This window comes from Pristiophorus japonicus, chromosome 14 (genome assembly GCF_044704955.1).
Source record: "Pristiophorus japonicus isolate sPriJap1 chromosome 14, sPriJap1.hap1, whole genome shotgun sequence".
NCBI lineage: Eukaryota > Metazoa > Chordata > Chondrichthyes > Pristiophoridae > Pristiophorus > Pristiophorus japonicus.
In genome coordinates, this window is record NC_091990.1 from 175,439,409 (window position 1) to 175,917,873 (window position 478,465).

General features: G+C 44.8%; 1 protein-coding gene across 1 annotated transcript; it reads right to left on the reverse strand.

Moving 5' to 3' along the window:
• Positions 1 to 45,449: 45,449 nt before the first annotated feature.
• otog (otogelin) lies at positions 45,450 to 395,803 on the reverse strand. The gene is made up of 53 exons (XM_070898763.1): positions 395,800 to 395,803; positions 395,147 to 395,245; positions 393,442 to 393,596; positions 384,207 to 384,328; positions 379,150 to 379,355; positions 369,651 to 369,781; positions 365,824 to 365,930; positions 365,449 to 365,558; positions 364,539 to 364,664; positions 363,293 to 363,401; positions 352,104 to 352,150; positions 350,671 to 350,816; positions 344,101 to 344,233; positions 340,667 to 340,844; positions 332,265 to 332,389; positions 326,027 to 326,239; positions 321,841 to 322,006; positions 317,278 to 317,352; positions 314,688 to 314,731; positions 305,842 to 306,007; positions 234,198 to 234,305; positions 230,881 to 231,019; positions 230,025 to 230,159; positions 229,528 to 229,674; positions 226,320 to 226,439; positions 217,631 to 217,747; positions 202,204 to 202,360; positions 199,784 to 199,810; positions 197,354 to 197,521; positions 194,031 to 194,309; positions 144,411 to 144,444; positions 141,722 to 141,801; positions 136,600 to 138,884; positions 126,731 to 126,908; positions 122,515 to 122,660; positions 105,091 to 105,195; positions 102,464 to 102,650; positions 100,670 to 100,890; positions 97,768 to 97,906; positions 84,621 to 84,812; positions 84,158 to 84,370; positions 82,624 to 82,728; positions 80,898 to 81,002; positions 78,036 to 78,137; positions 75,802 to 75,900; positions 75,671 to 75,711; positions 75,506 to 75,581; positions 71,579 to 71,757; positions 69,920 to 70,024; positions 67,298 to 67,417; positions 65,642 to 65,687; positions 57,617 to 57,696; positions 45,450 to 45,650 (listed from the first exon to the last, which is right to left on the reverse strand). The coding sequence occupies exons 1-53, from the start codon at positions 395,801 to 395,803 to the stop codon at positions 45,450 to 45,452; spliced, it is 8,898 nt and encodes a 2,965-aa protein (XP_070754864.1).
• Between the last annotated feature and the right edge of the window lie 82,662 nt (positions 395,804 to 478,465).

Here is a 478,465-nt window from a genome sequence, read left to right on the forward strand (position 1 = left end):
ATCTCTCCCAATAGGACAACCCGCATATCCCAGGGATCAATCTAGTGAACCTTCGTGGCACCGCCTCAAAGGCAGGTTTATCCCTCCTCAGATAAGGAGGACAAAACTGTGCATAGTACTCTCGGTGTGGTCTCACCAAAGCCCTGTAAAATTGCATCAAGACCTCACTACACTTTAACTCCAACCCTTGCAATAAATGCTAACATAACATTTGCCTTCCTAATTACTTGTTGTACTTACAGTTCTTGTGGAGATGCAGTCCCATCTTCACATTGAGGACACCCCCCATCGTGTTGTGTGGCACTACCACTGTGCTAAATGGAATAGATTCAGAACAGTTCTAGCAGCTCAAAACTGGGCATCCATGAAGCGCTGTGGGCCATCAGCAGCAACAAGCAGCATTGTTTTCCACCACAATATGTAACCTCATGGCTTGGCATGTCACTCACTCTAGCATTACCATCAAGCCAGGTGACTAACCCTGATTCAATATGAAAGCATGCCAGGAGCAGCACCGGGCACACCTAAAAATGATGCCAACTGATGAAGCTGCAACACAGGACTCATCATCATCATAGGCGGTCCCTCAAACGAGGATGACTTGCTTCCACATGAGTTCACAGATGTTTCAATGAAGGACCCGATGTTCCAGTCCTGAACTCCAGTTGAAAGGGTGGAAGGTGCCTGTGCGTAGATTTTTTTAACGTGGGGTGACCGTTGCACACCAGCCACCACACGGGCTCGACAGAGCTAGGTCTTTATCCAGTGGCAATGGTTAACCAGGACGACTGGAAACCTGGCCGGCTGCACGGACCTAGTGCGCACATATATCGCAGTGTGGGCTGGCCCGTGCTACCCCTGGGCCCTCAGCTCTTCTGGGCCCCGTATCCTCATTTGCCGCACCTCCGCCACGATCTCCCACCGCACCTCCGCACCAAACATTCGCCAAACCTCCGCCACGATCCCTAAACGCTTCTCCGCCCCGATCACTCGCCACACCTCCGCCATGACCTTCCCGTTCCTCTGCTGTATGTGGACCCCACCGATGTTCCTGCCCACGCTCCAAACAGCGACCTGGGTCATGATGACGTCACCCAGTCGCCCACCTCGAAGCCGTCGCATACCTGGACCAGATCACGCTGGAAGTTATAGTGGCATGCCGCTCCAGCTCTTTTTGTCGCCCCGACCTGTGGAAATGTTCTCACGCAGGTCGGGGTGGCCCACCAGGTTGAGGCGCCCGCTGTTCCAGCACTTTTCGGAGAAAATAAGAACATAAGAAATAGGAGCAGGAGTAGGCCATATGGCCCCTCGAGCCTGCTCCGCCATTTAATACGATCATGGCTGATCCGATCATGGACTCAGGTCCACTTCCCTGCCTGCTCCCCATAACCCCTTATTCCCTTATCAGTTAAGAAACTGTCTATCTCTGTCTTAAATGTATTCAATGTCCCGGCTTCCTCAGCTCTCTGAGGCAGTGAATTCCACAGATCCACAACCCTCTGAGAGAAGAAATTCCTCCTCATCTCAGTTTTAAATGGGCGGCCCCTTATTCTAAGATTATGCCCCCTAGTTCTAGTCTCCCCTATCAGAGGATGTGACAACACCTCCGCAGTTCGGGACAACAAATACAGGACTACATGCATGCTAACCAGCGGAAGCAGCATGCAATAAATAGAGTGAAGTGATTCTACAGCTAACGGATCAGATCAAAGCTCTGCAGTCCTGCCACATTCAGTCATGAATGGTGGTGGACAATTGAACAAATAACGGGAGGAGGAGGCTCCATGAACATCCCCTTCCTCAATGATGGCATGCTCAGCACCTGAGTGCAAAAGACAAGGCTGAAGCATTTGAAACCATTTTCCGCCAGAAGTGCCGAGTGGATGATCCATATCAGCCTGCTCCTGAGATCCCCACCATCACAGAAGCCAGTCTTCAGCCAATTCGATTCACTCCACATGATATCAAGAAACAGCTGCTCACACTGGATGCAGCAAACACTATGGGCCCCGACAAAATCCTGGCTGTCGTGCTGAGGGTTTATGATCCAGAACTAGCTGCGCTTCTAGCCAAGCTGTTCCACTACAGCCACAACATAAGCATCTACCCAATAAAGTGGAAAATTGTCCACAAAAATCAGGACAAATCCAATCTGACCAAGTACTGCCCATCAGTCTACTCTCAAAATGATGGAAGGTGTCGTCGACAGTGTTATCAAGTGGCACTTACTCACCAATAATCTGCTCACCGATGCCCAGTTTGGGTTCCACCAGAACCACTCGGCTCCAGACCTCATTACAGCCTTGGTGCAAGCATGGAAAAAAGAGCTGAATTCAAGAGGTGAGGTGAGAGTGACTGCCCTTGAGATCAAGATGTGGCATCAAGGAGGCCCTAGTAAAATTGAAGTCAATGGTAATCAAGGGGAAAACTGAGGGGGTTTTCATCCTCCCCTACATAATCCCCCATCTGACACAGTCAGACACCACTCGAGTGTGTCAAAGTTCAGGGTGCTGAGAAAACCCTAGGTCTCCCAAATTGCCCAACTTTCCCCAGTTTAACTCTAAACTGATCCCGTCGATACATATCGTAATTCCTTTTAACGCGGTACAAAACACAGAAATCCAACAGGTTACAATATACGACAGCAATATACATATATGTACTTAAGGTTACAGCAGTAATTGTACATTGAGTCTCGTGTCAGTCTAAACCGTAAAACAAAGAAACCTGCCCTGCAAACTCCCCAGGGGCCATGTATGAAAACGCAGTCATCCCTGGGAATAACAAAACCGCCTAAGTGTCGCGGTCAAGCTTTGTTTACATGCCTTGAGTGTTTAGCAACGGCTGTCCTGTCTATGTAGTAGCCTGAGGAACTGCGTTCTTTTTCTTTTTCTCCTGAGTGTACAGCTTGTAACTAGCAGATAAGCTACAATCAGGAGTTGGCCGATTACTAAGGCATGCGATCCCACCCGGATCCATGCAGGTATGTCTGCCCGTATTCCCAAATCCCACCATGCTGGGGGTTTAATCTGGGCAATCTCCCCTGCTAGAATTTCAGTTTTCTGCTCCATGGTGTAAAAATGTTTTTGAGACAAATCCACTGCCTGGAGGAGGGCTGTAAGTTTCTCAGGTAGTGGGGCAATGGGATAGCCAAACTGGGCGACATATTGTTGTAGATGGCTGAGGTTGTTTTGTACCGTGAGGTGAATCGTGGAAGGTTCAGGGATGGGTGTGATTCTGGTGTGTGCCACTTGAACCTCTGCCCTGGGTTTAAAGCAAAAGCTGCTGTACGGAATTGGACACCACCTTCCCGGTCCGTGTTCATACCGTTGGGCACTTGTGGTGACACAATATGTCCCACCGCCTACATACGCTATGTGGTTAGGGGCCATTACCTCCATTGTGCAATTGATAGGCTCTGCCCCAGCAGTGCTGAACCCGCATTGTGGCCTTGCAAAAGCGTTCAAGTGCTGGGGGCACAGGATTACCTGTGCTCCCCTGCTCCGACAACCCGAGAGGTCTGTACCTGTCACAGTGTGCTCCCACATTGTGACATAAGGTGGGGCCTCTTGGAATCGAACATGCACCCCTCCACGAATGACTCCCACATTCTCCACTCGGTACAGGGGTGCTGGTCATGGGGACGCCCCCATCATGGGCATCCTGACCACCACACCCATGGTGGTATGGTTTGACTTTCCACAGTCCACCAGTACCGGGTAGGCTACACCAAGTTGGCAAGGACTCAAAACATTATCGTAAGGGTGCAGTGCTGCTAAGTGCTGGTTGCTGATCCAGGAGGGGACCTGTCCCTGTCTCAGATCCTCGAGGTTACTCCGTCCCTCTCCCAGCAACCAGGCCCCATAGAGCACGCACACCTCATTTTGGGCGGCTTGTTCGGAGGCGTTTCTATCCTCCCGAATCAAGGCGTTTACAGCCCTGGCCTGCGCCTCCAATTGAGAGATAATCTCCTGTAAGTGAACTGTCATTGCCACCTCTTCGTGGAGCGCGGATCCCACTACGGTATTCTCGTCCCCCAGGATTTTGCGCAGCTGATTCTTTAACCCATTTATCTGGAGGGCCAGCTGCATGTTATCCAAACTGTTTATGGCGGACGCCCCGGTGTTAAACCCCGTAAGAATGTCATTTAAAGTGCCACGCCTCTGCCTGCCCGGTTTGGCCCTATCCCACTGTTTATACAAGTCTGACACTTTTGACATCCCCGAAGTCCAGTTCCTAGAACTTCAGGAACATCTCCCGCAGCAGAGCCTGGTATAACAGCTCGGTTTCCCGGGGACACCACATAGGTAGGTGGACTTCTGTCAGATTTAGCACCACTGAGATTAGTGCAATGAAGGCTGGTCTTTGGTTACAAAGGTTTGACACATCAGGTTTTAGGAGCTAAAACAAAAAGCAAGAAAGGCCGGGTGTGGTGAGTTCCTATATGACATGCTGTTAGGGAAGCTGGATTTGTAAGCAGCAGATGAAACAGGGTGGAAGAAGGAATCAGAGTGCAGCCCTAGAGCACTGTGAGGGTACTGGATGAAGGAATTCCGCGAAGAAAGATCGGAGGAGCAGGTTCTTTACTTTGGCTGCTCGGATCAAGTCAATACACTTCTTCCTGCACTGCATAGGTGTTGTGGAGGTCAAGGAGGTGGCACTCTTTTTGGTGAATCTCTAGCCCTCAACCGCCCATCCTTCCTCGTCGGTATCTCCATCGGAAGACATCCAGATGCGACCTCCTGAAGTTTGCCACTCATTTTCTTCAACCAAGCTGCCATTCTTGTTGGACAGGCTGCCTGTTTCCTCCAGTCCTGCCGCTTCCCCTTTATCAAAGAACCATAGAAATGTACAGTATGGAAGGAGGCTATTTCGGCCCATTGTGTCCACGCTGACCATCAAAGAGCTATCCAGCCTAATCCCACTTTCCAGCACTAGGTCCGTAGCCCTGTAGATTACGCCACTTCAAGTGCACATCTGAGTAGCCTTTAAATGTGGTGAGGGTTTCTGCCTCTACCACCCTTTCAGGAAGTGAGTTCCAGACCCCCACCACCCTCTGGGTGAAGAAACTTCCCCTCAAATCCCCTCTAAATCTCCTACCAACTACTTTAATCTATGCCCCCTGGTTGTTGATCCCTCTGTTAAGGGAAGTAGACCCTTCCTTTAAGTCCCATAAAGTCCTTTAATCGGCAGTGGATTATATATTCAACTGCTGAACCAGATCTCTGCTTCTCTTCTCGGTATTTTCCAGCTTTCAAACCCCCTACCTCCGTCGGGCAAACTATCAGGACATATTTTAGACTTGTGAGGTGCTGCAGGCTGGATTTATGCAACCTGTATGCTTCTCGCTCAGCCCTGTAGGGTGGAGTCAGTGTCATGACATTGAGGATGGTGGAGGTCCTGTCTCACCTCACTTCTGGTGACACAGTATTGCCATTGAAACTCTTGGGCCGGAAATTGCAGCGGTGAAGGAAAGCTGCAAAACAGATGCTGCCTGGCCCGTTGACATTTCCAGCATTCTCTGTTTTTATTTCAGATTCCAGCATCCGCCGTATTTTGCTTTAGTTTTAGTGAACCCTGTGGCTTTGAAATGGTGCATATCATAGAATCATAGAATAGTACAGCACAGAAAGAGGCCATTCGGCCCATCGACTCTGCGCCGGCTCTTTCGAAGAGCAGTCCAGTTAGTCCCATTCCCCCGGCCCTTTCCCCATATCCCCGTGATGTTGTCTCCTTCAAGTATTTATCCAGTTCCCTTTTGAAGGCTACTGCCTCCACCACCCTATCAGGCAGCGCATGCAAAATCCTAACCACTTGTTGCGTAAAATAAAGTTTTGCATCAAGTCGCCTCTGTTTATTTAGCCAATCACCTCAATTATCGGCCCTTCAGCCACTGGAAAGAGTTTGGGGCCAAAATTGCCTCTTCCGATAAGGCCCTTGGCCCCCTGAAAGCGGCGGCCATGAGGCGGCGTGGAATGGCCGCTGAGTCTCCGTGGTGCGGTCACCATTTTGGAAATTACCCTTCCTCAGTTTTGGAGCAATGTCCGGGACTGCTCTGCCCGTTTTCCCGTCGCAGTGTGCATATGCCGAGCACTTCCCAACTGGCGGGGACCCCCCCTCGCGAAATTGCCACTTGGGAAATTGCCCTTTTTCCCGGTATTGCCCCGCGGGAGCGGTCCCGCCGGCGATCGGTGCCCCTGGCAGCCTTTGCTGTCGGTACACTCTCTGTAGCATGGCGGCGCATCCAACTATGGCCATGTGTTCAGCCGGGCCGCCATCAGGCAGCCTGGCACCCCCTCTTGGGTGCCAGGACACTGGCCCGGCTGAAACCCTCCCTGGTGGCCCAGTGTTTGCCACTAAAGTGGCTGCAGAGTTCACAGCGGCCCTCCCCTTTATCTGATGGAGAGGGACGTTGTGATGCGTCAGCGCGATGACATCATCAGCACGGCGCTGATGACCGACTGCCTCAGTTACTCCGTCCCACTCCCATTTCCACCGTGCTATTGACGGTCACTCCGCCCCGCCCCCACTTCCGCCCCACTCCAAAAGAACCCGCAAAGGGCTGAATTTCGACGGTTAGGCCACCCAATGCATTGGGGCATCCAGGACACATCGAAACCGGTCGGTGCCTCCCGTTTCGGGCCGTGGGCTATTTCAGCCCCTTCCTCTTTATTTACTCTATCTAATCCCTTCATGATTTTAAACACCTCTGTCAAATCTCCTCTTAGCCTTCTCTGCTCCAAGGAGAATAACCCCAGCTTCTCCAGTCTATCCACGTAACTGAAGTCCCTCATCGCTGGAGCCATTCTTGTAAATCTTTTCTGTACCTTCACCAAAACCTTCGGGTCCTTCTTATAGTGTGCTGCCCAGAATTGGACACAGTACTCTGGCTGGGGGCAAATCAATGTTTTGTATAGTTTACCATAACTACCTGGCTTTGTATTCTATGCTTCTATTTATAAAGTGCAAGATCCCATACGCTTTATTCACTGCTTTGTTAACCTGTCCTGTTACCTTCAAAGATTTGTGCACAAGTGCATGTATATTAGTGCAATATTAATTAAATTAGTGGCTGATTGTAAATGAGTTTGAAAGTCTGCAAACTGGCATTCCTGTGAAGAAAGAACCCTTCATCCAAAGTACTTCATAGACTGTAATGCGCTTTGGGATGTCTTGAGGTCATGACAGGTGCTATATAAATGCAAATCTTTCTTTCTTTCCTTTGAAGCCTACATTCCAACTGTCAGCTTTTTAATCTGCCAGACAGCTTTTCAACCCTTTGTCACCTTGGAGGGAGGAACTTAAAACAATCAACAATCACTATCACTAGAGAAAAAGTACTAGGCAAGCTAATGGGACTAAAGGTGGACAAGTCCCCTGGACATGATGACCTGCATCCTAAGGTCTTAAAAGAAGTGGCTGCAGAGATAGAGGATGCATTGGTTGTAATCTTCCAAAATTCCCTAGATTCTGGAGAGGTCCCAAAGGATTGGAAAACCACAACTATAATGCTCCTATTCCAGAAAGGAGGGAGACAGAAAGCAGGAAACTATAAACCAGTTAGCCTAACATCTGTCATTGGGAAAATGCCAGAGTCCATTATTGAAGAAATATTAGCAGGACATTTCAAAAATCATAATATAATCAAGCAGGGTCAACATGATTTTATGAAAGGGAAATTGTGTTGACAAATTTGCTGGGGTTCTTTGAGGATGTAACGAGCAGGGTGGATCAAGGGGAACCAGTAGATGTAGTGTATTTAGATTTCCAAAAGGCATTCAGTAAGGTGCCACGTAAAAGGTTACTGCATAAAGGTTACCCCCATGGTATTGGGGGTAATATATTAGCATGGATAGAGGATTGGCTAACTAACAGAAAATAGAGAAGTGGGATAAATGGGTAATTTTCAGATTGGCAACCAGTAACTAGTGGGGTGCCACAGGGATCAGTGCTGGGGCCTCAACTATTTACAATCTATATTAATGATTTGGAAGAAGGGATCGAGTGTACTGTAGCCAAATTTGCTAAATCTACAAACATAGGTGGGAAAGCAAGCTATGAGGAGGACATCTAGGGCTGGAATTATGATCCTCTGCCGCCCCTGTTGGTGCCCCGGAGGAGTGGCAATGGCAGCGATAAGTACTTCCGAGCGGCTAGCTTCCAGCGCCCCGCCGGGACATTCGGTGCCGGTTTCAAGAGGGTGCGGAGCATTAACGCCCGGACGCGGCAAACCGGCATGCAATGGCCCTGGTTGCAACAGCAACACGATATTTGGATCGTGTCGACACTTAGTGCCTCGGAGCACGCCCTGATGGGAACATCGGTGGAAGCTGGTATTCCAAGCTGTAGCGGCTGCAGTGAGGCAAGTCATTTTTTTTAAACTTTTTTTTTCGCGATTTATGTTGTGGTGGCATAAGTTATTTATTAGGAATGTTTTTGGTGATTTTCTTTCAATTTCCCCCCCCCCCCCCCCCACCCCCTGCCTGTCTCCGAGGTCTCTCTGGGGTTGCTCTGAGGACGGCTCTTTAGCTCGGGATTTTCACTTGCTCAGCGGGCCTAGCACCCTAAAAGAGGTGTGCAACATCCCCCTTAGCACCCCGCTCCAAACTCAAGGCCCAGTTGATGAATTTTGCGGTGATGCAAACCATTTGCCGGAACAAAATTTACCGCTCCACCTGGATTAATGCGGCAACAGAGGCACGACCACATTTCCACCCCAAAGAGTCTGCATAGGGATATGGATAGGTTAAGCAAAAATTTGGTAGATGGAGTATAATGTGGAAAAATGCGAGGTTATCCACTTTGGTAGGAAGAATAGAAAAGCAGAATATTATTTAAATGGAGAGAGACTACAGAATGCTGCAGTACAGAGGGATCTGGGTGTCCATGTACATGAAACACAAAATGTTAGCATGCAGGTAGAGCAATAATTAGGAAGGCAAATGGAATGGTGGCCTTTATTGCAAGGTGGGTGGAGTATAAAAGCAGGGAAGTCTTGCTACAACTGTACAGGGTATTGGTTGGACCGCACTGTGATATATTCTTTATGACATCATAAACACACATAAAAGATGGCTCTACAGGAATTTGTCATCATGTGACTTGTCACACGACCTTTTTATTGTACATACCTCAGCAGTTGTAATACCACAGTAATTCACTAGGTGAAGCAGTAGTCCACTAAGTGGAGCTATATTACACTTCTCCCTCCTTAATGAAGAAGTAATTATACCAAAATAATCATCATACTTAACTTGCATGGTGATACACAACAAAAGATATGGACTTATTTTGCCATATTTACAAATCAAACTTAACCACTTGTTTTCTGTTTTGAAGAGGATACCTTCAAGCTCGAGCAGACATTCCCAAACTTGGTGTTGAATTTAGACTCATTCTAGGCTGAGCCTGAGGAGAGTTTTTCTCCAAGGGTAGTGTTGTGTATCTGTAAAGCATGCACTCCCATGTTCCGCCACCAGGGAGCTCATCCCCTGAAGTCCCAAGGGATCCCAACATCCCTTGGGGGCACTGTATATAAGCCGGCCCCTAAGGCTTGTTCCTCACTCTGGAGTGTCTTAATAAAGACTGAGGTCACTGTTACTTTAACCTCCCTGTGTGCAGCCTCATCTGTGTTAGGAACACAATAACTGGCGACGAGAATACGAATCCAACGTAAAGATGCAGCAAACTGTGGGCATCCTGGAGAAGTCCTTCACAGGTGAGGACTGGGAAGCCTATGTCAAACGGCTAGACCAGTACTTTGTAGCCAACGAGCTGGATGGAGAAGGAAGCGCTGCAAAAAGGAGAGTGGTCCCCCTCACAATCTGCAGGGCACCGACCTACAGCCTCATGAAGAATCTTCTGGCTCCGGTGAAACCCACGGATAAGCCGTATGAGGAGCTGTGTACATTGGTTCGGGAGCATCTTAACCCGAGGGAGAGCGTGCTGATGGCGAGGTATCAGTTCTACACGTGCCAGCGATCTGAAGGTCAGGAAGTGGCGATCTACGTCGCCGAGCTAAGGTGACTTGCAGGACAATGTGAGCTTGATAGCTACCTGGAGCAAATGCTCAGAGACTTTTTTGTACTGGGCATTGGCCACAAGACCATCCTACGAAAACCTTTGACTGTAGAGACACCGACCCTCAGTAAGGCCATTGCGATAGCACAGGCGTTTATGTCCACCAGTGATAACACCAAACAAATCTCTCAGCACACAAGTGCTAGCAATGTTCATAAATTAACTGGAACTATGTTTGCGAGCAGAAATGTACAGGGCAGAAACCACGAGTCTGCAAATGCCAGCAGGCCTCAGGTGACCCAGATGACTCAGAGTCTGCAAAAAAGGATGAATGCAAGGCAATTCACACCTTGTTCGCTTTATGGAGGCTTCCATTCAGCCTATTCATGCTGCTCCAAAGGGTATGTTTGCAAGAGCTGTGGAACAATGAGGCACCTCCAACGAGCTTGCAAACGAGCTGCAAACTCTGCAAAACCTGCTAACCACCACATGACAGAGGAAGATCCGTCCATGGTGGATCAAAGCAATTTCGAGCCTCAGAGAGAGGAGGCAGTTGCTGAAGTACACGGGGTGCACACATTTTTGACGGAATGTCCAGCTATAATGCTAAATGTAAAATTGAATGGCTTACCCATAGCCATTGGAACTGGACACTGGTGCTAGCCAATCCATCATGAGTAAAAAGATGTTTGAGAGACTGTGGTGCAATAAGGCACTCAGATCAGCCCTGAGCCCCATCCACACGAAACTGAGAACGTACACCAAAGAGCTCATCACTGTCCTGGGCAGTGCCATGGTCAAGGTCACCAACAAGGGCATGGTACATGAACTGCCAATCTGGATTGTCCCGGGCGATGGCCCCACACTGCTTGGAAGGAGCTGGCTGGGCAAAGTCCGCTAGAACTGGGATGACATCCGAGCGCTATCACATGTCGATGAGGCCTCATGTACCCAGGTTCTTAACAAATTTCCTTCCCTTTTTGAGCCAGGCATTGGAAACTTTTCCGGGGTGAAGGTACAGATCCACTTGGTCCCAGAGGCATGACCCATTCACCACAAGGCGCGAGCGGTACCTCACATGATGAGGGAGAGAGTGGAAATCAAGCTGGACAGGCTGCAATGCGAGGGCATCATCTCCCCAGTGGAATTCAGTGAATAGACCAGCCCAATTGTTCCAGTACTCAAAAGTGATGGCACGGTCAGGATTTGCAGCAATTATAAAGTAACTATTAATCGTTTCTCGCTGCAGGACCAATACCCGCTACCTAAGGCAGACGACTTATTTGCGACGCTGGCAGGAGGCAAGACGTTCACCAAGCTCAACCTGACTTCGGCTTACATGACGCAGGAGCTGGAGGAGTCTTCGAAGGGCTTCACCTGCATCAACATGCACAAGGGACTGTTCATCTACAACAGATGCCCGTTTGGAATTCGGTCGGCTACAGCGATCTTCCAGAGAAACATGGAGAGCCTACTCAAGTCGGTATATTGGTCACAGGTCGGGACACTGCCGAGCACCTACAAAACCTGGAGGAGGTCCTCCAGCGACTGGATCGCATAGGGCTGCGGCTGAAGAGGTCGAAATGCGTCTTCATGGCAACAGAAGTGGAGTTTTTGGGGAGAAAGATCACGGTGGATGGCATTCGGCCCACAGACGCCAAGACAGAGGCTATCAGGAACGCGCCCAGGCCACAGAACGTCACGGAGCTGTGGTCATTCCTGGGACTCCTCAACTATTTTGGTAACTTCCTACCGGGGTTAAGCACCCTTTTAGAGCCCCTACATGTGTTATTGCGTAAAGGTGAGAACTGGGTATGGGGAAAAAAACCAAGTAATTGCTTTTGAGAAAGCCAAAAACATTTCATACTCCAACAAGCTGCTTGTATTGTATAACCCGTGTAAAAGACCTGTGCTAGCATGTGACGCAACGGCGTACGGAGTAGAGTGTGTATTACAACAAGCTAAAGTTACGGGGAAGTTGCAACCTGTCGCCTATGCTTCCAGGAGCTTGTCTAAGACCGAGAGGGCCTACAGCATGATTGAGAAAGAGGCGTTAGCGTGTGTGATCGGCGTAAAAAAAATGCATCAGTACTTGTTTGGCTTCAAATTTGAGCTGGAAACCGATCACAAGCCCCTCACATCCCTGTTCGCTGTAAACAAGGGGATAAATACTAATGCCTCAGCCCGCATACAAAGGTGGGCACTCGCGCTATCAGCGTATAACTATACCATCCGCCACAGGCCAGGCACCGAGAACTGTGCGGATGCTCTCAGTCAGCTACCATTGCCCACCACGGGGGTGGAAATGGCGCAGCCTGCAAACTTGTTGATGGTGTAGCCCGCAGACTTGTTGAAGGTCATGGAAGTGTTTGAAAATGATAAATCACCTGTCAGGGCCCACAAGATTAGGACTTGGACCAGCCAAGATCCTCTGCTGTCCCTAGTAAAAAACTACGTACTGCATGGGAGCTGGGCCAGCATCCCCGTGAAATGCAAGAGCTAATCAAGCCGTTCCAGCGGCGAAAGGACGAGCTGTCCATTCAGGCAGACTGCCTGTTGTGGGGTAACCGCATAGTGCTACCAAACTAGGGCAGGGAGACGTTCATCTCGGATCTCCACAGCACACACCCGGGTATAGTAATGATGAAAGCGATAGTCAGATCCCACGTGTGGTGGCCCGGTATCGACTCTGACTTAGAGTCCTGTGTACGGCAATGCAGCGTATGTGCTCAGTTGAGCAATGCGCCCAGAGACACACCACTAAGTTTGTGGTCCTGGCCCTCCAGACCATGGTCGAGGATCCATGTCAACTATGCTGGCCCGTTTCTCGGTAAAATATTCCTGGTGGTATTGGATGCTTTTTCAAAATGGATTGAATGTGAAATAATGTCGGGAAGCACCGCCACCGCCACCATTGAAAGCCTGAGGGCCATGTTTGCCACCCACGGCCTGCCTGACATACTGGTCAGTGACAACGGGCCATGTTTCACCAGTGCCGAATTTAAAGAATTCATGACCTGCAATGGGATCAAACATGTCACCTCGGCCCCGTTTAAACCAGCCTCCAATGGGCAGGCAGAGCGGGCAGTACAAACCATCAAACAGAGCCTTAAACGAGTCACAGAAGGCTCACTCCAAACCTGCCTGTCCCGAGTACTGCTCAGCTACCGCACGAGACCCCAGTCACTCACAGGGGTGCCCCCAACTGAGCTACTCATGAAAAGGACACTTAAAATCAGACTCTCACTGGTTCACCCCAACCTGCATGATCAGGTAGAGAGCAGGCGGCAGCAACAAAATGTAAACGATGGTCGCACCACTGTGTCACGGGAAATTGATCTGAATGACCCTGTGTATGTGCTAAACTATGGACATGGTCCCAAATGGATCGCGGGCACGGTGATAGCTAAAGAAGGGAATAGGGTGTTTGTAGTCAAACTAGACAATGGACAAATTTGCAGAAAGCACCTGGACCAAACGAGGCTGCGGTTCACAAACTGCCCTGAACAACCCACAACAGACACCACCTTTTTCGAGCCCACAACACACACCCAAAGGATCAACGACACCACGCCGGACCAGGAAATAGAACCCATCACGCCCAACAGCCCAGCAAGGCCAGGCTCACCCAGCAGCCCTGCAGGGCCAACAACATGCCAGCCCAGCGAGGGCACAGCCAACACACCAGAACAAACATTTGTATCGAGGCAGTCCACCAGGGAAAGAAAGGCTCCCGACCGTCTCACCTTGTAAATAGCTTTCACTTTGACTTTGGGGGGGAAGTGATGTTGTGTATCTGTAAAGCATGCACTCCCATGTTCCACCACCAGGAAGCTAATCCCCTGAAGTCCCAAGGGATCCCAGCATCCCTTGGGAGCACTGTATATAAGCCGGCCCCTAAGGCCTGTTCCTCACTTTGGAGTGTCTTATTAAAGACTGAGGTCACTGTTACTTTAACCTCCCTGTGTGCAGCCTCATCTGTGTTAGGAACACAATAGGTAACCCTTGATCTACATTTTGATTTTACACAAGTTAAGACAGTTTCTCTGCCTGTCTTGGACTCAGTCTTAAATTCTGACTTTCTCTTGGACTTGTTTCTAGTACATCGGATGTAGGATTTGCTACTGGTGCTCTACTTTTAACAAGACCATCTGACTCATCAGAAATAATTGAATCATTCGAACTTTCAACTCCTTCCACATCTGTAGGTGAAATATGATCAATGTGAACAAACCTAACCTGTCCATGATCAAACATCTTGACCAAATATGTGCGAGGACCACATATCTTCACTACTCTTCCTGGTAACCACTTTAATCATTTATGGTTCTTCACTCTAACCTTCTGATTCAATTTCACACTTCTCTCTCTTACTCCACCTCTATCATGATTATCTTTCTGTCTTAATAGTTTCTCGTTGTGCGAGGCCCATTGGGGAAGAGTGACCATAATATGGTGGAATTCTGCATTAGGATGGAGAATGAAACAGTTAATTCAGAGACCATGGTCCAGAACTTAAAGAAGGGTAACTTTGAAGGTATGAGGTGTGAATTGGCTAGGATAGATTGGCGAATGATACTGAAGGGGTTGACTGTGGATGGGCAATGGCAGACATTTAGAGATCGCATGGATGAACTACAACAATTGTACATTCCTGTCTGGCGTAAAAATAAAAAAGGGAAGGTGGCTCAACCGTGGCTATCAAGGGAAATCAGGGATAGTATTAAAGCCAAGGAAGTGGCATACAAATTGGCCAGAAATAGCAGCGAACCCGGGGACTGGGAGAAATTTAGAACTCAGCAGAGGAGGACAAAGGGTTTGATTAGGGCAGGGAAAATGGAGTACGAGAAGAAGCTTGCAGGGAACATTAAGACGGATTGCAAAAGTTTCTATAGATATGTAAAGAGAAAAAGGTTAGTAAAGACAAACGTAGGTCCCCTGCAGTCAGAATCAGAGGAAGTCATAACGGGGAACAAAGAAATGGCGGACCAATTGAACAAGTACTTTGGTTCGGTATTCACTGAGGAGGACACAAACAACCTTCCGGATATAAAAGGGGTCGGAGGGTCTAGTAAGGAGGAGGAACTGAGGGAAATCCTTATTAGTCGGGAAATTGTGTTGGGGAAATTGATGGGATTGAAGGCCGATAAATCCCCAGGGCCTGATGGACTGCATCCCAGAGTACTTAAGGAGGTGGCCTTGGAAATAGTGGATGCATTGACAGTCATTTTCCAACATTCCATTGACTCTGGATCAGTTCCTATGGAGTGGAGGGTAGCCAATGTAACCCCACTTTTTAAAAAAGGAGGGAGAGAGAAAACAGGGAATTATAGACCGGTCAGCCTGACATCGGTAGTGGGTAAAATGATGGAATCAATTATTAAGGACGTCATAGCAGTGCATTTGGAAAGAGGTGATATGATAGGTCCAAGTCAGCATGGATTTGTGAAAGGGAAATCATGCTTGACAAATCTTCTGGAATTTTTTGAGGATGTTTCCAGTAGAGTGGACAAGGGAGAACCAGTTGATGTGGTATATTTGGACTTTCAGAAGGCTTTTAACAAGGTCCCACACAAGAGATTAATGTGCAAAGTTAAAGCACATGGGATTGGGGGTAGTGTGCTGACATGGATTGAGAACTGGTTGTCAGACAGGAAGCAAAGAGTAGGAGTAAATGGGGACTTTTCAGAATGGCAGGCAGTGACTAGTGGGGTACCGCAAGGTTCTGTGCTGGGGCCCCAGCTGTTTACATTGTACATTAATGATTTAGATGAGGGGATTAAATGTAGTTTCTCCAAATTTGCGGATGACACTAAGTTAGGTGGCAGTGTGAGCTGCGAAGAGGATGCTTTGAGGCTGCAGAGTGACTTCGATAGGTTAGGTGAGTGGGCAAATGCATGGCAGATGAAGTATAATGTGGATAAATGTGAGGTTATCCACTTTGGTGGTAAAAACAGAGAGACAGACTATTATCTGAATGGTGACAGATTAGGAAAAGGGGAGGTGCAAAGAGACCTGGGTGTCATGGTACATCAGTCATTGAAGGTTGGCATGCAGGTACAGCAGGCGGTTAAGAAAGCAAATGGCATGTTGGCCTTCATAGCAAGGGGATTTGAGTACAGGGGCAGGGAGGTGTTGCTACAGTTGTACAGGGCCTTGGTGAGGCCACACCTGGAGTATTGTGTACAGTTTTGGTCTCCTAACCTGAGGAAGGACATTCTTGCTATTGAGGGAGTGCAGCGAAGGTTCACCAGACTGATTCCCGGGATGGCGGGACTGACCTATCAAGAAAGACTGGATCAACTGGGCTTGTATTCACTGGAGTTCAGAAGAATGAGAGGGGACCTCATAGAAACATTTAAAATTCTGACGGGGTTAGACAGGTTAGATGCAGGAAGAATGTTCCCAATGTTGGGCAAGTCCAGAACCAGGGGACACAGTCTAAGGATAAGGGGGAAGCCATTTAGGACCGAGATGAGGAGGAATTTCTTCACCCAGAGAGTGGTGAACCTGTGGAATTCTCTACCACAGAAAGTAGTTGAGGCCAATTCACTAAATATATTCAAAAAGGAGTTCGATGAAGTCCTTACTACTAGGGGAATCAAGGGGTATGGTGAAAAAGCAGGAATGGGGTACTGAAGTTGCATGTTCAGCCATGAACTCATTGAATGGCGGTGCAGGCTTGAAGGGCCGAATGGCCTACTCCTGCACCTATTTTCTATATTTCTATGTTTCTCTGTTTCTTCTATGGATTGTGCCAAGTTTGGCTTTAACAACAAGAACCTGGTTTGTGGCTGTCGTTTGATAAACATCTCTGCTGGTGTTCTACCAGTAGTTGTATGAGGAGTATTACGATAAGTAATTAGTAACAACAATTGCCGTTTCCTTTGATTTGGATCCATCATTTGATTGATGAGGATAAGTTTTACAATTTGTACTGTCCTATCTGCTGCACCATTTGAAGCAAGCTGGTACGGCGGAATCTTGGTATGTTTCACACCATTTCTGCTCATGAACTGTGCAAATTCTTCTGAACAAAACTGCAGCCCATTACCAGAGACAATTTCTTCTGGGAGGCCATATGAAGAAAACAATCTTCGTAAATTGTCTCGTGTTTTACTTGTTCTTATTTTCTGCATCGGAAACACCTCTACCCATTTTGAATGGCTATCAATCACAATGAACAATTGTTGTCCTACCTGAGCAAAATCTACATGTAACCTTTGCCACACCCCGGGAGGCCATTTCCATGGCTATAATGGTATGATGGTGGTTTCTTTCTTACCGACTGATATGTTGTACACCTGCTGATGATGTACTCTATGGACCCGAAATTAATCAGGACGTAAGGTCCGCCCATTTCTCAGCAGTATTCCGTCTTTTAAAACCGCCGGAATACTGCCGAGACCGAAGAGCGGTAATTTGGTGACATTTTTAGCGGTGATGTGCAGGCAGTATGAGAGCAGTGTGCAGCGGGCAGCTCGCAGCATCAAGATCGACTTTCTTGTCGATGGACAGTGCGGCACTGCACTGCGGCAATTTTTTTTTTGCTTTTTTTTCGCAGATGCTTTTCCCCCGCGATTTTGGGGGTCAGGGGTCACCTGCGCATGCGCAGAGAGTTGAACTTGAGGGAGAGAGAGTGAGAAGGAGCAGCAAAGTATTCGAGGGTCAGTTGTTTTCATCAGAGATTCCACAGTAAAATAATATTAATAGCAAATAATAATTGTACAATATCGACAATAATAATACATATTTTATAAATAAAAAATCATATAATAAATATAAATATAACGGAAATGCAGAAAAAGAAGTCGAAGTGCAGGAACGTCGAGATGGATGGGACATTGAGGGAGCCCGCCTTCGATGAGACGGAGCTGCCTGCCCTGCCGGAGAATATTATGGAGAGATACTCCGACTTAACCAAGGGTGGTCGCCAAAGGAATGCAACAGAATAGGGGATGAGATCGGGGAGGCTGTGTCCTCCACAGATACCATGGTACACATCGGGGAAAGGTATCATAAGAGATGGAACGACCTGGTGAGTGTAGCAAGAGTAAGTAATGATTTTATTTATGCACACTCCATGTGCCATGTACCATGTAAATGTAGCTTCAGTGTCACACGGCTGATGTTATTCATCCCAAGGTTACGGCGATGTATTTGTACTTTCAGGCAATGACCAGAGGATCAACCCAGTGTTTTGATGTGTGTCTGCGATATTAAATGGATTGAAGATTTTTACTTTCATTTACTTCACCTTCTGCAGAAGAAGACATCTGCAATAGCAGCCGATCAACGGCGTACAGGGGGAGGACCCACAACGCAAGAACCATTGATGGAGATTGAGATCCATGCCCTGTCGCTGGTCGGGGATAGCAACCGTGCCACCACCGGCATTGGAGCTGACCCAGCCACACGGGATGGTCAGTTCAATACAATCCCCGATCTGTGTTGCGGTCATGTAATGTAACTGTAACTATAATGTTGGCCTGATGTAATATAATGTAAGTTTATTGCACTGTAATGTTGGGCTCATGTGATGTTCTGCAATGTTGGGGGCATGTAATGTGATGTATATGTATATATGTATTGTCTGTCTGCGATATGTAATGCAGTAATGCAGCAGTGGTGGACATTTAAGTAAAACTGCGCTACATCACTGTACTCATGTACTCATGTAACCCTGACCCCACCCCTTTTGTACTTCCAAACTCGGGCGATTCAGACCAGAACTCTGCAGAGAGACCAGACGACAGCCCCATAGGCTCCACCTCTGGCATCACCCAGCCCTCTCCCAACTTCACTCCTGCCAGAGATGATGAAGAGGAAGAGGAAGAGCAGCTCATCCTGGAGCCAGTGGAGGCGGAGGTGGGGGTAGAGATGGAGGAGGAGATAACAGTTACATCTGGGTCAGCTGGAACATCCTCCACCACCGAGCCTGTATTCAGGGGATTCCCCCATGACTCCTCTGATTCTGTGGGACCAAGCGGTGCGCAGCAATGCAACCCCAGCGTTGCAGCGCCTTTGCCGCAGCGATGGAGGTTGGTGCGGAAAAGGTCGGTTGCTGCAAGACAGATAGGCGCGTACCAGGACATGGTGCGCCTGTCACAGGCCAGCGTCGACACTGGCTATGATAGCCGGAAACATAACGGCTCTATCAGAACGACAGTCGGAGGATATGTCGCGTCTGATCACCGTGCTGGAGCGAACCACCGACTCTGTCGATGCCAATGCGGCAATCGACGGGATCGGGACATGGCGCGGAATCCCCCATGTGCCATAGTAGTCGGGTCGACAGCACCTGAAGGTGGGGAGCTGCCAACATCTTACAGCCCTGAAGCCACGCCTTCCGGATCACTAGCTTCTCCTGAGGCCCCATCCATTGCGCCTGCAATATCCCACCCCCAACGACAGCAACAGCACTCGGGGTGCAGTGCTGCACGTCGGCTTGGTACCAGGGCGGGGAGGTCCGGGCTCGGGGGCAATAGGAAAGGGAAGGGCGGGAGTAAGAAAGGGGGGGGTGAGTCCGAAGGGTGGGGGAGTACGCGGTCGAGGTCAAGGATAGTAAAGGGTGCTTTGTTGTAGTCAAGTGTGCATTGTTCATTTAAAATAGTTGAAGTTTGATTTTTTTAAGTTTATTTCAAGTTGTTGAAGTTGTTAAAGTTGTTGAAGTGTTAAACTTGTTGAAGTATTAAAGTTGTTAACATTGTTAAAGTTGTTCAAAGTTATAGTTATAAGTTTTACAAAGTTTTGCAATTGTTGTATATTTTTTACATTTTTACATAAACATTTCAATTAAATTGAAGCGCTCTTGTACAGTGTCAAACTTTTGGGGTAACAGTCATCTGGTCCCAAAACACAGCTGTCCACATTCAAGCAAAACGTTCATTTATAAGCTGCTGACATAACAATTTTGCAGTGGCATACGCTCCGTGTGCCCTCCGCTGTGTTGTTGGGCCTGGTGGGGGGGCGGGGGGCGGGGCCATGGGTTCATCTGGAAGCTCCTCCTTATCCTCCTCCTCCTCATTGTCCTCTTCCTCCTCCTCCATCTCCTGCACTCTCTCCTCAGGTGGTCCCGCAGTCCCCTGTGGCAATTCCTGTCTCTGCATGATTGCTAAATTATGCAACATGCAGCACACCACTGGGAACTGAGCAACCTGCTCAGCGTGGTATTACAGCCTGCCTCCCGAGTGGTCCAAGCATCGAAAGCACTGCTTCAGCACTCCAATTGTCTTTTCGATAATATTACGTGTGGCTATATGGCTCTTATTATATCAGTGCTCGGCTTCTGTCTGAGGGTTCCGCAGGGGGGGGTCAAGAGCCAGGTGGCGAGGCCGTACCCTTTGTCCCCCAGCATCCAGCATTTACCTTGTGGCTCAGACTTCAACAGGTCAGACACGGTGCTCTCACGCAAGATGTGCGCATCATGGATGCTCCCTGGAAAGTAGGCATTCACTGCCATGATGCACTGTGTCTGGTCACAGATGAGCTGCACGTTGAGGAAGTGGGATCCCTTATGGTTTCCGTACACCTCCACCTCCTGTAATGGTTGCTCGCAGAGCAATATGGGGACAGTCAACGGCACCCTGCACCTTGGGGAGACCGGCAATGTGTGCAAAACCCAAAGTCCTCTCATTCAGTGCCTCCCTGGTCATTGGGAAGTTTATAAATTCCATCCAGTATATATACAGTGCTTCGGTTACCTGTCGAATGCAGCAGTGAGTAGCGTGCTGAGAAATACGGCATCTGTCCCCAGCTGATGCCTGAAAAGAGCCACATGCATAACAGGAAAGTGCCGCAGTCATCTTCACCTCGCCAGAGAGTGCAGTAATGTCGGTGGTACTGGGCTGCAGGTCTGCCTTAATGAGCCGGCTAATCTCATTGATCACCTCTTTTTGGTAGCGCAGCCTTCGAACGCACTGCCGATCGGTCAGGTCCAAGTATGAGCGCTTCTCCCTGAAAATCCTTTGGGGGTAAGGCCTTCTCCCCTTCATCTGTCTGCGACCTCCTCTATTACCCTGATAACTCCACTCAATAAACCTTCCCCCATCTGGATCCTGCATTAGACAGGTAGTCAGCAATACAAGCTGAGATAGTACAGGCCCCATTTTTTTTTAAATTACCAGAATCTCCTCAAAGATCCTGAGATAAACTCAAATGATTCTTCAATTAAAAAAATATTAACTCAAATGCCTTCTATCTTAATAACGTACTCAGTACCAATAAAAATACCTTTCCCACTGTAAATCGCACTGTAAAGTCACTGTTCACCTCTGAGGTGCTGCTTTTGCTAACTGCTCCCGATTTCAAAATGGCGACACCGAGCACTACTGCCCATTCCCACCCACTTAAGACTGCGTAAAACCAGCTTCTCCAGGACGTTAGTATGTTGGCGGTATGTCATGAAACTTGCACTTTTTGGATGGGTTGCGGAATGCAGGCGGTTCTACATGGTTCTACATGCTGGGCGGTATGTCAATGATGAATCTTCCTCTGAGCGGTATGTCGGTGGTATTTACCAGTTTTTTTGACAAAACTTTATTTTTGGGCGGTAAGCGGGTAGTAGTGGTGGTATGTCGATTAACTTTGGGCAAAATATCTTTATCTAAACCAGCCCACCATAAGTAACTGTGTGCAAAACTCTTGGTCAAACACATTCCCAGGTGCTGGTTATGAAGATCTCCTAATAATTTGGACCTGAACTTATTTGGAATAAATGCTCTTGCACCCCACATGATACAATCTTTATGCACAGATAATTCATTCCTACGAACAAAGTTTGGATGAATATCTTTCTCTGATACCTGGTTTGACCAGCCATTTGCATGTCTCAGTGTCCCAGTGTCCCAGTGTCCCAGTGTCCTAGTGTCCTAGTGTTCCAGTGTCCTCGTGTCCTAGTGTCTCAGTGTCCCAGTGTCCCAGTGTCCCAGTGTCCTAGTGTCTCAGTGTCCCAGTGTCCCAGTGTCCTCGTGTCTTAGTGTCTCAGTGTCTCAGTGTCTCAGTGTCTCAGTGTCCCAGTGTCTCAGTGTCCCAGTGTCCCAGTGTCCTAGTGTCCTAGTGTCTCAGTGTCTGTGTCCCAGTGTCCTAGTATCCTAGTGTGAATGTTTAAAAATGTATGGAGACATTGAAGTTGAGAACGTGGGAATTGTATAGGGACAGTATAAGCTAACAAAGAATTCATGGAGGAATAGCCATGACATCTCGGACTCGAGACTGCGAAATGTTACAACACTAACACATATTGAAACAAAACCCACAGCTTGCAGAAAAACCTCAAGGTCTTATTAAATCATGTTATTAACCTGAAACATTAACAGAAGGTCTTTGTTTAAAATCAGACCATACTTAGGTCGGCTTATGAGTGGACAAAGGGAAAGAGGGACCAAAAGAGATAGGTTGAACTAGGATGTCACTCTAGCCCTATCTTGTTATCTTTTGCCGAGAATGTATAACTGTTGTCGCTTTACGATGTAACTTCACTTATCCGTAGGGAGTGTGTACGCTCGACCGAGAATGTATATCCTCTGTCTGATAAGTCTTGCCGGCCGGTAAAATAAAGACTGCTTTGTTCAAAGCACCAGAGGCATTCGACTCAGTAATTTTACTGAACCAGATTGAGAGAAAAGAATCTACATTTACACTAGTGTCCTAGTGTCCTAGTGTCCTAATGTCCTAGTGTCTCAGTGTCTCAGTGTCCCAGTGTCCCAGTATCCTAGTGTCCTAGTGTCCTAGTGTCTCAGTGTCTCAGTATCCCAGTGTCCTAGTATCCTAGTGTCCTAGTATCCTAGTGTCCTAGTGTCCTAGTGTCCTAGTGTCTCAGTGTCCCAGTGTCCCAGTGTCCCAGTATCCTAGTGTCCTAGTGTCCTAGTGTCTCAGTGTCTCAGTGTCCCAGTGTCCTAGTATCCTAGTGTCCTAGTGCCTCAGTGTCTCAGTGTCCCAGTGTCCTAGTATCCTAGTGTCCTAGTATCCTAGTGTCCTAGTGTCCTAGTGTCCTAGTGTCTCAGTGTCTCATTGTCCCAGTGTCCCAGTGTCCCAGTGTTCTAGTATCCTAGTGTCCTAGCGTCCTAGTGTCTCAGTGTCTCAGTGTCCCAGTGTCCTAATGTCCTAGTGTCTCAGTGTCTCAGTGTCCCAGTGTCCTAGTGTCCTAGTGTCCTAGTATCCTAGTGTCCTAGTGTCCTAGTGTCCTAGTGTCTCAGTGTCTCAGTGTCCCAGTGTCCCAGTGTCCCAGTGTCCCAGTGTTCTAGTATCCTAGTGTCCTAGTGTCCTAGTGTCTCTGTGTCCTTGTACACTTTTGCTATAACTGGGTCACGTTTGGTTGCTCTACCAATCTCTTCAGCTGTGACTGGCAGTTCATCAATGTATGAAAAATAGAACACTTCTTCCCTATTGGGTGTAACTTGTGATGGGGATGGCAACCTGGACATAGCATCAGCATTACTATCTGACTTAGGTACAACAACAATGGATGCAGCCCAATTACTTAGAACTACCTTAGAGATAACGTTCTCAGTTTCTAGTCTTTTGAGTTCTTGTTCAAATTTTTCTTGAGTGCGTATGGTATGGGACGTGGCTTGCAATAAACTGTCTAGCATCCTTCTGTACTCTGATGCAAATCTCGTTTCAACACAAAAAATCTCCAATTCCAATCCAGCTTCATTGATCTCAACCAATTTCTACCTGTTAAGGCAGGTTTATCTCCTGCCATTACTATGAGTGGCAAGCTCTGAAACTGATCCTTGTATTTCACCGGTACAGTGATATGTCCTACCACAGGGATTTTCTCTCCTGAGTAGCCTCGTAGCTTTATCTTCGACTTCTCCAGTGGAAAATCACTCAGCTTGTCGATATATAGCGATTCCGGTACGACACTCATGCATGCACCAGTGTCGATTTCCATGGGTATCCTGGTTCCTGCAACGTCTCCTTGGATGATGATGCTTAGTGAATCACTGTTAGGTACCATCGTGCTCCTGATGACGTGCATCTCCAGAACCTCCTCGTCCTGTTGCTTCTCTTCAATGCTATGTAGTCTCTGACGATTGCTGTTTCGAGCATTGAACATCAGTTTACTCTTCAGTTGGCATGCCTTCACAAGATGCCCAGTTTTCTTGCAGAAGAAACATTCTGTCTTCACATATGGACTGCTTTCCCAGGCACCAATAGCATGGCTTTAATTCTCTGTTACCTTGGCCAATTGCTGAAGTCTTGGGGACCAACTGCCTTTTACTTCTAACCTACAGGCCATTCACCTCTGTTGACTGATGACTGGAAATGGCACAAAATTCTCGGGAGTATTGGTTGACCTTATCCATCGACATAAATCAAAAGTCAAGTTAGGGGTTGTAACCAACTTTCTTCTGATTGCTTCATTTTTCATCCCATAAACAAAGCGGTCACGCAATGCTCGGTCTGAAAGTTTCCAAAATAAGCTACAATGTACTCACTGATACTCTCGTCATTTAAATGATCTTGTATTCCAAAATGATAACTTTCAATTTCCAGGGACTCAGGACTGTAGTGCTGTTCTAACTTGGTTAGTATCTCCACCAGTGGCTTGTCCTTTGGCTTGACAGGAACAAACACATTTTTCAGAGTTTCATACACCTCGAGGCCTGCTTCAGATAGGAAAATAGCCCGTTTTCTTCCTAACACCACCCGGTTATGGTTTACATTATCGGGGACTGCGATGATACGGTTTGCGGTGAAAACATTTCTAGCTGCTCCACATACGCTCCGAAAGGCTCTCGGTCATGATGGAACTTACCCAAGCACCCTATTATTCCCATAGGTGCAGCCATCTGCACTCTTCAGTTCAGCCAAGTGTGTTGGGAATTTACCGTGGATTTTTAGCTGCGCTGCAAAACAAAAGACCTTTCAAAGTCTCTCTGTCGGTTGGTTGAATCATCCACCAACAAAAATTTCAGCTAGGGAATCCGACTATTCTATCCTTGTTAGCCAAATGTGATTTATTCTTTACCACATCACAAACACACACATATAAGATAGCTCTACAGAAACTGGTCATCACGTGATCCTTTTATTGTTATATACATAAGCAGTTGCATTACCGCAGTAGTTCACCAGGGGGAGCAGTAGTCCACCAGGTGGAGCTATAATACACACACCTAAAGTGGTCCCCATATTTAAGGAGGGATATACTTGCATTGGAGGCAGTTCAGAGAAGGTTGATTCTTAAGATTAAATGGTTGTCTTATGAGGAAACGGTGAGCAGGTTGGGCCTATACTCATTGGAGGTTAGAAGAATGAGAGGTGATCTTACTGAAACATATAAGATTCTAAGGGGGCATGGTTTGAGAGGGTAGATGCTGAGAGGATGTTTCCTCTCATGGGAGAATCGAGAACTAGGGAGCATTGTTTCAGAATAAGGGGTCGCCCATTGAAGATGGCGATGAGGAGGAATTTCTTCTCCCAGAGGGTTGTGAACCTTTGGAATTCTCTACCCTGGAAAGCTGAGGAGGCTGAGTCATTCAAGGCAGAGATAGACAGTTTTTTGGACTACAAGGGAGTCAAGGATTATAGGGAACGGGCAGAAAAGTGGAGTTGAGGCCAAGATCAGATCAGCCATGATCTTATTGAATGGTGGAGCAGGATCAAGGGGCCAAATGGCCTACTACTGCCCCTATTACTTATGTTCTTATGTTAGAGTTTCATGAGATAAATCAGTGGTTTTCTTTAGAATTGGAGGTTGTCAGTATTTATTTTAATTTTACTCTGTAAAGTAAAATTGAAATCCCAGTAACTACATTTATTTCCATATTTAAATTGGGGTATGGAGAGAAAGCAGGAAAGGGGTACTGAGGTGAATGATCAGCCATGATTATGTTGAATGGTGGTGCAGGCTTGAAGGGCGGAATGACCTACTCCTGCAACTATTTTCTATGTTTCTATGTTTCTATCTAACCCTTCCTGGAATTTTGAAAGGCAGAATTATAGTACAAGTACAGCATTTCCAAAACGCTGGAAAGTGCACAGAATAAAATGTCAGAGATCAAAATTTTCTAGGGTGACATACCTCCAGATCCCCAAGAAATATAAATTTTGCCCATTACAGTGTTCATTTATCTAATCAGAGAAGTCAGTCTTTACCTTAGATGAACATTTTGCTGACTCTCTCGCTGCATCACATCTCCCTTCAGTAATTTATGAATCCACCACTGCTGCAAAGTACAGCTTATGTATCTGCAATAGAAGTGATCACATATTGGATTCAGCTGCAACTTAAGTTATAACCTGCCCACAGGCCACTGCACTCTCAGCGCTGACCCTCAGCCAACATAACGCCTATATTCAGGGCTCTTTTTGAGATGACATATGAGGAGAGACTGGATCGACTGGGCCTATTTTCACTGAAGTTTAGAAGAATGAGAGGGGATCTCATAGAAACATATAAAATTCTGACGGGACAGGACAGGTTAGATGCAGGAAGAATGTTCCCGATGTTGTGGAAGTCCAGAATCAGGGGTCACAGTCTAAGGATAAGGGGTAGGCCATTTAAGACCGAGATGATGAGAAACTTCTTCACTCAGAGAGTTGTTAACCTGTGGAATTCTCTACCACAGAGAGTTGTTGATGCCAGTTCGTTAGATATATTCAAGAGGGAGTTAGATATGACCTTTACGGCTAAAGGGATCAAGGGGTCTGGAGAGAAAGCAGGAATGGGGTACTGAGGTGAATGATCAGCCATGATCTTATTGAATGGTGGTGCAGGCTCAAGGGGCCGAATGGCCTACTACTGCACCTATTTTCTATGTTTCTATGTCAGCTTTTGTTAGTTTTCTAGGTTAGCATGTATGCTAATGTTTTATTTCTTTCATTCAATTGTGTGTTATTTTGTCAATTCTGTGGGTTACTATAAACTGGCCAGGATGCGAGTTGAGATGACCTCACTCAAGTGTGAATAATCAGATGCCAAAACCACATTGAACTAAAAGAGATGAATCAGCCCCACTGTGAGCCCTACTTAACTCAGGAACATTCCTCCACCACCACTGACGTGATGCTTCCACTTGGCTTTAAGCCTCCTTTCAAATAGTTTGATTTAGACAATGCTCCCAGCTCGAGTCTCACGTGTCCCATATTGTGCGAGGCTGAAGGCTGTGGTTTAAACATCTTGTTTCTTCATTTGTTATGGACATTTGTTGGTGCAGCTGACCCCGTGCAGGACAATTTGCCTGTGTTCCAGCAGTAGACAGCTGCACCACAAATGACTCCCCAGCCTTGCTCCAAGGATTAACAAAGCCCCCTGCACAGTGTGTGCGAGGACAGAGGCACACTCTCAGTGGAAAGTGCTACACTCAAATGCCTTTACTGCACTCTGTTGTATCGCCTTTCAACAATGACACTGGGAGCCCCATGACGACTGCAATTCAGCACGCTTAAACTTCTAACTCAAATCATTACATGACAATGTAGATAGTGACTGAATAATTTCGAACAGGAAGAGGCTTAAGCACAAAAAAAATCATATTTGAAACCCAAAACGCTACCCAGGGAAATGGGATTGAGCATCACTAAAAAATAACTTTTGTATGTGGTTAAAGATGCTTTAGACATTAGATTTGGGCTGTTAGTATACTATACAATTTATGCCTTTGTCTCTTGCATGTTTATTCTGAAATGCTGGACGGATATGGCAGAGTAGAATCAAACTCTAGAATGTTTGACTTCATTATTAAACCCTTTGTTGCCCTAGAATATTTGCACTGCTTTATAAGATTGCCACTTATCTTATCGAGACAGAGTGTAGCACTTTATTCATGTTCCGGTGCATTGTGCCCTGCAGTAGTGGGTTGAGAATTTGCACATGTTGTTTCCTCTCGTGTCTAGTTCCTGATTTCAGCACTGAGTACTGCCGAGCAGGCAGGGAGGCAATCACTGCGGATCACTCTCCTGAACTCCTCGTGTCTGATTCAAGATTGGCATCGCCAGAGGTCTGTGAGCAGGTCATCTACCCACTGTCTCTGCTTGTGGGATTGTATGGCATAGGATGAGAAGGTAAACTGGATGGGCAACTGAGGAAACATTAGTCTATGGTTATTTAATTTTACTTTCAAAAATATTTTTAGCTTTAATCAATTTTTACTTGTTTTCCTTTGGTAATTTTTTTTTTAAAACTTCAATTTTCCACTTTTCAATCCCTCATAGGATGAACCCTTCAACCTAAAAGGGTAGCCTAGAGACCAATTCACCAGTCCATGAAAAGTGCTCTGTAGCCAGCCATGTGAAGGTGCAAAGGGTTATGTCATGTATGTAGACCATGTATAAACACATAAGGTATGCCACCAGAGGGCACTGCGGTGGGAGACCTGAGGGTCACCTGCATAGGTGTGCAAGGCCCAGTATAAAAGGCTGCCCACCATGCTTGTGCCTCACTCTGGAGTTACAATAAATGGGACTAAGGTCACAACAGCTCAAGTACAATACTAGACCTCGTGGAGTCATTCATAAGAGTATTAAGGACATAACAGGTTGACTCACCCTCCAGATACCCCCTCCCCCTCTTGCTTGTATAGAAGCACAACTAACTTCTGTGTAGAGATACCATAAAGGATGGAAAAATGTATAATGCCACTGCACCACTTGTTTTAACTTTACTCTGTGGTGAATTTAAGATAAATCCTCTTCATTAAGTATGACTCCAATAACATTAATAACCACAAGAGTATTAGACTGAAAAAGTGACCATAATCGTTCAGTATTCAAAGGGCTCAGTCCAAAATACTGGCGCTCACAATGAGACATCAAGGTGCCATGGATATTTGGGAAGATAATTTAACAATATTCAGTCAGCAGATACCATGCAAATTGAGAAGATTGCAACAGGAATCTTAGATTATAATTTTTGGTTCTGAGAGAGGTGTGGGTAAAGAAATATTCTGGAGCAATCTACATTGTGACTCAGTCACAGGGCATTCAGAATGTTTACCCTTTGAGTATACTCGGTGCCTTCATGCTTGAGTTGTGTACTCGGTAAAATATAGGGCTCAATTTTCCTCAGTGATTTGCGCCGTTTTTTTGGAGCAGGTAAGGAAATCGGCGAGAGAGAGAGAGAGGGGCAGGGTCGCCATTTTTTGGGATGTCGGGCGGGAGAGCGGATCGGCAGGTAAGTTGCTGCAATATATTTTAATGTGTTTTTAAATTGGTGTAATGTGTTGGGAGCTGGCTGTATGTTTCACTTTGCAGCCTCAGCTCGCGTTGTGTCCCTGGTTACCGTGGCAGCCCGATCTTTTTGGCGCAGGCCAAGGCTCCACCCCCAAAACTAAAGGCCGGGTTAGGCCGCGCCAAAATGAAGAACTCCAACTGGGAAAGTTAGAACATTTTTTGGCGTACTTAGGCCCCGAAAAAACGGGCGTGACTCTTCAATTACGCCAAAAAAAAAGCTTTGGGAAAATTGAGCCCATAATGAGTAAAATGTTATTTCAATTGTTTCTGAGTTTCAAAAACCTTCACGTCCACAGCTGACTACCTAAAATTCATGCCTTGAATCCGAGAAATCCCATCAGTTTTATTTAACAGTGACATAAGGTTTTGTTAAATCTGTGGTTAGGCTGTTCCTGTGTCTTCGATTCCTGATGCATACACAGTGGCAAACAGCTCCTGGTTCTTAAAGAAGTTCTGATCCCTTAACTGACAATGTTTTTCAAGGCAATGATAGTCTCTCTGGATTGGTGGGGCTTTCCAAGTTTTCAGTTCACCTCCTGTTCTTTCCCATTCCCTGTTTTAATTTAAAACATTTTTCTAACCTTTCTTTCCTAATAAATCTCTTCAAAATCTTTTACTTCCTGTCTATCTTATTATTGGTATCCATTATTTTGGAAGTGGGAGCAAAGTTTAATTGTTTTTAATAAAAAGGTTTCTTTACATACTCACACTCTTTTTTCAGCCAGTCAAACATTGAGAAATTAAAGACTAACATTATCACATCATCGAGGTAATCAAGTCAATTGTAGACCTGTCTTAAACGCGCCGCTGGAAAGGTTAAAGGTCATGATTTGATTAGGGAGCATGGCTGAAGTTTATTATTTACGTTGTTTCACATTCATTAGATGCCATTAGCAGCATTCTCACATCTGAGTCAGAAGGTCGTGGATTCAAGCCGCATTCCAGAAGCCTAAGCACATAATCTTGGTTCACAATCAGTGTAGTACTGAGAGGGTGCTGTACTGCCAGAGGTGCCATCTTTTGGATAAGACATTAATCTGCCCTCTCAGGTGCTCATAAAAGATCCCATGACACTATTTGAAGAACAGAGGAGTTCCACCAATGTACTGGCCAACAGTTATCCCTCAATCAACATCACAAAAACAGATTCTCTTCCCTTTATATCCTGGTGTTAGTGGGACTTTGATGTGAATGGATTTGCTGCAGTGTCTGTCTACATTATATCAGTGACTGTACCGCAGAAGTACTTCAGTGGCTATGAAGTGCTTTGGAGCACTCTGAGGATGTGAAAGATCCTATATAAATGCAAGTTCTTTCTTTCCATTTAATACGATTTCAGGTTTTTTTGGTGTATATTTTGTGTGCTCATCAAGGTGCTTGGAAACATAAAATAGAAGATTTTTTCCACTCTTTGTACCTGGTATAAAGTGTTCCCAGTCATTCACACCACCAAAGGAAAAGAAAAGTATAACACGTAAATATTCATCCACCTATGAACAATTTCTTGCAGTGAAAAATAATATATATTTTTAGTGTACTTGTGACAAGAACTAATTTTTCTGCTGCAGTCATATATGATGGAAAAAAACATTTCTTTACAGTAATGGCTCCTTAACAAGAGAGTAATAGGGGTTATAGTGCATATGAAGGATTCAGGCAAAATCACACACTGAGACAGAGCAGTTAATTAACCTCACTAGAGACTATTTTTGTTATGGTCAATGACATCTGACATAGGATTTGTTATTTTGTATACCAGTGCATCTTCAATTGTTAGTCAGGATGTACTGTCCTGTAAGCAAAAAAATTACATTTATGTAATGCGCCTGTGTTATTCTGCTGCCGAGATGGAGCTGTGTGTCACTGCCCCTTTAAGGAGACAAATTCTAATTGCTGCTGAAAGATAGATCCGGTGATCAATTTGAAGCTAATTGACGACTTTGGATTTGTGTACTTTTTAAAAAGCCAATGGCGCAACATGCTCATTGATAGGTTCCCAATCTGTAAATTGCAATTTGTTGCTTATTTATGAGCCAACCTGGTACAAGTTTACCACATTCAAACGCTAGCAGATGTCTTTATATAATAATGGATATCATGTAACGTTTGCTGAAGACAAATTGGGGAAGTAAGGCTGTGAAATTCGAGGGTGTAGAGCTGGGCTTTAAGACCGGTTTTGCTGAAAAAATGGACGCCACCTCGCTTCCGACGTGGACCATGGCTGCCACCATTTTGGAGAGGTCGTTAGTGCTGCCATTAACTACGCTCGCCCCTCTCACGTAAATATGCAGATTGTAACATCAAATCAGCATGCAATGCCTGAATTGATGCACGACTGCGATTTTGGACGTCGCTGCTCTGCATACGGCCCTCTCCAAACCACGCACAGAAGAACGTGCATGCAGCAATACTACAGAGATGCTGCCAACGTTTCTTAAAGGGACACACACAGCTTTCAGCTAAGTTTTGATTTTAGCTTTTGGACTGTTTTTTTTTCACATTTTATTGCAGTAGTGGCTTGGTGCAATACATTAAAAAAAAAGTTGTTATAATGTACAGGGAGTGCTGCTGGACACTTGCAAGGGTTTGGATGCTAAAGGCAGGCCTCTGGGAACGCCACTTGCTCCCGGTCCTGGGGACTTTAGTTACAGTCCCGCCTTGGGCTGCAACACCACATGGAGATGAAACAGGAAGCAAAAGAGACAAACTGCTCACAGAGAGAAGAGGAGGAATGAGAAGAGGAGGAAGTGGAAGGATGGAGGCAACCCAGACAGCTCCTTTCTCGTCGGGATATCCGGGATGGAATCACCCACCTGCGGGACCAGTGAACACAACCCCAATTCCCCGTTCAACATTTGTCCCACTGTTTACCTTCCCTCTGTTCCTGACCATCACAGCATCCTCTTGGCCACAATGCTGAAATAAAAGCCACCACAAAGCACTCCTTCCAACCCAACTTTATCCATATATGCATCCAATATTACATCAAGAAATCACCTAACCACCCTTGTGTATTCCCTTAGTGAGTGCCTTACGTGTGCCTTTGCCAATCCTAATTATGTTACGCAGTGCTACCCCAGTGGCTGCAGCAAGGCTGATGGAAGGCTGCTGACTTTCAGTGGGGACACTGCAGATAGTCTTGCAGGACAACCTCGAGGAGAGGGTGGCAGGCTGGATTTCTTGGGTGTGTGAAGTGAGGAAGGTACGAGGGTGGAGTTGTGGTGAGGGGAGGGCTAGAAATGCGTGCTTACACCATGTGCAGCTTGTACATCAGAAGAGAATGTTGGAGAAGGGGGAAGTGGGATGGGTGCAGGAGGATAACGTATGAGGATACCAGCAACTTGTATTCTTTCAGCCTCGCCGCTAGCCAAGGGCTCAGCCATGCCCCTGGCAAGAATGGCCAGCACCCTCTCCTCCAAGGGGGTGAGGTGAAGCTAGGAATGGGAGGTGTGCCTCGTGTTTGGTAGCGATTGTTGGTAGGTGAGTGATGAGGGGTGGGGTTCAAGCACTGAGCAGTGTGTGAGGCTGGTGGTGCAGTTAATAGGAGAAGTTTTTTGAAGATGCATTCACTGACCTTGACCACATCGTCTGAAGTCATGAAACATCTTCGGGCACTTGGAGCCAGGTCCCGGTGGGGTGGGGGAGGACTCTGCTGTAGGTGATGACCTCAGCAATCTGACCCACATCCTTCTGTCAGCAGGGTCTCCTGACCCCCTGTGGGTAGAAGACTTTTCTTCCATTGTTGACCCCCTGTACATCGCTGCATTGCTGTATCGAAGACCCTGGGTGCCCGTTCCCTTGCCTGTTGAGCCATTTGTATTAGTGCTGAAGCACTTTTACCATTTTTTTTTATGAGCAGAAGGCAATTCAGTTTTAAGGGCTAGAGACTGTGAATGATTTAAAAAAACATTTCAGAAGGTAGTTCATCTTTAGGGGCTACAGACTGCCTTGAAAACTAACAGCCTTGCTGCAAGGAAATGCAGTGTTGTTCCAGCAGCGTGATTTTGGTCTCATACTGGGCTCATAGCCTGCAGAAGTGCGATAGTCGCTAAACTGTCTGTGCAGCCCCCGGCCTGCGAGCACCAACGGAGCAGGCCGGGAGCAGAAGGAGCAGTGTGGCAGCGTATCACTCCAGCGAGCAGCACGTGCTGGAGCAGGAGAGCAACGGCAGCGAAGAGGGCGACTAGATTGGACGTTGCCAAGATCCAGGTTGCTGACTGGAGCGTGGGCAGGTACAGCAGGAGCGGTGAGGTCGGGGCGAAGGAACGGCGGGAGATTGTAGAGTGACATGATTGGGGCCCAAGAGAGGCGTGAGTTTGGGACCCAGAAGAGGCGTGGGTCCAGGGGCAATACGGGCCCAGTCCACACTGCGATATGTGTGTGCACTAGGTCCGTGCAGCAGAGCTGGTCTCCAGTCGTCCTGGTTAACCCTTGCCACTGGACCAAGACCTAGCTCTGTCAAGCCCGTGTGGTGGCTGGTGTGCAACGACCACCCCACGTTAAAAAAATCCATGAACAGGCATCTTCCACCCTTCAGGATGTAGTTCGGGATCTGGAATTATAGGTCCTTCATTGAAACACCTGTGAACATTTTGGCGGGGAAGCAAGTCATCCTCGATTCGAGGAACAGCCTATGATGATGATGATGAGTCGTTAAAGTCATTTAAATTAGCAGGAAACATCAAATTGATGTGCTGCCTTCTCTTTCTAAATAGGCGTGAGCAAATCTCGCGTTGCGGGCTGTATTGAATTTCCCCGCTTATAAGGACAGACACATGCAATATTGCGTTCTGATGCTATGATGCAGCTGTGTGTAAACTGATCAGCACCTTTAAGATTATATAGTGTTAATTGCTGCAAATAATGGCACATTCTGAAGCCAATTAAAGAGTGTTTTTTTTTGCAGATTGATAGTAGCAGAAAAAGGCTTGTTTGCTTTCTCTCAACATTAATACTTTTTAAAACATTATTTTTCATCTGTAACAAAATGTTGAAGTGAGGCTGAAGTGAGGTGGAATTAAAACTTTGATGTACAAGGGGGCTAATAAAATTAAAATGAGCTCCTCAACAGCTCCATTGATAAATGCATGGACTATTAAATTGAGTCTTACAGACTGGGAATGCCCTAGGTTATAATAGAGGCTGTGTAGAATATAGAACAAGAATGTTACAATTGCATCATTAATTTCAGTGCAACAGCTGGGTTCGGAGCGCTGGTGAAACAATGAGATGCACTTATCCTTCTAAAATAACTGTTTGTGGCTGTTTATGATTTATAATTACTATAAATTCATGACCCTTTTAGTTAAAAGGAAGTGTTCTTTAACTGTTGCACAAATGCTGCACTATTGATTGTTTTACGACAAAGATCTGGGAACAAAATGGCAAAAAAACACATAAAGGCAATTCAAGTGGGATGTACAGAATAGCAGAGCCAAGTTTACTGATTTCCTGTGTAAAGTTCATAGCGGCAGTGTGTCCTTAGCCTGGCAAGTGTTGGCGGAGGGCCCTTGGGGGAGAAACTTGGTTGATCTCGCTTTGTAATCTTTGAAATATTCAGCTTGAAACCCCCTTAGTAAATTTCTGAATGAGTCGTTGTGACTGGGATTTAACAGCAGATCCTCAGCATGTGTTCTGTGGTCTCTCACTGTACGTGCCGCCAGCAGGGCATGCCTTGCACAATTATACTTGGGATGTATCGCTATTTCTTCAAAATGATTTTATTGTAAAAACAGATGGAAATGAGGGGGGAGAGTGAGGGGGGGCTGCAGCAGGCTCCAGCCCCAAGGCTCAGCCTCACAAAGTATGGCGGGCATTCTGATCTAAGCTCTGGTATTCACGAGAAAAGATCATCCTGCAGTCGCTCTTGTCCAGCACAACATCGCGGGTTAAAGGGTGACCCTGGCTGGCAGGTCTCCACCCTGTAAGGAAATTGTCATCATCATCATAGACAGTCCCTCGGAATCGAGGAAGACTTGCTTCCACTCTTAGAATGAGTCCTTAGGTGGCTGAACAGTCCAATACGAGAGCCACAGTCCCTGTCACAGGTGGGACAGATAGTCGTTGAGGGACAGGTTTGCCGCACGCTATTTCCGCTGCTCTCGGCGATGAGACGCGAGGTGCTCAGCGCCCTCCCAGATGCTCTTCCTCCACTTAGGGCGGTTTTTGGCCAGGGACTCCCAGGTGTCATAAACATAAGGAAATTGTGAGCCACAGAAAGCTGACAGAAAGTAAAGTTATTAATGTCATCCTATGTTTTGTTGAAATGTGTATGGTGCTTATCTACATTTAAAATGAGCACAAGTACAGGAGTAGAGAACTTGGAGGACAGATGATAATATTCAATGCGATTGCGGGGAAGGTTCATGGTAGCATAGCATTGTTATTCTTTGGTGTGTAATAGGCATTGTGGTTATCTTTTAAATTGCACTTTACACATTTAAAGAATTAATTGTACATATATCCATGTTTGATTGGGGATGATACATTAGATGCACCGCCATCTTGATTTTGTTCGTGTGGCTGAAGCAAATGCTGGGAGTAATGTGAACTAAGGATCAAGGCAATTTGTTTCGTTGTATCCCTGGATTCAGGTGAACAAGGAGAAGTATGGGGGGGGTGAGTGGGTTGGTGCCCGGTGTGGATGGGTGCCCAGGAGAGTGGGTGGGCACCCTGTTTACGTTACTTGAGAGTATTGCTGAGGCATTGGCCACAATTACAAAGTGAACAATGGTCCTGAGCCCCAGCTGACTGTTATAAGGCAGTTATATCACTTTGATGTGATCATTATAGTATCCAAAATTCCCACAAACCTAGATGTGCATTATCTATTAATATGTTAAATGTTTTGGGTATAACATGCATTAACAGTATCTGCAAAATAAAACAATCTGTCATGCTTTTTTGATTGGCTCAACTTTTATAGAAACAAATATTAAAAAGTTTACAACTTGTACTAATTAGCTCAAATCTTGGACGTTATACAGTGGAGGGAGCATTTTAACTGTGAAATAAAAAGGTGACTGTTAATATATTGCTGTAATCAAATGTGATGTGAATAAGCCCAGTAGCTTCATTAGTTCACCATCTCTGAGGCCAAATATTGTATTCCATTTGCTGCCCCCAGCTGTGACCCAACAAACTCAGCACAAGTCAGACAGCAAGTCAGGATCTTCTGGTCTGTATGACTCAATACTACAGTGGGCAGTGCAGTTATCCATTTGGCTTTCAAAGGATTAACTGGAATTGTTTATGTGTGTATGTACCACATGTCTGAGTATTTCCAGATCACAATGTTTGAAAAAAAAAATTACTGATAAACTTGACATAGCTGTTGCTGCATCCAACATGGGAGGCCCCAAGCCCATGCCTTACATTCTCTTTCTTTCAAAAAGAATAGATTAGATGAACTTTGATACTTCTCAAGGAGAAGGATGTTTGAGGGCGAAATTGCCCCTTTTTATAGCCCCGCGGAGGAGACTTCTCGCCTGGGGAAGGGGGGCGCTACCGCCTTCCCAGAAATTGCCAGTGAGTTTGCACGGTGAGCCCTCATCGCCCGCCGCCCCCTTAACGCCATGTGGGGCTGGTGCGAGCAGATGTCAATGCTGGCCGACATCTGCTCTAGGGGAGGGCACCAGCGTCCCGGATCGGCATCTTTTTTTTGCCTGCCGACTCGGGTCGGTTCAACGATGGCGGCCCTATTGTGGTCCGGGCCGCCACCGTGCAGCCCAGCACACTGTTTTGGGTGCCAGGGTCCAGGCCGGGTCGCACACAGCTCTGGTGGTCGAGTGGAGGCTGTCAGAGGCCTTCCAGAGCGCGCAGTGGCCCTCCCCTTTAAGTGAAGAGGAGAGGCGTTGAAGTGCGTCAGCGCTACGTGGTGTGTCCACGTAGCACATCCCTCAGCTCCCCAGTAGCACCCTGGTTACATAGAAACATAGAAAATAGGAGCAGGAGTAGGCCATTCGGCCCTTCGAGTCTGCACCGCCATTCAATATGATCATGGCTGATCCTCTATCTCAACACCATATTCTCGCTTTTCCCCCATTCCCCTTGAAACCTTTTGTTTCTAGAAATCTATCTGTCTTCCTCTTAAATATATTCAGTGACTTGGCCTCCACAGCCTTCTGTGGTAGAGAATTCCACAGGTTCACCACTCTCTGAGTGAAAAAATGTCTCTTCATCTAGGTCCTAAATTTCCTACTCCGTATCCTGAGACTGTGACCCCTTGTTCTAGACTTCCCAGCCAGGTGAAACATCCTCCCAGCATCCAGTCTATCCAACCCAGTCAGAATTTTATACGTTTCAATGAGATCCCCTCTCATTCTTCTAACCTCTAGTGAATACAGGCCTAGTCGACCCAATTTTTTCTCATACGACTCCTGCAATCCCAGGAATCAGTCTGGTGAACCTTCGCTGCACTCCTTCTATGGCAAGTATATCCTTTCTTAGGTAAGGAGACCAAAACTGCACACAACACTGCAGGTGCGGTCTCACCAAGGCCCTGTATAACTGTAGTAAGACATCCTTGTTCCTGTACTCAAATCCTCTTGCAATGAAGGCCAACAAACCATTTGCCTTCCTAACTGCTTGCTGCACCTGCATGTTCGCTTTCAATGACTGGTGTACAAGGACACCAAGGTCCCTCTGTACATCGACACTTCCCAAGCCATCACCATTTAAATAATACTTTGTCCTTATGTTTTTCCTACCAAAGTGGATAACTTCACATTTATCCACGTTATACTGCATCTGCCATGTGCTTGTCCACTCACTCAACCTATCTAAATCGCCTTGCAGCGACTTTACATCCTCCTCACAACTCACAATCCCAGCTAGTTTTGTGTCCCCAAAGGAAGCGGAGCACGTGATATTGTGCTCTGCTTCGTATGGGGGCGGTAAGGGCAATTGCGTGGCGGGCGCGGGACTTCCCCCAATTGGGGTGCAGAGCAATATTACCCCCTTTATGTAAAATGTACCATTTTCTTAATTTTGGTACAGTCAAATATAGCAGGGGTTGGTACAGAATTTGGCTCTCAATACCATTCCCTAGTGATGGCCTTAGCCCCAGTTGCATTAGAGAAGATCAGATCAGTGAGATGATGATTAAGGTCTAGTTTTTTCTTGAGCCTTTCAATTTTCTCCTCGCTGCTGAATCTAATGATTTTGCCTCCATTACCCAACCAGGCCATTCCCAAAATCGATTATTTTTCCTGTGAATAAAAATAGGTCTGTGACCCGCTTTAGCTGATCCCCCGCCCACCTCCCCACCCCACTTCTGTTGTGGATATCTCATTACTATATTCCCTGATTTGCAAAATGTTTTTGAAAACGTTATCTTTGGTCTATAAATGCGAGCGGCAGGTTGCGAAATCCAAGACCTCAATATGCTGTTATTATTTTTTAACAGCTTTACTCATCGCAGGAAGCAACAGCTTACTTTGGCCTGTTTTGATAGTTTAAACACAGGATATAAGGTTTCAAATTAGATGCTTCAAAGGCAATTAGAGAGAGGAGTAATGTTCAGAAGCTATGCTCCAGAAAGTGCTGCCAAACAAGCTTTCCTTATTGTCTAAGGGATTACAGGATGAGTAAATAGTGACATTAAGTAATTGATCCCCAAGTTGACCACTAAACCTGATTTTAGTAGGCCTCAAAGAAAATATCAATACTTAGCTTTGCAATTTTATACCAAAATACTCTTCATTAAGTATTTGTTTAAGAACCTTTAATAATGAAACTATAAATGTGTCAGGCTTTTAAGTTGGTTTTAGGGTGATAATGTGTATGGCTTTGAGCAGGACTTAACTTTCTGTCTGGTGACAGGCAAATTGAATGTATTCCTGCATGAGGTGGGTGCAACGAGAATCAAAGGGCATCCTCCCCAGTGAAGCACCCCTTCTGTTAGGAGGTGGTAGCCAGGCTCATTGTTCGCACAGTACAATTGTGCCATCTATGTGGTTCTGCACTCTTGGGAACCACACTTTTGGAAGGATGTCAAGACCTTAGCGAGAGTGTAGAGGAGATTTAGTAGAATGGTATCTGGGATGCAGGACTTCAGTTACATGGAGAGGCTAGAGAAGTTGGGGTTGTTCTCCTTAGAGCAGAGAAAGTTAAGGGAAGTTTTAATAGAGGTGTTCAAAATCATGAGGCATTTTGATAGAGTAAATAACGACAAACTGTTTCCAGTAATCAGCAGTTACAGATTTACTTTTAATTTTTCCAACATAGTTTATTAAAATCTACACAATTATGCATCTTCAGCCTTGTTGAAGCAGTATGTCAGACAACACTTCCCAGCCTGTTGAAGTGACTGGCCATGAACACACCATCACCACACTCCTCAGAAGGACACTCGCGTCGTAGATGATAGATTTTCCCATATTCATCATATTGTGTCTGTAAGCACTCGAGTAATGACTCCATGAGGCAAGGTATTATACTTGAACTGTGGTGACCTTAGTCCATTTATTGCAGCTCCTGGGTGAGGGTACAGTATGGTGAGCTCCCTTTTATACCTGGTTACCTGTCGTGTACAGGTGACCCCTAGGTCTCTACCTGGTGGTACAGTCATAGTGTATACAGTGTGAAGGTACATCCAGTGGTCTTATGTAACTGTACATTGAGGGTACAGGGTATATACCTATGTTATACATACACAACACATCAATCTTGTAATATTTGAGGGCAGCAAGCTTGACCACCTTCATCTTATGCTGGTTCTTCTTTGGGATGGTGTAAGACGACGACTTCTTCTTGGCATCACCCGAAGTCTCAGTACGAGTTGTAGAGTTGACTCCTTCTGGATGTTGTAATCAGAGAGAGAGTACAACCATCCTCCAAATGTTTTCCAGCAAAGATCAGTCGCTACTGATCAGGGGGAATACCTTCCTTGACCTGGATCTTAGCCTTTAAAGAGTTAAGGTAAAAGGCAAAAAGAACCAGAGACAAGAAGAGGAGAAACTTTTTTTACACAGTGAGTTATGATGGTCTGCATTGCACGGCCTGAAAGGGCAGTGGAAGCAGATTCAACATGACCTTTCAAAAGGGAATTGGATAAATACTTGAAGAGGAAAAATTTACAGGGAAATGGGGAACGGGCAGGGGAGTAGGACTAATTGGATAGCTCTTTGAGAGTGAAGGCAATAGAAGGTGATGCTGATAGAGTTAGATGAGGAAGGATAGGAGGAGGCTTGAGTGGAACATAAACACCAGCAAGGACTGGTTGAGCCGAATGGCCTGTTTCTGTATTGTATAATTCCATGTAATTCTATGTAAATTTGCAACCTGTACTTGCCACCAATGTAGCATCAGAAAATCATTGGTATAATATATGCTCCATATTAACAGGGTACAGCTTCTGTAATAGCAGAGCACATCTCCTGTATGATGTGTGCACCATTATATAGGGTGCCCATGTCTGCGCTGTGTGCGTTTGTTACTGATATAAGTCTATTGTACTTTATCTTAATTGTGGTGGCGGTAATTTTTGTTTATCTATTTATTTTTGTGACAACTTAAACATTTTTTGCCTGAAGTATACATGAGAATAATAATCAGATTCTTCACATCAGAGGAGGTGTGGAAGGCAATTGGCTAGGCTTGCCCAGGTGTCCATACCCTTTCACTTTCCATGTTCTTGGACTGCCTTTATTTATCGTATGAGGCATCGGATGAAAGAATCCACTAATGAGACCCTCTTGACTTCAAAATACTTTAAAGCTGAAATGGTCACCAAGGACAAGTGCTCATTTCCCTCTAATTTAATTATTTTCCTCAAACAGGCAGTAAAAAGGCAATCCTGAGGCCTGAGCTGCTTTGAACTCGGAGGAGAAAGGATAGATCAGAAGATGACAGCAGGGATTTGTTTAAGATAAATGGATAAGGGTTGCTTCCGATGTCAATCTCTGGGCCGTCTGGGTCTTGTCCTTCACTATCCTGAACTTAGTACACGCTTGACATTCTTTCTCCATGTTTAAGCAACCTTCAGCTAATCTCACCACAGACTTTGCAGATCCAGTCTTCAACACAATCAAGATTTTAAAACAATGCACTTTAATACCAAAAGTTTAAATTTTAGCGTCATGTAATTTTTTTCCTTTACTATGAGTGTGACACTATAAGTTTATGCATTATCTGACATGGCACTGTTCCACACAGACCAGAAAGTCCTGGGTTCAATCCCAGGTCTGTGTTACAAAATCTCAAGTAGAGGGACTCTGAATGACTCCTTGTTACCCGTTTTCCCTTTGACATAAAGCTCATTCCTTTAATCCCTGTCCTCTGGAATTGTCTCTGTAAACCACTTCACATGTTCTCTACCATAAAAATCCTTCTGTCACAGTGCCTTCAGGCTCCACTCTAAATTCTTTGCACCTTTTCCACTTTCCTAAGTGTTCTGATGTTATTTATTACATGAGGAGTACCATGGAGATGTAAGTTGTTATAGTTCAGGATTGAGGGACATTGTAATTGGTCTCAATGCTCCTGGGAAAAATGAGTCACAGATTCCACTCCTGATGGGTTGGTTTGAGCTGTGATTCCCTTCATGGTCAGATAATCTGCCAACATTCACTATCCAGGGTAACACATGAAGAATGGGCTCTTGGGTGAGGTGACAGATGACTGCCAATGCCTGTGGCAGTAAGTTTTATTATCTGCAGGAAAGGATAGATAAAAATATATGCTTTTTTTAAGTATACATTAAGGACTGTTAAAAAGTGAAGCTAAATAATAGATGTGTGACAACACAAGAATGGCAGTAAATTACTGGTGCTCGAGTCAGTGGAGTAGCTCTGATGCCTGCAGAACTCTGAGATTAAACGTTTCAGTTCACTCCCAAATGCTTTATTATTCCTTGAAATATAACATTCTGCAGCATTCCTGACCAATCAAAAAGTTGCATTCCGGCTATCAGCAGACAATCTCAGTCACGAGAGAGATTGCTGGAACATGCATTCTGTACCAGCCTTGGTCTGCTTCAGTAGGTACTCTCCTTAACGTTCTCAGATCAATTTATAAAATATGTTGATGGCATATGAAGAGAGCAGCTTTAGTTATCTCTCCAGGACCGTTCAGCTGATGTTTTGTAGTTTGAGAACACAAGAGAAAACTTCACCAAAACTCCATCAACATGGAAGTTCCGATCTCAGTGATTCATAAAATTGAAATATGTGCTATTGTTTTTTTAAACCAATTCTGTTCTACTTTTCTTACTATTAGGTCCGGTTTATAGTTAGCAGTGAGAAACAGTGTGCGATGCTAATAAAATCAATTCATTGGTCACATTCATGGTGAGATAGTAAGTAAGTTGAATACAGGTATGATAATGAATGGAAAATTGCACTGAGTCACACAATATGCTCAGGAGAGGTACCAACAGGAATAAAATTGGGGCTTTTTTCACTGGAACATGGTTAAAGGATTTTCAAAATAATGAAAGAGTTTAAGGGAGTTAAGATAGTTTTATGGGGCTCAATTTTGGCCAGGAGTTGCTCCAGTTTTTTTTTGGAGTAACTTGGTTTTTCTGGCGTAACTTAAAAATCCCTATTTTCCCCAATCAATTTGCACCAGTGTAACTGAGTTAGTTATGATTTTTTTAGGTTTGTTTTTTTTCTCAAAAAAAGGGTGTTGGAAAAGGGGAGGTGCAACGAGACCTGGGTGTCATGGTTCATCAGTCACTGAAAGTGGGCATGCAGGTACAGCAGGCGGTGAAGAAGGCAAATGGTATGTTGGCCTTCATAGCTAGGGGATTTGAGTATAGGAGCAGGGAGGTCTTACTGCAGTTGTACAGGGCCTTAGTGAGGCCTCACCTGGAATATTGTGTTCAGTTTTGGTCTCCTAATCTGAGGAAGGACGTTCTTGCTATTGAGGGAGTGCAGCGAAGGTTCACCAAACTGATTCCAGGAATGGCTGGACTGTCATATGAGGAGAGACTGGATCAACTGGGCCATTAGTCACTGGAGTTTAGAAGGATGAGAGGGGATCGCATAGAAACATATAAGATTCTGATGGGACTGGACAGGATTTTTGCGGGAAGAATTTTCCCGATGTTGGGTAAGTCCAGAACCAGGGGACATAGTCTTAGGATAAGGGGTAAGCCATTTAGGACTGAGATGAGGAGAAACTTCTTCACTCAGAGAGTTGTTAACCTGTGGAATGCCCTGTCGCAGAGAGTTGTTGATGCCAGTTCATTGGATATATTCAAGAGGGAGTTAGATATGGCCCTTACGGTTAAGGGGATCAAGGGGTATGGAGAGAAAGCAGGAAAGGGGTACTGAGAGAATGATCAGCCATGATCTTATTGAATGGTGTTGCAGGCTCGAAGGGCCGAATGACCTACTCCTGCACCTATTTCCAATGTTTCTATGTTTCTATGTTACCAGCCACTATGCCAGTTCTGCCTATTTAGGCAACTTCGGCCAGCTAATAGTTACTCCAAATCGACTCAGGCCAGCGTATGTGGCCACTTCAGAAAACCCTTGCGGAGAGTTAAAGAAATCGGTGCAGGTAAGTACATCGGAGGCCATTCAGCCTGGGATAGGGGCGGGAAGCGGAGAGGACCTGCCTGCACCTAAACCACCAAAGCCTTACAAATCACCAAACCTTGCAAACAAAAAGTAATAAGAATTCAATAAAAAATAAAACATTTAAGCAAGTCCTAGCTTCATCTTCAAACTTGGCCCAGGAAGGCAGCGGGCTGGCCAGTGCGGGAGGTCACTCGGCCTGGGCTAGGGGCGGGCAGGAGAACTGATAGAAATCACCGCCCCAAGCCCTGGCCGAGTGGTCTCCCGGTGCGTTCGATCTCTCACGCAGAGACCGACTGTTGTCGCAGACATCACCAGCGCACTCCACTGCGCATGTGCAGACAACCCGGCACAGTTTTCGGCGCAGGATGCTGGCTCCACCCCCGACTCGACTGGCCACGCTGCGCGACTGCAGGGAAGAGGCCATACAGCGGCCAAAGTGGCAACAACATTTTTCGGCGCATCTCAGAACAGAATACGCTGAAAAACAGGCTGGGCCAAAATTGAGGCCATAGAATGGACATCCTTTATATATTAAAGAAAACACTATAATCTATAGAGTAAATTTTGCAACGCGGGGCCATGCATGTAGCCAGTGCATATCAGAAAATCATAGACATACTGATCACAATTGTCTGTCCACTTATTTTGTATCTTTATTTATATAAATAGCAGTCAACAGGGTTCTTTTCTGTTAGCGAATCGCATACTCTGTGTATATAATTGAAAAGCAACACACTGTATATGTTAGAAAATAATTCCTCAAGGTTAACAGAATGATTTGAGCTAAATATCACATACACACAAGTACAAAGAAAGTTTGTTTGGTTTTATTTGTTTTAATCTTTAAATAAAGTGCACAGAAATATACAGCTGATTGTTTGGGTTCTGTATATGAACAAATTCCCCTCCATGTACCATGTAGCTATGTCAAAACCTATTTTGATCATTTTTCTGCTGCGTTAATCTTCCTTAATCAAAGTTCTAACTTATATATAATTTCAAAAGAATCATAAACAGTAAAATATTTGAGGTAAAGGTCACAGTGACTGCCTTAAACTTAACAAACTATCAGGAATAAAAATACAACATTCAATATATTTTAATAAACCCATTGGTATGACTAGGCAACAGTTCTGTACAACACAGGTTCCTTATGACATAGACAGATGCCTGCATTTTCATTAAAAAAGGGTTTTATTAAAAAAATGACGTGGTTATGATTTGTGAAAGACTATTTTTGTAAAATATGTTTGTGAAGTTTGTGCTCATCTGGGTGAGGGATGTTAGTGTCAGAGAATGGAACACTTTCAATTTGGGCACATTCTGCCAGCATCAAACACCTCAGACTATTTTAAGTTCACTTACAGAGAAGCAAGTTTATAACGTCAGGGACAATTGGAGGAATGATAACCTGCATAAGTTAGGCTCCAAATAGCTGAATTTCTTTGGCAAGCATAAGCGAGTAAAAGATAGAGCTTTTCTTTTGTGTGTGCAGTCACTGGACTGTTTCAGGTCGTGAGTGATGAAAGAGAATGGTGAAGTGGATGAAAGAAAGAATCCTCAGAAAATGCAGCAAAACTAAAATAAAAATTAAGATGCCTAAATATAGATTGGGATTAATTGGAGTAGTTTGCATATGGCACCAAACTACAGATCTTCACAAACCTTTGTTTGAATCACAGATAATACAGTTTTTTTTGTTAATTTTTTGCCCATCAGTCTCTAGGACCACTGGCAGGAGCAGTCTGTGGGTTCTTGGATAGAATAATTGACCCAGGTAGAGTTGCTGCTACAGTACAGCTGCACTGTGCGTTTCTGTAGCCCCATTTCCCTGCAGCACTTACAGAATCTGGCATGTGTGTTAATGCTGTAATTGTAAATACTGGCTGAGGGGCACTTTCCGTCACAGGAGACTATATTTACCTGGAAAACAGAAGATAACAATGTTCATGTACGCAATACAGAGACATGGTTTGCGCTAATTTCCCCCTTTCCCTTCTAATTTTTCTGAAAATGCCCATTTCTGCTGGTATGGATCCACAGGAATCAGCCACACTGGTACCTCATCCAAGTGTACATTCTTCTTGTGTGAGCCTTGATTGTGTTTTGAGTGTAGTCACACCATTTCTTGGTGGATAAGAGATCGCTGGGAAGCTATCAAGAATGTACTCCCATCACCACCCCACCCCCCCCAATTCCTTATCCCAAGAACATCATCATCATCATCATCATCATCATAGGCAGTCCCTCGAAACGAGGATGACTTGCTTCCACGCCAAAAAAAGAATGAGTTCACAGGAGTTTCAATGAAGGACGCGAACTACATCCTGAAGGGTGGACGATGTCTGTGCGTGGATTTTTTTAACTTGTGGTGGCCGTTGCACACCAGCCACCACACGGGCTTGACAGAGCTAGGTCTTAGTCCAGTGGCAAGGATTACCCAAGACAACTGGAGACCAGTTCTGCTGCACGGACCTAGTGCGCACACATATCACAGTGTGGGCTGGCCCGTGCCTCTCCTGAGCCCTGATCACATCCCTTCACATTGTCTCGCCGCTTCTGCTCTATCTGCCCATGCTCCAATCACCGACCTGGATCTTGATGCCCCTCCTACACCAGCTCGCGCTGTACCTTGCATTGGTATGCCTCCACGCTGCCCATGGCCGCCGCTCCCCGCTCCTTTTATGGCCCCAACCTGCCGCTGATGTTCCTTACAGGTCGGGGCCTCCACGCTGCCCGAGAACACCGAAGCCAATTACAGCTCCTCTTTGCTATCGCCGAGAGCATGCAGAAGTCAAGCGCAGGCAACAGAAAGAGTGTGCGGCAAACCTGTTCAACACACCCTTTCCCTCAACGACTATCTGTCCCACCTGTGACCAAGTCTGTTGTTCTCGTATTGGACTGTTCAGCCACCTAAGGACTCATTTTAAGAGTGGAAGCAAGTCTTCCTTGATTCCGAGGGACTGCCTATGATGATGATGAGAGTTCAGCTAGACCCGCAATTGATCCTCAAATATGCCTTGTCTTGTCTCAGTTCCACAACTGAGCACTGCCCTTACAACTGAGATACTATAATGTTATTGGTAAAGTAGCACGGACATCAGGGCAAAGCATCTTGCAGGATACGTTTCCAGGTTTGTAATCATGGTATACACAGCAATGTCAGTGTTGTGTGATTATTTCATTGCATACCTTTGGACTGGATAATACATTTTAAAATCTAACCTTAGTTCCCATGATAATGAGTATTTAACCCCTTCCATTTGAGTTCAAATCAATTCACATTGGACGGCAAACTTCAAAAATGATAGAAAATTTATCCCAGCCAGCCATGCAATTTGATTAATATCTCCACAAGTGATGTCAGTATTATGGTCATTTCTTGAGTAAAGATATTTGGCATGTAATACTTGCCTAGTATCTAAAACATATATTTATAAATTTTTAGGAAGATTTGAATTGAAAGCATTTATATATATAGTATTTTCATAGACCAGGAATATCAGTTGAGCCCGTGTTATATTGCCAGACCAGTTGAAATGTCAACCCCGTTGATGTGATAAATATAATCAACAGATCAGGGACAATAGTTTACAAAGTACACCACAAATAGTGCTGGTCGATAGATGGGGAGGTGGTGAGTCTGATGGCTGAATCAGGTAGGCAGAAAGGTTTAGAGCTGCAGAACATCACGAATCAGGCTACTTGGCAGAGAACTGGGATTATGGTGAATTCCCCACCCTCACACTGTCACCTCTGGACTCCCTCAAGGATCTATCCTTGGCACCTTCCTCTCCTTGGTGACATCATCTGCAGAGGCGAGGTAAGGTGCCATGTGTGCGCTACTGATACCCAACTCTGCCACCTCTTGAAACACTCTACTGACCCCTGTATTGTCAGACTGCTTGTTTTGCAACCAATCTTGGATAAACCACAATTTCCTTCAACTAAACATTGGGAAGACTGAAGGCATCCTCGTCATCCCGCATCACAAACTCCATACCCTTACCACCGATTCAAACTCCCTCCCCGGCCACTGTCTCAGGCTGCTGACAACCTCAGCATTCTATCCGATCCTGAGCTGAGCATCCGTCCTCTCTGTCACAATGACTATTTACTTCCACCAACGTAACAATGCCTGCCTCCCTATCGCTGTAACATCCTCTGCCTTACAACCACCAACCCCCACCCCCTCCCCCGCCCACGACACCCCCACCCAGCCATGAACTCTCTGTTCCTGTGATGGTGGTCTCCTGAACACCGCCTTCAACCACCAAGGTCTCACTTTGGAGAAGTTCCTTCCTAAACCCTCTGCTTCTGTACCTCCTTTTCCTCTTTTTTGATGCTCCTTAAAGCCTGTCCCTTTGACCAAGGTTTTGGACACACATCCTAATATCACCTATTTTGTCTTAGCGTCTATTTTTTGATTAAACTGTGAAGTGCTTTGGAACCTTTTTCTACATGAAATGCGCTATAAAAATGCAAGCTGTTGCTGTTGAATGGAAAGCGGTAGGTGGAGTGTCAGGCAAGTGAGAAGATGGAGAGAAATAAATAAGTAGGCTCTTATATCCTACTCCCCAATGTTTTATGAAGATTTGCACCTGTAGCTGACTGCGTAACTTATAAGCATTTTAGATCTATCGGCACTGACAAAAAGTATTTTTTTTCTATAAAGCACCAATCGCTGATGTATATTCTATTCATACAGTAAACAATGATGTTTTACAGGTTTGGACATTATTTTATATTGCTTTCTGTTTTAAATGTAGAGTGCTACATATGGAGTGTTCCGCATCAGCGCATTTGTGACTTGATTGACAGTACCATCATTTTTCACAATATTCTGTAGCTATTTGGGACACAAATGCAACACTAAAAAAAACTTTGTCAGTGGCTTGTGGGAATTGTACATGACCATTTTGGACTCAACATCTATTGTACCAATTATGATCATTTTATTTCCCTTCCCCCACTATGCCAATTTATTTTTCTTCTCTTCTGCACCAAAATATAATTTCCTGTTCAAAAGTGTGGCCAAATTGCTGCCCCTGTTGTTCATGTGCTGATCACCAGGAGGTGCACAGGAGCAGGCCTTGAAAACGGTTCTCAACTTTTCTTTATTTCCATGGAGATGCCCGTTTTTTTTTGTTGGTGACCTGTTGGTTGTAGCTAAAAACTCACTATATAAGTTCATCTCCAATGTTAGTGTTAGTCGATAAGCTATCACAGTTATGTGGCATTCAGGAAATGAGATTTGTATAACAGACCTTGTTCAATGCAATTTATTTTAGCAAAATTCTAAGTAGAATTTTAGTCATCGTCAGGGAAACGTACAATTCTGAGTTTAAGGAACCCAAACTTATTGGTCCACAGAGTGAATCTGTGTGATTACAATTAATACCCTTATTTCCCTGTAGACAACCCTATTTAGCATTTATTGCTTGAGAATACCTTCTTTAAAGCTTTTGGAAAAGCTTTCATGTCTGCCAAATAGCCAATATAATGATCATGTTACATTTAGTTGTTCCATTACAAAAACATCAGGCAGATTGTGGCGAAGGTGAAACATGGCTGTTCTGACTAGTTTCCACTTTGGGATGAGGATAGTGCCCTCACTCTCCCATTTCCAAATCTTACAACACATCAACATCAATTTAAATGTAATGTTGGACTTGGACAGTCAGGGGATACTAGTTAATATCCTTTGTAATTTTAGGTTGAACTGCAGCCATTATAGGTTGGTGATAGCTGGATTGGACAGCACCGGGTGATTCATCCTTGGCTTGGTAATTCAAGATCAAAATGGGACCACTTAGTTAATCATAATAATGTAACACTTAGAGTACACATATATGAATGCTTTCTAAAGATGTAACCTAAGCCTACGTGTGATTTATAGCTTTAATATGTCGCTGAGTATCAATGAACTGAGCCAAATTGAAATTGTTGGTTAAGAGGTTAAAATTTGGCTCGATCTTACTCACCGCCTCATTTTGTTTTGATGACCCCGAAGATCAGAACTCTAGTAAAATTATTTTAGAAAGTGTTTAATAACTGCTTTGCATTTGTTCTTAGTTAATTATTGAGGTAAAGAATGTTGTTTTTTTATTTTTTTCTTCCTTTTTGTTAAGTATTCTGCCAACAATAGCTTTGTTCAACTGTAAATGTCTGTTTTCATCAAGAAATTGTTCATTGTTTAGCAAAATACAAGTTGATGTAATTTGAATTATTCATTAGAAAGAACATGGGCAAACAAATAATTCATAACTCTCAACTAATATACATTCCCTTGAAGAATAAAAAATCCACTGGAAAAGTGATACAACCATGAGAAGTTAAAGGTGGTATTGAAGCTTACAGTGTTGCCAAAAAGAGTAGTAAGCCCGAGGATTGGGAGGGTTTTAAAAATAAGCAAAGTATGACTGAGAAATTGATGAAGAGGGAGGAAATAGAATATGAGAGTAAACTAGTGAGAAATATACCAATAGATTATAAGAGTTTTACACGTTTGTAAAAATGATTAGTGAAACATGGGTCCCTTAGAGGCAGAGACAGGAGAGTCAGTGGTGATGTCGCACTTTACCAGGGAGGCTTTGAGGGTGTCCTTATAACATTTCCGCTGTCCTCCTTTGGCTCGTTTACTATGAAGGAGCTCCGCATAAAGCATTTGCTTAGGGAGTCTCGTATCTGGCATGCGAACTATGTGGCCTGCCCAGCGAAGCTGATTGAGTGTGGTCAGTGCTTCAATACTGCCGATGTTAGCCTGGTCGAGGACACTGATGTTGTTGCGCCTGTCCTCCCAGGGGATTTGCAGGATCTTGCGGAGACATTGTTGGTGATATATCTTCAGTAACTTGAGTTGCCTTCTATACATCGTCCATGCCTCAGATCCATACAGGAGGGCGGGTCTTACTACAGCCCTGTAGACCATGAGCTTGGTGGTAGATTTGAGGGGCTGTTCTTCAAAACACTCTTTTCCTCAGACGGTCAAAGGCTGCACTGGCGCACTGGAAGCGATGTTGAATTTCTGCATCAATGTCTGCCTTTGTTGATAAGAGGCTCCCAAGATATGGGAAATGGTCCACATTGTCCAGGGCCGCGCCGTGGATCTTGATGATTGGCGGCGGTAACAGGCTGGTGGAGGACCTTTGTCTTACGGATGTTAAGCGTAAGGCCCATGCTTTCATATGCTTCAGTGAATACATTGACTATATCCTAGAGTTCAGGCTCTGAATGTGCACAGACGCAGGCATCGTCCACGTACAGTAGCTCAACGACAGAGGTTGGGGTGATCTTGGACATGGCCTGGAAGCGGCCTAGCTTAAACAGCTTCACACTGGTTCTGTAGTTTAGGTCCACTCCAGCAGGAAGCTTGTTGACTGTGAGGTTGAGCATGGGTTGAAGAGGGTTGGAGCGATGACGCAACCCTGTTTGACCCCGGTCCGGATGTGGATTGGGTCTGTAATGGATCCGTTGGTAAGGATCACGGCCGGCATGTCATCGTGAAGCAGGCGAAGGATGTTGACAAACTTTTGGGGGCATCCGAAACGGAGAAGGATGCTCCATAGACCCTCACGGTTGACAGTGTCTAAGGCCTTTGTAAGATCGAAAAAGTCCATGTATAAGGGCTGGCGCTGCTCCCTGCATTTTTTTCTGCAACTGTCGCATTGCAAAGATCATGTCCGTTGTGCCCCGTAGGGAACGAAATCCGCATTGTGATTCCGGGAGGAGCTCCTCGGCCACAGGGAGAAGACGACTGAGGAGAACTCGAGCAACAACTTTCCCAGTGGCTGATAGCAGGGAGATTCCCCTGTAGTTGCCGTAGTTGTAGTGGAACCGGCTTTTTTTTAAACACAGTGGATCGGGAAACGCAGCGGCGGGGGAGGCAATTCAGGTCATTATGACCTTTGTTAACAGACCATTAAGAACTATTTTCAACTCACCTTCAGAGTTTACCAGGTCGCCCATGGGGTCCATGCTGCTCGGGGATCACGTCTGGTAAGCAGGGTGGGAGTTGAATGGCCATGGAATCATTTCATTACTTGACAGATGCAAATGTGCTATAAAAGCTCCCATCTCACAGCTGTTTATTTCCAAACTCAGAAGCTGCTGCTTACTGCGTTTGGAAGGCAGGGTGAGCTTTATGCAGGTTGCAAGTGTTTGGAGCAAATTCTCTATCTAGTGTCACCTCATTGGAATAGCCTCTCTCACCACTGACAGATCGCTTCTGTCATCTCAAGTTCATCTGCCATCTATTACATCAGCATTGGTGCCCTTGAAACTATCTCACCTTGGTCCTCAGAATCCCACCACGATCAGCCCCAACACCAGCAGCACCAGGCACAACAGCAGCACCAACTACAACACCAACCTTCTCCACAATCAACTGATGCTGCACAGGAAAGAGGGCATCATCACCTGATCACATTGCTGCCTGGGACACCAGGGATAGCCTCACCATGGCCAGATTTACTTCACTTGATGCTGTAGAGCTTGGCTGCCACATGATGCACCAGGTTGGCACCACCCCAAACCACCAGTGTAAAGCATCCTTACAATGCCCAAGCCATTCCTTTCATGCTAATCAGCATTTGTGTGCTATTAGTTGGTATAATTGGACCAGGATGAGGGTGAGTGCGAGAGGTGGCTCATGAGGTGGGAAAGTGATAATGTAGATAGAGAGGGATGCTTGGAGGTGCAAGGTAAGTTGGTGTGAGCAAGGATGTGTAAGAGTAGGGTAGGGAAGGCAAAGTGATGGGGATGTGATGAGTGGCACAGCAGGATGAGGTTGAGTGTGTGGCTTTGCAGTGACGTTTTGTGATCGACGGAGATCATTGAAAGGTTTGCACCATTGCAGCCAGGCCCTCCTGATGACATCCCTGCTTGTGTCTTCCTGTGCAATGTGCAACCAGACTGCGTTGATCTCCTGGGGAGGTCTCTTCCGCCCATTGGAAGGGAAGAGAAACTCCCTGCGTGCTGTGACTCCCTCCATAAGCATTTGGAGGAAATGATGCGACAGCCTGAGTGCAGCCCTGCACCTTTGTGCAATACTTGTAAGTGTTTGCTGCACCTCAATGCTGTAGAACACTGACAGCACAACTGTTAAAATTAATTTGACATGGTCCCTTTAAGGAAACCGGCCAATGACGCATCATCAAAAGATGTCATCAAACCCGCTTCCTTCAGTTGGCCAGCAAACCCGCTGGCCGGGCTTAACGAGCCCAATCAGGGGAAAATCATTTTGGATAGCGGGCTGGAGCTGGCAGCAAGGCCGGGACAACCTGCCACCGACGTTGCCCCCCACAGACCTGCTGAGGTTGGTACAATCCAGCCCTTTGTTTCTGTCTTCACAGTAGAGGGATCAATGAACTTAGCGGAAATTGTGGGGAGCCAAGGATCTAACGAGATTGCGTAACTTAAAGAATTAATATTAGTAAAGAAAAAGTACTGAAGAAATGAATGGGACTAAAAGCTGACAAATCCCCTGGACCTGATGACCTACAGCCTGGGGTTTTAAAAGAGGTGGTTGCAGAGATAGTAGATCCATTGGTTTTGATCTTCCAGAGTTCCCCAGATTCTAGAATAGTCCCTGTGGACTCACTGTTCAAGAAAGGAGGGAGTGAGAAAACAGGGAACCAAAGGGCAGTCAGCCTGACATCAGTGATCGGGAAAACGCCAGAATCTATTATTAAGAATGTGTAAACAGGCACTTGGAAAATCAGAATATGATTAGGCAGAGTCAACACAGTTTTTATGAGGGAAATCGTGTTTGACCAATCTTTTTAAGTTTTTTGAGGATGTAACTAGCAGAGTAGATAAGGTGAACCAGTGGATGTGGTATATTTGGATTTTCAGATGGCGTTCGATAAGGTGCCACATAGGAGGTTCTTACAAAAGATTAGGGCTCATGGGATTGGGGGTAATATATTAGCATAGATTGAGGATTGGTTAACGGACAGAAAACAGAGATTAGGAATAAACGAGTCAATTTCAGGATGGCAAGGTGTAACTAATGGAGTGACACAAGGATCAATGGTTGGGCCTCAGCTATTTACAATCTATATCAATGATTTAGATGAGGGGATCAAGTGTAATACATCCAAGTTTGTTGACAATACAAAGCTAGGTGGGAAAGTGAGCTGTGAGGAGGATGCAAAGAGGCTGCAAAGTGAAATAGACTGGTGAAGTGATTGGGCAAGAAGGTAACAGATGAAGTATAATGTGGGGAAGTGTGAAATTATCCACTTTGGTAGGAGGGGTTGAAAAGCAGAATATTTTTTAGAAGGTGAGAGACTAGTGCAATTTGGTATTCAGAGGAATTTGGAGGTTCTTGTTCATGAATCAGAAAGTTAACATGCAGGTACTACATGCAAGTTAGGAAGGCAAATCGTACGTTAGCCTTTAGTGCAAGCTGGTTAGAATATAAGAGCAAGGAATTCTTGCTGCAATTATGTGCATCCGGGAGGGCGCTGAGCACCTCGAGTCTCATCGTGGAGAGCATGCAGAAATCAAGCACGGGCAGTAGAAAGAGCATGCGGCAAACCTGTCCCACCCTCCCTTTCCCACAACGACTATCTGTCCCACCTGTGACAGGGACTGTGGTTCTCGTATTGGACTGTTCAGCCAATGAAGGACTCATTTTTAGAATGGAAGCAAGTCTTCCTCGATTCCGAGGGACTGCCTATGATGATGATATAGGGCTTTGGTGAAACCGCACCTGGAGTACGGTGTATAGTTTTGGGGGCCGAAATTGCCCTGCGCCCCATTTCGGAGCGGTAACCTATCAGGCCCGGGACTTTTGCTGTGCAATTGGGGTTTGCGCCCATCAAACGAGGCGGAGCGCTGTCTAAGGTGTTCCGCCTTGTTAGAAGGGCGCTCCCGGTGCATCAGCGCGCCGCTGAGTTCAGCGCGATGCTGAAGAGGTCAGCGCTACACAGAAGCTCCGCATAGCGTTGACGCGCTACAACGCCCTTCCCCTTTCAGTTAAAGGGGTGGACCGCTGCGCGCTTGGCAGGCCCTTTGATGGCCACTGCTGGGCCACCAGGGACGTGCTCGACCAGGCCAGTGGCCCGGCACCCAAAAGGGACTGTTGGGCTGCATGATGGCGGCCCAGTCCAGGCACGGGTCGGGTTGACCGAAGAGTCGGTCGACAAAATAAAATGGCGGCCTGGGGGAAACACACGGCCGCCCCCTTAAGGGGCACCCCGGGGGGATGTCAGCGTCCCGCGGAGTGGCCACTGACATCGGCCCACGCCAGTCTTGCGGCATGTGGGCCAATTTCCCCACGGGCCACAAAGGGGTCAGCGCGGGGTGCAAATGGGTTGGCGAGCTTGGTGATGATGTTATTGCCTGTTGCGCGCCGGCCTGGGGATCTAACTACAGGGCTCACGCTACCGGCAAATAGCCCCCAAAATCTCTGGGGCAATTTTGCCCGAGGTGCTAATGCTTCCTGCCCCCCTGGGTGAAAAGGTCATTGTGCCCTTTGGGCCCAAAAAAGGGCCAATTTTGGACCTTTGCTCTCTAAGGAAGGATGTACTTGCCTGGGTGGGAGTGCAACACAGGTTCACTAGATTGATTCCTCAGATGAGAGGGCTGTTATTTGAGGAGAGATCGAGTAGAATGGACCTATATTCTCTGGATTCAAAAGCAAAATATTGCGGATGCTGGAAATCTGAAATAAAAGCAGAAAATGCTGGAAGTGCTCAGCAGGTCAGGCAGCATCTGTGTAGAGAGAAACAGAGTTAATGTTTCAGGTCAGGGATCTGAAACGTTAACTCTGTTTCTCTCTCCACAGATGCTGCCTGACCTGTTGAGTATTTCCAGCATTTTCTGTTTTTATTCGATATTCTGTGCAGTTTAGAAGAATGAGAGTCTGGGGCCGAAATTCAGAGGTGCACCAGAAACCTGGCGCACCTATGAGTTTTGGAGTGGTGCTCACCGCTGGAACTCCTGGTACGGTTAGTAGATTCATTTTCAGGACTTTGAAATTTTTTTCAAAGCCCTACAGGAAATAGATCATAATGGGGGCGGGCCTTAGATTCAAAGCCAGGCTGACTGGCTGAAAGTGGGTCGGTCAGAACCTCCGATGCTGTCAATCAGCAGTGGAGTCGTGGTGATGTCACAGCGCATGTGCGTCACCACGCTCCCTCCGTTAAAGAGGAGAGATTCTATCATTTTTTAACTTTGGCCACTGGGCCGCCAGGGAGGGTTTCGGCCAGGCCCAAGAGGGGGTGCCAGGCTGCCCATTGCCAGCCCAGCTGAACCCGGGGGCAGTATTTTGCCGGCCGATTGGCAAGTCGGCCGGCAACAATTTCTCCATTGCGGCCACGGCAGTGGGCTCTCCCCTTTAAGGGCGGTCGTGCTGCTGGGCCGTGCTGCTGGGCGGAGATGGTGCACCAGCAGAATAACCTGCTGGGGGCACCGCGCGATGGGGGATTGAGGGATTCAGGTGAAAATCGATAGGTAAGTATTTTTATTACTTTTTTTATTGTTTTCATTGGTGGTGCAACCACTCGGGCGGGATGGGGTCCAGGCCAAAAAATCCCCGACCTGAATTTATGTCGTGTCGGCCTGTTGACCCCAAAGCGGTGGCCATTCGATTTTTTGGAATGGCCACCGCAAACGGGCATTAACAGGTCTCTTTGAGACCCTGAATTTCGGCCCCGTGATCTCATTGAAACATGTAAAATTCTTAGCGGCTTGACAGAGTAGATGCTAAGAGGCTTTTTCCCCTGCCTTGAACTAGGAATCATAGCCTGAGGATAGGAGTCGGCCATTTAGGACTGAGATGAAGAGTGTTAGGAATTATTTGAAATCTCTATTCCAGAGGGCTGTGGAGGCTCAGTCGATGAGTATATTCAAGACAGAGATTGATAGATTTTTGGGAACTAAGGGAATCGAGGTATATGTGATTAGGGTGGGATGTTGTAGTTGATATACAAGTTCAGCCTTGATCTTATTGAATGGCGGAGCAGACTCGAGGGGCCGTGTAGCCTACTCCTGCTCCTATTTCTTATGTTCTTATGATTATGAGTGTGCTAACTTTCTGAAACAGCTATTACTATTGAATTGAATCCATCCATTATACTGTATATTAATTTGACTTAATGTTCATATTTAACTTTTGCAAATCATGCACCATAACGGCCCTTTACAGTCATCAAATAAAAGGAGACTTTTTCCTATAGCTTGGGCCTGCAATCGTACCAAACTACCTTTGGAAATGGACTGTGTACAGACTGATTTTACCACCTCGTACCACCTAAAACTCGCACTGACTTTCTTATGCCGTTGGTTCATTTATTACATTGTTCTTCAAATGGTAAAGAATTGTTGAGCAGCTCCTGTCATGTATCTCACACTACTGTACATAACTGTATCTTACCATGCTTTCCATTACTGTAACTAGATATGACCTGTAACCACAAGCATACCTTATCACCAGGGGTGCACTTGCAGGAGACACTGCATACCTGTTCCACACAGGTATATAAAGACAGGTCTCAGGCAAGTGTGGCATTCGAGAGCTGTGAAATAAAGGTGCAGGTCCTGAGTGACCTTGACTTCAGCATGTGCCTCGTGTGAGTCTGTACTACAGGGACAGGACTTTACAGCTCCTAGAGCTGCTTTATTCAAGATTACAACGTACAACTGTACAAATAGAATTTTCCATACTTTGTTTTTCAGAACATCCATGCACATCTCTGGGACTTTATGCTTTAGAACCGTACAGATTATCTCAAACATTAGTGGAATCCTAGAGTGCCTGCATTTTACTAAGTGCATCTTAAACTGTAGAGTGAGGTTAATAAGAAAATGGTATTTAGTGGGGAGGAGAATTTGGCTCAGGAACAAGAAGCATGTTTTCTTTTATTTAATTTGTTACTTACAGGTATGTTACTTCTGCAATCATTCTTTCGTATGGTCATCCTCACGACCACCTTCTGACATGACTTCACATCCTCTTTACCTATAAAGAATCATTACCATAGAAACATTTCAGTATGCATTTTAATGTCTTTCAGTTTACGGTTAACAGTGTTCAACTTAAAAAAAAAACTTGAACCCTTAATTAATTCTTCTTTCTGTTAAAGCATAAAATTGTTTGAATGGATTTGCATATTTTATGTATGGTTGCAATTAAATAGTTGATTCGCTGTTTATATCATTCATTGCTTGTCGAAGTTCCTTATTGTGTCCATTCAAACAATTTCATCATCAAAGGCAGTCCCTTGAATCGAGGATGACTTGCTTCCACGTCAAAAAGTTCACAGGTGTTTCAATGAAGGACCTAAAATTCCAGATCCCGAACTAACTCTTGAAGATTGGAAGATGCCTGTGCGGGGATTTTATTAATGCGTGATGGCCGTTGCACACCAGCCACCACACGGGCTTGATAGAGCTAGGCCTTGGTCCAGTCGCAAGGGTTAACCAGCACAACAGGAGACCAGCTCTGCTGCACGGACCTAGTGCGCACACATATCGCAGTGTGGGCTGGGCCGTGCTGCCCCTGGGCCCTCGCCTCTTCTGGGCCCCGAACTCTCGCCTCTCCTGGGCCCAGATCACGTCCCTCTACAATCTCTCAAACAAGTTAAAGCAACATTAAACACTGGTGACAAGGCTATCCTTTTCATTACACTATTGACTTTACTAAAGGAGTTCTGTTATTTGTATCTAACAACACTGGGTGACAAGTGATTTCCTCACGAACTGATAATGGGGTTCCAGCTTTTCACTCTATCCAGATTTGGGAATATCTCTAATTTTGCAGATGATATTAAGATAGGAGTTAATGAATTAGGAAAAAGACTAGAAAATTGCAAAAGAGCATAGATTGAATGAGTGAGTCTGTTAATAGCAGATGCAGTTCAATGTAATAAAATGTGAGGTAGTAAATCTTGGATGAAAGAATGGTGGATATGAATATCGTCAAAATGTTGAAGCACGAGGGTGGAATGGGTAAAAAGTGGTTGGTGGTGGGGGGGGGAATAGATGAACAAAGGGATTTTAGCACCAGGACTATACATCATTAAAAGCTAGCCCACAGATACAAGGAGGAACCAAAAAAGCTAATGGAATGCTAGGCTTCACCACAGGAGGTATAGAATATAAATGTAAGGAAATAATACTGTAGTTATACAGCATGCTAGTTAGACCAAATTAGTTTATAAATATTGCATTCAGTTTTAGGCACCTCACTTTAGGAGAGATAAACCAGCCTTGGGGCGAGTTTACTAATGATTCACCGAGATGATATCTATAAGGAAGAGTTTTGGTCAAATTATATTTCCTAGAGATTAGAAGGTTGTCTGATTCAAATAATGAAGAAACTATGGGATCCAGAACATCATCTTAAAATTAGAACTACAAAGTAGGACCTCAAAGGTAGTAATCTCTGGATTGCTACCAGTGTCACGTGCTAATGAGAGTAGAGGGAGCAGGATAGTTAGAATAAATACATGGCTTGAGCAGTGGTGCAAGAGGGAGGGATTCAAATTCCTGGGACAGTTCTGGGGGAAGTGGGACCTGTAGAAAAGGGACGGTCTACACTTGGGCAGGACTGGAATTGATGTCCTGGGGGTAACATTTGCTAAAGCAGTTCGGGAGTGTTTAAACTAATATGGCAGGGGGATGGGAACCTATGCAGCGAGACAGGGCAAAGTAATATGGAGTCAGAAACAGATGGTAGAAAGGTAAAAAGCAATAGTGGAAGGCCGAGTAAACAAAGGCAAGAAACAAAAAGGGTCACACTACATCATAATTCTAAAAGGACAAAGAGTGTTAAAAAAACAAGCCCAAAGGCTTTGTGTCTTACTGCAAGGAGTATCCGTAATAAATGGATGAATTAACTGTGCAAATAGATGTTAACAAATATGATGTGATTGGGATTACAGAGACGTGGCTCCAGGATGATCAGGGCTGGGAACTCAACATCCAGGGGTATTCAACATTCAGGAAGGATAGAATAAAAGGAAAAGGAGGTGGGGTAGCATTGCTGGTTAAAGAGGAGATTAATGCAATAGTTAGGAAGGACATTAGCTTGGATGATGTGGAATCTAGATGGGTAGAGCTGCAGAACACCAAAGGGCAAAAAGCGTTAGTGGGAGTTGTGTACAGACCTCCAATCAGTAGTAATGATGTTGGGGAGGGCTTCAAACAGGAAATTTGGGGTGCATGCAATAAAGGTGCAGTAGTTATCATGGGTGACTTTAATATGCATATAGATTGGGCTAACCAAACTGGAAGCAATACGGTGGAGGAGGATTTCCTGGAGTGCATAAGGGATGATTTTGTAGACCAATATGTCGAGGAACCAACAAGGGGGGAGGCCATCTTAGACTGGGTGTTGTGTAATGAGAGAGAATTAATTAGTAATCTCGTTGTGCGAGGCCCCTTGGGGAAGAGTGACCATAATATGGTGGAATTCTACATTAGGATGGAGAATGAAACAGTTAATTCAGAGACCATGGTCCAGAACTTAAAGAAGGCTAACTTTGAAGGTATGAGGCGTGAATTGGCTAGGACAGATTGGCGAATGATACTTAAGGGGTTGAAAGTGGATGGGCAATGGCAGACATTTAGAGAACGCATGGATGAACTACAACAATTGTACATCCCTGTCTCGCGTAAAAATAAAAAAGGGAAGGTGGCTCAACTGTGCCTATCAAGGGAAATCAGGGATAGTATTAAAGCCAAGGAAGTAGCATACAAATTGGCCAGAAATAGCAGTGAACCCAGGGACTGGGAGATATTTAGAACTCAGCAGAGGAGGACAAAGGGTTTGATTGGGCAGGGAAAATAGAATACGAGAGGAAGCTTTCAGGGAACATTAAAACGGACTGCAAAAGCTTTTATAGATATGTAAAGAGAAAAAGGTTAGCAAAGACAAACGTAGGTCCCCTGCAGTCAGAATCAGGGAAGTCATAACAGGGAACAAAGAAATGGCAGACCAAGTACTTTGGTTCGGTATTCACTAAGGAGGACACAAACAACCTTCCGGATATAAAAGTGGTCAGAGGGTCTAGTAAGAAGGAGGAACTGAGGGAAATCCTTATTAGTTGGGAAATTGTGTTGGGGAAATTGATGGGATTGAAGGCCGATAAATCCCCAGGGCCTGAAGGTTTGCATCCCAGAGTACTTAAGGAGGTGGCCTTGGAAATAGCGGATGCATTGACAGTCATTTTACAACATTCCATAGACTCTGAATCAGTTCCTATGGAGTAGAGGGTAGCCAATGTAACCCCACTTTTTAAAAAAGGAGGGAGAGAGAAAACAGGGAATTATAGACCGATCAGCCTAACATCGGTAGTGGGTAAAATGATGGAATCAATTATTAAGAATGTCATAGCAGCACATTTGGAAAGAGATGACATGATAGGTCCAAGTCAGCATGGATTTGTGAAAGGGAAATCATGCTTGACAAATCTTCTGGAATTTTTTGAGGATGTTTCCAGTAGAGTGGACAAGGGAGAACCAGCTGATGTGGTGTATTTGGACTTTCAGAAGGCTTTCGACAAGGTCCCACACAAGAGATTAATGTGCAAAGTTAAAGCACATGGGATTGGGGATAGTGTGCTGACGTGGATTGAGAACTGGTTGGCAGATCGGAAGCAAAGAGTAGGAGTAAATGGGTACTTTTCAAAATGGTAGGCAGTGACTAGTGGGGTACCGCAAGGTTCTGTGCTGGGGCCCCAGCTGTTTTCATTGTACATTAATGATTTAGATGAGGGGATTAAATGTAGTATCTCCAAATTTGCGGATGACACTAAGTTAGGTGGCAGTGTGAGCTGCGAAGAGGATGCTTTGAGGCTGCAGAGTGATTTGGATAGGTTAGATGAGTGGGCAAATGAATGGCAGATGAAGTATAATGTGGATAAATGTGAGGTTATCCACTTTGGTGGTAAAAACAGAGAGACAGACTATTATCTGAATGGTGACAGATTAGGAAAAGGGGAGGTGCAACGAGACCTGGGTGTCATGGTACATCAGTCATTGAAGGTTGGCATGCAGGTACAGCAGGCGGTTAAGAAAGCAAATGGCATGGTGGCCTTCATAGCGAGGGGATTTGAGTACAGGGGCAGGGAGGTGTTGCTACAGTTGTACAGGGCCTTGGTGAGGCCACACCTGGAGTATTGTGTACAGTTTTGGTCTCCTAACTTGAGGAAGGACAATCTTGCTATTGAGGGAGTGCACGAAGGTTCACCAGACTGATTCCCGGGATGGCGGGACTGACATATCAAGAAAGACTGGATCAACTGGGCTTGTATTCACTGGAGTTCAGAAGAATGAGAGGGGATCTCGTAGAAACGTAAAAAATTTTGACGGGTTTAGACAGGTTAGATGCAGGAAGAATGTTCCCAATTTTGGGGAAGTCCAGAACCAGGGGTCACAGTCTAAGGATAAGGGATAAGCCATTTAGGACCGAGATGAGCAGAAATTTCTTCACCCAGAGAGTGGTGAACCTGTGGAATTCTCTACCACAGAAAGTTGTTGAGGCTAATTAACTAAATATATTCGACAAGGAGTTAGATGTAGTCCTTACTACTAGGGGGATCAAGGGGTATGGCGAGAAAGCAGGAATGGGGTACTGAAGTTGCATGTTCAGCCATGAACTCATTGAATGGCGGTGCAGGCTCAAAAGGCTGAATGGCCTACTCCTGCACCTATTTTCTATGTTTCTATGTTTCTATGATTTAAAGCAAATCCTGAAAATAAATGTCTTCACATAAAGATTGCTGGAATGTTGAATGTACCGACCGTTCTTGAAGGCCATGGATGCAGAATCAATTAAAATGTCTAAAAGAGAGATACTTAATTGGAATGTAAGGGCATTAATGGATATGAAGAAAGGGTAGGGAATTAGAATTGAGGAGATGAATAGCTGCCATGTCTAACAGAATAGTGCTTATTAATAAACTCGAGAATGTCCAATCTGCTCCTGTTTTGATGTTCCTGCACAGTTTTGGAAGTTATAGGTTTTGTTTTGTTTTTACATGTGTTTTTCATATAATTCTGAACAAATATTAGTAATGTGTGGCCTCCAATTTTTTGGGTCAGCTGGCGTTCTGACATGCGTACAAATTTGTTGCCATCTTTAAAGGGCTTCAAATAAAGCTACTGAGAAATCTACTGCCAATTGTAGGGTTTTCCAAAATGGGATGCACTTTCTTTTGTCACAGGGATAAGTCCCTCTTGCCTTAGTCTAGGAGAGCTCACCTTATTCAAATTCGGCAGTCTGTCTGAAGCCATCAGAGAGATATATGTAACTCAGATATATTCAGGGGACGAACAATCAATTATGTGGTCAAAAACTGAGCCAGGTCCAGTTCATATTGAAGTTTAGCGTGGCAGACCAAACTGTTTATTTTCAGTCTTCCAATGAAGGATAGTTAACTACTGTAAATCTACAGTGTCCCATTGCTACTATTCATTTATCCATTTACTGGTTCATAGATCTGTTTGGCAGTTTACAGCCATAGTCTGGAAGAGTGTTTATTCTACCACCTACTAAAATCTAAAACTATTACATGAAGGTAACCAGTGAACCAAAATGCCACGATGAGGGGGTTTCTGCTTGACCTCTGGGCTTTCTAAAAGTTATCTACATATTGGGCAGGTAAAGACATACTCCTTTATGGGGAATGGCAGCTTACCTGCAGGAGTGATCGGAGATGCTGAATCCCCTGAAGAATATCTGGAGTAAAAATGACAGAGCTGTCACAGTGTCATTTTGACCGTTGTCAAGAATGTTGTAATGAGCACTAAAGTAATGGACAAAGCCCAAGACAATGTGGAGCTGACCAAGACTTTGATGAGTGTCAGGATGAACACAGGTCGAGGATTTTGTTTCGATAAGGTGGTGAACAGTGGAGTGGGTTTTGGCTTTAACACATTATAAGCAGTTGCAGCTGGCTATCTGCCTCCAAAGTAAGATGAGCACAGTGGGAAATGAACAGATATTAAGTTGGAACTCAGAAACCAAGAAAATAGTTGATAATTGAAAATGTAGATAATGGGAGCAGAGACGATCAAGCTGTTACAGTAGTAGCTGAGAAGTGGGTATATTTGTAGAATTGCTCACTCTATAGTGTGTCCTATGGTAGTTCATTGATACTTGATTTCATTTTTAAAAAGAATATCGTTATCGCTTATAAAATTTTTGTCATTACTGATTAGTATTTCTGGTGTCCCAACAACATTTTTTTATAGGAACTTCATCTTCATTGGTAACAAAATTTGGAATATATTTTATTTTTGTTGCCATTGAGTTTTGTTAATTTCTTACAATAAGATCTCATGAGACAAAATGCTGTAGATACGGAGAATACAATATCCAAACTGCTGAGATAGGAAGTGGCATGCAACAAGAGATTTAGTACTTGTACTTGTGCTGTGTGCATGAAAGTGCTTGAAAAACATACTTCAAAAAATAAAAGTGACTGGAAGAACTACAAATGATTTCACCATGATGACGTGGCATGCAAATGACATGAGTATTGCTGTCATGTTGTGTGCTTGTAAATAAATGGATGAAAGTTTGCCATGGAAATGGTTACCCCTTAAGTTTTCTCTGATAGAAGGTTATTGGCCTGGAAATTGTGGTCAGAGGCATGCCGCCAGCATACGCCTCCGAATCGGAAAAAAAATATGAACTTACCTGGTGTCTCCGGAACTTCAAACTCTTCCAGTCCTGGGCCTGCGGAAAGGGTCACAGATCCCGGGGCACATGCAGTTCCCAAGCACCCCTGGGATCACTTGGTCCAGGCCAACCAATCAAAAAGTGGGATTCCTATGATGCTTATGGGGAATCTATTTATGTACGGACCCCATAAGCACATTAGAAATCTCCAACAAAAAAAAAATTCACACCACTTAAATAGAAATAAATAAATGACCACATGTTCAAAATTAATTAAGAGACCTTTGAAAATAAAAATTTTATTTTTTTGAAAAATAATTTTGAACATTTTAAAATGAGCCAAAATTTAGCTAAACTGATTTTAAATGTATGCGTATGTTTAAATCAGTTTAAAAAAAATGTTAACATTTATTTTAACCTTGCCTTACGCCTGCTTTTACCGGGCTGAAGGGTTTCGTGGGCATTCGCTCTGGGGAGTAGCTGGGCAAATAGCTCAACTCTGTGGCAGCTACAGTAATTTTGTGGTGGATGAGGTGTCCAAGCGAAACTTGACCGATCGCAAGTTTCGGGCTTTCCCACATGCGCAGTGTATGTGGAATCCCGGAACTTGCGGGGCCATTCTAAAGGTTTCCGACGGTGTACACTGTGCGTACGCTGTCGGAACCACTGTAAAATCCGGGTCATCCTTATCTGATTGCTTGCATTCCTAAAATTATTAGGAAAAAATAATCCTCAAAATATATTATTGTATCATATGGAAAAAAGAATTTGATTTCCTTCTTAAGTTAGATTGAATTGAGGTGTTAATTTTAAAGGCAAAGGCATTTAATATATAAATATTGGGTTTGTAAGTCTTGGTTGTCATTCACAAATGAAGCTATGGCAGTAGCTTTTCAGACTGCCACCTGGGCGTAAAACCGGCATGGAGGATCAGCCACCAGTTTGAAATGACAATTGGGCTGGTTCTATAATGGGCAGCCTAGCCTCAATGCCACTTATACTCCCCATGGAGCATGATGTCAATGGTCCATCTTCTGTGTCTAAGAGTAATGAATGATGTTGTCATGGTATGCCATTGTTGTGCTGTGCCATCATAAATACATTTCAATAAACTACCCTGAAACCCACTGCAGACAAATTGTAAGCACTCCAGTTACAAACACTGATACTGAAACACGTGTACCTTAAAATGGGAATGATGTGAATCATGACCTATTAAATTGCTGATGACCAGTATTTGACTCCAATCTGATGTCAAAGTTAAACATGTACTCACAGCTTTTACAGCAGCCATCCATGTATGTTATAACTGATCCTCCAGTCTGAAGAAGAAAAGCTTCAGTTACTGCCAGTGATAGCAAAACCTGAACTGCATACACTGAAATCAAATCCAAATGTTTATGTGCCAGGAGAAAGAATTTCGATGAATCTAAAACATCTGTGAATCCTTGAAGTTTGAGTATGTGTGTCACAATTGCTACGTAAAATAAGGTGATGAAGAGTAATTATACTTAACCAGGTTATTGATTTTAGTTACTAAACTGAGATGCCTGCGCTTTTATCTTTTTGGGCCACATACTTGTATATCAAGGAGTCAGGATCATAATCTAAAGTTTAAATTCATGCTTCCATTGATTGCCATAATCCTTAGTTGAGAAGGCATTTAAAAAAGCATATGTGACATGCTTGGCTTGGCTTGGCTCTGTAAATAGGGACATTGAATACAAAAGCAAGGAAGTCATGCTAAACCTTTACAAACCTCTGGTTAGAACACAGCTGGGTTACTGTGTACAATTCTGGGCACCACACTTTCGGAAGCCTGTCAAGGCCCTGGAGTGGGCTCAGAGGAGGTTTACCAGGATGATAGCAGGGATGAGGGAATTCAGTTATGTGGAGAGGTTAGAGTTTTTCTCCTTAGAGCAGAGAAGGTTAAGGAGAGACCTAATAGAGGTATTCAAAATTATGAGGGGTTTTGATAGAGGAAATGGGGTGAAACTATTTCTTCTAGCAAGTGTGTCGGTAACCAGAGATCAGAGATTTAAAATAATTGTCAAAAGAACTAGAGTGGAAATGAGAAATGTCTTCTCACAGAGGGCTATTAAGATCTGGAACGCACGACTTGAAAGGGCGATGGAATCAGATTCCAGAGGAACTTTTAGAATTCAATTGGACACATACTTGAAGAGGACTAATTTGCAGGGTTATGGGGAAAAAGCTGTGTTGTGGGACTAAATTGGACAGCTCTTTCAAAGAGCCAGCATAGGCGTGATGGGCCGAATGGCCTCCTTCTATTCTATGATTTTAGATTTATCCACTAATTAGACAACAATGCTAGAAATAACCTTTCCCAAACCTCGGGGCCCACAAAACTCGGCCCTGCTTTTTGTTGATTTCTACGTGTGAGGCAGTATTTTTTGACCAAGAGGGATGCCAGATGAACATCTCATCCTCATTTGGGTCCTGCCATCGACAGCTTAGCTAAGATTGGGAATCGTAGACAGCAAACTCACATGCCAGCTCTTTGTAAATTTGCCCGATGGTGGCCCAACAAGCTGTGCCAACACACCTTTTCAACAAAATAATTTCTTAAAATATTATGCAATGAACCATCCTGCACCATGGAGTAGCAGATAGCAGGCTCAGGCCCATAACTCCCCACATAATTAGTAGCCAATCTCAGCCAGGCCATATAAATGTTTTTTTTTAAAGTATCCATCTTTGACAGTCATTTACTAGAGTCAAGAAATTCTGTTGCAGCATGAACAAAGCATAAGCAGAGGCACAAGTATTTGCCTTCACTTGCATCGTGCCAACTTTATTTGGATATGTAATTTTGTTCTCATCCCAAAGGTGGGCTTCTGAGTGTAAAATGGTCTAAATTAAATCCTTAATAAAACCACACCAGAACATGTTGATATGAGACATAACTGACCTTCAAGCACGCAGTTTCATTGAAAGGCGGGCAGCTGACACTTGAGGTGATCAAGACGGGTCCTGAAACTGTGTCCGTGCAGTCATGCCTGACACAATTAGACATCCAAGATGTTCCAGGCTATTAGAAGAAAAGAATGAAATGGAATAAAATATTGTTTTTTTTAGGGATTGTTTATAACAACAATGTAAACTTTCTTGTCACTTTTGAGGTCATTCTTTTCCTAAAATTGAGTGAACGGAAGAGAAAATATCAGGTTGTAAATCAGGATGACTTGAAGAATTTAGCTTACCAAGTACCTATTTGGGTTTGTTTGATGGAACTTTCTTATTCAGTATAATTTTTGAAGTGACACACCTTCATATAGGGAATACCTCCTCAAGGCTTTTTGCACTCTGGAAATGTGAGGCATTAGTTGAAAAGTTCTGCTGCATTAGAAAAGTCGAGGTAAACCATTTTGGGTGTAAAAGTTGGTTACTCTAAGTGCTATCAGAAAATATTTATAAACTGTTCCAAGTTGCAAAGATAGGTGCTACAAGAACAGAATAAACTCTGCACACATTCCAGGCACCTTAGAGCATGTCTAAGGTCAGGAAATGGCTTAATAATTTATAAAAGTGACAGGTAATGTCAGTTGAGGAAAGTACAAATATGAAATTAAAATATTTTAAAATTTTTACTGGAGGCAGAGTCTTCCCTGATGGCTCAGCAGGTAAATGTATACTAAGCAGCAAGTCTCTCATTCAGTCGCTTGTCTGTCTCTCATTCAGTCGCTTATCTGGTCTGAGTTATTTGACCCCAGCTTGTCAGCAGTTGGAGCATTGCAATTGACTTCAGTGATCCTAGATGAGAGGGGGAAAATCGCCTGCTCATGAAGATGTTGACTGTGTTCAGTACATTTCCATGGCTACCCTCTCTGGTTCTTCAGTAAATATGAGCATTATTTATTTTGAGCCTTAACAAGATGTTGACAGGCTATTTGACCTCTGGCAGCACAAGCCAAACCCTGTCCTCAGCTGATGTCCACACAGATGTATTTCCAGCAGGGTCGCTGGATAGCGATCAGGACACAGGCGGCTTTTACCGTTCCCAACCTGGGGGTGCTGAGGCCAATTGGCGTGCTCTTACCGTCATTCCAGTTGAAATCAGCGAAATCAATACAGACTGGAAATTGAACCTGGGATCTTCTGCAACAATTACCAAGTTGCTACAAAGCTGCAAATGCTTTTCACTTTGCATGTTATCATTCCTTATTCAAGCATCAAATTGCACGTTATACGATAGTGTGCAATAGTAGAGCAAGGCATTTGGTGATCAAATGTATTGTAATGTAATATGTGTGTAGCGTTCGGATTAACTCAACTACTTACATGGTGGATTTTCTAATCTCAGATCTGTTTTTGTTGGAAAACACTGCACATTTACACAGTTATACATGCATCAAGCAGCTAGCTCAGTTATATACTATGAAATCTCACATAGGCAGTGCATTGTAAATGTTTAATGTAACATCATTTCAGTCCTAACCTCTTCCATAAACACAAAGGGCAGGATTTTCTCTGGCCCCACCCACACGGTGCAGGGGGATCTGGGAAGACGGCGGGAAACCCAGGTTTCCCAGCACGCTGTGACGTTTTAACTCCACCACGTGCATGCGACGGAAAGGATGGGTTCCCCGCAAGAGGTCGGCCTGATTGACAGGCTGGCTTCCAATCGTGTAGGGAATGCAGACCAGGAGGCCACAGGAACAGTTAGGTATTGGGCCCAGGATGGTTGAGGATGGGGTTCCACCAAGCCGTGGGGTGGGGGGGTGGGGTGGGGTGGGTGATCCGATCCCTGACTCTGGGGCTATCACAATCTGGGAGTGGGGGGGGGGTCTGATCCATGGAGGGGTCTAAACCCCCACCCTGGGGGATGGGGGGTCTGAATCCCAAATCCTCGGGGAGGGGGGGCTTCCGAACCCCAAACCCTCGGGGAGGGGGGGTTCCGAACCCCGATCCAGGGGGTCCGAATCCCAAACCCTCGGGGAGGGAGGTTCCGAACCCCTGTCCTGGGGGAAGAGCGGCTGCTGGTTGGTGAGCTTGGGGACAGAAGCACTTCTGCTTCTCCCGGCCCACAAGAATTGCTCCCCGAGGCTGAGGTCGCCTCCTTGCAGCTACCGGGAATCCTGAGCCCCAGGGCTCCCGGCCGCCCGCAGTAAAACCTGCAAAGCAGGTTAAAAGTAGAGTCTTCAGGTCTCATTCTAATGCAGCAGGTTGGCTGCCCGCCCTCCCGTCCCGCCCTGAGTGAAAGGTGAAAGTGGGTGGGTCGGAAATGGGTTTGGATCGAGTTTTACAATTTCACAACTTTCCCTTCTCCCCCCCCCCCCGCCAATAACTCCAACCCTCTCGTTATTACCTGTGAAAATTCCAGCCAAAGTTAAATACTACAGATTATGGAAATTTGGTTATAAAAACAGAAAAAGCTGGAAATACTCAGCAGGTCAGGCAAGATTTGTGGAGAAACAGAAGTTGATGTTTCAGGTCTTAAACCCTTCCTCAGGACTGGCAGGGTTCAGGAAGGATCTAAGACCTGAAATGTTGACTTCTGTATTCTCTTCCATCTTTCATCTTTCTTACGTACCTTGTGCATAGTTATACTTTCATTCTCCAAGCTATCGAGACAGGAGACATTCTTGCAAAGACCACAACACGTTGTCAGGTCAGCAGGTGGAATATAAACCTGGTTCTGTTGATGGCAAATGTTAACATTTTTCATATGTAATGTGTTGATAAATCACAATAAGTAAAATTACCAGAGGGGGTGAAATTCGCCACTGCCCCTGTTTGGGGACACGACCAGCTGCGAGGCAGGACTTCCTGTGGCCGGCGCGGGAAGTCCCACCCCGGCAGCTAAATTGGGCTTACCGCTCTGTGGAGGATGTGTAGTGCAATGTCACGCGCTTCACTTCCTCTCGGGGGCGGGACTGGGGCGCTAACATCGGGAATTTTCAGCGCTGTGCGGAGAGGCGCGCATCACTGGCGGGAGCACAGAGCCCTCCCCTTCTGTTAAAGGGGAGGGCGTTCTGCGGACTCTACATTGGGGAGAAGGGACCCTCGCTACACCACTGGGGAAGCGGAGTACCGGGCCGCAACACCGTGAAGCTGGTGCGGACGAAAACGCGTCCCTGCGCACGGCGACGGCTTTGCCATCGCCATCGCCAGCGCAGCAGCCGGGGGAGCCACTGCCGACTGGAGTGGGGAGTTACCTGTTAGCAGCACCGCTAACTCCCGCGGAATTTCGCGTGAGTCAGCAGCGGCCCCGTGCCCTGGGCGAGAAGTTATTTGCGCCCCTGGGTGCGCTAACGGGAGTCGCAAATGTCCTGAATTCCTGAATTTCTCCCCCCAGGACTCTTAACTGTGTAAGGTTAACTACATTCATTATATCTAAATTTTAAGAAATTATGATTTAACTGAACAATCTGTATTTTTGTACTCCCCTCATAGACTTACAAAGATAGTTCATTAAAAGTTGCATTATAAAGTATTCCTCTTCCTTCTTTGCCAACTTTTCCTTCTCTACTCTTCTTTCCTTAAAAGCATTGATTCCTAGCTGGGTGTGGTGCCACAAACACCAGTAAAGCTTTGGTGCCTTGTCGAACTAATCTGTCTTCATCTGGGAGCCAGTTGGTGAATGTATATTATTTGAGCGTAGGGAGCATCACACATGATGCTCGATCATATCCTCATGTAACATACACAGACATGTACTTTCAGCTGGGATTGCGAGATCGAAATCAAGAGTAGACACACTGGCTTTTTTTTTTCTTTTCAACTCAGGCGCACGGAGGCCAGTTGTAGCATCCCTATTGCTGCATCACTCAACGGACTTGTGATCAAACTTGGGCTCATTTTTGGTCTGTTTGACCAAGCGATCAGGAGCCATGTGATTTCACAGTATATATCAACATTCTTTTCTGAATTCCACTCCCAAATAGATGGAATACTTTTTAATTTTCAGGCACTGATGTACATCGACCAGTTGCCAACCTAAAAGAATAATTCACCAAAATGTTACCAGTATTTCTTTATAGTACATTCTGAATGAAAGCCATCACTCCACTGAGACTGCTGAATCAGCTTCTGGAATTTAAGCATGCCGATTTAAGTTAGGGTTTTTATGGAGAACTTTGCGTTAGATTTTCTTTTCTTACTAAATCTTCTGTTGCCTCCATAATCACATCATCAAAAAATGCAACAAAGATAAATAGTGTTGCACTGTAACTGCTCCATGAATTATTACCATTTCACATTGTGCTGAGCAGTTGACCATGGTAATGCGGAGTATGTAGAAGCCAGTTTTGTTGTCCTGATTGTATGTACATTGTGTAGCGTAGCACACCCCATCTGCTGTATGCTCCACAATGATCTGTCCGGGGCGTAATGTACCTCTCTCTGCATCCATACAGACGTGGTCATTTGCTGTGACAAACAACAGAAAAATAATGACATTCTTTTGTACATGATTGCCTTCAAATTGGAGAATATGAAACATATAACAGAGTAGTCATAATATAGGCTGTAATACATTTTCGTTTTCTTATGTTTAGATAACTTGTGTGAAATTAACAAAGACAGCATTATCTCTACTGCATTTGCAAATGAAATGTACAATTGTAGCGATTAATGTAATCTTCAAATCAGAATTCATTTTCAAATTTTAAATGGTTCATTCTATGGACTTAGGAAAGGGGTTGGAGGTAGGTTTAGAATGACATTTTGTACATTCTTCTATCCTATCTGTCCATTTCCTCCAGCTTATAATATAAATGCATCCAATCACTCAAGTATTTAGAGATGTTTCTGAGAAAAACTGAGATGAGAAGGAATTTCTTCTCTCAGAGGGTTGTAAATCTGTGGAATTAGCTGCCTCAGAGAGCTGTGGAAGCTGGGATATTGAATAAATTTAAGACAGAGATAGAGAGCTTCTTGACTGATAAGGGAATAATGGGTTATGGGGAACGGGCAAGGAAGTGGACCTGAGTCCACGATCAGATCAGCCATGATCGTATTGAATGGCGGAGCAGGCTCGAGGGGCCGTATGGCCTATTCCTGCTCCTATTTCTTATGTTCTTAAAATGATAAGGCACTATGGGCTGGATTTTAGGCTTTTCTGTTTTTGGGGTGAAAATGGGGGTGGAGCTGTAAAGTTACCAGCCGGGAATAGTCTGCGTTTTAGTAAGGAATTTTCACCATCTGGGCCCTGCGCCAGGGGGCGCAGCGCGAAGGGAGGAGTTGTACACTTTGAGGCTCAAAAATGGGAAACTCGTGAACTAAACTGCTGGGCTGTGTGTGCTCTGAGAGAGGCCTGGGAGAGGGGGGCGGAGAGGGACCTTAAAAAAAACCCACAAAAACATTCCCAAAACAGTGCCCACGTCACCATAACACAAATCACTAAATCACTGAAAAAATTAAAAGAACAAACACTCGCACTGACCTTCGGAGTACTTTACCATCCTCATCGCCGCCGTCATGGCTAGACCACACTGATTTCCAGGCGGTCATTGCGGCGTACTTCTGGGCGGATGAGTCGGGTAAGTGGCCAAACTACTGCCGGTGTCACAACGAGAGGTGTTGCACACCCGGCAGCTCTTTCCGGTGATGCTGTTGAGTGCCGCCACAAAAACGGACAGGAGCATCGCGGTGGGGCGCAGGAGACCTGAACGCCGCCTTTCACACCGCTCCAGGGCGAAACCCAGAGCGCAAAGGACTGGAAAATCCAGTCCAATATCAATGCACATCATTCTTCAATAGCCAATTCAAAATTATACTTGTGAGGTTACTCCAGAACCTTCTACCATGAAAGTGAGCTGTTTTTGTCACTACTTCAATAGGTAGAGATGCTCAGCAGATGCCGCTCATGGAAAGGTAGGAAATTCAAGAAGCTTAGTCACACTAATTTATTGTTACATGTCCACAAAAAACAAGTCAAATCCATTCTGGCCAATTACCGCCCCATCAGTCTACACTCAATCATCAACAAAGTGATGGAAGGCGTCATCAAGGGTACTATCAAGCAGCACTTTCTCACCAATAACCTGCTCACCAATGCTCTCTTTGGGTTCTGCCAGGACCACTTGGCTCCAGACCTCATTACAGTCTTGGTCCAAACATGGACAAAAGAGCTGAATTCCAGAGTGACTGCCTTTGACATCAAGGTAGCATTTGACCGAATGTGGCATCAAAATTGAAGCCCTAGTAAAATTGAAGTCAATGGGAATCAGGGGGAAAACTCTCCACTGGCTGGAGTCATACCTAGCATAAAGGAATATGATTGTGGTTGTTGGATGATTGCACAGTGTTCAATGCCATTCACAACTCCTCAGATAATGACGCAGTCCATGGTTGCATGCAGTAAGACCTGGATGACATTCAGGCTTGGGCTGATAAGTGGCAAGTAACATTGCGCCGTACAAGTGCCAGGCAATAACTATCTCCAACAAGCGACAGTCTAACCACCTCCCCTTCCCATTCAACAGCATTACCATCACCGAATCCCCCACCATCAACATCCTGGGGATCACCATTCACCAGAAACTTAACTAGCCACGTAAATACTGTGGCTACAAGAGCAGGTCAGAGGCTGGGTATTCTATGGCGAGTGACTCATCTTCTGAGTCCCCAAAGCCTTTCCAACATCTACAAGGCACAAATCGGGAGTATGATGGAATACTCTCCACTTGCCTGGATGAGTGCAGCTCCAACATCACTCAGGAAACTCAGCATCATCCAGGACCAAGCAACCTGGTTGAATGACACCTCATCCACTACCTTAAACATTCACTCCCTCCACCATGGCTGCAGCCTGTACCATCTACAAGATGCACCGCAGCAACTCGCCAAGCCCACGACCTCGATCACCTAGAGCGACAAGGACTGCAGGTGCATGGGAACACCATCACTTCCATGTTCCCCTCTAAGTCACACACCATCCTGACTTGGAAATATATCATGGTCTGTTCATCGTCGCTGGGTCAAAATTCAGGAACTCCCTACCTAACAGCACTGGAGTACTTTCACCACATGGACTGCAGCGGTTCAAGAAGGCGGCTCACCACCACCTTCTCAAGGGCAATTAGGATTGGGCAATAAATGCTAGCCTTGCCACCAACACCCACATCCCGTGAATGAATACATTTAAAAAAATGTAACGAGCAAATTCTTTGAGTTGGGGGGTACGGCAGAAGAAGATTTTCTAAATGGGGTGGACCGAGACCAGGAAGACATTTTTTTAAAGAACAATGATCTTGGAATCAACCTATTAAGGCATATGAAGCCAGTGGAATATAGAACGTATAGGGGTGAGAGTGAGCAGCAGTTAATGCAGGAGAGGACTCCAGCTGCAGGCATAAAACTATTGACATAAAATAGGCATTGGTACTGCAAGTCCTTGCATCAAACATGTTTAGTCCTCAATATCTCTGAGCTGAACTAAAAGTTAAGTGGTACTCCAACTACAGTTACACTGAGATCCTGTTATTGAACAAACTGTAGCCGGAACTTTTGAATTAATTCAATTAACCTAAGAACTAGGTTTCATAACAAAGCCTTAAATACTGCACACAGTTTTTCCCATGGTAACAATTTATCTACTCTGTCACATGAACATGAATCAAACGGCAACCTCAGTCAGAACATCTTTTTGCATCAGTATGTTTCTGTTTCCAACACTGGCAAACCTTATGCACCCTCTAAATGAGATTGTTAGCTTAGTGCCGGTTTATTCCCATTTACTGGCAATATTATGTTGACTATGAACGGAGTTAAAATGGTCACATTTGATTTTACTTCAAACTGCTGCAGTTGGCAAACAGTGTGGAGTGGAATCGAACCAAGGTCACACAGGCTTGCATCATCCTGTCCACTTTGCCTGTTTTGGAACATTTCTTAATCTATAAAAATGTCGTAACGAGTAAAGGCATTCCAGCTTCCTTTGTAATCCAGATCCTGTTCAAGAAACTGATTTGATGAATTACAATCTTTTTCCTATCCCTCTGCTGGCTTAATCATAAATCTGCCTAATTCCCTTTTGAATGCTTCAATAGTTCACAGTATTCTTGGAATAAAGTTACATTTTTTGACTCACATATAATTCTCAACAGTTTGGTGCAAATTACTCGCTTGCAATTAGACCATGGAGAAGTCATTACAATGATAAATGTGCACTTACCACATTTGTAATCTGGGCATCCACATGGATCGGCTGCGATATTTCCATGCTGCTGTTCTGTTACTAACACCTCTCCCTACAAGTGCCAAATGATTGAATGGTTATAGTTCTGGAGACAAGAAAAGCGCACAACATCAAGTCAAAAGATAGGAACATGTTACTTACCAGTTTGCATTGAGGTTTAGGAACTGTGTCACAAGCACATTCTAAAAAAAAGTTATTAAAACCTAGTTACTTCAGTCATGGAATTTGGCAATTTCTCTGAATATTTACAAGTTTAAAAAATATCATCGTACCACAAGAATGAAATGGGCAACACTGATCTGGAATCCATGCCTGGATTACTTTCATTCCTGAAGGACATTGAGACTTTGGACAACGATTGATCTCGCAAACTAAGAGAAACAGAATAAAGATTATTAGAAACGAGAAAAAAATCTGGATGGTTATGAATTGAACTGTAGCTATAGATCTTACGAAATTCAAGCTATATGGAGCTATAACTCTTGGAGATATTTCTTAGACAACATGAGGAGAGATTGAGTAGATTAGGCCTATATTAGAAGAATGAGAGGTGATCTCATTGAAATATACAGCATTCTTACAGGGCTTGACAGGGTAGATGCAGGGAGGATGTTCCCCCGGGCTGGGGAGTCTAAAACCAGGGGTCACAGTCTCAGAGTAAGCGGTCGGCCATTTAGGACTGAGATGAGGATAAATTTCTTCACTCAGAGAGTGTTGAATCTTTGGAATTCCTCAGAGGGCTGTGGAGGCTCAGTCGTCGGGTATATTCAAGACAGAGAGCGATAGGTTTTTGGATATTCAGGGAATCAAGGGATATGGGGATAGTGCAGGAGAGTGGAGTTGAGGTCGAAGATCAGTCATGCTCTTATTGAATGGCAGGACAGGCTCGAGGGGCTGAATGGCCTACACCTGCTACTAATTCTGATGTTCTTATGTTCTAACACTACTGATTCAAGACTGGTAGCTGTGAAGGGTGAAACAGAGCCAGGAACATCACTCTGCCCCATCATGAGCGATGTCTGCAAACAAGGTTCAGAAAGTATCTGTGAGATTAAGCAGACCCACTTAAGCCATTTTAAAACCTGCCTCATCTCTGGAGTGGAGCTATAAAGAGAGATCTGTTGGAAAATCATAGGCAGCACACAGCTAAATGTTAAATATGTTGGTGGATGAGGTCCCCTCTAGCTGCATGGATTTGTAGCAGCCACTGAAACCCTCATCCATGTCTTTGTCACTTCCAGATTCAACTATTCCAATGCTCTTCTGGTCAGACTCCCATTCTCCAGCTCATGTATACTTCGGCTTATTCAAAATACTGTTGCCCATAGCCTATCCCACACTAAATCTCACTCACCCATCACTCTGTTCTCGTTGACTTCTTCTGGCTGCCAGTTTCCTAATGTCCCCAATTTAAAATTCTCATCCGTGTGTTTAATTCTTTTCATGCTCTTGCAGGTTAACTCTGTAACCTACTGCAGCCATACAATCTTACCACCTTCCCGAACTCTCCGTTCCTCTGAACCTGGCCTTGAGTGCCCCCCACCCCCCCCCGCGACCCCACCCGCCACCCCCCCACACTTCCTTCACCCCACCATTGGCTGCCATGCCTTCAGCCACCAAAGCCTCACACTCTGGAACGACCCCTTTAACCTGTCCTTGCTCTCCATTGTCCTCTCTTCCTTGAAAGCTCCCTCTTAATGCCGACCTCTTGGACCAAACTTTTTATGTTGTTGTGGGGGGTAAAGTAACTGGATCAGGTGCATGCATTGTAGTCAAATGCAAGTGAGACGGGAGTGCTGTAACCAGAGTTAGTGGGCCATATTGCTTGTTCCTGGACCCTCTAGTCTTAGGATCTGAGAAGGAGAGGCAGAAAACATATGGAGGGCCTAAAATGCTAGGTAGCTGTTTTAACTCCAGTACCAGCTTCATGTGCAACAACCAGGGCAATTTCCCAGGGCCCCAGTCCATGGAGTGGACTGCATTAGACTAAGTAGCAATGCAAGTCACCCACAGTGCAGGTGGGAGGAGCCTCTACCCGGGATCCCTACGAGTCCAACGCCAGTGTTGTTACAATCAGGCTATGAGATCTTCCAGCTGCTATTTTGGAAAGCAACTGCAAAGCCCTAAAACCAGCAACGCTTATCACTGCTGCATGCCTCTTGGGTGTGTAGCAGAACTTGCTTTCCTTCACGGGGTATCTGGGTGCAGAACTCCACTAAAGAGCAAGTCTATGCAGATGACCTGAATCCCGAAGTACAGGTGGGGTCACGTGGAGTAAACTTCAGGCCAGTTCATCTGCCTAGAGGGAGGAAAATCAGTCTTAAAAATTACTCAATACTTCTCCTGAGGTAAAACCCTAGCAGTGTGAGATGGTGCAGTCTTGCACTGCTTGGCTTTAGTGCATTCAGAAGTCAGATCACAAACTAACCTGTGAGTTATACAGCCACTTCTGTGTTAGTAAGCTAAAGCTGTTACGTGTTTTTTGAATGGTAAACATTATTCTCACCACACTGGTAGGCTGGGCAACACATCTCAGTCGTATTGTTGTCTACGGTAAGGACCTCTCCTTCCTGGCAGTTGGGAATTTTGTCGGAGCAAGCACCACACACTAAGTACAGGGAAAAAGAAAGTGTTAACATATTGATCAAAGTGTTGACATTAATGATGAGGATCAGGAAAAGGTTTCAGACTGTACATTGCACTGTGTAATACTATTATATTAAAGCTTAATGTTTTTGTTTGGAATTCCTCCATTCACTATTTTAACAAGGGCGGTTACAAGTTTAGGTTCTTGTCTTAGACACTTTCTTGGGTTCAGTAGCATCAATCACTCCCGTAAGTGGATCCTATACCCTTTCCTGGCAATGAGTGACTCTCCGGTATGAGCTCGACAGGCCGATTGGCCTCCTTCTGGGCTGTAGCCATTCTATGGTTCACTATCCGATATCTATTTATGCGTTAGTGTAACCCAGTGGAGGCAACAATGGTGTCCCTTTGTGATTTGAATTGGATATTGTGGCCAGAATTGTCTTCGGTGAGGCGGGTTTGGGGGGAGGGGGGGGTTGGTCTGACAAGCACCTCGGAGGCAGGGTTTCCCACAGGCCCTGCGAATTTTACTGGCAGGGTCTAATTTGAATGCGAGGCCTCTGTTTCCTGCACGCAGCAAGCTAGCTTGAGTGGCTGGCTGGCTGTGGGTGAGTAGGCCTCAGTTGCGAGGAGTCAGTCCGGCAGAGGAGGGCCAGCAATCGCAAGGGGTGAGTTTGCAGGATCGGCAGGCAATGGGGAGGGGGGGGCGGGGGGAGAGTGGGGGACAGGGATCGGATCCGGGAGGTCGGGGAACGGCAGGCAAGCGGGAATCGTGGGAGTGGTCGGGGATCAGGGGGTGGCGGGGGGGGTTGGAGGATCGGCAGGAGGGGCCAGGGGATCAAGGCCAGCCGCCAGAGTATTGTGGCCAGCCTCATCATTATCATTGTTGGGTGGGAGGGGGGGGGGGTGGCCTGGGGGTTGTGAGGGAAGACCTGTAGAGGCGATCGGAAGCCTCGTGAGGGGGGGTCTCCGATCACAGGGAGTGGATTAGATAGGGACCCTGGATCCAGGAGGTAAGTATAAGTCCACTTACCTCCTGTATGCGGCAGTCTGTTTACCTGCCGGGTTTCACAACTTGTGTGAAACCCATCTGCGGGCAGTTAAGTTCAACTTGGAGGGGAAAATAAAGGCTTACAGCCTCATTACAATATTTAAATTGAGGTAATGTCCCCTGGCAGCGGGTTGGTCGCCTGCCCCTGGCAAAACCAGAAGTGGGCGGGTTGGAGGCGGTGTCAGGTCAGGAATTCCAGTTTTAACAATTTAACTGGCCCCAAACTCCAAACCTACCCATTTTTGATGGGAAATTTACAGCCTGTGTCTTTCACACCTGCCCTTAAAACCTCCCTCAAAGCCTCCCTGATAAAGTGCAACATCCCCACTGATACCTGGGAGTCCCTGGCCAAAGACCGCCCTAAGTGGAGGAAGTGCATCCGAGAGGGCGTTGAGCACCTCGAGTCTCATCGCCGAGAGCATGCAGAAATCAAGCGCAGGCAGCGGAAAGAGCATGCGGCAAACCTGTCCCACCCACCCCTTCCCTCAACGACTGTCTGTCCCTCCTGTGACAGGGACTGTGGTTCTCGTATTGGACTGTTCAGCCACCTAAGGACTCATTTTTAGAGTGGAAGCAAGTCTTCCTCGACTCTGAGGGACTGCCTATGATGATATGTGTTTCTTCAATCTTCTCAAAAGTCAACTTGGTAAGATGAGGCTAGGTATGAACCCTTAAGCTGTTTTCTTTCACAACAAGTGAACATACAGTTTCAAAGCATTTTGCCTTTGTGGACTCCATGGTTTCATATCATGAAGCCTCAGGGGCCACATTTGAAGTTTAAATACATTGATCCCACTGACTTGCATATAACTTGCAAAAACTAACTCAGCTTGATATTTTAATTTAGGATTTATCCACCAATGAGGCAACACCACAGAACACCACCTTGCATTTACATAGCATTACATAGAAATACATCTCATGGTGCTTCACAGAGACTTAATCACACAAAAATGGACACTAAGCCACAGAAGGAGATATTAGAATGGGTGACCAAAAGCTTGTTCAAAGAGGTGGGTTTTAAGGAGGGTCTTAAAGGAGGAGAGGGGTTTATGAATGGAATTCCAGAGCACGGGGCCAATGGTGGAAGGAGAATTCATAAAAAGCCAAAGGCCAGGAACAGCTCTATCCAAATTTACAAACGTTCAAAATTCAGCAGACAAACAATGGAGAATCAAATTGAATTGAGTTTTTTTGAGTTTTGAGGGCAGACTGGCAGGGCCCTAGATGACTCTTGTCTTTGACCTTCTCTGCCTTGCTGTGAAGAATGACTCTGCTGATATCAAGAAACTCAGTCATGTCACAGTGTGAAGATAAACCTAGTAACCAGCAATTCATTTAAGATTTTTGGGAATACCTTCATAACTGCAAGCTTAATTTTTAGTGGGTAGTGCTTTATTATTTTCTCCCTCTTTACATAACTTCCAACAAAACTTAAAAGAAAATAGCATAAAAATATCAATGTTATCTTTACAGCTCTACGAAAGAAAATCAATAAAATAACAATAGAAAAAAACTTGTCAAAGTAAACCTTTAACTCGTCCCAATTTGAATTTCTGTGTGGCCCGTTCTCGAATATTTAAAAAAACAAGTTTGGTTTCTGACAAAATTAAACTTATTTAGGCAATTATGAGTCACAATCCCAAAAGGCTTAAAACTGATGGGAATAAACGATCACTAATTAAACAAATACAAATTATTTTAAATCAATTTGTACATTGTGCAACTTACTACAGATGTAGGCTAAGCAACAACTGCCATCAGTGCGGGTAGCAATCAGAGTTTGGTCCTCTCGACAAATTGGAATATCAGACTCGCACTTTCCTGGATCACATTCTGTAGGAAATGAAGACTCTGTCAAATGAGGTACTAAGTAGGTCGCAGGTCTTAAGTTTTAAAGCTTGTTTTGCCATGGTTAATTACTTTGAAAGCATAGACCATATATGCACTTGAAATTAAAAAATTCTAAATTATTTATTTGTATTTTATTTTTTACCCCTCGTACATCTCCCTAACCCAAACACTGTTCAGCTTAGCTTACAGGCCTTTCTCAAAAACACACTTTCACCAGCTGTTTGGAGATGCCTTGGGGTGACTTGTCATCTTTGTAATTCTCACCATCACTGTGTGGAACCACCTAGATATCTATTCTGCATCCCTTCTGATGGCACACTGGAATTTGAGGAACTACAGGTGCAAAGATGCATCATTGCTACAGAGAATTGTATGATTATGAATTGCAGACATTAAGAATAATTTGCAACTTTATTCTGAAAAGTTTGTTTTGTCTTTTCCCGTCTTTACCTTGACAATTGAGTTTCCTGGTCATTTATTAGGAACAGCAATGGGCTAGAATTGCTCAAGTCACTATGTGTAATGATATTATTTATTTTTATTTGTTCATGGGATGTGGGCATTGCTGACAAGGCCAGCATTTATTGCCCATCCCTAACTGCACTTGTTTGAGAAGGTGAGCTACCTTCATGAACCACAGAAGGCAGTTAAGAGTCAACCACATTGCTGTAGGTCTGGAGTCACATATAGGCCATATCGGTAAGGGCGGCAGATTTCCTTCCCTAAAAGGACATTAATGAACTAGATTGGTTTTTACGGCAATCTGGTAGTTTCATGGTCATTATTACTGATAGTAGCTTTTTATTCCAGATTTATTTAATTGAATTTAAATTCCCCAGCTGCCGTAGCGGGATTTTGAACTCATGGCTCTGGATCATTAGTACAGGTTTCTGGATTACTAGTCCAGTAACATAAACACAATGCAACCGTATCCCCTAATTATAGTGTCAGCCGTGGCTCAGTGGGCAGCACTCTCGCCTTTGAGTCAGAAGGTTGTGGATTCAAGTCCCATTCCAGGGACTTTTGAGCACAAAAAAAATCTAGGCTGACACTGCATGAAATGCTGAGGGAGCCATGCACTGTCGGAGCTGCTGTCTTTCGGATGAGACGTTAAACCGAGGCCCCGTCTGCTCTCAAGTGGATGTAAAAGATTCCATGGCATTCTATTTTGAAGAGAAAGGGAGTTATCCCCGGTGTCCTGGCCAATACATATCCCTCAATCAACATTACAAAAAAACAGATTATCTGGTCATTATCACATTGCTGTTTGTGGGAGCTTGCTTGTGTGCAAATTGGCTGCCACGTTTCCCACATTACAACAGTGATTATACTCCCAACCGTACTTAATTGGCTGGAAAACGCTTTGAGATGTCTGGTGGTCGTGAAAGGTGCTATATAAATCCACGTCTTTCTTTTTATATTAGTTTAAAAATGATGTTTGTGCTGTCACAACAAAGCCATTCTTCCCCCATTATGTTATAAAAACAAGGCTGTAAATGAATGAAAAATCCAAGGAAATTTCCATCACGCTTACTGTAACTGCAGACTAGATCATTCTACATGGGATTGCACCAATATTTTATGTATTAACTCATGCACTTACCACAAAAGTAATCAGGACAGCAGAAGTCTGGTTTGTAATGGGTAATGAGCCTTTCTCCATATGCACAATGAGGAGCAAAACTCTCACAGACTGTTTGATTGCAAGCTGAAAGTAGAATAGAATGGCAGTCCTATTAGTGCATGGTACATTGTGATGCAAGACCATCATCAGGCTGGGGCCATTAGAGGGGGCAGCATGCCACTGCAGGGAGCAGCGCGTGCTGCTGCAGGAGGGCGACGGCTGACTGCAGTGCGGGCAGGTACAGCAGGAGCGGCGAGGTCGAGGCGAAGGAGCGGCAAGCGTTCGTAGAGGGATGTAATCGGGGCCCAGGAGAGGCGAGAGCTCGGGGCCCAGAAGAGGCGAGGGCCCAGGGGCAGCACGGACCAGCCCACACTGCGATATGTGTGTGCACTAGGTCCGTGCAGCAGAGCTGGTCTCCAGTCGTCCTGGTTAATCCTTGCCACCAGACCAAGACCTAGCTCTGTCAAGCCCGTGTGGTGGCTGGTGAGCAACGGTCGCCACACGTTAAAAAAATCCACGCACAGGCATCTTCCACCCTTCAGGATGTGGTTCGGGAACGGGGCATTAGGTCCTTCATTGAAACACCTGTGAACTCATCCCTTTTCGGCGTGGGAGCAAGTCATCCTCGTTTCGAGAGACTACCTATGATGATGATTGTTACATTGACCTAAATGCATCACTGAGCCTTAAAGGCTTCTTAAAGGTAACAAATCTCTTGACTCATTAAAAAGAAAATGAGGGACTCTGAAATATATATTCCTTTTTTCCAATATGTCACACTTTGTATTAATTGACTAAAAGCAAAGATTCCTTTATAACAGCTCTTAAGAAATATAAGGGTATATTTTCAACTTGCAACCCGGGTGTAAAACTGGCATTGCGTGTTGGCTGACATTATCAAAACAGCCCGATTTTCATATTCATTGATCTACTTCAAATCCAGAGACTCCTCCAGATATTTCTCAGCACCCATCCTTACTGCTCCCTCACTTCTCCCTTCTGGCCATCTTCTGTTCTTTACAATCATGGCCCATGTGCCTAAATCCTGCCTCACTTATTCTTCTCCTCCCCAGCATATCTGAGGTGTTGCAGGCAGTATTTAGACAGCCTGGATGCCTTTGCATCAGTAAAGTGGCTTACATCGCAACTTATGGTGAGGTCAGTGCTGCTATCTCAAGGTAGGTGGAAGTTCTAATCCGCCTCGTTTCTAATGTGCGATTAGAATTCTGGGCCCTAAAGACCTTCCTACTACTCACGCGATAGATTCATTGAGTGTCTGGAGAGTGATCTTGGGTTCAATCCCCAGGGCCCAGAATTCTAATGGCACATCGGAAACGAGGCATGAGGGTGGCCTTGGGTTCGGATAACTTCAAGTGACTCAGGTTTTACTTTCAGGATTTATAATATTCTCTGAACATCTTAAGTGCAGCTTCAGTGTAAATTATCTTTACGTAGAGCTAATATTGTTGAGACATGGAGGATTAGTCATCTGCTGACAGAATTTAACACTTACCACATATTTTGTTAGGGCAGCATCTCCTATCGCTAGCTAGACTAACCACTACTTCCCCAGAACGGCGACAGATTGGTTCAGGAACAGCAGAGCAGTTGTGGTCAACGGTAAGAATAGTCCCATTCTCCAGACACTGGTACATACAGCATCCATCCAATGAGGCATTCCATGTCTCACCAGCAGCATGGGGTAGCCCCCAGCTATCAGTGCAAGCTTAAAAATAAAAATACACATGGAATTACCGTCCTTTAGCAATAAGTTAATTGTCCATGCAGTAAAATATTTGACAGGTTAGCAAACAAAAGGACAACTAGTACTGCCCGAGGCATGAACAGTCCAATATGCCTGGTGTTACAAATATGCAAAGTTATTATGTATTAAATTATATTTCATTTAAAAAGTATTGGAAAAAGTTTGTGTTGAATTCCTCATGGCAAGACATTGAGTGGATAATCGGCCATACCACATTTCTCCTCGGGTATGCACAGGATGGAGTCAAGACGATGAAGGATGGTTCCTTGTGGGCAGACACATCCCTCACTCAGAATGGAGCAGGTTGAATCCTCAGATGGCAAGAAAATTCTGTTCTGGCATGTCTTTGCTTCACAGGTCAGTACACAAGCCTGGTATATCATGTTAGCAGGACATGCAAAGGCTGAAAAAGCAGGAAAAAATCACTCAGTACAATTCTAATTGCTTAATTTATTTAGGCTGAGGTAGGACTTATATATTTTACAAAAATGAGTGCAGAACATTTCAAATAAATAACAAATTACTATGAAGATTGAGATTAACCATAAATGTTAAAGTTTGATTTGTGTTTTTTTTGCCCTGCACTAATATTCTTGTGCCTGCACAATGTAAAAGCTACAATTCCACAAAGATAGTGAAGCAGGTTGAACACAGGGGTCAGATTTTGTGGTGGGTATGATGGCGTACACTGAAAGTACACCGTCATACCGCCTTTGAAATTGACTGCAAGTTCGGGATTTCCACATGTGCCCGTCAAGGTACACCTTGACAAACGATCCACACCTACGGGGAAATACTCATTGCTGGTGCGAAGCAGGGCAGCAATTACATCCGAAAATGTTACTGTTAGTGAAAGCAGGCACAGGAGCCTGTTTCCCTGTGAAAGTAACTCATTTGTATTGAACATTGAGAGCATGCAGTGGATATACAGGTTGGGCCTCCCTTATCCGGGATTCCCTTATCCGGGACCACCCCTTGTCCAGCATGATTCTGGTGGCCTGGGGCGCATGCGCAGAACGTGGCCAATCTCCACCTTGACTTTGGAGCCCACCGACATTCGGCCCGCTGGGGGCCCACCGATACTCGGCCCACTGGGACCTGCCGACACTCGGCCCACTGGGACCTGCCGTCACTCGGCCCACTGGGGGGCTCACCGACACTCGGCCCGCTGGGGGCCCACCGACACTCGGCCCGCTGGGAGCTCACCGACACTCGGCCCACTGGGGGCTCACCGACACTCGGCCCACTGGGGGCTCACCGACACTCGGCCCACTGGGGGCCCACCGACACTCGGCCCACTGGGGCCCACCGACACTCGGCCCACTGGGGGCCCACCGACACTCGGCCCACTGGGGGCCCACCGACACTCGGCCCACTGGGACCTGCCGACACTCGGCCCGCTGGGGGGCTCACCGATACTCGGCCCGCTGGGGGCCCACCGACACTCGGCCCACTGGGGGGCCCACCGACACTCGGCCCACTGGGGGCTCACCGATACTCGGCCCGCTGGGGGCCCACCGACACTCGGCCCGCTGGGGGCTCACCGACACTCGGCCCGCTGGGGTCACGCCGATACTCAGCCCGCTGGGGGCCCACCGACACTCGGCCCGCTGGGGGGCTCACCGACACTCGGCCCGCTGGGGGGCTCACCGACACTCGGCCCGCTGGGGGGCTCACCGACACTTGGCCCGCTGGGGTCACGCCGATACTCAGCCCGCTGGGGGCCCACCGACATTCGGCCCGCTGGGGGCCCACCGACACTCGGCCCGCTGGGGGGCTCACCGACACTCGGCCCGCTGGGGGCCCACCGACACTCGGCCCGCTGGGGGCCCACCGACACTCGGCCCGCTGGGGGCCCACCGACACTCGGCCCGCTGGGGGCCCACCGACACTCGGCCCACTGGGGGCCCACCGACACTCGGCCCACTGGGGGCCCACCGACACTCAGCCTGCTGGGGGCCCACCGACACTCGGCCCACTGGGACCTGCCGACACTCGGCCCGCTGGGACCTGCCGACACTTGGCCCGCTGGGGGCCCACCGACACTCGGCCCGCTGGGGGCCCACCGACACTCGGCCCGCTGGGGGCCCACCGACACTCGGCCCGCTGGGGGCCCACCGACACTCGGCCCGCTGGGGGCCCACCGACACTCGGCCCGCTGGGGGCCCACTGACACTCGGCCCGCTGGGGGCCCACCGACACTCGGCCCGCTGGGGGACACCGACACTCGGCCCGCTGGGGGCCCACCGACACTCGGCCCGCTGGGGGCCCACTGACACTCGGCCCACTGGGGGCCCACCGACACTCGGCCCACTGGGGGCCCACCGACACTCGGCCCGCTGGGGGACACCGACACTCGGCCCACTGGGGGCCCACCGACACTCGGCCCACTGGGGGCCCACCGACACTCGGCCCGCTGGGGGCCCACCGACACTCGGCCCGCTGGGGGCCCACCGACACTCGGCCCACTGGGGGCCCACCGACACTCGGCCCACTGGGACCTGCCGACATTCGGCCCGCTGGGAGCCCACCGACACTCGGCCCGCTGGGGGCCCACCGACACTCGGCCCACTGGGACCTGCCGACACTCGGCCCGCTGGGAGCCCACCGACACTCGGCCCGCTGGGGGCCCACCGACACTCGGCCCGCTGGGGGCCCACCGACACTCGGCCCGCTGGGGGCCCACTGACACTCGGCCCGCTGGGGGCCCACCGACACTCGGCCCGCTGGGGGACACCGACACTCGGCCCGCTGGGGGCCCACCGACACTCGGCCCACTGGGGGCCCACTGACACTCGGCCCACTGGGGGCCCACCGACACTCGGCCCACTGGGGGCCCACCGACACTCGGCCCGCTGGGGGACACCGACACTCGGCCCACTGGGGGCCCACCGACACTCGGCCCGCTGGGGGCCCACTGACACTCGGCCCACTGGGGGCCCACTGACACTCGGCCCACTGGGGGCCCACCGACACTCGGCCCACTGGGAGCCCACCGACACTCGGCCCGCTGGGGGCCCACCGACACTCGGCCCGCTGGGGGCCCACCGACACTCGGCCCGCTGGGGGCCCACCGACACTCAGCCCGCTGAGGCCACGCCAATACTTGGCCCGCTGGGGGACACCGACCTCCTCCCCTCCTCGGGCTGACCTCCCTTTATCCGGCAAAATCCCTTATTCGGCACAGGCCAGGTGCCGAGGGAAGTTCGACCTGTAGTTGTAAGCAATATACCTTTTACCCTAAAATATGCAAAATATGCAAATTGTTCAGTAAGTTTAAATTAAATTGAAATGTTACTGTTGCCAGAAAACCACCCACAGAAACAAACTACTTGGACTGAACACATACCACTTAACATATCCTAAGAAGTAAAGGGTTTTTTTTGCAGCGGAGAGGATAGGGTCTATGTGGTCTCTCCACCAATTTCATAATGCGTCTGTGAATGTATGATCAAGAACTGGGCATTTGGCACAGATAATTTAAACTTCTTCCAAATGTATGACATAAAACCATTTTTCTATTTAATTATTTTATATAATACATTTAAAGCTGCTCACAGTTGGGGTGCTACATGCATGGTGTATAGTAAATCAAATGGATTTTGATTTCAGTGCTGTTGAATCGCAATCCGTCAAAAAGTTATAGTTACATCTTTTCTCACTAATTGACCTTAGACAGGATATTAAATACTAGCCTCAAAAGAATAAAAAAACGTACCTGAATTACATAAAATACACCAAACACATCCTTAATTTAAAAAGCCAGGATGTATGAAGTACAATGCAGGTAATGCTTTGGGCTAGCAAAAACACTCTACAACACACTACAATGCTCCTTAGTGCAAATAAGAAAATTAACATGTTTCTTAGTATGAAATATAAATAATGCAACGTTTAATACACTTCCTAAGTGATCGAAACTGTTGAACTGCTAAACGATTTATTTCACTTTAGTAAATGGTAAAAGGTCAAGAGTCTTTCCATTGTCCTTAAATTATCTTTTTTAACCTTCAAGTGGAAAGCGGATGCCAAACTGGTATTTTGTTATATCATTTTAGCAGAATGCTGATATCTGAAATAAGTCCAAGTACCAATTTAATTACAAGCTCTGAAAAGTAATTTCAATGGAAGAGGGCTGAGGAGGCAGTCTTTGAATATATTCAAGACAGAGATATTTGAATATTAAGGGAATCAAGGGATATGGGGACAGTGCAGGAAAGCGGAGTTGAGGTAGAAGATCAGCCATGATCTTGTTAAATGGCGGAGCAGGCTCAAAGAGCCGAATGGCCCACTCCTGCTCCTAATTCTTATGTTCATACGTTCTTAAGAATTTTCTGTGGGCGTGGCTTAATTTTGACAGATTTTGTGGGCATGTCTTCCCTTATGCATAATCTGTACCTTGCGCTCCTGGCCTTCCTGATGTAATACTCTGCGCAGAACTCTGCAGTGCTGAACAGCAAGTCTACTTGTGGAGCCTTGCACAAGCTAAGTTCGTATTATTTTCGGGGTTCGGTGATGTCATCCATAGCTAAGCCACCGCAATTTTTGGTCCACGATCTTTTTACTCTAGGTGTTGTATATGCAGACTATGGATATACTCTCTGTGTAGTCAATGCGTGGTTGCATAAGATGGAGACTTGTTTACCTGATGTACTATCAATAAGGTTTACACTGTGTATATACATGCTGGCACCACTAGAGGGTGCAACTGGTGGAGACCGGGGGATCCTGCCCTGGTGGCAGGGCCCAGTATAAAAGGCTGCACATCATGCTTGTGCCTCACTCTGGAGTTTGGAATAAAGGACCGAGGTCACTACAGTTTGAGTACAACACATTGCCTCGCGGAGTCATTCATAAGTACATCACAGACATAATACTAGGATCGTTGCCAAGTTCCTGAGCAAACCAATAAGGTGAGAATCCAAATTTGCTTCTCCTGTGCTGCCTCAGTAAAAGGTGAAAGTGGTTGGGTTAGGGTCAGGTTTTAGATTTTTACAACGTTCACAACCTCCCACCCACCCCCACTTTGCCTTCAACCCACCCGCTTTATTGTGTGAAAATTCCCCAATCACCACCATCATCATTGGCAGTCCCTCGGAATCGAGGAAGACTTGCTTCCACTCTAAAAATGAGTCCTTGGGTGGCTGAACATTCCAATACGAGAGCCACAGTCCCTGTCACAGGTGGGACAGATAGTCGTTGAGGGAAGGGATGTGTGGGACAGGTTTGCAACACGCTCTCTCCGCTGCCTGCACTTGGTTTCTGCATGCTCTCGGCGACGAGACTCGAGGTGCTCAGAGCCCTCCCAGATGCACTTCCTCCACGTAGGGCGGTCTTTGGCCAGGGACTCCCAGGTGTCAGTGGGGATGTCGCACTTTATCAGGGAGGCTTTGAGGGTGTTCTTGTAATGTTTCCTCTGCCCACCTTTGGCTCGTGTGCCGTGAAGGAGTTCCGAGTAGAGCACTTGCTTTGGGAGTCTCATGTCTGGCATGTGGACAATGTGGCCTGCCCAGCGGAGCTGATCAAGTGTGGTCAGTGCTTCGATGCACAGTAAGATACTATCCATAGTTTTCACTTATTGGTAATTTCACCCTTGCTATAGATTGCATGAAGTAGCGCTCTTCGGAAGCTGAATTTGGATATAATGGTCCAGAAATTGCTGGAAAAATAATGGCAAATGAATACCATTTGTATGAACAGTTTGTATAAAATGCAGCAATTTGTGGCGTAGAAGAGATACGTCACGAGTTCCATTCACCAAAAAGTGCTAGGTGATTTGTGTTGCCACGCCGAGAGCCTTGCAAAAAATGAAACTATTGCTGGAGTTATGCCATTAATGCCAATTAATCTTGCCACAGCCATTTAGACCACTGGTAATTCATGTTGTAAGGACCATGTTAATGATGTCATTTGGGATCCTGACATGACACTCAACCTTGCAGGCCCAGAAAGGGAACAATGAAACTGTGGAGTCTCACTCCAGCAGGTAGTGAATTGTTCCTATAGGTTGTTTAAACTTTTTAATCTGTCGGCAGTACTTTTGTGCCAGTCCGACCATCCACACATTAGTATCGGACGTCAATAATTTTCAGGATGCAAGGCAGTTTTCACACTGAGACATACAAATTAAAAAGATTTATTTCTGAAAATGATTTTGGGATACAGTATGAGTAATTTGAGACAAGACATGCTGGGTCGAAATTTAGGTCCACAAGAAAGCTGGCGCACCTCACGACTTTTTGGAGCCATCACCGGCAACATTTTTGTGGTGGGCCCTCGATCCAAATTCAGCAAAAAAAAATGGCGTCCTGCGCTAAGGAGCGGCTGCAAACGCCAGTTTACAACGGTGTGGGTATCTTGATTGAAGCGAGTTCACCATGGAGAAATTCAGCATTTTGCTAATGTGGAGATAACGAGTCAGTTGCTCCCTGGCCTTCTTACAGGCCCAGGTTTGGAGCTAGGCCCCGAGGAGGGAAAGAGTTGAGTTGCAGGAATGACTGGTGCTAGTAGACCAAGGAGGGCAAACCGCTTTACTGACGCTGAGCTGGAGACCCTCTTGTAGGGTGTCGAGGGCAGGAGGAGACTGATTTATTCCAACGTAAGGAGACCCACTCGTGAGGTCTTGAGCAATGCATGGAGGGAGATTGCAGGGCAGGTTTCAGGCATCTCCATTCATAACAGGACTCCAATGCAGTGCACAAAACACTTGAATGATATCATCCATCGTGTAAAAGTGAGTACCTGTTCCACCAACTGCTGACCTTGCATCTGCGAGCCTCTCCTTCAGCATTCTCTTATTTCCCATCCTCACTGTTTAGTCACTGAAGCAGCAGTTCATTGTTGACGCCTTTATATCTCTGTGTGTGTTCTTGAAATGGAGGCTCCCTTTCATCTCCCACTTACAGCTGCATGTCAGGGACAAACACTTGCGCACTAATTTCTGATACATCACAGTGGTACTCACCAACCATTCTTTGGTTGAGAGGCCAAACTGGCTCACAATAGTGTAAAGTCCTTACTCTACAGTGTGAAACCACACGAGGCACATTCTGGGGACAAGGTCACTCTGTGACCTTAATTCTTTATTCACAGGACTCCAAAGACGATGACCCTGCGTGGGACCTCCCTTTTTATACCTGTGAGATCAGGTAAGGAGTGTCTCCCACAAGTTCACCCCTCGTGGTCAAGGTGTGCATCTAGGTTGAGTGTCTACAGGAATACAGTGGTGTTACATTGTGGTTACACACATGACAAATAGAATAGAGCAAAGGAGGACCGGTGGTGGTGAGGCAGACATCCAGATCCTCACACCCTTGCAGGAGAGGGTTAAGGCACTCATGGGTAGACATGGCGCCTTCCCTGTGGTCCAGCTGCTGACACCAATGTGGGTAAGTGAAGGTCCTCTTTTAATGCGCTCTCTCCTTGAATGCGCCAGCGCCTACTGTTCCTGTCCTTCTGGAAGTCTGCTAATTGCCCCCTCACAGCAGCCCTTCTCCCATTTATGCTTGCAGATGAGAGACCGCGTGGCAGCACAGTGGGAAGTGAGGAGAGACCTCACACACCAGCTGGAGGCCTGCATGAGACCCTTCTCCACATCACAGCAGAATCTCAAGTCGCAGCAGTGACGACATTGAAGGGTCAAGCCCTGGTGACATGGAGAGCACTCCAACATTTGGGGATGTGACTGAAGAGGAAGAGGAGGACACTGATAGCACCAACGCATCACTGCTTCCACCCACACGCGCCAGCTCAGATACTGGGAGTGCACGGTCTGAGATAGTTGATGTAGTACAGGGGTATGCACTAGGTGCTGCACCAGGACCTAACGGGCTGGGGCATGGTGACGGTGCTAGGCAACCTCATGTGCCACCTCTTCGGGGGGGAGCGAGTCCGCACCGGAGTTCTGCCGACGAGGACTCAGATGATGCCATCGATGTTGCGGCTTACTAGAGAAGGGTGGAGGCCATGCACTCGCAGATATTGGGGCCACTGACAAGGGTGACAGAGAAGCTGTCGGAAGTGGTGAGGAGCACGGAGGAGTCTGCCTTCCGCATAGTCGACAGCTCTGCGCACAACATGGAGCCCGTTATTGCCAGTGTGCAGGCGATGGTGGTCTCCCAGAGTGACCGTGTGGATCCAGCTGTGATGCCGCAACCTGCAGGTGATGTGGCAGCTGCCATTTCAGCACAGGTGCGAGGGAACAAGTGCATCGGTGCTGGATTGGAGAGGATGGCCGTGGTCCTGGAAACTCAGAATGCTCTTATGCACTCTGGGCAACTGCTACCATGGAGCATCACACATGATGCCATGTCTGCTGGCTTTGTGACTCCGGCTGCTCTCATGCAGTCTCAAGCTCGATGCCACCCGACACCTCAGTGTTGCATTTGCGGCTGGGTTCACCACGGGCCACGGGGGTCCTTCTGGTGGGTTGTGCCACAGCGCCGATCTGACCTCCCCCAGCTTGGTGCTGGTGGTAGTGTACCGCCCCCGGTGAGTGACACAGGCTCCTTGGGCCAGGATCCTGATGATGTGCTCTCTCAGGATCACAACATTCCTGGCCCCAGACCTGCCACTCTGACACTGCCTCCACGCATGCCTCACCCGAGCCAAGCCAGACTGAACCCTCCCAGGAGGGTGCTGGCCAGTCTGCACCCATCCCTTCCAGGCCCAAAGGTGGTCGAGGGCATCCAACAAGGACATCTGTAGCTCCGACATAACAACCACACCAGCCTTCACAGACCCACAAGGCACAGGAGATACTTAGGCATAGTAGTAGGATAGGCATGGGAAAGAGGTGTTATAAGGAGATGCACAAGGATAACAAATTATGTTTTTGTGTTTGTTTCTGGCACTATTTTTTGTTCTGTTGTCTTTTTGCACTGATTTGCATAATGTCATAAATCTTTATTTTTTGCACATATATCTGGGCAGGTGTTTCGTTTGAGAGTGGGCAATTCTGTGTGAAGGCACGCATTGGGATGGCCATGGAAAGTGGGAGCTGAATGTTCGTGCATGGATGAGCTTATGTGAATCGAGCAGCAATGAGTCATGTCTGCACCTCCCTTGCAGGGTTGGGATGGCGACGACGCCTCCTGGCTGGGTGGTGACAGGGATCCTCCTCCTCCTCCTGCACCTCCTCCTCCTGCACTTCCTCCTCCTCCTCTTCCTCCTGCGCCTCCTCCTCATCAGGTGGTACTGCTGGCTCGATCTCCAGCGGCTGGCCCCTCATGAGGGCCAGGTTGTACAGCATGCAGCAGACCACCATGAATAAGGAGACCCGTTCAGGAGGTTACTGCAAGGTGCCCCCAGAATAGTCCAGGCACCGGAACCTCTGCTTGAGGATCCTGATGCACTGCTCGATGATGCAACTGGTGCCAGAATGAGCATCATTGTATACATGCTCTGCCGCTGTCTTGGGGTTCCGCAGAGGAGTGAGCAGCCAAGTGGACAGGGGATATCCCTCGTCACCAAGCAGCCATCCACAATCCTGATTTGGGCTGGTGAAGGCGGGCACACTGGTCTAGCGTAGGATGAATGAATCATAGCTGCTGCCTGGGTACCTCGTATCAACTGCCAGGATCCTACGCTGGTGGTCACACACCAGCTGTACATTGAGGGAGTGGAACCCCTTCCGGTCGATAAAGATCTCGGGATGGTGTTGTGGCGCCCTTAGGCCAATGTGTGTGCAGTCGATGGCATCCTGCACCCTGGGGAACCTTGCAATTTGGACAAATCCGGCCTGCCGCTCCATCTGCTTCTCCCTGGTCATCGGGGAGGAGATATAGTGCACTCTTCTCCTATACAGAGCATCGGTGACCTGCTGGATGGAGCGATGGGCAGAGAATTGTGAGATGTTGGATATGTCTACTGACGCAGACTGGAAAGACCCCGTAGCATAAAAGTTCAGAGTTATGGTGACCTTGGTCTCAACGGTCAGAGCGGTCCTGAGCCTTGTGTGAAGTTCCAGATCTTGGCTCAAGATAATGCAGAGCTCCCTCAGTACGTCCTTTCTAAATCTGAGCCTTCGCAAGCATTGCTCGTCACTGAGCTCCAGGAAGGAGAACTGATGTTGGTAGGCCCGTTGACGCTGGGACCTCCTTCCCCCAGGTCTGTGCTAGGCACCTCCCATGGCAGCTGGCTGATGGTCTTCCCCCTGTTCCTCCTTAAGTTCGGGGGCCTCTGTAGGTTGTTGCTGGCAAGACTTCTGGCCCAGTATGTGGTGGGGTGGGGGGCGGGGGGGGAGTCAGCATACCTGATCCTCCTTCTCACGCCATCTCCCTCCTGGCCACCCTCTCTACACGGAGGTCTGCGCCCATCTGCAGGCCCTTCTGGATGCTGGGCAGCCATGGCTGCTGCTTCCCTTGCCCGCTGCCTCTTTACACATTGTTGGCGGTGCCGCCTTTTCCTGCGTGCCGCCCTGTGTCTGACAAGGTGGACAAGACGTTGCCCTGCCAACACTGAGCCCATTCTGTGTGAGGTGTACAAAAGCATGGACCTTACGCTAAACATCCATAAGACAAAGGTCCTCCACCAACCTGACCCCACCACACAGCACTGTCTCCCGGTCAACATACTCCACGGCTCAGCCTTGGACATCATGGACCATTTCCCATACCTCGGGAGTCTACTATCAGCAAGGGCAGACATCGACGATGAGGTCCAACACCACCTCCAGTGTGCCAGCACAGCCTTCAGCCGTCTGAGGAAGAGTGTGTTTGAAGACCAGGACCTCAAATCTGGCACCAAGCTTATGGTCTACAGGCTAATAGTGATACCTGCCCTCCTATATGGCTCAGAGACATGGACTATATACAGCAGGCACCTTAAAGCACTGGAGAAGTACCACCAGCGCTGCCTCCGCAAAATCCTGCAAATCCACCGGGAGGATGGACGCACCAACATCAGTGTTCTCGCTCAGGCGTGCACATCGTCCACATGCCCGACACGAGACTCCCTTAGCAAGTGCTCTACTCGGAACTCCTACACGGCAAGCGAGCCCCAGGTGGGCAGAGGAAACGCTTCAAGGACACCCTCAAAGCCTCCTTGATAAAGTGTAACATCCCCACCGACACCTGGGAATCCCTGGCCCAAGACTGCCCAAAGTGGAGAAAGAGCATCCAGGAGGGCACTGAGCACCTTGAGTCTCGTCGCCGAGAGCGTGCAGAAACCAAGCGCAGGCAGTGGAGGGAGCGTGTGGCAAACCAGGCTCCCCACCCACCCTTTCCTTCAACCACTATCTGCCCCAACTGTTACTGAGACTGTAATTCCCGTATTGGACTGTACAGCCACTTGAGAACTCATTTTTGGAGCGGAAGCAAGACTTCCTCAATTTCGAGGGATTGCCTATGATGATGATGATCTGTGTGCAAGCTGGACCCTGACAATCAGGCCTCTGTGGTGCACAGAATGAGGCCTACAGGCCTCCATTAATTGGTGAGAGCTAAAAGTCTTCAAAACTCACCCAAAAGCGATGAACACAACTCTGCAGGTTAATCAAATGCACACAAAGCAACAGAGAAAATTGTGACCAAAAATATCTGATCGGGGCAATCTTCCTTTCTCCTCCTCCGGCGGTGTCAAGTAGTACGGCAAAGTGTACCGACCCAAAAAGCTGGCGGGGGCACTCTCCAACCAAAAGCTCAGTTTTTGAAGGTGAATTTGGGTGGCGTGGCTGCGTAGCCGCTGCGTGCACCCTGATGACATCAGTACGGCCGCAAGCCCCATACCACGGCGGAAGTTGGCGAATTGCAGTGCCAATCAACCGGAACGAGGTGGCCAATCGATTTTGCCGAATGGCTGCCGAAAACCTGCGGTAACGGTCCTTCCCCGGGAGCCTGAATTTTGGCCCCGGTAAGTGCAGCATGCTCGAGAGCAACAAGGTGACTTAGGACCGCTGGCCATAAAGCTCTCCCCTACTGGGGCTTTCCTTCTGTCATTTCTGGGTCTGTTGTAGACTAATTGATCGAGATTGATTTCTATGATTAGTCAAAAACTCCATTATCATTGTATCATGCGATTACCAGGATTGTAGAAGAAGAACTAAATGGACTGTGGTCTTTTTCCATATAGCAATTCCTATGTTCCTACGAAATCAGTTCCTCTGTTCCTGATAGAAACATAGAAAATTGGTGCAGGAGTAGGCCATTCGGCCCTTCGAGCCTGCACCACCATTCAATAAGATCCTGGCTGATCATTCACCTCAGTACCCCTTTCCTGCTTTCTCTCCATATCCCTTGATCCCTTTAGCCGTAAGGGCCACATCTAACTCCCTCTGGAATATATCCAATGAACTGGCATCAACAACTCTCTGCGGCAGGGAATTCCACAAGTTAACAACTCTCTGAGTGAAGAAGTTTCTCCTCATCTCAGTCCTAAATGGCCTACCCCTTATCCTTAGACTATGTCCCCTGGTTCTTATGGACAGAGCTGCTGGTTCTATACTTCATGGGCCAAGAATGTTTGTACCTTTCACACACCTGCCTTTCACTCAACTTCTCAAGGACCAATATAATAATTCCCAAACATAACTGGGTTACAATGTCCTATTCTTCTGCTTGTTTTTAAAAATCTTACTTTTCCTTTCTGTCTCTTTCCTCTCTCTCTCTCTACCCATTCTCTTTCACTCTTTATTTCTCTTTCTGTATCTAATTTGACTATTCACCCCATTTCCTTCTCCAGTGTTTGCTCTGTTACTTTCTCTATCCTTTTCATTCAATGATTAATTAGATAGAAACATAAAAACATAGAAAATAGGTGCAGGAGTAGGCCATTCGGCCCTTCGAGCCTGCACCACCATTCAATAAGATCATGCTGATCATTCAACCTCAGTACCCCTTTCCTGCTTTCTCTCCATACCCCTTAATGCCTTTGGCCGTAAGGGCCATATCTAACTCCCTTTTGAATATATCTAACAAACTGGCCTCAACAACTTTCTGTGGTAGAGAATTCCACAGGTTAACCACTCTCTGAGTGAAGAAGTTTCTCCTCATCTCAGTCCTAAATGGCTTACCCCTTATTCTTAGACTGTGACCCCTGGTTCTGGAACTCCCCAGCAACGGGAACATTCTTCCTGCCTCTAACAAGACCATTGGGCATGACATTCATGAGGTCCCAGATGAGACATTGATATCATGGCGCCGTTATCAATTTGCTTTTCCAGCAATTTGCGGCAGAAATATAGTACGACCTGAAGGTTGAGGTTCAAAAGTCCAATTAACATTGCTCGCTGCGAGATCCGCCATTGTAACAATTGCTGGCCCATTATTTTAGCAGAGTAGAGAGAACTTTACTCTCAGCTAGGTGCGTTGCACTGGTCATGCAGCAATCTTGTATCGGTTTATTTAAACTGTGCTACTTACAGCAATAGTCCGGCTTCCTCCACTCGAGGCAAACACTGAACTTGTTGCAGAGAGCCACATATGCAGCCAAAGCAGAACAATGATTGTTCACAAATAACGAGTCACGAATCCAGAGCTCACAAAACATTTCTGGAGAAACCTAGCATAAAAAAAATTAAATCCTTCACAATGCTTGTAACGTATTTGTTAATTAATGGTTGGCAGTGAAGGAGAAGATGGCGACAAATGCATTGAGATACCTTTAGTCAGGATCACATGAATTCAGTTTGTTACATGAATTCACTGTCAGATTTTTGCTAATTCTTTTTAATATGTAACTTACTTTTTAAGATAAGTACTAACAACTAAGCATGGAAAAAGCTGGGTGTGTTGAATGTGAACGATTGATAAAGATGGTGACACAGGAACAAAGGGTATGTAACATCATTAGGACAGTAGCAAACCAGGGGAACATTGGGAATGGGCCGATGAAATTTAAGACAGAAAAGTACAAAATGATGCATTTTGGGAGGAAGAATGAGGGGAGGCAATATAAACTAACTGGGACACTTTTAAAGTGGATGGAGGTACCTGGGGGATCACATACACTAATCTTTAAGGTGACAGGGCATGCTTATAAGGCTCTTAAAAAAAAAAGTGGGATTATTGGCTTTAAAATTAGAGGCATAGATTACAAAAACAAGGAAATTAAGCTAAATCTTTGTAAATCACTAGTTAGGCCGCAGCGGGAGTATTGCGTCCAATTCTGGGTACCAGATTTTAGGAACAATGTCAAGGCTTTGAAGGAGGAGCAGAGGAGATTTATCAGAATTATACCAGGGATGTAGGATTTCAGTTATGTCATGTATGTAGATCATGTATACTAACTGTGTAGTCACATGAGGTGTGCCACCAGAGGGCACTGCGGTGGGAGACCTGAGGGTCACCTGCATAGATGTGCAGGGCCCAGTATAAAAGACTGCCCACCATGCTTCTGCCTCACTCTGGAGTTACAATAAATAGGTCTAAGGTCACAACAGCTCAAGTACAATACTAGACCTCGTGGAGTCATTCATAAGAGTATTAAAGACACAAGATATGTGGAGGGACTAGAGATGATGGATTCTTCTTCTTAGAGTAGATGGATAGATGGGGTTAATGGTACCATGGCCATATGGGATAGGCTCGATCGATCAACTGGTCTTTTTCTGTCCTTCATTTTCATATGTTCGTATGATTATACTGGACCTAGTTTTAGAAAAGCAACTTCTGTGTGCTGCTCCCCTGGCAGTGGGAAGCTAGCCTCAGTAAACGCATGGAGTTCTGGTTTTATACACAGCCTCACAGACAGTAAACATAGAGGAGTGGCTCCCCATGTGTACATAATTAAAACTGTCCCCTTAACCCTAACAGCAGAATTGTAAATCTACACTTTCATGGTGCCAGGTAAGTGCACACTATGGAGATCAACCGATGGAAGAAGACTGGCTTGTCTTCTATTGGCTGCATTCAAATCGTATACATGCCTTTACAAATGAAGCCCTAGACTTATTAAGGCTCCACAAGTTTCCTCATGTGGGTAGACTGCTAAAATAAAACATAAATGTTGGATACACACATGAGATCAGCTTAAAGAAAAAAGGTGTATTAGTATTTCATGTGTAGATCTTTCATCAGAAATAGAAATTGGAAGAAAAATGTGACGCTTTTTAAGACTGAACAAAATGAACAGGAGGTGGAAAAACATAAGATTAAAGTTAAATTTAAGGTATGCTGACTCCTATTACAAACTTCAAAAACGCCAAGGAACTGTTTTATTTTAAAGCTATAAAGAGGTAAAAAAAAGTATAGAATGATATACAGGTACAAGGATCATCAAAGTCAGGTAACAAATCAGCATTAGAAAGACAAAAGGGTGACATAGCAGCTAAGAATGGAAAAATGAAGCTAAGGATGGCTGGAGAAAGAGCAGGAAAATGGGAAAGAAAGCTAAGATCCAAAATTGCTTCCATCAATATTCAGACCAAAACATTAAAGGTCGTTGAGGAAAAATATGACAGACTGCACATGAAGTTGGAATGGGAATGGGAGGGGGGGGAAGTTGAAGTGGTTTGTGGGCAGAATGAAAATACTCAGCTAAGTGGATAGTCAATCTGAGTTTGTTAAAGAGAAGAGCAGCAAATAGAGTGTACCAGATTGGGGGAAGTGAATGTAAATTGCTCAATCATATGGAAAGACCTTTTGACCATGGTTGGTGGAGGCAAATAAATGGGTATTGCCTTTCTTGTACGTGTACAGGATGTTGCCTGCGGAAATGTTAGCTGGAGACCCATTAACTACACTAAACATCCATTTAAATCTCTGCAGTAGCAAATCATTATCATCATAGGCAGTCCTTCAGAATCGAGGAAGACTTGCTTCCACTCTAAAAATGAGTTATTAGGTGGCTGAACAGTCCAATACGAGAGCCACAGTTCCTGTCACAGGTGGGACAGACAGTCGTTGAGGGAAGGGGTGGGTGGGACAGGTTTGCCGCACGCTCCTTCCGCTGCCTGCGCTTGGTTTCTGCATGCTCTCGGCGATGAGACTCGAGGTGCTGATCAAGTGTGGTCAGTGTGCTTCAATACTGGGGATGTTGGCCTGGTTTAGTAATGGAAAAATGAACAAGAGTTTAAAGGGAGAAGTCTTTCCAGAAAGCGAAAAGGTCGAGGGAAGGGAACTAATGCTTAGTGTTGGAATGGCAGCGTAGGTCGGTGGTGGGAACAATAAACGATGCAATGGGCAGATGTAAAGGTGAATGGGATGGAAGGACAAGAGGAATCTTATTATTCTTATAAGATGATGGACGAGGATTGAGGATTGACACTTGGGAAATGATGTAGTGTATTGTTCTGAGGGATTGTTAGAAGTTTTGACTACATACTTGTGCATGGCAGGGGGAAAAAGTCTCACTCTGGAGCATCCGGAAGCAGTCGGAGCAATCGCTTGTAGAACAGTTATGCTCTAGCCGTCGGCTCATTTTTATACCAGTCTCTGTTCTGGCCACTGTCCAATCTTCAACGAAGGTCACTGGGTCATCATCTTTTTTAAGAACTGTGCCATTTTTCAAGGTTAGGTCATTTATTGGGTTTCCATCGCAGTAGCCTGTAAATATGTTAACAGATATATATATATATATTCATAAACTCAACAAGTCAATTAATAATACTTTGTGTTATCAAGCAGCAGAAAGGGAATAAAAAGGTATATTATACCCAGAGAACAGAGGGGGGGGGGTCCTTATTCCTTGTATATTGAGAAAAATATTGATGTTCAGTTATATTTGAATTTAATAAACCTGCCTAAGATTTCACATACTGTAATACTAAAACAAATGTCAAGTATTTCTGTTTCAAGATACCACTAGTTAATTTAATAAATAGCATCTATCTAACTATATCATTGTTAGATAGATGCTTGCATTCAGTGCACCCGTTGCATCATGATTCCTGGATATGTTGCACTTCAGGGTACCATACCCTTTGAATATCACACGTCTATAAGCAAAAATCAGAGCTTAGCTGAAATGAGGACTTAACTGATAAATCACCAATCGAATATCTGACGGACTAAACATGAATACATCAAAAGCAACACAACTCAACAAGTACCAATATTGAAAAATGATGCAACAAGAAACTGACCAATCAAATTACTTAATTTTATTTTGGAAGTTACCCATCCTGAACTGGCAAAAAGCAGCAAATCTCAATTCCAAACTTTGTGACGTTCATTTGAGTCACTATCTTTAATTTTTCCCCAGTTGAAAAGTAACTGTCAAACGTAATATTTATAGCATAAGAATCCTACATAGAAACTGAAATATGCAAAAGCATGTACAAAAAATTATTCTATGACCATTAAAGAACAAATTCCACACTCTCCTTACTGTAGCACAATAATATATTTCATGCGTATGTACTCCAATCCTCGAGTACCCTCCCTCATGCTGATATTTAAATTCTTCACAGAATTTTACTTCTGAGTATCCTTTTATTCAATACAAACTTGAACAAAGTTGGGCTGGATTTTCTCGGGTGCGGGTTTTAACTCCACACTCCTGCCCCTACTGGCCCACAAACATTTCTCCCCAAGGCTGCCTCGCTGCAGCTACTGGGAATCCTGAGCCGCCTGCAATAAAACCTGTTCAAGTAGAGGCTTCAGGCCTTATTATAATATTTAAGTTGCCAATCCACCTCCTGACAGTAGGTTGGCAGCCCCACACTCCCCCTCACCGCCCCCCCTCCCCCCCCTCCATCGCACCTGAGTGAAAGTGAAAGTGGGCGTGTTTTACATTTCACATCTGCTCACCACGCCTCCAACCCACCCGTTCTTTCCTGTGAAAATTCCGGCCATTGTTTTCACGGGTCCCCGGCTGTGGCCTCCTGCCATCAAGCTCCCACTCCTGCACTGGGATCTGGCTGGGTTCGGGCAAGACTCCGGGAGAATTTATGTAAACAAGGCCCGGCCATTAAGTTTGGCTGGGTCTCCGCATCCTCAGACTCTCCGGATGCGCTGCCAGCTTCAGGACTTGCACGCACCAAACCCACCTCCCTCTTTAAAATTGGGCCCATTATATCACAGCTTGCAACAAAATTCCTTTACTTTTTTGCCTCTTTATGTAAAACATTTTCCAAGTGAATTTCAACACAGTGCAAAGTAACCAATGTTTACATACCACACAGCCCCATAGTAGCTAGCTTTTTATTGGGTGTGCCTGTGTCGATAACCATAATCCCTGTACTGTGAAACCACTGTATGTTTATACCAGCTGGAGTCAGGATTGTGTACATGCTCCCAGTATCTATGATTTCAAAATCAAATCTTCGGAATGGAGTGTAGCCAAACCTTGAATTAACGTTCAACTAAAGGAATATAAGCAGAAGATGTGTTTATGTACAATTCTATGAAAATTAAAAATCATAATTGAAAATTTGTATTATCAAAGTCTGTTTTTAAATATTGTTGCGTGGCTTGTAAATCACGCATCATATTTGTGTTGTAGAACAGCTCTAGCAATTATTGGTTAATAGTTGGTTTTCAAAACTATGAATTGTGCTTTTTTCCCCCTATATTCTAACTGATGAAGTAATATAGAATCAGCAGTACTTTTCCAATGGCATAGGAAGCATTGACCGACTACTTCAAAATTACCTACTGTTCTCTTAGTTTTCTTTCTGTTAACAGCCATATATTTCAGGCTAAGACAACATGCTGCCAAGCTGTACCCTTCTTGCTTTGCTGCTATATAGGCAGCTGTTTGGAAGTGTTCAGAGGCTTGGAGGGGTGATTTACCTATCTGTGCAGGCGCTCAGCGTGACTTTCCCACCTTCCGTATGGAGCAGAACCTGACCTCCACTCACCACCTCCCCATAATACCACCAGTGATACCCACAAGGGCACCCTCAAAGCCTCCCTGATAAAGTGTAACATCCCCACTGACACCTGGGAGTCCCTGGTCCAAGACCGCCCTAAGTGGAGGAAGTGCATCCAAGAGGGCGCTGAGCACCTCGAGTCTCGTCGCCGAGAACATGCAGAGATCAAGCGCAGGCAGCAGAAGGAGCGTGCGGCAACTAGTCCCACCCATCCTTACCCTCAACCACTGTCTGTCCCACCTGTGACAAGGACTGTGGTTCCGGTATTGGACTGTACAGTCACCTGAGAACTCACTTTTAGAGTGGAAGCAAGTCTTCCTCGATTTCAAGGGACTGCCTATAATGATGATGATAATCTGTGGAGAACCATGGATGTTATTTCGGGTTTTAAGGAGATGCAGACAGACCTGGTGATTCACATACACAAATCTCTGAACGTGGCAGGACAATTTGATAAGACTGTTTTAAAAAAGCATTTGGGATCCTTGGCTTTATAAATAGAGGCATAGGGTACAATGCAAGGAAGTTAAGCTAAATCGTTACAAATCACTGTTCAGGCTTCAGTTCGAGTGATGTGTTCCTAAAGGGCACCACATTTTAGGAAGGATATCAAAACCTCAGAGACGGTGTAGAGGAGATTTTCCAGAATTGTACCATGGATAACAGAGTAGTATCAGTTATTTGGAGTGAGTAGAGAAGCTGGGATTGTTCTCCTTAAAGCAGAGAAGGTTAAGGGGAGATTTAATCGAGCTGTTCAAAATTATGAGGACTTTTGATAGGGAGAAACTGTTTCTATTGGCAAGAAAGTCAGTAACCAGAGGACACAGATTTAAGATAATTGGCAAAAAAATCCAGGGGGGAAATGAAGAGAATGTTTTTTAGACAGCGAGTTATGATGATCTGGAATGCACTGCCTGAAAGGGTGGTGGCAGCAGATTCAATAGTACGTTTCAGAAGGTAATTGGGTGTATACTTGAAAAGGAGAAATTTTCAGGGATATGGGGAAAGAACAGGGACATGGGACTAATTGGATAGCTCTTTCAAAGAGCCGGCAGATGCACAATGGGCTCAATGGCCTCGTTCTGTGCTGTATGATTGTAATGGTATGATAAATGGGCCCAAATTCAGCAATAGCAGTTTCCTGAACAATGATTATGAACAGTTACTCTTTTATCTCTCAAAATGAAAGTATATTTCTGGAGTGAGGAAGCCTCATGAAAACATTTATGACAAAAAAATGTTTCCATGTAAATCATTGTGAGCTTTTCCCTTAACCCCGCCCCCCCCCCAAGCTCCAATCTCCAAAACAGAAAATAATACTCTTATCTTTAGTCTGTGTACAGTTGCATCATCTTAATTTTGATCCAATCCAGTGCTTAATTAACAAAGTATAATGAAATAAACCATGCCACTTTGGGTGTTGAATGTTACACAATGAATGAAAATGCACCCTTTATCATAAAAATAGCTGCTAACTGAAAACTTACTGAAGGCAATGTGCAGATTTATAATTGATTTTTACCGTTGGTTTTACCTGTATTACACAAATGTCATTTTTGTACAATTAATGTTGTATTTGTCAAAACTTTTGCCCTTTAAGTTATAAGTTGTGTATTATGAAGTTTCTGATCATGTAATAATTGTAAACAATACCTATAGGTTTAATATGGTCATTCCCTTATAGGGGAACATTTCTACTGCATCAGTTAAGTTCCATTGTATTTGTGTTGACATTTTTAAGATATAGGAACCAAGACATTCTCAGATTAGCAGATCCCACTGTACTACACTGTAGCATGTGATTAGTAATGGTAGTTACTAACATGAACTGCAGCACTATGATTATTTGTATTAACTGGAAGCATAATGCGGTAATTCTGAGAGTCACTGGAAACACTCAGCTAGTTATAAATGAAGAGAATCAACCTACCCTTCTCAACCGCCGGTCAATAATGACGTAGTTTGATCCGTGAGTTATGTTAAGTTGTGTCAGACACAGAAAGCTGGAGTTCACGTGAGGCTGGATCATTGTGGTCTGATTAGAAAGAAACATGGTGATTGAATGTCTTTTGTTTGAAAATTAATCTATATTGTACATGATGCCATCACACAAACAATTCCAATAAGCATTCGATGAACATGCCCTTTACTTCAGTTGTCATTCGGTATGTTCACTCTGACAAACAAACTAAAAACGATGGATAAAGATCCACTGCAAACCTTTGAAATAACTGCCACTGATATTTTGGGTAGGTGCTATTTTCTAAAACCAAATTGGCACAATTTCTCATAGGTTTTGGTTGAACTTCTCCACAGGATGATAACTTCTGTTTCTACAGGTTAATGTTTATACTGAAAATTTCACTGAATTGTCAATTTCAAAAAATTAAATTAAGTCCATTTTGTCAGGATGGAAATCATTGGCTTATCTCCTCTTAAATATTATACTGTACTAATTGTAAATAAAGTAATCTTGATTTTTTGATTCTTATCTCAAGTCATAATTTTTGTTTTGCATGTTTTGAACGATCTATGCCTCACGTTAATTTTTACAATTTTAAAACAAGTTATAGTAATAAATTTATATACTTATCTTGTTTGCAACAATCATCATATCTTAAACAGTTTTAAAATGAAAATGTAACTTACACACGAATTCCGGAAATACAAACTACGGCTGATTTTACAAATGCGCACTCCCAATAGGGAGCCTCACTTGTGGGCATGAATATCAGAAAATCATAGGCTACTCAATGGAGCAGCAGAATCAATAATATTGGCTAACACCCATTAACTACACTAAACATCCATTTAAATCTCTGCAGTAGCAAATCATCATCATAGGCAGTCCCTCGGAATCGAGGAAGACTTGCTTCCACTCTTAAAATGAGTCCTTAGGTGGCTGAACGAGAGCCACAGTTCCTGTCACAGGTGGGACAGACAGTCATTGAGGGAAAGGGTGGGTGGGACTGGTTTGCCACACATTCTTTCCACTGTCTGCGCTTGGTTTCTGCATGGTCTCGGCGATGAGACTCGAGGTGCTCAGCGCCCTCCCGGATACACTTCCTCCACTTATGGCGATCTTTGGCCAGGGACTCCCAGGTCTCAGTAGGGATGTTGCACTTTATCAGGGAGGCTTTGAGAATGTCCTTGAAATGTTTCCTCTGCCCACCTTTGGCTCGTTTGCCATGAAGGAGTTCCGAGTAGAGCGCTTGCTTTGGAAGTCTTGTGTCAGGCATGTTGAACAATGTGGCCTGCCCAGCAGAGCTGATCGAGTGCGGTTGGTGCTTCAATGCTGGGGATGTTGGCCTGGTCGAGGACGCTAACGTTGGTGCGTCTGTCTTCCCAGGGGATTTTCAGGATAGAAACATAGAAACATAGAAAATAGGTGCAGGAGTTGGAAACTCGGCCCTTCGAGCCTGCACCGCCATTCAATGAGTTCATGGTTGAACATGCAACTTCAGTACCCCATTCCTGCTTTCTTGCCATACCCCTTGATCCCCCTAGTAGTAAGGACTACATCTAACTCCTTTTTGAATATATTTAGTGAATTGGCCTCAACAACTTTCTGTGGTAGAGAATTCCACAGGTTCACCACTCTCTGGGTGAAGAAGTTTCTCCTCATCTCGGTCCTAAATGGCTTACCCCTTTTCCTTAGACTGTGACCCCTGCTTCTGGACTTCCCCAACATTGGGAACATTCTTCCTGCATCTAACCTGTCTAAACCCGTCAGAATTTTAAACGTTTCTATGAGATCCCCTCTCATTCTTCTGAACTCCAGTGAATACAAGCCCAGTTGATCCAATCTTTCTTGATATGTCAGTCCCGCGGAGACATCGTTGGTGGTATTTCTCCAGCGACTTGAGGTGTCTACTGTACATGGTCCATGTCTCTGAGCCATACAGGAGGGCGGGTATTACTACAGCCCTGTAGACCATGAGCTAGGTGGCAGATTTGAGGGCCTGGTCTTTGAACACTCTTTTCCTCAGTAGCAAAAAGGAACTCAGGTGAGCTGTTTGCTCAGCCATTTTCACTAATTAATTAAGTCTTCCTGACAGGAAAGCATTGAACAGGCCGTGGAGCCATTATTAGAAGGAATGCATGAGGAGTGTGGTCTCGTAAAGTGGTCAGTGCTGAATGACACTGGAATAACAACTTTTAGACATCTGCTAAGGTAAGCCAGAAATATTTTAATGCATGTTGAATACTTGTGACAAATACATATGTAGTAAAGTCATCCCTTCCAACATTTTAATTATAGAAGATACTAAACAGTAAGAGGTTACCTAGTGCAGTACTGTCATGATAGACAAGGAATGTTTGCATTGTTTTAGTCAACTGAGTGTCTTATACACACAAAAACTAATGACTATGTTTTAAATGACTCCGAACCAAGTTCCAGAGAAATCTATAATGATAGAATTGCTCTTATCCGATTGAGAATTCACATTTTCTTCCCATAGGGACACCCCAATTACCCAAGTCCAGAAAGCTCACATTCAGTTTGGCAGAGATCCCAAGGGTGGAATTTTACCAGCTGAAACCAGTAGAGAGTTCTGGTAAGCTTTCCTGCTGCTTGTCCATCTAGGATACCATTAGGGCATTTCAGACGATATCCCAGGCTCCTCCATCGCCATTTTCAGCCAATGTCCCAGACTCCTCCATCACCATCCCTAGCTATATCCTGTCCCACAGGCAGGACAGACCCACCAGAGGTGGCAGCATAGTGGTATGCAGTCAGGAGAGAGTGGCCCTGGGAGTCTTCAACATTGACTCCGGACCCCATGAAGTTTCATGGATTCAGGTCAAGCATGGGCAAGGAAGCCTCCTGCTGATTACCACCTACCACCCTCCCTCAGCAGATGAATCAGTACTTCTCCAAGTCGAACACTACTTGGAAGAAGCACTGAGGGTAGCAAGGACACAGAATGTACTGTGGGTGGGGGACTTCAATGTCCGTCACCAAGAATGGCTCGGTAGCACCACTACTGACCAAGCTGGCCAAGTCCTGAAGGACATAATTGTCAGACTGGGCCTGCGGCAGGTGGTGAGAGAACCAACACGAGGGAAAAACCTACTTGACCTCATCCTCACCAATCTACCTGTCGCAGATGCATCCGTCCATGACAGTATTGAAGGCAGTGACCACCGCACAGTCATTGTGGAGATGAGCCCCGTCTTCACACTGAGGACACCCTCCATCGTGTTGTGAGGCACTACCACCGTGCTAAATGGGACAGGTTCAGAACAGATCTGGCAGCTCACAACTAGGCATCCATGAGGCGCTGTGGGCCATCAGCAGCAGCAGAATTGTAATCCACCACAATCTGTAACCTCACAGCCCGGCATATCCCTCGCTCTACCATTACCATCAAGCCAGTGGACCAACCCTGGTTCAATGAGGAGTGTAGAAGAGCATGCCAGGAGCAGCACCAGGCCTCCCTAAAAATGAGGTGGCAAACTGGGGATGCTGCAATACAGGACTACATTCATGCTAAACAATAGACGCAGCATGCTATAGACAGAGCTAAGTGATCCCACAATCAACAGATTAGATCAAAGCTCTGCAGTCCTGCCACATCCAGTCGTGAATGCTGGTGGACAATTAAACCACTAACGGGAGGAGGAGGCTCCATGAATATCCTCATCCTCAATGATGGCAGAGCCCAGCACGTCAGTGGAAAAGACAAGGCTGAAGCATTTGCAACCATTTTCAGCAAGAAATGCAACCCCACCTCCTTTTCCTTTCTGTCTATCCTTCTGAATTGTCAAATACCCCTGAATATTCAGTTCCCAGCCTTGGTCACCTTGCAACCATGTCTCTGTAATGGCTATCAAATCATACCCATTTATATCTATTTGTGCCGTCAACTTATCTATTTTGTTATGAATGCTGCGTGCATTCAGATAAAGAGCTTTTAATTTTGTTTTTTTACCATTTTTCCCTGCTTTGATCCCGCTTTCTGATACTCTTATGTTTATACATTCTGTCCCTTCCTGCTCTGGTTATCATTACCCCCAGTGCTACCCTGCACTATTGCCTTCTCCTTGCTCTTTGACTTTTTAAATTTCCACTCACCTGAACGCCACCCACCCACCTCCCCCCCCCGCCACTATTTAGTTGAAAGCCCTCTCTACAGCCCTAGTTATTCGATTCGGCAGGGCCCCGAGTCCCAGCCTGGTTCAAGTGGAGCCCATTCCAACAGAACAGCTCCCTCTTACCCCAGTACTGGTGCCAATGCCCCATGAACTGAAACCCATTTCTCCCAGTCTTTGAGCCATGTGTTTAACTCTCTGATCTTATTTACCCGATGCAAATTTGCTCATGGCTCAGGTAGTAATCCAGAGATTATTACCTTTGTAATTTAGCCCCTAGCTGCTCATACTCCCTCAGCAGAACCTCTTTCTTAGTCCTACCTATGTCGTTAGTACCTACGTGGACCACGACAACTGGAACTTCCCCCTCCCACTCCAAGTTCCTCTCCAGCCCAGAGATGTCCTTAACCCTGGCACCGGGCAGTCAACACTTCGGGACTCACGCTCTCGGCTGCAGAGAACAGTATCAATCCCCCAAACAATATTGTCCCCTACCACTGCAACATTTCTTTTTACTTCCCCCCCCTCTCCTCACTTGAGTGGCCCCCTGTACCACGGTGCTGTGGTCAGTTTGCTCATCCTCCCTGCAGACCCTGCTCTCGTTCACACAGGGAGTAAGAGCCTCGAACCTGTTGCACAAGAGCAAGGGCTGAGGCTCCTCCGTCACTACCTCGTGGGTCCCCATACCTGCCTCGCTCGTAGTCACACACTCCTATCCTGAGTGACTTAGAAAGCCACTGGATGGCTGATTATGATTCGTGAGGGAGATGGCATAGCAGAGTCAGCCTCCTAAGGCACAGCTCTTCATTCATCTGAGGTAGCATTGCTTAGAAGGGTAAATGTGTTGCATATGGGCAGGATTCATGGTGTGCCTTGCATGCTAACAATCAACACAGGTAGCCCTTTCTTGATCTTCCTGGTCCTCAGCCAATTATTGACCATCAGTCAGCAAACACTGCTGCAATGTTGGTTTTAAATAAGGGCTAGAAACAATGCTTGTTCAAAGTAAAAGCCGTGGTACTCTTTCGAATTAAATACCTATTGTCCTGGCAATAATAGTGCCAATATACCCAACGGTGCTGTAGCATTCACAAACCAAGTAGCAATTTAGCAGCATGTGGAAACTAGATGGGAACCTGTACTGCACTGTACTCCAGATATGTCTGCTCTGCAACTCAGGAATCACATGGGTCCATTCACCTCACACCCACAGGTTTCTAGGCTATAGGGTTTATGTGTATTCTTAAGAGTGATATGCTAAAGTGAGTCAGACTCAATGGCGGGGGGCGGGGGGCGGGGTGGGGGGGGGAAGATTAATCTAAAAAGCAGGTGGTTTGGGTATATGTTGGAAGTTAGTGTTAAAAATCTGAATCCTGACCCCCTCAACGGGGCCTTTGATTCCCTTCACTCTCCCCTCCCCCTCTCATCCTCCGGCCTCCCCACTACGAGGCCTCCCCACACCCCACCCTGCTCCTCTAGCCAAAGATCTTTGCTGACACGGACCCCCCCCCCCGCACACACACTCTCAACCCCATGCTCCTCCGGGCTTACGATCTCTACACCATCCCACCTCCGTGCTTCTCCCGGCCTATGGACCCCGCGATCCCCCCCTCCCCCGCTACTCCAGCCGCTCCCCAATCGACTTGCTGACCCCCCCCCCCCCCACCATGCTCCTCCGACCGTGACCCCAACCCCCCACGCAACCTCTCCCTCCCTCCTCTGTGGGAAACAGAGATTTCCCGTGCAAATCTGCCATTAAGTTCAGCAGGGCCTGCAGAAGACCCCTTCTCCTGGGTTTCCCAACTGCCTTGGAGCCCTCCGCCCCCAATCCACCTTCCCCCAACCCACCTTCCCCATTAAAGTTCAATAGGTCTGGTATATCAACAGGAACAACTTTTGAAGAATGACTCCCAACTGACATACAATGAGGATTTTACTTTGCAAGTCATTACCTTCTCTTCTATGCCTTCTGTGAAAATTGAAAATTGGAAGTGAAACTCTAGTAATTTGCTATTTATAACATGGTCCTATTTAACATGAATTATAAAAGTGCATCACATATCCAGCCAAATTCAAGGAGGATGTAGCAGCAGAAAGTTTAGACATAATATGAACCATGTATAATAAAGTAGAAATTGTGTGGATGTATATGACTTAATTAAAGGCTTCACATTTTTTTCTCATGACAGAGTATCAAACATCCTGTATTTTTCTACAAATATTGTTAATAGATGCACTTCAATAATCAGGACCCCCTTCAAGCTGTTTTGTTATATTATATCTATGTAGCAAAGACATTTAATAACAGGCAATTAAGGCCTAATTTGTTCAGTGGGCCAGGTGTTCCTGATAAGTAAACAGATAATTAATGAAACGATGAGTGGATTGGTTTGGTTTGGGTCTGGTTAGGTACATGCGAGGACGTGATCAAGCTCGATCCTCATTTTAAAGAACGCCTGCTTAAATCCAGTGAAGAAAAGATTTTGAGCCGCCATGCATTGAACATTTTATCTGTAATTTGTCATCCTTCTGTTGAGATGTTCCCTATTCAGGAATACCAAAGTTTTCAATAATTTATAGGTTATCAAACTACATAGTTTGTGTTGAATATGAAGTAGCTTTGACTTCACATTGATCCAAAGTAGTTTAGCTGCAAATTCACCCCAAGCTTATTTATGCTTATCTCATTTGTTTGACTCCAGGAGGTTGACTCACATAGTCCCAGCTTTACATCTCTACATTGAAACTGCAGTGGTGTGAAGTCAAGTTTGAAAAGTGTGATTTTTGAATCTCTTTAATGTAACAAGCCTATGGTACAGCCAGCTCCCTAGAAATTCTCTCTCGCCTTCTCTCCGTCTTTCTAAACCCCTCTCCCCAGTCCCCACCCTCACCTCCGACAATAAGTGTGAGGAGCTCATTAACTTCTTTGTCTCTAAGATTGAGACCAACCTCAATCTTAGAGACAAAGAAGTTCAGCCGCCTCTGCCTTTACCCTTCCTTCCCCATGACAGCCGGGCCAAACGCCCTCTAAGGAAACCCTACCCACGCCCTGACCTCACACCTTTCCCCAATTTCTCTCTGATCTCCCCTCATGACCTTTCTGAGCTCATCCTGTCCGTGAGACCCACTTTCTGCTCCCTTGATCCTATTCCCACCAAACTGCTGATCATCCAACTTCCTTTTCAGGCTCCCATGTTAACTGTTCTCGCTCCCCTCAAATCTGCCGTCATCACCCCTCTCCTCAAAAAAACAACTCTCGATCCCTCCATCCTTACAAACTACTGGCCCATTTCCAACCTTCCTTTCCTCTCCAAAGTCCTTGAACGTGTTGTCGCCTCCCAAATCCGTGCCCATCTTTCCCGCAATTCCATGTTTGAATCCCTCCAATCCGGTTTCCAGTAGCGAAACGGCTCTCATCAAAGTCACAACTGATATCCTTTGTGACTGTGACAAAGGTAAACTATGCCTCCTCGTCCTTCTCGACCTGTCTGCAGCTTTTGACACGGTTGACCACGCTATCCTTCTCCAACGCCTCTCCACCGTCATCCAGCTGGGTGGGACTGCACTCGCCTGGTTCCATTCTTATTTATCTAATCGTAGCCAGAGAATCTCCTGCAGCGGCTTCTCTTCCTGCCTCTGCATCGTTACCTCTGGTGTCCCCCAAGGATCTATCTTTGGCCCCTTCCTATTTCTCATATACATGTTGCCCCTTGGCAACACCTTCTGAAAACACAGCGTCAGTTTCCACATGTACGCTGATGACACGCAGTTCTACCTCACTATCACTTCTCTTGACCCCTCCACGGTCTCTAAATTGTCAGACTGCTTGTTCGACATCCAGTTCTGGATGAGCAGAAGTGTTCTCAAATTGAATATTGGGAAGACGGAAGCCATTGTTTTCGGACCCCGCCACAAACTCCATTCCCTAGACGCTGACTCCATCCTTCTCCCAACTTCTGTCTGAGGCTGAACCAGATTGTTTGCAACCTTGGTGTCATATTTGAACCTGAAATGAGCTTTCGACCACATATCCGCAGCATAACTAAAACTGCCTATTTCCACCTCCATAACACTGCCCGTCCCCACCATTGCCTCAGCTCATCTGCTGCTGAAGCCCTCATCCATGCCTTTGTTACTCCTGGCTGACCGCCCACATTCTACCCTACATAAACTAGAGGTGATCCAAAACTCAGTTGCCCGTGTCCTAACTCGAACCAAGTCTTGCTCACCCATCACCCCTGTGCTCGCTGACCTATATTGGCTTCCAGTTAAGCAACATCTCGATTTCAAAATGTTCCTTATTTTCAAATCTCTCCATGGCCTCGCACCTCCTATCTCTGTAATCTCCTCCAGCCCCACAACCCCCCAAGATGTCTGCACTCTAATTCCGCCCTCTTGAGCATTCCCGATTGTAATCGCTAATCATTGGTGGCTGTGCCTTCTGTTGCCTAGGCCCCAATCCCTGGAACTCTCTGCCTAAACCTCCCAACCTCTCTTTCCTCTTTCAAGAAGCTCCTAAAAACATATCTCTCACCTGCGCTAATTTCTACTTATGCAGCTCGGTGTCAAATTTTTATTGTATAGTACTCCTGTGAAGCGCCTTGAGATGTTTCACTGCATTAAAGACGCTATATAAATACAAGTTGTTATTGTTGTAAGACGCTCTTTGACCAAGTTTTCCAAATATCCCCTTTGACTCTGTCAATTTTGGAATCAGTATTAAAAGGGACAATCACCCGCAAGCACTCAGATCATTGGTATCTATTGCTATTATATTTATTCGATTTCCACAGGTGAGTTTTCTTGGAGATTCTGCGTACAACAACAACTTGTATTTATATAGTGCCTTTAATGTAGTAAAATGTCCCAAGGCACTTCACAGGAATGATATCAAACCAAATTTGACACTGAGCCACATAAGGAGATATATGGACAGATGACCAAAAACTTGGTCAAAGATGTAGGTTTTAAGAAGCATCTTAAAGGAGAGAAAAGTAGAGAGGCAGAGAGGTTTGGAGCGGAAACTCCAGAGCTTAGAGCCTATGCAGCTGAAGACATGGCCACCAGTGGTGGAGCGATTACAATTACACACAATTGCACTCCAGAAATGACAGTTTAGGTACCTGGAAAAGTCTGGGGGTTCTCCTCAGTACAGCTCACACAGTCTTGTGCATTGTGGTAGTGTGCTGCATATTGCACAACTTTGCTATTCAATGAGGTTTGCACATGGAAGAGGAATAACAGGAGCAACTCCCTTCATTTGACAAAGAAGATTTGGGTGAACATGCGGAAGGAGCAGTAGAGTGAGGTCTACTACAACGCCTCTCAGCCAGAGATGCCAGGGATGAGTTGATTGCTCAGTGCTTTCGTTGACCTGCTCATCCCCCTGAAACATTACTCACTTCCTCTCTGCAATTACAGTCCTTGTTAGCTCTTCCACCATTCCCTCAACTCTGCAATAAAGAACATTTAAACCATTCGCTCAACCATCGTATGTATAACCTCCTGCTGATGCACACTCATAAGCTGTTGTCAAAGTACACGACAGACAAAAGTGGCAAATGTGAAAATGTTGAGTTGCTCTTAGTTGACGACCTGTAGCACACTACAGCACCTCAGCTGATGCCAGGACAGTCTGGCTCAACTGGCTCTCTGACACCATAGTGGGTATTGGTTGAGGGAGTGGCGAGGTAACGGACAGGTTGACATCTTGAGTGCGCGAGACATGTCACTCCCACTGATCTTGGGAGAGCAGACTCCCAGTGGCCCATCAGCCTATCGAAGATGCAACAGAAGTTAGAGCCTGAATGACAGCAAAGCTGCTGACACACACTCGTGATGAGAGGGGTGCAGCTGCAGTATCCATGGTGGTTGTTACATGCTCTGTGGATGACTGAAAAGTGCTGATGCCCTGCAACAGGATGCCACACAAGCTGGAAACAGACTCCCCCAAACCTTTAGTCATGGTACGGCAACTCCTTGGCAGATTTTTAGAAGGCATCGTACAATTTCATGTACATGAATAGCGATGTGTGTGCTCGTTAGGTCCATGCAGCAGAGCTGGTCTCCGGTCGTCTTGGTTAATCCTTGCCACTGGACCAAGACCTAGCTCTGTCAAGCCTGTGTGGTGGCTGGTGTGCAACGATCACCACACGTTAACAAAATCCACGCACAGGCATCTTCCACCCTTCAAGATGTGGTTCGGGATCTGGAATATTGGGTCCTTCATTGAAACACCTGTGAACTCATCCCTTTTTGGCATGGAAGCAAGTCATCCTCGCTTCGAGGGACTGCCTGTGATGATGATGATGTTTTGAAGGCTAGAATCCTGAAGTCAGTATCTCTGTTCTTCTCAGTAGAGCTTGGAGTCAAGCTTGCTATCAGGTGAACTGCATCCTGGGTTGTCCTTCCCACTCGTCTCTGCTCCTGCTCACTCATGCTGGGTGCTTCACCAAGTGCAAAGCCCTCTAACTCACTCTCTAGCTCACCAGAGTGTCAATCTCTGTGCTGGTACTTTAGAAGGATGGAGCATGCGACAGAACATCTTTCAGAGGATTGTTCTCTTCAACAGGGTCCACGTGTTGAGAAGGGACAAGAGCTAGCATGGTACTAACACACTAGACAGTAGCAGTTGACAGGCTTCACTATGTAGCATAATGTTGGCAAGCTGGTTGAATGTGGGATTGCTGGAGGTAAAAGGTTACAAGTAATGGGCAGACACCCTGCTCCCTGTCGCATCCACAGCTTGCCATCTCCGAAACCTTTTGCTCTTTGTGGGCCAATGATCTGCCTGCTCCATATCACTCAAGATCTGGATGCTAGCTTGTCCCAACTTGTTCTTGCTCCTCTCCCTTGTGCTGTGAGCCATTTTTTCCTGAAGGAAAGGGGAGGGAAGAGAGAGTTAGTAAGTGTGTACAAAAAAGAAATGTGCACTTCTGTAGGGCTTCTTCATGAGCATATGTTGACAGAAAGAAACAAGTTGCAAGCAGGATTGGTAGGTGTTCAATGGAAAGAATATGGTTGCACTGTGAAACGAGAAAAGAGTCAAAGTCAATTCTTGACCCCACACATATATTCATTTCATTCTTTAGCAATTCCAATCACACCACAGGCCAAAGTGAAGGCTACAAGCAAGAGGTGAGTGTGTTTGGAATGAGAAGGTAAGGTGGTATATAGTGTGCCCTAGTGACCAGTGGAGAATGGTGTGATGCAGGGGAGGGAGATATTCAGACTGCTGGGGAAGGGTCAAGAAATGATGAAATGAAAACCTGTACTCACCCGTGCTGCTCTGGTTAGGTCCATTTCCTGCACTGTATCCAGGTCCTGGGCATGTTGCTCTTGGAGTTGACAACCTCGGACACCTCTCTCCAGGCCTGCTGAATGTTATGCTTTGACATCTTCTTTCCATCACCTTAAAAGAGGGCATCTTTCCCTTCTCTTACCTCTTGATCAAGGATCTCCAGAGAAATGTCAGAAAACAAGGGGGGTCTGGCATCCAACTCTTTACAGCACGAACAAACCCCAATGACACTAAAAAGAATGCAACCTCACTTTAAGAGGTGCATTCATGCTTTATGTATCCCTCTGCAGGTCTACCAGAAATAATACCGTGCATGTGGATGGGCAACCTGCCAATCACACGTCAATGAGGCCCAGCAGTTAAAATCCACCAGGCTCCACACTACTGAAAGCAGGTAGGCAGCTTATTGCAGTCTTTGGCCGATCTTTGACTTCCAACTGAAATGGGTGTGAAGTCGGTGAAGCCTGGTTGAAGCTGCCTGTAGATAAAGTGCAACATCCCCACCGACACTTGGGAGTCCTTGGCCAAAGACTGCCCTAAGTGGAGGAAGTGCATCCGGGAGGGCGCTGAGCACCTCGCGTCTCATCGCCGAGAACGTGCAGAAATCAAGCGCAGACAGCGGAAAGAGCGTGCAGCAAATCTGTCCCACTCACCCTTTCCCTCAACGACTATCTGTCCCACCTGTGACAGGGATTGTGGTTCTCGTATTGGACTGTTCAGCCACCTAAGGACTCATTTTTAGAGTGGAAGCACGTCTTCCTCGATTCCGAGGGACTGCCTATGGTGATGATGCCCGGAGACATAGAAACAAAGAAACATAGAAAAATAGGTGCAGGAGTAGGCCATTCGGCCCTTCGAGCCTGCACCACCATTCAATAAGATCATGGCTGATCATTCCCTCAGTACTGCTTTCCTGCTTTCTCTCCATACCCCTTGATCCCCTTAACCGTAAGAGCCATATCTAACTCCCTCTTGAATATATCCAATGAACTGGCATCAACAACTCTCTGCGGTAGGGAATTCCACAGGTTAACAACTCTCTGAGTGAAGAAGTTTCTCCTTATCTCAGTCCTAAATGGCATACCCCTTATCCTAAGACTATGTACCCTGGTTCTGGACTTCCCCAACATCGGGAACATTCTTCCCGCATCTAACCTGTCCAGTCCCGTCAGAATCTTATATGTTTCTATGAGATCCCCTCTAATCCTTCTAAACTCCAGTGAATAAAGGCCCAGTTGATCCAGTCTCTCCTCATATGACAGCCCAGCCATCCCTGGAATCAGTCTGGTGAACCTTTGCTGCACTCCCTCAATAGCAAGAACGTCCTTCCTCAGACTAGGAAACCAAAACTCAACACAATATTCCAGGTGAGGCCTCACTAAGGCCCTGTACAACTGTAGTAAGACCTCCCTGTTCTATATTCAAATCCCCTAGCTATGAAGGCCAACATACCATTTGCCTTCTTTACCGCCTGATGTACCTGCGTGCCCACTTTCAGTGACTGATGAACCATGACACCCAGGTCTCGTTGCACCTCCCCTTTTCCTAGTCTGCCACCATTCAGATAATATTCTGCCTTCGTGTTTTTGCCCCCAAAATGGATAACCTCACATTTATCCACATTATACTGCATCTGCCATGCATTTGCCCACTCACCTAACCTGTCCAAGTCACCCTGCAGCCTCTTAGTGTCCTCCTCACAGCTCACTCCGCCACCCAGTTTAGTGTCATCCGCAAACATGGAGATATTACACTCTATTCCTTCATCCAAATCGTTAATGTATATTGTAAAGAGCTGGGGTCACAGCACTGAGCCCTGCGGCATTCCACTAGTCACTGCCTGCCATTCTGAAAAGGACCCGTTTATCCCGACTCTCTGCTTCCTGTCTGCCAACCAGTTCCCTATCCACATCTGTATATTACCCCCAATACCATGTGCTTTGATTTTGCACAACAATTTCTTGTGCAGGACCTTGTCAAAAGCCTTTTGAAAGTCCAAATACACCACATCCACTGGTTCTCCCTTGTCCACTCTGCTAGTTACATCCTCAAAAAATTCCAGAAGATTCGTCAAGCATGATTTTCCTTTCATAAATCCATGCTGACTTGATCCGATACGCTGCTATTTCGTCCTTCATGATCGATTCCAACATTTTCCCCACTACTGATGTCAAGCTAATCGGTCTATAATTATCTGTTTTCTCTCTCCCTCCTTTTTTAAAAAGTGGTGTTACATTAGCTACCCTCCAGTCCATGGGAACTGATCCAGAGTCGATAGACTGTTGGAACATGATCACCAATGCATTAACTATTTCTAGGGCCACTTCCTTGAGCACTCTGGGATGCAGACTATCAGGCCCCAGGGATTTATCGGCCTTCAATACCATCAATTTCCCGAACACAATATCCCGCCTAATAAGAATATCCTTCAGTTCCTCCTTCTCACTCAACCCACTGTCCCCTAGTACCTTCGGAAGGTTATTTGTATCTTCCTTCATGAAGACAGAACCGAAGTATTGGTTCAATTGGTCTGTCATTTCTTTGTTCCCCATTATAATTTCACCTAAATCCAACTGCAAGGGACCTACGTTTGTCTTTACTAATCTTTTTCTCTTCACATATTTATAGAAGCTTTTGCAGTCAGTTTTTATATTCCCTGCAAGCTTCCTCTCATACTCTATTTTCCCCCTCTTAATTAAACCCTTAGTCCTCCTCTGCTGAATTCTAAATTTCTCCCAGTCTTCAGGTTTGTTGCTTTTTCTAGCCAATTTATATGCCTCTTCCTTGGCTTTAACACTATCCTTAATTTATTTTGTTAGCCATGGTTGAGCCACCTTCCCAGTTTTATTTTTACTCCAGACAGGGATGTACATTTGCTGAAGTTCATCCATGTGATCTTTAAATGTTTGTCATTGCTTATCCACCGTCAACTCTTTTAGTATCGTTTGCCAGTCTATTCTAGCCAATTCACGTCTCATACCATCGAAGTTACCCTTCCTTAAGTTCAGAACCCTAGTTTCCAAATTAACTTTGTCACTCTCCATCTTAATAAGGAACTCTACCATATTATGGTCACTTTTCCCCAAGGGGCCTCGCACAACAAGATTGCTAATTAGTCCCTTCTCATTACACAATACCTAGTCCAGGATGGCCAGCTCCCTGGTTGGTTCCTCGACATATTGGTCTAGAAAACCATCCCTCCCTAATACACTCCAAGAAATCCTCCTCCACCGCATTACTACCAGTTAGGTTAGCCCAATCAATATGTAGATTGAAGTCGCCCATGATTACTGCTGTACCTTTATTGCACACATCCCTTATTTCTTATTTGATGCTGTCCCCAACCTCACTACTATTATTTGGTGGTCTATACACAACACCCACTAGCATTTTCTGCCCTGACAAATTCTGCAGCTCCACCCATACCGATTCCACATCATCCAGGCTAATGTCCTTCCTTACAATTGCATTGATTTCATCTTTAACCAGCAACGCCACCCCGCATCCTTTCCTTTCTGTCTATCCTTCCTAAATGCTGAATACCCTTGGATGTTGAGTTCCCAGCCTTGGTCCCCCTGGAGTCATGTCTCCGTGATGCAAATCACAGGGTATCCGTTAACTGCTATCTGCGCAGTTAATTCATCCACCTTATTCTGAATACTCCTCGCATTGAGGCACACAGCCTTCAGGCTTGTTTTTTTTTAAACGCACTTTGCCCCTTTCGAATTTTGCTGTAATATGGCCCTTTTTGTTTTTTGCCTTGGATTTCTCTGCCCTCCACTTTTACTATTCTCCTTTCTATATTTTGCTTCTGCCTCCTTTTTATTTCCCTCTGTCTCCCTGCATAGGACCCGAAACAGTTTCTGGTTCAGACACATTTAAATGTTGACTGCGAGTTCCAGGCACCAAACAGGCAACCTGTTGCAGCTCACCTAACGCAGGAAATCAGTCACCGCCCAACACTGAGCTGACTGAGGGAATAGGGGGAGGCAATCGCAGTGTGGGGGGGGGGGGGGTGAGGGGAGGTCTTTCATGGGTGTGCTGTGTGCCACATTTTTCTCCTGGCACCACAAAATTAAAAATTAAATATTTATTTGACAATTTTATGAGTGGCCTCCAGTGGTCACTTTAAGTACTGCTAATTTGACCCGCTCAACCTCTGCTTCAGTGCACCCACGTGTAGTTGAAAATTCCTACAACCATTGCAGGACTTTAATTTGCATGTTTAAATTTGCAGACTCGACCATTTACAAGGCCATCTGAAAATTGGATCAGGCAGGCCTTGGGCTTCAATGGGGCAGCTGAGTTTCCCATTTTTCGAGCAAAAAATGTACGGCTGAAAGTTGAAAATTGCCCCTCTTGTCTCTAGACCAAAGGTTGTTCAGCCTTACATGGTCCGTAGGGGGAGGGAAGAATATGTAGAAAACCTTGATGCACCAACAAGCTGACGAGCTGTGTGATTGTCCATTTCTGATTTGGTTCATGTGTCCAAATCATTGTTTTCAGCTTGAACTTCACTACATTATAGAGGCGTAAGGCCACTGCCCAGTCGGTAAAATCACACAAGATAGACTTTCACCTATCCAAACTTAATGGTGGAGGTTAATGGATAAAAAAACAATCTATAGGTTTATTTCTCTTTTAAATATTTGAGAAGCAAACACATAGTTCAAGAGACATCACCATCAATTGCAAACTACTGTCTCTTCGGTCAAACACAAACAATAGATATGAGATACTAAAGTATATTGATAAATCTTTGAATCATCAGTCTCCTTAATCATCTTTGTTCATTTAACATACATTACTAACAGTGTAATATGTACTTCCAAATGGGAAACAGATTTTTATTTCTTTTCTGCAAATAAAATTAAATGGGAAGAAACACATGGGACAAGAGCAACACTAATAATATTCTGCACCCAAGATAACAACGTTTGATCCCTGGTCTGTTCTGACTTTTGTTCTAAGCTGGTAGAGTAGTTGGGGTGCTACACTTTGCCTCAGCCCCTCCAGGCTAGCGAGAAGGGGAAATCAACCAGGGTTCCTGTTCCTGATTGTTATCCAGTAACCTCAGTTAGAAAGTGTTCATGTGTGGATATTAGCTGAGGATATGTGTGGAGAATCAGGCTTGGCTGTGATTCCCTGCACAATCAAGTTGTCTGCTAGCACTCACTGTGCAGGCTGGCAGACAAAGAATGATCACTTGAGCTTGGTATTGCAGAGCTTTCAGTGCTCATGGGGTTGTACGCCACTGACACCTGGGAGTCCCTGGCCAAAGACCGCCCTAAGTGGAGGAAGTGCATCCGGGAGGGTGCTGAGCACCTCGAGTCGCCGAGAGCATGCAGAAATCAAGCGCAGGCAGCGGAAAGAGCGGGCGGCAAACCTGTCCCACCCTTACCCTCAATGACTATCTGTCCCACCTGTGACAGGGACTGTGGCTCTCGTATTGGACTGTTGGGCCACCTAAGGACTCATTCTAAGAGTGGAAGCAAGTCTTCCTTGATTTCGAGGGGCTGCCTAGGATGATGATGATGCACCACAGCAAGAGTCAGCACTTGCAGGTGAAGGAAGAAACTTGCCAAAAAAGGTCTGAACTGCAGTGTTTCCAAAAGTTATGGAGATAACACACAACCTATAAACACTTGCAGCAGGGCCCCAATGGGCCAGCTGCAAACTCCCTCCTACCAAGGCAAATGGATTACATTCATGTCGATGTTATTTCTCTTACAACAAATACCAGTGTAGTAACACTGCACTGAATTATTAAAATAGATGCCGAGGAATTCGTTTAATTGAAGTTGGCTCCCAAAGCACACTTGATTAAAAGTAAGGTAATTGTGTTGAATGATGAGGGATATTTAAGAATTAGAAAGATGTAGAAATTCAGGCAACCTTGTACTTTATGCTGTGAGGTAACGCGGATTCTCAAGGGTTTACATTATCTTGAACACTTACCATCTGGCTGCTGAGACATTCGCTGATCCCTACAATAATGCTTTCATTTGCCAATGAAGCAATAATGTATGAAGCAGCTCCAGAAATTCCAAAGCCACTTCCATCGAAAGTAATTATGTGTAGATTGGCGAGAATGGAACACCGACCTACAAAAATTAAATAGCTTGTGCTGTAATTAAAAACTAGTTGCCAAAGACAGTAAACTGAGCTTCAAAGGAGAACGATTGCTGTTTAGTGAAGGAGCACTTCTAGGAGAGCCCTACGCCCTTTTACATCATACAAAATCATAGTGATGCTTTCACAATGACTTAAATCGGTAGTGTGGTTACAAAACATTAGCAAAACCTGTTCAAACTTCTATTTACCTTTACGATACCCATTTTAAACAACATATATAGGAAAGGTTCTGCAGTGAATATTTTATAAAATGTAAATACATGCAACACATAAATGCATGAATCTTCCAAATTAGACAATAGCAGCATCTACACATAATCATTTACTTCATTATGTGATAACTACGGTTCATAGATCCACTGCTCTCCGAGATGACATTATACAAATGGTTGTTGTCTTAAAGCAGCAGGCCTACTCTTCCATACACGCGGAGACAGATTTTCACTCTGTTTTGAGGTAGGAGTGAGATGACAGCGCAACAAAAATGGGATTTGCTCTCTTTTCTATTGTGGATCTGCCTGTCACCATTTTGATCAGGGCCGGGACATAGGTCCCTTGACTGAGGGCTTCTTTGGAGGCTAGCCCTTGCCTGCTTCGATTTTTTTCACGGTTGATGTGAGCCAGTTTGTCCTGCAAGAAGAATGGAAGTGAACTAATGTGGTTCTTGTAAAGGGTTGTACAGATGTGTGAGCCAAATTCATATAATGGGCATGCTGAGAGAGAGAAACAGCAAGTTGTGAGCAAGGTGAGGAGAGGGTCGATCATGTGCAAGAAAATGGCTCCAATGTGAAAGCAGGTAGCAGAAAGGTGAAATATTTTCCAGTTGTTACCAGTGTTAAAGCAGAATGCTGTTTTTGCCTGTTCTGAAACAGAGAGTTAATGCAGTGTCCCATTGTGACTGCAGTAGAAGCATGTGAAGTGGAGGAGGGAAATATTTGGAGTGTTGAGGAGGCAGGAGTGGTGGGCAGAAGTGTTCTGTGGAAAGATAAAGAGAAGGCCAGACATCATTCTCACCTTTGTAGTCTGGGTAAGGTCACTAAATGCCACTGCAGCATTACTAAATCTTGATGGCCTGGCAGGAGACATCTCTCACCCAAAGTGCAAAAAGTGGGAAAAATAACTGATGTGCTAAAAAAGACCTCCGCGTTAAGAGGTGGAAGCTCACTTAAAATAGGTGTCAGGCCCGCCAGATAACCCGTCCTCCAAATCAGCGAGATGCCAATCAGCGATGTAAAATTGTGGACAGCTTGCCTATGAAATTCAAATGAGACCTGACCATTAAAATGGTTTGGGAGTCTCAGTGCCATCAGGTGGGCGGGATATTCTGATCACTCTGCCCACCCGATGTGAATCACATAGGAAGATCTGCCCTGCAGCCTTTACAGATAGGAGTTACATTTCTGAGTCCTTGCCAATGACCAGATACGCTGGTGGTGAGATACCCTGCATGAAATCGGAAAATTAAGCTTTAGTGTCAGCCTGGAATGCTGGATTATAGGAAAATGTTCTCCCTTTCTGATTTTATTTTACTATCTGTTAAGAATATAATTGAGGATATTTCTGTTCACTGAACAATGTTTAACACAAGTTCAAATGTCAATCGTCAATTTAATGTTGAGCGGGAGGCCCCTTATAGACAGCTGGCCTATACAAGACAGTTATGACAGCCTCTACATAGTTTCTGTTTATTTTACATTTTTCGCCAAGTAATTTGGTGCATTTCCAAATAGCTTTTTCTACTTCAAAAGCTAACTTGAGAGGTTCAGAATCCAGGTTTTCATTACAATTCTGGATTTTTTTTTTAGGTTATGGTGTAGGAAATTAGAAGGAAAAATAGTTGATTTTGTCATTCAATTGCCTTCTTCTCAGGATTCCTAACACAATAAGTACAAAAAGCAAAATTGCTTTTCCACACTTAAGCTTCAAAATGATATGTTTTTTTGCGTTAATGTGCACATTTCAATGATCTCGCAATGTAATGTTTATTACAGTCCTACAGCTGTAGTTTCAAAGGTGAATAAAGCACTATTTTTGTATGAGTATAAGATTATAAGGAAACGGTGTTTAACGTTCTGCATTTAGGGTTATGTCATCTGATTGTGGAAACTTGTTGCAATTATTGTGTCTGCCCAATTGGCATAAAATACCCAGGTAAAAATTTGTACTGGTAGTAATCTTGCGTTATAAAAACAAAAATTAAACTGTGTAAAACTGCTCCTTGGCTTCCTCCAACGAAGGGTTAGGGATACACAAATAATCTATTCTATAGTGTTGAACCAAAGAATTGAACATAAAAATTAACTTTATATTTGGCGAATAAAATGTGTTCTCTTTTTATAAAATATATTGACAAAAGATCAACATGATTATTCTGATCCACACCAACAACCCAGATTAAATGATTTAATGCCTGCATTGTTCAAAATCTGCAATATATTCACTCTTGAGTAATGTTAATACCAGTTGTGCTATAGTATATTATTTAATATTAAACTGTTGGAAAGATCATTAGCTTTTAAAGTTATACACCAGTTGCAAAGTATTTCAGTTAACTTGAGGTTTAAATAATATAATTTCAGGGAAATGATCAAGGGCTTTGAGTGTAATAGCTGTAAATTCAAGATTTTCCTGTTGCCCTATTAAGTGATTTTTTTTAACGTAACATTAGTTATGTAATGAATAGTTAATCCATGGGCATATGATTGTGACATATATTTACTGAGCAGGAGTAAATGCTAAAAACATTATCTCCAGGAAGAGCAGAGATGAGCAACGCAAGTAAATTTGTTGGGAATCTTAAAGATGTGAACTGGCAGTTATAAAATAAAGTCCCTTTTTCTATTTTGTAGACCTGGCTCGAATTCTATTGACTTCTAGAATGAAAACACCCCTGTTTTTCAGTATATTCACAATTATCCAGTGTTGGAACATATTATATCAACTGAACTCACTTTATGGGCTGTGCGTTTACAGCCTTGTACCGTACAGGTTGAGCGTCTGAAATCCGGAAACCTCGGGACTGAGGCCGTTCCGGATTTCGGGTATTTCCGGATTGTGGAACGTCCTTGCCTGGATGAGGTAGGTCAGGCTGCTGAGGTAAGGGGGCGACAGCCAGCGCGAGGTCGGTTGGTGAAGTCGGGCCGGGACGAGGCCGAGCCGCCGAGGGCCGGGGTGAGGTAGGTCGGGTCGGGGCGAGGCCGGGCCGCCGAGGGCCGGGGTGAGGTAGGTCGGGCCGGGACGAGGCCGAGCCGCCGAGGGCCGGGGCGAGGTAGGTCGGGCCGGGACGAGGCCGAGCCGCCGAGGGCCGGGGTGAGGTAGGTCGGGTCGGGGCGAGGCCGAGCCGCCGAGGGCCGGGGTGAGGTAGGTCGGGCCGGGACGAGGCCGGGCCGCCGAGGGCCGGGGCGAGGTAGGTCGGGCCGGGACGAGGCCGGGCCGCCGAGGGCCGGGGCAAGGTAGGTAGGGCCGGGACGAGGCCGGGCCGCCGAGGGCCGGGGTGAGGTAGGTCGGGTCGGGGCGAGGCCGAGCCGCCGAGGGCCGGGGTGAGGTAGGTCGGGTCGGGGCGAGGCCGAGCCGCCGAGGGCCGGGGTGAGGTAGGTCGGGCCGGGACGAGGCCGGGCCGCCGAGGGCCGGGGCAAGGTAGGTCGGGCCGGGACGAGGCCGGGCCGCCGAGGGCCGGGGTGAGGTAGGTCGGGCCGGGACGAGGCCGAGCCGCCGAGGGCCGGGGTGAGGTAGGTCGGGCCGGGACGAGGCCGGGCCGCCGAGGGCCGGGGTGAGGTAGGTCGGGTCGGGGCGAGGCCGGGCCGCCGAGGGCCGGGGCGAGGTAGGGCCGCCAAAGCGGGGGAGTCCGGATTTCAGAACATTTTCCGGTTACCGGACGACTCTGCCATGGATCGGCCCGGTGTCTGGGTTCCGGAACATTCCGAATTTTGGAACTCCGGATTTCGGACGCTCAACCTGTACCACCAAAGTCAGTTTGAATGCTTTTATATCAAACATTAATTTTAAAATTAAAACATTAGAACAAAGCCAGGTGTCTTACATGGGCATTCCCACTGTGGGCAGCACTTATCACTGTTCACCTGTACAGCAAATCCCTGGAACTCACAGCTGGGTGGAATCACGCTGTAGGGACAATATTGTGATCTATTGATTTGCATTATTTGCCCTTCCACACAGACTTGTTTGATGCATTCATCTACATTCTGGGGAAATGGAATCTGCAAAACATTTTAAAAAACAGATGAATTTACATGTATTGTAACATCTATAATTCCAGTGTGCAACCAATGGTGAACAGTAACATGAATACTCCAATAGGACAAGAATATGGCTTTTGCGTATGCCTAAACAACAAATGTAACGAATAGCCAAAGGAAATATAACTACAACAATTTGCATTTATATAGCGCCTTTAACATAGAACAACATCCCAAGGCGCTTCACAGGAGCGTTATCACACAAGATTTGACACCGAGCCACATAAGGCCAGGTGATCAAAAGCTTTCTCAAAGATATAGGTTTTAAAGAGTTTCTTAAGGAGCTGGAGACACAGAGAACTTTGGGGAACAAATTCCAGAGCTTAGGACCTACAGAGCTGAAGGCACGGCCACCAATGGTGGGGGAAAGGAAATCAGGAATGTACAAGAGGCCGGAAATGGAGGATCACAGAATTCTTGGAGGGTTGTATGGCTGGAGAAGGTTACAGAGAAAGGGAGGGTCAGCCATGGAGGGATATGGACACAAGGATGAGAATTTTAAATTCGCGGCATTGCTGGATCGGGAGCCATTGTAAGTTGGCAAGCACAGGAGTGATGGGTGAACATGACGGTGTGAGTTAGACTACGGGCAGTAGAGTTTTGGATGAGCTGAAGTTTACGGATGATGGAGAATGGGAGGCCAGCCAGGAAAGCATTGGAATAGTCGAGTTTGGAGGTAACAAAAGTATGGCTGAGGGTTTCAGCAATAGATGGGCTAAGACCAATGTTCCCTGTCATTTTTTTTTATTAAGTGCGCGGCCCTTTTAAGGGGCATGCGTGGCCCACTCAAACTTCCGCGCATGCACGATTTCTCCATTGAGGCACCGGCAGGCAAGCGGCCTGTGCGGGAGCGTCAGACAGCAGTGCGGCCATGTGTCCACACAGCTAAATTAAAAAATTGTCTGAGACCATCGCTATTACGGAGATGGAAATAGGCAGGCTTGGTGACGGAGAGGATATGGGTCTGTCACACTTGTTATTGGAGGTCGGGGTGGAAGGGCAGGGGAGATGGGTTTAAGAAGATGGTTGGTAGTGGATGTAATATATGCTGTTTCATTGTGAGTGGCTTATCCAGTACACGTGATGTTCACAAGATTCAATAAAACCCCAGACAATTGAGTCTAGGCCATCCACGATGAGGTATGCAGTAGTGAGCCTAGTGGATGAACTGGTAATGTGTACTATGATTGTTCAAACTTTGTTAATAAACCAACTAGCTCTTAATAGCAATGAGTTTCTATGAATTCTTAACCGAAGAACTCTTGAAGCAAATACTTTACAAAATGGTGACGAGAATGGGAGTTTCTTCATGTAGAATTGTTCGTGGAATTTTCTTTTGAAGGCAAATGCAAGTGGAGCGCAGCAAGCAGATATATCAGCAGTGTGGTTCCCAAATGAGTGTCTGGCAGTACCATTTTTTTTGAAGTAGTGAACAGTGTGGAACTGACAAAAAGAGCTCATGGAAAGCCATTTAGAGTCATTGAAAAGCAATTCAAGATTATTGAGTGATTTACAGCTATTAAGCTAAGCTAAGAAGGCAACATGGATGTGACAACGAGTTATGTCAGTAATTTGGGAGCTTTTGACAAGAATAAGAATACAGTGAAAGATTGCAAATGTTTTTTAAAGCTAATGACATCAATGAAATCTAAGCAGATGGGCAAGATGCTACCGGTGCCAAGTAAGGGGACACCAAGGATAGGCCCAATGATAATCAAAGACTTCACTGGGTGGAAACCGATCAGAACAGTGTAGGTTTTGGTGTATATGCAGTGAAGGGCAAGGCAATGCATTCCTTATGCAGGATTTCAGAACGTTAGTACTGATTAATAATCGATGGATTAATATGACAATAGATACACCAGCTGATTGTTCAATAATGAGTCAGGATGTGTATTACAAGAATTTCAGGGACACACCACTAAAGGCGAGCTAAGCGAAGCTGAAAACATATTCAGGGAAAAAACTGCAGACGCTTGGACAAATGGAGTATATAGTACAATACTGAGAGAGTGTTTGAAGATCAGGAAACCAAATCCACAAATCCGCAACCAAGCTTATAGTCTACGGGGCGATAGTGATACCCACCCTCCTATATGGCTCAGAGACGTGGACTATAACAGCAGACACCTCAAAATGCTGGAGAAGTACCACCAGCGCTGCCTCCGCAAGATCTTGCAAATCCATTGGCAGGATAGATGCACCAAAGCCACTGCTCTCGCTCAGGCCAACATCCCCAGTATTGAAGCATTGACCACGCTCGATCAGCTCCATTGGGTGGGCCACATCGTCCACATGCCCGACACGAGAGTCCCAAAGCAAGCGCTCTACGCAGAGCTTCAACCCGGCAAGCGAGCCCCAGGTGGGCAGAAGAAAGGCTTCAAGGACACCCTCAAAGTCTCCTTGATAAAGTGCAACATCCCCACCGACTCCTGGGAGTCCCTGGACCACAACTGCCCAAAATGGAGGAAGAGCATCCGGGAGGGCGCTGAGCACCGAGAGTCCCATCGCCGAGAACAAGCAGAAACCAAGCGCAGGCAGCAGAAGGAGCGTGCGGCAACCCAAGCTCCGCACCCATCCTTTCCTTCAACCACTGTCTGCCCCACCTGTGACAGAGACTGTAATTCCCGCATTGAACTCCTCAGTCACCTGAGAACTCACTTTTAGAGTGGAAGCAAGTCATCCTCGACTCCGAGTGACTGCCTATGATGCTGACAGTACCATAAGAACATAAGAATTAGGAACAGGAGTAGGCCATCTAGCCCCTCGAGCCTGCTCCGCCATTCAAAAAGATCATGGCTGATCTGGCCATGGACTCAGCTCCACTTACCCGCCTGCTCCCCATACCCCTTAATTCCCTTATTGGTTAAAAATACCAGGGGCTACAAACAAGATTACCTATTATAACAAAATACGTCAATTGTCCAACACTTAAGGGCAAAGAAATATGCTAACATGTTTGAGGACTCATACGAGGTCATTAAGGGATACAATGCACTTATCCGGATTAAGACGGATGTCAAACCTATTTTTAGTAGACCAAGGCCGGTACCATATGCATTAAAATCACAGGTTGAGCAAGAGCTTGATAAGTTAGAGAAAAACAGAGTTTTAATGAAGACTGATAGGAGTGACTGGGCCACCCCGTTAGTCATAGTTCCGAAGGCAGACAAAACAGTACGGCTCTGTGGGGATTACAAAGTTACCCATTATTGAACAGTTGATGATGAACAGTACCATTTCCTGACATCACAGGACCTGTATGCAGAACAGAGCCAAACTTTTCACAAAACTGGTTATCTCTCACGCCTATACTCATTCCACGTTGATACGAATAGTCAGCAGAATCTGACAGTCAACACATATAAAGGTTTATATTCATACATTAAATTGCCCAATGGTATTAAGTCTTCACCAAAGATATTTCAGGCTACCATGGATCAGATCTTACTGGGAATAAATCACTGTTTGTACAATCAAGATAGCCACCGGCACAGAGAAGGAAAACCTGGAAATTTTAAAACTATTCAGACGGTTCAATGACCATAATCTGAAGCTGAAGTAAATGTGCATTCATACAGCGTGAGGTGCTTTATCGAGGATTGCGGATAGATGAAAATGGTCTCCAACCAGTGAAGGAGAAAATACAAGCTATCATGCTGGCTTTGGAGCTGAAAAACTTTACTGAATTATGATCATTTTTAGGCATGGTCCAATATTATGCAAATTTCCTTCCTGGACGAGCAAAGAAAAGTGTGTGTTGGGTATGGGACAAAGAGCAACAGAATGCATGCGACACATGCAACGATGCTTGAGCAGTAGTGGTCATCTCGTCCATTATAATCTGACTTGTGAACTAAGATTAGCATGTGATGCCTCTGGGCATGGTGTGGGAGCAATGATCAGCCTCTGGGAATGGTGTGGGAGCAGTGATCAGCCTCTGAGCATGGTGTGGGAGCAGTGGTCAGCCTCTGAGCATGGTGTGGGAGCAGTGATCAGTCTCTGGGCATGGTGTGGGAGCAGTGATCAGCCGCATGGTGTGGGAGCATTGATCAGTCTCTGGGTATGGTGTGGGAGCAGTGATCAGCCTCATGGTGTGGGAGCAGTGATCAGTCTCTGGGCATGGTGTGGGAGCAGTGATCAGCCTCTGGGCATGGTGTGGGAGCAGTGATCAGCCTCATGGTGTGGGAGCAGTGATCAGCCTCTGGGTATGGTGTGGGAGCAGGGATCAGTCTCTGGGTATGGTGTGGGAGCAGTGATCAGCCTCTGGGTATGGTGTGGGAGCAGTGATCAGCCTCATGATGTGGGAGCAGTGATCAGCCTCATGGTGTGGGAGCAGTGATCAGCCTCATGATGTGGGAGCAGTGATCACCCTCATGGTGTGGGAGCAGTGATCAGCCTCATGTTGTGGGAGCAGTGATCAGCCTCATGGTGTGGGAGCAGTGCTCAGCCTCTGGGCATGGTGTGGGAGCAGTGATCAGCCTCGTGGTGTGGGAGCAGTGATCAGCCTCTGGGTATGGTGTGGGAGCAGGGATCAGTCTCTGGGCATGGTGTGGGAGCATTGATCAGTCTCTGGGTATGGTGTGGGAGCAGTGATCAGCCTCATGGTGTGGGAGCAGTGATCAGCCTCATGGTGTGGAAGCAGTGATCAGCCTCATGATGTGGGAGCAGTGATCACCCTCATGGTGTGGGAGCAGTGATCAGCCTCATGATGTGGGAGCAGTGATCAGCCTCATGGTGTGGGAGCAGTGCTCAGCCTCTGGGCATGGTGTGGGAGCAGTGATCAGCCTCATGGTGTGGGAGCAGTGATCAGCCTCTGAGTATGGTGTGGGAGCAGTGATCAGTCTCTGGGCATGGTGTGGGAGCATTGATCAGTCTCTGGGTATGGTGTGGGAGCAGTGATCAGCCTCATGGTGTGGGAGCAGTGATCAGCCTCATGGTGTGGAAGCAGTGATCAGTCTCATGGTGTGGGAGCAGTGATCAGCCTCATGGTGTGGGAGCAGTGATCAGCCTCTGGGTATGGTGTGGGAGCAGTGATCAACCTCATGGTGTGGGAGCAGTGATCAGCCTCTGGGCATGGTGTGGGAGCAGTGATCAGCCTCTGGGTATGGTGTGGGAGCAGTGATCAGCCTCATGGTGTGGGAGCAGTGATCAGTCTCTGGGTATGGTGTGGGAGCAGTGATCAGTCTCTGGGTATGGTGTGGGAGCAGTGATCAGTCTCTGGGTATGGTGTGGGAGCAGTGATCAGTCTCTGGGTATGGTGTGGAAGCAGTGATCAGTCTCTGGGCATGGTGTGGGAGCAGTGATCAGTCTCTGGGCATGGTGTGGGAGCAGTGATCAGTCTTTGGGTATGGTGTGGGAGCAGTGATCAGCCTCATGGTGTGGGAGCAGTGATCAGTCTCTGGGTATGGTGTGGGAGCAGTGATCAGCCGCATGGTGTGGGAGCAGTGATCAGTCTCTGGGTATGGTGTGGGAGCAGTGATCAGCCTCATGGTGTGGGAGCAGTGATCAGTCTCTGGGCATGGTGTGGGAGCAGTGATCAGCCTCTGGGCATGGTGTGGGAGCAGTGATCAGCCTCATGGTGTGGGAGCAGTGATCAGCCTCTGGGTATGGTGTGGGAGCAGGGATCAGTCTCTGGGTATGGTGTGGGAGCAGTGATCAGCCTCTGGGTATGGTGTGGGAGCAGTGATCAGCCTCATGATGTGGGAGCAGTGATCAGCCTCATGGTGTGGGAGCAGTGATCAGCCTCATGATGTGGGAGCAGTGATCACCCTCATGGTGTGGGAGCAGTGATCAGCCTCATGATGTGGGAGCAGTGATCAGCCTCATGGTGTGGGAGCAGTGCTCAGCCTCTGGGCATGGTGTGGGAGCAGTGATCAGCCTCATGGTGTGGGAGCAGTGATCAGCCTCTGGGTATGGTGTGGGAGCAGGGATCAGTCTCTGGGCATGGTGTGGGAGCATTGATCAGTCTCTGGGTATGGTGTGGGAGCAGTGATCAGCCTCATGGTGTGGGAGCAGTGATCAGCCTCATGGTGTGGAAGCAGTGATCAGCCTCATGATGTGGGAGCAGTGATCACCCTCATGGTGTGGGAGCAGTGATCAGCCTCATGATGTGGGAGCAGTGATCAGCCTCATGGTGTGGGAGCAGTGCTCAGCCTCTGGGCATGGTGTGGGAGCAGTGATCAGCCTCATGGTGTGGGAGCAGTGATCAGCCTCTGAGTATGGTGTGGGAGCAGTGATCAGTCTCTGGGCATGGTGTGGGAGCATTGATCAGTCTCTGGGTATGGTGTGGGAGCAGTGATCAGCCTCATGGTGTGGGAGCAGTGATCAGCCTCATGGTGTGGAAGCAGTGATCAGTCTCATGGTGTGGGAGCAGTGATCAGCCTCATGGTGTGGGAGCAGTGATCAGCCTCATGGTGTGGGAGCAGTGATCAGCCTCTGGGTATGGTGTGGGAGCAGTGATCAACCTCATGGTGTGGGAGCAGTGATCAGCCTCTGGGCATGGTGTGGGAGCAGTGATCAGCCTCTGGGTATGGTGTGGGAGCAGTGATCAGCCTCATGGTGTGGGAGCAGTGATCAGTCTCTGGGTATGGTGTGGGAGCAGTGATCAGTCTCTGGGTATGGTGTGGGAGCAGTGATCAGTCTCTGGGTATGGTGTGGGAGCAGTGATCAGTCTCTGGGTATGGTGTGGAAGCAGTGATCAGTCTCTGGGCATGGTGTGGGAGCAGTGATCAGTCTCTGGGCATGGTGTGGGAGCAGTGATCAGTCTTTGGGTATGGTGTGGGAGCAGTGATCAGTCTCTGGGCATGGTGTGGGAGCATTGATCAGTCTCTGGGTATGGTGTGGGAGCAGTGATCAGCCTCATGGTGTGGGAGCAGTGATCAGCCTCATGGTGTGGAAGCAGTGATCAGTCTCATGGTGTGGGAGCAGTGATCAGCCTCATGGTGTGGGAGCAGTGATCAGCCTCATGGTGTGGGAGCAGTGATCAGCCTCATGGTGTGGGAGCAGTGATCAGCCTCTGGGTATGGTGTGGGAGCAGTGATCAACCTCATGGTGTGGGAGCAGTGATCAGCCTCTGGGCATGGTGTGGGAGCAGTGATCAGCCTCTGGGTATGGTGTGGGAGCAGTGATCAGCCTCATGGTGTGGGAGCAGTGATCAGTCTCTGGGTATGGTGTGGGAGCAGTGATCAGTCTCTGGGTATGGTGTGGGAGCAGTGATCAGTCTCTGGGTATGGTGTGGGAGCAGTGATCAGTCTCTGGGTATGGTGTGGAAGCAGTGATCAGTCTCTGGGCATGGTGTGGGAGCAGTGATCAGTCTCTGGGCATGGTGTGGGAGCAGTGATCAGTCTTTGGGTATGGTGTGGGAGCAGTGATCAGTCTCTGGGTATGGTGTGGGAACATTGATCAGCCTCTGGGCATGGTGTGGGAGCAGTGATCAGTCTCATGGTGTAGGAGCATTGATCAGCCTCTGGGCATGGTGTGGGAGCAGTGATCAGCTTCTGGGCATGGTGTGGGAGCATTGATCAGCCTCTGGGCATGGTGTGGGAGCATTGATCAGCCTCTGGGTGTGGTGTGGGAGCATTGATCAGCCTCTGGGCATGGTGTGGGAGCATTGATCAGCCTCTGAGCATGGTGTGGGAGCAGTGATCAGTCTCATGGTGTAGGAGCATTGATCAGCCTCTGGGCATGGTGTGGGAGCAGTGATCAGCCTCTGGGCATGGTGTGGGCGCATTGATCAGCCTCTGGGTGTGGTGTAGGAGCAGTGATCAGTCTCTGGGCATGGTGTGGGAGCATTGATCAGCCTCTGGGCATGGTGTGGGAGCAGTGATCAGCCTCTGGGCATGGTGTGGGAGCATTGATCAGCCTCTGGGTATGGTGTAGGAGCAGTGATCAGTCTCTGGGCATGGTGTGGAAGCATTGATCAGCCTCTGGGCATGGTGTGGGAGCAGTGATCAGCCTCTGGGTGTGGTGTGGGAGCAGTGATCAGCCTCTGGGTGTGGTGTGGGAGCAGTGATCAGCCTCTGGGTGTGGTGTGGGAGCATTGATCAACCATGTTATGAATAATGGTCAGGAAAAAACGGTTGCCATTGCATCACGAACGCTCACCAAAAGCAAATAGAATTATGCCCAGATTGAGAAAGAGGCTTTGGCAATTATACTTGGTGTTAAAATTTTCACCAGTTTCTTTTGGAATGCTAGTAATCGATCACAAACCGTTACTAGCTATCCTAGGCCCAAAGCGACAATTCCATCTATGGCAGCTTCAAGGATGCAAAGATGGACTATTTTATTGTCTCAGTATGATTATAAAATCGAGTATTGTACGCCGAAGCACAATGCCCCGGCAGATGCCCTTTCAAGGTTGCTTCATGAAGATTCTGAAATTGGCCCCGAACAGTCAATCTTTACCCTAGATGTTGTTGATGAGGACTTTCCAGTCACCGCCTCTGTTAATGCAGAGCATACACAGAAAGATGCCACGTTACAGTGGGTCTATGAGCACACCCAGCGAGGGTGGTCTGAAGATCAGATGGATTTAGACAAGGGGATAAAGCCCTTTTATCATTGTCAGCACGAATTATCATGTGAGCAGGCTAAAATGGGGCCTGAGAGTAGTCATTTCCAGTGCACTACGGGCCAAAGTCTTGACGGAACTTCACGGTGAGCATACTGGCATTGTGGGCATGAAAGCAGTGGTCCAAAGTTTTGTTTATTGGTCTGGGTTGGATAAAGACTTAGAAGTATTCGTAAGTAAGTGTACTATCTGTCAAGACTGATGGACAATGCCAGCTAAAATGCCACTGCAAACAGGACTTGGCCAACGACACCATTCCAAAGAATACATTTGATTTTTGCAAGAGGGGCAGTGATAATTTTCCGATTCTAATTGATAGCCATTCAAAATGGCTAGAGGTACGGCATATGGGGTCATCTACGACTACAGAGCGTACATTGGATGAATTATGGGATGTTTTTGTATGCCATGTCCTGCCTGAAGAAATGGTGTCAGATAATGAGCCGCAATTTCGTTCCACGCAATTTGCGAATTTTGCAAGACACAACGTTATCAAACACACACACTGGTAGCACCAGATCATCCTGCTTAAAATGGTGCAGCTGAAAGGTCGGTCAGGATTGTCAAGGAGCCTTTGCGGAAACAAGTTCTACAGACTGGATCATCTGTGAGTATGAAGCATAGGTTAGCAAATTTGCTTTTCAAATAAGAGAACTATGCTTCATTCTACAACAGGGTATTGATGAAGCGTAGGCTGAGGACACATCTCAGTTTATTGCAATCAATTGAGTCTAGGTCATCTATGATGAAGTATGTACTTGTGAGCCTAGTGGATGAACTGATAATATGTAGTGTGATTGTTAAACATTTGCTAATAAACCAACTAGTTCATAATAGCAATGAATTGCTATGAATTCTTAAGCAAAGAACACATGAAGCAAATACATGACAGTGGAGAAGAGAAACCAGGGTTATCTTTGCATTCCAGGATGATTATCGAACTACTCCCAAACTGGAAGTGCAATGAGGCAAAAGTTTTGTGTTTGCTTATACCTATACAATATACTGTAGAGGAATGAACCTTGCAGTTAACTAGGTAATCAGTGAATATTACCTGTTCGCTGATCTTTTACTTACTATGCATTGACTGGTTGGAGGGATGGTCAAAGCTGTTGTATAAGCAGTTGCTGAGATTACTGTTGGGCCGGCTACAGATTCTGATGTACCCGGTGCAATAATTGTAGACAAGGTGACATTGGGCAAGGTGACATTGGGTAAAGTAGGTAATGTAGATGGAAGTGATTTTGAGGTAGTGGTAGTTGATGGCTGTGTTGTTGAAGGAAGAGATTTGACTGAAGTTTCTTCCCACTCAGTTGAAACAGTCACACTCAAACTCTCAGATACATGTCTTGTGGTACTAGTGAGTTGTGGAGATGGTATTGTTTTTCCTGTAACTTTTTCAGTGCCAATAGAAATTGTTGTAGGAATAACAGATGCTGTAGTCGTCTTCGCAGCTCCTCCTGACGTTGTAACAAACCATCCTGTAACAGATGTTTCAGTCACTGCAGCTGTTGATGTTTCTGTTGTTAATGGTGTTGTGGACAGAACTTTTGTCGGTGTAATTACACCTACTTCCAGCGTTGTGGCTGTTGCTTTTTCAGTGGCTCTGCTGCTTGTAGACATAATTGTAGCTGATGTTGTTGAAAGTGAAGTAACAGAGGTGGTTGCATTTGTTGCAGGTGCGATGGCTGTCATTTTAGATGTGAGCCCTGAAACAATAGTTGTTTGGGGTGGTACTGAGGTTGTATTTGATACAGGTGACGTAGGGAAAACTGTAGTTGTTCCAAGTTGAGTGATTGTAGCTGCAGTGGTTGTTTTAGGTGTTGAAACAGAAATTGGGGACATTTTTACAGAAGTAGGAATTGCTGTGGTTGGTGATCTAGTCGTTTGAACAGATGAAGTTTCCAATAGAGTTGTGCTTTGAGTAGCTGTGGAAGTACTGAAGGTAGATGTGAGCGCAGTGGTTGGTTGTAGTGACGTTGATTGACTTATTGCATATGGTTCTGCCGTTGAACGGGATGTCATTACTGTGCTCTGTGGAGTTGAAACAGTTTTGGATATTTTCACAGTTGAACTTGTTTCTGGTGCTTTTGTAGATCGTGATGGATACGAGTGTACAGGAAAGGATGTTGGAAATGGATATGTTACAGGCATTGATGTTTTGACAGCTGTTGTTTCTGAGTACATTGTAGCAGATGATGTTGAATATGTTGTGGTAGCTGATGTGGGGGCAACTTCATTTGAGGATGTATATAATGCAGTTAAAGCTGGATGGGTCTTAGGTAGAATTGTTGTTGAGAGTGTTCTTGGGCTCAGTGGATACGTTGGCCTTTCTGTTGAAATGGGTTGTGTTGTAGGTGCTGTGGTTGTTTCAATTTTTTCTGTCATTGGAACTACTATTGTAGAAGAGGCTGTTGTAAGTTTTTCAGTTGATAGATGCAGTGTTGGCTCTGTTGATGTTGATGTTATAAAGACTCCTGTTGAAAGTGGAAACACTACTGGCATTGTTGATTTGGTCTTTTCAGTTGTCAAGGACACTGTTCCAGTGGAGAAGGGATACACTGTAGAGACTGGATAGCTGGAACTTGTAGTCTTTGTGGTTGTCTTAGTGAAGATAGGAAGCGTAGTTGATTCTATTTCTTTTGAAGTAGGATATGCTGTGGTTACTTTTGAAGTTGGAAGTACAGGTGTTTTTTGTGTCACTGACTTTGTTTCTAGTGATGGATATGCAACAGTTGTGGAAGAGGAAATCTTCTCTGGTAGTGGTTCTGTTTTAGAAGAAATTATTTTAGTTGTAGTTAGCCATATTAATCCAGTTTCAGATGCTGTTGACAATGATGGTATTCCTGTAGTAGTCGATGAAGGTATTTTTGTAGGCTTTGTTTCAACTGAAGTAGATAGAAAATGAGGCTCTGTTGGTAATTCAGTTGTACTTGTGGTTTCTGCTAATTCAGGCCAAGCTGTTACTGAGGTGGTTACTGCTCTTGCTGAAGATACCACTGACACAGGTGTTATGTTGCTCCTTGTGAAATATGATACCAACGCTTGTTCTGTGGTAGATGTTGTTGCTGATGTTATATTTTGTACAAAGGTGGTTGTTCCTGCCAATGATGGAATTGGAAAAGTGCTTGTAGTCATCACTGCCGGAATTGTCACTATAGGGGTTTTTATTGTTGGAGTAGAAGCAGTGGTCTTGGCAGTACTTGTTTCTATCAGAGAACTAGTGTACTGGCTTAATGCAGCTGTTGTACTAGAAGTCAATGGTTTGACTGAAGCATCAAAGGCTGGAGAAGTGGATATTCCGGGTGATGCTGATGAGACTGTGGGTTTAGAAGGCTGAATATAAACTGCTCGCCTAATGCCTAAGAAAAACAGGAAACCGATATTAGTTCCTGACTTCTGCCTCTTCAATAATATGGAAAAAGTGAAAACCTGAATATATTTAGCACATTTTATTTTAGGTATTACGGCAATTTTTATGTTATGGACCAACAAATTGGTTCTTGCCATCAGAAGTTGTGACTGCCCTCTTTTTTCCCCCTGGCGTTATGAAGTTTCATTCTATTGTAACGTCATAACATGGTCTGTTATTAGGAGATATGGCTGAATTTAGAAAGCACAAGTAGAATAGAATAATCTTTTTGTGGACAAGATTGTGACAGTGGAAATTAATCTAATTTGGGAATCCTAGAGTGAACAGCCATGATTGTATTAAATGGCGGAGCAGGCTCAAGGGGCCGTATGGCCTACTCCTGCTCCTATTTCTTATGTTCTTTTCATCCCCTGAGATTGGACCGGATTCCAACCCAAGTCCCAGGGAGGATGATGCACAAATCATTGGAGACATTAATCCCCATTCAATTCCATCTCATTTTCTGGTGACAAAGTTGAACTTGCAGTGAAGGTTCACCTTTGTCTTAGAAAACTGTGTTCATGTACATATTAGATTCAATATGTAAACCGTCAGGTAACTTACTTAAAGCATAAAATATAATCTTTGTTTTCACTAAAAGGTAGAATAAAACTATTAATTTCCTTAATCAAAAATAGCTATTGAGGAGTTTTATTGATAAATAAGTAAAATTTTGTGTTTGCTTTTCTACTAGCTAAGTTACACTTAAAAAATTTCTTCTGCAGAGGTACAAAAATGGGCTATTGCTTATAATATGCAAAAGAAATATCGCATCAATGCGCCTTTACACGTCGAGTTAAACTACAACTTTAGCATCACTGCAAAGTTATTTGGGCTTTGCACTTACACTTAATTTGTGCAGTGGGTACTGTCGGGCCCCGATTCCAGATTGAGGATAGATTGACGCTAACAAATTTATTCTTAATTGCTACTGGCTGTATTAATAGTTCAATCACATTTTCAACTGAAAAATTGGGGAGATATTTTAACCTGTGATTCAAGTACAGTTTATACACTGCACAAAAGATGAACCAAGTGCATGATTTATGTAAATTCTGTTCTTTTTATTGAGCCCAAATAAGTATCAAATATTTCCAAACCAAAATTTGTAGGAATAGAATTTAGTCATTCTGTATATACAGTAGCAAATATTTTTTTTTTGCCAATTTTCCCTCCTTTTCCCCCCTTCTCCAATTCTTCTGCTGGAATACAGTCGCATGGATGCTGGGTGCCAGATGTCCTTCAGTATCTCCCCCAAGTGAACTTTGTCCACCGGTGGGTTTAGATAGTGAGTGTCTGCAGGCTATTTGCTCATGGGGATATCAAGTCAAGCCTAATGCTATCCTCACCTTATATGCACACTTTCCAGTAGGTGTTAATAGACAGCCATCAGATGGGAGTGCTGGCTGAATTTACCTATGCAACCCCAAAGCCCCAAAGCCAATTGAAGCACTTCCTGCTGCAACCTACTGGCATTAGTAGTTTCTACACAAACCAGGAGTTGAACCTGGAACTTTCCAATCTGAATAGCTCTATATTAAAATAAAGTGTTCATTCTTTGATTTTCTTTTCTTCCCTTGGTTTGTATGTTAGGTATTAATATATCCTCTTATCTATACTGTTTTTATGAGCAGTGTTTTGTTCATTTTATAGCAGTCAAATATGTTAATTAATACATGATAACAGCTAAATAGATCACTAAAATGCATTTAACTTTTTATCTTTAAACTTATGTTTTTGTAACTCTTTTTGTGAATGTTGTGCTGAGTAAGACGGTCATTGCTGGGGACTGGGATACTTGCCAGTGAGTTTTTGGAGCAGTGGGAGCATTCCTGTCTCTGAGCCAGGAAGGGCAAGGTTCAAACCCCACTCCAGACAGTCACGGCAGGTGGAGCTGGAGCTCCGGCTATGAATTGTGGGTTGGCATCCAGTGGGGGTACTTGCACCTGGTGGGTGACCGCCCCCCCCCCCCCCATCGTATGGGTTGTGGGAGCCCAAAAAAGAACTCCTGCCATATAGGACTAACCACCCTATCAGCTGTAATAAAGATGGCTACGGCCATGGAAGGAGCGTTAACGCGGCCAGTCCAACTCATAACCAGCCTGAAAATCCTTCCACTACTGTTCTACACTGTTCCCCAAAGGGAAAAGCGAGCAACATGAAAATTATGATGAATGCGGTACTTGCCTATTTCAAGCACCCAATGTCAGCATCAAGTACTCCCATCTCAGATGCAGTTTGATTGGTTATTAAAACCTCTCTCGCTGCTATGTCTCAAACCAAAATGCCTCAGCCCCACTGCATCAGTTTCATATATTTCCATTTTTTGTGTAAGATTGCTGATTTACAGCCGAATTAGGGAAAGTTTTGTGCTGTGAGCCTATTTGAGTTTTTTGGAAGCAAAGAAAGGGTGCCTAAATCCATTTCACAAAGGACCATTACACCAGCGGACAGGAGACTTGCATTTCATCTGTCTGCACATGATTTGACTCCAGGTTGCGGAGATAACTTTTATATAAAAGCAGAAAACGCACAAAGGGTTAGTAAGCATGTGTGGAGAGAACAGACAATTCAGGTGAAGACCTTCTTCAGAACTGCACCTGAAAATGTAAATTTGTCTGTTATATCTAGAGATACTGATTGACCATCTTGTATTTTTTCAGCGTTTATTTTGGTTCACATTTCCAACACCTGCAGTACTTTGCTTTTTTGCCAAGAATGACTTTTATCGGCATATTGCATCTTTAGTTCTGCACAGGAAAATATACAAATAAAATGACCACTTACAGTCCTCTGGATAAACACATCTCTGTGTATCTTCATCAAACACCATATTGAGTGGACAACGAGGTACACAGCCTTCCACGCTTAATATAAAAAAGAGGATTAGATTATTACAGTATTCTTTCAGTAATTCAAATGCATTATTGACATATACCCTAATCCAGATTAATTATAATTGAGAAGAGCAGTGGTCCATAAACTGACATCTAACGGACACCATTCTTTCATGTTTCCAGTCCAAAATATCCATTAACCATGACTCTGTATTCTCTTCTTTAACCACCTTAACAACCAAAACTGTAGGTTGTATTTTGTGGGCACACCAATGATTCATAAAGTGGCAGGATTACTTTCCTATTTCAACCTTGAAACATCCCAACATCTGATTTGCTTTCCTCACTGCCACTGAGCTTCGTTGCGTTAGCTTCAAATTATTGTCAATCAGGATCCCCCCGATCGATTTTGTTTTCCATTCACATTATTTTCTTTCCATTTATGTAATAGCCCCTTCATCGATTTGCTTTTGCCTCCATATACAGCACTTCTACTTTCTCTAAATTAGAATTCATCTGCCATCTCCATTATCTTTGTATCATCTGCAAATTTAGCCATTGCGCTTCTGACTCCTAGCTTCAGATAATTTATAAAGATATTAAACAAGATGTCCCAAAACAGACTCTCGTGTGAGACCCCACTGATGATGATGATCCATGTACCACTACCCTCTAGGTTCTCATCATCACAGGCAGTTCCTCGAACGAGGATGACTTTCTTCCATGAGTTCACAGGTGTTTCAATGAAGGACCTGATGTTCCAGTCCTGAACTCCAATTGAGAGGGTGGAAGATGCCTGTGCGTGAATTTTTTTTAACATGTGGTGACTGTCGCACATCAGCCACCACACGGGCTTGACAGAGCTCGGCCTTTATCCAGTGGCAAGGGTTAACCAGGACGATTGGAGCACAGACCTAGTGCACACACATATTGCAGTGTGGGCTGGCCCGTGCTGCCCCTGGGCCCTCGGCTCTTCTGGGCCCCGTACGCTCATTTGTCGCACCTCTGCCACGATCTCTTGCTGCTCCTCCCAGGTTCTATTGGTCAACCAATTATGTATCCATTTTAAAATATTTCCACTGATTCCCGTTTTCTTTATTAACAGTGCCAGCCTTTACAGAGGAACTGCATCAAAGGCCTTGCATGAAATCCAAGTGCACCATATCCACTGCTTTATCCCGAACAAGCTCCAAGAAAACAAGTAAATGAAACCCATCGTTTCCTCGACATTCCCTAATCCTTTCATTACATACATGTCCCACGTCACTTCCTGGAACTATACCTAGCACTGCCTCATTCCTCGTTAGTCTGAACACATACTGATGCAGAAAGTAGTCCTGGGCACAATATTGCAATCCCTAGTATAATTATTGTAGAAACCTGCAGCTTAAATAATGACAAGCCGACGTTCCACTATACTTTTAATCTAACTCCTTGGGGAAAGATTTGGGTTTTCAAGTGTAAACAATTCTGATTTGGTTTGCATTGCTTGAAGACCCATTCGAAGTGCAGGTACAAAGTTCATTGTTTTTTTTTTTATTTGTTCCTGGGATGTGGACATCACTGGCAAGGTCAGCATCTATTGCCCATTTTAGGGATGGCACCACTTTTAGGAGATGGAAAATTGTGTGCAAGGCAAATTTAAAGGTTTAAAGGTGAGTGTTACAAATTTAGAAAGCTTTGGATGCACTAAAAGGCATCTCAACTGCTGCACAACATTTTCCAAGGCTGAAGGAGCATAGGATTAAGAAGTGATAGGATGCAGGAAAAGAGACCTGTGGTTGAATCCGCAGATTAGTGACGGTACAGCCAGTACTTGGCCTCTTCTTCTTCTGCTGATTGGATAAGTTGCAAGGATTTTCCTCTGAATAATTCCACAGGAGCCTTCTATTGGTCAGCACGTGCAGTATGTCTACAATTAGCCTGAGTGGACCTTGGACTAGGTAGGGGAAATACAGACCAAGCTCTCCACTGCTCATCATTTACAAGTGAATTTGCTGAATTGTGGATGTTGGACAAGCTAGGATTGAGCTTGATTGTGATGGCAGGTCAATAGCTATTGGGAACCAACACTCACTGTCTAGGCTCATGCATGAAGAATGGCAATTTGGACAAGGTGCCAGAAGGTGGCTGGAACCCACTGAACCATAACCTTACAAGGAGTCAACACCTGCAGGAGAGGGGAAATTAGAAGGCGGGGGGCGTGGGGGAATTAAATCTTCTGTTCCAATGATTCGTATATAATTCCTGGGGTAATGAAAACAAAAGTCCATCCCCCATATCCAAAAAATGCTAAAGATAAGGTATATTTTTATCAATATATATCAGCTCCTAGAAACAACCTATGCCATGTTGGCAAAACATGTTTCAATATCTTGTCTCGAATGCAATGAGGATTGCAGCCATGTTCAGGAGGCTACCTAGCACAAAGTGAATTATTAATATTTTTTTTGTTTTTACTCGTAAGTTTTATTTTCTGATATAGAGATGTAGTTTTCAGTTAACTAATATTAGGGCTTAAAACTGTGCAGCTGGCTAATCTGCTGGCTTTAGCCAGTGGGCTTTACCTCTGTAAATTTAGAAACCAGTCCAGCAATGGGGTATTGACTGTGGCATTCTTGGGCAATACAAGAACTCACTTATGTATAAATATTAGCTTTGAAGTAGTTGAAACTACAAAAGAAGTACAACAATGTGTAAGTGTACATCCATTGCATGAGTGTATAACTTTTTAAGTACTAAAAGAAAATAAGACCAATTAAAAAACAAAGTCATAGAGTAAAAGGTCCCAGGTTCAAACCCTGATCTGACGATGCTCATTCAGCCAGTGCAGCAGTCAAGGCAGTATAATTCACCTCAGCAACCCTGAGCTAGAAGGAAAAGAAAATTAACCAAAGTTCAAGCTCCTCATCAGTATCTAGTAACACCTGATGGAAAGTGCATTTGTGGATATCGAGTGAGCAGAAAGAGAACTCAGCTGTGCTTCTCTTCATGGTCGAATAACCAGCCAATACTCACTGTCTCAGCTCACATATGAAGAATGTAAATGTATCAACAGCCGTTTAAATTGTACTGGAGGCTGCTGACACTCGGAGAACTAAGCGGCAGCACAAGTCAACACTTTCAGGAGAAGAGCGGATAAAACCAGAAGGCAACGTATATTAAGATTATACTCCTCGGTTTGAAAATCCTACAAGTTCAGAAATGTTTCGCGTTAACTTTCTGTATTATTAATTCCAACTTACTTTATTTTGGAATAAAAATTGAGAATGATTTTCCCAGATGTATAGCAAGAGGCACATGTTGGGGATATTAAAAGCTGAAATGGCCACTCAGTTGTCAAAAGCTTACATTACTTAGTGAGAGCCCGGAATAGCCAAAGAAATAGTGATATGAGAATGAAATGTTGTGAATGTGCACAGATGTATGTGGACCATAGGTCTGTCTCTCCAAAAGAAACTACTTAAATTCTTAGACATAGCACATGCATACATGGCATGCCTACGGATTTGTATATCAGTTTATGATAGGCTGAATAACGGGCCTCACATGGAGATTAATGTTGATGGATTTTTTTTTTAAAGAGGAGGGCAAAATATGATTATTTTGTGTTTATTCAACAGTGTCACGGTGACATAAACAGTATACTGAAATTCAGGAAATTTATACAACTGTGCCATTGCTCAGACATTTTTCCAATAATTAGATTGAAAATAACAAAATAACTGGGACTGAAATTGTTTTAAATCTGCAGAGGTGTTAATGGATAAAGTCATCACTCAGTTTGTAGAGTTTTAGATTAGTGTATTTCACAATTAAATATAAAAACTTTAATATTTGTCACCTACAATTTAATTGTGTGGAAAGTTTAATCATTTTACTGATATCAAGTTTGCACACAAGATTTGAGCAAAAAATATCTTGGATCACACTGGCCTTTATAGTTGGGTTGTTGCACCTATCCCTGCTAACATGCAATTTGTATTACCTGTTTGTATCTATGTGTTGGATTTCTTCATGGTTCATATGCCCATAGTTCCAAACAAGAAAACAGCAAAATGTTACTCTTTTGACATTGAACTGTTGTTATAAATAATTATCTTTTTGGCTTAGTTTGTCCTTTTGCGAACAATATTTTGAGTAAAACATAGAGCCTTGAAGATGCCACCAGGAGCCTACCTGCATTAAGCTCATCAGCATGAGGTAGTTAAATTATTTTCAATGACACAATGACTATTCTTGAAACTGCCCTATGAACTGGATGTGTCCCTATGGGAAAGGGTATTAGGGGATGAAAACAGTGTGCATCTCCTAGAGACAGGTCTTAAAGCAACAGTATTAACATGTCGACCAGCTTTGCAGTTTGGAAATAGCAGATGATACATGGAAATCCAAAAAAGGGAATAACTCCCTTAGTCAGTAACTCTGATGTGTCAGCAGGAGTTTCTCTTGTAACAAAAATCTATATTGTACTAGAAGGGGGAGAAATTCGATAGTGCCCCAACTTTTAAAATTTTGAAAAGTTAGCGCCAGGCGCAAACAAATCCTAACTTCTTCTAAATTGGGCTTTAGTGACCCAGGAAGGAAGGGGGTGGTAAATGAGTCGCTAATATTCTAAGTAGGGCACTGTAGGGGCGTTAAAAGCTGAGTACTACCCAATTTCAGTTGATTTGCGTTCAGCAATCATCCTTCAATCCTTCACACTGGCTCATTCCAGCTCCTAAAGGAGAGGTTATATCAAGCTGCAGCTGCTCATTTTCACGAGTGCTGCATTTGAAGGAGAGCTGAGAGCAAGTGGAAGAGATTTCTGGTATAGAAACATAGAAACATAGAAAATATTGCTGGAGTAGGCCATTCGGCCCTTCAAGCCTGCACCACCGTTCAATATGATCATGGCTGATCATGCAACTTCAGTACCCCACTCCTGCCTTCCCTCCATACCCCCTGATCCTTTTAGCCGTAAAGGCCACATCTAACTCCCTTTTGAATATATCCAACGAACTGGACTCAACAACTTTCTGAGGCAGAGAATTCGATAAGTTCACAATTCTCTGGGTGAAAAAGTTTCTCCTCATCTCGGTCCGAGATGGCTTAACCCTTATCCTGAGACTGTGACCCCTGGTTCTGGACTTCCCCAACATCAAGAACATTCTTCCTGCATCTAATCTGTCCAATGCCGTCAGAATTTTATATGCTTCTATGAGATCCCCTCTCATTCTTCTAAATTCCAGTGAATATAAGCCTAGTCGATCCAGTCTTTCTTCATATGTCAGTCCTGCCATCCCGGGAATCAGACTGGTGAACCTTTGCTGCACTCCCTCAATAGCAAGAATGTCCTTCCTCAGATTAGGAGACCAAAACTGCACACAATACTCAAGGTGTGGTCTCACCAAGGCTCTGTACAACTGCAATAAGACCTCCCTGCTCCTATACTCAAATCCTCTCGCTATGAAGGCCAACATGCCATTTGCTTTCTTTACTGCCTGCTGTACCTGCATGTTTACTTTCAATGACTGATGTACCATGACATCCAGCTCTCGTTGCACCTCCCCTTTCATTAATTTGTCACCATTCAGATAATAATCTGCCTTCCTGTTTTTGCCACCAAAGTGGATAACCTCACATTTATCCACATTATACTGCATCTGCCATGCATTTGCCCACTCACCTAACCTGTCCAAGTCACCCTGCAGCCTCTTAGCATCCTCCTCACAGCTCACACTGCCACCCAGCTTAGTGTCATCTGCAAACTTGGAGATATTACATTCAATTCCTTCGTCTAAATCATTAATATATATATTGTAAATAGCTGGGGTCCCAGCACTGAACCTTGCAGTACCCCACTAGTCACTGCTGCCATTCTGAAAAGGATCCGTTTATTCCCACTCTTTGCTTCCTGTCTGCCAACCAGTTCTCTATCCATGTCAATACATTACCCGCAATACCATGTGCCTTAATTTTGCACACTAATCTCTTGTGTGGGACCTTGTCAAAAGCCTTTTGAAAGTGAAATTACACCACATCCACTGGTTCTCCCTTATCCACTCTACCAGTTACATCCTCAAAAAATTCTAGAAGATTTGTCAAGCATGATTTCACTTTCATAAATCCATGCTGACTTGGACCGATCCTGCCACTGCTTTCCAAATGCACTGCTATTACATCTTTAATAATTGATTCCAGCATTTTCCCCACTACTGATGTTAAGCTAACCAGTCTATAATTCCCTGTTTTCTCTCTCCCTCCTTTTTTAAAAAGTGGGGATACGTTAGCTACCCTCCAATCCATAGGAACTGATGCAGAGTCCATGGAATGTTGGAAAATTACCACCAATGCATCCACTATTTCTAGGTCCACTTCCTTAAGTACTCTGGGATGCAGGCAATGGCTGCTGCAAATGCAGCTGGAGGGGAGAGGGCATGGCATTTTAATGATATGGCATTGGAGGCATTGGTGAAAGCAGTTGAGAGAAGAAGAAATGCACTCTTCCCAGCAATTGGAAGGAGGCCATTGCCACAGGTTTCCAGGGCTATGTGGAGGGAAGTGGCAGAGGAGGTGTCAACCAGCACTGTAGTGGATTGAACACTCACACAGTGCCAGAAGAAGTTCAATGACCTCAGTCGGGTAGTCAAGGTGAATACATGCTTTCACACCTCCTACATACCAGCCTCTGAACCTCTGTGCACACTGAGCGAACCACTACTCACCCACCAAATATGTGTAGCTACACCAAACATGTGCAGCTACTCAAACTCACTGCTATTCAATGATGGCAGGCATATCTCCCACATACTTAGCTGGAGCCTTACTCACACAAATTCCTTTCTTTTGCAGGCCAAGGTGGCACACAATAGAAGGGAGCATCAGAGGACAGGCAGGGTGAACCTCAGCTGCAGGAGCTGTCCGACCTGGAGGAGCAGGTCTGCGGCTCATTGGTCGTAGGTGGTGGGTGCCGTGGCCATCGGCGACATCGACCTCATTGGGAGCAGCAACAGTATCTTTATCCCCTCTCCTTTTATCATCTCACTTCCCCCTCACACCAGAAGGCTTGATCACTTTCCAGCTCCTGCTTGCCTTCCTTGCTCCATTCCTGTCCCCCTGCCCTCACCTTAACACGAGCCTTGTGCCATTTATGCTTTCAGATAATCAGCAAACAGATGACCAGCCTGTACCTGAGCCCCCCCCATGATAGTCACGAGGGAGAAGAGGAGGAGGACCCAAGCACTGCATCATTGCATCTATCTCACTGCAGGCAGCAGCTCAGAGACTGGCACTACGTGATAGTTAGAGATTAGTTTAGCAGAGGGTCTGCACTGGATGATGCACTGGGGCCTAGCGTGCTGCAGCAAGGTCAAGGGGAAAGGGTAGCTCGGGAGCTGGCTCTCCAAAGGGAGAGTTCACGCGCAAGTTCTGCTGCACAGGACTCAGATGAGCACCTCGATGGGGAGGCGTTCATCTGACATAATGGGTGCCTATCATGTCTGAGTCCTGTGCATTGGCAAGGGTGCCAGAGATCCTCTCGGCAATGGTAAGGAGTGTGGAGCAGGCCACCTCCAGCATTGCACGGAGCTCTGTGCACACCATGGAGTCCATCATTTCCAGTCTGCAGACGATGATGGACTTCCAGAGAGGCCGTGTGGATCCAGACCTCATGATGCATGTCATGGGCAATGTGGCAGCTTCCATTGCAGCACAGGTGGAAGGAACACCACATCTTAGAGTTGTAATGCAGTCAATGGTTGGTGGCATGGAAGCTCAAACTGCTCTCACGCATCTGCGACCTCGAGAATGCAGCAATGGATGGCAAACTTGGAGAGGTTGGAGATGTCTCCGGTTGGACACTATAAGGATCCACTGGCGTAGAAATTGTGTGTGATGGTGACCTTGACTGCCAATGAGAGAGCCATCCTCACCCTGGTCTAAGGCTCAAGGTCTGGTTGCAGAAGGTGGCAGAGCTCGGTGACCACATCCTTGCTGAAGCGCAGCCTTCGAATATACTGTTCCTCAGTGAAATTGATGTAGGAGAACTCCTGCTGGAATACCCTGGGAGAGTAAGATCTCCTGCTGACAGCCCTGTTGGCTCTCCTCCCTCTGTCCACATTTTGTTGTCGATCTCTCTGCCTAAGTTGCCTCTTGATGGTGATGTCAAGTGCTAACACAGCCCCCATAAAACAATATAAATGGTGGACTCTCAAATCTGCCCTCAATGAAAGTCACGAATGTTTAACAACCAGAACACTCCTTCAACTGAAAACCAATGAAATCTGTCAAAGCACCTGTCTGCCAATGTGGAAGTAAGCACCAACAATTATTAGCCGACTAAAGATTTTCCCCAAGATGGCAGGCTCCTCCAGCCGACTCCCGACGGAAACACGACTGTCAGCGCCAGGCGGGAATATAAGAGCGTACGGATTCTGGGGTCGTAATCGGGCATTGTACATGGCGATGACATCATCGCCGGGTGCAGCCAGGGGGCGCTGCCTGTTAGCACCGCCGCAAAGCCCCCGTCCAATTTAGCGGGAGGCGCAAACCCGTTGGCGCCCTGGGAGGCGCAAACTACCCCAATTTCACCCCCATAATATTATGCACAGTCCACACATTCTGTCCACAAGCTTTGGCTTTCATCATCATGATTTTCAGTCACACTTGTTATGATTACATTTAACATTGAAAATGGAAAAACTCTAGCTGAAGATACAAACACTTTGCCATCATATAAAGTTGATCAACCAATTGAACTATTTAAAATGTATTATGAAAAGAAAATGTGTCTACTATTGTTTTCTCAGTAACTGAAATTTCTAATTTTGAAAATAAGATTTTAAGGAAAAAACACATTATGTAATGATTAAAGTTACCGATTGAATTGTCTGTTTAAAATCTTCATAAATGTTTTTGATGTAAAACCTCTCAGGCTTGTCTCAAAAGCTTGGAGTTTTACTTGATATTTTCTAAATGACAACAGATGGAATTTCTCAGAAATTTATGTCAATATGTAGTATCACATGGTTCAATGTTACTCCATTTAAACATTTAAAAAAAAATTCGTTCCAGGATATGAGTGTCGCTGGCATTTATAAGCACAGACAGCGGAAGGAGCGTGCGGCAAACCGGACTCCCCACCCACCCTTTCCTACAACCACTGTCTGTCCCACCTATGACAGAGACTGTAATTCCCATATTGGACTGTACAGTCACGTGAGAACTCACTTTTAGAGTGGGAGCAAGTCATCCTCGATTTCGAGGGACTGCCTCTGATGATGATTTATTGCCCATCCCTAACTGCCCTTGAAAAGGTGGTGGTGAGCCGCTTTCTTGAACTGCTGCAGTCCTTGTGTTGAAGGTACTCCCACAGTGCTGTTAGAGATTGAGTTCCAGGATTTTGACCCAGCGACGCTCATCATCATCATAGGCAGTCCCTTGGAATCGAGGAAGATTTGCTCCCACTCTCAAAATGAGTCCTTAGGTGGCTGAACTGTCCAACACGAGAGCCACAGTGCCTGTCACAGGTGGAACAGATAGTCGTTGAGGGTAAGGGTGGGTGGGACAGGTTTGCCACACGCTCCTTCCGCTGCCTGCGCTTGATTTCTGCATGCTCTCGGCGATGGGACTCAAGGTGCTCAGCAACCTCCCGGATGCGTTTCCTCCACTTAGAGCGGTCTTTGGCCAGAGACTCCCAGATGTCAGTGGGGATGTTGCACTTTATCAGGGAGGCTTTGAGGGTGTCCTTGTAATGTTTCTTCTGCCCACCTTTGGCTCGTTTGCCGTGAAGGAGTTCCAAGTAGAGCGCTTGCTTTGGGAGTCTCGTGTCTGGCATGCGGACAATGTGGCCCGCCCAGCGGAGCTGATCAAGTGTGGTCAATGCTTCAGTTCCTCTAAAACAAAATGACGATACACTTCCAAGTGTGTAACTTGGAGGGTAACTTGCAGGTGATGGTGTTCTCAGGGAGAGGGGTCAGCAATCGACGGGAGGGAGGGGGGTGCAGCGATCGGGAGGAGAGGTTGACTAGAGGGATGGTCGGTGATTGGTGGGGGGGGAGGCGGGGGTGATCGGGAGCGAGGGTCAACAATGGGGAGGGGGGTGCGGCAGGATTGGGGTAGGGTGTTGTAGGAACGGTAGGGGATCAATAGGCTATGAGGTTGGTCCAGGATCGGCAGGCAAGCGTGGATCACGGGGCGGTTCGGGGTGGAATCAGGGATTGGGTGCAGGAAATCAAAGATCATGCAGTGGGGGGGGGGGGGGGGGCGGTCAGCTAGGGATTGGGAGAGTTGCGGTGGATAGGTAGAGGCGCCGGTGTATCAGAGCCAGCATCATCATTGCGGGGGGAGGCCTGGGAAAGTGATCAGAGGCCTCATGGGGGGGGGGGGGGGGGGGGCGGTTAGGTAGGGACCATGGATCCAGGAGATAGGTATAAATTCCCTTACCTTCTGGCTGAAGCAGTCTCGGTTCTGTTTAACTGCCAGGTTTCACGAATTGTGCAAAACCCGTCCACAGGCAGTGAAAAACAAAATGGAGGCTTTGGGGGCTGTTAAATTGTTAAAAATGTGAAATGTGAATTCCGACTCGATCCCGCCTCCAGCCTCATTATTTAAATTGAGGTAATGCCCCCTGGCAGCGTGTTGGTCGCCTTCAGCAAAACCGGATGTGGGCGGGCTGGAGGTGGGATCGAGTCGGAATTCACATTTCACATTTTTAACAATTTAACTGCCCCCAACACTCCAAACCTCTCTGTTATTTGATGGGAAAATTCCAGCCTTGGTTGCATTAATGTCCCAGTGACATTGCATGTGGACATATTTAATTCAGTGGAACATGCGCTGCTTTCTTGTATTTTCACAATGATGGGCCGTAAATTGCGGCCTCTTGGGGTGCGTATGTCGTGCGCACACGACCGAAGGGGACTCGCAAGTCCAGGCCGGCGTTTACAAACTGTCAAAGTGCCTTTTGACAGATCGCACGCATCCCCAGGAGAAGGACATTCACGCGCAGTGTCCTTCAAACTCTTACGCCTACGATATATAGCGTATAGCCTGCTTTTACCAGCGTTAAGAGTTTTAAAAAGATAGAAAAATTACATTTTATCACTAATTTTTATATTAAAAACCCTGTTCATTAAGGTAAGTTTATTTTACCCCTATTAAAACATTTTTTGTCTAAAACATTTAATTAAATTCAATTTCAATGAATTTAAAATATGTGAGGTGTTTATTTTTTTATTTATTGTGTTGTGTTTCTGTGTTGTTGGGGTATTCTCATTGATACTAATGGGAGCTCGCACAAAAGGATTTCACCATTATTATCAATGAGAATACTCCATGTTGATTGATGGTCCAGGCCCACGTGATCCCAAGGTTGCGCTTACGTTCCCGAGATGCTGGACTGCGAACGGAGGCCTTGGACCGCAAGTCTACGTTCCTCCGGGAACACCAGGTACTGTCATAAAAATAATTTCGGTCGGAGACGTCCGCCCACAGGAAGCTTCCAACCACAATTTCTGGGCCAATGTTATGGTTTTGCATTATATTGGTTTTGCAACAAATACTGTTTAATAATGCTTTTAACAGAATTAATTTAGATGTTCAGTGAAGTTAGAAAGCAAAGCCTTGGTTAAATCTCAAACCTACACCTGACATGACAGGAATTTTATTTCAAATGTTTTTGCATGGATTTCCTCAAATCCGCAGTGACCAAGAAGTGACCATTTCAAACGACAACTTGTATTTATACAGCGTTTTTTAACGTAAATCGTCCCAAGGCACGTCACAGGAGTGTTATAAGACAAAAATTCAACACCGAACCACATAAGAGGAAATTACTGCAGATGATCAAAAGCTTGGTCAAAGAGGTAGGTTTTAACGAGCGTCTTAAAGGAGGAAAGAGAGGTTTAGGGAGGGAGTTCCAGAGATTAGGGCCCAGGCTGCTGAAGGCACAGCCACTGATGGTTGAGCGATTATAATCAGGGATGCTCAAGAGGGCAGAATTTAAAGAGCGCACATATCTCGGGAGTTGTGAGGCTGAAGGAGATTACAGAGATAGCGGGGGGTGGGGGGGCGAAGCCAGGGAGGGATTTGTAAACAAGGATGGGAATTTTGAAATCGAGGCGTTACTTAACCGGGAGACAACGGAGGTCAGCGAGCACAGGGGTGATGGGTGAGCGGGACTTGGTGTGGGTTAGGACATGGGCAGTCGGGTTTTGGATGACCTCAAGTTTACGTAAGGTAGAATGTGGGAGGCCAGCCAGGAGTGCATTGGAATAGTCAAGTCTAGAGGTAACAAAGGCATGGATGAGGGTTTCAGCAGCAGATGAACTGAGCAGGGGCGGAAACGAAATAAGTGGTTTTAGTTATGCCGCGGATATGTGGTTGGAAACTCACTTTGGGGTCAAACATGACACCAAGGTTGCGAACAGTGTGGTTCAACCTCAGACAGATGTTTGGGAGAGGGATGGAGTCAGTGTCTAGGGAACGGAGGTTGTGGCAGGGATCAAAGACAATGGCTTTGGTCTTCCCAATACGAACAGAAGAACAATGATGGACAGGTAAAGACCATCTGGTCCATTGAGCCTGTCCCACAAAATTGCGATACCTTGTGTATCACAACCTTTACACTCCTTCCCACCCGAAACCATGTGATTTCTGGGAGAGACAAAAAAAAAACATTAAAAACCCAGGCCAATTTGCAAAAGATATATCTGGGAAATTCCTCCCCGACCCATCGAGGCGATCGAAACTAGTCCAGCAGATCACTCTGGCCTTGAATTCCCTGCAGTACCTATCGTCTGTAAGAGGTGATCTCCGCCGCAGCCAGAAACAAATCCAGCTTTTGCTTGAAGGAATTCAGTGAGTCTGTATCCACCACATGGAATGGCAGCTTGTTCCAGAGGTTTACTGTTCTCTGGGAAAAGAACCACCTCCTGATGTCTAACCTAGATCTAGCCTTATGCAACTTTAATTTGTGACCCCTGGTCCTGACTAACCTATTTATTGAAATAAATTATCAGCTGGAACACCGTCTATTCCCTTCATTATCTCAGATCCCCCCACTAAGTCTACGCTGCTCTAAAGTATAGAATTCCAACTCTTAACCTATTTTGATAACTAAGATGCTTTAGACTTGGAATTAGTCTAGCGGCCCTCTTCTGCACCCTTTCCCGAGCCTCAACATCACCCACCATGTGAGGAGACCAAAACTGGACACAGTATTCCAAGTGCGGTCTGACTAAGGTCTTGTACAAGGACAAAACAGTACGCCTCATCTTATAGTCAATTGTCCCATGGATACACCCCAACACCCTATTTGCTCTAGCTATCGCTGCACGGCATTGCTCATGTACCTTTAAGGATGTATGCACTAGAATGTCCAAATCTCTTTCTATCTCCACCATCTTTAATGCCTTTCCCTGGAGGGTGTATGAATGTTGAGCATTTGCCCTGCCCACATGCATAACACTGCACTTATCTAAGTTATACATCATTTTCCAGTCTTGAGCCCAATCTCCCAACACAGTAAGATCTGCCTGAAGCAGACAAGCATCTTCAGTTCTAACACTGTCACAGATCTTGGTATCATCAGCAAATTTGCAAATTGTGCCGCCAACCCCGAATCCAGATCATTAATAAAAATAGTAAAAAGCAATGGTCCCAACACTGATCCCTGCAGGACACCACTGATGACTGGTTTCCAAACAGATCCAAATCCATCTATAACTATCCTTTGCATGTGTGCTGTCAGCCAGTTCTGAACGCAACTCAATATATTTCCACTAATAGCACTAATTCCCAATATTTAATTGAGAAAATGTTTGCTCATCCAGTACTGCATGTCAGACAAGAAGACTGACCATTTCGAAACTGTGGCGGAGCTGAGAGAAGTGATGGTGAGGTAGAGCTGCGTGTCATCAGCGTATATGTGGAAAATGACGCCGTGTTTTCGGATGATGTCCCCAAGGGGCAGCATATAGATGAGAAATAGAAGGGGGCCAAGGATAGATCGTTTGGGGAACTCAGATATAATGATGCGGGAGAGGGAAAAGAAGCCATTGCAGGTGATTTTCTGACTACGATTGGACAGATAAGAATGGAACCAGGCGAGTGCAGTTCCACCCAACTGGACGACGGTGGAGAGGCATTGGAGGAGGATGGAGTGGTCAACCGTGTCGCAGGCTGTAGACAGGTCAAGAAGGAAGAGGAACATAAGAACATAAGAAATAGGAGCAGGAGTAGGCCATTTGGCCCCTCGCGCCTGCCCCGCCATTTAATAAGATCGGGGCTGATCTGGGGAGGGATAGTTTACCTTTATCACAGTCACAAAGGATGTCATTTGTGACTTTGATGAGAGCCAATTCGGTACTGTGGCAAGGGTGAAAACCGGATTGGAGGGATTCAAACATGGAGTTCCGGGAAGGATGGGCATGGATTTGGGAGGCGACAATACGTTCAAGTATTTGGAGAAGAAATGGAGGTTGGCGATGGGTTGGTAGTTTGCAAGGACAATGGATCAAGGGTTGTTTTTTGGAGGAGGTGGGTGATGACGGCAGATCTGAAGGAGAGGCGGACAGTACCCAAGAAGAGCAAACCATTAACAATGTCAGCTAACATGGGAGCCAGAAATGGCAGCTGGGTAGGAAGAGGGTCAAGGGAGCAGGAAGTGGATCTCATGGACAAGATGAGTGTGGAGTGCTCAAGAGGGGAGATCAAAGAGAAACTGGAGAAAGATGCAAGTACAGGGCTAGGGCAGGTGGGACACCTGAGAGGAAGTTTGGCCCGGTGGACTAGGGGAAGGAAGGGAAGTGGCAGAGGCAGCTGATTGGATGGTTTCAAACTTTGAGACAAAGAAGTCCATGAGCTCCTCACATTTATTGTTGGAGGTGAGGGTAAGGGAGACAGGAGAGAGGGGTTTAAGAAGACGGTTAGCAGTAGAGAATAGTAGCCGGGGATTATCTTTGCATTCCAGAATGATCCTGGAATAGTGAGTAGTTTTGACAGATAAGAGTAGGACCAGATAATGCTTTATGTGGTCAAGCCAGATCTGGCAGTGAATGGCCAAACTGGTGGTCCACCATTTCCGTTCAAGTCTGCGTCCCTTGATTTTGAGGGAGTGAAAATGAGGGCCATATCAGGGGGAACGGCCAGGTTGAGAGAGAGTAATGGTTTTAATAGGGACCAGGGCATCAAAGGTTGTGGTGAGGGTGTGGTTGAGCAGATTGGTGGCTACAGAAATATTGTGATGAATGGAGGGCCATACAAGGAAGTGGTCAGAGATGGCCTTGTCTACAATTGATACAGTGGGAATAGCGAGACCACAAGAGATGGCAAGGTCAAGGGATGGCGTGAATATGGGTTGGGGAGTTTACATGGAGGAAGAGATTAAGGGAGGTTAGGAGGGTTGTGAACTCAGAGGAGAGCGAGCATACTGAATTGAGATGGAGGTTGAAATCACCGAGGATGAGAAGTCGCTCGGTGCAGAGGCTGAGGGAAGAAAGCAGTGAAGATATCTCGGTAATAAAATCTTTAAGGTACTTGTGTGGGCGGTAGAGAATGAGAATTTTAAATGAGAGGCGAGAGAGAAATGACAGGTCACAATTTCAAAAGTTGCAGATGGCTCAAAACTTGCACGTATAGTGAACAGTCGGGAGGAGAGTGGACACATGGCCGATGATATTTAACGCAGAAAGATGTGAAGTGATGCATTTTGGTCGAAAGAATGAGGAGAGGACATATAAACTAAATGGTACAATTCTAAAGTGGCTGCATGAACAGAGAGACCTGGGGGTATCTGTGCATAAGTCGTTGAAGGTCGAAGGGCAGGTTGAGAAAGCAGTTAAAAAGGCTTATGGGATCCTGGGTTTCATAAATAGAGGTATAGAATACAAAAGTGTAGAAATTATGATGAACCTTTATAAAACAGTAGTTTGGCACCAACTGGAGTACTGTATCCAATTCTGGGCACCACACCTTAGGAAGGATGTGAAGGCCTTAGAGAGGGTGAAGAAAAGATTTATAACAATGATCCCAGGAATGAGGGACTTCAGTTACATTGATAGCTGGAGTTGTTCTCCTTGGCGCAGAGCAGTTTGAAACAAGATTTGACAGATTTGTTCAAAATCATGAGGGGGCTGGACAGAATAGATAGAGAGAAACTGTTCCCATTGGCAGAAGGGTTGAGAACCAGAGGACACATATTTAAGGTGATTGGCAAAAGAACCAAAGGCGATATAAGAATAAACTTTATGCACTGAGCGACTTCTCATCCTCGGTGATTTCAACCTCAATCTCAATTCAGCATGCTCTCTCTCCTCTGAGTTCACTATCCTCCTATCCTCCCTTAATCTCTCCATCTATATGAACTTCCCAACCTTTCATGTATTCAACTATCAGTGTAACCCATGTATAAGCTGACCTAAGTTGTACACCTTGAGAACACTGACCACAGTGGGGCGAACTTGTGGGAGACACTCCTAACCTGGACTTTCCGGTATAAAAGGGGAAGCTCCACCCACCGTCTGTCTCTTGAGGTCGAGGCAATAAAAGTAACTGGCCACAGAGTGACCTTCTCTCAAGTATGGGCCTCGTGTGCATTTATTCTGTATAGTAAGGACATATCATTGGCGACGAGAAACTGGGATTTAAATCAAGCGAGCATGGCCACTAGCAGCACAGAAGAGAGGTACTGTGTTGGTGCTGATTGGGACGACAATATTCAGAGACGACAGCAAAGTTTTGTCACTAAGGAATGGTTGGGACAGGATTCGGCCGACAAACGCAGGGCTCATCTCCTGACGGTTTGTGGATCCAGAACGTACTCCCTGATGAAGGACCTTCTAGCGCCAGAGAAGCCGGCGGACAAGACGTTCGAAGAGCTCAGTAAGTTGATCGAGGAAACCTTAAACCGGCGAGCAGCATGCACATGGCGAGACACCGGTTTTACGCGCACCGGCGGCGAGAAGGGCAAAGCGTTCCAGACTTCGTGGCAGATCTCCGGCGACTGGCAAGCCTATGTAAGTTCCCAGATGCATGCAGAGCGGAGATGCTGCGAGACTTTTTTATTGAGGGCATCAGGCATGCTGGGATTTTTCAGGAAACTGATTGAGATCAAAGACTTGACCTTGGAAGCGGCAGCTCTGATAGCCCAGACAATTATCTCAGGGGAAGAAGAGACTAGAATGATTTATGGCAAAATATCTTGGCTCAAATGCGGCAAATGACCAGGGAGTCAACATTGTTAACGCGGCACACAGTTCTCTAGGCAGACCAGGGCAATCGGACATACCCCAGCATGCAGTCGAACTCAAAGAGGGAATTCAACAGAGACAATGGCTAGCTGAACGGCGATTCATGCCATCGCAGTGGACAATGTGGCCAGTAATGGGGCCATCAACACCTGTTAATGGTACGCTTAAGGATAGTTACAGAGACAATCAGAGACGATCGACTGGTAATGGACCTTTTGTTTCCAACACTGGGGCCTCCAGCTCATGCTGGAGGTGTGGAGGCAAACACCCAGCCAGAGCTTGCAGGTATCATAGAAACATAGAAACATAGAAAATAGGTGCAGGAGCAGGCCATTCAGCCCTTCTAGCCTGCACCGCCATTCAATGAATTCATGGCTGAACATGAAACTTCAGTACCCCCTTCCTGCTTTCTCGCCATACCCCTTGATCCCCCGAGTAGTAAGGACTTCATCTAACTCCCTTTTGAATATATTTAGTGAATTGGCCTCAACTACTTTCTGTGGTAGAGAATTCCACAGGTTCACCACTCTCTGGGTGAAGAAGTTTCTCCTCATCTCGGTCCTAAATGGCTTACCCCTTATCCTTAGACTGTGACCCCTGGTTCTGGACTTCCCCAATATTGGGAACATTCTTCCTACATCTAACCTGTCCAAACCCGACAGAATTTTAAACGTTTCTATGAGGTCCCCTCTCATTCTTCTGAACTCCAGTGAATACAAGCCCAGTTGATCCAGTCTCTCTTGATGTGTCAGTCCCACCATCCCGGGAATCAGTCTGGTGAATCTTCGCTGCACTCCCTCAATAGCAAGAATGTTCTTCCTCAAGTTAGGAGACCAAAACTGTACACAATACTCCAGGTGTGGCCTCACCAAGGCCCTGTACAACTGTAGCAACACCTCCCTGCCCCTGTAGTCAAATCCCCTCGCTATAAAGGCCAACATGCCATTTGCTTTCTTAACCGCCTGCTGTACCTGCATGCCAACCTTCAATGACTGATGTACCATGACACCCAGGTCTCGTTGCACCTTCCCTTTTCCTAATCTGTCACCATTCAGATAATAGTCTGTCTCTCTGTTTTTACCACCAAAGTGGATAACCTCACATTTATCCACATTATACTTCATCTGCCATTCATTTGCCCACTCACCTAACCTATCCAGGTCACTCTGCAGCCTCATAGCATCCTCCTCGCAGCTCACACTGCCACCCAACTTAGTGTCATCTGCAAATTTGGAGATACTACATTTAATCCTCTCATCTAAATCATTAATGTACAATGTAAACAGCTGGGGCCCCAGCACAGAACCTTGGGGTACCCCACTAGTCACTGCCTGCCATTCTGAAAAGTACCCATTTACTCCTACTCTTTGCTTCCTGTCTGACAACCAGTTCTCAATCCACGTCAGCACACTACCCCCAATTCCATGTGCTTTAACTTTGCACATTAATCTCTTGTGTGGGACCTTGTCGAAAGCCTTCTGAAAGTCCAAATATACCACATCAACTGGTTCTCCTTTGTCCACTTTACTGGAAACATCCTCATTGCAGGTATCAGCAATATACCTGCAGAACTGCAACGTTAGCGGTCACTTGGCACATATGTGCAGGAAGCCTGCAGCCAGGTTGATGTACGAGGAGGACGGGCCCGATGTAAGCCCTACGAAGCCAAATGAATACTGGGGGAAATCGATGGAAGCTGAAGTTCAGCGAGATCATCTGGAGCACATACACAGTTCATATACCAGGACGCCACCAATAATGGTGAAAGTGCTCCTCAATGGAATCCCAGTATTAATGGAGCTAGACACGGGGGCCAGCCAGTCCCTGATGAATATCAAACAGTTCGAAAGGTTGTGGGTGTCCAAGGCCAGGAGGCCAAAATTATTGCCCATTGACGCACTGCTACGGAGATATACAAAGGAGATCATTCCGGTGCTAGGCAGTGCCACGGTAGTCGTGACCCACAAAGGTTCGGAGAACAGGTTGCCATTCTAATTTGTCCCAGGGGATGGTCCCGCACGACTGGGGAGCAGTTGGCTTGCTGTCATGAACTGGAAATGGGGCGATGTCAATGCAATTTCTTCTGTGGAGCGAGTATCATGCTCACAGGCCCTGGACAAATTTGACTCATTATTTCAAACCGGCATCGGCACTTTCATGGGGACCAAGGTAGTGATTCACATAAACCCAGACGCCAGGTCAGTACACCACAAGGCCAGAGCGGTGCCGTACGTGATGCGGGAAAAGATAGAAGGTGAATTGGACTGCCTGCTGAGGGAAGGCATCATCTCGCCAGTCAAATTCAGTGACTGGGCGAGCCCGATCGTGCCGGTGCTCAAGGCGGATGGGTCGGTCAGGATATGTGGTGATTACAAGGCCACCATCAATCGGGTGTCACTCAAAGACCAGTACCCGCTACCGAGGGCGGAGGACCTCTTTGCAACGCTATCCGGTGGCAAACTTGTTTCGAAATTGGACTTAACCTCAGCTTACATGACCCAGGAGCTGGCGAGTGCGTAGAAGAAGCTGACCACCATCACGACACACAAGGGATTATTTGAGTATAACAGATGTCCGTTCGGGATTCGTTTGGCCGCCGCGATCTTTCAGCGAAATATGGAAAGCCTCCTCAAGTCGATTCCAAGGATGGTGGTTTTTCAAGACGACATCCTCATCACGGGTCACGATACTGAAGAACACCTCCACAACCTGGAGGAGGTGCTACGCAGACTGGACCGGGTAGGGCTGCGACTGAAAAAGGTGACGTACGTCTTTTTAGCTCCAGAGGTAGAATTCCTGGAGAGGAGGGTAGCAGCAGACGGGATGAGACCTACTGTGTCCAAAACAGAAGTGATCCAGAGAGCACCCAGACCCCGTAACACGAAGGAGCTGCATTCGTTCCTGGGGCTCCTGAACTATTTTGGCAACTTTCTTCCCAAATTGAGCACGCTGTTAGAGCAGCTACACGTGCTCCTACGCAAAGGTCGCGATTGGGTCTGGGGGGACAGCCAGGAAAGGGCTTTTGATAGAGCACGCAATTTATTATGCTCCAACAAGCTGTTAACGTTATATGACCCATGTAAGAAACTAGTTTTAACGTGCGATGCGTTGTCCTATGGGGTCGGGTGTGTGTTGCAGCATGTGAATGCCAATGGTCAGTTACAGCCGGTAGCTTATGCCTCCAGAAGTCTGTCCCAGGCAGAAAGGGGCTACGGTATGGTAGAACAGGAAGCGCTAGTATGTGTATATACAGTAAAAAAAAATGCACCAGTACTTGTTTGGCAGGAAATTTGAGCTGGAGACAGATCACAAACCCATAACTTCCCTTTTGGCCGACAACAAGGCCATAAATGCGAATGCATCGGCCCGCATATAGAGGTGGGCACTCACGTTAGCCGCCTATGACTACACAATTCGGCACAGACCGGGCACTGAAAACTGTGCCGATGCACTCAGCAGGCTCTCACTAGCCACCACTGAGGGGGCAACTGAGCATGATGCTGAGATGGTCATGGCTGTTGAAGCTTTCGAAAGCGAAGGCTCACCCGTGACAGCCCGTCAGATTAAAGTCTGGACGAATAAAGACCCGCTACTGTCTTTAGTTAAGAAATGTGTCCTGAATGGGGACTGGGCAGCCACGTACGGGGCATGCCCTGAGGAGTTTTAACCGTTTCATAGGTGCAAGGATGAACTCTCGATTCAGGCCGACTGCCTATGTGGGGAAGCCGAATAGTCATGCCCCAGAAGGGCAGAGAGGTGTTTATCAGAGAACTCCACAATGAGCACCCGGGCATTGTTCATGATGAAGGCAATTGCCAGGTCACACGTTTGGTGGCCAGGGATAGATGCAGACCTGGAACTTTGTGTTCGCAGGTGCAACACGTGTGCTCAGCTGGGCAACGCACCCAGGGAAGCCCCCCTTAGCCGCTGGTCCTGGCCCGCCAAGCCATGGTCACGCATCCATGTGGACTATGCAGGTCCTTTCATGGGACCAATGTTTTTGGTAGACGCCTACTCCAAATAGATTGAGTGTGCCATTTTAAATTCAAGCACATCCTTTGCCACGGTAGAAAGGCTACGGGCAATGTTCGCCGCCCATGGTCTACCGGACATCTTGGTCAGCGACAATGGCTCGTGCTTCACAAGCACTGAATTCCAGGAATTCATGGCAGGCAATGGAATCAATCATGTCAGAACGGCACCGTTCAAGCCGGCCTCAAACGGCCAGGTGGAACAAGCAGTGCAGATAATCAAACAGGGGATGCTCAGAATTAAAAGGGGGTTCCCTCCATAGCCGCTTATCACGCCTCCTGTGCCAACAGATCCTGACCACACTCGCTCACAAAAGGACGCTCAAAACCAGGTTATCCCTTATATACCCTACTATGAAAGGAATCATTGAGAGCAGGCATCAGTCACAATGTGACTACCATGACAGGAATGCAAGGGCACGATGTATTGATGTCAATGATCCTGTTTTTGTCCTTAATTACGCTGCAGGGCCCAAATGGCTTGCAGGCACTGTGATTGCCAAAGAGGGGAATAGTGCTTTGGTAGTTAAACTTACCAATGGACAAATCTGCCGCAAACACGTGGATCAAACTTAAAGGAGGTTCAGCAACTCAATAGAAGAAGCAGAGGAAGAACACGACGTAGAGTTTACTCCACCACAGGTGACCGCACACCGGAACCAAGTGGAGGAGAGCCCTGTCACTGTGGGCAGTCCGGACAGGCCTGAGGCACCGCAAACAGCAGACACTCAGGCCAGCGCCCAACAACCGGAACCGCTATTCAGGCGCTCAGGAGCGTAAACCACCAGAGAGACTTAACCTGTGATCCCAATAAGACTTTGGCGGGGAGGTGATGTCATGTATTCAACTATCATTGTAACCCATGTATAAGCTGACCTAAGTTGTACACCTTGAGAACAGTGATCACAGGGGACGAACTTGTGGGAGACACTCCTAACCTGGACTTCAGGTTTAAAAGGGGAAGCTCCACCCACCGTCTGTCTCTTGAGGTCTGGGTAATAAAGGTAACTGGTCACAGAGTGATCTTCTCTCAAAGTATGGGCCTCGTGTGCATTTATACTGAATAGTAAGGACATATTACAACCCATATTCACAGCCATCCCCTGACCTTGCCATCTCCTGTGGCCTCGCTATTCCCACCGTGTCAATTGCAGATAAGGCCATCTCGGACCACTTCCTTGTATCGCTCTCCACCCACATCCCCCTTGCCCCACCAACCCTACTTTCTTCTGTGTGTCCCCTGGAAAAACACCCTCCAAACTCTGCTTCAATGGCACTGACAAAATCCCAACTGTCCAGCCTTTGGCCCTCCATTCACCACAATATTTCTGCTGCTGGAAAGCGTGGTAGAGACAGGCTCAATTTTATCTTTCAAAAGGAAATTTGATAAGTATCTGAAAGAAACAAAATTGTAGGGCTATGGGGAAATTAGTTGAGAATCGGTATGGGCTCGATGGGCCGAATGGCCTTCTCCCGTGCTGTAACCATTGTATGACTTCAGGTGAGAGGGATGGAACAAGGTGAGATGCTCGTCTTGTATCTACAAAGCAGGATTTTGTCCAGTATGATGTTAGATGTTTGATCACTTTTGGTAATCTCTCTGGTTCTACATTCTTATTCTTATGTGAATAATCTTTTTTTTTCTTTTAAACCTACAAAATGCAGTTCTGACAAACTGTTAAGTAATTTTAGACTGAGCGAATCTGTTTGCAACGTCTGCATTCTCCGATCTGGGTAATCAATTGAGCAGCATTAGGTTGTGCAAGGTCTAATATTTTTTCAAATTTATTTTAGTTTTCCTGTGCCAAGTACTAATCTGCAGATCAAACCATAGACAACATTGGTGCTTCTTTGTAACCGGTCACTCGGTAGTATGTACTGTGACTTGTCTCTTGCTAGTGCCTCGCTGGGAACATTTCTAGCTTAATTTGCCCTGATGAAAGAGCTTTTTCAGGATCTTACTGCGCAGTGGCTAATGAACACAAGCCAACACATCATTACTCCATGGCACAGTATGTTGGCATGGCCTTAGCCAAAGTATGCTTCGTTATGAATCAATCACAAGACAGAGATACGGTATTTTTCAGAAATAAAACAAATTTTCTTCCACTCTCTTAATCGCTTTATAATTGTTATTGAAATATTTCATTTTCTTTCATTAGCAGCCTAGAAGGGCTGCAGAGTTTACATTTTTTTTTAATATTTTCCTTTTGTGCATATATATACCTTGGTAAAGTTTGACAAATCGTGCCCGTCGGATCTCTGCAGGTTCTGATGCAGGGGCTGGTGCAAATCTCATATTGCCACTCACAGGTCGAATGAACTGGAGACAAATTCTTTGCATCTGTATAATACACAATTAAACTTGCGTTTGATTCAGGAGTCATAATGAAATGCACACATTATATAAAAAATACTTGTGTCAAAAATCTGAAATAACATCCGGTATGCATATCGTGTCCATCGGGCTTAAAGTTTCAAAAAGAAAGGAATAAAGGAACAAAAGCAGTCATTTGCAATGTATAGAAATCTTCCCAGCAGCAGAAAATGCTGGAGTCAGACTCTCTGGAGCCTCTCTATTGACCTTCACATTTACAAAATAGATTGTATTTTGAAATGTTTGTCTCACACTCCTAAATTGCTTTGTTCCGCCATGCTTCCACATTGCTCTTATATACCTGTTGCCATGTATTTCTATTAATTTTGTTAACTCTATCTCCCTTTCTCAGCCTGCGTTCTTCAGTCTTTCAATGTTAGTCTCCTCTCCCTCGCCACTGCCAGTGATGACAGAGCTTTGAGCTGTCTTGGTCCTACTCTGCCCTTTGGCCGAGAAATCTCCTCCTCCTTATGAAGGGATTTGATGGAATAGAAATAATGTTTCCACTTGTGGGGGAAGTCCAAAACTAGGGGTCATAAGATAGTCACAAATAAATCCTATAAAAAATTCAGGAGAAACTTCTTTACCCAAAGAGTGATTAGAATGTGAAACTTGCTACCACATGGAATAGTTGAGGTGAATAGCACAGATGCATTTAAGAGAAAGCTAAATAACTACATGGGGGAGAAAGGAATAGAAAGTTATGCTGTTAGAGTTAGATGAAGTAGAGAGAGAGGAGGATCCTGTGGAACATAAACACTGGCATAGGCCAGTTGAGCCGAAATGACCTGTTTCCGTGCTGTTAATTCTATGTAAGCAGTCTGAACATCTTAAAAAACAGGAGCAGTAGTAGGCCATTCAGCCCTTCAAGTCTGCACCGCTATTCAATATGATCATGCTTTGAAAGGTGTGTGGAGACTGTCTATATCTAACTATGTGATAATGTGACGCATGGTTTTTAACAATAGAATCCCCTTGTGATCTTAATTTGATATCATTAACTTTTGCATGTGTCCTCATCTGTGCTTCACTGTTCTTTTCAAGGGCATTATTTGTTAAGACAAGTCCAGATATGAATCATTATGCTGCTTTATTTTTCAAACAGCACATGCACATATAAAGCAACAGTCAAAGTAAATTCCAGTTACTTAGTTGAATGTTGATTCTCTCTTCAGAACGATATTGGGGCGGTGGGGTGGGGCGGATGGATAATAAACCATATGGCCTGACCCTTTCATGGGCTGACTTGCTTACTTTTGGCATTGCCTTTCTTTCATGAAGGGCTGTACTTGCCCAATTGTTACCCTCTAAATACGCCAGAAAAAGTCAAACTGATGCATTCAGGTGTAAATGAATTTTTAACAGTGAAATAAGTCTTAATTATTGCCAAACAACTTCTCTGGCATTGAAAATTTATTTTTACAAATGTGGAGTCTCATTCCTTCAGAATTTAATTATTGTTGGAGATTTTTTTTAAATTAAAAATTAAAGTAACTTTTTCTTTCATTCTCTTTTCCTCTTAATCCCATCTTTCTTTCCCTCGTTATTTTGCTTTTTGTGCATGATTTTACATAGAATGAAATATTCTAATTTATACTTCATCGTTTAGACTATGTCTCAGCGAGGATTCTTCAATCTGATTCAATGAAACACTTGGGACATTTTACTACATTAAAGGCATTATTACAAATACAAGTTGTTGTCTGTTGTTGCTGATTGGTTGAAGAGGCACGCTGTTCCTTGGCCTGCTCACACATGCCATGGGTGCCTTGTAGATGACGCCGCTCTGGAAAAGATCTCCAGTAACCATAAGTTGCTGCTCAAAAGCTCACTGTAAGGGGATAGAGTATTGTAAGGGGATAAAATACTGTCACCAAAGTGGAAGTAGACATTCACTTATATGCATGTAAAGCTCACTTGTAAAACTCACTTACACATGGGTTTTAAAATGAAGAACAGCTAAAAAGCAAAGCTTGCTGGTAAATGAACCATCAGAAGTAAACAACAAATGCGTTGAACACTAGCACAGACTGATAGAAGATGAAAACAACACCTTCAGTACCGAACAACACTTGCCAAGGACAGTAGGGCGTCAGCTGTTTGGGAACATGGATTATAGCAGTATGGGAGCAGGATGGTATTGACTAGTAGTTTTGACTAGAGTTCTTGGGAGAGGGAGAAGGAGGCACCACCCTGGAAAACAAGGTTAATCAAGACATCATGAGGAACTGAGGCAAAATTGATACCTCTGAGCACATAAGACTGACAGGTTGATGGAAGAAGGACAGGTTGGGGGAATCACTCAGAGACAGTCTGATAAGGGTCAACGAATCAATGTAACTTCGCTGATAGCAGTAGGGCAATCAGTGGTTTTGTAGGAGGGTTGCACACCTCAGAAAATGTATAACTGTCGATGTAGAAACCTCTGTTCTTAGAAGGTTCATCCGTGAACTCTTCCCCTGCATGCTTGAATAAAGATCGGTTGAACCGAGGTTTCATTTGAGCAATTCCGTGCTCGCTATACGGGCGGGGATACGGGCAGGTGTCGATTCCTTATATCAGGGAGACCATCTTGAAGAGGAGAAGTCTTCTTTTTACCCCAACACCACGAAAAGTCTGTGGAAAGCTGTAAGCGTAACGAACGGCGAATGCCATTCCTTCACCGCTGAACATAAAATCCGGGCCGCAGAAGGATACAGCACACAAGGAGGCTATTGGGCCTGTTGTGCCTCTGCCAGGCCTTTGGTAGAGCTAGCTACTTTGTCCCACTCCCTTGCTCAATCCCATTAGCCCTGTAAATTGTTTCCCTTCAAGTATCCATTCATTTCTCTTTTGAATGGTATTCGAAACAGAGAAACATAGAAAATAGGTGCAGGAGTAGGCCATTCGGCCCTTCAAGCCTGCACCACAATTCAATAAGATCATGGCTGATCATGCACTTCAGTCCCCCATTCCTGCTTTTTCTTCATACCCCTTGAATCCTTTAGCCGCAAGGGCCACATCTAACTCCCTTTTGAATGTATCTAACGAACTGGCCTCAACAACTTTCTGTGGGAGAGAATTCCACAGGTTCTAAATTCTCTGAGTGAAGAAGTTTCTCCTCATCTCGGTCCTAAATGGCTAACCCCTTATCCTTAGACTGTGACCCCTGGTTTTGGACTTCCCCAACATCGGGAACATTCTTCTTGCATCTAACCTGTCCAATCCTGTCAAAATTGTATATGTTTCTATGAAATCCCCTCTCATTCTTCTAAATTCCAGTGAATATAAGCCTAGTCGATCCAGTCTTTCTTCACATGTCAGTCCTGCCATCCCGGGAATCAGTCTGGTGAACATTCGCTGCACTCCCTCAATAGCAAAAATGTCCTTCCTCAGATTAGGAGACCAAAACTGTACACAATATTCAAGGTGTGGCCTCACCAAGGCCCTGTACAACTGCAGTAAGACCTCCCTGCTCCTATACTCAATTCCTCTCGCTGTGACACATGCCATTTGCCTTCTTCACTGCCTTCTGTACCTGCATGCCAACTTTCAATGACTGATGTACCATGACACCCAGGTCTCGTTGCACCTCCCTTTTCCTAATCTGTTACCATTCAGGTAATATTCTGCCTTCCTGTTTTTGTCACCAAAGTGGATAACCTCACATTTATCCACATTATACTGCACCTGTCATGCATTTGCCCACTCACCTAACCTGTCCAAGTCACCCTGCAGCCTCTTAGCATCCTCCTCACAGCTCACACTGCTACCCAGCTTAGTCATCTGCAAACTTGGAGATATTACATTCAATTCCTTCATCTAAATGATTAATGTATATTGTAAATAGCTGGGGTCTCAGCACTGAACCTTGCGGTACCGAACTAGTCACTGCCTGCCATTCTGAAAAGGACCCGTTTATTCCTACTCTTTGCTTCCTGTCTGCCAACTAGTTCTCTATCCACGTCAATACCTTACCCCCAATAGCATATGCCTTAATTTTGCACACTAATCTCTTGTGTGGGACCTTGTCAAAAGCCTTTTGAAAGTCCAAATACACCACATCCACTGGTTCTCCCTTGTCCACTCTACTAGTTAGTGAATCTGCTCCCACCACCCTTTCAGGCAGCGCGTTCCAGATCACCACAACTCGTCGTGTAAAAAAATATTTCCTCATGTCACTTCTGGTTCTTTTGCCAATCACCTTACATCTGTGTCCTCCGGTTACTGACCCTTCTGCCAATGGAAACCATTTCTCCTTATTTACTCCATCAAAACCATTCACGATTTTGAACATCTCTCTTAATTCTCCTTCTCATCTTTTCTTGGCTCCAAGGAGAACAACCCCAGCTTCTCCAGTCTCTCCACATCTCTCCTCATCCAATGGTACCAGTCTAGTAAATCCCTTCTGCACCCTCTGCAAGACCTTGACATCCTTCCTAAAGTGGGGTGCCCAGAACTGAAAACAATACTCCAACTGGGGCCTAACCAGCATGGTTCAAAATAATAAATGATTCGGGGACGAATTCTAGCGATGCATTTTCTTTTTGGAGTTCTCGTGCATGGATCAGTCCCAAATCAACTCTGGATCCCCATTATTCTGTTTTTATTCAATGAACTATGCTCAGAATTAAACTTTTTTTACTCAGCAACTTAGGATTAATGTTCAGCACATGATTGCACAGCTGGGGTGTGGAAATATTTATCTGAAATCACGTAACGGTGAAAATGAGCAGCACCTGTTGAAAAACAGCTCTTATTCCATATTCTTTATTTAAGCCTGTTTTATGCACCTCATTCATTAATTCAGAATAGTCATTAAAATATATGCGCTACAGAACAGCATGTAGATAACAACCACGTTCAGATAAAAAGTGAAACCATGAATGCTGGAATTCTGAAATTAAGGAAACGAAAATGCTAGAAATATACATAGGAACATAGAAACAGGAGTAGGCCATTCAGCCCTTCGAGCCTGTTCCACCATTCAATGAAATCATGGCGAATCTGCTATCTAACTCCATGTACCCGCCTTTGGCCCATATCCCTTAATACCTTTGGTTAACAGAAAGTGATCAATCTCTGATTTAAAAGTAACAATTGATCTCGCATTAATTGTCATTTGCGCAAGAGAGTTCCAAACTTCTACCACCTTTTGTGTGTAAAAGTGTTTCCTGATTTCACTGAAGAAAGGTTTGGCTCCCGATTCCTATCATCCCTAGCCAGCAGAAATAGTTTCTCTCTACCTACCTTATCTGTTCCCCTCAATATCCTGAAAAATTCGATCAGATCACACCTTCACCCTCTAAATTCTCGGAAATACAACTCTAATTAGTGTAATTTCTCCTTGTAACTTAAGCCTTGAAGTCCAGGTACCATACAGGTCAAGCATTATCTGAATGAGATAGATGGGTTATAATTTTGGATACGAGCCTCCATTAGAACTTGTGGTTGTAATGTTTAGCTCTGATGCCCTTAACTAGGACTAGGATATAAGTCTATATGTGGTATTCTCTGAATTTGCTGCTGACATGTCATGCATATCTTGTACAGTTACGGAATGATTGTTCACTACTTTGCACAACACTTTTTTTTGGTCAGACTCCTGTGTTATCTTCTGAAAGTACTGGTGCAATCAAGTAAAGTGCAAAGCCGCTGAATAAAATAATATTGACCTTAACTTTAACATTGGGAGTAGTCTTCAGCTAGTCTCCGGAAGAAGGGATTAGCCAGCTCTAAAAAGCTTCAGTCACACATTGGAAACTGGGAGGACCATGTGTATCAATTTGCAACATGTTTGAAGGGTGGAGTTCAGCTCAATGGGACAAGAGCTTGGTTTTCTGTAGAACACTTACATTAGCTAAGTCCATTGGCTTGTAGGGTTTGCTGTTGTGTTACCGCCCTAAGTGGAGGAAGTGCATCCGGGAGGGCGCTGAGCACCTCCAATCTCATCGTCGAGAGCATGCAGAAACCAAGCGCAGGTAGTGGAAAGAGCGTGGGGCAAACCTGTCCCACCCACCCTTTCCCTCAACGACCGTCTGTCCCACCTGTGACAGGGACTGTGGTTTTCATATTGGACTGTTCAGCCACCTAAGGACTCATTTGTAGAGTGGAAGCAAGCCTTCCTCGATTCCGAGGGACTACCTATGATGATGATGACCAATCACTTATCTCTCTGTTTATAAGTTTGGTAAAGTGCCTCACTAACCCTTCCACCAGAATAAACTAAAACACTTAAGTATAGCTACAAGCTGTCAAAGTTGCTAAAGCCAACTATACTAAAATAGATTATGTATAGTAATACATGCTAAAGTTTTATTCCAAAATAAAAGATTCCATACACCTGTTCTCAAAAGAGAACTGAATGTGGATATTACCAAAAGTACGTTAGCTTAAGATAGCAATTAAAAATTTAAGGTGAAATGATGTTGGAGTACAAAGGTTTGGCACCACAGATTTGGGGATTACAAACTTGAACCCCCTCGCTCCCCATCTCATTCACATTGCTGTGGGGAGATGCTAAGCATTTACTTTGTGGAAGATGTGGGGAAGGAAAATGGGAGGGATACCCACGTCGACCTCACAGCTACAAGTCACACTGACGTTATTCGAAACTATGGCCGGAATTCTCAATGTCCAACCCGGAGGCAGTGGGGAAGCCCTGGAGCGAGTGGGGAACCCGGAAGTTTCCGCAGCATGTTTGTCAGTGGCGTTTTAACCCAGCCACTGCATAAGCAATAAGCATCTGACTTCCAAGTTTCACAACCAATTAACGCCATCGGATGTGATAACAACATGCATGGGTCCAATGCAGCCAAGGTATTTAAAGCAACACTGCAAAGGCGACAGTTGAAGGTTTGTGGAGGTGGGAGAAAAATTTGCTTGAAGAGAAAAATAGATTTGCAACGTAGAAAAGCTGCCCCTCGCTTTAGTGATGCCTCCCTGGATCTCCTGCTGTGAGGTGTTAGGGAGGTTTTATTCCCTGCTGCACTGACGGAGAAGGCATGGCTGGAGATTCCGACAGAGGCGAGCAGCAGGAGTGTGGTGGCATGCTCCTGAATACAATGCAGAAAAAGATTTAATTACCTCACGAGGGCAGGAAAGGAGAGTACAATGTTACATTCAACTTTTTCCTGATGTGCATGTCCGCTGGGAGGACAGATGCATCAACGTTAGCGTCCTGGACCAGGCCGAGATCCTCAGCATCGAAGCACTGACCACACTTGATCAGCTCCGCTGGGCAGGCCACATTGTCCGCATGCCTGACACAAGACTCCCAAAGCAAGCGCTCTACTCGGAACTCCTTCACGGCAAACGAGCCCCAGGTGGGCAGAGGAAACGTTTTAAGGACACCCTCAAAGCCTCCCTGATAAAGTGCAACATCCCCACTGACACCTGGGAGTCCCTGGCTAAAAACCGCCCTAAGTGGAGGAAGTGCATCCGGGAGGGCGCTGATCATCTCGAGTCTCATCGCCGAGAGCATGCAGAAACCAAGCGCAGGCACCGGAGAGTGCGGCAAACCTGTCCCACCCTCCCCTTCCCTCAACGACTGTCTGTCCCACCTGTGACAGGGACTGTGGTTCGCGTATTGGACTGTTCAGCCACCTAAGAACTCATTTTTAGAGTGGGAGCAAGTTTTCCTCGATTCTGAGGGACTGCCTATGATGATGATGATGTGCATGTCACCCCAACCGCCTTATTCTGCCTTCCCAAGCATACCCCTGCACATCATTCCTCACACGAATATACCTTGCAGATGCACCCACTCCTCTCTGTCTACGCACTTCCTCACATTCTCATCTGACCATCCCCCACTGGTACTCACCCTCATCTAAATGCGATGTCGCGCCTCTCCCTCATAGTCACTCTCTACAGATGTTGCCCATCCTTCCATTCCACTCATTCCATGACACTCACTCAAAGGTCTTTGCTTTCCTTCCTTACAGGAAAAGAGAGTACAGAACACCCGGGAGAGGCAGAGAACCGGAGGCGGACCTCCAGTCACTGCCACGTTGACAGATGCAGAGGAGAAGGCACTCGAGATGAGTGGAGTGTTGGCGAGCCTGGCAGTGGAAGATGGAGAGATGAGGAGCTCCCAGCTACCTGGTGACAGAATTAAGTATCACACGGCACATGGCATACAACAGTCACTCTTGTTGACTTAATGTCAGCAGCCAGTGAAATACAACCATGTGCATAATGTTAATTTAAAACATTCTTACCATGACAGTTGTAATTCATATCTTTACTCTCCCACAGGCCCATTAAGTGTCCAACAGGCAATGGAGCCAGAGGAGGAAGAATCCTTAGAGGAGGTCGCTAACTCTGAAGGTGCACCATCACAAGACGCATGCACACCATGCACCAACGCGGATACACACACGTCGTGATTGTGATTGGGATTACGGAGACGTGGCTCCAGGATGATCAGGGCTGGGAACTCAACATTCAGGGGTATTCAACATTCAGGAAGGATAGAATAAAAGGAAAAGGAGGTGGGGTAGCATTGCTGGTTAAAGAGGAGATTAATGCAATAGTTAGGAAAGACATTAGCTTGGATGATGTGGAATCTATATGGGTAGAGCTGCAGAACACCAAAGGGCAAAAAACGTTAGTAGGAGTTGTGTACAGACCTCCAAACAGTAGTAGGGATGTTGGGGAGGGCATCAAACAGGAAATTAGGGGTGCATGCAATAAAGGTGTAGCAGTTATAATGGGTGACTTTAATATGCACATAGATTGGGCTAGCCAAACTGGAAGCAATACGGTGGAGGAGGATTTCCTGGAGTGCATAAGGGATGGTTTTCTAGACCAATATGTTGAGGAACCAACTAGGGGGGAGGCCATCTTAGACTGGGTGTTGTGTAATGAGAGAGGATTAATTAGCAATCTCATTGTGCGAGGCCCCTTGGGGAAGAGTGACCATAATATGGTGGAATTCTGCATTAGGATGGAGAATGAAACAGTAATTTCAGAGACCATGGTCCAGAACTTAAAGAAGGGTAACTTTGAAGGTATGAGGCGTGAATTGGCTAGGATAGATTGGCGAATGATACTTAGGGGGTTGACTGTGGATGGGCAATGGCAGACATTTAGAGACCGCATGGATGAAGTACAACAATTGTACATTCCTGTCTGGCGTAAAAATAAAAAGGGGAAGGTGGCTCAACCGTGGCTATCTAGGGAAATCAGGGATAGTATTAAAGCCAAGGAAGTGGCATACAAATTGGCCAGAAATAGCAGCGAACCTGGGGACTGGGAGAAATTTAGAACTCAGCAGAGGAGGACAAAGGGTTTGATTAGGACAGGGAAAATGGAGTACGAGAAGAAGCTTGCAGGGAACATTAAGGCGGATTGCAAAAGTTTCTATAGGTATGTAAAGAGAAAAAGGTTGGTGAAGACAAACGTAGGTCCCCTGCAGTCAGAATCAGGGGAAGTCATAACGGGGAACAAAGAAATGGCGGATCAATTGAACAAGTACTTTGGTTCGGTATTCACTAAGGAGGATACAAACAACCTTCCGGATATAAAAGGGGTCAGAGGGTCTAGTAAGGAAGAGGAACTGAGGGAAATCTTTATTAGTCGGGAAATTGTGTTGGGGAAATTGATGGGATTGAAGGCCGATAAATCCCCAGGGCCTGATGGCCTGCATCCTAGAGTACTTAAGGAGGTGGCCTTGGAAATAGCGGATGCATTGACAGTCATTTTCCAACATTCCATTGACTCTGGATCAGTTCCTATGGAGTGGAGGGTAGCCAATGTAACCCCACTTTTTAAAAAAGGAGGGAGAGAGAAAACAGGGAATTATAGACCGGTCAGCCTGACCTCAGTAGTGGGTAAAATGATGGAATCAATTATTAAGGATGTCATAGCAGTGCATCTGGAAAATGGTGACATGATAGGTCGAAGTCAGCATGGATTTGTGAAAGGGAAATCATGCTTGACAAATCTTCTGGAATTTTTTGAGGATGTTTCCAGTAAAGTGGACAAAGGAGAACCAGTTGATGTGGTATATTTGGACTTTCAGAAGGCTTTCGACAAGGTCCCACACAAGAGATTAATGTGCAAAGTTAAAGCACATGGGATTGGGGGTAGTGTGCTGACGTGGATTGAGAACTGGTTGTCAGACAGGAAGCAAAGAGTAGGAGTAAACAGGTACTTTTCAGAATGGCAGGCAGTGACTAGTGGAGTGCCGCAAGGTTCTGTGCTGGGGCCCCAGCTGTTTACATTGTACATTAATGATTTAGACGAGGGGATTAAATGCAGTATCTCCAAATTTGCGGATGATACTAAGTTGGGTGGCAGTGTGAGCTGCGAGGAGGATGCTATTAGGCTGCAGAGTGACTTGGATAGGTTAGGTGAGTGGGCAAATGCATGGCAGATGAAGTATAATGTGGATAAATGTGAGGTTATCCACTTTGGTGGTAAAAACAGAGAGACAGACTATTATCTGAATGGTGACAGATTAGGAAAAGGGAAGGTGCAACGAGACCTGGGTGTCATGGTACATCAGTCATTGAAGGTTGGCATGCAGGTACAGCAGGCGGTTAAGAAAGCAAATGGCATGTTGGCCTTCATAGCGAGGGGATTTGAATACAGGGGCAGGGAGGTGTTGCTACAGTTGTACAGGGCCTTGGTGAGGCCACACCTGGAGTATTGTGTACAGTTTTGGTCTCCTAACTTGAGGAAGGACATTCTTGCTATTGAGGGAGTGCAGCGAAGGTTCACCAGACTGATTCCCGGGATGGCGGGACTGACCTATCAAGAAAGATTGGATCAATTGGGCTTGTATTCACTGGAGTTCAGAAGAATGAGAGGGGACCTCATAGAAACGTTTAAAATTCTGACGGGTTTAGACAGGTTAGATGCAGAAAGAATGTTCCCAATGTTGGGGAGGTCCAGAACCAGGGGTCACAGTCTGAGGATAAGGGGTAAGCCATTTAGGACCGAGATGAGGAGAAACTTCTTCACCCAGAGAGTGGTGAACCTGTGGAATTCTCTACCACAGAAAGTAGTTGAGGCCAATTCACTAAATATATTCAAAAGGGAGTTAGATGAAGTCCTTACTACTCGGGGGATCAAGGGTTATGGCGAGAAAGCAGGAAGGGGGTACTGAAGTTTCATGTTCAGCCATGAACTCATTGAATGGCGGTGCAGGCCAGAAGGGCTGAATGGCCTGCTCCTGCACCTATTTTCTATGTTTCTATGATGGGTCCATCAATTTAGTCATCTGGTGTTTCACAGATCACGTGACCACAAGCAGATGGTGGAAACAGGGACAGCAGTGGAGAGTCGTCTTCGGAGGGTACAGGATGCTCCAAGCTCTGCTCAGCTGGGCGCAGATGCTGAAACTCAGGAGCCGTCGACAAAGAGGATGATTCCGGAGGAGCAGCAAAATGCTTGAAGCTTTGGCAGGGCTTCCAGCCGTGATGTGTACACTTGCAGAGAAAATGGAGGAGTCCATCTCAAGCATGACTGGTAGGATGTCGCAGGCCTTAGCGATAATGTGTTTGCCCATGGAAAGAGTGGGCACCTGCATGGAGCATCAAATACAGTAGTGTGATTGTGTGTGATTGCCCACACTAACAGCTTGCGCACTCAGGACTGCCACCTTAACTAGGATGGATATAAACCTAGCCTTGGCCGTTCATTGTCCCACTGATATGCAACAAAGTGCTCACCAGCTCATTGTGGCGACTCTGTTCAAGGCGCTTCTGCTTCTCACCCGTTGCCCCCCTCAGTCAGAACCCCACATGCTGCCTCCTGTCCCGATGGCCGTGTCTGCCCCCTGCACAGGTGCAGGTGGAGCAGTCTTTGGCTGGACCTTCATGGGCTCCAAAACCCAGAGGACGTAAGCTACGAGCATCTGAGCAATCAGAGCAGGGAAGTGAGCAGCCTGCCTCTACCTCTCTGAATCCACAGGGGTTGTACGACGTAGAATTGCTAGGAAGAGGAAGATGAAAGAATAGTAGTTGCACAAGTGTATGCACGTAGGTGTGTTAGTCATCATCATAGGCAGTCCCTTGTAGTTGAGGATGACTTGCTTCCACACTAGAAATTAGTTCTCAGGTGATTGAAGAGTTCAATGCGGCAAAGGTGAGGCAGATGGTGGTTGAAGGAACGGGTGGGTGTGGTGCTTGGGTTGCCGTGTGCTCCTTCCGCTGTTTGTGCTTGGTTCAACTTGCTCTCGGCGAAGAGACTCGAGGTGTTCAGCGCCTTCCCGGATGCTTTTCCTTCGTTACACTGTCAAATGTACGTTTTAATTCTGAGGCACATAAAATTATTCCTTTGCATCACTTTCCCCTCCTGTCCATTTTTACCTGCTGCCCAGCAAATGGCCTTGACATTTGTAATGAATGGCAAGACATAACTTAACTGCGAGCAATGGGTGTCTGAAAGGAATGGTTTGGTGGTTGTCAATCTGCTTTGTGCTGAGTATGGGAGCGGGGGCGGTGACAATTGGGTTCAGCATCTGGGTGCCAGATGGGTGCATTGGTGCAACCTAACTAAATCGTGCCATTATGAGGCCATCGGTAGCAGCAATGTGCACTGCTGCTGGTGCTATGTCCACATCTAGTTTCTTCTCCTCCTTCTCCTCCTCCTCCGAAGAGGCTCCATGCCTTGCTCCTCCTGAAGCTCCAATCCTCACTGCTACGCTGCTTTGTGCAGAGCGCAGCATACCACGATGATTCTGGAAAACCTGGCTGGTGCGTATCGAAGGGCTCCTCCAGATCTGTCCAGGCACCTGAAGCACATCTTCAGCATGCCGATTGCTTGCTCTATTACATATCCCATCATCATTTGGCTTTGATTGTAGCGTTCTTTCGCCTCATTGCTTGCGCTCCTCATGGGTGTCATCAGCCACATCTTCAGTGGATATCCCTTTTCTCCAAGCAGCTGGTCGGAGGTGTGAAGAGTTGAGGGAGAAGGGTGGCCTAGCGCAGGATGAGTGAATCATGACAGCTCCCTGGGAATTCGACACATAGCTGCATGGTGATCTTTTTGTAGTTGCAGGTGAGCTGCACGTTGAGGGAGTGGAAGCCCTTGCGGTTCACAAACACTCCTGGGTGATGTGAGAGGTGCCTTGATTGCCATGTGTGCAGTCGATGATGCCCTGCAACTGTGGGAAGCCAGCCAGAACTGCAAACCGGAGCGCCCGCTCTTTCTAGCTGGATTCATCGGTGGCAAAGTGTACCTAACTGCCTGCCCGTCAAAAATGGCATCGGTCACCTGGGTGATTCATCTGTGAGTGGCCGACTGTGGGATCCTGCAAATGACTCTTGCAGATCCCTGGAAGGAGCCCGAGATGAAGAAGTTGAGGGCGGTGGTCTCTTTGACAACCACGGGTAATGTGCGTCCACCAGGTCCACTTGGCAGCAGGTCTTGACCGATCAGGCTACAGATATCTGCCGCGACCTGACGCGATAGCTGAGCCTCCTGAGGCACTGGTGTTCAGTCATGTCCAGGAAGCTGATCCTCTGCCTATATACCCTGTGTTGGGGGTATCGTCTCCTGCACCCCTTGCACCAAAGACTTTGTCTTCAGTGCTACTATGAAATCATTCATTTACATTTTTTAAGCACTAAATAGGACAAATGAAATTTCTATTTTTGTAGCAAGATAATGTGGATTATTAAATTAATTCCTGGGTCTATTGAGAACACTGCGGTGATATTTTATGTAGTTATCATTATTGTTAGCTAGCTTCTAATGTTTCATATAGAACAAAGACACACAAGCTGTTGATCAATGGCCCACATTGGAAGAAGCGACCGAGTGTAGCGTAGCCAAGTTTGCTGACAAGACAAAGATGGGAGGAAAAGCAATGTGTGAGGACTCAAAAAATCTGCAAAAGGACATAGACAGGCTAAGTGAATGGGCAAAAATTTGGCAGATGGAGTATAATGTTGGAAAGTGTGAGGTCATGCACTTTGGCAGAAAAAAAATCATAGAACAAGTTATTATTTAAATGGAGAAAGATTGCAAAGTGCCGCAAGTGATCAAGAAGGCCAATGGAATCTTGGCCTTTATTGCAAAGGGGATGGAGTATAAAAGCAGGGAAGTCTTGCGACAGCTATATAAGGTATTGATGAGGCCACACCTGGAATACTGCGTAAAGTTTTGGTTTCCATATTTACGAAAGGATATACTTGCTTTGGAGGCAGTTCAGAGAAGGTTCACGAGGTTGATTCCGGGGATGAGGGGGTTGACTTATGAGGAAAGGTTAAGTAGGTTGGGTCTCTACTCATTGGAATTCAGAAGAATGAGAGATGACCTTATCAAAACGTCTAAGATTATGAGGGGGCTTGACAAGGTGGATGCAGAGAGAATGTTTCCATTAATGGGGGAGTAAAACTAGAGGGCATGATCTTAGAATAAGAGGCTGCCCATTTAAAACAGAGATGAGGAGAAATTTCTTCTCTCAGAGGGTTGTAAATCTCAGAGGAAATTAACTGCCTCAGAGAGCTGTGGAAGCTGGGACATTGAATAAATGTATGACAGAAATTGACAGTTTCTTAAACAATAAGGGGATAAGGGGTTATGGGGAGCGGGCGGGAAAGTGGACCTGAGTCCATGATCAGATCAGCCTTGATCTTATTGAATGGCGGAGCAGGCGCGAGGGATCGTGTGGCCTGCTGCTGTTCCTATTTCTTACGTTCTTATGTTCTTATTGTTGTGTATGGAGAAAGAGTAAGACTGAACACTGTGAGCTCAAAGTAAAGTGTGACCTTTTATTGCTGGTCTCCTGAGTGCCTCTCCAACCTGTGAAGCCTTCTTAAATACCTGTGCTCCCAAGGGATTATGGGATCCCTTGGGACCCCAGGGGATGAGCCCTCTGGTGGCTGTACAGAGTAAATACAAGTCAATATATAAAAACATTTCCCCCCCAAAGTCAGTAGTGTAACTATTTACAATGTGAGTCGATCTGGGGCCCTTCTTGCCCTGGTTGATCGTCTCGGTGTGAAAGCTGGTGTTGTTGAATCATTTGTTGGGCCCTCGCTGGGCTGCTGTGCAGCTGGCCTTGCTGGGCTGCCTGGCATGTTGGGCCCTGCAGGGCTGCTGTGGATGATGGGTTTTGCTTCGTGGTCAACCGTGGTTTCGGTTGCCACTGGTGTGTGTGTTGGGGGATCAAAAAGGGTAGGGTCCAAGGTGGATTGCTCAGGATAGTCCGTGAATCTGAGTTTGATTTGATCCAAGTGTTTCTGGTGAATGAGTCCATTTGAAACACCCTGCTCCCCTCTTGGCCACGACAGTGCCAGGAAGCCACTTGGAACCTTGTTCATAATTTAATACAAATACAGGATCATTGACTTCAATCTCGCGTGACACATTTGCGCTATCATGGTATGCACTTTGTTGAAGCCGCCTGCTTTCTACCTGTTCATGTAGATCAGGGTGAACGAACGAGAGCCTTGTCTTAAGTGCTCTTTTCATGAGCAGTTCAGCAGGTGGGATCCCAGTGAGTGAGTGTGGTCTTGTGCGGTAGCTAAGCAGAACTCGGGATAGGCGAGACTGCAGTGGGCCTTCAGTTACCCTCTTCAAGCCTTGCTTGATGGTTTGCACTGCTCCCTCTGCCTGATCATTGGACGCTGATTTAAATAGGGCAGATGTGACATGTTTGATCCTGTTACAGGTCATGAATTCTTTGAACTCAGCACTGGTAAAACATGGCCCGTAGTCGCTCACGAGGACATCGGGTAAGCCGTGAGTGGCAAACATTGCCCGCAGGCTTTCAGTGGTGGCAGCGGACGTGCTAGCCGACATTATCTCACATTCAATCCACTTGGAGTACGCGTCTACAGCCACAAGGAACATTTTATCCAAGAACGGGCCTGCATAGTCAACGTGTGTCCTAGACCACGGTTTGGAGGGCCAAGACCATAAACTTAGCGGCGCCTCCCTGGGTACATTTCTTAACTGCGAGCATGTATTACATCTGTGAACGCAGGACTCTAAGTCCACATCGATACCGGGCCATCACACTTGGGATCTAGCTATCGCTTTCGTCATTACGATGCCTGGGTGGGTACTGTGAAGGTCATTGATGAAGGTTTCTCTGCCCTTCTTGGGGACCACTACTCGATTGCCCCACAGAAGGCAGTCTGCCTGTATAGACATTTCATCTCTGCGCCACTGGAATGGCTTTATCTCTTCCTGCATTTCCACTGGGACACTGGACCAGCTCCCGTGAAGCACACAGCTTTTGACTAGAGATAATAAGGGGTCCTGGCTTGTCCAGGTTTTGATCTGCTGGGCAGTGACGGGTGATTGCTCACTCTCAAATGCTTCCATAACCATGGCTAGATCTGCGGGCTGCGCCATTTCCACCCCCGTGGTGGGCAATGGCAGCCTGCTGAGAGCATCGGCGCAGTTTTCTGTGCCTGGCCTGTGGCGGATGACATAGTTGTATGCGGACAACGTGAGCGCCCATCTCTGGATGCGGGCCGATGCATTGGTATTCATCCCTTTACGCTCGGAAAACAGGGATATATGTGGCTTATGGTCCGATCATGGACTCATCTCCACTTCCCTGCCCACTCCCCATAATTCCTTATTCCCTTATCGTTTACGAAACTGTCTATCTCTGTCTTAAATCCATTCAATGTCCCAGCTTCCCCAGCTCTCTGAGGCAGTGAATTCCACAGATTTACAACCCTCTGAGAGAAGAAATTCCTCCTCATCTCAGTTTTAAATGGCAGCCCCTTATTGTAAGATTATACCCCCTAGTTCTTGTTTCCCCTCTCTGCATCCATCTTGTCAAGCCCCCTCATAATCTTATACATTTCGATAAGATCACCTCTCATTCTTCTGAATTCCAATGAGTAGAGGCCCAACCTACTCAACCTTTCCTCATAAGTCAACCCTCTTATCTTCGGAATCAACCGAGTGAACCTTCTCTGAACTGCCTCCAAAGTAAGTATATCCTTTCTTAAAAATGGAAACCAAAGCTTTACGCAGTATTCCAGGTGTGGCTTCATCAATATCCTGTATAACTGTAGCAAGACTTCCTTGCTTTTATACTCCATCCCCTTTCCCCTTTGCAATAAAGGCCAGAATTCCATTGGCCTTCCTGATCACTTGCTGTACCTGCATACTATCCTTTTGTGTTTCATGCACAAGTACCCCCAGGTCTGTCTGTACTGCAGCACTTTGCATTTTTTTGCCAAAGTGCATGACCTCACACTTTCCAACATTATACTCCATCTGCCACATCTCCTCTCAACCTAGTCTTCAATGAAAACACGTTCATCTGCGTCTCCCTTCACAACATAGCCCTATTACCTGGATTTTTGTCACTCCACTCTGCATCAGTATCTTTAAAAGGGTTCCCTGATGATGAGACCCCCTCTTTAAAAGGGGTCTCTGATGGTGAGACTCTCTCCTTAAAAGTGGTCCCTGATTTTGAGACTCCCTCTTTAAAAGGGGTCCGTGATGGTGAGGCTCCCTTGCCTTTTTAAGTAGAGGCGCCCTCATATCACATGGAGGGGTTTCACAGTCACTGGGTGCCTGTCCTCAGTCCCTTGAGAAGCACGGAAATCCTGAAGTATTATCGTGGGTGGGTTTTGCAAAGCATAACAGAGACCCGAACTTCCTGAGCAAACTACATGCGACAGTTCCCTGTAACCGAGCGGGGAAGAGAGAAAATGACTTGTTCAAAAACAGATCGTCGATTCAACTTAGTTGCGAGGAGATTTGATAGAGGTGTTCAAAATCACAAGGGGTCCGGACAGAGAGTAGGTAGAGAGAAACTGTTCCCATTGGCAGAAGGGTCGAGAACCAGAGGTCGCAGATTTAAGGTGATTGGCAGAAGAACCAAAGGCGACATGAGGAAAACTTTTTTACACAGCGAGTGGTTAGGATCTGGAATGCACTGTCTGAAGGGGTGGTGGAGACAGACTCAGTCACTGCTTTCAAAAGGGAATTGGATAAGTACCTGAAGGAAAAACATTTTCAGGGCTATGAGGATAGGGTGGGGGAGTGGGCCGAGCTGAGGTGCTCTTGCAGAGAGCCGGAACGGGCTCGGTGGACCGAATGTCCTCCTTCCGTGCTGTAACCATTTTGATTCTATAAGAGGTGTCGGGATCTGGAACGCTTTACCTGAAGTAATAAAGAACACATTGATACTCGTGACAACTAGTTAAAATCCATCGTAATATTAATTACATGTACGATGGTTCATGAGGAAGAGGAAACATAAGCACTTAAATAATGAGAATATATATACTGCCATCTGCTGTCTATAGAGCTACACAACTATCACTGAGTAAAGACATTTGGATACGAACATATTAATAGCCTGTTGGTATGAGACAGCATCATAAGTCTCTAAATATATACAGTATTAAATGGGAAACTGAGACTAAATAAACAGATCATTTGATAAATCCTCACTAAGAATTTGTGCAGACTTTATTCTTGAACTCTCTGGCCTGGTGTTTCTGCTCAGTTGCACGGATTTTTTTTAGCGCATTTCATCCAAAACCAATGCAAGATAGTAGAATTTTAAGCATAAATTACGTTCAGTGCAATCCGAGTTTCTGCAATCTTTTGCGCTAATTTAAAAAACATTGCACTAGAAGCCAACCCTGCCCACAAAACTGGCTACACCCGCAGGTCGATTTAATCACCTTTGCGAGTTTCCATTCGTTGTGTTCGTTTGCAGGCCTTCGAGGAGGCTCGAAACGATTAGCGTTTTTTAGGCGCAAGGACACTAGTAGGTACTTTTTAAAAAGCTTTTGTATATAACTTTAAAAAAAAAATTACTAAGACACTGACTACTGTATACCAATGTAACTTGTATATGGTTTTTTATAGTTTTCCTTTTTTAAAGTCATTTTCAGTTATTTAAAATCAGGTTATTCACAGGTGATGGATTGACATTCTGATTAAAATGCTTATTTTTTGTGATAAACCCATTTTCAGTTTAATTAATCAAACTGTACCAAGTTACCACTTTTAAATATATCAACATAATTATATAAGAAATAGGAGCAGGAGCCTCTCGAGCCTGCTCCGCCATTCAATAAGATCATGGCTGATCTTCTATCTCAACTCCACTTTCCTGAACTATCCCCATATCGCTTGATTCCCTTAATATCCAAATATCTATCAATCTCTGTCTTAAATATACTCAAGGGACTAAGCCTCCACAGCTCTCCGGGTTAGAGAATTCGAAAGATTCACCATCCTCTGAGTGAAGAAGCTTCTCCACATCTCAGTCCTAAATAGCCAACCCCTTATTCTGAGACTGTGATCCCTGGTTCTAGACTCCCCGGCCCAGAGGAAACATCCTCCCTGCATCTACCCTGTCAAGCCTTGTAAGAATTTTGTATGTTTCAATGAGATCACCTCTCATTCTTCTAAACTCTAGAGAATATCGGCCTAGTCTACTCAATCTCTCCTCATAGGACAATCCTCCCCATCCCAGGAATCAGTCTGGTGAACCTTCGTTTCACTCCCTCAATGGCAAGTATATCAGGTAAAGAGACCAAAACTGTGCACAATGCTCCAGGTGTGGTCTCACCAGGGCCCTATATAATTGCAGTAAGACATTATTACTCTTATACTGAAGTCTTGTAATAAAGGCTAACATTCTATTCGCTTTCCTAACTGCTTGCTGTACTTTCAATGATTCGTGTACAAGGACACCCAGGTCCCTCTGAACACCACAATTCCCAATCTCTCACCATTTAAAAAATACTCTGCTTTTCTATTTTTCCTACCAAAGTGGATAACTTCACATTTCTCCACATTATATTCCATTTGCTATGTTCTTGCCCACTCAAGTAGCCTGTCCATATCCCCTTGAAGCCTCTTTGCATCACACATTCCCACCCAGCTCTGTATCATCAGCAAACTTGGATATATTACATTTGGTCCCCTCATCCAAATCATTGTAAAATAGATTGCAAATAGCTGAGGCCCAAGCATTGATCCTTGCGGATCACTGCTAGTTACAGCCTGCCAACCCAAAAATGGCCCGTTTATTCCTACTCTCTGTTTTCTGTCCATTAACCAATCCTCAATCCATCAATATTACCCCCAATCCCATGAGCTCGAATTTCATTAATTAACCTCTTGCACGGCATCTTATCGAATGCCTTCTGAAAATCCAAAGACACCACATCCACTGGTTCCCCCAATACTCAGAGTATTTTTTTAAAGCAAACTTAAAAAAAATACATTCTAAAGCACTGCCCAATTGCGCTGGTTCATGGCAGATTTTGGCCAGAAATTCGAGGAGAAAAAAAACACTTCCTAAGTCTAGCAAAAGTTTGGTCGCAATTTGCACCCCCAATGCCAATTGCGCCCATGAAACTCCACCCCTTAACCTTTACTGCTGCCCTAGTTTATGGGCATTTCAAAAAGTGATAGACTATTCTAGTACCTTAGAGATCACCAGAATGAAATACAGACCATAAGATAACAGTGCATCAGTTTTTATAACACTGCATGATGTATATGTGTTTTTGTGCAATTTTTGTTCAAATATTATAAGTGATATTTTTATCAAGTGTTTAAGATTGAACAGGTAAGCATATATATCACAGAACAAGCTATGATTTGGAAGTTAATAAGGGACGCATTACAAAAATGTATTCAAATTAGTAAGTATTGATAAATGCTACACAAAATGGGATTTCTCATGAGTATAGGGCATAATCCAGAGGGTGCGGGACAGTTTTCTACCACACTTCATTCAGCTATAGACAAGAAGCAGATTTATTGGAACCATGCACATTTAAATATAACACCGTTGGTTCTGTGCCTTCGGTCAGGGATCTCCCATTAATCTTAAGTTTATGATTTAAAAAGTCCAACAGTTATGAATGAAATCCTACATAACTGGACAAGGCAGCAGGTGTTAGTGCCATTAGGATGCAAAATATTACACAGGACATCTGTTTAATACAGAACAAAGATACACAAGCTGTGGACCAATGGCACGCAAATGATCAGATACAGAGCGTATAAGAAGGGCATAGAGTATAAAGGGCTTGTGGTTGAGCAAAGATATATAGGCCTAGAGTTTCTGCTAGTTTGCGCTGGTTTTATCAGAATTTTAACCGCAAGTTACCTTAAGCGTAAATCGAGTTTCCACGATCTTTAACACTGGATGAACAACATTGTGCTGGAAGCCGGCCCCGCCCACAAAACTGGCCACGCCTCCAGATTGAAATAATGAGCATGGTGTGTTTCCGCCGATTGCGACCAGTCGAGAGGTTCTTTAAATTGAAGTTATGGTTCAAATTTCCACCCGCTCATTTACATAATCACAACCATAAAATCTTCCATGAACCAGTGTAATCGGTCAGTGTAATGGAACATAATTATTTATTTCTTCAATTTTTTCTTCTTTTTTTGGGGTACACAGCCACTTGTAGGCGCATTTAAAAGTTTTTACATATTAAAAAATATTTACCTTATAGAAACTGACTAGTGTACACCAATAAAACTAGTTAACGGTGCAACATCATTTTTTCAGTCATTTTCAGTGATTTAAAATCAGGTTACTCACAGGTGGAGGACTATACACTATTAAAATGTTTATTTTTTGTTTTACCTCATTTTCAGCTGTATTAATAAAACTGCACCAGGGCATCACTCTTAAATATGTCAATGAATATTATTTAATGCAAAGAAAAAAATAAATAATTACGTTCCATTACGCTGACCGATTGCACTGGTTCATGGAAGATTTTATGGTTGTGATTATGTAAATGAGTGGGTGGAAATTTGAACCATAACTTCGCTTCAGAAAAACAGAGCAATTCCAAGTTCAATTTGCGCCCAGTTTCCCAATCGCGCTCAAAGCAGAAACTCTGCCCCATAATGTTTACAGGGTGGATATGTACATGAACAAGGGCATGCAAAGTATAGGGAAAAAGGAGGTGCATTAACAAGTTTGGTGTAGAGTGTACGAATGTAGAAGATGGGCATGCACATAAGTAAAGACACACAGACTATGAGATAGAGGGAAGTGATCCAATCTGCAACAGATTTCAAGTGTTAGGAACTCAAGTAACAAATCATGTATCAGAATTGTTGAAGATTTGTCTAACATTAAAATTGTGAGAGTAAGAACACTCTTCTAATTTTTGATATTGGAAGCAATTGTACAGGTTAGAAGGAGGTCATGGCCTTTGGACATGAAAAATAATTCATTGTGCATGCTAGTATATATGTGTTGGTCTACAGGGCAGTAGTGATACCCACCCTCCTATATGGTTCAGAGATGTGGAGCATATAAAGTAGACACCTCAAAGCGCTGGAAAAATACCACCAACGCTGCCTCCGCAAGATCCTGTAAATCTACTGGGAGGATAGCCGTACCAATGTCAGTGCTCTCGCTCAGGCCAACATTCCCAGCATCAAAGCACTAACCACACTCAAGCAGCTCCGTTGGGCGGGCCACATCATCTGCATGCCCGACACGAGACTCCCAAAGCAAGCGCTCTACTCAGAACTTCTAAATGGCAAGCGAGCCCCAGGTGGGCAAAGGAAACGTTTCAAGGACATCCTCAAAGCCTCCTTGATAAAGTGCAACATCCCCACCGACACCTGGGAATCCCTAGCCCAAGACCGCCCTAAGTGGAGGAAGAGCATCCGGGAGGGCGTTGACCACCTCAAGTCTCGTCACTGAGAGCATGCAGAAATCAAGCGCAGAGAGCGGAAGGAGCGTGCGGCAAACCAGATTCCCCACCCACCCTTTCCTTCAATGACTATCTGTCCCACCTGTGACAGAGACTGTAATTCCCGTATTGGACTGTACAGCCACCTGAGAATTCACTTTTAGAGTGGAAGCAAGTCTTCCTCAATTTCGAGGGACTGCCTATGATGATGATGTGTTGGAGTACATCAGAGAAAGTGGGGGATCTACAAGTATGGACCTTTTGTTTTTTTTTTACGTCTAGCAATTCCTATTTTCCTGTTTGGCACTGAGCTATGTGCTGTTTATCACTCCACATATAAAATTAATCTTTTTACTGATTTTTATGAACATACAAAAACATGAGGTTTAAAGTCTTGGTGCTGTTTTATCCTATTTAACACCTACTTTTTTTCTCCCCTTCTCTTTAGGTCACCCTTTGCAAGGCACTATTCTCTGCCTCAATACAATTAGGTGACTAGCTCCTAAGCCTCTGCAGTTCATCAATAAGAACAAAAGAACATAAGAAATAGAGCAGGAGTAGGCCATTTGGCCCCTCGAGCCTGCTCTGCCACTCAATAAGATCATGGTTGATCTGATCATGGACTTCAATGGCTATCATAGATGAATTATCCCTTACTCTCAGCAGTACTCGCTTTGCCTCTGTTTAGTGTCTCCATTGGTCGGCCAGTAAAGACAGGGAGTGATGTGGCTGTGGACTCAGACCTGGGCGCAGACTAAAAAAATGTTTTTAAATTTTGTGAGAACTAAAGCACTTTGACCAATGCAAATGTTTGCCCCATAGCATGGGCTATACAGCGCTTGAACTTTTAAATACTCCTTGTCCCTCACAGTTGCTGCATCAATGTTGGTGCCAAGAACACACTGATGTTCCTTGTGCTGAGTGTTGCTAAGACCCAAGTGACTGATTATGTTGTATGACGTTTTCCAGATATTTGGGGAGATGTGTTGCATGCCCGACATCACTTCCAGTGGAAAATGCCAGAACTGGTGAGGGAGAGAAAGTAGCCAGTAGAGCAACTCTTTTTAAAATAAATAACTATCCTCCGCACTCCACCGAAGTTAATATTAATCTATCTTTCTCCTTCAGGCCTGTTGTGTATTTCAAGCAGTGATTGTTTTTACTTCAAGCATTCATTCTTCCTCATCTCTTGATATGCGGCACCCAGATTGCTGTAACTGCACGCACAGTTAGTAGAGTACCTGTTGAACATTCATTTATTCTGCAAGTCTCAGTTGATTTTATTTTAACCAAGAATGTCAGTTTTTAAGACATGAGACCTATACCAGTGACACGATGGTGCAGCTTCACAGTTATGATTGCCACAAAGCAAGTGGTGATTTGAATGTCTCACGTCTGGAAGCAGTACAAAAAATACAGATTCCTTATTCAATGGAATGCAGTGGAATACAGACTTGATAGCAACATAGCACACCTGCATCTGCGCACATACTGAGGCTGAACTCCAGGACATAGTCGACGTATTTACTGAGGCGTACGAAAGCATGGGCCTTATGCTAAACATCCGTAAGACAAAGGTCCTCCACCAGCCTGTCCTCACCGCACAGCACTGCCCCCCAGTCATCAAGATCCACGGCGTGGCCCTGGACAACGTGGACCACTTCTCATATCTTGGGAGCCTCCTATCAACAAAAGCAAGCATCGACGACGAGATCCAACACCGCCTCCAGTGCGCCAGTGCAGTCTTCGGCCACCTGAGGAAAAGAGTGTTTGAAGACCAGGCCCTCAAAACTGCCACCAAGCTTATGGCCTACTGGCCTGTAGTAATACCCGCCCTCCTGTATGGCTCAGAGGCATGGACCATGTACAGTAGACACCTCAAGTTGCTGGAGAAATATCACCAACGATGTCTCCACAAGATCCTACAAATCCCCTGGGAGGACAGACGCTGCATCCTCATTCAGGCTAACATCCCCAGCATTGAAGCACTGACCACACTCGATCAGCTCCGCTGGGCAGGCCACATAGTCCGCATGCCAGACACGAGACTCCCAAAGCAAGTACTCTACTCAGAGCTCCTTCACGGCAAACGAGCCAAAGGTGGGCAGCGGAAACGCTACAAGGACACCCTCAAAGCCTCCCTGATAAAGTGAGACATGCCCACTGACACCTGGGAGTCCCTGGCCCAAGACTCTAAGTGGAGGAAGTGCATCCGAGAGGGTGCTGAGCACTTTGAGTCTCGTCGCCGAGAGCATGCAGAAATCAAGCGCAGACAGCGGAAAGAGCGTGCGGCAAACCAGTCCCACCCACCCTTTCCCTCAACGACTATCTGTCCCACCTGTGACAGAGACTATGGCTCACATATTGGACTGTTCAGCCACCAAAGAACTCACTTCATGAGTGGAAGCAAGTCTTCCTCGATTCCGAGGGACTGCCTATGATGATAGTGATGAGAGACAAGAAAATGGTTTGAGCCAAATCTGTACTTAGACCTAAGTAAATCAGATGGGCTGAAGGCTTTTATTCATTCTTACTGTCTGTTAATAATAACCTCGAGTCCCAGGCAGCCTGTCATTTTCTGATGTAGTAAATGTGGGAAATGCACGCAGGCAAGTTAGTAGTATGTGAAAGATAGACAGGTTAACGTTTGTGTGGGATAACCATGTTCAACCTGCTGCTCTACCCTTCATGTTTTGTTTCTCTTGCCAGTTTTATAATGGGTCCCATACAAAATCTTAACTTTTTTTTTCTCTTTCAGATGTTGACTAACCAACCAGTTATCCATTTTCAGAATTGTTTTTGTTTCAGATTTCCAGCATTTGTGATTTTTCTTTTTTATCTATAATTTTTAAGAGGAGATTTTGTCCAATCTCAATCTGGCCCCTAGTTGCAGCACCTTGTAGTGACAGTAAATTCCATCTTAGACAGGGACGAAGGTAAGACAAACTGACATAACCAGCTGTGTAAGGGTCTTCTCTTCACCCACCCCCCACTCCCTGGCTCCACCCTTTCAATCATGATGTGGCAGTGATGGAGCTGTGAAAGACTGTAACAAGCAATCATTCCAGGTAGAGAAAGAGGGAAATTGTGGGATTGAAATTAAATGAAAAAGGAATAGCTATTCCATAGTTGGAAATTTTTAATCAATGTACTATCATAAATAAAAAGCTATTGCTTGTTGAAAACCTCTCTATTATTCTGTTCTTTTCACTCATCTTTCCATTCCCCTTAGAATCTTGATTCCCGAGTTGGATTTGATCTCTGATCTAATATGCCAGGCATTTACAATAGTCAGCATGAAACTCAATCTGTCTTTCCCTCTGCACTCTGTAGCTGGTATAACCTTTCCATTAACTTAAACAAATGGTGCTGTATTTTTAGAATGTGTAATTACCCTGCATCAGCATGTTAGGTCCAGGCTGTGCCTAAGAAAGTACGCTGAGGAATGAATCAAGTGCAACGGTGCTTTGCTTAGAAAAATGCTGAAACTTGAATCCTTGGATGTGGTGATTAATGAAATGCCTCTTGATCATTTGATCTGATTCCACTTGCGGAGGTAAATTGTTTTAGTTTTCCATTGCATAGATTGAAATTTTACCATAAACGGCTTTGAAAGCGAAATCATTGCAATTTAAAAGCTAAATCAATGGTACTCTTTAATAGATTACCACTGAAGATTGTAACATACTTTTTCTCTCCTTTAAAAGAAAGGAGGAGGTATTGCTGGAAGTCAAGCTGATTTCTGGTATAAATGCTCTTTTTTAAAACATATCACTGGTGGGCAGGACCCATGTCAGACCACCTATTAAATTCTCAACAAATCTGTGATTAAAGACATTTGTCAGTGGACAACAGGCACTTAACATTGACAAAATCTGTCATTTTTTTTTTAAGTTGGAGCGTGCCGTCCACAGCTGTGTCAGCCTACCATTATTATGCAGTGAAAAACACAGTGAAGTCCATAATGCAACCATTAACACATTAATTGAATGTTTTGCTAACTGAGTCAACTACAACTGGAGAAATCTCTCCTTGTGAATAGAATCCTTGTTTTGGACGATTTGACTTGAAGAGAAAAGTTTATTTGGTCGTGCATCTGTTATTGAACTTCTCATCTTAGTTTCAAAAACATTCAAAAGATGTCTATTTCGAACAATCATAATCAGGTTGTGGATTTGTGCCCCCACACAATCCTAAAAAAATGCTGCTATGTTGGAGGAGACATTCTTTGTGTGGCAAATCAAACTGCTGTCTGCACATTTTGGCAGTTCACGTGGACATTAAATGTCACAAGAAACTATTCAAGAAGCAGGGAGCTCTCCCAGTGTACTGGCAACATTTTTCCCTCAACCAATACCATCGAAAACCCGAACAATTGCTCATTCATCTTGTTATTTTGGCAGTGTTGTCAATGTTTTTTTACTTAATATATACAGTCGCTACACGACAAAAAGTATTATTATTACGTGAAGTATCTTAAAAACTCTGGGCCACTGTTGGCCAATCAAAGAACCCCCTTACCTACACCCCACAGATTGCCTCTCCCCTTCCCCCCAAGCTACAATTGTTGACGAGCTCAGCATGAAAGCTGAATGATTTTCCCATTCTTCCAGAACCAGTTGCAGTGAGCTTCCTGCTTGTGCTCATAGCTTGTCGTTGGTTTGTAAATGAAGCCCAGGCCTTGCACCCAACAAGAACATTCCCCCTGCCATCTGCAGCTCTTCGCCTGTTTGGCTCTCATATATCCTCCTACCAAAACCATGATCATGGCTATATAGTTTTGTCAAAATTGCTCTGTTTATGACTAATGCTCTGAATCTTTTTGCATTAATCCAGGGGTACCACACAGAGCTCAGTCCTCTCTCTCACTTGCTTATGATACCACTCTACATTAAGCAATTTATTTGAAATCGCAGCCTTTCACTGTTCACACCATCTTCTAACACTGGAATGGCTGAATTACGACATCTTCCTCTTCATGGGAAAATTTATTTATTTTAATTATTCAAAACATAGTTTCTTAATGCTTCTCAGTGCTCTAACCAACAGCAATCGCTGCATAAGATGTGATGGTTTCAACTTTAGTCCTTCACTTTCTCTTCAAAACCCCCCAATCTCAAAAAAACTCTGTTTCCATTTTTCTGCCAAACATGTTTGTCCCTAATAACTCTTAACATAGTAGGAGAGTGCAATGAAGATCAACAAAGTGTAAAGGAGATTTAAGAAATATCAGAAGTTTAAGCTGTACAGTCTTGGAGAAAAGAAGTTTAAAGGGTTACTTCATCAAGATATGTAAAGATTGTAGAGGCAGAAGATATATTTAGGGTGTTCAAAATGCAATTATAAGTTGGGCTGGCAGAGTTTGTATACTAGAAAGACACGATTCCATGGACAAAGTGTTTTTTTCCTCATCCTTGACTGTTACGCTCTGACACAGCTCAACTCCATCCAACATTTGAAAACTGTTATATATGCAGACTATAGATATACTCTCTGTGTAGTCACCGTATAGTTGCATAAGATGGAGACTTGTTTATCGGAGGTACCATCCACAAGGTTCGCATTGTATACACTATGCTGGTACCACCAGAGGGTGCAACTGGTGGAGGCCCAGGGGTCACCTGTACACCACAGGTACCCAGGTATAAAAGGGAGTCCACCATGTGTGATCCTCACTCTGAAGTTATATTAAACGGACTAAGGTCACTACAGTTCAAGTGCAATGCTTTGCCTCGTGGAGTCATTATCAAAGCATCTAAAGACATAACCGACTAGAAACATAAGAAAAACGTCAGATTAGAACACAGAGAAATGTAAAAGTAAAAGATTACCCAAAAGAGAATGTCAATTAGAAAATAAAGCTTTTACCCATCAGAAGCTTCATGTCAAAATTTTAATGAATTACAATTGACAGCAGGTTCCTGCTTTAAAATGACACATTTTTTTAAAAATGTGTTCATTAACAATTAATCTACTTTCATTTTGATGGAGGACATTATTTACTCACCTGTAAGCTGAAAGAGAATAGCATGTCTGAAACCCTTTGAGTGGTTGTATTTCATCAGGTGCAGCAAGGAGCTCTTGTGATGAACAAAAAATCCTGGCCTTATGTAAGACTCAAAGGCATCATATCCCAAAACCCATGCATCCTTGTGGAATATAAATGTTGCCTCTTTTTGAAAAGTCTTGTTGTATTCCCATTTACTGAGGTGTAGGACTCCATCAAATCCAGTGCGAAGAAAGTAATTTGGTCTGTCGGCCACTTCCAAGGAAACTAACGATGCATCTGTTGAAAACAAATAAAGGAATGTTAAAAAAAAATGTTTGGGAAGTGGTATCGCTGTAGTGGCTGGGGAAAGCTGTGAGTGAAATCATCATCATCATAGGCGGTCCCTCGAAAAAGGATGACTTGCTTCCACATGAGTTCACTCATGTTTCAATGAAAGACCCGATCTTCCAGTCCTGAACTCCAGTTGAAGGGGTGGAAGATACCTGTGCGTGGATTTTTTTAACGTGTGGTGACCGTTGCACATCAACCACCACATGGGCTTGACAGAGCTAGGTCTTTATCCAGTGGCAAGGATTAACCAGGACGACTGGAGACCAGCTCTGCTGCACGAACCTAGAGCGCACACATATCGCAGTGTGGGCAGGCCAGTGCTGCCCCTGGGCCCTCGGCTCTTCTGGGACCCATACCCTCATTTGTGAGTGAAATAGCATGTTATTGAATAGATGAGATAGGTGCTTTAACTGTCATGTTAGAGAGCTTGCCTTACTCTTTGAATAGAATGTGTAGAGTCATATTAAACCTTTATCAGCCATATTGATCTGCTCTAGCTAGAGCTAATACAATAGTACCTCAACTTCACAGGCAGACTATACATGTCTCTCAGGTTGGTCTCCCAATAAAACTAGAACCTGTATTTATATAGCATCTTTAACATAGAAAACAGACGAGAGAGAGAGAATATCTTTTTTTCTGGCTGCACCAGAGTTGAATCTGTGCCCATGGTACGGTTACACCTGCATTTACAAACAGAGGTGCATGTACCTCACAGTGGTAGAGTATTAGTACATGAAAAGGCTTCAGTTTCCAAAAGAGGCTGCGACAGCAAAACTAATGGCATAAATGTGATATTTGAATGCATAACCGACCATAACACTGGATGGGTTTCAGAATAACCCCAATTACAGTAGGCCATGGTTTTAATGGCACCAAATGCAAAAACCCAGACCATGGTGGCCCCCACCCACCAAGTTGTCACACCACATATCTACAGGCTATGTCTAACCAGCCTGTAAAAGTCATTAAGCAACTGTCTTTATGGAATCTGGGTCAGCAGAGAGCTAGATACATAGGTGTGCCATCTGCTGCAAGGACACTTGCAGCTAACATGCAGCATAGGACTGGTTCAGGCAGTGTCCTGACTGCTCAGTTGCTTCCACTTCCTTCCAAGCATGTTGCAATGCTGACCTTTCAGGATGGTGTCATAGAATAGCAAATAGTGCCACCTTTCTAGCGACTGGTTCATGCAGATCCACCTTCACTTCAGCAGCCATCAAACAGGGCTGGGTGCTGGACTGTTCCATTATTTGCCTGCAGACTTGTGCCTACAAATCGAGTCTTCCTTAGCTTCATTGTTGCTTGTCATCTCTTAGTCCTGCCTCCCTTTATCCTATTCTGCCACACTCATTTAACTGTCTGCATTCCATCAAATTTCATCTGCACCTCAATCTTTTGCTCTAACCCATTATCATAGGTGGTCCCTTGAAACGAGGATGACTTGCTTCCACGCCAAAAAAGGATACGTTCACAGGTGTTCCAATGAAGGATCTAAAGTTCCAGATCCTGAACTACATCCTGAAGGGTGGAAGATGCCTGTGCTTGGATTTTTTTAACGTGTGGTGACCGTTGCACACCAGCCACCACACGGTCTTGACAGAGCTAGGTCTTGGTCCAGTGGCAAGGGTTAACCAGGACGACTGGAGACCTGCTCTGCTGCACGGACCTAGTGCGCGCACATATCACAGTGTGGGCTGGACTGTGCTGCCCCTGGGCCCCTGGCCCCGAATTCACGCCTCCCCTAGGCCCCGATCACATCCCTCTACAGTCTCTCGCCGTTCCGTTGCCCTGACCTCGCCATTCCTGCTGTATCTGCCCACGCTCCAATCACCGACCTGGACCGTGATGATATCACTCTTTGCTGCTATCGCAGCTCGTGCTGCTCCCTGGAGTAGTATGCCTCCATGCTGCTCCCAGGCCGCTGCTCGCTGCTCCTTCCAATTGGTGTGCTCCACCACATGTACAAATCTGTAGCTGGAGCTATGCCTAATAAATGGGTGCAAACAACCCACTTTACGTTTGGTGTACTTTGAACCCATTTCTAACCATCTGGGAATAAACTGCACCTGTCTCAGAAAATACACCCTAGTTTGCAGATGAGTCACACAGATGGGAAAATCCCAAGTTTATTCCCCACTGATTTTGTCTTTGTTGATCTTAGAGGATTCGACAGGTGACACAATTGGCATCAGTGACCTTGAACTAGATAAGGAGTGAAAAATAATCACTTTGGGTTCTTGCTCGCTTGTGGTCTTTTACCCTGCTGGCAATCATTCTGTGGACTCGCACACAAGAATGGACACCTGGGTGAGTTGCTGGAGGCTGCCCAGCCCTGGTGGAACCATATTTAGCCATAAATTTACACCTTCAGTTCAGGAGGTGTAATAAAAGAGAAAATTAGTAAAATGTAGGCATTGAAAATAGCCACAAAGTAACTCTATACATCTAAAACTATTCTAAAGTTGTATACTTATGCTTAGACCGATACAAAACCTGTACACATATATGCAGACATTTACTCTAAGATTGTATTTTCGAGTTGTACATCTAGGATTATTCTAAAGTTTCCAATCTACATCTATCCTAAAGCTGTACATCTACATCTATGTGATTGAATCTACATCTATTCTTTACAATAAAACATTAAGATGCTGTCTGAAAATGACTAGAACCAACAACAGGAAAAAGTTGATGAAAGAACGCTGTTGACCTCTGTATTTTAGTGCTGTACCATTATGGTTCCTCCATCTTTCAGCAGGGAACTTTCAGAAGCAAAGGACGACAAAAAAAATGCAGAAGAAGTTTCCTTCTTGGTTGCTACTTTTACAGGTGTTTGACACTACATGCTTATCAAGAGAGGAAAAATATGATCAAATGATTCTAATGCGCAAAGCATTGCTATTTATAATGTTGCTTTTCGGCAAATATACAGCGATTGCTGCTGAATAACTGCCAAGTTTGTTAAACTTAGTCTTAGACTTGCTTACCATGTGGCTTCGTCGAGTACAGCCCTGGAGTCAGCATAAAAAGTGTCAGTACTCCTGGCATGGAAATTTCTCTTGTAGCTGGAAAAACAGCACCACTTGACAAATTGGCTGCCACCACTGTATTGCCATCCAAATAACTGGTCAGTGAGTAAGGACCCTTTCCCAGCACTGCAAGTAGAAAAGAGACTCAGTTTCATTTTAGAAAATTCAAGTATTGTAAATGCGAACTTCAACCGTACCTGTTCAATTTCCTAACTGACTTGGCACCGTTAGTTTAATTTAGTATGTTAAAATGACACTATACAGGCAACTCTCGATTATCCGGGTCCCTTGGGGATTGGGCTATGCCAGGTAAACGATTTCTCTGTTAGAACGATTGACATTATAAAGTTAAAACCCGATGCCTTCCCAGGCTGAAATTTTAAATCCCATTATAATGGTTTCCCGTTGGATCTATGTACGGATAATCGAGAGTTGCCTGTAATATGTTGGCTGCTGTGACTGTATTTGTTAATTTTTGCAGATCATCTATGATTATTATTCCTCTTTAACCTCTTTGTGCCTCCACTGAAGAATGAACAGGATTTAATTAACATTTGATTTTGCCACTTTTAGTCTCTATTTTTTCTCTGTAATTCATGGCATCTTTATTTTGCAAGACCCTTTGTGTATCACTTGGGTAGTTTGGTAATAAAGCTGCCGATGTTGGCTGCATCCAAACTAGATAGAAGCAGCATGGTCTACCATTTGAATCGAATGGGTGCTGTGAATCCCTTTAGCATAGCCATGAGCTGGAGCATCTCATGCAATTGAGTGTACCGTTGAGATGGGAGGGAGGTGGAGCAAGGATAAGATGGTTCAGGGTCCTTTCTAAAATGGCAAGAACGAAATTTTGAAAAGACTGCCTTATTGAATCACTTTCTTGAAAATCCAAAGTTCTGCACTCCATCAGGTTGTAAAAGATAGAAATCAAAGCTCACGGTGAATGAAATTATATCTGCATCTACACAACAAATTATGAACTGCTTATATGTTGCTGTTCTATTTATTTTGAACATGTTAGATAATTTATAAATAGTGTAATTTTTCGGTCACGAGTTTACCTAAATAACTTTTTTTTTGAAAGCAGAAACTATATCAGCATAATGAGATATTATACTATATTACTTTTCAAATGTCTGATATAGTAAACATTTAGCCCCCTCTAGGGGCTCAGTTTTGTTGATAACCCAGTCGCTTCTCTGTATCCAGGCTGCCGTGTTGTGAGATACCAGCATGTTCTTCAAACTAATTTATCTTTTGTCTCAGCTAGCAGCCTTATACTCTATAAACAGAGTATTTAGTTCGTACTTCAACAATTAGGTCTATTTTTCTCTGCATGTAAAGAGAAATTCTTTTGCTGACTGACTACTTAGTTAAAGAATTTCTCTTTAACTTTACAGCTGGTGGGATGGAAAATATACCCCTATTTGTTCCAAAGTAGAATCTAAAATTTGAGAGAAACAAATTCTGGTGTGTGAATTTTGTCCATTTCAAGGTCAGTGTATGCTCCGTAAATAAGTTTATGTTATATATCTTTTCAGTGGGGTTGTAAAATAAAGACACCTATCAAATTGAAATAACTTGAGAGGACTTAACTTTTAAATCAAACTGTGGCAAAGATCAGTTGTTTACGAGGCTTGCAGATGTCACAACAAAATTTTAAGCATAGTCCGAAAGCTGTTCACAGAACTCCCTCACGGCAAACGAGCCAAAGGTGGGCAGAGGAAACGTTACAAGGACACCCTCAAAGCCTCCCTGATAAAGTGCAACATCCCCATCGACACCTGGGAGTCCCTGGCCAAAGATCGCCCTAAGTGGAGGAAGTACATCCGGGAGGGCGCTGAGCACCTCGAGTCTCGCCGCCGAGAGCGTGCAGAAATCAAGCGCAGGCAGCGGAAGGAGCATGCGGCAAACCAGTCCCACCCACCCTTTCCCTCAACGACTATCTGTCCCACCTGTGACAGGGACTGTGGTTCTCGTATCGGACTGTTCAGCCACCAAAGGACTAATTTTAAGAGTGGAAGCAAGTCTTCCTCGATTCTGAGGGACTGCCTATGATGATCATGGTAACACATTTCTATAAATTCCTTTGCCTTCTATGTTAATATTAAAATGCATATTTCAACCTATCTGTCCAGCTCTTTTTAGTGCAAACATGCTGGGCAGTCAGCTTTCATGTAGTCAATAGATTTGATTTCCTAGATTTGAGCAGTAAAAGCAGTAAGTTACTTTAAAATGAATGCCAATTTTTTGTCCATCATTATTATTCCATCTTTCGACCTGACAATAATTCTTGTAATGCGAAAAGCACATTTAATCAAAATACTGGAAAAACCTCATACATAACTATTCTGCTTCACAGATTACCATCATAAAGTTGAATCTTACCTTTGTTATAATATTCACAATCATAGGCTGAAAGAAAGGAAAAGAACAGGTCACTAAAATTTATCTTGTCATTTGATATGACCAAATTTCTAACAAATTAATATAATATTTCTAAAGTTCTTTTGAATATTTTCCCTCATGCCATGCATTTTCTCAAGCTGAGAGGACAGATTGGTTACCTGTTCCCAGGTGTCTACCAATATTGCCTTTTGGTCAGCCAGCAGGAAACAATCTGGCATAACTAGCTCTTTAATTTCCTCCCTCTTCTTACATGAAAGTGTCTGCTTTCCACTCAGAATCTCAAAGAAAATAAAGTCCAGGTTAAAAGCTCACCATGTTAAGTGAATTGTGTAAATTTAAAGTGGTATATGGTTTTTAAAAAATAGAAGGTTCAGAACAATACAACACCAAATAGCGATTCTTAGTTAATTTTATTTTTGTCAATAGAAACATTAAAAGAAGTGGGTTTTTTTCCAAATTAAAGGGAATTGCAGCCTATTTTTATGTTCAATATGAAATAGGTTTCTAATACTCGCTTTAAAATTACTTTGTTAAAAATTATGGAACCAAAATGAACTCTGTTAATTAATCAAGTGCTGTTATAGACAGGAGCACAGCATTCCTGCTACTGACCACATGCAACGATATAAAGGAGATGAGCTCCATACATCTGATCGCATCAGAAGCACAGCTTTTTCTGCGTTGTGTGTGGGAGGTGTGGAAAGCAAGTTCCACTTTACCATTGAGTCTCCAAAGAGCCCCAAAATCACAAGCAGCATGCTACATAAATAAAAAGAAATGTCAATGGCATTCACAGGTTGGAAGTCTTCACTTCAGCACTTCTCTGCTACAGGGACATAGAAACATAGAAAATAGGTGTAGGAGTAGGCCATTCGACCCTTCGTGCCTACACCACCATTCAATAAGATCATGGTTGATCATGCAACTTCAGTACCCCATTCCTGCTTTCTCTCCATAACCCTTGATCCCTTTAGCCGTAAGGGCCACACCTAACTCCCTTTTGAATATATCTAACGAATTGGCCTCAACAACTTTCTGTGGTAGAGAATTCCACAGGTTCACAATTCTCTGAGTGAAGACATTTCTCCTCATCTCGGTCCTAAATAGCTTACCCCTTATCCTTAGACTGTGACCCCTGGTTCTGGACTTCCCCAACATCGGGAACCTTCTTCCTGCATCTAACCTGTCCAATCCCATCAGAACTTTATATGTTTCTACGAGATCTCCTCTCATTCTTCTAAATTCCAGTGAATATAAGCCTAGTCGATCCAGTCTTTCTTCATATGTCAATCCTGCCATCCCAGGAATCAGTCTGGTGAACCTTCACTGCACTCCCTCAATAGCAAGAATGTCCTTCCTCAGATTAGGAGACCAAAATTATACACAATATTCAAGGTTGGCCTCACCAAGGCCCTGTACAACTGCAGTAAAACTTCCCTGCTCCTATAATCAAATCCTCTCGCTATGAAAGCCAACATGCCATTTGCCTTATTCACCGCCTGTTGTACCTGCATGCCAACTTTCAATGACTGATGTACCATGACACCCAGGTCTCGTTGCATCTCCCCTTTTCCTAATCTGTCACCATTCAGATAATATTCTGCCTTCCTGTTTTTGCCACCAAAGTGGATAACCTCACATTTATCCACATTATACTGCAACTGCCATACATTTTCCCACTCACCTAACCTGTCCAAGTCACCCTGCAGCCTCTAGCATCCTCCTCACAGCTCATACTGCCACCCAGCTTAGTGTCATCTGTAAACTTGGAGATATTACATTCAATTCCCTCGTCCAAATCATTAATGTATATTGTAAATAGCTGGGGTCCCAGCACTGAACCTAGCGGTACCCCACTAGTCACTGCCTGCCATTCTAAAAGGACCCGTTTATCCTGACTCTTTGCTTCCTGTCTGCCAACCAGTTCTCTATCCACATCAATACATTACCCCCAATACCATGTGCTTTAATTTTGCACACTAATCTCTTGTGTGGGACCTTGTCAAAAGCCTTTTGAAAGTCCAAATACACCACATCCACTGGTTCTCCCTTGTCCACTCTACTAGTTACATCCTCAAAAAATTCTAGATGATTTGTCAAGCATGATTTCCCTTTCATAAATCCATGCTGACTTGGACCGATCCTGTCGCTGCTTTCCAAATACGCTGCTATTACATCTTTAATAATTGATTCCAACATTTTCCCCACTACCGATGTCAGGCTAACCGGTCTATAATTCCCTGTTTTCTCTCTCCCTCCTTTTTTAAAAAGTGGGGTTACATTAGCTACCCTCCAATCCATAGGAACTGATCCAGAGTCCATGGAATGTTGAAAAATGACCACCAATGACCCTCGGAGAGTGTAGGTTGCTGCTTGCTTTCTGTTGCTGCTATACTTACGGCAGATCATGGGGGTTCTCCAGTCAATTGCAACTCCATGTTGACAGCACATGTGAGCATATGCTAGCACACTGGTGCAGAAGCACTCACAGTCTCCACCTCGGTTACAGGCGCATGTATCTGCCAAACAGTTGGCATAAAACCAGGTGACATCAACCTGAATAATAACAAAGACATAAGTGGTAAAACACAAGAGGATTGGGTCATTTATAAAATATGTCATTAAGCAAGGCTGGAAAGCCAGTGAATATAACAATGCAATATCCCCAACGACACCTGGGAGTCCCTGGCCAAAGACCGTCCTAAGTGGAGGAAGTGCACCCGGGAGGGCGCTGAGCACCTCGAGTCTCATCGCCGAGAGCATGCAGAAATCAAGCGCAGGCAGCAGAAAGAGCGTGCGGCAAACCAGTCCCACCCACCCCTCCCCTCAACGACTATCTGCCCCACCTGTGACAGGGACTGTGGTTCTCGTATTGGACTGTTCAGCCATCTAAGGACGCTAAGAGTGGAAACAAGTCTTCCTCGATTACTATGGATGAATCATTTTTACCAACTAATTCAAATTTATTAACTTTTGGCTATGTTACCATTAACTGGCTACAGTTTCCACATATTTAGAAAAATGTTTTCCAAAAACCATACAGTTGTCATAGAAATGTGTTGAAAATGTAAGATAATGATACATGTATTGACAATGAAAAGCAGGCTTAATTTTATAACATCCCTTTTAGCTATTTGACCCAATTCCTTTGACCTTGATCCCCTTCCCAGACAACTTCTGACCACCAAACTACCCTTCTTGTTGCCCATTTAAGTTGATACTGTCAACGGTTCATTAGGCATTGTAGAATTTACCAATATCTCGAAAAGATTCCAGGTACCTTTCCCCTACAGAGGAGAAGAATCCCTGCCTGGGCTTTTGAAATGAGTTTAAAGGGGCAGACGAAGCCTGCGGGGGATAAAAGGGGATGCATTCATGGAGACCCCCCCCCCCCCAGTGTTTGGACTCAGAGGAAAGGGAATTCAAAATGGATCTAAATTACAGAAGCTTGAGATCCCTAAACATCTATGGGAAGGAGCATATCAATTTTAAGATTCTACAACATTTTGGCTGCGAAAAGGAGTTACCAAATACAGGAGGTGGGGCCAAATTCGTGTATTAAGGATCCCAGACTGTCTGGGGGATCTATTCACCCACTAAGAGATAATTGAATTACCCAATCAAGCACAATGGAAATCATGGTCAGAACAACTGGACAATCCTAAAACAATGCAAAACCAGTGATAGCACATTCTCACACCCTAATCGAGTTACTGCTGACAAAGGAGACATTTGAAAATCAATGGACAGACAGTTTAAACAGAGCCCAAGAGATTTGATGGGAGATAACGGAGCCTTTTTGGGGATATATCTATCCCCCAGTTTTACAAGGAAAGACTAGCAGAACACAGACTCTAGCAGAGCACAGACTCGAACACAGACAGACACAAGCAGCCGGAGCTGGGGAGTGAAGAAATGGAGTCGTGAAGGAAACTACTAGAAATTGTCAAGGACCGACCGAGCACGAGGCCCACGAAACGGAAGGTTTTCAGCAACCAAATTGACAATCCGGGCCACTAAAACCAGCGAAACGACCAACCGAAACCAACTCAGCAAAAACCAAAGAATCGACCTTTATTTCCACTCTACAATCCACTTCTGAATGACCAACAGGTGAGAAATTACCAAAAGGGACTAACTAAAACTATTCCTAACCAAAGAAAGTGGGTACTTACCCCAAACATCCAAAACGCAAATTACCGCATCAACGGACGCAACCCACCGAAGACTACGCAGTCCGAAGTCCTCTCCTCCGTCCGGGGTACGGCTCGCCTAGAAGGCCAAGTGCAGTGAACCCCGAAACCGGCAACTGTCTAAAGGGATTGGTGAGCATAGCCCCTGAACCCTCAGAGCTATAACCTAGTTAGTTAGGGGAATTGGGAGGGGGGAGGCTGGGATAACTTGTGTAAATGTATCTGCATTCTCCTTTTTACCCCATTTAGAGTTTAAGCTGTATTCTTTTTCCCCACAGGCTGTAATTTGACATTTTATTCAATAAGTTGTACCCTTCAGTGTGTATTGGTCTGTGTGTATGTTATTAAAGGTGTGCCTTTTACTTCTTTTTAAACACAATAAAGCCATACCTGCTTCCTACCTTGAAACCGATTGTCTGTCCAAGTCTGTCACAGTCCCTTCATAATTCCAGTGTCTAGAACCAAGGGTGTGGGAGCGATTCGGAACCACTCATATAAGGTCAGAAGGGAAAGCTGACCCCACGAAAACCACCCCTTACATCATGGCGACCCAGATGGGACACTGGTACAAGGGACGTGATAAGAGTGAGACTGGTTTCAGGAAACGAAGCAAAATGGAAGAGGGGATTTCCTCGTATGTGTTTAAGAGGGTAAATGTGGCTAAGGAGTGGGTACTCGATCTATTGTATGCTGAGTGTCCGGAAGATGCTGCAGCTCAATGGACTGAGAGCAAGGACCATAAAAGGTTGATAGAGAAGGCCATTTGGCTAATTTGCCTTCAGCAACAGATCCGGCTTTTGATGAGGAAAATGAGAAATTAAAGGGAGTATTGAGACAGGCAGAAGAGAGATCTAGCGCAAGGGCCACAGTTGAGGAAAGGCTGTGGACAGAGGTGGGACAGTTAAAGGAAAGTAGAGAGCTCACTAGAGAAAGGCACTAAACCCAACTGGACCTTTTACAGTGTCAGATTATTGAAGCCAAGAATAGCGAACGGGCATTGCGGGAAGAGAATTCCTGCCTCGCCAAGCAAGTTAAAGAGTACGGGGAGAGGGTGAGAAACATTCAGGTAGCCTATAAGGTAGCCAGTACCAGGGAATTTGAGGCAGGAGACCACGGTCCCTGCCAGCAGCAGATCCAAAGCTTGAACCTTGCTCTATCCCAGGCTAAAGGCATGGTGTGCCTGAGAAACCCGTGTTTAGCCCAGGAACACCTGGTTGGGCAAGGAGAAACCCCTCAGTCACCGCCTGCAGCTCCCAGGAATGGCCCGGGGCAGCAGGGGTTTCAGTCAGAGTGCGGGGCAGGCAAGGATTGCGAACTACCAACACCGGCAGCCCCGAGTTTTAACTCGGCTTGGCAGCAGGGGGAAGAGGCGAGCCAATACAAGAAGGGCCGGAACCAGGGCCAATGCACCCGGTCCGGCAGCAGAAGTTTGGCCCGCCTGATGCGAATGGGGCAGCAGGACCCCTAGAAAGCAACTTCATAGTCCCCCACGATACCCAAAAACTGAGGGCTATGATAGGCCACCTAAGTAAGCTCACCCAACAGGGGGATCCCTCGGTACACTTCCTGGAAGTGGAACACACAGGGGATATTAACGGGTGCGATGATTCAGAGCAGGGTAAGTTGTTGCTCTTCTCGCTTGACACCAAGCTGTGCCATTCCCTCTCTGCAGACAGCAGAAAGGGGCAAAACACGTACGCTACAGTTAAGGAGGAGGTTCTAGAGGCCATGGGTATGAACGACGGGAGTCCTTTCTCCCGAGTGGAGAAAACAGTGCAGCTCGATGGGGAGACTCCACAGGCTTTCGCCGACAGGTTGTGGCCGGTCTACGAAAGGGCCTGTAGTGGGGCTCTTGACCGGGCCCACCTGAACCCTAACGAGCTGGCTCACTGGCTCCGCAGCCTGGTGGCAAACAACCTACCTGGAATAAAGGCAAAAGCCGAGGTCTGGTTCGATCCAAGAGATCCCAGAACCACCGAGGAGACAGTGGTCAGAGAGTTGACACTGGCTTACCGGAACAGTAGAGGGACAGAGGAACCCTCCTCTAAAGGGAGGGTCCATGAGATTAAACCCAGCCAAAGCAAGAGAGAGTGGCATCAGGAAGGTGGGAATCCTCCCCACAAAGGGGGCAAGTGTTTTGGGTGTGGGAAAAGTGGGCACTGGAGGAAGGACTGTAGGAACCCATGGAAAGAGACTAAGGGAAGGGCCACTCCAGCCCCAGCCCGTAACGCCGGGGCAGGAACACCCGACTCATATGAGACACTCGTAGCCGCCCTACAGACACTCATAAACAGACAGGGTGCAATAGCTATTGCAACCGGTGCAGTAGCCGGTACGGTAAAACCCTCTGCTCCAACCCACCCAGATGCATGACTAGAGCCAGCATCTGTGTTCCTGTGTACCTGTGTTCCCTAGAGTACGATGCCTGGAAGAGACCGTGCGTTATGATGGAGGTGGAGAAAGTGAAAGGGACCTACCTGCTAGATACTGGTGCTTCCAGCACCCTTGTATATGCAGATAACCCAGCTACCTCACCTCTATCGAACGGGGTCCCGTACAGTCTAGTGGGGTTCACAGGCAATGAGCAAACTGGTTCGTTTTCCATCCCGCTCACCATTCAGTTAGGGACACTCAAAACCAAATGGAAGTGTGTCCTGATGAAATGGGAGCAGAAGGGAAAAGGGATCCTGGGAGCTGATTTTATATTAGCCACCAGATCCTAGTGGATCTCAGGAACCACTGTCTATGGGGAGCCATAGTGACTGACAGGGAAGGTGAGGTGGCGGTGATCCCAGAAAAAGGGGCCAAGGGAACGTTGTGTACCGTGAAGCCAAAGGAGGGTTATGACTTGGAATTACTGGTCAGTAACACCCCAGTGGAGTACCAGGCATATGTACGGGCACACCTTGCAGCATTTGCCACCCACAAACATGACTGTGGTAGAGTAACGGGGATGGAAGTTAGTATAGTAGGGGACTCCATGACCCGACCACAAAAGCAATATAACTTCCCCAGGGAGGCAGAGGCAGACCTGACAACGGCCCTGGGATCACTGGTAGAGCAAGGGGTATTAAGACCGATAGCAACCCATGTGAACTCTCCACTGTGGCCGGTTAAGAAACCGGACAACTCATGGAGGGCCACCGTGGACTATCGAGTACTAAATAAGAATATCCCTGCCTGTGCACCCACTGTAGCAGCCGTAGCGGATCTCATAGGGAGTATTCCAGCATCCACGACCACTTTCACGGTGCTGGACATTTCAAATGGGTTCTGGTCCATTCCTTTAAAACGGGAGGACCAGTACAAGTTCGCCTTTACCTTTAAGGGCCAACAATACACGTGGAACTGTCTTCCCCAAGGCTTCCACAATAGTCCCAGCATTTTTCACCAATGTATGGCGAACTGTTTAAAGGCTTTAGCAGACCCCAGCAGTTGGTGCAGTATGTGGATGACCTGCTCCTGTTCACCGATCAGGGGGAGGAACATGGCCCACTGCTGGCCGAGCTGCTGGAGCTGCTAAAAGAAGAAGGGTTTAAAGTAAACCCCAAGAAGGCACAGATCGGCCAGAAGGAAGTCAAATTCCTGGGGCTGACTGTGCGCGCTGGGGAAAGGGCCATAGACAAGGCTAGAAGGGAGGCAGTACAGGAGTTACCAGCCCCCAACACAGTGACAGAGGTAAGATCCTTTCTAGGACTCACTGGGCACTGCAGAGACTTCATTGAGGATTATGCAGCCACCGCAGCCCCTCTGCTCAGGCTCCTACACAAGGGGGTAGAGTGGGACTGGGATGAGGGTTGCAAGGCAGCATTTAATCAGCTCAAGAAGGACTTGCAGACTGCGCCAGCCTTAGGAGCGATAGATGTAGGAAAGGAGTTTTTCCTGGAGGTGGCAGCCAGCGGGGACAGTTTGAGCTCAGTGCTACTTCAAGAGCGGCACGGCCAGCTGAGACCGGTGGTTTACTCCTCCAGGATCCTCACAGATGTGGAGAAGGGGTACTCCAACTGTGAGAGACACCTCCTAGCCACACATTGGGCAGTGAAAAGATCCTTGATCTTCACGGGAGGGTCTCCTCTAACACTCCTAACCCACCACACACCTACTCAGATGCTCCTAGATGGGAGGATTAAGGACGGGACGGTGAGCAGTGCCCGCATTGCTCGCTGGACCCTGCTCCTCTCCCAGATGGACCTCAGAGTTGAAGGCCCCCGCGAGCCAAGGCTCGCAGCCAACCTAATCTATCCAGGGAAAGCCCACAGGTGCTCCATAGAAGAGGTATGGGAGGTGAACATTAGCCTTCGGGCGGGGTTACACCCAACAGGCTGGGACATCTACGTGGACGGGTCCAGCACGGTATCTGCTGGCGAACGACTCACTGGGTGCGGAGTCTATGACCCAAGGGCAGGTATTGCCCTGGCAATCAAGCTCCCCAGCACAATGAGCGCCCAGCATGCTGAACTGTCCGCCGTAATGTACGTGGTGACCCACCCCGAGGAATTCCCTACCCCATACACGATTTGCTCGGACAGTATGTTCACCTGCAATTCATGTATGGAGTACCTGGCTATCTGGTCCCGTCGCGGATACACGTCCGCTGACGGGAGACCCCTGGCAATCAAGCCCCTGCTGGAGAAAATCGTGACAGCGGTGGGGGAAGAGGGAAAGGTCTACATACATAAGATGAAGGCCCATTCAAAAACCGAACCCCGTGCAGAGGGAAACCAACAGGCTGACAAACTGGCCAAAGAAGGTGCCCGCACGGGAAAGTTCTGGGACCCCTATGACACCGGCCGCATAGCAGCGGTCAAGAATAAGAACAGGGCAACAGAGAGTACAGGGATAGCTTTGGCCCCGGACTTAAAAACAGTTCAGGCACAGGACCCAGTCCTGAAAGCTGTCCTGAAGGCGCTAGCTAGAGGAGAGAGAGTAGAAGGTCCGTACGGCACAGCAGCCATTACCGTTAAGGAAGGCCTGCTGTTTGAAGAGGGACAATGGGTCGTGCCACAGCAGCACCAGAGGGAATTCCTAAAACTGGCCCATGAGGGACCAGGAGCAGGGTACCCCGGGCCTGAGACCACCTGGCAACGGGTGGAACAGGCAGGATGGTGGCCGGGACTCAGGGAGGATGTCCGCGAGTTCTGTGCGAACTGCCTGGTGTGTGCTGCGAACAACCCTGACCCCCAGAAAAGGAAGGTGTCCCTAGGACACGTCAGGAGGGTAGAGGGACCATGGCAGTCAATCCAAATTGACTACATCGGGCCCCTACCCACTGCCCAGGGAGGCTACAAATACTGCCTAGTCCTGGTGGACGTGTTCGCAAAATGGGTTGAAGCCTTCCCCTGCCGAACAGCCACCGCACTAGGGACAACTAAGATTCTAGTGATGGAAATGTTCTCCCGGTGGGGACTCCCACAGTATGTGGAGTCGGACCAGGGGAGCCATTTCACCGGGCAGGTAATGCAGGCAACCCTTAAGGTGCTCGGCATTGAGGGGAAATGGCACGTTGCCCACAATCCACAGTCATCTGGTATTGTGGAGCGTTTAAACCGCACCATTCAAGAAAGGAAACGGGAGACTCACCCCAAAAGTGGGTGGAGGTCTTACCGTTGGCCCTAATGGGGATCCGAGCCAGCCAGTCAAAGAGCACCGGGTATTCCCCATACGAGCTCATGACTGGCCGGATCATGCGGACCCCCACCCATGTCCTAGCCCCGGTGCTCACAGAAGGTCAGCTCAGAGAGGTGAACCGAGACCGGTTTGTCAGGAACTTGTTTGAACACCTCAAACAGATTCACTGGCAGGCTGCTAGTAACATGGGCAGACAGCATCGGAGGAACCGATTGCTGCTAGAACCCAGCAAACACCACGAATGGGAGATAGGGGACCAGGTCATGGTGAGGAACTATACTCAGGTCGGGGTTTTTGAAGCATTATATATGGGGCCATAAAGCATTGTGGACAAGGCAAGCCCGATGGTCTAATCCATAAAGCTGCCCCGCCGTACTAAGTGGTTCCACATCAACCAGTGCAAGCTGTACAACCCAGGGTCAGCCAAGCACAGAGGGCAGCCGGGAGGGGTGAACTGTCCTCAGGACAGGGACCCTCCGTTGGCCGCCCCCGACAGTGGAGGGCCCACAGGGAATGTGGCAAGCTCAGAAACCGTGCCTATAGGTACGGTGAATTGCAGTACTGGAGGGGCTATCCCACCCATCGTTTGGGATTCGGACACACCCCCCTGAGAAGGACCCTCCGTACACCACGGCCAAAGATCCCGTGATCACCGGCATCTGAGCCTCAGCGATTCTACCCTAGGAGAAGGGCAGCCCGACAGGAAAGGCCGAAGGTCAGAAGTACAGAGGCCGCGCAGAGTAGGGAACACCAGCCAGCCGCCTCCAGCGGTGAGGGTCTCACAGGAGCAGTAGCAACGAGCTGCCCCAGAGACAAGGGTCTCCAGCTCACCGGCTGCGGGGAAACCCTAGCATCCAGGCGGCTATCAGGCCGCACAAGGCATAGGCCTGACAGGGACTAACCAGGCCACCCGGGGACGGGTGGCGGTTGTACATAGCTCTAATTTTAGTTTAAGGCAGCTGACTGCACCATTTTACATTTTAAGGTTTAGTTTAGAATTGAGGATAATGTTGCAGTAATGTTTAGGTGATTATTTTGAGTTTGTCTTGTGTGGCAGCCAGCCTGAGAGCAGTTCTCAAGGGCAAGGTACAGACATTACCGGGTGATGGACAAACCTCAGGAGACCAATTGATGTTGTTTAATTCTAATCTAGGTTTTTTTCCTTCTGTAATGTGGTTGTACGTTGCCTATATGCTGGTGAATATAATGTAACTGAAATGAAATGTAACTGTGCTGGAATGCAATTGTAGTGATTGAACCCCCTCCAAGCTGGGAGGGTGTAAATGTAAAAAGTTTGTACCTGTAAAGGGAAAAGTGTGCATCTATGGTGATGTTGCATAAGTGTAATGCATTTTGGGTATTAGTTTAGCTAATTTACGGGGAAGGTTATCTCTTGGGAGTCAGGAACTTTGCTCACCTCGAAGAATGATACCATAAGTGATATGGTATCACAGGGGGGAATGTAGAATTTACCAATATCTCGCAAAGTTTCCAGGTACCTTTCCCCTACAGAGGAGAAGAATCCCTGTCTGGGCTTTTAAAATTAGTTTAAAGGGGCAGACGAAGCCTGCGGGGGATAAAAGGGGATGCATTCATGGAGACCCCCCCCCCCAGTGTTTGGACTCATAGGAAAGGGAATTCAAAATGGATCTAAATTACAGAAGCTTGAGATCCCTAAACATCTATGGGAAGGAGCATATCAATTTTAAGATTCTACAACATTTTGGCTGCGAAAAGGAGTTACCAAATACAGGAGGTGAGGTCAAATTCGTGTATTAAGAATCCCAGACTGTCTGGGGGATCTATTCACGCACTAAGAGCTAATCGAATTACCCAATCAAGCACAATGGAAATCATGGTCAGAACAACTGGACAATCCTAAAACAATGCAAAACCAGTGATAGCACATTCTCACACCCTAATCGAGTTACTGCTGACAAAGGAGACATTTGAAAATCAATGGACAGACAGTTTAAACAGAGCCCAAGAGATTTGATGGGAGATAATGGAGCCTTTTTGGGGATATATCTATCCCCCAGTTTTACAAGGAAAGACTAGCAGAACACAGACTCTAGCAGAGCACAGACTCGAACACAGACAGACACAAGCAGCCGGAGCTGGGGAGTGAAGAAATGGAGTCGTGAAGGAAACTACAAGAAATCGTCAAGGACCGACCGAGCACGAGGCCCATGAAACGGAAGGTTGTCAGCAACTAAATTGACAATCCGGGCCACTACAACCAGCGAAACGACCAACCGAAACCAACTCAGCAAAAACCAAAGAATCGACCTTTATTTCCACTCTACAATCTACTTCTGAACGACCAACAGGTGAGAAATTACCAAAAGGGACTAACTAAAACTATTCCTAACCAAAGAAAGTGGGTACTTACCCCAAACATCCAAAACGCAAATTACCGCATCAACGGACGCACCCCAACCGAAGACTACGCAGTCCGAAGTCCTCTCCTCCGTCCGGGGTACGGCTCACCTAGAAGGCCAAGTGCAGCGAACCCCGAAACCGTGATTCACCGGCAACTGTCAAAAGGGATTGGTGAGCATAGCCCCTGAACCCTCAGAGCTATAACTTAGTTAGTTAGGGGAATTGGGAGGGGGGAGGCTGGGATAACTTGTGTAAATGTATCTGCATTCTCTTTTTTACCCCATTTAGAGTTTAAGCTGTATTCTTTTTCTCCACAGGCTGTAATTTGACATTTTATTCAATGTGTTGTACCATTCAGTGTGTATTGGTCTGTGTGTGTGTTATTAAAGGTGTGCCTTTTACTTCTTTTTAAACACAATAAAGCCATACCTGCTTCCTACCTTGAAACCGATTGTCTGTCCAAGTATATCACAGTCCCTTCATAATTCCAGTGTCTAGAACCAAGGGTGTGGGAGCGATTCGGAACCACTCATATAAGGTCAGAAGGGAAAGCTGACCCCCTGAAAACCACCCCTTACAGCATCATCCCTCCCCACTTCAAAACCTCCATTATTATGCTCTCCTAAAAAAAAACCTCAGATCCTTCCATCCTCGCCAACAACTGATCCCACTTCAAGGACTTGAGCACATAAATCTAGGCTGACACTCCAGTGCAGTGCTGAGGGAGTGCTGCACTGTCGGAGGTGCCGTCTTTCGGATGGACTTAAACAGAAGTCCCGTCTGCCCTCTCAGTTGGATGTAAAAGATCCCATGTCACTATTTCAAAGAAGAGCAGGGGAATTATCCCCAGTGTCCTGGCCAATATCTATCCCTCAATCAACATAATAAAAACAGTTTAAATGGTCATTATCACATTGCTGTTTGTGGGAGCTTGCTGTGCGCCAATTGGCTGCCACATTTCCCACATTACGACAGTGACTACACTCCAAAAGTACTTCTTTGGCTATAAAGCGTTTTGAGACGTCCAGTGGTCACGAAAGGCGCTATATAAATGCAAGTCTTTCTTTTCTTTTCATGTACAACCTCCATTTTCTCTTAAGTAAAGCGGCTGGAATTTCGGGAACGCCGATTCTGAGACGTTAATCCTGTCGGGACAATAACTATGGCTGCCTTCCGGGAAATTAGGTTGAAACACAGCAAGAGGGAAAGGGAGCATTAACTCAGGCGTTTCACACTTCTCCTTTGGTGGTGGAACCAAAAATCGGTGCATTACATTTTGAAGAAGAGTTGCGAATGCTCCGAAGTCCGTTATACATCCCGGGAAAAGCCGATTCTTAAAGACGTGGTCAGATAAGTATGTGCGTGCAATGTTTCAACCATTCACTCTTAGCAGAACGGGAAAAGGGAAGAGCAGGAATGTCGCCAGCGTGCACACCGATTCTCAGCCACGGCCATTTTTGCGTCCTGCAAATTCCCTGGGAGGACAGACGCACCAACGTTAGCGTCTTCGCCCAGGCCAACATTCCCAGCATTGAAGCACTGACCACACTTGATCAGCTCCGCTGGGCAGGCCACATTGTTCGCATACCAGACACAAGACTCCCAAAGCAAGCGCTCTACTTGGAACTCCTTCACAGCAAACAAGCCAAAGGTGGGCAGCAGAAACGTTTCAAGGACACCCTCAAAGCCTCCCTGATAATGAGCAACATACCCACTGACTCTTGGGAGACCCTCGCCAAAGACCGCCCTAAGTGGAGGAAGCGCATCCGGGAGGGCGTTGAGCACCTCGAGTCTCGTCGCCGAGAGCGTGCAGAAATCAAGCGCAGGCAGCGGAAGGAGCTTGTGGCAAACCAGTCCCACCCACCCTTACCCTCAACAACTATCTGTCCGACCTGTGACAGAGACTGTGGTTCTCATATTGGACTATTCAGCCACCTATGGACTCATGTTAAGAGTGGAAGCAAGTCTTCCTCGATTCCGAGGGACTGCCTATGATGAATAGAGGCGATTGAGAGGAGATGGAGAGTGCTGCAGCTTCCAGCTTTGGAGGGAGGTGGCCCAGCACGTTTCCACGAAGAACACGGTGGCCAGAACGGTGACACAACGGCACAAGAAGTTCAACGACCTCACTAGGGTCATTAGGGTGAGTACCACTTCTCTTAATTTTGTAATGCCATAATGTGAACCTCACTGTCTCGCACAATGTCAAGTCTTTCCAGTACCTGCTCCTTCTCTATGTGTACCAGGCCATGGTCTTCGTTGGTGAAGCCACCATAAAACCTCAGGCTCAGTTCACCAGCCATGGCCTGCCCATCCAATCATCGCTCACTGTCTTGTTCCCTACTCAGTCGCACCCCTCCTCGCACTACCGTTTCACTCTTGATATGCGTTCATAATACTTCAGCCTCATCACTTCTCGTAGGTGGTTGTCACCTAATTCCACCATTCACACATCCCTCTGTGCAGCTATGCAGATTAAATTGGACATCTGCACAGTTGCTGGCGCTAGCAGCTATTCAACTACGTCATCGTCCGAACAAGGGACGGCCAGGATGTCCGCATCACCAGCGCCATGACAGGAGATGACGACTGCTGGACTGACCACTGCCTAATTCACTCTGGTCTTTCCATCAATGTAGCCCCAAAACAACGGCGGCAACAGAAACGCTACCGCAGAAAAATCAGCACTGGAGCACTCAAGACCCTGCTAAGAAAGTCCGATTCAGCCAGCACCTCACAACCAACATGACGACTTCCAGTGAACCGGAAACATAGAAACATAGACGATAGGTGCAGGAGTAGGCCATTCAGCCCTTCGTGCCTGCACCACCATTCAATAAGGTCATGGCTGATTGTCACCTCAGTACCCCTTTCCTGCTTTCTTTCCATACCTCTTGATCCCTTTAGCAGTAAGGACCATATCTAACTCCCTCTTGAATATATCCAACGAACTGGCATCAACAACTCTCTGAGGTAGAGAATTTCACAGGTTAACAACTCTGAGTGAAGAAATTTCTCCTCATCTCGGTCCTAAATGGCTTAATCTTATCCTTAGACTATGTCCCCTGGTTCTGGACTTCCCCAACATTGGGAACATTCTTCCTGCATCTAATCTGTCCAGTCCCATCAGTATTTTGTATGTTTCTATGAGATCCCCTCTCATTCTTCTAAGCTCCAGTGAATGCAGGCACAGTCGATCCAGTCTCTCCTCATATGTCAGTCCTGCCATCCCGGGAATCAGTCTGGTGAACCTTCACTGCACTCCCTCAATAGCAAGAATGTCCTTTCTCAGATTAGAAGACCAAAACTATACACAATATTCCAGGTGAGGCCTCACCAAGGCCCTGCACAACTGCAGTAAGACCTCCCTGCTCCGATACTCAAATCCCCTAGCTATGAAGGCCAACATGCCATTTGCCTTCTACACCGCCTGCTGTACCTGCATGCCAAATTTCAAAGACTGATGTACCATGACACCCAGGTCTCGTTGCACTTCCCCTTTTCCTAATCTGCCGCCATTCAGATAATATTCTGCCTTTGTGTTTTTGCCAGCAAAGTGGATAACCTGAGCACAAGAAAGCCAAGTGCCTGCTCGGTAACACTGGCTTCATCAGTGGAAAGTGGATATAATTGGCTAACTTGTCAAACAGGGCATCGGTGACCTGTGTGGTGCATCTGCGGAGCGGCCGACTACAAAATGCCGCAAATGTCTGCTGCAGATTCCTGGAACTAGCCTGAGGTGAAGAGGTTGAGGGTACTGGTGACTTTGACAGGCTTTGGCAAGGCATGTCCACCCACTCCTCTGGGCTGCAGGTCTTGCTCCAGCAATATGAAAATATCTGCGACGACCTGGCGCGATAACCTAAGCCTCCTGTGGCACTGCTGCTCAGTCATGTTGAGGAAGCTCATCCTCTGCCTGTATACCCTGTGTTGGGAGTATCGCCTCCAGTGCGCAGCAGCCCTGCGCAGCTGCCCTCTGTCCTATGCAGCATCAGATGGTTGAGAAGAAGGTTGGTGGTATTGTTGTTGGTGGTGCTGCTGGTATGCCTGATGCTGTTGGTGCTGGGACTCATCGTGGTCCAATTCTAAGGACCAAAGTGAGATAGTATAAACGGCACCCATGCTGATGGAATAGATGGCAGGTCAAGTAGAGATGGCAGAAGCACTCTGCCACTGATGTGATAGGTTCCAGCAATGAGGTGACACTGGATGGCGACTTTACTGGAAACATTTGCAGCCTGTAGAAAATTAAATCTGTGCTGGCAATGCCATCAGCAACAGCTTCTGCCTGAGGAAAGTGATCAGCTGTGAGATGGGAGTATTTATTGTGCTTTTCACGCTGTGCACTAATCAGCTGGATCAATGGCCACTCAACTTCCGCCTCAGGCTCACAGACGTGGTTCCCATGCTCATCCAGTGAAATTTGAAAGGTAGGGTTAATAAAGACTCAAGAATCTAACAAGTACCTCATAATGATGTAAATTAGCTTGCCTGCCTCTGCCATTCGGGTTGCAGTCGTGCCGGCAAATGTACCCGAGGGAAAGGCGCGCGGGGGCCGGATGATGGCAGGTTCCCAACCCGCTGCAAGGTACTTCAAATTTCCCACCCGACCCGCCTCCAATCATGCCCGCACAGACCCCAGAAAATTCCAGCTACCGTGTTTGAATCACCAAGCCACTTTTGCCCTTCTCCCAGCACCAACTTCCCAAATTACCTCAAGTCACTGGAGAAATTCCACCAACTATGTCTCCGCAAGATCCTGCAAAACCCCCTGGGAGGACAGACACACCAATGTTAGCGTCCTCGACCAGGTCAACATCCCCAGCATTAAAGCACTGACCACACTTGATCAGCTCCGCTGGACAGGCCACAGTGTTCGCATGCCAGACACGAGACTCCCCAAGCAAGCGCTCTACTCGGAACTCCTTCACGGCAAACGAGCCAAAGGTGGGCAGAGGAAACATTTCAAGGACACTCGCAAAGCCTCCCTGATAAAATGCAACATCCCCACCGACACCTGGGAGTCCCTGGCCAAAGACCGCCCTAAATGGAGGAAGTGCATCCGGGAGGGCGCTGAGCTCCTCGAGTCTCATCGCCGAGAACATGCAGAAATCAAGCGCAGGCAGCGGAAAGAGCGTGCGGCAAACCTGTCCCAACCTCCCTTACCCTCAACGACTATCTGTCCCACCTGTGACAGGGACTGTGGTTCTCGTATTGGACCGTTCAGTCACCTAAGGACTCATGTTTCGAGTGGAAGCAAGTCTTCCTCAATTCCGAGGGACTGCCTATGATGATGATGATGATGTCAGGTATCATTGAGTAAATAGGAGATGCCTAAAAGGGAAGTTGAGTTGTCTGAAATAACCAATGAAATGTGACATTGCTATCCTTTCAGTGCTGTATTGATGAGAATTCCATGTCACTTTTTCCTACTTTTTTGGAGTGAAAGGATCTGGGAAAAACAGGACAGTATAATGGAACAACAGTAGAAGTGGGAGAAAAACATCAATCGAGCAAGTATAATTTTCTTATGCACATTCCCATTATACGGGATCTGAGGCCATTGTTGATACTGTGGACAAAAGCTGAAGAGAAAAAGCCTGTTGTTTGGATCAGCACTTACCACTGGGTGGCAGGGCTCAAACACCTCACACAATAATATTCCACATTCCTTCTTAGCAAACGGCTCCCGAAGTGGATTCACATTGCATGGATTACGGATGTCAGGGCTGTTTGCACACTAGGAAAAATTAAGTAACTGTTATGAATTTACTAATGAGGTAAACAAGATGTACACGCAATTTTTTTAAAACTGGATTCGAACAGAAAATGATACCCTGTTAAACCCAGGGAAACTACTTTTAAAATTTCAAAGGGTATGAAAGAACCTTATGTTATAGGTTTGCTGGAGCCAATTTTAACTCACTCTGTTCAGCATAAACAAGGCAGTAGTGACCTCCAAATTGCACCACTGACGTTACCGCCACGTTTACGCTCACAATTCGCCTTTGCCATCTTATTGAGGGTCCTGAGAAGGACACACAGACATCCCCTAACCCGTTTCTCCCAATCCCTGTTTCCAGCAGGAGCATCATTACAATATGTAGATTGGGATCCGATCGCATAGATGGGACACTGATTCAATTTTTAGGCAAAATGTTGGGCCTACCTGTAGAGTGGGCAGTACAGGCCATGTAGAATGCTAGTTAAAGGGGCCATGTAGAGTGCTAGTTAAAGGGGCCATGTAGCGTGCTAGTTAAAGGGGCCATGTAGAGTGCTAGTTAAAGGGGGCCATATAGAGTGCTAGTTAAAGGGGCCATGTTGAATGCTAGTTAAAGAAGGCCATGCAGAGTGCTAGTTAAAGAGGGCCATGTAGAGTGCTAGTTAAAGTAGGCCATGTAGAGTGCTAGTTAAAGATGCCCATTTAGAGTACTAGTTAAAGGAACACTCATTGGAAAATCTTTGAATCAACAGGTCTACGTGGATACAAGTATGTCTTGATTCACGGGATAATTTTAACCTAACCCACCTGATTTTACACTCTATTGAAGTAAAATTGGGCAGGGAGTAAAATTGCCGGCCGACCCGATCCCTTCGGTTTCCCATCAGGCTGGTCAGGTTAAAATTTACCCCCTTGTCAGGATTTTGTGTGGAGCATACTTTTTTTATTGCTTTCAACATTTCAGGAGGCTCAAAGGCCATCACAATACTCTGGAAAATAGAAGTGATTTTGGCAACTCGCTTGGGTTGGAGGAGGAAGAGCAGCAGCAGCAACAGCTGAAGGGACCACAGGGCTACAAGGTGTTATAGCTGCAGTTCAATGAGGAGCAGTGTTGAGCGGTCTGCTCTTCAGCGGAGAGGACGAGACTGGTCTGTGCTGTTTGCAACAGCAAGACCTTCAACCAATCCACGCAGATGGACATGCCTTGCCTGTCCACAAAGATTACCACAACCCTAAATTTCTACACTTCAGGGTCATTCCAGGCTGTAACTATGTGACATGGCAAATATCAGCTAGTCTGCAGTCCTGGCTGAGTAAAATAGGTAACGGACATACTGTACAGCAAGATCAATAACTTCATTAACTTCCCCATGGACAATAGGAGCAGCCTGTTGGCTTTGTAGCCATAGCAGCTTTCTCCCAAGTGCAGGGAATAATCAACTGCATACATGTACTATCAGAGCACCTACCCATGAATTGAAAGGGATTTCATTCACTAAATGCACAGCTGGGAAGTGATCATACCATGTACATCATGCAGGTCTGTGCTCACATCCCAGGGAATGCCTAATAATTCTATCCGACAGCAATTCTCCAGCCTTCCACTCTTTGAGCATGAGCACACCCAGTGGGTGAGCATCCCTGCTTGGGGAGAAGGGATATCCTCTCACAACCTGGCTTCTGAAGCCGTTGTGAAGCCCTCACTCATTGGCAGAAGCAAGATACAACTGGAGCCATCACTGAACACGTCATTGGTTCCTAAAGCAACCCTTCCAGTGCCTGGACTGATCTGGGGAATTCCTGCAATACACCACCCACACAGTCAATCACAGTGTGGACCGCTCCGATTGGTGGAAGCAGCTGTCGCCCATACAGTCGGCCACTCCGATTGGTTGATATATAAACACATACTGATATATTCATCAGTCATTCCACCCTCCAAAGATGAACTTCCAATGCAGGCTCATCAGCTACTACAGAATTACCCTGCACAAAGTCAGATTTTCAGAAGGTGCTCTTTTCAAGAACTGCCCCAGTGTTCAACGAGAGGAAATTTTACTAATCCGTGAGTAAATATCTATCAAGCAGTCTGAAAGCATACAGGCAGCCTTGGGAGACAAGGGTAGTAGTGGAGAGGTAAGTATGAATGTCATCAACATACAAAGGGAAACTGACCCACTTGCCTGTATGGATGAGAAAAAGTAGGGGGTCAAGAATAGGTGCTTAGGTGCAGAGATGCAATTAAGTGGAAGTTAGATAAGCACATTGTAAAGTCCTTACTCTACAGTATGAAACCACACGTGCTACATTCTGGGGACAAGGTCACTCTGTGACCTTAACTCCTTATTCACAGGACTCCAAAGACAATGACCCTGCGTGGGACCTCCCTTTTTATACCTGTGTGATCAGGTAAGGAGTGTCTCCCACAAGTTCACCCCTTGTGGTCAAGGTGTGCATCTAGGTTGAGTGTATACAGTAACACAGTGGTGTTACATTGTGGTTACATACATGACATCACCTCCCCCCCCTCCGCCCTCACAAGTCTTATTGGGATCATAGGTTTAGGTGGTCTACGCTCCCTCGTGGAGCGCCGCAGTTGGGGCTCCGGTTGTTGGACACTGACGTGAGTGTCTGTCACCTGTGGTGATTCTGGCCTGTCCGGGCTGACCGCAGGGACTGTACATTCTTCTGATTGCTCTTGTTGCTCGTTCACTGGCGGTGTTGTGAGCTCCATCTCATGGTCTTCTTCAGGTTCCTCCGTGTCGATGCTGAACCTTTTTTTTTTTACTTGGTCCAGATGCTTACGGCATATCTGACGATTGTTGAGTTTTACCACGATGACCCTATTCCCCTCTTTGTCAATTACAGTGCCCTCAAGCCATTTGGACCCCATGGCGTAATTGAGGACGAATACAGGATCATTTATTTCTATACAGCTCCCCCTCGAATTACAGTCATGGTACTCGTTTTGTGACTTGCACTTGCCCTCAACTATGTCGGTCAGGACTGGGTGAATGAGGGACAACCGAGTTTTGAGTGTCCGTTTCATTAGTAGCTCTGCGGGCGGGACCCCCGTGAGCGAGTGCGATCGGGATCTATAGGCCAGCAGGAGACACGATAGGCGGCATTGTAGGGAGGGTCCTTGAATCCTGAGCATACCTTGCCTAATGATTTGAACCGCACTTTCCATCTGGCCATTGGGGGCCGGCTTGAATGGCGCAGTCCTGACGTGGTTGATGCCATTGGCCGACATAAACTCTCGGAATTCATAGCTTGTGAAACATGGGCCATTATCACTAACCAGGATGTCCGGCAAGCCATGGGTTGCAAAGATCGCACGTAGGCTTTCCACGGTGGTGGATGACGTGCATGAATTCAGAATGATGCACTCGATCTATTTCGATTACGCATCTACCACAATAAGGAACATCTTTCCCATGAACGGGCCCGTGTAGTCAACATAAATGTGTGACCATGGCCTGGTGGGCCAGGGCCACGGGCTGAGCGGGACCTCCCTGGGGGCATTATCCAGCTGGGCACACGTCGTGCACCTGCGAACACAGTGTACCAGGTCTGAATCAATTCCAGGCCACCAAATGTGTGACCGGGCAATGGCCTTCATCAGCACAATGCCTGGGTGCTCGCTGTAGAGTTCCCCGATGAATGCCTCCCTGCCTTTCTGGGGTATAACTACCCGGCTGCCCCATAGTAGGCAGTCAACTTGGATAGAGAGCTCATCCATCCGTCTGTGGAATGGTCTGACCTCCTCAGGACATGCACCGTGTGCGGGCGCCCAATCCCCAGTCAGGACACATTTCTTAATCAGGGAAAGGAGGGAATCTCTGTTTGTCCAGATTTTGATCTGGCGGTCTGTGATGGAGGAGCCTGCGCTGTCAAAGGCATCGAAGGCCATGATCATCTCGGCGATTTGCTCTGCTGACCCCTCAGTGGTGGCCAGTGGAAGCCTGCTGAGCGCGTCTGTGCAATTTTCAGTGCCGGGCCGGTGCCGGATGGAGTAGTCATAAGCAGCCAGTGTGAGAGTCCATCACTGTATGCGAGCTGATGCATTGGCATTGATAGCCTTGCTGTCTGACAACAGGGATGTTAATGGCTTGTGGTCCATCTCTAATTCAAACTTCCTGCCAAAGAGGTACTGATGCATTTTTTTTACACCATAGACACATGCAAGCGCTTCCTTCGCGACCATCCCATATCCCCGTTCTGCTTGAGAGAGCGACCTGGAGGCATAAGCCACAGGTTGTAGTTGACCCTCAGCATTGCCCTGCTGCAGCACGCATCCAACCCCATAGGACGATGCATCACATGTCAGAACCAATTTTTTTTACAGGAGTCGTACAGGGTCAACAACTTGTTTGAACAAAGTAGGTTTCGTGCCCGATCAAAAGCCCGTTCCTGACAGTCCCCCCCAAAACCAATCGCAACCCTTACGCAGGAGCACGTTCGGCAGAAAGTTCCCAAAATAGTTCAACAGTCTCAGGAATGAACACAACTCCGATGTGTTGCAGGGCCTACTTGCTCGTCGAATTGCCTCTGTTTTGGATTTGATGGGCCGAATCCCATCTGCAGCAACCCTCCTGCCCAGAAACTCAACCTCAGGAGCTAAGAACACACATTTAGACTTCTTGAGTCACAGGCCTACCCGGTCCAGTTGGCGTAGCACCTCCTCCAGGTTGTGGAGGTGTTCCTCGGTGTCTCGACCCATGATGAGGATGTCGTCCTGGAATACAATCGTTCCAGGAATGGATTTAAGCAGGCTTTCCATGTTTTGTTGAAAAATCGCGGCCGCTGATCGAATGCCAAACGTTCACCTGTTATAAATGAAGTCCCTTGTGCGTGGTGATGGTGGTCAGTAGTTTAGATTCGTCGGCCAGTTCCTGGGTCATATAGGCTGAAGTGAGGTCCAACTTGGTGAACAGCTTGCCGCCTGCCAACATGGCAAAGAGGTCCTCCGCTCTCGGGAGCGGGTATTGATCTTGTAGCGACACCCAATTGATGGTGGCCTTGTAGTCGCCACAGATCCTGACATTGCCATCCGCTTTTAGGACGGGAACAATGGGGCTCGCCCAGTCGCTGAATTCAACAGGCGAGATGATGCCCTCTCTCAACAGCCAGTCCAATTCGCTCTCAATCTTTTCCCGCATCACATACGGCACCGCTCTGGCTTTGTGGTGCACTGCCCTGGCATCCGGGGTGATGTGTATCACTACTTTAGTGCCTTTGAAAGTCCCGACGCCAGGTTGGAATAGTGAATCAAATTGTTGTAGGACTTGTGAGCATGAGCTTCGCTCCACAGATGACATTGCGTGAACATCCCCCCATTTCCAGTTCACCTCGGCTAACCAGCTCCTCCCCAACAGTGCGGGACCATTGCCCGGGACAATCCAGAGCGGCAGCCGATTCACTAACCCATTGTGTGTGACAGCCAACATTGCACTGCCTCGCATCGGAATGATTTCTTTAGTGTAAGTCTGTAATTGTGTCTCAATACATGCTAATTTGGGTCTACTGGCTTTAAGTGGCCATAGCTTCTCAAATTGCTGCACACCAATGAGTGACTGGCTGGCCCCAGTGTCCAGCTCCATGCGTACAGGGATACCGTTTAATAAAACCCTCATCGTCATTGGTGGCGTTTTTGTGTGTGAACTTTGAATATTCACCACATGGACCCACTGAACCTCAGCATCCATCGATTTGCCCCAAAAGTCATCCTGCCTCAATGAACCCTCTTCTGGTCCATCCGCCTCATATATTAGTCTGGTTGCAGACTTCCTGCATATTCGAGCTAAGTGGCCTCTGAGATTGCAGTATCTGCTGACAAACTGTTGAAATCTGCAAGATCTAGCTGAGTGTTTTCCCCCACACCCCCAGCATGAGTTAACGTTTCCATTGTTGGGAACAAAGTGACTATGGCCAGGCATTCCGTGCTGACTGTCCCTTTGACTGCTCTTAAGTACCCTATTAGTGGGTGTCAATGGCCCCATCCCGGGCCGCATTGCCCACTGTGATGGCGTGAATGTCCATTCAGCCTGCCATTGTCTTTGTTGAAGTCCTACTCTGGGGTCTATTGCTGCCTGGGGAGTGTCGGACTGCCCCTGCCTGCGGGGCTCTGAGTCGCCTTGATGATGTTGACTCCCTGATCCATTGCCGTGTTAGAGGCAGAATTGCGCGCGTATATTATTTTCGTCTCTTCCTCCCCCGCCATGAAAGTTTGAGCTATCAACGCCGCCGCTTCCAAGGTCAAATCCTTGGTCTCAATTAATTTGTGGAAAATTCCCGCAGGACCGATGCCCTCGATAAAGAAGTCCCTTAGCATCTCCGCCCTGCAGGCGTCTGTGAACTTAGAGGCTGGCCAAACGCCGGAGATCCGCTTCGAAGTCCGGTATGCTCTGTCCTTCATGACGCCAGTGGGTGTAGAATCTGTGTTGGGCCATATATATGCTGCTCGCTGGTTTGAGGTGCTCGCCAATCAATTTGCTAAGTTCTTCAAAGGTTTTGTCCGCCGGCTTTTCGGATGTTAGTAAGTCCTTCATGAGCGCGTATGTCTTTGGTCCGCAGCTGGTCAAAAGATGAGCCTTCGCTTGTTGGCCGCTGCATCTCCCAGCCATTCTTTCGGTAATGAAGCTTTGCTGAAGCCTCTTGACGAAATCGTCCCAGTCTTCCCCAACACAGTATCGTTCCTCTGTGCTACCGGTGGCCATTTTCGTGGGTTGTGAATTCCTGTTTCTTGTCGCCAATGTAAAGTCCTTACTCTACAGTATGAAACCACACGTGGCACATTCTAGGGTCAAGGTCATTCTGTGGCCTTAACTCTTTATTCACAGGACTCCAAAGACGATGACCCTGCGTGGGACCTCCCTTTTTATACCTGTGTGATCAGGTAAGGAGTGTCTCCCACAAGTTCACCCCTTGTGGTCAAGGTGTGTATCTAGGTTGAGTGTATACAGTAATACAGTGGAGTTACATTGTGGTTACATACATGACACACATGAAGGCAAAAGGAATAGAAGGATATGTTGATAGGGTGAGATGAAGTAAGGTGGGAGGAGGTTTGTTTGGAGCATGAACACTGGTGTAGACCTATTGGGCTGAATGGCCTGTTACTGTGCTGTAAAATTCTATGTAACTCCAAAAGTGAATGTGTCAGGGTGGGAAAGAAGCAGAGATGGGAAGAGAAGACATTGTTGGAGATACCCATCCCAATGCAGTCAGTGTAAGAGTCGGACCATGCAAGTGCAGTCCTATGGATCGGAGGGTGGTGTAGTCAGTTTGTATTGAACACTGTGGAGATGTCAAGGTGAGATAATGTAACCACAATTGCAGTTACAGAGGACATCTTTAAGAAATCTTTCCATCTGGATAGCTGTATTCAAATATATATATAAGTATATGTAAATCACCCAAAATTGGGATCGCAATCACTCTGGTTCTGATCCCAAAGACAGTCCCTGCTCATCAGCTCTTCTCATGCTGCAGCTTATGTGGAGGTGGTTTTGTGGAGCTCCATCGGTTTTACAATTCCCAGTGTATAAAACCTACAGTACAAATGCTATGAATGCTAGTCCTAGTTTAGTATTATCAGTAAAATTAGTGAAGTGTTGTATGTTTTGTTATCTTTGTAATTAAGGAGGGACGATGAGTTGAAAGTTTTGTAAAAATAATGAGGAGTTGCTGTCTTTTGCAACTGCTTTTCTGTTATTTTTAACAGCCCTATTCTATAATTTATAGTCTAAGCCACGGTGTGATAGTGCTTACTCTTCCACTACGTGGTGGCTCAGAAACATGGACCATGTACAGTAGACACCTCAAGTTGCTGGAGAAATACCACCAACGATGTCTCCGCAAGATCCCACAAATTCCCTGGGAGGACAGACGCACCAACATCAGCGTCCTCGACCAGGCCAACAACCCCAGCATTGAAGCACTGACCACACTTGATCAGCTCCACTGGGCAGGCCACAATGTTCGCATGCCTGACACGAGACTCCCAAATAAAGTGCTCTACTCGGAGTTTCTTCACAGCAAACGAGCCAAAGGTGGGCAGCGGAAACGCTACAAGGACACCCTTAAAGCCTCCCTGATAAAGTGCGACATTCCCACTGACACCTGGGAGTCCCTGCCCAAGACCGCCCTAAATGGAGGAAGTGCATCCGGGAGGGCGCTGAACACCTCGAGTCTCAACACCGAGTGCATGCAGAAATCAAGCGCAGGCAGCCGAAAGAGCGTGCGGCAAACCAGTCCCACCCACCCTTACCCTCAATGACTATCTGTCCCACCTGTGACAGAGTCTGTGGCTCTTGTATTGGACTGTTCAGCCACCAAAGAACTCACTTCAGGAGTGGAAGCAAGAGTTCCTCGATTCCGAGGGACTGCCTATGATGATGATGATGATGATTAATTTTGTGTGAACATGGACAGCAAGTGCTAACAGATTATTCCATTGTCAGGGGGCATCAACCTTCAGCCAAACTCAATCCTGAAGCTCACCCAGCATCCAGATACATGACCATTCCCACAATCCAATTGTGCCAGAGATCAAGCGGGTGCTTTAATTTCTCGAATAGTTATTTACCTCCACAACTGTCCAGCTATTTCCAAACTCTTGCGGATTTGGTGATTCCATGTGATCCGGAGTCCTCATTTCATTGGTTGTTTTCATGTCAAAATTTCCACACAACCCAGAGAGTTTACCCTGTAGAGAAGAGAGAAGGCATAACATAAATATCACTGCTTACACCTTTATGTAATCCACAAATATTACTGATTATTGGCTCCTCTCTTCCTTTTGTAATAATCAAGTAGCTTTTATGCTACGGGAGATAAGGCATAAGCAGAGTTTTTAATTAAGCATCGATCCCCAATACCAGAATAGATGCTTGCTGATTTATTCTGCCGCTTTGCTGGAGAGAGGTGAAACTACTTCCCCTCCCTCAAAGTGTTGTTCTCCATCAAGAATTGAAAATTAGTTATTCTATCCATATCTGTTTTCAATCCTAAAGTTTACTCAACCATGTCTTAAATATAAAATAACATATTTTATCGAATATTATAAGGCTATGATCTTCCAGGGGTTTAGAAAGTGTTGTGGGGGGGGTCATGAAAGTGAAACTTGAGATAATAAATGTTATTCCCACACTAAGATATGCTAGAGATACAAAAGAAAGCTGCCAATTCTGGAAATATGAAGGTCCCTACTGAAATAATAAGCAATCTTTTTTCCAGTATTATTTCTTTTATTTATTTCCTGACATTCTGCATATCTTGTACCCAATTTATTGAAATGTGGTTTTTAATTTTGTTGGGTAATCTGGCTGAGGATATAATAGTGAGCAGCAACTGGCTTGAGGGAACGAGATTTAGCAGTAGGCTCACTGTGAATTTGATTCACTGCACTGTGATATTGTAACTGACCTAATATGATGTCAGTTTTATAAGTATGTTAAATGAAAAGCTTGTGTTTCCTGATGGATTAATGGGTAAAGGCAGATCAGGTTGCAGTACAACACCCTGCCTCTGCTGAATTGGTTGATCTCGGTCAGAACAGAAAAAAGATTTATACAACTGACCTCCGCACCACTTAGCCAGTGAGGGAAAAATCGGCCAGAACTTCTGTGCTTGATTACTATTCAATGAACCTTGCTGTAAAGTTTGGGGTAGGTAATTGTCTTCATTGCAGGAGCTGCAATTTGGCGGAGTGGATTATAGAAACATAGGCCCCAAGTTTCGTCCCACGGCGAAAACGGCGCACCTCCGAGCTGGGCGCCTGTTTTTCGCGCCGAAAACGGCGCCTAAAAAAAAGTCCGATATTCTCGAGCTCCTTGGAGCTCGATGTCTGCTTGGCACGGCGCGCTCTTCGCAGCAGGGGGCGGAGCCTAACACTCGCGCCGATTTTCTAAGTAGCAGGGGGCGGGTACAATTTAAATTAGCCTTCGTGGTGCCGGCAACCCTGCGCATGCGCGTTGGAGCGTGCGCGCACGCGCAGTCTCACACAAACATTGGCACTCGGCCATTTTTAAAAATACTGCAGAAAAAGTGAAGATTTGTTTCTTGGACCCCTGCAAAGGCTTGTAATTTAATTTTTTTTGATATTTCTGTGTGTGAGGGAGTGCTTTTAGCAGCACTGCTGAATAAATCACCTGCTGAAATCAGTGAGTTCAGCTTTTCACTGCTAAACTTGCAGAACCGGTGCTGCATTGGTGCATGCAAATTAAGGACTGTGTGTTTGGAGAAATAAGAGTGCCAATTCAACTTTGCAATGGATCAACATCCACCAAGAACAAAGATGGCAAACCATTGCATAATACGTGGTGTTGACAATGCAGCACCCATTCTGCAAATTTAAATATAAAACTGTCGATGTGGCTGCCTCTCCCTGTCCAAATGGCCTCAGTCCCCCTCACAGCTCGAAGGCTGCTGCTGTATCTTCGGCTGCCATCGAGCCACTGACGCCGCCCCTAAAGCGTGGCCGAATGGCCTCAAGCACCATAAAGAGCTTCGTGTGTCAGGTGTTGATCCTTCGGCTGCCGGCCAGCCACTGACGCCGCTGATATCTCATGGCCGAATGGCCTCGGGTCCGTCCGGTGTTGCTTCTTCGCGGCCAGCCACGAAGAGAATGAAGGCCTGCCTCAAGCACTGCAGCTCAGCTCGAAGCTTGCTGCCGCTGCCGTCGAGACACTGACGCCACACCGCTGCCTGTCTCCAACATGAAAGGCCTGCCTGAAGCACAGCAGCTCGAAGGCTGATGCTATTTCACACAGGTAGGAACATGGTTTATTTAATCTTTTCTTTGCTTATAAATTTTAATTCAGGTTGGATTTATTTGTATAATATTTGTATAAGTATAACTAAGGATTGATTGTAGAATTTAATGACTTCCCTTCCCCCCCCCCCCCCGTTCCCTACGCCTAATTTGTAACCTACGCCTGATTTTCTAAAGTGTAGACAGGGTTTTTTCGAGCGTACAAAAATCTTCACTTACTCCATTCTAAGTTAGTTTGGAGTAAGTTTTCACTCACGAAACTTTGAAATCAGGCGTAAGTGGCCGGACATACCCCCTTTTGAAAATAAAATTATGTTCCAAAGTGAAACTGGTCTAACTGACTAGAACTGGAGCAAACTAAATGACGAGAATTCCGATTTCTAAGATACTCCGTTCTACAGCAGTTGCTCCGAAAAATCAGGAGCAAATCATGTGGAAACTTGGGGCCATAGAAACATAGAAAATAGATGCAGGAGTTGGCTATTCGGCCCATCAAGCCTGCACCACCATTCAATAAGATCATGACTGATCATTCACCTCAGTAGCCTAGTATATGACGCACTTGATTTTCAGGCCATTAATTTCAGGCGCATTCCACTATAAGCGAGCAATCCGCTCTGCCAGATTACTGCCCAGGTGTAGCAGATGAATATCTACCTCTATGTATGTATATTAAGCGAGAAACAATCGAGGTTGGCGGCGATGCCTCCACGATCAGTCAGCTTGCCAACGCTCACTGTTTATGCTCACGCATAAAGAATGGCCACTTGGGTTAGGTACCAGAGGGCATCCTGAGCCTGTGGACACTGACCCCTCATAAGTCGATGCTTCAGGAGAGCAAGAGAAAAAAGTTGAATCGGTAGTAAAATATACACATCCGTTTTGTTGATTGCTATGTGCTACACTAATGTAGATAACATGGACTAGCTGATTGCTGTTGAGTACAAGTCATGTTGCACAGAATATCACACCAAACGTGAATATATAATCTTCACAAGAAGTTTAACATATTGTCCCTTACCTGCCATTTAGGTCCAACCTGCAAGTGTGTTGTCGTCCGTTGGTCCCACAGTATAGTAATTTCTTCAGCAGGGAAATGTATCACAGTAAAAATACCAGCTTTCCATATGTGTACAATCTGCTGCGTGTTCATGACACTGGAGGGGCTCTGAGAAGAATAGTAACAGTTATTTGATGAAAGATACAAAACAAAACACATAATTTAAACTGGATATGATTCGCCATCAATGGAGAAATGGTCAGATAGGCAATACACAGTTGGTGCCACTGATAAGCAAATTATTTTATTGAAGACTATGTACATATTCTATAAAATATTTTGATGCCATTTTAAAATCTTAAACAATTATACTAATGAAAAGATCCTTCTAGTGACTGTGAAATTGTCTGTGGCCCATTAAAAGATTTTAAAAAAAACTATTTTAGTAGGCAGATCATTGGCAAATCAAACGCAACCGACAAGTCCGTTTCATCTTGTTGTTCTGCTGTGCTACTTACCACGTTCCCACTGTCATCATCAAAAACCAAGGAAGTATGATCAACCGAGATAGACAGAGCCTTCCTACAAATGGTGCCACTCCCATAGCAGTCAATATTTTCAGCAATGATAGACAGACTTACAGTCCCTAGACTCTGCCGGAAGAAAAGTTGTTTGTTAATATATGTATGTAGAGCTTGTGTCAACTAGTTAGTTTACACATCAAGTGCAAGAGTTCTTCTTTACTGGTTTCAGACTTTGCACAAGGAATGAGGTACTTTAAAGAATCACTATCTGATGGTGGCACAGTGCTCTGATACAGTGGTGTGTCACAGATTGGTAAGAACACAAGAACCAGAATCGGCCATTCATACCAACTAACTTGCTCCCTCATCCGGGTCCTTTCCTTATCCCATCATTTTCATCTTTCTCTGCCATAGTCCCATGTTTTGCTAAGCAATGGAATGTAATATGTATACAATACGAAGTTAGTTACATATGAACAGAGGTAGGCCATTCAGTCCTTCGAGCCATGCAATTAGATCATGGCGGGTGCAGACTGGAGATTTGGGGGCGGGGGGGTGGATTGTGAAAAAGACCTTATGAAATCAATAACAAGTTAACATGTGGACCCCAAGATATTGACAGTCCTACCATCCAAAATAATACAAGTGTACAGCTCATTCATGACCATGAAGCCTTGGTTGATCTTATACAAGAACATTTGTTCACAATTATATGTCAGATGAAAATAATTCCAGATCTTGTGCTCAGTTTTGTATCTGTTCCTGTCTTAGAGGAAAATTAGGTTCTTAAAGATTGTACAGTTAAAATATTTTTATAAAGAAATGAATCTTTACTAAAATGAACCTTTACCTTAACCAGGTAAACCTTGCAAGCACTAATAAAGTCATAAAGGACTCCATCAAAAGTCTTGTAATGGCGGTCCCCGTATGCTGTACACATCGAAGGGCAGGGTTGGAATATGCACTGGAATGTCCCCTGCTGGCAAACACTAAAAGGTATGTTACCAATAAGGATAAACTTATGTAAATATTTGATGCACAATTACATTCAGCTTTTTACTACTTAAACTAAAGTTTTTTTTCTATCTAGGATAGACCATTCTTTAACTTTATGACATTACTTCTGTTGTATTAGAGCAACTGTTCACAATGTGTGTATGAGGCTGCCAAGTGCTAAATCTCCAGTTCATATAGCAGTGACACTGTTCTGCAGGTCTCCATTAACTGCTGATAATACGAGCCTTGCATCACAAATTCTGCTCACTGAGGTGCACTTTATCAGGAACTTACATTTCTGAAATCAGTTTGATGTGTAAATAATGTCTAAATTATCTGTAATGAATACTTTTATAAAGAATAACAATTTCTTGCTGCTGCCAGTCATTTGTGGCACCAGTTCAGGAAAGGGTGGCTTTAACGAGGACAGCTCTCCAATTATACAAATTTTACATGTGTTATATGTTAAAAATAAATGTTTTATCATTTGTACTCCTCACATTTGCAACTGCTACAAATATATTCACTGAGTAATAAAACATTTGTTTTTCCGAATGAAACTATTTTTTAACCACTTAAAAATGTCATTGGAACTACTGGGGACTAAAATAGATTCTCCAGAGTCTGCACAGGACTCGAGGGTACCGGAGACTTTTAGCCTATATAGTAAATGTGGGGAGAAGGAAAAATTCAGTTAACTGGGAGCCAACAATTGACGGTCTATGTGGTAGGTTAATAAAAATTATTAAATGAACAACTTTTATGCAGTATCCTATCTCATCCAGAATCTGCCTTGATTATTGCATTCCATTTGATGCCAAAGTCCGAGGTATTGTCCTTCCTTTACTTTGGATATTTTTCCACAGCCAATTTGTGATTTATATTCCAATATTGTTAGAGGCTTTTCATGCACCTTTTGTATTTTGAGGTGAGAGTGCCTGAATCTTTTGTAAACAAAGTTTGGTATTTCACAGTTGGCATGACCCATTACTTGGCCGGTCAGAAAATGGGCTTTTTGTTACATTTTCCACTCTATTTACCCTCCGGTGACTGGTTCTCAGCCTTCAAACAACCCTTTTTCAAGACTTGTTTAATTTATAAGATGGATTCCTCATACAAAGAAAAGAATCTGAAAAGCGGCCACATGAACGGTATCTGAATAGGCAAGGTGCACCCAAAAACATTTTGTTTAGCGACTGCTGCAAATCTAAGGAATACTGGAAATGAGACTAAAGGGCTTTATCAGATGCACGAAACTGTACTTTCAGCATTTCATTTTTATTGCACATCCCAATAAGATTTGCTGTACAATTCTAAATAGTGTTTTATTCAGTAAATGTGTGTCTGATTTGTTACTGTTAAAGTTTTCTTTATGCTGCAATAGAATAAATTACTTGGGTGGTGATATCCCAAGCCCAGTCGATGGCTGAAATCTCCCTTCTTCTGTTTCATTAATTCCCCTCTTCACCCCAAAATTTTAAACTTGCAAACCAATGAAACTAGTTCATATCCAAGTTTGGTAATTGAATGATATATCCTATTTTACAATATCCATCGTGCATAGTAAAATATTTTATAGATGCATTACAGGTTTTTCTTTAAAGAAACAGTTTGCTGGATCTTATTGAATTTAAAATGTATTCTTATTTGCAATGGTAAACTAAGGTAAGTAATTACAACTAAAATCTAAATCAAGGAGCAGAACGTTTGTGCAAGTGTGAGTGTAAAATTAAACAATAAAAAGGGGGGATAGAAACTTAAATCAAGCAGGAGATATAAAAGAGAATAAAAATGCTGAAGGAATAGAAAAACTAAGGTGTGATCGGAGAACAAAAATAAAAGGCGATCGATTAAGGTGAGGAATGAGAAAACAATAATCTAGCACTGAAAGAACAGGGACCATGGAGAGGATACAGATGAGACACAAGAACTTTGCACTGTTAGAAGGAAGTGATGATATCATCTCCTTGTACAGAATAAAATATGATGGTTTAGGGATTCAACAGAACAATTTAATAAAGTGAACATGAAATTCCATCGTTAATAAACTATACACAGTAATAATTCCTGTCACTTTTTCTGTAAAGCAATACCAGAATTAAAAAAACAAACAGAAAAGGATTGAAACACACAGCAAGTCAGTCAACATCTGTGGAGCAAGTAGACAAGTGAACATTTTGCCTGTAATCCTTCGTTAGATTCTGTTGTGAATTGTTAGCGTTTTCTGTTGTTGTTTCAGATATCCAGCATTTGCAGATTTTTGCTTTTTACCAGAATGATAAAGTCCTCTTGAATTGAAGCACTGGGGAAGCCTCCGGCAAATTAAATACAGTGCAAGCCATTGCAAGACTAGCATCTCTACCAGGCAACACCAACATTTTTATACCTGCCCTATCTAAATCAAAGGCATTACTGGATAAAAAAAAACATACACATTTCCTGCTCTGATATGTTTTTGTTTCTAAAATGCTACTTTGTTAAACATCCCCAGATTCCTCTGAAGATTCAGCTGTTCAAGACAGTCAGTATCTCCACAGGCCAAGGGGATCTTTGGTTTGAGGCCAAGTCCATGCGAGGTTCGCTAATATCACATGGCTCCAGTTGGGGTGGAGCGTAGAATGTGTCAGTATAAGGGGTGTCTCAGTTGTGTGAGGCGTACTGGTCGGGCTGGATGCTCTTTACCATTCCGTCATTGTTCATAGGTTTATATGTAACCTTTAGGGCTGCTGACCAAGGGCCGTGCGGCTCTTTGTTGGCCGGCATGGACACGATGGGCCGAAATGGCCCCCTTCTGCGCTGTCAATTTCTATGTTTCTATCAGCCAGGATGGTGGCCTGAGTGGCCTTGGTTAAATGAAGGAAAATCGGACATGATTCCACTTTGTGATCACAATCCAATAACTGCTGCTGGAAGTGTGCACCTGTGACACTGGATGAGGACATTTAATGGATCAAGTAGCCTACCACTGCTTAAGCTATCACTTGAAGAATTGACATTTGGGTAAGGTACGGGAGAGTTCACTACATTTATGTAGCCAGACGCCATCAAAGAGTCAATGTCTTCAGAAAAGGAAGGAAGAAAAATAGTGGTGAAAAAGCAGAACAAACACAAAGAACCTTAACTTAAAGAAAGGAGATTGCACGAATTGACACTGGAAGACGACTCACTCACCAGGTATAACAGGGTGATTTTACTAGGTCACCAGGAAAATACTCCTTTCCCTTCCACAGACAGGGGCATTCATCAGGCTTAAAGCACTCATCTTCATGTTTCACAAGGCTAGTAAAAGTGCGAACAGATGAAATAAAACAGTTAATTTTACAGATTGATGGCCTTTCACTGCAACAAAATGATGGTGTTAACCTACATGTCACTTAGGTGTAAAGGTATTTTTTTCACTCAGTTGAATCCACTTAATTGTCCTTTAATTCAAAGCGCACCATTATAAATGTCAATACCTCAAACATATACTAGACAATGGTAACACATATAATAATCTGTAATAAGAATTGAAATTTACAATGTATTGCTTCTATTTAAATTTAGGCTAAGGATTAATATTTAGCATTGTGGAATAATTCATAACAATCTATTTAACATTAAGTTCAGCTTCCCTGCTGATTCAATTCCTGTTTAAAGGGGAACTACCCTATATTACCTTACTTTAAAAAAAATACATTTGATTAATTTACTCCAATACAATTTTGGCTCAAATATTCCTAACCACACTTCTTGTGCTCTGGAGAAATCCAGCCTGAAATTTTACAATTTGTTTCAACATGAGGAACACAGCATTCTTGTGCTGAATGGATTTTCCAGGATTAATATCTATCACAGGTGCGGCAAATTATCGGAAATATTGCTCCAACTGACCTACTACAAGGTCACTTTTTGTAAGCACATCCTCTAAGCGAACCCATTTAGGACACCTCTGTATTGCAAACCTGTCAGATTCTCAATACAAGTACCTGTACTGCATTGCGTTAATCTTTGGTTAAATTTGGTAAATTGATTTCTAACTCTAGAATACTTGTCATGTACTTGGACCAATTAGTGCTCCATGGTCATATTCTGTTGGAGGAATTAATAATCTGACATTGAGGAATAAGCAAAAGCATTTATTTGATGCCAGGTTGTTGAAAACATTATCACCTTTAAATTTCTGTACACTAAAATCAATGTCTCATTCTTGGGTCAGCATCTGAGTCTGTGGATACTGCTTTGGATAAACTGGGGAAATAATGGCCAAGATTTTGCGATAGGATAAAGGTGAGGCTATCAGTACTCAATGTTATTATGGAATAAATCGGATAAATGAGAGTAAACTAGCAAGAGACATAAAAACAGATTGTAAAAGCTTCAGTAGGTATGTAAAAAGGAAGAGATTAGCAAAGTAAATGTGAGTCCCTTACAGGCAACGAGAAATTATAATGGGGGAATAAGGAGATAGCAGAGTCATTAAATAAATTTGCATCTGTCTTCACGGAAGAAGATGCAAAAAGTATTCCGGAAATATTGGGAAACCAAGGGTCTAGTGTGATTGAAAAACTTAAAGGAATTAGTATTAGTAAAGAAAAATACTGGAGAAATTAATAAGACTAAAAGCCTACAAATCCCCTGGACCTGATGGCCGACATTCCAAGATTTTAAAAGAGGTGGCTAAAGTATTGGATGCATTTGTTTTGATCTTCCAGAATTCTAGAATGGTCCCCGCGGATTGGAAGATAGCAAATGTAACCCCGCTATTCAAGAAAGGAGGGAGAGAGAAAACAGTGAATATAGACCATTTAGCTTGACATCTGTAGTAGGGAAAATGCTAGAATCTATTATTTGTCATCATCATCATAGGCAGTTCCTCGAAATCGAGGAAGACTTGCTGCCGCTCTAAAAATGAGTTCTCAGGTGACTGCACAGTCCAATATGGGAATTACAGTCTCTGTCACAGGTGGGACAGACAGTGGTTGAAGGAAAGGGTGGGTGGGGAGTCTGGTTTGCCGCGCGCTCCTTCCGCTGCCTGCGCTTGGTTCCTGCATGCTCTCGGCGACGAGACTCGAGGTGCTCAGCGCCCTCCCGGATGCTCTTCCTCCACTTAGGACGGTCTTGGGCCAAGGATTCCCAGGTGTCGGTGGGGACGTTGCACTTTATCAGGGAGGCTATGAGGGTGTACTACTTGGAACTCCTACCTGGCAAGCGAGCCCCAGGTGGGCAGAGGAAACATTTCAAGGACACTCTCAAAGCCTCCTTGAGGGTGTCCTTGAGGAGGCCCTCAAATCTATTATTAAGGACGTGGTAACAGGATACATATAAAATCATAATATGATTGGGCAGAGTCAACATGGATTTATGAAAGGGAAATCATGTTTGATAATCTGAAAGATTTTTTTCAGGTTGTAACTAGCAGGGTAGAAGAAGGGGGACCCAGTGGATATATTATATTTGGATTTTCAAAAGGCATTCGATAAGGTGCCATAAAAGAGGTTGTTACACAAAATTAGGGCTCATGGGATTGAGGTTAATATTGAGGCTTGGATTGAGGATTGGTTAACAGACAGAAAACAGAGAGTAAGAATAATCTGATCATTTTCGGGTTGGCAGGTTACAACTAGTGGGGTACCGCAGGGATCGGTGCTTGGGCCCCAGATATTTACAATCTATAATAATGACTTAGATGAGGAAACCGAATGTAAAGTATTTAGTTGGGGTAGTAAGTTGTGAGCAGGATGCAAAGAGGCTGCGAAAGGATATAGCCAGGTTAAGTGAGTGAACAAAAACATGGCAGATGGAATATAATGTGGAGAAATGTGAAGGTAGGAAAAATAAAAAAGCAAAATAATTTTAAATGGTGAGAGATTGGGAAATGTTGGTATTCAGAGGGGCCTGGGTGGCCTTGTACACGAATTGGAGAAAGTTAACATACAGGTACAGCAAGCAATTTGGAAAGCAAATGGTATGATAGCCTTTATTACAAAAGGACTGGAGTATAAGAGTAAAGAAATCTTAGCGCTTTGGTGAGACCATAGTTTTGGGGCTGAAATTGCCCCGCTCCCTGTTTGGGGGCGGTAACCTTCCGGGCCCAGGCCTTTTACCGCCTGGGCCAGAAGTCCCACCCCCGGTGTGCAATTGAGCTTTGCGCCCCTCAAACGAGGTGGAGTTCTGTCTCAGGCACTCCACCTCGTTGGAGGGGCGCTCCCGGGACATCAACGCGGCGCCAAGTTCAGAGTCGAGCTGAAGAGGTCAGCGATACGCGGAATCTCCGGTGGCGCGCTACAACGCCCCTCCCCTTTCAGTTATAGGGGAGGGCCACTGCGCACTCTGCAGGCACTTTGGTGGCCGCCACTGGGCCACCAGAGACACGCTCGATTGGGCCAGTGGCCCGGTACCAAAAAGGAGTGCTGGGCTGCATGATGGTGGCCCAGTCGAGGCGAGGGCCGCCATGGTCGGGTCATCCGAAGAATCAGACAACAAAATAAAACGGCAGCCCGGGGCTCCCTGGGCGGATGTCAGCGCCCCGCGAAGCTGGTGCTGACATCAGCCTGCACCAGCCTTGTGGCCCGCGGTGCAATTACCCCCGCGAGCCACAAGGGGATCGGCACAGGGTGCATAGGGGTCGGCGCGCACACCGATGACATCATCGCTTGTTGTGCGCCGGCCCAGGGTGCAAAAAAGGTGAAATTACGATCCCTTGGTCTCTTTACCTATGTCAGGATATACTTGCCTTAGAATGGATGCAATGAAGGTTCACTCGATTCCTGGGATGAGAGGGGTGTCCTATGAGGAGAGATTAAGTAGAATGGGCGAATATTCTCTGGTGTTTAGAAGAATGAGAGGTGATCTCATTGAAATGTGTCGGGCTTGACAGGGTAGGTACTGTGTGGCTGTTTCCCCTAGCTGTCGAGTCTAGAACTAGGGGCCAACGTCTCAGGATAAGGGTTCGGTCATTAAGGACTGAAATGAGAAGAAATGTCTTCACTCAAAGAATTGTGAAGCTTTGGAATTCTCTACCCCAGAGGGCTGTGAATGCTCAGTCATTCGGCTGGATTTTCTGTTTTGCCGCTTTCGGGGCGGAAAGGTTACTGGCTGGGGAACATCTGCACTCTGGGAGAAATTTTTCCCATCTGTGCCCTGCGCCAGGGGCGCAGCATGAAGGGAGGCGTTGTACAACTTTCATGGCGCAAAAATGGGAACCTCACTAACTAAAGTGCAGGGCCAGGAGCGCTCCGAGAGAGGCCTTGCGGGGGGGTGACCCTGTTCCAAAAACAATGCCCACGCCATCACAACACAAATCGCTGCAAAAAAAACCACCAGAACTTACATTTTCTGTACTTTATCTACCTCACCATCGCCGGCGTGGCTGGAACACTCTGTTTTACCTGACGGTCATCGCAGAGCTACGCTTCGGGGCGTACGGGTTGGGCGTGAGTCAAAACTCGCGCCGGTGTCACAAGGCGAGGCGTTGCACATCCAGCGCAGCTCTTCCTGGGGGTGCTCCTAAGTGCCACCGCAAAACCCAACCCGAAGCTCCCGACCAGCCCTTGAAGACTTTGCCATCCCATTTCTCGCCACTCCGGGACGAGACCCGGAGCGCAAAGGGCCCAAAAATCTAGCCCATTGATTGAATATTTCAAGTCAGAGATCAATAGATTTTTGGATATTAACGTAATCAAGGAATGTGGTGATAGTGCCATGATCTTATTGAATAGCAGGGCAGGCTCAGAGGGCCATATGGCCTACCCCTGCTCCTATTTCTTATGTTCTTATACAGCATAACCCTTGCCACTGGACCAAGACCTAGCTCTGTCAAGCCCGTGTGGTGGCTGGTGTGCAACGGCCACCACAAGTTAATAAAATCCACGCACAGGCATCTTCCACCCTTCAAGATGTAGTTCAGGACCTGGAATATTAGGTCCTTCATTGAAACACCTGTGAACTCATCCTTTTTTTTGGCGTGGAAGCAAGTTATCCTCGCTTCGTGGGACTGCCTATGATGATGATATAGCAACTTCCGGTATCTGCACGTGCGCAGTTAAACTCGGAAATCTGGAAGATGCTGTCTCATTTGCCCTGCACATCCATAAGCTTCACTCCACCGGTACCTCGCCAATAAAAAACATGAAAAGCGTGAAGTTGCAGTACTTACCTACTAAACGTGCTAGAAAAAGTTGGGGCTGATGCATTCAGGTGTAAGGGAATTTTTAAACAGTGTGTTTTAGCTCTCTCTCTCTTTTAATCTCATCTTCCTTTGAATTAAATATTCTAATTTATAATTCCTGGTTTAGACTCTGCAGGGGAAATTTTAAGATCAACGAGTGAGTGGGTTTGAGAATGGATGGGTCGGTAACAGTGCTGAAATTGACAGCGTGTCGGAAAGCCAGCTCGAACCCGCTGATTTCCGCTTTTTGCTGGAGTGTGTTCGGCAATGTGCGAGAAACCCCCTCAGGAGAGGCGGGTTACTAATTAAAAGCAATTAAGAGGTACTTAAGTGGTAGTTAACAGGTTTTTTTTTTTAAACAGGGGTTTTCAACTTTCACTGTGGATCCGCGAGTTTCCCGGCTTCCTGGAACTCGCCAGTGAAAGCAAGGCGGGAACACAGCAGTAATTGAGGGGGCTGAACAATGACAGGCATAAAGAGACCTCACACCTGTTTCCGTGCCAAAGTGAAAGGCTTCTGCCCACAGCACTTGTTCTGAGAGTTTGCTTTCAGTACTTTGCAGGTGATTTCTATAGCTTTGGATGTGACTTTCACTACATTGGGAAGTCACTCTCACTGCTTTGGAGGTTTGTGCGTCTGACCTCCACGCTAAATCAGTCATATATCAGATCAGCACGGCTGCCGCTGATGCTGTTTTACCTTGGAACTTGGATGAGGACCAAGCTGAGCACCAGCATCAACCGCACCAGCAGCAGCGCACATTGCTGCCCGGGTTAGAATCCACCATTGCAACATTTACTACGGTTGCACCACTGTACCCATCCAGTAGCCACATGCTGAATACACCCTCCCACCTCCCCCAGCACAAAACAGCCCTGACATCAACAAAGCATCCTTTACACAGACACCCATTGCTCAGACACAAGTCTAGTCTTACCATTCATTAGGACTGAGAAGGCCAATTGGCAGCCTCCAGGCAAAAATTGGCAAGACTGGAACATGGTGCAAAGAAATAATCTGGATTAAAACTTATACATTATCTTATTATTGTGACATGTCGAACACACCCATGTGCATACACTTGTGCAACTTAAAATCTTTCATCTTCCTTTTCCTCTATCTCCTATGACATGCAACCCTTGTGGCTCCAGCAGAGGTAGAGGCAGGCTGCTCACATCCCTGCTTTGATTGCTCAGATGCTCTTGGATGACATCCTCTGGGTTTTGGAGCCTGTGATGGCCCTGCCAAAGTCTGCTCCACCTGCACCTGTTGCAGGGGCAGACTCAGCCATCTGGACAGGAGGCAGCATGTGGGGTTCTGACTCCGGTGGGGGGGGGGGGTGGGGGCAACGGCTGAGAAGCGGAAGCACTTTGAGCAGAGCCCCCACTTCCATGCTTCCATGTCCTCTTTTCGCCATCATCCCACTCACGGCCCACCTGCACTTCCCTGTTAGCAATGAGCTGGTGAGCACTTTGCTGCACACCAGTGGGATGGATGAGCGGCCAAGGCTAGGTTTTTATCCATCCTAGTTAGGGTGACAGTCATGAGTGTGCAAGCTGTTGGTGAGAACAAGCATGCACTTGTTTGACGCATTTGCTGCTCCATGCAGGTGGCCGCTCTTTCCATGGATGAACACATCATCGCCAAGGCCTGCAACAACATGCCAGTCATGCTCGAGATGGACTCCTCCATTCTCTCTGCAAGCATGCACATCGTGGCTGTAAATCCTGCCAGAGCCTCACGCACTTTTTGCTGCTCCTCCGGAATCATCCTCTTTGTCGACGGCCCCCAAGGTTCGGCATCTGCGTCCAGCTGAGCACCTTGCACCCTCCGATAAAAACTCTCCACTGCTGTCCCTGTCTCCACCATCTGCTTGTGCTCACATGTGATCTGTGGAACACCAGATGGCAACATTCTCTCTGTATCGATGATCCCACCGACGTGTGTGTATCCGCGCTGGTGCATGGTGTACATGCGTCGTGTGACGGTGCACCCTCAGAGTTAGCGACCTCCTCTAAGAATTCAGCTTCTTCCTCTGGCTCCACCACCTGTTGGACACTTGATGGGCCTGTTGGAGATTAAAGACATGAATTAGAACTGTCATGGTAAGAATATTTTAAGTTAACATTATGCACATGATCATATTTCACTGGCTGCTGACATCAAGTCAACATGAGTGACTGTTGTATGCCATGTGGCTGTGAGATATTTAATTCTATTACCAGGTAGCTGGGAGCTCCTCATCTCTCCATCTCCCACCGCCAGGCTCGCCAACACTCCGTTTATTTCAAGTGCCTCCTTCTCTGCAGCTGTGAGCATGGCGATGGCTGGAGGGCATCCTCCGGTTCTCTGGCTCTCCCTGGTCTTCTGTGCTCTCTTCTCCTGCAAGGAAAGAAACCAAAGACCTTTGAGTGAGAGTGATGGAATGAGTGGAATGGATGGATGGACGATATCGGTTGAGGGTGACTATGAGGAAGAGGCGTGACATTGCATTAAGATGAGGGTGACTGCCAGTGGTGGATAGTTAGATGGGGATGTGAGGAAGTGCATAGACAGAGAGGGATGGGTGCATCTGCAAGGTACATTGGTATGAGGAGTGATGTACAAGGGTAGGCTTGGGATGGCAGAGTGAGGGGTTTGAGGTGATACGCACATCAGGAAGTAGTCGAATGTGCCATTGAACTCACCTTTCCTGCCCTCATGAAGTCATTAAATCTCTTCTTGCACTGTATCCAGGTGCGTGGCACCACACTCCTGCTGCTAGCCTCCTCTGCTATTTCCAGCCTTCTTCATCAGTGAGGCTGGCTTCTTCCTCCCATCAGCAGGGAATAAGATCTCCCTGCGGGCCCTTACACTTCACAGTGTGAGGTCCAGGGAGACATCAGTAAAGCGAGTGGCAGCTTTCGAATGTTGAGACTACATTGTAATCACCTACCCTTCTTTGTCCCACCTCCACAATCCTTCAACTGTGATCTTTGCAGTATTCCTTTAAACACCTCAGCTGAAATAGACCCATGCGCTAATTGGTCGGGAAACACGGAAGTCAGATTCTAATGCAGTGGCTGGGTTATAAAGCCCCCGACGGACATGCTGCGGTTTCCCGTGCATTACCGGACTCCCCCACCCCCAGCGCATTGCCAGGTAAATATTCTGGTCTGCATGGCTCAATGAGGATTCTTCAGGTTGAAGAGACTCACTGTTGCTTGACCTGCTCAAACATGCCACAGATCCCCAGTGGACAGCGTGCTAAAAAGGATCTCCAGTAACCATAAGTTACAGCTCAAAAATCCATGAAAAGCCAGTGGGCAGCTGTAAGCATAATAAACAGCAAGTCCTTTTCCTTCGCTGCTGAATGCAAAATGTGGGCTAGCGTATCCAAGGCACATTTAGAGCAATAACCAATTGATGGATAAACAAATACGTATTATTTTTCTTTGCCTTCGTGCTCATCAAGGTGAGAGATATATTCCATTTTAAGCCCTGAGTATTGGCATCAAGCATTCCACAGGTGATGTATGGCATGTTTAAATGCAAAGTCTATCTCCCTTTATGCTTCCCCAATCTCATAGGGGTTGGGGCAGAGGATAGAGGAGGTGGGAGAGATGATGCACCAGTCCAGGATTGGACAGGCTCAATGGACCATTCGACCTTTTCCGGTACTGTTTTCATACATTTCCTATTTAATGGCAAAATCAGTGGTGACTGGTGTTAAAACAGTGAGGGAGGGGGGCCAGGAAAGAAAATGATATGTCAGTTGTGCCAGTTTTCCACCTTTTAGAAAGAGTAAATTAAATATTTAGCTAGATTTATTAAGAAATCAGCCTGCAAATTGTTAAGGTCAATTAAGTAAAGCCTCGATAGTAATCCGGCAGTAAAGACCTGTGCTGTGTCCCAGTGATTTTAAGGAGAATGACCCAAGGTACTTCGTGTTTACCTGCTGGGCTGAATTATTTCAATAATGGACTGCCAAGTTGTTGCAGTAATATCAGCACCTACAGAATGAAGATTAGCAGGAGAGGTACAGCCACAAAACAAGAGATAGGACAGCATCCTGGCAGCTGGCTATACAAATAAATTCAGTCCTGGGTCTGGTATTTTTGTAGTGTGCCTTCTTGGCTCTCCTTTACAACTCCTGGGCCCACTTGTGTTGCTCAAAAATCTCCTCCTTCCCCAGACTGATATGCGACTTCCCCAGACTGATATGCGACTTCCCCAGACTGATATGCGACTTCCCCAGACTGATATGCGACTTCCCCAGACTGATATCCCACTTCCCCAGACTGATATCCCACTTCCCCAGACTGATATCCCACTTCCCCAGACTGATATCCACCTCTCCTTGTGCCCTGCTGATCTTGCAGCCATTTGGAGCTATCATGCTTCTCTTCCTGCCCACCCATATGGCTACCTGGCTGCTTGCTGGCTCCCCACAGGTGATCGACTTTCAGTCAGAGACTGAACTCAGTGAATCCTCCTGTAATGACTCAAGAGTCTGGTTGCTGTAAACTCACTCAGGTGGAACCTGATCCATCTTTATTCCAGCCCAAGAGTGCCAGCGTGACAAAGACACACAGCTTATATACAGGAGACCAAGCGCACATGCCACATGCATACAGCCCGATGACCTCCGACCACGGCGCCCTCTGATGTCTGGTGACCCCCAAGCATTAATACATAACACTTCCCAATACATAAACCATGGGAAACCCAGTAGCCTGTTTAAAAATAGTGCAAACAACATGAATGTTCTGTTATTTTCATAGCTTTCTACACATACGTTTCAGAGGAACAAAGATAAAAATGATTTAACTCTTAAGAAAATATCAACTGCTCATAACTCTAGTGGTTTCCTCAGAACAATTGACAGCATTGTGAAGCATAAATTCTTGTTCCACATTGCCCTCAAGTGATTTATAAAACCTTTTAGATGGATTATTGATGTCCTAGATTAAATTTAAAATTATATACTGGTGGTGCTGATTCACCGGATTTAATTTATGATCAAGATATCATAACTCATCCAGGTCTATGATGCTCAAGTCTTATTGGCCTTCCACACTCGATAAATGCATAGCAAAAATGTTCAAAAACTGTAGTTTCTCTTTACAAATACTGCCTGACCTGCTATGTATTTTCAGCATCTTCTGAATGTATTCCACTATAATTGAAGCCTGCAATGCATCACACAAACATTATTTTTTGTAAAATTAAAAATTCCAACATCCTGCTCTGCTATCAAAATCAGAGATTGTATAATTGGAGAGAGTTAGCAAGGCAGGGATGCTGGATCTAGCAGGTAAGTGGAAAGGTACTTACTTCTTGGATCGAGCAGTCCTCTCCTTCCTTTAGTTGCCGGGATAAATTTAAAATTATGCTTAAAAAAAAAAGCACGCAGCCTCATTATAATATTTAAATGGGCGGGTTGGGGGTCGGAATTCAGATTTTTAACACTTTAATCTCCCACCCGACCCAAACCCACCTGCTTTTTGGGGGTTAAAATCTCCCCATTGTTACATTCATGCTAAAACTAATAGTTAGATTTATTTACAAGTAAAATGTTATACAGAAGCAAGAAAGTCCTAGCAAATTATTGAAAGCATAAAGCCTTGGAAAATAATTAAATCTGTCCATAAGGAGTTAAAATACCTTTTTTGCACAATTAATTATGTGATAAGGCTTTTGGATAAAATCTTTTGTAAGCCTTTGACAATGCAATGTTTGTGTGTGGGTGTGGGTCATCATCATTATAGGCAGTCCCTTGGAATCGAGGAAGACTTGCTTCCACTCTTAACATGAGTTCTTAGTGGCAGTACAGTCCAATACGAGAACCACAGTCCCTGTCACAGGTGGGACAGGTAGTCGTTGAGGGAAAGGGTAAGGGGAAGGTGGGACTGGTTTGCCGCACGCTCTTTCCGCTGCCTGCGCTTGATTTCTGCATGCTCTCGACGATGAGACTCGAGGCGCTCAGCGCCCACCCGGATGCACTTCCTCCACTTAGGGCGGTCTTTGGGCCAGGGACTCCCAGGTGTCGGTGGGGATGTCGCACTTTATCAGGGGAGGCTTTGAGGGTGTCCTTGTAACGTTTCCTCTGCCCACATTTGGCTCATTTGTCATGGCGAGTAGAGCGCTTGCTTTGGGAGTCTCGTGGCTGGTCGTCGTATGTTAGATCACAGAGTCCTCGGGGGTAATTTTCCGGGGGGTCAGCAGGCACATTTGGTGGTGGGTCAGGTGGGAAAAGGGCACGTGCCTTTCCCAAATCTCGGGTCTGTCAGCATTGAACAGACTTGACACGCAGCAGTGGAGGAGAAAATTGAGCCAATTATTGGCTGGTTTAGAAGCCCTTAACAATGATATTTTGCTCACCTTTTAACTTTAGCAGGTCACCCACAGATGTCACGCTGCTCCTGGACCGCGTCTGTTCATCTGAGGCGGAGGATCAGTGACCATTGAAGCAGATGATTGGTGACAGGGTTAAAACTTGTATAAAACCTCACACCTGCACACTTTCCAAACACAGAGGCCTATTGGTTTCTCCCCTTAGAAGACAGATTGTGCTTTATGCCGGCCGCAAGTCTTTGTAGCAAACTCTCCAGCCAGGCTCACCTTATTGCACCAACCTCGCTCATCTTTGACAGACTGCTTCTGTCATCTCAACTTCAACTGGTCTCTACTCGAGAGTTTAAACTAGCTTGGCAGGGGGATAGGAACCCGAGAACAAATTCAATCGGGAAGGAATTAAAGCTGAAATTGCAAAGCAAGAATGTAGAAAGTGAATCTATAAGACAGAGGAAACAAGGGTTAGTAAGTAGTAATCAAGGAGGTCTTCCTGTGTTAAATGGTATATACTTCAATGCAAGGAGTATAGCTAATCAGACAGATGAGCTGAGAGCAAGTTTGAAGATGACACTAAAATTGGCTGTGTGGTTGATAATGAAGAGGAAAATCATGGACTGCAGAAGGACATCTATCTACTGGTCAGGTGGGCAGAACAATGGCAAGCGGAACTTAATTAGGAGAAGTGTGAGGTAATGCACTTGGGGAAGGCTAATAAGGAAAGGGTATACACATTAAATGGTAGGCTACTTAGAAGTGTAGATAAACAAAGGGACCTTGGAGTGCATGTCCACAGATCTCTGAAAGTTGCAGGCCAGGTGGTTAAGAAGGCATATGGAATGCTTGCCTTTATTGGCCGAGGCATAGAACACAAGAGTAGGTATGTTATGCTTAAATTGCATAATACACTGATTAGGCCACAACTGGAGTACTGCGGCAGTTCTGGTTGCCATATTATAAGGATGCAATTGCACTGGAAAGGGTGCAGGGGAGATTTACGAGGTTGCTGCCTGGAATGGAGAATCTTAGCTAAGAGGACAGATTGGATAGGCTGGGTTTGTTCTTCTTGGAACAGTGGAGACTGAAGGGAGACCTCATTGAGGTGTACAACATTTTGAGGGGCCTGGATATAGTGGATAGGAGGGACCTATTTCCCTTGGTGGAGGGGTCAATTAAGGTGGTTGGTGGAAGGCTCTGAGGAGATTTGAGGGGAGGCTTCTTCACGCAGAGGGTTGTGGGGTTCTGGAACTCACTGCCTGGATGGTAGATGCAGAAACCCTCACCGCATTTAAAAGGTGCTTGGATGGGCACTTAAAGTGCCGTAACCTGCAGGGTTATGGACCTAGAGCTGGTAAGTGGGATTAGACTGGATAACCTCTTGTTGGCTGGCGCAGATACGATGGTACGTACTGCAATGAATTGAATACGGCCAGGTTGCTCTCCTGGATTTGTTTCGATCGCCTGGATGGGTTGGAGAGGAATTTTTCCAGATATTTTTCCCCAATTAGTCTGGGTTTTTGTCTGTTTTTTTGCCTTTCCCAGGAGATTGCATGGCTCCAGGTGGGGTGGAGTGTAAAATGTTGCGATATCTGGGGTATCGCAGTTGTGTGGGGCGGACTGGTTGTGCCATTTTTCATTTTCCCAGTTTTATATGTAACCTTCATAGAAACATAGAAACATAGAAAATAGGTGCAGGAGTAGGCCATTCGGCCCTTCTAGCCTGCACCGCCATTCAATGAGTTCATGGCTGAACATGCAACTTCAGTACCCCATTCCTGCTTTCTCACCATACCCCTTGATCCCCCTAGTAGTAAGGACTTCATCTAACTCCTTTTTGAATATATTTAGTGAATTGGCCTCAACAACTTTCTGTGGTAAAGAATTCCACAGGTTCACCACTCTCTGGGTGAAGAAGTTTCTCCTCATCTCGGTCCTAAATGGCTTATCCTTTATCCTTTGACTGTGACACCTGGTTCTGGACTTCCCCAACATTGGGAACATTCTTCCTGCATCTAACCTGTCTAAACCCATCAGAATTATAAACGTTTCTATGAGGTCCCCTCTCATTCTTCGGAACTCCAGTGAATACAAGCCCAGTTGATCCAGTCTTTCTTGATAGGTCAGTCCCGCCATCCCGGGAATCAGTCTGGTGAACCTTCGCTGCACTTCCTCAATAGCAAGAATGTCCTTCCTCAGGTTAGGAGACCAAAACTGTACACAATACTCCAGGTGTGGCCTCACCAAGGCCCTGTACAACTGTAGCAACACCTCCCTGCCCCTGTACTCAAATCCCCTCGCAATGAAGGCCAACATGCCATTTGCTTTCTTAACCGCCTGCTGTACCTGCATGCCAACCTTCAATGACTGATGTACCATGACACCCAGGTCTCGTTGCAGCTCCACTTTTTCGAATCTGTCACCATTCAGATAATAGTCTGTCTCTCTGTTTTTACCACCAAAGTGGGTAACCTCACATTTATCCACATTATACTACATCTGCCATGCATTTGCCCACTCACCTAACCTATCCAAGTCGCTCTGCAGCCTCATAACATCCTCCTCACAGCTCACACTGCCACCCAACTTAGTGTCATCCGCAAATTTGGAGATACTACATTTAATCCCCTCGTCTAAATCATTAATGTACAGTGTAAACAGCTGGGGCCCCAGCACAGAACCTTGTGGTACTCCACTAGTCACTGCCTGCCATTCTGAAAAGTACCCATTTACTCCTACTCTTTGCTTCCTGTCTGACAACCAGTTCTCAATCCATGTCAGCACACTACCCCCAATCCTATGTGCTTTAACTTTGCACATTAATCTCTTGTGTGGGACCTTGTCGAAAGCCTTCTGAAAGTCCAAATATATCACATCAACTGGTTCTCCCTTGTCCACTCTACTGGAAACATCCTCAAAAAAATTCCATAAGATTTGTCAAGCATGATTTCCCTTTCACAAATCCATGCTGACTTGGACCTATCACCTCTTTCCAAATGCGCTGCTATGACATCCTTAATAATTGATTCCATCATTTTACCCACTACCGATGTCAGGCTGACCGGTCTATAATTCCCTGTTTTCTCTCTCCCTCATTTTTTAAAAAGTGGGGTTACATTGGCTACCCTCCACTCGATAGGAACTGATCCAGAGTCAATGGAATGTTGGAAAATGACTGTCAATGCATCCGCTATTTCCAAGGCCACCTCCTTAAGTACTCTGGGATGCAGTCCATCAGGCCCGGGGGATTTATCGGCCTTCAATCCCATCAATTTCCCCAACACAATTTCCTGACTAATAAGGATTTCCCTCAGTTCCTCCTCCTTACTAGACCCTCTGAACCCTTTTATATCCGGAAGGTTGTTTGTCTCCTCCTTAGTGAATACCGAACCAAAATACTTGTTCAATTGGTCCGCCATTTCTTTGTTCCCCGTTATGACTTCCCCTGATTCTGACTGCAGGGGACCTATGTTTGTCTTTACTAACCTTTTTCTCTTTACATATCTATAGAAGCTTTTGCAATCCGTCTTAATGTTGCCTGCAAGCTTCTTCTCGTACTCCATTTTCCCTGCCGTAATCAAACCCTTTGTCCTCCTCTGCTGAGTTCTAAATTTCTCCCAGTCCCCGGGTTCGCTGCTATTTCTGGCCAATTTTATGCCACTTCTTTGGCTTTAATACTATCCCTGATTTCCCTTGATAGCCACGGTTGAGCCACCTTCCCTTTTTTATTTTTACGCCAGACAGGAATGTATAATTGTTGTAGTTCATCCATGCGGTCTCTAAATGTCTGCCATTGCCCATCCACAGTCAACCCCTTAAGTATCATTCGCCAATCTATCCTAGCCAATTCACGCCTCATACCTTCAAAGTTACCCTTCTTTAATTTCCGGACCATGGTCTCTGAATTAACTGTTTCATTCTCCATCCTAATGCAGAATTCAATCATATTATGGTCATTCTTCCCCAAGGGGCCTCGCACAATGAGATTGCTAATTAATCCTCTCTCATTACACAACACCCAGTCTAAGATGGCCTTCCCCCTAGTTGGTTCCTCGACATATTGGTCTAGAAAACCATCCAGGAAATCCTCCTCCACCGTATTGCTTCCAGTCTGGTTAGCCCAATCTATGTGCATATTAAAGTCACCCATTATAACTGCTGCACCTTTATTGCATGCACCCCTAATTTCCTGGGCTGCTGACCAAGGGCCGTGTGGCTCTTTGTTGGCTGGCACGGACACAATGGGCCGAAATGGCCTCCTTCTGCGCTGTAAATTTCTATGTTCTATGTTTCTACTTCATCAGGATGAGAACCATTTACACTGTCACCTTGGCCCTCAGAAGCTGACCATGATGACCCTAAGAAACCAGTATCACCAGGCACACCAGCAGCACTAAGAACACCAACCTTCTCCACAATCAAGTGATGCTGCACAGGACACAGGTCATCAGCACCCAACCGCTGCATGGGACACCAGGGATGGCCTCACCATGGCCAGATTTACTTCACTTGGCACTGCACACCCAGGCTGCCACATGGTGCGATAGGTTGGCACCACCCCACACCAACACCATAAAGCATCACTCCAATTTCCATACCATTCCTTTCACACATATCAGCATTGTGGGGGCGGGGGCAGTGGGGAGGTACAGTTATGTCTCACCATTCAATGCAACTCACTAAGCCCCTTCCAAAGCTGCACACAAATCTGTCCAAGAACACAGTGTTGAAAATAAAGGTTTCAATGTTTGACACTACATTAACAGAAACATTACATGAACATTGGTGATAACACCCAAGTGCCCACCCTTGTGTGTTGTTAGTTGGTATGATTGGACTAGGATGAGGGTGAGTGTGAGGGGTGGCTAGTGAGATGGGGAAGTGTTAAGATAGATAGAGAAGAATGGGTGGAGGTGCAAGGTAAGTTGGTGTGATTAAGGATGTGCAGGAGTAGGGTAGGGAAGGCAGAGTGATGGGGATGTGATGAATGGCACAGCAGAATGAGGTTGAGGTTGCAGTAACGCTTCCTGATCTACTGAGATCATTAAAAGGTTTGTGCCACTGCAGCCAGGTCTTCCTGACAACATCCCTGCTTGTGCCCTCCTGTGCAATGTGCGTTGGTGTCCTGGGGAGGTATCTTCTGCACATAGGGAGGTTCTCTTCCCTTCCTGTGTTATGTGAATCCCTCCATAAGCATATGGAGTGACTCACGGGAGAGCCTGGGTGCAGCCGTGCACCTCTGTGCAGTGCGTGTCAGTGTTTGCGGCACCTCAATGCTGTAGAACACTAACAGCACAACTGTTAAACTGAATTTGCGCATGGTCCCTTTAAGGAAATCAGCTGATGACGCATCAAGAAGTGACATCATCAGATCCGCTTCCTTCAATTAGCCGGGAAACGTGATGGGTGGGCTTAACAAACCAAACCAGAGGAAAATCATTTTGGACAGCGTTCTGGAGCCAACAGCGAGGTTGAGATCTGCCATCGACTTTGCCTGCCACGGACCCGCCAAGGTAGGGGAAATCGTGGCCAGAATTTTTGAACTTCCCATAGAACAAAATGGCCTTGAGAGTTCAGCATGTAATGCATTTGACAGTAAAGCTTGCATCCTCTGATACTTGCCAGTAATTAAAGTCATTTCTATGTCTGACTGGCAGGATTTGAAATTTACAAATAAAACTACTTGTTATTCTTCAACGGCCCAATTTAGAACCACATATCTGTATCGTGACTAATCTATAGATATACCTGCATCTTGCAGACAGCTGAGCTCTAATTTTCACTTTTTAAGGTAAATATGGAAAGACAGTTTTGAACTTAACTCTTGCAACCAAATTTCACCTGTAAACCTATGATCATTTTTAATTTAAGTTTCAGTAATTTAACATAGGATTCCATCACAGCACAATATGACTAGAGCATTGATGGGCATAGAGTAATCATTTTGCTTTCATTTCTCAAAATAATATTAAAAAATAATGAGTTTTAGCAACATGTTCAGGCCACAGTGACGTAAGAAAGGTTTCTGTGAAGTGTCTCTGAGCACCGTATGCTTTGTTTCCAATTCAATTTTTTGGGAATAATTTCTTGATAACCTAGAAGCATCCAGTAGCATTTCATTCCCACTGGTGTATAACTCCAGGACTGAGAACTGTGTTCAAAGAAAATACAGCACATTCACTGAGCTGCAGAAGACGAGAGTTTCATCTGTGTTATGTTACACTACAGATAGCATAGATGTTAACAGATTCCTTTACCAACAAGCCAAGAAGACAGATTAATTTCTGTGATCAAAGGATTTTAAACAATCCACCATTCACCCTCTCATTGAGGACCAGATTAAACACTTTCCAGAAAGCAGTGAACATTAAATCTCAGGTTCATATCAAACAAAACTGATTTGTCAATCAAAGCACAAATTATGATTTCCTGAAACTGGAGAGACTACTTTTGCAAAGTAAAGTATGAACATGCAGTTATGTTCAGAGGTCTTTGCCAGCTTTATAATTTGCTGCATAAAGTTCTTTCCATTAGAGTTTGTTGTTAAATCCTGACTCCTCCCCCAATGTCTTAAGGGGTAAATGCACTGACTGGTGTATCTCGAAGGCATGCAATTCCAAAGTTCAGTTCCTGGTTTGTTCCAAGTTAGCTAATCTTAGCCAATGCAGTAACTGGGAATGTTGCAATTGGTCTCAGCATTACTGAACGTGAGAGGGGGGAAATTAGCCAGTATTCTCATTATTGAATGCTATCTAGTAACATCTACTGGCAAGTGCATAAGTGGGGATATCAGGCAAGGACAGCATGGACTGTGCCGTGAATAGCCTGCTGCCCCTCACTATCTTGGTTCATATATGAAGATCGGCTCCTGAGCAAGGTACCAGCAAGGTAGCACCCGCGCAACCGTAGACCCTGATGTATGCAGAGGTAAAAATGTTCAGTGCTGTGATAACCTTCATTGCCGCTGGCAGTGCTGTCCTTGTGGTCAATGCTGTCTCCAAGTCAGATTCTAATAAACAGTATGGGGGGCAAATTGGCCTGGTTTGCGCCTCCCGTTAGCGCCTCTGGGGTGCACTGAGGTTACCCATTGGGCGTGACAAAATCACTGACACCCGCGAACTTCCCTAGTGGGTTTGTGCTGGTTCTAAAACTTAATGCTCGATCTCTTGCAGCCCGAAGATCATGACATCATCTGGTGCGCAGCACCCATTTACCGCCCCGGATGTAAAATTCGCTTCCGCCCCTTGCAGCATTGTCGGGCATCAACAACGGCAGCTGCGGGAGGTGTTGTCACCTCGGCTGGCCGCTTGGGGAGCGCTAATTAAAGGCAGTAGTGGTCAGGTAGGCCAAAATTTAATTATGTCCAAAGTCTGGTGTATTTTGATTTTTTTTCGAGCCCGCGATTGCTCAGTCTTGCACTCTCAGAGTGCTTGGGGCTGCTATAGACATAGCGCGGGTGCCATGGCCCGACACAGAGAGCAGTAAAACCCAGTTACCCCAGCATTGGCTCTTCCCTTTAAGCGAGGGATGGAGCCTGCAAAACCGGCAGCGCTGTACAGAACATTGCACAGCGCTCTGCCGATACCGCCCCCTTTAGCGCTCTAAGGGAAGTGGTTAGCGCTTGATTTAGCACTCCACTTCCCCCTTGGAGCACTGAAACGGAAGTTCCCGGCAGAATCAAATCTTTAGCACCCGCCGATACTTTTGCTCTCCTGCAAAAGTTATTGCCTCAAACGGGGTGCAATGCAATTTCTAGCCCTATAACTCAGTCACTGACCTCCTAATAAAACAGCCTGTGTAGGCAATTGTCCAAGAATAATTCCAGGGCTTGCACTTATGGTTCCATTGGTAAGGGCACGTGTAGGCATTCCATTTCTAGTACAAAGGAACATGTTGCACATCCTTACATTTATCCTCTTCTTCCTCTCCCCAAACAGTCAGACAGAAGAGCATCCATAGCAATTCTCACATTTAAGGTTTAGATTGTAACAATCAAAAGTTCAGCTTTAAGTATTTACTTCATGAAAGGTCAGACTGTCACTGACCTTTATCACTCATTTTATATGACCTGAGCAAGTTGAATTCCCAAGAAGAAAATTGGGAAATGCAACAAAGACTAATTTTCATTACAAAATGAAAATTAGTCTTTGTTACATTTCCCAATTTTCAACATGTAAATTAAGTCCTCGTTATCATCATCAAAGGCAGTCCCTCGGAAGACTTGCTTCCACTCTTAACATGAGGTGGCTGAACAGTCCAATACGAGAGCCACGGTCCCTGTCGCAGGTGGGACAGATAATCGTTGAGGGAAGGGGTGGGTGGGACAGGTTTGCCGCACGCTCTTTCCGCTGCCTGCGCTTGGTTTCTGCATGCTCTCGGCGATGAGACTCGAGGTGCTCAGCGCCCTCCCGGATGCACATCCTCCACTTTGAGCAGTCTTTGCCCAGGGACTCCCAGGTGTCAGTGGGGATGTTGCACTTTATTAGGGAGGCTGTACATTTTGTATGACAGCACTTCAGACGAGTCTAAAATGCTTGCATTTCAAGCAACGATTTGGTGAAATGGATTCTCACCCAATCTGCACTGGTGGGACCAATCCTGCGGGCCAGATAAGAGCGTGGGTATTATTTCAGAGGAATTTTCTAAAGAAGGAATGTCGTAAATTAGTTTAATTCTTTAAGTTTTATATATTTCTTGACCTCATCCATCTGTTTTGGGTATAAATTTTCTTGGTAATTAAAGGCTCCCCCTTGCAACAAGCAGAGGTTCAATGTTCTTTCCAGCAGGTAGCCACAAATCCTGCACCACCATAGTTCGGATAGTGGAGCAGGAACGTCAGAATTCCAGAACCTATTTCTTTATTTTCCAGGAAGCAGTCAAAAAGAATCGCCACATTTTTCTGTGAAGAACTCTTATAAACCTCTTTATAATTTATGTTAATGCTGGTGTGAATGAGAGTATGTCTCTCTTCTTGCAATAACGTAATTTCAGACTCCGTGAGCAATGCTGTTAATCCATCCACCTCTCTAAATAGAACATGTCAGTTTTCTATGTAGCACGCACTTCCTGGTCATTTCACACATTTATTTCCTGTGCCATGATTTCGTGTCACACCTACTTCCATACCTATCACACCTGAGTTTTACCTTTAACCGATATACAATAAGGTATACATACTTACTGGTACTTTCATAATAAAGGATGAAACTGAGTACTGTGTACAATGAGCAAGTGTGACCTTAGCTCCTTTAATTAGACTCCAGAGTGCAGGTACCTCGTGGGTGGCCTGCTTATATACTGTGCTCCCAAGGGATGCTGGGATCCCTTGGGACTCCAACAGATAGGCCCTCTGGTGATAGTGTGATACAGGTTGCAAGGGGTTAAATACATAACACTTACCATTGTATTAACATTTCAGTTAGTCCAGCCCCAGGTAAGCTGCTCCTCCTCCAAAGTTTATCTCCCAAGATAATTTTTCAACATGGCACTGCAGACACATTCACATTTTAAATTCTCTTTACCCATGTTCCCAATAACTAGCTTTTTTTGTTTTATTTTAATTATAAAATTATTTTCATTTATTTTCTAGACTTTCACTTCCAAGAGGCTCTAACCTACCCACTTACTTTCTTTTCCCAGACCTGTCTCTCCTCTGAACTCTCGGGATGTTAGACTAAGGATACTATAATTCCCATCAAATTTGGCACCTCCTGCATACTTGCACAATCTATTCTCTGCCCTCGGCCCTCAGGCCATCCCTTCCTGCTGGGGATCTTTGCCAGTTGCTCAGTCCTAGGTGGCCCTAGTCCAAGCATTAAGCCAGGAAACCTGCAATTTCTATGCAAATTGCTTATAATGCTGTGGTGAAGTTCGGCAAGCCTGAGGAAACATATAAAATTATGACGGGATTGGACAGGTTAGATGCAGGAAGAATGTTCCCGATGTTGGGGAAGTCCAGAACCAGGGGTCACAGTCTAAGGATAAGGGGTAAGCTATTTAAGTCAGAGATGAGGAGAAACTTCTTCACTCAGAGAATTGTGAACCTGTGGAATTCTCTACCACAGAAAGTTATTGAGGCCAGTTCGTTAGATATATTCAAAAGGAAGTTAGATGTGGTCATTACGGCTAGAGGGATCAAGGGGTATGGAGAGAAAGCAGGAATGGGGTACTAAAGTTGCAAAAATGATCAGCCATGATCATATTGAATGGTGGTGCAGGCTTGATGGGACGAATGGCCTCCTCCTGCACCTATTTTCTATGTTTCTATGTTTCTATCATAGGAAGGTCAGGATGGGTAGGCCGGGGGCAAAGTAAACAGCAAAGGATGGCAGTGGCCTGATGCCTATAGAGGTGGCAACTGAGTAATAAATTAACTAAATATTACATAAAGTTAAAGTAAGAGATTCAAATTAAAGACATTTTGCATAAACTTAAATTAAAATATTAGAATAACTTGCTTGCAAGGATCAAGAAGTGTAAAATAAATGTAAAAATGTAAATATTTGCAGCACTATTTGGAGCAATGGACTTAGGAGGTGCAGCTTGGAGGAGCAGCAAGATGTTAACGAGGACTGAAAGCTAAATGTAATTATAAGTATACATACTTTACAGCTAAAAGTAATGCACAGGGGTTGCACCCTGGCATGACAAAATCACGTTACAGGAAATAAGTGTGACAAATAGGAAGTATGTGCTAGGCACAACTTTAAAAAAAGAAAGACTTGCAATTTTATATAGCGCCTTTCATGACCTCAGGAGGTCCCAAAGCACATTACAGCCAATTAAGTACTTTTGAAGTGTAGTTACTGTTGTATTATATCTCCAGGCCAGGTCCAAGACCACCCCAACCTCTGTCGTCGAGCTACAGTACACGGACGACGCCTGCGTCTGCGCACATAGAGGCCACACTCCAGGACATTGTCGACGTATTGACTGAGGCGTACGAAAGCATGGGCCTTACGTTAAACATCCGTAAGGCAAAGGTCCTCCACCAGCCTGTTCTCATCACACAGCACTGCCCCCCAGTCATCATGATCCACGGCGCACCCCTGGACACTGTGGACCACTTCCCATATCTCGGGAGCCTCCTATCAACAAGAGCAGACATTGACAACGAGATCCAACACCGCCTCCAGTGCGCCAATGCAGCCTTCGGTCGCCTGAGGAAAAGAGTGTTGAAGACCAGGCCCTCCAAACTGCCACCAAGCTCATGCTCTACAGGGCTGTAGTAATACCTGCCCTCCTGTATGGCTCAGAGACATGGACCATGTACAGTAGACACCTCAAGTTGCTGGAGAAATATCACAAAAGATGTCTCCGCAAGATCCTACAAATCCCGAGAGGACAGGCGCACCAACATCAGCGTGCTCACTCAGGTCAACATCCCCAGCATTGAAGCACTGACCACACTGGATCAGCTCCGCTGGGCAGGCCACACAGTCCGCATGCCAGGCACGAGACTCCCAAAGCAAGCGCTCTACTCGGAACTCCTTCATGGCAAATGAGCCAAAGGTGGGCAGCGGAAACGCTATAAGGACATCCTCAAAGCCTCCCTGATAAAGTGCAACATCCCCACTGACACCTGAGAGTCCCTAGCCCAAGACCGCCCTAAGTGGCGGAAGTGCATCCGAGAGGGCACTGAGCACCTCGAGTCTCAACGCCTAGAGCATGCAGAAATCAAGCGCAGGCAGCGGAAAGAGCGTGCAGCGAACCAGTCCAATCCACCCCTTCCCTCAACGACTATCTGTCCCACCTGTGACAGTCTGTGGCTCTCTTATTGGACTGTTCAGCCGCCAAAGAACTCACTTCAGAGGTGGAAGCAAGTCTTCCGAGGGACTGCCTATGATGATGATATTATACACTGAAAAAAAACATAGGAACAGGAGCAGGCCAGTCAGCCCCTGAAGCCAAAACCACTATTCAATTAGTTCATGGCTGATCATGCAAGCCATGATCCTCACCAACGGATCCACCACAGACCCAATATATATGCGGACCAGAGTCAAGCAAATTGTGTCATCGCACCAACGTTCTTCTCGATCTTCCTTGCTGCAATGCTCCATCTCACCCTCAATAAACTCCCCGCTGGAGTGGAGCTAATCTACAGAGCAAACTGGAAATTTTTCAACCTGCATCACCTCCCGTCCAGATCCGAGCTCATCCCATCCTCTGTCATTGAATTACAGTATGGAGACGATATTGTGTATGGAGAAAGAGTCAGACTGAACACTGTGAGGTCAAAGTAAAGTGTGACCTTAGTCTTTTATTGCAGGTCTCCAGAGTGCCTCTCCAACCTGTGAAGCCTCCTTAAATACCTGTGCTCCCAAGGGATTATGGGATCCCTTGGGACTCCAGGGGATGAGCCCTCTGGTGGCTGTAGAGTAAATACAAGTCCACATATATAACAGACGACATTTGCGTTTGCGCACACTCGGAGGTTGAACTCCAAACCATGGTCAGCACCTTCACCGAGGCATACGAGAGTATGGGCCTTACTCTAAACCTCTAAGACAAAAATTCTCTACCAACCTTTCTCTGCAACACAGTACTGTCCCAATTATTAAGATCCATGATGAGGCCTTAGATAATGTGGACCATTTTCCAAACCTCAGGAACCTACTGTCAACGGGGGCAGACCTCAATGATGAAGTCCAACACCGCCTTCAGTATGCCAGTGCAGTCTTCGGTCGCCTGAGAAAGAGGGTGTTTGAAGGCCAGGACCTCAAACCTGGCACCAAGCTCATGGTCTACAGAGCAGTAGTGATACCCGCCTCCTATATGCTTCAGAGACATGGACCATGTACAAAGCACTAGAGAAGTAGCACCAATGTTGCCTTCGCAAAATCCTGCAAATATATTGGTAGGATAGACGCACCAACATCCCCGCTTAGGAAAACATCCCCAGCATCAAAGCACTGACCACACTCGATCAGCTCCGATGGACGGGCAACATCGTATGCATGCCTGATACTAGACTCCCAAAACAAGCACTCTACTCAGAGCTCCAACACGGCAAGCGAGTCCCAGGTGCGCGGAGGAAATGCTTCAAGGACACCTTCAAAGCCTCCTTGAAACAATGCAACATCCCCACCGACACCTGCGAATCCCTGGTCCAAGACCACTCAAAGTGGAGGAGAAGCATCCGGGAAGGCGCCGAGCACCTCGAGTCTCTTCACCGGGGAGCACAGAGAAGCCAAGCGCAAACAGCGGAAGGAGCACACGACAACCCAAACACCCCATCCACCCATCCCTTCAACCATCGTCTTCCCCACCTGTGACAGAGACTGTAGGTCCTGCATCTGACTCATCAGTCACCTGAGAACTCATTTGTGTGGAAGCAAGTCATCCTCAACTCCGGGGAACTGCCTAAGAGAGAGAGAGAGGCTGATCTGTACCTCAAAACCATTTACCTGCCTTTGATCCATAATACTGGACAATAAAATTTGTCCATCTCAGTTTTTAAAATTTCAACGTACCCAGCATCCACAGCCTTTTGTGGGAGGAATTTCCAGATTTCCACTAACCTTTGTGTGACTGCACTTCTCCCATCACTCCTAATGTGCCTAGTTCTAATTTTAATATTGTGCTCCCTTGTTCTGGATTCTATGTCAGAGAAAATAGTTTCTGTATCTACCCTACAAATACTTTTATCATTTTAAAGTGAATTAGATAATTCCTTAACCTTTTAAACTTGAGTGAATGTGAAGGCCAGAGAGAGGGTGCAGAAAAAATTTATGAGAATGATTCCAGGGATGAGGGACTTCAGTTACATGGATAGGCTGGAGAAGCTGGTGTTCTCCTTGGAGCAGAGACGATTGAGAGGAGATATGACAGAGGTGTTCAAAATCATGAGGGGGTCTGGACAGAGTAGATAGAGGGAAACTGTTCCCATTGGCAGAAGGATCGAGAACCAGAGGACACAGATTTAAGATGGTTGGCAAAAGAACCAAAGAGGACATAAAAAAACGTTTTTTTACACAGTGAGTGGTTAGGATATAGAATGCACTGTCTGAAAGGGTGGTGGAGGCAGACTCAGTCACTGCTTTCAAATTGGAGTTGGATAAGTACCTGAAAGAAAAAAAAATTGCAGGGCCATGGGGAAAGGGCGGGGGAGTGGAACTAGCTGAAGGGCTCTTGCAGAGAGCAGGCACGGGCTCAACGGGCCGAATGGCCTTCTTCCGTGCTGTAACCATTCTATGATTCTATAAATACAATCCAAGTTTATGCAACCTGTCCTTATAATTTAGCCCTTTAAGCCATGGTCTCATTCTGGTAGCAGTGGTTCCATTCTTACCTGCCTGCAGAGTACAGCATTGTCTGACTGTTAACTGACCTAAGAATTGCTAAGAGCAGCTAGTCTCTAAATGATTTGGGGAAGGCACAACAATTACATATCGTGGTCTTAAAGGGACACATTAAGTTACACAAGGTGTATTTTAGCAATAAAACAAAGCATTGTGCTTTACATTGTATAATCGTGCTAACCTAATTAAACAGGATTTCCTTTGGCCTACCTAGCAGAGTCACAGAAGATCTAATTAATTATTGAAAAGTGAACAGCAGGATATTCACAGCTATTTCAGGAACCATTAATCTATCTGTATTTAAATAAATGGTTAAATACATGAAAATAATAACCAGAGAGAAATAAGCCTATATAATCACTTCTGCTCAACACAGAAGGGGTTCACTACTGGAGTGCCTTTATTAATTATTAAAAAAAACAAAATAGGTGGCAAGCTAACTTTGAAAATGAGTTTCACTTTGATATTGACGGAGAGGATGAGTAGCAAGTCTAATTTTTCCAGTTTTCCCCAGTTGACTTTGGATTAAGTGGTATGTAGGAGTCAAATTATACCACTTTGAAGAACACTTTTGTAAAGTAACTAATAACTGTGAACCATAAACATCAATTAAATGTCACTGCTGCATTGAAGCTAATCATATCAGTTAGAACTTAAACAAGGAAAATTATGAAAGTCAATATGAAAATAGTGCAATATTTCAACTAATTCCAAAAGTTATAGTGGGAGAAAAATGAATCTTTCTGCCTGTGAGTTAAAAGATGTTTGATTGTGAAAGTTCAGTGCAATTTACCAGAAATGCATTGCTGCATTGTGTTCGTGGCAAAAAACAAAACAAAGCATTGTTGGAAAAAAATTGCAACTTTGAATTAAAATTTCAGTTCTTTGATTTGGTTTTAATTAAATGGTGCTGAGGTTCTGTGTATTCTTCTAAGATTCTGTTAAGCTTCTTAGAGGGCATCTGATCCTTCTGGCAAATCCGTTTGCGCTTAAAAAAAACATAATTTATTCAGAGAAAGGTGAAGTCAATAAACTGGGATGAGTTGCATTTTCATTGCTGCTGAAATAGCATAGCTTGCAATTGAAAACCAACCTCTCTGCCTGATTTAAAATGAGGATTTCTGTAAATCATCTTCTCATTGCTTATACAGGTACTCCAATACTAAATAAAGAGGAATCAAACCCCAGCATTCTCATCTCTGAGTGAGTAGGTTGTGCATTAAAGTTCCCGTTTGAGAGCTTGAGCGCATAATCTGGGTTGATATTCCAGCGCAGTACTGAAGGAATGCTCATTATTGAAGTATTCGCCTTTCAGACGCGACATCAAATTGAGATCCATTGTGGTTGTTCAAGCGGGAATTATAGATTCCAAGGCTCTATTCAAATAAGAGCAGAATGTTCAAGTTTCCTGGTCAACTATAAAAAAAATAGATTAATTGAATGTAATATTCATATATTCATTTCATTGCTGGGACCTTGGTGTGCTCAAAGAACAAGTCACTGCCCTTCAAAGTAATTCTTTATCTGTGCAGCACTTTGAGACATTTCTGAGAGACCTGATAAGATGTTATATAAATGCAAGATTTTCTTATCTACACATCATCCCGGTAGCGCCCTGGACCCGAAATTCACTTCTGCCCCCTGCAGCAGCGGCAGGCAAAAACACCGACAGCTGCAAGAGGCGCACATCAGGCGGCCGGCCGCTACGGAGGCGATGGTTAAAACCGAGGTGGCTGAGACAAGTAAAAAATGCCTTCCCTTTCTTCTTGTCTTTTTCTCAGGTTCCTGCAAGCGATCATTCAGCCCGGCGCTCTGCTTGAGTGCCGGGCTGACTGTGCAGATTCACCGCTCCCTTTGGTGCTCCAGGTAGGTCCCCTTCATACTGCAGTGCCTGCAGCGATGGCCCTTCCCTTTAAGGGAACGAAGGGCCCTTTGAACACAGCAGTGCTTCATGGCAGTGTGTAGAGCTGCTGAGATCTCTGCCCTGCCTGCTTCCGTTAGCGCTCCAGGAAATGAAGTGGAGCACTAGCAGCATAACGGAGATTTTTTTTAAAAGTTTGAAATCGTTAGCACCTGGCGCTAACTTTTCAAACTTTAAAATATTGGCGCCCCAAACTCTCCCCCTAAATGAATTTCTCCCCTAAATGTTCCCCACAAGATTAAGGCTGCGAAATTCGGAAGTGTAGCACCAGCCATTAAGGCCGGCTTTGCCGTAAAAATGGTAGCCACCTTACTTCCAGCGCGGAACACGGCAGCCACCATTTTGAAGGGGACCTTAGCGCTGCCATTGTTATGCTCGCCTCTCATGTAAATATGCAGATTGTGACATTAATCGGCGTGCAACACCTGAATTGACGCACGACTGTGATTTTGGATGTTGTCGCTCTGCATACTGCCCTCTCCAAACCACGCAAGGAAGAACGTGCATGCACCAGTACTTCAGACATGCAGCCAGCCCTTCTTAAAGGGACACACATCTTTCAGGTAAGTTTCGATTTTAGCTTTTGAACTGTTTATTTTTCACATTTTATTGCAGTGGTGGCTTGGTGCAATACATTGAACAGTGCGTGAGGCTAGTGGTGCAGTCGGTAGGAGACGGCTTTTGAAGAAGCATTCACTGATCTTGACCACTGGCCTTAGGTCATGGAACTGCTTTGGGCACTGGAGCCAGGTCCTGGGGGCGACACTGCTGTCAGTGATGACCTCGACGATCTGGTCCCACATCTTTCTTTCTGGAGGGCCTCTTGACCCCCTGTGGGTAGAGGACCTCTCTTCCAGTTTGAGCCCCCTGCACAAAGCTGGAATGCTGCGTCCGAGACCCTGGGAGCCCTTTCCCTGGTCCGTTGAGTCACTTGCGATAGTGCTGAGGCACTTTTAACATTCATGTGCAGAAGGCAGTGCAGCTTAAAAAGCTTCAGACAGAGAGTCAGAGGCAGATGTTAGGCCAGGGAGAGATCAGAGACAGATGTTAGGCCAGGGAGAGATCAGAGACAGATGTTAGTCCGGGGAGAGATCAGAGACAGATGTTAGGCCAGGGAGAGATCAGAGACAGATATTAGTCCAGGGAGAGATCAGAGACAGATGTTAGTCCAGGGAGAGATCAGAGACAGATGCTAGGCCGGCTCCGAGACACAAAAGGGAAGCAGACCCACAACAGATGAAGAGCAGCAGATCCCGGCAGCTTTATTTTTTGTCCCGGTTCAAGGTTGCATCCTAGGCCGCAGTTGTTATATATGTAAACTTGTATATGCCATGTACAACCACCAGATCATCTCCTGGAGTCCCAAGGGATCCCATAATCCCTTGGGAGCACAGGTATTTAAGGAGGCCTCTCAGGTTGGAGAGGCACTCTGGAGACCTGAAAATAAAAACTAAGGTCACACTTTACTTTGAGCTCACAGTATCCAGTCAGGCTCTTTCTTCATACATAACAACTGGTGACAAGATACAGATAACGAACCCAACAATGCAGAGAACTGTGGGCATCCTGGAGAAATTTTTGGAGGGAGATGATTGGGAAACCTTCGTGGAGCGACTCGACCAGTCGTTCGTGGCCAACGAGGCTGCCAAACGAAGGGCGATTCTCCTCACGGTCTGCGGTGCACCAATGTATGGGCCTCATGAAAAATCGGCTTGCTCCAGCGAAACCCAGAGAAATCGTACGATGATTTGTGCACACTGGTCAGGGAGAATTTGAACCCGAAGGAAAGTGTTCTGATGGCGAGGTACCAGTTCTGCACCGACAAAAGGTCTGAAGGCCAGGAAGTGGCGAGTTATGTCGCCAAGCTAAGACGCCTTGCAGGACATTGCGAATTTGAAGGACATTTGGAACACATGCTCAGAGACTTTTTCGTACTTGGCATTGGCCATGAAATGATACTTCGCAAACTTTTGACTGTAGAGAACCCAACCTTGAGTAAGGCCATAGCGATAGCCCAGGTGTTCATTGCCACCAGTGACAATACTAAGCAAATCTCTCAGCACACGAGTGCTGCTACAAGTACTGTGAACAAAGTGATGTTGTTTTCAAATCGCAACGTACAGGGCAGGCCCCACACACCTGCAGCTGCATGTCCGCAGATATCTCAGAGTCCACCATCAAGGGTGATGAATGCTAGGCCATTAACACCCTGTTGGCGCTGCGGGGGTGATCATCGTTTCCATTCATGCCGCTTCAAAGGGTACATTTGCAAGGGCTGTGGAACAATGGGACACCTCCAATGTATGTGCAGGCGAGCTGCAAATCCTGTTAATCCTGCAAACCACCATGTTGCAGAGGAGGACAGATCCATAACAATCACGATGAACCAGAGCCTCAGACCGAGGAGGCAGAGGTACATGGGGTGCACACATTTACCACAAAGTGTCCCCCGATAATGCTGAATGTTGAACTAAATGGACTCCCGGTGTCAATAGAGCTGGACACGGGCACGAGCCAGCCCACCATGAGCAAAAAGACTTTCAAAAAATTGTGGTGCAGCAAGGTTTCAAGGCCAATCTTGACTCCAATTCGCACGAAACTAAGAACTTACACAAAAGAACTGATCCCCGTAATTGGCAGTGCTACCGTAAAGGTCATCTACAATGGAGCGGTGCACAAGCTACTACTCTAGGTGGTACTGGGTGGTCTTCCAGGACAACATCTTGGTTACAGGTCAGGACACAATCGAGCATCTGCAGAACCTGGAGGAGGTTTTTAGTCGACTCAATTGCGTGGGGCTCAGGTTAAAATGCTCTAAGTGCATTTTCCTGGTGCCTGAAGTGGAGTTCCTGGGGAGGAGGATCGCGGCGGACGGCATCAGGCCCACCGATTCGAAGACGGAGGCAATCAGGAATGCACCGAGGCCACAGAACGTGACGGAGCTGCGGTCATTTCTAGGACTCCTGAACTACTTTGGTAGCTTCTTACCGGGTCGCAGCACACTGCGAGAACAACTACATGTCTTACTATGAAAAGGGGGCAAATGGGTTTGGGGCAAAAGCCAAGAAAATGCCTTTGTAAAAGCTAGAAAATTGTTATGCTCTAACAAATTGCTTGTGTTGTATGATCCATGTAAGCGTTTGGTACGAGCATGTGATACGTCGTTGTACAGCGTCGGGTGTGAATTACAACAAGCTAATGATTTTGGGAAAATTGCAACCAGTTGCTTATGCATCCAGAAGTCTGTCCAAGGCTGAGAGAGCCTACAGCATGATTGAAAAAGAAGTGTTAGTATGTGTCTATGGGGTAAAGAAAATGCATCAATACCTGTTTGGGCTAAAATTTGAATTGGAAACTGATCATAAGCCACTTATATCCCTGTTTCCTGAGAGTAAGGGGATAAATACTAATGTATCGGCCCACATCCAAAGATGGACGCTCACATTGTCTGCATACAGCTATGCCATCCACCACAGGCCAGGCACAGAAAACTGTGCCGATGCTCTCAGTAGGCTGCCACTGCCCACCACGGGGGTGAAAATGGTGCAGCCCGCAGCTTTAGTCATGGTTATGGAAGCATTTGAGATTGAGCAATCGCCCATCACAGCCTGACAGATTAGAACCTGGACGAGCCAGGACCCCTTACTGTCCCTAGTTAAAAACTGTGTGCGTCACGGGAGCTGGTCCAGTGTCCCAGTGGAAATGCAGGAAGAGATAAAGCCGTACCAGCGGCGCAAAGATGAAATGTCTGTACAGGCAGACTGCCTTCTGTGGGGCAATCGGGTAGTGGTCCCCAAGAAGGGTAGAGACACTTTCATCAGTGACCTCCACAGTACCAACCTAGGCATCGTAATGATGAAAGCGATAGCCAGATCCCACATGTGGTGGCCCAGTATCAATGCGGACTTAGAGTCCTGCGTGAACAAATGTAACACGTGCTCGCAGCTAAGCATCGCATCGAGTTCTGCTTAGCTACCGCACAAGACCCCACTCTCTCACTGGGATTCCACTTGCTGAACTGCTTATGAAAAGGGCAGTTAAGACAAGTCTCTTGTTAGTCCACCCTGATCTTCATGAACAGGTAGAGAGCAGGTGGCTTCAACAAAGTATATATCATGATAGCGCAAATGTATCATGTGAGATTGATATCAATGATCTTATATTTGTATTGAATTATGGACAAGGTCCCAAGTGGCTCCCCGGCACGGAAGTGGCCAAAGAGGGGAGCAGGGTGTTTTGCATCAAACTTTCAAATGCACTCATTCACCGGAAACACTTGGCCCAAATCAAACTCAGATTCACGGACTATCCTGAGCAACCCACTCTGGATCCTACCTTCTTTGACCCCCCAACATACACACCAGTGGCAACCGACACCACGGTTGGCCACGAAGTGGAAACCATCATCCACAGCAGTCCAGCAGGACTCACCACACCAGGCAGCCCAGTAAGGCCAGCTGCACACAGCCCATTGAGGGCCCAACAGACGACTCACCAATACCAGCATCTGCACCAAGACAATCAACCAGGGCAAGAAGGGCCCCAGACCGCCTCACCTTGTAAATAGTTATACTGTTGACTTTGTGGGGGAGTGTTGTTATATATGTAAACTTGTATATGCCCTGTACAGCCACCAGAGGGCTCATCTCCTGGAGTCCCAAGGGATTCCATAATCCTTTGGGAGCACAAGTATTTAAGGAGGCCTCTCAGGTTGGAGAGGCACTCTGGAGACCTGCAATAAAAGACTAAGGTCACACTTTACTTTGAGCTCACAGTATCCAGTCAGACTCTTTCTTCATACATAACAGCAGTAACCCGAAGTGAGCTCTCCTCGGGGCCCCTCCCTCGCATGACTCAGACGAATGTACAGCTCAAGCTCCAGTGGGCCGGATAGAATGACCTGGCGAGCTGGACACAGCCCATGGGCCTATTTTGCCCATCCCAGCTCCAAAGCCACTGACGAAGAACTCAGTATTTTGTTGATTTTTGTTCCACGAAAATCCAAATGTTTGGGTTGGTCTAATTCAAAGGTATTATTGTTCTATTTATCACAATGAAAAATCTTAAATAAATGTGTTTTGAGCAAAAAAAAATGAAACAATTTCTTGCAAGAGTTGTCTCTTAAATTAAGATGTGCTGATATTGTGAATGCACATTTATGAACCCTATTCAGCTTCTTCGAAGCTACCTGATCCCAGCAGGCCACCTGATTATCATTGAAATTAAAATCAGAAGCAACTAATTGGGAGAAAACCAAAGGTAATAAAGTTTGACGAATTGCTATTAAGAGTAGAATGCGTTGGCTGACAGTTGAGAAATAGAATCCAATTTCAAAGTGCCAAACATTTCCACTTGAGTCCACTATCATTACAATACAAGGATAGAAGCTCAGATCCATCATATGTTGCAACAAGAATTAAGAAACATTTCAGATTGTCCCCACTGAACTATTTGATGACTTGAAGGATTTCTGCACAAAAAAAAAATGTAATTTAATAATACACCGAATTAATAGATGGCTGTGGTGTTACAGTGGTGTCAGGAATTCATGCTGTCAGGCAACAGAGACCATTCTCAACACTGTGACTCAGTACTATAGGCAATCCGAGGAAGTGTTCTCAGAGGGTGGAATTATCTAGCACAGAAGGCTGTGGAGGCCAAGTCACTGAATATATTTCAGAGGGAGATAGATAGATTTCTAGACACAAAAGGCATCAAGGGGTATGGGGAAAAAGCGGGAATATGGTGTTGAGATGGAGGATCAGCCATGATCATATTGAATGGCGGTGCAGACTCGAAGGGCTGAATGGTCTGTTACTGCTCCTATTTTCTATGTTTCTATGTTTCTAAGAATGATTGTACTTCTGCATAGGAGGAAAGCAGCAATGCACCTCAGCTCACTCTTGTGCACCACTTAGGCAAGTCAAGAGCAGCATTGGTATAGGCCTGAAATTGGTTGCTTCCATACCGGCTCAGTGAATAAATGCAAACTGTGGCCTGGTGCTCAGTCACAAATGCCACGTTTGATCACGAGTCTATGCCGAGTTAGCTGTCAAGGTAGTGGTGTTATGGCCTCAACATCAATGGAAGAGAGTCAGCTAGGATTTCTGCTCTTGATTACAGTTCAGTGACCTCATTGGAAAGTAGAAATGTGCACTTCAAGTGACAACAAGATTATTATGCCGCCATGGTCAATTCGCCTGTTGCCACTTAGCACTCACAAATCGGCCATCAGCAGGCCGGGGCCATTAAAGGGGGCAGCATGCTTCAGGGAGCAGGAATATGGTGTTGAGATGGAGGATCAGCCATGATCATATTGAATGGCGGTGCAGACTCGAAGGGCTGAATGGTCTGTTACTGCTCCTATTTTCTATGTTTCTATGTTTCTAAGAATGATTGTACTTCTGCATAGGAGGAAAGCAGCAATGCACCTCAGCTCACTCTTGTGCACCACTTAGGCAAGTCAAGAGCAGCATTGGTATAGGCCTGAAATTGGTTGCTTCCATACCGGCTCAGTGAATAAATGCAAACTGTGGCCTGGTGCTCAGTCACAAATGCCACGTTTGATCACGAGTCTATGCCGAGTTAGCTGTCAAGGTAGTGGTGTTATGGCCTCAACATCAATGGAAGAGAGTCAGCTAGGATTTCTGCTCTTGATTACAGTTCAGTGACCTCATTGGAAAGTAGAAATGTGCACTTCAAGTGACAACAAGATTATTATGCCGCCATGGTCAATTCGCCTGTTGCCACTTGGCACTCACAAATCGGCCATCAGCAGGCCGGGGCCATTAAAGGGGGCAGCATGCTTCAGGGAGCAGGGCGTGCTGCTGCAGGAGGGCGACGGCTGACTGCAGTGCGGGCAGGTACAGCAGGAGCGGCGAAGTCGGGGCGAAGGAGCAGCAAGAATTCATAGAGAGATGTGATCGGGGCCCAGGAAAGCCGAGGGGCCAGGGGCAACACGGGCCAGCCCACACTGCGATATGTGTGCGCGCTAGGTCCATGCAGCAGAGCTGGTCACCAGTCGTCTTGGTTAATCCTTGCCACTGGATCAAGCCCGTGTGGTGGCTGGTGTGCAACGGCCACCACATGTTTAAAAAAAATCCACGCACAGGCATCTTCCACCCTTTAAGATGTAGTTCGGGATCTGGAATATTAGGTCCTTCATTGAAGCAACTGTGAACTCATTCATTTTCGGCGTGGAAGCAAGTCATCCTCATTTCGAGGGACTGCATATGATGATGATGATGATGGAGACTCACACCTGAAAAATAACCACTTGGGCAAGGCTACTCGTGCCAGTGGAACCCTACTGCAGGATGAGTCACTTTCATCATGAAAGTAGAAAAAGAACATAAGGTAAAAATCATGGAGGGGGAGAAAGTATTTCCTTCATTCGAAAAATGAATAAAATCACATTTCCTTGTTCTGTCTTAGAATGCAGATGTGAAAGAATTGCTAAGAAAGTTCAGTACTTAAAAGGTTAACTTGAAACTACTTCAGGTCAACTGGGATTGTGTCGTGAACATTGTTGTCAGGGAGAGACACATGGTGATTATTTGTATTTGTGATAAATCTGCAGCCTTCTGCTGATTACAGTTTCTGGATTTCAGGTGGGATTAAGTTAGATTTTAGTCCGAAGTGACTGCTAATAAGTAGTGCCCTGCTCAACTGAAATTAGCAGAAAGGTTTCTTTTACATGACATAGCTTATGTTTGTAAAGTATGTCTCATTTCAAGTTAGTCAATACAAAACATGCAAGTGCTGGAAATATGGCATTAATATTATCATAGACAAGATTGACTCTAAGTATATTATAGTTATAAAATGTTATAGTTATAGTTCCATCCAGTTCTAATCTACTATTTGCTACGTAGTCAACTGGTCTGCACAATATTTTCTTACACAAAACAAACTTCACAAGGGCCACTTAGTCATTCCTTGTCACCGTAAAAGATCTTCAATAACAAAGAGCTCAGAAAACTCCAGTGTGCCAGATAACTAGAAACGAGAAGTATAATACCAATCTGCACTACAGTACCTTAAAGGGGTAAGTTACTTCTTGTTGAGTTTTATCAGTTGAATGAAACTTTTAATTCCTAGAATGCAGAGCTCAGAAACAAACCATTTGGCCCACTTGTCCATGCCAATGTTTATGGCCCTCACGAGCCTCCTCCCACCCCTCTTCGTCTAACTCTCAGTGTAACATTCTATTCCTTTCTACTCATGTGTTTATCCAGCTTATCCTTAAATGCATCAATGCTAGTCGCCTCAACTACTCCTTGATATGCACCCCAGTGCTTTATTTCCTTTATTTATAGCCTTATTATCCTGCGCCGCTACTTTTAGTGATTTGTGTAATTGTGCCCCTCGATCCCTTTGCTCCTCTACCCCATTCAGACTCTTATTTGCCAAGATGTAGGTAGCCTCCTGATTCTTCCTATCAAATTGCCCTACTTCACATTTATCTATATTGAAATTAATTTGCCAATTACACACCCATTCAACAAGTATATTAATGCCTTGTATTTTGTTGCAGTCTTCCTCAATATTAACTATACCCCCCAATTTGGTGTCATCTGCAAATTTGAAATTGTACTTCCAATTCTCGAGTCCCAGATCATTTTTGTAAATGGTCAACAACAGTGGTTCTAGCACCGATCCTTCTGAAACACCACTTCTGAATAACTGTCCTTAACCCCTATGCTTGGTTTTCTGTTTTGTAGCCAACTTGATATCCATTCTGCTACTTGTCCCCTGACCTTAGATACAAGTCTACTATGTGATACCTTATCGAAGGCTCTTTGAAAATCCAAATATATTACATGTATATAAACACTATGGCCGGAATTTTCCGGGGTGGAGGGGGGAGGGGGGTCAGTGGGCGGGATCAATTGAGGGTCAGGCTGGAAATTTGATTTTTTTGACAGTGGGTTGGGTCTCCACTGTTAACCCGCTGCAATGCACCTTTCCCAATGTCGGGTCTGTCAGCATTGAGCAGACCCAACAGGCAGTGGCTGGTGGCCCAATTAAACTCATTAGCATCTAGTTGACAGATGATTAATAGGCTTTTTTAACTTACCTTTTGACTTTAACTTGCTGGCCACAGGAACCACACCATTCGGGGACCATGGCTATCAACCTGAGGCAGGAGTTCAGTGGCCATTGCTCCAACTGATTCCTTGACAGCTTCAAATGTACAGAAAAAGCTCCCACTTGACAGATCATCGCTTTTCTCAACCATTGACAGATCGCTTCTGTCATCTTTACTTCACCTGCCATGTATTCCACCAACATGGGTGCCCTTTATACTCTCTCACCTTGGTCCTCAGAATTTGACCACCATCAGTCCCAACACCAGCAGCACAAGGCACACCAGCAGCACCAACAGCAACCACCAACCTTCTCCGCAATCACCTGATGCTGCACAGGTCATAGGGCATCAGCACCTGAGCACATTGATGCCCGGGATGCCAGGGATGCCCTCACCATGGCCAGATTTACTCCACTTGATGCTGTACACCCTGGCTGCCACATGATGCGCCAGATTGGCACCACCCCACACCAACACAATAAAGCATCCGTACAATGCCCAAGCCATTCCTTTCACACTCACCACCATTGCAGGGGTACCGTTATATCTCACTATTCACTGCACAATTCACTAAGCCTCTTCCAAAGGTGCACACAAATCAGTCAGAGAAGGCAAAGTGCTGAAAATAAAGGTTTCAATGTTTGACAGCACATTAACTGAAACTTTACATGAAGATTGAATAAAATGCCTAAGTGGCTACTCTTGTGTGTTGTTAGTTGGAATGATTGCACTAGGATGAGGGTGAGTGTGAGGGGTGGCTCATGAGATGGGGGATGTGGTAATGTAAATACAGAGAGAGAGGGATGGGTGGAGGTGCAAGGTAAGTTGATGTTTGTAAGGATGTGCAGGAGTAGGGAAGAGAAGGCAGAGTGATGGGGATGTGATGAGAGGCACAGCAGGATGGAGGTGAGTGTGGCTTGATACTAAAGTTTTGTGATCTAATGAGATCAAGGAAAGGTTTGCTGCACTGCACCCGGGTCCTCCTGACCACATCCTTACTTGTGCCCTCCTGTGCATGTGCAACCAGGATCATTGGTCTCCTGGGGAGTTGTCTTCCGACCATTGGAAGGGAAGAGAACCTCCCTGCGTGTACTGATTCCCTCCATAAGCATATGGAGGGAATCATGGGTGAACCTGGGTGAAGCTCTGCACCTATGTGCAGTTGTTGTCAATGTTTGCAGCACTTCAATGCTGTAGAACACCGACGGCCCATAGTTCAAGATAAAGTTGGCCATGGTCCCTTTAAGAAAAACATCTGATGATGCATCATGAATGATGTCACCAGCTCTGCTTACTCTAATTGGACCGGGAAATGCGCTGGGTGGGTTTTAACAAACCCTATCAACGGAAAATAATTTTCCAGAGCAGGATGGAGCCAGCAGTAGGGCCACAACCCACCACCTTCCCCGGCCACACCAGACCCGCTAAAGGTAAGGAAAATCTCGGCCGATGACCGCAATTTTAGATTGAGGCATTCGAGAACCACGAGCAAAAGCAGGCCAGCAAGAACACGACTGATTGGCGAGCAGGACTTGGTGTGGGATTAGGATAATTTTATGGAGGATGGGAGGCTGGCTAAGAAACCATTGGAATATTTGAGTCTGAAGATGACAAAGCAATTAATGAGGGTTTCAATAGGCGGAGGTAGAAGCGTTGAATTTCAATGTTCTAGGAAGAGCAAACACTTCCCATCAGAAGTCTCCATCAGAGTGTAAGTGTTTTGTCAAATCAGGGACTATTACGCAAATGTCAAAATAGCAGGGTTTAAACTTAAAAGCTTAGGGCTAAAACTTTTGCACAGCCTCCATTTTGGTCCTCTCCATAGCGCTGCAGATAGGTATTGACTCACTGCAAAAAAAACGGTGGATTGTTGACGTCAGTCAGCGTGCAATGTGAACGTAACGTCACCACGGCCAACTTTGATCCTAGCACTGAGTTCAGCACTGGGTCATTACCACGCCAGGGATATCCAGCATGTAAAGAGATTGACATCGGCACTGTCAGCACCTCTTAAAGGGACACACACGTTTTGCAGATTAGTTTGCATTTAAGCTTTTTTTATTTTATTGAAGTAGTGGCTTGCTGCAATAGATATTAAAAGTTTTTATTAAAACCATGTAGGGAATGCTGCTGGATGCTGTCAAGGCCTCGAATGGTAAAGGAATGCCTCTGAAAAAACAGAAAATGCTGCAAATACTTAACAGGTCAGGCAACATCCGTGGAGAGAGAAACAGAGTTCATGTCTCAGGTCAAGATGCTGCCTGACCTGCTGAGTATTTCCAGCATTTTATGTTGGCATTTCAGATTTACAGCATCTGCTCACAGAGGGAAGAGGAAGAAGGAGAAGAAGAGGAAGAAGGAGAAGAGGAGGAAGCAGATGGAAGGATCCATCCCAGACAGTCCCTTTGTGGCTGGGATATCCGGGGTGGAATCATCCGCCTGCGGTCCCTGTGACCACTACCTCAATTTTCCTTTCAATATTAGTCCCAGACCTTGCCTTCACTTTATTACTGTTTTGAATGGATTGCTCCTTTAATTCATAGCCCGTTGAATTGCCCTCAATGCCTCGGAAACTCCACATCCTCACTCCCAGAGGCTGTAAGAAGCTGCAACTGTGGCTGTGGACGGGAACTTCGGGTCGGAGGCCTCCATTAACGCCACCAAAAGGGTGCTGCATGGCAAGTTAGCGTTGTGTTCCATATCGCCAAACCCCAGAGCCAATTTTTCAATGGTAGGGCTGCGATCATTTCCGACGGCCGTTAACTCGAGTTACAAGTGACACTGGCAATTCAGTTGGCGTGCTTGAATTTCCCCCCCAATGTGTCAGCTTTGTTCCAATTCTATTTAAGTTTTATTGTCAGCAGTGATTTCTGTTCAGTAGATTAACAGAGATTCCTGCATACCAGTCTTACAGACAGAACTATATCCCCAAAAAGTAATGCCAACCTTTAAAAGTATCCACGTGTAAGCTGTACTATTGGTTATTAGAAATTTCAACCTATTTCTAGGGAGTGGTGATAACTTTCGGACACCCTCAAAGCCTCCGTGATAAAGTGCAATATCCCCACCGACACCTGGGAGTCCCTGGCGAAAGACCACCCTAAGTGGAGAAAGTGCATCCGGGAGGGTGCTAAGCACCTCGAGTCTCATCGCCGAGAGCATGCAGAAACCAAGCGCAGGCAGCGGAAAGAGCGTGAGGCAAACCTGTCCCACCCACCCTTTCTCTCAACGACTGTCTGTCCCACCTGGGACAGGGACTGTGGTTCTCGTATTAGACTGTTCAGTCATCTAAGAACTAAATTTTAGAGTGGAAGCAAGTCTTCCTTGATTCCGAGGGACTGCCTATGATGATGATGATGATGATTAGTAGGAAATTAATGCTACCTTCCTCTGTTTAAGGGAAACTGTTGGCATACTCTCACCTATGCTCAAGACCCGGAACTAATGGGCAGAGCATGCATTGCACACGTCTGCCCATTAGTAGTCCAATTTCAATTGGGGTCCTATAACCAGCATTAAGTCCCCGATTTGCATATGCCTAATGCCTGTTTCTAGCAGGTGCCTTGTACATCGCCTTCCAAGTTGGTGGCCAGTGTACTTCCGGGGAAGATTGGACGTGGGAGAGTGCGACCCAAATTGGTCCCCGCAATGCTGACTTTACGCCCGAAAAACTGGCACAACGATGTTGAATTTCCTTCCTGTTACTCTGCCATTCCCCATCAAAAAGCTTAGTTTGAGTCTGTCGGCACTCTGCCCTTTGGGTGACATAGTGAAGCACGAGATTCAGCAGCTCAGTCGTAGTACTTACACCCGAGTCAGAAGGTCATGGGTTCAAGTCACATTCCAGAGACTTGTGTACATAATCCAAGCTGACACTCAGTGCAGTATTGAGAGAATGCTGCACTCTCAGGGGTGCCATCTTTCAGATGAGACATTAAACCAAGGCCGTGTCTGCCCCGTTTGGCGGATGTAAAAAAAAATCCTATAGCACTATAGGAAGAGCAGAAGAATTCTCTCGGTGTTTTGGGCAAACCTCACTAAAATTCAAATTATTTAGTCATGTATTCCATTCCTCTTCATGGGATGTTGCTGTGCACAAAATTGGCTGCCACATTTCTCCACATTACATTAGTGACTACTCTCCAAAAAGTAAAGTACTGTCGGACGTGCTGAGGTTGTGAGAGGCACTATACAAATGCAAGTCCTTCCTTTCATCTATTTACATATTCAGACCTTAACCACTCCCCCAACTCTGTCACCCTGAAGAACGCCCATTGTTATTTGGTTGCCTTTGCCCCTTTGAGGAGAGTGGGGTGGCATTTATACATTCTAAATTCCAGCTCCTCGGGTGGTCAAGGGGAGCCAGGAGGGAGCCCTTTCATTCAATATATTATATTTTGAGCTAGTGGAGGGAAATTCTATTTGAGCTTCTGATGCAGATTTTTTTAAATATCTGAACAGTGAGGAACTCTTATTTTTATTATATTCGAACGTGCTTATTTTTCATCCGAGGAACTACCTGGAGGCTGGGGTCAAGGCCCGCTGCTTCCCTTCCCCTGCCCCCCCTCATTCATCCCATTTCTGCTGCCTCTAAACGTGCTTTACCTTTCCTTTCTGCTCTCGAGCTGTCATTTACCCAACAGGCCAGCCTTTAAATTTGCTTTGTTCCCAATTTTCAAGAGGCAATGCCATGGGAAATTTACCAGCTAGGTTAAAATGTTCAAGGTTTTCTCTATCAATGGAAAGCCATTAAACAGAGTGCAAATCTAATGTAGAGGAGCATGGGCTCACCACACTACAGGCTGGGGCAGAGAATGTACATTAATAACCTATTTTGGGCACATATGAAATACATGTAAAAGTTATTAACTTGTCAAACCATTATATGGATAATAATTGCTTTTCTTACTATAACTTTCTTGAATATTTAAAAAATGAAAAGGGCATATTAAACATAAATGCTAAATGTTACTGCTGACAACTAACAAGCTTTATGTAAGCAAAGGGTCAATTCAGGAGCCTGTATATTGGATTTTGCAATGACATCCAATGTAATTTTCACTATTTGTTCAACCCGTCTATATGTAGTCTCTGATCTTGATTTAACACTAAGCATTTTCTTAAATTAGCAGCATATTAACCCTTACTCTGCAACACAAGGAAGAACGGTCACGGAAAATACAGCAACAAGCTTTTTGTCGTCTGAAACCAGATTGTACTGGACTCCGCAGAAAATGCTGCGTAACAAGAGCCAGGGGGCGATATTGCCACACGCTCAGTTTGAAGGCGGTAACCATCCGGGGCCGGGACATTTATCGCCCAGCCCGGAATTTCCGCCCCCAGCAAGGAATTCGACCCTTCCGGCCCTCAACGGAGGCGGAGCGCTATCGGAGGTGCTGCGCGTCCATGGAGAGGCACTCCCAGGGCGGTAGCATGGCGCTGCTCCGGGACCCAGCGTCCCGCTGGCAACGTCAGCGCTACGTGAGTGCTCCACGTAGCGCTGACGTGTCAGAGCACCCCTCCCCTTCAATTAAAGGGGAGGGCCGCTGCGCGCTCTGCAGTCCCCTTGGCAACCGCCACTGGGCCACCAGGGATGCCCTAGACCAGGCCAACAGCCCCGCACCCACAACAGAGTATCGGGCTACAGGATGTCGGCCCGGTCGAGGCGAGGGACGCCATTGACGGGCCGACAGAAGAGTCGGCCGACAGAAAAATATCGCGGCCCAAGGTGCAAACAGTCTCCCCTTTAAGGTGCGCCCTGGTGGCAGATGACCGCCAGCTTCGCGACTCGCGGGTGGCATCGGCCAGCGCCATCCTTGCCGCCCGCGGGTCAATTTCTCCCGTGGGGCGTAAAGGGGTCGGCGTGGGCCGGTGAGGGGTCAATGCGCATGGCGATGATGCCATCATCATGCGTGCGCCAGCTCGTGGCACAGCAATAACGACATAACGCCCCCCAAACCTCTGGGGCAATATCCCCGGAACCGATATTGACCCCTTTCCCCAGGTGATAACCTTGTGATAATGGGGCTATAATAAAGGACAATTTCACCCCACCAGTTTCTTCAGCATGACTGACTGTTTGATGAACTGGAGAAAGCATTAGTTTGATTGTAGTAAGCAGTCAGCTATCAGCTCAAGCTTACAATTGCTGCATTTGGCATTGAATCAAATTATCTGACCTATACAATGAGCTACATTTTCTGTTTCTTCCGATTCTGAACCTTATCTGAAACATATTCTGCACAAAGCTGTTTGAAAATATCACAATATATATAGCCCTATTGCACTTGAAAGCAAACTGAGGTAAGCACTGCATGCAGTTCATGGAAAATAATTAAGTTCAGTATCAAATACATCTTGCAGGAAACTGGTGAACAAGGTTCGGATAGAGTCAATGTCATACTTATTAATTGTTGACATAAATGGTCATGGACAGAAATTGTCATATTACTGAATGTTCCAGAACCCAATCCATACTTATAATCCAAATAATTCTGGTACATGACATTGTGAGTTGAAAAGAATGCAGATCATATTGATATTCAATTGTATCATTGGTAATTAGTCAGGTGAATGCAGTGAAACAATTAAGTCTCTGTGCTGTGGGCAGATCAAACTTTTTAGGTGGTTAATTCTGAATTGTTTAGTAATTACTTTTCTTGAACTTTGAAGTCCCTAATCCCTGATCCTGTAACATTTGATTGTTTAAACAATAAGATTTATTCTGCACAAAAGATCATTGATTCTCCTGAAGCATCAAGATTCTGGCTCTAATCTTTTGGTGATACCAAAAATAAATTTAACTCCATAATTTTCCCACATTACAACAGTGACTACATGCCAAAATTACTTCATGTCTGTAAAGCGCTTTGAGATGTCCAGTGTGTCATGGGTAATTTTCCGGTTGGCAAACAGTGACTAGTGGGGTGCCGCAGGGATCGGTGCTGGGTCCTCAACTATTTACAATCTATATTAATGATTTGGATGAAGGGACCGAGTGTAATGTAGCCAAGTTTGCTGATGATACAAAGATGGGTGAGAAAGCAAATTGTGAGGACACAAAAAATGATGTGTGACTGAATTTCTCCTCCATAAAGTTCCTTACTCTTAAGAACTTATTAACATAATTTTGGCTATAATTGATTGCTTCTAACTTCTAACAAAATCTGCAAGGTTTGAGTGGATTAACCCTTAGAATGCTAGCAAAAGTTCTGTCTTCCTGGTTTTGTGCAAAATTTGATGCAAAAGATAACACGAATATTCCAGCAATAAAGATGTTCAACACTCAGGAGCAGCTGCATTACTGCAATAATGGAGGGAATTTTAACCTAAGATAGGGGATAGTTAAAGTTTTAAAAATTGGAATCATGACCGGAAACCGCCTCCAATCCGCCCACTCCAAATTTTAATGGAGGCAGGAGACGGAATGCCAATTTAAATATTACAGTGAGGCTGGAACCCTCGTCTTTAACCTCCACTTTGTGTTTAACTGTAGTTAGTCGGGTTTTACACACCTTGTAAAACCCGGCAGTTAGAGCAATTCTAAGGGTTTAATCCCCTCAAACGTTGCAGATTTTGTAAGTAGTTCCATCTGGCCCTCCCCATACTGCTCCCCCGACACCCGATCCTCCTCACAACGCAACCCACCCGATCTTCTCCCAACCTCTCCCCCATCATCTTCGCGCCCATCCCCTGATTTTCCACCTGACCACCCGTACTACCGATCCTCTTCTCGTCCTGGCCCGCTATCTTTTGCCTGAACCTCGCCCCCATCATCTTCCTGGCTAGGTCGATCCTCCCATTCTCTTCCCGGCCCGCCCGACTCTTCGATCCTCTGCCCAAGCCTGCCCACCTCCCACCATCCTCTTCCCCAGCCTGGCCCCCACCCCCCTCCACATCCTCTTCCTGGCCCAGTTGACCACCCTCCATCCTCCATCCTTTTCATGAGCCCAACAACCCCCAATCCATTTCAAAGGCCCGATACCCCGATCCACCTCAAAGGCCTGATACCCCGATCATCTCCACAATCCTTTTCACCAGCCCGACCCCCACAATCCTTTTCACCAGCCCCAACCCCCCCCACCCCACCCTTCCTCCTCCAATCCTCTTCCTGGCCAAGCCAGGCCCCTAATCTTCAGCCCAAACCTCCCGTTCAACCCCCCGACCCCCCCCGACCCTTGTCCCAGCCCGACCACCCAATCTTCTTCCCGGTTCATCCCCAGCACGTCCTTCTGGATTTTCAACCGCCTCAGAGCCCCCCCACCCCAACCTGCCTTCCTCATTAAAATCCGGCCCAATAATTTTAAATTAGTAAAAATGATTAAAAAAATGCTTTTTTACATTAAAAACAAACCAACCAAATCTTATTTCATTTTAAAAGAAAAGGTTGTAAACTCTTTTACTGATCTGCTGTCCAGGTTTTAAAAGAAACAAAATTTGCTGGTTGATGAACAAGTTTTAGGGGTAGAGTTTATGCTCGGTTACGCTGGTAATGCAATTCGCTCGAAAATCGGCCAAACCAGCATAAAAGATTGAGGAATTCCATTGCAATTTATGCCCAGCGCAAATTGAGTTTCCGCAATCTGCTAGACTGGTTAACAAACATCGTGCTGGAAGCCGGCCCCGCCCACATAGCTGGCTACACCCCCAGATTGAATTAAACCCCTGGCGAGTTTCGGCTACTTGCGCCTGTTTGCAGGCTGGAGGAAGCTCTCAAAATTATAAATCGAAACAGTGTAATGGAATTCAGGTGCAAAGTCACCTGAAGCGCAATGAGTAAACAGTCCCGATACCAACTTCAGAGAGTGGTCTCCCAGCACTTTGACTTCACACACTGTAGTACAATATAACCACAGCCTGGTGCAAAATCAAGTTTTAAAAGTTCTTAGGACTATCTTGGAACTTTTGTACTTTAGAAAAATGTTTTTAATGTTAGCAAGCACAGAGTGTGAGTTAAACTACAAGTGAATTTAAAGCCTAACTTTGGCCTGATGGCTCTATGTCATTCCATTCAAGTACCGGTCTGAGACTGATACTTTTAGTGTAACGATGCCCTTTGCACAGGTAGCGCACTGTTTGTACCTAAAAATGGTAGCGCTGAAGTTTGTACACATTTGTCAGCAATAATGTGGTCATGAAAGCATCATAGTATAAGCCAGTAGTACTTCAACCTTCCTTGATGATAATTATGTTGGTAATTAGAAAAGAATGTTTAGCTACAGTTGCAGCTTTGGTCAGAGGGAATCTTTGAGTTCCCATAACCACTTTGTGCCAGTGTCTTTAATCTGCCCCTGTATTAAACAACCCAAAAGCAAATACTTTATTGGTACAGGGCACTCTGTGATTGCAAGGATTCAAATATCAAGGTAGAGGACTAGCAACTTCTGCGATCTATGGATAGTAGGAGCATGCGTGCGCACTAGATCCGTGCAGCAGAGCGTGGTCTCCAATCGTCTTGGTTAATCCTTGCCACTGGATCAAGACCTAGCTCTGTCAAGCCCATGTAGTGGCTGGTGTGCAACGGCCACCCCACATTAAAAGAATCCATGCACAGGCATCTTCCACCCTTTAGTATGTCGTTCGGGACCTAGATTGTCAGATCCCTCATCGAAACACCTGTGAACTTATCTATTTTTGGTGTGGAAGCAAGTCATCCTCGATACGAGGGACTGCCTAATACTAATTGCTATATTAAAGCAGCCAGCAGCTAGCTTTGATATAGGTTCCTAAAACATTGTACAGGCCAACATTTATTCACTTCCCACCATTTCCCACTGAGTGAACTCAGTCGTGTAAAATACACATACCCATTGTTAGGTAGGAGCATGGAATGTGAGGGAAATAACTCCTCCAGTATATTTCCTGGCATTATATATTTAGAAGACTGGACACTAGGGCCATCTGTTAGGCCCAGGTATTCAGCATTCTCAAGTTGGTGGAGGAGCAGGAGGATTTGTTTCTAGGCAAGACCCTGTACTCATTTCCAGAAGATGGCTGTGCATAGGGCCTAGAATTTAAGGGTTTAGAGCAATGAAGAACTCAAGACAAAATTCACACTGTGAAGCAGGAAACACTTTCCCGACGTGACCAGATGAGACTGTCCAAGAAATGTGTACAGCATCAATAGCTGCTAGTACCAGTACAGCAGTGTACATACAGTAAGCAGAAGCACAAATGGTGTTTAGAAAAATGTCCCACATACAGCCATCTGTTTGGGAATTGTAAAAACAAAAAGTATTAACTTTGCCAGAGAAAATAGGAAAACCACTGCTCACCTCTCTATCTGTGGTGCTGGGCGAAGGGCAGGGCTGGGGGAGGGGGCAGGGGGCGGTGCTGTGGTTGGTATTGGAGGAGTGCTGGTCTCCTGGCTGTCTTGGAACTGTGATGGTTGAAGCCCAAGAAGAGTGCATGTGGAAGCTGCGAGAGATCTCTTGATGGATTAGCTGTTGCAGTGCCAGCTCATATTGCCAGGAGGAGTAGGTGCTTATTGACATGCATCTACTCATGCAGTGTGTGAGCAGCAATCAGAAATATAATTTTGGAAGTACTGATTATCTGTCAATTTATATTTTTTGTTGAAAATGTTTAATCTACTTTTACTGGAGGTGGATACTTCATCATCAGAGGCAGTCCTTCGAATCAAGGATGACTTGCTTCCAAATCAAGAAGTTCACAGGTGTTTCAATGAAGGAACTAAAATTCCCAATACTTAGATCACCAGTGACTACTACTTAAATTACTGGGGAACTGATTACTTGGATCACCCCACAGCAAAGACTATGATAAGAAAACTCAAGTCAATTTCTAAGGCATGGAATACTAAATATCTGTTTTTAAGATAATAGTCCACAGTTTTATCTCTGAAGCATTCAGAGAGTAGAATCTTAAAAATGTTGCTTCACTGCCAACAGAACAGTGGAATGAGTAATACAATCAACAAAATCTCTAAGGAAAAATGCAATATGGCCCTTTAGGGAAACAGGTGTACAAGCAATGGAAAGTAGCCTAGTGTAAAGGCTGTTGAGTACAAGAACTCAAACCCTATTATCTACAACAGGCAACTTACTTCAACCAAAATAATTTTCAACTGGAGCAGCAAATAATCTGGAAGATTAAATACAGACAGACAGTCATTATTATGTTAGGCCGCTGCAACAGTGACACTTAAGATAATAATCTCAATAATGCTAAATTACTGGTACAGTGCCATTTTGTAATATGTTCCAAGTATGAAGTCAAACAAAATGTTGACACAATCATTCAAATTGAATTTAAGAAAAAAATACAAAACTTAAGTTAAATCCGTCAAGTTAGATCCACTACATTTTCCCATGTGTTTTGAGAAGGTAGAAGTAACAGAAGTTTGAAGTAAATTAATTCCCCTATTTGCCAAATAAATTTGTTGTAGGGTACAGTATGAATGAACTGAACTGGGTTAGGTTTCTGCATTGCTCTCATAAAACAAAAGCTGGTCTGTCTCTAACTGGTGTCGAGAGCACAGGCTACCTGCAATAAGAAGCAAAAACCATTGGAGGCTTTCTTAACTGTATCATATTAACTAACCAAATGCCAAACACACCTGAGAATAAATGCTCATTCCAGGAAGTATCCAAGGCTTATCTTCACTTTCCCACCTAATATATTTCAATTATTAATCATTTGCAATAAATCACATTTTCAAAATCCCCAGAGCTTTCTTGTCTTCACTAAAGGGCATGAATTTTAAATCAATTATATTAGAAATATTTTAATGGAAATATATACTTCAGGACACAAAGAAATGCAATGCAGTCTTTAAAAATGTGTAAATTAGCCAAACAAAAATGTAATTTATATTATGTCTAAAAATACTGGGCTAGATTACCCACCCATTGTCCATGAATGGTTAGAAAAATCTAGCCTGTTTCATTCGTCAAATATACACTCTTCACATATAACATATGGAAACATAGCATTTATTTAATTATAAAATATGATGCAGGGTTAACAACACAGCGCTTCCAATAAAATATTTTTTTACCTTGGTGACTAACCCAAGGTTGATGGCTAAGGATGACAGTAAACAAAGGGTTAATAAGTAACAGACTAGAGGCAAGTCAATTTTGTTGGACTGAAGCAAGACCTGCAGGGCCACATTATAAATTCTATGGGCACTGGGCACAAGGAACATTTCTCTCCCACCACCCCTCACCATGTCCAACTCCACTGCCCGCACTCCAGCTCTTCACCCTGATCCCATACTGCATGCAAATTCCCTCCATCAATTAAAGCACAAATCAATGATGAAATAGGCCCATAGAATGTTTGCGCGCTGCATTAATAATAAAGCAAATCATATCACAATATACTATGGTGAACTGCAACTGCTTAATTTTGTCACACACAAAGTGAATAATGCTGCTGTTTCTGAAATTTAAAGCAATAAATATCTTGATCTTGTTAATTTTTTTATTGTGATCGCTCTAAGGAGCAGTCAGTGTTATTTGAACAGACCTGCTGTCTCAGTTGCTGTTTTAAAAAAAATCTATAATAGTATTATACACTGGGTTTATCATTTCATTCCGCATTGAAATTCGTTCATCATCACTGATATAAGTATTAGTGTTTGTTCGTATATTGCTCCGAAAGAGTGTGATACTGAACTTATTTGGCATCTTCCACAATTTGCCTGACCTTTCCGCTCTGGTGACAGCTTCCGGCTTTTTCTACAACCGTCTTTCTGCTGCTGGGACCCTGTGCACAGTGCACAAGTGACGGTCCAACCACAATCCCGTTGCTAAATGCCCCACCCCTCCCCCAGCACTCCATTTCCAGTCACTGCCTGCTAGAATTAGCACAATTGGCAGGCAGTGTTACATTTATGAATGGTTGACCCTTGGCTGAGGTCACATAGGCTTGTGTGTTAATGCAGCCCTGAAAGAAAGGATGTTTGGTTGTGATGTCTGGAGAAAGCAGATTTCAAAAGGAGCCATGTTGCTCAAAACAGCTGTGCAAGGTAGTTACAATCAGAAACGAGGGTCAGTAAAATCCATTGTAAAGAAAACTTTGGAGAGAGTCTCACTCAGGGAGTCACACAGCTTACAGTTAAGCGTTTTAAAGAGGGTTGATACTGAAGGGTTAGAGACAAAGCTACTGTACCCCAGACCTTAGAATGTAGATCCTGGGTATTGAGCATAGGTAAAGGATTGGTATTCAATAATAGAAACATCAGTGTTCAATGCTTGAAATGTAGGTTTGATGTTTTAATTGCACTGAGATTACCATTAATTAGTGCACGAGAGAGTTACGGAAGTATTTTTATGAACTAATTGTGCCTTTATTTTCAGTGAGTCAAATTCAGGTTGAACAAAGGCCGATCTATTGACATTTTACTGTTGTCTGAACAATTAAAATGCTTGCTTCACAATTAATAGCTATATATGCTACATACATTGTTACGTTGTATTGACATTTAAGTTGATTTTTTGCCGTCGCCATTCTGAATTATTCGTTTGTAGTGAGATGATCGTTTGCGGTTTACCTGCATAGTGGAGTAAATTTATAGGCGCAAGAGGGAGAAACTAATGACAGAGATAACAGTGGTAACTTTAATATATTTTCATTAAAGCTCAAAAAAAGTGAGGGGGGCATTCTGCGGGGGGTCAGCAGGCACGATCGGTGGCGCGTCGGGTGGGAAAATATTTTTTTTGGACCACGGATCGAGACCTAGCTGTCTACCCACCGCCTCAGGCCTTTCCCAAATGTCAGGTCTGTCAGCGCCAAGCAGATCGGATATGCAGCGGCGGGGGAGGCAATTCAGGTTATTATGACGTTGTTAGAGGATTAAGAACTAACTTCAGAGTTTATCAGGTCACTTATGGGGTCCACGCTGCTCGAATATCAAGTTAGGTAAGCAGGGCAGGAGTTGAATGGCCATGGAATCAACTCATTATTTGACAGCTGCAAATGTGCTATAAAAGCTCCCATCCCACAGCTGTTTAGTTTCCAAGGTCAGAAGCTTACTGCATTTGGAAGACAGATTGAGCTTTATGCAAGTTGCAAGTGTTTGGAGCAATCTCTCTATCCAGTGTTACCTCATTGGAACAACCTCTCTCACCACTAACAGATCGCTTCTGTCATCTCAAGTTCACCTACCATCTATTACATCAGCATGGGTGCCCTTGAAACTATCTCAACTTGATCCTCAGAATCCTACCATGATCAGCCCCAACAGCAGCAACACCAGGCATTCCAGCAGCACCAACAACAATACCAACCTACTCCACAATCAACTGATGCTACACAGGACACAGGGCATCAGCACCCGATCACATTGCTGTCCGGGACACCAGGGATGGCCTCAACATGGCCAGATTTACTTCACCTGATGGCTGCCACATGATGTGCCAGGTTGGCACCACCCCACACCAACACCATAAAGCATCCCTACAATGTCCAAGCCATTCCTTTCACACTCATCATCATCGCGGGGGGTACCCTTATGTCTCACCATTCACTGCAACTCACTAAGCCATTTCCAAAGGTGCACACAGATCTGTCCAAGAATGCAAAATGTTAAAAATAAAGATTTCAACACTTTAACAAAGAGGGATGGCTGGAGGTGCAAGGTAAGTTGGCGTGAATAAGGATGTGCAGAAATAGTGTAGGGAGGGCAGACTGTTGGGGATGTGATGAGTGGCACAGCAGGATAAGGTTGAGTGTAGCTTTACAGTAACGGTTCATGAGCTACTGAGGTCATTGAAAGGTTTGCGCCACTGCAGCTGGCCCTCCAGATGACATCCCTGCTCATGTCCTCCTGTGCAAGATGCAACCAAGCTGTGTTGGGATCCTGGGGAGGTCTCTTCCGCCCATTGGAAGAGGGTTGCACCCAGGCTCTCCCGTGACATATGAAGAGAGTCATGGGAGAGCCTGGGTGCAACCCTCTGCCTCTCTGCAGTGTTTGCTGCGCCTCAATGCTACAGAACACTGACAGCACAAATGTCAAAATAAATTTGGGCATGGTCCCTTTAATGAAACCGGCTGATGATGCATCTTCAAATGATGTCATCAGACCCGCTTCCTTCAATTGGCCGGGAAACACGCTGGGCGGGCTTAATAAGCCCAATCAGGGGGAAATCATTTTGGACAGCGGGCTGGAGCCAGCAGTGAGGCCAGGACTCGTCACCAACATCGCCCGCCATGGACCTGCCGAGTTTGGTAAAATCCAGCCCTGAATGTTTAAAGAATATTGGAATACCATATTTGTGTTAAAAAAGAATTCTTCTGTATCTATATATAAAAATGTTATAATATCACACATGCCTGTGTCCATCACATCGGACAACACACTTATTGACCTGTAAATTTTGTCACGCTTGCACCTGTTTGGCTCAAATTCCGTTGATAAATAGCAATAAATCAGAATGAAATATACAAATCAAACACAAAAAGTGCTGTACATAAATTTCTAATGAAAAAGATAACGACATATGAAAACATCAAACCAAATATGATCAGTAAGCAAAACACATCAGGAAAAGAAAGGAAAAAAAATCAAAGCACTGAAATAAATATTTGGCTTGATCCACCATCTTGAATTCTCCCCCAGCTGAAAATTTGCAGGTAAAAGTACCATTGATACAAAATCCACAAAAGATACGTAATTCTGAACAAAATTTGTATTCATGCTCATTGAGTTGCCCATACTGTATTGCAAATGTAAAACAGTTTCTCAGAGAAACCTATTCCTGTGTCATGTTCCTGAGGCTGAATTTGGAGTAATTGGCCAGACTTTGTAGAATTAGGTTGGGCCACCTTGACCTTTTTTTCCTAAAAGCTTAGGTTCCTTCTGATTGGCTGCTGTCCACATCAATATACTCACAGAATCATATCTTTCAGCCAATGTCCCAGACTCCTCCATCACCATCCCTGGATATGTCCTGTCCCACCGACAGAAACACCCACCAGAGGTGGCGGCAGAGTGATATACAGTCAGGAGGGAGTGGCATTGAGAGCCTTCAACATTGACTCCAGACCCCATGAAGTCTCATGGCTTCAGATCAAGCATGGGCAAGGAAACATCCTGCTGATTACCACCTACCACCCTCCCTCAGCTGATGAATCAGTACTCCTCCATGTTGAACACCATTTGGAAGAAGCACTGACAGTAGCAAGGGCACAGAGTGTGCTCTAGGTGGGAGGGCTTCAATGTCCATCACCAAGAGTGGCTCGATACTGACCGAGCTGGCTGAGTCCTGAAGGGCATAGCTGCCAGACTGGGCCTGCGGCAGGTGCTGAGAGAACCAACACAAGGGAAAAACCTACCCAATCCCGCCTTCACCAATCTACCTGTTGCAGATGGATCTGTCCATGACTGTATTGGTAGCAGTGACCGCACAGTCCTTGTGGAGACAAAGTCGGTTCTTCACACTGAGGACAACCTCCATTGTGTTGTGTGGCACTACCACCGTGCTAAATAGGGTAGATCCAGAACAGATTTCGCAGCTCAAAACTGGGCATCCATGAGGCACTGTGGACCATCAGCAGCAACAGAATTGTATTCCACCACAATCTGTAACCTCATGGCCTGGAATATCCATCACTATACCATTACCATCAAGCCAGGGGACCAACCCTTGTTCAATGAGGAGTGCAGAAGAGCATGTCAGGAGCAGCGCCAGGCATACCTTAAAGTGAGGTGCCAACCTGGGGAAGCTGCAACACAGGAATGCATGCATGCTAAATAGCAGAAGTAGTATGCTATAGACAGGGCTAAGCAATCCCACAAACAACAGATCAGATCAAAGCTCTGCAGTCCTGCCACATCCAGTTGTGAATGGTGGTGGACAATTAAACAACTAACAGAACGAGGAGGCTCCATGAATATCGCCATCCTCAATGATGGCGACATTCCAGCACGCGTGCAAAAGACAAGGCTGAAGGGTTTGCAACCACTTCAGCCAGAATTTGACCAGCCCAATTAAATGGAGCGGGTCTGGTGACATCATTGATGATGCGTTTTCAGCCGATATATTTAAAGGTCACCATGGTAAAGGTTCATCTATGCAATTGATTTCTACTTCTGCACACAGGGCACAAATGACTGCACATAGGCAGAGGGCTGAACCCAGGTTCTCCGATGACTCCCTCCACATGCATGATGCGTAGAAGAGACCTCCTCAGCAAAGCAAAAGAACCTGATTCCAGATAGCCGAGGAGGTGAACAGCAGGGACATCATGAGGAGGACCTAGGTGCAGTGCCACAAACGGTTCAACGATCTTGAGAGATCAGGAAAGGGGAGTACAAAGCCACACTCACCTTCATCAGGATTGACTAGTAATATTATAAAAAGAATACAATTGCACAGACTTTAAGCTCATCACACTTCAGGCATAATACTTCCATCACATGCATTTGTGCAAATATCTGTGTCACTCTTGCACCATATACCAGTGATAAAAAACAAATTGATCCAAACAAATCAATCAAAATTAAATCTTATTCGCTGTTTTATGTCAGAAATCCATGAATGTGAGACATGATGAAAATCGAACAATTAAATACAAATAAAACTGTTGTATGTTGCTCAAAATTGTTTTTCAAAAACATTTTTCCTTCCCCACAAACTCAGGATTCAAAATAGAGTTTCTAACATAATAAGAACATTAAAGAATTACATATTTCAAAATCAAATGCTTAAACATAACTTTGAAATTGGCTTTTGTGTCTTTAAGTACTTTTTTTTTAATTTTCTACTCTGAGGCCTCAGGTTCTCTCAATACTTGGGCTTACAGTTGAATTTTCGTTTTTGCGAAAGTTAACACTGTTCGCAAAAGAGAATTACCCAACACAGTTCTCATGATGCTGAAGTATGATTTGGTTCTCATGAACCTTATGAAATATTAGTTTTTCAGTTCTGTCACCTAACACTATCCAAAAATGAATAGATTTTTTGAGAGATGACTTGGCAGTTAACTGAAATACCTTCTCATAACCAGGTACTATGCTTTACAAAGAACTGATTGTGCACTGATTATTAAAAACTGAAGTTCTTTAATAAAGTTCTGAATAATTGCAACAACTTCCAGTTGTCTATGGTATCTTAATTAACTGGTGCTTGCAGTTTGATAAAACAATTTTGTCTGGATCCTACGCATTTAATCATCACATTTTATGCGTTATCTCCTTTTATGCCTTGTAAATCAGTTATTGCACAAATATCATTCATTGACAAATTGATTAAATCATGATAAAGCATTCACTTCTGCTGAGAAAAAAAAAACATAATAACCGATTATTTTGTGTGTCTCAAGTAATTATGTCAGAATAGTTACCTTTTTAATTTTGTTACACTGATTGGGATAAATTTTCAACTCGCTGCTGGGAGTAAAACTGGCATGACGGATCAACCCACCTCTTGTAGCAATCGCCTGATTTTCATTTCCATTTGCATCAATAGAAATTAATATTATCCGGTTTCTACAAAGTGCAGTTGATTCGCAATGCCACTTTTACACCCAGGCGGCAAGTTGAAAATCTACCTCCTAGTGTCATGATGGAAGGGGAATAGGGACAATCCCTGAAGCCTATCTCAACACTTATGTTCAAACAGTCATTTAATTTCATCTAGGCATATGACACAGGTGTTGTAAGATAACATGGCATCAGAAGTCCAGGCATCAGAAGTCCAATTAGCTTGACCAAGTAATTATTCCCTTTTCATCCTGTAGATATCTCTATATCTATCTGTACAGTATTAAAAATCTTACATATGTCTTGCATTTCCTGGCTACAAGTCTTACTTCCTCTTGCCATTATGTTGTGTTGTAGCATTCCACTTTTATGTCAACAAATAATGGAAAAACTATGTAAACATTTATAATGAGAAATCCTATGAAAGTAGGTTAATATACTTCATTGCTATCAAATTTTATTGATGAACCAATTGAAAAACTCAAAATGCTTTCTGAAACAAAGATTTTGCCCACTGTTTTGCTGACAATAAGGTTTCTTAAAAATAAATACATTATGTATTTCACAATAATATATAATTTACCCACCGACTTGTCTAGTGCATCTTTTAATTACTCACTTAAAGTTTCTACTCCAAAGTTTCAATCTGTCTAAAAATCCTGAGCTTCATTACTTTCACCTCTGAGAAATCAGAACAAACGTCCAACCACATCTGTGCATTCTAAGCGTATGCACTTTGCATCATGCATTCTGCAAGAGCAGTTGATATGAAAGGTATGCCCCATCATCCTGTAAGAATTTGCGAGCTTTTGTTTTTTGCAAAGACATTGGAACAAATGGGGCTTGAATTCTCAAAGCTTTAAGTCAGGCAAGTCTGGCTTTTATTAACAATTGCAGGTCTTCGATCAATGGTGACACAGTGATGTGAGTTGCCCATATGCAGCTGTCGGTTTTGCATTTTCCAGCTCTCTTCCTTCTGAATTGATAACATTTAAAATTTGCTCCCACTGCTTCTCTTCTCTCATCTGCTTCTGTTGTTGCCAGTGGCCTACTGTGTCAGTTGGATATCCAACATCCACTATCCACTCATACCTATCCACTAGGTCTGGAATCATCTCAAGGGAATTCAATAAGTTCTTTGAACATGATCTGCTGCTCCTAAAATGATGCTAACTGCCTCTAATTAACCCTTTTCCCTCAAAATTGCTCATTGCTCTTTGAAAGAGCTGGTGCAGACTCGATGGTCTGAATGGCCCCATTCTGTGCAGTACAGTCTATGATTCAATGAAAACGAACCCTTATACTATCTCTCATTGTGCTTTCACGTTACAGATCTGTAGTTCGACAGTTTGTCCTTATTCCCTTTTCTAAATAGGAGTTACATTGACAACTTTCCAATCCTCTGGAATTTGATACGTGTCCACTGAGCTCTGGAAATATCTGTCAGGTGGTTCACAATCTCCAGAGCCAATTCCTTCAAAATTCTTGGATGACAGTTGCAACAGAGCCAGCTTGTGTAAAGTGAAGCCTCTCTTCTATTTTTCAATACGATTTTTATCAGTTGACAATATCGTGATCCCTTGAACCAAGATATTACATTACCATTTCATTTATTGACCCTTTTTGTTGACCAAAATCAGATCTAGTATTGCACTTTCCCTTTAGGTTCCCTCTCATGCTGCTTTAGCAATGAATCCTCCATCATGACAATAAAATCACGCTCAAAACAGGACTTGTCACATTATGACCATGATTTCAGCACACCCAGCGGGATCAGTGCGGCCAGGGTTGGTGGCGTTTGGTAAGCCTGCTCTCGACTGGAGCCCGCTCTCTGTCCTAAATCTTCCGATGATTATGCTCGTTAAGCCCGCCCTGTGGGCGTCGCAGTCAATTAAAAGGAAGCGGGTCCGATGATGTTATTTGATTTTTTCTTAAAGGGACTATGCCCACATTGCTTTTGACAGTTCTTCTGTCAGTGTTCTGCACCATTGAGGTGCTACAAACACTGACAAGCACTGCACAGAGGTGGACGACTGCACCCACGCACTCCCATGGCTCACTCCAGATGCTTATGAAGGGAGTCACAGCATGTAGGGAGGTTCTCTTCCATCCCAATAGGCAGAAGGGACCTCCCCAGGACACCAACACAGCCTGATTGCACATTGCACAGGAGAGCAGAAGCAGGGATGTCGTCAGGAGGACCAGGCTGCAGTGGCGCAAACCTTTCAATGATTTCAGTACTGCAAAGCCACACTCAACCTCATCCTGCTGTGCCTCTCGTCACATCCCCATCACTCTGCCTTCCCTACTTTACCCCTGCACATCCTTACACCAACTTACCTTGCATCTCCACCCATCCCTCTCTCTCTCTCTCTCCATCTACATTATCAGTTCCCCATTTCACTAGCCATCCCTCACACTCACTGTCATCCTTGTCCAAACATACCAACTAACAACACACAAGGGCAGGCACATGGGTCTTTAGCCAATGCTCATGTATAGTTCATGTTGGTGTTGTCAAACATTGTAGTCTTTACTTTCAGAACTTTGCATTCTTGGACAGTTTTGTGAGCACCTTTCTAAGTGGCTTCGTGGGTTGTAGCGAATGGTGACACATAAGGGTATGCCCCACAATGGTAATGAGTGTGAAAGGAATGAGTTGAACATTGCAGGGATGCTTTATGGAACTGGTCTGGTCTGGTGTCAACCTGGCGCATCATGTGGCAGTCAGAGCGTACAGCATGAAGTGAAGTAAATCTAGCCACGGTGAGGCCATCCCTGGCCTCCCAGGCAGCAATGTGATTGGGTACTGATGCCCTGTGTATTATGCAGCATCAGGTGATTGCGGAGAAGGTTAGTGTTGTTGGTGGTGATGCTGGTGTGTTTGGTGATGTTGGTGTTGGGGCTGATCATGGTGGGATTCTAAGGACCAAGGTGAGATTTTTTCAAGGGCACCGATGTTGCTGGAATAGATGGCAGGTGAGCTTGAGATGACAGAAGCGCCCCGTCAATGGGAGAGAGGTTGCTCCAAGGAGGTGACAGTGAATAGAGAGTTCACTGCAAACACTTCCAAAATGCATACAGCTCAAATACTCTTCCAAAACCTGAAGTCTTTATCTTCTGACATTGGAAAGTGAACAGCTGTGAAATGGTAGCTTTTATACCACTTCTGCAGCTGTCAACTAGCCAAAGCAATAGAGAGTCACTGAGAACCCGACACACTTACCTCGCGTGTTCTCCAAGCCACGGCAAACCGATCAAAAGGTTGGTAAAATTGTAAGTGCCCGCTTTTAAGCCTCTTAAATAGCATTTAAGTACCTGTTATTGATGTTAATTACCTGTCCTGCTGCTTGCTGTCAGATCTGCTATCCGAACGCAGATCTGACAGGTCAGAAACTCGGAGGCGGGTTCAGAGTGGGATCCTGACCCGCTGTCAATCAGGACAATTTTGACAGCGGGCCCGCCTCCAAATCCACACTCGTGAGGCTGGGAAGATTTTGGCCACTTAATCCCAATCAATATTAGGGAGATTAAAATCTCTCGTGATCACTACCCCAGACCTTGTACTCATTTGTTGACTCCCTGAGCATTAAATTTAGCTCCTCTTAATTATCCAGACTTGTACCGTACACATATCACTAGTGTTCTCCCTTTGCTGCCCTTCAATTTTATCCAAAGATATTTAGTCCCACTTCTCACACCTTTTTCTCAATTACATTTAATCCCTCCATGACAAATAATGTTAATCCACTTCTTGCTCTGCCTTCTGTATTTTTGCGAAAAGATATGGGGCTGGAGTTTCAGCCTTCTGCCACCCGTTAGCATCCCGAAGGGGCGGCAATGACTTCCGGGCGGGCAGCCAGCTTCCAATGGTCCGCCAGAAAGTTCGGTGCCGGTTTGGAGGGAGCCCGTCTGGAAATGGCGACCTGATGTGCAAGGCCCCTGGTTGCAATACCGGCTCGATTTTTTTGGCTGCTGCCCGACCCGTAGTGCCCTGGTGGGAACATTTCCCCCAGTTGATCCTGGCGGAGGATGCGGCCGAGTAAATCTCCTGGCACTCACGCGTCCTCCACAGGTGAGGAGCACGTCATCGGCGTAAGCCGAGAGAACGACCTCCACGCCCGGCCCTTGCAGAGCCAGTCCCGTCAACCTGTTCCACAAGAGGTGCAGGAAAGGCTCTACGCAGATGGCATATAACTGGCCATTCCAAGCTGTAGCGGCCACAGTGAGGTAAGTAAAGTCGACCTCAGGTAAGTGTGATTGGTTTTTTTTGTGATTTATGTTGTGGTGACATGAGTTATGTATTGGGAATGTTTTTGGTTTTCTTTTCCCCCAGGCCTCTCATAGGGAACTCCGAGGCCGGCTGTTTAGCTTCGGATTTTCACTTGCTCAGCCGGCTGAGTGCCTTAAAACAGGTGTGCAATGCCTCCCTTAGCGCTCCGCTCCAAACTCCGGGCTCAGCTGATGAATTTTGTGGCTGAGGACGCAAACCATTTGCCGGCACAAACTTTACCGCCACGCCACCATTACCGCCCCGAAATGACCAGAACCGAAATCCAGCCCATAAAACCTTGCAAGTTAATTCGCCAATCATACCCATTTTTCCATTAAATTTCAATTACTCCTATATTCATTTTCACCCGATTCGCCAAAGCTTACAGACTCCCATTTTATTCTTTAATTACCGCACACCAACTTATCTTTCAATTTATTTTCTTGCCTACATTTTCCTTTCTAATTCACTTTTCTTAACATTTTATACTGCTGTTCCTACTTGAATCATTTCCATTGCTTTCTTATTTTTGCCTTTTCATCTTTTGTACACCTACATGGTCTCCAAACCTTATTTATAATTAATAATATACAGCAACGGATACAGTGATGCACAACCAGATACGACACTTTATTAGGAAGCCTTTTTGAACCTCATTAACAAAGTCTATGAAAATAGAACCTATAAAAATGCATGGAACAAGAAAGACCGTTTGGCCATATCAACAACATATGAAATGGAATCACATTCGGTAAGTTGCTAAAAATCTGCCAAATTTGAACTATCTTGTCTCTAATTATAATAGAGGTATCAAGTAATCAGCAAATACCAACTGATTGCTGGGTTATGAGAAATGGTAGTCTCAGCAATTCTTTTTAGAAAATTTCGAATTACATAAAATAAATTGTACTCTCATATGTTCGTAATATGGTTTTAATATAGTCATTCTGCCTTGTGGATGATAAGTGCTCCCACCAACTGAGTCATGAGACAATATGGACTTTCCCAGCTGGAAGCTTTCAGCACTGGAGGTGACAAATTAAGAAAGGAAAAACAGAAAATGGTACAATTCTTACTTCATGCTACATTGTTTTAAACTTTTCAATACCACAGATGAATTTGATGCATGGTCCCAAATTGGTTGAACAAAACTGTCCTTTCAAGTAACTTTCATGCAATGAAAACCTAAGATGCTAGAAGTTGCATCCACTCTCCAAAATGACTGATAGGATTCAGGAAGAGGAAGAGAAAAAAGGATAATAAAAATCTGAAGTTATAAAATGGTTAGGGAGATAGATTAGGTTTGACAAAAATGCAAAATTTAATTCAAAGGAATAATAAGGCAGATAGCAAAGAGGATTAAAGTAAAGAGAACAGCTCTGGCACAGTGGTTGCACTCTCTCCTGAGTCAGAAGATTGTGGGGTCAAGTCCAGACTGACACTCCAGTGCAGTACAGAAGAAGTGCTGCACTGCCGGAGGTGCCGTCTTTCGGATGAGACAGTAAAGCAAGTCTGCCCTCTAAGGTGGATGCAAAAGATGCCATGGCACTATTTCGATGAGCAGAGGATTTCTCCACATTACTCAATATTTATCCCTCAACCAACATCACTAAAAACAGATGATCTGGTCACTATCACTTGCTGTTTGTGGGACCTTGCTGTTCACAAATTGGCGGCCATGTTTCCTACATTACAACAGTGACTACACTTCAAAGAAGTACTTTATTGGCTATAAAGCACTTTGTGTTGTCCTGAGGACATGAAGGGCGCTATATAAATTTAAAGCTTCTTTTCTTTAGAAGAACATAATTGAAGTGCTTACATTTTTTATATTTATTTTTAGTAATTTAGGTTTAATATTAAAGTAATATCAAGTGATATATTATATAATACTTATGGCATTTGAGAATCAGTGTTTGAACGTGATGTTGTGCACGAGCTGAAAACATATAAATTAGTCAACCTAGGGACACATGCATTTCCCTACATTTGTCAGCAGTCTATAGGTTCAGTTAGCTGGATGCCATAGTGCACTTCTGAATTATTCTGCCACCACACACATTATCAATAGTTCAACTGTGTACCATTCAATTGAAAATCAATAAATGCTCAAATTAATGTTGGAAGAATCACTGCTCAAAGACACTAATTTTGTGTGAACCTTAGGAATGCAGCTGTAAAACCTATTGCGCTGCCACTTGGAAAACATTAGAGCCTAGTAACATGAGACATAGAACTATCATCCCACTAATGTTATCATAAGTAGTAATTGTATAACCTAAGTTAAATGTGACACACATTTTATACAGAATGTTGGCATAGCAAGCAGCATTCTTTTCCGACTCTGATTATGCACAAAAGCCAATAATCCAGTAGCTGAAACATAACGCTAAGTATATACTTTGTTCGTAGCTCACTGAGCGAAGGGATGCCACTGAAGCAGTTCAGCATGGAAAATGGCAGGCCTTGCATAATGATGTGAAGAACTCCACATCTTGTTACAAACCATAGTTACAAACCATAGACTGGACAGGTTAGATGCGGGAAGAATGTTCCCGATGTTGGGGAAGTCCAGAACCAGGGGACATAGTCTTAGGATAAGGGACTGAGATGAGGAGAAACTTCTTCACTCAGAGAGTTGTTAACCTATGGAATTCCCTGCCGCAGAGAGTTGTTGATGCGAGTTCATTGGATATATTCAAGAGGGAGTTAGATGTGGCCCTTACGGCTAAGGGGATCAAGGGGTATGGAGAGAAAGTAGGAAAGGAGTACTGAAAGAATGATCAGCCATGATCTTATTGAATGGCGGTGCAGGCTCGAAGGGCCGAATGGCCTACTCCTGCACCTATTTTCTATGTTTCTATGTTAACACAACTTTGCTGAATCATACTTCAGATTTGCTTCCAAAACAATGTAGCAGTGATTTTACTGTCTAGAATTTCTAATGGAATGTTCCTTTTAGGCTTGGTTTATATTACCAAGAAAGCTAATTAATTATTGTTTGGTTTTTTTTAAAGGAAATTCTCTTTATTTTCTCTTGTGACGAGCCTATTTGTGTCACACTCGTACTATTGTATTGGGTTTGTTCAAGGTGACAGCCATAATGCAAATAGGCTGAACCAGGATAATTTGCAAATAATAGACTGACCTCAGGGAGAAAATAAACCTTGCGAATCTATTATATTCTTTCATGAAGTAACTTCCATTTTTAAAACTGTCACAGTGCCAGCAGAAAAAGTACTAGATTTGCCAAAGGTGTCAGTTTGTTACACTAACCCTGATTACATAACTGTTGACCTTCACAGACTTTGTTCACGGACCACTGGGGTCGGTTCCAGAAATGGCATCTAGTCTTTTGAGTGGAAACAAGCCAGTGCTCTTACGATATATCCATTCCGCAATTCGCTACCTCAAAAAAGGTGAATTTTGATCCACAGCTACATCATGCTAAATCCCTGGGCCTCTCCAAGAGCTTTGACCCAGCATTTTATAATGTGTATTTTGTTACTCTAATTATAAAGTAGCGACAGACAACGACAAGATTCTTAAGCAATCACTGAAGCAGAGCTTGTACCACAACTGCCAACTCAATCACTAACCATTAGCAATACTCTCGAGAAATAAGTTCATGAGCGACTGTAAAAGCTAAGAAGGTAGATGATCTGTCTCCAGCAATAATCCAACAAAGATTACAAGTTTATAATTATGACAAACTGAAACTAACAACATTCTTTCGAGATAGTTTTGATGAGTACAGCATTAAACACAAATGCCATTCATTTCTCCAAGGAATCTCTCGATCATCCGCCATAAATTCGGCAGAAAATTCAGAGAAATGGAATAAACCCAGTTGCGCTGGGTCTCTGCCAGTTCTAGCAGTTTCACAATAACTTGTAAGGGACGGAAATTCCATCCACAAGGCAAATGGTGGCCAAAGGGCTGAGTCAGTGGTGGCAACTCCCAAGGTCAGTATTTCCTGCAACTGATGCTCATTTGAGACTGTTTTTGTGGAGGGAAGAATGCCAAATGAGTGAAGTGATGTATTGCTTACCCTAGTGAACATCAGTCATCTGCTCATTCTTTCTGTGGATTGAATGATGTTCCTTCTGTCCGTGTCATGTATGTAACCACAATGCAACACCACTGTATTACTGTATACACTCAAACTAGATGCACACCTTGACCACAAGGGGTGAACTTGTGGGAGACACTCCTTATCTGATCACACAGCTATAAAAAGGGACGTCCCACGCAGTGTCATTATCTTTGGAGTCCTGTGAATAAAGAGTTAAGGTCACAGAGTGACCTTGTCGCCAGAATGTGCCTCATGTGGTTTCATACTGTAGAGTAAGGACTTTAAATTGGCGACGAGAAACGGGAATTCACGACCCATGAGAATGGCCACTGGTTCACCGAGGAACAGTACTGTGTTGGGGGAAGACTGGGCCGATTTTGTCAAGAGGCTTCAGCAAAGCTTTGTTACCGAAAGAATGGCTGGGGGATGCAGCGGCCGACAAGCGAAGGGCTCATCTTTTGACCAGCTGCGGACCAAAGACATACGCGCTCATGAAGGACTTACTAGCAACCGAAAATACGGCAGACAAAACCTTTGAAGAATTTAGCAAATTGATTGGAGAGCACAGATTCTACACCCACCGACGCAGTGAAGGACAGAGCATACCGGACTTCGTAGCGGACCGCCGGCGTTTGGCCAGCCTCTAAGTTCACAGACACCTGCAGGGTGGAGATGCTAAGGGACTTCTTTATCGACGGCATTGGTCATGCGAGAATTTTCCATAAATTAATTGAGACCAAGGATTTGACCTTGGAAGCGGCGGCGTTGATGGCTCAAACTTTCATGGCGGGGGAGGAAGAGACGAAAATAATATACGCGCGCAATTCTGCCTCCAGCGCGGCGATAGATCAGGGAGTCAACATCATCAATGCGACTCAGAGCCCCGCAGGCAGGCAGGGGCAGTCTGACACTCCCCAGGCAGCAATCGACCCCAGAGTAGGACTTCAGCAGAGACAATGGCAGGCTGAACGGACATTCACGCCATCACAGTGGACAATGCGGCCTGGGATGGGGCCATTGACACCCACCAATAGGGTACTTAAGAGCAGCCAGCGCGGAATGCCTGGCCATAGTCCCTTTGTTCCCAACAATGGAAACTTTAACTCATGCTGGAAGTGTGGGGGAAAACATTCAGCTAGATCTTGCAGATTTCAACAGTTTGTCTGCAGGAACTGCAATCTCAGTGGCCACTTAGCTCGAATGTGCAGGAAGTCTGCAACCAGACTAATATATGAAGTGGGTGGACCAGATGAGGGTTGTTTGAGACAGGATGACCTTTGGGGCGAATCGATGGACGCCGAGGTTCTGCGGGTCCATGTGGCGAATACTCACAGTTCATACACCAGAATGCCACCAATGATGATGAGGGTTTTATTAAACGGTATCCCTGTAAGCATGGAGCTGGACACTGGGGCCAGCTAGTCACTCATGGGCATTCAGCAATTTGAGAAGCTATGGCCACTTAAAGCCAGTCGACCCAAATTAGCACGTATTGAGACACAATTACGGACTTACGCTAAAGAAATCATTCCGGTGCGAGGCAGTGCAATGTTGGCTGTCACACACAATGGGTTAGTGAATTGGCTGCCGCTCTGGATTGTCCCAGGCAATGGTCCCGCACTGTTGGGGAGGAGCCAGTTAGCCGAGATGAACTGGAAATGGGGGGGGATGTTCGCGCAATGTCATCTGTGGAGCGAAGTTTGTGCTCACAAGTCCGACAACAATTCGATTCATTATTCCAACCTGGCGTTGGGACTTTCAAAGGCACTAAAGTAAGGATACACATCACCCCGGATGCCAGGACAGTGCACCACAAAGCCAGAGCGGTGCCGTATGTGATGCGAGAAAAGATCGAGAGCAAATTGGACCGGCTGTTGAGAGAGGCCTGTTGAATTCAGCGACTGGGCGAGCCCCATTGTTCCCGTCCTAAAAGCGGATGGCTCTGTCAGGATCTGTGGCGACTACAAGGCCACCATCAATCGGGTGTCCCTACAAGATCAATACCCGCTCCCGAGAGCAGAGGACCTCTGTACCACGCTGGCAGGCGGCAAGCTGTTCACCAAGTTGGACCTCACTTCAGCCTATATGACCCAGGAACTGGCCGACGAATCTAAACTACTGACCACCATCACCACGCACAAGGGACTGTTCGTTTATAACAGGTGCCCGTTTGGCATTCGATCAGCGGCCGTGATTTTTCAACGAAACATGGAAAGCCTGCTTAAATCCATTCCTGGAACGATCGTATTCCAGGATGAAATCCTCATCACGGGTCGAGACATCAAGGAACACCTCCATAACCTGAAGGAAGTGCTACGCCAACTGGACCAGGTAGGCCTGCAACTCAAGAAGTTTAAATGTATGTTTTTAGCTCCTGAGGTTGAGTTTCTGGGTAAGAGGGTTGCTGCTGATGGGATTCGGCCCACCGAATCCAAAACAGGCGATTCAACGAGCACCCAGGCCCTGCAACACATCGGAGTTGCGTTCATTCCTGGGGCTGTTGAACTATTTTGGGAACTTTCAGCCAAACTTGAGCAGATTGTTGGAGCCACTACACACACTCCTGCGTAAGGGTTGCGATTGGTTTTGGAGGGACTGTCAGGAACGGGCTTTTGATCGGGCACGAAACCTACTTTGTTCAAACAAGTTGTTGACCCTGTACGACTCCTGTAAAAAATTGGTTCTGACTTGTGATGCATCGTCCTATGGGGTTGGGTGTGCTGAGGGTCAACTACAACCTGTGGCTTATGCCTCCAGGTCGCTCTCTCAAGCAGAACGGGAATATGGGATCGTCGAGAAGGAAGCACTTGTATGTGTCTATGTTGTAAAAAAATGCATCAGTACCTATTTGGTAGGAAGTTTGAATTAGAGACGGACCACAAGCCATTAACATCCCTGTTGTCAGACAGCAAGGCTATCAATGCCAATGCATCAGCTCGCATTCAGCGATGGGCTCTCACGCTGGCTGCGTATGACTACTCCATCCGGCACCGGCCCAGCACTGAAAATTGCGCTGACGCGCTCAGCAGGCTTCCACCGGCCACCACTGAAGGGGCAGCGGAGCAAATCGCCGAGATGGTCATGGCTGTCGATGCCTTTGACAGCACAGGCTCCCCTTCACAGCCCGCCAGATCAAAATCTGGACAGAGATCCCCTCCTATCGCTGATTAAGAAATGTGTCCTGACTGGGGATTGGGCGCCTGCACACGGAGCATACCCTGAGGAGGTCAGACCGTTTCACAGGCGGATGGATGAGCTCTCCATCCAAGCCGACTGCCTACTATGGGGCAGCCGGGTAGTCCTGCCCCAGAAGGGCAGGGAGGCATTCATCAGGGAACTCCACAGCGAGCACCCAGGCATTGTGCTGATGAAGGCCATTGCCTGGTCACACGTTTGGTGGCCTGGAATTGACCCAGACCTGGAACACTGTGTTCGCAGGTGCACGACGTGTGCCCAGCTGGGTAATGCCCCCAGGGAGGCCTCGCTCAGCCCGTGGCCCTGGCCCACCAGGCCATGGTCACGCATTCATGTTGACTACGCGGGCCCGTTCATGGATAAGATGTTCCTTATTGTGGTAAATGCGTACTCGAAATGGATTGAGTGCATCATTCTGAATTCATGCACGTCATCCACTACCGTGGAAAGCCTACGTGCGATCTTTGCAACCCATGGCTTGCCGGACATCCTGGCCCACGTTTCACAAGATACGAATTCCGAGAGTTTATGTCGGGTAATGGCATCAACCATGTCAGGACTGCGCCGTTCAAGCCTAGCTCATTGAATGTATTCAAATCACAGATAGATAGATTTTAACGAATAAGGGAATTAAGGGTTACGGGGAGGGGCGGGTAAGTGGAGTTGATGAAGGCCATTGCCTGGTCACACGTTTGGTGTTGTTGAATGGCGGAGCAGGCTCGAGGGGCTAGATGGTCGACTCCTGTTCCTAATTTTTATGATCTTGTGTTCTCCAATGGCCAGGCAGAACGTGCTGTCCAAATCATTAAGCAAGGTATGCTCAGGATTCAAGGACCCTCCCTACAATGCCGCCTATCGCATCTCCTGCTGGCCTATAGATCCCGACCGCACTCGCTCACGGGTGTCCCGCCCGCAGAGCTACTAATGAAACGGACACTCAAAACTCGGTTGTCCCTCATTGACCCAGTCCTGACCGACATAGTTGAGGGCAAGCGCAAGTCACAAAACGAGTACCATGACTGTAATTCGAGGGGGAGATGTATATAAATAAATGATCCTGTGTTCGACCTCAATCACGCCATGGGGCCCAAATGGCTTGAAGACACTCTAATTGACAAAGCGGGGAATAGGGCATCGTGGTAAAATTAAACAATGGTCAGATATGCCGTAACATAAGAACATAAGAATATAAGAATTAAAAACAGGAGTAGGCCATCTAGCCCCTCGAGCCTGCTCCGCCATTCAACAAGATCATGGCTGATCTGGCCGTGGACTCAGCTCCACTTACCCGCCCGCTCCCCATAACCCTTAATTCCCTTATTGGTTAAAAATCTATCTATCCGTGACTTGAATACATTCAATGAGCTAGCCTCAACTTCTTCCTTGGGCAGAAAATTCCACAGATTCACAACCCTCTGGGAGAAGAAATTCCTTCTCAACTCGGTTTTAAATTGGCTCCCCTGTATTTTGAGGCTGTGCCCCCTAGTTCTAGTCTCCCCGACCAGTGGAAACAACCTCTCTGCCTCTATCTTGTCTATCCCTTTCATTATTTTAAATGTTTCTATAAGATCACCCCTCATCCTTCTGAACTCCAATGAGTAAAGACCCAGTCTACTCAATCTATCATCATAAGGTAACCCCCTCATATCCGGAATCAGCCTAGTGAATCGACTCTGTACCCACTCCAAAGCCAGTATATCCTTCCTTAAGTAAGGTGACCAAAACTGCACGCAGTACTCCAGGTGCGGCCTTACCAATACCCTATACAGTTGCAGCAGGACCTCCCTGCTTTTGTACTCCATCCCTCTCGCAATGAAGGACAATATTCCATTTGCCTTCCTAATTACCTGCTGCACTTGCAAACTAACTTTTTGGGATTCATGCACAAGGACCCCCAGGTCCCTCTGCACCTCAGCATGTTGTAATTTCTCCCCATTCAAATAATATTCCCTTTTACTGTTTTTTTTCCCCAAGGTGGATGACCTCACACTTTCCGACATTGTATTCCATCTGCCAAACCTTAGCCCATTCGCTTAACCTATCCAAATCTCTTTGCAGCCTCTCTGTGTCCTCTACACAACCCACTTTCCTACTAATCTTTGTGTCATCTGCAAATTTTGTTACACTACACTCTGTCCCCTCTTCCAGGTCATCGATGTATATTGTAAACAGTTGTGGTCCCAGCACTGATCCCTGTGGCACACCACTAACCACCGATTTCCAACCCGAAAAAGACCCATTTATCCCGACTCTCTGCTTTCTGTTAGCCAGCCAATTCTCTATCCATGCTAATACATTTCCTCTGACTCCGCATACCTCTATCTTCTGCAGTAACCTTTTGTGTGGCACCTTATCGAATGCCTTTTGGAAATCTAAATACACCACATCCATCGGTACACCTCTATCCACCATGCTCGTTATATCCTCAAAGAATTCCAGTAAATTAGTTAAACATGATTTCCCCTTCATGAATCCATGCTGCATCTGCTTGATTGCACTATTCCTATCTAGATGTCCCGCTATTTCTTCCTTAATGATAGTTTCACGCATTTTCCCCACTACAGATGTTAAACTAACCGGCCTATAGTTACCTGCCTTTTGTCTGCCCCCTTTTTTAAACAGAGGCGTTACATTAGCTGCTTTCCAATCGCTGGTACCTCCCCAGAGTCCAGAGAATTTTTGGTAGATTATAACGAATGCATCTGCTACAACTTCCGCCATCTCTTAATACCCTGGGATGCATTTCATCAGGACCAGGGGACTTGTCTACCTTGAGTCCCATTAGCCTGTCCAGCACTACCCCCATAGTGATAGTGATTGTCTCAAGGTCCTCCGTTCCCACATTCCTGTGACCAGCAATTTTTGGCATGGTTTTTGTGTCTTCCACTGTGAAGACCAAAGCAAAATAATTGTTTCAAGTCTCAGCCATTTCCACATTTCCCATTATTAAATCCCCCTTCTCATCTTCTAAGCATCTGGACCAAGTAAAAAAAAGGTTCAGCATTGACACAGAGGAACCTGAAGAAGACCATGAGCTGGAGCTCACAACACCACCAGTGAACGAGCAACAAGAGCAATCAGAAGAATGCACAGTCCCTGTGGTCAGCCCAGACAGGCCGGAATCACCACAGGTGACAGACACATCAGTGTCCAACAACCAGAGCCCCAACTGCAGCGCTCCACGAGGGAGCGTAGACCACCTGAAAGACTAAACCTGTGATCCCAATAAGACTTTTGCGGGGAGGGGGGGGCGGAGGGAGGTGATGTCATGTATGTAACCACAATGCAACACCACTGTATACATTAGATGCACACCTTGACCACAAGGGGTGAACTTGTGGGAGACACTCCTTACCTGATCACACAGGTATAAAAAGGGAGGTCCCATGCAGGGTCGTCGTCTTTGGAGTCCTGTGAATAAGGAGTTAAGGTCACAGAGTGGCCTTGTCCCCAGAATGTGCCTCGTGTGGTTTCATACTGTAGAGTAAGGACTTTACAGTCCGCTATAGCTTTTAATTAACCTGAGGTATTAAAGGTTCAGGGCTGTAATGATCTTCTCTGTCACTGGAAGGTCCATCCCTGAAATGAAGTTTGTCTGCAACTCTGTCACTACCTCCCTGATTAAGAGCAGCCTGCAAAGGCAGTTTTCCTCAGACATTCTATAGACATAGCTGTGTGTGTAAGGTCGGCCCGCATCTGTTGTAAGTGAACCTGCCTTGCATCACATCTTTCATTCTTTTGTCGCTCCTCTAAATATCAACATCAGATATAGATGAATACCTTTAGAATACCCATTTCTAGAATTCTAATTGCAGCATGGACAGATCTTGCTGCCAAAACTGTTGAATAGAAACATCCAAAGAATAAAAAAATGAAAAAGTAAAAATATTGAAAAATTAACCTCTAATAATCCTAAAAATAAAGTCCAGTTTAACTCATGCTGAAATTCAAACCACTTATTTCAGCCCAGAATGCACTTGCTTGCCCCTCATCATTGGTACATTCCCTGCTCAGATTTCCACTTACTTTTTTACACAAGACACAACAAAGTGGGAGAGAAAAAGACAACCTGAAGATAGAATAATAAAAACAGCGTTTGAAAAGTGGTAACGTGGGTAATACAAATAGTTATTGCTTGATTTAACCGTCATAATGAATCATCATACCTGCAGGTATATCAGTTCAACAATGTAAATGTTGCGCACCTTTAATTGAGTAGTTTAGGGCTATTTATATGGGCTTGTGTTGTACATTAAGTCCTTGTTTAAGGACCAGCATTTTAAACCCTGGTGCTGGTATCGAGGTAATGTCACAGAATCCAAGTCCATTATTAATATGCTGTATTTCACAGCTCTTCCATTTCCATTAACCATTGTTGTAATATGACAGTGTTATTACAATAGAAATGCACTTCAGTAATGGTTTACTTTTGTGAATAATAATTTCATAGATGTAATCTGTTGGATTATTTTGAACGCAATTGTGATACAATATACACCAGCAAACACAGCTACTCTTAATTTCTATTGATTATCAGCAGTAGATCAGGAAAACAGAAGATCAGAAAACCAAAGCAGCATCATAGTCCAATAATGACATAGACAAATCAAGTTGTGAGCATACCCTCCAGGGGGCCATCTCACTCCGCGAGCTTCACAACAGATGGAGTACACACCATTGCAGTATGAAGTTTGGTTTAAAAAGTACTATGTCTTTGTATTGAATTGGCACCTTTGAAATTTAGTATTGAATCATTTTAATTTTATGAGAGTGCGCTGCCAACAATCCTTCTTAATATTAAAAAAATAGCTATCAGAGCCTTGGATTTGTGTGTAAGCATTCATATGCAAAGCTCTCTCCTGGCAGGCAGAATACATTATAACTTTGTGTTTACTGGCTGTGCTTCACACATGTTAGCCACCAGTCTTCAACAAAATTACTGTAACATAATAAACAATAGTCTTTGGCCTTCCAGTTTAACTATACATCTTTGGCATGCATCACTTATAATATAGCTCGTCACTTACCCAGATGGGCAAACACATCCCGACAGACATGGCATGGATTCAGGGCATGAAATGTTTAAGAGTAGATTTTCACAGGTTGCTCTACACCCTGCTCCTTCATTTGCCTTGGAGCCACTCGAAGGAGCACTGCAGTTAAAGTATATTTGGCCAGAACCACACCGAGTACCTGTAGAATTAGGAAAACGCTTAATAATACGATGGATAATTATTTGTCCTTAAGTTGAAATAGAGTAACTTGCTTTGAATAAGCAAACAAAAAGATAGCAGGTGCAATATTATTTGATGATTTCAAATGTTCAATTTTATTTTGTGACTGAGAAAATTCTCCGGACATAAGCCTTGGTGAGGCCACACCTTGAATATTGTGTATAGTTTTGGTCTCCTAATCTGAGGAAGGATATTCTTGCTGTTGAGGGAGTGCAGTGAAGGTTCACCAGTCTGATTCCCGGGATGGCAAGACTGACATATGAAGAAAGACTGGATCGACTGGGCTTATATTCACTGGAATTTAGAAGAATGAGAGGGGATCTCATAGAAACTTATAAAATTCTGACGGGACTGGACAGGTTAGATGCAGGTAGCATGTTCCCATTGTTGGGGAAGTCCAGAACCAGGGGTCACAGTCTAAGGGGTAAGCCATTTAGGACCGAGATGAGGAGAAACTTCTTCACTCAGAGAATTGTGAGCATGTGGAATTCTCTACCACAGAAAGTTGTTGAGGCCAGTTTGTTAGATATACTCAAAAGGGAGTTAGATGTGGCCCTTACGGCTAAAGGGATCAAGGGGTATGGCGAGAAAGCAGGAATGGGGTACTGAAGTTGCATGATCAGCCATGATCAGATTGAATGATGGTGCAGGCTCGAAGGGCCGAATGGCCTACTCCTGCACCTATTTCCTATGTTTCTATGTTTTGTTGCATCAAGCTTAAAACTTGATTTGAGTTGGGGGTGGAGTTCCACAAAACTCTTTGTTCAATGCAATCAAGCCCCTAGTGCTGGAACAACTATTTGTCATTGTAAGGAATGTGGCAGACCACTTCCTTTGCTGGAGAAAGCACTCCCACATTTTGGGACGCTTGGTAGCCCTGCTCATCCATTATTAAATTATTTTTGACATCATTGATTTCTACACTGGTAAGTTAAGATTTTCACAACCTGTTCTAAAACACCCTAGAATTGATCAAAAACCACCACCACCCAAAAAACCGCTATGATTCCGCTATTATGAAGGGCGGAAAATTCATGAAAAAATGGAAAAAAATCTGCCCGCCGGGCAAATTCGGCGTTGTACGAGGATTCGCGGCAGAAAACGCAATCCTCGTCAACTTTAGTCCGAGGCTAATTAGCGCTACGAGTTGGGCCTAGGGAGGGAGGGAAAACACAAAATATTTTTCCCCCAAAAAATCACGAAACATTCACAAGACCCTTTTCCAGTGAATCGCTGCCAAAGAATTTAAAAATAAACTTTAACGTACCTTTTTTTTCAGGGTTTCATACCTACCGCCGTTCCAAGGGTTGCTCTGACTGGTTTCTCCTCGGCATTTTTTTTTCCCCCATCTACGGCTCACCGCTGTGACCAAACTCGGGTAGAAGTGGTTTTTTGAGTGTTGCACGCCGGCGATCTGCTCCCCAGCGGTATTTCAAAACTTTGTGAAATTCCCGCCGGGTAGTTTTCCACCCAAACCGAAGAAATGCCACCGAAAAACAGCCGGAAGGCTGATGAAATTCCAGCCCACGTAACGGTTTTTGATGACACTCTTACCTCATCCATGTCAATGACATACCTTGTACAGAATTCCAAGTTTCGTCACAAATTGTTGAAATTATTAGAATTGCACGAGATTTGCAACAAAAACAGAAAACTTTATAAATTGGTCCCTTAAAGTCATCCAGATAAACATGTTACTGACACTGGTCTCAAACTTTTCAACACTTATTTGAAATAGAGCTTATAATTAGGACATGCAAAATACTGGAAACCAATGCATTGTCTATTCATATTTGGATCAGTTACTGAAATTAACTGTTGAAAACATTTCACCAATGGAAAAATAGCTGTCCATTACATTGTTGCACTTCAGCACCATTCTGAGCCGCTTTCCAAAAACTATACCATGGGCAATTTTACTACATTTAATTCTGAAATATGTCTGCAGTTCCTAAGTAAATATAATTTGCACAGTGGTGTGGTTTCCCAGTAGTCTGCCGGCGATTAAGTTCCTGTAATCTTGCAGTGATGATATTATAAATTTCATTCTTTAGTAAGGATGTCATTTCACATTACTTACCTGGAATCTTTTTACTGTTGATTTTTCATGAGCGAAGGGAAAAACAGACTTGAATAGTCAGCAGCACAATTAATGACAATTTAAATTTATTGAATTGAATAATATTGCTAGAAATTCAGATAGAAATGAATGTTGGTGCTATTAGTGGATTCATGCTTAATTCAGATTATGACATTTCTCTGTCTACCAGACTGTTTCCATTGACTTTTCATTAGTATAGTTTAGTTTTGAGATGTGTCCAGTCTATGTTATGAACAGTGTATCATCCGTTTTTACATGAGCAATATGAGATCTACTAGTGTATATACATATATTTATATATATATATATATATATATAAAAAAAGATGGCAGGAATGTGTTTAAAGCTACAACATATTATTGGTTTTGGATGACTATAAATTGCATAAGCTTAAATCTCTTGAATTGTGACATCATCTGAACTCCCTCATTGTATTTTCTCAAAGTGACAGACGCTAGCCATCTGCTATTCTTTATAAAGTGGTGACATTTGTCTGCAGTATACGGAGAAGTGTATCCCAGTGCTACTGCTGCTCATATCAAATGGTACAATGTGTTTACTATTATTCAACTGTCTCAATATTTGAACCCTATACCTCTTTACAATCCATACAAACTTTACGCACATCTGTTTAGGTAAAGATAATTATCGTAAAGATGAAAAATATCAAAGGGTACAAGAAAAAGCAGAGAAAGTGAATTAAAGTAGTTATCTTTGATGTGAGTATAAAGCAAAATACTGCAGACACTGAAAAACAAAAACAGAAACTGCTGGAAACACTCAGCATTTGTGGAGAAAACAGGCACATTAACGTTTTGCCTATGGTCCCTTCTTCTACATTGCAAAAAATGTTTTCAAATTTACATTGTGCTCCATGCAATAACACAAATCAAATCTGATTAATAAGCCTCAAGCTTCTTCCACGCTATTTATAGTGTAATCGGCAACCCAGTGTGTATTAATATCCAATATTTTACATTATGTGCTCTCATATATGTGTTATGGGGCTTACGATGATGTTGTTAGAAGTTAGATGCAACTAAAATATCTATGGTCATGCGAACGAAATTGTGACGCCAATTTAGATGATTGTATTGGAGCCTGAGACAAGTACAAGTTAATGTACAAGTTGTGTTTCACTGGAACTGCTTAAGTTTTGTTTTGCTGGAAATTAAACATGATATAAGAGATTCTAGCCTTGGGAGCACAGGGCCAGATGAGATAAGGGGAACGGCAGTCCTCAAGGCCATGATTGGTCAATTACAGAAAGCATGTATAATGGTTGTGAGGACCCCGGATAGGTAGGAGGTAACATAAGGGTTGGCTTTTTTCCATGGCTTAAACAAAGAACTTGACATACCATTGGGCACCTTGTCTTAACTTTTGAGGTTAAATGGTCTTGACAATTTTCTACCCCAAGACCATCCTTGAAAAGGGTATAAAAGAAAGACCTGAAAAGTCCTTAGCACAGACGGTGGAGTGAAGAGTTTCCAAGAGTGGTTCGATGGTCTAACACACAAATGGCTCTTTAACAATGGCTGAATGCAGACCGGGAGCTGTACTGGGCATGCACGCCCAGAGCAATCACGTCAAAAACTTCCTTTTTTTGTCGCGCGTGCGCAGAAGGCGGGGGGGCATCGTTATTTCACCGCAGACATTAGGCTCCACCGAAGCTACAGGACAGGCCAAGATCTGGAGGCCAGTGCAAAATGTGTCAGGACCTTAGTCAAGCAGTTAGTATAAGTAATATTTTCATTTATTCAATGGAATTTCAATTGTAAATGTGACCATCTGTATATATCCCACCCAGCAGAAAGACACCCTCTCCAAAAAGTTATATTTTCATCTTTGCAGAGGAAGGTGGCACACAACAAACAGGAAAGAAATCAAACAGGAGGAGGTCCAGCAAATCTGCAGCCACTGACATCCTTGGAAGAGAGGGTCGCTACTTTGATGGGTTCTGCCTGAAGAAAAGCAACCACACTCGAGGGAGAGGGTAAGTCCTGCAAATTCCTCAGTGTGGCTTTGCTAAATGTTAAGTACTGCGCAGGCTAGCCATGCTTCGGTTCATGGGGATGTCTCCATCAGCTACGCTTCGGTTGATGCTGTCTTGTATTCAACCAGCATTGTAACCCATGTATAATCTGACCTAAGTTGTACACTGTGAGAACAATGACCACTAGGTGGTGAACTTGTGGGAGACACTCCTAACCTGGACCTTCAAATATAAAAGGGGAAGCTCTACCCACTTTCATCACTATCAGTGGCGTCCTGGTGTACGAACTGTATATGTGCTCCACATGAACTCGCTGAACTTCAGCTTCCAGCGATTTCCCCCAGCGTTCTGCAGGTATTTTGCTCATCTCTGCAAATCTCTGCAAACTCCAGCTGAGTGTGTGCCTCCATCATGAGCTGTTGTTGGAAACAAAAGGTCCCTTGCCAGTCGATTGTCCCTGACTGCCCCTGTGACTGTCCTTGAGTGCGGCATTAACAGGTGTTGATGGCCCCATTACTGGCCGCATTGTCCCTTGCAATGGCGTGAATTGCCGTTCAGCTTGCCATTGTCTCTGTCAAACTCCCCCTCTGAGTTTGACTACATGTTGGGGCATGCCTGATTGCCCTTGTCTGCCTGGAGAACTGAGTGCTGCTTTAACAATGTTGAATCTCTGTCCCAACCATTCCTTAACACAGTACCTCTCGTCTGTTCTGCTAGTGGCCATGCTCGCGTGGTTTAAATGCCAGTTTCTCGTCGCCATTGATACATCCTTACTATACAGTATAAATGCACACGAGGCCCATGCTTGAGAGAAGGTCAGTCTGTGACCTGTCCTTTATTCCTTAGCACTCAAGTGATGAAAGTGGGTGGAGATTCCCCTTTTATACCTGAAGGTCCAGGTTAGGAGTGTCTCCCACAAGTTTACCACCTAGTGGTCATTGTTCTCACAGTGTACAACTTAGGTCAGATTATACATGGGTTACAATGCTGGTTGAATACATGACAGATGCAATGTGCTCTCATTCATTGTGGTCCTTCAAATCAGCCTGCTGCCTGTGCTGTATGAGCCTAGTAATGCCACCCACCCTGTCCTCTCCTCTGCTGCTAACCATTTGTCTGTTCTGTTATATTTTGCAGCACTTGAGGCCAACCCTGGGTGCAGAAGAAGATTCAGACGCAGATGAGCCTGAAGAGGAGAACATCTTCCAATCCTACCTTCCAGACCAAGAGCATGGGGGTGAAGGGGAGGAGGAGGTGATGGATGAAGCCCCCACTGTTATACTCACTTTGGATGAGGTGCAGGTGTTGCCCATTGAGGTGCCAGCACCTTCCGAGTGGTACGAGTGTTGGGACATTCCATGGTTTCCCACAGTCCGAGGCTGGGGATTGCAGTGGGGTGCAGTGAGGCACACCCAGGGCCCCATCGTCTGAGACTGCGGGTCCCAGCGAGGCACACCCAGGGTGAGATGGGGGAATGAGAGCTCAACAGCACTCTCCTGAGGTTCAGGATCTAACACCCGGGGTTCAGATGATGGCAATGAGTGCGGAGAGCATTGACCTTACGCGATCACTCCTGGACACCATCAGTGGGGTGGGTAATGACGTATCGGGACTGTCGGGAGAAGTAACAACACTCTCACAAGACATGGGAACACTGTCTGGGAACATGAGGGAGGGAATGTCTCAGGCAGCGGACACAATGTTGGTGCACATGAGGGAGGGAAATGTTGCAGGTAGCTGATACACTGTTGGGGCACATGAGGGAGGGAATGTCAGAGTTAGTTGCTGCAATAAGGGAACATGCCCAGACCCCACGTCCATTGACAGAATCAATGCCACTCCCACTCCAATCCCCAGACCAGCCTCTGAAGAGGCCCAAGCCGGGCCTTCCACATTACCGCCTGGCCACGCCCCCCCCCCCCCCCCACTCCCAACATCAAGAAATGCGCATTACCCGAGATGTTTGAATGAATAAGCTTGGTACCAACCCAAGAAACCACCGCCTCCGGGCAGGGGTAGAGTCAACAAGGCCAAGCGCAGCAGGCAGTCTTAGAATAAGGTGGAGGAGAGATGGGTGCAGCCTTTCTTTGCTGCTGTTGGTGTTGTTATTATTATTATTGTTGTTACTGTTGTAACTGTTCTCAAATTAAAAATTTTTGTAAGTTGTGTAAATTTACAAGTTTAAAAGTTTGTAAATGATGTTAAAGTTTGTAAGTGATCTTATCTGAAAACTGAAACTAATTTTCATAAATATATTCTCTAAGTACAAAAAATTAGTTTAAGTACAAACAAATGTTTGATAAACTTTTGAATAAAATATATTTTAAATTATAACTGAATCATTTAAATTATTTGTTCCATTAACACAACACAACATTACGAAACAGGTCCAAACAGTAAACATGGTCCATGTGGAATAGTTGCGCTGAGCCTTCAGGCAGCAAAGTGTTCACGGATGAGCTGCTGGCGCAAGGCTCGAGCAATCGTTAAAGGGGCACGACGGCCCGCCCTACTCCGCCATTGTGCTCCAGGTTCAGGTAGTTTCATGGCTTCCTCGTCCTCCTCCTCCTCCTCCTCATCATCTGCATCTTCCTCCTCATCATCAGCCACTCTCACCTCAGGTGGGTCTTCTACTACCAGTTGCTGCTGCCTCATGATGGCTAAGTTATGCAACATGCAGCACACAACAGTGAACTGACCGAAAATCTCAGGGGAGTATTGTAAGTAGCGTCCAGAATGGTCCAGGCATCGGAAACGCTGCTTCAAGATGCCAATGGTCCTCTCTATTATTCTGCACGTCACAATGTGTGACATGTTGTATTCCCAGTCAGCTTCCATCCGGGTTATGCTTGGGGACGTCATGAGCCAAGTGGCGAGGCCATATTCGTTGTCTCCCAGTAGCCAGCTCTGCCCTTCTGGCTGCTGCTGAAACATGGCAGATATAGCGCTCTCACGTAGGATGAACGCATCATGGGTGCTCCCAGGGAATCTTGCATCAACTGACAATCAATGCAGCCCTGTACCTTTGGGAAGCCAGCAATCCTGGAGAAGCCTACAGCCCTTTCACGCATTGCCTGGGCGGTCATGGGGAAATTTAGGCATTCCTCCGGGCATATAGTGCAGCAGTCACCTGCCGAATGCAGATATGTGTTGCATGTTGTGAAATGGCACACACATCCCCAGTTGTGGCCTGGAATGATCCAGATGCATAGAATGAAAGTGCAGTTGTAACCTTTACTTCAACTGACAAAGCAGTCTTCCTGACACTTCTAGGTTGCAGGTCTGTTTTTACTAACTCACAGATCTCGGTTACTACTGCTTTGCAGAAGCGCAGCCTTCTCACACAGTCTGTATCACTCAGGTGCAGGTATGAATGCCTGTCTCGACATACCCAACGTGGGTAAGGCCTCCTGCCCATCATCCTACATGCTCTGAGGTTCCTCATGCAATGACGTCGAATCAATCGTCTCCTCCACAGCAACATCAGGCAGAAGGCTTGCACGAGGTATGGCATTGTCAATATTAAATTGCACCTTTGCAAGAAGCTCAAAACGGCAGGCAGGACAAGCTTCTTTGTTGTCTCTCTCCCCAAGGTCTATGGCCCAGTATGGACCACACCCAGGTCTGAGCGTGCGCAATGGGCTTGCTTAGATCAGGAAACTCCCCCCACACCGGGCTTCATTTGATGCTGCTTGTTGCATAGTCAAAGGGTTCTCATCCCTTTGGTTCAGCTTCCACACACACGCCCCCCCCCCTCTCCTCTCCCCCCCCCCCCAGCCAGCCCCCGGGCTTCTTTTGAAGCCAAGCCCTGAGCCCCTGTGCCCTGGTGAGACCCCGATTCTACCGGCTGGTGCTCCGACCCTCGAGCCCGGTGAGGAGACGTTCAGTGGTGGCTTGGCACTTTTTTAAAAATCCAAAATTAAAGAATTGCATGCAACTTCCATTTTCTGTGTTTTCAGTTAGAAAAAATTTAAGCTTGATGATGCATATTTATTTAGTGTGTTCTTGACTCCCTCCAAAACTTCGCATGAAAACAATGGCATCTTTCTGTGACGATTTTTTGATGTGCGCTGGTTTTTTTTGAGAGTGGTCACATACGCCGTCCTAGGAAAAATGTAAGTTGGCCAAACTTGCAACTGGCGCAGACATCAGGTTACACCCGCTATGTCACAAAAAAAAACTAACCTAAAAAAATCGTAACTAACTGAGTTACACTGGCACAAAATCTTTGTGGAAACTTAAATTTTTAAAATTTAGGCCAAAAAAAGCAGCGCATGCCAAAAAAACAGAATTGAGCCTAATATACCCACCATATTGGTTTGCACTCGATCCTGATTATTTGAAAGACCAGAGATGTGTATTTTTTATCAAACAGGATGTCTGGGAGCAGAATAGAAGATAGTTTTGAAAATTAATTTTTGCAATAAACCTTCAAGTATCAAATATATTCTCGGCTAATTGATTATTGTCAATTATCTAATTTCTTAACACAGAGAAAGCATTTTCTCAGATCTAAGAACTTTAAAGAGATCGAGAACTTACCAAGTTGATGACTCTGGAACTGCATGATACCTTCAGAACAAATCCTGATAATGATGACAAAGTTGTTACTTTCAAACATTCATAAGAACATAAGAAATAGGAGCAGGAGTAGGCCATACAGCCCCTCGAGCCTGCTCCGCCATTCAATAAGATCAAGGCCGATCTGATCATGGACTCAGCTCCACTTCCCCGCCCGCTCCCCATAACCCCTTATCCCTTGAAAAATTCCGATTTTTGATAAACTTATTTTTAGTTTAGAACTTATTCTCAGGAAATATGTGACGAATAATTCCGATTTTTTGATGGCAATGTTGCATGTCCAACTTTCACCATCTAAAGCTGAATAAGCAATAGTGCTTTGTTTTTTCCAACTTGAGTTGGAAAAATTAACATGAAGTGCATCAGAATGGTCACCTGCACTGTTTAGTCCATCAGTAAGATTCTTGCAATGCACAAAAATATATTTATTCCTTATGCTTACACAATAAAAAAGCTCTCCGCGTTTAAACTTCTAATAGCTATCTGTAATTCATCCATGTGTTAAAGAAAGTTATTCACAAAACAACCAAGCTGTCAGCGATCAATATAAGATTTAAATTAGCCAGTGGAAACGGTCCTTCCAGTCACAACCATGATAAAACTGAACTAAAGATTTTTGCTTTCAGAAGATGTCTTGGGGAAGGGTTGGGTGGCGGGGGGCGGGGGGTGGGGGGTGGGGGGGTGATTTTTATCTGGAGCACACATGAAGTGGTTAGTGCGGACATTTTCTACACCCACCAGTGTTCAATGAGCACATATGCAATGGGGGTTGAAGGGCAAGAATCTGGCAGCTGCTCAGTTGAGCCAAGCCTGAAGTCAAGCCCTGAAAGGGTTGGGGGTGGGGACAGGTAGAGACACAAAAATCACTTTAAAAAAATCTGTAAAAACAGCGTTTTCGGAGCATGCAATCCCTTTAATGAACTTTCCCAAATTAAATAATTTAATAAGTCTCTCATCTGTTTCTGTGGGGTGGGGGCGGGGTGACCTAGTCGGCCATTTTCAAGACCTGTCTGGAAACCCTGTCAGGTGGGCCGCAGGCAGCTATTTTTTTTTCAATTTTCTACAGCCGAATGCAGTAAACAGGGCAGGCAGCAGTTAAAAGTTGCCTTTCTTGTTTTTTCTAATATTATATCGTTATGTTGCAAGTCCTTAATCTGTATAGTTTGCCTGACTTTTCTTCCTATCTTCTGATGCATTTAACCCCTCCCTAAAAGATTATTCACATTTATTTATTTATGCTTACAAATGATATAAACAGATTCATGTTGGAAACAGTGTCTGTTTGAATATTTGTGCACCATCAATATTGGAACAATGGATCCCAGGTGTCCATACTCAGTTAATCATCTCTCTCAACCAATGAGGAAAGTAAATAGAGAGTAGCAGAAATTAGATACTCAAAGAATGTAATTTAGGGGTAACTACTATTGTGGTAACTATTCCCTTATTGCAGTTATTGCTGGCTGGAACAGCAACTATAAAGTCAGTTGAAGCACCCAGAAAAAAATAACGGCCCTGAAATTCAGACGTCCCGGGACCTGTACAAAGTTTCTGCGGACCCGGGATGCATCGGAAAAGCCGGGTTTCAGCGCGCAATGCGCATGCACTGAAAACCGGCTTTTCCGATCTGTCAAGTTTCTGGCTTGACAGATCTCACGCATATCAAGAGCGAGGACATTGCAGGGCAAGATTTCCGATATTTATGAATAGCTTGCCCTGCAAATGTCCTTTAAAATCTTGCACCTGAAATAGCCTACTTTTACAGGCGCAAGTGTCTAAAAATACACAGAAATATTAAAATTAAATTAAATAAACATTAAAATGAAAACATACTTTATTGTTAAAAACCCTCCCCACTATGGTAAGTTTATTTTAAGGTATCTTTAAAAAAAAGTCGGGAAAATATTATTTTTTATAAGAACTTTAATTTAAATGATTCTTAAATATATAGTGTATTTTTCTATTTTTTTATTGATTTTTTATGAGTTTGGGGGGGTTTCTCATTCATAATAATGGGAACTCCAACCGAGTAGTTCCCATTATTATGAATGAGAAAATACTGTACCTTGATTGGCTGCCCAGAGCCATGTGACTACAGTTCCAGGCCTGCTCACGTCCTGACCTGCACGTGCTCTGATGCGTAGGAGTGAAGGCCTCAGGCTCGGAAGTTCGAGCGGGCGCAGCAGCAACAGGTAAGTGCACAGTTTTTTACCTTTTTTCTTTAGTTTGCCCAAGGGATTTCAGGCCCAATAGATTCCTAATTCAGCAGAGTAAAAGGAAATGGACCCCGCCGAGCCAAGAAAGAGCTGAAAACTGTCAGACTGAGGCCTGCATAAGGACTTAAATGACACGAATAAGCTAGATGAATGTTTCCTATGCTACATTCTATAAGCTAAATAAAACTAAACAGTGATTTCCAGAGATAAAATCTTCCTTTAGTTTGTTTTTATAAGGTGGTAGTGAAGGCGAGTGTGTTTTGATTGTAACTAGTGTTCTGTTGCAGTATAAATAAATGCTGTAAAATGAATAGAAAATTGCAGTTACTACTCACCACATTCCAGAGGAAGTTATTGCCACTTCCCCAGGTGAATATTCTGCACCCATAAAATAACAAGGACAATCATTCCTGTAAAAGTCAATTACATAATTTCAAACTTTGTTTTCACAATACACTCATCAAAATTACATATGTTTATGCCTTATGTCTTAAATAATAAGAAAATCACAATAATATCTTTTAAAAAGTTAGATTTCATTATCCACGACAGTGGACATGTAGTTCGTTTGATAACTGGGACCAGTAGAGCAAGAGTTCAAAAAAATGCATTTACAGTTTTGATAGAAATAATGCTGAGAGGAATCTTGCTGCTTTGTTTATGGTGTTGCGAGCACGGAGACAATAAGAAATATTCTATTCTTCTTTCAGAACTTATTATAGGTGTTTGACCTTCCTTAGTAAGTGCAGTACTGAAATTGGGAGAGAACCTTGTTACAACAAATAGTTTATAACAAGTTGCCACCATATGTTTAGTAAATGATATGAATAGTCAGCTAATGTTAGGCGATTAAAATCAATATTCAGAATCTTAGTGCACCAATTTTCTGCTGGAGCTGTATGTCTGGTTCTTCTATTTATAAATGTAACTGCTGATGAGCCTGTGTTAAAACGCAGTGGAATAAAAACCAAATCGCTATTGCAATCACTACTAAGTGCAGAAGCTTCTTTTTGCAGCCTCTTCCTTTAATTGGCATAGCTTAGGGAAGAGAAAAATAGTTTGCATGTAAGGGAACCTTAGATTCACTAGCACAATACAAATCCATTAAAATATTTTAGTAACTTATGTGGAAGTGAACAGAAGGGTTTTAGAATGCCAGAGAAAATTTCATGCAAAATAAGATCAAGGAAACTGTATGAACTAAACATTCCACTTTAAATTACTGTTTAAAAAATAGTTTAATTTTTTTTTTTGAAATTCGTAGCCAATCGTTCCAATTCTTTGTCAAATCACAAACGCCAGAGGTCACCTTGCACACGCAAGTGGATCACTCTGCGCCAATGCTCTTAGCCAAAAGGCCTAGAGCCACTGCACCGTTCCTGGAAGTACTGCAATACCAGGTTCGTGCCATGGAGGTGGATGGGTCAGGTCCCCCACACACCTCCGTGGAGGTGGATGGGTCAAGCCACCCCACCCACCTCCTGTTTCCAAAAAAGAAAGCATATACCTTCCTGATCCAGGGAGAACCACCCGGAGGTCATGGTGGCTACTCCCCTGTCAGGTCAATTTAAATTACTGTTTAAAAAATAGTTTAAATTTTTTTTTTTTTTTTTTTTTAAATTCGTAGCCAATCGTTCCAATTCTTTGTCAAATCACAAACGCCAGAGGTCACCTTGCACATGCCAAGGATCACTCTGCGCCAATGCTCTTAGCCAAAAGGCCTAGAGCCACTGCACCGTTCCTGGAAGTACTGCAATACCAGGTTCGTGCCATGGAGGTGGATGGGTCATAACAGGCAAACAATGGCCTCAGTGAAGATGGCACTTTTGCTTAACCCAGACTGAAAGTTGTGAACACCTTTTTTCCAGAAACATTTTAGTATCAATGGCCCCAAGTTTCCATATGATTTGCTCCTGATTATTAGGAGCAACTGGTGTAGAACGGAATATCTTAGAAATCGGAATTCTCGTCATTTAGTTTGCTCCCGTTCTAGTCAGTTAGAACAGTTTCACTTTGGAACAGAATTTTTTTTTCAAAAGGGGGCGTGTCCGGCCACTTACGCCTGATTTCAAAGTTTCGTGAGTGAAAATTTACTCCAAACTAACTTAGAATGGAGTAAGTGAAGATTTTTGTATGCTCGAAAAAACCTTGTCTACACTTTAGAAAATCAGGCGTAGGTTACAAATCAGGCGTAGGGAATGGGAGAGGGTGTTTAAAGGGAAGTTTACAAACATTAAACACTTCAGTTTTACAAATAAAGAGCCATCATCAATAATAAATGATAAATACATCAATAAATCAACCAATAAATCAATCAAAAAAAATTAATAAGAAATAATTTTTTTTTTAAATCAATAAATAAAACATTTTCTACTTACCGACTGCAGCACCGGGAGCCTTCCAACAGCGTGCTGGGATGTCCCCCTCAGTGTGTCTCTGTCAGTGTCTCTATCTCTCTGTCTGTCTGTGTGTCTCTCATTCTCTGTCTGTCAGTGTCTGTGTTTCTGACAGCGAGGGGAGAGGGAGAGAGGGAGGGAAGGGGGAGAAGGGGGAGGGAAGGGGGAGAAGGGAGGGATGGGGAGAAGGGGGAGGGATGGGGAGAAGGGAGGAAGGATGGGGGAGAAGGGGGGAGGGATGGGGGAGAAGGGGGGAGGGATGGGGAGAAGGGGGAGAAAGGAGATGGGGGGAAGGAGATGGGGGGGGAGAAAGGAGATGGGAGGGGAAAGGAGATGGAGATTGGGGGGAGAGAAGGAGATTGGGGGGAGAGAAGGAGATTGGGGGGAGAAGGAGATTGGGGGGAGAAGGAGATTGGTGGGGGGGCGGAAGTAGATTGGGGGGGGGGAGAAGGGGAACGGACGCTGAACGGGCCAGGCCCAAGACTTCGGGCAGGGCCCGTCCCCAGCACCAGATTTACAGGTAGGTGGCATTGGGTCGGGTCGGGGGGGGGTGGTGGGAGGGAGGTCGGTTCGGTTCGGGTCGGGGGGAGGGAGGGAGAGAGAGGTCAGGTCGGGGGGAGGGAGGTCAGGTCGGATCCAGTCCGGAGGCTGGGGGGGGGGAGCGGGTGTCGGGTCCGGTCCGCGGGGGGCGGGGGCGGGGAGTGGGTGTCGGGTCCGGTCCGGAGGAGGGGGGGGGCGGGAGCAGGTGTCTGGTCCGTTCTGGGGGCGTGGGCGGGGGGCAGGAAGCGGGAGTCGAGTCGGGTCGGGAGGAAGCAGGAGCTGGCCGTGGGAGGAGCCTTAATCATGCAGCCCCAGTGAGGCCATTCGGCCAGGGCTAGGGGCTGCGTGCTTCCAGCCGCTCCCACACAGTTTCGGGCGCCTGGAGCTACTGCACTTGCGTGCCCACTGTAGTGCGCATGTGCAGAGGTCCCGGCACTGTTTTCAGCGCAGGGACCTGGCTCCGCCCCCTACAGCTCGTGCTGCGCTGCGCCGAGGGCCAGAGGACCTGCAGGGAGGTGGAGAATACGGAGGATTTTTTTAGGCGCACTTTGTGGCGTGAAAAACGGGCGTCCGGGTCGGGACTGCGCCGTTCTAGGCGCGGCTCGAAACTTGGGCCCATTGCATGCAACTTATATTATGCTGTGAAGGGGCTGATTGCCAGAGTGTATGATAAAGTAAATATTTGCTAGAAACTTTTTCTAACTTCTAAACTATATTAAGGTTGTTTTAAAAAGTGGCCCGCAAATGGCAATAATACCCATAGTTCAGCTATAAGCGCAATTTCAATAAATTTAGAGTCAACTTTGGTAATTATTTGGTGGATTATTGGAGTAAGTAGTTTGATGTATTTTGACAAAGCCTACAATTTTCTAAATCAGTAGTGAAATTTGCTGTGCAAATACCTCATTTTGGTTTTGAAAGTCCCAGAGCAAGTGACTGTGCTACTTTTTGAGCAGATCTGAATGATAAGTCACTTCCCCAGCCTTGGTGTAGTGTCACCTATCCCCAAAATAATCATTACCTTCTATATTCTATGTTTTTTCTAGAGATGTCTATAACCATGAATTGAAGTAAACAGCATTCATAGTTATCATAGTTAAACTATTGTGAACATGAAGAAAGTTTGGAAACTCACTGAAATTAATAGGACTAGGATAAATTTTACTGTGAGAGATTTTCTGTTAGTCATTAGAAAATGCACTCTGCTATTTAAGTTTCACAACATTTTTGACCTCAACCATATTCTATGTATCATATAATTAAATAATTTATTAACTTAAAGAAAACAGCAGGTGAATTTCTAGCTGGCAAACTGAAGTAAATTCTTTTGGAAAGGAATGTATTTTAGGGAATTAATGGTTGCTTTTGCTGCATAGCACTGCAATATCAAACTATTGCATTCCACAATCAGAATAATATTATATTACAACTGATAGTGCTTCCAAAAACTAGGAGCTTATCAACCCCATTAACTGCACCAAACTATCTGAAAGAATGTGAACCTGGGTAGGGTTGTAAATACTATACATTGATTAATCAGCACACAAGTATTAACGTTACTGCAACATAACACTACTGGCAACTAATTAGCCTACTGGCTGGAAAATAATGCCTTTGATGCCTAAACGCACAAAGTTGTAAGTATCTCTTATGTCTCAGGAATTCAGGCAAAATACTTATTCTAAACATAGAACAAAACTTTCAGCCATTATTGTATATAATCTAAGCATAAATTGGCAATTAAGATATTCAGTTTAATTTTATTTTTATTTTCAGGGGAGGGGAAAGTTGTGATTTGCACATTTGAAACATTTGGATCAGTTTGCATTATAAGAAAACATGACCAGCATCAGATGTTTGAGTTGTATTGCTCAAATTGTATGACCTCATGCAGCAGTAAAATGTTCCCAAAACGATAATTTCGCACCTAATCTTTTTCTGACTCTCAACGTTGTCACTTACTTCTTCACACACGTGTGTGTTCTGGTGTTGTAATATGTACCATCAGGGCAGTTGCATCCTTCAGCACATTCACCGGAACAATCTTCTGGCATAGATAGTGACTGGCATTTCTGATTACAGAATGACACACAGGTGCCATACTTCATTGTCTCTGGACACGAAATGGCTGCAGAGATTAAAGATGTGCGTTAAGGGTACAATTTAATAGTGAAGGTTCAGAATATTTTCAGTCGGCAATTAGAAATCAATTGTGTCACGAAGCATGGACGATGCCATGCATTGGAGCATTATTAGTGAACTGCACAATGTCAGTGATCGTTGCAGGTTCAATCTCTCACTACTGAATCGTCAGCCTTACCTCACTGCTGTGAAGTGATAGCAAGTAGAAACTAGATGCCTCGCCACAGGAGAATGGAAAAGGGGAAGGATTGCGTCCTCCAAGACACACCCACACACATTTACCTCACAGAGGCAGGCTGTAAATGCACTGGGGGAAGGCCCTAACACTCAACTGCAGTAATGATTCACTTGGAGCACGCCCACAATATAATCCGAACAAAATCAACTTTTTTTTGAGAATAATTATAATTGGAACTTTTTCTTCGGTGGGCATCCTTGTACCGATTTGAAAAAAACAACAGCTCACCTTTGCTTTTTTTATGCACACAAACAGAATTACTTACCGTGAATAATAGAAACCAGCTGATTATTTTATCGGCATCCTGATACTATGGGTTGAATTACTTTCTCATATCTCACTATTCCTATTTTACTTAATTTAATTCTTGCCATACATCATATGTTACAGAAATATTTATAATACTATTGGCAATGGTCATAATTCCTGCTGAAGAGGTTATGTGATATCAGCATAATTAATCCTACATTACAAGTATACAACTCCTTACTCAGATAATCACAATATTTCTTTTTAAGTATTTTTTTCAATAAGTGATTAAATTTTTTTGTTAAATCAGAATTCATATCCCATCACTATTGAGTTAAGGTTAAATCTAGTTCTACATTGAAATCAATTTGTAGAATAGAATGTGATGCATATTTTCCCCATCAGGTAGCTCCTTTGTTTTCTAACAATGTTCATGATGAGTACAGATAATACTTCCAGCATCCAAACTTTAAGAGCCATGTTTTTCCCTCATCCTCACACATATCGTTATGTTTCCTCACCAAATGAGTAAAACTAATATTATTTGGATGACACCATCCTTCTCCAATTCTCCACCTCCATTATTAAGCTTAATAGGACTGACCTCGCGCCATTCCACTCTTCCCGATTAAATTGTAACCAGAGCATCTTCAGCAATAGTTTCTCTTCCTGTCCCGCACCATTACCTCTGGAGTTAGGGGAGGACCAGGAGTCACAACTTCAAGTTGAGTAAGGCCAGACCTAGGTTAGATGTCAGGAGGTGGTTCTTTTCCCAGAAAATAGTGGATCTGTGGAACGGGTGTACGTCGCATGCTGTGGACACCGATTCGCAGAATTCCTTCAAAAGAGAGCTGGACTTGTTTCTGGTTGGGGCGGACACCACATCTTGCAAAAGGTAGGTACTTCCGGGAATTCAGGGCCAGAGTGATCTCCTGGATTAGTTTCGATGGGTCAGAGAGGAATTTATTACTAATAAATTAAAGGAAGCAAATACTCTGCATTACACCAATCTGGTGATTATATATCATATGGTAATTGATGGAATAAAATCGCCTGCTGTTCATATAGGGTAAAATATTATTGACAATATATATGCAGTCAATGGGATAGATATTCGCTCACACCGTTCCCTGTGCCTGAATGGATAGGCCTGAGGTGCATCCGATATTGGGGTCTCGATCTTCATTTAATCATCATCATCATCATTGGCAGTCCCTCGGAATCGAGGAAAGCTTGCTTCCACTCTGAAAATGAGTCCTTAGGTGGCTGAACAGTCCAATATGAGAGCCACAGTCCCTGCCACAGGTGGGACAGACAGTCGTTGAGGGAAAGGGAGGGTGGGACTGGTTTGCCGCACGCTCTCTCTGCTGCCTGCGCTTGATTTGTGCATGCTCTCGGCGATGATACCGGCGAGCCAAGGAGACCTACTGGACATCCCAGGCAGCCCGCCAGTGAAGAGGCTTCCAATATCGAGTCGCTGCATCGGTGGCAGCTACCCTCAGATAAGTGCTTAAAGGGGAAAGCAATTGTGAGGCGGCAACTGGGAGAGGGGGCTGATGGTGAGTGGGCAACCAGGGTAGATCAGGAGGGAGAGTCGAGGTAATGATTGGAGGGGTGGGGAGGGGGGTTGACAGAGTGGGAGTGGCAATAGCCCACAGTTTTAAAGTGGGGTAGGGGGAAACTCTCTTGGCTCCAAATTCAAGTAAGTATATTTTTAAAACTTACATTTTTGGTGCTGGCCCTGGTGTGCTCCCTTTAAGGACCAGCAGTTAGGCCAGATGTAGACCTGGTTTGGGGCAACCCAATTTTGTACAAGGAGCAACAAATAGGCATTTTGCCACTTATTTGCATATGCAAAGCAGCTAATGTCTGCTATAGGCATGGATCCTGGAGACCTATTTTTTTTGCCTATACCAATATGGCGAACAGTGCACTTCTGGCTTATAATGAGTGTGTGCTTCCTGACCTTCATACTGGAGGCTAAGGTACCCAGTTAGTGCTCGAAAAATGGGCTTCGCTCCATCAAAATTCTAGGCCACCAATTCTGCGCTCTTGAATAGCCAGCTGACATGTAGATTTGTGTTTCCTTATCATGCTGCTGCCAGGGGTCAGTGATGAAAATGATTGAATTAGTGGCCCTGCACAATAACATATGTAATCATGACACATCTGTAAGCAGCATTTTTTTAATCGTTCACAGGATGTGGGCTTCGCTGGCAACGCCAGCATTTATTGTCCGTCCCCAATTGCCCTTGAGAAGGTGGTGGTGAGCCGCCTTCTTGAACCACTGCTGACCCTGTGATGACGGTACTACCACAGTGCTGTCAGGGAGGGAGTTCCAGGATTTTGACCCAGCAATAGTGGAGGAACAGCAAAATAGTTTCAAGTCAGGATGGTGTGTGACTTGGAGGTTAATTTGGAGGTGATGGCGTTCCCATAAAGCTGCTGCCCTTGTCCTGCTAGATGGTAGAGGTCACACGTTTAGGAGATGCTATCGAAGAAGCCTTGGCAGGCAACACTGAAAATGCTACCAATCATAGTATGGAAGGAACCCAACAAAATAAAACTTGATGGTAGAGGTGATTTTTAGGGCCACTGGCAGTGCCATATGGTGGATAGTGTCTGGAGGTAGTGATTAAAGAGATAACAGAGCATTGTCACAGCCTTTCCAGTTAGTATCAGCCACCTAAGGTACTGCTCTTCACACATTCCCAGGTAATTGTGCCTGGGATAGTAGATCTACATTTAGTGTACCAGTAGGATCTGATGGTATACATTGTGGGCCATCTGACACCAGAGCAACCCTTTCCTACTCTTGCTAGTCTTCTTACTGTAGTAGCGGTGCATTGAATTCAATACCCATAGTAGACAACAGAGTGCCGGTTGTAGTTCAGCCAGGTAGCAATTCATCTGTCAGTATCCTCTGTTACAGCACTGGTTTCATGTGAAGGTTTCTAATGCATCACACATGCAGTTTGGGGCCCTTGAACATTTTGTACCTTGACTTAAATACCCAACATCCTGAAATAATTACCTTAACAAGCCCAACACATATTTTTGAGTGCTTACAAGCATCTCTTGTTCTCCCTACACAATCCTCCTCTGTCATGTATCATAACTGTTGAAATAAGAATCATTACACCATCTCCCATTCTGTTCTAGAACATTCAAATTGTGGAGTTTATTTCCTTGCTCCCCCAATCTGCAGGTTTATAATTATTATTTCTTGATTCATCTCAGGTTTCCTTACTGTTCTTTTCACTCTTGTTGGTATCCTGCACTATAGGCATTGGAACCTCACCTTGATTACTTAAACTTAAATTACAACTTCCTTTTTAATTAAACAGGAGGATGAATCCATCCAGTTACAAGCAGAATTAATTGAAACAGTGGAATTTCTTCACTTATAAATGCGAGTCCAACCAGTTACTCTATAAACAGTTTATGCTGTATAGTGAAAACGTCCTATTTGTTGAGAAAATAAATATGCATTCAAACTGGCAATGAAGTATTACTTACCACACTCTGAGACATTGGATCTGAAGTCTATGAAAATGCCATAGTTTCTACATTGTCGAGCATAGTGGGCCACAGCAGAGCACATACAGGTTTCTCCACACTTACAGGTGTCTGTTTTGCATTGTTGTTGGTACAGGTCAGGACTCAAATACTGATGGCATGGTGCAAACAAATATCCACTGATAATGCTACACTTCTCTGTGGCATATGAGGCTGCAAATGAAACATTAAAAAATGGAAACATTGAGAAATATTTTCTTTTACAGAATGAAAATCTTCTTGTCGCAATTGTTTTGCTCAACTTTAATTAAATATTTTCTCAACCCTTTAATTGCCAAACCTCATTAAGAGTTCAGAACTGTTCCCATTCTCCTTTGCTTTCAACCACTAGGGACGTGCATCTGAGTGGGCTGGGATGACTCAATTTCTCATCGTTTTTGTGTATGGAAACCTTAGGCACAGTCATTTGGGGGAAATGAGTAAAATGAGTTTCTTTTTAACTCCAATTTTTGGCATGGATTTGGCCTTTCCCCTGTTCTAAATTCTAGAATTGCTTTGTGGCAGGTTAGGAAAACAAAAATGTCTTAAATTTATACAAAGAAAAAAGTATGCTGACTGTGACATCACACATTCATAAACCAACCCATTATCCCACCTAGCATCAAAATAGGAATCTTTCACTTACAAAACAAAAGCAAAAATGAATTACATTTATAGAACATTTAAATGTTATTCATCACCTTACTGCCTACAATTTTTAGTTTGTTCTAGAATTCTGTACATAGGAAAAGGTGTAGACTAGCTCCTCGAACCTGTTCCGTTATTCAGTGAATATGTAAAGCTCAGTCTCATTGGCTGTGTCTTTTTATTTTGCTTGCATAAAATTATTATGGCACTTATTATGTCTGGATCATTCTTTTTGGGGAAAGAACTCACATTGTACATATTCTTTGGTGCGATATTTGAGGCACCCCAAAAAGATGAATATCCTGCAATTTTTACCAGCATCCACTGATAAGCAGAATTTTCTAAAGGCATTGAATTTTCATACCAACATGTTAAGTGATCATATGCTAATATCATACAACATAATTTTGAGCTCTTTTTCTCCTTTACTCCTATTATGGGGCAACTGTTTTTCTGATCCAGTTTTACAACAAATATGAGCCAATCTATATTCGTAAATATTGGCTCAGATATTGCTGGAAAGTTCACGGCGCCTGCCATTCTTAGTGTGCAATACGCCCAGCAATTTGCGAAGGGAAACACCATGGGTTCCAATTCACTACATATTGTTGGACAATTTGCACCACTCCGCTGTTAGCTTTGCCAAAACCAAAAACATTGGTCCAGAATTTGCTGTAATAAGTTATGAGGAGGATGCAAAGACACTGCAAGGCGATTTAGATAGGTTAAGTGAGTGGGCAAACACATGGCAGATGCAGCATAACGTGGATAAATGTGGTTACCCACTTTGGTAGGAAAAACTTAAGGACAAAGTATTATTTAAATGGTGATGGCTTGGGAAGTGTCGATGTACAGAGGGACCTGGGTGTCCTTGTACACCAGTCATTGAAAGCAAACATGCAGGTACAGCAAGCAGTTAGGAAGGCAAATAATATGTTGGCCTTCATTGCAAGAGGATTTGAATACAGGAGCAAGGATGTCTTACTCCAGTTATACAGGGCCTTGGTGAGACCACACCTGGAGTATTGTGTGCAGTTTTGGTCTCCTTACTCAAGCAAGTATATATTTACCATAGAGGGAGTGCAGCAAAGGTTCACCACACTGATTCCTGGGATGGCAGGACTGCTGTATGAGGAAAGATTGGGTCGACTAGGCCTGTATTCACTGGAGTTTAGAAGAATGAGAGGGGATCTCACTGAAACGTATAAAATTCTGACTGGGTTGGATAGACTGGATGCGGGGAGGATGTTTCCCCGGGGCTGGGAAGTCTAGAACAAGGGGTCACAGTCTCAGGATACGGGGTAGGAAATTTAGGACCGAGATGAGGAGAAATGTTTTCAATCAGAGGGTGGTGAACCTATGGAATTCTCTACTACAGAAGGCTGTGGAGGACAAATCACTGAATATATTTAAGAGGGAGATAGATAGATTTCTAGAAACAAAAGACATCAAGGGGTATGGGGAGAAAGCGGGATTATGGTGTTGAGATAGAGGATCAGCCATGATCATATTGAATGACGGGGCAGACTCAAAGAGCCGAATGGCCTACTACTGCTCCTATTTTCTATGTTTCTATGTTTTCTATGCATCTATAATAACAGCAAGGCTATCAGCACTCGCTGTTATGACAGGGTAAATCTGACAGCAGCTTCTGTCATTCGCACATGCACAGTTAAACGGGGAAAATCAAAAGTTGCTGTCAGAAATACCCTGCTCCTCCACAGGGTACGTTGCTGCAGCCCTTGCTGATAGACTTGGCATTGAAATCACTAATGGCGTGAACTTGGGGTACTTGCCCACTAGTTCTGCACTAAAGACGCGTCTCAGTATCAGCTGTGGCTCAGTGGGAAACACGCTCACTTCTGAATCAGAGACCACTTCAGAGACTTGAGCACAAAAATCTAGGCTCACACACCAGTGCGGTACTGAGGGAGTGCTGCACTGTCGGAGTGCCATCTTTCAGATGAGACGTTAAACTGCCTGCACTCTCAGGTGGAACTAAAAGATTCCATGCCACTATTTTGAAGAAGAGCAGGGGAGTTCTCCCCCGGTGTTCTGGCCAATATCAACCAACATCACTAAAAAACAGATTATCTGGTCATTATCACATTGCTATTTGTGGGAGCTTGCTGTGCACAAATGGGTGCCGTGTTTCCTACATTAAAACAGTGAATATCCATCAAAGATACTTCACTGGCTGTAAAGCACTTTGGGATGTCCTGAGGTCATGAAAGGCGCTATAGGAATGTAAGTCTTCTATTTTCATTCCAAAAAGACTACTGAAAAGATAGGCCTGGTGCATTCAGTGAGTAAGTGAATTTTAAATGGCGTAATAAATGATAATTACTGCCGAACAACCTTGCTAGCCCTGAATTTATTTTTTAAGTATGGAATCTCATTCCCTTAGAAGAAAATTAATGTTGCAGATTTAAAAATAAATTAATTTTTTAAAACTTTTTCTGTGGGGCCGAAATTCACCTCCACCTGAAACAGCGTGTACCTACCGTTTCCGTAGTCCAATGCGGCGGCCTATCCAGAGAAATTCAGCTCTTCGAACTTTTTTTTCCCCCAAGCGGGGCGGAAGTGGTCTCATCATGGGGGCGGAGCGGAGTGGGTGTCACTAGCGGGCCGGAAGTTTGGGCGGGGCGAAGTTTCCGCCACTGTCGGTCATCAGCGCCGTGCCGATGACGTCATTGCGCTGGCACGTCAACACGTCTCTCCCCTTCTGTTAAAGGGGAGAGCAACTGCGAGCTCTGCATCTTGTTCAGTTAGGTCCACTGGTCCACCAGAGATGGTTTCGGCCGGGCCAGCAGCCTGGCTCCCAAGAGGGGGGGTGCCAGGCTTCCTATTGGCGGCCCGGCCGAACCCAGGGTCATAATTATTGGCCCGACCTGGAGGTCGGCTGACAGAAAAAATAAAATGCCTTCACCAGTTGCACTGCCTCCTCTTTAAGGGCGGCCGTGGCCCCAACCAACAAGGAATGCACCGACACAAAAAACTATCGGGGGGAACCGAGTGGCAGCCAGGAGACTTTTGCTGGTGAATTTCGTTCCCGGGGCGGCTCCGTTGCGGTGCGCGCTCTGATGATGTCTTTAAGATCTGCAGGAGCAAAAAGCCCCGCGGTGAATTTAGCGAGCATCGGCCAGGCCGCCACAGGTTGGTGGCCATTCGGCACCACCCCATCACTTTCAGGCAGTCAGAGGCCTTATTGGTCGGCTGAATTTCCCTCTCCCTTAATCCCATTTGTATTTCCCAATCTTTATTTCGCATTCTCTGTGGTGATTTAAATTTAATTTATACTTCCTGCTTTATACTTCCTGGTTTTAAACTCTGTGTCTCAGTGAGGATTCTTCAATCTGATTTGTTGATGAACCTCGCTATTTTCTTGCACTGTCTACAGATGCCACAGATCCAGTGTAGAGGGTGACGGCTGGACAGGCGGCCAATGGCTGAAGTCTCCATTGTAAAACCGGTCAAGTCTTGTGGGCAGCTGTCAGCGAGATGAACGGTGAGCGTTATTCCTTTGCCGCTGAGCGCAAAAGCTGAGCCATTACCATCCTGCTGTGAGCCTCCCCATAGTGGGTCAGGAAATTGCTGGATTTACGCTATTAATATGAATAAATTGCACCGTAGACATTAAGGGCTGGTAATTCATGTTGTAAGGACCCTGGTAATGATGCAATTTATAGTCCTGACATGCCACTCAATCTTGGAGGCCCAGAAAGGGAACAATGAAATTATGGAGTTTCACGTTCACAGGTAGTAAAATGTCCCGAGAGGTTTTATAAATTTCAAATTTAAAATGTTTTAATTTTTTTCTTCATTTCTCTCTCTTAATCCATTCTCTTTCCATCTCAGTATTTCTCAATCTGTAACTAATTTCATGTTATTTTACTCTATTTCTTCTCCATTGTTCACTGTTTCTTTCTCCATCCTTATATTTCATTAGTTAATAAGATAGACCATTGGACCTGGCATTCAGGAGATCCCAGATGTCCCATTGACCTCACCCTGCCATTATCAATTTGCATATCCAGTACGGCGCAAAAATAATACAGTCCGAAGAGTGAAAAAATCCAGTTGATGGCTCTCACCAGGAGATGCGTCACTCCAGCAATTTCCGAGCCACTATGTCCATATGGTGAGAATTGTTCCGATGCTGCCCCATCTCGATACAGATTTGAAATTGTTTGCAAATCAATATGACAGAAAATGTCTGGCTTGAAATCTTATTGCTCAGCACAATTCATTTATTGGAATAATTTCACGAGTGTAATACTTCTACTGCTCTGGGAAGAAAGTACTGTTTCATAGAAAGGAACTTTTAGGTGAAGTGTTTTTTAGATAAATTTGCATTCCATTCCAAATAGAGTGTTTAATTTCTAATAAATTGTGCTGTTGATTAAGGTGTGTGCTGATCTGATTTGAAAATTATTATTTATTGCAAGACATTTAAAAAAAGATCTGCCAAGTATTTTAACTTAATTATTGAGATATAGGGCGAGAAACTGGCCTGGTTTGTGCCTCCGGGGGGGGCGGTACCGGGGCACTAAGGGGTTACCGACTGGATGCGCCAAGTCACCAACACCCACAAGCTTCGCCAGCGGGTTTGCACCGACGCTAAAACTTACCGCTTCGAAGTCTTGCGCCCCGGAGATCGTGACCTCGTCCGGTGCGCAGCGCCCTGTTACCGCCCCAGATGCAATATTCACTTCCGCCCCCTGCAGCGTCGTCGGGCGTCCACAAAGTCAGTTGCAGGAGGCATTGTCACCTCGGCTGGCTGCTTGGGGAGCGCTAATTAAAGGCAGCGGTGGTCAGGTATGGCAAAATTTAATGATGTACCCAGTGTGCTGCATTTTGATTCTTTTTGGACCCTGCAGTTGCTCAGCCCTGCACTCTCTCAGAATGCGTTGGGGCTGCTATGGACATAGCGCAGGTGACGTGGCCCGACACAGTTAGCAGTAAAACTCAGTCACCCCAGCACTGGCACTTCCCTTTAAGCGAGGGAAGGAGCCTGTACAGCCGGCAGCATTACACTGATCATTGCTCAGTTGCTACCACCCCTCTCGCTCCCTTTAGCGCTCTCAGGGAAGTGGTAGCACTTGATTTAGCACTCCAGTTCCTCCTTGGAGCAGTAAAGCAGAAGGTTCCCGGCAGAATTAAATGTTTTTCACCCGGCGACACTTTCACGCTCACACAAAGGTTAGCGCCCCAAAAAGGGACAACGCATTGCAATTTTTAGCCCCATAGAGCTAAAAATATATGATTGCACCATCAGTACTGTCCTTGCTCGTTTGAACTTCTCATTTTGATTTCTTTATTAAAAACATTTAAACTCCTGCTTGCAGCACCTTATTAAAATCATCTTTTCTGCGTATAGAATCCATATGATATTGGTATCACAAATATTCCTCAAAAGTTCTTTGTTTTGTTACTTTGTAGCAGCTAACTATAAACTGGTCTTCGGTAAAGGCATCCAAATCTTCTTAATAAACAGAGTGGAACAAGGCCATGACTATCAGCAACCGAATACACTTTATCTAAGACTCACCAGACTGCTGGTGTGTGTCACATGGATCCACTTCGGGAATGTTGGCGCCTGGGTTACAAGCTGTGGAAATTCTCCAGGAATTGGCAAACAGCTGCGGTGTGCTTTCAATCATTCCTCCTGGGGACCTTTGCAGATGATAAGCAGAAAAGGAGAAGGTTGTAGTTGAAGAATAAAAGGGACTGTGACAGCACGGACACGAACTTAGCTAAGTGACAGGAAACAGTGAGTAGTGACAACTTTTACCAGCATAAATTCCGATAACCATATTTATAATGGCAATTGTCCATGTAAGCTGGCCACCCTGTAATTTCATACGCTCTGAGCACCAGGTTGCTTTTCTCTACAAATGCTCAAACAATGCCATCTCAAAATTTTTGCTCTGCCTTTTCTTCCTCAGTAACTGAGTTGTGTTGGTTGAGAGATGAATGTCGGCAGGCCACTGGGAGAATTTCCCACATTGAATATTGTCATGGGATCTTTTACATCCACCCGAGAAGGCAGGTGATGCCTTTGTTCAACGTCTCATTCAAAAGACAACACCTCCAACAGTGCAGCACTCCCTCAGTACTACACTGAAGCGTCAGCCTAGATTACGTGGAAGTGTGGCTCGAACCCATGATCTGCTGCTCAGAGGCAGGAGTGTTACCACTGAGACAAGACTTAATTAAATTGCCTTTTGTGTTGTTTAATGCCTTAATTAAGGTTTTATTGGACGGCCTCGAACCTCATGTTGGTTTCATATTTTAACCCAGAGGTGTGATGCTAAAAGCTGATTTCGGATTGTACAATTTCCCAGGCTGCATCAGTACCAGTCGCCTATACTAACGGAATATCTTTAGTAAGCTTCTAGCAGAATCTGATTAGTTATTTTTCAAAATGATTTGAAGAAAAGTTAGAGAACAAATTTGAAAAACACTGCTGGGTTGGGGGAGGGGGGGAGGGAATTGCTCTCCACCCTATTTGGGCGAATAATTTGAATTAAATGGAGAAGTACCGCCAGGATAGATGGGGCGGAGATTGGAGCGAAATTCGGCACTTTTGTGAAAAAAATGAACAGGGCGGTGATGGGGGCAGAAATGGCCTCCGCGGAACGCTGGAGTGGTGGGATCAACGACTGAGGACCCAATGTCACCTGACTCTCAGTCAGTCAGAATGAGGCACCTGGTCCCTGACCGCCTTCTTAAAGGTCAGGTCTTTCAGGTAGGTGCGGCTCATTCTCATCAGTTGCGTTGTTGCATTTGTTGTGTGCTGTGTGCAAAAATGGCAAGACCGAGAAGCAGCACGAGAGCAACCAGATTCAGCGATGCCCAAATTGAGACACTGGTGCAAGCTGTGGCAGACAGGAGGCGCCTCCTATTTCCTGAGTCTGGCAGGCCCTCTCGGCAGGTCTTCGGCAATACTTGGGCAGCGGTAGCGGTAGAGATGTTGGACACCTCAATAGTGGATCGGACGCCGCCTCAGTGCCAAAAGAGGTTCAACATGATCACTCGAGTGGTGAAAGTTAGTATATGATCCCCCTACTATTGGCCTTCAGCCTCTGAGCATCTCCTTCCCCAATTCTTACTTACCTGCGTCTGTTTGTAGTCAACAAACCACCATTTCACTGATGAGTCAACCATATGTCATGCGTGTATAAATCACAGTTTATGGCCTCTTTTATTTATTGTTTAGAGTTGCAGCTCATGAAGCTGTACACCCATTAGTTCCACATGCCTAACTGAACTGCTACTCACTAGCCTTTCTTTGCTTTATAGGCCAAGATGGCACATAACCGTCGGGAGCAACAGAGAACGGAGGTGGAGAGGCGCAACTGCTGCAGCTCAGTGACGTGGAGGAAAGTGTCCTGCGGCTAATGGGGCTGCAGGTTGCCTGCCCAGTGGCCGTTGGCAACGTCAATCCTGCTGGGGCCAGCATTAGTAAATGAAGTCCTTCCTTTGATGTCATCTGGGTGGCATTCGACAAACGCCTATCAGTAACGTGGTCAACAATGTGTGCACCTTGGTTCCTGCACGGTGAACTCCCCTCCCTCACCTTTACGCCACTTTTATCCCATTTATGCTTGCAGATGATGCCCCGCAGGTGGAGCAGCTTATGCCTGAGCCCCCAGAGCCAAGTGAGGCAAGCGAGCAAATGTGGGGAGGAGGAGGATGGCAAGGGAGAGACAGTTCCAAGCACTGTGTCACTGCTTCTCAGCCTCCCACGCACCAGGTCAGATAATGGAGCACACGTTCTTTACAGCTTAGCTAAGGAGAAGGGTCTGCACTGGGTGATGCACCAGGACCTAGTGGGCTTCAGTATGGTCAATGGCAAAGGGAACCTTGGGAGCCAGCTACCTGGAGGGTGAGTTCATGCACCAGTTCTGCTGCACAGGACTCAGATAAGGACCTCAATGTGGAGGCATTCGCACAAAGGGTGCTTGACCATGCTCTCGGACATTGCTAGGGGCAATGGCAAGACGGCCCGAGAGCCTGGCGCAAGTGGTAAGCAGCGTGGAGGTGTCCGCCTCCCACACTGCAGACAGCTCAGCGCACACCATGGAGCCCATCATTGCCAGTGTGCAGACTGGTGGATTCCCAGAGAGACCGTGTGGATCCAGATGTCATGACGCGTGTCATGGGCGATGTGGCAGCTGCCATTGCAGCACAGGTGGAAACGACCCAACGTCTTAGTGCTGTAATGGAGAGGATGGCTGGTGGCGTGGAAGCTCAGACTGCTCTCACGCAATATCAGCAAGAGGCCACGCAGCATCTTACTGCTGTCATGCAATCAGTGGCTGGTGGCATCGAGTCTGTGACCGCTCTCATGCTGTTCTCAGCTGAATGGCACGCGTGCTCCGACTGCTGCCATCGCCGTTGGGTCCACCACAGTCCACCGGGGATCTCACAGTGTCGCAGCAGCCCACCCAGATGTGCTCCAGCAGATTGGTGGGGGACGCTGAGGTGCTGCCCCGGGGGGAGTGGCGCTGGGTCATTGGAGCAATGCTCTCTCTGGCTGTGCTCTCTCAGGCTGACAGCATTCCTGATCCCAGCCCTGCCACTCCATCATTTCAACCAGCCATGGCTTGCACCCAGCCAATCCAGACTGCTAGCGCTGAGGCTGAGGCAGCCCAGTCTACAGACAGCCCTTCCAGGGCCAGAGCTCGTCCAGGGTGAATGAAAATATTTATGTTGTTGATGCACATTTTTGTTCTATAAATGTTAATTGGAAACTTTAATCATCATCATCATTATAGGCAGTCCCTCGAATCGAAGATGACTTGCATCCACGTCAAAAAGTTCACAGGTGTTTCAATGACGGACCTAATATTCCATTTCCCGAACTAAATCTTGAAGGGTGGAAGATGCCTGTGCGTGGATTTGTTTAACGTGTGGTGGCCGTTGCATCCCAGCTTGACAGAGCGAGGTCTTGGTCCAGTGGCAAGGATTAACCAAGACAACTGGAGACCAGCTCTGCTGCACGGGCCTAGTGCGCACACATAGTGCAGTGCCCCGGGCCCTCGTCTCTTCTGGGCCCCGAACTCTCGCCTCTCCCGGGCCCCGATCATATCCCTCTACAATCTCTCGCCGCTCCTTCGCCCCGTCCTCGCCGCTCCTGCTGTACCTGCCCGCGCTCCAATCACCGACCTGTGTCTCCTTTCAGTGTGGGGAATGATGTGCGGAAGGGCTCATTGGTGTGGGCATGGGGATGCACAGAGGAAGCTGGAAGTGGCGATAAACTTATTGGAAACGAGCAGCAATGAGACAGTCCCGGATGTCCCTTGCAGGATCAGGATGGAGAGGTCTTTTCCTGCGTGGTGCCGGAACCTCCTCCTGCTCTTCCTCCTCCTCTTCCTCCTACTGCTGCTCCTTCTCCTGCTCCTCAGGTGCTACGGCTATGTTTTCAGTCAATGGCCGTGCCCTCGTGATTGCCAGGTTGTGAAGTATGCAGCACACGACGAATAGGGACACCTGGTCAGGCGAGTACTGCAGCACGCCTCCTGAGTGATCAAAGCAGCAGAACCACTGTTTCATGATTCCAACGGTCTGTTCAATGATGCTCCTGGTGGTCAAATGACACTCATTGTAAGATTGCTGCGCAGGAGTGGTGGGGTTGCGAAGGGGAGTCATGAGCCAGGTGCATAGTGGGTACCCCTTGTCACCTCGGAGCCAGTCGCGACCTTCATTTGGCAGTTGAAACAGACCTGGCACACCAGTCTTCCGCTGGATTAAGGCATCGTGGCTGCTGCCAGGATAGCGGGCATCATCGGCCATGATTTGGCGTTAGTGGTCACACACCAACTGCACATTGAGTGAATGGTATCCCTTCCAGTTTCGGAAGATCTCCGGATTGTTGAGTGGCACCCTCAATGTGACGTGGATGCAGCCTATGGTGCCCTGAACCCTGGGAAAGCCCGTTATTCTGAAGAAGCCAGTTGCCTGCTCCAACAGCTTCTCTCTAGTCATTGGAAATGAGATGCAGTCTCTCCTCCTTTTGGACAGAGCGTCTGTGATCGCGCAGAAAACTGGGATATTTTGGAGATGCCTGTTGTGGCTCCTTGGAAAGATCCAGTGACATAGAAATTCAGGGCGATGGGGACCTTGGCTGCCACTGATAGAGCGTCCTCTCCATTGTTTGAGGCTTCACATCTGGCTGCAGGAGATGGCACAGTTCCGTCACTACAGTCTTCGCAGACACTGATCATCATTGAGGTCGATGTAGGAAACCTGTTGTTGGAAGACCCTTGCAGCATAGGGCCTTCTGCCACCACGTCTGTGATTGCATCTTGCTCTGCCACCTTCCTCATCCCCTTCTGCAGAAGACCGAAAATCCAGCTGTACATAAGATGCCATTTTTGGAAAGAGCTGCGCGCAGTGGTGTCATGTATGTACATGCTGTTTGTAGCCACCAGATGGCGTCATTGTTGGAGGCCACTGAGCAGCACTTGGTGCTACTCTGGTATAAAAGGCCAGCCATTTTGTGAGTCAGACACTTTGGGACTAAATAAAGCACAGGCAAGGTCGTACCTTGCTTAGTTAAACAGTACTCAGTTTGAACCTTTATTGCTTGCATAACAAGTGGTGTTGTGCAATCCCTGACCAGCATCAAGTGGTAGTTTGGCCAAAGAGGTTCCCATAGGCAAGTTCCTCTTAACTTTTGTGGGGCCAGGATGAGCAGGAGTGCTCCTCCAGGCTGCACAAACTTAGCCTGGAACACTGCCACTCCGATTCCCCCGCTCCGCTCCACAGATCGGGGCACACGCCCTCAGGAACTTGCCTTCTCCAGATTGCTTTATACTCTGGCAGCCTAAAGCCATCATCATAGGCAGTCCCTTGGAATCGAGGAAGACTTGCTTCCACTCTAAAAATGAGTCCTCAGGTGGCTGAACAGGCCATTATGAGAACCACAGTCCCTGTCACAGGTGGGACAGAGAGTCGTTGAGGGGAAGGGAAGGTGGGACAGGTTTGTCGCACGCTCCTTCCACTGCCTGCGCTTGATTTCTGCACGTTCTCGGTGGTGAGACTCGAGGTGCTCAGTGCCCTCCCGGATGCATTTCCTCCACTTAGGGCGATCTTTGGCCAGGGACTCCCAGGTGCCAGTGGGGATGTTGCACTTTATCAGGGAGGCTTTGAGGGTGTCCTTGTAACGTTTCCTCTGCCCACCTTTGGCTCGTTTACCATAAAGGAGTTCCGAGTAGAGCGCTTGATTTGGGAGTTTCTTGTCTGGCATGCTATAAGGCTGTGCTGGAGTGCTTGGATTGTGACCAGAGCCTGCTGACCCTAAGCAACTAAGATCCAATTGTCAACATGAGCCAGGCAACCCGACGGAATCACTAGGCGGCTTAACAGCACGGTAAAATTCACGCCACCGTGACCACCACTACTATTTTTTTTATTGGTACCCAGATGTCGGCATCGCTGGCAAGGTCAGCATTAAATGGTGCTGAGCCGCCTTCTTGAACCGCTGCAGTCCGTGTGGTGAAGGTACTCCCACAGTGCTGTTAGGGAGAGAGAGTTCTAGGATTTTGACCCAGCGACAATAAAGGAACAGTGATAGTCAGGATGGTGTGTGATGGTGTTCTTGCGCCTGCTGCCCTTGTCCTTCTGGGTGGTAGAGGTCCTGGGTTTGGGAGTTGCTGTCGGAGAAGCGTTGGTGAGTTGCTGCAGTCCATCTTGTAGATGGTACACACTGCAGCCACGGTGCGCCGATGGTGGAGGGAGTGAATGTTTAAAGTGGCGGGTGTGGTGCCAATCAAGCGGGCTGCTTTGTCCTGGATGATGTCAAGCTTTTTGAGTGTTGTTGGAGCTGCACTCATCCAGGCAAGTACACTCCTGACATGCCTTGTAGATGGCGGAAAGGCTTTGGGGAGTCAGGAGGTAATGCACCATTGCATTATACCCAGCCTCTGACTTGCTCTTTTAGCCACAGTATTTATGTGGCTGGTCCAATTAAGGTTCTGGACAATAGTGACACCCAGGATGTTGATGGTGGGGGTTCGGCAATGAAAGTTTCATTGAATGTCAAGGGGAGGTGGTTAGACTCTCGCTTGTTGGAGACAGTCAGTGCCTGGCACTTGTGTGGCATGAATGTTAGTTGCCGCTTATCAGCCCAAGCCAAGATATTGTCCAGATCTTGCTGCATGCAGGCACGGACTGCTTCATTACCTGAGGAATTGCGAATGGAACTGAACACTGTGCAATTATCAGCAAACATCCTCACTTCTGACTTTATGATGGAGGGAAGTTTATTGATGAAGCAGCTGAAGATGGTTGGGCCTAGGACACTGCCCAGATGAACTCCTGCAGCGATGTCCAGGGATTGTGATGATTGGCCTCCAACCACCACAACCATCTTTCTTTGTGCTAGGTATGACTCCAGCCAGTGGAGAGTTTTCCCCTTGATTCCCATTGACTTCAATTTTACTAGGCCTCCTTAATACCACACTTGGTCAAATGCTGCCTTGATCTCAAGGACTGTCATTCCCCTCGTCTCTGGAATCCAGCTCTTTTGTCCATGTTTGGACCAAGGCTGTAATGTGGCCTGGAGCCGAGTGGTCCTTACAGATCCCAAACTGAGCATCTGTGAGCAGGATATTGGTGATTAAGTGCCGCTTGATAGCACTGTCAACAACACCTTTTAGCATTTTGCTGAAGTCACTCTCACCTCACCTCTGAAATTCAGCTCTTTTGTCCATGTTTGGGCCAAGGTTATTATGAAGTCTGGAACCGAATGGTCCTGGTGGAATCCAAACTGAGCATTAGTGCGCAGGTTATTGATGAGCAAATGCTGCTTGATAGAACTGTCAAAGACACCTTCCATCACTTTTCTGATGATTGAGAGGAGGCTGATTTTAATTGGCTGGTCTGGATTTGTCCTGCGGTTTGTGGACTGGCCATACCTGGGCAGTTTTCCACATTGTCGGGTAGATGCTAGTGCTGTAGCTGTACTGGAACAGCTTGGCTAGAGGCACGGCTATTTTTGAAGCACAAGTCTTCAGCACGACAGCCGGGAGATTTTCGGGGCCCTTAGCCTTTGCTGTATCCAGTGCACTCAGCCACTTCTTGATATCACATGGAGTGAATCCAATTGGCTGAAGACTGGCTTCTACGATGGTGGGGACCTCAGGAGGGGGCCAAGCTGAATCATCCACTTGGCATTTCTGGCTGAGGATGGTTGCAAATTCTTCTACCTTGTCTTTTGCCCTTGTGTGCTGGGCTCCGCCATCATTGAGGATGGGGATATTCATGGAGCATCCTCCTTCTGTTAGTTGTTTAATTGTCCATCACCATTCACGACTGGATGTGGCAGGACTGCAGAGCTTTGATCTGATCCGTCGGTTATGGGATTGCTTAGCTCTGTTTACAACACACTGCTAATTATAAGGGAATGATGTCACACTGTGTGCAGGTCAGAAAAAAGTCATTGGAAGAGTAAACTCAAACAAATTTAAAATTAAGTTGGTTAAACATTTCTGCACAATTTTTGAAAACAAGCAAATTTCTTTCATAGATTTAAACTGGGCTCAAGATTACTCAATTTCGGTTTTCATTCTCCATCTCAGTAGTTGCTAACACTTTCAGCAAGATAACTTTTAATTTGCTTTATGGGTTAAAATAGTTTTAAAAAACTTAATTTTCTCCTATACTTCGGGAACTATGCAAGCACCTGGAGAAGCACAAATCACGAATGGTTATATGGCTGGCAGATCTGGGTTGAAGTTTCTGCCAAGCTTCAGACATAGATATGAAACAAAACCCCACTGCTCAACTACAGTACTGTTATAAATTAATCCTTGTTGAAAACAAACACAAAGGTTTAGGTGCAGAAATTTTCTAATTATGACTACAATTCTTTGTAGCCAAACTGTAGTCAGTCATTAAGTTCTAATTAGAGCCAATTAGCCTCAAAGCATGACAAATACTCACAAGAAATCATCCTCAATATTGCCATTGAATGTTCCACAGAGTCCGATGGTGTCTTCTTTCCATCTTGCATCCAACTGGATGTAGAGCCGTCTCCCCTCTCTATCATACTGCAAACGGAGTCCAAAGTCGGTCTTAACTTGCACAAACACAGAGGTAAGCTCAATGACTTCAAACAAATCTGTTAAAGGACAAGGAAATGTACGAGTGAGAATATGGTGTGAAATTTCTGTTTTACCAAGTTGATGTCAAACTGATTGGGCAAATTGGCTGAAGTTTGAAACATAGAAATATAGAAAATAGGTGCAGCAGTAGGCCATTCGGCCCTTCTAGCCTGCACCGCCATTCAATGAGTTCATGGCTGAACATGCAACTTCAGTACCCCATTCCTGCTTTCTCGCCATACCCCTTGATCCGCCTAGTAGTAAGGACTTCATCTAACTCCTTTTTGAATATATTTAGTGAATTGGCCTCAACAACTTTCTGTGGTAGAGAATTCCACAGGTTCACCACTCTCTGGGTGAAGAAGTTTCTCCTCATCTCGGTCCTAAATGGCTTATCCCTTATCCTTAGACTGTGACCCCTGGTTCTGGACTTACCCAACATTGGGAACATTCTTCCTGCATCTTACCTGTCTAAACCCATCAGAATTTTAAACGTTTCGATGAGGTCCCCTCTCATTCTTCTGAACTCCAGTGAATACAAGCCCAGTTGATCCAGTCTTTCTTGATAGGTCAGTCCCACCATCCCGGGAATCAGTCTGGTGAACCTTTGCTGTACTCCCTCAATAGCAAGAATGTCCTTCCTCAGGTTAGGAGACCAAAAGTGTACACAATACTCCAGGTGTGGCCTCACCAAGGCCCTGTACAACTGTAGCAACACCTCTCTGCCCCTGTACTCAAATCCCCTCGCTATGAAGGCCAACATGCCATTTGCTTTCTTAACCACCTGCTGTACCTGCATGCCAACCTTCAATGACTGATGTACCATGACACCCAGGTCTCGTTGCACCTCCCCTTTTCCTAATCTGTCACCATTCAGATAATAGTCTGTCTCTCTGTTTTTACTACCAAAGTGGATAACCTCACATTTATCCACATTATACTTCATCTGCCATGCATTTGCCCACTCACCTAACCTATCCAAGTCACTCTGCAGCCTCATAACATCCTCCTCGCAGCTCACACTGCCACCCAACTTAGCGTCATCCGCAAATTTGGAGATACTACATTTAATCCCCTCGTCTAAATCATTAATGTACAGTGTAAACAGCTGGGGCCCCAGCACAGAACCTTGCGGTACCCCACTAGTCACTGCCTGCCATTCTGAAAAGTACCCATTTACTCCTACTCTTTGCTTCCTGTCTGGCAATCAGTTCTCAATCCATGTCAGCACACTACCCCCAATCCCATGTGCTTTAACTTTGCACATTAATCTCTTGTGTGGGACCTTATTGAAAGCCTTCTGAAAGTCCAAATACACCACATCAACTGGTTCTCCGCTGTCCACTCTACTGGAAACATCCTCAAAAAATTCCAGAAGATTTGTCAAGCATGATTTCCCTTTCACAAATCCATGCTGACTTGGACCTATCATGTCACCTCTTTCCAAATGCACTGCTATGACATCCTTAATAATTGATTCCATCATTTTACCCACTACCGATGTCAGGCTGACTGGTCTATAATTCTGTTTTCTCCCTCCCTCCTTTTTTGAAAAGTGGGGTTACATTGGCTACCCTCCACTCGATAGGGACTGATCCAGAATCAATGAATGTTGGAAAATGACTGTCAATGCATCCGCTATTTCCAAGGCCACCTCCTTAAGTACTCTGGGATGCAGTCCATCAGGCCCGAGGGATTTATCGGCCTTCAATCCCATCAATTTCCCCAACACAATTTCCCGACTAATAAGGATTTCCCTCAGTTCCTCTTCCTTACTAGACCCTCTGAACCCTTTTATATCCGGAAGGTTATTTGTGTCCTCCTTAGTGAATACCGAACCAAAGTACTTGTTCAATTGGTCCGCCATTTCTTTGTTCCCCGTTATGACTTCCCCTGATTCTGACTGCAGGGAACCTACGTTTGTCTTTACTAACCATTTTCTCTTTACATATCTATAGAAACTTTTGCAATCCGTCTTAATGTTCCCTGCAAGCTTCTTCTCGTACTCCATTTTCCCTGCTGTAATCAAACCCTTTGTCCTCCTCTGCTGAGTTCTAAATTTCTCCCAGTCCCCGGGTTCGCTGCTATTTCTGGCCAATTTGTATGCCACTTCCTTGGCTTTAATACTATCCCTGATTTCCCTTGAAGAAGTATGTTAGGTGTAAGGCCAACAGCAATTAAGTCACATACACTTCTCATTCATGTACAATGCATCTTTTCATGAATATTGAAAAGTAACATATCTTATTCAAGTTTATGTAATTTGTGACTGTTATAAACAGGGCAGGAAAATTCCAGCTAGGTGACTTTCCAACCAACTGAGACTTTCCATCTTTGATGAGCTGAAAAACTAAGCAATTCCTTGATTTCATTGGTGGGATTTTCCTTCCATTTGTAGCCCTTCATTGTATATTTCTTTGCTTTAAAAAAAAACTGCACATGATCCTACATGAGAAATTACATCTCTTCCTCTACCCCACTGACTTATTTCTTGTACTGACATTTTTTGAAGATCAGCTCATTCTGGTTAAGGTTCAAATAATGTAGTTTTCGCAAGCAAAAGGATGGTTGAAGAACACGACAGTTTAACTCTAGCAGTACCCCTGTGCACTTGGCTCTGCCAATTTGCTCTCAAGTTCTCTGTACTCGGATTGTGTATTTTTGGTAAAAAGAGTGTGTACTCCTTATTAACAAACAGCACCTCTACATGTGGTTGTAGATATTTTGTTTGTTATGGGGATTTTTAAGAATCTTAAACATAATACTCGGTTTCCATGCATGTCAGACACCCAATTTATCAAAAAAATAGGCTGAATAACAGTTTTTCATTCCATGCTTTGTAGTGCTCTTAAATATATACTACAAAACTCTGGCATGGAATAGATGGACCCCTTTAAACTTCATAAATTTGGACTGTACTAATCATCAAATTAGAAATTGTCTCTAAAAAATGTTCTCCCACTCCACCTCGATGATATAAAAATGTGAAAATTATCGACACCAGTTCTTGTATTAAAAGGATTTTTTTAAAGTGTAATATATGTAGCCAATGAAAAGAACAAATACGAGATATGATTGGTCATGATTTTCCGAATTTGGGTCTGCTTAATTCTTACAAGTTATCGCAGATAAGCAAATTGATAGGCTACGGAATTTAAATGCTATGGGGTTGCACTATGCACTTTTTTGAAGAATAAAGAGAAAGACCAGTACCAGAAGAGATAGTTCAGAGCTTTGCAAAGAGTATTCCAGCAATAGGTCAGTATTTCATACCATCTGTATAAGGCAAACTGATCCTGTATTGATTACAATGGTACACCTCTCCTGAATGAGTCAACGTCACCTGTTTCTTCAAATCTTCATCGACAACAAGACTCACTGACTGAATGCAGGCGCCATTTAGATTCTGAGAAAACACAGACAGTTCATTAGAGTTTCATATTATGTGCTTGCTCCGTTTACTTTGTGATTTCAGTCTGTCTGACACATCCATTGTTTGGGAAAGCTGAACAAAGGGAACATACACCAGGAATTTCTTCAGGGTTCTCCCGATTATCTTCACCAAATGATCGGCCGGAAACTTCATTTATGCTAAAGTTACAAAGGCTGCCTGAATAACCCAAGGAAATTGGTGGTGATAATCAAACCAACCATTTAAAATTGAATCCAGGAAAATTTCACACAAGGCGTCATAAGAATGTGGAGTACACTGCCATGAAAAACCATAGATGCAAGTCAACTGAAATGTTTAAAAGTGAGACATGTATTAATGGATGTGAAGAAAACTTAGAAAATTGGGATTAACAAGAGTTGCCATAGCTAAGAAAAATAGCATGACAGGTTTGATGGGCCAAATGTTCCTACTTGCAACCTTTATTCTCCCCTTGAATCAATATAAACATTTTTAAATATAAAATGGTTAATATTACTTTTTAATATTTTTTCTTTCTATTTTTGTTCAGTTTGTGAATATATTTAAATGGTTAGTATTTATTTTCTCATGTAAATTCAGCAAACTGTTAGAGCTTGACCACAGGATAGAGCGGAATTAATACAAACTGGCACACAATAGTTCACAGAATAGAGTTATTTTTTGTCTTCAGGTGTAAAACAATTCTAATTTGGCTTGTATTAGTTTAGAAACATAGAAACATAGAAATTTACAAAATCAGAAGTAGGCCATTTCGGCCCATTGTGTCCGCGCCGGCCGACAAAGAGCCACACGGCCTTCGGTCAGCAGGCCTGAAGGTTACATATAAACCTATGAGCAATGAACAATGGCGGACAGGTAAAGAGCACCCAGCCCAACCAGCCTGCCCCACATAACTGCGACACCCACTACACTGCAACATTCTACACTCCATCCTAACTGGACCCACCTGAATCTTAAACACTCAACTGTCCAGTCAAAGCTCATTTATATAATGAATCACAAATCCATCGCGATCTAAGGTGAGTCTTAGGATGACACTACTCATGAGAGAAACTTTGGACTGGATTTTCGTTTGGAGGCTTTTTCGGGCAATAATGGCTGTGGGGCGATAACCTTTGCACCGGGAAATGGTCTGCGTCATGTAGTCACAAAGTTTAGCAACTGGGACCCGAGTGTGGAGTGGAGCGCTAAGGGAGGCATTCCACACCTCCCTTAGGGCGCTAGGCCAGCTGAGCAACTGAAAATCCGTTGCTAAAGAGCGCCCGAAGAGAGGCTTCCATGGGAGAAAAATAAATCTCCAAAAATACCACAAAAAACATTCCCAATACCTTGCTCACCCCACATAAAGATAAATCGCAAAAATAAAAATAATCGCACTTACCTCACGTAATCATTCCTTCTCTCACTGCCACCGAAACAGCTCAGGCCGCCCGCTTTCTCAGGCGGTTTCATTATGGTGCGCCACAGAGCGCTACAGGTTCAGCGGGAAACAAATATCATAGCACTGTCGAGACTGGGAGCAGTACACACCAGCTCAATGCTCCCAGGCGGTACTGCTCAGCATCCCTGTAAAACCGGCACCAAATCTTCCAGCGGGGTGCTAGAAGCTGGCCGCCCGGCGGAATTCATCTGCATACAGATTACCACTCCTCCAGGGGCACCAATAGAGACGCGAGCCCAATGAAAATCCAGCCCCTTGTGTGTAATTCAAATTTAAAGCAATGGGGCAATTAAAGGAGTGTTACAGGAAGGGGCACAAACATTTAGAAAGCTTTTAAGAGTCTTAAAAGCCATTTAACATAAGAACATAAGAACATAAGAATTAGGAACAGGAGTAGGCCATCTAGCCCCTCGAGCCTGCTCCGCCATTCAACAAGATCATGGCTGATCTGGCCGTGGACTCAGCTCCACTTACCCGCCCACTCCCCGTAACCCTTAATTCCCTTATTGGTTAAAAATCTATCTATCTGTGATTTGAATACATTCAATGAGCTAGCCTCAACTGCTTCCTTGGGCAGAGAATTCCACAGATTCACAATCCTCTGGGAGAAGAAATTCCTTCTCAACTCGGTTTTAAATTGGCTCCCCCGTATTTTGAGGCTGTGCCCCCTAGTTCTAGTCTCCCCGACCAGTAGAAACCACATCAGCAACATTTCTTTCTGCGGATGTAAGGGTGTGGGTGCTGGTGGGAGGGTACAGAGCACTCCTTGAGTAGCCTGACCAGGTGGCATTCCTCGATAGCTCCTTCTCTTCCTTCAAATATGTCAGCTGAAAGAATCTGTAGCAAATCCTAGGGCGCCAACAAACATGCACAACAACCGACACAAAGGCTCGGGAAAGCCTAAGTGCCAAATGGAAAAAATACAAGATGGGTTTGAGCCATGAACCCTCGAAGTCTGTGGGCCTGTTAAATGCCCTCCCATCTTTTTTTTTTTAATTCATTCACGGGATGTGGGCATCACCGGCAAGGCCAGCATTTATTGCCCATCCCTAACTGCCCTCGGGAAGGTGAGATAGGCCAGACCGGGGTAAGGGCGGCAGATTTCCTTCCCTAAAGGACATTAGTGAACCAGACGGGTTTTTATGACAATGCAGTAGTTTCATGGTCAACATTTTATCCCAGATTTATTAATTAACTTAATTTAAATTCCCCAGCTGCCTTGGTGGGACTTGAACTCACGTCTCTGGATCATTATAGTCCAGGCCTCTGGATTACTAGAAAGGTAACATGACCACTATGCTATCGTTCCCAGGTTGGCTTGAGGTCACTTTCCCCTGCCAGGTTCTCATGCTGGAGACGTGGATCCTGAAACTGATATGCGCCCTTCCCCACAATCTAATGAAGGTCCTGCCTGCTTCAAATGGGAGCATCAACTACCGTACCAGGCCCAACCAGCATTTGAGGCTATGTGTAGGAAATGGAAAGTGAGAAATTAACCTATCATGTCCTTCCAAAAAAAAATGGGAGAGCCAGAATACAAGGAGGCAGGTCTGGATCTATCATCTCTGCATTTCCGCTCTAAATCTCCTGTTTGGTTCTCTAAGACTGCGTTCTTTGAACGTTTGCTGCCCACGATTTTTGACCATTCATTTAAATGGTCGTAAAATCATACAGATTACTTGCCTGAATTTCTCATGTGTGCTCCTGCAGGCAAGGCAGCTCGCTGGGAGCACAAAGTAGAAAATGACACTTTAATCTCACCTTATTCAACTCTACAAGTATATATATGTTACAAAACAATTACTTTTAAAAATTAGCAAATGAACTCAATGTCTTGACAAATAGATTTATCCTAGAACTTAGATGATAAAAATGCAGTATGATTTAATATCAAGATGTTCTCACACTGTTCTCGAAATCAGAATAAAAAGCTTTGAAAGGGACTGCACATCTTGGCTGTACAGAATCCTAAGAGTGTATGCTTTTCATTGGTAAAAGTCCAGCGCACTGACATGGAAAATATCAGAAGAGTTCCTTTGACTTGATCATGTAAAGCCAATACCCCTCCACCCTTTCCCTGCCTCTGCACCTGCTTAAAAATCTGTCACATCTCTTACTTTTTCCAGTTCTGATGAAAGATCATCAACCTGAAACATTGGCCCCAAGTTTCCACACGATAAAAAACGGACGCCCCTCCGAGCTGGGCGCCCGTTCTTCGCGCCGAAAACAGCACCAGAAAAAAAACCGCGCGATTCTGGAGCGCCCTGCAGCTCCATGTCTGCTTGGCGCGGCGCCCAGGGGGGCGGAGCCTACCACTCGCGCCGATTTTGTAAGTGGGAGGGGGCGGGTACCATTTAAATTAGTTTTTTTCCTGCCGGCAACGCTGCGCGTGCGCGTTGGAGCGTTCGCACACGCGCAGTGTGAAGGAAACATTGGCACTCGGCCATTTTTGTAGTTCTTTGTAGCTGTTTAATTTTTGAACATTTATTAATAAAAGCACATTCACATCAGCACATCAGCACTGAGGCTTCTTGCAGCAGTGAGAAGGCTGCAGGAAGCCTCGGAAAGTTGAGGCAGCCGTTTCCCGACGGCCTCCCCGCCCTGCTCACTATCTCCTTCGCCCCCCGCCCGCCGTCGGGAACGGCTTCCTCCCCCACCCCGCGGGAACGAACGGCTGCCTCCTCTCCCCCCCCCCCCCCCCCCCACCGTGGGAACGAACGGCTGCCTCCTCCCCCCCTCCCCGCGGGAACGAATGGCTGCCTCCTCCCCCCCTCCCCACGGGAACGAATGGCTGCCTCCTCCCCCCCCCCCCCCCCACGGGAACGAATGGCTGCCTCCTTCCCCCCCCTCCCCGCGGGAACGAATGGCTGCCTCCTCCCCCCCCCCCCCCACGGGAACGAACGGCTGCCTCCTTCCCCCCCCCCCCCCGCGGGAACGAACGATGGCTGAAGCACTTTCACACAGGTCGGAAGATGGTTTATTTAATCTTTTCTTTGCTTATAAATTTTTATTCAGGTTGGATTTATTCGTACAATATTTGTATAAGTATAAATAAGGATTTATTATAGAATTTAATGACTTCCCCCCCCCTCCCCCCACCCACCTCATTCTGGACGCCTAATTTGTAACCTGCGCCTGATTTTTTAATGTGTAGAACAGGTTTTTTCAGTTCTACAAAAATCTTCACTTGCTCCATTCTAAGTTAGTTTGGAGTACATTTTCACTGTGGAAACTTTCAAATCAGGCGTCAGTGGCCGGACACGCCCCCTTTTGAAGAAAAAATTCTGTTCCAAAGTGAAACTGTTCTAACTGTTTAGAACTATAGAAAAAAAAATGTGGAGAATTGCGATTTCTAAGATAGTCCGTTCTCCACCAGTTGCTCCTAAAAATCAGGCGCAAATCATGTGGAAACTTGGGCCCATTAACTCTATCTTTCTCTTAGATTGAGTAGACTAGGCCTATATTCTCTAGTTTAGAAGAATGAGAGGTGATATTGACATATACAATATTCTTACAGGGCTTGACATGGTCGATACAGTGAGGATGTTTCCCCTGGCTGGGGAGTCTAGTACTAGGGATCATAGTCTCAGAATAAGGGGTTGGCCATTTAGGGCTGAGATGAGGAGAAATTTCTTCGCTCAGAGGGTAGTGAATCTTTGGAATTCTCTACTCCAGAGGGCTGTGGAGGCTCAGTTGTTGAGTATATTCAAGACAGAGATTGATAGATTTTTGGATATTAAGGAAATCAAGGGATATGGGGATAGGGCAGGAAAGTGGAGTTGAGGTAGAAGTTCAGCCATGATCTTATTGAGTGACGGAGCAGGCTCGAGGGGCCGAATGGCCCAGTCCTGCTCCTAATTCTATGTTCTTCAGTTCTCTCCACAGATGCTGCCTGACCTGCTGAATATTTCCAGCATTTTCTGTTTCTATCCCAAGGTTTTACATAACATAAGAACATAAGAACATAAGAATTAGGAACAGGAGTAGGCCATCTAGCCCCTCGAGCCTGCTCCGCCATTCAACAAGATCATGGCTGATCTGGCCGTGGACTCAGCTCCACTTACCCGCCCGCTCCCCATAACCCTTAATTCCCATATTGGTTTTCTAATCTTTGTACAGTGGTTTAGAGCATGGAAAATTCTCACTATGGTTCAACAGTTTTTCATTGAGTAAGGAAGGCCAAATGCAAAAATTACCAGAATATTCAGATACAAACAAGCAGGAAAATGAATTATTTCTCACTACTTTTTAAAATATTTACGACTGAGTGTGGATCTTAAATATTGGCCAGAGGCAGTACCAAAACACAAAACAATTTTTGAAAAGTACGAAGAACAGCCAGAAAAGGAGAGAAATTCAAGCCAACAATAATTCTCTGTTCTAGTGAATTGTCTCTTTGATAACACTACATCAATCCACATTCAGCAGGTGTTTTCATATCAACTGCTGTCTCTTTCACCAACCACTTTGCAAACTTCTTTTATCCTGGCCTGCTCTCATCCTCCACACCATCAAAGACATTGGCATTTCAACAGAGACACAGATAAGGTTCCATCGAGTGAACTTCTTGTCCAACTTATTGTCCTGATGCGTCTGCAAATTTCACAGGATTCTTAAAATCTACATGGTCTTGCTGAATATCGCTTTCATCAGCTCACTGGCACCAGAAGATTGCTGGCTTTGTGGTTAAAGGATTAGCTTTTCTTTCAGGTGAAATGTGATGGCCTTGATTGTGCCGTTTAGTAAAGATAAGCTGAAAGGCTTTTATCGAAGAACAGATGTGCACCTAAGTTCAGTCATGGATTGCCAATTTATCAACCACTGTTACTACTCTTTTTTTTCCAACTCCTTCCCTCCCCCTCACACACTTTATACATTTATTTGCCTTCGATTATTTTATTACAAGAAATCAATTTTGTTCAAACCCCTTAATCTCTCTTTACCTACAAAAACAAACTTTATTTCTTACTGTGCCACACTGAGAATTCTGGAGGCTGATGGTAAACTTTCCAGAGTTGCGGCTCTTTGCCAGAATATACTGGCATGTAGCCTGGAAGGTGTACACCCGTTCATCAAACGTCTTGAAGTGAATATCTCCAGTTACTGAGCATTCCGCTAGTATAAGTAAGAAAAACACAAAGCAAAATCAGTACTACAAGTATTGTAATCTACACATGTATAAACTTAAGCCAGATCTTTCGCGGTCATTGAGGGGAATGTTTGCTATAACCTGAGAAATTATTGACTGCAAGAGTTTCCATCAAGTAAATGACAGTTTATAGCATTTTGATATTCTCAATATTAATTTAAACATAAACCACAATCAACGTGCAACCATACGGACACAGGAGTCTGTCTTTGAATTGCACTATACACACGTAAATAATGTGGTGCCACCCTACTTGCCATCTGCTCTACATCACAGCACAACACATTTCAACTGGTCTTAACTCGACTGTTGTGTAAATTCACTGGACCGTGAACCTACCTTGGAGTGGAATAATGACAAGTGAGCTTGTGTTTGGAATCATTTTACTTTGTTGGAACAAATGCTGCTCAACATTTAAATATCAGGGGACACAAGTTAAAAATTAGGAAGTCAAAACGAAGAAAGGAAATCAGGCATGATTAGTACAGCCAAAGGGTAATAGAGTTGTGGAATAAGTTAGGGAAGACCATGAAGTGAACAGTGACAATGAATTCAAGGGACAAATGGTTATGCTTCCAGAGATAGCAGTGATTGATGGATGCCAAAGAGGAATAGGTGTAGTTGATCTCTGAGAAAAGTTGGGGTTATTTGCATAATGGGTACTTCTAGTATTTAAAAATGTTTCTGACCTATATTTAGGTCAAACATAAACTGTTACTGTCACTCTGGAAGAAACCCTCCTGTTCCTGCAATATCTACCTGTTGCTCATCCCTGATACAGGGGTTACCAAAATGATAATTCATTATAAATAAGTAAAAATGCAATAGACTCTGAATGTAACATTATTGTGTCGGTTTTACAAGCGTAAAACTGGCCCAACAATGATCAATTTAGCAGTGCCTTTTTTAGGCAGTCAATATTGAAATAAGGCTCCAATGCCATTTCTGAAAGCATAAAAAGCCTCCATGTAAGAATTTTTACCTTAATGTGGAGTCAGGAGGAGCAGGGTTTCATAGGAGCAGTCTTACCTGGCAGCTGACTATTCCAGCGGGCACCTATTTAACGTCCGCAGCTTGCCAAGAAAATGAGACACATACCGGAAAGTGGTTTAAGCCTCCTGACTGCCACATTGGGTGGCCACCACAGGCATATCCCCAATATTGTGGCCATTTGCCAAGCTAAAAGCCCCCCGCAGTAACTTTAGATGGCAAATGTGCACTATATGTAGAACAAAATCAGAAAAATCATTTACCTGGACAGCTATGCTCTGTACAGTTCCAAATGCCTCCTACGCAAGTACTGGAACCAAAATAAATATTTTAAATGACCGACATGAAATAACACCAAACCTTTATTAGGAATTTTTTTTTTTAAATCACCTACAATTATGCTTCAGAAATATAATAAGTTAACATTTTTACAGGAGAATATTTAGCACCATCAGAAAGGGAGGGAAATAGATGGTAAGATAGAAATGGGGAAAATTGATTGCAACAAAGGAAAGAGGGAAGGGACCAGAAGCTGGGAGAGTGGGGCGGGGGGTTGTTGGGGAAGAGAAAATGTGGGTTGTGTGTTTGAAAGAGCTAACATTAGCTGAGAAGGAGTGGGGAGAAGAGGGTCAGCTTGATCTGGGTGAATAGATGTAGAGTACCAGCTTAACTGGATGAAAGACTGCCAGTTTAAATTAAGGGAGGGGAAAAGAGGAAGAAGAATGGCAAACTGAACTGGAAGGAGAAAATAGTATCTGCAATATATTTGCTTCATGGGTTCTTTGCTTAAGAATTCATAGAAGAACTAGTTGGTTTATTAACAAAGGTTTACCAATCACACTACACATTACCAGTTCATCCACTAGACTCACAACTGCATACCTCATCGTGGATGACCTAAACCCAATGAATGACTGGGGTTTTATTGAGTCTTGTGAACATCATGTGACTGGCCAAGCAACTCACAATTCAACAGCTCTACAAACCTGTGAGCATACTCACATTGCATACATTACAGTGTCTCTGTTACAAAGTGAGAGTTGGTTGGGGTACAGTATCTCAGAACTAGATCCGGAAGGTGTAAAGTGCCTCCTAGAAACATATTACCAATTTTGTCGTTTTAACATTTGGCTTTCTTCTTCACACTTGTGTATTTTTGTTTCTTTTCCATGCACAATCACAAGATAATTACAGATTAGAAATGTAATTTGGCCCATCTTAATTTGTCTCTCGAGAGTGACTCTAAAGTCTCTCCATTGCAGAATCCAATTGTCCTTAAATCATTCCAGGATGTTCCCCTCCTTTATCTTTTTGTCCATTCCATATCAGTCCTAAAGTTGATTTTACTAGTTTGAATCTCTATCCCTACTTCTACTCTTGCAATTTAATTTGAAGCAGTTTTCCAAGTTTACTTTTTTCCACTCATAAGAACATAAGAAATAGGAGCAGGAGTAGGCCATACGGCCCCTCGAGCCTGCTCCGCCATTTAATACGATCATGGCTGATCCGATCATGGACTCAGGCCCACTTCCCTGCCCGCTCCCCATAAGCCCTTATCCCCTCATCAGTTAAGAAACTGTTTATTTCTGTCTTAAATTTATTCAATGTCCCAGCTTCCACGATCTTGAATTCAATTCACTATCTTGCATTACTTTATAAAATCACCTCAGACACTTCATTTCAAGGCTGAAAAGCCCAAGTTTCTCCAATCTTTTCTCATAATTCAAAGTTCAAATAACAGAGATAGGCCTTGTGTCTTTTCTCTGCACTGCCTCAAATGATTCCGTTTCTCCCTTGGTGTCTCAGTGATGTAAATTGGACACAGTACCAAGGTGTGGTCTGGCCAGTGCACTGTATACTTTGATCGCGACATCCTCTGACTTATATTCTACTATTTTGGCTATATATAGAACATAAGAATTAGGAGCAGAAGTAGGCCATACGGCCCCTCAAGCTTACTATTGGTTTAGTTGACTATTGCTCTGCATTAGTTGGATATGTTGATTGCCAAGTATATGAAGATGAAGTCTTTCGCAACTTCATTCTTAGCTATTTTAACACATCCATGCTGTTCATTTGTCTCCCATTTTTCCTTCCTTTGTGCAGTACCTTACATTTATCTGCAGTTGTTTCTGAGGAAGTTGAGTCTACCTACCGCTTAAGTCACAAAGTTCATGTAACTAATTATTTTCTCAGTCCATCCAAGAGTGTCATTCTTGAGTGTCATTTTTTCAGGGATTGAGTCATCTTTTCTGAAGCTGTTGGTCAGCTTTGGATCGTTTTCTAGGTTGGCATGTATGTTGCTTGCTGCTGCAAAGTAATTTGCAACAAAGTTGACAATAGGAATTCCTCTGAGAGTTCCTATTGCAGCCCCATGATGTAGATGAGAAAAATGGGTTATGAATGGTCAGCAAATACAGGTACGATAAATACTGGAGGTGCAATGTCTGCACCTGTCACTATTCTAGGGCCGATATTTACAGACCCTGACACAATGTACAAATGAAGACTCAATGGCAATCAAACCATCCTACAATCAATTGTAATGTTAGCATGGCACTTCGTTCAAACAGATACTGTCTGCACTAAGCTAACAAAGTGCATTCAAAAATTGTCAATCTTAAATCATTTTCCAACAGTTCCCCCCCCCTCAGAGGACTGCCGTTCCATAGATTTACTCCTGACTATATGAACATAGCCAAAGCATCTACAGCAATAGCTTCTCTTCGCATTTCCACACTGTCAACTCTTCATCTGCACGCTACCCTTGGCAACATCAACCATCACCATCATCATCATATGCATTCCCTCGGAATCAAGGAAGACTTGCTTCCACTCCTGAAGTGAGTTCTTTAGTGGCTGAACAGTCCAATACGAGAGCCACAGACTCTGTCACAGGTGGGACAGATAGTTGTTGAGGGAAGGAATGGGTGGGACTGGTTTGCCGCATGCTCTTTCCGCTGTCTGCGCTTGATTTCTGCACGCTCTCGGCGTTGAGACTCGAGGTGCTCAGCGCCCTCTCGGATGCACTTCCTCCACTTAGGCGGTCTTGGGCCAGGGACTCCCAGGTGTCAGTAGGGATGTTGCACTTTATCAGGGAGGCTTTGAGGGTGTCCTTGTAGCGCTTCCGCTGCCCACCTTTGGCTCGTTTGCCATGAAGGAAGTCCAAGTAAAGCACTTGCTTTGGGGAACGTCAACCATATATCCATGCCCTACAACGCTGTCCCTTCCCTCGATCCCCTCCAAATGCCATTGTGTTCTCAGACTGCTTATGTGACATCCAGCCTTGGATAAGTCTTGGAGAAAGAGTGCGCTCAAAGTCATGAATCAGGTTGGAACCAATGACATAGATATTGATATGTTGGAGGTCTTGCAGTGGGAACTAAACATCCGGGCCCCGGAAGGTTATCGCTCCCAATCGGGGTGCGGGGCAATTTCTGCCCCCCCCCGCCACACCCCCGTATTCTTTCTAAGTTTGTGCAGGGATACTGCTAGAGTTAAAAATCACATGATTTGCTGGTAAACGTTCCACTGCTTGACCAGTTATGAACATTCTGTTCATTAGGACACTAACTTGCAGTGTTATCTGAAACAGTGGGAAAAATCCCAACAGATCAACCCTTCCAAGGCCTAGTCAGGAGTTGGGCTGACTGATCATTTCTCAACAGTGCTCTTGAGTACTTACCAAGCTACCTGGCTCAGATATTGGATTATTGTGTGGCCATTAGATAACTGACAAGTGTGTATTTGAGCCCTTGCTAGGTTGGACAGCAATATACAAGTATTCCTCGTGAATAGCATGGTGATTAGCACAACTCACCATGGAATATGTAAAATGTGTGATTGTATTGCCACCATCTTAATCACAGCATGACTAGGCCATATCCCAGTTGAAGGTGTTGCAACACATGCACCAAACCCTGGATTATATAGTCTGTACTTCGCCTGCATATAACATCTTCCAGCATCTGTTATTTTATGTTTCAGAATTTTCTTATCTATTATACAATGGACATTCACTTTTATCATGCTAAAGTATCTATACAGGACAACTACTGACATACTACCAAATATCATGTTCTGTATATCAATGTCCAATATTATGTACCAATTTTTTTCATCATTAACTATTTAATCCAGGTCCTCTGGTGAGAGGTGTGATATATTTTTTATGACATCACTAACACACACTACAAGATGTCTCTATACAGAAACTGTCATCTTGTGATTTTGTCACATGACCCTTTTATTATTATACATCAGGAATTGCATTACCACAGTAGTCCACTAGATGGAGCAGTAGTCCAGTAGGTGGAACTCTAATACACTTCTCCCTCCTTAATGAAGAAGTAATCATAACAAAATAATCATACATAACTTACATGGTGTACACAATAAAAGATATGGGCTTATTTTGCCATATTTACAAATCAAATTTAACCACTTGTTCTGTTTTGAAGAGAATACATTTGCTCTCGACCAGAACATTCCAAACTTGGTGTCAAACTTAGACTCATTCTCGGCTGAGCCTGAGGAGAGTTTTTCTCCAAGAACAATCCTTGATCTATATTTTAATTCCCTACAACTTCAGACTCTTTGTCTGCCTGACTTGGACTCAATTACATTCTGACTTTCTCTTGGACTTGTTTCTAGTACATCTGATATTACTGACATTCTACTTTTAACAAGAGTATCTGACTCATCAAATATTATCGAATAATTCCAACTTTCAATTCCTTCCACGTCTGTAGGTAAAATATGATCAATGTGAACAAGCCTAACCTTTCCATGATCAAACATCTTGACCAAATATGTGCGGGGGTCACATATTTTCACTACTCTTCCTGGTAACCACTTTAACCATAAATGGTTATTCACTCTAACCTTCTGATTCAATTTCACACTGCTCTCTCTTACTCTACCTCTTACATGATTATCTTTCTGTCTTAATTGTTTCTCTTCTACTGACTGTGCCAAGTTTGGCTTTAACAACGAGAACCTGGTTTGCGGCTGTCGTTTGAGAAACAACTCTGCTGGTGTTCTATCAGTAGATGTATGAGGAGTATTACGATAAGTAATTAGAACATTTTTGAATTTGTGGTCCGACAACTGCCATTTCTTTGGATTTGGAGCCAACATTTGCTTGATGAGAGCACGTTTTACAAATTGTGCTGTGCGCTCTGCTGCACCATTTGAAGTAGGGTGGTATTATGGAACCTTGGTATGTTTCTCACCATTTCTGCTCGTGAACTGTGCAAATTCTTCTGAACAAAATTGTGGCCCATTATCAAACACAATTTCTTATGTGAAGCCATATGAAGAAAACAATCTTCGCAAATTGTCGAGTGTATAATTTGTTATTATTTTCAGCATCGGAAACACCTCTACCCACTTCAAATGGGGGCTATCACAATGAACAATTGTTGTCCTTCTAGCTCAGAAAAATCTACATGTAACTTTTGCCACATCCTGGGAGGCCATTTCCATGGCTGTAATGGTACTGATGGTGATTTCTTGCTTACTGATTGACATGTTGTACACTGACTAATGATGTACTCTATATTTTTATCTAAAATCGGGAAGACCGAAGCCACTAACTTTGGTCCCCGCCACGAACTGCGTTCCATAACCACGGATTCCATCCCTCTCCCTAACATCAATCTGAGTGTAAACAAGACTGTTCGCAACATATTTGACCCTAAAATGAGTTTCCAGCCACATATCCGCAGCATAACTAAAACTGCCTTTTGCTACCTCTGTAACATTGCCCACCTCCGCCCCTGCCTCAGCTCTTCTGCTGCTGAAATGCTCATTCATGCCTTTGTTACCTCGAGACTTAACTTCTCCAACTCACTCCTGGCCGGTCTCCCACACTATGTAAACGTGAAGTCATCCAAAACTCAGCTGTGTACTAACCCGCACCAAGTCACAATCACCCATCACCCCTGTGCTTTCTGACCTACATTGACTCCCAGTTAAACAACGCCTCAATTTCAAGATTTTCACCCTTGTTTACAAATCACTCCATGGCCTTGCCCGTTCCTATCTCTGTAATCATTTTCAGCCTCACAACCCCAAAGATGTCTGCGCTCCTCAAACTCTGGACTCTTGAGCATCCCTCATTATAACTGCTCAACCATCGGTGGACATGCCTTCAGCTGCCTGGGCCCCAAGCTCTGGAATTCCCTCTCTTAAACCGCTGCGCCTCTCTTTCCTCCTTTAAGACACTCCTTAAAACCTACCTCTTTAACTAAGCTTTTGGTCATCTGCCTTAATTTCTTCTTTTGTGGCTCCATGTCAAATTTATCTGTTTTGTCTTGTAACATTGTGAAGCGCCTCGAGATGTTTTACTACATTAATGGCGCTATATAAATAAAAGTTATTATAATAAACCAGGCCACCATAAGTAACTGCATGCAAAACTATTGGTCAAGCACATTCCTAGGTGCTGGTCGTGAAGTTTTCCTAATAATTTGGGCCTGAACTTATTTGGAATAACTACTCTTGTACCCTACTTAATACAATCTTTATCCACTGATAATTCATTCCTATGAACGAAGTATGGATGAATAATTTCCTCGGATACCTGGTTTGGCGAGCCATTTGCTATGTAATCATACACCTTTGACATAACTGGGTCACATTTGGTTGCTCTTCCAATCTCTTCTGCTGTGACTGGCAGTTCATCAATGTATGAAAAATAGAACAATTCTTCCCTGTTGGATGTAACTTGTGATGGGGATGGCAACCTGGACATAGCATCAGCATTAATTTGTGACTTAGGCACAACAACAATGAGTGCAGCCCAATTACTTAGAGCTACCTTAGAGGTAATATTCCCAGTTTCTAGTCTTTTGAATTCTTGCTGAACTTTCTCATTGAGTGCTTATGGTATGGGATGTGGCTTGCAGTAAACTGGTCTGGTGTTCTTCTGTACTCTGACAAGCACCTTGAAGCCTTGGATCGGACTGCTTCACGTAACACTTTCAGATATTGCTTGATGATGTCATCCTTCTATGCAAATCTCGTTTCAACACGAAAAATCTCATTCCAATCCAGAATAAATATTGTGTATCAATCTTTACGATAGAGGACACTAACAATATTCCAGCAGTGGATAGTCAAGGGGCTGGTGGCGGGGGGTGGGGGGGGGCTGGGGGGGAGGAGAGTAACTTAACACAATCACAATCACTAAGGAGATGGTACTCAGTAAGATAATGGGATGAAAGGCAAATAAATCCCCTGGACCTGATGTCTTGCATCCTCGGGGCTTAAGAGAAGTAACGGCAGGAATTGTGGATGCATTAGATGTAATTTGTCAAAATTCCCTGGATTCTGGAGAGGTCCCAGCACATTGGAAAACTGCAAATGTAATGCCCCTATTAAAAAAAGGAGGCAGACAAAAAGCAGAAAATATAGACCAGTTAGCCTAAAATCTGTGGTTGGGAAAATGTTGGAGTCCATTATTAAAGAAGCAGTAGCAGGACAGTTGGAAAAGCAAAATTTGTCCAGGCAGAGTCAGCATGGATTTATGAAGGGGAATGTTTGACAAATTTGCTGGAATTCTTTGAGGATGTAACCAACAGGGTGGGTAAAGGGGAACCAGTGGATGTGGTGTATTTGGATTCCAGAAGGCATTTCACAAGGTGCCACATAAAAGGTTACTATACCAGATAAAAGTTCACGGGATTGGGGGTAATACATTAGCATGGATAGTGGATTGGCTAACGAACAGAAAACAGGGAGTTGGGATAAATGGTTCATTCTCTGATTGGCAATCAGTAACTAGTGGGGTGCCACAGGATCAGTGCTGGGACCCCAACTATTTACAATTGATATTAACGACTTGGAAGAAGGGACTGAGTGTAACGTAGCCAAGTTTGCTGATAATACAAAGATGGGAGGAAAAGCAATGTGTGAGGAGGACACAAAAAATCTGCAAAAGGACATAGACAGGCTAAGTGAGTGGGCAAAAATTTGGCAGATGGACTATGATGTTGGAAAGTGTGAGGTCATGCACTTTGGCAGAAAAAAAATCAAAGAATGAGTTATTATTTAAATGGAGAAAGATTGCAAAGTGCTGCAGTACAATGGGACCTGGGGGTACTTGTGTATGAAACACAAAAGGATAGTATGCAGGTACAGCAAGTGATCAGGAAGGCCAATGAAATCTTGGTCTTTATTGCAAAGGGGATGGAGTATAGGAGGGCAGGAAAAAGAGTGGGAGAGTTATAGTGGTAGGGGATTCTATTGTAAGGCCACAATCGAGACTCCAGGATGGTATGTTGCCTCCCTAGTGCAAGGGTCAAGGATGTCTCAGAGCGGCTGCATGGCATTTTGGAGGGAGAGGGTGAACAGCCAGTTGTCGTGATGCATATAGGTACCAACGATATATGTAAAAAACATGATGAGGTCCTACAAGCAGAATTTAGGGAGCCAGGAGTTAAATTAAAAACTAGGACCTCAAAAGGTAGTAATCTCAAGATTGCTACCAGTGCCACATGCTAGTCAGAGTAGGACTCGCAGGGTAGCTCAGATGTATACGTGGCTTCAGGAGTGGTGCAGAAGGGAGGGATTCAAATTCCTGGGACATTGGAACCGGTTCTGGGGGAGGTGGGACCAGTACAAACCGGACGGTCTGCACCTGGACAGGACTGGAGCCAATGTCCTAGGGAGTTTTTGCTAGTGCTGTTGGGGAGAGGTGAAACAATATGGCAGGGGGATGGAAACCGATGCAGGGAGAAAGAGGGAAGTAGAATGGGGGCAGAAGCAAAAGATAGAAAGAAGAAAAGTAAAAGCGAAGGGCAGAGAAACCCAAGGCAAAAATCAAAAAGGGCCACGTTACAGCAAAATTCCAAAAGGGCAAAGTGTTTTAAAAAGACAAGCCTGAAGGCTCTGTGCCTCAATGCAAGGAGTATTCGTAATAAGGTGGATGAATTAACTGCACAGGCAGCTATTAACGAATATGATATAATTGGGAATATGGAGACATGGCTCCAGGGTGACCAAGGCTGGGAACTCAATATTCAGGGGTATTCAACATTCAGGAAGGATAGACAGAAAGGAAAAGGAGGTGGGGTAGCATTGCTGGTTAAAGAGGAAATTAACGCAACAGTAAGGAAGAACATTAACTTGGATGATGTGGAATCTGTATGGGTGGAGCTGCAGAATACCAAAGGGCAGAAAATGCTAGTGGGAGTTGTGAACAGACCACCAAACAGTAGTAGTGAGGTTGGGGACAGCATCAAACAAGAAGTTAGGGATGCGTGCAATAAAGGTACAGTCGTTATCATGGGCGATTTTAATCTACATATAGATTGGGCTAATCAAACTGGTAGCAATACGGTGGAGGAGGATTTCCTGGAGTGTATTAGCGATGGTTTTCAAGACCAATTTGTCGAGGAACCAGCTAGAGGGCTGGCCATCCTAGACTGGGTGATGTGTAATGAGAAAGGACTAATTAGCAATCATGTTGTGCGAGGCCCCTTGGGGAAGAGTGAGCATAATATGGTAGAATTCTTTATTAAGGTGGAGAGTGGCACAGTTAATTCACAGACTAGGGTCCTGAACTTAAGGAAAGGTAACTTCGATGGAATGAGGCGTGAATTGGCTAGAATAGAGTGGCAAATGATACTTAAGGGGTTGGCGGTGGATAGGCAATGGCAAACATCTAAAGATCATATGGAGGAACTTCAACAATTATACATCCCTGTCTGGAGTAAAAATAAAACGGGGAAGGTGGCTCAACTGTCGCTAACAAGGGAAATTAAGGATAGGGTTAAATCCAAGGAAGAGGCATATAAATTGGCCAGAAAAAGCAGCAAACCTGAGGACTGGGAGAAATTTAGAATTCAGCAGAGGAGGACAAAGGTTTTAATTGGGAGGGGGAAAAGAGAGTATGAGAGGAAGCTTGCCGGGAACATAAAAACTAGTCACTGCCTGCCATTCTGAAAAGTACCCATTTACTCCTACTCTTTGCTTCCTGTCTGACAACCAGTTCTCAATCCACGTCAGCACACTACCCCCAATCCCATGTGCTTTAACTTTGCACATTAATCTCTTGTGTGGGACCTTGTCGAAAGCCTTCTTAAAGTCCAAATATACCACATCAACTGGTTCTCCCTTGTCCACTCTACTGGAAACATCCTCAAAAAATTCCAGAAGGTTTGTCAAGCATGATTTCCCTTTCACAAATCCATGCTGACTTGGACCTATCATGTCACCATTTTCCAAATGCGCTGCTATGACATCCTTAATAATTGATTCCATCATTTTACCCACTACTGAGGTCAGGCTGACCGGTCTATAATTCCCTGTTTTCTCTCTCCCTCCTTTTTTAAAAAGTGGGGTTACATTGGCTACCTTCCACTCGATAGGAACTGATCCAGAGTCAATGGAATGTTGGAAAATGACTGTCAATTGCAAAAGTTTCTATCGGTATGTAAAGAGAAAAAGGTTAGTAAAGACAAACGTAGGTCCCCTGCAGTCAGAATTAGGGGAAGTCATAACGAGGAACAAAGAAATGGCAGACCAATTGAACAAGTACTTTGGTTACCACCCGGTTACCGTTTTCATCATCGGGGACTTCAATGATACCATTTGCAGTGCAAAACATTTCTAGCCGCTCCACATACGCTCCGAAAGTCTCTCGGTCACGATGGAACTCACACAAGTGCCCTATTATTCCCAGAGGCGCAGCCAAGTGTGCTTGTAATTTACCGTGTAAGGCTATGGCAAAAAGTCATGACAGCAATGAGGCTGATTCCCCCTCCAGGTACTCAGGAACAGGTTGATGGAGGTTGGAGCCCTCTCTCCAGGCAAGTCTTTTCCCCACAAATCCATCTCACAATTTGACCCTGAATTTAAGATATAGGTCAAAGAAAGCATGCCAAAGGGTTCTGAATCACGAAGGAGAATCAATCATATGAACCTAAATGGTCCAAAATAATAGAAGGCTATGTCACTCCTGTTATACGTAATAAGAGTACTTTTATGACTTTGCTTTCCTGGCAGGGAGCCTTACATGCGGGGAAGGCATATCATAAATCCGAGCACACCCTTCACTCAATGCTCCAACCATTTAAATTAATGGTTGGAAAATATGCTCAGCGTGCATCTGAATTTCTGATTTGCTCTCCCAGCAGGTGTGACTCCTAGCTAGGAGAGTTAAATTATAAAATTATCCCAAATATATCTAACATATTCCTATCACTTGTTTATGTTCAGTATCTCATTTTTCTGTGATTTATCTTTGGTTTCGCAATTAGAGGTCCAGCTCTTTGCAAAATTCCCCCAACCAAGTCCATATTTTACAAAGATATATAAAAGCTTGAAATTACATTTATGACACATCATATAATATGTGGAATGTAATATAGGAATATATAGTGCTTTAATGTAAAATAAATTCTACTGAAAATGGAAATGACTCCTTCAGTAATAAGTCACTAACCAATGGCTGCATTGCTCCCGAATTACAGAGCCTGGTGTATAGGGAATACCTTGAAACACACAAGGACATTCTGCGGGTATCAGACATGTTCCATTTTCATGAATTAAACCTGTGAGAAGCAATTACATCAATTTATAACTCATTTTCCAAAGCAAATAATAGGTGTCAGAAAATTCTATAAGTCAGTATATTAGAAGTCATGTTAAGCCTTAGATTGCAAGCGGGTGCAGGAAATGACTATCTCATGAATAGTCAGCTGGTGAAACTGGAACAAAATAATATTTCAGCAATAATATTCCAAACAGGAGAGTTTTGTTGCTCGAATATTAACTCTAAACTACACAAGTAGATATTAAAACCACTTTTTCAATTAAAAGTAAAATATAAACACTTCTGTTCATCCTTTCATTTCTGATTCATTGCATCTTTTCCCACTGTCTTTACATTATTATTTTAACTAAAAGTTTACTTTTCCCTCAACTAATATAATCTATTCCCACCTTTTTCCTTTTTTAGAACCATTTACATCCTGATTTCCCCTCCCTTCCTCCTAGATTCTCATTTGGAAACGAGGACAACAGTTATTTTAAACTAGCAGAGACCCGCAAAATATTTGTGGTCAAATTAGTATCTTTATTGCAACAGTACTTGTTTAGACTGTTATCATCTTCTTCATCTATAGATTCAATGCTGATGTCCTCCCTCCCTCTCCCTCTCTCTCTCTCTCTCTTTCTCCCCTTCCCTCACTACCTACCTCTCAATATTCTCTTTCTCTTTCGCCGCTCCCACCACACGCTTCTCGGCTCTGCAGCAACTTCCAGGGACGCCCTGCCTCCCCGTGCCTGCGCCCATTGGCCCTGCCACTTCCGCCTCCTCATTGGAGCAGACCCATCACTCCCCGCCTTGGTTGCAAGGCCGAGCCCGCCCCAATCGGCCATTGGTCGGTGCTACTGTCACTCAGTCCACGTGCTCCCAGCCCCGCCTCCGCCCCAGGACAGACAAAACCCAGGACAGACAAAAACTGACTATTATTATTATAGATTGCCATTATTTTGGCTTAAAAACGCATCCACTGGTCAGTTTAAAGGCAATTAAATGATAAGGCTATAAAGATTGATGTGCTCTCATTGTCACCCAACCATGTCAATTTTTGATACACCAGAACAGGAAAGGTCGACAATGGGCAAGCAACCAAATGAAGCTTTATCATTAATTTTAGCTTAAATGTTGCAAGTAATGAATCTACCTTCAGGGCAGTAGCATCCATCAAGGCAGTGAAAATCATTGTCAATGCACTCCTGTTCCAGGCCACATGTTGCGGGACAACAATCGACACATTCACGATGCACAAATTCACCTTCACAAATTGTCACTGCGGGGAAAAAAAACAAAAAAACAACAGGTCAACAACTAAGACAACTTGAGATTTTCATTCATGAATAATTCATTATATTATATTACAAAGTGCGAGATTTGTGAATTCTTATGTTTATCAAGTAGAGGGACTTCATTTTTCTACTTTTGGCACCCAATATCAACACCAAATATTTCTAGCTCCAGTACAGCATGGGCTAGATGTAGAATAAAATTCCCTCTACTCTTCTGCCGACAATGTGCCTTCATCTCAATTTCAGTGGAGCACCCCTACTTATATCTGCATGAATCATACATTCCCAAAACATTTGAGAGTGTGCTCACACATTTTAACTATGATTTATGAGATACAAAGAATAATTAGAGCCTTGCAGTTTTTGTGTTGCCTGTACAAATTTCTTTCGACCAATTGTTCCAAATTCAACACAGATTTAGTTAATTTAACTTGTTCCCCTTTGCAAATGCAACGTGTTTACTCTGCTCTACATTTTGTTCTCTATGGGCATTGTTAAATCACAGGTATCTATCTCAGACTAATACCTGTTTAGTACTAAGTGGGGTCACAGATCCAAGTTACAGTGCCAGTTCCTAAGTTGTTCACTTCCAGGATTGATGAAAGTGGTCTCACAATTCTTGCCTAGATATGCTTGGGGTTACTACAGTAATTTTAATTGCATAATTTGTGATGGCAAAATCACATTGCATCAACATAGACTTCCCATTGCATCAACGTAGACTGTGCAGTACAGCTGGTCTATATGTCTATTGTCATTGTATCATACCACACTGGTTGAACAGCTGTCTCCATTCATGTAGTGGTCGATTCGCTTGTGCACAAGCCCTTGCATACTCGGTCAACACTCCACACAATGTTTCATTATCAGGTCCATACCTGATAGAATGAGGGAAAGTAACAATATAGAACAGTAATTGCACAGCGAGAGTCATCTTGCCTTCTTTATTTAATCAAAAGTCTTGCCCCGAGCTCTGACAATCCAGCCAATGAATCTGGATCTTCAGAATGATACCAATTATTCTCTTTAACACTTCCATTGCCATAACAAAATATTTATGGGCTAGATATTGTAATAAACTATTAATACATATAATAAATAAATATATATTATAAAGATTTATAGTCTTTTAAACATACTCACATGCAGAGGTCATTTACACAGCTGGCCATATACAGATATGGTTGAACATCGGAATGGCAGAGGATAAATGGATACCCAAGGAGCACTGTACACATGTTTCTTATTTTCTGAAGATTATTATAAAAATATTAGTACTCTCATAGTCTAGGTGTAAATAAAATATTCACTGCTTCTAATTCTTAAGTATTGCATGATAGAAATGGAAGCCAGCATTACCTTTACAATAACATTATACAAACTTAAATGGAAATTGTAGCTAGTTAGATTAATTTCACAGAAGCAGAAACATATAACAAGATTAACAGTTACACAATACATAGTTTGGCCTGAAATTCATCGACATACCGCCCACTTACCGCCAAAAAATACAAGTTTCATCAAAAAACAGGTACATGCCGCTGACATACCACCTGGCAGAAGTTTCATGAATGAAATACCGCCGGGCGGTATGCTCACCGCCCGCCCATGTAGAACCGCCCACATACTGCCCAAAAGTGCTAAATTCATGTCATACCGCCAAAATTGCATAACGTCCTGGAGAAGGTGCTTTTAAGTGGATCTTAGGTGGGCGGTATGTACACAGAGCTGACAGGTTTGTTTGATATTACACAGATCTTTATAGTTCTCCACATTTTGATGTATTTTTAAATGGATTGTAGTATTTTCTAGTGTTAGGCAATATAATAAATGGTTTAATATAGCCTTATTTACTCCTTTGTTGATGAACTATAATAAAAATTTTATTACTCTCTCTCTTCCCTTCCCCCCCCCCCCCGGCCAGTGATCTCTACCCCCACCCCCCCAGTCTCCCCCTGCTCCCCACAGCGATCTCTTCCCCCGCTCCCCACAGTGACCTCTTTCCCCCCCCCCAGTCTCCCCCCACTCCCCACAGCGAACTCTTTCTCCCCACCCAGTCTTCCCCCGCTCCCCACAACGATCTCTTCCCCCCCCCCAGTCTCCCCCCACTCCCCACAGCGATCTCTTTCCCCCCCCCAGTCTCCCCCCACTACCACAGCGATTTCTTCCCCTCCCCCAGTCTCCCCCCACTCCCCACAGCGATCTCTTTCCCCCCCCCAGTCTCCCCCCACTCCCACAGCGATTTCTTCCCCTCCCCCAGTCTCCCCCCACTCCCCACAGCGATCCTTTTCTCCCCCCCAGTCTTCACCCGCTCCCCACAGCGATCTCTTTCCCCCTCCACCCAGTCTCCCCCCACTCCCCCCAGCAATCTCTTCACACCTCCCCCCCCCCCCAGTCTCCCCACAGCGATCTCTTCCACCCCCCCCCCCGGCTCCCCCCCACGCTCCCCCCAGCAATCTCTTCACCCCTCCCCCCCAGCGATCTCTTCCATCCCCCCCCCCCGTCTCTCCCCCGCTCCCCACAGCAATCTCTTCACCCACTCCCCAGTCTCCCCCCACTCCCACAGCGATCTCTTCACCCGCTCCCCAGTCTCCCCCCACTCCCACAGCGATCTCTTCACCCCCCCCCCCGCAGTCTCCCCCCACTCCCACAGCGATCTTTTCGCCCCCTCCCTCACAGTTTCCCCCCAACTCCCCACAGCGATCTCAGATCAGCAGTCTCTGGCCTCTAGTCGGCGCTTCTCGGGGGAGGGGCGGAGCTCGACAGCCGCACACGCGTGCACACAACGCGGGAGCCAATGATTCCCGAGTTGACAGGCCTCCTCCACCCACTGCACTCCGCCACCGCCTGCTGCACTTCGCTCCCGTTACCACCGAAAAAAGCGGGATGAATCTCCCGCCCACTTGGCCGCAGTGGTACTGGGTGGCAAAAAATCACTTCTGGGGACCGCCAAAAAATGGGCAGAACTTGGCTTTGACCAAATTCGGGCCCAAGCTTTACCAAAATAACTATTAACTGAATCTAGTTGAAACATTACACTGATGAGGACTTCGTGGAGACCCTTTCAACCACCTCACGTGAAATAGGCAGTGTGGAGTTAGAAAATAAGGACCACCATTGTTACTTATCCATTAGTTTCCTACATTACAACACTATATAAATGCAAGTCTTTTTATTCGACTTCTGATCTTTAATTAAAAGCTGAAGCCGGTTAATTTCACAATTGTATGGAATTTTCAAGAGCCAGGCAATTAAGATATTAATAATTTCTAACACTTAAGTAGATAAGGTGTGAATGAGTATTCTTGACCAACTGGTGATTCATTTTTTTTCTAACAGCTGAAAGCCTAGAAATCATTCTTAATGGGGGTAATTGCATAATCCTGTGCTCACAGCACAGAACCCCACTTATAAAGGAGTGTGGGTTGGCAATAGGACTACAATATTGTAAACCCGATTCTCTAATTTGCACTTTCTACAAGTGCAGCTACTCTAGGAGTGGGGTATTGTGGAGGTACTGCTAATGTCCGAGTGACAGTGGATGGAGCTTGCAAATAAAACACCATCAAAAAGATCAGCAATTTGATTAGTTGGAATTCAAAGAATCCTGAGGCTCTTGCACAATCAATAAGTAATTCTCTGACATAGAGATAACATAATTCTGTAAAGTTATATGCTTGAAGAGGACTAATTTGCAGGTTTATGGGGAAAAAGCTGGGGTGTGGGACTAAATTGGACAGCTCTTGCAAAGAGCTGGGACAGGCATGGTGAATGGCCTCCTTCTGTACTGTAGGATTCTTTGATTCTATGAAAACAGAACTAATCTGAAGCCAATCTTTCATCATTTTCTTCTCTCTGCCCTGCCGAGCAGCATGAGGCAACCCATTTCTCCACTGCTTTTACGTCAAGCAGATCATGCTGTGGATTGTTCCCATAAATAAGATTAGTTTTTATACGGACAGGCCATTAAGCTGACCAGGCGGACTGGCTGGATGCGAAGGGGGGGTGGGCTGGGGCGGGGAGGGGGGGGTTGCCACTCTGCTTTCATCCTATACGAGTACCTGCTGGATGCCAACCCAGTATTCATAGACTGGAACTCTCATCTTCACTCACCAGGGCTATCTGGAGTGGGATCTGAACCAAAAACCATCTGACTAAGAAACAGGAATGCTACCAATGAGCCTAGGCTTACTCCCAAAGCAAATTTTAAATTCACATTAATCTGTCTATCTAAAGTCATATATAAAAAATATAAAATGTTCCCCATTTGAAATGATGAAACATTGCTCCATCACAAAGCCAATCTTGTATAATTAGAAACTTGATTGGACAACAATCATGACAATGATATAGTTACAGAGAAGAAGGAGATTCCAGAAACAGGGCTTTATTTTCTAAGTAGTCCTCTAATTTTTATCTGAAAATGTTCTCACTTCAACTTTCCTGCTCTGTAGCCAACCTCTCCACTGCTAACCTCATCTTCACCATTTATAGCCAGCCTCTGTCCTGATCTTGGGCTATGTGCACTTGCTACTGTTTCCCCTTCAGTTATCAGCTTCTCCATTCCCAACCTTTGCTCTTCCTCAGTCACTCTGCTCTTAATGTTCGTTTTATAAAATAGCTCCCCCATCCCCACTTGATCCCAGCAGATTGTAAACACAACCCTATCTTCGACCCACAAGCAACATTACAGTGCATATACTAATTCTGAAAATTGTTATCTTAACAGTTACAGATTCTGGAAAATAAAATTGTTGCTAAGCAGAAATTAAATAGTATATTACCGGAATTCGTTATATCTTAAAGAACACATATTGAAGCAATTTATGTCATATTCTTATACTGCTGATTTCTGATCTAAAACATTGAAAATATTTTGATAATCTATGGTATCAATGAACTACATACAGATAGTTTAATATCTTGCAAATAAAACTGTTGGTTTAAAATTAAATCGATTTATAACTAACTTCATTTACGCTTTGGCTTTGTCCAGAACATGGTGCTGGGTAGTTGATGGGAATAACATGACAAGGTTTCTTATCTGGGATGTCTTCTGTCCAGCTGTTACCAAAAATAGCTATTTCTTCTGTTAATACACCTAAAAAAAATTAATAATTATACTGCATTAGATAAAAAATAATAGTTCCTGAAGCTGAGGGTATGCACTTGAGCTGAAAACCAAGTGGAAAAGTAGCAGGTCACAAGTAGTGCCCATTCACTGAAAAGTGGGCTGACCCCACTGAGATTTCTACAGTCAGTCAAATTTGCACAAGGACAGAAAGATGCTGGTGCCAGGAACACCAGTCATTGGGAGCTCACCATTGTGGGAGTGGAAGCTTACATGCTACTGCATCTCATCGCCAAGAGCATGCAGAAATCAAGCACAGGCAGCGGAAAGAGCGTGCGGCAAACCTGTCCCACACACCCTTTCCCTCAACGACTATCTGTCCCACCTGTGACAGGGACTGTGGCTCTCCTATTGACTCAGCCACCTAAGGACTCATTTTTAGAGTGGACGCAAGACTTCCTCGATTCCGAGGGACTGCCTATGATGATGGTGATGCTCCTGCAGGGCACTAGGTTAGTGTTAAAGGTTCATGTGTCACGCACTGGCATCAATGATACTAAGAAACATTAGATACATTCACATACTGGGCTGAAAATAAAGATATGGTGGCAATGAAATTTTTGTGGATGCATATATTGTTCTGGATAAGATTGGGAAGTTGCTTTGATGAGGGGGCATGAACATTGAGGAGCATAAAGATATGTCTGTGGATGATGGCATCTTTGTGATGGGAAGGGGGACTTTGTGATGTCATGCACAAGATGTGATGGCCAAGCGAAGGTCTCCCATATCAGATCAGCACACATCTGTCTTGCAGCTGGTTGCCCTCTGCATCCACTTTAGGCTGCTCATGCTCCACTGGCTGATGTTCCTACCGTCCTTGGCTGCCTCCTTCTTCCAAAGCCTCCACAATGAGGCCTCTTCACAAGCAAAGCTGTGCAGCATGCGGCACACAACCATGATCTTTGAGGCTCTAGCTAAACCATATTACACAGTACCCTTGTATTGATCCAGGCATAGAAACATAGAAAATAGGAGCAGTAGTAGGCCATTCAGCCCTTCGAGCCTATACTGCCATTCAATATGATCCTGGTTGATCCTCCATCTCAACACCATATTCCCGCTTTTTCTCCATACCCCTTGATGCCTTTTGTGTCTAGAAATCTACTTCCTAAATATATTCAGTGACTTGGCCGCCACAGCCTTCTGTGGTCAAGAAATCCACAGGATCATCACCCTCTGAGTGAAAAAAAATTCTCCTCATCTCGGTCCTAAATTTCCTACCCCGTATCCTGAGACTGTAACCCCTTGTTCTAGACTTCCCAGCCAGGGGAAACATCCTCCCCGCATCCAGTCTATCCAACCCAGTCAGAATTTTATATGTTTCAATGAGATCCCCTCTCATTCTTCTAAACTCCAATGAATACAGGCCGAGTCGACTCAATCTCTCCTCATGCGACAGTCCTGCCATTCCAGGAATCAGTCTGGTGAACCTTCGCTGCACTCCCTCTATGACAAGTATATCCTTTCTTCGGTATGGAGACCAAAACTGCACACAATACTCCAGGTGTGGTCTCACCAAGGCCCTGTATAACTGTAGTAAGACATCCTTGCTCCTGTACTCAAATCCTCTTGCAATGAAGGCCAACATACCATTTGCCTTCCTAACTGCTTGCTGCACCTGCGTTTTTGCTTTCAATGACTGGTGTACAATGGCATCAGCTCCCTTTGTACATCAACATTTCCCAAGCTATCACCATTTAAATAATACTTTGTCTTTATGTTTTTCCTACCAAAGTGGATAACTTCACATTTATCCAAGTTATCCATGTGTTTGCCCACTCACCGAACCTATCTAAATCGCCTTGCAGCGTCTTTGCATCCTCCTCACAACTCACAATCTCATCTAGTTTTGTGTCGTCAGCAAACTTGGAAATATTACATTTGGTTCCCTCATCCAAATCATTTATATATATTGTGAATAGCTGGGGCCCAAGCACTGATCCCTGTGGTACCCCACTAGTCACTGCCCGCCACCCCAAAAAAGACCTGAATTACATCTTCAAAATTCCAATTGTGTGCTCTATGATGACCGGTGACAGAATGAATCATGTTATAAGTGCTCAGTCGCTATTCTGGGGAAATGCACAGGTGACAGCAGCCATGGCTATAGATGATCGCTATGATCTCCCAGAAGCCATGCAGAGACCTGCCTTTCTGGGTGAAAGAGTGCTGGCATAGTGGGCTGCCTCAAAATGAAAGAGCTTTGCAGTACACCCCTGAGCGGGTATCCACTTTTGTATTCATCTGTTGCATGCTCCGTAGCTTTGTCATCGCGAGGGACCAGCCCTGACCACCACCTGGCTAGCAAGAAATGCAGGAGGGGGAGGACGATGAGCAGTGTCGACTACCAGTGCCCCTAGCTGCCAGAGCTCTTAACAAACAGCTTATTCAAAAGTGCTTCGTGTGAACCATCCCTCCTATCTCCAATACACCAACAGTTCCGCAATCCTTATCACCACTGTCCATACTACCACCTCCCCATTGTCCTCCCTCAGTCCATTCTTATGGGTCTTGCCCTTACTTCACTGCAAATAGAACCACCACCATGAAATCTACACCAGAAAATAATTTATCCAACAACTCAATTCTATCTGTGCCAAATATTTAAAAGTCGTAATTAAGAATCACCCTTGTGAAACACCTTAATGCTTGACTTGTGTGCTTGTTTATCTATCCTAATAGTCTTATGAGGTGTTTCCCCAGTGGCCACGGCTTAGGAGGTGGAAGGCTGTGGAGTTTCCTGTGAGGATACTTCAGATTATCGTGGTGGGCCAACCTCGAGCAGCTCAGGGCACTGGGGGGCCGCTTGTAGACTGCAGAATGTTGGCATGTGCCAGGGAGTGGCGCAGATTGCCTTTAAGTGGTATCAGTCAAGCCCAACTCCCTCAGACAGGAACACGGCTAATGAATAGTGCTGACTGCAGACCTGCCACAATATATGAGATCCCAGCACCAATTTCACATGCTGGCAACAGGCAAACAGGGCACGTGAGTCACGAACCCTGCTCCCTGCACATCCATTTTAAGGCCTTTGACTATGGAGATGTATGGACTGGACCATGGTGCCACCTCAAGCTAAGGGGATTGTGTTGTTGAAGATGAAGTAGCCATTTTGGATTTTTAAAAAAGGATAGATCCGAGTATTATTAAAATGATGAAAAGCTAAGATGTTCCAAAAGGATTTAGGGGTCCATGCACACAGATCTCTAAAATGTAGTGGTCAGGTTCAAAAAATAATCAAAACGGCCAATTTTAGCCTTTATAACTAGAGGGCTAGAATATAAAGGAGCAGAAGCTTTGCTACAGCTATACAAAGCCCTGGTTAGACCAGTGTATAGCTGTGGGCACTGCATCTTAGAAAGGATATATGGGCCTTCGAAGCAGTGGAGCACAGATTCACAAGAAGATTACCAGGGCTCTGTAAAGTCTGTAAGCTTGTAAAGTTTGTAGCTCCACACTGTGGATGTGGACGTATTGTGTACTGCAAGTGCATAGTTAATCATTAAACAGAACTTGGCAGTTTCCGGAGACTTCCGAGAGAGCTGCCTCCATGTTAGGAGCTGTGTGTGCTTATGCTCTGTGAATATATCACAGTTGGCGACTGGGATGGGATTTTTCGGATGATTTAAAGCTAAAATTTTGTTGGTGAAGGATTCAGCCAGCCGACAGAGAGACTTTGGAAGTTTCTGTCTTTGGAAAAAAGCTACAAAATCCGAGGTAAAATACAGCACTCAGTGTGAACAGCTAGAGATTAAAATGGCAGGTTTATTGGGACATTTGGGTGAATATAGACACGACCGGGAACGTTTTAAAGCGTATGTGGATCAGCTAGAAATGTATTTCACTGCAAATAACATAATCGAAGTTCCAGACAATGCAGTCTAGAACCGGGCTGTGTTGGAATGTAAGAGAGCGATCTTCTTATCGGAGGCAGGTCCGGCATTATACGAAACCCTTGTAAATCTGCTTGTGCCTGACGAGCCAAAGGACACAACGCGTAAAGAGATTTTAACGAAGCTGGAGCAGCACTATAACCCCAAACCGTTAGAAATTGCTGAAAGCTATCGTTTCGGGATTCGGAATCAAAAGGCTGATGAAAGTATCGGTGATTACATCATAGCATTAAAAAAGCTATCGATGCACTGTAATTTTGGAAACTTTCAAAACCGAGCATTACGGGATCATTTTATTTGTGGGGTGAAAAATTATGTGATCAGAAGGAAGTTATTGACTACAGATGACTTGACTTTTGAGATTGCTTGTCAGACACCGAGGTTGATGAGCATGGCCGAACAATATCCCCGAGAATTAAATAATGATTACGGTTGTCAGTTAACCGAGATAAATCACCTGCAGGTTCAAAGTAAAAGACGGCCGTGGCCGAGAGTCTCAGAAACTGGAAATTCTAACAGAGCGTCGAAATCATGCTATAGGTGCCTGGGACAACACATTGCTCAAAGTTGTCCATACCAAGGCAGAGTGTTTCTTCTGACGAAAGACTGGGCATCTTGCGAAGGCATGCAGACTGAAGGGTAAACCAGCTTTTAAAGCTATGAGTCCAGCGTTCAAAGCTATGAGTAGAAATCCCAAGAGACTACATAGCATGGAAGAACAACAACAGGATGAGGAGATGTTAGAGTTACACGTCATCAGGAGCACGAGGTTAACGGACAGCGATTCGGGAAGCATCAAAATCCACATAAATGTTGCGGGATTCAAGATACCAATGGAAATTAACGGGTGCATCCGTGAGTGTAGTAGCGGAGTCACTATGTCGTGACAAATTGCGTGATTTCCAACTGGAGAAATCCAAGATAGAGCTGCGAGGCTACTCGGGAGAGAAAATTCCTGTGATAGGTCGTATCACTGTACCTGTGAAATATAAAAATCAATTTCAGAACTTGCCTCTAATAGTAGTGAAAGGAGACAAGTCTGCCTTACTAGGAAGAAATTGGTTGAGCTCACTGAAGCTGGATTGGAGTAAGATTTTCTGTGTGGAAGCGAGATTTTCATCAACGGATGAGGTTATCAAGAAGTATCCACAGGTGTTCTGCGAAACAGGCAGTCCAATCCAAGGCTTCAAGGAGAGTGTCAGGGTACAGAAAGACGCTAGATCAGTTTACTACAAGCCACGTTCCATACCATATGCACTCAAGGAGAAAGTTGAGCAAGAACTCAAAAGACTAGAGACTGAGAGCATTATTTGTAAGATAGATCGATGTAATTGGGCTACACCCATTGTTATTGTACCCAAGTCCGATGGCAGGTTAAAATTGTGTGGTGATTATAAAGTAACCGTAAACCAGGTTCTAGAGGGTAATGTCCCCAATACATTGCCAAATATAGAAGATTTGTTCATAACACTGACAGGTGGTCAGATCTTCTCAAAACTGGATCTTGCGAATGCCTACTTATAGCTTGAACTAGATGAGGAGTCCAAGTCATGTTTGACTATAAATACTCATCTAGGCCTATATCAATTTAATAGGCTACCGTTTGGAGTGTCTTCCACCCCTGCCATATTCCAAGGGGTGATGAACCAGATTTTGCAAGGTATTGAAGGGGTAGTATGTTATTTGGATGACATACTAATTTCAACCAAATAGGCAAATTCATAATAACATTTTGAATGATGTCCTCAAACGGCTAGAGAAGCACAGAGTACGAGTGTCTGCTCGTAAGTGTGAGTTATTTAAAAACTCGGTGGAGTACTTAGGGTACAGAGTAGAAAAAGATGGTTTACATCCAACCATGGAAAAATTGGATGCAATTAGAAATGCACCCACTCCCAGGAATGAAACTGAACTTCATTCATTCTTGTGTCTTTTGAACTATTATGAGAAGTTCCTACCAAATTTGGCTACAGTATTACATCCACTGAATGAACTTTTGAAAAAACAGGTCCAGTGGAAGTGGTCAAAAGAATGCGATACAGCATTCAAGGAATGTAAAAGCAAATTGGTAGAGAGCACCATGTTAGTTCACTATGACATATCTAAGGAGATTAAGCTAGCATGTGATGCCTCTCTGTATGGAGTTGGGGCAGTAATCTCTCATGTATTAAGTAGTGGGGAGGACCAATTGCTTTTGCTTCACGCATTCTCAGTGCCAGTGAGAGTAATTATGCGCAAATTGAAAGGGAAGCTTTGGCATTAATTTTTGGGGTCAAGAAGTTTCACAAATACTTGTATGGTCGTAAGTTTACCATCGTTACAGACCATAAGCCGCTAACAATAATCCTCCATCCAAAGTCCCCAGTACCTTAGCTGCAGCCTGAATGCAGAGATGGGCTTTGATTTTGTCAGCATATACATATGATATTGAATACAGACGATCAGCTGATCACAGTAATGCTGATGCAATGTCTAGATTGCCTACCCCATCACAAGTTACACCCGATAGGGAAGAAGTGTTTTATTTTTCATACATTGATGAACTGCCAGTCACAGCTGAAGAGATTGGTAGAGCAACCAAACGTGACCCAGTGATGTCAAAGGTGTATGAGTATATTGCAAATGGATGGCCAAACCAGGTAACAGACAAAGATTTCACATCCATTCTTCATTCGTAGGAATGAATTATCAGTCGATAAAGATTGTATCATGTGGGGTGCAAGAGTGGTTATACCAAATAAATTCAGGTCCAAATTATTAGGAGACTCCATGACCAGCACTTGGGAATGTGCTTGACCAAGAGTTTTGCACGCAGTTATTTATGGTGGCCAGGTCTTGATAAAGATATAGAGTACATCGTGAGGCAGTGTACGACATGTCAATCGGTAAGCAAGCAACCACCACCAGTACCATTACAAATGGCCTCCCAGGGTATGGCAAAGGTTACATATTGATTTTGCTGAGTTAGAAGGACAACAATTGTTCATTGTGATTGATAGCCATTCGAAGTGGGTTGATGTGTTTCCAATATGGAAAACAACAACAAGTAAAACATTGGACATTTTGCAAAAATTATTTTCTGCATTTGGCCTCCCTAAAGAAATTGTTTTGGATAATGGACCACAATTTCATTCAGAAGAATTTGCACAATTCACGAGCAAAAATGGTGTGAAACATTCCAAGGTTCCACCATACCATCCTGCTTCGAATGGTGCAGCAGAGCGCACTGTGCAAATTATAAAACGTGCCCTCATAAAACAAATGTTAGATCCTAATCCAAGGAAACGACAGTTGTCACTGGATCACAAATTGGCTAATTTTTTGATTACATATCGAAATACTCCTCATACAACTACTGGTAGAACACCAGCAGAGTTGTTTCTCAAACGACTGCCACGAACCAGATTCTCGTTGTTAAAGCCAAATTTGGCACAGTCCGTAGAAGAGACACAATTAAGACAGAAAGAGAATCATGATAAAGGTAGAGTAAAAGAGAGAAGTGTAAAATTAAACCAGAAGGTGAGAGTGAAGAACCATCACCATAAATGGTTAAAGTGGTTACCAGGAAGAGTGGTGAAGATATGTGGTCCTCGCATATATCTGGTAAAGATGTTTGATAATGGACAGGTTAGGTTTGTTCATATTGATCATATTTTACTTGCAGTCATGGAAGGAGTTGAAGGTGGGAATGATTTAATTATTTCTGACTCAGATAGTTTTGATACATCAATAGCAAATCCTAACTTCAATGTACTGGAAACAAATCCAGGAGAGAATCAGAATGAAATTCTGAGTCCGAGTCAGGAAAATAAAGAGCCTGAAGTTAGAGTGAGTTCAAATGAAAATCAAGGAAATTCCGTGGAGGAAAACGTTCCTCAGGGTGAGCCTCGAATGAGTTTAGATTCGACACCATGTTTGGAAGGTTCGGTTCGAGAGCAAAGGTATCCTCTTCGAAACAGAAAACAAGTGGTGAAGTTAAATTTGTAAATATGGAAAAAAAAGTTTATATCCTGTGTTACGTAGAAACATGAAAGTTATGTATGATGTTTTTTATGATGGCTTCTTCATTAAGGAGGGAGAAGTGTAATGTCTGTAAGCTTGTAATGTTTGTAGCTCCACACTGTGGATGTGGACGTATCGTGTACTGCAAGTGCATAGTTAATCATTAAGCAGAACTCGACAGTTTCCAGAGACTTCTGAGAGAGCTGCTTCCATGTAAGGAGCTGTGTGTGCTTGTGCTCTGTGAATATATCACAGGCTCAAGGGATACGTATTATGAGGAGGGATTACATGATCGAGGTTTGTATTCCTTGGAATGTAGATGGTTAAGTGGTGATTTGATTAAGGTTTTTAGGATTTTGAAAGGAATTGTTCGGTTAGGTAAAGAGAATTTTTTTCCACTGGTGGAGCATTCTAGGACAAGGGGAAATAATTTTAAAATCTGAGCCAGGCCATTCAGGAGAGCAGTTAGGAAACACTTCTTCATGCAAATGGTGGTAGAAATGTGGAACTCTCTCCCACAAAATGCAATAGATGCTAGCACAATTCATAATTTTAAATCAGATTGATAGATTTTTTATAGACAAGGGAATAAAAGGATATGAAGCCAAGGCAGGTGGATGGAGTTAAGATACAGATCAGCCATGTTCTTAGTGAATGGCGGAATAGGTTCGAGGAGCTGAATGGCCTACTCCTGTTCCCATGTTCCATTAACTTTATGCAAAGAAAACAAAGCTTACAAAATTAAATTAATACAAAAACTAAATACAATGACGCAATGACATAAAATCCTTTAAGTCATAACATAAATCTACCACTTTAATAAAGCAGAAACTAGTCCCAGGGAATTATGAAAAAAATGCAATGGGAGAAAAAATTAATTAAAGAAGTGAAACATAAAAAATGTACTCACAGACCCTCCAATGTTCCACCTCAATGGTATATTTTTTAAAAAGCTAAACACTTCAGATTACATTCTGTTCAGTTTGTCCTGAGGAAAAAACTGCTTCTGGGCCATACATTGCCATGACATAATTAAAACTATGTTCGAATGCCTCTACCTCTTGCAGCATTGCATTTCTCTTGCTCTGTGAAGGAGGGTGATGGGAAAAAAATATAAAGAGGCAACTGCATGATCAGGCGCTCCCAATGGTAAGCCACAGCAGAAAGGAGTCCAGGTCAGAGACCGGGTGCTAATAAATTAGCCCACTGCTCCACAGTGTTTTTTTAAACTAAGATATTTTTCTACATCCAGCAGAAATGACTTTGTGTGATGCCAATGAAGGAGATTTAAATTACAAAAAAAAAATCATTGCCTTGTGCACTTGGAGATAAAAGGTATCAGTACCCAGACATCTAACATTTGTCCAAGATTATATTTTACCCAGCTAAATCAGATGGCCAGATTAGTGCTTCCCTGATTTAATATTTTCTATTACTTACCATAGCTGGTGTACAAGTCATCATGCATATTTCCATTGAAGTTGCCACATAGTCCACATGTTTTCCCAACATACTCTACGTTCATCTTTATGTAGACTCCTGAACTACCATCCCACGCCAGAGAAAATCCATGGTGATGTCTAACCAGTACATATCCGGCTATTTGTTCAAACTTTAGGTTTCCAATAATGTAAGGTAGTTGAACACTGGGGAACAGAAGTAGGAAAATTCAAATTTAATTTTTTTTTTTTAATTTATGCACGCCACTGCTTTGTATACAATTCAGCAAAAATAGTGGTGTTCATAGACATCCTGTATAATTGTAACAACAGCTATGATTGAAGACGTGATGTAGTTCATGTCCGTTGTGCCCCGTAGGGGATGAAATCCGCACTGTGACTCCGGGAGGAGCTCCTTGGCCACAGGTTCTGTAGTAATACCCAGTCTCCTGTATGACTCAGAGACATGGACCATGTACAGTAGACACCTCAAGTCGCTGGAGAAATACCACCAACGATGTCTCCGCAAGATCCTACAAATCCCCTGGGAGGACAGACGCACCAACGTTAGCGTCCCCGACCAGGCCAACATCCCCAGCATTGAAGCATTGACCACACCTGATCAGCTCCGCTGGGCAGGCCACATAGTTCACATGCCAGACTCGAGACTCCCAAAGCAAGCGCTCTACTTGGAACTCCTTCACGGCAAATGAGCCAAAGGCAGAGGAAATGTTACAAGGACATCCTTTAAGGAACGGCAATATATTTCCAAGTCAGGATGGTGTGTATTTGGAGTGGAATTTGCATGCGCCTGCTGCCCTTCTCCTTCTGGGTGGTAGAGGTCGCGGGTTTGGGAAGTGCTGCGAAGAAGCCTTGGCGAGTTGCTGCAGTGCATCTTGTAGATGGTACACACTGCAACTATGATGCGCTGATGGTGCAAGGAGTGAATGTTTAAGGTGGTGGATGAGGTCCCAATCAAGCGAGCTGCATTGTCCTGGATGGTGTAAGCTTCTTGAGTGTTGTTGGAGCTGCACTCATCCAGGCAAGTGGAGAGTATTCCATCACACTCCTGACTTGTGCCTTGTAGATGGTGGGAAAGCTTTGAGGAGTCAGGGGGTGAGACAACTGCCCCGAGGAACTCGTGCAGAGATGTTCTGGGGCTGAGATGATTGACCTCCAACAACTACAACCATCTTCCTTTATGCTGGCTATGACGCCAGCCAGTGGAGAGTTTTCCTCCTTGTTCCCATTGACTTCAATTTTATTAGGACTTCTCTTTGATGCCACACTCAGTCAAATGCCGCCTTGATGTCATTTTCACCTCACCTCTGGAATTCAGCTCTTTTGTCCATGTTTGGACCAAGGCTGTAATGAGGTCTGGAGCCGAGTGGTCCTGGCAGAACCCAAACTGAGCATCGGTGAGCAGGTTATTGATGAGTAAGTGCCGCACGATAGCATTGTCGACGACGCCTTACATCACTTTGCTGATAATTGAGAGTAGGCTGATGGGCCGGTAATTGGCCGGATTGGATTTGAATGCACCAATAAACTCCCAGATCAAGCCTCACCGAATTCAGTAAGTAGGACTGAACATCTTATTCATGAAATGTTGAATTGTGGAAGAAAATTTTTCTAACATTTTGACGATGTCATCAGCCCTATTACATTTCTTAATTTTAGTCTGGTGTGTATAATTTGATCTCTTGCTGAAATCAACAATCTTTTCAGCATTGCTCGAGATTTTCTGCTCTGATCTTTAAACATTTTCATATGTAAACGGTTTTCACACAGGTGTATTGTGTTAGAACTTGCTACTATTGCTTCCTCTGGTATTTTTTTATTTGATGATTCACTTTGCAGTTACCTTTTCCTATGGCAACCTTGCTGCCTCATTTCCACCAACCACAATATTCAGCATTAGAATTTCAATGGGATCTCTAATGGCAAGTGAAGAATTTGGGGGTGAACAGGCGTTCAGTGAAGGAAAAAAGGCAAGTGCGAATGCACCTCAAACCTTTAGTCTTGTCTCAGCAGTTGAGTGTTCATATCAAGATATGCCTATTTGGGAAAGACTGAAGAAACCTGTTTATGTCTTATGAGGAAGACGGTCACGGCAGTGTGCTGATCTCCAGACAAAATCTACCACAGTAACAGCCCTGCCTGCGGGTATGACGATTACCACAACATTAAAATTTGACATTGTCAGATTCTTTGAAGCCACCATTGGTGAGATTTGCCACATCAAATCAGTCTTCTGTCAACTGCTGCAGAAAACAATTGACAGAAGCCTTATTTGTAAGGGGGAAAGTTTTTTTGTAATCACATTCCCCACGAAAGAAAACCAGAGAAAAGCAGAGATAAATGGGTCCTTTTCAGAATGGCAGGCTATTACTAGTGGAGTGCCACAGGGCTCAGTGCTGGGATCCCAGCTCTTTACAATATAGATTAACGATTTAGATGAAGGAATTGAGTGTAATATCTCCAAGTTTGCGGATGACACTAAACTGGGTGGCGGTGTGAGCTGCGAGGAGGACGCTACAGGGTGCAGGGTGACTTGGACAGGTTAGGTGAGTGGGCAAATGCATGGCAGAGGCAGTATAATGTGGATAAATGTGAGGTTATCCATTTTGGGGGCAAAAACACGAAGGCAGAATATTATCTGGATGGCGGCAGATTAGGAAAAGGGGAGGTGCAATGAGATCTGGGTGTCATGGTTCATCAGTCACTGAAAGTGGGCATGCAGGTACAGCAGGCAGTGAAGGCGGCAAATGGTATGTTGGCCTTCATAGCTAGGGGATTTGAGTATTGGAGCAGGGAGGTCTTACTGCAGTTGTACAGGGCCTTAGTGAGGCCTCACCTGGAATATTGTGTTCAGTTTTGGTCTCCTAATCTGAGGAAGGACATTCTTGCTATTGAGGAAGTGCAGTGAAGGTTCACCAGACCTTCCAGTGATTCCAGGGATGGCTGGACTATTATATATGAGGAGAGCCTGGATCAACTGGTCCTTTATTCACTGGAGTTTAGAAGGATGAGAAATGATCTCATAGAAACGTATAAGATTCTGACGGGACTGGACAGGTTAGATGCGGGAAGAATGTTATTGATGTTGGGGAAGTCCAGAACCAGGGGACATAGTCTTAGGATAAGGGGTAGTCCATTTAGGACTGAGATAAGAAGAAACTTCTTCACTCAGAGAGTTGTTAACCTATGGAATTCCCTGCCGCAGAGAGTTATTGATGCCAGTTCATTGGATATATTCAAGAGGGAGTTAGATATGGCCCTTACGGCTAACGGGATCAAGGGGTATGGAGAGAAAGCAGGAAAGGGGTACTGAGGGAATGATCAACCATGATCTTATTGAATGGCAGGCTAGAGGGGCCGAATGGCCTACTCCTGTACCTATTGTCTATGTTTCTATGTTTCTAACCCCATGAGAAACAACATCATGTTTACAACAGTGCTGTGATTTTATCATTTATAGCAAGCAAGGACTTAAACTGTCACAAATAATCCATGTTTATAAAGACAAACACAACAGTACTAGTGCCTTAAGGTGACAAATGCTTGTGAAATGGCACTGCTCCCTGCTCACCTCTGCTGGCAGGTATGTCATTTTGGGACACTTGCAGGAAATTGAGCACACAGGAACAACCCATCGATTGGCCTGTGTGTTACTGAGAGGAGCTGGCTTTATGCCTAGAAGACCCTGAAAATCGGTGATGCGATTGCCTGGATTGGCACTTTTATTGTCAGTCAATGAGATTTACTTCCTGCACTTCTTCATGGGAGGAGAACTGACAGCAACTACACCACCCTCCCACCCAAGCGGCTATCCAGTGCCACATTTCCTGTGCCTCTCCTCTGATGGGTGCCCACGCTACCCTCGTTGAAAAAATACTCATGATGTGACCTCATTCTGACCTCACATATTCTGGTGAGGTCCAGAGTAGAAGTCACCAGCGCCTGCTCTGACAAAGCAGCGCCAAGTACTTTCAGCCCGATTTACTTGTAGCATTTAGAAGAGCTTACAGTGTGCCAGTCTATAACCCACCCTGCATGAGTGGACAACTAAGCAGCTTGCAAGTAGTTTCAGAGTGAATTCTGATTTGGTGGCACAACATGCAACAGTTATGTGTGGCATTTAAAGCATTTTAAATGCCAACCACAATATTTAGGCCAAAAGTTTATAGGCATGTAAATGCTCATGCCTTCCTGCTCCTTTGCCGATACTGATGTTCAGCATGTGGTGTTTGTGCCTGCACATTATGGATAAAGACAATTTAAGGTTTCAAATTATGGACACCGTGACCTCGGCACTCTTCCTCAGGACTGAGAATTGCTTCCTCGTTTGCTCCCACAACCTACGAATATGAGAGATAGCAATCGCACAATCAACCACCTCTTGCCATGCTTGCTGTACACTGGGGAACAGAGAACAAGTTCCCCTCAGCCCAAAATATGACTAACTTTCTCAGCTGCACTTCCCCTAACAGAACAGACAAACTGTTATCATCGAAGGGGGAAACACTGCCCACATGCCCTTGCCGATCTTCATAAATTCTTTTCAATGCAGCAAAAGCCAGCACTTATGTTCAGTGGAGCTGCAGACTTTTAAGAATTGCTACTCTCATAGCTCCCTACCTCCTTCCATTCATTTTGCTTCTTGGACTCAGAAAATATGTAAGGAACACATCCAAAATTATTATATTCAGCTGAATTCAGTGAAGCCAGGTACCCTCGCTACCTACATAAAGGATTGCAGGAATGCCGAAATCCAGCTCCATTTTACCTCTATCAATTAATCCCTCCTAACTCTTTACGGTTTTAAGGTGTCTAATGTATTTAGAGATGTGTTACAGAACACCCGGTTTATAAAAAGCAGCTTTAGATTGTGTTAAGATGGTCTCCTTAACAGAGGTTGCAGCCTGAATTGAGATTGAGGTTAGGTTGTAATTGCAAACAAGAAGTATTTCTATCCAGGCAAGTCTCCAAATCTCTTTGTGGCACATCCCTGATTAGCCAGAAGGATTTGACATTTATCAGAGAAAAAATGATTACCTTTGTCCATGGTGGATGACTTCATGGCTTTGTAGAATAATTTCTCCTTCATAGGCAAAGAATAAACTGACCGATCGCTGACAAGAATATGGAGAAGATTGGCATGCTGGGTCATTGTGTACCTGCAGAACAGGAAATATAATAGACACAGATCAAAGACTTGATTTCAAAATAATTTTAGATTAGCAGTTCTACAGCGAAACTACACAAATATTAGTCGTTCTTCACCAAGAAACCCAAGTATAAATCCAACGGGGAAAGGAGATGATTTTTTTTCCTTTTACAGTCAATGGATTAAATATCTCAATAAGTTCTATGAGTCTCAGCCTAGTAACTCCATAATGAAGACCATTCCAGAACACAAAAGTACCTTCTATTCATTCTGTTGGTCTTCGCTCTGAAGAGCACAAATCACAAAAAGTGTATTAAAAATACCTGTCATGCTGGTGGGCAGTTGTTCTTATGAACAAGGATGCATTTGTCAGGCAGTCAACAGTACATGAATGTAAGACTGTCCATGAACCTGACCTATATTCAACAACAGGTTTTGTCGATCAAATACAAAAGTGGGAAGCATTCATTTCTATTCATCCAAATTATTTCAGTAAATCACTTTAACTGTCATTTATATTATGAATGAGGCCAATATGCAGGAGTGTGTTTCAAAAATTGAGTGCAGATAATATTTATAAAGCTTTTCATTAATCTAATTACACTGCTTTGAAATATATTTCCAAGGTATTTATCACCATGTGTGAAATACAGTTTTAAATACTTAATGACAGTGATTTATGTATTAGCTCCTATAGAAAATAAGAAATAAAACCTCAACCAATTTGCAGTTTCAGTTCAATTTGATTTTACTGCTCATTTTGTTCAGCCAAAGAAAGTGATCACCTTTTCTCATTGAGCAACAGTGGTTTGCATTTGTTTAACCGATCTATACAAGAATCTTAGGCTCTCTTAATGTGTGCTGGAGTTCTCTTCTAAAATCTAGCCATTACAGAAACATGGCTGAAAGAGGGGCAGGTTTGGCAGATCAATATTCCTGGCTACAGGATTTTTAGACTAGAGAGGGGGGTAAAAAGGGGGCCGGGGTTGCAGTACTGATTAAAAAAACTATTACAGCGGTGAGGAGGGATGATATGTTAGAGGGATCATCAAATGAGGCCATATGTGTCAAATTGAAAAATAAAAAAGGGGCAATCACACTGCTGGGCGTGTATTATAGACCCCCAATCAGTGGGACGGAGATAGAGGAGCAAATATGTAGGCAAATTGCTGTGAAGTCTAAAAACCATAGGGTAGTAATAGTAGGGGATTTTAACTGTCCAGATATTGATTGGAACAAATTTAGTATGAAGGGTATAGAGGGTGCGGAATTCTTGAGATGCATTCAAGATAATTTTTTTAGTCAGTATGTAGTACGCCCAACACGAGAGGGGACGGTCTTGGATTTAGTTTTGGGGAATGAAGCTGGGCAAGTTGATGGGCTATTAGTGGGAGAACACTTGGGTGCCAGTGACCATAATTCAGTCAGATTCAAGTTGGTTATAGATAAGGACAAGAATAGGAATAAAAGTTCCGATTTGGGGGAAAGCTAATTTTGCTAAGTTAAGGAGTGATTTGGCCACAGTGGACTGGAAACAGCTACTTGTGAGTAAATCAGTGTCGGAACAGTGGGAGGCATTCAAGGAGGAGATCCGGAATGCTCAGGCCAAACATGTACCCTAAAAGAATAAGGCTGGGAAAAATAATTATAGAGCCCCCTGGATGTCTAGGGACTTAGAGGAGGATTAAGAAAAAAAGGGATGCTTATGTCACATATCAATGGCTAAATACTTTAGTATCTTTAGAGGAATATAGAAAGTTAAGAGGCAAAATTAAAAAGGATATTAGGAATGCTAAGAGAAAGCACGAGAAATTCTTGGCCAGTAAAATTAAGGAAAACCCCAAGATGTTCTATAAATATATTAAGAGTAAGAGGGTAACTAAAGGGTAGGGCCTATTAGAGACCACAAGGGTAATCTTTGTCTGGAGGTGGAAGATGTTGGTAGGGTTCTTAACGAATACTTTGCATCTGTTTTCACAAAGGAAAGGGGTAATGCAGATACTGCTACAGAGGAGGAGTGTGATATTCTGGATGAAATAAATATAGTGAGAGAGGAAGTATTAAGGGGTTTTGCAGTTTTGAAAGTAGATAAGTCCCCAGGCACGAATGAAATGCATCCCAGGCTGTTGAGCGAAGTAAAAGAGGAAATAGCAAAGGCCTTGACCATTATTTTCCAGTCCTCTTTGGATATGGGCATGGTGCCGGAGGATTGAAGGACTGCTAATGTAGTATCCTTGTTTAAGAAGGGAAATAGGGATAGGCCGAGTAATTACAGGCCTGTCAGCCTAATGTCAGTGGTGGGAAAACTATTGGAAAAAATCCTGAAAAACAGAATAAATCTGCATTTGAATAGGCAAGGATTAATTAGGGACAGTCAGCACGGATTTGTTAAGGGAAGATCGTGTTTGACTAACCTGTTTGAATTTTTTTGAGGAGGTAACCAAGTGGGTCGATGAGGGTAATGCGTATGATGTAGTATATATGGACTAACGCTTTTGATAAGGTCCTGCATGGTAGACTGGTCATGAAAGTTAAAGCCCATGGGATACGGGGCAAAGTAGCAAGTTGGAACCAAAATTGGCTTGGAGGTAGGAAGCAAAGGGTAATGATTGATGGATGTTTTTGTGACTGGAAGGATGTTTCCAGTACGGTTCCGCAGGGCTCAGTACTGGGACCCTTGCTTTTTGTGGTATATATCAATGATTTAAATGTGAATATAGGAAGTATGATTAAGAAGTTTACAGACAACACTAAAATTGGCTGTGTGGTTGATATTGAAGAGGAAAGTCATGGGAAAGTCTACTGGTCAGATGGGCAGAGCAGTGGCAAATGGAATTTAATTCAGAGAAGTGTGAGGTGATGCACTTTGGGAGGGCTAATAAGTAAAGGGTTTACACATTAAGCGGTAGGCCACTTAATAGTGTAGATGAACAAAGGGACCTTAGAGTGCTTGTCCACAGAACTCTTTTGGAAGGAAATGAAAACATTAAATCGTGGCACCCCGATCTGGGGGACTCACCAAACATTTACAAGGCTCTTTTTTTTGTTTTATTTGTATTTTTTTTTTGTGGTTTTTTTTTGGGCACTAAAATCATATTTTTTCTCCAAGTGCCCCCTATAAAAGGGGAGGGGGACACTAAAAACACCGGCAATTAAAACAAATTAAACTTTAAAACATAAAATCAAATTAAAATTTGGTTGCCGGGCGTGATAATGCACTCCAATCCCTCCGGTGCCCACCTCTCGCGGAAGGCCGCGAGCGTACCGGTGGACACCGCGTGCTCCATCTCCAAGGACACCCTGGACCGGATGTACGCACGGAAGAGAGGCAGGCAGTCAGGTTGAATGACCCCCTCGACCGCCCGCTGCCTGGACCGGCTGATGGCACCCTTGGCCGTGCCCAGGAGCAGTCCTACGAGGAGGCCCTTGGACCTACCCGCTCCCCTCCGCACAGGGTGCCCAAAGATCAGGAATGTGGGACTGAAGTGCAGCCAGAATTTCAGGAGCAGCCCCTTCAAATAATAAAACAGGGGCTGCAACCTTGTGCATTCGATAAAAACACAGAACACGGACTCTTCCAGACCGCAGAAATTGCAGGCGGCCTGGGAGCCCGTGAACCGGCTTAAAAATTTATTGCACGGCACTGCTCCGTGCACCACCCTCCAGGCCAAGTCCCCGATAAATACTGGGAGGACTCCCGCGTAGAGTGCCCTCCATCGGGGACCCCCGCCTCCTCCGGATGGCAAGATGGTACGCCATGGCGTGTCCGGACGGCAGGCGAGGATGGCAAAATTGAGGGTGTGCAGGAGCAGCCCGTACAGGAAACCCCTCCGCGCGGAACTGAAAGGCACGGAGGGATTTCCCCGAGGCGGCTCAAGTTGTGAGGCGCCGGCTCCCAAGGGAGGTTTCGGGGTTTGGCGCCGATGAGGAATTCCATCCGGACGGGGGTCAGTCCGGACGGGATCTCCCCACGTGCTTGAGCCTCCTCGATGCACCTAACGGAGTCAGTGCCCAGAGCTGTTTTTAGCGACTCGATGGCATCGGCTGCGCGGCGGACGTCGGCCATATTTAGGCGCCGCGCCAGCGTGTCTGGCGCCATCCAGCCCGCTCCTCCGCCATCGAGCAGGTCCCTGACCCTGGTCACCTCACCAGCCACAGCCCTCTCGTCCGACTGCCACCTAAAACCTCGGTCGTGGAGGTACGGATTCCCGAGCAGCGGCTCGTGCAGGACAGCCGCCACTCCAGCCGGTGGAGAGCTGCGCTTGGTGGAGACTTTGTTCCAGACCCTGGTGAGTTCCTTGTAAAAGACAGGCAGCTCCTGGAAGGCGGTTCTGACGCCCCCCCCATGCTCACAAACAGGAGCTGCGTGTCGTAGTTGAGGCCGTGCTGCTGGCGGAAGAAATACGTCGCCAGAGCATGCCACCTAGGAGGGGGCTCGACGTAAAGGTATCTCTGCAGGGTCTGAAGACAGAAAGTCGCGAGCTGGGTGCTGACGCACACCAACGACTGACCGCCCTCCCCAAGCGGAAGCCTCAAGACCGCAGCAGAGACCCAGTGCTTCCTTTTGTTCCAGAAGAAGTCCACCAGCTTCTTCTGTATCTTGGTGACAAACCCAGGGGGAGGGGTCAAAGTGACCAGCCGGTACCACAGCATGGCGGCCACCAGCTGGTTTATGACTAGCGCTCGACCCCTGTAGGACAGCACTCGGAGCAGTCCGGTCCAGCGCCCTAGGCAAGCAGCGACCTTGGCCTCCAGCTTTTGCCAGTTCGCCGGCCAGGCTTCCTCGTCGGGGCTAAGGTAGACTCCCAGATAGAGGAGATGGGTCGTGCTCAAGGCAAAAGGCCTGAGCTCCTCCGGCAGGGAGTCCACCCGCCACTGACCCACCGACCCACCAGGAGTCCAGAACATTTCTCCCAGTTGATCCTGGCGGAGGATGCGGCCGAGTAAATCTCCTGGCACTCACGCATCCTCCGCAGGTCAGCGGGATCCTCTACCGTGAGGAGGTGGTTGTCCACGGATCCCTGAAAGTAGCAGGGCAGGTGGATAAGGTGGTTAAGAAGGCATATGGAATGCTTGCCTTTATTGGCTGAGGCATAGAATATAAGAGCAGGGAGGTTATGCTTAAATTGTATAATACTTTGGTTAGGCCACAGCTGGAGTACCGCGTGCAGTTCTGGTCACCGTATTATAGGAAGGACGTGATTGCGCTCGAGAGGGTGCAGAGGAGATTTACTAGGATGCTGCCTGGAATGGAGAATCTTAGTTATGAGGACAGATTGGATAGGCTGGGTTTGTTCTCATTGGAACAGAGGAGGTTGAGAAGAGACCTCATTGAGGTGTACAAAATATTGAGGGGCCTGGACATAGTGGATAGTAAGGGTCTACTGCCATTGGTGGAGGGGTCTATTACGAGGGGGCATAGTTTTAAGGTGGTTGGTGGAAGGTTTAGAGGGGATTTGAGGGGGGGCTTCTTTACGCAGAGGGTTGTGGGGATCTGGAACTCGCTGCCTGGAAGAGTGGTGGATGCAGAAACCCTCAGCACTTTTAAGAGATGGTTGGATGGGCACTTGAAGTGCCGTAACCTGCAGGGTTACAGACCTAGAGCTGGTAATTGGGATTAGACTAGATGACCTTTTGTTGGATGGCGCAGATATAATGGTAAGTACTACAGGGAATAAAATACGGCCAGGGTGATCTCCTGGACTAGTTTCGATCGGCTGGATGGGTCGGAGAGGAATTTTCCCAGATTTTTTTCTCTCTAAATTGGCCTGGGTTTTAATCTGGTTTTTGCCTCTCCCAGGAGATCACATGGCTCCGGTTGGGGTGGAGTGTAGAATGTTTCAGTATAAGGGGTGTCGCAGTTGCGTGAGGCAGACTGGTTGGGCTGGGTGCTCTTTGCCTTTCCGTCATTCTTCATAGGTTTATATGTAATCTTTAGGGCTGCTGATCAAGGGTCGTGCGGCTCTTTGTCGGCCGGCGTGGACATGATGGGCTGAAATGGCCTCCTTCTGTGCTGTAAATTTCTATGTTTCTATGTTTCTATGATGACAATTATAAACTCAGAGGAAGTTTTATTTGACTTTTGTACAATGGTTCGAAGGACAAATGAAAATTGTGAATGAAATAAAATCCTATTAGGGTTACGTACAGATATTGAGCAACGAATTTGCTGTTTACTAAATTTGCCATTCTGAGGATATATATCCTTTCCATTCTGCTATCTCAAGTGTGAACAATAGTCGACATTTAATCAAAAGTTTGTAGATTGAGATCACTTATGTGATCGGCAAATTGTTCTTCTATGTTATGTAACCAACAATTAGCAATATTCATGGACAAATATGCTAGCCAGTACTGGATCGCTGCATCAAAGAAAATGAATTACGTTGTTCTATAAATCTCCCTAAATGCTAGAAATGTTGTTGGCTGCATCAACATGAGATTGATTACTGTAAAATAAGACAAAAATGGGCCTTGTGCTGTTGGTCACCAGATTTATTGGCAGAGGAAAATAGTGGGCAAACAATTCCAAATGCAAGTTTAGACAAAGGTAAGATGATCTATGAGGCCCCAAAACAGTGTGTCAAATATCAAATACAATAATAAACATTTAGCTAGATACCCATATAATCGACTGACTACCCAGACAATGGGGACTTTGAGCAGAAGTAGATAAAACAGAACTGCATTATGCTAGAAAATGGCAGTGAACTTAAAATAATTTTTTTTTTTTAAACTTACCCAGCTAAGCCAGTAAGTAGCTGAGTCATAAAGATAGGAAAATGATGTTCAATCCCAATCTGTGCTCAATTAGTTGATTTTAGCATTGGTGGCGCTAGGAACAATATAAATTGCCTTGGTGCCTTGGGATAAGGAATGGAAAATCAGCCAGGGTTCCTGCTACTGATGCTTATACTGGAAAGTGTGTGTGTGATAGCCTCAGATGAGGGCAGAACCTGGGCAGAGATGTGAAGGCGTCCAGCCATAGTCAAATAGCCTGCTCACTCCCACCGTCAAGACTTACAGCTCGCAGATAAATAATGGCACCGGGGCAAGGTTATAGAGGATAATCAGCACCCATGGGACTGTCCCCTGGCAAGGAGTCAAAACCTTTAGGAGGGGAGGAAAAATGATGTCCTCCACTCCACTAAACACACACATTTAAGTGCGGGAGGTAAAAGATAGCCTAAGCAAAGAGTATTGCCTGATCAGAGAAAAAACATGATCAGAGATCAGCCTTTTCCAATCCTCCAAGCTTTCAAATTTTCAGGCTTCAAGGAAGGAGCAGGATGAGGGTAGGGGGAAGGGGAATGGCAGAATTTGCTTTGTTGTACAATGGATTGCACTTCATGTATTTGAAGACCTCCCTTTTTGTGTGTGCACACATTCAGAGGCTGAACTCCAGGACATAGTCGACGTATTTACTGACGCGTACGAAAGCATGGGCCTTACACTAAACATCCATAAGACAAAGGTCCTCCACCAGCCTGTCCTCGCGGCACAGCACTGCCCCCCAGTCATCAAGATCCACGGTGTGGCCTGCACAATGTGGACCATTTCCCATACCCTCAGGAGCCTCTTATCAACAAAAGCAGAGGAAAAGAGTGTTCAAAGACCAGGCCCTCCAATCAACCATCAAGCTCATGGTCTACAGGGCTGTAGTAATACTTGCCCTCCTGTATGGCTGAGACATGGACCATGTACAGTAGACACCTCAAGTCGCTGGAGAAATACCACCGACGATGTCTCCGCAAGATCCTACAAATCCCCTGGGAGGACAGACGCACCAACGTTAGCGTCCTCGACCAGGCCAACATCCCTAGCATTGAAGCACTGACCACACTTGATCAGCTCCGCTGGGCAGGCCACATAGTCCACATGCCAGACACGAGACTCCCAAAGCAAGCGCTCTACTAGGAACTCCTTCATGGCAAACGAGCCAAAGATGGACAGAGGAAACTTTACAAAAACACCCGCAAAGCCTCCCTGATAAAGTACAACATCCCCACCGACATCTGGGAGTCCCTGGCCAAAGACCACCCTAAGTGGAGGAAGTGCATCCGAGAGGGCGCTGAGCACCTCGAGTCTCATTGCCGAGAGCATGCAGAAATCAAGCGCAGGCAGCGGAAAGAGCGTGCAGCAAACCAGTCCCACACACCCTTTCTCTCAATGACTATCTGCCCCACCTGTGCCAGGGATTGTGGCTCTCGTATTGGACTGTTCAACCACCGAAGAACTCATTCTAAGAGTGGAAGCAAGTCTTCCTCGATTCCGAGGGACTGCCTATGATGATGATGATTTTGTGTACATAACAATTTCACATTTGGGGATCTCAGTTTTTGTGCGAATTGGGAATCTTTCTCTTGTGTGGATGAAAGCTCTCACTTTTGGGTATGCAGTTTTGGTGTGGATGGTAGTCCCCTTTTTGATATATGGGAGTCTCGCATTTTGTGTGAAATGGGGTATTGTTATTTTTATTTCGAGCTTTTGCATTCTGTTGGCATGAGGATTTTGTTTTTAGGATCTTGCTTTTATGGAGGGAGACTGGGGTACTCTGATGAGTGGCTCACCTCCTCACCCATTAAAGCCTCTCCACCATCTAATAGGTTCAAATCAGAAGCGTGATAGAATCCTCACCACTCATGTGGATGGTTGCCATACAACAATACTCAGGAAGTTTGACACCATACAGAACAAGGCAGCATGTACATCCTTCACCATCGCTGCATTGTGACTTCAATATTTACCATCTGAGTGCACGGAGCAACTCACCAAGCTTACTTTGATAGTACCTCCCAGACCTATAACCTCTACCACCAAGAAGAACAAGAGCAGCCATGTCATGGGAGCGCAGTAACCCATAAGTTCCCCTCCAAGTCGCACACCATCCTGACTCAGACATATACGGCATTTCTTCAGCATTGCTAGGTTAAAATCCTGGTAATCTTTACTATTGTGAGAGGATTGCAATTGTTCAAGAAGCAGGCTCATCATCATCTCAGGGAAACCAGGGGTGGGCAATAAAAATGTGTCTATGACAGCACCACCCACATCCCGAGATCACATGGAATAAAGAACAGCAACATTAATTACAAGTATGTTACCTTCAGCCTCTATTCTTACCTGAATTAATAAGCTCTGCTGACTTTGCTCACACTCCCTCACTAGTGTGTATGTGCAATTTCCAGGGTAATAATAATAAAGTCCATCAAATGTTTCATAGTTGTACTGGCCCCAAGTTCGACAGATCAAATCACGATTGTTACCTTTATTGGGAACTGAAAAACAGATAAAAGTTACCTACTTTTTTTATTCTAAAGTATTTAAAATCATTTTGGGACCAACTTTTATACTGAAGAGATGAAATTCTGTTGCTAAGTCAAGATAAAAGTACATTTGTCAAACCATTAAATTCCAAGCTATACATCTTTATTCCTAATTTATATAGAATTCCAATGGACCAAACCTGTTCCCAATCACTCATACCCCAGGCAAATAATTAGTGGTCACTTAGATCCCACAGAAATTAACATTTTTACTGCCTCTGGAACTTTTTATGCAAAATTGGGATACTTGGGGAGCAAATTGCACTACATACATTAAGGCCCAGTATTTCCACAATCTAATTTATGCTGTAAATACATTGTAATGGGGTATTGAAGTTGCATGATCAGCCATGATCATATTGAATGGTGGTGCAGGCTCGAAGGGCCGAATGGCCTACTCCGGCACCTATTTTCTATGTTTCTATGTAATTTATGCCATTGCATTTGCCAAATACTCTGAGAGGCAGTTCCTGCAGAGTTCATTTGCTTACGCTGGATTGTGAATATAGTAGTGACTTGGAACATGTACAACTTCATCACAACCAATTGGGGCCCAATCAAACTAGTGTACAGTACTATAAAAAGCCCTATTCATATACCATTCTATAGTAAGATTTGAAATAGGAGGCAAGTGTCAGATACTGCTTCTCTCTTTTATTTTAAAAAAATTCACACATACATATACCAACTTATATGAATTCAAGTCACCCGTGAATATAATTTTCTTGTTCACACACAAACCCCTTGGTGGTAATTTTGAATTTAGACGATATTGTATCAGCTGCCCATTATACATCTCTCCCGATTTTCATTTCCATTGAAGTCAGTCGAGATGAAAACCAGGAGAGATGTATAATGAGCGATTAATCTGATAGCGCCCTTTTTACATTATCGCCCAAAATTAAAATTATCCATGTTATCTCTTCATTAGAGCTGAACTTATCATCTGTGGCATACTCCTCGTGTAAGCTTTATATTTTTTTGATTGAAATAAACCAAACCAGAGTAGTTTATTGTATGACTTTTCACCTCCCAGAATATTAACTTCTTTACCAATTGTAGTTTATATTCTCTTGTATCCTCCCTTTTGATTTTACTTCTGTTTAAACTGATTTGCAATGTGAGGTACTATTACCAATCATTGTAACATTTCCATGATTTTGACATCATTTTTGTATTTTGTTTAGGTGAATTTCAGATTAACAACGTGTAGTGTTTATAAATTGTACATACATTGAATGTAAACCAAAAATTCAGATTTATCTCACCCTTGCAAACTGCCATAATAATGTACGGCATTGTAAATCAGAACTATTGTGCATATTAAAGGATCTTAACAAATGAAAAAAATCTCTTAAACAAATTGCTTTTCAAATGTGATTTGATTTTCTTATAATTAACGTACTATAATTAAAAACATTTATAAATGTCAACATTTTAATTATGAACCATTATACATTTAAAAATTACTATTGAAATTTCTTCTTTTATCAAATTTGTACCTGTTTGACACCGTGTCCCATTTGCCTCAAATTCACTGCAGTCACACTGGTCCACATTTACACATATTCCTGCATTTAGACATGGGAGCGAACATAGAGCTGAAAGGAACAAATGTAATTTCAATATTGTGGAGCCAATGACATAGGTAGAAAAAGTGTTGAGGTCCTTCAGGCAGAGTTTCAAGAGTTAGGAAAAAGATTTTTAAAAAGGACTTCAAAAGGTTGTACTCTCAGGGTTACTCCCAGGGCCATGTGCTAGTGAATATGGAAACAGGATGATAGTGCAGATAAATGAGTGGCAGGTAAATGCATGGCTGGAGAAGTGGTGCAGGAGGGAGGGTTTCAGATTCTTGGGGCATTAGGACCAGTTCTAGAAGAGGCATCTGTGCAAGATGTACAGGATGCAGTTCAACAGAGCTTGGACCAATGTTCTAGCTGGGAAGTTAACTAGCACTGTTGGGGAGGCTTTAAACTAAGTTGACAGGAGCTGGGGAACCAGAATATAGCAGAGGAGAACAAAAGTGAGATCAGAGAACAGCGAGATATCAATAGCAGTAAAATTAGACATATCCCAAAAACTGCAGGGACCAGATTGAGGAAAGTAGCAAAATGATGGAGGTATTAAATTGTATTTATGTCAATGTCAGTGTTACTCATAAGGTTATTGAGCTGCAGGTGCAAATTGCTACATGGGATTATGACATGGTTGCATTAATAAAGACATGGCTCGTACAAAGCCAGAAATTGTTTCTTAATATTCCGGTTAACAAGTTTTCAGGAATAATAGAGAAGGAGAAAGAGGAGGTGGTGTGGCTGTATTGATTAAGGATGATGTTACAGTTCTAAATAGAAAGGATTTACTAGATAGTTCTAGGACTGAATCTATTTGGCTTGAGTTGAGGAACAGAGGGGGAGCTGTTACATTGTTAGGAGTTCTTTTTAAAAAGCTTCAAACAGTGAGAAGAAAATAGATGAGCAAATTTGTCGGCAAATTTCAAAAAGGCGTGAAACAAAAATAGAGTACGAATGTTACGAGACTCCTGAGACCTGAGCACAAAAATCTAGGCGGACACCCCAACACAGTACTGAGGAGTGCTGAACTGTCAGTGGTACAGTTTTTTCAGATGAGACGTTAAACCGAGGCTCTGACCGCCATCTCAGGTGGACGGAAAAGATCTCACGGTACAATTTCGAAGAAGAGCTGGGGAATTATACTCGGTGTCCTGGCCAATATTTATCTCTCAACCAACATCACTAAAAAAATATTATCTGGACAAACATAGGTCCCCTGCAGTCAGAAACATGGGGAAGTCATAACGGGGAACAAAGAAATGGCAGACCAATTGAACAAGTACTTTGGTTCGGTATTCACTAAGGAGGACACAAACAACCTTTCGGATACAAAAGGGGTCAGAGGGTCTAGTAAGAAGGAGGAACTGAGGGAAATCCTTATTAGTCGGGAAACTGTGTTGGGGAAATTGATGAGATTGAAGGCCGATAAATCCCCAGGGCCTGATGGTCTGCATCCCAGAGTACTTAAGGAGGTGGCCTTGGAAAGAGCGGATGCATTGACAGTCATTTTCCAACATTCCATTGACTCTGGATCAGTTCCTATCGAGTGGAGGGTAGCCAATGTAACCCCACTTTTTAAAAAAGGAGTGAGAGAGAAAACAGGGAATTATAGACTGGTCAGCCTGACATCGGTAGTGGGTAAAATGATGGAATCAATTATTAAGGATGTCATAGCAGCGCATTTGGAAAGAGGTGACATGATAGGTCCAAGTCAGCATGGATTTGTAAAAGGGAAATCATGCTTGACAAATAGACATAGAAACATAGAAACATAGAAAATAGGTGCAGGAGTAGGCCATTCGACCCTTCTAGCCTGCACCACCATTCAATGAGTTCATGGCTGAACATGCAACTTCAGTACCCCATTCCTGCTTTCTCGCCATACCCCTTGATCCCCCTAGTAGTAAGGACTTCATCTAACTCCCTTTTGAATATATTTAGTAAATTGGCCTCAACTACTTTCTGTGGTAGAGAATTCCACAGATTCACCACTCTCTGGGTGAAGAAGTTTCTCCTCATCTCAGTCCTAAATGGCTTACCCCTTATCCTTAGACTGTGACCCCTGGTTTGGACTTCCCCAACATTGGGAACATTCTTCCTGCATCAAACCTGTCTAAACCCATCAGAATTTTAAATGTTTCTATGAGGTCCCCTCTCATTGTTCTGAACTCCAGTTAATACAAGCCCAGTTGATCCAGTCTTTCTTGATAGGTCAGTCCCACCATCCCAGGAATCAGTCTGGTGAACCTTCGCTGCACTCCCTCAATAGCAAGAATGTCCTTCCTCAGGTTAGGAGACCAAAACTGTACACAATACTCCAGGTGTGGCCTCACCAAGGCCCTGTACAACTGTAGCAACACCTCCCTGCCCCTGTAGTCAAATCCCCTCGCTATGAAGGCCAACATGCCATTTGCTTTCTTAACCGCCTGCTGTACCTGCATGCCAACCTTCAATGACTGATGTACCATGACACCCAGGTCTCGTTGCACCTCTCCTTTTCCTAATCTGTCACCATTCAGATAATAGTCTGTCTCTCTGTTTTTACCACCAAAGTGGATAACCTCACATTTATCCACATTATACTTCATCTGCCATGCATTTGCCCACTCACCTAACCTACCCAAGTCAATCTACAGCCTCATAGCATCCTCCTCGCAGCTCACACTGCCACCCAACTTAGTGTCATCCGCAAATTTGGAGATACTACATTTAATCCCCTCGTCTAAATCATTAATGTACAATATAAACAGCTGAGGCTCCAGCACAGAATCCTGCGGTAACCCACTAGTCACTGCCTGCCATTCTGAAAAGTCCCCATTTACTCCTACTCTTTGCTTCCTGTCTGACAACCAGTTCTCAATCCATGTCAGCATACTACCCCCAATCCCATGTGCTTTAACTTTGCACATTAATCTTCTGGAATTTTTTGAGGATGTTTCCAGTAGAGTGGACAAGGGAGAACCAGTTGATGTGGTATATTTGGACTTTCAGAAGGCTTTCGACAAGGTCCCACACAAGAGGTTAATGTGCAAAGTTAAAGCACATGGGATTGGGGGTAGTGTGCTGACGTGGATTGAGAACTGGTTGGAGATAAGGAAAATAAGGGGAAAAAGTCACTGCTGGGAGTAGTCTATGCCTGTACATTAGCAACTCTGTTGGTCAGAGCATAAACCAGGAAATAGTGGGGGCTTGTAAAAAGGGAACAGCAATAATCATGGGTGATTTAACCTCCATATTGATTGGACAAATCAAATTGGTCAGGGTAGCCTTGAGGAAGAGTTCATAGAGTGCATATGGGACGGGTTCCTTGAGCAGAATGTAACGGAACCAACCAGGGGCAAACTATCTTAGATCTGGTCCTGTGTAATGAGACAGGATTAATAAACAATATCCTAGTAAAGGATCCCCTTGAAATGAATGATCATAGCATGGTTGAATTTCAAATTCAGATGGAGGGTGAAAAAGTTGGATCTCAAACCAGCGTACTAAGCTTAAATAAAGGAGACTACAAAGGTATGAGGGCAGAGTTGGCTAAAGTGGACTGGGAAAATAGATTAAAGTGTAGGACGATTGATGAACAGTGGCATACATTTAAGGAGATATTTCGTAACTCAAGAATATATTCCAATGAGGAGAAAAGGGTGTAAAAGAAAAGATAGCCATCCGTGGCTAACTAAAGAAATAAAGGATGGTATCCAATTAAAAACAAGGGCATACAAAGTGGCCAAAACGAGTGGGAAGATAGACGGTTGAGAAGCTTTTAAAAGCCAGCAAAGAATGACTAAAAAAATGATTAAGAAAGGGAAGATAGATTATGAAAGTAAACTTGCACAAAATATAAAAACAGACAGCAAGTGGTTCTACGGGAATATAAAAAGAAAAAGAGTGGCTAAAGTAAATGTTGGTCCCTTAGAGGACGAGACCAGGGAATTAGTGATGGGGGACATAGAGATGGCAGAAACTCTGAAAAAATATTTTGTATCAGTCTTTATGGTAGAGGACACTAAAAATATCCCAACAGTGGATAGTCAAAGGGCTATAGGGAGGGAGGAACTAAACACAATCACAATCACTAAGGAGGTGGTACTCAGTAAGATAATGGGATTAATAGCAGATAAATCCCCTGGACCTGATGGCTTGCATCCTAGGGTCTTAAGAGAAGTAACGGCAGGGATAGTGGATGCATTGGTTGTAATTTACCAAAATTCCTTGGATTCTGGGGAGGTCCCAGCAGATTGGAAAACTACAAATGTAACACCCCAATTAAAAAAGGAGGCAGACAAAAAGCAGGAAACTCTAGACTAGTTAGTCTAACATCTGTGGTTGGGAAAATGTTGGAGTCCATTATTAAAGACGCAGTAGCAGGACATTTGGAAAAACATAATTCGATCAGGCAGAGTCAGCATGGATTCATGAAGGGGAAGTCATGTTTGACAAATTTGCTGGAATTCTTTGAGGATGTAACGAACAGAGTGGATAAAGGGGAACCAGTGGATGTGGTGTATTTTGACTTCCAGAAGGCATTTGACAAGGTGCCACATAAAAGGTTACTGCACAAGATAAAAGTTCATGGGGTTGGGGGTAATATCTTAGCAAGGATAGAGGATTGGCTAACTAACAGAAAATAGAAAGTCGCGATAAATGGTTCATTCTCTGGTTGGCAATCAGTAACTGGTGGGGTGCCGCAGAGATCAGTGCTGGGACCCCAACTATTTACAATCTATATTAAACGACTTGGATGAAAGGACCGAGTGTAACGTAGCCAAGTTTGCTGACAATACAACGATGGGAGGAAAAGCAATGTGTTAGGAGGACACAAAAAACCTGCAAAAGGACATAGACATGCTAAGTGAGTGGGGAAAAATTTGGCAGATGGAGAATAATGTTGGAAAGTGTGAGGTCATGCAAATTTGGCAGAAAAAAATTGAAGAGCAAGTTATTATTTAAATGGAGAAAGATTGCAAAGTGCTGCAGTACAGCGGGACCTGGGGGTCCTGGTGCATGAAACACAAAAGGTTAGTATGCAGCTACAGCAAGTGATCAGGAAGGCCAATATATTGGCTTTTATTGCAAAGGGGATGGAATATAAAAGCAGGGAAGTCTTGCTGCAGTTGCACAGGGTATTGGTGAGGCCACACCTGGAATACTACGTACAGTTATGTTTTCCATATTTAAGAAAGGATATACTTGCTTTGGAGGCAGTTCAGAGAAGGTTCACTAGGTTGATTCCGGAGATGAGGGGGTTGACTTTTGAGAAAAAGTTGAGTAGGTTAGGCCTCTACTCATTGGAATTCAGAAGAATGGGAGATGATCTTATTGAAACGTATAAGATTATGAGGGGGCTTGACAAGGTGAATGCAGAGAGGATGTTTGCACTGATAGGGGAGACTAGAACGAGAGGGCATAATCTTAGAATAAGAGGCCACCCATTTAAAACAGAGATGAGGAGAAATTTCTTGTAAATCTGTGGAATTCGCTGCCTCAGAGCTGTGGAAGCTGGATCATTGAATAAATTTAAGACAGAGATAGACAGTTTCTTAACCGATAAGGGAATATGGGGTTCTGGGAAGTGGACCTGAGTCCATGATCGGATCAGCCATGATCGTATTAAATGGCGGAGCATATCCTACTCCTGCTCCTATTTCTTATGTTCTTATGTAAAAAGGCAATTGCCGGGAAAGCGGGAATGGAGCAATGGAGGGCATTCGGGGTAGAGATAGTTCAGGTACAAACTAGGCATCTTCCTTTGAAGGGAAAAGATAGGGCATCTAAAGCTATAGTGCACTGGATGACAAAGGAAATAAACATTAAAATAAAACAGAAAAAGCAGGCTTATAACAAATGTCAGCAGCAAGATTTAGTCAATAACCAGGAAGATTATGGAAAGTATAGAAACATAGAAACATAGAAAATAGGTGCAGGAGTAGGCCATTCGGCCCTTCTAGCCTGCACCGCCATTCAATGAGTTCATGGCTGAACATGCAACTTCAGTACCCCATTCCTGCTTTCTCGCCATACCCCTTGATCCCCCTAGTAGTAAGGACTACATCTATAGGAGGGAATTGAAAAAGTTAATATGGTAGGCAAAGAGAGGTTATGAGAAAAGATTAGCAGGCAACATTAAATTGAATCTTAAAACATTTTATAAATATATAAAGTTTAATTGGTTTACTAGGGAAAAAGTTGGGCCTATTAAGGACCTAAAGGGAAATCTTCATGTAGAGCCAGAGGACATGGCAAAAGTATTAAATGAGTACTATGCATCTGTCTTCACAAAGGAAGTGGATGATGTGAAAGTTACAATAAAAGAGAGGGAAGTTATGGACAGGATAATAAAAGAGAAGATGTACTAAAAATATTAGCATTGCTGAAATTTGGTAAGTCATCTGGTCCAGGTGGACTGCATCCTAGGTTGGTGAAAGAAGCAAAAATAGAAATAGCATTCATTGGTCATAATCAATCCTCATTGGATACAGGAGTCATGCCAGAGGACTGGAGGGTTGCTGACATTATAGTGCTATTCAAGAAAGGGGAGCAGGATAAATTAGGAAACTATAGGCCAGTCAGTCTAACATTGATGGTGGGGAAATTATTGGGAACCATTATCAGCGACGAAAAAAAATCATTTGGATAGGCTTAATGGGTTAATCAAGGACAGCAGCATGGATTTGTTGAAGGTAAATTATGTAAACTAACTTGATTGAATTATTTGATGAAGTAACAGAGAAGGTTGATCAAGGTAATTCAGTAGATGTTGTATATATGGACTTTGGAAAGGCATTCGACAAAGTGCAACACAGGAGCTTGTCAAGAAGATGGAAGCCCATGGAATTAAGGGGAAAGTGCTGATATGGATGTAGAAGTTATTTTTCAGACTGGAAGGTTGTTTGCAGTGGTATTCTCCGAGAGTCAGCTTTGGGTCCTTTATGCTTTGCAATTTTTATAAATGATCTAGATTCGGGTGTAGGGAGCAGCATTATAAAGTTTGCAGATAATATGAAACTTCAGATCATGATGGGGATAGTTATAGACTTCAGGATGACATAGGCAGGATGGTGAAATGGGAAGAAGCGTGGCAGATGGAGTTCAATGCAGAGAAGTGTTAAGTGATGCACTTTGGGAGAAATAATATGGAAAGACAGTATATGATAAATGTCACAATTTTGAAAAGTGCTGATGAGCAGAGAGAGTTGGTGTCTATGTACACAAATCCTTAAAGGGGGCAGGGAAAGTTGATAAGGTTGTTAAAAAAGCATATGGGTTACTTGGGGTTATAAATAGAGAAATAGAATATAAAAGCAAAGAGTTCATGCTACAGCTTTATAAATCACTGGTTAGGCCTCAGCTGGAATATTGTGGACAATTCTGGGCATCACTTCCAGAAAGATGTAAAGGCAATAGAAAGGGTATAGAGGAGGTTTATCAGGCGTAATCAGGGATGTGAGACTTCAGTTATGAGGAGGGGTTAGAAAAGTTAGGACGGTTCTCCTTGGAACAGAGATGGTTAAGAGGTGACCATATAGAGGTTTTCAAGATGATGAGGTTTTGATAGAGTAAATAGGGAAAATATATTCCCTCTGGCGATAAATTCAAAATCATTGGCAAAAGATCGAGAGGGGAGATGTGAAGAATTTCTTTTCACTCAGAGTCGTCAGGATCTGGGACGCACTACCTGAAAAGGTGATGGAAGCTGAATCCATAAATAATTTTAAAAGGGATTATGAGGAGGGGTTGGAAAGGTTAGGAATGTTCTCCTTGGAACAGAGATGGTTAAGAGGTGACCTTGAGGATGAGCAACTTACAAGGTGTGGGACTAAGCACGACTTCTCTTCCAAAGAGCCAGCACGGGCACAATGGGCTGAATGGCCTCATTCTGTTCTGCAAGTTTCTATGATTCTATGAATAATGTTGGTATTTAGCCAAATTTGTTCAATGGCATAAAAATGATGGTGGCACACTTTATTAGGAATGACACAAAGAATGGATGTGTTGTATTCGATAAAGGCTTAAAACAGCAAGAGCTGCTTTAAATTCCCACGTTTATTTCCTTTATATACTCAGGGTACACAATTAAGTCTACAGTTATACAAAACTTCTCTAATATTTAACACATGCTTAAATGTTCAATTTCACCAGAGCCCTGTTTATTGCTTTCTATGTTATTTTACCACCTCAGAATCCTGTTTGACCCCAGAGCTCAACTTCCTATCCCATCTCTGTCACCAAGACAGACTTCCATTTCCATATAATTCGCCTCTGCCCCTACCTCAGTCCATCTGCTGCTGAATCCCTCACCCATTCCTTTGTCACTCCTGACTGAACTATTCTAACGCTCTCCTGGCCAGCCTCCTATCCTCCGCCCAGATTACCTAAAACCCTGCTGTTCATATACTATCTTGCATCAGGTGCCACTTACTCATCACTCTATATATCATAGGCAGTACCTCGGAATCGAGGAAAACTTGCTTCCAGTCTTTACATGAGTTCTTAAGTGGCTGTACAGTCCAATACGAGGGCTGTACAGTCCAATATGAGAACCACAGTACCTGTCACAGATGAGACAGATAGTCGTTGAGGGAAAGAGTGGGTGGGACAGGTTTGCTGCACACTCTTTCCGCTGCCTGCGCTTGGTTTCTGCATGCTCTCGACGATAAGACTCGAGGTGCTCAGCGCCCTCCCGGATGCACTTCCTCCACTTAGGGTGGTCTTTGGCCAGGCACTCCCAGGTGTCAGTGGGGATGTTGCACTTTATCAGGGCAGCTTTGAGGATGTCGTTGTAACATTTCCTCTGCCCACCTTTGGCTTGTTTGCCGTGAAGGAGTTCTGAGTAGAGCGCTTGCTTTGGGAGCCTCGTGTTTAGCATGTGAACAATGTGGCTTGCCCAGCAGAGCTGATCAAGTGTGGTCAGTGCATCAATGCTGGGGATGTTGGCCTGGTCGAGGTTGCTAACGTTGGTGCGTCTGTCCTCCCAGAGGATTTGTAGGATTTTGCGGAGACATACATATATAGGGCCCTGGTGAGACCGCACCTGGAGTACTGTACAGTTTCCTTACCTAAGGAAGGATATACTTGCCATAGAGGGCATGCAACAAAGGTTCATCAGACTGATTCCAGGGACAGGGGGATTGTCTTATGAGGAGAGATTGAGTAGACTAGGCCTATATACTCCAACGTTTAGAAGAATGAGAGGTGATCTTATTGAAACATACAAAATTCTTAGAGCTTGACAGGTGCAGGAGGATGTTTCCTTTGAGTGGGAAGCCTAGAACGAAGAGTCACAGTCTCAGAGTAAGCGGTCTAAGGACTGAGATGAGGAGAAACCTCTTCACTCAGGGGCCGCTGAATCTTTGGAATTCTCTACCCAAGAGGGCTATCGAGGCTCAGTCGTTGATTATATTCAAGACAGAGATCAATAGATTTTTCGATATTAAGGGAATCAAGGTATATGGAGATAGTGCAGGAAAGTGGAGTTGAGGTCGAAGATCAGCCATGATCTTACTGAATGGCGGTATAGGTTCGAGAGACCAAATGGCCGACTTCTGCTCTTATTTCTGATGTTCTTATGTTCATTCTCACTGATCTAGATTGACTCACGAGACCTCACAGAAGACTTCAAATATAAGATTTTCATCCTCATGCATAAATCCCTTCATGATCTTTCCCCTCCCTACCTATATAACATTCTCAAGTGCTAGAATACTGCCCCTCACCCCCAGCCCCAAATGCTCCATTGCTCTGACTCCAGTGCATCTCCCCCCCATCCCCTTACCCAACCATTGGTGGCCAGCCCGTTCGTCCCGTAGGCCCACGCTCTGCATATTTCTCCCTAAATCCCTGCACTTCTCTACTTCCCTCTCATCCTTTAACACCCTCCTGAAAACATATTTCTTTGACCAAGCTTTTGGTTACCCATTGTAATATCTCCTTCAAAGAGATTTGGGAAATTTTGCTATGTTAAAGGCGCTATATAAAGGCAAGCTGTTGATGTGTGGATGACCAGCTATTTTGATGGAGTAAAGTAACACCTTCATACAGTAAGTAATCACTTAAAATATTAAATAAATGTAAGATACACAAAATACATTACACCTTTGATTATCATGAACTTCGTACATATGATTCAAAAGTAATTAATGTATGAATTTAAAAACTTGAGCATTGTGTTTTAGACTTGCATCTACTATTAGTGATTAGAAGCATGTTAGAAATCTAGAAAAGGGTTAATAATTATTCCCAGAAATAATAAGGATTGCAGATTTGAACATTAAAAAAAAATCATAACATTTCAAAGAAATCATTAATCATGAACAAAACATAAGTTAAGATTTCTTTTGTGGTAAAAAAGCTAGATTGTTCTCCAAGTATAATGTGAATTACTGCTGATGCAACAGTCGTTTTCGATGGAGAATCACTGAGCCACTGAATTGCTTCCTATGTGATGCGGGTAATTCAATTCCCCAGATGGTGCTTTGAAATTATCACTAACCACTAAACTACATCTTGTAGAGCTTCACAGAGGAGGGTATTGTTATTTATAATATATAAAATACGATGCTACTTAAGCGGTACTTAGCAGGGATTGCACATACTGGAGAAAATTATCCTATGTATAATGCACAAATCTAATCTCCATATGGCTAGACAACAGAAGTGGAAACCTAGGCAGATTTGACCTTTCCCTAATACAGGAGTGCTGAGGCCAATTGTCACATATGAACTGTCTGAAATCAGTTAATTTAACACAGACCCTGGGACCTTAAGCTTGTAACTTTATCCATTAGTCATCGGGAATCAGTGTAGCTTAAACAATCATAGAATGATACAGCAGGAGGTCATTTGGCCCATGTGCTGGCTCTTTGAAGGAGCTAACCAATTAGTCCTACTACCCTAACCTTTCCACACAGCCAATTAAACTGCACGCACATGCAGCCATGCAGTCATCTGTATTCACGTATACAAGGCCTGTATTCACTAGAGTTTAGATGAGAGGGGATCTCATTGAAACATAGAAAACTCTGACTGGTTTGGATAGACTGGATGAGGGGAGGATGTTTCCCTGGGCTGGGAAGTCGAGAACAAGGGGTCACAGTCTCAGGATACGGGGTAGGAAATTTAGGACTGAGATGAGGAGAAATTTTTTCATTCAGAAGGTGGTGAACCTGTGGAATTCTCTACCACAGAAGGCTGTGGAGGCCAAGTCACTGAATATATTTAAGAGGGAGATAGATAGATTTCTAGACACAAAAGGCATCAAGGGGTATGGGGAGAAAGCGGGAATATGGTGTTGAGATAGAGAATCAGCCATGATCATATTGAATGGCGGTGCAGACTCGAAGGGCTGAATGGCCTACTACTGCTCCTATTTTCTATGTTTCTATGTTTCTATGTCTTGCGCAAGCCACTCACCAGCTTTTACATTGTAAATATTGGGAATGCGCAGAAATTTAAAGGTACGCGCGTTAAAAGAAACCGGCCACGCAGAACAAAGCGCAGCTTACAGGGAACGTTGTTCACAGTTCTGCAAATTTTTTATTTCAAGTATTTATCCAATTTCCTTTTGAAAGTGATTATTGAATCTGTTTCCACTAACCTTTCAGGCAGTGCATTAAATTCTCTTCCTCTCGCCTCTAGTTCTTTTGCCAATTACCATAAATCTGTGTTCTCTGGTTACCAACCCTGCTGCCATTGGAAACAGTTTCTCTCTATTTATCCAATCAAAACTCTTCGTGATTTAGAACACGTCTATTAAATCTCCCCTTAACCTTCTCTGCTCTAAGCAAAACCCCAGCTTCTCTGCTCTCGCCATTTCCTTAGTACCACTCTAATGCATCTCCTCTGCACCCTTCCCAACGCTTTGACATCCTTCCTAAAGTATGGCGCTCAAAATCGGACACAATACTCCAGCTTTGACTTAACCAGCGATTTATAAAGGTTTAACATAACTTCCAAGCTTTTGTACTACATGGAGAATTTTAACCCCCAAACAACAGTGGGTTGGGGTCGGTTGGGAGGTTAAAGTGTTAAAAGTCTGAATCCCGACCTCAATCTGCCTACATCCGATTTTAACAGAGGCTGGACGGAGGGGGTGGGTAACCAACCCGCTCCCAGGAGATGGATTGGCACTTTAAATATGTTAATGATGCTGGAAGCCTCAGATGTAACTTGCTTTGCAGGTCAACTGTGGCCAGCCGGGTTTCCGGGCTTCAGTATTCCTGGCAGCTGCAACAGAGCGAGAACGAGTATTCAGTTTCCCTCCTCCTGCAGGCCAGGAGGAGTAGGAGTGCTATCCCCTGGACCCCCGCCATGCACCCCCAACATCAGCCCCTCCCATACAAACCACCAACCCCCCGCCCCCCCCCCCACAGCTTGCAGATCGGAACCCCAACGGGGTTGGAGATTCACCTCTCCCCAGATTTGTGAATCAGATCCCCCTGGGGTCGAGGATCAGAGCCCCTGGGACATGACACCACCCCTCCCCCCCTTCTCCCATCCCGGTTCTGACCCCGCTCTCCTCCCTAGAGTTGGGGCTCACACCTACCTGCTCCTGCTGCCTCTTGTCCAGTTTTCCCTGCCCAACTGGAAGCCAGCCTGTCAATCATGCTGACCTCCGGGCGGGTAACCTCTCTGTGATATCACATGCACGCTGTGGAGTTAACCATAACCTGGAGTTCTCGCGTTCTACCCGGCTCCCCCCCACCATCCCCCCCACTACTGGCGAGTCCAAAAGTAAAAATTCCAGCCTATGCCTCTGTTAATAAAGTCACGGATCCCATATGTCTTTTTTAACAGCCTTCTCAACTTGTAATGCCACCTTCAAAGATATATGTCAGTCAGTCAGTCATAGGCGGTCCCTCGAAACGAGGATGACTTGCTTCCACGCCAAAAAAGGATGAGTTCACAGGTGTTTCAATGAAGGACCCGAACTACATCCTGAAGGGTGGAAGATGCCTGTTCGTGGATTTTTTTAACGTGTGGTGGCCATTGCACACCAGCCACCCCATGGGCTTGACAGAGCTAGGTCTTGGTCCAATGGAAAGGATTAACCAAGACGATTTATATACATAGGCCCCAAGTTTCCACATGATTTGCTCCTGATTTTTTAGGAGCAACTGGTGTAGAACGGAGTATCTTAGAAATCGGAATTCTCGTCATTTAGTTTGCTCCAGTTCTAGTCAGTTAGAACAGTTTCACTTTGGAACAGAATTTTTTTTTCAAAAGGGGGCGTGTCCGGCCACTTACGCCTGTTTTCAAAGTTTCGTGAGTGAAAACTTACTCCAAACTAACTTAGAATGGAGTAAGTGAAGATTTTTGTACGCTCGAAAAAACCTTGTCTACACTTTAGAAAATCAGGCGTAGGGAATGGTGGAGGCGGGGGGGGGGGTTTAAAAGGGAAGTTTACAAACATTAAACACTTCAGTTTTACAAATAATGAGCCATCAATAATAAATGATAAATACATCAATAAATCAACCAATAAATCAATCAAAAAAAATTAATAAGAACTATTTTTTTTTTAAATCAATAAATATAACATTTTCTACTTACCAACTGCAGCACCGGGAGCCCTCCAACAGCATGCTGGGATGCCCCCCCCCCCCCCCCCAGTGTGTCTCTGTCAGTGTCTCTATCTCTCTGTCTGTCTGTGTGTGTCTCTCATTCTCTGTCTGTCAGTGTCTGTGTTCTGACAGCGAGGGGAGGGGGAGGAGGGGGGGTAAAGGGAGAGAGGGGGGGAACAAAGGGAGGGAAGGGGGAGTGATGGGGGAGAAGGGGGGGAGAGAAGGGGGAGGGGGAGAAGGGGGGAGGAGGAGGAGGGGAAAAAGGGGATAAAGGGGAGAAGGGGGAGAAGAAGATGGGGGGGGGAAAGGAGATTGCGGGGGGGGAAGGAGATTGGGTGGTGGGGGAAGAGAAGGGGAAGGGAGGCTTAACGGGCCGGGCCCGAGATTTCGGGCAGGGCCCGTCCCCAGCACCAGATTTACAGGTAGATGGCGTTGGGTCGGGTCGGGGGGAGCGCGGGTTGGGGGGGTGGTGGGAGAGAGGTCGGTTCGGTTCGGGTCGGGGGGAGGGAGGGAGAGGGAGGGAGATCAGGTTGGGGGGAGGGAGGTCAGGTCGGATCCAGTCCGGAGGCGGGGGGGGGGAGCGGGAGTCGGGTCGGGTCCGGGGGTGGGGGGGAAGCGGGAGTCAGGTCGGTGTCGGGTCCGGTCCGGGGCGGGGGGTGGGGGGGGGAAGCGGGAGTCAGGTCGGTGTCGGGTCCGGTCCGGGGGGGAGCAGTGGGAGTCAGGTCGGTGTCGGGTCCGGTCCGGGGGGGAGCAGTGGGAGTCAGGTCGGTGTCGGGTCCGGTCCGGGGGGGAGCAGTGGGAGTCAGGTCGGTGTCGGGTCCGGTCCGGGGGGGAGCAGTGGGAGTCAGGTCGGTGTCGGGTCCGGTCCGGAGGCGGGAAGCGGGAGTCGAGTCGGGTCGGGAGGAAGCAGGAGCTGGCCGTGGGAGCAGCCTTATGCACACAGCCCCAGTGAGGCCATTCAGCCAGGGCTAGGGGCTGCATGCTTCGGGCCCCTCCCACACAGTTTCGGGCGCCTGGAGCTACTGCACATGTGCGCCCACTGTAGCACGCAATTGCAGAGGTCCCGGCACTGTTTTCAGCGCAGGGACCTGGCTCCGCCCCCTACAGCTCCTGCTGTGCTGCGTCGAAGGAGAGGACCTGCAGGGAGGTGGAGAATCTGGAGGGTTTTTTTAGGCGCACTTTGTGGTGCGAAAAACGGGCTTCCAGGTCGGGACTGCGCCGTTCTAGGCGTGGCTCGAAACTTGGGCCCATACACACCAGGTCTCTCTTTTCTTTCACAACCTTTAAAATTGTGCCAATTAGTTTAAATTACCTCCCCTCATTCTTCCGACCAAAATGCATTACTTCGGACTGCTCTGTGTTAAATTTCAGCGTTCCTGAAGTCTGTTACTTTCCTCCTCACGGTTTACTATATTTCAGAGTTTCATGTGATCTTCAAACTGTGAAATTATGTCCTGCATACCCACGTCCAGGTCAATAATATATATATCAAAAAGAGCAGTGGTCCTAATACCAACGCCCGAGGGACGTCACTGTATACTTCCCTACAGTCTGAAAAATAACTGTTCACCACTATACTCCACTTTCTCTCACTCGGCGAATTTTGTATCCAAGCTGCCCTGCTTCTTTAATCCCAAGAGCTTCAATTTACTAATAAGTCTACTCTGTGAAGTGAAGCTTCTCTGTGAAGATGTAAGACAATGGACAAAAATTCAACTTTAACATTGCACTTTTTTTTAAACATAGAAAAGAACCAGAATATCTAGAACCCCAGATTTCTAGTCGAAATTGCCTCTTGTCTTCAGGTTGGAAATGGTAACAGTGGAATTTGTTATGAAGAAGTATTCAGTTTCCCCCCCTCCATCCTGAACTTTTCCATCTTCATCTCCATCTTTTGCCCTCAGATTATTTTTAGATGAGTTGTCATCAGCTAAATCAAAGAAAAAAAAACTAAAATTGTGGAATTTTTCAAGCATAGGTTTTTCTATTATAGACCAGGCTCCTGATACTATGAAATTTAGTCTATTCTAAATAGATTCCATAAGATCAAAATAACAGGCAGAAAGCTATGTATGTGTAGCTGTTTGTAAATTGAGACTCATAACTTTATTTCTGGCCAGACTTTTCCTGATTCACACGGAATTAGAATCTTTAGTCATTTAAAAAATATATATCTTGTTTTTGTTAAATCCCTCGACAATGTGGATCATTTCCCATATCTCAGGAGCCTCTTATCAACAAAGGCAGACATTGATGCGGAGATACAACATTGCCTCCAGTGCGCCAGTGCAGCCTTCGGCCATCTGAGGAAAAGAGTGTTTGAAGACCTAGCCCTCAAATCTACCACCAAGCTCATGGTCTACACGGCTGTATTAATACCCACCCTCCTGTATGGATCTGAGGCATGGACGATGTATAGAAGGCACCTCAAGTTGCTGGAGATATATCACCAATGATGTCTCTGCAAACCCCATGGGAGGACAGGCACACCAACATCAGTGTCCTCGTCCAGGCTAACCTCCCCAGTGTTGAAGCACTGACCACACTCGATCAGCTTCGCTGGGCAGGTCACATAGTTCACATGCCAGATACGAGAGTCCCTAAGCAAATGTTTTATGCGGAGCTCCTTCATGGTAAACGAGCCAAAGGTGGGCAGTGGAAGCGTTACAAGGACACCCTCAAAGCCTGTCTGGTAAAGTGCGACATCACCACTGACACCTGGGAGCTCCTGGCCGAAGACCGCCCGAGGTGGAGAAAGTGCATCCGGGGGGGACGTGAATTTTTCGAGCCTCAACGCAAAGAACATGAAGAGGTCAAGCGCAGACAGCGGAAGGAGCACGTGGCAAACCAGCCCCACCCACCCCTTCCCTCGACGAATGTCTGTCCCACCTGTGACAGGGTCTGTGGCTCTCATATTGGGACTGTTCAGCGACCAGAGAACTCACTTTGGGGGTGGAAGCAAGTCTTCCCCGATTCTGAAGGACTGCCTATGATGATGAATAACAAATAGATCGAACCACTGATCTTTTAATAGCAAGAGAGTTGAAATTCCTGCACACCAACCTATTTATACTTGATCAACATGTTTCATAATCAAGTCATTTATTCATCTATGTAAACTCGGAGGACATCAACACTGTCAGCATTTTGCCTGCACTGGTAAATCATCATAGGCAGTCCCTTGGAATCGAGGAAGACTTGCTTCCACTCCCAAAGTGAGTTTTCTGGTGGCTGAACAGTCCAATACAAGAACCACAGTCCATGTCACAGGTGGGACAGATAGTCATTGAGGGTAAGGGAGGGCGGGACATATTTGCCGCACTCTCTTTCCGTTGCCTGCACTTGATTTCTGTATGCTCTCGGCCGATGAGTCTCGAGGTGCTCAGTGCCCTCCCGACTAAAGACGACTAAAGATAACCTGCTGGAAGCATGTAAAACATAAAAGCTAACCTTTCTATCATCACATCACTGTGATTTAAGAATTGTGGTAAAATTACCTATGCATGACAGAAGAGAGGCAGGTGTGAATCACAAGGGGAGGAGCAGCAATACGGGGGATTCACAGATGTCAAAACCAGAGCATTGCAAAGAGGAATCATGTTCGGGCTGGAATTCTGTCCTCAAGCATTCCAAACCCACTTTAACTATTGGTGGTCTTGCATAGGTAAATTATGTAAGTTATAGGCCCTGAATTTGCGGTCAGAGGCTTTCCAAGGGGCAATGTCTCCAAACCACAAATAAAATGTCCACGTACCTAGTAGTCCGGGAAGTATCTCAGGGGCACACGTTGTTCACAAGCACCCCTGGGATCACGTGGGCTTGCCCAACTAATGAAAAAGGAGGATCCCCATTCATGTTTATGGGGATTCTGTACATACGGAATCCCCTTAAGTATGAATAGGAATACCCCAAAAAATACATCTAAATTTCAAATAATTTTTAAAAAATTATACATTTTAAATTAAATAAAATGGCATTTAATTAAATATTTAATATATGTAAATTTATTTTTGGAAAAATAAATTTACACTTTTAAAGGGCTAAAAATTAATTTACCTTATTGCATAGGATTTTTAATGTGTAAATGATTGATAAAATGTTATGTTTATGTTTTTTTAAACTCTTATGCTGGTCGTTGCAGGCCTTACACCTACATTCGCTGGGCAGAAGTTAGGCAAATAGCCCAACTCTTCACCCGTAAATGCCCTTTTCACGGGATGTGTTGGATCTGTCAAGAAAATTCTTAACAGATAGCAAGTTCTGGGTTTTCACACATGTGCTTGTGGGCGAGTGCGCACCTCGTAGGCACCCATAAAGGGCAGCAAATTATGGCCCATAGCTCAAGTGATTTCAACTGTGAAATATGAGGAAAAACTGTAAAGGTACATTTATGCTGCAGTTTAAGTGCGTATAACAGGGAGAACTATTGCAGTGTGGTTTAAAATCTGTTCAAAAATTGCTCTGTTGGCCACTTAGATCTTCTGGGTATTTTATAATCTTACCAAGAGCTGATTTAAAAGTACTGAGAATTCCCATCTGAGCTCTCAATACATTTGAATCTTAATACCCGAGAGCAGTGCTCTGTAAAAGCATGCAAGCTCCTGGATCTGACAGCCAAACAATAGAAATAGCTGCAGTATATTTGCCCGCAGACAAAAATAGGGATGTGTCCATTTAAGCATTTTTCAGTTAAACACAAGAAAGGGGTGAGCACATTGACAGAAAATATTTTTCAATAGCCTTTAAATATCATTTTTGCTGTGAGAAAATATCTTAGCTATTTGGTAACCATATTCCATAACTTATATGAAATGCAAATCCTGATACAAAATATGGCAAAAGTGCTTGAAGTTTTCAGTCATTTTCTTATGTTAAAGAGGCTTTAACTGTTCCATTTGATTTTTTTTTTTATTAACTAAAGTCTAAATTCAAATTTGTTATTTGAATATCTGCACACATCTGCAGTGACACGATAGTTTAATTGAAACTGATTAAAATACTGATATTTGTTCAGTAAGATACAGAGTGATGGAATTTTCAACAATGTCAATGACCTCAGCACTTGTGATTCAGATGGAAATGGTCCATGTGCATGACAAATAGAGTATCCATGCCTTTGTTACCTCTAAACTTGACTATTCCAAAGCACTCCAGGTTAGCCTCCCCACGTTCTACCCTACATAAACTTGAGGTCATCTAAAACTCGGCTGTCCGTGTCCTAACTTGCACCAAGTCCCATTCACCCATCACGCCTATGCTCGCAGACCGACATTGGCTCCCAGTTAAGCAACGTCCCGATTTTAAAATTTATATCCTGGTTTTCAAATCCCTCCATGACCTCCCCGCTCTCCACAACCCCTCCCCCCACCTCCGATATACCTGCGCTCCTGTAATTCTGCCCTCTTGAGCATCCCTAATTATAATCACTCAGCCATTGGTGGCTGTGCCTTCTGTTGCCTAGGCGCTAAGCTCTGGAACTCCCTGCCTAAACCTTTCCACCTCTCTTTCTTCCTTTAAGACGCTGCTTAAAACCTACCTCTTTTACCAAGCTTTTGGTCATCTGTCCCAATTTCTCCTTATGTGGCTCGGTGTCAAATCTTTTGTCTTAAAATAATCCTGTGAAGCACCTTGGGACAATTTGTTGTTGCTGATTTTTGTCTGATGTCAACATGGAAATTTAAACAAATAATTTTACAATCCTTACTTACTTGGTGATGCCTCTAATAAAGGTGCTGGTGTCCATGCAACAGTTGTGGTTGTTAAGAGGGAGGAAGGTACTGGAGGCGACTGCAATATCTAAATAAAGTGTAAAAGTTCAAAACAAAGTCCAAACTCAATTCTAAAAATCAAAAAATGTTTAAATCTATGACAGCTATGATCACGAACTTACAAAAAATTAAAATAGTACTATTGATTCTTGGTAGGTACCTTACACTTAATATTATAGTCACGCAGTAAAACTAGTTAGATTTGCTTAAGCTTTATTTTTACAAATTTCAAGTCTACCTATATGTTGTGAAAATAAAATCCACACAAATGTCAGTTCAAGTAACAATCTTCCTGGCATGCATATGCTATATTGAAAAATTAAAATGTCCAAAACTGCTCCTAAACTCTGTTCTGTGACAATTTAAACCCATATAAATTTCTGGATTTAAAGTATACAATTACAAAATACTAATTACATTTTAAAATAGTCTGATATACGTCAAACACAGTGAAAGGTAAACATAAAGTGTTCAATATTTGTACAGTCACTTTGTAGTGATTATAAACATAAAATACACTTTGTAAAAAGCATGATTTATACACAATCTGGTTTTATCATTTAAGAAAATAAAGTGAAATCTTAAAAATAAAAAAAATAAATGTGTGGACAGTAGAAGCTAGAAATTACTGTTGGTGTTTAGTCAATAACTGCTTAACTTTTTCATATATTTCTTTGTCTGCTATTTTAATGGGAGTATAAACCTATTTATTTTAATGTGTTAATATTAATTTTTCTGAATTCGGGTTCTAGTTGAAGTCATTGCCCAAATCTCAATTTATCTCAGCTTCCCTCTAGAAGTTGGGCCTCTACTCATTGGAATTCAGAAGAATGAGAGGTGATCTTCTCGAAACGTATAAGATTATGAGGGGGCTTAACAAGGTGGATGCAGAGAGGATGTTTCCACTGATGGGGGAGACTAGAACTAGAAGGCACGATCTTAGAATAAGGGGCCACCCATATTCTGAGATAAGGAAAAATTTCTTCTCTCAGAGGGTTATAAATTCGCTGCCTCAGAGAGCTGTGGAAGCTGGGACATTGAATAAATTTAAGACAGAAATAAACAATTTCTTAAACAATAAGGGGATAAGGGGTTATGAGGAGCGGGCGGGGAAGTGGATCTTATTGAATGACGGAACAGGCGCGAGGGGCTGTATGGCCTACTCCTGTTCCTATTTCTTCTGTTCTTATTTTCCCTCCATGACACATTTAGAGGAAAGCTTCAAGAACATTAATAATTTCTGGCTGCTGCAAAAATTACTTTTGAAGCTCATTCTGTTTCCATAGAATTACAGCACAGAACTGGTCTATGATCCTCATGAGCCTTCTGCCACTCTACGTCATCTAACCCTATTAGTTTATCCTTCTATTCCATTCCCGCACATGTACTTACCTAGCTTCCCCTTAAAGACATCTATGCTCTTTGTCTCAACTGCTCCACGTGGTATTATGTTCCGCATTCTAACCACTCTCTGGGTAAAGAAGTTTCTCCCGAATTCTTTACTGGATTTATTAATGACTACCCTAGTTTTGGGCTCCCCACAAGTGAGGTAATATGGAGATCAGAACTGTGCACAGAACTCTAAATATGGTCTAACCAATATTTTATATGTCTAACATAACTTCCCTGGGTTTCAATTCTATCCCTGTAGAAATGAACACAAGTGCTTTGCTTGCATTTTAGTGGCCTTGTGAACTTGCATAACTCTGCTCTATTTAGACTCTTATTTTTCAAGGAGTAGGTGGCCTTCTTATTCCTCCTACCAAAATGCATCACCTCGCACTTACCTATATTAAATTTCATTTGCTATTTACACGCCCATTCTGCATGTTTATTGACGTCTTTTTGTAATTTATCACAATCTTCTTCAGTGTTAACTATACCCACCAATTTGGTGTCAGCTGCAAATTTTGAAATTGTACTTCTGATTCCTGAATCTAAATCGTTTAGGTTAATGGTGAAAAGCAGTGGTCCCAGCACTGATTCCTGTCAAACACCATTTCCCACCTTCAACCAGTCTGAGTAACTACCTTTTAACTCCTCATCTCTGTTTTCTGTTTTGTAGCCAGCTAGCTATCCTTTCTGCTACTTGATCACTGACTTCACATGACCTTAGTCATGAGTCTTTTGAAAATCCAAGTATATTACACCCACTAAATTACCCTTTCCCTACCCTTTCTGTGACTGATTCAAAAAATTTAATAAGGTTGGTCAAGCATGAGCTTCCCTTTTGGAATCCGTGCTATTATTTATTATATTTTTGGTTTCTAGTTGTTTTTCTATTATGTCTTTGAATAAAAATTCCATTATCTTTCCTACCACTGAGTTTAAGCTAACTGGTCTATAGTTCCCTAGATTTATTCCATTTTTTTTTTAAATATAGAAATGACATTAACTAACTAGCTAGGAGACATTAGCTAGTAGAGAGGACTAGCGGGACTGATGCAAATGGGTTCAGTCATTTCCATAAATAATTTAAGCATATCATTTTTATCGTAGTGAATTCACATTACTCTACATCTACTTGTACAGTAGTATGACCTAGGAATGTAATAGCATCCCCTTATGATCTAAACTGAACATTCCTATGTTTCACATGTATATTTCTTCAATCTCTCTGAAAGCAGACTAAAGTGAACATTTGGTGAAATGAAGCTTGCTACAAATCATTAAGCTGCTTTATTTCACATCAAATGAACATATGGAGCAACAGTTAAGTGTATCCAATCAATACAGCTAGTCTTTGTGCAATGACATAAAATAATGAACATGCTATGCTTCCCCAAATCAGTAGTCATCTTACTTAACTTCTGTCCTACACCCAGGGCAAAACCTCCTCACCATGCAGTCCACAGTATTTTTCTGCACCTGCCTTTTCTGGGTTCTCTTTCTTCACAGAGATGTATTAAAAGATTTTCCAACATAAATGATTGTGTTTTTTTTTGATTACTCAGATGAACTAACAAATTACTTATTGTTTAGTCTCTGGTGAAAATAACTTCCAATTATCATATTAGTACTTTTCATCTAGGAACCGTCTGCTTAAAAAAAATTTAATATAACTCACATTTTCTGTGCTGAATACGGTCAGAATACCCTTAAATGTGAAATCTAAATATCTTTTCATGATTCTTTTCTGAATTACAGCACGTATGCAAGTGAGGAATTTATGCATTAAAGAAAAGTGAGGACGTTCCACAGCGCTTTCATTATGGAAACGTAGCAGTTACATTGAGGAAAGCATCTTCTTTCATAGTTTTTCAGGGTGTTGTTAGACATGCCAGTCTCAAAACAGTAAAATCTGTGGTTGTGAATCTGTGGAATTCTCTGCCCAAGGAAGCAGTTGAGGCTAGCTCATTGAATCTATTCAAGTCACAGATAGGTTTTTAACCAATAAGGGAATTAAGGGTTACGGGGAGCGGGCGAGTAAGTGGAGCTGAATCCACGGCCAGATCAGCCATGATCTTGTTGAATGGCGGAGCAGGCTCAAGGGGCTAGATGGTCTACTCCTGTTCCTAATTCTTATATTCTTATGTTCTTAAATGCAAGGTACAGTGAGCAGACCCATGACGTGCAGCTAGCTGCAGGTCACACTCTGCCCAGTGATAAAGGATCTCTGCGCATACACAGAAGCATGCATTTTTCAGAGCCACGTTTGCAACCAGTTACATTTTAATGTTAGAGGTTGAGCAGGAGAACTGTCTTTCAAATTTAAAACACTCATTTATGTTCAAATAGTTCCCAGGCAGTAACTATTTAATAAGTTGACTTCACACTGGCAATTAATTTGTTACTACTCAAATTAAAATTTCTGCTGCCTTAAAAATCTTTCATACTGAATTGCAATACTCAGGAAGTAAATTGTGTTATGATGTCATATTTGTTGTTAATGTCCTGTGGCAACAAATCTTGGGCATTCACCAAGCTCTATTTGCCAACCAGTTATTTTTTTTAACTAATTTATTTAAAATGGGTTAACATTTCCATTTAGATAGCTGACAGAGAATATCTTAACATGTTACGTATTTGTCTGTCAATATTGCCAGTAGTAATTTCTCGTCTAATATTTGAGGTTATTGGTTTAACAAATACTAACTTATCAAGTATATTCTTTAAGAACAGTTGCTAGCATATACACAGAGATAGCACAAGTACATTTCAAAATTCTAAGATTCAGTTCATGTGTTTTTTAGCGTGTGTCCCACCAAAATATAACAGCAGTAGTCTCGAATTACTCTTGAATTCTATGGATTAGCAAATTTTCAAGAGTAAAGCATAACAATCTACCTTATTCCTTCTATGATTGTTTACAAGTTTAATATTCAGACAGAAAACAGCACTCCAATGGTTTTGATTCCCCGTTACTAAATAAAACACACTTAAAAATAAATTTACCTAGAGTGAATTTGTTTGGTGTGGGGTGGGAGGGGGGTGGACTCAAACGGGGAAGCTTTGCGCTTCTAATATAAATTGAAAATTCTACGGAATTTGCAAGCATATTCTTACATTCCAAAAGTCAACACAATGGATAAAAATTATCTAACCTGGATGTTCCCATTTCAGGGGGAAAATGTTAATCCCGTTACATTGAAGGTGGTAATAGAAAAAGATAGTTGTCAATTGGAAAGGACTAAAGTAAATGAAAATATCATGTTGGCATTCTCAGCCGAGACACACTGAAGAAGATTAAACAGTTAACAGATGATGCCCATCATTTCACCGAACTGTGTGGCACAAGCACATACAAACAGGCGTAAAATCCCGAATCCCTTTCCTTCAATATTCTATTTTAGCAGAAACTGCTGTTTCCGTTACTGCAGAAAGTTACTCATTTCAATTATACTAAACTCCCAGGTAACAATTTTCAGTTGGTTGATCATACGTGCAGCAGGAACGTGATTTCCATGTTTATTCACACATTCAAAGTGTCGATGTCAGTATTTTAATTGAAAGAAAATGCAGAGTTCGTGCAAGATTAGCTATCCACTCAGCTGCACGGTACGGTACGGTTGACAATCTGTGTTTTTTCAAGTAGGCTTTTTAAATTATTTTTTTAAGTCTCTTCTTGAGATTATAATACAAGCAGTCGAATACTTTTCAGTTTGCCTTGTTTTTTGTGTATACTTATGAAAAGTCAAGCTTTATATAGGATATGCCAGCATTATCCGCACTATAGTATGTGTGTGTATAATACGAAGTTATCTTTGGACTTTGCCAATGACTTAAAAAAAAATAAGATTTTTTAATGTTAACGAAAACGTGTACTGATACACATGGACACCTAACAGTTGCTCAAATTCCAGCCCCAGTTTTTCGCACTGGTAATTTCCGAGAACCGCCGACACCGTGTGCATTCCATTTCGGCCAACATTTCAGACGAGTGTAACTGCTGAACGAGAGGGACCCTACCTGCTCTCCCTCGGAAGTGATATCTCGTTTCTGTCGTATTATATGGCTGCTTCTCCTAGTGAAAGAGAACAAGGATAGGTTTGTTCTACACAGGTAAACTGCACCTTCGTCGGTAATGTGCTGCGCAGCGCTGCATAGGAATGCGAATAAAAGCTTAGCTGCTCGACACTAAATCGGGAACAATTGGCGCTTACAGAAATAAATCAACATTTAAATCCGTCATCGGGAAAAAAAAACACATCTCCAATACTTCATTCAATTAGATAAGCATTAATCAAACTGGTTTTCAATGACCCTTTTCCGTTCCTTTTTGCAGGACACGATGGACTACTTGTTAATTCTTTCATTGCGCCTTTTTCGGGTGACAACTGTGTATTTACCTTTCTGAAGTCTCCTCAAAGGACATTTGCACGTTGTTCACACTCCAGCAAACCAATACTGAGGAGGGGAAAAAAACGAATGCCCTGGTTACTTGTTTTTTACGGAATTGGCTTTATTTTTAACAATTTCGAATTGAAGTTTCTACGGGCTGTGTATGTTAATACATTTAACTCGTTAATTCATATATATATTGAAAACATTAACGAACGAACGACTAAAATTCGCGTTGCTTTAAATCGGATTAACCTTGGTCTCGCTGTGTCCGCGGAGCTGTGATGCACAATGAAATCACCGTTATGTTATTTTAACTCACCTTGCGATGCTACTATTACCATACAGTACAAAATTGAATACAAGTTGCTCTTTATTCTGGACTGAGGTGAGAACTCCATGTGTGCCACCTACAGTGCAGGTTGGTTTCGATCTGTAGGTACGTTTCCGGCAACGGGACACTTTATTTCTCTCGCTGTCTCAAATGCTCCTGAATACGATGTGAGCTGGCTCTGATCTCCCGCTCTCGGGGTCTGGCTCTGGGTCCTGCATTCCCGTTAACTGGTTAAAAGGAGGCGCTTATGCAAATCAAACCCACAAGTCATTTCGTAATACCGAACAAGAACGTGAAATCATGACACTCATTACCTGTCCAATCTGAAAGAAGGTCCATAGCCTCGTATTTCATAACCTTCATTTGTAGAAATCGGAACTTTTTAACCCTATAAGTAACATTTTATTTGCAGTGTTCAACATTTCTGGAGTGTATTTTGAATTCCAATTGCAAAAAGCAACCGCATTTTTATTTTTATCTGCAATACTTTCTGAATATCCGCACATTTGTAACATTAAATAGAAGTGAATTCTTCCTTTTCGCCATTGCACTATAATTGCAATCCCCTCACCATCCCATCAGACAATAAAATATTGTAAACACCGCTGCAAAATGTGTTTTTAATTAATTTCTTGTATGGTCTGCAGGATCTAGGACTTTTTCAAGAATTAAATCACATACTGTACTGGCGCGGAATATGTAATCGAGCAAGAAATGTGCCTAATAATTGACAGTGAGGGGAAAATGGAGAGTTTTGGGGGCGAGTTTCAGATGCGGCAATCGGGACAATTTGACTCTCCCAAGTTGGCTTTGTTTTTGGCGCTCACTGTGGAGGGGAGCGCGAGGCTATGTCCCTCCTGGCTCCGGCTTCGCACGTGGATCGAGGCACGTGTGAGCTGCACATGTCACCCAGCCCCCAATCCCCCCCGGCCCGGCTGCACCTGTCCCTGAGCCACCTGGCTCGAGACCCGCGCCAGGCAGGTAGCTTTCGCCCGCGCAGTGAAAAGCTTTGCTATTTGGGGATTTTCTTTCCCCTTTTCCCCCCCCGCCATTACTTTTAATTTTCATTTTGCAACAATTGTTATCGTGGGTTACATGTATTCCGTCGTAAGTCCATGAAGAATATGTTGTTAATGCAGTACACACCATCAAATGTTGAAGTTCATCCAGCAGTAATAATGGTAGGCGAGAGCTTCACTTTATAATCTGGATAATTTTACAGAAAAAAAAACAGTGGACTCTTTTTATTCTCACAATAATGGGGAATTTTACTGAGGATCATAGAAAATAGGTGCAGGAGCAGGCCATTCGGCCCTTCGAGCCTGCACCACCATTCAATATGATCATGGCTGATCATTTTTGCAACTTCAATACCCCATTTCTGCTTTCTCTTCATACCCTTTAAGGTGAAAAAGAGTTGAGAGAATGCAACTTTCATGAACTATTAAGCAGGCTGTGGTTCTTTGTTATGAACAAGAAAAGACTAAAAGGAGACTAGCTAGATGTCTTTAAAATGATGGAGGGTTTGAATAGGATGGTCCTGGAGAAATTGTTTGCACCTGAGAGCAAGGGAGCATAAATAGAAGACAGCTACCAACAGATCAAATAAAGAATTTTGGAGGAATTTCTTTACACAGGTTCCTAAATCAAGTCTTAAAACCCAAGCTCATTGGCGTTACGCTCAAGGGCCGGAATCTTGCTCAGAGGGTGAATTTGGAGGCAGGTCCGCTGTCAAAATCTAAAAGATTGACAGCGGGGCGGTATCCCGATCTGAACCCGCCTCCTTGTGAATTTCCCAAGTGTTAGCTCTGCCTGCACTTTGCAGACCCGGCACTAAGTGGAAGGTCAGGCAATTCAGACACTTAAGAAGCTGCTTAAAGGTATTTAAGCAGCATTTTACCAGGTTCTAATGATTTTTCCAAGTTTTTTACAAGGTTCCCGGCGCTCAGGGATCAGGTAAGCCTGTCGGATTTTCAACAACTCTGGATTGGTTTGAACATAAGAACATAAGAAATAGGAGCAGGAGTAGGCCATATGGCCCCTCGAGCCTCCTCCACCATTTAATACGATTGTGGCTGATCCGATCATGCACTCAGGTCCACTTCCCCGCCCATTCCCCATAACTCCTTATTCCCTTATCGGTTAAGAAACTGTCTATCTCTGTCTTAAATTTATTCAATGTCCCAGCTTCCACAGCTCTCTGAGGCAACGAATTCCACAGATTTACAACCTCTGAGAGAAGAAATTCCTCCTCGTAGTCTTAAATAGGCGGCCCCTTATTCTAAAATCATGCCCTCTAGTTCTAGTCTCTCCCATCAGTGGAAACATCCTCTCTGCATCTACCTTGTCAAGCCCCCTCATAATCTTATACATTTCGATAAGATCACCTCTCATTCTTCTGAATTCCAATGAGTAGAGACCCAACCTACTCAACCTTTCCTCATAAGTCAACCCCTTCATCTCTAGAATCAACCTAGTGAACCATCTCTGAAATGCCTCCAAAGCAAGTATATCCTTTCATAAATATGGAAAGCAAAACTGTATGCAGTTTTCCACGTGTGGCCTCACCAATACCCTGTATAACTAAAGCAAGAGTTTCCTGCTTTTATACTCCATCCCCTTTGTAATAAAGGCCAATATTCCATTGGTCTTCCTGATCACTTGCTGTACTTGCATACTAATCTTTTGTGTTTCATGCACAAGTACCCCCAGGTCCCGCTGTACTGCAGCACTTTGCAATTTTTCTCCATTTAAATAATAGTTGACAGCTACAAAAGTAGTATTAAAGCTACTATTTCACAGCTGTTCAATTTCCAATCTTAGAAGCTGAAGCCTTAAGGATTTGAAATACACTTTTCAGCTTTATGGAGGTTTAAAGGGCCCAAGTTTCCACATGATTTGCGCCTGATTTTTAGGAGCAACTGGTGGAGAACGAACTATCTTAGAAATCGCAATTCTCCACATTTTTTTTTCTGCAGTTCTAGTCAGGTAGAACAGTTCTACTTTGGAACAGAATTTTTTCTTCAAAAGGGTGCGTGTCCGGCCACTGACGCCTGATTTCAAAGTTTCCACAGTGAAAACATACTCCAAACTAAAGTAGAATGGAGCCAGTGAAGATTTTTGTAGAACTGAAAAAACCTGTTCTACACATTAAAAAATCAGGCGCAGGTTACAAATTAGGCGTCCAGAACGAGGTGGGGGGGGAGGGGGGGAAGGGAACTCATTAAATTCTACAATAAATCCTTATTTATACTTCTACAAATATTATACAAATAAATCCAACCTGAATAAACATTTATAAGCAAAGAAAAGATTAAATAAACCATCTTCCTACCTGTGTGAAAGTGCTTCAGCCAGGGAGAATTCTGCAGCCGTTCGTTGCCGCTGAGTGGGAGGGGGGTGGGGGGGAGAAAGCCATTCATTGCCGCTGAGCGGGGGGGGGGAGGAGGAGGAGACAGCCATTCATTGCCGCTGTGCGGGAGGGGAGGGGGGAGAAAGCCATTCGTTGCCGCTGAGCGGGGGGGGGGAGGAAGAGACAGCCATTCGTTGCCACTGAGCGGGAGGGGAGGGGGAAGGAAACAGCCGTTCGTTCCCAGGGGGGTGGGGGGGGAAGGAGACAGTGAGAAGGCTGCAAGAAGCCTCAGTGCTGATGGCAATGTGCTTTTATTAAAAAATGTTCAAAAATTAAACAGCTACAAAGAACTACAAAAATGGCCGAGTGTCAATGTTTTTTTCACACTGCGCGTGCGCGAACGCTCCAACGCGCACGCGCAGCGTTGCCGGCAGGAAAAAAACTAATTTAAATAGTACCCGCCACCTCCCACTTACAAAATCGGCGCGAGTGTAGGCTCTGCCCCCCTGGGCGCCGCGCCAGGCAGACAAGGAGCTGCAAAGCGCTCCAGAATCGCGATTTTTTTTTTAGGCGCCGTTTTAGGCACGAAAAACGGGCGCCCCTCCGTTTTTTTCGTGTGGAATCTTGGGCCCATAGTGTTTACAGTAAACTTTCCAGTGTCACCTCATTGGAACAACCTCTCTCACCATTGACAGATTGCTTCTGTCATCTCAACTTCATCTGCCATCTATTCCAGCAGCATCGGTGCCCTTGAAAGAATCTCACGTTGGCCCTCAGAATCCAACCACGATCAGCCCTAACACCAACATCACTAGGCACACCAGCGTCACCAACAACAACACCAAACTTCTCTGCAATCACCGGATTCTGCACAGGCCCAGCGTTCGTCGGAGAGGTGGGAGTGCGAGCAGCGGGAGTCTGGGAACAGCGGAGCGACCTATAAAGGCCCAGCATTCGTCGGGGAGGCGGGAGTGCGAGCAGCGGGAGTCTGGGAACAGCAGAGCGACCTATAAAGGCCCAGCTGGTGCAGCTGCAGCAGGGTGAGAAGGCAAAATGTAGAAAGAAATCGAAAGGTGACGTCACAGCCAAGGGGGTAAGTGATTGGCTGGTGATTGGTAAGTAGCTTTTCTTTTTCTTTTTCTTTATCAGTAAGTAACCGTTTAACATTGTTGTTGCCAAATTAAGTTTATCTAAGGGTTAAATCATGGCAGGAGAGCTCGGACATGTGTTATGCTCTCCTGTACTATGTGGGAAGTCAGGGATGCTTCCGGTGTCCCTGACGACTACGTGTGCGGGAAGTGCATCCGCCTGCAGCTCCTGACGGACTGTATTGTGGCACTGGAGCTGCGGGTGGATTTATTCTGGAGCATCCACAATGCTGAGAATGAGGTGAATAGCACGTTTGGTGAGTTGATCTTACCGCAGGTAAAGGGTACACTGCCAGATAGGGAATGGGTCACCAGCAGGAAGAGCAGTGCAAGGAAGGTTGTGCAGGGGTCCCCTGCGGTCATCCCCCTGCAACACTGCTTTGGGTATTGTTGGGGGGGATGACTCATCAGGGGAGTGCAGCAGCAGCCAAGTTCATGGCACCGTGGGTGACTCTGCTGTACAGGAGGGCAGGAAAAAGAATGGGAGAGCTATAGTGATAGGGGATTTCATTGCAAGGGGAATAGATAGATGTTTCTGCGGCCGCAACCGAGACTCCAGGATGGTATGTTGCCTCCCTGGTGCAAGAGTCAAGGATGTTTCAGAGAAGGTGCAGGGCATTCTGAAAAGGGAGTGTGAACAGCCAGTTGTTGTGGGGCATATAGGTACCAACGATATAGGTAAAAAAGGGGATGAGGTCCTACAAGACGAATTAGGGAGCTAGGAGCTAAATTAAAAAGCAGGACCTCAAAAGTAGTAATCTCAGGATTGCGACCAGTGCCATGTGCTAGTCAGAGTAGGAATCGCAGGATAGCTCAGAAGAATACGTGGCTTGAGGAGTGGTGCAGAAGGGAGGGATTCAAATTCCTGGGACATTGGAACCGGTTCTGGAGGAGGTGGGACCAGTACAATCCGGATGGTCTGCACCTGGGCAGGACCGGAACCAATGTCCTAGGGGGAGTGTTTGCTAGTGCTGTTGGGGAGGAGTTAAACTAATATGGCAGGGGGATGGGAACCAATGCAGGGAGACAGAGGGAAACAAAAAGGAGACAAAAGCAAAAGACAGAAAGGAGATGAGGAAAAGTGAAGGGCAGAGAAACCCAAGGCAAAGAACAAAAAGGGCCACTGTACAGCAAAATTCTAAAAGGACAAAGGGTGTTAAAAAAACAAGCCTGAAGGCTTTGTGTCTTAATGCAAGGAGTATCCGTAATAAGGTGGATGAATTAACTGTGCAAATAGATGTTAACAAATATGATGTGATTGGGATTACAGAGACGTGGCTCCAGGATGATCAAGGCTGGGAACTCAACATCCAGGGGTATTCAACATTCCGGAAGGATAGAATAAAAGGAAAAGGAGGTGGGGTAGCATTGCTGGTTAAAGAGGAGATTAATGCAATAGTTAGGAAGGACATTAGCTTGGATGATGTGGAATCTATATGGGTAGAGCTGCAGAACACCAAAGGGCAAAAAACGTTAGTGGGAGTTGTGTACAGACCTCCAAACAGTAGTAGTGATGTTGGGGAGGGCTTCAAACAGGAAATTAGGGGTGAATGCAATAAAGGTGCAGCAGTTATCATGGGTGACTTTAATATGCACACAGATGGGCTAACCAAACTGGAAGCAATATTATGGAGGAGGATTTCCTGGAGTGCATAAGGGATGGTTTTCGAGATCAATATGTCGAGGAACCAACTAGGGGGGAGGCCATCTTAGACTGGGTGTTGTGTAATGAGAGAGGATTAATTAGCAATCTCATTGTGCGAGGCCCCTTGGGGAAGAGTGACCATAATATGGTGGAATTCTGCATTAGGATGGAGAATGAAACAGTTAATTCAGAGACCATGGTCCAGAACGTAAAGAAGGCTAACTTTGAAGGTATGAGGCGTGAATTGGCTAGGATAGATTGGCGAATGATACTTAAGGGGTTGACTGTGGATGGGCAATGGCAGACATTTAGAGACCGCATGGATGAACTACAACAATTATACATTCCTGTCTGGCGTAAAAATAAAAAAGGGAAGGTGGCTCAACCGTGGCTATCAAGGGAAATCAGGGATAGTATTAAAGCCAAGGAAGTGGCATACAAATTGGCCAGAAATAGCAGCGAACCTGGGGACTGGGAGAAATTTAGAACTCAGCAAAGGAGGACAAAGGGTTTGATTAGGGCAGGGAAAATGGAGTACGAGAAGAAGCTTGCAGGGAACATTAAGACGGATTGCAAAAGCTTCTATAGATATGTAAAGAGAAAAAGGTTAGTAAAGACAAACGTAGGTCCCCTGCAGTCAGAATCAGGGGCAGTCATAATGGGGAACAAAGAAATGGTGGACCAATTGAACAAATACTTTGGTTCGGTATTCACTAAGGAGGACACAAACAACCTTCCGGATATAAAAGGGGTCAGAGGGTCTAGTAAGGAGGAGGAACTGAGGGAAATCCTTATTAGTCGGGAAATTGTGTTGGGGAAATTGATGGGATTGAAGGCCGATAAATCCCCAGGGCCTGATGGACTGCATCCCAGAGTACTTAAGGAGGTGGCCTTGGAAATAGCGGATGCATTGACAGTCATTTTCCAACATTCCATTGACTCTGGATCAGTCCCTATCGAGTGGAGGGTAGCCAATGTAACCCCACTTTTTAAAAAAGGAGGGAGAGAGAAAACAGGGAATTATAGACCGGTCAGCCTGACATCGGTGGTGGGTAAAGTGATGGAATCAATTGTTAGGGATGTCATAGCAGCGCATTTGGAAAGAGGTGACATGATAGGTCCAAGTCAGCATGGATTTGTGAAAGGGAAATCATGCTTGACAAATCTTCTGGAATTTTTTGAGGATGTTTCCAGTCGAGTGGACAAGGGAGAACCAGTTGATGTGGTATATTTGGACTTTCAGAAGGCTTTCGACAAGGTCCCACACAAGAGATTAATGTGCAAAGTTAAAGCACATGGGATTGGGGGTAGTGTGCTGACATGGATTGAGAACTGGTTGTCAGACAGGAAGCAAAGAGTAGGAGTAAATGGGTACTTTTCAGAATGGCAGGCAGTGACTAGTGGGGTACCGCAAGGTTCTGTGCTGGAGCCCCAGCTGTTTACACAGTACATTAATGATTTAGACGAGGGGATTAAATGTAGTATTTCCAAATTTGCGGATAACACTAAGTTGGGTGGCAGTGTGAGCTGCGAGGAGGATGCTATGAGGCTGCAGAGTGACTTGGATAGGTTAGGTGAGTGGGCAAATGCATGGCAGATGAAGTATAATGTGGATAAATGTGAGATTATCCACTTTGGTGGTAAAAACAGAGAGACAGACTATTATCTGAATGGTGACAGATTAGGAAAAGGGGAGGTGCAACGAGACCTGGGTGTCATGGTACATCAGTCATTGAAGTTTGGCATGCAGGTACAGCAGGCGGTTAAGAAAGCAAATGGCATGTTGGCCTTCATAGCGAGGGGATTTGAGTATAGGGGCAGGGAGGTGTTGCTACAGTTGTACAGGGCCTTGGTGAGGCCACACCTGGAGTATTGTGTACAGTTTTGGTCTCTTAACCTGAGGAAGGACATTCTTGCTATTGAGGGAGTACAGCGAAGGTTCACCAGACTGATTCCCGGGATGGCAGGACTGACCTATCAAGAAAGACTGGATCAACTGGGCTTGTATTCACTGGAGTTCAGAAGAATGAGAGGGGACCTCATCGAAACGTTTAAAATTCTGATGGGTTTAGACAGGTAAGATGCAGGAAGAATGTTCACAATGTTGGGGAAGTCCAGAACCAGGGGTCACAGTCTAAGGATAAGGGATAAGCCATTTAGGACCGAGATGAGGAGAAACTTCTTCACCCAGAGAGTGGTGAACCTGTGGAATTCTCTCTCTACCACAGAAAGTTGTTGAGGCCAATTCACTAAATATATTCAAAAAGGAGTTAGATGAAGTCCTTACTACTAGGGGGATCAAGGGGTATGGCGAGAAAGCAGGAATGGGGTACTGAAGTTGCATGTTCAGCCATGAACTCATTGAATGGCGGTGCAGGCTAGAAGGGCTGAATGGTCTACTCCTGCACCTACTTTCTATGTTTCTATGTTTCTATGACACAGGGCATCAGCACCTGGCCACATTGCTGCCCGGGATGCCAGGTATGGCCGCACCTTGACGCTGTACACCCTGACTGCCACATGATGCGTTAGGTTGGCAGCTGCCCACACCAACGCCATAAAGCATCCCCTGCAATGCCCAAGCCATTCCTTTCACACTCATCACCATTGCGGGGGGTAGCCTTATGTCTCCTCATTCACTACAACTCATTAAGCCACTTCCAAAGGTGCACAGAAATCTGTACAAAGAATACAAAGTGTTGAAAATAAAGATTTCAATATTTGATAACACATTAACAGAAACTCGACATGGTTATTGGCTAAAAGACCCAAGTGCCTATCCTTGCGGGTTGTTAGTTGGTATGATTGGAGAAGGATGAGGGTGAGGATGGCTGGTGAGATGGAGATGTAATAGTCTAGATAGAGAGAGAGGGATGGGTTGAGGTGCAAGGTAAGTTGGTGTGAGCAAAGATGTGCAGGAGTAGGGTAGGGAAGGCAGAGTGATGGGGATGTGATGTATGGCACAGCACGATGAGGTTGAGTGTGGCTTTGCAGTAACGTTTTGTGATCCACTGAGCTCATTGAAAGGTTTGCGCCACTGCAGCCAGATACCCCTGACGACATCCTTGCTTGTGTCCTCCTGTGCAGTGTGCAACCAGGCTGCGTTGGTGTCCTGGAGAGCTCTCTTCCACTCATTGGAAAGGAAGAGGAACTCCATAAAGATCTGGAGGGAGTGATGGGAGAGTTTGGGTGCAGCCGTGCACCTATGTGCAGTGCTTGTTCATGTGTGCAGCACCTCAAAGCTGTAGAACACTGACAGCACAACTGTCAAAATGAATGTGGGCATGGTCCCTTAAAGGAAACCTGCTGACGACACATCATTGAATGACGTCATCGGACCTGCTTCCTTTTAATTGGCCAGGAACGTCACTGCACGGGCTTAACAAGCCCCATCAACGTAAAACTACTTGGACAGAGCCTGATGACGACAGGAGCAAGGTTCCATTGCGCACCCAAAGTCGCCCGCCTCAGTCCCGACCCCGAAGGAAAAATCACGGCCGAAGGGTGGACCAATAACAGGTGCAGTCTATTCGCAACTCATCATTGCCACAGGCTTTTATCACTTCTTAAAGGGGAGGTTCATTGATGCTGAACCAGGTGTACTCATGGCAGATGCATGCCCCATGGAGAGAGCCTGCAGATTCTCCGATGAAGCATTGGAGGCATTGGTTCTTGTTGTGGAGAAACGGAGGGTGGTGCTCTACCCAGCAAGTGGAAGGATACGCTCTCCACAAGTATTCCACACCAAGTGAAGGGAGGTAGTGACGCACGTCTTGGGCAGCACTGTGGTCATCAGGACCCACACACAGTGCAGGAAGAATTTTAACGACCTCATGTAGTCAGGGTGACTGAATGCTTCAACAAGTGCGACATACCCCACCATCTGAATTACAATCTTCACACACTGCCCCAAGCACCATCCCCCAGCACTGACCCACCAACTACCAGAACTCACACCCACATTTCACACCTTGCACACAATGACAGCTATTCAACTGTGGCAGGCATATCATCCAAACACATTGCTCCACACTCACTCACACACTCTCTTTTCTTTTCCAGGCCAAGGTGGCTCACAAGAGGAGGGAGCTGGAGCACACAAGCGGGGGACAAACCAACACCTAACCACTGTCTATGCTGGAGAATCGAGTGCTGCACATCTTTGGGTGCCAGGTGGTCAACACCGTGGCCACCGACAACGTCGATCCCCTTGGGGACAACAACGGTGTGTTCATCCATCCTCCTTTTCTCGCATCCCACTTTCCCCTCATCCCGCAAGCGTTTTGCACTTTGCAGCTACTCATGCTGTATACATGCATTTCTCCCATCTTGCTCCCTCACATCACCTGAACCCGACTCTTGTGCCTTTATGCTTTCAGATAATCAGCAAGCACCCGAGCAGCCTGTCCCTGAGGACAACGTAGAGAGCGAGGTGGGAGAAGAAGAGGATGAAGAACACACTCCGTCACTGCATCTCTCAGCTGCAGGCACCAGCTCAGATCCTGGCACTTTGCATTCTTTAGAGGCGAGTATAGTAGTGGGATCTGCACAGGGTGAAGCACCAGGGACGAGTGGGCTGCAGCAAGGCCAGGGAGAAAGGGTAGCTCGGGGGCTAGCTCCCTGGAGGGCGAGTTCGCTCGCGAGTTCTGCTGCACAGAATTCAGATGAGGACTTCAATGGGGAGGCCTATAGAAGAAGAGTGATGGGCATGCACACTGAGATGATAGGTGCAATGGCAAGGGTGCCTGAGAGCCTCTCGGCAATGGCAAGGAACATGGAGGAGTCCACCTCCAGCATTGCACAAGGTTCTGTGCACACCATGGAGCCCATCATTTCCAGTCTGAAAAGGATGGTAGACTCCCAGAAAGACCGTGGCGATCCAGACCTGATGCCACGTGTGATGGGCAATCTGGCAGCTTGCAGCGGAAGCAAGGCAACATCTTAGTGCTGTAATGCAGTATATGCATGGTGGCATCCAATCTCAGACTGCTCTCATGCAGTCTCAGCTTGATGCCATGCAGCTGAGACTTATCCAAGAAGAGGAATAAAACATGTCCAGGGTATTATAGACCAGTCAGCTCAATATCGGTGGTAGGAGAAATATGGAATCCCTAAAGGAGAAAATAGAAGAATATCTCGAAAGGAAAAACATAATAATGAATAGTCAGCATGGATTTCCAAAGGGAAAGTCTTGCTTGACCAACCTCATTGAATTTTTTGAAGAGGTAACAGAGAGAGTAGACAAGGGTAATGCAGTAGATGTAATTTATCTAGATTTTCAAAAGGCCTTCGATAAGGTACCCCATAATAGACTGATGAACAAGGTCAGAGAATGCAGAGTCAGGGGACAAGTGGCAGAATGGATAGCTTCAAGACAGAAAGCAGAGAGTAGGGGTAAAGGGTAGCGATTCACAGTGACAGAAGGTGGGTAGTGGTGTTCCACAAGGATCAGTGCTGGGACCACTGTTGTTCACAATTTATATTAACGATTTAGACTTTGGAATCAAAAGCACATATTTCTAAATTTGCAGATGGCAACAAACGGGCGGGGGGGGGGAGGTGGTGGGGAGGCAGGGGATAGTCACTACTGAGGAGGACTGCAACAAATTACAGGAGGACATTAATAAACTTGCAGAATGGGCAAATAATTGGCAAATGAATTTCAACACAGATAAATGTGAGGTATTACATTTTGGTAGGAGGAATAGGAAGGTCACTTATTACTTGGAGAGTGTGAGTCTGGGTGGGGTAGAGGAACAAAGAAATCTCGGAGTACAAATACACAAATCACTAAAAGTTGCGACACAGGTTAGCAAGGCCATAAAAAGGCAAACCAAGGACTAGGGTTTATTTCTAGAGGTATAGAATTGAAAAGTAGGGAAGTTATGCTAAACCTATATCGAACGTTGGTTAGACCACACTTAGAGTACTGTGAGTTCTGGTCACCATATAAAAAGGATATAGAGGCACTGCAGAGGGTGCAGAGAAGATTTACAAGGATGATACCAGAAATGTGAGGGTATACATATCAGGAAAGGATGAACAGGTGGGTCTCTTTGCTCTTGAAAAAAGAAGGCTGAGGGGTGACCTAATAGAGGTCTTTAAAATTCTGAAAGGTTTTGATAGAGTGGATACAGAGAGAATGCTTCCACTTTTGGGGAAGGGCATAACTAGAGGCCATCGATATAAGATAGTCACCAAGAAATCCAGTCGGGAATTCAGAAGAAAATTCTTTATCCAAAGAGTGGAACTCGCTACCACAGGGAGTGGTTGAAACGAATAGAATAGACGCCTTTAAGGAGAGGCTAGCCAAGCATATGAGGGAGAAGGGAAGAGAGGGGTATGCGGATAGATTTAGATGAGGAAAGACGGGAGGAGACGCGAGTGGAGCATAAATGCCAACATGGACTAGTTGGGCCGAATGGCCTGTTTCTGTGCCGGATATCCTATGTAAACCTATGTAAGCGCTGACTGCTGCCATCGTGACTGGTCGACCACCGTCGACCGGGGCTGTCACAGTGTCGCAGCAGGCCAGTAATCTGTGCTCCAACAGATTGCTAGGGATGCTGAGGTGGTGCAATCTGCAGCTGGGTCTTCCAGGTCCAGTGCTGGTCGAAGGTTTCCTGCAAGGCCATCGGAAGTCTCCTGCAAGGACACTCAGCAGCCTTCCACCAGCCCTGCTGCAACCACTGGGCCAACACTTCATAGGAGCACTAGGGTAGGCAAAGGCACAGTAACGACAGGCACTAAGGGATTTTTTTGTGTGTAAATATGTGTTCAATTATTTTTGATACATTTATTCAACTTGGATTCTTTTGTGGTGTGTCTCATTTCAGCTTTGCGCTGTGATATGGCCTGTGACAGAGATAGAATGATTGGGATGTGGTGAGCAACGGAGATCAGGGGTTTAATTCATTCGAACCTCAGTCTGTTGAGGTAGTCACAGACTGTTCTTCCTGAAGGCCGATTCAGTGGCTGCCTCTTCCTCCGCTCCTGTTCCTCCTCCCTCGCTCCTGTTCCTCCTTCTCCTCGTCATCCTCATCGGCCTCCTCATCTTTCACTTCCTCTTCCTGAGGTGGTCCTGCAATCCCTGCTGGAAAGGGCTGGGCCCTCGTGATGGCCAAATTGTGGAGCATGCAGCAGATCATCAAAAATTGGGTCGCCTGCTTAGCCGAGTACTGGAGGACTCCTCCCGATCGGTCAAGGCAGTGGAACCGTTGCTTCAGCAGGCCAATGGTCTGCTCGATGATGTTCCTGGTGGCAGCATGGCTCTCATTGTACGAGTGCTGGGCAGGTGTATTGGGGTTATGGAAGGGAGTCTTGAGCCAGCTGGAGAGCAGATAATTCTTGTCTTCAGCAGCCAGCTGCAAGCTTGACATGGTGACCATCATCATCATAGGTGGTCCCTTGAACAAGGAAGACTTGCTTCCACATAAGTTCACAGATGTTTCAATGAAAGACCCGATGTTCCAGTCCTGAACTCCAGTTGAATAGGGTGGAAGATGCCTGTGCGTGGATTTTTTTTAACGTGTGGTGACTGTTGCACACCAGCCACCACACAGGCTTGACAGGCCTTTATCCAGTGGCAAGGGTTAACCAGGATGACTGGAGACCAGCTCTGCTGCATGGACCTAGCGCATACACTTATCGCAGTGTGGGCTGGCCCGTGCTGCCTCTGGGCCCTCAGCTCTTCTGTGCCCTGTACCTTCATTTGCCGCACCTCAGCCACGATCTCTCACCGTTCCTCCTCCACGATCTCTCGACGCTCATCCGCCCCGAACTTAGAAACATAGAAACATAGAAAATAGGTGCAGGAGTAGGCCATTCGGCCCTTCAAGCCTGCACCACCATTCAATAAGATCATGGCTGATCATTCACCTCAGTACCCCTTTCCTGCATTCTCTCCATACCCCTTGATCCCTTTAGCCGTAAGAGCCATATCTAACTCCCTCTTGACTATATCCAATGAGCTGGCATCAACAACTCTCTGTGGTAGGGAATTTCACAGGCTAACAACTCTCTGAGTGAAGAAGTTTCTCCTCATCTCAGTCCTAAATGGCTTACCCCTTATCCTTAGACTGTGTCCCCTGATTCTGGACTTCCCCATCATCGGGAACATTCTTTCTGCATCTAACCTGTCCAGTCCGGTCAGATTTTATGTGTTTCTATGAGATCCACTTTCATCCTTCTAAACTCCAGTGATTACAGGCCCAGTCGATCCAGTCTCTCCTCATATGTCAGTCCTGCCATCCCGGGAATCAGTCTGGTGAACTTTCGCTGCACTCCCTCAATAGCAAGAACGTCCTTCCTCAGATTAGGAGACCAAAACTGAACACAATATTCCAGGGGAGGCCTCACCAAGGCCCTGTACAACTGCAGTAAGACCTCCCTGCTCCTGTACTCAAATCCCCTCGCTATGAAGGCCGATATACCATTTGCCTTCTTCACCGCCTGCTCTAAACCAATGCCAACTTTCAATGACTGATGTACCATGACACCCAGGTCTCGTTGCACCTCCCCTTTTCCTAATCTGCCGCCATTCAGATAATATTCTGCCTTCGTGTTTTTGCCCCCAAAATGGATAACCTCACATTTATCCACATTATACTGCATCTGCCATGCATTTGCCCACTCACCTAAACTGTCCAAGTCACCCTACAGCCTCTTAGCGTCCTCCTCACAGTTCACACCGCCACCCAGTTTAGTGTTATCTGCAAACTTAGAGATATTACACTCAATTCCTTCATCTAAATCATTAATGTATATTGTAAATAGCTGGGGTCCCAGCACTGAGCCCTGCGGCATCCCACTAGTCACTGCCTGCCATTCTGAAAAGGATCCATTTATCCCGACTCTCTGCTTCCTGTCTGCCAACCAGTTCTCTATCCACGTCAGTACATTAGCCCCCAATACCATGTGCTTTAATTTTGCACACCAATCTCTTGTGTGGGACCTTGTCAAAAGCCTTTTGAAAGTCCAAATACACCATATCCATTGGTTCTCCCTTGTTCACTCTATCAGTTACATCCTTAAAAAATTCTAGATTTGTCAAGCATGATTTCCCTTTTATAAATCCATGCTGACTTGGACCGATCCAGTCACTGCTTTCCAAATGCGCTGCTATTTCATCTTTAATAATTGATACCAACATTTTCCCCATTACTGATGTCAGGCTAACCGGTCTATAATTATCCATTTTCTCTCGCCCTCCTTTCTTAAAAAGTGGTGTTACATTAGCTACCCTCCAGTCCATAGGAACTGATCCAGAGTCGATAGACAGTTGGAAAATGATCACCAATGCATCCACTATTTCTATGGCCACTTCCTTACGTACTCTGGGATGCAGACTATCAGGCCCCGAGGATTTATCAGCCTTCAATCCCATCAATTTCTCTAACACAATTTCACACCTAAAAAGGATTTCCTTCAGTTCCTCTTTCTCACTGGAACCTCGGTCCCCTAGTATTTCTGGAAGGTTATTTGTGTCTTCCTTCATGAAGACAGAACCAAAGTATTTATTCAACTGGTCTGCCATTTCTTTGTTCCCCATTATAAATTCACCTGAATCTGACTGCAAGGGAGCTACATTTGTCTTCACTAATCTTTTTCTGATCACATATCTATAGAAGCTTTTGCAGCCAGTTTTTATGTTCCGAGCAAGCTTCCTCTCATACTCTATTTTCCCCCTCCTAATTAAAACCTTTGTCCTCCTCTGCTGAATTATAAAATTCTCCCAGTCCTCAGGTTTGCTGCTTTTTCTGCCTAATTTATATAACTCTTCCTTGGATTTAACACTATCCTTAATTTTCCTTGTTGGCCACGGTTGAGCCATCTTCCCCGTTTTATTTTTACTCCAGACAGGGATGTACAATTGTTGAAGTTCATCCATGTGACCTTTAAATATTTGCCTTTGCCTATCCACCGTCAACCCTTTAAGTATCATTTGCCAGTCTATTCTAGCCAATTCACGTCTCATACCATCGAGGTTACCTTTCCTTAACTTCAGGACCCTAGTTTTTGAATTAACTGTGTCACTCTCCATCTTAATAAAGAATTCTACCATATTATGCTCACTCTTCCCCCAAGGGGCCTCACACAACAAAATTCCGAATTAATCCTTTCTCATTACACATCACCCTGGCTAGGATGGCCAGCCCTCTAGTTAGTTCCTCGACATATTGGTCCAGAAAACCATCCCTAATACACTCGAGGAAATCCTCCCCCACCGCATTGCTATCAGTTTGATTAGCCCAATCTATATGTAGATTAAAGTCATCCATGATAACTGCTGCATCTTTGTTGCACGCATCCCTAATTTCTTGTTTGATGCTGTCCCCAACATCACTACTACTGTTTGGTGGTCTGTACACAACTCCCACTAGCGTTTTCTGCCTTTTGGTATTCCGTAGCTCCACCCATACCGATTCCACATCATCCCAGCTAATGTCCTTCCTTACTATTGTGTTAATTTCCTCTTTAACCAGAAACGCCACCCCACCTCTTTTTCCTTTCTGTCTATCCTTCCTGAATGTTGAATACCCCTGGATGTTGAGTTCCCAGCCTTGGTCATCCTGGAGCCATGTCTCCGTGATGCCAATTATATCATATTCGTTACTTGCTGCCTCCAAAGTTAATTCGTCCACCTTATTACAAGTCCTCCTCGCATTGCAGCACAGAACCTTCAGGCTTGTCTTTTTAACACACTTTGCCCCTTTAGAATTTTGCCCCTTTAGAATCTCGCTCCTCAGCTGTACCTGGACCCCGCCGATGTTCCTGCCCATGCTCCAAATGGCGACCTGGGTTTTAATGGCCAGAAGAATGCTGGCACACCAGTCTGACGCAGGATGAAGGCATCATGGCTGCTGCCAGGATATGGGTGAGCATTAGCTGTCTGTGGTCACACACCAACTGCACATTAGGTGAGTGGTAGCCTTTGCGGTTATGGAAGATCTCAGGATTGTTACGCGGTACCCGCAAAGCCACACGGGTACAGTCAATGGCACCTTGCACCATGGGGAATCCTGCTATCCTGGCAAAGCCACATGCACGCTCGTCCTGCTTCTCTCTGGTGGTGGGGAAGGAAATGCTGTCTTTTCTCCGACTATAGAGAGCTTCTGTGATCTCCCGGATACACGATGGATGGCAACTTGCGAGATGTTAGCGACATCTCCTGTTGCAGATTGGAAGGACCCCCTGGCAAAGAAATTGAGGGCACGGTGACCTTGATGGTCACTGGGAGAGCCGTGGTCACCCTGGTCTGAGGCTGGAGGTCTGGTTGCAGGAAGTGGCAGAGTTCTGTGACCACCTCCTTGGTGAAGCGGAACCTCCTAATACACTACTCCTCGCTTAATTGGAGGTAGGAGAAGTTCTCTCGGAATACCCTCGGAGCATAAGGCCTCCTGGTGAGAACCCTGATGTCCCTCCTCATCCCTCTAGGCACATGTTCCTGTCTTTCTCGCTATCTACACTCCCTCTGCCGTAGATCCTGGCAGGCGAGGTGACATGCCAGTACAGCTCCCATTAATGTTACCAAGTGTAGCAGTTTCATTCTTTGAATAATAAATGTAGTTACTTTTTAGTTGCCACAGGAACCTTGAAATTACTGAATGAAACTTGCAGTGGGTGAAACTGACAAGAAACCTTAAACGGCTCCAATTAAGCTGATGCTAATGGAGACGCTAAGGGGATGAAATTTTCCCCCATATGCAAGGACAGTCAAATTAAACAAATTCAACTTTAAACTTAAATGATCAAATAAAAATTTGGTTGCCGGGGGTGATGATGCACTCCAGTCCCTCTGGCGCCCACCTCTCGTGGAAGGTCGCACGCGTACCAGTGGACACCGCGTGCTCCATCTCCAGGGACACCTTGGCTCAGATGTAACTGCAGAAGAGAGACAGGAAGTCGGGCTGAATGACCCCCCTCGACCGCCCGCTGCCTGGACCGGCTGATGGCCGCCTTGGCCGTGCCTCGGAGCAGTCCTACGAGGAGGCCTTCCGACATGCCCGCTCCCCTCTGCACAGGGTGCCCGAAGATCAGGAGTGTGGGACTGAAGTGCAACCAGAATTTGAGGAGCAACCCCTTCAAATAATGGAACAGGGACTGCAACCTCGCACACTCCATAAAAACATGGAACACAGACTCTTCCAGGCCGCAGAAATTGCAGGCTGCCTGGGAGTCCGTGAACTGATTTAAAAACTTATTGCATGGGACTGCTCCTTGCAGCACCCTCCAGGCCAAGTCCCCAATAAATAGAGGGAGGACTCCCGCGTAGAGTGCAATCCATTGGGGACCCCCGCCTCCTCCATTACCCTTTCAATGGGCCTTAACTAATGGCCAGCTGCGTGTAGTTGTCAGACAATTTTACTCATCATCTGGCAAGTTGCAGTGGAGCAGCTTGGTGCTTGCAGTTGGTGGAGAAAATATTATGAGGCTGGAATCTGAAAGTGGTTCGGGCCTCCCGAATGCCATGTTCGGCAGGTGCCAGAGGCATATGAAAATATCATGCGCATTTGGCACCCAACCTAAAAAACTCCTCACTATTTTTAACTTTAATATACAATTTTCTTCTCAGTGGTTTCGCAATCACATGGTTCTTCGCAGCTGAAAGAGCTGGCAGACAGGCAAACTCTTGCCTAGCCTTTGTCAATCGTGATTTATTCTGAGCTATCTTGGTAATCTGTCGTATCCAACAAAGACATTGATGTGCTAATCATCAATGGCATGTGTCTTCAAGTGGCTGTACAGGCCAATTCTGGATGCACATAGTCTCTTGCACGTCGGACAAGGGAAGTTCGATGTGCCTGATGCTGACAGTACTGCCACCTGATGTTGTCTATCTCTAGTGTCCCGCAGGCGTTGACATCGGCTTTCTTCGAAGGTCTGGCAGGCAGCCCTCGTGAGGGTCCGCCACTGGATTTTATTAGCTGCTGTATTCTCGAGATCCTTTGGTCGGATGCCACAGTACTGGAGGTTAGCCTTGATGCAATCTTTGTAGCGCTTGCGGGGGCGCCCCTGGTGTCTTCGGCCTTCACAGAGCTCGCCGTGGAGAAGCTGACGAGGGATCCTTGACTCATCCATGCGGATGACATGTCCAGCCCACCGGAACTGGGCTCGCATGATCATCACCTCGATGCTAGTTGATTGTGCTCTCTCCAGAACCTCAAAGTTTGACACCCGGTCTTGCCAGCGTATGTGGAGTATAGATCTGAGACTGCGCATATGGAAAGCTTCCAACTTTTTGATGTGACGCCTGTAGAGTGTCTAGGTCTCACATCCATAAAGGAGAGATGAGAGAACGACTGCTCTATACACCAACAGTTTAGTTGACAGTCGGATGTGGTGGTGACTCAACACCTTAGTGCGCAAGTGACCAAGTGCCTGGCTGGCTTTACAGATCCTTGCATCAATCTCCATGTCCAAGGACCCATCACTTGATATGGTGCTGCCAAGGTACTTGAAGCTGTCCACTGACTTTAGTTGTCTACTGCCGATGAAGACTGTGGGAGCAGGTGCTGTGGTGCCAGGGGCAGGCTGATAGAGAACCTCAGTTTTACTAAGGCTGATGGTTAGGCCAAACAATTCTGTTGCCTCAGCAAATTTGCTGAGTATGAATTGTAGGTCACTCTCCTTGTGTGCCATAAGGGCGCAGTCGTCAGAAAGAGTGCCTCTAGGATGAGTCGTTTCCGTACTTTGGTCTTTGCAGCAAGGCGGCGGAGGTCGAACAGTGAACCATCTAATCGATATTTCAGGTCGACCCCAAACTCCAAGTCTTTTATGGCATAGTTCAAGACGCAGGTAAAGAATAGGTTGAACAGAACTGGAGCGAGTACACAACCTTGTTTCACTCCATTTGAGATGGCAAATGGGCTGTGGTTGTGCCGTCTGAGAGCACTTCACCTGTCATGTTATCATGAAACAGCTCGATGATGTGGAAAAACTTCCTTGGGCACCCAACTTTCGTCAAGATTGACCACAGCGCTGCTCTGTTGACAGTATCAAAGGCCTTGGTGAGGTCAATAAATACAGTGTACAGGTCCATGTTCTGCTCAATGCACTTCTCCTGCACTTGTCTTGAGTGCAAAGATCATGTCCGCTGTGCTTTGATCAGGTCAAAAGCCACATTGTGTTTCTGGAAGATTTACTTCTGAGACACTAGCTATGAGTCAGTTCAATACTATGCGGGCGATGATCTTCTCAGCAATGGACAGAAGCGATATTCCCCTGTAGTTGCCACAGTCTGCTTTGTTGCCCTTGTTCTTGTAGAGGGAAACTATCATAGCATCACGGAAGTCCTGTGGCATGTCTTCATCTTCCCAGATGCAAGTTATGTCATGAAAGGCCTCGAGAGTTGCTGGGCCTACTGCCTTGTAGATTTCGGCAGGGATTCCATCCTTTCCTGGAGCCTTTCCAGTACTCATCTGGTTAATGGCTTTCTTTACTTCGTCCAAGCTGGGAGGAAGATCAAGATCTTCTTTGATAGGTTGCTGGGGTATGGAGTCAAGTGCTTCTTCGTCCACTGTTGAAGGTCGATTAAGAAGATTACTGAAGTGTTCTCTCCACCTCTCATTTATGCCAGTCCCGTCTTTGATCAAAGTGCTGCCATCTGCTGAAAGGAGTGGAGCAGTGCTGGTCCATAGACTGACTTGATGGCGCTGAAGAACATCTTGGTATTGTGAGTTTCAGGATAATGTTCCACTTCTTCTGCTTTCATCTGCCACCATTTATCTTGCATCTGGCGCAGGTCTCTTTGTGCTTTGCTCTGCATGTGTCTGTAGCGGCCTGTAGCTCTTGGAAATTGAGGAAGGGTCATTTTGCCATTCTAGGTATGCTTTTTTCTTTTCATCCAGCGTCTGAGCTATAAGGAGGCCCATAATGTATGAACTGACTTTTAAATTAGTTCTCTCAGTTGTGTCAGGAGCACTCATTGTTTAAACAAGAATATTTAAAAAAAACAACACAGAGTGAGAGAAGCTATAAAATGGTAATTGTTATTTATTTATTATTTAAATGTTATTTATTTAATTGTTATTTAATTGTTATTTCTTTACTGCATCCCTCTTCCTAGCATCAATCTGAGGGTGAACAAGACTGTTGCAACCTCAGTGTCATATTTGACCCTGAAATTAGTTTCCAGTCACATATCCGCAGCGTAACTAAAACCGCCTTTTTCCACCTCCGTAACATTGCCCCGCCTCTGCCCCTGCCTCAGCTCTTCTGCTGCTGAAACCCTCAGTCATGTCTTTGTTACATCTAGACTTGACTACTCCAACTCACTCCTGGCTGGCCTTCCACATTCCACACTACGTAAACTTGAAGTCATCCAAAACTCAGCAGCCCGTGTACTAACCCGCACCACGTCACGATCACCCATCACCCCTGTGCTTTCTGACCTACATTGGCTCCCAGTTAAACGACTCCTTGATTTCAAAATTCTCATCCTTGTTTACAAATCACTCCATGGCCTCGCCCCTCCCTATCTTTGTAATCTTTTTCAGCCTCACAACCCCACAAGATGTCTGAGCTCCTCAAATTCTGGCCTCTTGAGCATCCCTCGTTATAACTGCTCAACCATCCGTGGCCGTGTCTTCAGCTGCCTGGGCCCTAAACTCTGGAACTCCCTCCCTAAATCTCTATGCCTCTCTACCTCTCTTTCCTCCTTTAAGACGCTCCTTAAAACCTACCTCTGTAAACAAGCTTTTTGTTACGTATGTATGTAAACCTTACCAAAATGTAAGACTTGCCACTCGGGGGCACACCTGTGGGAGACCTGTGCACCCTGGGGCAAGCAGGTATAAAAGGTGATTCACCATGCTGCTTCCTCACTCTGGAGTCTGAATAAAGAAACCAAGGCCACAACAGTTTGAGCTTACGATATAGTCCTATGGATTTATTCTGAACGTAACACTTTTGGTCATCTGCCTTAATTTATCTGTGGCTTGGTGTCAAATTTATTTATTTGTCTTGTAACACTGTTGTGAAGCGCCTTGGGATGTTTTACTACATTAAAGGTGCTATATAAATAAAAGTTATTATTATTACAAAGTTGTAGAAGGAGACCAAATTGTGAGAAATGCTCATTAAATAGCTAACTCAGTCACAAAAACGCAATACATTATATAAAGTTATAAAGTTATACTTAATTCTAAAACTCACAGAGCTGCAGTATAAAATGTTTAGCTGTGTCAATGCAACTTTGCCCTGCAAGATATTCTTGACTACAAACTCCAAAAAGCTTGCAAATCAAAAACAAGTAACAACAACTTGCATTTATATAGCACCTATAACATGGAAAACACGCCAAGGTGCTTTGCACAAGGGGTAAGAAGTAAAAAACACCATGAATATAGGACATTGACTAGCTCCAATCTTCACAATCACTGAAATATTGAAATTTCCGTTTTTATTACATGGCATTGCAGATTTTCTGTGATCATGTTTTGCAATTTGGTCCATTTTTCTATGAAAAGTGGCATCCAATAAGTCTTGTCCTAAACACGTGAAAATAAATAATGACACTGAGACATGAATTTGTTGAAACTTAAGCTGACCAATATCTCTCAGTTGTATTGCAGGCAAAAAACTGAAAGTACTAATTTTTTCAAAGTTGAATTTTGACATTTCTGAAGGGGTAGCAATGATTTTGCATTCCAGCCAATGAGAGACGTTGATCTGAAATTAGATCTGACATTGAGGAGCTTTATACAAATGTTATGATCTACAGTAGAACCTTTGTATACACATGTTGTCACAACTGCTTATTATAGCTTTCATACTGTAGCACAGACATTGTTGAATCCCAGCTGCATACCTTAATATGGTGTAGAAATAATTGCCTGAAAAGTGTTCTCTGTTGTTTGAATATATTGTATTGTTTATTGTGCTTATGAGAATTAGGATAGTTGATAAAAGAAACTTGGCTGGCATCACAATAACTGAACACGAAAAATGTTTACTTGGGGGGCAATTCTATAACAGGTAATGGTCTCAGACTGACATCTGATAAAGTGTAATGCAGAGTCCACACACTGAGTTATGCTGTCAGTTCCCACATTGCATTTTCTTACCATATTGCAGAGCTCTGCTTATTGGTTTCCCATTCTTGTTTACATTTTTTATGTTAGGACACAAATGACAGGAGTGTCAGTTTTCTGCTAACATTACAAAAATGGAGTGTAATGTGGGAAAATGTGAGGTTATCCACTTTGACAGAAAAAATAGAAAAGCAAATTATAATTTAAATGAAGAAAAATTACAAAGTGCTGCAGTACAGAGGGACCTGGGGGTCCTTGTGGATGAAACACAAAAAGTTAGTATGCAGGTACTGCAAGTAATCAGAAAGGCAAATGGAACGTTGGCCTTTATAGCAAGGGGGGTGGAGTATAAAAGCAGAGAAGTCCTGCTACAACTGTACAGGGTATTGGTGAGGCCACACCTAGAGTACTGCGTATAGTTTTGGTCTCCGTATTTAAGGAAGGATATGCTTGCATTGGAGGCTGTTCAGACAAGGTTCACTAGGATGATTCTGGAGATGAAGGGGTTGACTTATGAAGATAGGTTGAGTAGGTTGGGCCTATACTCATTGGAGTTCAGAAGAATGAGAGGTGATCTTATGGAATAAGATAATGAGGGGGCTCGACTAGGTGGATGCAGAGAGGATATTTCCACTCATAGCGGAAATTAAAATTAAGTGTCTTAGGGTTCAAGATTCGGCCTGAGTTGCTCCTATTTTTTTAGAGCAACTAGTTTAGAATGGAGTATCTTAGAAATTGCAATTCTTGGCCTTTAGTTTGCTCCAGTTCTAGTCAGTTAGAACAGTTTCATTTTCGAACAGATTTTTTTTTCAAAAGGGGGCGTGTCCGGCCACTTACGCCTGTTTTGCAAGTTTAGGCAGCGAAAACTTACTCCAAACTAACTTAGAATGGAGTAAGTGTAGATTTTTGTACGCTCAGAAAAACCTTGCCTACACTTGGAAATCAGGCGTATGGAACGAAAGATTGGGGGGGGGGGAGGGGAGAGGGGGGTTTACAAACATTAAACACTTCACTTTTACAAATAAAGAGCCATCATCAATAATAAATAATGAATAAATAAATAAATAACTAAACGAATAAATCAACCCAAATAAATAAAAAAATTTAAATATTTTTAAAAAATTTAAAATCACTCAATAAATAAAAAAATATTTCTACTCACCTACTGCAGCAGCAGGGAGAAGTGGGGGGGAAGAAAAGACGATGGGGGGGTGAAGGGAAGAAAATCAGGGGAGAAGAGAAGAAGGTCAGGGGAGAAGAAGATGGGGGGGAGAAGAAGATGGGGGGGAGAAGAAGAAGATGGGGGGGGAAGAGAAGATGGGGGAGAGAAGAAGATGGAGGGGGCGAAGGGAAGAAGATGTGGGGGGAGAAGAGAAGAAGATGGGGGGGAGAAGAAGATGGGGGGAGAAGAAGATGGGGGGAGAAGAAGAAGATGGGGGGGGAAGAGAAGATGGGGGGGAGAAGAAGATGGAGGGGGCGAAGGGAATAAGATGTGGGGGGAGAAGAGAAGAAGATGGGGGGGGGGAGAGAAAACGGCAAAGAAGCCAGGCCCCACCAAGGACTTCGGGCGGGGCCTGCAAGCAGCCGATGCCGGGCTACCGACGTCTCTTCGGGCGGGGCCTGCCCCAGCGAGATGCGGGTGGGCGGGCCCAGCCGTTGACGAAGAAGCCGGGCCCCGCCGAGGACTTTGGGCGGGGCCCCTTACGCAGCCGATGCCGGGTTGACGCTGCCGCCGACTCTTCGGGCGGGGCTCGGCCCCAGCGAGAGGCCGGGCGGGCGGGCCCCGCCACCGAGATAAGATGCGCAGGCCACTCAGCCTGGGATAGGGGGCGACGTCCTTTCGGCCTGGGATAGGGTCGTCGCCCCGGAGACAGGACACCGGCAGCTACTGCGCATGCGCACAGCCTCCACTGCGCACGCGCGCAGCTGCCGGCATTGTTTTCGGTGCAGGGCTGTAGCTCCGCCCCCAGCAGCTCCTGCTGCACAGCGCCGAGGAGGAAATGGGCCTACAGCTATCTGAGAATCGCGAGGTAAGTATTCGCCGCAATTTTTGTTCTATAAGTTAGGCGGGCCTCTCCGATGTGCACCGTTCTAGCGAACGGCTGAAACTTGACCCGATAGTCTCAGAATAAGGGGCTGCCCATTTAAAACTGAGGTGAGGAAGAATTTCTTCTCTCAGAGGGTTATAAATCTATGGAATTCTCTGCCTCAGAGAGCTGTGAAGGCTGGGTCATTGGATATATTTAAGGCAGAAATAGACAGATTTTTGAGTGATAAGGGAATAAAGGGTTATGGGGAGTAGGCAGGGAAGTGGAGGTGAGTCCATAATCAGATCAGCCATGAACTTATTAAATGGTGGAGCAGACTCGAGGGGCCAGATGGCCTACTCCTGCTCCTATTTCTTATGTTCTTATGTTTTTAAATGATTTCTTGCCTGTTGTGGTCGAATGCTGATGCCACTGTCTTGTGCAGCATTAGTTGATTGCGGAAAAGATTGGGGGTATTGTTGGCGCTGCTAGTGTGCCAAGTGCTACTGGTGTTGGGGCTGATTGTGCTGGGATTCTGAGGACCAAGGTGAGATCGTTTCAAGGGCACTGATGCTAATCTAATAGATTGCAGGTGAACTTGACAGAAGCGATCTGTCAGTGGTGAGAGAGGTTGTTCCAATGAAGCGACACTGGTTGCCCCAGATTGCTCCAAAGATGTGCAACATGCATAAAGGTCAATGTGCCTTCCAAATGCAGTAAGCAAGCGCTCCAGATCTTGGAAAATGAACAGCTGTGAGATGTGAGCTTTTATAGCACATTTGCTTCTGTCAGGTAAAGAAGTGAATTCATGTTGACACAACACCCAACGTTCTTATCTGACATGATCCCTGAGCAGCAGGAACCTTGTGGAAAACATATACAATTCTGACAGGATTGGACAGGTTAGATGCAGGAAGAATGTTCCCGATGTTGGGGAAGTCCAGAACCAGGGGTCACAGTCTAAGGATAAGGGGTAAGCCATTTAGGACCGAGATGAGGAGAAACTTCTTCACTCAGAGAATTGTGAACCTGTGGAATTCTCTACCACAGAAAGTTGTTGAGGCCAGTTCGTTAGATATATTCAAAAGGGAGTTAGATGTGGCCCTTACTGCTAAAGGGTTCAAGGGGTATGGAGAGAAAGCAGGAATGGGGTACTGGAGTTGCATGTTCAGCCATGATCATATTGAATGGTGGTGCAGGCTCGAAGGGCCGAAAGGCCTATTCCTGCACCTATTTTCTATGTTTTCTATGTTAACCTTGGAAAAAGGTAAGTCGAGTTCAAAATTGTATTTAATGGCCTCTTACTAATGTCTTAATCACCTAAATTGCCGTGGAGGATCTGTTCAGCGTTGACAGACCTGACAGTTAGTGAAGTAGCGTGGAGGGAGGGTTGACAGCGGTGACCCGATCCGCTGTCAATCGTTTCAAATTTGAAATCTGACCCCCCTCTGATCCTGTCCTCTGAGCACCGGCAAAATTCCGGCCAGAGTTACAGTAAAACTTCCACGGATTGCAGTGCAATAGGTGCAAAATAAACTTTTAACAATTTCCAGATTGGGCTGCCTGGAAACTTTTATTTTGTTTTCTTATTTTCTAGTGTTAACAAAGAAGTGACTGCTCTGGCAATTCTTTGCTCGCATGGAAAATGTAACCAGCATTTGGACATCATTGAGTGGAGCTGTGTGCATGGTAGTAAAAGTACACATGCACACAGCTCTGCTTTATCTGACTAAAGAATGATGTGAAGCTGATAATATAACTAATAACCTATTAGAAACCATGAGGGTAATCTTTGTGTGGAGGCATAAGATGTTGGTAGGGTTCTTAACGAACACTTTGCATCTGTTTTCACAAAGGAAAGGGGCAATGCAGATACTGCTATCAAGGAGGAGTGCGATATTCTGGATGAACTAAATATAGTGAGAGTGGAGGTATTAAGGAGTTTAGCGGCTTTGAAAGTAGATAAGTCATAAGTCCCCAGGCCCGGATGAAATGCATCCCAGGCTGTTGAGCGAAGTAAAAGAGGAAATATCAGAGGCCTTGACCATCATTTTCCAGTCCTCTTTGGATCTGGGCATGGTGCCAGGGGATTGGAGGACTGCTAATGTAGTACCCTTGTTTAAGAAGGGAGCAAGGGATAGGCCGAGTAATTACAAGCTTATCAGCCTAACCTCAGAGGTGGGAAAATTATTGGAAAAAGTCCGGAAAGACAGGATAAATCTACATTTGGAAAGGCAAAGATTAATTAGGGATAGTCAGCACGGATTTGTTAAGGGAAGATCGTGTTTGACTAACCTGATTGAATTTTTCGAGGAGGTAACCAGGAGGGTCGATGAGGGTAGTGCGTATGATATAGTATATATGGACTTTAACAAGGCTTTTGATAAGGTCCCGCATGGTAGACTGGTCATGAAGGTTAAAGCCCATGGGATACAGGGCAAAGTGGCAAGTTGGATCCAAAATTGGCTTGGAGGTAGGAAGCAAAGGGTAATGATTGATGGATGTTTTTGTGACTGGAAGGATGTTTCCAGTGGGGTTCCGCAGGGCTCAGTACTGGGTCCCTTTCTTTTTGTGGTATATATCAACGATTTAGATTTGAATATAGGGAGTGTGATTAAAAAGTTTGCAGATGACACAAAAATTGGCTGTGTGGTTGATAATGAAGAGGAAGGTCATGGGCTGCAGGAGGATAGCAATCTACTGGTCAGGTGGGCAGAGCAGTGGCAAATGGAATTTAATTCAGAGAAGTGTGAGGTGATGCACTTTGGGAGGGCTAATAAGGAAAGGGTATACACATTAGGCGGTAGGCCACTTAATAGTGTAGATGAACAAAGGGACCTTGGAGTGCTTGTCCACAGATCCCTGAAAGTAGCAGGCCAGGTGGATAAGGTGGTTAAGAAGGCATATGGAATGCTTGCCTTTGTTGGCTGAGGCATAGAATATAAGAGCAGAAAGGTTATGCTTAAATTGTATAATACTTTAGTTAGGCCACAGCTGGAGTACTGCGTGCAGTTCTGGTCGCCGTATTATAGTAAGGATGTGATTGCACTAGAGAGGGGGCAGAGGAGATTTACTAGGATGCTGCCTGGAATGGAGAATCTTAGTTATGAGGACAGATTGGATAGGCTGGATTTGTTCTCATTGGAACAGAGGAGGTTGAGAGGAGACCTCATTGAGGCGTACAAAATATTGAGGGGCCTGGACATAGTAGATAGTAAGGGCCTATTTCCATTGGTGGAGGGGTCAATAACGAGGGGCCATAGTTTTAAGGTGGTTTGTGGAAGCTTTAGAAGGGATTTGAGGCGGGGCTTCTTTACGCAGAGGGTTGTGGGGATCTGGAATGCTCTGCCTGGAAGAGTGTTGGATGCAGAAACCCTCACCACTTTTAAGAGATGGTTGGATGGGCACTTAAAGTGCAGTAACCCGCAGCGTTACGGACCTAGAGCTGGTAATTGGGATTAGACTGAATGACCTTTTGTTGGACGGTGCAGATATAATAGTAAGTACTGCAGGGAATATAATATGGCCAGCGTGATCTCCTGGACTAGTTTCGATGGCCTGGATGGGTCGGAGAGTAATTTTCCCTGATTTTTCTCCCTAAATTGGCCTGGGTTTTTATCTGGTTTTTGCCTCTTCCAGGAGATCATATGGCTCCGGTTGGGGTGGAGTGTAGAATGTTTCAGTATAAGGGGTACCGCAGTTGTGTGAGGTGAACTGGTTGGGATGGGTGTTCTTTGCCTTTCCGTCATTGTTCATAGGTTTATATGTAACCTTCAGGGCTGCTGACCAAGGGCTGTGTGACTCTTTGTCGGTCGGCGCGGGCACGATGGGCCGAAATGGCCATCTTCTGCGCTGTAAATTTCTATGTTTCTATGTTTCTAACTGCATCACTCTGAACCTATACCAGCACTAGGAGATACCTGCAACATAAATGCACAATTTTACTCGTACCTTTAAAGTTAAATTGTCATATTTAATTGCCTGCTTCATATAATAATACAAGGCCTAGATTTATCAATCTGGCTTTCTGTCGGCCTGACTCCCTGAGTGCTGACCCTAGCAGATCTTCCTTATATGACAAAAGGTTTTAAATGTTAGCCTATTTTCTCCTCACAGGTGTTAACAGATCTGCTGTACATTACCAGCTTTTTCTTTTTTTTAATTATTTTTTAATAACATTTCAAGTTAGTCATAGTGAAAGAAAATAGAACATCATTGTTTTGGTTCCAATGAACTTAAAACAATTTCCAGATGCCTTTTAATTACTGCTTCCTTATGAAATCTTTTTCAAGAGGCATTTTGTTTTAACAATGATCTGTGCAGGTAAAAAGGGCAGCAGCAGCCTTGTAGCATGTAACCAAAAGATTGCAATTAAAGGTAACTTGAGAAGGTGAATGGTTCAGAAGATTATATTTTTCAGAGAAATTGCAAAACGCAGTTTAAGGTATTAGATTTTCAATGTTAAACTTTCTAAAACTCTCTCTCCTATTAAATAGAAAAACCTAATGGGGTTTAATTTCATTTCAGTTCAGTTAACAAATTGTTAATTTGAACTTTCATCTGGCAATGAGTGACTGATTTTTAATTAGCAAGAACTAGAATGTTTTATAGAAGCCCCTTTCATTGTCGCCTCTCTTTTCTGAAGGGAAGTGGGTGTAGGAATAGTCTTCTGGCAATTCCAATGGCTAAAAAATTAAATATTATGTCATGCAAGAAATTTTCAAGTTACTTTCACACCATTAAATGCAATTATAAAATTAAATTTGATCTTTAGCTGAGGACAATCCTTGTCATATGCCCTTTTACAAGGTTGTCATTATTATCCAATAAGTGAATTTAAATTTCATAGAGAACTAATAAACTTCTAAATCTGTCACTGTACATTCTGAAAATACTTAAACTGGGCTAAATCTGTTCATGACAATAAAGCTGAAACTGATTCCTGAACTAAGTACATATCGTCCAATACAGTCCTGCCTTTGTTAACCCCTGATTGCTGAGCTGCCTGTCAAAGAGGAACAATGAATTGATGATTCAGTTCCCTTCCCCTGGATATTATCAGTGTAAAAGGTAGAAAGGGCTCAGAATTCCTAAATTACATTCTGGAGAACTTTTTTTTAGCCAATGTGTAGAAAGCCCAACAAGAGGTTGGGGGGGGGGGGTGGAGGGGCAGGGGGGCAGCGGGGGGTGGGGGGGGAGTGGTGTTGGTGGCAGTTCTCGATTTAGTTTCAGGGAATGAAGCTGGGCAGGTGGAAGGAGTATCAGTGGGAGAGCATTTTTGTGGTGGTGATCATAATTCAGATAGTTTTAGCATAATTATGGATAAGGACAAAGATAAAACAGAAGTAAAGATTCTAACTTGGAAGAAGGCCAATTTTACTCGGTTGAGAATTGATTTAGAAAAAGTGGACTGAAAACATCTTCGACTTGAAGGTAAATCAGTGTCAGAGCAGTGGGAGGCATTCAAGAGGGAGGTACATGGAGTTCAGGGTAAACATGTCCCCACAAAGAAAAAGGGTAGGACTGCCAAACTTAGAGCCCCCTGGATGTCAAGATGCATACAGGGTAAGATAAGGCAAAAAAGTGAAGCCTATATCAGATATTGAGAGCTCAATACTGTAGAAAACCTAGAGGAGTATAGAAAGTGTAAGGGTGAAATTAAGAAGGAAATTAGGAAAGCAAAGAGAGGGCATGAAAAAATACTGGCAAGTAGAATCAAAGAAAACCCAAAGATGTTTTACAATTATATAAAGAGCAAGAGGATAAATAAGGAAAGAGTAAGTCCTATTAGGGACCAAAATGGTAACCTATGTGCGAAGGCGGTGGATGTGGGGAAGGTACTAAATTAATACTTTGCAGCTGTCTTCACGAAAGAGGGGGACGATGCCACAGTTACATAGAAACATAGAAACATAGAAAATAGGTGCAGGAGTAGGCCATTCGGGCCTTCGGGCCTGCACCGCCATTCCATAAGATCATGGCTGATCATTCCCTCAGTACCCCTTTTCTGCTTTCTCTCCATACCCCTTGATCCCTTTAGCCGTAAGGGCCATATCTAACTCCCTCTTGAATATATCCAATGAACTGGCATCAACAACTCTCTGCGGCAGGGAATTCCACAGGTTAACAACTCTCTGAGTGAAGAAGTTTCTCCTCATCTCAGTCCTAAATGGCCTACACCTTTATCCTAAGACTATGTCCCCTGGTTCTGGACTTCCCCAACATCGGGAACATTCTTCCCGCATCTAACCTGTCCAGTCCCGTCAGAATCTTAAATGTTTCCATGAGATCCCCTCTCATCCTTCTAAACTCCAGTGTATAAAGGCCCAGTTGATCCAGTCTCTCCTCATATGTCAGTCCAGCCATCCCGGGAATCAGTCTGGTGAACCTTTGTTGCACTTCCTCAATAGCAAGAACGTCCTTCCTCAGATTAGGGGACCAAAACTGAACACAGTATTCCAGGTGAGGCCTCACCAAGGCCCTGTACAACTGCAGTAAGACCTCCCTGCTCCTATACTCAAATCCCCTAGCTGTGAAGACCAACATACCATTTGCCTTCTTCACCGCCTGCTGTACCTGCATGCCAACTTTCAATGACTGATGAACCATGACACCCAGGACCCGTTGCACCTCCCCTTTTCCTAATCTGCCGCCATTCAGATAATATTCTGCCTTCGTGTTTTTGCCCCCAAAGTGGATAACCTCACACTTATCCACATTATACTGCATCTGCCATGTATTTGCCCACTCACCTAACCTGTCTAAGTCACCCTGCAGCCTCTTAGCGTCCTCCTCACAGCTCACACCGCCACCCAGTTTATTGTCATCTGCAAACTTGGAGATATTACACTCAATTTCTTCACCTAAATCATTACTATATATTGTAAAGAGCTGGGGTCCCAGCACTGAGCCCTGTGGCACCCCACTAGTCACTGCCTGCCATTCTGAAAAGGACCCGTTTATCCCGACTTTCTGCTTCCTGTCTGCCAACTAGTTCTCTATCCACATCAGTACATTACCCCCAATACCATGTGCTTTGATTTTGCACACCAATCTCTTGTGTGGGACCTTGTCAAAAGCCTTTTGAAAGTCCAAATACACCATATCCACTGGTTCTCCCTTGTCCACTCTACTAGTTACATCCTCAAAAACTTCCAGAAGATTTGTCAAGCATGATTTCCCTTTCATAAATCCATGTTGAATTGGACCGATCCTGTCACTGCTTTCCAAATGCGCTGCTATTTCATCCTTAATAATTGATACCAACATTTTCCCCACTACTGATGTCAGGCTAACTGGTCTATAATTACTCGTTTTCTCTCTCCCTCCTTTTTTAAAAAGTGGTGTTACATTAGCTACCCTCCAGTCCATAGGAACTGATCCAGAGTCGATAGACTGTTGGAAAATGATCACCAATGCATCCACTATTTTTATGGCCACTTCCTTAAGTACCTGGGAAGCAGACTATCAGGCCCCGGGGATTTATCGGCCTTCAATCCCATCAATTTCCCTCACACAATTTCCAACCTAATAAGGATATCCTTCAGTTCCTCCTTCTCACTAGACACTCAGTCCCCTAGTATTTCCGGAAGGTTATTTGTGTCTTCCTTCGTGAAGACAGAACCAAAATATTTGTTCAACTGGTCTGCCATTTCTTTGTTCCCCATTATAAATTCACCTGAATCTGACTGCAGGGGACCTACTTTTGTCTTCACTAATCTTTTTCTCTTCACATATCTATCGAAGCTTTTGCAGTCAGTTTTTATGTTCCCGGCAAGCTTCCTCCCATACTCTATTTTCCCCCTCTTAATTAAACCCTTTGTCCTCCTCTGCTGAATTATAAATTTCTCCCAGTCCTCAAGTTTGCTGCTTTTTCTGACCAATTTATATGCCTCTTCCTTGGATTTAACACTATCCTTAATTTCCCTTGTTAGCCACGGTTGAGCCACCTTCCCTGTTTTATTTTTACTCCAGACAGGGATGTACAATTGTTGAAGTTCATCTATGTGATCTTTAAATGTTTGCCATTGCCTATCCACCATCAATCCTTTAAGTATCATTTGCCAGTCTATTTTAGCCAATTCACGCCTCATACCATCGAAGTTACCTTGAAGTTAAGGAGAAAACAAGTGAAATATTTTACAGGATAAACATTGTAAGAGAGAAAATATTAAGGGATTTAGTATCTTTGAAAGTAGATAAATTGCCAGGATCAGATGAAATGTATCCAAGGCTATTAAAAGAAGCACGGGAGGAAATTGCAGAGCCTCTGACCATCATGTTCCAATCCTCCCTGCCTATACGAGTGGTGCTAGAGGATTGGAGAACTTCTAACGTTGTACCATTGTTTAAAAAGGGAGGAAGAGATAAACCGAGTAACTACAGGCCCGTAAGTTTAACCTGGTTGGTGATCAAATTATTGGAATCAGTTCTGAGGGACAGTATAAATTTCATTTAGAAAGACACAGATTAATCAAGGATGGTCAGCATGGATTTGTTAAGAGAAGGTCATGTCTGACTAACTTGATTGAACTTTTTGAGGAGGTAACAAGGAGGGTTGATGAGGGCAGTACGTTTGATGTAGTCTCCATGGATGTCAGCAAGGCTTTTGACAAGGTCCCACATGGCAGGCTGATCAAAAAAGTAAAAGCCCACGGGATCCAAAGGAGAATGTCAAATTGGATCCAAAATTGGCTCAATCGTAGGAAGCAAAGTATAATGGTTGACGGATGTTTTTGCTACTGGAAGGCTGTTTCCAGTGGGGTTCCACAGAGCTCAGTATTCGGTCCCTTGCTTTTTGTAGTGTATATATCAATGATTTAGACTTAAATGTAGGGGGCATGATAAATAAATTTGCAGATGATTCAAAAATTGGTTGTGTGGTTGACAGTAAGGAGGAACGCTCTAGACTGCAGGGAGATATCAATGAACTAGTCAGGTGGGCAGAACAGTAGCAAATGGAATTTAATCTGGAGAAGTGTGAGGTAATGCATTTGGGAAAGGGGAACAAGGCAAGGGAATACACAGTAAATGGAAGGATACTGAGTGGTGTGGAGGAACAGAGGGACCTTGGAATATGTGTCCACAGATCCTTAAAGGTAGCAGGACAGGTCGATAAGGTAGTTAAAAAGGAATATGGAATGCTTTCCTTTATTAGCCCAGGCACAGAATATAAGAGCAGGGAAGTTATGCTAGAACTGTATACAACACCAGTTAGGCCACAGCTTGAGTACTGCGTACAGTTCTAGTCACCGCATTACAGGAAAGATGTGATTTGACTAGAGAGGGTGCGGAGGAGATTTACGAGGATGTTGCCAGGCCTGGAACATTGTAAGTATGAGGAATAATTGGATAGGATGGAGTTGTTTTCTTTGGAACAGAGGAGGCTGAGGGAATATTTAATCGAGGTGTATAAAATTATGAAAGGGGCCTCACTAGAGTGGCTAGAATAGACCTATTTCCCTTAGCAGAGGGGTCAATAACCAGCGGGCATAGATTTGGTTGAAGGATTAGAAGGGAGATGAGGAAAGAAAACCCACCCAGAGGGTGGTGGGGGTCTGGAACTCACTGAAAGAGACAGAAATCCTCATCACATTTAAAGGTACTTGGATGTGTACTTAAAGAAATGTGACCTACAGAGCTATGGACCTAATGCTGGAAAGTAGGATTAGGCTGGGTAACTCTTTTTTCACCAACACGGACACGATGGGCTGAATGAGCTCCTTCTGTGTCGTAATGTTCAATGATTCCATGATGTCTCAGACACAGCTATCACAATCCTTTATCCCAGGCTGGGCCTGATTCTTTGATCTGTGCCACAGTCTATCTCAACAGAGATTTCAAAATAAAATATCCTAATACAAAGGATTGCGATTCCCTTATCAATATTAAATGGATAGCCGATCTTTAATAATGGCAAGAAAGCCTGTGTTGAATGCCATTTAAACAATCCACATCATGCACTTGCTTTTTTGAGAAAAGAATGTCTCCATTGAAAAATATTGCTGGCTCCTATCATTATGCTGCCAAACTTTAGGACTCTCACCTGATTTTTTCTCAAACTGCAAGACCATTCCTTTTCCATTGCTGTCAATGCCCAGGACCCCTTTGCTGTTGAACCTGATTAACCTCCCTCTCTCCATATTGTGCTGCTAAATGCCTACTTCTTGCCTGGTACATGGTGCATACGATTTTACTGTTCACGTTGGAATTTAAAAAAGGTAAGAGATAAAAAATATATATATATACATAAAGGAACATTATTAATAACCAAGGCAAATAAAAATGATAAAGTGCGACATCACCACTGACACCTGGGAGTCCCTGGCCCAAGACCGCCCTAAGTGGAAAAAGTGCATCCAGGAGGGCGCTGAGCATCTCGAGTCTCAACGCCGAGAGCATGCAGAAATCAAGCGTAGGCAGCGGAAAGAGTGTGCGGCAAACCAGTCCCACCCACCCCTACCCTGTCCCACCTGTGACAGAGTCTGTGGCTCTCGTATTGGACTGTTCAGCCACCAAAGAACTCACTTCAGGAGTTGGAAGCAAGTCTTCCTCGATCCCGAGGGACTGCCTATGATGATGAAATAAAAATAAAACATTTCAAATGTTGTAAATCTGAGATAAACTCAGAAAATGCTGAAAATACACAGCAGAAGACTGAGCATTTATAAAATAAAAAAACAAGTTAATACTTCAGATTTAACCTTGCATCAAAACAGGATTGAAAACCAGCACTATGAATAAAAATAGGGAGTCAGTAATAATTACAAATAAAAGGAGATGGTGAACCTTCGGACAGTTTTCATCCACCATTTTTCCTTTTTCACTGAAGTGAGTATATACAGTTAGAAATAACATGCATAATATAACAAACATTAAAAAATACATAATTATTAAACAAAAGTCCGAAACTTGACCCAAAATGTTCATAATCACTGCTAGAAATACCTGAAAAAAGTTTCCCGCAAATAGATTTGCCCTTCTGTTTGCAGGTCGGGCTTGAGTTGGAAATCTTACCTGGTACCGAGAGTTGGAATTTCCAGCTGTCCAGTGGACAAATTCTGTAAGTGTGTCATTCTAAAACAGCCACTACCTCTGGCTTCTAATGAAGATGGCTGTCTCCCAAATTCAGTGGATAATCTTTATGCCTGTGGCCACAATTTATTTTTCAAAGACTGGGCAGCTGCAATTTTCTTGTGAAAATTGTGCAACAGGAGCCAGAGACAGTTATCTGGCATTGCACCAGTAAACAACGGCTAAAGGGTCCTGACATTTGGAAAGTAAAGTGTAGCTAAAGCCATGAAGGTTGGACAGAAGATGGGGTGGGAGATGGGAGGATATAGTTCCAATGCTGGTTGATGGTATAAACAGGCAGGATGCAAGCAGGCAATAAAAGCCTCGGGTGAACAAGCGAGCTTTGAGTCAGGGAACATGGCAAATGGAGCAGGTGTCGTAGGTCCTGGAGCAAGCCTCTGTTTGAGTAGAGGAGTGGGTTAGGAACAAACCAATGTTGCAAGCAGAAGACTTGGGTAACGCATAACTTGACAGCAGGACAGGAGAACCGGACCCCAGAGGTTGCAGACCAAGACGGAAAAAGGGGGTGTGCAGATGGGGCAGTCGCCCCGGGCCCAAGCCTAGAGTGGGGCCCATTCAGGATCAGATTGAGGGTAAGGGTAAACAGTATTGACATAAGTGACATAGCAAGAGCGGAGCGAAGCCGCAAGGGCTCAAGCGCATGTTATTCTCCACTTGATGTAAACAGACTCGAGATGCCCTTTCTCTGGAGATGCATTCTACACACAAATCGGGGGCGGGGAAAGGAAAGAGCATCAGCTTCGCGAGGAGCAAAAGCGACGAGAAGTAGCTAAACTGCTTAAACTAGATAATTTTTTCCAACTAAAGACTCAGGATCATGAAGATGAAGGCCAAGACGACGCTGTGCAGTCAACGTCAACAATGAAACCACTCGTGGCACCGGACCCGGAGTTGGCCGAGTTGGAACTCCAAGTCCAAAAAGAGGAATAAAATGAAAACCAACTGGCGCATACTGAGCTGAAAGAGACGCAACTTACGAGTGACATTGGGCTGTGGGGAGACAATATCTCAGAAGACATGCAAAGCCATTGGATTGCAAAAGGTAGTGAGGACTGCCGAAACTGTGATAAAGGCATCCAAAACTCCAGCCATGCCAAGGAAGGATATCGCCGATACTGCTCGAAGTGCTTCTTCACACGTGTGCACCCGCTGTCAGGGGAACGTGTGGAGCGAACGTGGTTCTGTTATTCACCTACAAACGGTAGAGTATACTGCTTTGCTTGTAAGGTCATAGCACGAACAAGTAGCCACTTTACTCATGGGTTTAATGACTGGGAGCATGAAGATGAGAGGATTTCATCTCATGAAAACAGCCCCCAGCAGAGAGAAACCATGGTAGTAATGTGCAGTAGACAAGCGGGCACTGGTTGTGTGGATGGTCATATTGTCTTCCAGTTTGAAAATGAAAGGCAGTACTGGCGCAAGGTCCTAGATCGGCCTGTCTGTGTGATAACGTTTCTCTGTGAACGAGATCTTTTATTGCAAAGCAGGGACAAAATCGTTGGTCTCCAAGTAATGGTAATTATCTGGGTGTGTTGGAGGTTCTTGCAAACTATGATGCATTTCTTGCTGAACACATCAAGCGGTTCACCAACAAAGGCAAGGGGCATACTTCATACTTGACTTCCACCACTTGTGAAGAAGTGAATAGTCTGATGGGTTGCAAAGTACTTGAGATGATTATCCAGGAATTGAAATCAGCGAAATTCTATTCAATATCTGTTGATTCAACGCAAGACTTGGATGAAGTGACCGAGTGTGATGTCGCCAAGTTTGCTGATGGTACAAAGATAGGTGGGAAAGCAAGTTGTGAGGAGAACACAAAAAAATCTTCAAAGGGATATATACAGGCTAAATAAGTGGGCAAACACTTGGCAGATGGAGTATAATGTGGGAAAGTGTAAAGTTATCCACTTTGGGCAAGAAAAATAAAAAAGCAAATTATTATTTAAATGGAGAGAAATTGCAAAGTGCTGCAGTACAGAAAGACCTGGAGCTCCTTGTGCATGAAACACAAAAAGTCAGTAAGCAGGTACAGCAAGTAATCAGGAAGACAAATGGAATGTTGGCCGTTATTGCAAGGGGGATGGAGTATAAAAGCAGCGAAGTCTTGTTCCAACTGTACAGGATATTGGTGAGGCCACACCTAGAGTATCACATACAGTTTTGGGCTCCTTATTTAAGGAGGTATCATCATAGGCAGTCCCTCGGAAGTGAGGAAGACTTGCTTCCACTCTTAACATGAGTTCTTAGGTGGTTGAACAGTCCAATACGAGAATCACAGTCTCTGTCACAGGTGGGACAGAGAGTCATTGAGGGAAGGGGTGGGTGGGATTGGTTTGCCGCACGCTCTTTCCGCTGCCTGTGCTTGATTTCTGCATGCTCTCGGCGATGAGACTCGAGGTGCTCAGCGCCCTCCCGGATCCACTTCCTCCACTCAGGGCGGTCTTTGGCCAGGGACTCCCAGGTGTCAGTGGGGATGTTGCACTTTATCAGGGAGGCTTTGTAACGTTTCTGCTACCCACCTTTGGCTCGAGTAGAGCGCTTGCTTAGGGAGTCTTGTGTCTGGCATGCAGACTATGTGGCCTGCCCAGCGGAGCTGATCAAGTGTAGTCAGTGCTTCAATGCTGGGGACGTTGGCCTGGTCAAGGACGCTAACACTGGTGCGTCTGTCCTCCCAGAGGATTTGTCGGATCTTGCGGAGACATCGTTGGTGGTGTTTCTCCAGCGATTTGAGGTGTCTACTCTACATGGTCCATGTTTCTGAGCCATACAGGAGGGCGGGTATCACTACAGCCCTGTAGACCATGAGCTTGGTGACAGTTTTGAGGGCCTGGTCTTCAAACACTCTTTTCCTCAGGCGGCCGAAGGCTGCACTGGCGCACTGGAGGCGGTGTTGGATCTCATCATCGATGCCTGGTCTTGTTGATAGAAGGCTCCCGAGATAGGGGAAGTGGTCCACGTTGTCCAGGGCTGCGCCGTGGATCTTGATGAATGGGGGGCAGTCCTGTGCAGCGAGGACAGGCTGGTGGAGGACCTTTGTCTTACTGATGTTTAGCGTAAGGCCCATGCTTTCGTAAGGAGGTATATATTTGCATTGGAGGCAGTTCAGAGAAGGTTCACTAGGTTGATTCCTGAGATGAAGGAGTTGACTTATGAGGAAAGGTTGAGTAGGTTGGGCCTATACTCATTAGAGTTTAGAAGAATGAGAGGTGATCTTATTGAAACATATAAGAAACTGAGGGGGCTCGACAAGGCAGGTGCAGAGAGGATGTTTCCCCTTGTGGGGGAAACTAGAAGTAGGGGGCATAGTTTTAGAGTAAGGGTCGCCTATTTAAAACTGAGATGAGAAGGAATTTTTTCTCTCAGAGGGTTGTAAATCTGTGGAATTCTCTGCCCCAGAGAGCTGTGGAGGCTGGGTCATTGAATATATTTAAGATAGACAGATTTATGAGCAATAAGGGAGTGAAGGGTTCTGGAGTGTGGGCAGGGAAGTGGAGCTGAGCCTAAGATCAGATCAGCCATGATCTTATTGAATGGCAGAGCAGGCTCAAGGGGCCAAATGGCCTACTCCTGCTTCTATTTCCTATGTTCTTATGTCACACACTCAGATCAGCTGACATTTGTCATCCGCTATGTTCTACTGACTGGTCCTGAGGAAACGTTCCTAAAGTTCTTGCCAAGAATCGGTCATACTGGACAAGAAATAGTAGAAATAATACTGGCCTTCCAGGTTACCGGGATAGACATACAAAATTGTCGCAGACAATCTTATAATAATGCTTCAAATATGCGTGGGAAATACATTGGTGTCCAAACTATCATCAAAGGCCAATGCCCAAATGTGATGTTTATACCATGCACAGCGCACTCACTCAAACTTGTGAGGAAAAACTGCCGAATGCAGCCCAATGATTTTTTGACATTGTACAAAAGCTGTCCACTTTTCTCTCTGCATCGTCGTATTGCTGGCAACTGTTTTATGAAAAACTACAGCCTTTAGGGCTGTCTGTCATCAAACATCTTTCTGCTACTCGATGGTCAGCAAGGTATGAAGCAGTGTCAGCCCTGCTCAAAGGTTACGCTCCCATATGTGAAGTGATGGAATCCCTGGCAACTGACGTGGAACAGAAAGGTGAATGTCGAAATGAAGCTCCGTTGATCCTTGACAAACTGGGCGAACTGGATTCAGCTATTCCCATTGTTATTTGGAACACAGTCTTGAAGCACTTTCACCTGATCAATCTGTCGCTTCAAGAAACCGGCTTGAATCTGAATGTCATGATGTCCTTACTCGACTCCCTTGTCGATTTTGTCAAGACCCAGTGGACAGAGTTTGAGGACTTTGAAGATCTAGGGATTAAAAGTGTGGCCGCAAGGAATACAATTCAGCTCAGCGGCGCGTCCAGGTACACAACCGCTGCTATGACAACGGAGATGCTAAAAACACTGTGCTGTCACCCAAGGAGAAATTCAAAACTGAAGTGTTCCTTGTTGTAATGTCTGTAAGCTTGTAATGTTTGTAGCTCCACACTGTGGATGTAGACGTATTGTGTACTGTAACTGCATAGTTAATAATAAACAGAACCAGGCAGATTGCCAGAGGCTTCTGAGAGAGCGGCCTGCCATGTTGGAAGCTGTGTGTGCTTGAGCTCTGTGAATATATCACATTTGGCGGCGAGATGGGATTTTTTTCGGATAATTTAAAGCTTAAATTTTGTTGGTGAAGGATTCAGCCAGCCGACAGAGAGACTTTGGAAGTTTCTGTCTTTGGAAAAAAAGCTACTAAATCCGAGGTAAAATATAGCACACGGTGTGAACAGCTAGAGATTAAAATGGCAGGTGTAATCGGACATTTGGGGGAATATAGACATGACCGGGAACGTTTTAAGGCAAATGTGGATCGGCTAGAAATGTATTTCACTGCAAATAACATAATCGAAGTTCCAGACAATGCAGCCCAGAACTGGGCTGTGTTGGAACGTAAGAAAGCGATCTTCTTATCGGAGGCGGGTCCGGCATTATATGAAACCCTTGTAAATCTGCTTGTGCCTGACGAGCCAAAGGACACAATGCTTAAAGAGATCTTAACGAAGCTGGAGCAGCACTATATCCCCAAACCGTTAGAAATTGCTGAAAGCTATCGTTTTGGGATTCGGAATCAAAAGGCTGATGAAAGTTACAGTGATTACATCGTAGCATTAAAAAAGCTATCGATGCACTGTAATTTTGGAAACTTTCAAAACCGAGAATTACAGGATTGTTTTGTTTGGGGGGTGAAAAATGCTGCGATCAGAAGGAAGTTATTGATGACAGATGACTTGAATTTTGAGAGTGCTTGTCAGACAGCGAGGTCGATGGGCATGGCCGAACAATATTCCCGAGAATTAAATAATAATTACGGTCGTCAGTCAACCGAGGTAAATCACCTGCAGGTTCAAAGTAAAAGACGGTGGGGGCCCAAAGTCTCAGAAACTTGAAATTCTAACAGAGCGTCGAAGTCGTGCTATAGGTGCCTGGGACAATACATTGCTCAAAGTTGTCCATACGTGAAGGCAGAGTGTTTCTTCTGCAGGAAGACTGGGCATCGTGCGAAGGAATGCCGACTGAAGGGTAAACTAGCTTTCAAAGCTATGAGTCCAGCATTCAAAGCTATGAGTAGAAATCCCAAGAGACTACATAGCATGGAAGAACAACAACAGGACGAGGAGATGTTAGAGTTACACGTCATCAGGAGCACGAGGTTAAAGGACAGCGATTCGGGAAGCATCAAAATCCACATAAATGTTGCGGGATTCAAGATACCAATGGAAATTGGCACAGGTGCATCCATGAATGTAGTACCAGAGTCACTATACCACGACAAATTGGGTGATTTCCAACTGGAGAAATCCAAGATAGAGCTGCGAGGCTACTCGGGAGAGAAAATTCCTGTGGTAGGTCGTATCACTGTACCGGTGAAATATAAAGATCAATTTCAGAACTTGCCTCTAATAGTAGTGAAAGGAGACAAGTCTGCCTTACTAGGAAGAAATTGGTTGAGCTCACTGAAACTGGATTGGAGTAAGATTTTCTGTGTGGAAGCGAGATTTTCATCAACGGATGAGGTTATAAAGAAATACCCGAAGGTGTTCTGCGAAATGGGCAGTCCGATCCAAGGCTTCAAGGCGAGTGTCAGGGTACAGAAGGACGCTAGATCGGTTTACTACAAGCCACGTTCCGTTCCATATGCACCCAAGGAGAAAGTTGAGCAAGAACTCAAAAGACGAGAGACTGAGAATATTATTTGTAAGATAGATCAATGTAATTGGGCTACACCCATTGTTGTTGTACCTAAGTCCGATGGTAACGTAAGATTGTGTGGTGATTATAAAGTAACCGTAAACCAGGTTCTAGCAGGTAATGTCCCCAATACATTGCTGAATATAGAAGATTTGTTCACAACACTGAGAGGTGGTCAGATCTTCTCAAAATTGGATCTTACGAATGCCTACTTACAGCCTGAACTAGATGAGGAGTCCAAGTCATGTTTGACTATAAATACTCATCTAGGCCTATATCAATTTAATAGGCTACCGTTTGGAGTGTCTCCGGCCCCTGCCATATTCCAAGGGGTGATGAACCAGATTTTGCAAGGTATTGAAGGGGTAGTATGTTATTTGGATGACATACTAATTTCAGCACCAAATAGGAAAATTCATAATAACATTGAATGAAGTCCTCAAATGGCTAGAGAAGCACAGAGTACGAGTGTCTGCTCGTAAGTGTGAGTTATTTAAAAACTCAGTGGAGTACTTAGGGTACAGAGTAGACAAAAATGGTTTACTTCCGACCAAGGAAAAATTGGATGCAATCAGAAATGCACCGACTCCCAGGAATGTCACTCAACTTCGTTCATTCTTGGATCTTTTGAACTATTATGGGAAGTTCCTACCAAATTTGGCTACAATATTACATCCACTGAATGAACTATTGAAAAAACAAGTCCATTGGAAGTGGTCAAAAGAATGCAATAGAGCATTCAAGGAGTGTAAAAGCAAATTGGTAGAGAGCACCATGTTAGTTCACTATGACATATCTAAGGAGATTAAGCTAACATGTGATGCCTCTCCATATGGAGTTGGGGCAGTAATCTCTCATGTATCACGTAGTGGGGAGGAGCGACCAATTGCTTTTGCTTCACGCACTCTCAGTGACAGTGAGAGTAATTATGCGCAAATTGAAAGGGAAGCTTTGGCATTAATTTTTGGGGTCAAGAAAAGTTTCACAAATACTTGTATGGTCGTAAGTTTACCATCGTTACAGACCATAAGCCCCTAACAGCAATCCTGCATCCAAAGCCCCCAGTTCCAACATTAGCTGCAGCCTGAATGCAGATGTGGACTTTGATTTTGTCAGCATATACATATGATATTGAATACAGACGATCAGCTGATCACAGTAATGCTGATGCAATATCTAGATTGCCTTCCCCATCACAAGATACACCCAATAAGGAAGAAGTGTTTTATTTTTCATATATTGATGAACTGCCAGTCACAGCTGAAGAGATTGGTAGAGCAACCAAACGTGACCCAGAGATGTCAAAGGTGTATGAGTATATTGCAAATGGATGGCCAAACCAGGTAACAGACAAAGATACACATCCATTTTTCATTCATAGGAATGAATTATCAGACGATAAAGATTGTATCATGTGGGGTGCAAGAGTGGTTATACCAAATAAATTCAGGTCCAAATTATTAGGAGACCTCCATGACCAGCACCTGGGAATGTACTTGACCAAGAGTTTTGCACACAGTTATTTATGGTGGCCAGGTCTTAATAAAGATATATAGTACATCGTGAGGCAGTGTACGACATGTCAATCGATAAGCAAGCAACCACCAGTACCATTACAGCCATGGAAATGGCCTCCCAGCATGTGGCAAAGGCTACATATTGATTTTGCTGAGTTAGGACAATTGTTCATTGTGATTGATAGCCATTCGAAGTGGGTTGAGGTGTTTCCAATGTGGAAAATAACAACAAATAAAACATTGGACATTTTGCAAAAATTATTTTCTTCATTTGGCCTCCCTGAAGAGATTGTTTCAGATAATGGACCACAATTTCGTTCAGAAGAATTTGCACAATTCACGAGCAAAAATGGTGTGAAAAATACCAAGGTACCACCATACCATCCTGCTTCGAATTGTACAAATTGTAAAACGTGCCCTCATAAAACAAATGTTAGATCCTAATCCAAGGAAACGAGAGTTGTCATTGGATCACAAATTGGTTAATTTTTTGATTACATATCGAAATACTCCTCATACAACTACTGGTAGAACACCAGCAGAGTTGTTTCTCAAACGACAGCCACGAACCAGATTCTCGTGGTAAAACCAAATTTGGCACAGTCCGTAGAAGAGACACAATTAAGACAGAAAGAGAATCATGATAGAGGTAGAGTAAAAGAGAGAAGTGTGAAATTAAACCAGAAGGTGAGAGTGAAGAACCATCACCATAAATGGTTAAAGTGGTTACCAGGAAGAGTGGTGAAGATATGTGGTCCTCGCACATATTTGGTAAAGATATTTGATTATGGACAGGTTAGGTTTGTTCATATTGATCATATTTTACCTAAGACATGGAAGGAGTTGAAGGTGGGAATGATTCAATTATTTCTGACTCATCATATAGTTTTGATACATCAGTAGCAAGTCCTAAATTCAATATACTGGAAACAAATCCAGGAGAGAATCAGAATGAAAGTCTGAGTCCGAGTCAGGAAAATAAAGAGCCTGAAGTTAGACTTGAGTTCAAATGAAAATCAAGGAAATTCCGTGGAGGAAACGTTCCTCAGGATGAGCCTCGAATGAGTGTGAAATCAATATCATGTTTGGAAGGTTCTGTTCGAGAGCGAAGGTATCTTCTTCGAAACAGAAAATAAGTGGTAAAGTTAAATTTGTAAATATGGAAAAAAAATAAGTTTATATCTTGTGTTATGTAGAAACATGAAAGTTATGTATGATGTTTGTTATGATGGCTTCTTCATTAAGGAGGGAAAAGTGTAATGTCTATAAGCTTGTAATGTTTGTAGCTCCACATTGAGGATGTGGACGTATTGTGTACTGCAACTGCATAGTTAATAATAAACAGAACCAGGCAGATTTCTGGAGGCTTCCGAGAGAGCTGCCTGCCATGTTGGAAGCTGTGTGTGCTTGTGCTCTGTGAATATATCACACTTGTCATCATTGATCAACTACTCAGTACCTTGAAACCCCGCCTTGCAGCATACAATGAAATCAACTGTAAGTTTGGATCCCTGTCCAAGCTCGTCGCTCTCTTGACTTATGAGATCAAGCAAGCCACAGCAAATCTTGCCCGCTCCTATTCCGAAGATCTGGAACCTATGATCGAAATTGAATTCATCCAATTTTCCAGCTTGATGGCATCCTCAACAGAGCTTCAAACCTCAATTTGTGTCAAACAAACTACATCAGCAGATTTAGAATGTACCAATTCCTCCAAACATACACCCTCACCCAAACCTTTTCTAACACTGAAATAACTCTCTGGATATATCTGTTGATGAGCAGTGGTGAGCGGTCCTTCTCGAAACTAAAACGCATCAAGGATGAGGTCAGGAACCGAATGGGACAAGATCGACTTAATAGTCTTTCAATCGACTTAATATTCCTTGGTTGCAGAGTGGAACCGGGAGTAGGTGGGAAGATAGGTGACTGCATTTTAAATTTTAAGCATTTTAATTTGAAATACATTTTTATTTATTTAAGTGTAATTGGTTGCTTATAATTTGTATCCTGGTTAGCTAGCAGTGGTTCAGGAGTTGGAAGACACAACTGGCAATCGTGTATTGGGACAACTGAAAAATAACTATACTAGTAAGTGTTATATATGTAAACCTGTAAATACCTTCTTTAACCACCAGAGGGCTCATACCCTGGAGTCCCAATGGAAGCCACAATCCCTTGGGAGCACCTGTACTTAAGGAAGCCTCACAGGCTTTAGAGGCACTCTGCAGACCTGTAATAAAAGACTAAGGTCACACTTTACTTTGAGCTCACAGTATCTGGTCAGACTCTTTATTCATACATAACAACTGGCGACGGGATACAGATGACGAACCCACCGCAACGATGTAGAGAACAGTGGGCACCCTGGAGAAATTTTCAGAGGGAGATGATTGGGAAACCTTCGTGGAGCGACTCGACCAATACTTCGTGGGCAAAGAGCTGGAAGGAGAAGTGAATGCTGCCAAACGAAGGGCGATCCTCCTCACCATTTGCAGGGCACCAACATATGGCCTCATGAAAAATCTGCTTGCTCCAACGAAACCTACAGAGAAATCATACGATGATTTGTGCACACTGTTCCAGGAGCATCTTAACCCGAAGGAAAGCGTTCTGATGCCGAGGCACCGGTTCTACACGTGCAAAAGGTCTAAAGGCCAGTAAGTGGCGAACTATGTCGCCGTGCTAAGACGCCTTGCAGGACATTGCGAATTTGTAGGATATTTGGAGCACATGCTCAGGGTCTTCTTTGTACTTGGCACTGGCCATGAAGTGATACTTCACAAACTTTTGACAGAAGAGACCCCAACCTTGGGTAAAGCCATAGCGATAGCCCAGGCGTTCATTGCCACCAGTGACAATACGAAGCAAATCTCTCTGCCCACAAGTGCTGCTGCAAGTACTGTGAACAAAGTAATATTGTTTTCGAATCACAACGTACAGGGCAGGCCTCACATGCCTGCAGCTGCACGTCCGCAGATGTCTCAGAGTCCATGATCAAGGGTGATGAGTGCTCGGCCATTAACACCTTGTTGGCGCTGCGGGGATGATCATCGTTTCCATTCATGCCACTTCAAAGGATACGTTTGCATGGGCTGTGGAACAATGGGACACCTCCAATGTATGTGCAGGCAAACTGCAAACCCTGCTAATCCTGCAAACCACCATGTTGCAGAGGAGGACAGATCCACAGCGGATCATGGCGAACCAAAATCTCAGGCCGATTGTGTCCCCCGATAATGCTGATGGTTGAATTAAATGGACTCGCAGTGTCAGTGGAGCTGGATACGGGCACGAGCCAGTCCATTATGCGCAAAAAGACTTTTGATAAATTGTGGTGCAGCAAGGCCTCAAGGCCAGGCCTGATGCCCATTCGCACTAAACTGAGAATGTACACAAAGGAACAGATTCCCGTAATCGGCAGTGCTACCATAAAGGTCTCCTACAATGGAGCAGTGCACAAGCTACCACTCTGGGTGATGGCCCCACGCTGCTCAGCAGGAGCTGGTTGGAGAAGATATGCTGGAACTGGGATGTCATCTGAGTGCTCTCGCCCGTCGACAACACTTCGTGTGCCCAGTTCTTAAACAAGTTTCCCTCGCTGGTCGAACCAGGCATCGGCAAGTTCCAAGGAGCAAAAGTGCAGATCCACCTAATTCCGGGGGCGGGACTCATTCATCACAAGGCGAGAGCAGTACCGTACATGATGAGAGAGAGTGTGGGAATCGAGCTGGACCGGCTGCAACGAGAGGACATCATTTCGCCAATTGAATTCAACGAGTGGGCCAATCCAATTGTTCCAGTCCTCAATAAGAACATAAGAATTAGGAACAGGAGGAGGCCATCTAGCCCCTCGAGCCTGCTCCGCCATTCAACAAGATCATGGCTGATCTGACCGTGGACTCAGCTCCACTTACCCGCCCGCTCCCCGTAACCCTTAATTCCCTTATTGGTTAAAAATCTATCTATCTGTGATTTGAATACATTCAATGAGCTAGCCTCAACTGCTTCCTTGGGCAGAGAATTCCACAGATTCACAACCCTCTGGGAGAAGAAATTCCTTCTCAACTCGGTTTTAAATTGGCTCCCCCATATTTTGAGGCTGTGCCCCCTAGTTCTAGTCTCCCCGACCAGTGGAAACAACCTCTCTGCCTCTATCTTGTCTATCCCTTTCATTATTTTAAATGTTTCCATAAGATCACCCCTCATCCTTCTGAACTCCAACGAGTAAAGACCCAGTCTACTCAATCTATCATCATAAGGCAACCCCCTCATCTCTGGAATCGTCAATCGTCTCTGTACCCCCTCCAAAGCTAGTATATCCTTCCTTAAGAAAGGTGACCAAACTTGCATGCAGTACTCCAGGTGCAGCCTCACCAATACCCTATACAGTTGCAGCAGGACCTCCCTGCTTTTGTACTCCATCCCTCTCGCAATGAAGGCCAACATTCCATTAGCCTTCTTGATTACCTGCTGCACCTGCAAACTAACTTTTTGGGATTCATGCACAAGGACCCCCAGGTCCCTCTGCACCGCAGCATGTTGTAATTTCTCCCCATTCAAATAATATTCCCTTTTACTTTTTCTTTCCAAGGTGGATGACCTCAAATTTTCCAACATGGTATTCCATCTGCCAAACCTTAGCCCATTCGCTTAACCGATCTAAATCTCTTTGCAGCCTCTCTGTGTCCTCTACACAACCCGCTTTCCCACTAATCTTTGTGTCATCTACAAATTTTGTTACACTACACTCTGTCCCCTCTTCCAGGTCATCTATGTATATTGTAAACAGTTGTGGTCCCAGCACCGATCCCTGTGGCACACCACTAACCACCAATTTCCAACCCGAAAAGGACCCATTTATCCCGACTCTCTGCTTTCTGTTAGCTAGCTAATTCTCGATCCGTGCTAATACATTTCCTCTAACTCCGCGTACCTTTATCTTCTGCAGTAACCTTTTGTGTGGCACCTTATCGAATGCCTTTTGGAAATCTAAATACACCACATCCATCGGTACACCTCTATCCACCATGCTCGTTATATCCTCAAAGAATTGCAGTAAATTAGTTAAACATAATTTCCCCTTCATGAATCCATGTTGCGTCTGCTTGATTGCACTATTCCTATCTAGATGTCCCGCTATTTCTTCCTTAATGATAGCTTCAAGCATTTTTCCCATTACAGATGTTAAACTAACCAGCCTATAGTTACCTGCCTTTTGTCTGCCCCCTTTTTTAAACAGAGGTGTGACATTCGCTGCTTTCCAATCCGCTGGTACCTCCCCAGGGTCCAGAGAATTTTGGTAGATTATAACAAAAGCATCTGCTATAACTTCTGCCATCTCTTTTAATACCCTAGGATGCATTTCCTCAGGACCAGGGGACTTATCTACCTTGAGTAGCCATTAGCCTGTCCAGCACTACCCCACTAGTGATAGTGATTATCTCAAGGTCCTCCCTTCCCACATTCCCGTGGCCAGCAATTTTTGGCATGGTTTTTGTGTCTTCCACTGTGAAGACCGAAGCAAAATAATTGTTTAAGGTCTCAGCCATTTCCACATTTCCCATTATTAAATCCCCCTTCTCATCTTCTAAGGGACCAACATTTACTTTAGTCACTCTTTTCCGTTTTATATATCGGTAAAAGCTTTTACTATCTGTTTTTATGTTTTGCGCAAGTTTTCTTTCGTAATCAATCTTTCCTTTCTTTATTGCTTTCTTAGTCATTCTTTGCTGTCGTTTAAAATGTTCCCAATCTGCTAGGTTCCCACTAACCTTGGCCACCTATACGCATTGGTTTTTAAATTTGATACTCTCCTTTATTTCCTTGGTTATCCACGGCTGGTTATCCCTTCTTTTACCGTCCTTCTTTTTCACTGGAATATATTTTTATTGAGCACTATGAAAGAGCTCCTTAAATGTCCTCCACTGTTCCTCAATTGTGCCACCGTTTAGTCTGTGTTTCCAGTCTACTTTAGCCAACTCTGCCCTCATCCCACTGTAGTTCCCTTTGTTTAAGCATAGTGCGCTCGTTTGAGACACTACTTCCTCACCCTCAATCTGTATTACAAATTCAACCATACTGTGATCACTCATTCCGAGAGGATCTTTTACTATGAGATCATTTATTATTCCTGTCTCATTACACAGGACCAGATCTAAGATAGCTTGCTCCCTTGTAGGTTCTGTAACATACTGTTCGAAGAAACAATCCCGTAAGCATTCTATGAATTCCTCTTCAAGGCTACCCCGTGCGATTTGAGTTGACCAATCGATATGTAGGTTAAAATCCCCCATGACTACTGCCGTTCCTTTTTCACATGCCTCTATTATTCCCTTGATTATTGCCTGCCCCACCATGAAGTTATTATTTGGGGCCTATAAACTATGCCCAGCAGTGACTTTTTCCCCTTACTATCTCTAATCTCCACACACAATGATTCAACATTTTGTTCATTAGTGCCAATATCGTCTCTCACAACTGCCCTGATATCATCCTTTATTAACAGAGCTACCCCACCTCCTTTCCCTTCTTGTCTATCTTTCCGAATTGTCAGATACCCCTGTATGTTTCATTCCCAGTCTTGGCCACCCTGCAACCATGTTTCTGTAATGGCCATCCAATCATACCCATTTGTAATGATTTGTGCCGTTAATTCATTTACTTTATTTCGAATGCTGCGTGCGTTTACTTAGAGTGTTTTAATACTAGTTTTTAAACCATGATTTTTAGTTTTGACCCCTCCTGCAGCCCCTTTATATTCATACATATTGTCCCTTCCTATCACCTTGTGGTTTACACTTATCCCAGTGCTACTCTGCTCTGTTGCCTCCTGCCTTTTGCATTCTTTTTTGTGATCCTGTTCATCTGAGCTCTCACCCACTCTAACTAGCTCAGAGCCCTCTCCTGGGTTCCGAATACTTCTTGCATTGAGGCACCGATCTTTCATGCTTGCCTTTTTATTACACTTTGACCCTTTAGAATTTTGCTGTACATTGGCCCTTTTTGTTTTTTGCCTTGGGTTTCTCTGCCCTCTACTTTTACTCATCTCCTTTCTGTCTTTTGCTTTTGTCTCAATTTTTTTTCTCTCTGTCTCCCTACATTGGTTCCCATCCCCCTGCCATATTAGTTTAACTCCTCCCCAACAGCACTAGCAAACACTCCCCCTTGGACATTGGTTCCGGTCCTGCCCAGGTGCAGACCATCCGGTTTGTACTGGTCCCATCTCCCCCAGAACCGGTTCCAATGCCCAGGAATTTGAATCCCTCCCTACTGCACCACTGCTCAAGCCACGTATTCATCTGCGCTATCCTGCAATTCCTACTCTGACCAGCACGTGGCACTGGTAGCAATCCAAAGATTACTACTTTTGAGGTTCTACGTTTAGGAGATGGCACCGTCAGAATCTGTGGTGATTACAAAGTAACTATGAATCGTTTCTCCCTGCAGGATCAATACCCACTACCAAAGGCAGATGACCTGTATGCGATGCTGGCGGGAGGAAAGACGTTCACGAAGCTGGACTTGACCTCGGCCTACATGACGCAGGAGCTGGAGGAATCATCATTTACACCAGATGCCCGTTTGGGATTCGATCAACCGCGCGATTTTCCAGTGAAACATGGAAAGCTTCCTGAGGTTGGTCCCGCGCACCTTGGTCTTCCAGGATGACATCTTGGTTACAGGTTGGGACACAGTCGAGCATCTGCAGAACCTGCAGGAGGTTCTTAGTCATCTTAACTACGTGGGGCTCAGGTTAAAACGCTCGAAGTGCGTTTTCCTGGCGTCTGAACTGGAGTTCCTGGGAAGAAGAATCGCGGCAGGCGGCATCAGGCCCACCAATTCGAAGATGGAGGCAATCGAGAACGCACCGAGGCCACAGAACGTGACGGAGCTGTGCTCATTTCTAGGACTCCTGAACTACTTTGGTAACTTCTTACCGGGTCTCAGCACACTGTTAGAACCACTGCACGCCTTACTGCATAAAGGAGACAAATGGATATGGGGTAAATACCAAGATAATGCCTTTGTAAAAGCTCAAAAACTGTTATGCTCAAACAAATTGCTTGTGTTGTATGATCCTTGTAAGCGTTTGGTACTAGCATGTGATGCGTCGTCATACGGGGTCGGGTGTGTTTTGCAACAAGTTAATGAATCTGGGAAATTGCAACTGGTTGCTTATGCATCCAGAAGTCTGTCTAAGGCTGAGAGGGCCGACAGCATGATTGAAAAAGAAGCGTTAGCGTGTGTCTATGGGGTAAAGAAAATGCATCAATATCTGTTTGGGCTCAAATTTGAATTAGAAACTGACCATAAGCCACTGATATCCCTCTTTTCTGAAAGTAAGGGGATAAATACGAATGCATCGGCCCGCATCCAGAGATGGGCGCTCACGTTGTCCGCATACAACTACACCATCCGCCACAGGCCAGGCACAGAAAGCTGCACCGATGCTCTCAGTAGGCTGCCATTGCCCACCACGGGGGTGGAAATAGCACAGCCCGCAGATTTAGTTATGGTAATGGAAGCATTCGAGAGTGAGCAATCACCCGTTACTGCCTGACAGATTAGAACCTGGACGAGCCAGGACCCCTTACTGTCCTTAGTAAAAATCTGTGTGCTTCACAGGAGCTGGTCCAGTGTCCCATTAGAAATGCAGGAAGAGATAAAGCCGTACCAGTGGCGCAAAGATGAAATGTCTATACAGGCAGACTGTCTTCTGTGGGGTAATCGGGTAGTGGTACCCAAAAAGGGCAGGGACACTTTCATTAGTGATCTCCCCAGTACCCACCCAGGCATTGTAATGATGAAAGCGATAGCCAGATCCCACGTGTGGTGGCCCGGTATCAATGCGGACTTCGAGTCCTGCATGCACAAATGTAACACATGTTCACAGTTAAGCAATGCACCCAGGGAGGCGCCACTAAGTTTATGATCTTGGCCCTCTAAACCATGGTCGAGAGTCCATGTCGACGATGCAGTCCCGTTCTTGGGTAAAATATTCCTAGTGGTCGTAGATGGATTGAATGTGAGATAATGTTGGCAAGCACGTCCACTGCCACCACTGAAAGCCTGTGGGCCATGTTTGCCACGCACGGCTTGCCTGATGTCCTTGTGAGCGACAACGGGCTGTGTTTCACGAGTGCCAAGTTCAAAGAGTTCATTACCCACAACGGGATCAAACATGTTACATCTACCCCGTTCAAACCAGCATCTAATGGTCAGGCAGAGAGAGCAGTGCAAACAAGCAGAGCTTGAAGAGGGTAACTGAAGGCTCACTGCAGACTCGCCTATCCCGAGTCCTGCTTAGTTACCGCACGAGACCCCACTCGCTCACTGGGATTCCACCCGCTGAATTGCTCATGAAAAGGGCACTTAAGACGAGGCTCTTGTTAGTCCACCTTGATCTACACGAACAGGTAGAAAGCAGGCGGCTTCAACAAAGTACATATCATGATAGCACAAATGTGTCACATGAAATTGAAATTAATGATCCTGTATTTGTTTTGAACTATGGACAAGGTCCCAAGTGGCTTCCCGGCACAGTCGTGGCCAAAGAGGGGAAGAGGGTGTTTCGGGTCAGACTTTCAAATGGACTCGTCTACAGAAAACACTTGGACCAAACCAAACTCAGATTCACGGACTATCCAGAGCAAATCACATTAGACCTTACCTTTTTTGACCCCCCAACACACACACCAGTGGCAACCGACATAGTGGTTGTCCACGAAGCAGAACCCATCACCCGCAGCAGCCCAGCAGGACTCACCACACCAGGCAGCCCAGCAAGGCCAGCTGCACAGCAGCCCAGCGAGGGCCCAACAAACGACTCACCAAAACCAGCATTTGCACCGAGACAATCAACCATGGAAAGAAAGGCCCCAGATCGACTCACCTTGTAAATAGTTACACTTGTTGACTTTGGCGGGGGGGGGGGGAGTGTTGTTATATATGTAAACCTGTAAATACCTTGTTTAACCACCAGAGGGCGCATCGCCTGGAGTTCCAAGGGATCCCACAATCCCTTGGGGGCACCTGTACTTAAGGAGGCCTCACAGACTGGAGATGCACTCTGGAGACCTGTAATAAAAGACTACGGTCACACTTTACTTTGAGCTCACAGTATCTGGTCAGACTCTTTATTCATACATAATAGTAAGCATGGATAATTAAGAAGTAGGCTCAACAGAGGTATGAAATTGTGATGACAGGAAGTGGTGCAGTTGTGAAGCATTTAATATATTGTACACATATTAAATCCCATGTGTCATGGCTCATGGTGAGTCAAAGTTTATACTGTTCTAATTTAATGATTTGGAAATATGCTTGTGAGAGATAGGGAGCAGGATGCTTCAGAGGAAGGGGCCTCTCAGGGGGAAAGGGTAGATCAGTAGGAGCAAGACCATATAGCTATATCATTCATTTGTTCATGTAAGGGAAAAGGGCAAAGTGGGAATGTGTTCCATTGTTAATCAGGTTTGGTAGGGATGCAGAAAGGCTCATTCTCACCTATTCCGATGAGAACAACAACAACCATTTAAATAGCACCTTTAACGTAGTGAAATATTCCAAGATGCTTCAAAGGACTACTTTGAGAAAACAAAATTGACACTGAGCTGCATAAGTAGAAATTAATGCAGGTGACCAAAAGATGTATGTTTTAAGGAGCGTCTTGAAGGAGGAAAGAGAGGTAGATAGGCAGAGAGGTTTAGGCAGGGAGTTCCAGAGCTTGGGGCTTAGGCAACAGAAGGCACGGCCACCAATGGTTGAGCGATTATAATCAGGGATGCTCAAGAGGGCAGAATTAGAGGAGTGCGGACATCTCGGGAGGTTATAGGGCTGGAGGAGATTACAGAGATAGGAAGGGACCATGGAGGGATTTGAAAATAAGGATGAGAAGTCGATGGGAAATGGCAGAAAATCACGAGGTCTGGAGTCTACACCTCAAGACCAGGCAAGTGGCAGGACCTGTTGCTGGCACCGTCCCATGGAGATCCTGCTCTTCCTGGACATATAAGGAAAGTTTTAAAAACATTTGAAACGTACCTTTTTGGCTCTCTTCTGGCCCTGATACTCTTCCCCATTACTTGATCTGGTGGGAAACTCACAGTAGCTTCTCGCTCAGGCTGCTGACCTAAAATTGCAATCGGGTCATTGGGACCCAACATCCATATTTTAAAAAGAATCCCACCAGCTTTGGGTGGGCATTCTTTTGAGCAAGTTAAAATCCCAAACGGTCAACTCTTGGCGAGTAAGTAACCTCGGCAATATTAACTGCCCACACTCGCTTTCCGCCAGACGGGAAGGGTTAAAATCATCTCCTATATTTAGGTTGAAGATCTTTCATGTATTTTGTTGACATGTCAGTTTCTGCTGTGTATGCCTCTATCACAAAATATTTCAAATAACCACTTGTGCGGGATTGTCTGTCATAGCAATTTCTTTTCCACTAGGTGGTGATGTGAAGTTAATAACATTTGGTTAGGATGTTAATAAATGACAAATTATATATGTTCTTACACATACAATAATGTATTGCCCCATTGTATACAACAATTGAAATTGTGTACAATACCAAATAGTATTATACAATATTGCATTATACCATTATATACATTTTAACAATTACATTTGTATACATAAATAGTTTGTATTATTATATAAAATTTAAATTTTGCACAATAATTCTATTAGGCATACTAACATCATATCTGAACAACAATACAATGGAATAAGAAGGAAAAACAACAATATAAAAATGCAGTAAATGCTTTAAATAACATAGCCAGTTTCCAGGTTATGGCTGCAAACACAGCTCCAGCACGTTTTTCAATAACAGCAATAACTTATATTTATATATGTCTTTAACGTCATAAAATTTCCCACAGTACATCAGGGGAGTGCTACAAGACACAAATTTAAAACTGAGTCATATAAGAAGAAATTAGGGCAGATGACCAAAAGCTAGGCCAAAGAAGTAGGTTTTAAAGAGCGTCTTACAGGAAGAAAGAGACGTAGAGAGATGGAGAGGTTTATGGAGGGCGTTCCAGAGCTTAGGGCCAAGGCAGCTGAAGGCACGGTCACCGATGGTTGAGCAATTATAACCAGAGATGTTCAAGAGGGCAGAATTTGAGGAGCGCAGATATCTCGGGGGGTTGTGGGGCTGAAGAAGGTTACAGAGATAGGGAGGGGCAAGGCCGTGGAGCGATTTGAAAACAAGGATGAGAATATTTAATTCGAGGCATTGCTTAACTGGGAGCCAATGTAGGTCAGTGAGCTCAGGGATGATGGGCGAACGGGACTTGGTGCAAGTTAGGACACGGGCAGCCAAGTTTACATAGGGTAGAATGTAGAAGGCCAGCCAGGAGTGCTTTGGAATAGTCAAGTCTAGAGATAACAAAGGCATGGATGAGAGTTTCAGCAACAGATGAGCTGAGGCAAGGGCGGTGACGGGCAACATTATAGAGTTGGAAACAGGCGTTCTTAGTTATGCCGCGGATATGTGGTTGGAAACTAATTTCAGGGTGAAATATGACACCAAGGTTGCGAACAATCTGGTTCAGCCTCAGACAGATGCTAGAGAGAGAGATGGAGTTGGTGGCTATGGAAGGGAGTTTGTGGCAGGGACCGAAGACATTGACTTCGGTCTTCCCAATATTTAATTAGTGATAACTTCTGCTCATCCAATACTGGATGTCAGACAAGCAGTATGATAACTTAGAGACCATGGAGGGGTCGAGAGAAGTGCTGGTGAGGTAGAGTTGGGTGTCGTCAGCGTACATGTAGCAGCATATAGATGAGAAATAGGAGGGGACCATGGATAAATCCTTGGGGGATCCCAGAGGTAACGATGTGGGAGTGGGAAGAGAAGTCATTGCAGGTGACTTTCTGGCTATGATTTGATAGTTAAGAATGGAACCAGGCGAGTGCAGTCCCACCCAGCTGGACGATGTTGGAGAGGCGTTGGTGGAGGATGAAGTGGTCAACTGTGTCAAAAGCTGCAGACAGGCTGAGAAGGACGAGAAGGGATAGTTTCCCTTTGTCACAGTCACAAAGGATGTCATTTGTGACTTTGATGAGAGCCGTTTTGGTACTGTGGCAGGGGCAGAAATCAGATTGGAGGGATTTACACATGGAGTTCCAGGAAAGATGGGCATGGATTTGGGAGGCAACAACATGTTCAAGGACCTTGGAGAGGAAAGGGAGGTTGGAAATGGGGTGGTAGTTTTCAAGGACAGTGTGGTCAAGGGTTATTTTTTGAGGAGAGGGATGCTGACGGCAGATTTAATGGAGAGGGGGACAGTACCTGAGGAGAGAGAACCATTTCAGTAGCACACTAGAACCTGAATCCCATTGTTCCATTATCTAGGATCCCCAAATACTCTGACATCTAAGGACCCCATTGCTAATATCGATACATGGCAGCACCTCTTCATTCTCCCATTTCTCACTTATCCCTCCCACTCGTCCAATATGTCTACACAACTTTTCCAAAAACTACTAAAGAAAGACTTGCACTTATATAGCCTGAGAATGACCTCAGGACATCCCAAAGCACTTTACTGCCAATTAAGTACTTTGAAGTTTAGTCACTGTTGTAATGTAGGAAAACCAGATAAGTCAATGTACATCTATGTGCATGCAATCTATCTGCCACCTGGAGCACCATCTCTAGCATCTTTCTTTGGATCCAGAATTTTCAGAAATGTA

Excerpts from the sequence above, each read along its gene's own strand:
- otog (XM_070898763.1), bottom strand. Across the intron at positions 230,160-230,880 it reads GCAAGGTTTACCTGGTTAAG|AGTCTAGGGACTGTAAGTCT; the intron begins GTAAAGGTTCAT and ends TTCTTCCGGCAG. Across the intron at positions 144,445-194,030 it reads TATTCTCTTTCAGCTTACAG|TTTCAACTACTTCAAAGCTA; the intron begins GTGAGTAAATAA and ends CTTCTTTTGTAG.